Source organism: Vulpes vulpes, chromosome 1 (genome assembly GCF_048418805.1).
Source record: "Vulpes vulpes isolate BD-2025 chromosome 1, VulVul3, whole genome shotgun sequence".
Lineage (NCBI taxonomy): Eukaryota > Metazoa > Chordata > Mammalia > Carnivora > Canidae > Vulpes > Vulpes vulpes.
This window is the reverse complement of record NC_132780.1, coordinates 133,675,694-134,215,037: the sequence shown is the minus strand read 5'-3', so window position 1 is coordinate 134,215,037 and position 539,344 is coordinate 133,675,694. Positions and strand designations below refer to the sequence as shown.

The 539,344-nt window shown below is 42.4% G+C and overlaps 9 protein-coding genes, 1 long non-coding RNA gene and 3 pseudogenes across 17 annotated transcripts; 5 read left to right on the top strand and 8 right to left on the bottom strand.

Moving 5' to 3' along the window:
- Window positions 1-27,525: 27,525 nt before the first annotated feature.
- BRPF3 (bromodomain and PHD finger containing 3) lies at window positions 27,526-62,141 on the bottom strand. 3 transcript variants are annotated; one of them, XM_072730946.1, is made up of 13 exons: window positions 61,961-62,141; window positions 56,966-58,442; window positions 54,021-54,177; window positions 51,319-51,450; window positions 49,235-49,363; window positions 48,636-48,948; window positions 47,663-47,968; window positions 45,585-46,091; window positions 42,670-42,763; window positions 38,981-39,078; window positions 35,401-35,498; window positions 31,212-31,366; window positions 27,526-29,912 (listed from the first exon to the last, which is right to left on the bottom strand). In XM_072730946.1, exons 2-13 carry the CDS (start codon window positions 58,414-58,416, stop codon window positions 29,729-29,731), a joined length of 3,624 nt encoding a protein of 1,207 aa, XP_072587047.1. In that variant the 5' UTR covers window positions 58,417-58,442; window positions 61,961-62,141; the 3' UTR covers window positions 27,526-29,728. The 3 variants fall into 3 exon arrangements, with proteins under 3 accessions (XP_072587047.1, XP_072587045.1, XP_072587049.1); XM_072730944.1 differs by having other exon boundaries at window positions 56,966-58,421; window positions 61,961-62,132; XM_072730948.1 differs by lacking the exon at window positions 35,401-35,498 and having other exon boundaries at window positions 56,966-58,421; window positions 61,961-62,132.
- A 63,108-nt stretch (window positions 62,142-125,249) lies between these two features.
- MAPK13 (mitogen-activated protein kinase 13) lies at window positions 125,250-133,838 on the bottom strand. 2 transcript variants are annotated; one of them, XM_025990813.2, is made up of 12 exons: window positions 133,529-133,838; window positions 132,680-132,809; window positions 131,420-131,478; window positions 128,320-128,428; window positions 128,109-128,138; window positions 127,679-127,726; window positions 127,449-127,563; window positions 127,246-127,317; window positions 126,432-126,511; window positions 126,088-126,166; window positions 125,799-125,994; window positions 125,250-125,587 (listed from the first exon to the last, which is right to left on the bottom strand). In XM_025990813.2, the coding sequence occupies exons 1-12, from the start codon at window positions 133,645-133,647 to the stop codon at window positions 125,293-125,295; spliced, it is 1,332 nt and encodes a 443-aa protein (XP_025846598.2). In that variant the 5' UTR covers window positions 133,648-133,838; the 3' UTR covers window positions 125,250-125,292. The 2 variants fall into 2 exon arrangements, with proteins under 2 accessions (XP_025846598.2, XP_025846599.1); XM_025990814.2 differs by having other exon boundaries at window positions 125,818-125,994; window positions 133,529-133,720.
- Window positions 133,839-151,599: 17,761 nt separating this feature from the next.
- On the bottom strand, window positions 151,600-227,476 carry MAPK14 (mitogen-activated protein kinase 14). Of its 2 annotated transcripts, none has more exons than XM_025990811.2 (12): window positions 226,934-227,476; window positions 201,930-202,059; window positions 194,672-194,730; window positions 180,465-180,576; window positions 179,729-179,758; window positions 179,344-179,391; window positions 178,113-178,227; window positions 177,476-177,547; window positions 165,329-165,408; window positions 158,746-158,824; window positions 155,446-155,619; window positions 151,600-154,429 (listed from the first exon to the last, which is right to left on the bottom strand). In XM_025990811.2, exons 1-12 carry the CDS (start codon window positions 227,047-227,049, stop codon window positions 154,362-154,364), a joined length of 1,083 nt encoding a protein of 360 aa, XP_025846596.1. In that variant the 5' UTR covers window positions 227,050-227,476; the 3' UTR covers window positions 151,600-154,361. The 2 variants fall into 2 exon arrangements, with proteins under 2 accessions (XP_025846596.1, XP_025846595.1); XM_025990810.2 differs by lacking the exon at window positions 165,329-165,408 and adding an exon at window positions 161,188-161,267 and having other exon boundaries at window positions 226,934-227,420.
- A 9,755-nt stretch (window positions 227,477-237,231) lies between these two features.
- SLC26A8 (solute carrier family 26 member 8) lies at window positions 237,232-313,932 on the top strand. The gene is made up of 18 exons (XM_072730918.1): window positions 237,232-237,416; window positions 243,386-243,525; window positions 257,505-257,686; window positions 265,253-265,417; window positions 266,294-266,443; window positions 272,512-272,594; window positions 288,781-288,928; window positions 290,553-290,666; window positions 296,067-296,144; window positions 298,831-298,926; window positions 300,060-300,166; window positions 300,248-300,317; window positions 300,735-300,827; window positions 300,978-301,109; window positions 303,877-304,248; window positions 307,150-307,204; window positions 307,298-307,482; window positions 312,471-313,932. The coding sequence occupies exons 1-18, from the start codon at window positions 237,232-237,234 to the stop codon at window positions 312,897-312,899; spliced, it is 2,784 nt and encodes a 927-aa protein (XP_072587019.1). The 3' UTR covers window positions 312,900-313,932.
- Window positions 279,639-285,907, top strand: LOC112914121 (large ribosomal subunit protein eL18-like; annotated as a pseudogene).
- Window positions 313,933-331,059: 17,127 nt separating the features above from the next.
- Window positions 331,060-331,908, bottom strand: LOC112914204 (peptidyl-prolyl cis-trans isomerase A pseudogene; annotated as a pseudogene).
- A 537-nt stretch (window positions 331,909-332,445) lies between these two features.
- On the bottom strand, window positions 332,446-343,824 carry LOC140597872 (suppressor of cytokine signaling 5-like; annotated as a pseudogene).
- Window positions 343,715-433,847, top strand: SRPK1 (SRSF protein kinase 1). Its single transcript, XM_072730891.1, is given in 16 exon segments — window positions 343,715-343,898; window positions 343,901-344,420; window positions 393,824-393,942; window positions 396,181-396,289; window positions 397,721-397,808; window positions 399,277-399,364; window positions 407,439-407,545; window positions 408,391-408,556; window positions 410,735-410,760; window positions 411,185-411,398; window positions 411,773-412,192; window positions 412,576-412,676; window positions 421,481-421,588; window positions 426,116-426,185; window positions 429,788-429,880; window positions 431,341-433,847. Coding segments are annotated over 16 exon segments (2,490 nt in total). The 5' UTR covers window positions 343,715-343,822; the 3' UTR covers window positions 431,526-433,847.
- Window positions 433,848-436,035: 2,188 nt separating this feature from the next.
- LHFPL5 (LHFPL tetraspan subfamily member 5) lies at window positions 436,036-455,893 on the bottom strand. 3 transcript variants are annotated; one of them, XM_072730911.1, is made up of 5 exons: window positions 455,750-455,893; window positions 454,856-455,398; window positions 448,252-448,488; window positions 442,396-442,422; window positions 436,036-438,889 (listed from the first exon to the last, which is right to left on the bottom strand). In XM_072730911.1, exons 2-4 carry the CDS (start codon window positions 455,265-455,267, stop codon window positions 442,412-442,414), a joined length of 660 nt encoding a protein of 219 aa, XP_072587012.1. In that variant the 5' UTR covers window positions 455,268-455,398; window positions 455,750-455,893; the 3' UTR covers window positions 436,036-438,889; window positions 442,396-442,411. The 3 variants fall into 3 exon arrangements, with proteins under 3 accessions (XP_072587012.1, XP_025846590.1, XP_072586999.1); XM_025990805.2 differs by lacking the exons at window positions 436,036-438,889; window positions 442,396-442,422; window positions 455,750-455,893 and adding an exon at window positions 446,811-446,941 and having other exon boundaries at window positions 454,856-455,415; XM_072730898.1 differs by lacking the exons at window positions 436,036-438,889; window positions 442,396-442,422; window positions 455,750-455,893 and adding an exon at window positions 448,003-448,151 and having other exon boundaries at window positions 454,856-455,550.
- A 6,107-nt stretch (window positions 455,894-462,000) lies between these two features.
- On the top strand, window positions 462,001-463,869 carry CLPS (colipase). Its single transcript, XM_072745704.1, has 3 exons — window positions 462,001-462,130; window positions 463,076-463,198; window positions 463,624-463,869. The coding sequence occupies exons 1-3, from the start codon at window positions 462,047-462,049 to the stop codon at window positions 463,753-463,755; spliced, it is 339 nt and encodes a 112-aa protein (XP_072601805.1). The 5' UTR covers window positions 462,001-462,046; the 3' UTR covers window positions 463,756-463,869.
- Window positions 463,870-475,623: 11,754 nt separating this feature from the next.
- CLPSL2 (colipase like 2) lies at window positions 475,624-477,945 on the bottom strand. Its single transcript, XM_025991154.1, has 3 exons — window positions 477,868-477,945; window positions 477,148-477,348; window positions 475,624-475,719 (listed from the first exon to the last, which is right to left on the bottom strand). Exons 1-3 carry the CDS (start codon window positions 477,943-477,945, stop codon window positions 475,624-475,626), a joined length of 375 nt encoding a protein of 124 aa, XP_025846939.1.
- An 18,160-nt stretch (window positions 477,946-496,105) lies between these two features.
- On the bottom strand, window positions 496,106-509,966 carry ARMC12 (armadillo repeat containing 12). Of its 2 annotated transcripts, XM_025990804.2 has the most exons (6): window positions 505,831-509,384; window positions 505,066-505,211; window positions 504,704-504,838; window positions 498,271-498,444; window positions 498,051-498,122; window positions 496,106-496,474 (listed from the first exon to the last, which is right to left on the bottom strand). In XM_025990804.2, exons 1-6 carry the CDS (start codon window positions 506,072-506,074, stop codon window positions 496,142-496,144), a joined length of 1,104 nt encoding a protein of 367 aa, XP_025846589.1. In that variant the 5' UTR covers window positions 506,075-509,384; the 3' UTR covers window positions 496,106-496,141. The 2 variants fall into 2 exon arrangements, with proteins under 2 accessions (XP_025846589.1, XP_072586967.1); XM_072730866.1 differs by lacking the exons at window positions 505,066-505,211; window positions 505,831-509,384 and adding an exon at window positions 509,598-509,966.
- A 2,542-nt stretch (window positions 509,967-512,508) lies between these two features.
- Window positions 512,509-520,954, top strand: LOC140594759 (uncharacterized). The gene is made up of 2 exons (XR_011995999.1): window positions 512,509-512,689; window positions 514,659-520,954. It is a non-coding gene; the product is annotated as an uncharacterized lncRNA (long non-coding RNA).
- Window positions 520,955-539,344: the final 18,390 nt, after the last annotated feature.

Below are 539,344 nucleotides of genomic sequence, written 5' to 3'. Positions count from 1 at the left end.
TAGGCTGCAGTCTCTCTTGAGGGCACGTATCCCACTGGGACGGTGCAGGCCCCAGCAGGTGCAGGACAGCCCGGCTGCCATCAAGCAAACCAGAATCTCACAGTAGCACATGAGAAGGCCCCAGAGGAGCCGCCAACCTTGGTGTTCACCAAGCGCTGACCCTGGCAAAGTGCTGTGCATCTGATGAGGGCAAGTGGGCCGCAGGCCTCGCTGGTCCAGGGCCCCGGAGTTGAACAATGGAGAAGATTCATCTCATTGTCCCACGTTCCTGATGTTACACTGAAAGCCCTGAGAACCTCAAATGGATGACATCAAGAAAGGATCATGTTCCAGTATTTCTGCGTTTGATTTTTAAAGTCAGCTCATAACCCTGTTAGGGGTTTTGAACTAAGGTAGCACTGCCCATGTGACTCATCAGCCCCCCCCCCCCCCCCCCACACACACAAAGGCAGTCACTGGCAGGAAAATGAGACTCCTCACCACCCATGATCACAACGAGACAACCAAAAATGAATTTACAGGAGAACCTGGAGTTCCCATAAGTATAAAATATGTGAAGCTACCCAGGACAAGTCTCAGGGAGAAAGACACCATCTAGATTCTGGGTTAGCACTTCACTGATGGTGCGCCATCCTCTGCTTAAATGTTGTGAAATGTTTATTTGGTGAAGAAACTGGTAATTTCTTGGGGTGAGCGAGTATGAAGGTCACAGCATTGCCCATGAATAATCTTGCCAATAATGTTTAACCTGAATCTAATTAAGACTTACTTTCCAGTTCACAGTGAATACAGAGTATGAAGGAAAAACTTAAGAGTGCCAGACAGAAATAACCTGACAAACTGAACTTGTGGGAAGGGCAGGTAGTTACTGGCATTGCTGTCATGGCACCCATTCCCTATCCACTTGTTCTTTGCCCACATCTCTATAAAGCAGCTGAAAAACCTGATACTTGATTTCCCAGCCACACCCTCCACCCCTAACCCCTTGCATCTAGAAGCAATCAGAAATCCAGTTGTGGTCAATGAGAAGCAAAGCGAAATCCACTGGCGGCCTCTAAGGAAGACTTTCCTCCTTGATGAAAAGAGAAAGGTACAAGGGGAGAGCCCCATTTTTTCCATCCCCTATTCTTCCTGCCTGAGATGCTGCCTTGTGAGAATGTGGTGTTTGGAGCTATGGCAGTCATCTTACACCTAATGAGGGAAACATGGCGGGCCCAGGGAGTGTATTGGTTATCTATTGCTGTGTCACAGACTACCTCACAACTTAATAGCTTAAAATAACATTTATGGGGATGCTTGAGTGGCTCAGTTGGTTAAGCATCTGGCTCAGGTTGTGGTCCTGGGGTCGTGGGATTGAGCCCCACGTCCATCCAACCCCGATGCCCTTTCCCCTCATTCATGCATTTCACTCTCTAAATAAATAAATAAAATCTTAAAAATATATATTTATGATCTCATACAGTTTCTGAGCATTAGAAAGCCAGAAATGGCTTATCTGAGTGGCTCAACACTCTCATGGTTGTTGGTGGGCATCAGTTCTTAGCTGGCTATTAATAGAAAGCTCTGATGCCTCATCACATGGACCTCTCCAAGGGGTGGCTCCCAGGATGACAGTTTGCTTTCCCCAGAGTGAGAGATGCCAGAAAGTGAGAGAGCAGAAGAGAGATAAAGAGAGAGAGAGAAAAATAAAACCAGAAATACTGTGAACCCAAGATGGAAATTGTAACCGTTTTATAACCTCATCCCGAAAGCGATACCATCCCCTCTGCCATATTCTATTAGCCACACAGGCTAGCCCTGGTAAAATGTAGGAAGGGTGTGAATATCAAAAGGTAGAAATTGTTAAGGGCTGATTTGGCGGCCAGCCTCCACACTGAATGAGCAAAAGAATACTCCATCGACTATAGGTATATTCTCTGTGTGGTGCAAGTGTTTACACCTTTTCTAAAAAAGTCAGCAATTTTTTAAAATAAGGCTTAGGGAGAGAGGAGAAAATGTGACACAACAGAGGTGGCAACAGAGTTTGCTGGCATCCTGTCGTGTTGTCCTTTATATGACCTTGAGATAACTAATGCAACCTAAATCATATCTTCTCATGAAGTAGCTCCCACATACAGTAAAGTACCAAAAATAGAACAGCAAACAGCAAACATCCAAGTACCTACCAGACAGATTCAACAACCTTAACATTTCACCACATCTTGGTCAAATATTTGTTTGGCTTTAAAGAAGCGAAACACCACGGATGGAGATGAGACTTCCCTGGAACCCTTTTCTAGTCTTACCCCCCACTCTCCTTCCCACAGGAAACCAGGTCCCAGATTGGATAAAATCTGTCTCTTTCATGTTTTTACACTTATATTACATGAATATGATTTATACGCAATGTATAGTATTGTTTTATACATATTTCTAAATTTCACATAAGGGCACACATTGATTTATTATGCAATTTGCATTTTCATTCAATGTTGTGATATACACGGCTCTCGTCTTTCTCTGCTCCATTTCTCTGCTTTCGGGTAACCCGTTACGGGACCATGGGACAACATATTTATCATTCTCCTACTGACAGACATTCTGGTTGTTTCCACCATTTCACTACAACCAATAATGCTGCAGTGAGCAACCCTGATTTACATCTCCCTTTGCAGGGTATGGGGCTTTTCAGGTCACGATATGGGTATTATCAACTGCACCCACAAAATCTGAATATATGGAAGGGAACTGAGTGATGATGGGAGAGGCTAATACCATTGAAAGAAGATTTCTGTTACAGTGGTCCCCCCATCTCCTGAAAAGGACTCTAGGACTCCCAGTGGATCCCCAAAAACATGGATAGTACTGAGCCCTATTTATACTCTGTTTTTTCCTATACATACATACCTATAATAAAGTCTAATTTATAAATTCGGTACAGTACGTACGTAAGAGGTTAACAACAATAATGAATAACAACACAATTATAACAAAATTCTGTAATAAAAATTGTGTGAATGTGGTTTCTCTCTCTCTCTCTCCAGCTCTCTCTCTCTCTCAAAATATCTTACTGTACTATGTTCACCCTCCTTCTTGTGCCGATGCAAGATGAGAAGATGCCCATGTGACGAGATGACACGAAGTGAATGATGCAGGCGTGGGACACAGAATCGGCTACCACTGACTTTCTGGCACTACGTCCGAAGGAGGATCGTCTGCATCAGAACCATGGTTGACTACTGGTAGCTGAAACCACGGAAAGTGAACCACTGGTTAAGGGGGGGACTACCACACTTAACATTTCCAGTGACCAGGGGGCATGCCGGCCAGGGCTGTGAACTAGAGGGGTGGTCTCTAGCTATCTAGTACCGGATCCTGGGTGATTTAGGGCAGGGAATAGGCCTCCTGGGGTGTAGGAGCCCAATTAGGGGAGGTAGTTCAGAGTCTGGTAGTTCAGCTCAGATTGCGTGTTTGCATAAGAAAGGTGTGCTCCCAACCCTTTGCACTTTCTCAGAATTGGCCAGCCCTAGGGTGAAGGGTGAGATGGGAGGGCAGTCTCTTCCCAGTCAGGGAAGCCACACAGGCCAGAGCATCAATATACAAAATAAGGGGGCTCGCTGGTTGAGCTTCTGCCTTTGACTCAGGTCATGATCCCAGGGTCCTGGGATTGAGCATCACATTGGGCTCCCTGCTTGGTGGTAACCTGTTTCTCCCTCTACATGCTTATTCTCTCTCTCTCTCTTTCTCCCTCTCTGTGTCAAATAAATAAATAAAATCTTTTTTAAAAAGAATATACAAAATAAGAAAATGTAGTTAATGCAGAGGTCACTTCTTCAATTTGACTGTTGCTGTCAACAGTGGTCAGTGGCAAGTGGTCATGCCATTGACAGTGGTCATGCCAAGTTATGATCCACTGAGCATTTATAAGAAATCTAATTACTTTGCTTCTCTTGGTATTGTCAGAATAAAAATTGTTGCCAATCTGAGTGATGTAAAAGGCTATCTCATTGTTCAATTGATATTTTTCTGGTTATTTGTGAGGCTGTGCATCATTTCATCCATTCGTCGGCCAATCCAGTTTCCTCTTCTCTGAAATCCTTGTTCTTAGCCTCTTCCCTTTGGGGTGGGGGCAGTGTTTGTCTTTTGTCGAGAACATGTACATATTGGTAGTAACACGAGCTAGTGTTAAATGCGTTGCAAATATCACTTCCCTATTTGTGGCTTGTCTTTTACGTTTTTAATGATGTCTCTATGGTATAGAAGTTTAAAATGTGTCGTACTTTTTCCTTTACAATTTGCGCTTTTGTGGCTTGAAGTCATAAAAAAAAAGCTCTCCCATGTAAAATAGAGTCTTGATTACTTTAAATGATTTAACCATCAAGCCTAAGCTATTGGTTCTGTCTCCATTGAAAAACTAGAGTCTGGGGGGCAGTTTGGTACCATCCATTTTAAAATAAAATGTGTGTAGAAATTTATCCTACAGACGTACTCACAGGAGTCCCCAGAGATATATGTATGGGGTTGTTCATACAAGCAACAATTGTAATAGCAAAAATCTAGAAGCGACCTAAATATCTATCAGTGGAAAACTCATTAAATGAATTATGGCATGGTCATATAACGTAATTCTCCTCAGCTATAGCAAAGAATAAGGGAGATCCGGATGTGCTCATAGGGAAAGTTCTCCAAGATATATTGGTAAAGGGACGCCTGGGTGGCTCAGTGGTTGACAACCACCTTCGGCTCAGGACCTGGGATTAAGTCCCACAGCAGGCTCCATGCAGGGAGCCTGCTTCTCTCTCTGCCTGTGTCTCTGCCTCTCTCTGTGTGTCTCTCATGAATAAATAAATGAAATGTATTTTTCTAAGATATATTGATAAGTAGGAAAAATGAAAATTAAAAAAACCCCAAGATCCAAACAATATGCTCTCATTTATGTTGAAAAGGAGGAGGAGGAGAAAAAAAAAAGATCCTCTATGTGTGTGCTTATAAAACTCCAGAAATAAAACTATTGAGGGTGGTAACTTGTAAGGACAGGACCAGGTTTTGAGGGTAGGAAGGAAACCCCATGTTCACTGCCCATCTTTTGTGCTGTTTTCCCTTTTATTTCCATGACTGTAAACAAAGAATAATGGCTGTGGATGGTCCCATTTTTGCTATAAGTTGCTATTTGTTTTGGCATTTGAAATATTTCAAGGTGAAGAAGGCCTTCGTTCCAATAGCTGAGAAGCAATTGAATTATTAGAAGTGGGACAGGAGACTGGGCGTCAGCGGGACAGTTTCATTACATATGTTCCGGAGCTGGGTCAGAAGGGCAACGCTCCCAGCAGCTCCAGCCGGGTGATGAGATTCCCATTGTCCAGGGGACAGGGTGGGGGGTGGGGGGCGGAGGGGGTTCTGCAGAACAAGGGAGAGGGGAACTGAGAGAAGTGGGGGATGGGAACCTGCCTGTGGAATGGGAGTGTGTGTGTGGGGGAAGCGGGCAGAGGAAAGACAGCTGAAGGTGGGGGCAGGTCTGAGCCGAGTGGACCTGCCAGGGTCCCTATGGTACCAAGGCCAGCTGTCTGAGTCCCCTGGTCTGGGTCCCCACCTCCCGCCCAGGCTCTGAGTCTCCTTGTGCTGTCTGGCTGCAGGGTAAGAAAAGGCTCTGCATCCTCTTCCCCAGTGGGGGAGGAGAGCCCCCATCTCAAGGCTTCTGGGAGGAAAGGAAAAGCCAGGCTCCCAGGAGGGAAACACTCATCCTATAAGTGAGAATTAAAGGCACTTGAGTTCACCCGTGTTGAGATTTCAGAAGGGAAGGAATTGGGTCAGTGGTTACAGAACCAAGACCCCAAGTGCTGCCAGGGTTAAACCCGGCAGGTGCTCTCAGGACAGTATCGTGGCAGCTGGCCGGGCCGGGCAGCGGGGACTGAAATCACAGCCACGTTCATTTGCGCCACTGGCAAGTTACTTAACACCTTGGTGACTTAGTTTTCTTATCTATAAAATGGGAACATAATATTTACCCCACCGGGGGTTCACCTGGCAAATGGTAAATGCATAGGAAGTGCTTACATGGTTAATATGGTCTTTATTTACCTCCTTTGTAAATCCCACCGCAGCCCAGGCCCTGGGAGGCGAGATCCGTGTCTGCCCTGCGTGCACAGTAACCCACTCTCAAGCCTGCAGAATAAGCTGCCACCCAGCTTGTACCTTTACACAGGCCAGCACAGTGGGTGAGTCCCTCATCGCCCTTCCTTCCACTACCCATGTGGGAGCCCTGACTGTACTCAGAGGCTCCTTGGAAGAGTGCAAACACTTCTATGCTTATTTCCCTGGCGGCTCCAGAGGCTTGCCTGTCAGCCCCTTAGGGGAAAACACTTTGGTACAGAGGAGGAGCTCAATTTATGGTTGTCAAATAAATACTTGTTGAATGAGTAAATGGTCATAGCATGCTCCTGTCAGAGCAACACTGGAAATTATATAAATGCTCAACAACGGGGAGTTGTTATTAAGTGGGGTCCAGTCACCCCACAAAACCAGTCATCGAAAAGGATAATTATGGCAATTATATAAAAAGACAGAGATAAGCTTGTGACACAGTCTTAGAAAAACAAAAGAAATCAATATGGTCTGGACATGATGTTGATCAAGCTCAATGATATTTTAAGTGAAAAAGCAATGTTCAGAAAAGGGGAGTCTAATAACCTACCATCTATGTTAAAAGGGAGCAGGGAATATAAGGTTTCACTCGCAGCAGCTATAAGCATAGAATACCTCTGAATGACACACAAGAGACTGAAATCACTGGGGGCCTGTAGGAAGGAGACAGAGAGGTGAGCAGTGGTGGATAGGTCACTGACAGTTCTTTTGTACCTTCTGAATGTTGCACCATGTGAGAATGTTTCCAATTCAAAACTCAAATAATTTAAAACACTTGCTATGAAAAGAAAAAGAAAAAGTTTAGGGGGTGCTTGGCTGGCTCATTAGCAGAGCATGTGACTCTTGATCTCGGGGTCATGAGTTCAAGCCCCACTTTGGGCATAGAGATTATTTCCCCCCGCCCCAAAAAAAAGAGAAAGAGAGAAAAGTAAAATAAAACACTTGCTGCTACATAGCAAAGTAAAATAGATCAATGGTTTGGGTTTTTTTCCTACTCTTTTCCTCAATTCTGAGGCATGGGTTTTTCCCCTACATTTTAAAGTTTCTGGTATCAGAATGTATCTTACAATCAATGGGCATTCTTAATAGGTTCTTGTGGCAGTTTCTTCTTCTCCCTAAAAAGCTTTTAATAAATTGATGCTGAGTCTTAAAATTGATGGTTTTAGAATCAAGGAAAAACAGTACACAAAAATTTGGCACATGGAAAGGGATTGTAACAATGAAAACCATTGTGTGGTGGGATTGTGGGGATTTTTTTTTAAGATTTTATTTACTTATTCATGAGAGACACACAGAGAGAGAGAGAGGCAGTGACACAGGCAGAGGGAGAAGCAGGCTCCATGCAGGGAGCCCAATGTGGGACTCGATCCCGGGTCTCCAGGATCACACCCTGGGCTGATGGCAGGGCTAAACCGCTGAGCCACCCAGGCTGCCCTATGGGGATCTTTCTACTTTAAAATGGTCCTTACTAGTATTTTTACATCACCTTTTCAATAGTTTTTTAAAAACATATTTTAAACTGTTTTTAGGATAATTGGTGCTTTTAGAGGGAGGCATTCCCCAGCACCAGGATCTAGCTAACCTACCTGCAAAGCAGAAAATCCAGGGAAGTCACCACTTCCTCAACTTAGTTTAAATAATTATCAGAGCAAAGCCCTGAGCCCTCTATTTAGGTACAGTTATAAGGAAAGATTAATTTTCCTTGGATTTTTCTTGAGATACCCACCTTCCAGGAACAGTTCATCAAAAATTGAGACAACACTTTCTTGTTTATTTCAGCAATTGCTTCAGATCTCAAGTTTTGGTCCAAGCCACTGCATAGTTCACCAACAATTGTTGAGTGGAAAACACTGATGAAACCCAGTGCCTGGGGGCACCAGGGTGGCTCAGTTGCTTAAATGTCTGACTCTTGGTTTGGGTTATGATCTCAGGGTCATGAGATTGAGCCCCAGGTCAGGCTCCACACTCAGCTGGGAGATTCTCAGCTTCTTCCTGGCTAATCAAACCCTAATTCTATTTACCCTCTTCAGGGCAACCATGTCCCTTCAGGGCAAGCAAATCCAAGAACTGCTGAGGAATTCTGAGAAAGCTCTCTTCATTTTTTAAAGAGAGACTAAAAAATTCTGCATAGAGGATGACACAATATTATAATAGAAGATCCTAAGGGGTGCCTGGCTGGCTTAGTTGGTAGAGCATGAAACTCTTGATCTCAGGATTGTGAGTTCAAGCCCATGCTAGATGTAGAGATTACTTAAAAATAAAATCTTAAAATAAGAAGAAGATAGGGTGCCTGAGTGGCTCAACTGGTTAAGCGTCTGCCTTTGGCTCAGGTCCTAATTCCAGCGTTCTGGAATTGAACGCCGGGTCAAACTCTGCTCAGCTGGGAGTCCGCTTTTTCCTCTGCCCCTCCCCGTGCTTGTGCTCTCTCTCTCTCTCAAATAAGTAAATAAAATCTTAAAAAAAAAAAAAAGAAAGAAAAGAAAAAGAAACACCAGAGGACAGAGTTCTGGTAAACACATGGCTGGAAAGTGAGGAGCAAAATCCTGGAAAGGGGAAGGAGCCACAAAATAATCACCCCGAGCTCTGTGTGTAGACTGCATGCATCTCTGAAGACCACTTATGTAGGACAGATAAGGCTGCTTGCATCCACCAGTGAGGAGACAGTGTCTGCAGTTTGGGGGTTCAGCCAAGCCAACTGCCTGCTGAAACAAACACAGAAAGCAACACTCTTGAGAAGAACAACAGAAATCCAGAGTCTCTACAGCATATGGCTTGCAATGTTCAGGATACTCAACATTTAGAATAACAGGAAAATGTGGCCCAGCTGACAAAGGATGCTCAATCAGTGGAGACCAAACTCAAGGTGACCAAGATGGAAGAATTAGCAGACACAGATTTTAAAGGAGCCATTATAACTACATTCAAGAACATAAAGGAAAATATGGAAAAGAAAAGGAATGAAAACATAGGGAATCTCAGAAAAGAATCAGAAACTACAGAAAGACCATAGTGGAAATCCTAGAACTGAAAAATACTCAGAAGAAAAAGACGAAAAGAAGAAATAGCCTCCCCCCCTTTTTTTAACCTTTGGTCAGCATCAAGATGTAATGCTTCTTTGGCCTCCACCATCTTCTGGTCATGAGGATAGCCCATGGGCACCCAAGGATGGGGCCCATGCACCATACACGGCAGAGCAAGAAGATAGACAGGACCTGGGTCCTTAATGATATCAGCCAGCTACCGGATTAGCCAGCCTAGAAACTTCCCTGCGGCCAGTCTTCTAGTATTGGAAGAAAAATAGAAAGTCCTTACTTAAGCAATTTCTATTTGGGTTTTATGTTACTCACTTGAGAAAGAAGGCATCATAAGTTACAACACTACAATAAAAAACTTGGCTTCATTTCATTTGACCCAAGGTTTACCCAATGTATGTGACCACATCTTTTTTTTTTTTTTTTTTTTTTTTTATTTACGATAGTCACAGAGAGATAGAGAGAGAGGCAGAGACACAGGCAGAGGGAGAAGCAGGCTCCATGCACCGGGAGCCCGACGTGGGATTCGATCCCGGGTCTCCAGGATCGCGCCCTGGGCCAAAGGCAGGCGCCAAACCGCTGCGCCACCCAGGGATCCCTACATCTTTTTTTTTAACTAGTATCTAAGGAAATGTCAAGCACACTTAGGAAAGTCCTGTGTAGACTCTAGTTTCTACCTTCGAAAGCTGTGCCATTCAATTATTTCACCTGTAGGATATTAAAGGCCACAGACTGTTTTGATCATATGACAACATGGAATGCATAACGACTGTCCACACTGATAATTTTGAAGTCTGCCTGGAATCTACTATTAGAAAATGTCATGCTTGCAAATTGCTGTACATCCTTGTTACTCAAAGTGTGTGCATGAACCAGAAGCAGTGTCTTATACCCTGGACCCACTGAATCTAAATATGCATTTAATCAAGACTCCCAGATGATTCATACACACATTGGAGTCTAAGAAGAACTACTATACTGTATGCTGCAGTAGAGATGTTAGCTGTATTATTAATGAAAACAAAGCATAAAAATTAATTTCTTTTTTAAAAAGATTTATTTATTTATTTGAGACAGAGAGCATGCAAAGCAGAGGAGGAGCAGAGGGAGAGGGAGCAGACTCCCAGCTGAGCACGGAGCCCATTTTGGGGCCTGATCCCAACCCTGAGATCATGACCTGAAGTGAAATCAAGACTCAGACCCTTAACCGACTGAGCCACCTGGTGCCCCTTAGTTAATTTCTTAATCTGTTTTCAGAGACCTTCAGATAATCATCTCATTTGGCTTTCACAGCAATACTGAGTTAGAGGTTTTATTAACCCCGTTTGCAGAAAAGAAATTGAGGTTCAGAGTAATAAAGTGACATTTATTATATTAAGTTTCTCTAGTCCTATAGTAGGTTAAAAGGTGGCCAATTCATTGTTCAGATGCTATCATGGTCTTTGATGATGCAGACATTTGATGTCTAACCAAACTGGGAAGTCAGTCCCTGACACCCCTTTGAACATCCTCTCTAGTCTCTGCTGGGACTGTGCTCCTCTCTCAATGCCCAGGGCTGTCCTGTCCCTCAGGAGGAAAATACGACAATCCAGTTCACACAGCTAGCCCCTCCTGTCTGCTTAGTCAGGGCTCAGAGAGGTCTCAAGCCCCTGAGGGGTTCTGAGCCCAAGGATGAATAGTCAGTTTAACAGATTCCAAGTCTAGAAAGCCAGACGGGTCCTTACGCCAGCCTAACAAGGACTTTTAAGCTCCACTCCAGTTGGAGTGGTCCATTCTAATCAATCAGAGGATCAAGGTGAGGTTAATATTTGGCTGTGATTGAAAATAATTCAGGATTAGTAAGAAGAGAACATTACATTTCTTTCTAAAGAAACCTTATTATTTAAACCTAAGAGATTTAAAAAAAAACAATTCATGATGTTGGATTATTTACTTGGCTGTTAAATGGTTACTCTGTTTAGCTGTTTGATAAAGGGTTGCAATTTTCTTTTTTTTTTTTTATAAGATTTTATTTATTTATTTGAAAGAGAGAGAAAGAGAGAGCATGAGCTGGGGGAGTGGCAGAGGGAGAGGGAGAAGCAGGCTCCCTGCTCACAAGGGGCTCAGTCCCAGAACCTGGGTCATGACCTGAGTCAAAGGCAGATGCTTAACCAAGCATCCATGAGCCACCAAGGCACCCCATGATTTTGTATTTTAGAGGAAATATTTTGCCTTCTAGCTCACTTAATATCTACAGTTTAAGCCCCGTATTCAGGCCATATGTGCTCAGAACCAGAACAGCATAACCTGACTATGAGGAACTTACGATGAAAAAACAGTCCTGAGAGTTCAGCTTCCATGGTGAGAATAGCCACAGCCCATACTAAGTTCTTTCTGTGTCAGGCGATCCAGTCTTGTATGTATGATGTTAAACAAAATTCTCTGGTGCAATGACAGAACCATTTTGGTTCTACCAGTCTGCAAAAGCAAGTTGGCTATTTATAAAAAATTATAGGGGTGCTTGGCTGGCTCTGTCAGTGCAGCATGTGACTATCTCTGGGTTGTGGGTTAGAGTCCCACATTGGGTGTAGAGATTATTTTAAAATATAATATTTTTTAAAAGAAATCATAGCATTTGTGGGCATCTGGGTGGCTCAGTGGTTGAGCATCTGCCTTTGGCTCAAGTCGTGATCCCAGGTTCCCGGGATCAAGTCCCACATCGGGCTCCCCGCTGGGAGCCTGCTTCTCCGTCTGCCTATGTCTCTGCCTCTCTCTGTATCTCTCATGAATAAATAAAATCTTTAAAAAAAAATAATAGCAGTGTGTCTTGGGTGAGGTTCATTGCTTCCAATATTGCTTTGAATGAGTTATTCCATTTCTGGAAACTTATCCTAATAATCTAAGTCATAGGAAAACCTCTGGCCAGAAGAGCTTACCACAGCACTATTTTAAATGTTCAAGCATAGGTTAAATGACCTACTGTTTATCACCCTAATGGCATGTCAAGTAGCCCTATTTTAAATAATGCTTACATTTAAAGCATATTCATCATTAAATTGGATTGTCCCACTATTGCCTTTCCATTCAACAGGTCAAAATGATTGAAGCAAAATGAAAATTGTGTAAGTTGTAAGGCAAAGATTATTTGTAAGGTTGTAGCTATAAAATTTGGTATAAAATATATTAGGAAGACCCTTCCCAGATTACTATCACTGGCTCTCTCCATTGCAACCAAAGGCCAGCCATCCTGACTGCTTAGTCCTCCCAGCTCCTCATAACCCCCTCAGGACACACTGCGTATCTCTTCCACTGGGATCCTTAATATTTGAGACCAGGTTTTCAGACTCCTTTTATTTTGCACAGCCCACAGCTCAACCACTGCACTCAGTCACCAAGTCCTATTGATTCTACTTCTTAGCTTCCCTCAGCTCTGTGCCTTTCTCTCAAGTCCTTCATCTAAGGCTTGCATTGAGGGCCTCCTTATCTCTCCCATGGACTCATATATTAGTTAGCTTGCTCTTGGCTGCAAGAAACAGAAAACTCAATAAGTTTATTTAAGCAGAGCGGCTTCAATAATGAGGAAAGTCTATTCTTTAACTTGGCGGGGGGGGGGGGGGGAACCATGTCCAGAAATCCATCCAGAAGACTCTCCCTCAGGGTCCACTGGCCAGCACTCGCTCACACACCCATGCCTTTGCTGCAGGGGAGGCTGAGAAGGCCACTATTTGGCATTTTCAATCTCCATAGTGGGATGCAGGCTCTGTCAGAGGGAAGGAGGGAAGGCCAAAGGGGCTGTTTCTACCTTCAACATAGAGTAGGGATACAGTAGTGTCCACGTCCAAGTCCCTGTCTGGTCTTCCCACCCCTCTAATCCATTTCCAACACTGCCATTATTCATTCATTCATTCATTCATTCAGTGATTCATCCATTGATGAATCAGGTTAATTTTCAATGGCCATGGCAGCAGTAGGGAGATAAAGAATAGAGAGATCCATACCAGCTTTCATCTGCTTCCGCCTACTACAAACATATTATCAATTCCGTTCATATTTTATTGGCTAAAGCAAGTCACACAGCCACACCTAACTTTAAAAGGGCATAAAAGTGAGATCATCCCTTGTACAGGGTAAGCTGCACTCACAGTTACCACATTCAACAAATACTTATTGAGCATTGACTAAATACTAGGCAAGGAGCTGGAGGTGTATTGGTAAGAAAAACAAAGTATCTGTTCTGATAGCATTTACAGTCTAGAAAGGAAGAAAGTCCTTCCTTTATGCCCTCATGCTAACATCAACTGTACCACCTCTTACATTTTCATTGTATTAAAAGCAAACAAAAAGTTGGTTAAGCAACCAACTCTTGGTTTCAGCTCAAGTCCTGGAATCGAGCCCTGCCTCGGGCTCCATGCTTAGTGAGGAGTCTGGTTGTCTCCCTCTTTTTCTGCTCCTTCTCTGCTCATACTCTCTCTCTCTGGAATAAACAAACAAAATCTTTCAAAAAAAAAAAACTCTGCTTGAATAGGCTGTAAAACTTTAAAGATATCTTCTCTATCCCTGTAAACCTAATACCTAGAATGGGGCCTAGCACTAGTAGAAATTTAACAAATGTTTGTTGAATGATATATGAGATAGGATGGCCTCAGCTATAAGGAACAGGAAGTCCAGCTGACAGCTGCCTAAACAAACAGGGCTTGTATTGTCACCCCGTGACGAGTCTAACAACCAGCAGATGCTGTGGTTGGTCTCTCTGGACCCAAGTTCTTTCCAGCCTTACACTATGATATGCTTGGTTTATTGGCCTTTTCTCCTTATAGTTGTGCTTCATGGTCACAAGACTACTGCCATTGCTCCACATAATGTATTCATATTTACAGTGAGCAAAAATCAAAAGGACAGTGGCAGGGGGATCTCCTCTGGTGGCTGTCCTTTATCACAGGGAACAAAACCTTTCCTAGAAGCCACCAGTAGCTTATGTCTCACATGGATCATGTGGCCACCCCAAGCTGCAAGGGAGGCTGAGAAAGAGAGTATCTGCATTTCCGGTCTCTTTGGTTGGACATGGCAAACATGGGATTGGGAATGGTTTGGGTGGGGCCAACCAAAAGTGTTCTCCACAAATGCTAGTATGTGCTAAATAAATATTATTGGTGGAGTTCAGATTTTTATGATCTGGTTCTTTATAGATTTCCAATAACATAGAAAGAAACTTCCTCTTCACTGTGCCAAGCCAACTTGAGCGCATCTTCTGTTCATGCTGGCTCCCTATGCCAAGTAAGTTATATGAATCTTCTAATTCAGGCTTTGCCACCTTATGACAAAATTACTCTCAATCTCTGTTTTACATGTGAAGAAATTGAATCCCACAGTAGTTAAGCAACCTGTCCAACCTGCTCACTTACCAGCTAATAAATGATGAAACAGGGCTTGAACTCAGGTGTCTGAGTCAGAGCCCATATTCTGATCCTAGAACTTTAGGTCTAGAGGGGAATGGAGAGCTGACTAGAACCAAGCCCTTTATTTTCATGATGCAAAGGCCCAGAGATGGGCCATAACCTGCTCAAGGTCACACAGCAAGCCCAAGTCCTGACTCCCAGGCTATTTCTATCCCACTGGGCTGCCTCTAGTTAGGAATCTCACAGATCTGGGGTGCCTGGGTGGCTCAGTCAGTTAAGCAGCCGACTCTTAATTTTGGTTCAGGTCATGAACTCAGGGTCATGAAACTGAGCTCCATGTAGGGCTCTGTGTTCAGTGCGGTGTCTGCTTAAGATTCCCTCTCTCCCTCTGCCCCTTCCCACCACTTGTGCTCTCTCTCTCTCTCAAATAAGTAAATCTTTTTAAAAAAGGAATCTCACAGATTCACTGACCTTTAAAAAGACAAAATGCCAAACTTGAGATCCCATAGAAGGTTCAATTTTCAAAACAAAGTTGACTTAAGGTTTGGCAAATCAGAACAAACGGTTTCTTTTTTCGAGTCCAAACTTGGTGATGAGTCAGTTCATGCTCCTTTACCGATCTCTGGGGAAACTCCAGTCTGTACAATATTTTCCGGTTCTCAAGTGGTAAGAGAAAGGAGAGAATGAATGGTCAGAACTTCAGCTGGGGCTCACTGAGATCACTTCAGACTCTAAGCTCATGGCCCAGAAATGCCTTACTTGCAGTGTTTAGGTCCCATATAACACAGCCTTGGGAACCCTCTTGATGGAATAGAATGTGCCTGGTTTGAATCCCAACCACCAACTAGCTGTGGGAATGCATCGTGAGAATCTAGCGGGGCTGATGTGCAGAAAGCCTCTGGCACAAAATGGCATGCGATAGGGGTCAATCCCCTCTCCCAGGTCCCCTGCTATTTCCCCTTTGGACCGAGGGTCAGCAGGCAGCTGACCTAACAAGCAGGGCCCGCCTTGCCCATACCACACCATTTCAGGAGAGTCTTGGAAGCCTTAAATAACAAAGACTGGCAGGAATCTACAGTTTAGTAAAGGTTCAGAATCCTGTAATTTGGGTTTGAGATTGAAAAACTTTCGAGATCTACCACTAGACCAAGAAGTGCCAGTTAGGAACGAGGAAGAACAGCCTCCTCCTTGGGCAAACTTGGGCTTGTCCTCCTCATTCTGGCCTCCCACCCTCCTCTAGCCTCCCTTGGACACAATGTGACTTCTGTCCTTGACCTTTTTTCTCTAGATACTACTGTAACAAGCTCTCAGATCCTTCACACTCTGAAAGAAATTCCTTCAACAAATGTGCACATTCACCCAATGGGTACCCACTGGGCACAGGGGGGCACTATGCTTGGGAGGTGGATAGGGCAGCCAGATGACACAGCCCCTGCCTGTGGGACTGACATTCTAGCAGGACAGCCAGGAGCAAGCAACATAAACAAATAGGAGCCATAGTAGAGCATGTGGAGAGTTGGCTTTAACTGGGCCAGGGTTTTGCAGAGTGATGAGGATCTAACAAGCTTGAGGTGCAAGAAGTGTAGACAAGAAAGGAGTTCTAATAACTAACTGTGGAGTTGAGGCCGGGAAAGGAGAGGAGGCGGGCCTTGAAGGGGACCATGAAAAGGTGAGGAGGTCAGTGACCATGGAGCCCACGGGGCCTGTGGGGCTGAAGGCTTGAAGGAATGAGCTAGGAAGACATTTGAACGTGGGGTCTTTAGAGGGTCCAGGGCTTGAACTTGGGACTGAGTAGCTGAGCCACTGCGGGAGAGGAGATCAGGGAATGGGGAGATCAGGACTTCAGTGGATGGCGAAAGCAGCAAGTGTCCTGGCAGGATGAGTGTAGAGAGGGCTGTGAAGCGGGAGCTCAGATCTTCAGGGGTGTGCAAAACTGACAGTGGTGAGTGGAAGAGCTTGTAAAGACTTTTTTTTTTTTTTTAAGATTTTATTTATTTATTCATGAGAGACACAGAGAGAGAGAGGCAGAGGCAGAGGGAGAAGCAGGCTCCCCACAGGGAGGACTTGATCCCAGGACCCCGGGATCACACCCTGGGCCTAAGGCAGACGCTCAACCACTGAGCCACCCAGGCCCCTGTAAAGACATATTTAACAGTAAAATTTAATGTCACATTTGGGGCAGTCTTCTCTTGTTTTTACAAGAACTGCAGAAAGGGAGAGAGCTGTTTCTGTCATGAAAGGCAGGCCGGAGCATTAAAGGGTAGGGAGGTGCCCAAGAGAATCTCATTTCATCAAGGATCCAAACTGTCAGCCTAAGAGACACAGCTCTATGTGTACAGTCAAAAGCAGCCCTAAGCTGGTGGGAAGGTATTTCATTTTTGATGGGTGAAGGGTCTTCTCGCTTTCCCTGAAATACCAAGGGGCACCTGGGTAGCTCAGCCGGTTTAAGCATCTGACTTGGTTTCGGCTCAGGTCATGAGATTGAGCCCCAGGTGGGGTTCCATGCTCAGCAGGGAGTCTGTTTGGGATTCTCTTTCTCCCTCTCCCTCTGCTCCACCCCCACTCGCATGTGCTTTCTTAATAATAATAATAATAATAATAATAATAATAATAATACAATAACAAAATACCAAGGAGATAGCCACCATTTATTTCTACAGAAGCTTGATATAATATAATAAAGATAATTTGTGTGTCATCTATTGAAAGCCATTGTTTTCGAGGCCTTGGTGTAGAGGAGTTAAGAATATGGGCTCTGCCTGGGTTTAAGCCTCAGCTCTACTCCTTACTACTCCTCATGTCACCTCATCTGGACAACAGGGCTGTAATAACAGCACCTATCCCTTCCACCTCTGAGCATACATGCAGAGGGACTAGCCTGGAGTGTGGGAGGACTAAAAAAACGTGGGCTAGATATTCTGATCTTTCTCATCTCCACTGGCAAATAAACAAGCAAATGAAAACAGACTTGGAGGGGCACCTGGGTGGCTCAACGGTTGAACGTTTGCCTTCAGCTCAGGGCATCCCCACAGGGAGCCTGCTTCTCCCTCTGCCTCTCTCTCTGTGTCTCTCATGAATGAATGAATGAATGAATGAATGAATGAATGAATAAAATCTTTAAAAGACAAAAACAGACTTGGAAGGCCCATGCCATTCCTCTTGCTCTGTGTGGAAAACCAACAGAGCAAAGCTGAGATGTTGGTCTGTCCTCCGCTAATTGCAGTTCCCAAGCTGCTGGGAGGCAGTGTGGTCTGGGGGCCCTGAGTCCACTGGGAGTCAGGAGCCCTGGGTTTTAAGTTTCGTTCCTTCTTAGCCTCAAGGCCCAAGCCCAGTGCATGGGCAAGGTGCCTCTGAGGCTCACCCTGCCCACCTGCAAAGCGGGGGGGAGGCGATCGTCCCACTGGCCCACAAAAGGCTGCTTTGACCAAATGAGGACTCGCTGGAAGAGGGTATGTGGCTCACTGGATTGAGTGCCCGCCTCCTGTGTCCTGGGCTCCGAGGTCCAGAATCCAGACTGTGGAATTGGGAATATTCAAAAGGCAGGATGTGGACCCTGATCCTGATGGCCATAGTCTACGGGAGCAAGTTCGAGGTGGATTAGGGTTCCAGGAGGAAGAAGTGTTTTCATTGTTGAGTCGATGAGCAGATTTGGGGAGAGTATCGTGACGGTGCTGAGTGGGGCCCGTAGTTCTCCTTCCAGAGTGTTGTCCAACAGATGTGTCTGCTCTTGGAAAATGACCCGAGCTCAAGATGGTCTGCTGCAGAATGATTTATAGCAGCCTCCATTCTGAATCCCCCCGAACATCGACCGAAATGAAACAGGGTGAATACATGGGCTGTAAAATACGGTAAGGAGAAGCTCTTTGTAAACCGACACGGAAAGACAGCTGAGAAATACTAAGTAAAGAAAAAAAAAAAAAACTAGGTGCAAAACAGTATGTAGGATGCTGTCATTTCTTATCCAAAAATGCAGGGGAGAGTCTCTATGGAATATATGTATTTATTCAGGCACAGAAGGTACTAAAACTGGGTATAAGAAACTCTTCCCATTAGTTGTCTCTAGGAAGGGGGGAAGAGGAAGTTCACCGTATATCCGTTTGAATGTGTTGATTTTGAGGCTGTGTAAATGCAGTATCTTGGGGGGGCCGGTGGGAGGAGGGGTGAGGGGGAAAGGAGCACTGCGTGGGCTCTCGAACCAGGTAGCCAGCAGGTAGCCAGCACGAGCCCCAGCGCTGCCACTTTCCAGCTGTGCGACCTTGCACAAGTCACTTGATCTCTCTGAGGCTTTCTGCACAAAAGGAGCATGATCATACAGTAACGGCTCCTGGTAAAGCTCGCCTGGACTCTTGGGAGACTGAGGCTGAGTTCAAAAGCACTCAGGTGGGAAATGGTTGCTGTGGCTGATTAAGCAGCCCAGGCTTCCCACTCTGTAGCTCAGCTTCCAAAGTTCCTGGAGGGGACATGCAGTTCTTTCCCGGTCCCATGCAATGCCCCAGGCACTCAGCCCAAGGGAGTCCCTGTGCCTCCAGGGTACCAGGTCACAGGGTAGTTGTGAGGTGGGCACAGGGAGCTGAAGGAATGTCCTGAGTTCAATACAATACAGTTCTTCCTCCCCGAGGAAAACCCTGCAGACTGGCTACTCGGCCCTCTGGTAACCCGGTTCAGCCCTACTGAGCCCCACATCCCTTCATGCTGGGCTGTAGGCCCTTACTGTTGAAAACAGCAATTTGTGAACACGAGCTTGCACCTGGATAGCTGGTGCACGCCAGATTCCTGAGCTCCCTTAGGACCTCGCCCACTGAGGCCTCCAAGACGGAGCTCCAGCCACATCTCTGGCACTCAGTCCCACACCCTTTATACTCCACATCTCTCCCCAAATCACTCAGCCGACCTCAAGCACATTTAAACCTTTCCTTCACCCTCCATGTTTCTGATTTCGAGGCTCCCTTCCTTCCTCAAGAGAGATTTCCCCACTTGCCTTGATGGATGCCGTATAAATATCTCCTCCTACAGGAAGGCCCTCTGATTTGGGTTTCCTTGCCCTTCCTCCAGGCATTCTCAGACTCAGAATTTGCGTCTATAGTAATACCACCAAGGGTATCCTTGAACTGGAAGTGTCCTCAATAATGAGGAAAGCTACAACTTGGAAGTGCATGAGTGTGGGGTGCTCTGGGTGCTTGACCCCACACTGTCCCCAGCCCCAGAGATATATTAGCATCCCCATTTATAAAGAAGTGAGAAGGGCAGCCAGGGTGGCTCAGCAGTTTAGCGCCACCTTCAGCCCAGGGCGTGATCCTGGAGACCTGGGATCGAGTCCTGTGTTGGTTGGGCTCCCTGCATGGAGCCTGCTTCTCCCTCTGCCTGTCTCTCTGTCTCTCTCTCAATCTCTCTCTGTCTTTCATGAATAAATAAATAAAATCTAAAAAAAAAATAAGTGAGGTTCAAGGACATGAGTGTCACAGTTGATTGGTGCTGGGCTGCGATCCATCCTAGCCTTTCTGGTTGTTTCTATGTATGTACTGCCCCACCCCCTTGGAGACTCTAAGGGTGGTCGGCAGTTTTTTTCCTTTCCATCAGGACCAGGCAAAGTCCGGTTCTTCAGGGAATACTAATTCTGAGATGGGGATGGTCATAAGAAGGAGATGCTGGGGGCAGGGATCATCCCTAAGGAATCTGTGTGGAGGTGGGGGTGGTAATGTAGAGACCAACAGCATGGTTCTGGGTTGGGGCGGAGGGAGAAGGGAGGTGATGAACCTCATCCTCCGAGGGAAAAGACAGTGTGATGACACAAGATAGGGCAGATGTGGTTCCTACCTCGGGGAACTCAGGGAGTTAAGGGAATTTGCTGGAAATAGCTAGGCACAGTCCCAGAGGGGAGCAAAATGGTCTTCTATTTCCATCTCAACAGTTTAGGAGGTTCCTATGTAAGAAAGCTGCACATAGGCTCCTCCACATACAGATGCACTTTGCCACCGATGCACAAAGCTATTCATTGAAGAATTGTCTGGGGAACACTGGGGCCAACTCGATGTCTAGCAATAAGCAATTGGTGCGATCGATCAGATTTTCATATGATAAAACACTCTTCAGCCCAAGAAAGGGGGAGGAAGTCCTCATTGCTCTGATATGCAACAGTCACCAAAATATATTTTAAGTAAATGCAATGTGCATAAACAGGGATATAAAATTTTAAAGCATGATGAGTTGTGATTTCACACATATCAGTCTGGAAATTTTTAAAAAACTGTTAATTCCAAGTATTGGCAAGGAAGTGGGGCAAAGGGAACACTCAAGCACACTGGCAAATGTGTGAATTGACACAAGCACTCTGGAAAACCGTTTGGCCTTAGCTACTGGAGTTGACGATGTGTATTCCCTGAGACCCTGCAAACACCCGAAGGAGATCTGATCCAAGTCCCCACCAACGCACCCAAGACATCCATACCAGGAAAGAAACGATTAAGAACATTCACAGCAGTACTGTTCCTAGAAGCCAAATATTGGAAGCAACCCAAAATGTCCTTAAATAGTACAATGAAAAATTAATGGTGTTATCTTAATACAATGGAATTCCATACAGAGTGAAAATGAACCAAGCACAGCCACACATCTCAGCATAACTGAATCTTGGGACTGTAATCATGAGTGGGATAAAAGCAAGTTGTGTAAGACTGCGTGGATACACTTCCATCTCTTCAAAATCCAAAAAGATGAGACACCACACATTTATTGTGTGCTGGGATTTAAACATATGGCAGGACTATATTAAAAAAAAGGGCATGATAAGTATAACATTCGGGATAGTATTTGGGGAAAGAGGTGGGGGTGGCAAGGGAGGGCCACACAGATTTTAAAAGCTCTGCTTCGTTGCCTGGGACAGGTAGCAGAGACCAGATGGCTTATTGTATTGTGGTGTTTTTGTTTTAAATTTATATGTTATTGTAAAACTGCTATTTTTGTATCTGCTCAATATTTAATAAAAACAATTTTTAAAATAAGGCCTAGACCAGTGTGAACAGTATGCTACCATTTGTATAAAAAAGGGACATGCACAAGCACATGCACACATGCTGGTATTCATGTTATCTCTGGAAGGTTACATGTGTGACTGGCCAAACTGGCTGCCTCTGGTAGGGGAACTGGGAGACTGGGGACAAGGAGGGAAATCTCCCTGAATTTTTAAAATTTTGAGTCACATAAACCAACTTAAAAATAATAACATTTGAAGACAGAGAAACAGGGGTGGGCAGGGGAGGAAGGAAAGGGGGGTGTAAGGAAGGAGGAGGAGGGGTGGGGTGGGAGGAGGAGGACTGGCCAGACTTCAGGTGCCTAAACCTTCTGGGTGTGCCCAGGGTCACTCAGGGAGCCAGAAACCCCGCTGGACAGCCCAGGAAAGCCTGTGGGGTCATCCCACAGCTCAGGCCTAGACCAGATCACTGCCTTGCCCCTAAGGACAGGGCCGGCTTCAAACAATTGGGCACATCAATTCTGGCCTTGCAATCTTCCATTTCCAATCAAAGCTTCCTTTGGGTCTCTTTCCCCGACCCTGCCTTCTTATCTCAGGCCTTCACTCCACGAGTGATTGGAGCAATTCCTTTGAAGTCGCTTCAGGGACTTCTGTGCCTTCATCCTGTGCTTCCGTGTCACCAAGGGCAGCCAACAGCAAACAGGCTCTCTCCATCCCTTTTCTAATCCTCCCCTCAAGGGCCTCATGGAAACCTGCTTTGCACATCCTTAATTTACACTAGGATACCAATAACTTGAAGGAAATCAGGGTCACGGACATGTCCCCAATGACCACAGCCTGAGAGGTAAAGGCACAAAACAATGGCATCAGCCAGCAGGCAAGGAAGGATTTGGACACAGTGTTCAGGAGATGGCTTCTGCCCTCCTTGAGGACTGGTGTGCTGGCAGCTTGGGTCTGAAGCTTGAGCCCTGAAGCCGGGCTCAGCGCTCCCCACCCCTAGTCCAACAGCCAGGGATAAGGAGAGTTGTGTTACTCTGAACTAAGAGGTAGCTTATTTCACAAAGAGCCAGTACAGGCATCTGGGTGGCACCGAGAAATGGGTTCCCCAACGGAAAAGCACCTTGACCGGGTAGTGTTGCATGGAAGAGGAGAAACCTTGCTGTATACAGAGCTTAATGGAAGCCGGTCAACAAGCCTGCCTGGAGCAAAGCTATGGGCTGACAGTGCTAAGTGTTGGCAAGGACGCTGAGCACCTGGACACCCATATAACGCTGTGGGAGGGCAAACCATATAACCAACAGAAAACTGGTAGAGACTCCTAAAGCTAAACACATAAGCTTTATGCTAAAACTAAATGCTTAAAGCCAAACCCCGTGACCTAACACTCCTGGGGATATTCTGAAGAGAAATGGGTGCTGTGTTGACAAAATGGCACATACAAGAATGTTCACAGCAGTGTTACCCATGCATGAGGGCCCCAAACCGGAAACAACCCAACAACCAGCAGCAAGAGAACGGACAAACACGCTGCAGTGTATTTGCACAATAGAATACTATTCAAGCAAACTGTGGCCACATGCAAAACAGGGATGGAGTTCAGAGACATAACGCTGAATGAAAGAAGCCAGACTCAAAAGAGCCCATATTCTATGAGTCCATGATATGACGTGCAAGAATAGGCAACACTAATCTATGGCCATAGAAGCCTTGACAATAGTTACCCTTAGAGAAGGGGGATATTGCCTGGGAAGGAGTATGAGGAACTTTCTGGGGCACTGGAAATGTTCTGGACTTTAATGTGGGTGGTGGTTTCATGGGTGGATACACATGTAAAAATTATACATTAAACCTAAGGTGTGTACCTTAATTACTATATGTAAAGTTGTATGTAAAACAACAGTAAAGGGACGCCTGGGTGGCTCAGTCAGTTAAGTGACCGACTCTTGGTTTCCATTCAGGTTGTGATCTCAGGGTAGTGAGATCGAGCCCTGCATCAGGCTCTGCACTCCACAGAGAGCCTGCTTCACATTCTCCCTCTTCCTCTGCTCCTCCTCCCATTCCCACATGTTCTCTCTCACAAATAAATCAATCTTTTAAAACAACAACGACAATAATAGAATTCAAGTTCTAAAGCTCCACTGCTTCTGCAGCCTAGCCTGACTACCTGGCTGTTGGCTTTGCCCTCAGAACAGAGTTGTGTGTAGCTTGGAGTGACCTTCCCTGCCAGGTGCTGGTGGCAGAACCTGAGGGCAGAGTGGGAACTTCTCAAGCTAGAGAAGAAATGACATGGCCCTTGGGGGTGTCCTTATTCACGGATATTTGAACACAGGGCGGAATTTGGTCTAGGATTTATTTCCATGGAGCACACAGAGTAGCAAAAGCACACCAAGTAGCAAATTTCCTGGGATAGAGATACATAACTCCCACTTCATTTCCACTGCTGGAGACCATGAATATGTTAGCAAAACAAAGGGGAAAAAAAAACAAAAACAGGCAACAGTTGGCTTGGGCCAGTTTATGACACACAGCAAGGCCAAAGTTAGGCAGGAGAGTGGTTGGGCCTCATGTTCCAGTCATGCCAAGAACTCCTGCACTGATGTCAGAACACACAGCCTCTCGGGACAGCCGATTACCCAGCTGCCCAGTACAAGAAACTGGAAGTACATGCTCTATCTGGCAAAAAACAAGAGACTAAAGGGAATTACATGAAAATGGTAGAAATGGTTATTTCTGGGTAGTACAAGTCATCGTATTTTCTCCTTTTAAAACCAACGTTCTGAATGAGCTAGCGAACAGCAAATTTTATAACCTTCCATCACTAGCTCAGATAAAATCCCTTGGGTGCCCTCCTGGACCGTGTAGCTAGGGGAGATGGGGCTGACTCCGGGGTACCCGTGCCTCTAGCACCCTTGCCCATCAGGAGCCGTCAGTGCTGAATTGCCAATGCTGCCTCTATGTCTCTCAAGCCGCTACAAGGCTGAGAGGAAGAAGGAGGAGGAACTCACACTGCTTAGGAGCAAGGGCGATTAGAGTGAAACCAGCTATTTCCAATCCACTTCCCAAGTGCCAAGCAAAGGATACAGTATACTTTGACCTAACAATGCAACAACCCTTCTGAAATTTGGGGACATAGCCTGAGTCCTGGCCCTCTCAGTATTTACCTTGTGGTGGCTCAGTCGGTAAGCATCTGCCTTTGGTTCGGGTTATGATCTCAGGGCCCTGGGATCGAGCCCCACGTCCGGCTCCCTGCTCAGCTGGGTGTCTGCTTCTCCTTCTCCCTCTACCTCTCCCCCTGCTTGTGCTCTGTCAAATAAATAAATAATCTTTTTAAAAAAGGATATTAACCTTGTAGAAAATACATGTATATCCATTTTTTCTTTCCATCCCTAGCGCCGTCTGCTGCCCTTGGAAGGGAAAGGGCAAGCAGAAGGGCACCCCCAAGTGCCAAGGTTGAGTCAGAGACCCTTCTAACTCCGGCCTAGCAGACACACACCTCTGGCCCCACTTCCCCCCACACAGTGAGGCAGAAACCTCTGCCCCACCTTTTTGAGGAACCATATCTCCCCTGCAACGTCGTCCTCCTTCCCTCACTGGCAGGGTCAGATAAAATGTTCGCACTCGTCGTCGTGCAGATGCCGCAGGAGGGCTTGCAGACCCAGGGGCAGCCCACCCTCTGTCTCCCCTCGGCACTCCTCCCAGGGCCTGGGAGTCTCACCACTCATCCCTCTTCTCTCAGAGCCAAAGCTCACAGCCTTGCCTGGTCAGGGAGTCCATCTGGAAGGCAAATTCACACTCAAGTGTTAATGACAATTAATACATTAACAGAAGAGGCCACGTTGACAGGGTTTGGCAAATGGCTTTAGTTATATTTTAAAACTTATTAGGAAAATGATATTTTGTATTTCTAGTCAGTACCTACCCTCGCATGCTCCAGTATCATAGTATTTTAGACACCGGTCCATGAATTTCGATCACAGTGTTGACAGAATTCATTAAGGATACTTCTCACCTGGAGAGCTCTGAATACAGGGGTCCATGGAGAGTGGCAAGTGCTGGGTTCTAGGTTCTCTCTGGTTCAGCACTACCCTTTCCTGCTCCGTGATGCTGAGCACATGTGACCTGCCTCTTTCTGTGAAATGACCCTTAGGTGACCCTTAGGACTGGACTTCCTCCTCATGAGGCCCTCTTTCCCAGCCGGCCACTGTCCTAACTGCCTGGGTGGGCTCCAGTGCCCCCACATTTGTTTCATGTGATCCTACCTTCCTCTTGAACTCCAGGCCCAGTCCAATCTGCTTACTGAGGGTGTTTCTTAGATGTCCCGTGGGCAATGCAAACTCCTCAGAACTAGGTTCTCCTCCCCCCCGCCCCTTCAAACCCACTATTGATACCTCCAGCCATGTAGCAGCCCTGTCTCCGAACTTCCTGCTTTTTGACTCGGACAGCTAATCAGTTGCCACGTTCCAGTCCTGTCCCTTCCCTTGTTCTAATCCTCCAATGCTGCACTAATGCCTTGCCCTGGCTTCAGGGTCTTCTCTTACTTAAGTCAGCCTCACAGAGGCTCAGAGAAGTCGAGTACCACACTTGAAGTCACGCAGTCAGTGAGTGACAGGGCTCTGAACCCCAACACACCCTCTTGCCATCTTCAGTGGCCACCAGGCAGATGGGGCGGCAGTTAGTTACTGGAGTGGAGCAAAACCTCCCTGAACCCTCTCTTTACCACATCTTTTCTTCTCATCCTCACCTGCTAATAATACCCCACCCCTCTGATCATTTTTCCTTTAGGTACAAAATGGTTTTATAGGGTCATGTCTCATTTTGCTCTAAATACTGGCCTTGTAATTCAAAATATACATGCATCAACAGGGATCTTTAAGCCCTTTTCAGGCTTGAATTAATTTCTTCATTCTTCTGAAAGCTTTTGCTATCCAAACGTGATCTCTGCCAAACTCCTCCCCACCGTGGGAGCCTCACGCAGCCTCACGTGGAGCTGTCTGCGACATGTCTCGTGAACCTGGTGGTAAGCAGCTTGTGCACCTGCATCCTGTGGACCAGGGGCGTGTATCTCTGTGTTCCCAATGCATAATTCCAGAATGATCAGTGCCTCAGAGGTACTGTGTCAATGTTCTATCAAATTAAGCACTTTTACACTCTAGTGACTTCACTAAGAATTTCGAGGGCCCCGTGGAGGTGGTGATCAGGAGTCCCTGGTCCCCTAGTCACACTGCTGTGACACATAACTCCCAGCTAAGTACAGGAGCCAAGCGGGAGCACAAAGAGAACAGGGGAGGCGATGGGGAAAAAGCTGTCCCCAGCCCAGCAACAGGGCACTTAGTCCCTGGGAATGCTCACTCTGCTCTTGAAAATGTTCCTTTCCAGAAAGGCTGGAGCCACAGGCAATGGGAGAGGGGGGCTGGTATAGAAAAGGCCAGTATGACCTTGAGATGTTGTGGAGCCCACTAGGAAACGCTTGGCCAGATCTCTCTCCCAGGATTCTGCTGTCATTACTTGGCTGGCTGTCTTTGGACAAGTCTTTTAATCTTGCTGTTTTGTCATCTGTAAAATGAAGACCAGGTAGGCGCTAGGATCCCTTCCAGCTCTGAAAGGAGAGAGGCCCATGTTATGCCTATGTGTCCCAGCTATCTATCTATAGAATGGGGACGGCAACAATGACAGAGGAGACATGAGCATTCTTGAATAAACAGGTGCCAGAGACATAGGGCTACTTCTCCCACCCCATGAGGAACAGATGCTCCCAAAGGGACAGGGCCACCAGAAAGCTGAGGCATGGGAAGGCGGGTTGGACCTTCTACAGAACTGAGAGGGCAGTGCTGTTTGGGAGGGAAACAATGCCAGAGCCCATCTTCACACACCTCCTGGGGATTCCAAGAGACAGAGCCCTTTCGGGCTGGGAGCCTGCAACAGCTAGACAACCCCATTCTTAATGGCTCCTGCCTTCTGGGGAGGGGGTGGGCTACGGGGATTAGGAAGAGAGGGGCAAGCCCCCACTGAGGACACCAACACAGCACGGCAATTGCTGCCCATTAGAACATTTATTTCTCAGAGAGAAAATAAGTTTCAGACAGTCATATTATAGTAGGTAAAATTAACTTTTGTATTCTTTACAAGCATAGATTTTTCTCTGTTTATTACCTCTCTTATACCATCTGTTATAAACAATTCTAGAAAGCAAATAAAGTCACTTTCTACAATAAATAGAGCATCGTGTGCTTCACAGCAGACGCGACCGAGACACATAGGCCCCATGCCACAGCAGGATCTGAGCCGCTTCCCGTTCTAAAAGAGCAGTTTTAAAAAATGAGACTCAGAGAGAGACTTTAAGAGTCAAGGAGATTGGAAAAAAAAAAAAAAGAAGAGACTAAGAAAGAGAAAGTGTTGGGCGGGGAGAGACACAGAGAGAGAGAGAGGGAGAGAGAGAGAGAGAGAGAGAGAGAAAGCCCCGAGATCTTACAACACAGGTTGAGACAAAGGTCACAGAGTCCACAGCTGACCGACTACCTGGGGAGAAGGGGGGACACATTGACTCCTTTAAATAAACCACACTGTGTGCATTTAAAATACTCAGCCACACAATGGAGGACTCCAGGAATGGAAACTATAGGCCTGAATAATTTAGAACAGTATTTTACAATTATATATACACCATGTCCTTCCCTAGCCATATGCTGTATTGTATTTTTATTATTGTACAAAATCCAAAACCCCATCCTTTAGGTAACAGAGAGTTTTGTTGGTTCCCTTTTAAACTCTGGCTCATGTCCCAAACATATAAGAAGTTGTGGTGGTTGGTTGGTTGGTTGTATTTTTAAAAAGTCGAGTGTGTAAAAATGGCAGTGATCTCCCCAGTGACTTTGTTTTGTCCAAAACTCCCCTATGAAAAATTTAAAACAATTAAAAAGAACATCAGGTTAAAAATCAACATGGCGATCAGTGGCCTGCGACCTGGCCCTGCGACTTTGGTGCTTAAGAGGTGAGAAGAATCATCCAGAGAACAGACACTGAAGCCTCTGAAAGTTGTGTTTGTCAGTCAGCATTCCCCGTTTCACAGTTTGGTTTTTTTTTCCCTTCCGTTTTTGAGAAGGTGAAGGTGAGGAGGGAGGTTGAAAGGAGGAGAGGGAATGGGAGAGAGGGTGTGAAATAAAAGCGTGGTGTCCCCTGGAGTTCGGGAGTGGGAGAAGCAGAGGCTGGGCAGGGCAGAGCACAGGCAGGGAGATGCTGGGCTGTGGGCACCACCATCCGTGGTGGCGGAGAGTGAAGCCCCCAGAGACAGGACAGGAGGGCAAGGATCAGACCCGCTGAAGAGCACAGCTGCACCCCACAGCCCTCCGCACCCAAGTGGACAGATGAAAGCTCACCCAACCAGCCTGGTCTGACAGGAGCCTGCTAAGCCTCAGCCCGTCTCTCGGCACACAGGGAGAGGACAAAAGGGGCCTGCCTCAATTCAAGGGGGCAAGCTTCCACAGCCTGGCCTTAGCTGTGTGTCTGCAGCAAATGGGGGGAGGGCATGCTGGTGGAGGGGTCACCCAAGTGGTAGGCTGTCCTCTGTCCTGGGCCCTGAGGAGCCAGGCAGAGGTACCCACCTAGCATAGCAGCTGGCTTCAAAGGGAATGAGACATAAAAAGAAAAAAGACCAGTTTGGTGACAGTTTCTGTCCATTTGGCACAAAAGAAAGGAAAGGAACAGGGAGAAAAAGAGACGGCACTGGTGCAAAGATGGGATGGGGAAGAGGTATGAAAATGGGTGATGGAGGGGAGAGAGGGTGAGCTCTGTGAGCTTCCCCGCGGGACCCTCGTGTATCCACAGCACCTCTGGGGTCAATTTCAGAGTGTCACTTGCCCTGAGGTGTAGTTAGCCGGAGTGGGGAGGAGGGGGCCAGGCACACCTTTGAGAAAGAGCCTAGGACTTCTTGCCTTCTGGGTTCAGGTGCATCTCCTTGGCCAGGCCTAAGCCTCACAGCTATTTCTACTTCTAACTGATTCTTTAGTGGACTAGCCCCCGAGCAAGCTCAGGTGGGAGTTTTTGGCACACAGCAGGCCCACCAGGGGAACCACACAGTTGTTCAAAACTGGGGCCTTGCCCTTGAGGAGGACATAGCCCAGTCCCTGGCCTGCTGTGGAAAGGGGAAACTGCCGGCCATAAGACTGGCTGGGGCAGGAAGAGGCCTCTGTGCCTCAGGGGACAGAGGCAGGGCAGGCAGACACAGGCAGGCCCTGCCCTTACAGGTAGCTGGAGGTGACAAAGGAGTGGGGCCCCCGGACCCGGCTCAAGTGGATCATTGCACGGTCATAAGCCACCTGCACCGACTTTCGGATGCTGGTCTTGCGGCCTTCCAGCATCTTGAGCTTGTCCACGGTGTCTTCCACACCCAGGGGCAGCACTTTATCCCTTGGAAGCCACTGCCTAAAATACAAGCACAGTGAGAGGCCTGGGCTGCAGTGGGTCACACAAGGGGGCTCCTCTGGGCCCATATGCCCAAGACTAGCAAAGCCAGTGGAGGGGATAGAGCAGAAGGAGATGGACTGGGCCAACCCAGGCAGGAGGCCACCAAAAGACCTGTTTGCAGCCAGGCCCTTCCCTGAACCCATGGCACTCAACTCTGAGGGCTGTCATGACCCAGAAGCCGAGAGGTCCATGTTACAGTTAGCTCCACCTCACCTTGGGGCATCAGGGAGCTCTGGCTAGGAACTGGGGCCAATACCAGGAATCAATGATTCCTTGGTGGTGTCCACACCTCATTTTTTTTTTTTAAAGATCCCCAGGTAAGTCTAACATCTGGCTAAAAGCCAGCCTTCGGAGCCAGATCTTGGTTCATATCCCAGTTCTGGCAATGGGGTCTTGGCTTTCCAAACCTCAGCTTTCTCATCTGAAAAATGGATTGAGAGGGGACTGGTGAAGATTTAAGGATTAAATGAGATTATGTATGTAAATAAATTTGCACAGGGGCATGGAGTGAACAATAAATGGTAGCTACTGTTATCTGGGTTAGCTAGTCCTACATTTTCTCATTCTATAGAAGCAGAGGTGAAAGAAGTCTCCTGGTGCCAAGAGAAACCTTGAAGGGCAAGCAAGCCCTTTGCCATGGAGCCCACACTGCCCAGAACCAACCCACTCAATATCCGCCCACTCCAGGACTAAGACACACATGCCCACGGCCACGGGGAGCTCTCAGCCGGCTCTCTTCCTCTCCAGGAATCACCCTCCAACAAGGGAGCTACATGACCCAAGGTGACCTCCATCTCCAGGGGCAGCCAGCATTCAATGATTAGTTGACACGAAGGTACAAAGGTGCAGGCCCAATTCCTGGTATCATTAACAAAACCCCAGCTCCAGGGCTCCCCTGAGGATCAGTGGAGGCCTTCATAGCAAGCGTGCCACAGTTCAACATGTTCCCCTGTCTAGCACTGCAGCCCTCATCCCCACAGGTCTCCCCTGTAAGTCTCATTATAGAAATTTCCATCTCACGGTGTTTCTCAGGGAATCTGATCTGAGACTCTCCTCAGTTACTATTAACCTGTCAGGAGCAGGCCAACTGCTGGTAATGGTAGTTACCCTGCCTCCACTCACCTTACCTGAGTGGAGGCAGGGTAACGGAGTCTACAGCCCCTCTGTGGACTTCCCCAGCATGGCAGTATTTGCACAGCCTCCCAGTTGGGCCCCTCAGTCCACACCCTGGTGCAACCTCCTGAAAGTAGCACTCACCAGGTGCGCTTGTTGTCAAAGAAGAGGACAAGGAAGAGCTTCTCTCCAGCCTCGGCCTGTTTCTGCTCTCCCAGCTTCAGCACATCCAGCGGGGGGACAGGGATGGGGACACCATTGTGCAGGAGGCCCTCCCGGGGCATCTTGGGATCGATGATCTGGAGACAGGAAAGGAGAAGGTACTCAGCTGCGGGTGGATGGGGTGAGCAGAGCACGCTGCGCCAGGACCCCCTGCTGAACCACCCCTTACCAAGCTATGCAGGGCCTTGGTCAGGCCCACAGCCAGGTGATAAAGGGAGCTAACCTCCTCTGTGAGTGCCAGGACCCCCAAATGCAAGTCCTGACTCTTTCCCAGTTCATTTGCCTAATCCTCCAGCCCTGCCCAACCAGTTCTGATGAGGGAGCTTACTCCATGAACCCTTGGGGGCCCAGAGCTGAAACAGAAGCAATGTGAATCCAGTATGGGAGTGTCAGAATTGAGGGGGTATCTGTGATGTCCAGGCCAGACTGGCAAATTCCTTCTTCCCAACATCCTTTAGGGGGAGTGGAAGCCATTTTTTCCCTTATCAATTGCCATTTAAAATCGCTATAATTCACTTCAAAAACTCTGGTGCCTCCCTGGACACCATGGCCATGAAGGAGGTTCTGGATCAGCAGAAGAACCCATCCCTTTGGTTCTACCTAACAGAGCCCTGAGTACCTGCTACCTTCCTATCTGACTATAACTGTCCTCCTGTGTGCATGAGATACCTTTCTGTCACTTCCATGTAAGATCAGAATGAAGCGGTAAGACTGAACTTGAGGGGTTGCTGGAGAAGGGAGAATGATGTGGCCAGAAAGAAGGGTCACTGGAAGAATTTGTGCTCGAGGCGGCAAGCTCCACAGAACAGGAGCTCAGCAAAACACCCAGTGGCATTGACACAACAGTTATCTCTAGCTCTATGAAACACTGACAAAGTGACCAAAGCCCCTAGTTATTCACATATCATCATTTTATTTCATCTTTTTTTTTAATTTTTAATTTTTTAAATTTCATCTTCTTGCTGATGCCGAGAAGTCTGCTGATAGCTACCTGCGGAGGGAGGAAAGCACCAAGCCCAGAGGAGGACAGAGTGGGCTGTGGCCATGGTGGCCTGAGCCTCTGCTGCCTGCTGCCCTGCACAGCCCCTGTTTCAAAGCAGTAAATACTCTCTGTGTGCTGAGGCTGGAGAGGCCTGGAAACTTACTGAGGAAGTGGCTTTCTCCAGAGATGCAACAATCTTAATTTCTATACCCGGTCCCAGGGGGCCTGTTCTCATAATAAACTGCCCTAGCTATTTACCTTTGGGTGTCTGCCAGCTTCCCTACTTCCCTCGCAAGATAAGCAGCTGAAAGCAGGTGTTCTGGTTAAGAGTTTACTCTAAGGAAGAACCATGCCAACCCAGCCCCCAGCTGTGTAATTTGGTCAAAACTCTATCTCCCAGCCTGTCTGTACCCACCAGGATTAAAGCTAACTAAAATTCCTAACGAGAACCACCACACAAGCCCTCCTGAACTTCCTCAACGGAACGAGACAGTGGGCCTCTCTGGTATGTTTCCTCTTGACTAAGCCATGCTGGCTCCCGCCTTGGAACAAGGGGGTAGATGGTGAAATATGTCCTCCCAAGGCAGGAGCAAAGTGGGCAAACTGCCCCTTAAGGAGAGTTTGCCTCTCCTTTTAAAGAAGATACAGGCAAATATGTCCCAAAATAATAAACAATGGACCATTCACTCAAATGTTATTCAGATGTAAAACAGCATGGCTTATGATACACTTTAACGCATTATGTGATAAATGTGTGTATACACAATTATTATGGCTGCACTACATAAACAAATACAAGTGACGCAAAATGCTCACAGCCGACATGCTAGAATGGTAGGGTCCCTGCTGCTTTTCTCTATTTTTCCAAAATTTTGATAATATAGATACATTATTTTAGAGGAAAAAAAAACAAAAACCCTTTTTTTAAAAATGAGAGTCAAAAAAAAATTTAAACTGTATATTCATTATGGATACAAGTACATATTTAAGTATGCACAGGAGAACAATTGGGAGAGTGTAAACCAAAATGAAAACACAGGTTATGTTCAGGCAGTGGGTTTTCTCAGGTGGTGGCTGAATTTATTTAATCATGAAAGAAAATGTATGATTAAAAAGATAATTAAAATGAAAAAAAAAAAGCTGGTTTTAGATCAGTTTTGTTTTGCACTGTGAGACTTAAAAAAACAGTACCAAACCTGTACAGCTTTAAACACTTCCTTGACAACTACTGGCTGTCTCACTGACAAAAGGGCACAGAGCCTTGTGAAGGCAGGCCCCAGGCCCAACCTCCTCAGCGGTTGGATCACAGCGTGGACTCCCCCACATGCCACTGCTAAAGGGGGAGTGAGGTAGGTGACATGGCTTCCAGTATGGCCCCAGCAAGCTGTATGACCTCTTAGAGCTGTACCTTCCTCACTAATCCCAAAGCGTCAGAGTTCCTGCCCTCTTGACCTTAAGAGGCTGTTATTAGAACTGAAAAAGCCGGGCAGCCCTGGTGGCTCAGTGGTTTAGTGCCGCCTTTGGCCCAGGGTGTGATCCTGGAGACTCAGGATCAAGTCCTGCGTCGGGGCTCCCTGCATGGAGCCTGCTTCTCCCTCTGCCTGTCTGTGCCTCTCTCTCTCTGTGTCTCTCATGAATGAATAAATAAATAAACTCTTAAAAAAAAAAAAAAAAGAGTTGAGAGAAGCCCAGAATGTTGTATGCATGCAAGTGGTTGGCAGGACAGTGGACAACCCTGGCTATAGATCTGGAAAGCTTTAAAAAATATATTCTTATTTTTTAGGGGTGGCTCAATAAGCATCCAACTCTTGATTTCAGTTCAGGTCATGATCTCGGGGTGATGGGACTGAGCCCTGTGTCAGGCTCTTGTGCTGAGTGTGAAGCATGTCTAAGATTCTCTATCTCCTTTTCCTTCTGCCCCTTCCCCTCTTGAGCTCTCGTGCACACACATGCTCTCACACAAAAAAATTAAATTAAAATTCATAGCTCAGTCTGGCCTTAGTCTAACTGGGTTGTTCTGAGATAGGACCTCAGTATCTGTATTGTTTAAAAAATTCCCCCAAGATTCTGGCATGCCCAAAGGTTTAGAATCACTATCTTCTAGTGCCCAGTGGACATTACCTCCCCGATGCAGACAGAGTTCTAAGAAATAGCGATCAAGGTGGTAAAAATGGAATTTTCAGCTACTGCTACATTGGAAAAAATAGAAATTTTAGCTCCTACTGGTGGGAGTAGGAACTGGAAGTAACTTTCTAAAAGGGTAGCTTGGCAATTTGTATCAGAATTTTGCAGACACCTTGTCCCAAGAAGGCACCCTAAGAATTCACTGTACAGAAATAATCATGATGTGCACAGAGTAAAACTACAGTGATGTTTATTGCCAGCTATTTATCATAGTGAAAAATTCAAAACAATCTAAATGACCCAACTAAGGAATAGTTAAAAAAGACACATGCATACAACTGAGGATAATGCAGTCGTTAAAGTGATGTTGATAAAGAATGTTTAATGACACAAGACATGCGTGTTCATGGAACGCTGTTATATGAAAGGGAGGTTAGAGTATGGTCTCATATTTACTCACTGAAAAAAAAAAAAGTTAAACAGATATATACCAAGAGGTAATCTCCGAATAGACGAGACTATGGGTGATTTTGAACTTAGTGGCTCAGAACACAGGCTTTGAAAATCACATTTTGATTCTTGGGCTCAAATTCCAACCCTGCCATTTAATAGCTAGATGACCACATGCAACAGATAGCTCCTCAATTTTCTTCCCCACAAAATGAGAAAAACCATATCTCAGTATTTCAAGAATTTAGCATGACAAATGTTTAAATAAATTCTTTACAATGAACATGTAGTACTTTTATGCACAAACAAATGCTATTAAATTCCTACGAGCCCTAGTCTCTATCTTCATACTTTTACCCTATTTTGAGTGCTCCAAGCTGGGGACCTTGATGGTTTGACCCACCCAGGCTGGGGCAAAACCTCCCTCTCTTCTGCAGCTAAAGGCACTCTCCCACCACACTCTGCTGGCTTGATCCAATCAGATAAGCCCCCAAGGCAAGACGGGGTGAGAACAGCCCAGAGAAGGAAGGGGGGTGGTGTCTGGGGCAGACTCACCAAGGCAGGGTAGGAGGGATAGCCTCGGCACTTGGCCCACACCAGCTCCAGGGGCTCCAGGTCTCCGCGGTCTTCAAAGGGCATCAGGAGGCTTCTGCCTGGGGGTCAGGAGGGGAGGAGACAGCACCCAAAGGGGACTTGGAATGGTGCCCAGGAGGCCTGCCTGTGGCCTCCATTTGACTGGAGCAACCCAGGAAATAAGTCAGCAACATCCCCTCCGCCCTTGCTCTTCCCTGCCCTTTCCTTAGTTCTTAGACTAGATCAGGGGTCAGCAAACTTGTTCTGTAAAGGGCCAAACGGTAAGCATTTTAGGTTTTACAGTCCACATGGTCTCTGTTGCAAACTACTCAACTCTATTGTTGTAGCATGAAAACAGCCACAGATATTCTGCAAAGGAATGAGTATGGCTAGCTATGTCCCCATAAAATTTTATTTTTAGACACTGAAATTTGAATTTCATGTAATTTTCATGTGTCACAAAATATCTTTGTTCTTTTGGTTTTTTTCAATCATTTGAAAATGTAAAAACCATTCTTAGTCTGTAGGCCCTACAAAAACGGGCAATATGTGTTTGCTGACCTCTGGACTAGAACCCTAAGATGGTACTCCTTGGAAAAATGTGACTGCTCCATCACCAGGACCCTAGGAAGAAAAATAACCACCCAGCTTGGCAAAGCCATAAACTGCTCTCTGGGGCTCCCTAAATGATAGGCCTCATGATAGAGGCTTCACAGAAAAAGATCCCTGCAACAGACATTCCAGTAAAACCACTTGCTAAATGAGTTCTTTTCTGACAGGGCCACGCCTGGCCATCCAGGTCACCTGGATACACAGCACTCAGCAGAGCCAAGCAGGTCTGCAGGTCCTTCATGTGCATGCTTTTCTCAGAACCTTACACTGGGTGTCCCACCTGGAGCAGCACCACATCTCTCCAGCTTACTCCTTTCTGCACCTGAGGCACTAGCACACATGGATGGACACACTTCACAAATGCTCCTGAACAGAAAGAGGAACCTCCTCTCTTCCCCTCCCCACATCTATAAACTGGGAACTCAAGGGGACCACACTTGACCAAGGAAAAAGGCCCAAATCCCAAAGAGTGGAAATTATGTTCCCAAGGAAATACTACCACCCTCATGATTTCTTAAAAATATACTACTAATAATAAGGTATTTTTAAAAAAGATTTTATTTATTTATTAGAGAGAGAGCACACACGTGTGCACATGAGCAGGGGGGGAAGGGGCAGAGAGAGAGAGGGAGAAGCAGACTTCCCACTGAGCAGGGAGCCTGTTGCAGGGCTCCATACCAGGATCCCAGGATCATGATCTGGGCCTAAGAAGATGCTACATCTGAGCTGAAGGCTGATGCTAAACCAACTGAACCATTGTTTTTTTATGTGAGTCAATACCAATAACAACAAAAAGATAAAATCCAATACACAGGCTGTGGGGAAACTGGTGCAATCATATACTATTGAAGAAAGTGTAGACCAGTCTAATCCTTAAGAATGTAATTTGGCAGGGGTGTGTGGGTGGTTCAGTCAGTTAAGCACCTGACTCTTGATTTCTGCTCTGGTCATGATTTCAGGATCATGAGATTGAGCCCTGCATAGGCTCCATGTTGAGCGGGGAGTTCACTTGAGATGCTCTCTCTCCCTCTCCCCCTGCTTGCAGGCACTCACTTCCTCTCTTCCTCTCACTTTCTCTCAAAATAAACAAATAAATCTTAAAAATATATATAATTTGGTGGTATGTCTCAAGAACCATTAAAAAATATATGAATCATCTGCTTCAGTACATTCCTTCCATGGGAATTTATTCTAAGAAAAATAACTTTAAAAATGAATAAAAGGATTTTGAACCAAAATACACATTTACTACATTATGCATAGTGTGAAAAGTCAGAAATAACCAAATGTCTAACAACAAAAGGGTTAAGTAAATTATAATACACTAACTGAACAATAAATTGTTCCATAATATGAGATAAATAAAGATCATGTCAACATGAAAAAGTATGAGATAACACTGAAAAATGCATAAAATTAAATGTTCTGGATTAACATTTTGTTAAAAATGTGCCTGAAATAAACGGAAGGCCACACAGAGAAATGAAGACAACTGTGTTAATTAAGGTGATAATGGGAGAGTAGAGGGTCAAAATTTTTAAATTTCCTTTGGCATCATTTTACAAGAACGTGGTTTTAAAAATAAGGATAAAATGTCACTACCAGAATCACAATGTATGTGCCAATCCGCTGACAGTTTTGCACTGGATGCTGTTCCAATTTATCTAGATATGAGCCCTGCTTTCTGGGCACTGACAAACAACAGTGAAACACGCAGGCATGCATTCCTCAACACACATATGAGAAAGAAACTGATAAAGGAAAGTAAAGTGGTTGGGAAAAGGAAAGAAGCCCTGACACCTGTGTGTTAGATGGAAACTTCAAAGACAGGGCACCCAGAGCACACACCCTCCACAGGAGGACTGCACAGAGGTGCACTTGGAGAACAGCCTGCCTTGTACCCACTCCACCTGAGCACCAGCCAGCCCTCCCCCCTTTGGCGCTGCCTTGTCCTGTTCTTGAATCCCTCGTTCTTGGACCAGCTGGAGTAGAATGTCTCCTGAAGACAAGGCAGAAAGCAATGGATCACATGAAATCACAGGGCAATGTGTGATTCAGTGATCCAAGCTCTCGCTAACCACTCCAGTGAAGGCAGACTGGTAGTGTCTCTAGAAACTACAAAGACACACTTCTTTCAAGTACAGCAACTCTACTTCTCTATAGAAGTATATGCTTGGGCAGCCCGGGTGGCTCCGTGGTTTAGCGCTGCCTTCAGCCCAGGGCCTGGTCCTGGAGACCCAGGATCGAGTCCCACATCAGCCTCCCTGCGTGGAGCCTGCTTCTCCCTCTGCCTGTGTCTCTGCCTCTCTCTCTGTCTCTCATGAATAAATAAATATAATCTAAAAAAAAAAAAAAAAAAAAGAAGTGTATGCTCTCCAGAGATACAAAATGATCTATGTACAAGGTTGCTCACTGCAACACTGATTATAACTAATATGTGAAAACAGTCTAAATGTCTATCTGCAGAGGGCTGGCACTCCTAGATAATGGGATATCAGGCAGCCAAAAAAAAGCACAGACGATTTCCAAGACATATTAATTGAAAAAAGGCATGGTTTAGAGGAACACGTGTCTATTAGGCTTCTCTACCCACTCTCCTGAATATATGCACAAGTTTTGGCTTATATATGTATAAACTACATCTAGAGAGACACAAAAGAAACTGCTAACAGTGGTTGTTCTAAGGAGGAGAACCCTGGCTTTTCATTATGTACCTTTCTGTACCTTTTTGATTTTTGTTATCATGGACATATATTACTATTCAAATTTAAGATGAACCTAAAAAAAAAAAAAAAAAAAAGAAGCATATGAATGACCTGGGAGAGGGGGGTGCCATCTCTGTGCCCAATGCCCGAGAGCTTGGAGGAGCTACTGGGTCTGGCTGCAGCCCACAGAGCTGGTTCTTTGGAAGGCCTGGGCCCCCTAGATCCACCTGTATACCGCTCCTCACCTGAGCTGCTGTAGTCAGAATCTCCATTTACACCTTCCAGGAAGGGGACGCGAGATAGGGCTGGCTTCCCACGGCTGCGTTTGGGGGGCGTCAGACCACTGCATACAGAGCAAGAAGGCAGAGGGAGCGAAATGAGCAATTTCATTGACTAACGCACCCACTGCTATTCTATCTCTGAGAGAAGTGGAGGTGTAAAAACCCTTCAATGAAAATGGCTTCTCACCTTCCCCTAAACAACTCACACCAACCCATGTTATGCTTCTGACCATAAAAGTTCCATGAGGCTTTGAGGGACCATTTCATCCTTGTGGAAGTACTCTAGAAAGAGATGCCTGCTTCCCTGCCCAGGGACTTTGGACTTCACCCAGAGAAAGGTCACTCTAGGCACTTGTCAATCCTTCTGGAGTCTAAGCAGCCTAGTCAGGAGGAGGGCCAGTCTTACATTTGTCCAGAATTCTTTTACTCTGCAGTTCATATTCTTTCTTTAGAAACCAATTTATTTTTGAGGTAAAAAAAAAAAAAAAAAAAAAATAGCCTCTTTCCTAAATTTCCTATAAAGGACATATCTTACTTTTGTAATTAGAAAAGACATTTTTTAATTGAAAAAAAAAAATCCACTTCTTACTTACACTTTGTATGTGAAGTTTTTCTTAGACAGAGATGGATTTTTTTTAACAAGCAGACCAATTTTTTTCCATATGGTTACTGCAAAGAGGTATGTATGTATGTTTAATACATATATATTATACATGTTATATAATATATATATATTTTAGGTAGACTAGAAGGTATTAGAGCAAAAATGAGAATAGTAATACCAGAATAATGCCATAACTGGAACCCATCCAAGCATCTGCATTTTTAAATACCTCTCAATGGAATTCTAACATACATCCATAGTTGTGAGCCTCTGGGCAAGAATGATGTGGCTAGGGCTTTTTCCCATCCAAACTTTGAAAAGTATCACTGCTATCTAATTTTTTTCAACTAAAAAAAGTGCTTAAAAGATGGGGCAACAATCCACAGAAGAATAGAAACACTTGGGAAACCCCTGCTTGGGAAACCCCTGGTGGGATCAAAAAAGGCTGGTGAGGACTGCTTGGTGAGTAGCATACTCCTGTTCTACCAAATCATAGCTGACTTTATTATAGTCTTATTCAGAAAACCTTATACAACCATAACCCAATGAATCCTAATCCATCAGTAACTGGCAGGTTGGTAGCTTTTTTCCTGCTAGTCAAAATTAGGACCTGTTTGAGAAAAAAAAAAAAAAAAAAACTAACACCCAGTTTACATTTCAGATTCAGTTCCCACTCACCCTATAATAATCTGTCACTGGGTTTAGAGACTCAAAGGCCTCTCAAAGTTCCTATCTTGGATCTGGGGAGACATCTTCAAATACAATAAAAGGGGGCACAACAAAATGGTTAAGAGAGAAACTCTGGAGCCAGACTACATGGGTTCAGAACCTGCCTCTTCACTTCATGAGTTCTGCAACCTTGAGCAAGTGACCTACCCTCTTTGAGGCCAGTGTTCCCCATGTGCTGCTGTGAGGATTTAGTGGATTAATACACAGAAAGCACTCAGTACAGCATATACCCAGTACTCAATAAATGGCACATGGTAGTTATATAACAAATATTATATGAAGGGCAGTAAATTTTAATGTGTCACTTTAAATACCATAAACTACTAGTGTTGTACTATCAGATGATGAGCTCTGACAAGGATGAGCTCAATAAAATAAGACGTAACGCTTCAACTAGGTCCGTGTATTCCTGTTTCATGGAAAATCACAAGTGACTCAACATGACCTGCATTTCAGCCCTCTTTCTAAGTCATGCACACCTAAGCAGCCAATCCAATCTATAATTATTTTGTTTACTAGTTTAACATTCATCTCTTCCTTCTAGAAGACAAGCTCCATGAGAACACACACCTTATCAGTACTTAGAACAATGCCTGGCTTGAAATAGGTGCTCAATTATTAATAACTGAATAAGTGACCCATAAAAAGAGGGCACAGCCCCAGTCTGCTCAGAAAATCCTCAGGAAAGATAATGCCAGGACAGGGGAAGGGGATGGGCTTAGTGACCACAGGTTTTTTCAAGATTCTTTCTATCTCTGAAATTATATGATTCCAGTTTATTAAGTAAAATCTTTCTCTATATAGGCACTACCATAGTGTGCAGGGTCGGGGTGGGGGGGAGAAAAGAAAGAAAAAGAAAAATCCTCTAGTTGGAGTCCTGAACCTCTTGTTTTAAACCCTGAAATTCCATTGAGATCCACTGAGTTAAAGAGAAAATGCTTTCCAAGGGCATTGTTCCCACACTGAACAGGGCTCCACAGAAATTGGTGGAATTCTGCACGAATGCAAACACACGGCCTGACCAGCAGGCTAATCAGAAGCTGGTCTGGCTTCCTTCCTGTGACTTCATGGCTGCACAAGAGCTCTTCATGGAGCGAAGGGCCCAACATACCTTCCATCTTTAGTCAAGAGCTAGGAGGGGACAGTCTGATAATCCCACTCCTACTCCAACCCAATGAACTGCGTTTCCAGCCACCATTATATCTGAAGGGAGTTAGGAATTCCAGCCCAGGACCAGGGTGAAAGCATCTTGTAAGATTCTGAAAGCTCTGCCTCCTCTATGACTAATAACTGTTTCTTCCCCACCCACTGCCTCTATGTCTCTAGAGGCCATGGAGGAAGAAAGCTAGGGTGATCCTGAGGCTTGGTAGAGGAAAATCTCAAAGGAACTATATGCCACAGCAGGGGTCCTCCCACACTGCCCCCCCGACCTCCCGCCGCCTCCCCTGAGCCCAGTAGCCAGGGTAGAGTGAGTACCTAACAAAACACATGCTCAACCTGCCAACCTGCCAACCTGCCTTGGAAACACTTTAAACATAGTCTTTTGGTGCTGCCCTGGGACCTTTCCTCCTCTACTCTGAACCCAGGATTCATTATCATGTTGGGAATCATGAGTTAGCCTTCAGGACAACTTGTTTCTCCTCTGTGGCACTGAGGATCTCCCATCTCCAAGAGTCCCACACTTCCTGGTGTCTTGCAGAGCACTCATAACACAGAGTAGAGATTGCATAAACTCTTGGACTTGGAAGAAACTCTAATGTTCTGGTCTCAAAAATCCTCTCTTCCAATAAAAGAATGGGAAAAGAAAACTATCCTTTCCCAACTCAAGGAGGGTAAAAGAGTTAGGACCTTTGAATAACAGGCTACTCCAAACTTCCTATCTGTTCAATTCTTATTTGCACACCACACCTCTAAAGAAGGCTTGGTTATGATGCACCAAAAGGCAAAGTGCAAAACCATGTCTGTAACTGGGTTATCAGAGCAGCCCAGCGGGGTGGGTGGGGGATTGGCTCAAATGTTAACTTTGCTGGGCAATTGAAATTTGGCTGTCCCTGCTGTCTGGAACCAAATTCAGCTCTACAAACCCTGTAAAGCATCAGCGCCACTCCTCCCCTCCTAGTCAGATCAGGCTTGAGAGTCAAGGGTCACACCATTTCCTAGGAGCTACCAGAGTTACAGACCAGAGGTCTCAAGAAATAGCCAGGGAGGAGGGAAGAAAGAAACTTAGATAAGCAGGAGGAGGCTCCATCTGTAGCTGAATGGAGAATAAAGGGAGAGGTGGTGGAGCTGCCAACCAAGCTTTGAGAACAACTGTTCTTACCTGCAAGCTTCAAATGCCAGTCCACCACTGAGACCCAAACTACATTCTGAGTCAGACCCGCTTTCGGTGTGTTTTCCAAAGCCGTTGGTCACGCCTGCCAAGGACACACAGAGTAAGCCTCAGTGCAGAAACCTCCTTCCCCCTGACACACGCTATAGTGTGAGGCAGCTGCCTCAGGAGGGCTGAGTGAGGACTGGAAAGGGTGGCTGCTCCTTCTCATGTGGGAAATGGGTCTTGGGGGACGGAAAGAACCTGACAAAGATTTGGGGGAAATGTTGGCTAGGGCAATGAGTAGACACTGCATTTTCCTTCCCACCCCTCTGCTTTTCACTTTAAGGAAAGAAAACATAGCACACAGCTCACACCAGTCACTGTCATTTGGCTACAAAAGGAAATACCAAGACTTCCCCACTCCAGCTGGCTCCTAAGTCCCTGAGATCTGCTTCTAATTTCAAGCCTGAATTATCAGGGAGCCCCTGTCTCTTGGGGAGCCCACCCACCTTGCCTCTTCAGATAAACACTCACACACCCTATCCATCACACAGCTGGCAACAGCTAGCTTCATTCTTTTGGGATGGTGTCAAGGGAGGTTGGAGCAGGGTAACGCTGTGTCAGCCACACCCGGAGATATCTAGCAGAGCTAGGCAGAGCTGAGGATGGGAGGACTTCAATAGATCTAAAGCAGACCTGACCTTCCTGGATGGAGAATCAAAATTCCTGGGTTCTAGACTAGGCTCTGAAATATAGGTCCCTTTTCCTTTTTAACCTTTGCCTCTCCTTTTGTGAAGACAGTACCTTCTTACTTATAGAAGACAGTATTAATTATGAATCAGAGAAGGTCTGTTTATAGGATGGGCCCCTTTGGAGGCAAATGAAGGCTGTCTGGTCATCCCAGGGACATGATGCTCATTAGCTGCAGAGGCTTCAACTCCCTATTATCCGATTCTTAATCACAATCCAGCATCCCACAAGTCAGGCAGCTGAGCCAAGAGCTCAAGAGCTCTCAGTCACAGATAGCTTGGCCAGAACACTGTGAGGCAAGTTACACCTGTAAGAGCAGGTGCCTGAGCCAAGATATCTGGACTCCAGCCTGGCTCTGCTTCTAACATTATGGCTTCTGTTTAAATCACAAGCCAGCTGCGCCTCAGCTGCATGCCTGCCAAAGATCAACACCTGTTTTTGTAAGACTCCACTAAAGTCATACGGAAATAGTCCTCGATGCCAGGCCTCTGGGATAGTAGGAGATGAACAGATTCTAGCAGATTCCCCGAACAGTGGGCCCTCTCAGGTTGGATGAGCCTGACATCCAGACCTACTTCCCAATAGCAGGATTTTTCAATTTTAGTGCACAGCGCTCTCAGTGCTGTGTGGCTGCTCCTCACAGAGCGGACAGGACAACAGTAACTGCTACCATCAACTGCTGCGTACTAAGTGAGTCCCATAAGGGGTTATCACTAGCCCCCTACTGGAAATGAGAAACAAGCTTGAAAGGTTAATCTGTCCCAGCATACATAGCTGGTCAGAAGATGGGATGTAAACCCTGGTCTGCCTAACTCCAGGCCTCAGACTCTCGATTCTATATACTAATCTACTGCCTTAATACGGGGAGGCTTGGGCCAAATGGGAAGGGAAGGTATTGCTGGAAACAATGTGTTAAGCAGGAAGACAAAAAGGCAATGTGCTGGCCACACAACCCAAAGCTACCACATAAAAGGACAAGAGAGCAACACAAAAAACAAGAGCCAAGAGCAGGCCCCTCCCACCAAGTAAGCTGCCCTCCCTTATCCCACTAAGACTAAGCTATATGTCTGCACCTCCAGGCCCAGCTCACCTATCCAGCCTTGGTTCCTGATGCTCCAGGAAGCCCCCCTCCAAACTGTCCCTCGCAGGCACTCCGTCCTTGTTTCCATGCACCCAGGCATGAGCCCTTGGCTCCATCGACTCCTCGCTATTCTGCCCTCATCCCACAGAACCAGCTCAGGCACCGCCTCCTCGTGGCGCCTTCCCAACTCCTCCAGCTCCTAGTCTCTGAACGCCTCCAGCAGTGCTGTTACATAATCACGTGCGGCCTGGCACTCTAACATCGCTGCACCTTAGGACACCATGTGGTCTCCTGCCTGGGTTGTGAACTCTCTCAGAGCTGGGGCTCAATCTGACCTGCCATGACCAGCTTGCGCTGGACATGTAGTAAGTACTCTTTAGTGATGGAGCTCCCATTACCTGCCTCTGGAACCCCACTTCCAACCATACCCTGGCTAACTGTGCTGCAGCCACACTGGTTTCCTCACTGGTCCCCAGGCATGCAAGTGTGTTTCTACCTCCGTGGCCTGTGCACTTTCTAGCCTATCTTTTTGAAGTGTTCTTCCCCCAGATATCCTAATAGCTCACACCTTAACTCCTCAGATTTTTACTCAAATGTCTCCTCCTGTCCTGGCCACCATCTCTAATACCACCCCAGTATCCTCTATTCCCCTTCCCTGCTAGATCTTTCTGTATAGCTTCTAATACAAGATACAATCCACTCATTTGCTTCCAGTTTTTCTCCCCTACAAGGGAGATTTTTGCCTTTTGTTCATTGATTTCTCCCCCCCAAGTGCCTACAATAATGCCTGATAGAAGTATCTGATGAATGAATGAAGTGAAGGTCGGAATCACTTTATGGCACATAACTTTGCATTCCCCTCAGGGCCAAAGAGGGCCCCAGACAAAATCTGGTCCTTTGGAATTACTTTCTCAAAGCCTTTTCTTCCAGGCCAGTACCCATGTGCCAGGCCCAACTCTAAGCTACAGAGCCCCCAATGCTTCTATTGGTGTCCACAGGGACCATTAGGGAGGCAGCCAACTAGGGGAGGTGTTGGCTGGCAAGGCAAAGCAGGAAAGTAGATGAGAAATAGAGAAGTCACAGGTATGGTCACCTGTCTCCTCCTCCTGCCGGGGGGACCTCTCCCCTTCGCTCTCACTACAGCTCCTGCTTCTTGGCCGCTTCCGGGAGTGTTGCTCATCCTCGATGCTGGCCGGAGAGGCAGGAGAGCCCACTGCACCATGGTCCTCACCATTCTCTAGGGCCCTATCTGGGCTCCTCTGTAGCTTAACCCCATTCTTGGCCTTCTTGAAGAGGACTGACGTGCGGCGGCCCACGCCACTGAGTGGGGTACCAGCAGGGACATCAGGGGCCATGAGAGACACTCTGTTGATGCCATTGTCACTGAGCAGGCGTTGCAAGGGCTCACTCCCAATCTGCAGAGGTGATTTTTCCAAGAGCTCATCCTCTTCCACCTTTCTGGGCTTTAGGAATCGGCTTGGAGGTTTGCTATCATTAATGGGTTTCAGAGTAGGAGGGTCTGGAGGAGAGTCTTGCTCAGACAGGGAAGGTGCAGGCCCAGTGGGCTCCAGGGTTGGTGGGGGAGGCAGTTTGGAATCGTCTGTTAGAGAAAAAGAGAACCTGCTTGAACATTTTAGAAAAAGTCTGTCCCTACAAGCCAGATAATGACACTGATAACCACGAACCAAAGGCTTGGGGCTATTATAAATTTTGACACATATCCCAGGTCTCCTGTTTGAGACAAAGAGAATGTAAGATTAAGTCTTATCTACATTAGTTAACTATAAACTGTATGTATTAGAATCACCTAGGAAGTTTCTTAAAAATTCCAGTGTCAAGGTCCTATCCCAGACCAATTGAAACTAAATCTCTAATGATGGGGTATTTTTTTAAAAGGCTTTACCAGGTGAGTCTGATGAAACAGAGTCACAAATCATTGCACCACACCTAAGAAAAGCCACCTGACTTAATCAACTTGCCTGAACTCAGGCAAGTTCACATTTACAGATTAGAAATATACAACTCTCACTCGACTCAAGTGTTTTTCCTTCTATCAATAATATTTTGTTTATCACCCAGTAAAGCAAGCAAGCAGGACAAGCAAAAAAAATAAGTTTACAATTGGAAAGATGAGAGTTAAATCACTGGTTCCCAAACATGTCTGTTCACTTGCCAAGTGAAATGTTTAAAAATTAAAATTTCCAAGCCACAGCCCAGACTTACTTTATCTGAATCTTTGGGAGCTGGGGCCTGGGAATTTTGTTTTGAAACCCTATGGGAGAAGCTGTTGCAGCCAGTGGACAGGACTCTGCATCGCCACAGCCCAGGAGTGGGATACAAGTGACAAGCTGACTGCCACACAGGGAGTCAGAAAGAATGACTGCCAAATGGGACCTCCCAACCATATCCTTATTCTCAATGTAAAGTAAAATGGGCCATTTCTTGCAATTTGGCCCCTTACTCTCTGGAGGTAACTCTGAACCCTTTTAGGCTGTGTGGGGGGGCAGACCATCCATAAGCTATAGGCTCAGCTCCAAGGACCTGTATGAGTAATGCAGTTCTATCCCCAATGAAGGGGAAGGATGGAAAACAGCTCAGTTTTAAGGCTAGGTCTCTGAGAATCCTCTCTGGATGTCTTTTGCAATCTGGCCTTTCTGCTTGGGATGGGCCTGTAGACTGGGTCAGCTGGAGTCAAAGCCATGAGGTAGATCTTCCTTTTCTATCCTCCCACCCCACAACCTAATCTGCCCTAAGGGCCTACTTACGTGATGGTCTAAGGTGAGCTAATATTTAACTAGTGTGTGCAATACAACCATATCAGGTACAAAATACTGTGATGCTTCTTTATTGGTTAGTAAAGACCTGCTGGGCCCCAGGCTCTAAAATTCTCCAAACCTGTCCACAATTTAGCAACTAAGTATCCACAACAATGGTCCCCAGAAGCACACTCCAATACAACAGCCAATATCTACTCTGCTGAATTTTAGTTTCTTCTGATTGTATCTTGAATATCATCCCTGGATATATATGAAAATGTGACCCCTCCAGGGGTTTTCACTTACCCACAAAGGTTAGACCGAAACTCAGGGAAAGATGCTTCCACTATGAGATTTTGGCTTAACCTTTACTCCCCTACCTTGGCCTCTAACCCTGACTGCTCCTGTCTCTCACCTCTGTCCCCATCGTCTTCTGGCTCCTCCTGTGGGGCTTGCTCCAACACAGTCACATCCCCCTGGGCCTCGGCTGGCAGCTCCCCATTGGACACAGTCTTGTTCAGTGATGGTGGCTGTGGTGGTGGTGGTGGCTGTGCCAGCTTCTGCCGAAGGGCATTGATCTCTCTGCGCAGTAGGCGGACACGGCGGGTCCGGGCCCCACTGGACCGCATGGCACTCACCAGGTCCAATTTCTCCAGCAGCTCCTTCAGCTGCACCTCCGGGGACAAATGGGCCCGGTTCTCTGGGATGAGGATGTTGTCCACTGCCAGGGAGAAGGGAGGACAGAAGGGGCTGAAGGACCTGCCCAGCCCAGGGCAAGGGGAAGGGACTGAATCCTTCGGATGCAAAATATTCTCCTGGAACACCTGGGCCAGTGGCTTCCAGCAGCGTCACTATGGGGCCTTGGCCCTGGTGACACCACTGCTCAGAGGGCAGCCACAGGGACAAGGTCAGAATCTGGGAAACATCTGCAGGAAGCAGTTCACAGTCATAATTACAGGCTCTGTGGAGTAGGCACGAGGCAGCCAGAGTGTGAGACTCAGAGGCAATTCTGTTTTCCTGATCCTCTACTTACACTCTTCTGAAAGAGCCAGATATAGACTAGTATTGCACTCTCTCTGCCCCATGCTCCATGCCATACAGAGGGTATCCAGAAGAGGAAGACCCCTACTAAAGATTGAGCTTTTCAAATAGACAGCTAGTACCTAATTCTCTTTCCTACCATTCCAGAAACACTCAGCAAATTAAACTCTAACTCTTGGAACTAATGCAGCCACAAGCAGGTATATCCCAGTTTGTGCCTACCCTCAGCTCTCTTCCTTGTGTCTACCCTATGTAGCTCCAAGGCCCACCCCAGTCCCTGGCTCTCTGGGCTCCATCCCTGTGCCTCCTCCTAGTCCTTCTTCTCCCCACCCATCCAGGCTTCTCACCGTCTTCCCAGGAGAAGCGGTAAAAGTCCTCCAATTTGGGTGACTCAGGCAAGTGGGTGCCCCTCTCGGGGTCATAGCCGATGTTCTCTGCCTGCCGCCGGGCATGCCGCAAGATGGCCCCTCCCAGGTCCCGCAGACGGACAGCTGCTCGGTGGAAAATTGTGTCTTTAGCATTATACTTCATGCAGTTGGTAACTATAAGGTTAAAGTCCTCCTCAAACTCCTCCAAGGTGCGGTATAGGTGAGACTCCAGCTTCCGCCTCATAGTAGAAAAATCCATTGGCTTGGATATGAATTCCAAGTAATCTGGAACCTAAACATATAAAACCTGTACAATTACAACAACCATTTACTAGCCAAACAGGTGCACCCTTCACCAGCACTCTTGCCTCCCCGTTTTCTGGTTTGGCACGCTGGCTCAGTCAGAGCCCCAGGACCCTGCCCACCCCCTGGCCTGCTGATCCCTCACTATAGGCAAGTCTGTGCCAGAAACCCCCAGGTTTTGTCCACCCTGTGGCCCAACCCCCTTCCTGGCCTACTCAGACCCTGTTTCCAGTTCAAGAGGGGCTCACTGCTCAGGAAGTGGTGAGGGAACTTGCCTCACTCAGGTTGACAGGTTCAGCAAAGATGTGTGCCGGATCCTTCTCCTGCAGCAAGTCCAGTGTGGTCCTCAGCAGAACATTGAATGGCATCAGCTCCAGCTCCATGGCAGCCTGCTGGACCTTGACCTGTGCAAAAGGTGGAAAGAGATCAAGACGCCCCTGCAAAGAGGCACCAAACTTGTTCTTCATAACCTGACTTTCACCAATCACGTACCACAAATTTTCACAGGATATTAAGCTAACCAGTACATGAGGAGTGATCACCCAACCCTCAGCTAGAAATAATGACCAACAGCTACCACTCTTTGAATGTTTCCTATGTATCAAGCACCATACCAAAACTTAAAAAATAGTTAACACGTCCATAGTCCCTCCCAAATGCCAAGTAACACTCTAAACATTTTATTCAATGTAAGTTTATGAGGTGGGTACAGATGAGTTATTTTATAAAGAGGCAACCAAAGCACAGCGAGACTAAGTAATTGACTGACCCAAGGCCACACCGCCAATAATGGGCAGAGTAGGGACTCAATCCCAGATAGTCTGATTCCACAGTGTGTGCTCTTCACTACTAAGCCATACTGCCTTTTCTACTTGCATTACTCTGGTTAATCATCACAATAATCCTGAGGGACAAATGGCTACTATCCCCATTTTACAAATATGGAATCTGAGGTTTGGAGAGAGTATGAGGAAGTCACTAACCCAACAAGATAGGATTTGAACCCAGGACTGACTTAGTTCAAAGAGCACACTGATGATATAAAATGTGACCTGGGCCAGAATTCCCACTTAGTAAGCTAATATTGATCCCACTGGCCCTTGGGGCATCTGGGTTGGCCTGGGATAACTAGGGCCTCTAGGCTCACCTCCTCAGCCAACCCAAGTGTGATTTTCTATGTATGCCCTAATGTGAAAAGGCTATGAAATGTTCCTTCCTCTTGGTGACATTAAAACAGGCCCACCTGCTTCCTTTTCCTTTTAATTTATCTGAACCAGAGGGAAGAAGAAAAACTCAGCTGTCAGACCAGGCCTAGGATGGCGAACACAATTAAAATCCATGGAGAAGATCCTGAGATGCCCTCCATGCCACCCAGACATGCTAGGTATGGCAAGAGCTGCCTAGTCTCAGTGGTGGAAACTGAGGTTACAGGCTCGTGCTGGAGCTCAATGGTGAAGTAGGGTTTGGAGAAAGAGAAAAAGGAACATCTTTAATCCAGGTCTCTGAAGCATGCAAGTAATAGTTGTTATTCCTAGACTGGAGAGAACAGTTTTGGCTTGCCATTCATTCAATTAATAGTACTTACTCTCTGTGATGTGCAGACTGTGCCAGTGGACGCTTCAGGGAAGCAAAAACTATCAATAATGATCATGACAGCAGTTGACACTTCTATAGCCCCTACTACATGCCAGGCACGGCTCTAAGCCCTTTATATATACTAAGTCATCTCTTCTTCACAACCTTATGATGTAGGTTCTATTGTTACCCTCATTTTATAATCAAGGAAATAGGCATAAAGAGATTAAGCAACTTACCCAATATTACATGAGCACTAAATGACAGAACCAGTATTTAAACCCAGGTAATCCAGTGCCACAGCTCATATTCCTAACCCCTGCATTACACTACCTTCCTCAACATTCCTCAGACTTAGATGCTTAGACCCTCCTTGGCTAGAGCTTGGAAAATTTAAATGAGTTAGGACCGTAAGTATTTTAAGGGCCAAGTGAAAACCCTCTCAGAAGCTCCCAGCAGTGATGACCATCAGAATGGCCTGAGAAACTTTTCAAAATACTTAACACCAGATTCCCTCTGAGATTTTAAGTCAGAAATTCCAGGGATGGGGCCCAGGCAGATGATAATGAGCCTCCGCATGAGGCCACCAGAAGCTGAATCCACAGTTAGAAGCCATGTGCAGCACCATACCCAGTACAGACTGGCAGGTCTTGGAGCCCACACTGCTGAGCAGGAAGGGGAGGAAGCAGACACCAGGCAGATCTCCTGGCTTTCTCCATGCCACACTGACAGTAGGAGAAAAAGATCTTGAACAAAAGCCCTGAGGCTGGGGGCTCTTCCTCACCTGTTCCCTCTTGAGCTTCTCTCTTTTCCGAATCAGCTCAATCAGCAGCCGCGCCCGCTCCAAGTCGTGCCGGAGCTTCTGCCAGTATTTTAGCTCTTCCTTCACTGCACTTGTCTTCTCATCCTGCTCTCGCTGCAGGAAGGAAGGGAGAGGAAGGAGTTGCTGGAGGCCCGCTTCCTGTCCAGAGCCCTTTCCCTATTCTAGCCTCACAGGGCCTCGGCAGGTAAGGGCCCCACACCCTGGCTGACCCATGTTCCTGAGAGCCCTTCTGCCCTCTCTGCCCCATGCCTTTCTCCTGCACTCCCTTAGCCTTCCAGCAATGCTTCTTAACTGCCCCACAATAAGCACCACTGGAGTGAGAGCTGGGACGACTTCCCCTCCTCCTGAGGATACCAAGGGGGGGGGGGGGGGGAAGCTGTGCCCCTTAGGGCTGGAAAAGAATTTCAGAAGGAAACCAATACCTCGAGGTAGAAAGAATTTCATCCTAAAGCTGCCACTTGGCTAAAAAACAAAGTAAAATTCTTATTACCAGCTTGTACTAACTGGCTTGAACATACTTTAAAACACTACAAGTACTCTAAAAAGTGATTCCTGCCCTAGAAAGAGGTTACAGTAGAGTTGGGGGAAGGAAGAGGCCCAGGGTTGGACACACAAGGGCACAGTAGCATAAACATAATAAAAACCCAAAGGTAAACTGAATATAAAATGTTGAGAAGATAAATAAAGAGGATCTGAGTGGTTGGTTTTAGGTCAGGGAAGGCTTCCCACAGAAGCAATCTTACTAGGATTTCACATGTAGTGATGGACATAGGTGAACAAAGCAGTAAGAAAGGCCTCTGCTGGAACCAAAGGGACCACAGGGAATAAGTGTGAAGGCAGAAAAAAATGACTCTCTGCTTGGTAAAAAAAAAAAAAAAAAAAAAAAAAAAAGAAAGAAAGGCCCGGCCAGAGCAGAGAGGCTGGAGAACCACAGTAGCCAAGGAAGCTCCAGGATTTAGCTGGTAAGAAGCTTCAACTCCAGGCAAAGGAACCTGCATGTGGCCTGCCAGGAGAGGGGGACTATGTTCTGGAAAAGGAATATATTCTGGAAAATGGTGTGTAAGACAGTATAAGTTGAACAGCAAAGAAAGAATTAGAGGCAGGAGACTACCTAGAAAGCTATTGCTGAAATTATGGGAGCATGGGTGAGCGGGTAAGCTGTAGAATGGAGACAAAAAACCATATGCCCATAAACTGCCCCCAAATAGCATAAGGGATGATTAACTGTGCCTTGTTAAGGAGGAAAGAACCAAAAGTAACTCCAAGATGGGGAATGTCTGAGGTCAGGAGGCAGAAGGTTCCATGTCAATAATGGGCAGGGGTGCCTGGGTGGCCACCCAGGCAGTTAAGTGTCCAGCTCTTGATTTTGGCTCAGGCCATGGTCTCATGGGGTTGAGCTGCATGTCATGCTCTGTGCTCAGTGGGGAGTCTGCTTAAGGACTCTTCTCCCTCTGCCACTCCTCTGCTCTCGCTCTCTCAAATAAATAAATCTTAAAAAAATAATAATAATAATGGAGAAATAAGTTTACCAAGAGGAAGAAAGATAAAGAATTCAGTTTCCAGTATCTGAATTCTAGGAAACAACATCTACATAGACATCTGCAGTTCCTCTGCCCCAGAGGGACTACAGGCAGAGAAAAGGGATGAGGACAAGAAATCTGGAGCTATTGCCATGCTTATTCACAACTATGAGAGTGCATGAGCTCTCCCAGCAAACGGGCAGGCATCAGAGCCCTGGGAATGTTACTACTGAGGAGTAACAGGTCAAGTCAGCACAAGGTGCAGTCAGCCAGGTGGAGAAGGAGGGATATGGGGTCATGGAGAAGCTCTAAGAGTGATCCATGGTGTAAATGCAGCCCAACGGCCACTACGGTGAGAATGTGAGGTAAGGCTTGCTGGGCTGGGAGGAGGTGGTTGACGTTCCAAAGGAGGCTACAGGGGAGCAGGCAATCCTCCCCACCTCAAGGAGGGAGGAGACACAGACTTGCACTTCAGGACTTTAGTTACAAAAGGCAAAAGTGAAATCAGACAGAACTTAGAGGGCATCAGAGTCACGTAAATGATTGCTTCATCTTTGCGGTGATAGTGTGGAAATATTTAAAGGCAGAAGTAATGGAGCAAGTGAAGAGGGAGAAAAAACTAAAGAAGGTTAAAAAAAGGAAAAAAAAGTCTCTCAGGAGACCTCCAACCAAGGTTCCATGGCTAAAAGGTCACCACAACTGGCCAGGCTCTGTGCTACAACTTAGATGGCACATTTGTGTGTTTTCTACGAAACATTTTCTGGCAGATGTCAGTCAGTACAGTGTCTTAAGAAAAATGCTCCTTGTCCTAATTTATGCAACATGGCCACCTGGCCCTCATTAAACCCATTTTTTCCTTTCTGCCATGTCTACAAGGTTTTCCCCACATACTTGGAAGTTGGGCTTGCTCTCTACTCTCTTCTAGAATTTGCTCCAAAATCAACCCTCCCCCATCCAGGAGGAGCTGCTGTCTGGGACCAAGAGCTCTACAGTGCTGGAGGTCATTCCTGGGAGATGCCATCTGGAAGGGTGACTGCCTATTGACTCAAAGGCTCCATAGAGGGCTCAGGGAGTGGTGACCCAACCATCCCTCCTCCTCCTTCACTCTCCACCTCCTCCACCACCTTCAATCACTTCACCTACCTGCTCAGCGTTTCTTTGGGACTGCAGGTGGGAATGCAGGCGTCGGATGAGAGGGACGCCGTTCCGTGCCTGCCGCTTCAATAGCCAATAGTTGTGAAGCCGCTGTATGAACTGGTTTTTCCTCTGAAAGGAGAGACCACTACAGATCTTGTTCAACCTTGAGTAGAGGCACAGGGAAGTGAAAGACAAGGTCAGTGGGCAGCCCTGATCACAGCCTCCTCTTCAGACCCTAGCTCATTTCTGAACCTTACATATAAAAGAAGATGAAATCAAGTGGCCAATTGCCTCACCTCAGAGAAAGGCTTAAAAAAAAAGAAAGCAAAGTTAAGCAGCTCGGATTCAGCATGTGACAGATATATCACTTGATTTTCCACCCCCCTATCTTACAGTCCTGATTCTCCAGAAGAACTCTCTCCCAGGAACCCTGTTTCCTGTGGTCCTAGACTCCTGGGAAATAGGCCTGTGCCCTGAACTCTTGATAAAGGCAGGAAAAGAGAGCAGGAACTTGAGTAAGCTATGGGCAATGTGGTCACTACTTCCTGCGCCCTGTGGCTGAGGGTCCCCCCAGACCAGAGAATAGTCCACAAGCAAGCTGGAAGGAAAACTAGAAGTACACCAGGCTATGGCTCTCTGAGCTCAAATGCAACACTTCGGAGCCGTCTGACCTCTGGTTTTTCATTAACGATCTCAGCAGCCTAAAAGTGTCTAATTTTGAAACAAACGAGAAAAAAAAACAAAAACTGGATAAGAGGACGGAGAATCTGAAAACTTAGCTGGCTAAATTAACCCAATAGAGAAGTCTTAAGGTCAGGACTTAATAATATGTGGCAGGTGGGAGAGGTAGAGGCAAAAGGGGAGGGAATTAATAAGAGCCTATAATCTTTATCCTAATAGTCCTGTTGCAAGGTGGGTAACATCAGTCTTATGGTAACAAAAGATGGAAAGGCAGCTTAGGAACAGAGGCTGGATGAACTGTCAAAGTCGCTAATGTGGCCAGAAGGATGGTGGAGCTGAATGGGATCTGAATCAGTGATCTCTCTGCTACAGCACCCTGTGTCCCCAAATTGGTTAGTCACAGAGTAAGAGTAATAAGCAAGGCCTCAATACTCCTGTTGTGTGCCCCCCACTTTTTCTCTTCATCTCTATCCACTGAAAGGAAGTTAAGTGCCCTATGCATTTCCACAGACATTCTTGCCCCAAAGCCAAGCTTACAAAATCAAGATCTAAGCCTTTCCCCAAAGAAGAAATCCCCCACCAATGCCCATGCCAAGCATACCTGCCCAGATGCAGGCAGCCCCCTCCCTCTATAACCTCTTGGCCATGGAGTGTCCCCATAGCATTTGTGTAGGTAGAGAGAGGAAGAAGAAGAATAAAACAGCAGCAGCAGCCACCATTTATTGAGCGCTTACTATTTACCAGGCTCTGTACCAAGTGCTTTATTTACATCATCTCCTTTATTTCTCACAACAACCCTATGAGGTTCATTTATAAAAAAATAAGGCTCAAAGAAGTAACTTGCCAAAAGTCACACAGGTAGTTAGCAACAGGAGCAGGATTCAAAAGCAGGTTGGTCTGTTTTCTAAGCCAGCTTGCTATGCTGACCCCTGTAAGACACATCTATCAGAGCAGATGTGACAACCAAAGAGACTAGTCCCAGAGTACAGCCACCCTACAAATGTTTCTAAGCATGGACCAACTCAACATCAGAGAAGAGCCTACAACAGCTCTGTGACTACAAGTCATTTCCAGTTGACTGAATTCTAATTCCAGCCATAGCTCGCCATAGGAGCCTCTCCCTCCTGCTCTTCTCTGCTCTTTTTCTCCTTCCCAGACTGACAAGTCTGGTTGCCTGTTCCCCTTACAACTCATTCCCTGCTACCCTCCAGCACTCACTTCTCCCTTCTCAACAAGAGAAGGCAAACAGCAGGAACAGAGACTGATGGCATCATGAGCCCCAGCTTGTGGTCAGGTTCTATAGCTTCCCACCTGGTTCCAGCCCTTTGAACAGGACTTGGCATATAGTAAGTACTCAATAAACACCTCAGTGAATGAACAAAGGCATGAACAACTTTACCTCCTGTGGCTGCAGATTCTTCATCTGGGGGTGTGGGAGAAGGTGCAAGGACTACATTAGATGAATAATCTCCAATATTCCTTTCTGCTCCAACACTGTATACTTTCTAAAGAATATCACCCTTGAGATGAGCTTCTACTGGAAAATCTTTCCAGTCTCTTGCTTTTCTGCCCTCCAACAGCTACTTCTCTGATGGTTAAAAATAAGTACAATGGTCTCTATAAGACTCACTGGGGAAAAAAAAAAAAAAAGACTCACTGGGGACCAAGGTGGCTTAGCTATACAACAGAACCAAGTGATCCTTTCCCCTAAATCTAGAAGCTTCTCAAGAAGAGAAAGATGTCTTCCTCACACCACCACCCCCTCACACAAAGTCCCCATCATTCCCAGACAGAGCTTTCTGGACAGCAGTCGTGTGGTTCTCAGTTCTATCACCACAGGAGGTTTTGGTAACATATGTGGGGAGTGTTTGAGACTGTCACAAAGACCAAGCAATGAGGGAGGGGATGCAAACGGCACTAACAGACAAAGATCAGGGATGCTAAACTTTGAGGAATGTATGAGGCAGTCCTAATAGTGAAGAATTATCCTGTCTCAAATGTCACTTGTGCACCTGTTGAAAATATTGCCTTAGACACCCTTCACCTGGGTTTCTAAGCCACTTAACTGTTTGTCTCACCTTAAAGCACAGGAAATACATTGCTCTCAAGGCAAAATCAAAACCACAAACCAGATTGGGGCCCAAAGGAGATGGCACAGAAGAGAACAAACATTCACCAACCATGCTTGTGGAAAGAGGTCCTGGCTCAGGGCCAACACCAACCCAAGAAGAGACTATCAGTCCACGGGGAGCCCTCCTGGGCAGGCTTACCTATAAGAAGGTATCTGTGGGACAGTGACCATGGGGACAGTGGAGGGTGTATCTCGGCTCACTTCCTCTGGCTCCTTCTTGATCTTCTGCTTCAAAGCCATCTTGTTCTTCTTGGGCAGTCCCTTGAGGGGGCCACCTACCCCACCTTGGCCTTCATCTTCCTCTTCCTCTTCCACCTCTTCCTTATCTTCCTCCTCTCCACACCCCTCCTTTAGCCCTTCCTCATCCCCAGCCTCACTGAGGCTTCCAGGGGAGTCACCCTTCCTCCTAGTAGTGGCAGCACCTGGCGGTGAGTGGGCCTCACAGTAGGCAGTCTTGCGTACTGTGAAGATGGTGCCATTGAGGCTGGTCTCACGCATAGGCTCAATCTTCATGAAAAGCCCAGCTCGCTGTGCACATGTCACATGGAAGGCCGTGTAGCAGTTCACCTTATGGCACTGGATGGCTGCCCCCAATCCCTTCTGCTTGCAGATATAGCAGGTTAGTTTCCAGCGGGCAGGTGGGATGTTGTCGATGCCCTCAATGGGCTCCAGGAACACGGTGTTAGCAAAGCAGACTTCAGGGATCCAGATGGCACACACCACGTGCGCCCAGTGCCCATCGCTGGTCTGTTTGAAGGCGCCACCCTTATTGGGGCATAGGACGCAATCCACAGGCCGGGAGGGAGATTGTAGGCAGCAGCGACATAGCCACTGGCCCTCAGGGATATAGGGGACACCATAGCACTCCTGGTGTACAGCAAGGTTGCAGATGTCACAGAAGAGAATGACATTGCTATTGTGGCATTCGTCATCCAGGCACACACAGCAAAAGGCGTCTTCATCAATAAGTGACTGCTGGGCCCCACTGCTGCGACTCTCCAAGTAGGACTCCTTCTCAAGCCGGTCTACCAGCAGCTCAAAGGTGTCTGCTGACACCACACTATGCCCATCTACACGTCGCTTCTCATTCACCATGTCCAGCCAGGCAAGATCCTCCTCATCCATGTCATACTCTACTTCGGCATCCAGGTCTTCAGGTGGCTTCTCGATGTAGCGATAGTAGGCAGCAGGCAGTGGGGGTGCTTCTGGCTGGCTGCCTGAGTCCACCATGCGAAAGCTGGGTTGCGGGAGGTGGAAGGAAGTGCCGGATGCATGTTTGGAACAGGACTCCTTCTTCTTGCCCTTGGAGGAGGGTTTTTTGGACTTACCAGGGAACTGAGGCTGCTCACTGTTTTCCTTGTTACTATTGCATTCGGTAATATCCTGGGCGGTCAGCTCATCCTCTGTAATGATTTTGAGTGGGTCATAGATGCTGATTCGATGCAGGCGTCCATCAATGTCCACCTCAACGATCCGCTGGGCCTGGGCATATGTTAAGGTCTCCCGAGTAGGTGAGCACTTCAGACTGTAGGGGGATGGGGAACGCCGGCCCTCGGCATTCTGCCGCGACTTCCGGCGCGGCTTCCTCATGGCACCTAGGAACCAAGGGGACAGGCCTATGGAGAGACCAGGAGGCAGAGCTGAAGGTTCAGGCATGCACTCATTCACCCTTCCATCTGATCGAGAGGCCACCAAGAAGACTGTTTCCTCTGTCTGAACATCCTGCCCCTCTGACATCCACACAACTTGCTCCTGCAAGTTTTTTCACAAACACTGCTTCTCAATGAGAGCCTCTCTGACCACTCTTATCTAATACTGCCAATCTCTTTCCCCTACCAGCAATCTCTCATTCTGTTTTATTTTTCACTGTAACACAACACCATTTTTTATTATCCTATGTAATTTACCTACTTATCATGAATGTTTGCTTCCTTCCACAGAAATGTAAGCTCCGTGAGGGGAAATAATTTTGTCTATCTTGTTCACTGTTGTATTCCCAGCACCTGGATGGTGCTGGCTCCTAAGTTAGCACTCAGTAAGTATCAGATGAATGAAAGGCAAAATCCAACATGCATGATCCCTGCCATCTAGGTGCTCCATCTAATTGAAGGGACAGAAAATAAACAGATCATTACAACATGGGAGACACCTAGAGTTCTAATGATGCATGTAGGCTGTGTAACAGCTAACTACGGAAAAGGAGGGGGAGGTCAAGGGTTCAGAAAAAAAGGAAACAAAAATAGCATCCATTTTCAAGCCCTGTTTATGACCAGTGGCCCCATCAGAAGATCAAAAACTTACAGGTTGGGATGCCTGGGTGGCTCAGTGGTTGAGCCACCCAGGCAGGTCATGATCCCAGGGTCCTGGGATTAAGTTCCATATTGGACTCTCTGTGGGAGCCTATTTCTCCCTCTTCCTATGTCTCCACCTCTCTCTGTGTCTTTCATGAATAAAATCTTAAAAACAAAACAACAACAACAAAACACCTCACAGGTCTAAAGCCCTCTCCCAATCCATATTACAATGATCAGAAACCCTATCCCCTGCACCCAGGAATGAAGAGGTGAAGGCACCTGAAATGTCTACTATGTGCAGGCTAAAGATTTCAAACTATCCTATGCAGGTTGTCTCTGGAAAAGCCGGCATTCAGGATGCACTGACTAGTATATCTAAGCAGAAACACTAGAAGCTCTGGGAGTGGCCCCAAGTGGCACTGAAGTTTTAAGTGGCCTATCTGGGACCCTCATTGGACCTACAGCTAAGGTGATTAGGGCAATATCTGAGATAAACTCTTAATGCATTCTGGTACCTCAAATGTCCCTCTCCCCGAAAATACTTATACCTACCCTACCCTTATGCAACAAGGAGAAATGATGTGGGAAACTTTAGGAGAAAGCCCTAAAGTTTCCCACATCATTCTATGGGTAAAAGGAACTATGACAAGCTCATAAGAAGCTGTGGTAGCAATTACTTGAGGCCATCACTACCAGGAAAGACATTAGAGGTATGGTACCCCAGGGTGCAGGCAGAGACTTGGAAAAGTACAACAGTGAGAGGATTTAAAAGAGAAAAGGAGTTTGTCACCTTGGTTGCAGGATCTACCATCTTTATCTATAAAGCAGAGATGATGATAATTTAGCACACTTTTGCAGACTACAAATCCCTTTTACTTTTTTAAGATTTAAAACATTTTTATAAATTAATCTCTACCCCCAACATGGGGCTCGAACTCCTGACTCTTGAGATAAAGAGTTGCACACTCCACCAACTGAGCCAGCCAGGTGCGCCAATCCCTTTCACTTTTTAACATTTCTCTCAACTAGTTTGGAAGGTAGAATAGATATCATCTTCATCTTACAGATGAAGAAACAAGCTCAGAAAGGTGCCACTCAACCCGAAGCTACAATTCAAACCCGGATCTCCTGATGTGTTTGTTGAACTCATCTCAGTGGGAAGAAGGACCACCACAGAGATGCCACGGTCTGGTGGTCTGGTACAAAAGGAGGCTCTGGGGCTATCTAGGTTCTAATCTTGGCCCTGTGTGACCTGGAGAAAGTCACTTCATCTCTCTGGGCCTCCACACTCCACCAGTAAAATGAAAATGAAATCTATCCCTTAAGGTTGTTCTATGTGAATAAGGTATTAACATCTTCATTTAAAAGTGTGACTGAGGGGCAGCCCGGGGGCTCAGCAGTTTAGGGCCGCCTGCAGCCCAGGGTGTGATCCTGGAGACCTGGAATCGAGTCCCACGTGGGACTCCCTGCATGGAGCCTTCTTCTCCCTCTGCCTGTGTCTCTGCCTCTCTCTCTCTACCCCCCCCCCCCCCGTGTCTCTCATGAATAAATAAAATCTTAAAAAAAAAAAAAAAAAAAGCGTGACACAAACAAACAAAAAACAACTTGGCTGAGGAACAGTGCCAGGCAGGCACACACCCCATTTGGAACAAAAGGCAACAGAATCATCACAGCAATTCTGTCCAGGTTCCAGAGGCCCTTGGCCACTACATGCCCGACAAATGCCAACTGGGGGGGTGGGGGGGGGGTAGCCCAGGCTAACAGTCCTGCTTCATGGCCCCCAAGCCCTCATGGGCAGGGAGACCCTCGCACAGGCCTGAAAATCTGCCTCAACGCTGACCTGAAAGTTTTAGACAGAGGTTGTGGACCCTCCTTTGTTATTCTTCTCCCTCCCTGCCTGCCACCCCCTTAGCAGCCTGGGTCAGCCGTCACCCCAGCAGCGAGCATCTGCGGAAAACCTCCTGGGTCCTGCCCAGCCTCTGGGCACTGGGAGGCCAACTCTGGAGAGGCAAGGGCCGCTGCTGAGGAAACGAGTTTCGCCCACAAGGAGCTTACAGTCCAGTTTTCTTGGCGGGAGTTTCTCAACCCACACAGCCCTTGCCACAAACACGCCTCCTGATACCCCCAACACCCCCAGAGGTCCCCTCAGCACCCCTAAGCCCCCAGTCGCCCACCCCACCCAGGTCTCCGAAGGCGAGGAGTTTCTGCAATTAGCCTGTATCCCCCGTAGCCCACCAGAGACTCAGGAGACAGGGGAGCGCCCCTGCCAAGGCCCCTGCCCCTTTAAAGGGGCACCTCTTCCAGAAGAATCTTGACCCTTCCGAGGAGAAAGGAGGGAAATAACATCGCCTCCCCTGAAGGGAGGGGGCGAGCGCACCAGAGACCGACTGACGCGGAGTCCGACCCTCACACAGAGAAAGCTAGCGCCAGCGAACCAGCGGGGCAGAGAGGCGAGCGCCCATTGGTCGCCTCGCCTGCCCGTCAGGAGAAACCGGGGGCCAAGGGACGCTCAGGGGGCGGAACCCTCCTCTGGTCTGACCAATTGGAGAACATGGCGGGGGCGGGACTCGGCGGCTCGCCAGGCAGGGCCGGGGGGGGGGAGGGAAACAAGATGGCGGCTGCGGGAGGGGGTCCTCGCTTTTCAGCTCCCCCCTCACCCGCCTTCTCCTTCCCCGCCGCCGCCCTCGCTCCGGGAGAGCGCTTCCGCGCCGTCCCCGCCTGGCCCGGGAAGCCCCCCGCTTCCCTCTCCCCGCCCCCCCCGCGCGGTCCCTCGTCCTCCTAGGCCCCGCCGCCCCCGCCCCCGCCCCCGCTCCGTCCGGCCCCGCTGCCACCCCCATTACCTCAGCCGCCGGCCCGGCCCCACCGTTCGGGGCCCCTGGGCGCGGGCGGGCCGGCCGTCGAGCAGGTCGGCGCGGCCCGGGGCGCGGAGCGCGGCCTCCTCCCGCGCCGGCCTCCGCGGCCACCGCCGTGCCCCCTCCCGGCCCGCGCTGGGGCCCCGGCCCGGCCGCCGCCGCCGCTCCCGGGGGAGGAGGGGGAATGAAGCCGCCGCCGCCGCCGCTGCCGCCACGGAGCCCGGCCGAGGGGAGGGAGGGATCAGCCCCCAGGCAGGATCCGCCCCTCCGGCCTCCCCCCCGCCACCTCCACCCCTTCCCTCGCTCCCTCCCTGGCTCCGCGGGCTCTCCCGCTGAACAGGAGCGAGAGCGCGAAAGAGGGGGGAACGGGAGGAAAATCCCCCCGCCCGTGCCCGGCGCGGCGGCGGCGGCGGCGGCGGCGGCCGGGGCGGCGCGGCGAGGAGCGCGGAGCCGCCGCCGCCGCCGCCACGGGGCACCGTCCCCGGCTCGGCCTCACGGTGGCGGTGCGGACGCGGCGGGGGCGCCGAGCGGACACCGGGTCTGCGCCCGCCGCGGCCGAGGCTCAGCCCGGCCCAGCCCGCGCGGGGCGAGCCCCACGAGGGAGCGGGGGCCGTTCCCGTGGTTGGGAAAGACGGGGATCCCTAACTCTTTAGAGCGGTCACTCGTGCCCTCCCCGTGCCCCTGCGGGACAGGTGGCCGCGGACCCCCTCCCCGAGCTGGAGGCCCCCCCCCCCCCCCCGAGCTTCCGCCGGGCGGTCCTGGGAGCCCAGACGGGTCTGCAGTTCCCTAAGGTGCAGGTGCCCGCGCTGCTCCCCGAAAGTCCCCCTCCCTGCCCGGCCGCGCTCGGGTCCCGAGGACAAAGGTCTAGCGATGTCCTTGCCCTCCGCCAGGGAGGGCGGGCGGGGAAAGACCCTCTGCGGTGCACAGGTGAGCGTCTGTTCCCCAGAGGACACGCTTCTGGAGAAACAGACCTGACTTCTCGCAGGTGCTATTCTCTCCCTTCTGTGTTTAAAAAGAGTAAACATAGAAGTTTGACAGTCTACTTAAGGACGTCTGGCAACTCGTTTGTCACTGGAGACAGGAGCAGCACTCTCTCCTTAAACCTGATTTGGCTAGGAATCGGTTAATTTAATGCAATAAGCGGCTTTCTAAAAAAACTCTTGACAAATGGCAACTTCAGACTTTCAGATGTAATCAGACTGGCTTTTGTTTCGATAAGTAAATTTAAGGAGAGGAACAACTCCTTCGGCACCCCCCCCCCCCCCGCCACTTCGCCTATAAATTGGAAAACGTACCTCATATGACTGAAGTCTTAAGTACCAATATTTAATGATGTGTATAAGACATGTATGGATAGACTGCCTTTAAAATGTGAAGATGAATGACATATTTTGAAAGCGTTTCCTCTGCCCGCGCTGGTGGTGTAGCCTGGTGAGACTTTTTCACAATTTCTTGCTTGGTTCTGATGATCAAGGACACGGATTCTAGAGTCAGAGGATGAAAGATAGTCTCAGGATCCAAGTCTTCCAGATGTTTAAACGGAGCATATCACCACTTTTGAAGTATAGATGTTCATTATCGCAAGGAATTTAAATATATTGTGTTTTGAATTTGAAGATTCGATGAAAGTAAGGAAAGCTAATTTGTACTACAAAGATGTTTTTCTGATTTCATGGTAGCACCTTGTCAAAGTGATAGCAGAGTGATAGCAAAAATTCTTCTGTTAAACCAATTTTCTGAAAGAAAAGGGAGTGTCTCGTGGAGCTAAGCAAGGGCAGGGCAATGTTTTGAAAACTGATGCTGACGGAGTATGAATTAATGTCAAGTGTTCTAAGGCTAGGGGGAATAATCATTTGGAGGGAAGGTGTAGATAAGAAATGATTAATTGTGGAAGGGAAAGCCCCAGAGGCAAAAGAATATTACAATTACTTTTAGTTAAGGGGGGGGGACCCTGAGGACTAAAAGAAACAAAAATACTGAACTTCAGTTCTTTGAAAATATGAACTATGTCCATTTATACATATGACTAGTAACTTCTATTTCTTTCTCTCTTTTTTTGTAACTTCTATTTCTTGATAAATGTTCACAAAATTTATTTAGCACAGTTCCCATTTATGTGATTGGGAACTATCTTTTTCCACTAAAGTTAATGAATAGATGCCTTGGGAAAATGCATTCGTTTCTACTTGCAACATTAAGTGTAAAATAATGATTTAAAGGCTCTTGAAAAAGCATAGAGTTAATACATTTGATTTCCAGATCTTTCTATTAAAAGTTTTCATAGTAAGACCTTGTTCAATGGAGTGTTTCTCTTCTGTTTTCAGCTTCCACTTTCTTAATGGCAACATTATGGTTGTCCTCAACTCTAATTTTTTGACATTTATTTTTGACATTTATTTATTTGTTTTTGACATTTCGGATTGGTTTCTGTTAGTGTTAACTGCATATATAACCAGTTCACAATGATGTAATCTTAAATGTAACATGGGACAATTATGTCATTAAAAACAAATTTGGAACATGTATCAAAAATCCCAGAGGCACTAAATTAACTTTAATCTTTAGCTATTTTAAAGAGTCTAAATTCACTAGCCCTCAGCTCTTCCATTAACGGTACAGCAATTAAGTTCAACAAACATGGGCACAAACCTTTGTTTCCAAATAGCAGTTTTTCAAAACTATGCATTTTTGAGTATAAACTAACTTATTTGGTGGTGTAGGAGAATGTTTTACCATTTAGAAAAGGAAATATGAATACAAAAATTTCTCCCCCTCATTTTTTTTTCCCAGCATCTCAGGATATTTTTGTCAATGCTTTATTATTATCATTAGTTTACCAGAGCAAGAAACCTCTGAAGGGTCAGATGCAATGCCACTGGATTAATATGTATGATGAGAGAAAATAGGCTTTGATTGATTCTTAAATTATTTTTAATAGAATATTCCTTCCTTAAACGTTGGCCAAAAGTATGAAACCATAAATGGGAAAAATGTTTGAGGTTGTAACCATTGTGATATTTTTTTTGCCATAATGAAAATGGTTTAAGAATATAATGTTTGCTTAGAAAAAGGAAAAAGTTGGGTTAACAATAGGTTTTAAGTTGAATATCACACCTTCTAAATTTAATTCCATCCATTTATTCCTATAGCAGACACTTATTTAACGCCTATTATGTGTCCCATTCTGTACAAAATATTTGGAAAATAATGACAAAATCTCAACCTGAAAAGGGCCCAATGATCTTATTTTAATTTGCCTTGAGTAACATACAATCAAGAAGCAAGCTGGAAATAAGTAGAAAACACATGCAGGAGAAATTAGATAAGGCAGTGAACAGTGTGAAGCCACCATTATTCAAAAGGAAAATGGGAGGCTCTTTTTTAGCCAGGTCCTAAATAATGATGGATGTGAATTGCTGAAAAGAGTGTAGAATAACGTTATTAGGTTGGTGACAGGGCAGCCCAGGCAAGGGAACAATATGCAGGGAATAATAAGGAAATTATTCTAGCTGGTCTATATGGGCAGATGTTAAGAAAAGGTTGAATTGGATATGGTGTATGGCAAGGGTATAAAGATAATAAGAATAATACCTAACACTTATGTACAAGGTAGTATGCTTTGTGCTTTACGTACTGTAATATCAAAAATCTTTCTCGCACTTAGAAAACAAATTCAGATTAGTTTGGTAAAGAAAATCTATTGACTCACATAATCAGAAAGTCCAGGAGTACATCTGGCTTTAGGCAAAGCCAAGAGCCTCAAATTATCTCATCAGGATACTGTCTCTAGCTGTCTCTCAGCCAACCTGAACTGATAGCTGTGACCAGAAAGACATGATATACTCTGATGAAGTCTGGCCATTGTCTACTGCTAGGACCAGAGGACACGGGCAGGAGGTGAATCTCCAAAGGTACAGTGGGCACATATACAAAATAGGCCCAGTATACATGCCATTTCTCATTTATCAACCTATTAACTCTATTATTATTATGGTCCATTGTGTACAGGATAAAGCAGAGCTGGAACAGTATTAGGTAAATCAGGAAGAATTTAAGTAATCAGGAATTATGACAATAAAAGGGCATTATCCAGAGTGATCAAAAGGATGGTAGAGGAGAAGGGAAAGGAAGATTCAAATCAGAAATCAGAAGATAGATCAATAATTTGATGGCTGATTGAACATAGGAACAATGGAGAAGATCATCTAGGTTCAGACTTAGGAGGTATTAACAGTGTTGCTACAATTATTGAAAATTAAGAGGTGGCAGAGGATTGCATAGGAGCCCCTGTTGGGTATGTGGGCCCAAGGACTGAGGAAATAGTTAGCTCAAGTTCTCTGAAGTCTCTTTTGATCATGCTAAAATACATAATCATTCAATTATTGTGAGCTGCAGGTGAGTTTCTATTTTATGCTTATGAAGACCACAGAGGTGAAAAGGCCATGCTTTTAGGCCTGAGTCACTTCCAAGTCTATCACAGGAATAAGGCAAGTATGTTAATAAACATACATACAGCATATAAGCCACTCAGAGAGATACAAGCAAAATAGCATGAGAGTTTAGAGAAGAGAGAAAAGAGGGAAGGTCCTGTGAAGAAGGTGCCATTTGAGCTCCACCTTAAAATTTAGACTGAGTGTCAACTGGGAGGACGGTATAATACAGAGTATGGACCAGCCTGAGCACCAGCATTAGCAAAGAAAGGTGAAAGGAACACTATAAGATTGATTCAGGAAACAGTGCATTACCCCATTTAACCCAAAATTGGGAGATGTGAGAGAGAAGGCTAGAAAAGTAAAAATAAAGTCAAAGTGTGGGGACTGTTAGGGAACTGGTTGTGAAGGGGCAGTAGTCCCTGATGAGTTTTGGAACAGGTAAATGACTTGAATAGTTCTACACTCGAAGATCTAGTCGGGTGAGAAGAGTATGGTATAATATGGCTTAAATTCTCCATCTACTATGGCTTGCATTATTCGCTGTGGACTTGAATTCTAGCTAGAATACTTTATCATACACTCAGTAGAATGCTCAATGACAGGCCTGAAAGTAAATATTTTGTGGCAAGTGTCAGTTGTTCAAACTGGTTTAATGTCTTCTCATTTCAGCCTTTAGCATTCCCATTAAATCCTAAATTCTTTTTCTTTTTAAATCCTAATTAATCAGAGTAAAGTCAGGATACCATAAAATATGTTATTTCTGTATTTTAGCAGGACCAGCCCAGCAGTTGCCATCTATCTGGTATAATTTTAAAGAGGGAAAATACACAAAAACAATGATACCTACTAAGCCAGAACCTGCGTATTACAAGATCCTCCCCTAGGAGGGGAGGATCCTCCCCTACATATATGTAATGGTTAATTTTATGTGTCAGCTTGACTGGGCCAAGGGATGCCCAGAGAGCTAGGTATGTCTGTGAGGGCATTTCCAGAAGAGATTAGCATTTGAATCAATGTGGATGGGCATCATCCAATCTGTTGACTTGAACAGGATAAAAAGGTAGAGGAAAATAAAATTTGCTGTCTGCTTGAGCTAGAACATGATCTTCTGTCCTTGGACATTGGGGCTCTTGGTTACTGGGCCTTTGGACTTAGATTGAATTATACCAGTAGACATCCCTGCTTTTCCAGTTTGCAGATGACAGATTATGGGATTTCTTGGCTTCCATAAACACTTGAACCAATTCCTGTAATATCCCTATCTCTATATACATATACACACATATTTGCATGTATGTATATGCAAATATACATGTATTTTTATATGTGTGTGTATATGTATACACATACCTATATACACACATACCATTTCTGTGGATAACCCTGACTAACACAATATGTAAATCAGTTAGGAAGCAGTGGACTACAGCATATTAGAGGATTCCAGGATTAAAGTGTTTTAAAGTCCTTGAATTGTCTGGGAAAAGGGAAAAGTTCAAAGATTAATATTAGCCTTTGATTAGTCAAGAACACCTACTGTAATGTAAAGTATAATTCCATGTATATGAAATTCCTGAAAATGCAAAATCTATAGTGACAGAAAGATTGGTAGCTGCCCACGGGTGGAAGAAAGTACTAATTAGAAGGGGGCATGAGGGAACTTTTGGAAGTGATGGAAACAATCTGTAAGTTGATTATGGTGATGGAGAAACGTTTATCAAAAGTCTTCACACTACTGAATAGCTGTAGTTTATTTTATGTAAATTGTACCACAATTGAGTTGATAAAGAATACCTGTTTTAATTTTTAGACTAACCATTAAGAGAATAAAAATAAAGGATATAACTCACAAGCTAATAAAGAGAGAAAAGGGAATCATAAAATAACCACAAAGAGAACAAGGAAAAGGAACATAGTAAAGGTGGAACAAATAAGCAATGAAATGAAGGCACATTTAAACTCAATCTAACTTCTACACTGTAGTACTCTATCATGAGAGGGAGACATTTCCAGGGAAGTTTAATGATGGATGGTTAAAATGTGTGGATTAAGCACATGCCTTTATCCCCAAAACTTCACTGATATGTTAGTAAATGGTAAAAGAAAAAAAACAAAAAAACAATAATGTCTGCAAGAACAAAGAATGAGGGAATAGCAGATGAGAATTATCAATAAAATTTTGAAGAATGGAAGTAGGTGGTGAACAAATCAGGAAAAGCTAAAACAAGTCTGCAAAAAGAGCCAGGAAAAACCTGATTCATGGGGCACCTCAGTGGCTCAGTCGGTTAAGCGTCTGCCTTCCGCTCGGTTGTGATCCTGGGGTCCTGGGATGGAGCCCCATGTCAAGCTCCCTGCTTATTGAAGAGTCTGCTTTTCCCTCTCCCTCTGCTGCTTTCCCTGCTTGTGCTCTCTCTCTTTTTCTTTCTCTCTCAGATAAATATGTAAATAAAAATATTTTTTTAAAAAACCTGATTTACATTAGACCACTAGAAAGACTTAGAAGTTAGAGACTACAGATAACTTCTGAAGAAGTGGTGGATGGGTCTGGTAATTGGGAGAATAGACCTGAAGTTAGAATTGGCTGAAAAATCTGTTAAAGGGGGAGTTAGATGCCAAATTTCCCCTCTACTCTTTGGACATTTACCATCTCAAGAAATTAAACTAAAGGCATCTGGACTTGGAGACACAGTTTTTAACAGTTACCAAAGATGGCAGGAATGAAATGCCATTTTGAAAATGGGAGTTGAAATGAAGCTCTATGTAATGAATGGTGAGACAACCCTTTCTCCACCCCATTTCCCTTCTCAGAGCTGATAAAGAGGAAGGGAGAGGCTAATACAAATTGCTGGCACTTGTGGTCCAGAAGGGGGAGGAGAAAAATATCCGATGAGAGCATTTTGAGCCAGTCCATTTTTTTTCAGGGGTAATTGAAAGAAGTATTTTCATGACATCAAAATCGTCAGTGACCATGCCCTTTCCATCCCCTCATATTTGAGAATACTGGAAGCCAAGTTTATATGAGAGCCATGCTACTCAAATTGTTATCCAAGAACCAGTAGTATTGGCATCCCCTAGGAGATGGTTAGAAATGCAGAGTCTCAGGCCCCACTCCAGACCTAACAAACTAAAACCTGCATTTTAGTGGGACTCCCCCAGGTGATTCATATGCATATTAAAGTTTAAAAGCTATAGATTAGAAGATATTAAGGAATTCCAGGATTCGTCTCTGAAAGTAAAGACCATTTATGAATAGTGATGGAGGAACATATCTAATAATAAAAAAGAAATCCAACTTGCCATTTTTGCCTTATACCGAAACCCACCAGATGTCAAGCACTGCCTCACCCTACCCGAATACACACAATTTTAAATAGTCTTTTTAATTTAAACCTCTTAAAAGTCGAGAACTTACAGATAGATGAGAATAATCTCTTGAAAGAGTCTAAAACAAAGGAAAAGAAGGAAAACAGTCAATGCAGAGAACCAAGAAATCTTGACAAATGAATATCTTAGCCTCAAAGAGTAACATCCATGAAATCAGAACATGATATTACTAGGGAGAGAGAGACCAAAAAAGGGGGGGGTCTTGAAATTAAAAATATGAAAGATTTTTATTATTTAAAAAACATTTTTAAAAGATTTTTATTTATTCATAAAAGACAGAGAGAGAGAGAGAGGCAGAGACACAGGCAGAAGGAGAAGCAGGCTCCATGCCAGGAGCCCGATGTGGGACTCTATCCCAGGACTCCAGGATCACACCCTGGGCTGAAGGCAGGTGCTAAACTGCTGCGCCACCCAGGGATCTCCCAAAAAATATGAAAGATTTTTGAAGATACAAGGGGACATTTGGAAGGTGAAGTTGAGGAAGCCTCCCAGAGAGGACAAAGAAATAGAACAGTAAACGGAAAAGAGAATTTGAGGATGAATTCAGGGAGCCCAACATCTCCTTAATAGTAATTCTAAAAAGAGAAATGAGAAATTTTCCCAGAAAGGAAGGTAGTGAGTTTACAGAATGAAGGCTCCCCCAGTGATCTGGTACATTGAATGCAAAAAGACCCAAAACAAGAACACCAGCACTAGAAAAAGGGAGGATCCTAGAATTTTCTGGAGAGAAAAGGCAGATCTCATAGAAAGGACTAGGAGTCAGAATGACATCAAGCTAGAAGCCAATAGAATAACCCTTTCAGATGCTGAGAGAATATTGTTTTTGATATAAAAGTCTGTGCCTCGCCAAAATATCAACTGAGTGTGGAAATAATATAAAGACATCTTCAGATATGCAAGTTCTCACTTATCTAGTCTTTCTCAGGAAGCAACTGAAAGATACCACAAAAAATGATGTGGAGAAAATAAGAAAAGTAAAAGTCACAGGATCTATAAAATGAGATCTAATATGAAAGAGAAATAAAAAGCAAGGAAACCCCAGGATTATGGTGAAAGGGAATACCAGGGAAGAATTGTGTATCACCCCTAGAGCGCAACCACTGGAGTTAGAGGAAGCAGAGAGGACCTTGGAAACAATTGGAATGGATAGATTACCGGAAGCATTTGACCATATGACAGGAAGTTTTTCAGCACTGATGGAGAGTTTGCAGATGAATTTAATAATATGAACATACAAAATGAAAATTTTAGAACAAGCACTTACTAAATCTAGGAAAGACAACTCTCATGAAAAATGTAATTTCAGTTGAGCCAATGTGGCTCATTTGCAAACATTTATATAATTATAATAATAAAAAACAGAATAGGGAGTTAGCTAAAAATTATGATAAAACAATTTTGGGACTATGAAGTAAGATATCTAAGAGGGTTAAATCCTCATCGTCCATAGTTGAAGGATGATGTATAAAATCGGAAGTCAAGATCCAAGAGTAAATGCATACTATTTAGAAATGAAAGATAAATACTGGCAAAAACTGCTGAAGTTTGTAATAGCTGCTTTTGAATTGTGAGAGCAGGAGTTGGAGTAAAGCAGGGATCTCTGGTTTTATTTTTAAGCCTCATAGTATTATTTGACTTTCTAAAACTGTGTAATCTCATAAAAGTTAATGTGAAACATATTTAAAGATAAATGATATTATTCCATAATGAAGTAAATGGATTGACAAGTGGCTATAATATATTAGCTTTTCAATTCAATATGTCAAGTAGATGCCCATCATGCAGAAAAGAGCTAGCATAGCAGACCTGAAAGCTATCCTTTGAAAGGCCTGCTTACAAGATTGGTCCATGGCTGGCATCTGGGAACTTGGATTTTGTGAAGGTTTTTACCACCCTTACTGATAACAGTGACTCGTTGTGTCCAAACTATTTGTACAAACAATATAGTTTATGCAAAACACCTGCTTTCCTTCTGAAAGTCTGAGATTTGAGTGCCTTCCAGAAGGCAGAAGGTGCCTATGTAACCCGCCCCTGGTAAAAACCCTGGACAGTTTTAATGAGCTTTGCTGGTAAACAACACTTGCTTGACGTGTTGTTACAATCAGCACCTGAGGAAAATAGGGTGTCCTCTGTTACTCCACTGAGAGAGGCCTCACGAAAGCTTGGGCCTGGTTTCCTCCAGGCTAAACCCCATGTGCCTTTTCTCTTTGTTGATTTTGTTCCATATCCTTTCTCTGTAATAAATCATAGCCATAAGTACAGCTGCATGCTGAGTCCTAGCCAATCCTTGAATTTGGGGCTGGTCTTGACAAAACTTGAAACAGATTTTATTCCAAAAATCAATTAACGTAATAGCATAAGTGCAGGATATGTGTTTGCAAGCAACAAAACTCCAAATCTAACAGTTTTCAGGCAAAAAGAATTTACTGGAAGGGTTTCAGGAGAGCTCACAATTGACGGGAGACTGGAGAACAAACTAGAAATCAGATATGGTCTAGCCAGGTCATTGCCACCACTGCCTATATTGTAAATAGTATCTTTTTTATTTAAGATTTTATTTATCTATTCATGAAAGACACACAGAGAGAGGCAGAGACACAGGCAGAGGGAGAAGCAGGCTCCATGCAGGGAGCCTGATGTGGGACTCGATCCCAGGACCCAGGATCATGCCCTGAGCCAAAGGCAGAAGCTCAACCGCTGAGCCACTCAGGTGCTCCGTAAATAGTATCTTAAATATTTCTCTGTTAGTGTATGTTCTCATTCATTTGGGGAATATAAATAATAGTGAAAGGGAATATAAGGGAAGGGAGAAGAAATGTGTGGGAAATATCAGGAAGGGAGACAGAACATAAAGACTCCTAACTCTGGGAAACGAACTAGGGGTGGTGGAAGGGGAGGAGGGCAGAGGGTGGGGGGGAATGGGTGACGGGCACTGAGGGGGACACTTGACGGGATGAGCACTGGGTGTTTTTCTGTATGTTGGTAAATTGAACACCAATAAAAATTAATTTATTTAAAAAAAATATTTCTCTGTTAGCTGCTAGTTTGGGGAATGCATTATTGCATATTCATCTTGTATTTAGCGACCTTGCTAAACTTATTATTTCTAGTAATTTGGTATGCTCTTAAGGGTTTTCTCTTTTAGATAATTATATTATTGGTGAATAATAGTTTTGATCTTCCCTTTTCAAATACTAGGTTCTTTCTTTTGTTCTTTCGTTCTTTCTGTCTGTCTTACTGACCTTCAGCCCAATGTAGGATAGAAGCAGTGATCATAGAATCCTTATCTTGTTACTTAGTTTAAAGGGAATGCCCTTGGGACACCTGGGTGGCTCAGTGGTTGAGCACCTGCCTTCAGGCCAGGGCATGATCCTAGAGTCCTGGGATCGAGTCTCACATCGGGCTCCCTGCATGGAGCCTGCCTCTCTCTCCGCCTGTCTCTGCCTCTCTCTGTCTCTCTCTGTCTCTCATGAATAAATAAATAAAATCTTTTAAAAATGAGGAGGGGGATGCCCTTTACCATTAAGAATTATGTTTATCTTAGATGTATGTTAAATACACTTTAACAGATTAAGAAAGATCATTTCTATTCTTATTTTAGTAAATGTTGTTATATCATGATGACTGTTGAATTTTATCAAATGTTTTTTCTGCATCCATTAAGATGATAATTGGTTTTCTCCTTTACTGTTAATGGGAAGAATTAGTTCTCTAATAATAAAACCATTCTTATATCCTTGGAAGTAGCCTGACTTTGTCACGATTTATTACCTCTTTTATACATCGCTGATTTGATTTGCTAATACTTTAATATATTTGCATCTAGGTTCACTAGTGAGATGGGCTGTAATGTGATTACTTTGGGAATTAAGCTTTATTAATCTCATACAATGAATTGGGACTATTTCCTCTTTTTCTGTTTTCTGGAAGAGTTTATATAAGATTGAAATGAAAAAAAAAAGATTGAAATGAACAGCTTCTTGAAAAGTTGATAGAATTCATCTAATTATTTAATCCTGATGATTTCTTTGTAAGAAATTTTAACTAGTTTCAGTTTCTTTTGTAGGCCTAGAATTATTTGAGATTTGTATTTCTCGAGTTATATTACTCTAGATTCTCTTCATCTAAATTTCGCAAAATATTATCTTTAATTCTCTCCTGCATCCATAATTATGTCCCCCTTTGCATTACTAATATTTTTTCTTTTCTCTCCCCTTCTTGTAAATTTTATTAGTCCCCCCGCCCCCAAATAACCAGTTTTTGGCTTTGTTGATTCTCTTTATTCTATTTTCTTGATGCTCTAATCATTTTTATTTCCTTCTTTCTACTGGAGTTTGTTCTGTTATTTTTCTAATTAAGTTGGGTGTCTAATTCTTTAATTTTCAGACTTTCTTAATTTTCAATATAGACATCAAGGCTATAAGTTTACTCAAATTATCACTACTATTTGTTTCTTAAGCCTTGATATATCATATTTTTATTATTGCTCAGTTCTAAATATTTTTTACATTTCTACTATGATTTCATCCTAGACTCAAGAGCTGTTTTCCAAGTGTGTGTGTGTGTGTAATTAAAGTTTTTATTTTGAAATAATTGTAGATTCACATGCAACTATAAAAAATAATACAAAGAGATTCCATGTACACTTTATCCAGTTTCCTCCAATCATAACATCTTGCAAAACTGTATAAAATATCACAACTAGGATATTGACATTTGATGAGAATTCAGCTATTAATCTTACTAAGACTTCCTTATATGTGATGAATCACTTCTTTCTTGCTACTTGCAAAGTCTCTCTGTCCTTGGTTTTCAATAGTATGTTGATGTGTCTAAGTATGGATCTCTTTGAATTTATCTTAGAGTATATTGAGCTCCTTGGATGTGTGGATTGATGGTTTTTACCCAGTCTGGGAAGTTTTTGGCCATGGCTTCTTCAAATATTTCTTTCTCTCTCTCCTCTCCTTCTGGGGCCTCTGTTACATTATCTATTGGTACACTTCATGGTATTTCATAGACCTCTGACATTCGTTCCTTTTCTTTATTCTTTATAATCTTCAGACTGGAAAACCTCAACTGACCTGTCTTCAAGTTTGCTGATCCCTCTTTCTTTCAGCTTGAATCTATAGTTGTGCCCCTTTAGCAAATTTTTTTTTACCAGTTATTGTACTTTCCAATTCCAGAATTTCTATTTGGTTCTCTTTTATACTGTCTCTTTACTGATGTTCTCTATTTGATGAAACATTCTCATATATTTCTTTAGTTCTTTAGGCATGGTTTCCTTTAGTTTTTTTAACATCTTTATATATAATTTTTTATTATTATTGTCATTTTTTTTTAAGAGTGAGAGATGGAGAGGGAAGGGGCAGAAGGAGAGAGAGGATCTTAAGTAGACTCCACTCCTCAATAAAGTTGACTATTTCATTTTTAATTTTTTAATTTTTAAAAAAGTTTTATTTATTTACTTTAAAGAGAGAGAGAGAGAACAAGAGGAGGGACAGAGGGAGAGAGAGGGAGAGAACCTCAAGCAGACACCCCCTCAAGCACAGAGTCCTACACAGGGCTCAATATCACAACCCGAGATCTGACCTGAGCTGAAATCAAGAGTCAGATGCTTAACCAGTTGAGGCACCCAGGTACCCCACTTTGAACATATTTGTAATAGCTGATGTAAAATCTTTGTCTAATAAAGTCTATCCACCTGGGCTTCCTGAGAAACAATTTCTATTAACAGCTTCCTCTCAGGACGCCTGGGTGGCTCAGTGATTGAGCGTCTGCCTCGGCTCAGGACATGATCCTGGAGTTCCAGGATCGAGTCCTGCATGGGGCTCCCTGCATGGGTGCATGGGGTCTGTTTCTCCCTCTGCCTGTGTCTCTGTCTGTCTGTCTCTCTCTGTGTATCTCTCATGAATAAACAAAATCTTAAAAAAAAAACTGCTTCCTCTCCTCCCTTCATATCATCATATTTTCCTGCTTCTTGACATGTCTCATAATTTTTTGTTGAAAACTAGACACTTTAAATAATATAATGTGGCAACTGTCAAAATCAGAATCCCTTCACTTCCCAGCACGTGTTGGTGTTACTACTGCTGCTGCTGTCTTTTAGTGACTTTCCTGAACTAATTCTGTGAAGTCTATTCTTTGTCATAATGTAGCTGCTATAATCTCATCTCGGTTAGCTTAGTGATCAGGGAATAAATGGTCAGACACTTCTGTACATGCCATTCATTAATAAGTCTTTCAGCCTTTGCAAAATGTGTGTGCGTGCGTGTGTGTGTGTGTGTGTGTGTGTGTGCATATCTTCAAGACTCCAGCACACTGTGGACAACTCTGCTTGCATCTTTACTTCCTGCTTCAAGATCTGCCAGTAGTGAGAGAATTTAGAGACTTCTCAGTCAGGCCTTTCCTAGGCATGCACACAGTCCTGCATGTGGTCTTCTAGATTTCCACGATTATGTTATTATCTTTTTCAAAGATACCCATAGATATCTTATTCTGAAGTTTTTCCTTATAAGTTTTTGTCTACTTCTTTGCCCCACCCAACTGTTATCACCTGAAACACCAGGGATGTTAAACAATTGCCACTGATTGTTTTCCATAAATGTTCCAGGGAAAAGGGTATTCACACTGAAGGAGTTCTCAGTCCGTTCAAATAATGCAAGCCCTAAGAGTGGTGCTTTACCTGGAACTTCCAGACAGGTCAAATGATTTATATTCTTTGAGGATGGACCTTTGAGAAGCTCCAAAACCCGTTTTGTCCTGTATATTGATTACCAGGCTCCTGGTTTTCATGGATACAGTGATTGCAGGGCTGTTAGGTTCCAACGCCGCTGTGAAACTAAGGAGAGCGGGATGGGAATAGAGCAAGTTAAAATGCCACAAAGCTCTCTTGTTTATTGAGATTCAGCCATTTTTCGAGAAAAAATACTCAGGTTGTTCAGTCTTTGGTTAATTTCCAGAGTCCTGAAAATGTTGATTTTGATAATTTTTGCCATTGTTCTCATAGCTTTTATCAAGAAGCAAATTTTTGATAGTCCTTTCTCCACCATTTTGAAAGTGGCTTCTATCATATTGAAATCAATACAATTGGGCAGCCCCAGTGGTGCAACGTTTTGGCGCCGCCTGCAGCCTGGGGTGTGATCCTGGGGTCCCAGGATCGAGTCCCACATCAGGCTCCCTGCATGGAGCCTGCTTCTCCCTCTACCTGTGTCTCTGTCTCTTTCTCTCTATGTCTATGAATAAATAAATAAAATATTTTTTAAAAAATGAAATCAATACAATCAAGCTAAAGAACTATTTCATCACCACAAGGATCCCTTATGTTGTCCTTTTATAGACACGCCTTTCTATTCCTTCCTAAATTCTGGCAAGGAATAATCAGTCCTTCATTTCTGTAATTTTGTTATCTCTAGAATGTTTTGTAAGTGGAATCATGCAGTATATAACCTTTTGGGTTTGGCTTTTTTTTCACTAAGCATAATTCTCTGGAGATTCATCCAAATTGTTGCCTTTATCAATAATTTGTTCCTTATTATTGCTAATCCATGCTATGGATATACCACACTTTGTTTTACCATTCATCCATGGAAGGACATTTGAATTGTTTCCAGTTTGGAGCCTTTACAGATTAAGTGCTATGAGCATTTGTGTAAGTTATTATGTGAATATGTCTTTATTTTTCTGGGATAGATGTCTAAGAGTGCAATTGCTGAATCATGTGGTAATTGCATGTTTAGTGTGTTTAATAAACTGCCAACCCAGAAGACATAAAAAAATAGAAAGATATTCCATGCTCATGAATTAAAACACTTAATGTTGTTAAAATGTCCATACTACCCTAAGCAATCTACAGGGTCAATGTAATCATTATCAAAATTCCAATGACATTTTTTTTCACAGAAAATACAATCCTAAAATGTGTAAAAAACCACAAAAGAGGGGATCCCTGGGTGGCTCAGTGGTTTGGCACCTGCCTTCGGCCCAGGGCATGATCCTGGAGTCCTGGAATCGAGTCCCACATTGGGCTACCTGCATGGAGCCTGCTTCTCCCTCTGTCTGTGTCTCTGCCTCTCTCCTCTCTCTCTCTCTCTGTCTCTCATGAATAAATAAATAAAATCTTTAAAAAAACCACATACACAAAAGACCCAAATAACCAAGGCAATCTTTAGAAAGAACAAATCTGGAGGCATCACACTTTTTTATTTCAAACCATATTACAGACTAATCAAAACAGCACCTAGGTGGCTCAGCTGGTTAAGCACCCAACTTTTGCTTTTAGCTCAGTCATGATCTCAGGGTTGTGAGATTGAGCCCTGCGCTGGGCTCTACACTCAGCGGAGAGTCTGCTTTTCCCTCTCCCTGCCCCCACTTGCTCTCTCTCTCTCTCTCAAATAAATAAATAAAATATTTGGGAAAAAAAACCCTAAAGTATGGAATTGGCATAAAACAGACACATAGGTCATGGAACAAAAGAGAGCCCAGAATAAATGCACACATCTATTGGCAGGTAATTTATGACACATGAGCCAAGAATATACAATGGAGAAAGGACAGTCTCTTCAATAAATGGTGCTGGGAAAATTGGACACCCACATGCAAAAGAATGAAACTGGACCACTATCTTATACTATACACAGAACTTACCTCAAAATAGATTAAAGACTTGAACATAAGACCCTGAAACCATAAAACTTCTAGAAGAGAGCATAGGTAGTAAAATCCTTGACATTGGTCTTGGCAATAAGTTTTTGGATCTGACTCCAAAACCAAAACTAAGTAAGTGAGACTATATCAAACTATAAAGCTTTAGCACAGCAAAGGAAACCATCAATAAAATGAAAAGACAGGGATCCTGGGTGGTTCAGTCAATTAAGTGTCTGCTTTCTGCACAGGTCATGATCTCAGGGTCCTGGGATCAAACTCTACTTCTCACTCTTCTCCCCCCCACCCCCACCCCATACTCTCTCTTGCCTTTTTCCCTCTCTCAAATAAATTAATAAAATATTTTTTTAAAAAATTAAAAGACAATCTGCCAAATGGGAGAAAATATTTGTGAATCATGTATCTGATAAGGGGCTAATATCCAAAATATATAAAGAACTCCTACAACTCATTAATAAAAACCCCAATAATCCAATTTTTAAAATGGGCAGAGACTCTGAATAGACATTTTCCCAAAGAAGACACATAGATGGCCAAAAGGAACATGAAAACGTGCTCAACATCACTAATTATCGGGGAAATGCAAATCAAAACCATAAAGAGATATCACTTCACTCACACTTGTTAGAATGGCTATTATCAAAAAGATAAGAAATAACAAGAGTTGGCAAGGATGTGGAGAAAAGAGAATCTTTATGCCCTGTTGGTGGGAATGTAAATAGGTGTAACAACTATGGAAACAATATGGAGGTTCCTCAAAAAATAAAAAGTAGAACTACCATGTGATCTGTTTCTGGATATGTATTCAAAGGAAATGAAACCAATAGATTAAGATATCTGCATCCCCATATTCTTTGCAGCATTATTTACAATAGTCAAGACGTGGGGGTGCCTGGGTAGCTCAGTTGGTTAAGCATCCGACTTTTGATTTCAGCGCAGGTCATAATTTCAGGGTCGTGAGATCGAGCCCCATGTTTGGACTCTGATCTGAGCATGGAACCTGCATAAGATTCTCTCTTCCTCTCCCTCTGCCTCTCCCCCAACTCAAAAAAAAGAAAAGAAAAGAAAAGTCAGGACATGAAAACAACCTAAGTGTCCATTGGTGAATGAATGGATAAAGAAAATGTGGTGTATATACACAATGGAATATTATTCAGCAATAAAAAAGAATGAGATACTGCAATTTGCAACAACATGGATGGAAGATGGGGGCATTATGCTAAGTGAAATAAGACAAATATTGTATAATATCATTTATATGTGAAATCTACCAAGTCATAGATACAGAGAATAGATGGATGGCTGCCAGAGGTGGAGATAGGGGTGGGGGACATGGGTAAAGGTGGCCAAAATGTACAAACTTCCAGATATAAAATAAATAAGTCCTGGGGATATAATATACAGCATGGTGACATGGTGACTAGTAATACTGTGTTTTATATTTGAAAGTTAAGATTAATTAAGAAAATGAACAGATGAGCCACACTGAAAGAATATTTACAAATCGTGTATTCAAGAAAAGACTTGTGTCTTTGCAACTCAGAAACACCCAATTAAATAGTGACCAAAAAATTTGAATGGACACTTCACCATAGAAGATATATGGATGTAAAATAAGCACCTGAAATATGTTAATATCATCAGGCATTAGGGAAATGCAAATTAAAACCGTGCGAGATACCACTTCACACTCACTAGAGTGGCTATAGTTAAAAAGACAGACAATAAAAAATATTGAGAAAGAGATGGAGAAAGTCCCATATACTGCCAATAGGAATGTAAAATGGCTCAATTACTTGGAAAACAGTTTCAGTCTTACAAGGGGTTTGTTTACTTGTTTTAATTTCTTTGGATATTGAAACACCATTTTTGTGGTCTATTTCACATGCTGTTTCTTTCGATGTAAAAAATTTTCTTACATAGAAATTATTTTAAATCCTTTAAAAAGTGAAATAGACCTAGATCTTGTTGTTGTTGTTGTGCAACAACTAAAAGAAACTGCCAATCTGTTTTCTAGAATGACTGTATTATTTTACATTCCCACCAGCAATGTATAAATGATCCAATTTGTCTGGATCCTTGTCAACATTTGATATTGTCAACATTTTTAATTATAGCCATTCAGATAGGTACATGTTGAATGTTTTAGTGTAGTTTCAATTTGCATCCCTGTGGTTAATAATACTAAATATCTTTCAATGCACTTATTTGCTGTCTGTATATCCTCTTCAGCAAATAACTATTTTCTAATTGGATTGTTTGGTTCTTGACTGACGAATTTTGTGAGTTCTTCAAATATTCCAGATAGGAGTCCTTTTGATATGTGGTTTGCAAATATTTTCTCCCAGTTTGTAGCCTTTCTTTTCATCTTCTTATCAGGGTCTTTTGCAGATCAGAAGATTTTAATTTTGGTAGAATTAAATTTATTTTTTAAATTATTTATTTATTTATTTATAGATATGAACACGAGTGGGGAGAGGGGCAGAGGGAGAGAGAGATTCTCAAGCAGACTCTGTGCTGAGGGCAGAGCCCCATGCAGGGCTTAATCTCACCACTCTGAATCATGACCCGAGCCAAAACCAAGAGTCAGACGCCCAACTGACTAAGCCACCCAGGCACCCAGGTAGAGTTCGATTTATTAATTTTTACTTTTATGGACTATGTTTTTGGTGCAAAGTCTTAGAAAGAAAACTTTGTCTAGATCTAGCTCTTGAATATTTTCTCCCTTTTCCCTAAAACTTTTGTAGTTTTATGCTTTGTATTTAAGTCTGTGATATATTTTGAGTTAATTTTTGTATAAAATATGAAACTTTTATCAAGATTCATGTGGGTTTTTGTGCAGAGACATCAATTATTTGCACCATGTGTTCGACAGGCAGTCTTTCCTCCCTTGAATTGCTATTGCGACTTTGTCCCAAATCAGTTGGGCATTTTTTATAGGTCTATTTCAGGGTTTTCTATTCTGTTCCATTGGTCTACGGTGTCTATCCCTCTGTCAATACTACATAGTCTTGATTAGTGTAGCTCTATAAAAAGCCTTAAAATTGGGTAAAATGATCCTCCTGCTTTATTCTCTTTCAAAATTGTTTTAGCCCTTATAGTTCCTTGGTCTCTTCATACAAATTTTAGAATAATGTCTATTCCACATAACATCTTGATAGGATTTTAATAGGAATTGCATTAAACCTATATGTCAATTTGGAGAGAATTGACATCTTTAGAAATGTGTTTTTAAATTTCTGAATACATGAAGGGTTTTTTAAAATCTTTTTGTTATTAACATCTAATTTAATTCCAGTACAATCACAAAATGTAATCAATATAGCAGTTCTTTGAAATTTGTTGAGACTTGTTTTATGGACTAGTATTTAAGTTTTATAAATGTTCCACATATGCTTGAGAAAAATGAATGCTGTCTAAGTTTTAGGCTCTATTGTGTATTCAATTAACTGTATTCTTCAAATCTTTTTTTTTTTAAAAGATTTTATTTATTTATTTGAGAGACCGCGAGCACATGCATGAGAGAGCATGGGGCGTGGGTGGCAGAGGGAGAGGGAGAAGCAAACTCCCTGAAGAGCAGGGAGCCTGATTCCAGGCTCAATCCCAGGACCATGGGATCATGACCTAAGCCTAAAGCAGATGCTTAACCAACTGAGCCACCCAGGTACTCCGTCTGAATTGTATTCTTCAGATCTTCCATATTTTTACCAATTTTATGTAACTCCCTTGTGTACTTTTAAATGATATAATGAATTTCTTCCTTCCTGATAATGTTTTTGTCTTACAGTCCACTTTTTATGATACTAATATAACCACCTTGGCTTTCTTTTGTCAGTATTTGTCCAAGTCAGCCTTTTCTATCCTTTTACTTTGAGCCTCTCTTTGGTCTTAAGTTTTGTATGAGCCTGTTGCAAACAATATACTCCTAGCTTTTGTTTTCCATTTTAAATCCAATTGAGGTATCTCTGTCCTAAATGGCTCCTTAGTTTTATTGTAATTATTGATATATTTGGCCTTCTTTTTATCATCTTGCTTTGTGCTTGCTTTCCTCTTTGTTCACTTTTCCCTGTATTTGCCCCCACTGCCCTAACACACACACACTTCTCTCATTTTGGATTTTTTCCAAATGATTGGGATTTTTTCCCCCATGAATCTCCTCTTTACTTGTTTAGGTGTTATACGTTCTAACTTTACTCTTTTCTGGTTACTGCTGAAATTTTTACCGTGCATGTTTAACAAAGTCAAACTAATCAATACCCTAAGTCTTCCTGAATAATACAAGGAACTTAGAACTCTTCCAACTACCGGCCTTCTGATTACACCACTATGATTTTTTAGTATTTTCGACCTGTCCTTTTAAATTTAATTTTTGAGACTAGATAATAAATTCATATGGTTCAAAAAGGCAGAAAAAATAAAATGGTATATAGCAAAAAAGTCTCCATCCCATGTTTACCCCCATCTGCTCAGTTCTCTCTCATAGGAGACCACTGTTTTAAGTTTATGTATCCTTCCAGAATTTTATTATGCACAAGTAAATAGTGACATAGATTCCACTTCTCCTTTTTAATAAAAAAAGGTAGTATGCTGAGCAGGATCTTACTTTTTTTTCACTTAGTATGTCTTGGGGACACCTGGTTGGCTCAGTGGTTGAGCTTCTGCCTTCAGCTCAGGTTGTGATCCACAGGTCCAGGGGCTGAGTCCTGCATCAGGCTCCCCATAGGGAGCCTGCTTCTACCTCTGCCTATGTCCCTGCCTCTCTGTCTATATCTCTCATGAATAGATGGGTGAAATCTTAAAAAAAACTTAGTATGTCTTGAAGATCTTTCCATATCACTGCACAGATATCTAAACAGTACATACAGGGGTGTTTTTATTGGGGGGGGGTGTTGTTTTTTGTGGTTTTTGTTTTTGTTTTTCCAAATAGCTATCTGTGGGGCATCTGGCTGGCTTAGTAGGCAGAGCATGTAACTCTTGATCTCAGGGTCATGAGTTCAAGCCCCATCTTGGGTGTAGAGCTTACTTTAAAAAAAAACTATCTATATTTCATCATATGGATTACTATAATTTAGTTACCTGTACAATACTGAAATTTCAGTTGTCTTGGGCCCTGTTACTGCAAGCAATGCTGTAAAGAATAAACTTATACATTTATCACTTCATACATGTGAAAGTGTATCTGTGGGATAAATCGCCCAAAGTGGAATTCCTAAGTCAAAGGCTATATGCATTTGGAAATGTAACAGCTCTCCAGAAGGACTGTGCCAATTTCCACTCATACAAGCCATGTATGAATGTGTTTTCTCACACCTTCATCAATAGAACGTGTTAGCAAATTTTTGGAATTTCACCAATCTAACAGGTTAAAAAATATTTTGGTGTAATTTTATTTTGAATTTCAATTACTATGAAAGAGTCTGAGCACCTTTTCATATGTTTAAAGCCATTTTTATTGCCTTTTCCCTGGGAATTGACAAGGGTGTGTATATATCAGTGAGTGTATACATTTGTCAAAACTGGTGGAACTGTGCAGTTAAAATCTGTGCATATCACTGTATGTAAGTTATGCTTCTAGTATCATTCCTCTTTTTTTTTTAAGATTTTATTTATTTATTCATGAGAGACACAGAGAGAGACACACATACCCACAATACAGGCAGAGGGAGAAGCAGGCTCCATGCAGGGAGGCCGATGGGAGGCTCCATCCCAGGACTCCTGGATCATGACCTGAGCCAAAGGCAGACGCTCAACCACCGAGGCACCCAGGTGCCCCACTTTTTAAACTACTTTTAAACCAAGAATGTTTGTTGAACTTTATCAAAGTCTTCTTAGTATTTGTGCAAATGATATTCTTACCCTGAGCTATCTTTTTATATTTCTGAAATAATCAACATCATAATGTGTCTCTCATATTTTTGTTTAATGTTTCCTGGGTTTTGTTTGCTCTATTTTAATTAGTGTAGTAGGCAACATTCTACACCCTCATATAATCCTCTTCCCTTGAGAGTGGACAGGTTCTATGAAAACTCCCATGATTGTGCTACGTTACATGGCAAGGGGGAAGAGATTTTTGCCAATGTAATCAAGGTGTCTAATCTGTTGACTCTGAGTTAATGAAAGGGAGATTACCTTGCATAAGCCTGCCCTGATCAGGTAAGCCCTTACAAAGAGGGTTTAGGACCCGCCCTGAACTCAGAGAAGCTTTCCTGCTGGTTTTGAAGATACCAGCTGCCCTGAGTTTTACAGCTGCAAAGAAACATATTTGTGCCAACCACCATGGGAGCTTGAAGAAGACGTGCGCCTTACACGAGACTATAGCTTGGCTGACCTAAGACTCTGAGAAGACCCAGCTAAGCCATGCCCAGACTTTGGGTCCATGGAAACTGTAAGGTAGTAAGTGCATGTTGTTTTAAGCCACTGTATTTGTGGTCATTTGTCACACAGCAATAGACAACGAATAGTCTTTTTGCATCAATATTCAGAAATGAGACTGGTCTGTCATTTCCTTCCTTCCTTTCTTCCATTGTCAGATTTGGGTATTAATGTAATACTTGCTTTATAGAAATAATTTGGAAGTTTTCTTCTTTTTTGTTGCCTTGAAATAGTTTAGAAAGAATTTGGGAAAGAAGCATTGGACAGCTGTTTGTTTCTTTAAGGCTTGGTGGAATTTTTTTTCTGAAACCTGCAACTGAATTTTTTGGGAAAGGTATTCTTTAAAAACTGTCATGTTTTGATTTTTTTATTTGGGAGCTTAGTTTGATAAATTATGTTTTCCTCAGAAGTAACATATTTCATGTAGGTTTTGAGAATTGCTTGCATAGAGTTACAGTAATTTAAAAATGATTCTTTAGACTTTATTTTTGTTTCTATCGTAATTTCTTATTTTGTGTATTTGTGCTTTCTTTTATCTTTGTTTCATTAGGTTAGGATTGATTTATTTTTTTCCCCATACCTTTTCCATTTATTTATGGTTACGTTTGCTTTTGTTTTCTCACTTATTAATTTCTGCCTTTACTCTTATTTTTCTTATCTTTTATTCCTTGACTTATTCCTTTGTTATTTTTCTAACTCTTTGAGTAGGATGCATTTCTTATTTTCATTCTCTTTCACTGACAGAAATATTTGAGGCTGTGAATTTTCCTTTCAGCTTTAGCTATATCCCTCAGGTTCTAATATATAGTTTTATATTATTGTTTTCTAGAAATTCTGTAATATCAGTTTTGAGTTTCTCTTTGAGTGAAAGGTTGCCTAAGAGAGTGTTTTTAAGTTGCCAGTAAGAAGCTTTTGTTTTCTGATTTTTTTTTTAAGATTTTATTTGTTTATTCATGAGAGACACACAGAGAGAGGCAGAGACATAGGCAGGAGAAGCAGGCTCCCTGTGGGGAGCCTGATGTGGGACTCAATCCCAGGACCCCAGGATCAGGACCTGAGCCAAAGGCAGATACTCAACCACTGAGCCACCCAAGGGTCCCATTGTTTTCTGATTTTATTGTTAATTTCCACATTAGAATTCAGAGAATGCAGTTTGTGTTATCTTTACTTTTGAGAGTTCAGTGAGGTTTCTCAAGTATGTTTTGATAAGTATCCATGGTCTCTTGAAAAGTAAGTATATGAGATGCCTGGTTGGCTCAGCAGTTAAGCATCTGCCTTTGGCCCAGGGTGTGATCCTGGGGTCCCGGGATCGAGTCCCACATTGGGCTCCCTGCCTGGAGCCTGCTTCTCCCTCTGCTTGTGTCTCTGCCTCTGTGTGTGTGTGTGTGTGTGTGTGTGTGTGTCATGAATAAATAAATAAAGTCTTTGAAAAAAAAAAGTAAGTATATTCTCAATATCAGAGTATAAAATTATGTGTGTGCACACTGTAGGTGTGAGTGTATCTGTATGTGTGTATGTTAGTCTTGTTTTTATCCGTGGGGATCTTATAAATACCGAAAAAAATGAATTAAAGTTTTATCTTGTATATTTCTTCCTGTCTCTGTCTTATTAATTTGACTACCATATTATTTGTTACATAAATACTAACTGTACCTTTACTGTGAATTGTGCCTTTTAGAATTATGGAGTAATCTTTTTTTTCGCCTCATTTAATTCTTTTAGTGCCTGAATTCTACCTTCTGGCAATATGAGCAAGACCTCACTTTTCTTTTTTTTTAATAAGATTTTATTTTATTATTTATTCATGAGAGACACAGAGAGAGAGAGACAGAGACAGAGACACAGGCAAAGGGAGAAGCAGGCTCCATGCAGGGAGCCCGACTGGGACTCCAGGATCCATGCAGGGATCCCAGGTCTCCAGGATCAGGCCCTGGGCTGAAGGCGGCGCTAAACTGCTGAGCCACCCGGGCTGCCCAAGACCTCACTTTTCAAGTTTTATACCTATTGTATTTTTAAAATGTACTTTTTGTATATTCCTTTATATTTTACCTTTCTGAATTATTGTTGGGGTAAATAATTTTCTTTTCATGGATGATTTAAGCTCATTTATATTTGTTGAGATGACCAGTACGTTTGTTTTGAGTTGTCACGTATTTTATATTTTTCTGTTTAAGTCTTTTAGTATGTTCACTATATTTTGCTTTTTGTTGTATTGCTCTTCGGATTTAGAGGGGTTTTCATTTTTGTTCTAGTGTTACTTTTTATGATTATAATTTTATATAATATCCTTAATTCTCTATTTCTTTAGATAGTATGAATTTCCTTCTGTGACTAATGTTAAAATCAATGTGTTTTGTCTTCTTTCCCATTGCCCTCCTTTTCTTCTACGGTCCAATGTTAGTTATAAAAAAAATACCTTTCTCTGTGTTTACCTTTGAAAAGTTAAATATGATTCTGCTTCTGTTACTTCATTTGTCAACTCTGAATGATATTATTTGATCCTCAGCTGTTACAGATGAGGCAGTTCTCCAATTTAATATATTTGCCATCTTTTTCCCTTCCCCTCCCATTTTTATGTGTATCATCAGACCATATTTCATTTAAATACTTACTGGCCATCCCGATCTCCACATTTACCTTAATCTTATTCCAATTGTTATATATTAGGTTAAATGTCCATCACCATACTATAGTCATAGTCTTTGCAATCCATCTTTCAGTTGGCTAAAGTTTATCCTTTAGATGTTTTCTTGAGGAGAGCTCATGGGAACAATATCCACCTGAGTTTTTGTGTCTGTAATCTTCATACTTGAAAGACACCCTGACTGGAGAGTAAATCCCTGGCTCACACTTTCTTTTGAGTATTTTTCAAGTATTGCCCCACATTCTGCTAGCAGTATTGCTGTAAAGAAATCTGAAGGCAGTCTGAATTTTTTTCTTCTATAAGTGACTTCCTTTGGAGGGAGGAGAAGATACCTGGCTGCCCAAACATTTCTTTTTCCATTCTAATAATTTTATTATTAGTTTATTAGTTTTTCCATTCTAATAATTTTATTAAGATATATTTGAATCCATTTTCCCTGGCACATGGTATATATTTTCATTTGAAAAGAAGATCCAAATCTTCTTTTATTTCAGGAAAGAACTTCAAATTTGTATCTTGAAATAGATCTTGAACTGTATCATAAATACTTAAATCTCCGTTGGTTTGGTTTTCTTCTTCAGAGATTCCAGTTACATGTGCAGGCTGTCTCCTTTGCCTATCTTCTTTTTAAAAATTTATTTTATTTTATTTATTTGACAGAGATAGAGACAGAGAGAGCAAGCACAGGCAGGGGAAGAGGGAGAGGGAGAAGTAGACTCCCCGCTGAGCAGGGAGCCCGATGCAGGGCTCCATCCCAGGACCTGGGATCATAACCTGAGCTGAAGGCAGATGCTTAATGGACTGAGCCACCCAGGTGCCCTTCCTTTGCCATCTTCTATACCTATCATTTTCTCTCTCATCCTACACAGCCCAATATGGTAGCCACTAGCCACGTATGACTATTTAACTAATTAAAATTAAATCAAGTTAAGAATTAAGTTCTGTGATCTCACCGCTCACATTTCACATGCCCCATAGCCACAATTGGCTAGAGGCTACTACATGGAACAGCACATATGTAGCTCATTTCCATCATCACAGAAAATTTTAGTAGACAGGGACACTCATTTGAGCTTTATTTCCATTTCGTTTACTTTTGTCACTTTTGTCCTCGATGTCCCTTTACTGAGTTTTGCATTGTGTCTGTTCTCCCTTGGGCCCTTTCTAACTAGATCCTGAATTCAGAGATGGTTTATTTTTATTCTTCTACTTCTTTCTTAAGGTTGGCCAATTCATATTTCATCTCCTGTTTTCTTGCCATTTCTTCCTTGATTTCTTGCATTTCTGCTATGAAGCCTTTCTCCATTTAAGCAGTTACTTATTTTGCTTTGTTTATAGTTAACATTTTTTAATTATTTATTTTATTGGGGGGAGGGGCAAAGGGAGAGAATCTTTGAGTAGATGCTCAGCTGAGCACAGAGCCTGAGGCAAGGCAAGCCCTGGGATCACAACCTGAGCCAAAATCAAGAGTCAGACGCTTAACCAACTGAGGGCACCCCTGTAGTTAACTTTTGATCAGAATTTTAATATGTTCCTTGTCTGTTTTTTTTTTATCTCTTAACTTTTGCTATCCCCTCCCACCTTTTTTCTTACAGTATTTTTTTTGTCATATTGATGTGCCAGTTCCCTTTTTATGATGCTTTATGCAATGACAAGAGGTTCCTTCGGTGGGTGTATTAAGTGGGCATTTTCTGAGATCTGTCACCTCTGGGCACTTCTCTGTTCTCACCTCATCTTTATTGTATATCCACCACGCAGCTTCTGACCAGTTGCTTCCTGCCTAGTGGTTTCCAGCTCTCTCAGCTCTTGCAGTGTGTAAAGGATGCAGGTTCTCACTTCAAGGTGAGCGTTCTTTACCCACAGGAAGTATAGTTTTACTAATATGTTGTGAGATCAGTCACCTCTGGCCTCTTTCTGTTCACTTGATCTGCTGTCGTATCTATTGATCCCTGTGTAGCTGCTGTAAAGCTTTTTTTTTTTTTTAAGATTTATTTATTTGAGAGAGAGAGCATGAGTGTGCAGGGCAGAGGGAGAGAATCTCCAGCAGTCTCTGTGCTGACCTCAGAGCCCTGCATGGGGTTTGATCTCATGACCCTGTGATAGTGACCTGAGCCAAAACCAAGAGTTGGATGCTCAACCAACTGCCCCCCCACCTCAGGCACCTTCTGTGATGCTTTTGGCAGCACTTACACCTTTTTGAGTGCACAGATGCTATCTGCCACTCAGTCTTACTGAAGTTTACTGGTTTTTAATCCCCCATAGATCTTGAAGTGTATGCAAGACATCTTTAAGAAGAGAAATTGCTTTCACCAACCCCTTTTTACCACATCTTCACCTTTTATTAACCCTATGGATTAGACCTTTTCATTATTATCATTTTACAAAATGCTCGTTCAGATTTGCTCACATGTTCACAATGTGTTTTTAGCCATCACTTACCCTTGCATCTCAGAAGTTCTTACTGGGATTATATTCCCTTTTCCTGAATTATACCCTATATAAATTCCTTCAGAGAGGCTAGTTAGTCTTGTTTATCTAAAAATACCTTGAGTTCAGAACTTTTCTTGAAAGAGAATTTTCTAATGTATAATTTTAGATTGATGGCTATTCTCTCTCAGGATTTGGAGCACTATTCCAATATCTTAGAATTTGCTGTTGCTATTGAGAAGTCCACTCTTAGTTCTACTTTGTAGGTGATCTGCCTTTTCTCTTTAGCTGCTTTTAAGCCTTCTCTTGTCTTTCATGTTCTGAGTTTTACATTACTGTGTTTAGATGTCCTTTTTTTAAAAGAAAAAAACACTATCATGCATGGTATTCTGGTCCTAGATCTAAGGATTCTTGTCTTTTCATCTGGTCTGGAAAATTCTGTGATTCTTTTTCCAAACATTGCCTCTCTCTAGTCCCTTTATTCTCTTCCATGGCTTAATAGATCATATAGACCTTCTCATTCTATCTCCCATATCCCTTAAACTCTCACTCAGAGTTTTTCAACTTCTTAGCTTTCTGTGCTTCATTTTCGGTCTCTTGTTGTTCACTCATAGTGTGATTGCATTTCCTTATTTAAGCATTTCATACACTTAAAAATATTCTATGCCAAGTGAAAGATGCTAGACACAAAGAGGAACATCATGCACAAGTCCATATATATGACATTCTGTAACAGCAAAAGTTTTGGTTCAAAATTCAGGTCAGTTGGGATGCCTGGGTGGCTCAGCGGTTTAGCGCCTGCCTTCGGCCTATGGCATGATCCTGAGGTCCCGGGATCGAGTCCCACATCGGGCTCTCTGCATGGAGCCTGCTTCTCCCTCTGCCTGTGTCTCTGTCTCTCTCTCTGCCTCTGTCTCTCTCATGAATGAATAAAGAAAATCTTAAAAAAAAAATAAGGTCAGTTGTTGCCAAGAGCTGGGTGTTGTAAGAAAAAAACTGACTTCAAAGAGCATGAGGGAATTTTGGAGGTAAAGGAAATATTTGATTTCTTGATTGTGGTAGTGGTTATATGACTGTACACTTGTCAAAATTCATTGAGCTATATACATAAAAATGTTGAAATTTACTGTACTAAATTAGACCTCAATAAACCTGATATTTAAATAGTGTATAGTTAACCACTACTTACATGCCAAATATAAACAGTGAAAGTGGGGAAGAGGAAGGCAAAAATGTATTAAGATATATAAACATTTATACAACAAGGAAGGAAATACGTGTAAAGGTGACAGTCTTTATTCTGTAATGACTTATGAGGATGTAGTTGGTATGTATGACTTTTCCTGTCTATAATTTGTGCCATGTTCCCTTTGCTTTCACACAGGCACTCAGGGAGTTGGGGTTTCTTACCAGGCTTCACAAGGGGTCTGAGCCCTTGATAATTCTGTCCTTATGGGGTAGGGTAATCTTCCATTAATTTTTTCCATTGGAACGATGCCTAGGTGGAGAAGTTGGTTAAGTCAAACTCTTATATCAGGTTAGGTTGTGGTCTGAGGGTCGTGAGATCGAGCCCTGTAACAGGCTCCATACTCATCAGGGAGTCTGCTTGAGATTCTCTCTCCCTCTCCTTCTACCCCTCCCTCACTGTTTTCTCTCTCTCTCTAAAATAAATAAATTTTTTTAAAGATTTTATTTATTCATTCATAGAGGCACAGAGAGAGGCAGAGACACAGGCAGAGGGAGAAGCAGGCTCCAAGCAGGGAGCCCGATGTGGGACTCGATCCTTGGTCTCCAGGATCATGCCCTGGGTTGCAGGCGGCCCTAAACTGCTGCGCCACCAGAGCAGCCCCTAAAATAAATAAATATTTTAAAAAATAATTTTTTTTCCATTGGATGTGGTAGTATAAGACCTACTCCAGAACAACATATCTGAGTTCTGTTAAGATTTTTCCATGCCCAGGACGCCTGAGTGGCTCAGTGGCTGGGCACCTACCTTCGGCTCAGGTCATAATCCCGGGATCCAGGGTCGAGTTCTGCATTGGGCTCCCTGCGAGGAGTCTGCTTCTCCTCCTGCCTATATCTCTGCTTCTCTCTGTCAGTCTGTCTCTCTTGTGAATAAATAAATAAATCTTGAAAATAAATTTTTTTCCATGCCCACTTTGAAGCTGCAGTATTTTTCAACCTTGATAGTCAAGATTATTCAAGATCAGTCATCCCAGTTAACACTATGACCCCTTTTTTTGCCTACTCATTTGTGGTAGAAAAGCCCAAAGTGACTAATAGTGGAAAAATTGTTTTTTCCCTTAAAGAAGCAGTAATTGTGTATGCCCAAAGCCTAAGTCAGCAGATCCCCAAGTCACGGAGAGAGAAGCAATTACTTGTTGTCATTGGCTTAATCATGAAAGGCACTGTCCCATTTTCACTTCATAGTTTCCACACTTGTATATTCTAATTATAGGAGAAGCAGTGCTACAGATATATTGGTTCATGATTCTGAACATATAATACATCCTGCAGGTCAGCATCCCAACCTCATGAGGTGTTGTCTCATTTGGAAGCTTCACTGGATCTTCAATAAGCTACTTGGCTGTTCTGTAAGGCAAGTTTCTGGTCTAGGCAGGGGAGAGAGTATGAGTAACACACTCATGCAACTTACTCTGTCTTCAGAAATAGCTGGGGCCTGATCCTGTATATTATACCTCTTCTAGCTAATGATAAAGTGTTGCTTAAAATGCCCAATTTTGTGACTCAGTAGCTTAGATATCTCATAGTGGGCAGCTTTAGTCTGTACACCAACATTTGAGCTCCCCAAGTTTCCTGGAGCACAGCTACAACAGTTTCTCAAAATGAAAATAACTACTTGCCTGATAGCTCATAGTTTTGCTCCATAACTCTAGGGGCTTCTGCTCAGATTCCTATTGAGGCTTGCCGTAGACATCACATGGCATTCTCATCTGCCACCCATTCATGGAACACCAGTGGATCCATTGGGTCATAAAGTCTAAATGAAGTAATTCTCTACTTCTTCAGTAGAGTTTTTCAGTATATACATCAAGTAGGACTTGAGTATATTGCCCAACTTCTTCTGTCTCAGGGACTAATGAGGGAATACTTTTGACTATAAGAAAAACTCTAATTCAAACTGTCTTAAATGATTTGAAATGCTATGATCTTACATAAAGTAAAATTCTAGAGGTAGGGTAAGTTGTGACACATTATGGGGTGTGATTCAGTGGGGTTCATTATGACCAGCACTCAGTACTGTCATCACAAAGGTTCTTCCAGTTGCTCTACTTTCCATCCCTTTATGTGATGTTCTTTCTCAAGCTGGCTTCTTTCAAATTCACAAAATGGCTATGATAATTTGTGTGTCATTTCCAGAAATAAATTCCAAGGGAAGAAGATAGGTTCCCTCCTTTCCTGTGTTTGGGGTAGGTATCTTATTTTAGGACTGAGGACGTATTTTCCAAAAGCCTCCAGGAGAATTCCTTTCATATCTCCTTGTCCAGAATAGAAGACATGTCTAGTCTTAGACCAATCACTAGCAAAGGGAATAAGAGTACCATAATTGACTTACGGACTAATCATTTGGGGGTAGAATGGATGTTGGAAAATCAAATGCCATGACAAATATAGACTCAAACTAAACACCTCTAAGCTCATTACTGCCTATTTGGGTAACAATACCCACTTTGCCTCTGATGGTTAAATGCCACTGTATGACATCTGCCACCCTGAAAACTCCCAAACCCCTTAAAATTAGATATTCCATCTCATTTCCATGTTCCAACAACATCAGTGGCTTCCAAAGGAGAGGCATTAAAGTACTTTTGGAAAATAGTGGCACTCCTTCACCAATGTCTTAAGCCTTTGATGAAGAGAATATCTTCTGAATTCTCTGAGAACCCACAATTATATGTTCGTGGTGGTGGTGGTGGTGGTGGTGATGGTGGTTTTTACATAAGATAAATTGTTCCAATCTTTCTCTCCTCCTAAGTCTTGAGTTTCTTTTAATGCATTATTTCAAAAAACTTCTGGCCCCTCATTTTGGTGTGGCCCATTGTTAAGTGGAGGCCAGGGTGAAACCAGGGTTTTGGTTAACCAGTTGAGCAAATTGTTAGAACTATCTTCAGCTGCTATCACAATGAATATAAAATCTTGAGTACGACACTCACATAAATAAATTCAGTCCCAATCTAAAATTACATTCCTCCTAACTTGATTGACAGACACAGAATCCAGTCATACTATAAATCAGCAAAATCCCTAAAATTATTTTTTGTGTGTAAGCCTCTTCTCCAGGATTTGGCTTGAATTTTTCTCTCCCAGAGCATGCCCAGATCTGACTCTAGCTATAAAAGATTGTTCTTCTCTTGCAAAAGAAGGGAATAGATGTATTTTCAAGCAATGGAGAGACAGCTTCATCAAATAAGGAATGAGAGATTGTTTTAATGGGTATAAAAGCAGAAGCGAATAATGCAGCTAAACACAGGAAAGTAATTGACGGTCCCTTTCCCCTAAGTCCTAGCACGAAGAAGACAGAATAATTATCTAAAAATAACAACATAAAGTCAAGAGGGACCTAGGGCAGCTAGTGTGATTTTGGCACCCAAAGTAAAGCCCTCCTTATTTTGAAATTTGAGGACTTCATTCAAAACAAAATGCCAGGGATCCCTGGGTGGCGCAGCGGTTTGGCGCCTGCCTTTGGCCCAGGGCGCGATCCTGGAGACCCGGGATCGAATCCCACGTCAGGCTCCCGGTGCATGGAGCCTGCTTCTCCCTCTGCCTGTGTCTCTGCCTCTCTCTCTCTCTGTGACTATCATAAATAAATAAAAATAAAAAAAAAATCCCAATAATTTACTCAAAAGAATGCAGTCCTCCATGTACATGTCCCTCATTGAAATGTTCTCCTTTGTATTTTTACAATATGAACAGAAAACCAAAGGTCACCCAACACTGAGAAAGGCCTATAGCATGAAAGTGGAAAACCAAGTTTAAAAAATGGAAAAAAACCCTGAAAACAGAGACAATTCAAGAAATAGTATAGAAACAGTAATAGCTACAGAAGATGATTAAGAGTCCCAAAGATACAACTTTTTAACAAAAACAAGTCATAATACTATGAAAAAAGGAACAAACAACAGTAAAGAATTTTGAAAATTAAGAATATGATTGCTGAATTTAGGACTATGATGATGGCATCATAGTATTTTTTAAAAAAATTAAAGCCTTATTATGGTGTAATTGATATAAGCTGTAAATGTGTAAAGTATAAATTTCTAACTTTTGACTTGTGTATATACTCATGAAACCATGACCACAATCAAGATAATGAATATATCCATCACCTCCAAAAGTTAGTTCTGGTCATTTTGTATTTCCTTTCTCTTATTCTCATCTGCCCTCCCAGGAAACCTATGGTATATAAAGGAAATGATACAGTATGTACTCCTTCATGTGGGGTCCCTTTCATTTAGCATAATTATTTTAAGATTTATCTATCTTGTGCCATGTATCAGTAGTTCATTTCTTTTGATTACTGAGTAGTGTACCATTGTGGGTATACCATAGTTTGTTTGCCATTCACTTGTAGATGGACATTGGATTATTTTAATTTTTTAAACATTACAAATTAAGCTGCTATAACACTTGAGAACAAGTTGTTTTGTGTGTGTGTGTGTGTGTGTGTGTGTGTTTTAGAAAAGAGAGAGGGAGAGTGAGGTAGTGGGGGTGGGGGTAGGGGCAGAAGAAGAGGGCGAGAGAGAATTCCAATCAGGCTCATGCCCAGCACAGAGCACCATGTGAGGCTTGGTCTCATGATCGTGAGATTATGACCTGAACTTAAATCAAGAGTTGGACACTAGCCTACTGAGTCACCCAGGTTCCCTGACAACAAGTTTTTATGGGCATATATTTCCTTTCTCTCGGGTAAATTCCTAACACTGGGATAGCTGGAACCACATAGCCAATTTATGTTTAACTTTTTAAGAAGTTGTCAAGTAGTTTTCAAAAGTGGTTTCTACATTCCCATGAGCAGTGTATTAGAGTTCCACTGATTCTACATCGTCACCAATTCTTGGTATAGCAAGTCTTTTTAAAGCAGCTTTATTGAGGGTGTCTGCATGGCTCAGTTGGTTAAGCAGCTGCCTTCGGCTCAGGCTATGATCCCAGGACCCTAGGATCAAGTTCCACATCAGGCTCCCTGCTCAGAAGGGAGCCTGCTTCTCCCTCTCCCCACTGCTCATGCTCTCTCTCACTCTCTCAAATAATCTTTAAAAAAAGGAAAAAAAAAGAAAAAATCTTTAAAAAAAAGATTTTATTTATTTATTAATGAGAAACAGAGAGAGAGAGAGAGAGAGAGAGAGGCAGAGACACAGGCAGAGGGAGAAGCAGGCTCCATGCAGGGAGCCGGACGTGGGACTCGATCCTGGGTCTCCAGGATCATGCCCTGGGCTGAAGACGGCACTAAACCGCTGAGCCACCCAGGCTGTCCAAATAAAATCTTTTAAAAAGTAATAAAGCAACTTTATTGAGATATAACTTACATATCATAAATTTCACCCATTTAAATTATACAATTCATGGATTTTTATAATATTCACAGAATAGTGAAACTGTCACCACTATCTAAATTTTTAGAATATTTTCATCACCCTCCAAAAGGGCTCATATACATCAGCAGTCACTCCCTACTCTCCATACACACACACACCCATTTCAGCAGCTACCAATCTACTTTCTGTCTCCTAAGTCTGTCTATTCTGGAACATTTCATGTGAGTTGAATCATATAATATGTGGTGTTTTGTGACTGGCTTCTTTTACTTAGCATAATGTTTTCGAGTTTTAACCACATGTAACATGTATCAATACTTCATTCCTCTTTTTAAAAATTTTAAACCCTGAAATGATTATAGATTCACAGGAATTTGCAGAGATGGTACAGAGAGATAAGTCTCTTGTGTTCTTCACCCAGTTACTCCCAATGGTTACATCTTACCTAATTATAGTACAATATCAAAACCAGGAATTTGTCATTGGTACACAGTGTATACATTATCTTATTATATGTGTAGATTCATATAATTACCAATACATTCAAGATACAGAACTATTTCATCACCACAAAGATCTTCCTTATCCCTCCTCCTATCATCCCTAACCAGTGGCAACCACTAATCCATTTTCCATCTCTTTAATTTTGTCATTTCAAGGATGTTATGTAAATGGAGTTATACAATATGTGACCTCTTAAGATTATCGTAATGAGTTTCCCCCAATGTTAAAAAAAGAGGTATAACTAGATAGTGAAGCCAAAATCTTATGTGGAATACCTATTACAAAATTCAATGACAAACCCCAAAACAACAGGGATTGGGCCCAGAACAATAGCACCAAACCCGCACAGTAGCAGCATATGTGTGAGAGGAAGCAGATGGATTAATGGTGTGTCTGGAGGACCTTAGAAAAACAGAACCCCAAAATAGTCCAAGGAAGCATTACTGGAAAGTGAAATGGAGATCCTGAGAACAGCAGCAGAAATCAGGAAGGGTTTTACTTACTCCAGTATCTTGTCAGTGCAAGGCCATCTCCAGGCAGGTCTGAGGGGGCTGGAGAATTCTAGCACTATACATACCTGACATTGACCACTCAGGACTGCCAAACTGAGGAGAAACTGGAGAAGAGATTCAGGAGAATGGGGACAATATGAGTAGCAAAGAAAACATGAAGGCAAAATAAAATTCGGTGAGGGAAGGAAGGGGAGATAGAGCCAGGAAATCCCAGAAAGTAAGCTGTCATTTATTTGAACACTCCACAAAAAAACAAAAAAGAGAACTCTGTAAATTTAGAAAAGCTCTTCAGCTACACGTCCTTTTAAAAGTTCAGGGAAACTAGTTTCACATAAAAATGAGCAACAGAAGGAACAAGGCAAGGATGCTTGTTTTCGATACTTCTTTTTTTTAAAGATTTTATTTATTTATTCATGACAGACACACACACACACACACACACACACAGAGGCAGAGACAGAGGCAGAGGAAGAAGCAGGCTCCATGCAGGGAGCCTGATGTGGGACTTGATCCTGGGTCTCCAGGATCACACTGGAGCTGAAGCCAGCGCTAAACCACTGAGCCACCTGGGCTGCCCTGTTCTCAATACTTCTATTCAACATAGTGTTAGCCAGAAAAATTGGGTAAGAAAGAGAACTAAAGGCATCCAAATTGGAGAAGTAAAATTATTTCTGTTTACAGATGATTGATCTTAGATGTAGAAAACCCTAAAGATTCCACACACATGCACACACACACACTGTTGGAACTAATAAATTCAGCAAAGTAACAGCTATAAAGTCAACACACAAAAATCAGTTGTATCCCAAAATCATTGGGATACAGCAAAAGCAGTCTTGAGAGGGAAATACATCGCAATATGAGCATCCTTCAAACACTGGAAAAAACTCAAATACACAAGCTAACATCACACCTAAAGGAACTGGATAAAGAACAGCAAATAAAACCTATCAGAAGAGAGTTAATAAAGATTCAAGCAGAACTCAATGAAATAGAGACCAGAAGAACTGTGGAACAGACCAACAAAACCAGTTGGTTCTTTGAAAGAATTAATAAGATAGATAAACCATTAGCCAGCCTTATTAAAAACAAAATAGAAAAGACTCAAATTAATAAAATCATGAATGAAAAAGGAGAGATCACCACCAATACCAAGGAAATACAAACGATTTTAAAAACATATTATGAGCAGCTATACGCCAATAAATTAGGCAATCTAGAAGAAATGGATGCATTTCTGGAAAAACACAAACTACCAAAACTGGAACAGGAAGAAATAGAAAACCTGAACAGGCCAATAACCAGGGAGGAAATTGAAGCAGTCATCAAAAACCTCCCAAGACACAAAAGTCCAGGGCCAGATGGCTTCCCAGGGGAATTCTATCAAACGTTTAAAGAAGAAACAATACCTACTCTACTAAAGCTGTTCCGAAAGATAGAAAGAGATGGAATACTACCAAATTTGTTCTATGAGGCCAACATCACCTTAATTCCAAAACCAGACAAAGGCCCCACCAAAAAGGAGAATTATAGGCCAATATCCCTGATGAACACAGATGCAAAATTCTCCACAAGATACTAGCCAATAGGATCCAACACTACATTCAGACGATTATTCACCATGACCAAGTTGGATTTATCCCCAGGATGCAAGGCTGGTTCAACACTCGTAAAGCAATCAGTGTGATAGATCACATCAACAAGAGAAAAAACAAGAACCATATGATCCCCTCAATAGATGCAGAGAAAGCATTCGACAAAATACAGCATCCATTCCTGATCAACACTCTTCAGAGTGTAGGGATAGAGGGAAGATTCCTCAGCATCTTAAAAGCCATCTACGAAAAGCCCACAGCAAATATCATTCTCAATGGGGAAACACTGGGAGCCTTTCCCCTAAGATCTGGAACAAGACAGGGATGTCCACTCTCACCCCTGCTATTCAACATAGTACTAGAAATCCTAGTCTCAGTAGTCAGGCAACAAAAAGAAATATAAGGCATTCAAATTGGCAAAGAAGAAGTCAAACTCTCCCTCTTCGCAGATGACATGATACTGTACATAGAAAACCCAAAAGACTCCATCCCAAGATTGCTAGAACTCATACAGCAATTCGGCAATGTGGCAGGATATAAAATCAATGCCCAGAAATCAGTGGCATTTCTATACACTAACAATGAGACTGAAGAAAGAGAAATTAAGGAGTCAATCCCATTTACAATTTCGCCCCAAAACATAAGATATTTAGGGATAAACCTAACAAAAGAGGTAAAGGATCTATACCCTAAAAACTACAGAACACTTCTGAAAAAAATTGAGGAGGACACAAAGAGATGGAAAAATATTCCATGCTCATGGGTCGGAAGAATTAATATTGTGAAAATGTCCATGCTACCCAGGGCAATTTATACATTTAATGCAATCCCTATTAAAATACCATGGACTTTCTTCATAGAGTTGGAATAAATCATCTTAAGATTTGTGTGGAATCAGAAAAGACCCCGAATAGCCAAGGGAATATTAAAAAAGAAAACCAGAGCTGGGAGCATCACAATGCCAGATTTCAGGTTGTACTACAAAGCTGTGATCATCAAGACAGTGTGGTACTGGCCCAAAAACAGACACATAGGTCAATGGAACAGAATAGAGAATCCAGAAATGGGCCCTCAACTCTATGGTCAACTAATATTCAACAAAGCAGGAAAGACTATCCACTGGAAAAAAAGACAGTCTCTTCAATAAATGGTGCTGGGAAAATTGGACAGCCTCATGCAGAAGAATGAAACTAGACCATTCTCTTACACCATACACAAAGATAAACTCAAAATGGATGAAAGATCTAAATGTGAGACAAGAATCCATCAAAATCCTAGAGAAGAACACAGGCAACACCCTTTTTGAACTTGGCCACAGCAACTTCTTGCAAGATACATCTATGAAGGCAAGGGAAACAATAGCAAGAATGAATTATTGGGACTTCATCAAGATAAGAAGCTTCTGCACAGCAAAAGAAACAGTCAACAAAACTAAAAGACAACCTACAGAATGGGAGAAGATATTTGCAAAAGACCTATCAGATAAAGGGCTAGTATCCAAGATCTATAAAGAACTTATTAAACTCAACAGTAAAGAAACAAACAATCCAATAATGAAATGGGCAAAAGACATAAACAGAAATTTCATACAGGAAAACATAGACATGGCCAACAAGCACATGAGAAAATGTTCCGCATCACCGGCCATCAGGGAAATACAAATCAAAACCACAATGAGATAACCACCTCACACCAGTGAGAATAGTGAAAATTAACAAGATGGGAAACAACAAATATTGGAGAGGATGTGGAGAAATGGGAACCCTCTTGCACTGTTGGTGGGAATGTGAACTGGTACCGCCACTCCGCTGTGTGGAGGTTCCTCAAAGAGTTAAAAATAGAACTGCCCTATAACCCAACAATTGCACTGCTAGGGATTTACCCCAAAGATACAGATGCAGTGAAACACCAGAACACCTGCACCCCAATGTTTATAGCAGCAATGTCCACAATAGCCAAACCGTGGAGGGAGCCTCGGTGTCCATCGAAAGACGAATGGGTAAAGAGGATGTGGTCTATGTATACAATGGAATATTACTCAGCCATTAGAAAGGACAAATACCCACCATTTGCTTCAAAGTGAATGGAACTGGAGGGTATTATGTTGAGTGAAATAAGTCAGTCGCAGGACAAACATATGGTCTCACTCATTTGGGGAATATAAAAAAATATGGAAAGGGAATAAAGGGGGAAGGAGAGAAAATGAGTGGGAAATATCAGAGAGGGTGACAGAACATGAAAGAGTCCTAACTCTGGGAAACGAACAAGGGGTGGTGGAAAGGGAGGTGGGCGGGAGGATTAGGTGACTGGGGGACGGGCACTGAGGGGGGCACTTGACGGGATGAGCACTCGGTGATATGCTATATGTTGGCAAATTGAACTCCAATAAAAAAATAATAATTAAAAAAAAGAAAACTCATCTTAAAATTCATACGGAATCTCAAGGGACCCAATTAGCCAAAACAATCTTGAAAAAATGAATAAATAAAATGAGAAGACTCATCTTTCTTCATTTTAAAACTTACTACCAAGCTACAGTAATCAAACAGTATGGTATAAGGCATAAAGGCAGATATATAGACCAATTGAATAAGAATGGAGAGTCCAGAAATAAACCTTCACATGTATGGCCAAATGATTTTTGACAAAGATGCATTCAATGAGGGATAGGACAGTCTTTTCAACAAATAGGGCTGGGACAATTGGATATCTACATGCAAAAGAGTGAAATTAGACACTTACCATTTACAAAAATTACCTTTATATGGTTCAAACACCTAAATGTAAGACCTAAAACAAGAAAACTCTTAGAAGATAATATGGCACAAAAACTTCACAACATGGGATTTGGCAATGGCCTAAGGTAGGACACCAAAGGCATAGGTAACAAAAAATAGGCATATTGGACTTAAAATTTAAGAACTTTTGTACATCAAAAGACACTAAATAGAATAAAGAGGTAGTCCACATAATGGGAGAAAGTATTTGCAAATTATATATCTGATAAGAGATTAATATCCAAAATATATAGAAAGCTCCTAAAACTCAACAACAACAAAAACATCCCAGTTCAAAAATGGCAAAGGACTTAAGTAGACATTTCTCCAAAGAAAATCTATAAATGGCCAATATGCACATGAAAAGATGCTCACCTTCATTAACCATTAGGAAAATTCAAATCAAAACAATAATGAGATATCACTTCATACCCATTACGATAGCTACTATCAAAAACCAGAAAGCAACAAGTGTTGGTGAGGATGTGGAGAAACTAAAAACCTTGTGCACCATTTGTGGGAATGTAATGGTACAGCTGCTGTGAAAAATAGTGTGGCAGTTCCTCAAATGATCAAAAATTGAATTACCATATGATGCAGCAATTCCACTTCTGATATACCCAAAATAATTCAAAGCATGGTCTCAAAGAGATATTTGTGCATTCACATTCAAAGCAGCATTATTCACAATAGCTAAAATGTGGAAGCAACCCACGTGTCCCTCAACGGATGGATGGATAAGCAAAGTATGGTATATACCTTTTATTTAGCCTTAAAAAGGAAGGGAATTCTATCACATGCTACCACATAGATAAACTTTGAGGACATAACGCTCAATGAAACAAGCCACTCACAAAAAGACAAATACAGTATGGTTTCACTTATATGAAGTATTTAGAGCAGTCAAAATCACAGCAACAGAAAGTTGCCAGGGAGATGGGGAGTTATTATTTAATGATTGCAGTTTTACCAGATGAGAAGAGCTAGGGAGTTAGATGGCAGTAACAGTTGCCCAATATTATATATGTGTTTAATACCAGTGAACTCTTCATCCAGAAATGATTAAGATGGTAAACTTTATGTCACATGTATCTTACTATAATTTTTAAAAACTGGAAAAATGAGCAACAAAAAATATCGAGACTAATCTCATATAAAATTATTATAATAAAAAAGAGAATAATATGGAGAATAACATTCCTATAGCTAATGAACACATGCCAGGACAGGCCGAATAGTAGATCAAAGCTGTAACATTATTTTAAAAGAAGATAAAATATGGGGATCCCTGGGTGGCTCAGAGGTTTAGCACCTGCCTTCAGCTCAGGGCATGATCCTGGAGTCCCGGGATCGAGTCCCACTTTGGGCTCTTGGCATGGAGCCTGCTTCTCCCTCTGCCTGTGTCTCTTCCTCTTTCTCTCTCTCTCTCTCTCTCTCTGTCTTTCATGAATAAATAAAATCTTTTAAAAATAATAAAAGAAGATAAAAGACACTAAAATAAAATAAAATATGCCATTAAAAAACCCTAAATCAGAATTACAAAAACTCAGAATAAAGTGACAGAGTTCAAGAAGTAATTAAAAATAATTAAGATGTAATTAAAAGAAACACCAGAGCATAAAAACACAACAAATGAAGCTTTAATAGTGATAAAAGGTGAAATGAGACAAAATTTTAGTATTGAAGTAAATGAAAAAAAGTTTAAAAATATTTAAGAGAAAATAGCAAATATTGAGGATAGGCAAAGAAGAACCAACATATGTGTAATAGGGTTCAGGAATTTTTTTTTTATTAGAGAATAAAGCAAATACTAAAACTATAATTCAACAAAATATCTTTGATATTATTTTTTAAAGTTTAAAACTATATATTGAAAAAGCCAACTTCTCCACATCATCTTGTACCTCTTCCAACCTTATGTTCTACATTGCAGCTTACCATGTTTTTGGAAATTCCTGAGGCATGCTTTATTCTCAGGCCTCTGCCATTTCTTGGACCAGTCCTATGCCTAAGATGTCTTTCCCTATTTTTTCACCTGACACACTCCAATGTGTCCTTTAAGACTCAATTCTAAAATCCCTGTCTCCATAATGTACTACCTGAATCCCCTTTTCCTACCCCATCTCCAGTTCTCAGTTATAACAACCTGTAGATATGTTTTCAGGTCTGTGTCCACCATATTTTAACCCACACAAAAAAACTGTAATCGTGTCTGCATTGACTGTGTCCATTCCCTGTCCTCTGACTGTAAGTATTCCAGGGCACAAACATGTCATTTTTAAAAAAGATTTTATGTATTTATTTGACAGAGAGAGAGACAGCACAAGCAGGGGGAGCAGGCAGAGGGAGAGGGAGAAGCAGGATTCCTGCTGAGCAGAGTCCAATGTCCAGCTCAGTCCCAGGATGCTGGGATTATGATCTGAGCTGAAGGTGGATGCTTAACCAACTGAGCCACCCAGGCGCCTCACCAACATGTCATTTTTGTCTTTAGATCCTCTTTATCTGGCACAGTATAAGACAGTCTTTCATATACATACAAAATTCAAGGATGAATTTTATATAAGTTACTATTAGAGAGAAGAAATAGCTTAACTACACCTTTCATTAATTTAAAGAGGTATGAGAGAAGAAAGCATCAGCCTATTATATTTTCAAGGCCACTATCATTATACTAGGAATATTTTTTTGCTCTAATTTAGCAAGTAGTAATGCCATGATAGCATCTTATCAGAAAAAAAAGCCTTAAGTAAAAAGACAAACTTATGATTATAAATATGAAATTTCAAACAATAGTGAAGTAAGAAGTATGCATAAACCAAAAGAATGGATATTTCATTTTAAAAAGTATTTTATTTATTTATTCATGAGCGACACAGAGAGAGAGGCAGGGACATGGGCAGAGGGAGGAGCAGGCTCCCTGTGGGGAGCCTGATGTGGAACTCAATCCCAGGACCCTGGGATCACACCCTGAACTGAAGGCAGACGCTCAACCATTGAGCCACCCAGGCATCCCAAGAATGGATATTTTAAAAAAATATTTGGCATTGATGTTTTATCAAAGGTCTCTACTCTCTGTGTTGGAAGTGTGAGAGAAGAAGAAAGCATCAGCCTCTGACTGACTCTATCCTGTGACACTTGAAAAGGAGCTGATCAGGTGAGCCACAGGCAACATGGATAACTCTCTTCCAGTTAGTCAGTTATAGTTCATCTCAAAAATGGCAGAAAGACTCTCATGTCCCATGTCTTTGTATTGTGAGTGACCTTGTCAAATGCCTCTTAACAAAGAAGGAGCTAGATGTTGATGTTTGTAGTCATTTAGGTACAGACCAAGTCATGAAGCAGACAGATCTATTGTCTGTGTTTGTTTGTTTCTATAAGTGTCACCTGGGGTATACACAAGAGTCTGGGGAAGCTGGAAACCCTTATTTGTAATCCATACTAATGTACTTACATTTTTTCATCAAGAATTTGTGTTTGTGGCTGCTGGGAAAAAAATGACTGGTGCTCAGCAAGGTTGAAATCAGTAAAAAGATTAAAATAAAGTTATATATCTTTGTACACCTGAGTCATGACTATAATTTTCTCTTTTTTAAAAGACTTATTTATTTATTCATGAGAGACACACAGAGAGAGGCAGAGACACAGGCAGAGGGAGAAGCAGACTCCTTGCAGAGAGCCCGATGTGGGACTCAATCCCAGGATCCCGGGATCACGCCCTGAGCCGAAGGCAGATGCTCAACCACTGAGCCACCCAGGCATCCCCATGACTATAAGTTTCAAACATGGTACAGTAGGACAATGTTTTCTTTTGTCCAGGATTCTTCTTGGTCATTCACAATAATGCATATCTCACTAAAGTGATTTCTTTTTTTTTTTTAAGATTTTATTTATTTATTCATGAGAGAAACAGAGAGAGAGGCAGAGACATAGGCAGAGGGAGAAGCAGGCTCCCCACGGGGAGTCTGGTGCTGGACTCAATCCCAGGACCCCAGGATCACAACCTGAGCCAAAGGCAGATGCTCAAACACTAAGCCACTCAGGTGCCCCACTAAAATGATTTCTTAATAAAATAATCAGTTATGACTGCAAGCTGTTTTCTCATCATTAGTAGTAGCTTGGGATCATAATTCTCACACTTCATTGATACTATTTCCCTCACTTTGTATTTGCTCATTTTATAGTTCATTTACTAACATTCTGGCCAATTATACAGCTTCATGACACTTTCCTATAGTCTGTCCCCTCTTGCTTGACACATGATTTAATGTTATCTCTAAACTCACTTAACTTTTCACTCTTTCCCCAAGATTTATGAAAAATAATATGATTATATCTGCATTAATTCCTAGGAAACAACACTGAAACGTCTCCATTCACTCCTGCCTACTCTCTCCTCTCCTGTACTCTACACTGGCTCTCCCATAATTTGAGTCAAAGTGCCTTTACATTTTAACTCTTACAGCTTGGCATTTCCTCATAAAGTTAAACATAGAACTACCATATGATCCAGAATTCTACCCCTAGTTATATACCCCAATGAATTGAAAGCAGATACTCAAAACAAATCTTTGTATGCCAATGTTCATAGCAGCACTATTCACAACAATTGAAAAGTAGAAATAACTCAGATGTCCATCAATTGATAAATGGATAAACAAATTGTAGTATATCCATATGATGGAATATTGTTCAGTCATAAACAAAGAAATGAAGTATTGACACATGCTACAATATAGATGAATCTTAAAAGCATTATGCTAAGTAAATGAAGCCAGACACAAAAGGTCACATATTGTAAGATTTTATTTATCTGAAATATTTAGAATAGAAAGCTTGGGTTTGCCAGGGGCTAGAGTTAAGAAAGAATGAGGAGTGATTGCTCAGTGGGCATGAGGTTTATTTTGGGGTGGTGATTTTGGACCTTGATAGAAGTAGTGGTAGCACAGCACTGAGTATGCTAAATGTCACTGAATTATTTACTTTAAAATGGTTAATTTTATGTTATGTGAATTTTATCTAAAAAAGAACCCTTCTTTGCATAGCTTACCTCTATCTCAAAGATGTTCTCTAAAATTTCAACAAAGAATATTCTTTTTCTTTTCTTTTTTTTTTTTAAGATTTTATTCATTTATTCGTGAGAGACACAGAGAGAGAGACAGAGACATAGGCAGACGGAGAAGCAAGCTCCCTACAGGGTCCCAGGTGTGGGACTCAATCCCAGGACCCTAGGATCACGACCTGAGCCAAAGGCAGACGCTCAACCACTGAACCACCCAGGTGCCCCAAGAATATGCTTTTTCAAGGTAATCATGAGGGAAGGTCCAAAATGGAAAGTATACAAAATATTTTGCTGAGTAATAAACAAGACCTTCATGAGAACATGGATTCCATTTCTGAGTAATTCTGCTGTATCCATTAAACAACAATAAGAGAGAAAACTAAGGAGTATAAATCCTGGGAAAGAAGGAAACTTTATCATTATTCATAAATGGTATAATTACTCAACTGGAAAGCTTAAGAATAACAATTTAAAACTACTCTCAATAATAAGAGACTCTAGACAGGTGACTAGATACAAAATTAATATTCAGGAATCAGTAGGTTAATGGAAGAAGAGTTTTATTTACAACTGTAACCAAAAAGATAAAAATTTCAGGAGTAAGTTTAACAAGAAATGGGCAACTTAGTGAGCAACAGAAAATACTTGAACAAATGAAAAGTCATGCCTATCACATCATTTGGATTTGATTTATTCAAAAATAAAAATACACAATATTTTGGTGAGGATTTAAAGTTCAAGGCACTTGGCAAAGCATACCGAGGTGTGATATGATATATACTTTCCTATGTTTGGATTAGCAGTATGAGTCAGTGGATGAACTAAACATTTTGTGTAACAAAGGGGAGAGTAAGCATTGGGGAGGATTGCATTGGGAAACAGGAAATCTTCACAATAAAATGATAGGTAAGGAATGGATGAAAAAAAATCTCTACTAGAGCTGATAAGTAAATTTGAAAAATCTGTCAATTCAAGAGATGATATTTTATTGATATTGTAGTTGCTTAATAGCATTTGACATTTAAAACCACACTCACTGTAATCCCCAACCCTGTAAGAGTTGAGACACCACAAGACCAGAGGGTTTCGGCCTCAGCTTGTCGATCACACTCAGAAGTCACAATATGCTCATGCAGGCTGAAGGTGATTAGCTTTAGGACAAGATACAGAGCAAAGAAGGCAGCACTATGCACACCATGCCTTCACAGACACTGGTGACACCAGAGGGGGATCCTAATGGCTCCGGTTGCTGCACGGCATGTGTCGTAGTCATAAGGAATGACAAGAAAAAAAAAAAAAAAGAATGACAAGAGCTATATGCATATGGGTCACAGTTGATCAGGGAAGCCATGGTTCTATAGTCCCTGAGCATATAGAGCCTTCTGGTCACCTAGCACCTGGAAGGAGTGTATGCAGTTCCCATTCCTTAGTGCACTGCAGCTGCTGTCTTCAATTAACAGTGTGATATGAACTAACAACCAAAGACTGTGTGTCACTGGGGTGTCCTTGGATTAGCAGTCTGTACATAGCAACTCCAGCTAAACTATTGTTTTCTCTTTCCTGGGTAATCATTTTGCTTGCAAATGTAAGAAGTTCCTCTCGAGGTCAATCAAATTCATCCCTCAGCTAGAGGAAAAGATTCGTAGTCTGGCTCACCCTTTCCCTCCAGATAATTCTCAACAGACTCTGAATTCTTTCTCCCTTGGTCTACCAGGTATTTTGAGTGACATGATAACACAACCAATGCTATTTGAGACTTGAGCCTATGGTTGAGGGAAATGCCAATCTACAACAGAGATGAGAAATGTCTACCAGACTCTTGAGCAATCCAGCATGAAGCAAACCAAAAACAAGGAAAAAATGAAACAAAAATTAAAGTATGGTGGTTATGTTGCCTTTTATAACTTGGTCAGTGGCCAGTTTTGAGACCTAGTCTCTTGTGTCCTACTCATGTTGAGGTGTGATTGGTTTGGATTTAGCTTTTACTGCCTTACTCCCTCTATTTTCCTTGTTATTCTTTTCAGGACTGAAGTCAAACATATTTAGATCCTGTTTCTCTTAGGAGGTTTAGAATAGACATCTTTTCCTGGAGTAGCCCTTCTTCTAAACTGTAACCACACCCCTACCTACCCATTGTTCTCCTGAGGCAGGTTTTTGTCTTGTGTGTTCTTTCTCTTCAGGGTATCTTCTCCGAAATTGATGTTTATAGCCTAGGCCTACAGCATGAACTCTGGTGTGGATTAAATTGTGTTCTTCAGAATGATATGTTGGCATCTAACCCCTGATACCCGTAACTGTGGCTTTATGTGGGAAAGGTTATTTGCAGATGTAATTAGTAAGATGAGGTTATGTTGGAATAGGGTAGGCCCTAAATCTGATGACTGGTATCCTCACAAGGAGGATTTGGGGAGACACACAGGGGGAAGATGGTCATGTGAGGATGGAGGCAGAAGCCAAAGTGATGTGCCTGTAAGCCAAGGAGTGATATGGATTCCCAGCAACCCCTAGAAGCTAGGAAGAGGCCAGGAAGGATTCTTCTTCCCCCAGAGTCTTCAGAGGGAGGATGACCCTGCTAACATCTTGATTTCAGACTTCTGGTCTCCAGAAGTGTGAGAAAACAAATTTTGATTGTTTAAACTCACTCGGTTTGTGGAAACTTGAAGCCCTTGAAAACTAACACAAACTCTTTGTCTCAGTTTGGTTAAATTAAACATGTAAGACAGGCATCCTGGGAATGGTTTCGTGGGTTAACTATATAAGAAGCATGCCTAATCAGAACGGGCAGTCATTTATAAAATCACTTACCTAACAAGTCCCTCGAACACATTTCTTCTTACTGTTTCTGAATAAAATAAAGGTATGATCGTTAGAACCTTTAGGAACTTAGGTTATTCAATCATGAAAGAAAAAGGCAAGTAAGAAACGAGCTAGTTTTTCCTTTCTGATATAAGAGATATTATCAGTGTAAATTCTGTCACTGAAACCTTTTCTTCTAGGAGTTTTCTTGCTAAAGCTGTAAGGAAAATCAATAAAGAAGGCTGTTAATTAACAAGTGAGCACTGCATATAAATTTAGATCAAACAGGCTGGAATTACAAAGTTTGGGAAGTGTTTTCTTTTTTATCTCCTGAGGCTGGTTCTGGAAAGGAGTAAATGCTACTACCTCTTTATCATTTGCTTCCCCCTCCTCCCCCTTTTTTTTGACCTTGGTGGCAATGTTTTGAGGATTAAAGAGTGGAGTGATCACTCTCCAGAAGTGAAAGAACACAGCTTTGTGACCAGAGACACTGGAAAACTGAAAAAATAGTGAACCTTTATTGACCCAGGGAAGAAAACTGGTCTCTGAGAAATGAGGGATTCAGCAACGGGATTGCTAAAATAGAAACAGCTAGAATGAAGGGTTCAGAGACTTCTGAATCAAACGCAAAAGAGAATTATACCATGAAGAAGAATGAAAAGCCAAACATTTCAGATCAGACAAGCATAAAACATAGGAGAAAATCTAGGTGGCCTTGGGTTTGGCAATGAAGTTTTGGTGTTTGTTTGTTTGTTTTTTAACATTTTATTTATTTATTTATTTATTTGAGAGAGAGAAAGAAAGCAGGAGGGAGAGGGAGAGAGTCTCCAAACTGAGCACAGAGCCCAATGTCAGGTTCCATCTCACAACCACAGGATCATGACCTGAGCCAAAACCAAGAGTCAGGTGTTCAACTAATTGAAACACCCTAGTGCCCTGGCAATGAATTTTTAATACAGCAAAACAACACCCAAAGCATAATCCACGAAAGAAAGAACTAGTCAGTTGGGCTTCATTAAAATTAAAAACGTGCTCTGCAAGAGATACTATTAGGGGGATGCCTGGGTGGCTCAGCAGTTAAAGTGCTTGCCTTCGGCCCAGGGTGTGATCCTGGAGTCCAGGGATCGAGTCCCATATCAGGCTCCCTGCATGGAGCCTGCTTCTCCCTCTGCCTGTGTCTCTGCCTCTCTCTCTCTCTCTCTGTGTCTCTCATGAATAAAGAAATAAAATCTCTAAAAAAAAAAAGAGAGAGAGATACTATTAGGAGAATGAAAGGGAAGTCACAGAAGAGGAGAAAATATTTGCAAAACACATATCTGACAAAAGACACACATCTATAATATACAAAGAGCTCTTAAAACTCATAGAATAATAAAACAAACAGCCCAGTTGTGTGTGTGTGTGTGTGTGTGTGCGTGTGTGTGTGTGTGTTTTAGGATTTTATTTATTTATTCATGAGAGACACAAAGAGAGAGGCAGAGACACAGGCAGAGGGAGAAGCAAGCTCCCTTCAGAGAGCCTGATACAGGACCTGATCCCCAGACCCTAGGATCATGCCCTGAGCTGAAGGCAGATGCCCAACTGCTGAGCCACCCAGGTGTCCTGCAACCCAGTTTTTTAAATGGACAAAAATCTGAACAGACATCTCACCAAAAAAGATACCTCGTGGAAAATAAGCATATGAAAAGATGATCAACATAATGAGTCATTAGGTAATTACAAATGAAAACAACAAGATATCATTACACAACTATTGGATTGGCTAACATCCAAAATACAAACAACACCAAATGCTGGTGAGGATGTGGAGCAACAAGAACTCTCATTTATTGCTGGTAGGAACGCAAAATGATGCAGCCACTTTGGAGAACAGTTTGGTAATTTCTTTTGAGGTTAAATAGAGGCTTACCCTACAATCCAGCAATCGTGCTTCTGAATATTTAAAGATCTGAGTTAAAAACTCATGCTCATACAAAAGCTCAGATGGATTTATAGCAGATTGATTCATAATTGCCCCAAGCAGGAAGTAAGAAGATGTCCTTCAGTAGGTAAACAGATAAACACACTGGTGCATCCAGACAATGGAATATTATTCAGTGCCCAAAAGAATGACCTATCGAGCCACAAAAAGACATGGAAGAACTTTAAATGCATATTGCTACATGAAAAAACTAGTGTGAAAAGGCGACCAACTGTATGACTCCAACTCTACCACATTCTGGAAAGGGCAAGACTACAGAAGCAGTAAAAAGATCAGTGATTACCAGAGGTGCAGCAGGAGGGTAAGAGGAATGAATAGATGGAGCACAGAGGGCAGTGCAACTCTTCTGTATAATCCTGTAATGGGGGATTATATATGGCATTAGGCATTTATCAAAATACACAGAACTGAACAGCATGAACAACGAACCCTACTGTAAACTATGTACTTTAGTTAATAAGAGAATATCAATATTGGCTCATTGAATGTAACAAATGTGCTACAAGATGTTAATAATAATATAGAAGGGCACCTGGGTGGCTCCATCAGTTGAGCAAGGGACTCTTGATTTCCGCACCAGTTGTGATCTCAGTGTCATGAGATGGAGCCTCACGTTGGGCTCCGTGCTCAGCAGAGATTCTGCTGGAGATTCTCTGTCTCCTTCTCCCTACGCCCCTCCCCTGACTCACACACTCTAAATAAATGAAATCTTTAAAAAATATCAATAGGGGAAACTGTTGAGAGGGAGAGAGCAAGTGTATGGAAGTCTCTGTACTTGAGGCTCAACTACACTATAACCCAAAACTCTCTAAAATGTAGACTCTATTTTAAGGAATCATTAGCACCCATATCATGTTCTCTCACATAATGCAATTGAGTTAGAAATGCATAACAAAAAGATACTTTTTAAATCTCAGAGGTTGGGGATGTAAAAACTTATTATAAATAACTTACTGACCCAAGAAGAAATCATAATGAAGATTTGAAAAAAATGTTTAAAACTAAATAGTAATTAAGTTAAGATAATTAACATGTCGAATCTTATGGGAGGCAGCTGAGAAGTAAATTATGGCCTTAAATGTATGTATTAGAAAAGGAGAAAAATTGAAAATTAATGAGCTGAGCATCCAACTTAACAAGTTAGAAAAAAGAACAGTAAGATAAACCTAAAAGAAGAATGAAAGCCGAGAGCAGAAATGAATTTGTTTAAAAGAAAATACAAAATAAATATATAAATATATCAACGAAACCAAAAGTTTCAAAAAACTAATAAAGTAAAAAAGCTCTGGCAAAACTGAGAGACAGAGAATGCCAAGTGCAATATTAAGAAAGAAAAGAGAGACATAACACAAATCTGAAAATCCTTCGAGAATACTATGACAATCTTTGTACTGATATATTAAAATCTTAGATGGTATATATAACTTCTTATGAAATACATAGTATAATTTCCTACAAAATTGTACTTTACCAAAACGAATTGACAAACACTATCCTTTGTTCCCTCTTCAACAACCATGTTTACAGATACAGACATGCACGTGCATATGCGTGCGCACAGAACTCCAATTTAATTAAATAGCAGGTAAAAAATCTTTGATCTCAGAAAGGATCAGTCCCAACTCGGACTGCTGTCCCAAATGAAAAGCCAAAGTTTCCCAGCTTGTCCCTGTTTGGATCCACATGGTGCCCAGAGATGCTGTAGCCAACTGGAGAACATGAAGTGATAAGCTAGCAGCTGAAGATAAGGGAGTGAGGACATTGAAGGAGCCTGTGTCCTTGAATATGTTCTCCAGCCTTGGAACACCTCCTCTTCTCTCTGGTTGTGTGAAAGAGGAGGATGAGAGGACTTGTTACTTAGGCCACTGTTACATTTTTGGTCACTTTCTGCCAAAAGTACCCTAATGCTTTGACACAATGTGAAACAGAAAATTTGAAGAATGGGACACCTGGGTGGCTCAGTGGTTGAGCATCTGCCTTTGGCTCAGGTCATGATCCCGGGGTGCTGGGATTGAGTCCTGCATGGACTCAATAAAATCTTTAAAAAAAATTTTTTTTTAATAGACCTACAACCAATAAAATCAAATCAGTTATTAAATACCTATACACACACAACCAGTAGGCACAAAGGGTTTAAATGTTTCGAACATTTAAATATCGTTTCATTCTAATACAAATATAGAAACTCTTCTAGGGAAGAAGAGAGAGAGAGAATTCCCAAAGTCATTTCATAGATTAAAATAAACTTATCATTAATCAAAGGAAACTAGTGGGAGAGAGAAAAATTGCACACCAACCTCACTGATAAACATAGCACCTGTGTGTGTGTATGTGTTACGACCAAGAAGGATCTACCGTGGGACTCTAAAGATAGTTTAACCTTGGAAAACCTGCTAATATATACAGCATATTAACAAATTTAAAGAGGAAAAAAATATATATATATATATATTTTTTAATTTTATTTATTTACTCATGAGAGACACAGAGAAAGGCAGAGACATAGAGGGAGAAGCAGGCTCCCCTCCAGCGGGGATCCCAGGGTCCTGGCATCCAGCCCTGCTAGGGCTCCCTGCTCATGAAGAGTCGGCTTCTCCCTCTCCCTCTGCCTGCCACTCCCGTGGCTTGTGCTCTCTGTCAAATAAATAAAACCCGAGGGCAGCCCGGGGGGCTAGCGGTTTAGCGCTGCCTTCAGCCCAGGGTGTGATCCTGGAGTCCCGGAATCGAGTCCCACATCAGGCTCCCTGCATGGAGCCTGCTTCTCTCTCTGCCTGTGTCTCTGCCTCTCTCGCTCTCTGTGCCTCTCATGAATAAATAAATAAAAGTCTTTTAAAAATTTTTTTAAAAATCCTTAAAAATAAATAAATAAATAAATAAATAAATAAATAAATAAATAATAGCAAGCCTCTTTGAATCCTTCCTTTCTTGGATTTCTCTTCCTTCCCATTCTCTAACTTGTCAAACCAGTAAGACTAGTAGATTTACACTTGAATTATGGCCATCACATGCTACATATTCTACATAATGCCTTCAGGCAAAATTTTTATAATCACAAATTTTACGCACTGCACTGCCCTTCTACCAATGATTGACTGCCCTCCACTTTCTGCCTGCTTTTCTCTCTAGTCTCTTTAAATTATGTGTATGTGTGTGTATGTGTTTAAAGATTTTATTTATTCATCTGAGAGACAGAAGGAAAGCACAAGCAAGGGGAGAGTCAGCAGGAGAGGGAGAAGCAGACTCCCCACTGACCCAGGAGCCTAATGTGGGATCATAACCTGAGTCAGAGGCAGATGCTTAACCAACTGAGACACCCAGGTGCCCAAAATTGTGTGTTTTTAAAATTTTTGTCCAGAGTCCAACCACTACTGAAAAGAAAAAAAAAAAAAACCTCCCATTTTTGTTTTAAGACACATAAGTGAAGATGTTGCCTTGTCTGAAATTCTCAGGGAAGATCAAAGATCACAGGGAAGGGGATCCCTGGGTGGCTCAGCGGTTTAGCGCCTGCCTTTGGCCCAGGGCGCGGTCCTGGGGTCCAGGAATCGTCCCGCGTCAGGCTCCCGGCATGGAGCCTGCTTCTCCCTCCTCCTGTGTCTCTGCCTCCCTCTCTCTCTCTCTTTTCTCTCTGTGTCTATCATAGATAAATAAATAAATCTTTAAAAAGAAAAGATCACAGGGAAGATCATAGCAATATGCATGTGGTATTCATTGTTGTCTTGGTGATAGTTAAAGCCATGAGAAGAGATGAGACCACTAACAGATGAAGATAAACAGAAGAGGACCCAAGAACAGAAAGAGAGAGGTTTTTTTTTATTAAGTTAACATAATCCTGTTGAAATTAACAGTAATTACAGATGCCACTTATTGAACCTGGTTCCATGGATCTCCCTGAATTCATCCAACAGGATCACAAGAAAACTGAGGCCCAGAGCAAGTGGTTTGCTCATGGTCACAGGGAAGTGAATGAAGAGAGGAACTTTAGGAAGAGATGGGAAGAGGTGAATGCTCAGGGTGGTTGAGATGAGAGAAACTAGTGAAGGAAACTACTGAAAAGGAGCACGGTTTGCACGTAGAGGAAAACCTTGAGGAGACTTTTTTCAATTCTCACTCAGTTTCCACATCTGTAAGATAGGAATAATAATTGCTTTATCATTAGTGTGAAGATTAGAGATAATGTATTTATAGTACCCAAAATAGTGCACCTAGAAAACTAGCAATCGAAGGAAAGCTATAATGCCTGTGAATGTTATTTATTGTACTTAGTCCTCTTCTCTCTCTCTCTCTCTCTTTTTTGAACATTTTATTTATTTATTTATTCATGAGAGACACAGAGAGAGAGGTAGAGACACAGACAGAGGGAGAAGCAGGCTCCCTGTGGGGACCCCAGGATCATGACCTGAGCTGAAGGCAGATGCTCAACCACTGAGCCACCTAGGCCCCCCAGAATTTAGCCCTATTTTGTCATGCAAATAAAATGAAAGTCCCCTCCCTCCTCCAAATCCTTACTAGGCATAGGTGGACAGAGGGATGGAAAAGATTAGGAGGAGCAATGAGAGTGAAGATGTATAAGAGAGGAAGTGCCTGCAGGATGTCCGCCATCCAAGGTGAACTTTATGGGTGACCAGTGAAAGGAAGAAGCGAAAAATGTTTTCCATGATCCCTAGGACCTCACATGTTTGCACGCTTGTTGAGTGGGCTCTCCTCCTGGCTGCAAGCAGTATCTCCAGATCCTTTTAAGGATATGGGCTCAATCCCCATGGAAGGAAGAAAACCCATAATGAAGTCAAAAGTAAAGCTTTTGTTATCTATTCTTAATTATTTTTATTTTATTATTATGTGAAGTATAAAAATATAGCAACGAGTCCACGCTGATGTAAATAAATGGAACACATCTCTCATACAGAAGAACTCCAGATCATTTTTTTAGGTATTCTCTCGTCAAGGAAGTGAAGCATAACTGCCCCTCCTTAAGTGTGGGGTATTCTTAGTGATTTGCTGCCAAAAGGAATATGAAAAGGGGGTAAATGTAGTTTTACAGTGGAGAAATCTGGCAAACACAACTTCAGCTAGGCTCTCAAGGTTGACATCGACAGAGAGAAATCATGTTGATAGTATGTATGTTGATACAACACAATAAGAACGGCATTTTGCCCCTGTGGCCTTCATCCCCCAAACACATGATCCCATTACAAGAACAGCAGACAAATCCCAACCAACAGACATTTTGCAAACCACCAGCATTCTTCCCAACTGCTCAAGTCACTGGAAACAAGAAAAATTTGAGAAATTGTCACAGCCAAGAGGAGCCTCAGAAGACACGTGGACATCCCAAATGGGATCCTGGGACAGCAAAGAGCATTAGGTAAAAACGAAGGAAACCAGTATGAAGTATAGACTTTAGTTAAGAATAATATATCGATATTAGGGGTGCCTGGCTGGCTCAGTTAGAAGAGCATGTGACTGTCGATCTCGGGGTTGTAAGTTTGAGCCCCATGTTGAGTGTAGAGGTTACTTAAAACATAAAAATCTTTCACAAAACAAAACAAAACAAGAACAATATATCGATATTGGTTGATGAGTTTTAACAAATGCACCATACTCATGTAGGATAATAATAGGAAAACTGGATTCCAGGTATATGGGAGTTCTCTGTATTCTCTCTGCAGCTTTTTTCTGTAAATCTGAAACTATTCTGTAAGTAAAAGTTTATTTTATAATTATGTGTATACATATTTTTACAGGTAAAATACATGTATAGAGAGACAAAGCACACACACACACACACACATATGTATGGATGTATATATGTATATATCCCCCCGCCCAGCTACAGCTTGATACTGGACATAGAGAATGTTTTTATTCCTGAATCTGAGGGAGGTGGCTGAAGTCATGTTTTCACTGTAAAAGAGCGAAGGAAACAGTGGAGGACCGGCATGGACAAAGGCATGCGGTTCCTGGACAAGCAGAGGAGGGTGCCAGTTAGTGGGAACAAGGGAGAGGTGTCAGAGAGAGGCAGAGAGACCCATGTCTCATCTCACCTACTTTTAAAAACTCATGCCTAGCCTGAACATACTAGAAGTAGTGCAACAGTGGGCAGCACTAGCTTAAAAAATGAAGGAAGGGAGGGAGAGAGGGGGAGAACAATCGAGAAAAAGGAGAGAGGGAGAGAGAGAGAGAGACAGAAAGAATTTCCTTTTTAAAAATAACTCTCACTTAAGACAACTTTCTGGAATGTTAGCAGTATTTCACAATGCAGACATCTCAGTTGGCAGCTTGATTGATTTCCTGATTTCCAGGAAAACTGAGCTGTCATCTGGTTCCGACTAGGCTATGTAGCCTCATGAATATGCAGTTCTTACGAAATGTGAGCTGGTTGCTGAAGAAAAGAAATTGAATGCTTCTTGACGTATTGCTTCAAGCCCTCCACGGTCTCAAAGATGAAGAAAACTGGTGGGAAAACTTTCCTCCTTTCCACATAAACAAGAGAGCAAAGAAGTCCTGAAGATCCATTTCTGGGGGAGTTTTCACATCACAGAAGGTTCTGGACCCGCCTGCTGGGTGAGGAGTCAGATGGGCACAGCGCACCTCCGTGGTTTTGTATGATACCTACGCAACCTACCTACCAATATACCTACTGCGGCTTGTAGTTCCTGGGGTCCCCAAGAGTATTGCCATCATCAGCATGCGTTTTTGAGCCCAGGTCAAATAGTGAAGAAGACTAACAGTTACTGTGCACCCTGTGAGCACTTAGCCCTCACCGGTCCTACACGTTAGGCTCACTCTCTTATTTTTTTAAAGATTTTTTAAAAGCTTATTTATTCATGAGAGACACAGAGAGAGAAAGGCAGAGACATAGGCAGAGGGAAAGCAGGCTCCCTGTGGGGAGCCTGATGTGGGACTCGATCCCAGGACCCCAGGATCATGACCTGAGCCAAAGGCAGATGCTCAACCACTGAGCCACCCAGGCGTCCCTAGGCTCTTCTCTCATTCCACTTTAGACAAAGGAAAATGAGGCTCGGAGAAGTAAAATACCCTGCCCCCGACACCCTGTATGATGGCTAATTTTGTCTTTCAACTTGACCAACGTATATGCTCAGTTGTTTGGTTAAATACTAGTCTAGATGATGCTCTGAAGAATTTGTAATTTTTTAAATTACATTTTCGCTTATTTACTTATTAGTTTTCTAAGTAGCCTTTACACCCGATGTGGGACTCGAACTCATGACCCCAAGATCAAGTCTCATGCTCTCCGACTGAGCCAGCCGGGTGGCTTTGCCCCTGCTTAGAGGACTTTTTAGATGTGGTTAACATTTATTATCAGTTGGCTTGAAGTAAAGCAGATTTCCCTCTGTAATGTAGGTGGGCCTCATCCAATCAGTTGAAGGTCTTCAGAGCCAAAATGAGTTTTTTTATTCCAGACTTGCCTACACTACTCCCTCCCCATCAAGTGAACCAATCCCAGAAATGCTCCTTTCTCTTAACCCCAGGGTTTTTTGTGTGCAAAGCCCCTGTTCTCACTTCCACACTCTGTGCCTTCCAGACCCCAGAGTCATATTAAAGCCAGGTGTCACTGGGGCCTGGTCTCTTGAGGACCTACTGAGGGACGATCTGATGTGGGGGAGACCAGGTGAGCCAAGAAAAGTGCTGTTGAGGAGGAAGGGAAGATGTCAGGAAGATGGAGTCAGCAAGGAAGAAGGAAGACGTGGTAGGAAAATATACTAAAAATAATGCTTAATGCTCCACGAGTGCCTCCTATGTGTCAGGCACTGTTCTGAGTGCTTTACTTATATTAACCTCATTTCACAGGGGAGGAAACTGAGGCCCAAGGTCACCTGGCTGGTTCGTGGCAGAGCAGCAGGCAGTGTTGCCTCCAGCGCCCAGTGCTTAGCTCCTGTTGGGCACAGGGAAAGGACAGCGTTCGAAAGAGGTGCTGCTCCTCTGATGGAGGATAAGAAGGAGGGGCTGGATGGAGCTGGGGCTTCTAGAGCCAAGGCCCTAAACCTACCGGGCTGGAGGAAATCCAACTGTAGTCTTTATTGGGCTCCTCCTTAGAATTACACAGTAGTTCTAGGATCTTATGGATCCCAAGACACAAGGAAAACACCTCTGCTCATCAGTCCATGCTGAAAACCACTGAGATGTTGCATTAGGTAAAAATGTGCAGCCTATACATAGGAGAGTGTCTGAGTGATAGTGCCCTGGGCTATTTCATGTTTCATGTGAGAAGAAGCCTGGAGGTGGGCAGTCCCTGGAGTGGTTTCACAGCCTCCTGATGTCTCCAAGAAATCTGGATCTTGTTATTCTTATATTTTATCATCCCCAGTGTGTGGACTTTTTACCCTTAAGCTTGTTTCCTCATAGTCACAGAATGGCTGCCAGAGCTCACAAAACCATCTTCAGGGCAGAGTAGGTACAGGCCACCTGGATCTCCTTCCCAGACCTCCCCTAGGTCCTCTTGGTCGGAACTGAGTCCTAAACCAGTAAGTAGCAAAGAGAACATCAGCTCACTTGGTGCAGAACAATCATGGGTCACCCCCGGGGCTGGAGAAGAGGACCACTTTCTGGGGCAAGTTGCAGTCTGAATAAAATATGGGTTCTTCAAGGAAGAAGTAGGAAACCAACTGTGTCTGTAACAGAAGAACTCTGTCCCAGTTCGCTGGGCTCTTTCGGGTCCATGATTCTGATGTCACAGGACACACTCGGGACACAGCCAAGATGAGGAGCCCTGTGTCTAGGGTCCAGGCACCCTGAGCACACTCAGCAGCCTCCTCCTGAGCTTAACAGGGTGTTGATAGGGAGCTGGTCATAGTCTCCAAAGAATATGGGGACTAACAGGCCTCTACCTCTTTCTGTTCAGGAGAAGCCACACCACTTCGCAGGTATACTTCCCTCCCAACATTTTCTCTTCCCAGAATCCTAGCAAACTGTTCTCAAAGATGAGTCCTTTGGGGGAAAAAAGAGAAAAACAAACATTTTTCCGGTAGCTTCTTCTCTTGACCAATGAACACAAACCTGCCTCTAGCCCAAGCTGTCTTTATGCCTGTGGTGGCTGGGTGGACAGGGATGGTTAATGCAGACGTCAGCAAATCATCATGCCTCTTTCGCAGTGGTGGGTAGGAGGCCTGGGCCCCGATCTCTTCTCTGGGCCCCAATGTCTTCATCAGTAAAATGGTTTAGAGCAAATGCTGTGGAGCGAGGTTGTGTAAATTCCATGCAGTCCGAGAGGTATATAGCGAGGCCTCTGCAAATCCCCTAGCAGAATGCCCCGGGGAGACCCATTCCTACCCGGACGCTGCGGTTGGGAGACACAGGGAAATGGGGCGGGGGATATGTATTGTAGGCTATCAGGTGAGGATGTGGGTGTTTTAGACCTGGCTCTGTGACTATGCAAGAGGGAGGATGGGGTGCCGGGGAGCGGGCAGGGGAGGGCTGGGGGTTGGTTAAGGGATAACAGAAGGCACCCAAAGTCACATTTTCATATTGAGAACAAGGGTTCTTCCCTGGGGTGCACCCACCACAGACTGTGCACGGTCATTCAAAGCCCAAGAAGTTGGGCTGAAAAAATATTACCACTTTCCTTCCAGTTGCGGCCTCCCCGGTTCTGAGCCAAGGCTGCAGACAATGGCTGTAGCAGCAGCGCCAACAGGGAGCACGGAGCTTTTCCACTTCCCTTTACGGTCCCTGTAGTTATCTTGAAACATCGTTTTTGCTCATTTCTACTTCAGATCTGTAGTTTCTCAGGCTCTGAGCCTGACCCTGGTATTTAACGCGTTCATGCAGAACCCCGTGAATCGCAACATCACACACTTCAGTGTTTTCACAACGGTATTTCAACATCACTAGCTTCCTTTGTAATCCTGTGCGTTTCATTATATGCCCAGGAAAATATTGTTCTGAGACATGATCCGAGGCACAGAAAATGGTGAGGAGCCGCCTGCCCAGAGGGTCCTCGTTGACACTGGCCCAGAGCAAGAGCAGACAGTCAGCTCCTGCAGGAGGGAGCAGATGAGAATCCCACCAGGCACTGCCCCTGCTCCGAGAAAGCTCACGAGGACCTCTCACTGAGATCTTCAATTTGATTGAAAGGTGTTGGGCCTCTGCTGCCCAGAGTGGAAAAGGAGGAAGTCCTTTGCTTCTTTCCTTAAATCACAGGAGGATTTGGGAGGACGAGGACAGAGCCCCAAGCTCACTGTGGCATGAAGGGAGGGGGAGCATCCCAGCCTTGGTTCTTAGGGAGTCTTTTCAACTGGATTTAAGGACACAAAAGCCAAGAGTGGGAAGAAGAGGCAGGAAGAGAATCCTCCCTCCTCCGTAGCCGGTTTTCCCACACCCTGGTGGAGAACAAGTGGTAGGTCACTGTGCCAGGCAAAAGTTGAGCCATTCCCCCTTTCAAAGAAGCCTCCAGGCTCGCAGGCAGTGGGGCAACTGTGCCCACCAGACTCTTCCTTGCAAGGACAGTTCCTCTGTCTCTGCTTCCCATGAGCTGTCACCCCTAAGGCACCAGGCAAGCCCCGCTCAGGTGACATGGGTGGCCAGGCCCCAGTGTAGACCCCAGTGGTCTTGGGAGAAGAGCTACACCATTGTACAAGGACATCGTTTATTTCACAAAGGAGGAAATCCAGGACACAGATGCTGTTACTCAACTGTCCCCAGGCCCAGTTTAGCTTCCTCGTCTCTGTGAAGACCTTCCGAGCTTCCTCACCTGTCGCAGGACCAATCCCACCCTTGTTCACCAACGGGAAGGTGGGACACAGGACTCACTTGTTAGAGGTCCCCCAGGCCGACTCTGAGAGTAGCCGAGCCCAGATCCCCCAGGCAGCCTATAATTGGACTCAGTTCCTGTCACTCTGGACGTGTGCCCATCGGGTGAGGCCAGAATGCACAGACTCCCTCCCACTGCTTGGCAGCTTCACCTCCCTATGCAGAAACTTCCCGGGCTTGAGAGAATTATAGGGAAAGGGCTGTAATGACACATAGAAGTTTAATTCTGGGATGGGAGATGGGCTAGAGGACACTGAGGGGTGTTGGGGGAAAGGCCTGGGAGTCTGAAACCCTAGACATTTTCATGGGAGCCACTCAAAGATACAGGCCCGGGCCACCTGCCTTCTGCTTCCTGCTGGGTTCCCCCCTGCCCTCAATACCATGCAGTCTGGTCAGGGCGGAGACATGATCACCAGGACCCCAGGACATCATCCATTCATGCACTCATTCTTCCATTCACAGAGATTTCTTCCAAGCAGGGGCTCACAGCGTGCAGTGGGGGAGGGGAGCAGAACCACACACCCTGTAAATGCTGTCCACAGGGGCCTTGGGGCAGAGGGAGGGAAATACCCATTCTCAGGAGGAGGATTGTGGAGAACTGCTTCCTCCATGGAGGCCTGAGGCAAAGTCTTGAGGGATGAGGAGGCTTTTCCTATGTGAGGAGGGGGATGAAGGGCCTCCTTAGACCTGGAGGGCTCTGAAAAGAAGCTCCAGGCAAACCTGGAGAGTCCTGGGACTTGTGCCCTGGGCTGCACTGGGCAAAGAGAGCTCTGTGTGTGATGGCTCTCAGGAGGAAATGGGGTCCCGTGGTTAGGTACACTTGGGAAGTTCTGCATTAAACAATGTCGAACAGACCTCTTTATGGCAGGACTTGTCAGAATCTTTAACTTATTCATGTGCAGAGTAAGCCTTGTGGTGTATCCCAGGACCAGCATTCTGGTAGACCATGCTGGGATCAGGAACATGGGAGGTAGTGGGGGTGTATGACGTTAGATCAGAGGCAAGGGGCTTTGAGTGCCAGGCCAGCGAGACTGGACTTTTTTCTTGGAACCAGTGAGTAATCTCAGAAGGCTGAAGGATTTCACTGAGGGATTTGGACTCGGCTTGGGCAAATTGGTAACCAGCAAGGATAGGGCTATGGTAGGACATGGCCGGCCCCTCCCTCCTTGACAACAGGGTCACTTGGTGGGAGAGGAAGCAGGATCCATGGACATAGGCAGCAAAGGAGCTCAGTGAGGCAGGATAGAAGGCACAGAAGGCGGGGCCACTGCTGAATCCAAGTTGGTCAAGGCTGCTAGGTTCAAATCTGGCTTCCACCACTTCCTAACTGTGGGTATCTGACCCCATCTTCCTGGGGCCTCCTTAAGCTTTTCTAAAAAATAGACATTCTTTTTTAGAGCAATTTCAGGTTTGTGCCAAAGGACAGAAGGTTCCATATGCTCCCTCCCCAACACAGCTCCCACCCCCAGACTCATAGTTCCCCCATTGACATGTTACAAGTGCTGAACCGATACTGATACATTATTATTAACTAAAGCCCGTGGTTAACTAGCGCCTAATGTCATGTAGTCACCATTAAGGTGTCATACAGCAGAGTTTCACTGCCCTCAGAGTGCCCATGTGAGCCTCAGTTCTAACATCTGTAAAACGTGTGAAGCCCATGTGGGCCCCCCAGACTTCCGTCGTCAGCTGCTGATTTTGGCCTCTTGGCAAATAGGACTGACATCAGCCGAATGTTTTTCTAAATATGGTCCGAAATCCATCAGAGTCCCTGGGCTTGGGTGAGCGGGTTTTCATTCAAATGTTCTCAGGCCTCGCCCCCGTACCCTGCTAAATCAGAATCTCTGGGGTAGTGCCCAGGAACCTGCATTTTTGAGCCAGGCCCCCGGTGCCCAGGGCTGGAACAATGGCAGGGGGAGAGCCGGGGGCAGGTTCCTGGCTCCTTCCCTGTACCTGGGAATTGGTGCTACTGAAGCTTTTTGAATGCAAACAGAAAAATCCTAGCCCTTGTCAGGTTAAAGCCCAGGAGAGACATGCCATTCCTGAGAGGAGGGAGGAGTAGAGCCATTTTTCCATAAAGCCTGGAAAAAGCCCATTTCTGCCTTCCGCAGCTCCCAGCCCACAAGCCTGCTATTGTTTCGTATCCTGATTGCTTATCACTCACCCAAAATACCCTGCGTGTAACGTCTCACCAGCTGCAGCTCTCTCTGCAATTCCCTTAATTTAGCAGCCAAACACGTTTGGTTCTGCAGCAGAGCCCAGGGCCCCGGAAGGGGCCCCTCCCTCGTGGCCATCTGTAGGGGGTTAAATGGTGTCCTCCCCAAATTTGTGTCTGCCCAGAACCTCAGAATGTGACCTCATTTGAAAATAGGGTCTTTGCGGATGTAATGAGTAAGGACTGAGATGAGGTCATACAGGATGCGACGAGCCCTAAATTCAATCTCTGGTGTTCCTATAAGGACAGGCGAGGACGGACAGAGCTGCACGGAGGCCAGAGGGCCATGGGGAGCCAGCGACCGGCCTGGGCACACCAAAGGGGCCAGGGGCCACCAGAAGCTACACAGAAGCCAGGAAGGATTCTGCTCTAGAACCTTCAGAGGGAACATGGATGGCCCCGCCGACGCCTTGATTTCGGACATCTGAATTTCGGGACTGTGAGAGAACACAGTTCTGTTGTTTCAAGTCATCTGGTTTGTGGTGATTTGCCGCAGCAGCCTTAACAAACCAATCTGCCATCAGTGCACAGACCCCTGGCCCGGCTCGGCCCACCCCTCAGCCCCGCTGTGGCCCCAAAGGAAGGACCCCACACGTGGGCAAGCCTCCAGATGTTTTAATGTGGCTCGTTCGTTGCTATCAGTTACTTTGTCCCACCAACATCTCTGAATTCTGCAGCTACGAGGCCTGTTTCCTGCCCCAGGACAAAGCCCCTCTTCTCCTCCGCCTGAAAGGCTAAAATCCCAGAAGGACTGGGCCTGTCGTGACAAGCAGATCTCATCCTGGGGGCAGTGTATCTGGCAGGGGGTGCCTCGAGGGGGTCCCTGGGCTCAGCCAGGGGTCTGGCTAGATAGATCACTGCAGCTTCATGCCGCTCCGGCGCCGTGAGTCCTTCCGGGCAATGGGGCTGAAGTTCACGATCTCCTTGTAGATGTGCTCTGCAAAACACAGGCTGGCTCGGGGCGGGTAGGGGCTGTGGAGCGCGGAAGACGGCCTCCCTCCCCCGAAGGAAAGCGGAGCAGGAGTGGGCGCAGGGAGAGAGAAATGCACGCAGGAGACCGTGTCTGCTCCAAGAGGAGCTCCGGGAGGGCAGCGGGCAGGCTGAGGGCGGGCACAGAAGCAGGGGGAGCAAAGGAGGGAGGCCCGTACCCAGGCCTCCAGCTCTTACGCTTCCATTCATCCACCGTGAGTTTCTCATGTTCTAAGGAATCATTAAAGGGCTGCGAGGCCTCTGTCTCCTCCTCAGGGTCTCGGAAGGGTTCAAAGAAAGGGTGGGCGAGGGCCTGCGAGGCCGTCAGGCGCTTGTCCACGTCCAGCTCCAGCATCTTCTCCAGCAGGTCTGTAGCTGCAGCGACAGAGAGCACCTCACATCCCAGGCCTGGGAGAGCCGCCCGCGGGGACGAGGGCGGGTGCCCGGAGGGGCAGCCCCAGGACTCACCCTGGGGGCTGGCGCGCGGGAAGAGCTGAGAAAAGTCCTTCTTGGGGCTCTGTGGCAGGGCCTGGATGTAGGATTTGGCCTGGAAGACAGAAGAGTTGTGAGTGATCCCCAACTGTCACCCCCTCAGGCCTCAGGCCTCAGGGTATAGGGCAGGGACTCCAGAAAAGCCCCAGAGCTGGGCTGATGGCTCAGGTCAAAGTCCAAAATGGGATGAAGGCCAGAGCACCTGCCAGGGCAAAAAGGAAAGGATGGGTAAACCCTCCCTCCCAAAGGCCCAGAGCCTGCGTGACCCCTGGTTAGCCAAGTGCACAGCCGAGGCTGGTCTAGACCCATCTGCCACTCACTGCTTTGTCGTTCAACTTCTGCACAAATTCTGCACCCGGGACCCCGGTCACTTTGAGGATCTGGGACAGCTGGTCTAGGTCTTGGCAGCAGGTTAAGGCTCGGCCTCATTCTCTGCTGGTGGATCGGGGCTGCCCTTCCTGGCGCCCTTCCATCACTCCCACCCAGGCACTGGGGCAACCATCCAGGCACCAGACATGCTCCCAGGAGGGGGTGCAGGTCTCTGGGAGGCTTCCCACCTGCCAGGCTGGGTTAGTGTCCTTCCCCACAGATGCTCCCGGATAGGCCGCCTTCCCAGCTCCCATCCCAGCTGGCCTCCATCTCTTTGTCACCTTCCCCCACCCTCAGGCCAAGGTGGGCAGCGCAGATCCCACATATGCCCCTCAACGCCCACACAGCACACGCGGCCGCTCAATTAGTACGTGTGGTGCCAAAATGTGAAGTATTTTCTACATGGTGGTAGAATGGCAGGTGACTGCTTTCCAGCAATTCCCTTATCTGCATTTTAAAATTGTTCTACAGTGAGGGGCGCCTGGGCGGCTCAGTCATTTGACTGTCTGACTCTTGGTCTCAGCTCAGGTCTCATCCCGGGGTCGTAAGTTCAAGCCTCACATTGGGCTCCATGCTGGGCGTGGAGCCTACTTAAAAAAAAAAAAGAAAAGTAATCAAATCATATAAATAAATAAAATTGTTCTACAGCGAGCGTGTATCACTTTCCCATTAACAAAGAAAACGAAAGAAAGAGTGAGATTTAATAAGGTGTCTGTTGAAGGAGTGAATCCCCAGATAGAGTCTGGCTTTTCCAGCAAAGGATACAATCTTTCCCCTTGAACAGAGTTTTTCCTGTCAGCATCTCTGCCATGATGCAGCCCACAGACCAGATGTCCACTGCAGAGGGAGGGGGGAAGCATCACCTGGACCAGCTGACCTCGCAGGCAGTCAGCCCAGAGGAACCACAATGGCCTTTGAGGGGCTGTCAGGGAAGGCCTCTGGCCCTCCCTGGGTGGCTGGCCACTGACCAGTCTGGTTGTAGTGCATCCAGCTGAGGATCACCTCAGGGGCCCGGTACCAGCGGGTCACCACATAGCCGGTCATTTCAGCATCCGCATGCCGGGCCAGCCCAAAATCCAAGATCTGTGACTCAGGGGACACAGGGAGAGAGTTGCTGCGGACAGAAGCAGCTTCTGGGGGCTTCCAGGGGACGGGGGCCCACCCTGTGCCCAGGCTGACCCTGCCCGCGCCCACTCACCTTCAGCTCGCAGTCCTCGTTCACGGCCAGGTTGCCCGGCTTCAGGTCCTAGATGAGGGAGAGAGTGAGCACTGGGCTGAGAGGCTGAGATGGGAGCTTGTCCCCCTCCTCTTTCTGGGTGTCAGTCTCCTCGTGTGTAAAATGAGGGCTGGACCGGGTGTCCTGTTGGGCCTGTCCAGCTCTAAAATATCCTTGATTCTTGGAGCTGAAACACCTAGCTCAAGGCTCGCTTTGTTTGTAGCATCCAGAAAGTTCCCCAGAACACAGCATTCTTCTGAGCAGGGCCTTTCTGGGCCAAGGCTGGGTCTGAAAAATCCATATTCCAGGCTCCAGAGGATTTTCGCCTCCCACTCCTTTCCTCCTTCCTGACTGTGGAGAATCCCTTCAGGGTGGAGGAGCCTCGGAGGACCATAGAAGACAAAGCACTCACCCTGTGGACGACCCCAGCTGAGTGGATGTACTGAGAGAGAGAGAGAGAGAGAGAGAGAGATGAGTCCAGCGGCCAGCTTTGATCCCGAGTGCTTCAGGCTGGCTCCAGACTCCTCCACCCTGTCCCACTGTGCTCTCCCAGCCCCCATGGCCTCAGTTCTCCACACCAAGGCACCACCCACCCCCCAGCCACCTTCCCAGCCCCCATGCACCTTGAGACCCTTGAGCATCTGATACACCAGGTACTGGATCTTGTCTTCACTGAACTCCATCCCCATGATCTTCTGCAGGTCTGTCTGCATGAAGGGCATCACCAGGTAGCTGCAAAGCACAGGAGCTTCGTGACAGTCCCCAGGCCCACCCAGCCCCGGTCTGAGCTCGGAGGAGGCACAGGGGCTGGGGCAGAACAGACAGGCCTCAGGGGCAGCCTCTGCCTGCAGTCACCAGCCCCTCCAGGGCCACGGCCAGCCAGACCCCCACACGGGCCCCCTGGCTTCTGGCTTCCAGCCTGGCTACGCTGGCTGCCCCATTGGCAGCACTCTGGGCAAGCATTTCAGCTGGAGCGTGCCCAGGAAAACCAAATGGAGCTGTGCTCCCTCTCTTCAAAGGTGCCCTCTCCTCGCCCTCCTCCGCGCCCCACAGAAAGCTGGAGCTGTGACTTAGAAACACCTGCCAGCATTTCCTTCTGCTTCCGTCCAAACGTTTTCTCCCCCAGAGGGTCATGCCCAGGCTGGGAGAGCTCCACAAACAGCGAAGAACGTCTGCCCTTCCGAGAAGGCGGTAATCAAACAACTTCCAGGAGGACAGGAGGAAGGAGTAGCTGAGCCACTGCGCTCTCCGAAGGGATTGCAAAACAGGTCAAGGTCAGCAAAATATAGCTGTTCCCGAAAGTAGTAATAGCAAAGTCCAGAACAAAAGACGATAGACTTAGAAAGGACTATTTACCAAAAAAGAAAAAAGAAAGGATATGGTGGAGGCCGTCTATATGAGGCTGTGATTTCCTTTTTTTTTTTTTTTTTTAAGATTTTATTTATTTACTTGAGAGAGAGAGAGAGAGAGAGAACACTCTGGAGAGAGAGCACTAGGGAGAGGGAAAAGCAGCCTCCCCGCTGAGCAGAGAGCAAGACTGACGTTGTAGTGACTCAACCCCAGGACCAGGGATCATGACCTGAGCGAAGGCAGACGCTTAACCCACTGAGCCACCTGGGTGCCCCACACCTGTGATTTTCTGAAGCTTTCTTCTCTCTGATCATCCCATCTCCCCCACGGGGACCCTGCTCCATGCACAGCCCTCCCCAGTGTCGTCCTTCACCTCCACATGGACCCTGGTTCCTTCTTCTCTGCTGACAAATTTGCTGAAGTCTTGCTGTGCTTGAACCGCCTTGCCTTGACTTGTTTGTTTGAATAACCACCCCTTTTACCTCTTTCCCTCCCCAACCGAACTTCTAGAGAGAGTAGTCCATACCTCCCAACGCACTGCCTTAACTTCCAATCCCCTGACAACCTGATGCCTGCTCCCACCCCTTCAAACTGCTCGAATCAAGGTCACTGAGGGCTGCCCAATATACACACCCGTGCCTCCCTTGCTTCCTATGGGACCTCTAGCAAAATCGGACACTCCCTCAAGATTCTCTGTTGACCTCTTAGCAGCAGCACATCATGTTCCACCCAAGCTCAGATCCCCCGGAGCTCCACATTTATTTGCAACTGCTGATTAAACACCTCAACACTGATAAGCTCCTCAAAAGTCGTGTCCCAAATGGAATTTGTTATGTGTCTCCCAAGATCTGTTCTTCTTCTACCTTGTATTCCAGGCCCGAGCCTGGCTTCCTGACCTACGCCCCCCTCCTGGCCACTGCATCTCCCAACAGATATGACCTTTAGATTTAGATGGTCCTATCTCCTGATGGGCCTCAAGTCTGCTCTCGGCCTCCCATCACCCCTGCCTTAGTTAGCTCAAGGTCTGGGTCTGGGACACCACTCACCAGGCTTTCTCTGCTCCTGGAGCTGCTCCCTGCTTTTTCCCTCCTGCCAAAGTATAACCCCAAATCTGATCTGTCCACATCACCCCAATGTTCGAAACCACCATGGACTCAAGGCTGCCTATGGATTAAGTCTGAACTCTTCCAATGACCAAACCAGCCGCTGGTCTTCACTAGCCACATTGAACCCACCAATATTCCCCTAACAGTCCCGGCTCATGCACTGTGGCCTTTCCTTTGTCCACACAGTTCCTTCCACCTGAGATGCTTCCCGCACCTTTACCTCCAGCAAACCCCTCCTCATCTTTTGGGGGCTGAGCCCCCCGAGGCAGCAGGCAGTCCCCAGCACCAACCACACTACTGTGACTATGCATTTAGAAGCTGTACTCCCACCCTGTCTGGGGCCGGGGGGAGGGGGAGGGCTGGTCCACTTTAAATTCCCAATGCTGGGGCTCCCTGGGTGGCTGAGCGGTTTAGCACCTCCCTTCCACCCAGGGAGTGGGTGATCCTGGAGTCCTGGGATCAAGTCCCACGTTGGGCTCCCTGCATGGAGCCTGCTTCTCCCTCTGCCTGTGTCTCTGCCTCTCACCCTCTCTGTGTCTCTCATGAACAAATAAATAAAATCTTTAAAAAAAAAAATTAATTAATTCCCAATGCTAAGCCCCATAGCTGGCTTTAGAGGAAAAAAAACAAAACAAAACAAAACCTTCCTTCAAAATCACCCCATTAAATTTAAAACAAAAGCATCCTAAGCAGGGACCTTCGGCTGCATCTGAAATAAGGATGGGGGAACAAAAGGAAAACGAATCCACCTTCCCAAAGGTTTCCTACGTTTTAAGACCAGGCACTTGGGGAGCAAAGCCATGCATTTAACAACTATAATCAACTACTGATTTCTGGTTCTGTGTGACTCTGTCAAATACCCCACCAGCCAGAGGTGGCCGGGACTTCCTGATCCTTGCTTCCTGCCAGGAAGAGCCCCAAGGTCCAGACCCACACCGAGGACCCTGCAGAGTTACGAGGTAAGTTGGTACAGATGCTGTGAGGACTGCCAGTGAGGTCCTGGCTGGGATGACAGAGGGCAGTTAAGTGCAGCAGCTGAACAGACAGTTCTGGTCAGGCAAGCACCCCACAAAGCCCCCCTGCCTGCCTGCCTTTCTCTCCATCCCCAGCTGAAAGAATCTCCAGAGAGCATCACACATGGGAGGCGGGTACAGCCGGAACAGGAGGCCCTGCCCAGAGAGAGAGTCTGGGCTCGCCCCGCTGGCTCCCAAGCAGAGCAGCGAGTGAGGCCTGTGAACGCCCCGGAACGCAGTGCAGCCCGACTCACAAGTCATGGAAGTTGCGCAGGGAGGAGGCTGGGGTGAAGACATCCAGGAGCCCGATGACCTGGGAAAGAAGGTTGCCAGTGAGGCTGGGCAGCACCACAGCCCTCTCCCCCTGTCCCTTGCAGCCCCAGCTGCACCCACCACCACCCACACTCTCTGAATAACCATCCCGGCAGGAGGTAGGTTCCCAGCCTTCTGGGGAGCAGAGAAAAGGGCAGAGGCAGAAGAGGAATCCCCTTAACTGGGAGGGAGCTTGCAGGGCACAGTGATGGAATGTCAGGCTGGGGAGAAGGGGAGGGGCCATCCCTGTGTCTACCACCCCCAAGTCTGGGGTTCAAGGTAGGCCTGCAAATTCACCCTCCACTCAAGCAGGGAACCACAAGTGGTGAAGGGAATCAAGGAGGGAACAAGGCCTGGTTCGGAGCCAGGGGCAATGTCACCCTGGTGGGGGGTGGGGGCTATGGGGAGGGGTTTGCTGAAGAGGGACAGGGCTTCCTACTTGCCTACCATATTTTGGAATCATTATTTTACCAATCTACGTATCCTGGAGCAAAGCCCAGTTGTTAGGCCCAGCCCTGGGGCCCTAGTCTTCCCAGGGGTTTCTAACAGACAGGATCTCCAGTGGTTATGCACTAAGGCCTGGTGCCAGGCTGCCTAGGTTCACATCTCAGCTCTGCCACTGACTAACCATATAACCCATTAGTCTTTCTGTGCCTCAGTTTCCCCTCCTGTACATGGAAGTAATAGTACTCCACTCCCGTGATATTGTGAGGATTCACAAGTTAGTTTACGCAAAGCTCCGAGGACAGCACTTGGCACATAGAGGGCTCAAGGAACCCTGGTTGTCGTTAGCAGAGCCATGTGTGGAAGCCACAGTAACCAGGATGCTGGGCACCCTAGCTCTGAGAGCTAGAACGAACTACGAGGTTCCTCCGTGTGCATTTCCTTGTAATGTGAAACAGTAAGTTTGCACCTCACAAAGTTCATTTTGCTCCACTGCCAAAAACACATTTTGCACCCTTCCTGGAAGTAGGCAGGGCAGGTCCTGGCACCTCATTTTAATGAAGTGAGGAACAGGGGTGGGAGGGGCAGGGAGGAGATTCCCCTTCCCCTGTTCCCCTCCTGAGCCATCTGTACTCTCACGGCCTTCTTGCCATCTCCCCTACACTCAAAAGTGGGGGAGGAAGGGTGCACCTAGTCAGGACGCTTGGGGGCCCCGCCCCCGCCCGCTCCCACCCGCCGGTCCCCCAGGCCCAGCCTACGTTTTCATGCTGCATGTGCTTCAGCAGCTGCAGCTCTCGGTAGGCACGTTTGGCAAAGATCTCAGACTGGAAGGGCCGGCTCAGCTTCTTGATGGCCACCTTCTCCCCGGACCGCTTGTCGATGGCACAGCTGCAGGGCACGGGCAGAGGTCCCGGGGGCTGTGGCTTTCGTTCCACGCCAGCAGCCCCCACACCACATCCTGGATGGCATCTCCCAGGCCACTGCGGGGAGCCCAGGCCATCCTCACCAAAATCCCTCCTGGCCAGCAGGCTGGGCTGCGCCCACGAGCTGGAGCTGCGAGGTGAGGGGGCAGCCCCCAGTGCCCTCGGGGGCCGCAGTGACTGAGAGGGGTGCACTGCGCCGGGGCAGACCCAAGTTCATGAACCGGATCCAGAGCCCGGAGGGAAGCTCACTCTTTGCACCTTGGCAAGTCGCGCTTCTCCCTCTTTGGGTCTCGGTGTGCCCACTTGTAACCCGGATGAACTCTGGGGTCCCTTGTGGGATTCAAGCGCTGGGGACCCAGACCCCCAGTCCTAATTGAGCCCCGGAGACCCCACAAAGCCGGTGAGAACAGTGAGGTGGCGCCTGGAGTGGCCGAGGCCAGCTCCTGCCCCAGCCTGAGGCCCGTGGCCTCCTCCCGTCCCGGCTCCAAGCGCCGCAGGCACAGCCCCAGGACCCTGGGCCTGCCCCCCCCCCCAGGTGCGCGCGCGGCCCCGAGCGCCCAGCAGGGGCGGGGGCGCCCCGAGGCGGTCCGGGAGGGGGGGGCGCGGGCCCGGCTCGTCGGGAGACTCCACCCGCCCCCGCGCCCGCCCCCGCCCCCGCCCCCGCCCCCGCGCCCGGGGTCTCACCACACGGCGCCATAGGCCCCGCTGCCTACGTGCGTGGGCGACACGTAGGTCTTGGGCAGCTCCCAGGCGGTCCCGTGCACGTCCTGCCTGTAGAAGCCCTTTTTCCGGGTGAAGCTCATCCCGGGCGCCCGACGTCGGCGGCCCCAGCGCGGCGCCTGCGATCGCCGCCCGCCGGCTCCCTGCCCGGTGCCGCCCGCCGCCCGCCGCCCGCGCCTCCCCCGCGCGAGGGCGGGGCCCGGGCCCGCGGCGCGTCCCACCTGCCGGCTCGCCCAGGTGCGCGGGGCGCGGCCACGCCGGACCTGCCCACACGCGGGGGCCCGGCCGGCAGGTGAGCAGCGCGGCGGGAGCGGGTGCTGGGGAGGCCCGGGGGGCTCCGGCCGGGGGCGGAGGCGGGGAGACAGGGCTCCGGGGCCGCGGCCCGAGACGGGGGGCGGGGGGGGCTTGCGCGGGGTTGGTGCTGGAGCTGGTGGACACGATCTTGGAGAAACAAAACCCACAACTTTTGATTATGGCAAGTTGCGAAAAGGTACGAAAGTAGACAGACGAGACCGGTGATTCCCACGTTTGAACGTGCCCTGAATCCCCTGGGACTTGTGTTTGCTTAGAAAGACCGGGGGGGGGTCCCGGGGGGATCCCGGGGCGGGTCCCGGGGCGGGTCCCGGGGCGGGTCCCGGGGCGGGTCCCGGGGCGGGTCCCGGGGCGGCTCAGCGGTTTAGCGCCGCCTTCGGCCCAGGGCGGATCCAGTCCCGCGTCGGGCTCCCTGCGTGGAGCCTGCTTCTCCCTCTGCCTGTGTCTGTGCCTCTCTTTGTGTCTCTCTTGAATAAATAAATAAAATCTTAAAAACAAAAACAAAAAAAAAGAATGCAGACTCTGGCCCAGTTGATCTGGGGCGGAGCCAAGATTGTGCATTTCGAACCCGCTCCGGGTCAGAGACTCTCGGGACCTCACTTTCTGGCGATCGTGACCCCAGCCCCGCAGCTTCAACAGTTTTATCAACCCTTAGCTGATTTTTTTTTAAATTTCTTTCTTTCTTCATGAGAGAGACACAGAGAGAGAGGCAGAGACACAGGCAGAGCGAGAAGCAGGCTCCATGCGGGGCGCAGACGCGGGACTCCACCTCGGACCTCGGACCTCGGACCTCGGACCTCGGACCTCGGACCTCGGACCTCGGGATCCCATCCCAAGCCTAAGGCAGACGCTCACGCGCTGAGCCACCCAGGCGTCCCTACTCTCAGCCAGTTTTGTTTCCATCATTTTGAAGCAACACCAGGCATCACATAATTTCATCCATAAATATTTTTTGTGTCTCTAAAAGCTAAGGACTGCTTTTAAGACATAACCACAATGTCATTTTTACATCAAAATTACCAACAGTGATTCTATAGCACCAACTTTCCAGTCCAGGCCCAGATTTCCAATTTTGAACGTTTTTTTGCTGGCATCCTAATGCCCCATGAGGGCAATGACGGGCCAGGGCCTTCTGCCACCTGTGTCTGGTGGCTGATTCTGTGCTCATATTAAATCACGGAGGCCTCCCAGAAAGGGGAGTGGGGTGGGACAGAGAATGGCCACAAGAGGTCCTCATGCCTGGCCTGCCCTATCTGACCCTTCACTGGCCCAGGGAAGGGGTCGTGGAAGGGGTGGGGACCACTCACTTCACTTAGTCAAAGGGAGAGAAGAGATCTTGAAGAAGGCAAGGAACTTGCTTGTGGCCCAAGCCCTGGGGCCTGTGGCCCAAGTGTTGTTCAGCATCAGGCACAGTCTGGAGACCACTGCAGGACGGGGGCGGTGCGGGGATCCCACAGAAATGCCCAGCAGGCATCACATTCCGGGACCCTGCCTTATTCATATCTGGCACACAGTAGGATGTCAAAAACTGTATTAAGAATGAATGGAGGAGTCGGCCCATCCAAAGTGGCAAACTATTTACTGAACACTTGTGTTTGCCATGTGCCAGTCATTATTCCAAGTGTTTTACATATACAACTCCCTTACTCCTGGTGAGAGATCTATGAGTCAGTACTATTATTATCCTCATTTTAGAAATGAGGAACCTGGGGTAGGGAGAGGTTAAGTAATGCTGCAAGTTGCATGGCTGCTAAAGGGCAGAGCTGGGTTAAAGATGGGAGCATAGCCTGGCTCTAGAGGCTGTGTTCTCAGCTGCAAGCCTATGCGATGTCTCTGGATTGAAAGGCCTTAATTCTTAAAGGAAATGGTCTGTATTTCAAACCAGCCCCCTTCCTCACATCATGAGGACATGTCTACTGATCAAATCGTGTCTCCCTCTGCACATCCTACACTAGGGCATCTGGCATCTTCCCTGCCCCATCCTCTACTCCGATCCTAGGACCCTGTGGGAGGAAAAGTGAAGGGGCTATGTGCCTGCAAGGGCTGCAGGAGATTTGGACCTTTGGGGTTGGTGTTGCCAGGGGAAGGCATCCTGATTCTGAAGCTGGGGTGAGGTCCTGGGAGCCGGAGTTCAGGACCAGGTGCAAGGCAAGATAGAATGGTCCAGAGACCTCGGGTTGAATATCCAGTTCCCCAAGGCAGGGACAGGGCTTCTGCATCTTTGTCGTATGTCTCAATAACCTGAGCATGGGCAGAGGTGAGCCCAGAAAGCTGAGGAATACCAGGGAAGTGCACCTGCCCGAGTCCTGTGAGGGCATGAGCTGGCCACTCAGGCTGTGGCGCTGGATGCCTCTTAAGCAATGGTCAGGAAGTGACTCAGGCCTCAGTCCGATGACACTGACCCCGCCTTCTCGGGCCTCAGCTGGTCCTGTGTTTACTCAGAAGCCACACATCCTCAGAGAAGAATCCCTTGGAGGATCCAGTCGGGGAAGTCACGGTTGGGAGAGGAAGCATAGGAAAGCATAGGGGGTCCCTGAGGACGTCCTGGGTGTGCCCCTTCTGTAGCCCGAGGCTTCTCTTTCAGCTCCAAGACCCTCTGCTCTTCTCCCAGATGCTGGCCCAATGTTGTCATGTTGGCTTCTGCCCTGGAGGCAAGGTGGAGGCAAGAGGGTTAGGAAACCAACTTTGGAAGGGGGCCGAGTTGCCACCCTGACTCTGCACCACTCGCTGTGTGGCCCTGAACAAAGCTACTGCCCTTCTCTGCAGAAGTCTCAGTGACACCTTTGTAAAGTGGAAGTGATAGGAAAGCAGGGCAGATGTAACTAAAGAGTCCTGGGAATGTGTCATCCCTAGGGTAGTACAGCAACAACCCCACGAGGTAGGGCCTGTCAGTGCCTCCAGCCAAAGGTAATGTGAAGCACACCTGTGAGTGAACAAGAAGGGTTCATTGTTCCTTGCAGCCAGGAATGTGCATGAGGGGGATCCACAGGCGTCTTGGTAACAGGGTGCTAGAAAGGACTTGCTCTAATGTCTGCATTTGTGTTAGGTGATCGACGAAGGGTTTAAGGAAGCAAGATTTTGATCTGGATTAGATGCTGTCAGGAAGTAGAGGCGAGGCCGGGCTGGGTATCTTAACTCTTACCTAGAAGGAGGGCCAGCGGGAGAAAGGAGAAGCCGTAATTGGTAGAGAAGCAGCCTTTACTCAGATTAGCTCTGCAGGGGATGATTGGTCATTTTTGTGGTCTGGACAAGATTCATGTTTTGTCTGTTTTCAGACGTGATTATGGAATGGTCTTGTTTTTATCTTGATCTATCACGGTCACAGATGGCCTTATCTGTGTGCAACAGGAGCACACCAAGGGGGAGCTGTGCCAGGCCAGCTCTGAGCAACACCAAGGCCTGGCTGAGAGGGCCAGGCAGCTCCGGGATGTCAGAGCTGCTTTGTTTTGTACAGAGGCTATTGTTCCCCTAGGACAGATGGAGAGACCATAGCCCAGAGGTGTTAGGTGATTTGCCCAAAGTCACACGAGACCAAGAAGTTGGTGGATGTGACTTTCCAGCCTGTTGTCCTGCTCCAGAATCTGCACTTTTAACCAAGTAGGCAGCCCAGCACCCAGCAACCTCTGGGAGGTGACTATTGTCGTGTTGTCTTGCTAGTGATATCAGAGGGCAAGGGCATGGGTTTTGAGGGTACTGATGACTGGTTTCTTAGGACAGAGACAAAAGCCTCACAAAACAACGAGGCTGGCTGCCCATGCCCTCCACCCTGGCCACCCAGACTCCAACTTGCCTCAGGAATCTGACCACTTTTCAAACACTACAGCTCTCCCTGTCCCAAGCACAGGGCCAGCCACTCACATCCTCACCACAATTGGCCAGGAGGCCGCTACAAAGGCAGAAAGCATGATGTGCCTGGGGTCTCGTCAGGACAAAATGGAAAGAGAGCTCTGGTTCCAGCTCTGAGAGACTCCCCTGCTCCTTAAGGGCTTTCAAAACTCCACAAAACAGTCAAAATTGAGAGGAGGTAGGGAAGTGCAGAGGGAAGACCGCGCCACGTGTGGTGGCTGCCCTGTGCCTTGTTAACTAGCGGGGGAGACCACACTCCCTGCAAGGAGCTTGATGCAGGACCCTGGGATCATGACCTGAGCCGAAGGCAGATGCTCCATCACTGAGCCACCCAGGTGCCGCGCTCTTAAAACATTTTTTAAGTTTTCATTTAAATTCCTGTTAGTTAACATAGAGTGCAGTATTAGTTGCAGGTGTACGATAGAGTGATTCATCACTTCCACACATCACCTGGTGCTCATCACGGCCAGTGCCCTCCTTAATCCCCATCGCCTGTTTCCCCCATCCCCCCACCCCCCCTCCGGTCACCATCAGTGTGTTCTCTGGAGTTAAGAGTCTGTTTCTTAGTTTCCACCCCGCCACCCCCAACCTTTAACCCAGCATTGCGCCCATCCACTCACTGTTTATTGAGGGTCTACTGCACGCCAGGGACTGGGCCAAGGTGCTGGGGATGTAACTGAAATGTGGCAGATAAAGACCCCACCCACCCACCCCCATCCCTTCATGGAGCTGACCTTCCTGCTGCGGAGGCAGCTGGAGAACCACTGAACAAATCGGTGGCGTTAGGTTGAGCCACATGAAATTGCTGATTTCAGATGATTCAAGCAAATGTCAGTCAGGCAGGGTTAAGCACTGTGAAGAAAATACTGCCAGGTAAGGCGACGAAGGACGAGGAGTGCTCCTTCAGACAGCCAGGGCAGGTCTGTGCGTGGAGACAGATCTGTGAGCAGCACCTCACTGCACAGGGGTGGGAGCCGCGCAGGTGTGCCCGGGGCGGGGGTGGGGGGAGCAGTGTCTGCCTTCCCAACTTTTCCACTGGGTTCCCCCATCTGGGCCTACCCCTCCCCCCCCACCCCACCCCCACCTCATTCTTCACTCCAGCCAGCTCTGCTCAGCCCCACAGAAGAGCAGCTCACCGGCCTCTGGGTACTGGGCCCTGTTCCCCAGCACCTCTTCCCCTTCTAGGGAAGCTGGGGCCAGTCAACAGACTCGGTCTGAGCAGAACATCCATCCCAAGAACAGAATATCGGGCTCCCCCTTCTCACAGGTGCCCCTCAACTGCATGAGCTTTCTCTCTCCTTTCCTCCTTCTGCCCAGGTCCTCTCCCTGCCCTCAGCTGGGGCACCCTCTGGTGGAGGACGGGGTTGGGGACAGCTCTGCCGGAGTGGTCGCTCCCAGCTGGCTTTCGGGGACCCAGAGGTAAACTTCCCCTCCTCACACCATATAAGTTCTATTCCTTGCTCTGCCCTCCATCCACCCCAACACCCACCTGTCTTTGCCGGGCCTGCAGAGACGGGCCCCTTGGCCCAGTCCTGTGAAAATGTGGCCTGAGGTGAGTCTGGTGAGCTACTCCAGGGATGGCGCGGACGCTGCTCCATTTGATCTGCTTTGTCCTCTGTGGCATTTCCTCAGAATCATAATTAATCTGCACTGTCCTCCATGAAATGTCTGCCTCCACCACTGGACAAATGACTCAGTGATCCTTGGTCACTGCTGAGGCCCCCCACCCCGCCGCCTCCCCCATCCCCCGCCCCTGGCACTGTGCGTGGCCCACAGTAAGTGCTCAACAAATACTTAGTGAATGAATGAACCAAAGATTTTTGTCTGTTGTTGGTTCAAGAGGCAATGAGAGGTATGGGATTTGAAGAGCCAAATGGTTGAGCTGAGGAAGCAGGGTGGGGGGTGGGGGGCACGTGTGGTCTCTGGTTGGACACAGTCTATCCTGGAGGCTGTTTAGTCTTGTACTGTTCCATTGCTCTCTGAGGCAGGGCCTATGGGCGTCATGCTCCTCTGTGTGATGGTAAAAGGCTTTTGATTAAGAACCGGGCACGCGACCTGAATTTGAGGACCTCTTCTCTCACTGAGAATTTGCACTGAACTTCCATCGTAAAGCGGGTGCCTCCCTGCCTACGCCTTCACTGTTCCCACTGACCCTGTGGATGAGCCAGACCCTCCAGCTTTAGAATTGCCCTTCCTTCCGGATCTTGAAAATTCAGCTCTTAACCCAGCTCTTCAAGGAGGTGTTCCAGAGTGAACTTCAGACCTGCTCACCTCAGTCGCCCAGGATATACCCTCCCAGCCCCGTGACCCTGGCTGCCCCCACCCAACACACACACCCAGGCTTTGTGATGACCCCAGTGTCCTTGGGCTACTCTGGGGAGTAACAAGGACTGGGAGGCAGAGCTGGGTTTGAATCTTGTGCCAACACTTATGGGCCGTGTGACCTCGAGCAGGTGAATGCATGCCTCTGAGCTTCCTCATCAGTAGATGAGGGAGCAGGAGGGTTTCATGAAACTATGGACGCATGGTTGCTCACTCACATCCTTCAGGACTGCTCATATATCACCTCCTCTGAGTGTCCTTCCTGACCCCATCGCCAGCCATGCCCCACCTGCTTCTCCTGGCCCCCTCTTCCTTTAAGACCCTCAGTTTACTTGTTTGTCATCTGTCTCTCCTGGAACATCGGGTCTACAGGAATAGGGGCTTTGACTACTTTGTTCATTGCTGAATTTCAAGTGCCTAGAACAGTGCCTGCGTGTGGTGACTGACCGAGCTCTCAACAAAAGCATCTCTGTCTTCTTTGTTTGCAACTCATAGGTTGGCCAACTCCCTTCAGGCCCGGGGCCATCCCAGCTCAATGACCTGCCAAAGTGCAGTAATAGGTCAGTGTCCTGCCTGGGATCCTGGGTGCCCCAGTCCAGGCCGAGGAGGCTGTGCACCCCAGAGGGCATCTCAACAACCTGCCCTTCCAGGGCAGAGGCCACTGCCTGTTCCACCCTTTCTATGTAAACATCCAACACCAGGACACATGAATCATCATCCCCAGGAGCCCCACAATCTTTATGCGGGCCAAAGAAAGCCAGGTAAGACTAGTAGGACCATCCGCCATGGCAGACGTTTGGGCTCTGATGCCAGCTCTGCTGCTCATTTTCTGTGTGACCTTAGGTAAGTCACACTGCCTCTCTGTGTACTTCTGTTTTCTCTTTTGTGTATTTCACAAATATTGGTAAAGCACTGATTTCTTGCCAAAAATTGTTCTAAGAGCTTTATGTCCATCTAAGTCATTTCATCCTCTTAAGGACCCTATGAGATGCGTTAATAATACACTCCATTTTTCATATGACAAACATGAGGCACAGAGAGGCAAAGTGACTTGCCCAAGGTCACACAGCTAGTGCGGAGCAGAGCCAGGATTCAAGCCCGTGCAGTCTCAGGTGCACTCAGTGCTGGCGACCACTACGCTCAGCTGCATGGACCGCGCCCCTGGAGGCCCAGCCTTTGCCTTCCAGGAATCAGAGTTCACTTCTCCGGATGGTGCCTCCATTATTTGGCCACATACTTATCTTCCTAAAGTTTCCATCTGGCTTCCCTAAACAAGAATCTCCCTTCCCATCTTTCCCCAAATCTAACTGCAGAATCCATTTCTAGAAGGAAATAGCCATTGGTGCGTTGGAAAACTGGCGCCGGGGGACAGAGAGTCCCCATGTGTAGTGCATAGCGATTTCCATGGTGCAAATACTTCCACCGGGGCCAAGTTCAAGCTTCCAGCTTGTTATCACTGAACATGCAGTTGAGGAGAGAGGCACAAAGTCAGCTGTCAAGAGTCACCGCGAGTGGGCTCCGGCGCTGTCAGCCCACGCCTGGATGTGGCAACAGGGATCAGCAGGTTACTTGGTGCAGGTGCCAGCGGGTCCTCTGGGCCCCGGGGACTGTGCCTCTCCCCGCCTCACAGGCCCCCCTGGCTCTCCTCTCCTGTCCCTCCCGGGGGGCCACCCTTCCTCACCCAGGGCTGGATCTAGCTTTGGGTGCCTGCAGAGGGGGGCCCGGCGGGGCGGCTGGCCAGCGAGCACAGTGCAGGTGCACCTGCCCGGCGGCCCAGCTGTGACAGATCTGCCCGGTTAGAGCGGCCTTTCTTCCTCTACCTCCCCATCCCTGTTAGCTCCCTTGTGCCTCCAGGAAAAAGCTCAAACTTCTTAGCCTGTTGGATAAGGCTTGCCCCCGACCAGGCACCACCTTCCGTGCTAATCAGATCCTCCTCAGGCGTCTGTGTACCAATGACCTCCGTCCTGTCTCACAAACATGACTTACTCATCCCTGGCACCACCCCTTTGCTTGAGCTGTTGCCCTTCTGGAATGCCATTCCTCTGCTTTTCCAAGGATGGGGAGGCCCCTTGTGCCTCAAGACCTGGCTCAGTAGCACTTCCTAGACCACTCCTACCCCTGTGGCCTCTCTCTTCTCTGATGCCCGTAGGACACAGCAGACCCTCACACTGGAATTGTCGGTTGACACACAAACGAAACTACTCTGGGAGTTTCTTGAGGATATGAGTGACAATCTGTCCTCTGAACCGATTTCACAATGTAAACCAAAGCCTTAGTCCTTTTGACCAGATTGTAGGTTGAAGCACCAATCAAGACATGGAAGACACACAGACCAGGGTCGCCAGCCCTGTCCTCGAGAGGCTCATACCCGAGTGAAGGAGGCAGAGCAAAAAAGGAAATGACAACTGTCACCTGCAGGTGGGAATGGAAATTGGCACAAGCTTTTAGGAGAACCGTTTTAACAATATGTTATCACAACGGTGAAAACGCGCACCTCGTTTATCCTGAGAATTGCATAGCTATCAATTTAGTCGACATAAAACAGACAAGGGGGCACACACCTGTCACTACTGTTTATCCTCTATGTCAGTAAAGAGACCTTTCCGGCATCATGAGAAAAAAATAAAAGAAAAAAAAACAGGTCTGGATGGATCGTTCCAGATTTGCAGAGTGGGTGTGCATTATTCCCATATGTGATTTTTACTTGTGCTATATATGTATCTGTAAAAATATCAAACTGGATCATTCTGCAACTTCCTTTTTTCACTCAAGATTGCTGGTGGGATCTGCCCCTGTCAATTCAGGCTCACTCGAGATTTCTCAACCTCAGCACCGAGACACTCAGGGCCTGATAATTCTTGGGGTTGGGAGGCTGTCCTGTGTATCATAGCAGCAGCCCTGGCCTCTACCCACCAGATGCCACACCTCAGTCCTCACCCTCCGAGTTGTGACAATGAAAAATGCCTCTAGACATCGCTCCTTGTCTCTGGGACACAGACTGAACCTGGAGGGGAGGTGAGTCCTTCCAGATCGTGTGTCCTCACTGCTGTGTCGGATTTTGTAGTCGCAATGCACTACAGCTATCTTCCTATCCTCCTATTGATGGACTTGGAGGTGTGCCTCAGTTTTTCTTCTCTTTTAAAATTTTTTTATTTTTAAGTGACCTCTCTCCCCAGCGTGGGGCTCGAACTCAGAACCTGAGATCAAGGGTTTGATAGACACTTTACCAATGGAGCCAGCCGGGTGCCCCTCAGGTTTTTTCTGCTCTTACAAGTAATGCTGAGTGAAAAGTCCCCGGCATTTATTCCCTTGAGCCCAGTGGGAAAGTTTCTGGAGAATATGGAGTCGTGAGGTGCATGCAGCTTCCCCCCTCGCTAAATCCTGCCAAACTGCTTCTAATGTACATGTTCTCTATGTAGTCCAATTAATTAGCCTTTTCCTTTATGGTTTCTGGATTTTGTGACATACTTCGGAAGCCCTTCTCCTTTTAAATCTTTGCTTTATCTGGAAATGATTGTGCCTAAGGAGGAAAGTAACTGTCCAGCTGTTTCAGTGCCATTTATTGACACAGACGGCAGGTTAATGCACATTCGTTTCAATGGAAGTTAACATATTTTTGCAGATTTCGAAAATCTAGGGGTTGAGCCACCCTGTCAACAGCTATTATTTCTAGGGAGTGGGTTAATGGATGTTACCTTGCTACACCGAAATTTTTTTCAACAATAAACATGTTTTGTGCTGTGGAGGAGTAATAGTAGTTAGAAAAAGCAACCCGGTCGGTGCTTTGATGCTGGAAAGCCTGGTGCAAGTTACAGAAACACCTGCAGTGGGGGCCACCTGGGTGGCTCAGTCGGTTAAGCACCTGCCTTTGGCTCGGGTCATGATCTTGAGATCCCGGGATCGAGCCCCACATCAGGCTCCCTGCTCAGTGGGGGGCTCTGCTTCTCCCTCTCCTTCTGCTTCCCCTGCTCCTGCTCTCTCTCAAATAAAATCATAAAAACAAAACACACACCTGCAGCAGGCAGGTGAAAACTGGGAGAAGCTCGGTGCGGTGGCTGTGGTGTTTCCTAGCTGGGGAGCGGGTGGGGTTTGTTAGTGGCAGGACAGCCTCCAGATGGGGACACTCCCCACCACAAGCATTTGTCAGCACCCATCATCAGATAGTCACTGCCTCTTCACTGGACGGAGCCATGGGTGTGAGGTTTTGCTACAGGGCCTCGACCATCAGCTGTGTCATACCTGAGCAATGGCCCAGGGGAAATGGATCTTTGTGTAATGGCAGCAGGTGACGACTTTACACCTCAGAACCAGAAACAGGTGACTACATTGGCAGCCCTGCAAGTGGAGCCAGCTGATCAGGTCAAGGACACAAGGGCCTAGGACTCCAATGACAAAATCCCAGTCTGGCAGCTGAGTGCCAGGGAGGTGTATCCAAGGTACCCTTGGCCCTGAAATGGCCCCCAACAATGAGCACTCAGAGCTTCTGTTATAGGAGTGCCAGGGAAATGGTACAGTCATTGTTTGCTACTATCTTCCCCATTAAGAATGTTAACTCGGAGAGGGCAGAAATCTTCTTTTCCCTCCATGTTCCCAGTGCCTGACACAGAAGTTACCCAACAGGTGTTTGTGCAATGGTTGAATGAGGGAGCAAAAATATCATAATGACTTCCAGTTTCCCCTTCTTTTTCCCTGGGATTTTCATGTTCAAGTGGCAGATGGATGGGGAAACAGTAGGCATTACCTGGATCGTGGCCATCAGCCACCTTCAATAATCTTTTGATTAGAGACTTGTTCCAAGTCATTAAATTGCTGTGCATCCAACTCAAATTACACAGCAAGATGTAGCCAAGAGAATCAGAATCCAATTGTCCTAACGCTTGTCTCAAACTGGCGACTTCTGCACAGCACCAATTCTTTGGGCAGATAATCTGTACATATTTGGTTTCTTTCTTTAGAGGGCCTTTGCTTTTAAAGATCGTTGATTATAAAAACAGGAAGCAGAGGACAAGATGGTCTGCAAGTGATTAAAAGATGATAGTCATTCACTGACTCAGTCAACAAAGGTTGGCTGCCTACTGTGTGCCAGGTCCCATGCTGGGTGTTGGGACACAGTCGTGAATAAGACAGTCTGTGCCCTCAAGGACGTACAGCCCTGAACTGACATTTATTGAGTATTTAATGTATGCCACTGGCTTTACCTGCCTTGACGCATATAATCCCTGCAACAACCCTATGAGGTAGATTCAGAAAGATGAAGTAATTTGCTCAGGATTGTACCACTTGGAGCTAGAGGGGTTAAGACTTGGACCCAGGCACACTGTTTCCGGGGCCTGCATCCTTAACCTTTGTATGTTTTTCTCTTGAGCAGGTGATAAATACCAGGCAATGACAAAATAGTAATGACAAAGTGCTGAGAGCGTCACCACCGATGGATGCAGACAAGTACAAGAGGTACACAGAAGGGACCCTGAATCCCAGCTTGGGGATGGCCAGGGAAGGTTTACAGAGGGGGAACAGAGCTGGTTAGCCTTGAGGAGTGAGGAAGAAGGCAGGGGCTTCTGCACAGAGGGAATGCCCCGCACAAAGACCAGAAGAGAGAAGGCTAAAACACATGGTGGCATTCTGCACGTAGAGCCTGCCAGAGGGTGCGAGCTGTGAAGAGAAGCATTGGAGGAGGACATGGGTAGCTGCTTCTCTCCTGAGGACTGGGGGTGCATCTCCATCCCTGGTGAGCAAGGAGGCAAGAGAGAGGGGCTGGGACCTGGGTGTGGCCCTGCACCTAGTTAGGGCTAGAAACAGCCGGCAAGGCCTTAGGGAAACTATGCAGAATAAATACATTTTTCTTGATTTTCTTTCAAAAACCAAGAAAGGCATGTCTAACATCAATGCGGTAACATGGAACTAGAAGTCCTTCAGTGTCGATTCCAGGATGGTCTGTCGATTCCAGTCTTGGTTATGTGACTCTGGACGAGAACTTGAGCCATGACTTGTAGAGCATACGTAGGGGTTCAATAAAATAACTACTTTTTGGTAGGGAAGGAGGGAAAAGGAGGAAGGGGTGGGGGAAGAGGAAATCAGATCTGTCCTTCAGTTTGGAGGCTTCAGTCCACAGCCCCCGGGCCATTTCTGTCTACGTCAGCAGTTCTCCAAGGGTGAACTTGGGAAGTCATGGGGTCATTTATGGTTGTCCCCATGACCAGGGTTTTCTGATATTTTGCATGCAAGGGGCATCGTGCAGAGTGAGATTCTCAACAAGAATTGCTTCATTTAACAAAATAGGTCCTGCTGGACATACACGTAGGTGGAAAAACCTATTTATCGTTATCCGAGCCTAGACTATAACTTGATTTTATGTATAAAACACAGGTTGGTATTTTTGTTGTTGTGTATATACTTAAAATTTCCAGGATCACAACTGAGTAAATTAAAAAAAGATGATACTGTTTCATTTGAAATTTATTGTGCTATCTGAGCTGCCAAGACAACATGATGCCGTGGTCACATTCAAGACAATTCTGTTTAGGTGCAAGCATCTAACTCCTTCATTATGTCTTTTGTGTATTTATGCTTGAGCATTTACATATTGAAATGTATCTTTTTTCTTTATCCATCATTTATATTAGATCATTTATCTCCTTTGGAATCCTGTGAGTCCATGTATGCTATCTATGAATTTCACTTCAGGATCCTAAAGTGGATGTTTTGAAATATTAGTTATACAAAAGCATGTTGGATCTGATACATTTGAGAACTCTATCAGAGTTCTCTGTCAAGGGGATAGGCTACATTTTTTTTTTTTTTTTTTTTGTCCTCCTTCTCCAAAGGTCGTGGTATATATAGATTTTCTTCATTCCAAAACTGGATTTAAGGTTACTTCCTCACTTGACTTCTTAGTGACTTCTAGATAAAGTACATTCTCTAAACTGAATGAATCAAGCTTTGCAGTAAGGGCGCCTGGGTGGCTCAGTCTGTTAAGCATCTGCCTTTAGCTCAGATCATCTCAGGGTCCTGGGATCAAGCCCCACATTGAGCCCCACATCGGGCTTCCTGTTCAGCTTCTTTCTCTCTACCCTTCCCCCTGCTTGTGCTCTCTTTCTCAAGTAAATAAAATCTTTAAAAAGTCCCTCTGGCTGTGCATACTCAGACCACAGACTCTGGCCTTGATAATGGAAGTTGTCCAGAAACTGCACTGGAGCTCGGTCCTGGACTATCTTGTCCTGGGAGCTCTCCTTCCACATGGTTTTAGAGGCTCACACTGGAGGGAGGACACTCCACACTCACCCTGATAGCAAAGCCTCAATGCCCAGGGTCAGCCCCAGTGAGATACAAACTAACCAGTGCCTCGGGTACCCACAACACACAGAGGTTTATTTCATTTAATCTTTATAATCACTTGGAAACCAATAAACTATCCCAGTGTCACATGCCTGACAAAGCTTGAGTCAGGATTTGAACCCGGGATTTATTATGACTTCAAAACCCAGTATTCTTTCCACAGTTACCCATCACCTGCCTAAGAAAATCTTGCAGTCATACCCCGGCTTAATTACTAAATGTTCTGGCTGTGGCAATGGCCCATACGCTTCTGAACAAAGAATAATTTTATTCATTTGACACCCACTTCCTTTTTCTTTTTTTGAGAAATGGAATAGCCTCAATCCAGTATCAAGCATACTTTCTTCTGAACTAACATCTTTTCTCCAAAGAAGATATAGTCCCACCTTTAAAAAGGCCTTTCCTATTTCTTTAAGTGAGAACAGGTTAGTAGGTGTTAGTCTTCAATTATTTCTTCAATTCTTTGCTATTCTTCAAGACTACAAGTGTCTCCACTTTATTATTTAAAAAAAAAAAAAGAAAACAAAACTTCTTTAAAAAGCAGTTCTATGCCCAACGTGGGGCTTGAATTCATGACTCCAAGATCAAAGAGTCACACGTTCTACTGTTGGAGCCAGTAGGGCCCCCTGAGGGGTCTCAGCTTTAGACCAGTGATTCTCACTCAACTAGGGACAGTTTTGCAGCAGGGCACATTTGGCAATGTCTGGAGACATTTTTGGCAACCAGAACTGGGAGAAGGGAGTATGTATGCCACTGTCATCTTGTTAGTAGAAGTCGGGGTGCTGCGTAACAACCCCATGCAGGTCAGCCTCCACATGTGACCCCCCAGCCCAAGATGTCAAGAGTGCCAAAAGTTGAAAAATCCAGCTTCAGATCCCTCAAATACACTCTTCTGGGGAAGAAACTACCAAGCCCTCCCAGCTGCGGGGAGAATCCTGCTACAAAGGAGTGATGGTGTTCTGCTTTTCAGAGGCCCAATAGCTAGGTGCAACAACCCCTTTCCAGCATGTGTTCTCCCGTCTTGGAAAGTTGCACTCTAACACTAGCAAAACTGAAATTGGGGAATGGTTCCCCCAACTTCATCTGGACAAAATAATCTTACTAAAATTTTTTAAAGCTTTCAGATTACAAAAGAAATTATTCAGTGTTTTTTGTTGTTGTTTTACAAAACACAACAAATCACACAAATTAGAGCCTTCTATAATTCTACCTCTCAGATACAGTTGCTGAGTTTGGTGTGGGTTCTTCTAGGGTCTTCCTGGCCATATCTTTCTATCAGTAAAAAGGGAGAACGGCATATGATACTTTGCCACTCACTTTCTCTCCCTCCTATCTTGCACATGTATCCATGCCTAGATATATGGTAGTCCACTGTAACATGACCATGGTATTTAATCAAGTTCTCATTGACAGATATGTGGGTTACTTCCAATATTTTGCTATTATAAAGAACAAGACCTTGGGGTACCTGGGTGGCTCAGATAGTTAAGTGACCGACTCTTGATTTCAGCTCAGGTCATGATCTCAGGGTTTTGAGATCACCCCATCAGGCTCTGTGTTCAGCCAGGAATCCGCTGGAGATTCTCTCTCCCTCTGCCCCTCCCCTTACCCACACTCATGCATGCTCTCTCAAAAAACAAATTAAAAACAAAATAATAAAAAGGGGCGTCTGCATGGCTCAGTCAGTTAAGTGTCTGACTCTTGATTTTGGCTCAGATAATGATCTCAGGGTGGTGGGACTGAGCCCCACGTTAGGCTCTGCACTCAGCACAGAGTCTGCTTGTCCCTCTCCCTGTTCATGCTTGTTCTGTCTCTCCCAAAAACAAATAAAATCTTAAAGAACAAGACCCTGAATAACCCTTTTACTTTTCCATTCATGTATTTGGGAGGTCTCTAAGTCCTGAAAAATGTAAATGCTAAGTTCAAAGTATATGTGTATTAAAACATATCTGTATTGGGATGCCTGCGTGACTCAGCGGTTGAGCATCTGCCTTTGGGTCAGGGTATGATCCCAGGTCTGGGGCTTGAGTCCCGCAGGAAGCCTGCTTCTCCCTCTGCCTGTGTCTCTGCCTCTCTCTCTGTGTGTGTCTCTCATGAATAAATAATATCTTAAAAAAGAAAAATCTGTACTATAAATTAAAAAGGTCTTCATTTGCATATTTGTTGGCCAAGTCCTCGTAGCTATTAGATCGTGCAGAAAAGTGAAAGTTGTCACACAAAAACATTCACTAATGAATGGACATTAGTCCCTCCTAGCTTCATTAGTATCTGAACCCAGAGCATCTATTCTATACATTCTAGTCCTCTGTTGGTCTCTGTATTATAGGCATAGGACCAATGACACAAATATAGTGCAGATTAACTGCAATAATCGCAAATCTTGCAAAAGATGGTCAGTTTGATGAACTTGATAAATAATGCTAGAAAACTGCTTAGCTCTCAAAAATGTGGATCTGGCAGGCTCAGACCAGATACCAAAAGGGAAAGGTTGATAAAGTGATCACCAAGATAACTTGTAAAAAAGAGCAATGGAATTATCAAAAGATTGAGGCCCTTAGGAAAACGCAGGAAGACCTCAAATATTTTTGCAAAGATTTCCTCTATGATGATGCTACAAAAATCAAAACGGGAAGGATATTGCAGCCTATGAGACATGGTGTCACTTGAGAAACACAGCATTTGCTCTTTCTTCATTACAAAAGTGGATCTGAAATTATGAATATGCTTTTATCATTTTTTTCAGTTTTTACAGTAGTCCCAGTCAGACTTCCTCTAACCTCCAACCCCCAAAACATACTATTCAATTCTGGTCCCCATTTTTTAGTGGATTCACTTAAGGTGAGCTTTTTTCTGGTGTCAATTCTCCTTGAGCTAGTAAACAGGGCCTCCACTCAGAAGCCCGGAAGGTTGTGTCACAGCACTCATGCCTGGTATGTGAAGGCAAAATATTTCCTACAACTCTCTGATCCTTACAGGGGCTGATAGATCATGTGTGACAACTGGGTCCCTTTTCTTTTACTCTCTGAAGATAATGAGGACAGGATGAAGAAAAGAGTCTGTGCTTAGTTTGCCTTCTGCCATTATTCCCAGCTGCCAGCCTGGGACCAGACACCACAGGACAAAACACCCAGCTGCACACTCTCCGTATCCTCACAGGCTGGGCCTCACAATCCACCTGGGACACCTGTTAGCATTCTGAGGCCACTGAGAAAGGAAGCACACCAACATAGGCCCTGAAAACAGCCATGAGACCTTGTGGCCCTTTAATCCTGTGGTGTAATTCAGTAGTTTTGAAGAATATTGTTGGGCAGCCCTAGTGGCCTAGTGGTTTAGTGCCGCCTTCCGCCCAGGGTGTGATCCTGGAGACCCGGGATCAGGTCCCACGTCGGGCTCCCTGCGTGGAGCCTGCTTCTCCCTCTGCCTGTGTCTCTGCCTCTCTCTCTGTGTGTCTCTCATGAATAAATAAATAAAATATTTAAAAAAAAAAGAATATTGTCAAGGGCGGTAAGATAAAAGAGTAATGAAACACATTTGCTTAAAGGTCTACAAACAATGTACATATGTATGCATACAACCTTCTCTCTGGCAATTTTCAAATAAAAATATACTTTCTACAGATAGCTTAAGATGTCAAAGCTGAAAAGAATCCAAACAACTATTTAAACAAACTTTATCTTAGGGGTGCCTGTGTGGCTCGGTCGGATAAGTGTCTACCTTTGGCTCAGGTCATGATCTCAGGGTCCTGGGATCAAGCCCTGTGTTGGGTTCCCTACTCGGTAGGGAGTCTGCTTCTCCCTCTCCCTCTGTAGCTCCCCACCGTTCATGGTCTCTGTCAAATACATAAAATTTTTAGGGATGCCTGGGTGGCTCAGTGGTTGAGCCTTTGGCTCAGGGTGTGATCCCAGAGTCTAGGGATTGAGTCCCACATTGGGTTCCCCAAAGGGAGCCTGCTTCTCCCTCTGTCTGTGTCTCTGCCCCTCTCTTTGTGTCTCTCATAAACAAATAAAATCTTTAAAATAAATAAATAAAATCTTAAAAAATAAAACTTCATTTTACAAAAGGAAACTGAAGTCCCGGGCCAGGAGTCGGCAAACTTTTCCTGTAAAAAGCCAGAGAGTGCAATAGATTAGATTTTGTAAGCCACATGGTCTCTGCTGCAACTATTTAACTTTGTTACTAGCACAAAAGCAGCCATAGACAATACATAAACAAACGTGTGGTTGTGTTCCCATAAAACTTTATTTATAGACATTGAAATCTGAATTTTACATTATTTTTCACATGCTACAAAAATACTGTTCTTTTGATTTCAACCATTTAAAAATGTAAAAACCATTTTTAGCAGGCTATACAAAAACAGATGGTAGACGGGATCTGGCTCATGGGCCATAGTTTGCTGACCCCTGCCCCAGGCCACTCTGACATCCAAGTGTCGTGATACTTTGCAAGCTATGTTTATGCCTTACTTGCTATTTACTCTACCCATCTACATCAAAGACTCAGATCTGCTTCACCATAAAGTGTACAATTAAAGAGCTCTGTTAAAAGTGTTTTCTAAATTTTAGGAGCAACATTAAGGTCTACCAGAAAACATATGCCAGGCCACAATTGAAAAAATGCCATATTGTGCACTAAGTAAAAAACAACCAACATAAAAATATAATAAATTTGAGAAACTCACTAAATTTGAAAAATAGGCTTTATTTTAACCAGTGGTATTGTATGACATCCTATATGGCATAACTGATTACAGCCAAGTTCATGAATACAAATAAAATAGCAATTTCCCTCATTCTCTCTTTTGCTAGTTCTGTTCAGAGAAATCAGGAGATGGGAGCACAATGCTCAGAAACCAAGGAGCTCTTACATGGGCTCCAGCTGAGTCCAGGCTCCAAGAGCATTCAGCCTCCTAACGCATATACAATCACATGTGCAAAGACCTTTATGAAAAAATATTCAGAGCAGTATTTCTGTAGGAAATCATACTAGCATTTACAACCAAACGGCTGATGAAATTCATCTTGCTGTGGATGGTGAGGATTTGAACTGCATATAAAGGAGATGAAGCTTTTGCGTTCATTTTCCTTTAAAGAGGGGTAGGATCCCGGGTGAGGTGCAATCACCATCAGCCTGCCTCCTCCCTTCTTGCTCCAGCTGGCTCAGGGGTCCCACCCTGTCCCTCCAGAATTCAGGTACCACTGCGCTGTGATAGAGAAATGGATACGCCTTGTCCCAAATACAAGATTCTATCACACAGCCAATAGTAGAAGCGGCTTCACACTTGCTTATTTCACAGGGGGTTCAAACACATGGGCCCTTTTGTAGCACAAGACACCTGAAATTCAGAAAATTATGAAAACAATTCTTCTCCACCCCTGAGGATATTTCATCTTTATAAAGTTGAGAATACAAAATATCAGAATAATTTGCCCTTTCTCCCCATCAAAAGGAATCACATTCTCAAAGGACTCCTGCAATATACAAAATTCTGAAACAAAATTTATTTCTCCCTGAACCAAGACCAAGAAGTCAATGTTAAGCTGCCAAGAAGACCCTCTTCCAAAGAAGAGTGGAAAAGACACCTCATTACTTTTTTTAATAACCATGTTTAGACAAAGATAGCAAAAGGAGTTTCTGGCCTCATGAGCAATTTTTATTGTTCTTAGCATTTGATTTTAAGCATTTCTTAGCATTAGCTACTGGGAGTGAAGAGAACAATTGTTTTCCAAAGTCTGAGATATTCCCGAGAAAAGCCCTGATCTTTCCCATGATGGCTCCCCAAAAATAGTTTGTCGAAAACCAGATGGCAAGAATGAAAATGCTATACACTCATCTGTTCCATTTCTTCATAGTTTTCACATCAAAGCACCTAGAGTATCAATTGTGTTCAACACAAAATAGCACTGGGGCTGGAGAGAGGATGAGGTCACCTTCCCGTGGCATCAGCCGAGGTGACATGGGCTCTGAACTACCCAAGAAGTCTTCACTGGCAAACCTGCCTGGCACCAGGGCCTCCCAAAGAGAACAGACAAGCAGCTGTGCATGCTCAAATAGCAAGACATGCAAAACACATCGTCACTCTGCTGGGAATAAAGAGCACACAGAAAGTACAATGACAGCAAGAACCGGCTTCTGCCTGCTGGGGCTAATACACAAGAAACCTCTGCACTGTAGGTGGGGGGCGAGCAGAGAAATAGCAACCCCTGGGGTGTGGGGGGTGTGAAGAGAAGCACACATATGCATGCGCACACATGCACACACAATGCCTCCAGGGCTCCCTGGTTACTTCAGGTTCATGAGCAGCCTTCCAACAACCTGACTACTTGCCTGGCTCGGCACTTGGTCTGCTGTGCTATCTCACCTATCTACGCTTTCTTCTCTCCTCTTAAGGCACAAGCATATTTACAGTTTCGGACACACCTGCAGAGTTCTGAGAATCGTACTAAACAAGTCAGTCACAGACTAGTGCACAGAAGCCAGTTGGTCCTTCTTGGCTGCGAGCGATGCTGAGGGACAGCTTCTGAAACAGCCAGAAAGTGTGAGCCATCTCTGTGCTGCTACAGGATGTAGGAGACTCTCCCCCCTCCCACCCCAAGCCAGGGCCATGGGAGAGGCCAAAAGGGCAAAAGCATGACTGGGACCTGGGCCGTTTAATATTTTTTACTTTGCATTTAACAAACCCTAACAAGATGGCAGCTCTTGCCTGCCTGAGCTGACTCTCACAAAGAGCAAACAGAGGCTGCCACAGGGCTTCTGTAATTCCACGTAAAGTCACTGTGATCAGAGTTTGCTCATATTCTCTTACCCTCCCACACAGACAGACACATGCACAGGAGCACACACATACACACACACACACAAACCCCTTCCACCATGGAGGAAATCTTTGCAACAAGAGGCACTTGAATGATATTTGGAGAGTTCCCATGAAAAGGCCTTCCCCTCACAGTGAAGTGGGATCAACAAAACAGAAACCAGGTGCTCAGGACTCCATCTCTTCTTGGTCAAGGGGTGGCGGCACAAAGCTGACGACTTCATCATAGGTCAGGCCTAAAAATCAGAAGAGAGAAAAGTCGGATGTGAGAGTTGAGACTATTCTTGTAGGTGGACATTCTTAACTTCGAAGCTCAAGATCCTTCCCTCCTGTCCAGGCCAGTGATTGGACGACTTCAAATAACCACTCCATTGCTTACATGTTATAACCCAAAGGAACATGTGATTACACAGAAGTTCAAGGATACACAAAAAGAACTATTTTTACTTATTTGTTTCATTCCACCGTGCCTCCTCTTTTAAGCTCTCCGGAGAAGATGCTCGAGAATAGCAGAGCACTTCTACGAGCTATGGAACAGATCATTTTGCCTTTGGGGATCTACCTGAAGTTCAGAATGTGTTTTTATGGAAATAATTTGAAGTTGGGATATAGAGGAGACCTAGGTTTCATTTCTGGCTGTGTCCCTAAGTAGGTCCAAGGTAACAGACAAGATACAGACTATCGATTATAAAACTATAGGGGCACCTAGACGGCTCAGTGGTTGAGCGTCTGCCTTTGGCTCACGTTGTGATCCCGGGGTCCTGGGATCGAGTTCCACCTTGGGCTCCCTGCAGGGAGCCTGCTTCTCCCTCTGCCTTTGTCTCTGCCTCTCTGTGTCTCTCATGAATAAATAAATAAAATCTTCCTAAAAATTATAAAACTATAATTCTAGAGTTTTATCAATCGTAAAACTACAAAAATACCTTATTCCCTACTTCTCTCAGACAGACGTTGTAAAGGCAGATTCTGAGAACCTTGAAGCTCTATACAGATGTAAGGGGGGGGGGGTGTTGCACAAAATCAGACCAGACACAAGCACCTCAAAGGTCCAGAGAGTGTCATCATCTACAACAGACAGTTTCCATCAGAAGAACATATCCATCCTGCATCAGACACACTAGTTACAAGTTTTAACAAATTGATTATAACCAGAAATTTTATTTTCCCACAGCTTTTGGTTAGTGGCTCACCTAAGAAACATTTTAAAATCTAAGTTCCCACACTAGATGTTAATCCTGCTCTTATGACTTACTTTTCCATTCATCTATAAGGAGGTCCCTGCTTTCAAAGGACTGATCGTAAGGATCAGCCACTGGTTCATCATCTGGATCATGGTACTGAGCAAAGTAGGCATGTGCGAGGGCTTGGGCTGCTGTAATTCTCTTGTCTGAGTCCAATACAAGCATCTTCTCCAGCAAGTCGACAGCTATCAGCCCCACAGATTGGAAGGAAAAAAAAAAGTTTTTAACATGTCACCAAAAAAATCAGGCCCTATTAAGCAAATACACAGTATTGAGTCTTCATATGGAACAAAGAATTCTCCCCCCATGTGTCTGCTCTAAGGAACATGATCTCTTTTCTTCTTTATGTGTAGGTATGTCTAGGGATGTTTTGTATTAAGAATACATTACTAAAGAACAAGTTTTAAAAATAACCGAGACTCTGTATGAACAAACTTTTGTAGAATGTCAGTGTCAAACAGCTACGACTGTACTCAAACTGTGTCAAAAGGAAAACTTATAACCAAACTAATCTAGGAAAGGTAAGCAGGGATTTTTTGATTTTTCACTTTTTTGTCTCCCTGTGCTGTTTATTTACTAACATAAGGCAATGAATATTCATCAAACGGATCTTCCAACAATGAACAAACTGAGGGTTTTACATGGGTGTGTGGGTGAGACATGGTATTTGGATAAAAGAAATATAAAATTTTCACTATGACAAATTTCAATATACAAAACAATAGTATACTGATTACTCATATGCCTACCACCCATATCCAACAATTAACATTATTTCTTTTTTTTACCTATCTATTTGGATCTTTTGCTGGACCATGTTAAAATAAAATGATAGACATGACACTTTACCTCTAAATATTTCAGCATAAATACATCTTTCTATATAATCACAAAACCATTATATATGACAAATAATTCTCAAATATCATCTAAAAATCCAGTTTATGTTAAAACTTCTCCAATTATCCCAAAGTTGTCTTTTACACCTGGTTTGTTCAAACCGGGATCCAATTAAGAACCACACATTACATCTGACTGAGGTTCGTAGGGTGAAAAGAACCATGTCCTGATAACCAATACCTTGATGAGGAATAAGGTCAGGGGTAAGGAAAAGGTTCCTCTAAGATCTTGACAGATACAAACACACACTATATCAAAGGTCAATTCAACTTTTAATTCGTGTTTTGAGAATAATAGTCGAACATGAAGTCAGTGACTGACAAAATACAGCTGTCATTATTTACATCATCGGTGTGTTCCTGCTCAGTTAATATGCTGGGCACAAGTTCGTGGTCAGTAACACCATGTTCTGTCTGCAAGAAGAGACTCTTTGTATGACGTCACTATTTGGCAATGAGCTATCAGGCATGTTTAGATTCTGAGAACTGCCGTGCTGAGCACCAGATGGCCCAAAGCCTCCATTCAACTCATTGGCAGTCTGTATTGCTAAGTGGTATCCAGTTCTTTTGAATGTTTAAATGTCATGATTCCAGAGAAGGATGGATGTGACCTAAATAAGCTGTGGGGACACACACATACTCCCCGCCCCCTTCTCTCCCTTCTCTAGAAAAATGAGTTAACAAATCCCTTGGAGTTGGCTAATAGGAAGTCAAACAGTGAGCACTGCCAGGTCTGAAACATGAACTGATAGGATGAAAATACATTCAAAACAGAATGACAGACAAGAAAGCTACCAGCATCCAGCATAATTTCCCAACATCCTGGAGTCTTTATTACTTGAATAGAGCTTCTCATAGATCCTTGAACTTGATAATATAACTCAAATAAATCCTACAGAGCCAAGGGGAGCAGATCGGGGCAGATGCAAACCTGAACCAATGGCATAGAATTCTGTATATAGCCCTGACGAGTTTGTGGGCTCATTTTTGGATGGGAGAGTAGCCCCGCTGAGATCTCACATACTTACAATCTCCAAGGTTGACACAGACTCACCCAGAACTGCCCAACATTTCGAAGAATGTAAGCATCTCTGCTATTGTAAAAATTATCACAGGAACACTGAAATCACTCTCAACGAGCACTGTGGACAAAGTACTTAAAAAGGGGAAACCACTTAGCCTTCACGACAACTTCTGAAGAGGGTGTCATGACTATCAGCTCTCAAAGGGCAAAACAACCTGAAGTACAGCTGCTGGGACCAAGCAGAGGGATGACCCACTGAGAGATTTTTTTTAACATGCCAACATAACACAATCTTCAGGAAAGTGAGAAGGTCGCTTATACTATTATCATGGCATGGCTCCCTTCCCTGTCACAGGAAGGCCTGGTCTGATTTTTCCCTGTCTCCTGTTAAATGGCACTGTCCACTGCACAATCCTTGATTCAGGGAGGTAGGGTCTCAGGCAATGCCACTTTTAGGAGCCAACCAAAGCACATAATAACGCCAACTTCAAGGAAGAAATCAACTTTCATTTTAGCCAAGGCAGTACATATCCTGCAGCTACCACTGTTACTTCCCTCTGCAAAGGATCCTGGAAGTGATAGTGGCAGGAAGGAATGTGGAGCCATTCCTTAAAGTCTGAGGTGGCAAATTATCTCCACAAAGAAGACAGAATGGGGGGGGGGGGGGCAGGGAGGGGCATATAGAAGAAGAGAAGAAAGGAAAAGTGCACAAGGATAGCAGGACCTGTAGCACTGGGAAGCTACAGGCAGTGCAGGGCAGTCTGCAGGGAGCTCCTGGGGCTCCTCTAAACACCTATCTGTGCTTCAGCTGTTTTCACCCTTGGTTTGGGACACCACACAATGGCAGCAGTTGCGAAGTCATAGGCTTTCCTCTGTACCTCCTTCTTCCTGCACCTCTCATCTCTCCTCTCAACATCCCCACTATTTGCTCTCCTGTCTTCACCGTACAAGCCCATTCCTCCTACCACATTCTAGGATCCTATAAACATATAAGCATATCATGTGATTAAAAAACCTAACAACACGAACATAGATAACAAATGGCCTGGATGCCTGGGTGGCTTAGTTTGTTAGGTGTCTGGTCTTCGGCTCAGGTCATGATCCTGGGATCCTGGGATTGAGCCCTGCATCAGGGCTCCCTCCTCAGTGAGGAGCCTGCTTCTCTCTCTGCCCCTCCCCCCGCTTGTGTTTTCTCTCTCTCTCTCTCTCTCTCTCTGTAAAATAAATAAAATTCCCTCCCCAAAAAACCCAAACAGCATTACTTACCACCTTCCAGGATTTAATTAATGGTACCCTGTTTAATCAAAAGGGGAAAAACTCTCCTTTAAATCCTTAATTTATGTCATTAACAATTCAATATTCATGAGGTAAGGATATGATCAACTTACCCAAGGGATTGGCACCAATAAATACATTTGCAAAGTTCATTTTCGGCATCTGGGTCAAAGACTGAATGTAGTTTCTTGCCTGTAAAAATAAGAGGTTTTCAAAATGGCTTTGTTCAGTAATGTTACTGCTCCCAGAGAGTCTCGATCCTGCCAAAGAACAAGTGTTAACTGACAAAGTGTGCTAGCTTCAATGTTTACGACTGTCTTTGATAGTCAGTTAAAGATTTCTCTTACTGCCATCCTAACGCCCTTATATGTGATCAGCACCTTTGTTTATTCCAGTTATCTCTCACAGTTCCATTTCCAGTGAAGGAGAATGCTAAGCAACTAAGTCCCCTTTTATTAGCTTTCTAATCAAAGGATCACAAGTAAAATAAAAAAGGAGGCCAAGATATCTAAGAAGCTCTCCTTTCTGAGATAGCCTTTCTAGAAACCTATAATTAGCACAGGGATATGTACTCCTAAAGTTGAGGACCAGCAATCCTCTGATGGTGCTGATCTCAGTACGTACTCCTAGTTCATAAAAAGGGCATCAGTGTTAAACCTTGCTAACAAAGTAATGTTGGTAATAAGGAAGTAAACATAAGCTTACTGTATTATTCTAAAAGTCCTGAACACATTTTAGAAATACTAAAGCAACTTAGAGAAATGAAGAAGAGTGGATTATAAGTTACATGGCCTACACAGAAATCTTTCCCCTACCACTTAGATGCTACATCTTCTTTCATAAGTCTCAACTGACATATCGGTGACCTCTTCTGCAAAATATTAGTATTAGATATTAGTATTTGGCTTGCCTTTATCATACAGTTATTGTGATATTCAAATTAGATAAAACTCATGAAAGAGCTTTAAACTAAAATTCTGACACAAACAACATTTATATTACCAATATAGTTTTAGAAGTTTGGTCCCTATGGTGGAACGGGCTTGAATCTTGACTTTATCACTTTGGGCAAGTTACTTATTCTCTTTAAGGCTTGAGTTCCTTTTCTATAAAAAGAGATTAACAATGTCTACCACACAAGGCTGCAGTGAGGATTGGAGATAACAAACCAGTACTTCCTTAGCACAGTACTTGGTGCAGAGTGAGAGCTCAACAAACATTAGCTGTTCTCCCTGTTGCCTTTAGAAAGTTTGCTCTCATTCTCTAAGGGTGTTTCAACTTCACAATTTCCAAACTCCACTGGAAGGAACTTTCGGTGCCGGATACTTTTAAGGACTGATAGCTCTATGAAGGCAAACCAAAAACTGGTCTTGAGATTAATCATGTAAATATAAATGTAACTCATAAATGTGTGCTTTAGATATTAGGTATTAAGCTGTGTCTGTGACCTTCCCAGTTTCAAAAAAATAAATCCCACTCTCAGTCCATCTGAAAAGATGAGATAAAACTTCTTTGAATCTAAACCACTTCCTTAAAATTGCTATTTTAATACAGCTCAACAGTAAAGGGGTGTGTGTGTGCGTGTGTGTGTGTGTGTGTGTCTGTGTATTTCCACACACAAGCTTAGAAAAAGTTCTGGTTACTAGGGCAACTTCACCTTCTTAGTCATTGTACGTGGACCAAGTAGAAGAGGTCCACTTTGCAAAGCTGTTGGGAATCTTTCCAATTTGAAAAGAGAGTTCCAGGAATTGAATATCCATATGTCTGTAATCCCTTCCTACTTGAGGATGAAGGGAAGACAGAGGTAAGAGAGACCTGTCTTAAGCAGAGAACAGTCATCCCTCTAATAAGATACATAAAGGTAAATTTAAAAACTACCTGCATATAACTGAAATAGAAACACTGCTGCTGCAAAGGGCCTCTGTGATGCCAACCTGGCTCCCAAAAACATTAAAGACATCTTAGAAAGAAGTGCCTCAACCATCTCTGATAATAAAACTAGCATTAAAGATTAAGTAGTAAGAATGGTAAAGAAGACACCTAACCCTATAGAAGTGTTCATATTTATCCCATGTTATTTGTATATTTCCTTTTAAATATAGTACTTATCAGTGTTGGATATTTTATAGATTTGGTTTTTAACTTAAGGGAAGAATCTTCTTTTGGTCATTATAAAAAACTGATGAATAGGAAAGCATCCTAATGGCCCTCAGTTAAATACACTTCCAGGCTACAGTCATCAGATGCTAACGTACCCTAACTAGGAAAACATAATGGCTTCTCGAGCACTAAATTTATAAAACCCAAATATAAAAGTAACATCATTTTCTATTTACAAGCCTATAAATTATATTCTCAACCCATAGGATTGGATGACATTTTATCCCAAATGTCAGCATCCTGCCATAGCACATACACACTCATCACCTTAGTAGCCCCTCAAGGCACATGCAAGCACTCAGTGATATTAAAAACTGTGTTGGTTATACAGTGGCAATAAAATGAGAATGTGGCCTTCTGAATTGGCTATTCCTATACAGTCTGTTTGTTCTCACCTCATGGCTTGGCATCCTGTTAATGAGATAAGCAGGGGGGGTCCCCGTCAGACGCATAATCTGCTGAAGCTGGTTAATATCTTAGATGCCTAGTCAAGGGCATTGTTAAACATACAGTGCAAAAAAATAACTTTCAACTCAAGTTCTCAAGAAGGCCAAAAAAGCCACCCCAAATGAACAAAAAATCAATTTCCCACCCATCCCATCCATCCCAGGCCAGAGCCCAAGGCTGCATGTGAACGCACGCTTCTATGGAATGGCATGAGAATTATTAGGCATGCAGCCAGGAACTGGCCATGCAGATAAGAAAAATTACTTCTCTTTTATTTTAGCATCATCTTTAACATGAAATATTTTAGGCTCCCTGGAAAGGGACTGCCCCTTGATCCAGGATGCCAGCCGGAGAATGGTTTTCAAATATTGATGGCCAAAACCTGTTTGCTTGGGGGGGGGGGGGGGTAAATGGAGATGATTCAGAAAATTTTGATTCAGCTTTTGACAAAACAAAATTTTCAATATATCCATTCAAGGAAGTGGTTAAATTTTCGTGGCACAGGTTCTGGTAACTCTCCAAGGCACCACCCCTCCAAATGTAAGACATTGGTGGTGTGCGAGCTGATAAGCAATGCCAAGTTTCAAAGACATTAGTAGTGGTACATTTATAAAACATGCCAAACACACAATGGTGATGAAGAAAGAGGACATACAGGGCAAAGTTAGAAGCTAATGGCAAAGACAAAATAGAAGTCACAGGCTGCTGATGGTATTATAGCATGCCACAGTGATTTCCTCCACAAGTTTCTAACAGGTGAATAGGCTGACTTCACTTGGTAAACAGCTGGGAAGAAGTCTGCAAAATGCTCTGCAATGATCTGACAAGGACGAAACTAGTAGGTCTTCCATATGCACAAGCACACATGGAAGTGGCATGTCAAACTTCGCTTTTCTTGCTGCCCCATCAACTTTAACACAAGTCCCCCTCCTCCAAAATGTTACATGAACTGTTAGTTTATCACATGTTCCTATTAAAGGAGTAGTGATGGGATTTTTATTTTTTTATTTTTTTTATTTTTTTTTTTTATTTTTATTTTTTTTAGTGATGGGATTTTTAAAAATCAACTGCAATTCAATAAAAATCTTTGTCTATTCTTTCTTTGTAAACTATTAATTCCCCCATCCCCACCCCTGGTTATAGCAGCATCTTCAATAAGCACTCTGGTCAGGCAATTACACTTCTTTGTGGCTTCCTTCACTAATTTTTCACATTACCTCATCCTCAGAACTCAAATTCCCTAGTGGTCAAGGGACTGCAAATATATGATAAGGAGAGAGCTGGGTGGGACATGTGCTGCATCCTGCCTTTCATACTCCTTATACCCAAGGACAGAGGCCAGCAAATTTAAAAGGTGGCATGAAGCCCTTTTAACATTCTCTCAACAAAGTTTAGATTTGCCTTTAAACAAATGACATACTAACAGTACTTTGCATGTGAAGAAATACAATAAAAATGGCTCATTAAGTAAACCAGGAATAGTAGAATACCAATTGGGTTTTAAAATCTTTGAATCTTGCCACCTCTCTCTTCTTTCTTAGGAACAATACTTGGCCTGTGCAATTTCTATTTTTGTCTCCTTTAGTCAAATGCATTATTATATCCCCTTCCTGTCAGGAGGTTAGCAAGAATATATTTCTAGGGAAAAATGGGAGTCAGTGAAAGGGCTTTGGTTTCTTTATATGACTTTTTGTTCTTTCACTGATTACTATAGGTACTGGGTCACTAAGCAAAACACTCCTCTCTCCTTAGCTGCCATGACCCATTTATCCCCTTTCTTACAGCACATCCCAACTTGTTCTCAATCAGCCCATCCATTATTGCATTATCTTACAATGTCCTAATATCCGTTGATTGGATTTCTACATAAATGATGGTATCTGTATGTTAACTAACTAATTTAAATAAAGACTTGAAAAGAAAAAAATATGGCATCACCACCTTACTACTTTGCAGGAGTAACGAAAATAGCTATTGGCTTTCTTTTATTACATGCCTTCACTAATGAACTTTTCCTTCAATTTTTAAAATTCTTAAAACAATTTTACTCACCTGGCTTTGTTATTTACACACCATGCGTCTCACACACATCATGTGCTTTTAAGATAAACTGGTACTTGGGGCATTATTACTAACGTCAAATTAATCTTGTCTACCCTTTTGAATGTTTAAACCCTTTTTATCCATTCATCATAACCAAGTGGGGGGGGAAAAAAGCCTCTCTTATTCCCATACTCAACACACTATTATTGGAGTACGTTCTGCATTCTGGTAGATAATTTTATTATGTCCAACTCTAGAGCTGTTTAACTGTATGATGTGCCCTATTTCACATAAGATAAAGACATCTCATTATTAGGTTGAGCACTTGATTTTGTTTCTTTCTTAACAATAAATGATGGATTAATAATAGGTAAATATGATATTACCCATGCTTTTTCTTTTAAAAATCTTGTGACTAGCTACACATATCTATAGGGCAGATTAGGGACTGAGAAAGAGCTGCTAGTGACCATTCCCAGACAGAGAATGAATTTACTATCTTAGTCTCATTAGTACTATTGGTAAATAAACTGAACTTTCTCCCACCCCCACTCCCTTGCCCCCATGTCTTCTCTATTACCAGTCTTTCTAAGTACATGCATTTAAAACAAGAAAGCACCATTTCTTATCTTCTTTGATTCACTCTATCCAGCTTCCCCTCTCCTTTGGGTTGACACAGTGGTCAGTCACTTTGACAAATGACTTTCAAAATAGTGTGCAATTGCATGAGATTAAAGTTTAAAGATGAGGTTATCAAAAAATAAAAAATAAAAAAATAAAGATGATGTTATCAGAACATCTGAGATCTATGCTCAGCTCTGCCAAGTGACTCAGTGCATGACTCAGGCAAGTCACAGCTTTTCTGTGCTTTTCCTTCTTCATCTTAAATAAATAAATGAAACAAAATAATAGAGCCAGCACAGTATCTTACATCTCTCAGAGTGGAAATTCATAAATACACTGGACTTTGTGGTCTGTTAGTAGAATGTACCAGAAACATACCAGATGACAATATTCTTTATTTTGTAAGAGAGATGATGCACCATTCAAACTCACCTGCTCAAGCCTGCCTCAAGCCACCCAGCATTCCTTCCAGTTGGGCAAAGGGACCCCTTTAGTCAGAATGCTGGGAGGAGAATTCAGGAAGGCACAATTGGAGCTTGGCTCCACAGTTCTTTTTCCCTTTTAGTCAACTGCCTGGCAGCAGACAGAGGAGAAAAGGGAGAAAGGCTGAGCTTTCATGATTTCTCTCTTGCCTCTGGCCCCAGAAAATGACCAACAGCAGGAAATTGAAGCCAAAGTAAGCCAGAGTCACATTCCCATGGCTTCTCTCTAAATCCCTGCTTAGAGGCAGGAAAGCATTAGCGCCAAAGCTTTTTCTCAGGTTATTGACTTGTAATTACAAAGGGAGGCTGTGGGAGGAAGGATTTACAAGTCTACTCCAGAGGATGTGAGTTACCAGGACTGGTCTGGAAACAGGGTGGAGAGGTGCCCTTGTTGGGAACAGACAACTTATACAAGATATGTGAGTTGTCTATTCTAAAGCAGTAAAAGGCAGTAACTTCTGGAAAAGGGCAGTAGTGTGAACACAATGCACACTTCATTCTTGTAGTGAAGCTACACTAATATGTGGTAAAGCTCATGCTCTGAGAACAAACACTAACCAAAACATAAAAAGAGCTTAAGTGCATGTAAACTTCTGAGAAAGATGATGTCAGGGCTTGATAATGGAGACAAATTTTCTTTAATTTCATGGAATGAGTTACAATCTCAAATCATGGAAACTACTGCCCAATACAAGCTCTCATGATCTAAGTACATACTCCAACAGAGAATAAAACACACTCATGCATGGGGGCAGATGAGTGCATGTACACACAGACAGACACACACACACACACACACACACACACACCTCATCCTGAAAGTCAGCACAAAAGGGCACACATGCTTACAAACATATTCAGGGCAAAGTACAGACTGATGGAAGGCAAGTGGCAGAGGCTCCCAAAAGGGCAGATAATTACAATCAAAGCATCAACTCACAGACTCTGAGGAGATTTTCTTCAAAAGATCAGCCCCTGGGGTTCCAACGAGTCTTAAAATGAGCTTCAACTGATCAATATCTAATGGTGGACTATAAAGGAAAATGTTGGGACAAAATAAAAATAAAAAACAAACAACAACAAACAAAACAAAACAAACAAAATACCCCAATAACAAAAATTAAAAACCCCAAACCAAGCCAGAATGGTGAATTCATCTGGATCAAGGCTTCTGCACGATGGTCACTTCAAGTAGAACATGCTCCTCCTGTACAAAGACTCAGAACGCTGCCACACACATCACCAATTTATATTCATTTTGTGTATCTGTCAACGTCACTTATCAGTAAAGCAAAGTGACATTAGCTGGGTACTTAGCTGCTAAAGACAGCCCATGAAAACACAAAAGCTTCACTCTGTCCACACCCACCTCTTCACCTTCTACCAAAGCATGAGTAGCCAGTTAAACGAAGAGCACTGGTAAGCAGAGTGCTACAGATACAAAAAAAGCAGCAGAGCATAGGAGCTAGAGCTAGCTGTGGCCACCTGTGAATATTCCCCCGAAGGCTTATCCCAAGGGGCTTGTAATAGGACAGGGGCCTTCAAGCCTCTGCCTGGACGCAGGCTATGGCAGGCGGACAAGAGTGGTGAGTGACAGTCGACCAGCAGAGGGCCCCACTCCCTCACCGCATCCACATGTTCTTCAGGAGCGCCATAGTGTAGCAGAACGCCAGAGGTTACCACCTCACAAAAGCAGTGACAAACCTCACACACCCCAGAGGCTCTGAACAATAGGCTACAATGTCCAAATCTTAATTCTGGTAGCCAACTCTTCCATGCACACTCAGAATGTATGCGCATGTGTTAACCAGAAGACAAAAACTTTTCAGTTGTTCTTATTGCCTCTAGCCTTGCCTTAAAAAGGGAAGTTAAAAGGGGAGAGGAAAAAAAAATAATATAAAATAGCTTTTAATATTCTCTACGAAAGTGTGAATAGAAAAAAAAAAGAAAGTGTGAATAGTTTATCTGTGTCTACACTGACATTGGGGGGATAAAGGAGGGGAGGATGACCATCTTCTGATGCTAATACATGAAAAACCTGACAAATCCCGTCAGGTTTTTCACATATTAGGTCCTTCTCAACTTCAGGTCTCAGCTTAAACTCACTTCCTCAGAGAGGCCGTCCCCAACATAAAGAAGCCCCCTCTTCCCTGTATTCTCTACCTCAGCACAATGCTTGCAAACATTAAAGTGCTTATCACAATCTAGAATTATTTTGTTTGCTTCCCGTCTGTCACCTCTGCTGACCTGTGGCTCTATGAGAGCAGGAGCCACCCTGACTGTGCCACCTATTCCCAGCACCTAGCCTGCCATCTGCTCCATGGTGGGCTCTCAGAATATTTGAGGGGTAGGGAGAGCAGGATGGAAAGGAGGACAGAAGAAAATATTTCTGCCTATGATTACACATATGAAGGTAATATGGTGTAACTTAAAAATAATGGCCTCTGCAAACCATAGTTGCCCAAGTTACAGGAATTACTTATGCAATAACACTGGCATCTTGCCCTGTTCTTTTTTTTTTTTTTTCTCCTCCAGATATGAAATTGGCTTAAATGAAGAAAATTCTAGATAGGAGTCAGCAAAGACCAGCCTGCTGCCTGTTTTGAAAATAAAGTTTTGTTGGAACACAGCCATGCCTGTTCGTTTATGTACAGCTTTCACCCTATACAGCAGAACTGAGTGAGTACTTACTACAGAAACCATACGATCCCCAAACCCTAGAATATTTATTATCTGGCTCTTTAAGTAAAGGTTTGCTGAACCCTATTCCAGACCTAAACAACTTGTGTTCCATAGAAAACAAGGATAAATTAGAAACAAGTCCACTCACACAAATTACTTCTAAATTAAGAATTAGTAGAAAATTTTGTCATCTGCAAATGGCAAAAATCAATGTATTCTGGAAATTAAAATTTCAATACTGATTCTCAGTTCAAAATGCCAACAAGAAAAAAATCTAAAGTATGCATTAATGGGGACAGAGTGGGGAGGGCGGATGATTACTGTCTTGCTCTAAAATAATCAAATTAACTATACAACAGTAGAATTTGTAGAGCATCCCCCTTTGCTCATGTAAAATGATTCAGTTTACAAGTGTTACTTCCCCTCACACTCTTCTGGAACAAATTCAAGTGGGTAGCTACCCCACCTCACAAAGCATATCATGTATGGAAACCAACTAAACTACTTCAACTCTCAAGCAGGTAGTTTTACAATATATGTATCAAAACTACTCTCTAGAAATAAAGCTGTTGAGATTGGTACTGTCCTTTAAGAGACTTCTGACTACTAAAAGGAGTAAAGTTGTATAGTCTCTCCAGGGACGGCAGCAGACTCTGGGCTGAGCTGCTTAACTGCCCTAACTTCACTTTAACATACCTGAAGACTGTGCCACCCCCACTGGCCACGGTGGCTCACTACAGCCATGAGTGGGGGATCCCATGTGCCTCTCTCCTGCTTTTGCAGGTACGAATCAATCACAGGCCTGATGTATAAAGCCCCAAGTCCTCAGCCCCTCATGGCCCTCCCTGGTTTGGCATCAAGCTTCTTTCCTGACTCTGCCTCAAACTATTACTCCTTAATGTACTCAATGCTTCAATGCATGCCAAATCTTTTAGGCACTGTAAAGCTTCTAGCTTTTCATTTATCCAAGTCAAACAGAAATACCCTCTACTCTCCCCTCCTACCAAGCTTGTTCTTATTTTTTTTTCCAGAGTCCTACTCAAACCATGAATCTTAGGCTCAAATTAATCTCTACTTCTTCTCAATAACTTAGTTATACCTCTGTTATAGCATTATTATCACTGTCTTATTTTATAATCAGAGAGTAGACATTTGTTCCAGTAACTCCTGTAACTTACTTTCCACTGATTATGATCATTCTGTTTTTGGCGATAGCTGCTCCTATCTCTAGCACCTTCCACGGAGTAGTCTGATAAATGTTGGTTGGCTTAAAAAGACTTGCTGTAATATGCTTTTAAACTCAGCTCTATCCCCTCCGCCTTGCTCTCAAAACCTATAATGACCATACTCTATGGGAAGTCTCAATACAAAAAAGTTAAGAAAACGTCGTTTCATTTAATATCAGGCCTAACAAAGTTCTCAAACACTCCATCTGAAGCATTTACACCATAGAGAGTATACAAATATAGTGCCAAGAGTGTGTAAGGGCCATGGACAAAGAGAGTTGGTACAGCACAGTAGCCAATACTTAGGAGATTAGTAAACACACAATGCAAAATAAAAACCTACTTAGTAGCTAAAAGCACTTGCATGAAAGAAGTCAAAGCATGCAGACCTCAGAAGAAATCACCATAGGTTCTCCAACAACTGGCAAATCCATAGAAATACAGGTCAGTCTTCCAATAGTACCAGCTACTAGAATTTGTCCAGGCAGTTAAGGCCAGAGGGCGCTTCAAGTAGCTACATAAGCAGAGCAAAGCAAAATTTACCACATTATGACAATTAGTTATTTCCACAACAAGCCATCCTTCATAACTGGTTTAACCCCTTTTTCCCCCTAGATAGAAGAAATTTTTACTATTAGGTAAAAACATATTTTAACTGTCCTGATCAAATCGTCAAAATTTATTTTTTTTTAATTTTTTATTTATTTATGATAGTCACACAGAGAGAGAGAGAGAGGCAGAGACATAGGCAGAGGGAGAAGCAGGCTCCATACACAGGGAGCCCGACGTGGGATTCGATCCCGGGTCTCCAGGATCGCACCCTGGGCCAAAGGCAGGCGCTAAACTGCTGCACCACCCAGGGATCCCCAAATCGTCAAAATTTAAATCATAGATCTCCTGGTTCTTTCTAAAACAACCACTGAGGGCTAAGATTATTCTTTAGGTTCTAGGTAGAATGAACAGATAAGGAAATCAATCTAAGGATACTGGATCATAGGGAAATGAAGAGAGGAATATTCTATTCATTTCTAAGTGTTTAGGCAACTCCTAGAAGGTGTCCACAGGCCAGAGAATTGAAGATGAGGAAGGGAACAGGTGCAGGATATCCCTGCAACTAACTGCTGCATGTGACCCACAGTTTTCAATGAAACAAAATCCAGAATATTAATGTTTGGAGGGTAGGAAATCCTCCTGGTGACAGTATTGACAGTATTGGCTATGAGAAGACCTACCCTACTTTCTTCTCTTTTTGGTTGTCAGAACAGTCATTTTCACTGTCACACACACACAAATTCTTAAGGTATTCTAGGTTTGTGGATACAGATGAAAATTCCAATCTTTTCTGGGAGAAAAAGAAATCTGTATTTTCAAGTTGGAGAAGAAAAGGCAAATAGTCTAGTGAAATATTCTTCTTCTTCAACATTTATTAGGAAAACTGCTTTTTTTAAAAAATAAGAGAGAACAGGGGTACCTGGGTGGCTCAGTTGGTTGAGTGCCCAACTCTTGGTTTTGGCTCAGGTCATGATCTCAGGTCATGATCTCAGGGTTGTGAGATTGAGCCCCGCATCAGGCTCTGTGCTCGGCAGGGAGTCTACTTGAGATTCTCCCTCCTAAGCAAATAAATAAATTCTAAAATGAGAGAGAACAAGGGTGCCTGGCTTGCTCAGCTGGTAGAGCATGCAACTCTCGGTCTCAGGGTTGTGAGTTTGAGCCCCCTGCTGGGAGTAGAGCTTACTTTTAAAAAAATTTTTAAATTCAGGACAGCCCGGGTGGCTCAACAGTTTAGCACCACCTTCAGCCCAGGGCCTGATCCTAGGGTCCTGGGATAGAGTCCCACGTCAGGCTCCCTACATGGAGCCTGCTTCTCCCTCTGCCTGTGTCTCTGCCTCTCTCTCTCTCTGTCTCTCATGAATAAATAAATAAAATCTAAAAATATTTTTTTTAATTCAAAAAAATAGAATAAGAGAATATTTGAAACTAGTGACTACAAGTGAGGGGTAAATGTGACAGGAAGGGGTACACCAAAAATTTTTAGCTCTATTGTCATGTTTTATCTCATAACCTGAGAGCTATAAACATAACCTGAGAGCATATAAACATAGAGCTATAAACAATGTAATGTATAAACATTACATTATTCTTTGCCTTTTTGTAGTATTTCATAAAATGTTTGAAAAAAAGAAAAAAAATGAATAAAGAAGAATTAAGGAACAAATTTAATATACTAAGGAAATTCATACAGAGTAAGGCAGCAGCTAATGGCAAGTGGGTTATAACTCAACAGCTCCATTATCCTCTAGTTAATATCTTAAGAGTACCACTTCTATTAAAATAAAAGAAGGGGGATCCCTGGGTGGCGCGGCGGTTTGGCGCCTGCCTTTGGCCCAGGGCGCGATCCTGGAGACCCGGGATCGAATCCCGCGTCGGGCTCCCGGTGCATGGAGCCTGCTTCTCCCTCTGCCTGTGTCTCTGCCTCTCTCTCTCTCTCTCTGTGTGTGACTATTATAAAAATAAATAAATAGGATTTAAAAAAAAAATAATAATAATAATAAAAATAAAATAAAAGAAGGAAAAAAAGTTTTACACATTTAGGAAATTCATTTGATTACTTAGGAAAAGAAAACCACAGCAAGCAAATGCTGTGACCTCTGGAAGAGAACACAGTATTTGGCGTGTACAGGGCTGGGAAACTTACCTTCTCTCTTCCTTAGGCTACCGACTAGTAAGTGTTAATAAAACCATTTTCTAACTGGTCACTCTTCTCAAAACGATTGGCATTTGAAATAAGTTAGCACTAGACCTAAAGAGACATTCTATATCCTCACTCTCTCCTAAATATGAAGTTCCACCAGCCATGTCCACTTGATATACCTAGTCAACTGGACTTGGAAGGCAGTGCTTCATTCCTTAAAAAAATAATACTGCTTTTGATCTACCTGGAAGAGGGGTTCTACATAGTCATAAATGAAAATGAAAAGCTAATAATGTATAATTACCTTTAAGAAAAATTAGTATTTCTTACACCTTTAGGGAAACTCCAAGGATTATTAACAACCAGTACTAAAAGAATCTTTCAAGGAGACTGACAAAAAAAAAAAAAAAGAAAAGAAAAGAGAGAAAAAAGCAGAATAGGAACAAGAATTGTAGAGATCTAAAACTTCCCAATGCAATACTGGTAATCACATGTGATTAATTAAATTTATATGTAATCTATATAAAATCTAATACATTTTAAAATTCAAATTAAAAACACTCATAAAACTATGAAGACAGAGGAATTTTTTTTTTTAAGACAGACGAATTTTTGACATGATGTTTCATTGACATGATAAAGAGCATTTATGAAAAACACAAAGCTAAAATCATAGTCAATGAAGACTGAAAACTTTCCCTCTGATAACGAAACAAGGATGCCCACTTCACCACTGTCATTCATCACTGTACTGGAAGTTCTAGCCAGAACAACTGGAAAGAGAGAAGTAAAACCATCTCTATTTGCAGATGACATGATCCTATGTATAGAAAATACCAAAGAACTTACAAGAAATCTACCAGCGCTAATAAACAAATTGAGTAAAGATGCACGGTACAAAATCAACAAAAATCAGTTGTGTTTCCACACACCAATAATAAACAACCTGAAAAGGAAATTAAGAAAGCAATTCCATTTACAATAGCATCTAAAAGAATAAAATGCCTAGGAATATATTTAAGCATGAAGGTGAAAGTTTTGTCCAATGAAAATTATAAAACATTGTTCAAAGAAATTAAGAAGTAAAAAATGGAAAGACATCTTGTGCTCATAGATAGAAGACTCCACACTGTTAAGATGTCACTATTACCCAAAGTGAACTAAAACTTCAACACAATCTCTACCAAAATTCCAATAGCCTTTTTGGCAGAAATGTAAAAGTCCATCCTCAAATCTATATGGGATTACAAAAGACCTTGAAAAGAAAAGAAAAAATACTCCTAAAAAAACAAACAAACAAAAAAACAAAACAAAAAACACTTGATAATGAGAACAAAGTTGAAGGACTCACACTTCCTGAATTCAAAAACTTAGAGGAATCAAAGTTGCCCGAATCAAAACAGTGTGGGACTGCTATAAGGATAGATATGCAGACCAATGGAATAGAATTACCTTTGCCAGAAGTGCCAGCCCCATTCAGTGGGGAAAGGACAGTCTCTCCAACAATTGGTGCTGAGACAACTAGATTTCCACATACAAAAGAATAAAGTTGGACTACTAATCTGACATCATATACAAAAATTAACTCAAAATGGATCAAAGATCTAAGAGATAAACCCTTACAATTCTTAGTAGAAAACACAGTAAATCTTCATGACCGCAAATTTGATAATATATTCTTAGATATGACAAGAGCAACAAAAGAAAAAAACCAATACATTGGAACTTCATTAAATTCAAAACCTTTTCAAAGGACATTATCAAGAAAGTGAACAGCCCACAGAATGGGAGATAATATTTGCAAATCATGTATCTAATGAAGGTTTAATATCCATAATATATAAAGAACTAAAAACTCAACAACAAAAAGACAATCTAATTAAAAAGATGGATAATCAACTTGAACAGATATTCCTCCACTGAAGATATACAAATAGCCAATAAACACAGGAAAAGATGCTTAACATTATTGGTCATTAGAGAAATACAAATTAAAACTACAAAGAGATACCACTTCATACTCACGAGGATGAATTAAACAAACAAAAAAAAGAAGATAATTTAAAGAAAAGAAAAAATCAGAACAAGTGTTGGTGAAGATGTGGAAAAATTACGCATACATCATTGGTGGGCAAAAACGGTGTAACTGCTGTGGAAAATAGTTTGGTGGCTCCTCAGAAAGCTAAACAAAGAATTACCACATGACTCAACAATTCCACTCCTAGACATACACCACAAAGAACTGAAAGCAGAGACTCAAACAAATAGCTGTACGCCAATATTCATTGTAGCACTAATCACAATTGCCAAAGGTGAAAATAACCCAAATGTCAATGAACAGATGAGTGCATAAACAAAATGTGGCATACACATGCAATGGAATAGTATTCAGCCATAAAAAAGGAATGAAGTTCTGGAAACAAGGATGAACTTGGATGAACCTTGAAAACATTATGGTTAAGGAAAATAATCAAGAAACAAAAGAACAAATATTATGGGATTCTACTTACAAGAAATTTCTAGAATAAGCAAATTCAGAAAGTAGAAGAAAGGAAATCAGAGGCTATAGGAAAGAAGAATGGAGAGGTACTGTTCGATGGGCACAGAGTTTTGGTTTGGGGTGATAAAAATGTTTTGGAAATACAATAGTGGTGATGGCTGCACAATTTTGTTAATGTAATTAGTGCCCATGAACTGTATATTTTAAAAAGGTTAAAATGGGAAGTTCTGTTAGGCATATTTTACCACAATAAGAAAAAGTTAAAATGGCAAATTTTATGTTAATACATTTCACCACAGACATATTTTTAATCAGCTCCCAAGTTTCACTAGCCATATTTTAAGTGCTCAGTAGCCACATGTGGCTGTGGCTACCAACCACCACAGTGCATAGCACAAATAGAGAACATTTGCAACACCACAGAAAATTCTATTAGATAGCACTTATCTAGAAGCTAAAACCACAAGTATCTCTAAATACAAGATAGTTAATAAATGAGAAAAATAGGGAGAAAAAGGCACTCAAATAAAGAGCATGCTCTAGAGGTTGCCGCAGCATTCAGTTGCATTTAAAAATCACAAATAAGCAGTAGCTGCATGCTTTTCTGGGCAAAGAAAGACTGTGCGGCGACGGAGGAGGAGGAGGAGGAGGAGGAGGAGGAGGAGGAGGAGGAGTTGTTCTAGAAATAAGAGGAATAGGCAACAAATAAAATAATGCTAAGAAACTGTGACCTGAGTCATAAATAACAGTTCTGGATCTATCGTCTCTGGGTCTTGGTTTCCTCTCATCTATAAAAAACAGGGAGTTCAATTAGAGGTTTTCTAATATCCTTCTCGACCTCTTAGGTAAATAAGTCTCAATTCTAAACTTTCTGATCTCCTTGGCATGGAAAGGAAAGAGAAGAAAGATAAGAAAGATGAAAAGAAAGAAAGAAAGAAAGAAAAGAAAGAAAGAAAGAAAGAAAGAAAGAAAGAAAGAAAGAAAGAAAGAAAGAAGAAAGAAAGATTGCCTAATTAAATGTTTTTTTAGGATCAGCCTAAAAAGTTAAAAGTAAGACTCAACTGAGTTAAACTCTAGTTGTGCTTAACAACTATTATACACTAGAATCAACTGGGTACTTAAAAAATATGCCAAAGCCTGTGCTTTCACCCCACATAAAGTGTGGGGTTGAGTCTCTGGGGTGGTGTCCCAGAGTATTTTGCTCCCCTAAGTATTTTGATGAAAAATGAGAGTTAAGAACCACTATGGTAGACTATAAGCAATTGCACACTTCAGGCAAGAAAAAAATAATAGACAACACTTTCCTCTTTCCTTGTCAGGCCACCAAAGCTACATCTACACAGATGGCAACTGACAAGATGGGGGTTATGTATATTAAAAATACAAATCTTCTGAATTTGATTTTTATGATCCAGGAGAATATCTGTCTCAAAAAAGAGCCAAGTAGAAAAGAAATGGTGCTTTACTAAAATAAGAATTTTGTGGGTTTTTTTTTTAATAAAGATTTTATTTATTCACGAGAGACACAGAGAAAGAGGCAGAGAGAGGCAGAGACATAGGCAGAGGGAGAAGTAGGCTCCAGGCAGGGAGCCTGATGTGGGACCCAATCCCAGGACTCCAGGATCACGACCTGAGCCAAAGGAAGATGCTCAACCTCTGAGCCACCCAGATGCCCCTAAAATAAGAATTTTGAAATGAATTTTCATGTATTAAAAAAAAGCCCATTGTAAAAAGTCTAAATGCTAGGTTTTCTACCTAAAGTTCACAAAAGGAAAAAAAGGAAGACTTCTTACAGGTTTAAAGTTAGCTTTATTTTATTTTATTTTATTTTATTTATTTCTCAAGAGAGAGTATGTGCATGTGCAAGAGTAAGGGAGGGCAGAGGGAGAGGAAGAAGGAGAGGGGGGAGAGAGGGAGAGGAAAAGAGAAAGGGAGGAAGGGAGGGAGGGAGAGGGAGAGAGAGAAGGGGAAGGAGAGGGAGAAGGGGAGGGAGAGGGAAAGGGAGAGAGAGAAAGAAAGAGAATCTTAAGCAGGTTCCATGCCCAGCAGAGAGCCCAATGTAGGGCTCAATATCACAACCCTGAGATCATGACCTGAGCCGAAATCAAGACTCAGATGCTTCACCAACTAAGCCACCCAGGTGCTCCTGAAAGTTAGCATTCTAAAAGAGTCAAGCCATCAGGGAGTAGACAGCCATCTGTGAGATAAAACCATAATGATTCATAGGTAGACAAAAGAGTGGGAAGGTAAAGGGAATAACTGTTTCCCAAAAGTCACTAATGAAGATGATGTCTAACATTTCCTGGCAGGCTCTAAGTACTTTCCAGATACTATCTCACTGAATTCTCACAGTCACTTTGTGAGGTATTTACCATTAGCATTTTATGTTTAAGGAAACCAGGAGATAGAAGTTAGAAAACGTACTCAAAGTCACACAGCTGGGAGTAAAAGAGGTAGGACCTATAAACCCAAGTAGTCTGATTCCAGAGTATTTGCTCTCCACGAGTATACCCTGCTGTCTGTCTGTCTCTCTCTCCACCACTCTGGTTATCTCTGTAGGCATGAGTGTCTGCTGCTGACCGAAGACAGATAAAGATAGAGAAGAGACGAAAGGAAGAGGGGAATAGAGAAATGCATCACAGTAGTGTGCTTGGGAAGACAGGCTAGAGGATGAGACTCTGAGACATGTAACTGAGGAAAATGGGAAATAACACATTTTCCCTCATTTTCTTAGCCTCAACTGTAATGTATATACCACATTTCTAAGACGCAGACATAAGGTGAATGAAACAAAGGACAAAGGAAAAACACTAGTTTTTTAAGAATCTGGGAATGAAGAGCAGTAAATATAGGGAGACAGAACTCTGTACCAACGCAGAAATATTCAGAGGGAAAGAAACAGCTTTGCCTCAGGGGCAGAAGTTTTTCAGTTCAGTAGGAAAGTACTTTTTCTCTAGCAGAAGATAGTTCGAACATGTGGATAGACAACATGAACATCACAGTCACCATGGAAGTATACCCCAAACTGTTAGCAGTAAACTAATTATAAACTCAATGAGAGTTTGCCTAGGTGAAGGGCTGAAACAGCTTTTAGGTCTCTAAGCATGATAGAACACATTCACAGCATAACTGCAGCATCTCTAAAGCTCAACCAAACCCACTATAGGCTAGTCAGATGAATTTTACAAAAATCTTCAAACCTAATACTAGACACGTAAGTCAACATTCTTTCCCACCTGAATGTTTTCCCCAAGTGCAAGTAATGGGACTTCCAACAAAAACCACATTTGCTGATATTATTTCTAAACCATGAAATGGGCATGCAGCGGATAGGAAAGGACCTAAAATAAAAGGGCTGTGATAAGCCGTAAACTAGATAACAAATCTGGAAGTAAATTAAGGTTTGGCTACATTCTAGGATAAAAACAAAATTGTGCTGGAAAAAAAAAAAGGCACACATCAGGATGACCTTATCACTTCTTGTTTTTATTACTTGTTAAACAACAAATATAAAGACAGTCAGCAGGTACATCATTATAGGGACCAAATATAATCTTTTAAACATCCAAACCAAACATGTAAGCTAAAGATACCCCTGGTTTATAAATGGGTACCTTGTGCTCATTAAGCGTTGTACAAGCAGACTAAACCAGTCATTGAGATCTGGAACTTCTCGGGAATATGCTCAGGTTGCAGAATTGCTGTGGGAAGATTAATATAATAAGGGACTCAGTGCAAAAGGATGACATGTGAAAGATGTAAAGAGTTCTCTAGCTTATGAAGAATTTTTCTAATTCCCACAAGGAAATTGAAGCCTCTCTCTTGACAAGGCAAGGTACTCAGCCAGAGGGTAGATCTCGTAACACATATCTGAACCATATAAGCAAGTAACTGAGAGCCTTTCCTAGAGACAGATAAAAGTAATATACTTCCATGGACACTGGAATACAGATAAGAAACAAGAATCCAAAATTTTTTAAAGGATACGGTCTGTACCAGGAAACAACGTTCTTCCAGTCAACAGTTCGGCCATTATGCATCCCACTGACCAAATATCAACTGGTAAAATTAAACAGAAAAGGCATACAATGTCACTACTAACATACTTGACCTGAAAGAAGCTATAACTAGAGGTGAAAAATTATAATATATAATATATTTGAGGTGCAACAATTATACTCTTCTTTATAGAAGTAAGCTTATTAAGACCTGTACCCCACTAAAGGGCTCCATAGGTGGGATGTCAAAACATAGCTAAGGCAAGAGAAACAAGCTGTCTATAAAGGGGCAGAGATCCTTATTGGTAGAAATGGTAGATTCTCCCAAGTATTGTTGAGAGGTTGAAATTATGAACCCATTGTCTTCAGATAGAAGTACTCACAGAATATGTTGGAAATCTAAATAAATCAGAACCCAACTACTAAATCACAAAGTTTGAAAGCTGGGTATAAAAACACTACTTTCTCTATCTGAGCAAGTGAAATATTTCCTGTCAATTTTAAAAGGATCACTGAGGGGGGAAAAAAGATGTTTCCTCCCATTCCCACCATCTCCACTCCTAAGAATCCCAAATACACCCAACATGGTGACTAATAAGGTGCTCAAAAACCAATAAAAGCAATACCTGTCTGGTTGTAATGCATCCAGTTCAGCATGATCTCAGGAGCCCTGTACCACCTGGTGGCCACATAGCCTGTCATTTCATCATCTGTATGTCGGGCCAGTCCAAAGTCCAAGATCTAAGGAGAGAAGAAAAATCAGGCACTGGAATAGTCAAGCTCCTAAGACTTATAAAGCAGGAGGGGAAAAAACTCAGTGCCTTAGAAAAAGGCAAAGCAATATAGCACTTTCATAAACATACTTTCTAGTCCATGCTAAGAACACACGATAAACACAGCAGGAACTTTAAGAGTGAAATTACAAAAAGCACAACAAAAAATGCTATTCCTAGGCATTTACCCAAGAGCAATGGAAACATACATCCACACCAAGGCTTGCATGTGAATATTCATAACAACTATACATAGCCCCAAACCAGAATGGAAGCAAATGTCTATCAACATGTAGATGGATAAACAAATTGTGGCATATTCGTAAAATGAATACTACTCAGCAATAAAAAGAAATGAACTACTGATATGGCACAGAGCTTAAAATATTATATTAAGCATAAGTTAGACACACACATACAGAAATACTGTATGATTCCATTAATACAAAATTCCAGAAAAAATAAATCTATTCTATAGAGTCAGTAAGCAGATCAGTGATTGTCTGAAGCCAGGATTAGGGGTAGAGGGGTGGGGACTGGCTAGGAAGGACCACAAGCCAACTTTCTGAAGTGATAAAGTGTTCTTTATTTTTACTGTGTTTGTGCTTAAATGGATATAAAAATTTTGTCAAGAGTACACTTGAAATGAAACATTTTACTGTATTTAAGTTTAAAAGACAGTAAAAATGAGAAAAAGAATACTAGAGCTGCTTACTCTCTATAAACTACTTATCTCCTATTTGAATTATTTTCTCTAAGGAAACTAATTTAGTAATTATCTCTTCAGGATTGCTTATTTGATATTCAGACTAGAATTTTCCTTTATTATAACTAATAAATTAAATATCTATTTTAACTTTATTTAAAAATGCAAACAAGACACCTGATGCCACCTTCAATATCCTTTAAACTAAAACTTACATAAGTCTGTGGTTCAAGTTTCAAAATCTGATATTCCTAAGAAAATGAATTTTCAGATAAAAAGTTATGGTTTTACAAATCCATCTGTTCATTAGTCTGCCTGGTTAGTCAAACGTATAATTACACATTGAAACAAACAATTACCAGTGTCTCTTCATCTCACCTTCAGCTCACAGTCTTCATTCACAGCTAGATTGCTAGGTTTTAGGTCCTAGGAAGTAAGTACAGAGGGGACATGATCAATTTCATGATGCATGGTATGTTGTCTCCCCACAGGTAATGATGAAGATCCAAATATAAAGGTAAGATTTTATCCAGTTATCAGTGATCTCCATCTATAGTCACTATCTATCCTAATTAGCTTTAAATAACTAAAAACTATGTATCTTCTTTCTTTAATCAGTTTAAACTTAGAGCAAAATTACAATCAATCAATAGTTCAACAGCTAAAGTAAGTGTAGATTAGGATCTTGGCTGAATTCCAGTCCTCTCCACTTTAGTATCCCTCCTCCTCCCCAAATAATTAAATCAAAATCACAATACATTACCCTGTGAATTATGTCAGCTGAATGTATATACTGTGAAAGAGAAAAAAGTCAATTAAATGAAAAAGTCATCTCCAACCTCTATGATCATATGACATAGTTGAAGTATATTTTTATGAACCAGTAAGAACTGTTAGTATTATATAGTGGGATTAAGAGTGAGAACAAGTAATTAACAGTAATCTGTACATTTATCATAACTATGATTTCTATACCATCAACTCTACTCATAGAGTTGAGCTATGAGTTAAACAGAGCTTTCAACTTGTTTTCTGATTGGTTTTGAGGAGTTCAATAAGGACTCAAAGCTGCTAAATGTCAAAGGTGTTTTAATTTTAAAACATTACTTATCTGCCCCTCCCACAAATAAATTAGGCTCCTTGAGGAGGTTTTTAAAATTTCAACATGACACTAACCAGATATTAGATTATATCAAGAAATTATTACTACTCTTCAGATGTAAGAATGAAGAATCTTGAGCTCTTAGAAATACATACTGAAATATCTATGAGTGGAACAACATTACATCTAGACTTGCTTTAAAATAATCCAGGGCTTGGGGAATACAAAGGAAAGATTGGTCCTATGTTGGAAATTGTGGTCACTGTGTAAACGTAGGGGTTCATTACACTATGATTGTATTTGTGATTCTGTGAGTGTTCGAAATTTTCCATAAGAAAGGTTTTTTTCTTTTTTTTCCTCTTCCTTTTCTTAAGCTTTGGAAAGAGGAAGAATATACCTTGAGACCTCGGAGAATTTGGTAGATAAGGAACTGAACATGGTCATCCGTAAGCTTCTGACATTTCACAATGTTGTTCAGATCTGCTCCCATAAGATGGGTCACCAGATACCTAGAAATTAATGGGAGAGTTACACGATAATCCAGGGTCCCTATGAAAGCTCTTATTTTCATAAGGCTTCTAAAAGTTGTTTTTTTTTTTTTTTAAGATTTTATTTATTTACTCATGTGAGACAGAACGAGAGAGAAATGCAGACACAGGCAGAGGGAGAAGCAGACTCCATGCAGGGAGCCCGATGTGGGACTCGATCCCGGGTCTCCAGGATCACGCCCTGGGCTGAAGGCAGGCACTAAACCGCTGAGCCACCCAGGCTACCCTAAAAGATTTAAGAAAAGGCCATCCCTAAAAGGCAACCTACTAAATAGAAGATATTTGCAAACAACATATCTGATAAAGAGTTAGTATCCAAAATATATAAAGAACTGATACAACTCAATACCCAAAAAAACAAATAATCCAATTAAGAAATGGGCAGAAGAGGGGATCCCTGGATAGCTCAGCAGTTAAGTGCCTGCCTTCAGCCCAGGGCATGGTCCTGGAGTCCCGGGATCAAGTCCCACATCAGGCTCCCTGCATGGAGCCTGCTTCTTCCTCTACCTGTGTCTCTATCTTTCTCTGTGTGTGTCTCTCTCTCATGAATAAATAAATAAAATCTTAAAAAAAAAAAAAGAAATGGGCAGAAGAGATAAACACACATTTCTCCAAAGAAGACACACAGATGGCCAACAGACACATGAAAAGATGCTTAATATCACTCATCATTAGGGAAATGCAAATCAAAACTACAATGAGGTATCACCTCACACCAGTCAGAATGGCTACAATGAAAACAACCAGTGTCGGTGAGGATGTGGAGAAAAACAAACCCTCTTGCACTAATGGTGGGAATGCAAAATGGTGCAGCCACTGTGGAAAATGGTATGGAGGTTCCTCAAAAAATTGAAAATAGAACTACTCTACAACCCAGTAATCACACTGTTGGGTATTTACCCCAAAATAAAAAAAACACTAATTCAAAGGGATACATGTAGTACCCCTATGTTTTTTGTAGCCCTAGTTACAATAGCCAAACTGTGGAAGCAGCCTAAGTGTCCATTGATAAATGAATGGATGAAGATAAAGTATATATGTATATACAATGATATATTACTCAGCCATAAAAAGAACGCAATCTTGCCATTTGCAACAGCATGGATGAAGCTAGAGAGTATAATGCTAAGTGACATAAAGGCAAATATCATATGATCGCACTCATACGTACAACTTAAAAAAGAAAAAATTGAACAAAGGGGGAAAAAAACAGAAAGAGAGAGACAAACCAAGAAACAGATTCTTAACTATGGAGAACAAGCCAAACTATACAAACCAGGTAGGAGGTCGGTGGAGTGATGGGTGAAATAGGTGATGGGGATTAAAGAGTACAGTTATCATGATACACAAAAGAAAAAAAGAAAAGGCCACCCAGTAAGTACCACAGTGATAACTAAACACCTAATAACTACACATGGGAGGCTCATTTGCAACATCCCTATTGTAATTTTACCACCTCCCATCTATTTTTCGAAAAATTTCTATACTCGTTCCTACTTGATGTATCTTTTCCTAAATTTTCTAAAGAAAAAAAAGTAAAGATGAAGATTAGAATGATGTATGTGTTCATATCAGTTCTTTAAAAAAATTCTGTTGCATGAGAAATACACAGTGCAACTAAGTGCACTGCCAAAATAAAGTATCTTGGATTTTCCAATCTATTATTATATTTTCACCTTATTATAAACCAAGTTGTAGAATCTAAAATAGGATTGTCTTTAAATTTTCAAATTATAATCTCCTTTGTCAGGTTTCACTGGTAAAAGGATATTGTTCACTGACAATATTCCTGCATTTAGTATAAAGGAAGGAGGAACATAAGTAAGTAAGATGGGGCATTCCAGAACCTCTCCTCACAGGTGTGGTGAGATTAGGAATGATTACATTCAAGTCCAACAGGTTCACCATAGATATTCTAGATGCAATGCCTTACCCATTCATTACTGTGTTACACACAGTTATGGGAACATAAAAACCAGATCAGTACTAAAAAGGCTGAATTTAAAAAAGCAGGTTAGGTTTTATCTATTGTAAAAGAATCACTATTCATTCCTGATGCTGAATAATAATGTATACCAGTTGAGCTATAAAGAATGCTGATTTTATTTCATTTCTATTTTTATTTTTTATAAATTTGGAGGGAAAGAAACCAGGCCAGTAAATTTAAATCTACTATTAATGTATTGTATAAATAAATATGTGTATGACCTCTCTTCACACACTCTTACACACATACACACACACTATTATTACTTTCTTTCCTTAAGGAGGAATTGAATTTTTTTTCTGTTTCATAATTTCCCTGTTGGGATGATATCATCAATTCCCAATTTCACAAAGATCAACAGAACTTGGCCTACATGTAAAATTAAGATTTTTAGCATTTCATGTTTTTAAAAGCTTGCACAATTATACTGCCTTAAAGAAAGGACAGACTCTAACCTAACTTAAAGAATAAATTGGATTTTTTGAAATGTTTCATAAAGATAATTCTCTTTTAAGAGATGTTCCAAGCTCAATATAACATAACCAAATGCAGTCAGTGCTTATTTTGTGCCAAGCACTCTTTGTTATGCCTGTGTCTCATGTACTCTTCCTGACAATTCTGTAACGTAAGTCCCATTAGTTTTCCCATTTCATTGATGAGGAAACAGAGGCAGAACAAGGATATGTAACCTGCTCAAGGTTAAAGGAGTGGTAAAGTCAGGGGTTGAATCAGAAAACTGCTCTCAGGACCATGCATGATCTTAATCACGGCACACATTGCCTCCAATTCTTCTAGTTGACTTCAAATTTAAGTCAAGAGAATGATCTTTTTAAAAAAGTTTCATAAGCGTCACAATAACCAGGGAAGCAGCATCTCCAGATAATTTCCATAATAATTCTCAATACTTACTATCAAAGTTAATCTTTAATGAAAGAAGAAAGCTGGCAAAAGCCTAACAATATTCCATCTTAATCACAGTCACTGAATTTTTTAATACCAACTGACACATATTCTAACAAATATGAGAATGTTGTCAATATTTTGAAATCAGGATTTCTCCCAGAAGATTTAGTGTAATGGTTGCTATATCCATAATATCAATTATGACAAATTGCAAGGCTCAGGTTGAGGAAGAGAGAATCCAATTTCTATTTTGTCAGTTTGTTTTGCAAATAATTACATTTTATGACTTTAAAAAATAATTTTAAAGAGAAAAAGAGAAAAAATTTTAAAGAGAAAAATCATTTTAAAGAGAAAATTTCTCTTTTAAATTTAAAAGAGAAAGAAAACATTATTCTAGATGATTCCACATAGAATCTATCTTAATTTGTCATGAAATAAAACCAAAAAATCAAAACTAATATGTCTGTGCTAGTTCACAAAGATGTTAAGCGGTATTACCAATGCAACCATAGTAATTTCCAGTATAGCTATTGTGTTTAAATGGTTACCAGTGACTTAAGAAATCCTACACAAACAGAAGGCCACTGACTGCCCAATCTGAGAGAGAAAGAGCTTATGCTTTGAATTAGGATATTCCACTACTGTCCTCATCAGAGACCACATCCATTTTATCACTAAAATTTCCAGACAGAAGGTGAAACTCAAAACATTATGTAAATATATAAGATTAATTAGTCTAAGTAGTAATAACTAACAAGCATTGATGCCAGGCTACAATTAGGTAAACTGAAAAGCATTATTTGTGGCAGAAGTGTCTTGCAGAAACTAACCTCATCACTGTGTATTGTTTCCATGAACCTCAAAGACCAATCTACAACAACCAATTGTCAAATTCCAATTCATGGTATAAAGGAAGGTTTCCAAAAATAAGTCTTCCAACAGTGGACAAAAGCAAGCATCATGCAAAGTTACTGAATGTTTATGGAAATGGTATAAACTTTTAAATAAACAAGAGAGTGAAAGGAAAATGTAGATGAGCACATTTTAAATAAGTCAATTCCAAAAGGAGCATTCATGGATAACTACATAATTTCTACAGCATTTGTCCTTGCACATTTAATTACATTTTAGTAAAGATACAACTACTATTGTCAGTGTTCCTAACACCTCAAATAAATTAATGGAGGTTTGGCTTGGGAACAGCTGGAATGCTATCTAGTTCCCCAATCTTTTTTTTCCTCCTTGTTTATTTTTAAGCTAGAAAGAAAAATCAAATGTTGAACAATTATGATGGACTTTTTGAATACCACAGATTTGGGACCCAAGCCTAGTCATGATTCTAAAATATCTAGTTTCTTCAACTCTAGTTGGACAAAGAAATATATTGAAAGTTTTCTTCCAGAAAAGGAACATTTGATAATATTAAAAAAAAAACATTTATTGGGGGGTAAGAGAGAGGTTTTTCTCAAATAACAAGATGAGTTATAGCTACCCTATTTCAATAATTTATAATTTAGCCAGTCACAAAGAATGAGGACTATAATAACCATTTCTCTAAGTGAGAAGCTGGGACACAAGTGGTATGGAGTAGAAAAAATATGATAAATCTTAAAAATTCAAATGATGAGTTCCTTTTGGCTAGAGAGTGAGAAAAGAGATACTACACAAACTCCAATTGTGCAGTCTGTAAAGACAGTGATAAAGTGACTACTTCACAAAAAAAAAAAAAAAAAAAAGTGACTACTTCACAGATGAAGATAGACAACGTGCTCTTGGACCAATACAAGGGAACCTCCTGCATGTAAGAGGGAAAGGAAAGAACATATTTTTAGCATAATATGTAGTTGCATTTACACCTAAAGAAAGGCTCTCAAAATGAATATTTGAGCAGTTCACCATGGTAACTTTAACGAGTCTACATTTCAGCTTTGTGTCCTCAACACCCTCTATCTACAGCTAGCATGCACACAGCGTTGCCAGCCATGTCCACAAATTCCTGATGTCCCAGCTGAGTGCAAAACACCCCCAGCTTGACAGTGATTAACCATATCCAGAAGCCTCTGGATGAGGTCTGAAAGGCAACAGGACTGATGCTGCTGATAAGAGGCCTCTTGTTGGACTGGAGACCAGGAGCCCAAATAATGTCCAGAAGAAAAAATCCACTGGTGTGTCAGCCAAGCAGGATGCTTGGCCATTCAGCTTCATCCTTCCTCCCCGCTGAATTGTTCTGAGGGCTTCCCACCACAGCTGCAGGCCACTAGACCAGAGAGATGATGTAGGACAGAATGACCAGGCTAATGATGGCAAAAATATCAGAATGAAAATATCCAGCATAATGGGGTCCTTAGCTGAGGAGGTCTCTGGATTCTGGGCAAATGTGAGCTGTGAACACAGAGGCTGCAGCCAATGGAAACAAATGACTCCCTCTTTTCCCTGCCCTAGTTCTCTTATCTTTAAAAATATATTAAGTAGGGGCCCCTGAGTGGCACAGTCGGTTAAGTGTTGGACTCTTGGTTTCAGCTCAGGTCTTGATCTCAGAATCCTGAGGTGGAGCCCCATGTCAGGCTCTGCACTCATGAGAAAAGAAAAACTGCTTTAGAAAAAAAAAAAAAAAGAAAAAAAAGAAAAACTGCTTTAGATATTCTCTGCCCTTCTCCTTTCGCCCTCCATCTCAATTAATTAATTAATTAATTAAAAATAAATTAAGTATGTAGGACTTTATTAGTCTAAAACTGAAAAGACAATTACATGGCCTAATACAAATCTCGCTTTTCACTTTTCTTGTGAAGACAGTCTCCTTTAAATTTAATCAAATGTAAGGAGCATAAATCATTTCTCAAAGTGATTCATAAGTAAAATCTACTGTACAAGCAAAAAAGGCACAATTCTACAATAAATGGTTTCAGTACTCTAGACAGCACTCCATCCTAGAGCTTCATTTATTAAGCACTTCTTGGACAACACCCAATTGTCAAGATTCTTTCCCTACCACCTTTCTTTTTAAAGCATTATAAAAAAAAAACCAATGTAGGAAAAAAAGTCTCTTCTATGTCTATAGATTGACATGTTTACTACTGTCACCTCTATTTGATCAAGCAATGATCAAAAGACAAAAACATTTCCATATTTAAACAAAGTATTTAAAATAATCACAGAGATTAACAGTTTGTAACCACAAGCCTCTGAAATGCATCCAATGATCCTTGGGACTTTGCTACAGTCTATTTGCAACACAGCAGCAGAGTAATTCTTTAAAAATAAATAAAATTCTTTAAAGAAAATCAGATCGTGTCACTTCTCTCCTCAAAAAACTTCCCTTTTCATTTAGAATAAAGATAAAAATCCCTTCAATGGCCAATAAAGCCTTATTACATAATCCAGTACCCTGTCCCCAGTTATCTCTCTGATATCATCATCCACTTCTCTCCCCGCTCCGTTCTCATTTAGCTCCATACTGGCCTCCATGTTCCAGGCACACAGACCCCTGCTGCAATTCCAATTCAGCAGTCTTCCACCTCAGGACTTTTGCATTCCTCGTTTCTTCTGCTTGGAATGCACTTCTGCCTAGAATGCTCTTCCCCCCAGATATCTGTGGGTCTAATTCTTCTATTCCTTCAAATGTCTACTCCAAAATTCACCTTCTCAATGAGGCCAATCCTTGGCCACCCATTTAAAACTGCATCTCACCCCCTGCTCTCACACTTCTAATTCCCCTTCCTTACTTTACCTTTTCTTTTTTCATCCATAGCATTATTGCCTGCTAATATACTATCTAACTTTTTAAATGCTCAATGCTTATTGTTATCTATCTGTACAATGCTCAAGGGGACAAAATTCTTTGTCCTTTAAAGGAACTAGAATGGTGTCTGGTAGATAGTAACCACTCAATTACTACTGAATATAATCGAATGACCCAGGACAATTCAAATAGAATTACTAGTAAGACCGAGCAAGAGAATTTTATTGAAATATACCAACGAGAGATCCCTGGGTGGCTCAGCAGTTTGGTGCCTGCGTTTGGTCCAGGGCGTGATGCTGGAGACCCGGGATCAAGTCCCACATCAGGCTCCTGCATGGGGCCTGCTTCTCCCTCTGCCTGTGTCTCTGCCTCTCTCTCTCACTGTGTCTCTGCCTCTCTCTCTTGCTGTGTCTGTCATGATAAATAAATAAAATCTTAAAAAAAAAAAAAAAAGAAATATACCAACGATCTCATCTGGTCAGCAGACCAGAGAGTTCTAATGTAAGAAGTAAAGGCACCATTTAGCACCCAGGTAGACATATTATTTCACAACAAACTATTCTCATTTGAAACAAAGATTACTGAGAGGTGGTGCCCTCTAAATTACCTGCATTAACCAAACTAGACTCAATCTTCTACCATATGGTCTACATTACAGGATAAAAACAAAAAAGCTAGTTGAAAGAGAATGCACTGAGTGTACTACAGAAAAATTAGGTCATCAACCAGTTATAAACAAGACAGCACAAGGTCATTTCTTCAATCACTCCACCAACAAATATTACCTGTTGAGCACTGGGGATGCCATGACGAAAAAGATGAAAGGAAGGCATATACAAATAGAAAATCATAATAGAGCATGATTAGAACTATTAAAGGGAACATCAAGGTGCTAGAGAACATAGAGGAGAGGGCCCCAACCCAGACTTAGGAAGGAGTTAATGAGGGAAAGATGGCTTGAAATCACCTCATCTGACAAAAAAAGAGGCATCTTACTGACATGTCAGACAAAAACTCAATGGTATTTTCTTAAAGGATTTGTAATTTATTCAGTTTTCAAGTGTAAGCCAGGGAAGGCATCTACAAGGAGCCTCACCTCCTTCATCTTTCTCCTAGACTACTTCTCTTCTATTACCTATCTTGGGCACTCAGCCTATTTTCAAAGAATGAAAGTATTTCTATAAGCCCAAACAACAAGACTGGGTATTTCTTTCACAGCTATGGAAGAAAGCATTATTTCCAAGTAGATAATGCTTATTTGCTAATTTAGTACACACTTTTTATCCAAATATAAAAGAAAAATCAATGATTATCTACTCCTTTAATATTCTCCATTCAATACTAATCTCTTTTTCTGTACACTTTACACATTTCCTTCATTTCTTTGGGATAAATTTCAACTATGCCCCATCCATAGTTATCTGTTTCTTCAAATATAGTTATTACCTTCTACAGAGGCTTTCCTCCACTAAGTTTCCTTCGTATTCTGATATCACTGAATACCCTATGTGTTGCCTCAACATTACAAATTTGACTTGATCGTTAGTTGTTTTAGGCAAACAATTATGCTTTCTCTCATGAAAAACAGGTACCACATTGCAACTGGAATGCCTTTCGTTTTGACAGCTTACATAGAATCGATCACAGTATTTACTCAATAAGAAGTGTTAGCAGACTTTCAAATAATAATCGTAGCCCTGGATCAAGGAAAACGTGATCAGAAATAGATTTAGCCAAAGACACAGTAACAAACATAGGATGTTAAAATCTGCTAAGAACAGAGGGGAGTGAGGAGCAGACACTGACAGTGGAGGCAGATTGCAGCTATGGTGGTGAGGGGGAAAGAGCTTGTGGTAAAGAGACCTTTGAGGAGAGTCCTGAAAGAAATGGAGGAGCCAGTCAAATGGATATGGCAGGGAGTGTTCAGGCCCATGTTTGAAACCGGGGCAAAGGTCCTACTGAAAATGTAGATGTCTGTACTCAAGGAAGAACAAAGCGGCCAGAGTGGCTAGAATGTAGAGAACGAGTGGAAAGAACATAGATGAGATCAGAGAGTGCACAGGAACAAATCATGTAGGATCTTCCAGAACTGACCACCCCGTCTTTTGTTTGGTTATTTAAAATATTCTTTTCTCTCATTAGGAGTCTCACCCTATTAGTCTCATCCCTATTATTAGGGATCATGTTTACATCCCCCAGAGACTAGTCCTATGCCCAGTATAGGATGAGTATTCAAATATTGAATGAAGTCAGGTTAAATGCAAATCCAGAAACTCCCTTTACCTATTCGGTATGCTTAGCAACTTTTATACTGACAAAAAAAGGCTGCTTATTGGTTAGACGATCATTTTTATCAATTGTAACCCTAAACTAGGTGATAATCTGCCCACTGGTTTCCACTAAAACAATGGCTGCTGACCAACCATATTGTAAGGTCTTCTGCTAGATCATAGAAGAATCTAAAACCACATTTTCGTTTCCTTCTTCAAGAACTAAGGAGAGATAAGCAACTCAGGTATGAGAAACCTGCAATATGAAATTGTTAAAAAAAAAAAAAAAAAAAGGAAAAAGGGGTAAATAGGGACTGCTTTCCGCTTACCATGACAATTCAGCTTTCCTGAAATTTGAGGAAATAGCTCCAAGCCCAAAAACTCTTCACTACCTAAGCTTGATCAGAGAACCACTATAACTAAGAAAAGGCAATACTGTTCCACAAAGGTGCAGCTTACAATAGGGGTTAGGTTCTAATACTGGCCATTTAAAATTTTTGGACTTCTATTGGTAACTAAATATTTACAGCATGAGTGTGCATATGTATATGCCACTTCCTGTCAATAGCATCAAGAAACCAATAGGAATGTCCAAATGATTTCCAATCATTTAAAAGGTCTAGATATATCTCTATAAAATTTTGCCATCTGTGCAACCACATCATATGGCAGTCAAGAACAACTTGATATACTCATCTTTTAATTCCACATTTTCCAAAGAATATCTCTGTTAGAGTCAGTAACTGCACATTGTTCCTAATGACCAAAACTCACTATCATTCTTCTCTCAAAAGTAAGAGTCTTACAAATGAAGTATGCACAATGCTTATTAACCAAGAGGTTAAAAATTCAGTAAAAATTTTAATTGTATGATAAAAGTGCTAACTGAAACCTAAAGGCACAAATACACATAACACATGATTAAAAGCTGACTGTTAATATGAAAAGTAACTAGAGATTTTATTAATTAGCACGAAAAATTCATGTTCAAAATTATAGCCGGCTCTAGACCTGCTAACCTGTAGAACCACTCTAGCCTTCAGCGTGTTGGATTTGGCCAGAATACTGGGGTTTTTGTTTGGTTGGTTGTTTTGTTTTAATGTGAATTTGATTGCTTTAAGGAAGTACGAGTATTCTGTTTTACCACATATCCTACCACTCCCAGTTGTAGAATACTGAGCCTCATTTATGTTATTTATCTGGCCCAAAAGTTATTTAAATTAGCAAACCTTGCAATTGTAAGTGAAGATGTCTGGTCTCTTATGCAAAGTCTGAAATGACTTTGGAAAACACTGAAATAACCACAGTCCTGGACAAGTACTATTTTTTTTTCAGTAATACAAACATCATAGAAAAAACAAACAATGAAACATTTTCCAAAGGCAAACTTAGGTTCATCATTCTATCTTCAGAGGTTCTTCAGTATTAAAATCACTTCAGAAATCTACCACCCCAATTTTCATCATTTGCCTATGAGGCTTGATTAGAGAACCACTGGAGTCCAGAGAGGCAAAGTGGCTTGTCCAAGGTCTTACACCCAATTGGTAACTCGGTTACAAAAGCGTTTTGAATTTACTTCCTTCCCCAGTAAGATTTTGATTTCATTAAGGCGAAAGAGTGGTGTTTCCCATTATCTGGAGGCTTTTTCTAACACTTTGTTTAGCAAACATTCAACAAGTGATACTGAGATTTGCTCCCAAGAGATGAACTCAGTTCTTGTTTTGTAAATAATCAGAACCCAACTTACACAATGTTCTATGTAACTATATCAATAAAGTTGGAAATAGGGATCCCTGGGTGGCGCAGTGGTTTGGCGCCTGCCTTTGGCCCAGGGTCAGATCCTGGAGACCCAGGATCGAATCCCACGTCGGGCTCCCAGTGCATAGAGCCTGCTTCTCCCTCTGCCTATGTCTCTGCCTCTCTCTCTCTCTCTGTGTGACTATCATAAATAAAATAAAATTTAAAAAAATAAATAAATAAAATAAAGTTGGAAATAAATAAACAAATGGCCAAAACCCAGGTACAGTTAAGTAGAAAGAACAGATTCCTACTCCGCAGCGACAATACCTGCTGAGTGGATGAAGAAATAAATGCGACTTTAGTTCAGTGAGTATGCTTGTAGTCAATGGGCCTTCAAATGGATAAAGGACCCAAAGGCACAACAATGAATAAAACTTCACCTTTCAAATAGACACTAGCCTTAAATAAGATCTTTTCACATGGAAAAAAAAACACAGGTTCATAATCCAGTTCCAGAATGCCTGATTAAACTAAAATACAGCATTTTCCCAGGTTGGCAATTCACCAACTCCTTTGTTAAATAAATCCATCCTCATGAGACCCAAAATTTTAGAGTATAGCTCAGACTTGATTTAAATGTTTTCCAGAGGTATTCACGAATACATTACTTCAGCTTCAGCTTTTCTTCCACATCTAGGGAAAATACCAGAACCCATCATTCTTAGGGCACTGAAAATACACTGTACAATATTAAATGTTAACATGTCATTACATGTTTGTCCAAATCCATAGAATTACAGCACTAAGGTGAGCCACATGACATATCACGAAAGAAAGAAAGAAAGAAAGAAAGAAAGAAAGAAAGAAAGAAAGAAAGAAAAGAAAGAAAGAAAGAAAGGAGAAAAGAAAAGAAAGGAGAAAAGAAAGAAAAGAAAAGAAAAGAAAAGAAAAGAAAAAAAAGAAAGAGAAAGAAAGAAAAGAAAAGGAAAGAAAGAAAAGAAAAGAAAAGAAAAGAAAAGAAAAGAAAAGAAAAGAAAAGAAAGAACAAACGAACCATTCTGAGGAGTGATGTTGACAAGGGGGGAGTCTATGCATGTGGGGGGCAGGGGCGTATACAGGAAATCTGCATTCCCTCTAAATTCTGTTGTAAAGCTAAAGATGCTCTAAAAAAATAATTTTCTTTTTTTTAAAGATTTTATTTATTCATGAGAGACACAGAATGAGAGGGAGAGGCAGACACGTTCATGAGAGAGAGAGGCAGAGACACAGGCAGAGAGAGTAGCAGGGTCCATGCAGGGAGCCCGATGAGGGACTCAATCCTGAGACTCCAGGATCATGCCCTGAGCCAAAGGCAGATGCTCAACCCAGGGAGGCTGCTTCTCCCTCTGCCTGTGTCTCTGCCTCTCTCTCTGTGTCTCTCATGAATAAATAAATAAAATCTTAAAAAGAAGGAAAAGAAAGAAAAGAAAAGAAAAGAAAAGAAAAGAAAAGAAAAGAAAACAGTCATGATCTGCAATTCTGTTTTGTTTTTCACAACAGTAACCCTTTCCAGGTAGGAATTCCAAAATATCAACCCAGGCGTCCCTAAAAAATAATTTTAAAGGAAAAAAAAACCATTATTCTGCAATATTCTTTTCCAAATATAGCCTGCAGCAGGGCTCAACAATCTGCAACCATGTGCCCTGGCTGGGTAGCATCTGATAATCTTTGGAAGCCTCTATATTCCAGGGCCAAGCAGAGCTCTATGTTCTTGGTTATTACCTATTTTTCCCTTTTAAACTTCATTAGCAGGATCAAGGTTAATGTGGATAGAAATTCTCATACTTGGGCTAGATTCTGCACTTTCATCTTCTACTCTCAGCCATATTATCTTCCAACTAAGTTCACAAGACGGGGAAAAATTTTTGCTACCTTTCCTGCTTCTTTTTACATTTCACATTCTACATTTCTTTTCATCTTTTTTCTTTCACCTTTTCATTAGACAAAACACACAAGCTCAAACATATCCTGCTTGTTCTCTGTGAAAAGAGCAAATGATGCTTGCACTCAGCCTGGGACAAATAAAGGTAGGAGAACTGGACACAGGATAAGGGTAGGGAGAAGCCAGTTAAGTTCAGGACTGGAGACAACAGTGGGGCGGGGGTAGAGGTTAAGAAAGAAGCAGCTATGGGACGCCTGGGTCAGTGGTTGAGCATCTGCCTTTAGCTCAGGGTGTGATTCTGGAATCCCAGGATTAAGTCCCACAACCGGTCCCCGAAGGGAGGCTGCTTCTCCCTCTGCCTGTGTCTCTGCCTCTCTCTCTGTGTCTCTCATGAATAAATAAATAAAATCTTAAAAAAATAAAAGAAAAAGAAAGAAAGAAGCAGTCATGATCTGCAATTCTGTTTTGGTTTTCACAACAGTAACCCTTTCCAGGTAGGAATTCCAAAATGTCAATGTACAACTCTGAATTTAAGCTATTCCTTCTCTGTTATGGTAGAGTATATCTGATGGGAGGGAGGCCTGCTAATTCAGATACTGGGAAAGCTACAGTGATGGCTCCTACATGCATGAGAGCATCTGCTGGAATCTATCTTGTACTCACACATCTCACACATGTGCAACCTGGGCATGAGATGGCATTAATGCCTGCTGGAGCAAACCCTTGCCAGTGGGGTCAGGGTCAAGGGATAAATACTCCCTATCTGAGGTGCATTCACACTGTGTCCTACAAGATCCTGGTAGTTTTCAGCACAGTCACCCACAATGGTTACCTACTAAATAAATATCCTCATAGCTGCTTTCTCTCCTGTTTCATTTTCCCAAACCTCCACTACTGGTTCCTAAGACTCTCAGGTTAGCACTGGGAGAACTAGCACTATGTAAGTAGCTTTCTTAATACATGAGACCTGCCCTTTGTCTCAAAACAGAAATCTATTACTTCAAGGAAGAGCATGCAGGTCTAGTACCATTTCCACACATAACTAGGACAAAAGAGAGAGATGAATTTATATGGAACCAGGGCGTGGCTATATTTCTTGATGTGAATATAATGATGTGAAGTGTGAAGGTGTCTCTTTAAAAATGGGGACAGGCAACTTGAGGACAAAAATCATAATCAACACTCCCTACGCTCCTTTCCACGGAACCCCTGCAAGGACTCACCACTGAATCTTCACAATGTGCCTGAAATGATGAAAATACTAATACATAGTTGAGCCTTGAACAATGCAGGGGTTTGGGCGGCCACCCCTCCCATGTGGATTTACACCACACATAATATAGATCTCTGTATCCATCCCCATTCCCTAGGAGAGTTGGATGGTAGGAATAACGAATTTTTTCAAGTCTGTATACTGCAAAATAGTGCAGGAATAAAAGTGGGCTGCTAATCTTCATTATCCAGCTGAGGAAGGCAAATACAAAAGATTCACTCACACATCATTGAATTCCTCCAGAGACCTTGCAGGTGTAAAAACATCCAAGAGACCAATCACCTGTGAGAAAATAGAAAAACAGTAAATAAATACAGAACTGTAGTACCCATCAGGTCTTAGCCGTTTTAATAGGAAATAATTTCAAATTCTACAATCTCAGTTCAATGACATCATAGCATCATACACTTAACTATAACTTATTCTTTTATCTAAATTATGCTTTTGACTTTTACTTGTTAACATCAATTCCCATAATAACATATTTTACTTTTAAAGACATCATCTCTTTAGAATTTGCTCACATATAGCCATTTATCAGGAAGCAGGAAGATTTAGGGCTCTTGACTTACATAATGTACCAACAGTCTAATGATTAACAAGCAGGAAAAAGTCACACTTCTACAGCTACTACTATATTATCATTTTTCTTTCTTAAGTAATATTATTATTCCATGAAAATTTTTCCATATGTAGTCTTCAAGATTGATATTTTTTTGGTCCCAAAACGTTCTCTTAGTTTATTCTTGGTGTTATTCTTATAATATTCTTTCTTTTTAAAGATTTTACTTATTTATTCATAAGAGTCACAGAAAGAGAGGCAGAGACATAGGCTGTGGGAGAAGCAAGCTCCTTGTGAGGAGCCTGATGTGGAACTCGATCCCAGGACCCTGGGATCATGACCTGAGCCAAAGGCAGATGCTCAACCACTGAACCACAAGGCATCCCTTCATGTAACATTCTTAATATTCACTTTTCTTAATCATTATCAGGTATTTAGATCAGACTATTTAAAAATGAAAAGATAAAGGCTATGCTTATACAAGGAGAAAGCAAAAACTATTTAATACTCAGTTATCCATGATATTTGAGCAGTTTTTCTGATCATGGATAAATACTGGATAATCCATATATACACTACCATTCCTCAACCACTGCCAGTAACTCCTAAAACCAGACTTAAAATATCTGGAAATGATGGGGTGCCTGGTGGCTCTGGATTTCAGCTCAGCTCATGATCTCGAGGTGGTGGGATCAAGCCCCACATCTGGCTCTGTGCTCAGCATGGAGTCAGCTTCAGATTCACTCTCCCTCTCATTCACTTTCTCTCCCTCTCTTTTTCAAATAAATAAATAAAATCTTAAAAAAAAAAAAAAAAAGAATATCTAGAAATGAAACCAAAGCTAAATGGCCTTCATGAACACCAATCCATGACTGGGCCTCATCAGCATGCTGCTCTAACCTAGCAAGTTAAACAAACCACCTGAAAGTAAAATATACCACTGCTCAAAACATTATCATGAAAAAGAACACTCTTAGTTAGAATGTTACTCCATTTATCTATCAGACTTTTATTTATTTTTTAATAAAGATTTTATTTGTCCATTCACGAGAGACACAGAGAGAGAGAGAGAGAGAGAGGCAGAGACGGAGGCAGAGGGAGAAGCAGACTCCATGCAGAAAGCCTGATGCGTAACTCGACCCCAGGACTCCAGGATCATGCCCTAGGCTGCAGGCAGGCACTAAACCGCTGAGCCACTCAGGGATCCCCTATCAGACTTTTAAAAGCAATTTCAATTATACAGCCTGAACCCAAAAGGCAAACAAGACCCAAAAAAGGCCTTGGAAGTCAAAGAGAATAGCTTTTCAAGACTTTGCATCTTATTCCAAAAGAAAAATACAGTTACCCATAAGATTATTACCCAGACAACTGTATACAAGAAAATCAAAATTACTTATAATTGCACTAACCTATTATAACTATTAACATTTTGAGATATTTCCTTTGATTTTTCTGATGTACATAAGTTAAAGTTGGGGTTATTCTCTGCACACAGTTTTGTATCCTGCCTTGTCACTTACTATAGAATGACTATATCTTCAAATATTTTTCATGCTCTACCACTTATATATACCCTAATTTAACCAATTTCCTATCTTTGGACATTTAAGGAACACTGCAAGTGTGTATGCATACAAGTGTGCATATGTGTATATATGTATATGTAATACATATTTTGCACATCTTGTATTTCCTTTCAGAAAATAAATTTGAAGAAATAGAACTACAGGGCACCTGGGTGGCTCAGTTGGTTAAGCATCTGCCTTTGGCTCAGGTCATGACCCCAGGATCCTGAGATCAAGTTCTGCTGGCATCAGGCTCCCTGCTGCTTCCTCTCCCTCTGCCTTCCTCTCTCCTTGCTTGTGCCCTCTCTGTCAAATAAATAAATAAAATCTTAAAAAAAAAAAAAAAGAATTATAGCATCAAAAGACACCAATATATTTAAGGATCTTAATATTGTCAAATTGTTCTACATAAAGGTGAGGTCAACTTACATTCCTACCAACAGTGTATCCCTGACTTTAGAACAGGTCTGTATAGTGCTTTAAACTTAAGTCAAATCATTTTCTTTTACCTTCCCCATCTAAACCATAATTATTTTCACTGAGTTTGATATAATTCTGGCTTAAGGCCTCTGTTCTTTTTATTACTATCCCCATCCCCACTTGTACTTTAGGTAACTGAGATCCAGAAACCAATTTTTTTCTACTGTTCCAATATTTTCTAACCATTGGTTCTTATTATGTGCGATGCTGCAACTCCCCAAATACAATAGGAGTTTAAAGCAATATACATTGTTTTATGTTATTTCCATTGTGCTGTGAAAATTCTCAGATAAAAGTAAGAGTAAATCACTAGAGATCAATTTACACAGGATTCTTCATGTAAGAGTTACCTTGAAGACAAAATAAAGTAAAACAAAGTAAGTCCAGAACATCTTCAAATAACAGCTCCAACTTCAATGTGAAAACATAAGCATTTTGGAATCAAACAGCTTTAAGTCTGGACTCTACAGTCAGTTTGTGATTTCCTGGACCCATGAACTTACATTCCAATAATCCAGCACTTGGAATATGCCTGGCATACAGTACCTCAATTATTAAGTAAATGAAAGAAACACATCTTCTTTGAGCCTCACGTCCTTATATGAAATAAAGGAAGATGCTTATTTTTATCGCATTGTGGGGAATACTGAGTAGACAATATAACTGAAGGTGCCCAGTCCAAAGGACTGACCCTCTGTTGATGACCAAAATAAGTGGTGATCACAATCCTTAGAGTTTTATAAAGAATTACAGAATACAAATCACAGAAACAAACTCTCTGAAGCAGCTACCTCCAGTAACAAAATTTGAGATACAAAGCTAAGCTAAATTATTAAGATGATTAAAAAGCATGACTGCAAGCAGCACAATAAACTAATTTGGAAAATAATAATAGAACCAGCACGTTAGTAAATAGCCTATCAAATTTTAATTTCCTAAAAAAGGACACATTGTATGAGATTAAAACTACCCATGTTACATCAAGCATCTTTAATTTTTTGTGGCCTTTTACAAATATCCCTTCTCCATCAATTGTATTTATAGAGTATTCATCAAAAGGAAAATACTGTAAAAATAAAAGTTTCCCACCATTAAAATAGGTCTGGGAACTTTTAGGAATATTCCGTAATCTACTCATTTCTCATTTCTTAAATGGAATTTTCCTTCTAATTCAAGTTATGTGCTAACCTATTTCTTTATTTCTTTTGCTTCCATTATATGCTTTTAGACACCCCAAAGTAACCCAGGAGTCAGTTATTTAGATAAGACATTTAGATGTCTCTGATGACTATCCTATAATGGTCCAAAAACCGACAGACATAAAAGTCATATGATTTTACTAATTTGGCACTTATTCAAGAAAAAAACCCACTTTAGCTCAGTCACCAAAGACAAGTGCACCAAAACACTGACTTAGTTTGGTTAGTACAGATCTCCAGGCCCTTAACTCTGGGCAATTTTTGCAGTACCTACCGAAAAAACAAAAGGATGTAGCTGGCAAGATGCTTCCCTTTCATCTTTCCTTAGAGCAGGTGTTAATAAGATCAAGGTCACAAATCCAATCAAGAATGCACTAGCTAACTCTGTTCAGAGAATAACTCTTACAGCCACAGAGGGACATACCTTAGTTCCTATTACTCATCTGGTAAATGTGTGTCTGTCATTCATTATCACTAATGAAATAATTTAAGATGAGCCATTGATTCTGAGTCAGGCATTTTTGTGTAAAACATGACATGTGCATTTGGCACCCAGAAATCATATTTGTTTCCAGTACTTAATATTGTCAAGAGTTTTAGGCTGCTATTTTTGGAGGCCTCATGGCTAGTTAAAAATTGTACAGTGGCCCAAAAGAGTCACTCATTCATTCATTCGTTTTAAAGATTTTATTTTTAAGTAATCTCTACACCCAACATGGGGCTCAAACTCACAACCCTGAGATCAAGAGTCATATACTCTACTGACTGGGCCAGCCAGGCGCCCCCCCCCCCCCGCCCAACAGAGTCATTTTAAAAAAAGAGGAAGAGAAAAGGGAAAATGAAGGAGAGGAATTCCTCTTAAAATCCTCAATTAAATTTGTTTGGAAGTCTTGGATCTTCCCTAGGTAAAACTACCTTGACATGGAGAGCTCCTAAAAAATGTTTGTGGAATATGCTGACATTCAGGAATTTTCCTATATTGAGTCAAAGCCTGTTAGCCCCTAACAGAACAGAGAACTATAAAACATTCAGCCATATGCCTTCTTTTGTTCAAAACCAAATCACCAATATTTAAGTACAGATGACCCTCTACACTGATACTGCTAAAATCTAACCTTTTCATGTTAACATGAAAAGACCAACTGCTATTAATATTAAGCAAGCTGCTTATGAAACAACTTATGTAAGTTAAAATCCTGTTTTCCTAATACTATCAGCCCTCTTTAAAAAAAAAAAAAAAATGACTTAACCATTCATTTGAGTGAGAGAGACAGAGAGAGAACAAGCGCGATGGGATGGGGCAGGAGGAGAGGGAGAGACAGTTCCAAGCAGACTCCACTAAGCACAGAGCTCAATCCCATGACCCCAAGATCATGACCTGAACCAAAACCAAGAGTCAGACACTCTACTGACTGTGCCACCCAGGCACCCCATCAGCCTGCCTTTTTTTTTTTTTAAGATTACTGTATGGGACACCTGGGTGGCTCGGTGGTTGAACATCTCCCTTCAGCCCAGGTCACGATCCCAGAGTCCCTGGATGGAGTCCCACATCGGGATCCCTGCATGGAGCCTGCTTCTCCCTCTGCCTGTGTCTCTGCCTCTCTCTCTCTCTCTGTGTGTGTCTCTCATGTATAAATAAATCTTTAAAAAATAAAGATTCTTGTAGCCCTTCCTAAATTAGAACAATTGTATCCCATCAGTGTGGCATCTTCATTTCTACAAATAGAGAGTGACCCACACGTAACCAACCTAATACCACAGAAGGCACATTTTGAAGTTATCTCATTACAGAAAATTAGAGCATAATAAACTAAATAAGGTTGTTTCTTATGATCACTAGAAAAGCCAAGGCATGGATTCAGATAACCCAAAATAATCTTTGCCCTAAACATTGGCTTAAATGGTCTATGAAGAAAAGCAGAACAATAAAGTATAGTGCTGGTAATCTAAACCAGATGTTTGTAAATGAGCACTGGCAACATCAGTGGGAACCCAGGGCCTCCTGAAAGTGCTTTGGGGTTCCATAAATGTTTCGCTTGCATTCCATTTTCAAAGTTTTCTGTATTTAAAAAGCTATGATAATGTCTTTGTCACATTTATTAATGTGTAATGAAAAACAGCATACACACTCAACTGTGTTAAAAACCAAATGTAAACACATCAGTTAAGCTACCAGGCCACCTTGATTGTATGCAGACCTTGGAATAAAGCTTCTCCTGCTAGCTTTTTCCATATATCTCAACTTCTTGTAAACATGTCACTGATTAGGAAGGCTGCAGCTCTACTGAACTTTTTAAAAACTCAGCTTTGCACATGAATGCACATAAAAATTATACCTAGGTATAAAGGTTACCTGTGAAAAACAGAATTTGCTCAATAGTATGCAACTAAAATAAACCATGAAAATAAATAAGCTACTCCTGTGATTACAACACCATTTCTGTAATCCAATTCTAAATTCAAGTCTCAAGGGGCAGCCCGGATTGCTCAGCAGTCTGGCACCGCCTTCAGCCCAGAGCCTGATCCTGTAGAGCCAGGATCAAGTCCCACTTTGGGCTTCCTGCATGGAGCCTGCTTCTCCCTCTGCCTATGTCTCTGCCTCTGTGTGTGTGTGTGTCTTTCATGAATAAATAAAATCTTTAAAAATAATAAATAAATAAATAAATAAACAAATAAATAAATAAATTCAAGTCTCAATGCTCCCAATTTAGAAAAAAATTTGTACCTTGTGAAACAACTGTATATTAATAAAGTATCACTTATCTATAATTTAAAGATATTCTTAAAAGTTTAATTATTAAAACAGAAAAGATCTGAATAGCCAAGTAATAAATTTACACATTTTGAATATTTTTTCTATACAGTAACAATCAATAGGGTCAAATGACTCTAAAATCTCTATGGTCATTGTTTCTACAATGCTACAAATTTTACAGTTTCTTTCATACAGCAATCAAATAAATTCTTTTTAACTTGATTTTGAAATTTAGGAAAGTAAGTATCCTTTGTCAACTGTCTTTTCACTTTCAGCTATTATTCCAATTGCATCCCTTTATATATTGTATTAGGGTTTTTTTGCAGGATGGCATTGCTCTCAAATTTTCAAATTGACAGAAAAGAAAAGGTTATATTTAACTTAAACAATGTCTTTGTCACAGTTATTAAAATACCTGACTCTGGAAAAGCTATACTGCAAAAGATTAAAAAGGAAAATTATATCAAATCATCCATAAATTAATAGTCACCTTTGATAGGGCATTCAGTGGGCCTAAGGCAAGTTGTCTCAAACTTCTCTACTGAAATAACCCATTAAAACACAAAACAACCTTAGACTTCCATATTTGGACACTACAACATTAAGTAAATCTGGTAAAGAATGCAAAATTATTTTTGTAATATTTTCTCTTAAAAATGCTTTTATTTTAAAAAGTTGGCTAATGCTTTCCCTCTAAAACTGTCTTAGTAAAACTCAAACTCCAGGAAGATGTACCCATGAACTCCCAAGGCTTTGGATGGCTACCTGGCATAACACAGTGGCCACAAACACCCTGGTACCAGAAGAATGGTCCAAAGTTCGATGCATTCTCATGTATTCTCATTTGCAGTAATCAGAACACATTTTTCCCCCAGTCTATTCAAGAGCAGCATTTATTCTTCCTTGTATGAATAACTTACATTTTCATGTTTCATATGTTTCAGTAACCGCAGTTCTCTGTAGGTCCTTTTGGCATGAATAATGGACTGAAATGGTCTGGAGAGCTTCTTCACTGCCACACGTAACCCAGTTTTTGTGTCAAAAGCAGCACTATGGAAAAAAAAGCACATATAAAGAATTCATCAAGGAATGTGCTCTAAATACCTCAAAATTAGTATTTATAAGGAAGGCTATTTTGTTTCCAAGTGAAATGGGTATACAATAAAATACAAAGTATAAAGATTAAAAACTAAAATGACCTATAATCCTGCTATCCAAAGTAACCATCTGTTGTTTTTGGTGTTTCCTTCTCATTTTCTTTTCTAGGTGCCTAAATCAGGGGTCAGAAAATTTTTTCCACAAAGGGCCAGAGAGTAAAATATTTCAAACTTTGTGAGGCATAGGGTCTTCAGCACAACCACTCAACTCTGTGGTTATAGCCAGAAAGCAGCCAGACAATAAATTTTAAAAATGGATGTAGCTGTGTCCCAGCAAACACAAAAACATGCGGCCACTTGATTTACAGGAGCCAACAGACCAATATACAAAGACCTGGATTCTGTCTGCCTCAGGCCTATCACCTTGCCACCAAATGTTGATCAGAATGGAGGGCTTGGAATGGTTTCAGGACAATGAGGTGGCACAAAAACTTCTTGAGCGCCTACAAAGTATCTGCCACTCTTCAGAAGCTAAAAATCTAATAAGGAACAAGTCAACAAATCCCTCAGGGGATGGGGGAGAGGGAATGAGCTGAATAATACAATAATTTCAAATAGTGATGAACACTATGATGAAATAAAACAGAATAATGGGACAAATGAGAGAAAGCCAATGGGGTTTTGCTACTTTAGCTAGGATGTCTGAGCAAATAGGTTCAAGCTGACAACTGAATGATGAGAACGTAGCAACCATGTAGAGGTATAGGGAAAAAGAGCTTCAAACAGAAGAAAAAAATTGTATTAACATTTATTGAGTCTTTATTGCATACCAGAAGCTGTTCCAGGCCCTAACTGTTAATTTTTTTAATTAAAATAAATTTTAATCCCCAACACCCCTATGAAGTAAATGCTATCATTCCCCCACTCAGAAATGAGGAAACCAAAGCACAGACAAGTTAAATAACTTGCCCACAATCACAAGACTTGAAAGTGTCAGGAGGAGGGAATCTGGATCCACAGCTCATGCTATTAACCATTTTGCCATGCCACCTCTCAGAAGAGCAAGTACAAACAAAGGAAAGAAGAAACAGGTAGAGAAAAAATATGGCATGCTGGGGGGTGTAAAGATGGCCTGTGTAGGTGGAACACTGGGAGCACAGGGAGAGTAGAAAAGAATGAGGTCAGAGGGGATCCCTGGGTGGCGCAGCGGTTTGGCGCCTGCCTTTGGCCCAGGGCGCGATCCTGGAGACCCGGGATCGAATCCCACGTCAGGCTCCCGGTGCATGGAGCCTGCTTCTCCCTCTGCCTGTATCTCTGCCTCTCTCTCTCTCTCTCTCTGTGACTATCATAAATAAATAAAAAATTAAAAAAAAAAAAAAAAAAGAATGAGGTCAGAGGTATGGGCAGAGGCTAGATCCTGTAGGACAACTGCAGCAAGAAACTTGATGTGTATTTTAATTATTTTTAGAGACTGGGCTAATCTGATCATGCCTCATCCTCCTGTTTATCTCAGTCTCGAATGGGCATCCAAGACTTCTGGATCATCTATCATGACCAAACTCTTTTCCCATGTGACTCTGTACTTCCAGAAGTTCCCCTCCTTTCCTCCCAAATCCTTAGACTAAGTCCTTGCTCTTCAACTTCCAATTTGTTACAAATTCCTATAAATCTCCAACCCCCTTTCTGAGCCTCACCTCCACCTCTTTAATTGAAACTAGGCTCTACCCTGAAGACACTACTCTTACAGCCCTGCCCTTAGAGGGGATTCTCTCTATTCTAGGTACCTCGTGGCTAGCAGGTGGGGCAAATGTCCTCCTCGCCAACCATTCCTACTTCCAGACTATAATTCTTCATTTGTTTTACAAAAGCCCCTGCTCACAGCTATCACTACCTCTCTGCTGCTGTAACCCACTGACCTGGAATTTTCCATTATTCACTGAAAAGTTAGTTCCTATCTCAAAGTCTCTCTCCACTCCCAATTTCTGTCATCATTCTTGGCAAGTTCAACACCCAGGTGGAGGACACATCCAACATCCTGGCCTCTCAATTTCCTGACCTCTCCAGGAAACTCCACCTTACCCAGCCACCTCCATGGTCACACCCTGGACCTCTATCACCATCAAAAGCTGCCCCACCTACACAGTTTTGAATGCCAGCACCCATTTTCCATCACAAACCTGTGCCTTTTAGTTTACTTCTAGTTTACTTCCAAGTATGTATGACTACAACGATTTGTGGACCTCATCATCATTGGCTAATCCTATCCATCCTTCATGCCCTCTCCCATCTTCATTTATTTCCCTTCTTGCCTGGCTCAGATTATATGCTCCCTTGCGTCTCTGTCTTTGCCTCTGCCTCCTACACCCACCTAATAAAGTCTAACTTTGGGTGATCTCAACTATTTAATTCTCCTTGTCTGAATCCAAAAACTAATTCAGGTTGAAGAAAAACTAATGTGCAACCATACAGACTGGTTTCACTCTTAATTCCTGACCTTAACCTCAAATACAGCTCTTAAAACTACCGCTTTTTTCTAGGAAGCTCATTTTCTTACTCAAAATCATCATTTGACATGGTCTTTCTCCTCAAACCTCCAATTCACCCTCTTCTTTCCAAAGCTGCCCTTGCCTTCATTGAGAAAATAGAAACCAGCAAAAGGAAGCTCCATTTATCTACCAGTAAATGTACAAACCCGTCCACACTTGATTCTATCTTTTCTGCTTCCTCCCTCGCTATAACTAAGGACACATGCCCTTTCTTACAAAAATCAAGACCTTGGGCAGCCCGGGTGGCTCAGCGGTTTAGCGCCGCCTTCAGCAGGGTGTGATCCTGGAGTCCTGGGATTGAGTCCCGCATCAGGCTCCCTGCATGGAACCTGCTTTTGCCTCTGCCTGTGGCTCTGCATATCTCTCTCTCTCTCTCTCTCTCTCTCTCTTTCTGTCTCTCATGAATAAATGAATAAAATCTTTAAAAAAAAAATCAAGACCTCAATACATGTTCTGGAGCCACCTCCCTCATCCTCTCAAGGACTTCTCTCCTTCATTCTCTTTCTCTCTCTACCTTCTGAGTTTCTCCATATCTTCTGGATCGATCATTCTCATCAACATAAATAAGCTAGAGTTAGTTATTTCCCAACCTCAACAAACAAACAAATCTCCCCTGAAAGCTCCCCACTACAGTTAAAATTCTCCAATGGTCCTCAAAGTATGGTTCCTAGACCAGCAGCATTGGTGTTACCTGGGAACTTGTAAGAAATGCAAATTCTCAGGTGCCACCCCAGACCTACTGAATTGAAAACTGAAGTGCGTCCAGTAATCTGTATTTTATCAAGCCTGCCACATAATTCTAACACATGGTGAAGTCTAAAAACCTCTCTTCTACCTGTTACTCCATGGACCAGCAGCACTGGCATTATCAGAAGCTCCTGAGAAATGCAGAATCTCAGGCCTTAAAGTAGAACCTATATTTTGACCAGACCTCCAGGTAATTCATATGTATCTTAAGGTGTGACTCATTTCCTCAGCTCCAATTCGTTCCTCAATCCATTATACTGAAACTGCTCTTCTCAGGTCATTAATGACCTGTTACTAAATCCAGTGGCCACTTTTCTGAATTACCAACTGACATGGTTAACATTTCCCCTTTCTCTAAACACTCTCCATTCTGGAGTCCATATCACACATTCTACTGCTTTTCTGTGACCTCTAGGGAAGCTCCCTCTCTGACCCCACTGTATGTGGTTCCTCTGCTGGAACAGTTCCTCAGGGCATGACACTGGGTGGACCCTCTTCTCTCCCACATTTTCCAGATCATCTCATCTATAACCAAGACTTTAAATTAAATGCCATCTTATATGGAAAACTTGTAAATATGTATCTCTCACTGAAATCTCTTCTCTGAGCCTGACTGCCCACCCAACAATCTCCATGTAAAAACCACATAAGCACCTTAAAACTTAGCAAGTTCAAAACACCTAGAACTATTCCTCTCCCTGTCTCTTGTATCTCAGGAGACGGACTTTCCATCCGATTGCTCAAGCCAGGCATTTGGGTATCATCCTTGATTTTTCCCTTTCCTCCAGCCTCCTGGCCCCCATCCAAATCTATCAGCAAGTCTATAATTTCCATCTCCAAAATACATCTCTAATTCAACTTCTCTTCATTTCACTACTACCATACTAGTCCAAACCATCCTCATCATCAGCCTGCCTTCTTAGACTGGTCTCCCTGCCTCTTGTTTTGTTCCCTTCTCATATACTCTCCACAAGCATCCCATTCAATCTTTTAAAAATATGTTAGGGGCAGCCTGGGCGGCTCAGCGGTTTAATGCCGCTTTCGGCCCAGGGCGTGATCTTGGAGACCCGGGATCGAGTCCCGCTTCGGGCTCCCTGCATGGAGCCTGCTTCTCCCTCTGCCTGTGTCTCTGCCTCTCTCTCTTTCTCTCTCTCTCTCTCTTTCTCTGTGTCTCTCATGAATAAACAAAATCTTTAAAAATAATAATAAATAAATAATAAAAAATGTTAGATGACAAAACCCACTGCCTCAAATCCTTCAAGGAAATTTCCATACCATATAAAATAAGATGCAAATTTCCTATCACAGTCTACAAGGCTCAGGTGATCTGATCACCAATGACCGCTCACCCTGCTCTCGTGTCCTTCCTTCCTTTCCTGCAGCCACTACGTTTTGAACATGCTGGCTCCTTTTAGCTCTTCAGCAGGCTGTTTCTGATTCCTCAGCTGCTCTTCTTTTTCATCTCCACTCCATGCCAAGCTGAATCCTCATCCTTCAAGCACTGGCTTAAATAACCATCCCTCTCAGAGATTATCAGCAAGTCTCAGTAGTTGTCACAACATCCTTGTTTCCTTCCTTATCCTACATAAAGGGAGGAGGAGGTGTTCTCTTCTCTCCCACTGCTGTTCCCACAAACCCATAAAATAATAACCTCTTCCCTCTTGGAAGTACCCAGTAAATGTATATTATTCTCTAAACCCATCAATGGCTCTAGTGAGACAGAAAATGGCCATTGCCCTGTGACCCATCCTCCTCAACTCTCCACTTCAGTTTGCTCTGCCCACCTGCATGCAGGCCAAGCATGTTCTCCTTTCCTCCACCAGTAAGCCCTTTGCGATCTCCTGGAGCAAGGAATGCCATCAGGTTTCTAGCTGACCTGCCCGTGACTGAATGTGCAAGTTCATTTCAGTGGGGAAGAAATAAGAAGTCCGCTTGAGATGCCTGTCCACGCCATTCTCCATGCCAGCTTTGCAGTAATAAAGTAGATATTTTTATCTCTGACTCCTATTAGCAAAAGGTAGGCTAGGATTAATCAGTACCCTACCTCAATAATCACAATTTATTACCCTGTTTATTTACCACCCAGCAAAGTGGTTAAATGAAGGCTGGGGCTTTGGTATTAGTCTATCTGGATTTTAATTTCAGTTCTGCCACTTAGTAGCTGTATAATCTTAAGAAAGTTAATTAAATTCTCTCAGCCTTATATATAAAATGAGGATAAAGTATGTATCTAATAAGGGGAAAGTTAGAAATAAATGTGATAACTTTTGTGGGTAGTTTTAGCAAAAGGGCTCAGCCCATAGTAAAGCTTAATTATTAGACATTAATAATGTCTGTCTTTCCCACTCATCATAAGCACCTTGAGGACAGTTAGTGTTTTCTGTTTTATTCACTACTATATTCCACAGGACTTAGCATAATGCCTGGCACATGCACATTCTCAAAAAATGGTTAACGAGTATTTTGTGATGTGGTTATCTGAAACATGAAAGAAAAAACAATTTTATTATTTGGCTCTCAATTCTTATAAATTCAAGGGCATGCAGGGGTGCCCAGCTGGTCAGTGGAGCATCCAGCTCCTGATCCTGGGGTTGTAAGTTGAAGCCTCATATTGGGTATAGATGTTATTTAAAAATAAAATATTTTAGGGATGCCTGGGTGGCTTAGCGGTTGAGCACCTGCCTTCAGCTCAGGGCGTGATCCTGGAGTCCAGGGATCGAGTCCCACATCGGGCTCCCTGCATGGAGCCTGCTTCTCCCTCTGCCTATGTCTCTGCCTCTCTGTGTCTCTCATAAATAAATAAAAATCTAAAAAATAAATAAATAAATAAAAATAAAAAATAAAATATTTTAGGAAGACTTGGGTGGCTCAGCAATTGAGTGTCTGCCTTTGGCTCAGGGCCTGATCCCAGATTCCCGGGATCAAATCCTGCATCAGGCTCCTTGCAGGGAGCCTGCTTCTCCTCCCTCTGCCTGTGTCTTTGCCTCTCTTTGTGTCTGTTATGAATAAATAAAATCTTAAAAAAATAAAATAAAAAAATAAAAATAAAAATAAAAATAAAAAATAAAATCTTTTTAAAAATAAATTCAACAGCATCCAAGAAGAAACTAACATTAATGTTAAAAACTATAATAATTGAGTGCTTACTATTATAAGGCACTGTTTTTTAGATCTTTTCATGAATGAGCATCTTTATCACAACTTTATAAAAAGACATGATTTCCATTTTACAGATGAGAAAACTGAGGCACAAAGAAGTAATGTGCCCATGATATAGAAAGAAAATCACAAAACGGAGAGTCAGATTCAACTGGTGTGTTTTCAAGCATTAACTCTTAATGGATGCCATTAAATGTATCCTCAATAGACCTCTAAATAGAACTCTTAATGGATAATCAAGTCTAACTTTACAAAAAGTTCTGCCCATTTTAAATATATTCTAACTGTATGAACTCTGGTTTTCTAAAAGGCTTCTCACTATAATTAATTGCATTTCATATGGGAAAAGTTTTTCTTGTAATTTTATATTGAACTCAGGATTGTATTAATGAAAAGTATTTCATAAGAAATAACTTTCACTCTATATGCATTACTTTATTTAGGGGAAGTTTTTCTTTTCTTTTTTTTTTAAGATTTTATTTATTCATTCACAAGAGAGACAGAGAGAGAGAGGGAGAGACATGGGCAGAGGGAGAAGCAGGCTCCCTGTGGGGCCTGATGCGGGACTCGATCCCAGGATCCCGGCGTCCCCGGCCTGAGCCGAAAGCAGATGCTCAACTACTGAGCTACTCAGGTGCCCCAAGGGGAAGTTTTTCAATCCCTAAAGTTCTACTACTCTCTGTGAATCTAGAACACTGGAGGAGGCAATGATGTGATGACCTTACAAAGACCAAAATACCATTTCTGAGTATTTACTGAAATAATATCCTTTATAAGATCCTTTGTGAATATAAAAGAAACATTAAACATCGCACCTGATGTCCTAGAACCTACCATCTAACTGATATGATGAAAATACACATGAAAGCAAAGAATGCCTAATAATATAGTGCAACTATATACAATTGACTACTTTTTAAAAAGCTAAGTTCAAAAATATGTAAATTGTGTTTAAAAATTTACATATAAAATATGTAACTTGGGTTCAAATATATATCTACATATATATATATATCTACATATATATATATATATATGTTTATTGCAGTCTGTTCATAAGAACAAAATCAGAAATGACCTTAATGTCCAAGGGGAAAATTTAGATTATGGTACATTCCCCCATATATATTGAAGCCATTAACAAGAACCTCCATATAGTACTAATATGAGAACAAGTTTCAGAAATAATGATCCTATCTGTGTGGAAAAATGTATATTCATACATGTATATATAAACATACACAGAAAATACTTAATATATTAAGAATTCTAACATTTTTATTTTATATTTTTCTATCCTGATTTTTCAAAAAATGAGCTTGTATCTTTTAATAAGGTTATTAGTAAAATAGAAGCATAAGTCATCTATATTGTTACGTTTAAACAAAAAATAGGTACTAACTTTAATAAAACAATTAACATATTTTCTTCAAATAATACTTACATAGCTATACTCATAGTACATAAATTTGTATCCTCTATCCTTAAGCCATAAGCATTTTCCATTTTATTAAGCATTTACAGTAATTTCATTAAATATCTGCATCAATCTACTCAACTACTCTCTTTATTGATGGACATTATAGCCATTCCATTTATTCATATATACAAATACAATAAATACTAATACAACGGACATCTTAATTCATACTGCTTCTCCAATAATTGCACAACTTCTTGAGAACAAATAATCTTTACTTCAAAGGATATGCACTTTCACTTTTTAAAACATATTTTGGGGGCACCTGGGTGGCTCAGTTGGTTAAGCATCTACCTTTCGCTCAGCTCATGATCCCAGGGATGGAGTCCTGCATGGGACTCCCTGCTCAGCGGGGAGCCTGCTTCTCCCTCTTCCTTTGCCACTCTCCCTGCTTGTGCTCTCTCATTGTCTGTCAAATAAAATCTTTTTTAAAAACAACAACATATTTTGCTTACAAAAGGGAGCTAGCAGGAATTGTTCAGAGAAACTGTTTTCTGCTTATCAGTTAATGATCCCTCTAGCAAAGCTGCTGAAGCAAGGAATATAGGATCCATCCCCAACACTACGTTTTTAAGCATTTAACTGCTCTGACCTGGCCTCCTGTTACTATCATTAATCAAAGCAGTTTTTGGAGAGAGGAGAAACTATGCATTTCATCCTAAATTGGACATTGTGATTACCAAAAGCAGAAGTTAATAATAATTTTTAAAATCACCTGATAAAACCAAATATTCAGAGGAGAAGAAATTCAAATTTACTGAATACTTGATAATGCCACATATCATTTGGGAAATGTTTAATGTAATCTTTAAAATAACTTTTTGAGATAGTTATATTGACTTTCCAAGATAAGAAACAAATGGTCAGAAACATTAACAACTCATTCAAGGTCATATAACTCCTATTCAGTGGGATTCAAAAACACAAATTGGTCTAATTTCAATGTTCACTCTTTTTCCAGAATGCCAAACTGCCCAGGATAAGGGCAACACTAGGAGCAGCTATTGACTTTGCCTTTATTATAATGATTCACTTACTAGTATTACCAGTTGGGCTTCTTAATCACATTTTTAAAATTATAGCTACAAATAAAACCTTGTTTTCATGAACAGCATCATAAAATGGAATTATCTCTACAATGATTAAGTTCTCCAAACTGAAATTCAGGATACATTAATAAGGTTTTCTTCCAATTGTAAACTCACATGAAGTTTCCCAAAGTTATAAAATTAACTCACATTTTATAAAATCACTGATATGGTAAAGAAAAAAATTAAAGGAAAAATATAAAATTCATTAAAAGTAGTGATTATAATATAGGATGTTGCAGTCACTCATCTACTGCTATGAATCCAGTGCGTAGGAGACAAGAGTCGCTAAATAAAACTGAATGTTTTGTTACACATTCAAACTTGCCCCTTCTTTCCCTCCAAAAAATTGGCTTATTAGATTCTTAATATATCCTAATATAATTCTGCTTAACTTCTAAAATTTATCCCACTTTATTCCATAATAGATTTAAAGCAGTCTGGAACTATATATAACTTGAAGTAACAGTGATTATGGGAAAATAAGAAATTCCATATGGGTGAGGTTAATGTACAAAGGATTATGATGAGGTCCTTCTAAATACCCATTAGAGGTGGGCCTCAAATTTGGCTCTGAGCACTAAAGCCATCACGTGACAGGAGAACACAACCAGTTAAGACATAAGTCACAAGAACCATATAATAAAAACAAACTAGGCACTCAGGAGAACTGAAGAGAGGCATAATTATTACTGTAATAAAACAAGAGAAGAGTTCCTCCTGTGTACGTTTATGAAGGAGACACTGTATAACATGGTAAAAATGTCCTAATCAACATTCTTACACAAACATAATTGTGGGTTTCAGTTGATTCTTTTCTTCAGAGTATCCATCAGCGGAGACTGTTTCATAAAACTAAAATACAGATCGTTATTAGCAAAGGTCAGGAGGAGAGTACATAATAGCATAGCATGCTGCTGCTCTCTGACAATCTAAGAGGAAATCTTAAGTGTGTTGAGAAAAAAAGATAAGCTCCATGTTCCTCACATTATCCTCCAAAGACAGATTTCTATCAACTGAGCTTTTGATAAGTATCAGGACACAGAGGCTTTGTATTTCTGCTCCATGGCTGGCACCTGGCTTGCAGATTTTCTGTGCAGCAAGATAGAGACAGATCGATACGCTGTAACAGTCAGGTGAGTTGCCAGGTAGAGGAAAAGAGACAACCTTTTAAGAAAGGTGAGGTGCTGCCTACCCAGGACAAGTGCTCACAACCACAGAGCATGGGAGGACAAATGATTGCACCAGGTTTTTCCTCAAAAAAGAATTTGGGTTTTCCCCAACAGAATGAAGAATGACCAATCACCTGACAAGTCTCTGAGTAATTTGTGGGGATCAGAGACAGTCTTACAATTTCTTTCAATAGTCACAGATGACTTCTCTAATCCCTGAATGATGTTAATGAGAAAAAAAGTGAACCCTCAATAATGGTTAAAACAATAATTTATTTTGGAAATTAATGGAAAATTTTAACTATATTAAAATTTGTAGTTACACTGAATTAACAAATTCTCATTAATACATCAAATTAATTAAAATATCTAAGGCGAAGAAAAAATTTGCAAAAACAGGACATCTCTTCTCCAGATCATACAATTTGAGGCTTTTTTCCAACTGAGTTCAGGTTAACTGATAAGAGCCTTTAAAATGTACCTTCTAAATAAGTAATTTATACTACTAACTTGGAACTTTCTCTTTACCTATAACACCTGATACAAATTTCAATAAAGATCATACTAAAAACATTTTTCAGCACATATCTCTCTCTACTACAGAAACCTACTTTTTCTTCCTTCTAAATCCAGACAAATGTGTAACCATAACTGTAGTTTTAAAATTTATTTTTATGGTCTACCCCTCCATTTTGGAAATAATGTCATGAAAATAAGGCAAACTTATGCAAAAACTAGAACTCGAGTTTTGATTTTAGAAACCTCAAAAAATAGTCTTCAGAGCAGTAAGGGACTTAAAACTGACTTTAAAAACTCATCATGGGCAGCCCGGGTGGCTCAGCGGTTTAGCACCGCCTTCAGCCTAGGGTGTGATCCTGGAGTTCCAGGATCGGGTCCACGTCGGGCTCCCTGCATGGAGGCTGCTTCTCCCTCTGCCTGTGTCTCTGCCTCTCTCTCTCTTTCTCTCTGTCTCGAATGAATGAATGAATGAATGAATGAATGAATGAATGAATAAATAAATAAATAAATAAAACTCATTTGAAACATTGTTAGCTTTCTTTTAATATCTTCACTAACTCTCAAATACTTTGTTTCAATGTTTACATAACACTTTTAAAGAATCACAAAATGATTTGACTACTGCAATTATATATAGTATTTTTTAAATATTTATTTATTTATGAGAGTGAGTGGGAACATGAGTGGGGGGTGGGGAGAGGAAAAAGCTGGCTCCTCCTGAGCAGGGAGCCAGTCAGGAGGCTTGATCTCAAAAAAAAAAAAAAAAAAAAAAAGACTTGATCTCAGGGCTCTGAGACCACCACCCGAGTCTAAGGCAGATGCCCAACCAACTGAGCCACCCAGGCGCCCCTGTATAGTATTTTTATGTGGACTTTCATTTCATACTTATGGGAAGAACATCAGATGTCATTAACATAACTGTTACAAGTGTGTACAATACAACAGATCCTCAACTTTTCAGTTTTTAAATATTCCTTTCAAAGAGGCTCAAAACACAAATGCATATAAAAAGCTCTAACAGTAGATTAGAATGGAAAAGAGAGTCATTTAATTGACTGCATATTGTCTTAACACAACTTAATAGTTCAATAACTTTTATGTAAATTGAATATTTTCAAGAAAATCTCAGATAGGAAAATGTATTTGTGACAGGATTAATTAGGGACTCTAGCTATATGGCTGGAATTCAAGGCACACCAACACATATGCTAGATATTTGCCATTCTGATTGATCCAATTCCTGCTGCAAAACGTCTAAGCTACTGGAGAAAAATGTGTTTCACAATTGCTTTAATTTTTATTAGCCTGATGAAAACTAAAATTCACACAATGTAGAAATTCATTTAGACATGCAATCTAAAAATCTAAACTAATTCACAATTAAAATGTGAAATGCAATTAATCTTCAATTGCTGTAAGCTCTATTTGAAAATAGAATGATTTTATATTTCTTCACTGAAGCTTTAAAAGCCAGTGGTGTCAGTTAACATATTTCTTTGATTGCAAATGCAGTTGATACATCTGTGTCAAGAGCAATAGTTATCTCCTATTGATTACAAAAACATTACATGTGGGTTATTTTACTACATGGAATTATTTTCCCAATCTTCATTAGAATGTTGTCACCATGGGTTTATCCTCTCTACTTTTGTGTTTGAAAATTTCAATAACAAATGTTTTTGAAGTTACCATTTACTAATTTTTAACTCTTTTCAAGCAAATATGAAATAAACTAATCTTATATTCTATTGTAACTATTTATTATTACCATCAATCAACTTTGCCTTGCTGCTACAATTAAAAGGCTTATACAGTAACAGTGTTTATAGGCTTCATATCCAGAAAAACACCCTACAAATATATGCTATGAATATGATGATAGATGCATATAACAGGCATGAGTGTGTCTTCACAGTTTTTGGTTTGCTCAATCTGTGACTCCATCTTATATGACATACACATATATCTTACAGTAACATTTAGTGTATTATATATAATAAATTACCTCCAAGTTTGGTGGCTTAAACAAGGTTTATCATCTCACAGTTTTTGTGAGTCAGGAATTGGGGGATAGTTGAGTTGTCTGGCTTACAGGATCTCATGAGGGTGCAGTCCAGATATTGGCCTTCTCCTACAGTCACCTGAAGGCTTGAGTGAGGCTGGAAGACCCACTTCTAGGGTGGCTGCCTCACATGGCTTTGGCAGGCCTCAATTCTTCGTAATGTGGGCTTCTCTGTAAGGCTGCTTTGGAATCTTCTCAACGTAGCTATTGGCTGTCCCTAAAGCAGTGGTTCTCAACAGAGGGCAGTTTTCCACCCAGTGGGTATCTGACAATGTCTGAGTCATTTTTGGCTGTTACACCCGGGGTGTGTGTTGGGAGTGGTGGCAGTAGGGGCATCTAGTGGGTAGTGGGCCAGGGTTACTGCTACACATCCTTCACAACAAAGAATTATCTGGCCCAAAATGTCAATGGTGCTGAGGTTAAAAAACTTGCTCTAGAGCAAGTGATTTCAGAGAAACATTCAGAGAAAGAACAAGACAGGAGCCACATATCTTTTATGACCTATCCTCAGAAATCACACTCCATCATTACTACCAGATTCCGTATGTTAGAGAAGTGAGTCATTAGGTACAGCCTTTACTGAAGGTGAGGAATATTAGCTACACCTCTTTAAAGGAAAAGTATCAAAAAAACTTACGGCCATATTTTTAAATCGTTACACTTAGCAATGGTTTTTTCTTAACAAAATGCTAGAATTTTCAGGATATCTCACATTTGGGAGTACTATTTAAGAATCCTTTTACTGCTCTAGAAAAATCACTGGAATTCCATTTAACAAAACTACTTTTGCTTCCCAGTGAATGGTCTCTGCAGTATTTTGATGACTTAATCTCAAAAAATTCCACTAAGCATAAACATATGCAGACTGATACAGAGAAAAATAAACTAGTAGTCAAAAGATTTGAGTTCTAGTTTTGGTTCTGGCACTTCCCTGTAGGTGATCTGGGGCAAAGCTTCTATAAGCCTGTTTCCAAATAAATACAATGAGGATGTCACCAGCTCTGCTTATCTCAATAATGCTGTTTTGAATCTCAAATAAGATAATAATGTGATAGCACTTTAAGAACTATAAAAGGCAGGTTGTTTTAAATGTTCTAAGTTGAAATAACATGCTATTATAAAATAGTTTCAAGATCAGCTTCTAGCATGGGGTTTATCACATAGGAGATTCTCACTACATATTTTTAGATCTCTTATTCTCAAATTGGAGGTTGAGTAAACCTCTAAAATAACAGTAAAATAGAGAAATTAAAATATAAATGAAGGACAAAATCCTTCATCATTTGTTATCATGCTATGGATAACTAAAATATAATTTCCAAAAGTTAAAATGTACATTATTCAGCAATTATTAGATAGGATCTAAGACTACAATCAGCAACATAATGTAACCAAGACTTCAGATATTGAACTAGAAAAAGAAAATCCCTTATTATTTGTTTCCAAATTCAAACTTTGAGGGAGAGTAGAAGCTCTAAGTGATCTGCGTATCATCAGAATCTAGCCCAGTGTTTGGAATATAACACAAGATTAATTAATACATACCAAAACAGACAGTTCTTAACCTCAAGGAGTGGAGAAATCTAGTTGGAGAGTCAGAATAAACAGACAGTCACATAAACAAATCACTAAAGACTTTTAAAAGCAACACATTTGTTTCCTCTAATCCATTCTATACGCTCCGGTCAGATCAGTTTTAAAATACTTTTCCGGGGGATCCCTGGGTGGCGCAGTGGTTTAGCGCCTGCCTTTGGCCCAGGGCGCAATCCTGGATCAAGTCCCACGTCGGGCTCTCTGTATGATGCCTGCTTCTCCCTCTGTCTCTCTCTCTCTCTCTCTCTGTCTCTATGAATAAATAAATAAAATCTTTAAAAAAAATAATAAATAAAATAAAATACTTTTCCTCAATACTTTACAACCTCAAGAAACAGCTTTCCATGGCCAAGAAAAATGCAATGCCTTAGCTCTACTCCAGACCTAGTCCTTCATTTCTGGGTGTATTTAAAAACACCACAACTGATTCTGAAGCACAACCAGAATGAGAACCACAACGGGGTTCATGCTACCTGAGATATTCTTGCTGTCAGGCCAATCCACCTCACAACTAATTCTCTTGGTTGTGTTTTCTCCTGTTACCTAAAAATGTTTCCTTTCCTTCTCTCCAATTATTCTTTCAAAATAAACTTCTAATCCTTTTTCTTCCATGATACCATTTTAACTACTAAAGCCCACAATGCCCCCACATGTCTATACACATCAATACCTTTTTATATAAACAATTCACTTATTTTTTTTTCTTTTTCTCTCTTTCTCTCTTTCTTTCTTTCTTTCATTAGTAGGCTCCATGGAGCCCAATGTAGGGCTTGAACTCATGACCCTGAGATTAAGACCTGAGCTGAAAAAAAAAAAAAAAAGAAAGAAAAAGAGACCTGAGCTGAAATCAAAAGCTGGATGCTTAACCAAATGGGCCACCCAAGTGCCCCTTATGTCTATTTCTTTTAATACTGATGGCATTTAACAATGACAGATAACCAACAGATTTTCTTCACTACAGTATATTTCAAACATAAGCAAATAGATATACACATGCATTTCAAACTTCAAAATCACGTTGCCTTAATACCTAAAGAAATCTTCAGGTAATTCACTCATCCCCTCATTGTAATTTTCATGACCACTGTCATTCATCAGTGCTAATGAAAGCTTTCTTCAAATATCACACCACTACATCTTTAAGGCTGAATCATACAAGTTTATAAGATCAATCTATTTCTAGAGTAGTTAGTGCTACATCTGAGATCATCCTCAAACAATTGAGGAAAAGTATGAAATGTTACATTTCAATAGACTTGAAATCCAAAGGGCTAGATATTCTTGAGATAAGGTTTGGAAGTACAAATTTGGACACACAATGTATGAATGAAGCCACTGTTAAGACTGTATCATATGATGAACTGAAAAAGAATATGCACACAGATAAGGCACATGGGTGGCACGGTTGGCTAAGTGTCTAACTCATGGTTTCAGCTCAGGTAATGATCTCAGGGTCCTGGGATCGAGCCCTGCATCAGGCGCTGTACTCAGCATGGAGTCTGCCTGAGATTCTCTCTCTCCCTCTGCCCCTGCTGTCTCTCTTTCTCGAAAATAAATAAAATCAAGAAAGAAGAAGAAGAACAACAACAACAACAACAACCACCACAGAAAGTATAGATTTTCTATCTTTTTGGCGGTGGAAGGTTCAAGTTATCCTATCTAGTTTTTCCTCAGGGCCAATCAACCCAAATATATATAAGACTATATAAGTAGTTCTCAACAAGGGTGATTTTGTCCCTAGGGGCATATGGCAATGTCTAGAAACATTTTTGGTTGTCACAAATTGTCATTTTTGGTTGGTTTCTACTGGCATCTTGCAAGTAGGGTACAGGATACTGCTAAATATCCTACAATGCACAAGACAGCAAGCTCCCCACAACAACAACAACAAAAAAATCATCCGACCCAAAATGTCAATAGGTTGAGTAACCCTAGGTTATATTTGAAAATGTAAACACAGCTTGATAGATATTCATAATACGGTTTTCTTAATTTGCTGTTTTCCCTTTTTGCCCCCTTTAGCATTTACAGCATTTAACTTACTCAGATTGCTAATTTCAAAGCAGATCATTCAAAGCATAGGGCACTTAGCACACTAAACTAGGAACAGAAAACGAAGGAAGACAAACATAATATCCAAATGAGAAAATTATCAGAAATTTATCAATATAAGATGTTAACATCAATACTTCAATTTAATATGAAAATCATTACGGAGCTGAGTTTTATTATACCAAATGAGGAAGATAACTAAGATTTTCCCAGCATTTGGTAGCCTGGAGAAGAAAATGTAAATAGAAACTTATTATGCAAAAGTCTAAATTCAAGAAAGCACAAGCTACCTAAAGCCCTAGGTGGATTTGACAGAAGAGGGGGGAAAAAAGAAATATCTCTTGGGGATATTGAGAATAAAGCAATTATTTCTGGGAATAAAGTTATATCTACTACAAGGATGAGGAAATAACAAGAATTCAGTAACACTTGCATAAACCAGACACTTCAAGCTAAGTGTCACAGGACACACATGATTAAGGGCACTTAATGTGTAGGTGAAGACTATCACTGCAGAGACACCACCCCACGTGGAAGACAGGGCTGGATTAGGGACCCTTGCCCTCACAGCTCCCTGCTTCCCCTAACACACCAGCCTCCCTGAGCCCTGGGCAGATCAAAAGAAGAAGTTCTGACCTGTTGTGGGCACATGGTAATGTCATCACTTTCTAGATCTGAATCATCAGATGGAAAGGTTTCTCTGACACAGATTTCCAACACATATCCTTGCATAAAGTTGCCCTAGATATAAAAAGTGACCAGTATGTTGACAGAGTCAAAGGAGACAAAAAAATCTAAAAGAAAATTTCAAAGGAAGCATTAGAAACATAAAGGTAGAACTAAAATGGCAAGTTAAGTGAAAGAAGGCAGAAAAGAAAAGCTATAGAGGACCTCCCTCCAAAGCGATCTCTGAGGAAACAAAGTAACATGTCCCTTCTAGACTGGTATTTTTCAAAAGCAGTCTGCTTTTTTTGTTTTTTGTTTTTTTATTTTTATAAACATAACATCTAGTACAGTGCTTAATATGGCAATACTGAATTAATGAATATAAGAAAACAAAAGGGATAACTGATATGTTTTTTGCTTTTTTTGGGGGGGGGGCATGGTTGTGTTGCGTGATGCCCCCACTCTGGAGCATAAGCTTGGAAAAGTAATGAATGCATACTTGTGGGTAGACTGACAGTAAGATACACATATTCACATACCTTCCTTCATGTCACAGGCACAGTGACAATACCACCAAGGCCTAGAGGTTTTGAGGAAAACAAGGAAAGCTGTAACAACATCATTCAAAGTAACAGGAGCCAATGTGTTCAGGGTCTGAAGTTACTCAGACAGCAGCTAGACAAAATAAACATTTGTTCTATTACCTTTTTGTTATGTTGCCATGGGAATCTGTGTTTAGGAACACTTATTTTCCCCAACTAGATGATAGAGCAGTAAAAGGGGGGAGAGCTTCCATGGAAGAGGAGAGAAGCCTGTATCTATAAAGGCAGGGAGGACAATAAACCCTATGGGTATTTATAGGGTCACATATGTGTATAATCGTTCAATCTGTAAGACTTATTCAAGTTAACAGAGAAGTCTCTGAGGCTTCACAGCCAAAACATTAGTAACAGGTAACAATAATCAGACCTCTACTAAAATTATTATAAGGGGGGTAAGGTAAAGGAATGTAAAGCAGATACACGGCCAAATAAAACAGAAAATAAATGAGATCTTAAATGTTGAAGGAAGGTAAAAATGTCTTTTAAAATATGATCCAATCATTAGAAAAAAACCTAGAAGCCCAAAAAAGTTAGAAAACATTCAACCTGTCAGCAGGCTAATCTTTTGTCAGCAGAAGTCTAGAGCTAATCTCTTTGCTCCCTTCCTTTTGGCAACAGAAACCTGAAAAACTAAAGTAAGCCCATGTTATTTAAAGAGCTAGACTGGAATACCCTGATTTCTAGGGCCCTACAAAAGTACCAGCTCTGGTACTTTGAGTCTTCTGGAAGGAGAATTGTGTGCATGGGTTTGGGGCTGTGCACCAATTCATGGGACTCTCCCATTCTACCCTAAACTACAATTAGCACCTCTAATGGGTAGGGAATAGAATGAAAAAATAGAGACCCCAGAGCAGAGTGATCTGTTAAAACATAAATTAGATCATGTTTCTCCTCTGGTCAGAACCCTCCGTGGCTTCCCCTCTCATGCAGAGTAAAAGGCACAGTTCTTATAAAGGCAAGTAAGACCCTTCATTGACCTCTGCACATCTGCAGCCCCTCCACCCTCTTCTACTACTACTTGGCCCCTGGATCACTCAGTGCTAGCCAGACTGGTCTCCTAGCTATTCCAGCGAAAGAGGCCTTTGCCTCAGGGCCTTTGTACTTCCTGATCCCTCAGCCTGGAATGTTCGTACCTCCCCACCCAGGGCCAATCAGTGTTCTACATCACCTCCTGCTGGTCTTTGCTCAGCTGTCACTTCATCATTGAGGTGAAGTGACTACCCTACTTAAAAGTGCAACACAGCCATCCCAGGATTCCCTCTCCTTTTCTTGCTTCATTTCCCCATAGCACCAATCATCTGACATACTATAAATTTTTATTTGTTATCTATTTCTACTTTTATCCCCCTTAGAATATAGTTTCTTATGGGCAGAAACTTTTGTCTGTTTGTTCATACACCATCTCCAACACCTGAAGAATGACTCATACATAGTAGGTCCTCAAAGTATCAGTATAATACACAGTCCTGTCCTCAAAGACAATAGCATGAGCCTAACTTTCTCTCCCTTTGCTTCCACATTATTTACAATACTTTATTTTTTTTTAAAGATTTTATTTATTTATTCATGAGAGACAGAGAGAGAAAGAGGCAGAGACACAGGCAGAGGGAGAAACAGGCTCCATGCAGGGAGCCCGACGTGGGATTCGATCCCAGGACTCCAGGATCATGCCCTGGGCCCAAGGCAGGCGCCAAACCGCTGAGCCACCCAGGGATCCCTACTTACAATACTTTAAAGTTCAGATAATGGTGTTACAATCTACTAGCCATTTGTCCCAAACCAAAACTTAGGGGTCATCCTAGATTCCTCTCTTTTGTGTACTTTCTCCCCTGACCTTCAGTCTAGGAGCCAAGATGTCAGAATATGGGACCTATTTATCAAAAGTGCAGAATTTATAGACCATGATTTTCCTCTTTCCTGGAATAAACTCTTAACAGGCTGAAATGCTGGAAAAGTGGTTCATTTTATAAATCTTTAACACACATGCACTTAATTTATGCACACCCTGTGCAAAGACAAACTTCTAAATACTGACAGCTTTATTTACATAAACATTTCAAGTTTAAAGAGTTCTTTTTTTTTTTTCTTCTGTGCATTGACTTCCAAGTACATAGCGACCATGAGACAAAATCCCTAGGTTCTGAAGTCAGGGAAACCCACTTTACAATGAAGTTTTCATTAAACATTACAGTACTGATACCTCCTGGATAGGAACAAATCAATATCGAATTTCACAGTAAAGAGCAAAAAATCTAATGTATTTTTCAAAGGCCTGGAGAGGCAGTTATTTTCATTAATATCCTATACTTACATAATACAAACATGTATAGATAGTCCCAACTCTACTAAATGCAGATTAAAGAATTTCAAACCACCAGGATTCACAAATTCAGGAATTAAGTATTTGTACTTCCTAATAATTACTTGGGAAAAGAATCTGATCTGCGCAATGAGTTCATTTTTTGGTCTATCAATTCTGAGGAAGAGGTGTGACTTTAATAAGTTACGTCATTACCCCACAGATAAGCTAGGCAATGACACTAGTGGGATTGGTTCTGTACAGTCACAGCTCTATTGCAAGTGACCCAGCAACCTCTTTCTTCACAAAAAGTGGGAGAAGGAACAAACAGTACAAAAGAAGGCACTATCACACAAACTCAGCAGCCTATAGGTAGAGAAAAGATGACTTGTAAAGTGTTGAAAACCTAAAACCAAATCCAGAGTACCACTGACGAATAAGCCATTCTTTCAATGAATGAGTCCAGTTCTTCACCTACATAACTGGGTTAATAAGAGAGTCAGTGAATTAAAAAAAAAAAAAAAAGAGTGAAGACTGAATGATAATGCTTTCAATGAAAATATTTTATAGTATAAAATCCCATAAAAATGCCAATTTATACTAAACTGAGAGTGATCTAGCCCAGTGAATTCCTCTACCTTTGAATTCAAAGCCTCAAGGGCTCAGCGCCATCTGCACCATTGCCCATGAAAGGCAAAGTCAACATACACATCATCTCTGAGGCTGAGTTAGAGAGAAATCAAAAACAGAGTACTCTTCAATATCAAGAAATTAAGCTGGCAGAACTGAAAAGCCAGAGGTTCAGGATACCCTCATTTTAAAATGGGAGCCAGAAGAAAAGCATCAGAATCCATCAAAATGGGATTCAATTAGAAAAATTACTTTATAACAAATTTGACTGAATTATTTTTTTTAATTCTTTATGTTTATATATCAATAACATAAATACTTGCTACTATCTTTAAATATCTATTTGTTGTTGGTACTGGCAACATGCAGTGAACCATCTTGCTTTCGATTACAAAGAAAAGCAAATGGGAAGAAAGTTCAGTAAGGGCCTACTATCGTCACCAGAAAAGTAAAGGGCAGAATATTAGATATTCTAATATCTAAATTATTTGAATTCAGCTTGATTTTCTTATTCCCTAAAATCAAATCTGTTCTTAAAGGATGATGGCAGTGAAAAATAACACAGGCTCCAGAATGCTCCTCTTACTGATTAGAAGTCAAGAAAGTCATCTTTGCATAGTCAATAATGATGTATTTTCATTTATCTGTGCCCTGGCTCATCCTAAAAGAAAAAAATAAAAGATTTAAAACAGTGAATGGCTATTAACACTAAAACTTAGCTTTGTTTATTATATTCATGTATATACAGTCTTATTCCACAGAGCATTTAGGAAGCTGGATTTGATTTCTTAGTAAGTTTTGCCATCCTCTCACTAAAAAAATCTTGCATAGGCTAAATACACTCGTGATAAATATAAACTACACAGCAAAATGCCTAGAACAGTAAGCAATCCATAAAATGTAGTTTTTTATTCACATTAGACTTAGCTTGACGAGGGAATGGATTATCTCACTGTCTTGCTCAGCACTCTATCTCATGAAACCTAGCCCATTATCTAGTCCATAGCTGGTATTCAGTGTTGTTGAATCAACAAAGGACTATGACTTAAGAGTATTTTTTATTTTATGGCTACCTATTTTATGGCTACCAGGGCCCCACCTCCCCTAATCAACAGAAAGGGTCTGGAAAAACCATACCCAGAGGAAAGGCATTTAAGTTCCTGTTTATATTTCCTTAAACTCACCGCAAAGAGTCCCTCCTTCTGTCCCCAAACCAGAAAATCAATGCTTTGCAACAAAGTATTCTTAAACAATTTTGCTTCATTTCCCCTCACAGACAATGCAACAAAGTTCCTTAAAACTGCAAGACTTATTTAGTTCCCTTTACCTTTTAAAAAGGAAAGGTATATTATAAAACCTTATCAATTTTTAAAAAATTGAAAAATTAAAAAAATAAAATAAAACCTTATCAATTTTCAATTTCTAGTCTGATTCCTTGATCTTGGATTCATAGCATACAGGCTGCTGCTTGCCTTTTTACTGGAGACTTAGTGAAAATTAAAATGAGAAAATAGGCTTAACATAAGAAACTTTTAATATACATCAAAGTATATCACACTTAGGAGCAATCAAATTAGGAAACTGACACATATTTGCGTGAGATTGCATTCCTTAAAATGCTTTCAGAGATTCTTTTTCGGAACAGACTTCAGATCCAGTTCTACAAGTCACACAAGAAATTCTGTCATTACTTTATAGTTATAACTCCTATTTGACCTAAAACAAGACCAACCTGAATGCCTAATCTTTCTCGCCAGACTTGAGTACAAATTCTCTAAATTATTTGAATTCAGCTTGATTTTCTTATTCCCTAAAATCAAATCTGTTCTTAAAGGATGATGGCAGTGAAAAATAACACAGGCTCCAGAATGCTGTAAGAGAAATAAAAAAAAAAAAAAAAAGTTTGCTGCAACACCCAAAACACTGCTAAGAATCTGAAAGAACTGAAAGAATAACTTCAAATAATTCTGAATGAGATGCCACTTACTTATGTATATCTAAATTCTGATATTTTCAATCCAAAATCAATTACATTTGCCATAGTCAACTGACACACATAAGATACATTTTCTTCCACCAATATACCATATGTCACACTTTAAATCCCTCAGCAGAAATACTACTAAAAACAAGTGAATGGGCTCTGCCTCCTTGTAAAGACACATAAGAAACTTAACAGGGGCTGTCTCAGAGGAAAGGAATAGCACAGTTGGAGAACAAGAAGGGAAAGGATACCTTTCGTTAAATATCCTTTTACGCCTTTTGAATTTTATACAATGTGTATATAACTTTATACATATTTTTAAAAATATGTTTAACAAAATTACTTCCAAGTGTCAGATATTTCTGGCTTCTGTAAGCCAAAAAAGTATAGTACTAAGGAAATGTAAAGGTCATTTTAATGATACTTCACTCTAAATCTGCAGTTCCAGGACAGAGCTATTCATACCAACAGTAGGAAGACCTTGCAAGCAGTTGTTTTCAGGTTCACTAAACTCCCCATAGTTGAGCTATTCTGCTGTATCATTTCATTAAAGTTTAAACATCACTGGAAACAGAAACTTGGTACTACAAAAATTAATGTCAATTATGACATAACAGAATGAAAAAGAGTGGTAAAATAATAAGCTATTAAAGGAGCCATGATCCAAATATATCTCTGAAAACGTGCAAATCAATCACACATATAGATGGATACAGTAAAATGTTGCAAATTCCCTTAAAACGTAAACTGCCGTGTTATAAGAATGAGGAAAAGATGTCAAGCACGGGACCATCAGCAATATGAACTCACGCAGCTTGAACTAGAAAATGCAATATGATCTGTTGCTTGACACAATTGCACAATCTCAATTACCCAGAAGATTCTAGCAAACAGGAAATTCATGATGTGACTTTAAGAAACACAGGAATTATAAAGATTAACACATCCAAAAGTCTGGAATTCGTTTCCCCCACCCCCACCTCCACCCCCCAAAAATCTTACGGAGCCCTTTTCAAATGATTCCCATGAATACAGGAATTAGTTTCAGATCAGCAGCTCTCAAGTTACAGTAACTCTAAAATATGGTGTGTAATAACCTAAACTAGTGAAATATTTTAGATCCAAGAATTTTATTGGATCGATTTAATTTAAAACACGGTGTGAATTAAAGCTGAGAAGTGTCTCTCCCTTCCTTTGCTATATATTCCCTATCCTTAGGAAAACCAGCGTGTACCTCAGGCTACAAATGTAGATCAGTTCCCTGCGAACTCTCTAAAGAACTTTAAAAACACAATATTCACAAGACGTACTGCAATTAAGAAATACTTACAATACCTCCCCAGACTGCTCATGATTTTTTGATCCTGAGCGCGTCCAACGGATCTGAATCTCACTTGCTCCAAGTGAAAAAACTGTTTTTGCCAAACAATACTTAAATGAGCAGTGGTATGTGACTAATCAGTGAAGCCGCCAGTTTCTCAAGCTGCAGTGTTCTTGCAGGCACTACCACCCGCCCCCACTCAGCGAAAAGGAAATACGCTTTCAACAGAATCGGAAACACACAACTCAAGCTGGCACTAGGCTGGCCGAGATAAAGTCGGTATTTTCGGTTCTTTGGGTCGCTGCTAATGCAAGTGCGAATTCGAAAAGAATGCCTCTCGAAATGAGATTTCCAAAGAGGTCTGCAAAAAAAAAAAAAAAAAAAAAAAAAAAGGCCAGGGCTGAAAGCCCTTGGTCGTCAGTTTTGTTCCGACGCTCGCAGTCTCCGTAGAGCTTCGCCCTTCTGCTTCTCCCTGCAGCCCCCCCCCGCCCCCCCGGCTTGTCTGCTCGGAGGGCAGGCTCCCGCGCGCCCAGAGTGGCTGCACCTCCGGAGAGGCTCCTTCGGCTCGAGGCTGGCAGGGAGACACCCCGGCCTCTGTGCCACCCCCCCCCCCGAGCAGCGACCCCCCCAAGAAGGGCTTGCGCAGGGTGCGAGGCAGGGCCGAGCTCCAGCACCACCGCCCACCGTGGACCTGCATCCTGCACGCAGCCGACCACCTCCCTAGGGGTGCGGAGTGCGGGGTGCAGAGGGGTCCCGGGCGTGCAGCACAGGGGTCGAATGGCAACGATGCCCTCCCCCAAAGAAAATTCCTACCGCTTGGTGCATCGCTGAGCGGTGTGGGCAGGCCTGGCTCTGGGGTACTGAGGGCCACCAAGCCCACCGCAGACCCAAGCCCGGTGACACTCACCACACGGAGCCATAGGCACCGGAGCCCACCGGGGACAGGTTCTGGTAACGCTCGGGCACCTCCCAGATTGTCTTATTCAGCTCCTGCCGGTAGAACGTGGGCCTCTCCTGAGACATCTTCCAGCGGCGGCCGCGGGGCTAGGAGGTGGCCCTGAGGGGCCCCGCCTGCGCCCGCACCCGCACCCGCACCCGCACCCGCTCCCGGGCCCTCGCTGCCCGCCCGGCCGGGCGGGGACCCGGAGCTGGCAGTCGGCGCAGGTGCGGCAGACGCGACCCCGCCGACTCCCGCGCGCGCGGCCCCTGTCAGCCGCAGCTGCCGGACGCGCCTCAGCGACGCGGGCGGGCCCGGTGAAGGGCAAGGGCAGGCTGCGGGGCTCAGGGCTGCGCCCACCACGCTCTCCCTGCACCCTCTCCCCGACCAGGCCGACTCCGGGCTGCGCCGCGGAACCGCGGCTCCAGCTGCAGCGCCCGCTCAAGTTCCAGTGATCGCCGTTCCAGAGCCAGCGAACAGGAGTCTCTTGCCGTACTCTCGCGAGACCAGCTCCCGGGACTCTCCGCGAGCCGAGATTTTACCCAATATGGAACCTGCCCACGGGAGGGGGTGGACTACCGGAGAGGATGGGAGGAGCACTTCTCGCGAGAAAAGAGCAACAGCTGGAGACCAGAGGCAGGAACTCTCGGGGACTGTTCTTAAGGGCGCGAAGGCGGACCCGGGAAGGGAGGGACGGGCAGGCAACGTATGCCGCGTGCGCCCCACCGTGGTCGGCGGGGCAAACGCCCGGCTCCGTGGCGGGAGGCGACAGCGACTAACAGGGTGTCGGGAGAAGAGCCAAAAGATCTTTGAACTGCCGGTAGTCACCAGCAGCCGAGCATCTGCTCAGCAGAACCTCCAACTTCCAAGAAATACTTACATTTGGAAAAGGAAGGTTCCAGCCAGAAAGCCGTTGTATTCCATCTGTTCGGGGACATATGGCTTAATCTTCGGAGCTGTGACGAACCCTATCCCGAAAGCAAATATTAGCTCTACGTTAAATCTGAGGTTTTCCACCCAAACTCTCCTGACGGTCTTTAAACGTTTATGTGCAGAAGAATCACTTGGAGTGTTAAAAAAAAAAAAAAAAAGCCAAGTCCCAGGACCCACAGGGAGTCTAAGTGGATAGGTCGGTGATAGGCGCCAAGGACGCGCATTTTTATAATATGCTCCAGGCAGTTCTGATTCAGGAAAGTCTCCCGCATCCCCCTTGGAGAAGGATTTTTGAAAAGAGTACTTCTGAGGGTTTCACACTGAATCCTGCTCTGAAGCTTCCGGTGAAGATTTTAAGCATTTGATTCTTGCCTCGGGTTAAGGAGAGCAAGGCAGAGGGTGTCCTCTTAGGCAAGTCAATTGACCTCTCTTAGACTCTAGTTCCAGCTTCTGCAAAAGTAACTCCTGCCTTACATCCGCGCCTAATAGGGTTACTTGTAAAGCTGAACAAGATAGTAAGTGTGAGTGAGCAAGATACTATATAACCATACCTACAGCCACTGTAACCAACTTATCCCTTTGTTAAAGTTTGTTACAATGTCTCTTAGAAGTAACTGGGTCCAAGCCAAGACACTTCTCAACCCTTCCCATGATTATTCTCTTTCGTGTCGTGCATCCTTTAGAATGCTCGGATTTTGCATATCGTGTCCCAGCACCTAGCACAGTGCCTAGAGTATAATAGGTACCCCATAAATATTTATTGAACAAATTATGAATAATGACCATGATCTCAACTTAGGAGGTAGTGCAGGATCCTCAGTTCTCCTCAAGGAAAAACAAAAATAAAAACCAGAGTCATGGGTCATTCCTGGAAAGCTTTTCTTGGAGGATCCGATGTGGCTTAGTCTGGATTCTCTCGCCTATGAAGACATGCTGCTTGAAAATGTTCCAAGGCTACCTGCAGGTTAGGGAGCCCTCCAAGAAGTAATGAAGGTTGAAGGAAGAGGCGAGAAGCAAAAATGTGATTGGAAAGAAATGGCGGGTGGGAGTGGGGAATCAAGGTGATGAGTGGATGGATACAAGGGAGGAAACTCGGAAGTAGGAATGATCCTAAGGAATTCATGATTATCCACCAAATTGGGATAGTGAAGTGGGAGTGACTGAAAGGGTAAAAATTAACTAAACAGTACATTCAGTCACTCTTTCAACAAACATGTACCGAATGCCTACTCTGTGCCAGGCACTTCTGATTGATAAAAGGTAATTTAAAAATAGACACAGTTGGGCAACCTGGGTGGCTCAGCGGTTTAGCGCCGCCGTCAGCCCAGGGCGTGGTCCTGGAGACCCGGGATCGAGTCCCGCGTCGGGCTCCCTGCATGGAGCCTGCTTCTCCCTCTGCCTGTGTCTCTGTCTCTCTCTCTGTCTCTCATGAATAAATAAAACCTTTAAAAAAATAGACACAGTTGCTGCCTACATGGAATTTACACCTGACCGAGCGCTTACTATATCTACCACATTGTTTAGGCACTGATAATACAGCCATTAGAAAAATCCCTGCCAATAAATAAATAAATAAATAAATAAATAAAAATTTAAAAAAGAAAAAAAATCCCTGCCTTATGGGGGGCGGGGTGGGGCGATGGGTGACAATCTACAAAAAAGGAACGAATAGGTAAAGTGAATGTGTTAGATTTTAACACAGTAATCGAGCAAGTGTAAAACTGCAGCTGGGCCAAGCAGGAATCCAGGGCGTAGTCACATAGTGACAGGGACTGAGTAAACTTCCAAAGGTTAAAGGGCGGGGCGCTGGGGGAGCCCAGCGAGAGACCGGGCAGAAGACTGTCCTTCGGTGGGAGGAGCCGGGCTTGGGGGGCAGAGAGCTGGGGTTGCAGACTTGAGTGACCTTCCAGCCTCCAGGTGCTCCTGCGTCTTCCGACCTGACAAAGCCGTAGGGTGCTTTCGGTGAATTGCTGAGCGTGAAGTGCAGGGCGGAGGCCTGGCATTAAGAAGGCCCCCCGGTCAGGAGTGGAGCAAACCCCAAAGCAAGTGGAGGCCTGGGTGGCACAGGTTAAGGGGCCTCCCCACCCCCAGCCCGGGCCCCACCGCAGGTGCGGGTGCTCGCGTCCCCCGCCCGCCGGAACGCCCGCGGGTTCGGGCGCAACGGCTCGGGAACCGCCGGCGGCCGCGTCCACAGCGCCGCCAGCCCGGCCGGAGCAGCGTGGGACCCCGGCGCTGGCACTCGCGCCCCCGCCGGGCCCCGGGTGGAGCCGCGGCCGCAGGTTAGAGCGGGGCGTCCGTCGCCCGCCAGCCCAGGCGCTTCGAGAGCGCTCGAAGTGTGTGAAATGAATGAATGACCCTAGTCCGGGGAAAGCCCAATTCTCGGGGGCATCGTCTCTACTAGTCAAAGGACTAGAGACAATGCTTGCGATTTGCAACCGAATCCTTTCAGACGCATTGGTCTGCATTGTACTGGGGCTGCAGCCCGAGCCTCTCCTTACCACCCGCCGTCTCCTCCTGAAGCCCGACTGCCCAGGCCCGCCTTCTACTTCCAGACCTCACTGCTCTGTTCATTTTCTTCCTTCGGATTGAGCCTCCCACTCCCACCTGCCTCGGCTCCTATCTCTTCCTCTTGACTCCTATCAATGTATCAGTGGCCCCCTTGGAAGCCTTTCCAACATCCCTACCCCAGAAATGAGTTTATCTCCAACACACCCCACTGATAATAGTCTCACCAAGTCGCATTAAAAGTAGTTGTTTATGTGTCTGATGGTCAGCTCCTTGGGGGCTGTCAACTTATTATTCATCCTCAGCCACCAGATAGAGAGACTGAAGGATATTTGAAAGCAATGCACCTCGCTTGTGCCTTTGCTGTATTCCAAATACATTCCCTATAAGAACATGAGGTGGTAACAGGTAAATGGCTGTTGTTTCTGATGGAATTACAAATGCTTATTTGAAATTTTGGAAGCGAATTTTACCTTACCATGATTGTAGAGGATAGAGGAAAGATGATGATATGAGGGAAAAGATGTTATTGCAACTAAACTGAGGTTCAGGATTTCATATCTATCAGGTCAATAATCAGAAAATTGGGTTCTGCTTAAGTGTTTTATTCTTGGCTTTTTAAGATACTTTTAACACATTATGTAAATGAATAGAGGGATGGCTAGATAAGCATGGGTAGTGTGGGGGACATAGGGGATAGGTCAAAAGTGCCTGTTTTAAACAATGCCACCAAATTTAGCACAGAAAGACTGACCAAGTAAAGATAATTGGCTACATTTAGAGTGGTCCTCATATTTTACTGCCAGAATCACCAGGAGGACTTTTTAAACCAACTGCTGGCCCATCCTCAGAGTCTCTGACAAATTAGGTCTTGCTAGGTGGGGCTTGAGAATCTGAATTTCTAACATGTTCCCAGATGATGCTGATGCTATTTGCATGGGCACCAAGTGTGGACTACAAAGATTAAAATAATTTGTTAGTAGTGAAGCCTGATGCCCAAAATCACATTTGTAGAATATGAAAATGAAATCTTAAAAACTTCAGACCCACCGAAATATTTTGTAATGTCAGGAAGCATCAGAGAATTGTTTTATTTTATGTTATGTTGTTTTATTGTAAGAGATAGAGAGTACACTCACACCGGACAGATAGGGTCAGAGAAGGAATCTCAAGCAGGCTTCATGCCCAGCAGGAGCCCAACAGGTGGAGCTGAAATCAAGAGTCAGAGTCTTAACCAACTGAGCTACCCAGGGGCCCCCAGGGAATTGTTTTCTAAGTGGACACTTACCTTCAAGATTTTAGGTAGAGCTTAGCATGTTGTTGATCATGCTATATACAGAGGCCCATCACACTGATACCTTCAGGAGTCAGTAACAGACACCCCCTCGAATTGTGTCTCAGCCAAAAGGTCATTATCCCGTCAGTGTAGTTTGATAACTTTTTCTAAAATGCACTGCCTTCTCCACACCAAACTGCATCTGCCTCCTGTAAATAGGAGTTTCCTATCATACTTTGTCACAAGTGCCCTGCTAGTAAATGAAAATGAAGCACTAGGGATTCTAGGAAATCCACAAAGACATAATAGAACTGGACAAACTCCAGAAATGACATACTCCAGACAATAACCACCACCACCACCACAACAAAAAAAAAAACAACCCATAAGGAAATCATGTGTTTTACCTCGCTGCCTTTAGCCAGTCATGTGATGAACCCTGTAAGACAGCTTTCCTGCTGCCCCAGCTCTGCTAACCATCTTCACTGAGGTTCCTCCTACGAGTTATGACTTGATTAGTTTTGCCCTAAACTATAGTAATAGTAGTGGTCTCCAATTAGACTTTTTGCTTCTGTCTCTCCTGTCCAATAGAACTTTTCTGTGATAGTGGAAATGATTTATACCTACACTGTTCAGCATGGTAGCCTCTGCCACATGTGGCTGGTGAGCACTTGATATGTAACTAGCTCAACTGAAGAATTTTTTATTTTATTTTAATGAAATTAAATTTAAATAGCCACAGGTAGCCAGTGGCTACCATACTGGACAGTATACCTTTAGAGCATACCACTGACACAATTCATTTCCCAAAGCACTTCCCTGTGCATATTACTAGTCCTGCTCAAGCACTTTATTTTTTTTTCATCATGAGAAGTGTACTCTTTAATCCCCACCCCCTATTTCACCTATCTCCCTACTTCCCCCCCCCCCCAGTAGCCCTCTCCCCCAAGCAGAGGGAGAAGCAGGTTCCCTGCGGGGAACCTGATGTGGGACCTGATTCCAAGACCCCGAGATCCTGAGCCAAAGGCAGATGCTCAACCAATGAGCCACCCAGGCGTCCCTGCTCGTATATTTTCTTTCTTAAATTCCACGTATGAGGGCAGCCTGGGTGGCTCAGCAGTTTAGCACTGCCTTCAGCCCAGGGCATGGTCCTGGGGACCCGGGATCAAGTCCCACGTCGGGCTCCCTGCATGGAGCCTGCTTCTCCCTCTGCCTGTGTCTCTGCCTCTCTATATCTGTTTCTCGAATAAATAAATAATATCTTTAAAAAAATTCCACGTATGAGTGAGATATATCATCTTTCTCTAACTTCTTTCACTTAGCATGATACTCTCTAGCTCCATCCATGTTGTTGCAAATGGTAAGATTCCATTCTTTTTTATGGCTGAGTTATATTCCATTATATATATATACCACATCTTTACCCATTCATCTATTGATGGACAATTGGGCTGCTTCCATAGTTTGGCTATTGTAAATAGTGCTGCAGTAAACATAGGGGTGCATGTATCCCTTTGAATTCTCCCTCTGCCTATGTCTCTGCCTCTCTATGTCTCTCATGAGTAAATAAATAAAACCCTTAAAAAATTAAAAAAACAAACAAAGGAAAAAAGAGAGAGACAACCCAGAAAAAGACTCTTTAACTATAGAGAACAAACGAATGACTACTGGAGGAGGTAGGGAGATAGGTGAAGTAGGGGATAGGGATTAAAGGGGTGCATGTTATTCTGGCAGTAAGTACCCAATAGCACAATTACTGGATTGTAGCATAGTTTTATTTTTAATTTTCTGAGGAATCTCCATACTGTTTTTCACAGCAGCTGTACCAGTTTGCATTTCTATCAATAGTGCAAGAAGGCTCCTTTTTCTCCACATCCTTACCAACACTTGTTTCTTGTGTTTGTAATTGTAGCCATTCTGACAGGTGTGAGTTGATAACTCATTGTGGTTTGGGTTTGCATTTCTCTGATGATGAGTAATGTGGCCAATGTCTGTTGGCCAACTGAATGTTTTCTTTGGAGAAATATCCATGTCTTCTCATTTTTTAATGATTTATCTTTGGGGTATTGAGTTGTATCTGTTCTTCATATATTTTGGATACTAACCTTTTATTAGATATGTTATTTGCAAATATCTTCTTCCATTCTGTAGGTTGCCTTTTAATTTTGTTGATTGTTTCGCTCACTGTCCAGAAATTTTTTATTTTGATGCAGTCCCAATAATTTACTTTTGCTTTTATTTCCCTTGCCTCAGGAGACATATCCAGAAAAAAATATAAATAATGTAGATTGAAGGTAATAAAATGAAATCTTACTTCCTGTAAGTGAAATAGTGGGATATAATGCCTCCAAAGGTCATGACACCAGAAAATATAAATACCTTAGCCTGGAAAGAAAATTAGAGAAAGTCTCGGGGGATAAACTATAATTTGTGATGGGAGAAGATGGGGGTATTTTGTGTCTTTGACAGCAAGGCTCTTGGTACAGAGATCACACACTGATGGTCCACGGGCTGAATTGGCCTGCAGAGGGGTTTTGTTAGATATGATCTGTGTTAAAAAAAAAAAAAATGGGTAAAGTAATTGGCAACATTTCAAAGTGAGAGGACTTCAGATAAAAATCTGCAATTGGGGATCCCTGGGTGGCGCAGCGGTTTGGCGCCTGCCTTTGGCCCAGGGCGCGATCCTGGAGACCCGGGATGGAATCCCACGTCGGGCTCCCGGTGCATGGAGCCTGCTTCTCCCTCTGCCTGTGTCTCTGCCTCTCTTTCTCTCTGTGTGTGACTATCATAAATAAATAAAAATTAAAAAAAAAAATCTGCAATTGTTGCTCACCTTGAAAATGATCAGACCTGGCCAGGCTGAGCCCCACATGACCCATGCCAGCCATTGCTGGAGCCTAGGAACTATCCACACTGCTCCCTCTGTGCCCCGAGGTATATATGCTGCCTGCTTCGTGCCAACCCTGCCTTGGTGCCACTTTCAGAAACAAAATGCTGAATTCCAAACCCTGGATCCAACCCAGGAGGGCTGGGGTTTTTTTGTTTTTGTTTTTCTTAATAATCTCAGTATAATTGGCAGGTTGATTAGGCTCTCTCAGTTGCCAGGGAAAGATATATTCTTGGGACACCTGTGTGGCTCAGCAGTAGAGTATCTGCCTTTTGCTCAGGGCATGATCCAGGAGTTCTGGGATCAAGTCCCACATTGGGCTTCCTGCATGAAACCTACTTCTCCTTCTGCCTCTCTCTGTGTCTTTCATGAACAAATAAATAAAATATTTTTTTTTAAAAAAGATATATTCTAGCAAAGGAAGCTTATTGTAGGATTACATGGGGAAAGTAAGGAAGACTGGATGAATATTCCTGTGGGTGGGAGAAGAAAAGGAAAAATATTACTTGTTTTAATGTACAGTTCTGTTTTTCTGAGAAACACAGAAATTACTAATTCTCCTAAGTGATACATTGTAAAATACCTCTTTCATCCTCTTCTACATCCCCCAATCACATTCTCGCTTTATTGAATTTGTGATCTTCAGTTCATAGGTACTATACAACACACGACTACTACTCAGTGCTTTGAGGGTAAAAATACAACCTATGACTATGGCCCAGTTAACTTTTCAAAAACCTTGGTTTTATCACCTATAAAATGGGGGTAATAGCAGCACTAGGATTGTCCTGGAAATTATATGAAATAACTCATGAAAAAAATCAAGTGCAATGTTTGGTATATAGCAAGTGCTCTATAATTATTGGTGATGATGATGATGACGATAATGATGATACATGATCATTCTGAAGGAAAACAGAGTTGCTGATACATTAAACTTGTTTTCAGCCTCACCTATAAAAGAACTACTTGGGTAATCTACAAATTTTGAGTGTTTACCTAGGTATCTTATAGCTATATAATATATAGATATACTTTTCTGCATTTACGTGGGAGCAGTTTAGAGCTTATGCTTCTTTTATTGTTCAGAAATATAGATGAGGGGCACCTGGATGGCTCCATCAGTTAAGGGTCTGATTCTTGATTTTGGCTCAGGTCATGACCTCAGGGTCATGGGATCAAGCGCTGAACCAGGCTCACACTCAGCAAGTAGTATGCTTGGGAGTCCTTCTCCCTGTTCCCCCTCTCTCTCTTTCTCTCTCTCTCTCTCTCTCTCTCTCTCTCAAATAAATAAATATATAAAGAAATAAAATATTTAAAAAAATACCCATAGGTGATCAAGAATGGTTATACTGGAACACCTGGGTGGCTCAGTGGTTTAGCACCTGCCTTCGGCCCAAGGCGAGATCCTGGAGTCCCGGGATCAAGTCCCATATGGGGCTCCCTGCATGGAGCCTGCTTCCTCTGCCTGTGTCTCTGCCTCTCTCTTTCTGTGACTCTCATGAATAAATAAATAACATCTTTAAAAACATGATTATACTTTCTCCCAGAAATGGATCTATAGCCATCTTCAGTAACTCCTCATTTTCTTAAAAGAGCAGGACAATATAGACTTTTAAAACTTAATGTGAAAAAAAAAAAAACTTAATGTGACCCTTAGAGGCCATGAGTTCATTCATGTTATTTTATGCATGAAACTGAAGGAAACTGAAACCCAGTTTCTGAGACACTTGCCTCTAATCATATAAACTAGTTAGAAAAACAGCCAGGGCTGGAACTCCAGGCTCCTGATAGCCTGTGCAAAGTTTTCTCTGCTGTGCCCTGGTGCCACTAGCTGGGTACTTGACAATCATTCAAGAAATATTCATTGAGGGCTTGCTATGTGTCAGACAGTATTCTGGCACCTGGGGATACAGCCACGAACAAAGTCCTGCCTCTTGGGAAACAGACAACAGACAGACAAATATTGAATCAGGTCCTGACAGGTGCTATGAAGAAAAGGAAGGGATAAAAGGAAGAAGATACGATATTAACCACTTAATCTTTACTGTTTTCAGTGAAAATTGAAGGTTATACTGACTTTTACCTCTTAAATCATTTCCCCTACAACATAGCAACATAACTGAATATAAAGAAAACTAGATTTCCTAGCAAGACACTTGGGTTCTAGTCCCAACCCTAATTATTAAACAGCCAAGGAAGGCTATTTAAACTTTTGGGTTTCTCCATTTGGAAAACAAGAATAATACACACTTTGCATTTTTTATACAATGGTTTTGAGTATAAAATTGTACAAGAGGAAGTTTTTTAAAACAGTAATGTGTTGAGATGCCTGGATGGCTCAGCGGTTTAGCACCTGCCTTCAGCCCAGGGCATGATCCTGGAGACCCAGGATCGAGTCCCACATCGGGCTCCCTGTGTGGAGCCTGCTTCTCCCTCTGCCTGTATCTCTGCCTCTCTCTCTCTTTTTGTGTCTCTGATGAATAAATAAATAAAATCTTATTTTTAAAAAAGTAATGTGTCATGTAAATGTAAGATATCATTATATATGTAAATTTAATTTCCATAAAAATGTACCAAGAATCTAGATTTTTTAAATTTGTTTTTTGTTTAAAAAATACATAAAATAAATTGTTTTTTGTTTGATCTCTTCCCACTCAACCAGGAATGATGCAACCAGAGAGGAGTGCCCAGAGTTTTGGCTATAAATATAGGCAAAATTCTTTCACATATGATGTCAAGCGAGATGTGTACAATGAGGAGACCTTTCAACAGGAACACAGAAGGAAGAGTATTTCCTCTGGGAACTTGGACATCGACATTACCACCTTCAGACATCATGTCCAGTGCCGGTGGGTGTGTGGGGGTCATTCAGCTACTTTCATGCTGGCAGCAGCAAAACCCTGCTTTACTCCTTCAGTACCTACTTCTGTCTTCCTCTTTTGAATTCCTGTCATCAGGACCCTTAGTTTCCTGTATAATTTTTTTTTCAGTTGTTTGTTTGTTTATAGTTTGTCCTGTAGTATCCTGTTGATTATAAATTTCTTGGGCATAAAGACCTCAGATGTCCCCAACAGCATCTGGGAATAACAATGAATAATACAAATGATAAACTATTGTTGCCAGTCTTCCAACAGCCACAGCCTGTGACAGCCACAGTGACTGGGTAGGTCCCACAGTTCAGGGGCTCTTCACCTGTTTTTGTGCTATGAACCTTTGAGCAGTCTGATAAAGCTTATGAACATCTTTTCAGAAATTCTTTTTTTACTTAAAAAATTGTGGTAAAATAGATATAACCGAAGATTGGCCATTTTAACCGTTTGAAATGTACAAATCTACAGCATTCAGAACATTTCATGATGTTGTGCAACCATCACCACTGCTTTCAAAACTTTTTTCATCACCTCAAACAGAAACTTTGTACCCATTAAGCAATAATTCCTTATTTTCCCCCACCCCTAGCCCCTGGTAACCTCTCCTCTAGGTTCTGTCTCTATGCCTATTGTAGATATTTGTAGATATATCAGGATCACGACCTGAGCAGAAGGCAGACATTCAACCACTGAGCCACCCAGGCATCCCTTGTCTTTCATATCTGGTTTGTTTTTCACTTAGCATAATGTTTTCAAAGTTCATCTATGCTGTAGCATGGATCAGCTCCTCATTTCATCTTATGGCTGTGATACCCCATTGTATGTATATATCATATTTTGTTTATCCATCTGTTGATTCATCCATGGGTTGTTTCCACTTTTTGGCTATTATGAATAATGCTGCTATTAATACTGGCAAAGAGGAGGGATCCCTGGGTGGCTCAGCGGTTTGGCACCTGCCTTTAGCCCAGGGTGTGATCCTGGAGTCCCGGGATTGAGTCCCACATTGGGCTCCCTGCATGAAGCCTGCTTCTCACTCTGCCTGGGTCTCTGCCTCTCTCTCTCTCTCTCTCTCTCTCTCTCTGTGTGTGTGTGTGTGTGTGTGTGTGTGTCATGAATAAATAAATAAAATCTTTTTAAAAATTCTGGAAAAAGAGTATCTAAGAACTTGTTTTCAACACCTTTGGGTTATATACCTGGAAGTGGAATTGTTGGATCATATGGTGATTCTATGTTTAAACTTTTTTAAGATTTTATTTATTTATTTATTCATAAGAGACAGAGACACAGGCAGAGGGAGAAGCAGGATCCTCATAGGGAGCCCAATGTGGGACTCAATCACCAGACCTGGGATCACAACCTGACACTAAAGCAGATGCTCAACTGCTCAGCCACCCAGGCGTCACTTTAATTTTCTGAGGAACTAGCAAACTTTTTCATACAAGCTACAGCATTGTACATTCATACTAGCAATGTACAAGTGTTTTTGCTCCATATCGTCTTCAACTTGTGTTATTTTCCATTTTTTTTTAATTATAGCCATCCTATTAGGCCTGAGGTGGTTATCTCATTGTGGGGTTTGGTTTGTTTGTTTGTTTGTTTTGTTTTGTTTTTGCATTTCCCTAATAACTAAATACGTTGAGCATCTCTTCATGTGCTTTGGTCAGTTTTATGCCTTCTTGGAGGAAATGTCTATTTACTTCCTTTGCCTCTTTTAAAATTAGGTTGTTTTTTTATTGTGGAGTTGTAGTAGTTCTCCATATATCCTGGATATTAAACCTTTATCCAATATATAATTTGCAAATATTTTCTCCACTTCTGTGGACCATCTTTTCTGTGTGCTGATAGTGTCATTTGGTACACAAAAGCTTTTAATTTTCATGAGATCTGATTTATCCATTATTTTGTTTTGTTGCCTGTGGTTTTGATGTCATCTTTAAGAAACTATCATGAAGGGCAGCCCAGGTGGCTCAGCAGTTTAGCACCGCCTTCAGCCCAGGGTGTGATCCTGGAGACCTGGGATCAAGTCCCATGTCAGGCTCCGACATGGAGCCTGCTTCTCCCACTGCCTGTGTTTCTGCCTCTCTCTCTCGCTGCGTGTCTCTCATGAATAAATAAATAAAATCTTTTAAAAAAAAGAAAAAGAAACTATTATGAAATCTAAGATTATGAAGATTTTCCTCTGTTTTCTTTTAAGAGTTTTCTAGATTTAGCTCTTAAATTTAGATTCTTGATTGATTTTGAGTTGATTTTCTATATGGTATAAAGTAAGGGTCTGACTTGATTTTTTCCATATGGAGATCCCATTTTCCCAGCACAATTTGTTGAAGAGACAGTTCTTTCCTCATTAAGTGGTCTTGGCCAGAATATTTTTTAATGCCTAAAATACATAGGATTATAAAGGAAACCAGTTAGTTTGAAATATAGTTCTCAAAATATTTTTTAAATATTACAATTATGTTATTTAATAATGTGAATCTAGTAGCTACCATAATTTCAAGGTAATTGAATATAAATGTTATCTTAAGATCTCTGCAACAATCTTTTTTTTTTTTAAACATTTTTTTTTAATCTTTATTTATTTATGATAGTCACAGAGAGAGAGAGAGAGAGGCAGAGACACAGGCAGAGGGAGAAGCAGGCTCCATGCACCGGGAGCCCGATGTGGGATTCGATCCCGGGTCTCCAGGATCGCACCCTGGGCCAAAGGCAGGCGCCAAACCGCTGCGCCACCCAGGGATCCCCAACAATCTTAATATAAGATGAACATATTGTGATTTCTATTGGTGACAAAGTCAGGTTCTGCTGATACTTTCAGTGGTTTGTTGTAATATTCATCACTAGTGGAAATGCTAAATTTCACTTAGGGGTAGTGAAAATAAAGATATAATTTTTCCTAAGTTCACATACCTACAAATTCTATTTACAGACCCCATCAGTATCACTAGGGGTCCATAGACCTCATTAAGGACCCTTTGACCTACCTCATTATACAAACCCCTAATTATTCAAGTTGTCCTCACTCACACTTGAGATTAATCAATCTCTCTCATCCCTTAATTTATCACTGTGGTTGGCATGTTTTGGATGACAAGACAAGAAGGCCTCCATACCACCCTATTGTAGACCTTCTGACACGTTCTCCTTTGTCCATATCCTGCCTTTTGTCTTGGAGACCCTCCCCAGTCCTACATCACTACTCTCATTTTCTCTACTCCAGATGGCTCAGAAGTCATATGTCAAAGAGGGGATTTGGGGGCACATTGGCTTTGTCTCTACACAAGAAGAGTCTTTTCCTGACTTTTAATTCATCATAAAAAGGTACTACCAAAGAAATTTTAGTCTAACTCCCCTCCACCTGCCCTATGCTTGGACACTTAAATCTGATCAATTCTGCCTCCTAATGGGCTTTTCTAGCAGTTCTTTTTTTTTTTTTTTTTTTTTAAGATTTTATTTATTCATTCATGAGACACACAGAGAGGCAGAGACCCAGGCAGAGGGAGAAGCAGGCTCCATGCAGGGAGCCCAATGTGGGACTCCATCCTAGAACTCCGGGATCACACCCTGAGCTGAAGGCAGACACTCTACAGCTGAGCCACTCAGGCATCCCTTATTCCTTATTTGTAAAACATACAGTTTTATCCACTTCTGGATTTTTAACATGAAAGGTAGCACAACTCTGTGGCTAAGAACAAGACTCAGAAGCCAGATTACTTGGTCTTGAATCCCAGTTCTGCTGCTTCCCAACTGCGTGACTTGAAGTAAGCTATCCAACCCTACCTTGACTCAGTTTCCTCATCTGTAAAAATGTGGATGATACTAGTATCTACTTGATTGTGAGGATTTAAGCAGTATTTGTAAGGCACCTAGCAAATAAAAAACACTATATACATGAGTGTTTTAGTTAAAAAATCTTTGAACTCCATCTCTTCTTTTTTTTTTTTAGATTTATTTATTTATTTGAGAGAAAGAGAGCAAGTTGGGGGGAGTGGCCGAGGGAGAGAATCTTCAGGTAGACTCTGCTCTGAGCCTGACAGAGGGCTCCATCTCATGACCCATGGATCATGACCTGAGCTGAAACCAAGAGTCAGACACTCAACTGACTGAGCCACCCAGGTGCCCCCACCACCTCTTCTTTGACAGAAAATCTCATCTCTTTCCTCATTTTCTTCCTTTTCATTAGCAACTACAAATACTCCCTTTCTTATCAGAATGCCTCCTGTATTTCCACATAGACTCTTAGATTCCTTGCTGTTATGATGCTTTGAATAAAATCCAGATTCATGTCAAAATGCTTATACCGTTCCCCCACTGGATTCAATTCCTATTCCGCTAGTTCTTGCCTTAATATTCTTTTACTTCTAGGGCCTCATCATTCCATGTCCACTGTATTTTTTCCATGCTCAAGATCTTTGATGACTCTGCCTAGGGTGACTTCTGCCCAGTGGCACATGGAGAGAAAGAGAGACTGACCAGATGAAAAACCAAATTGTCCCAGTGACTTGCTCTACTCTCTCCTTTGAGGGTCATAATTGGAGAGACTGTGTACTCACACTGTGTACACCTGCCTAACATTCAGGGACTCTCATAAAATAGCAATGGTCTTTTTCCTGGCTCCCAAACAGAATTTAATAGCTGTCAATATGAACTATGGTGGTAATAGAGTAAATAGAACACTGAAGTAGGCATCAGAAGACCTGGTTTGAAGCCCCAGCTCTGTCAACACTATTATGACCTTGGAAAAATGACATGCTTATTTGGCCTTAATTACCTTAGGGATCATAGTGCTCATAGTTGTGAGAGTCAAACATACGTGAAATTCTTTATGAGCACACTTTTTAGCTTTGGATACACTAAAGTTCTATTTGTTGCTATAGTCAAATCCCAGTTATTCAATTACAGCTCATAGATGAAAAGCCTTCATATTTTTTGCTTTCAGCCCATACTAAATGTAAATAGCAAAAAGCAACTTAAAACCAAATTAGTTTTACTAGTTGATTGATTAACCAGTTGACTGATTGATTAACAATGATTCTGCTGTTTTAGATGATTTGAAGGTTAATGTAGGTTTTCTCAATCTCAGCATCATTAACATTTTGGACTAGAAAATTGTTTCTTGTGGGGGCTGGCCTATGTACTATAGAATGTATAGCAACATCCCTGGCCTCCACCCACTAGATACCAGTAGCACCCTCTCCCTCAATTGTGACACCCAAAAATGTCTCCAGACATTGCCAAATGTCCCCCAGATAACAAAAATGATTCTGATTGATGTTCACTGGGTTAAAAAATAATAAAGCTTTATTTTGTTGCTTTTTCTTTATATGGCTAACTCCTAAAGCATAGGATTCCAATATCTACATTTTCTATAAATTTCCACATACTACAGATCAAAGCCACATAAAGTTAATGTTCAGTAAAAAAAAAAAAACAAAATAGTATATGGGAATAATGTGGATGTGTTAATTGGCCCTGTCTCCCAACAATGTCACATCTCAAAACACTGTCCTTCTCAAGAGAAAGCAGTAACAGTCCATTTTTCTACTGGAAAATTGGTAGGTTTAATTCTTTCCAAACATCCTATTTTGTATGCTAGACGATAAGGCTTAGTTCTTGTCATATATACATGAGATTTGGTTCTCAGCCAGAGGTGACTTTGTCCCCCACAGAATATTTGACAATGTTTGGAGACATTTTTGGGTTGTCACAACTAGGGGAGGGAGTGCTATTGACATCTGGTGGGTGAAGGCCAGGGATGCTGCTAAACATCCCACAATGCATAGGACAGCCCCACAACAAAGAATTATCTCATCCACTATGTCAAAATATCAATAGTGCTAACAAGAAACTCTGTTGTATGGGAAGAATTATGCACCGTGCCTTTTCTTGGTATGTGGGGTTTTTTTCTTTAGAAAATCTAATCAAATCTCTGTTCTTCTTTCTCACAGCTGCTCATGGCACAAATTCCTGAGATGCATACTAACGATCTTTCCTTTCCTGGAGTGGGTGTGTTTGTATCGGTTCAAGGATTGGCTTATTGGAGACTTACTTGCTGGTATAAGTGTTGGCTGTGTGCAAGTTCCCCAAGGTAAGGAAGCCTTTTCACCCACAATCTATCAGACATTGTCTATTTATCCAGAGTAAACAATTACCTGTGTTAGAGGAATAGAAAAAATAGGTGTATTCCAATCACATTACTACCATTTATTCCCTTATCTGCCATATTACTAACTCTTCCAGGGTGGTTCCAAAAGATTCAGTTAGCTTCGGAGCACCCTGATGGCTCAGTTGGTTAAGCATCCAATTCTAGGTTTCAGCTCAGGTCATGATCTCAGGGTCCTGGGATCAATCCCATGTTGGGGCTTTGCTCTCAGTGGAGAGTCTGCTTGAGATTCTCTCTCTCTTTCTCTCCCTCTGCCCCTCCCCTGCTCTCTCTCTCTCTCTCCCTCTCAAATAAATAAAGTAAATCTTTAAAAAAAGACTCAGTTAGTTTACATAGAATACTTTTAAGATACTTGGATTGCCCATTCAAGCATTGGTCTTTTTTTGCTTAATTAGTCATTTAATATTCACACAACTACAATAGTCCTCACTTGGCATTGGTTATACTTAGGTAAAGAATAGGAAACACAGCATGCTAACATCTCTTCAGTAAGTTACACACACAGCAGTCCAGGGGCCACTCTTTGGTCTTCCAAGTGGCAGTTCAGATAGAAGACAACAAAATCAAACAGACAGAGGTACAGGAGCTAATTGGGCTTTAGAAGCCTCATTTCCTGAATAGGAACCAACATCTCTTGTAATTCTCATAACTGTTGTTTTCAGAGTCCCACAAATGGCATGCCCAATTACAAGAGTTATCGTGCTCAGAAAAGCTCAAAGCCAATGATTCCCACTGGATATTTAGCCTTCATTCACAATCTTCTTGGTCCACGTACAGAATAATCAGGCATTTTTACCATAACCAATGTTGGCTGGTAACACAGCTGACATTTCACCGTTACCAGATTCCCAAAGGAAGAGCTAGAAAGTTAATCCAACACCAAATTTATCCACAGAGAAGGAGAAAAGATTTTATTAATCCTTTACTTAGTAGTTCACAATTCCCTACTAGTATTTAAGCACTGTTTCTCTATCCTTCTGGGGCCAGTCAGGCAGGTATGAAACCTGTGATCATATAGGTTGTATAAAGTACAAAAGAGGCCAAAAAAGGGTCAAGTGGTAGCTAACATCCAACTCTGGCACAAGGCTGTTAGTTGGAGAAAAGGGATCTCTTTTTAAGAGCTCAGTTGTCCTACAGTAAAAATTGACTTTTTTTTCTTTTGGCATTCAATTCTACAAATTTGTACACATGTATGGATTTATGTTACCACCACAAAATGAAGAAACAGAACAGTTCTGTCAGCCCCAAAACACTCTTGTGCCATTCCTTTTAGTCCCATCCTCCCCTGGCAACCACTGATCTGTTCTCTATTACCACAGTTCTGCCTTTTTGAGACTATCATCTGAATGGACTCATATAATATGTAACTGCCAAAGGCTGGCTTCCTCAATTCAGCATGATGTCTTTGAAATTAGTGGGAATTGTAATATGCATCAATAGCTTTATTGCTGAATAGATTGTCCATTGCATGGCTGTGGATGAGAAACCAGAGTTTCTCATTCACATGTTGGTAGACATTTCATGTCTAGTTTTTGTCCCAAATAAAGTTTCTATGAACATTCCAGTACAGGTTTTTATGAAAACATAGTTTTCATTTCTCTAAGGTAAATACCCAGGAGTGGTATTGCTGGTCATACGGTAGGTATGTGTTTAACTTTATAAGAAACTACCAAACTGTTTTCCAGAGTGGCTGTACCTACCATTGTTCATTCCTACCAACAATGTATGAGGATTTTAGTTCCTCCACACCCTTCGCTTGATGTTGCCTGTATTTTTAAACTAAACTTCCTATTTTGAAATAATTATAGATTCAGAAGAGGTGCCGGGTGGCACTGTCAGTTAAGTGTCTGGCTCTTATTTTCAGTGCAGGGCATGATCTCAAGGTCATGAGATAGAGCCTGCATCGGGCTCCAAGCTCAGCAAGGAGTCTGCTTGAGATTACCTCTCTCCCTCTCCTTCTGCCTCCTCTTCTCCCCACTTGTACTCTCTTTCTCTTGCTCACTCTCACTCTCTCTATAAAACAAATCTCTAAACAATATATAGATTCACATGCATTTGAAAGAAACTGCAGAGAGATTCCTTGTATCCTTTCTCCACTTTCCCAAATGGCAACATCTTACAAGACTACAGTTCAATCCCACAACCAGGGTATTAACATTGATATAGTCAAGATATAGAACATTTCCACCACTACAAGGGATCCCTCATGTCGCCTTTTTATATTACCCCCACTTGCCTCTTGCTCTCATTTCCTCCTTAACCCTGGCAACCACTCACCTGTTCTTCATGTCTAGAATGTTGTCATTTCAAGAAAGTTATATAAAATACAGTCATATAGTTTGGAACTCTTTGAGATTGCCTTTTTTTTTTTTCCACTCATCTTAATTCTCTGAAGATTCATCTAGGTTTTTGTCTGTATCAATAGTTTTTCCTTTTTATTGCTGAGTGGTATTCCATGCTATGGATACACCATAGTTTATTTAAACATAAACACCCTTAAAGTATGTCTGGATTATTTTCAGGCTTTGGCTATTACAAATATAGCTGCTGGGATCCCTGGGTGGCTCAGCAGTTTAGTGCCTGCCTTCGGCCTAGGGCATGATCCTGGAGTCCCAGGATCGAGTCCCATATCGGGCTCCCTGCATGGAGCCTGCTTCTCCCTCTGTCTGTGTCTCTGCCTCTGTGTGTGTGTGTGTGTGTGTGTGTGTGTGTGTGTGCCATGAAAAAATAAATAAAATCTTAAAACAAAAAAAAAACAAATATAGCTGCTATGAACATTTGTGTGTAGGTTAACGAACATAGTATTCATTTCTCTGGGATAAATGTCCAGGAGCACAAGATTATAGAATATAGAATATATTATAGAATAGTTATATCTTTAGATTTTTAAGAAACTGCCAACCTGTGTTCTAGAATGGTTGTATCATTTTATATTCCCACCAGCAATCTATGAGTGATCCAATTGCTCTGCATCCTCACTAACACTTGATAACACTACTGTTTTTTTCCTTTTTAGCCATTTTAATAAGGATGTCTGAGATCTCATTGTAGTTTCAGTTTGCATTTTCCTAATGCCTAATGATGTTTAAGATCTCCTATGCCATTTCCCCACTTGAATATTTTAATGAAATAGTTCTTCTTGTCTTTTGTTCATGTTCTAATTGGATTATTTACATTTTCACTGTTGAGTTTCAAGAGTTATTCATGTATTCTAGATATTGGTCCTTTATCTTTTGTGTTTTATAAATATTTTCTCCCAATCTGTAGCCTGTCTTTTCATCCTTTTAACAGAGTATATACAGAGCAAAAGTCTTCATTTTGATGAAGGCTAGATTTTATTATCTTTTGTAGCCATTCTAAGAGTTATGTAGTGATGTCTCATTGTGGCTTTAATTTGTATTTCCCTAATGGCTAATGAGATTGAACATCTTTTCATGTTCATATTTGCTATCCTCATAACCTCTTTTTTTTTAAGATATTTACTTATTTGTTACTTGAGAGAGAGAGAGAAAGAGCATGAGCTCTTAGTCATGAGCTGGAGAGGGAGAGGACAGACAGGCAGAGAGAATCTCAAGCAGACTCCACACTGAGCATGGAGCCCCACATGGGGCTCAGTCTTGCTATGCTGAGATCATAACCTGAGCCAAAACCGAGAGTCAACCACTCAACTGACTATGCCACCCACGCACCCCTATACTCATCTCACATCCTTTTTAGTGAGATGATTGTTCAACAACTTTGACCAATTTTTTAATTGGAAAAAAATTTTTGTTTTCTACTGTTAATTTTTGAGACTTCTTGATATATTCTGGATACAAGTCCTTTGTCAGATAGGTGGTTTGCAAATATTTTCTCTGAGTCTATAGCTTATCTTTTCACTCTCTTAATAGTGTATTTGACAGAACAAACAGTTTTAATTTTGATGAAGTCCAATTTATCCTTTTTTTCTTTTATGAATTGTGCTTTTCCTATTGTATATAAGAACCTTTCTAATCCCATGTCACAAAGATTTTCTTTTATGTTTTCTCCTAAAAGTCCTATAGTTTTATGTTTTACATGTAGATCTATGATCTATTTTGAGTTAATCCTTACATACAGTATGAAGTTTAGGTCAAAGTTTATTTTTTGTTACATATTTAACATCATTTTTAAAGAAGGCTATCACTCACTGAATGTTTTTACGCTTTTCTCAAAGATAAAATAGCCATATTTTTGTGGGTCCATTTCTGGACTCTATTCTGTTCCATTGATCTAGTTGTCTATCTCTTTACAAATATCAATGTCTTGATTATTGTATTTTTATAGTGAGTCTTAAAATTGGGTAGTGTGATCCCTCCAATTTTGTTCTTTTTCAAAATTGTTTTAGCTATTTTTCTATATAAATTTTATCATCAGCTTGTTTATGCCAAAAAAAAAATCCTACTGAGATATGGATAGCTGTTACATTAACTCCATAGAGCACTTTGGGGATAATTGATATCTTTATGTTGAGTTTCCAACCCATGATCATGGTATATATCTTCATTTACTTTGGCCTTCTTTGATTTCCTTCATTAGCATTTGTATTTCCTTCATTAGCATACAGATCCTGCAAATGTTTTGTTAGAATTCTATCTAAGCATTTCATTTTGGAGGAGATACTGATTGTGGTAATTAAAAACAGTTTGGGTTTCCAATTATTCATTGTTTACATATAGAAATACAATTGATCTGTGTGTTCACTTTGCATCCTGCAACTCATTTATTAGTTCTAAGAATCTTCTGTAGATTCCTTGGTATTTACTCCATTGATAATCATGTCACCTGCTAATAGGGACAGTTGTGCTTCTTTCTAATCTGAATGACTTTTATGACTTTATCTTGCTTATTGTGTTGGCTAAGACTTCCATTACTATGCTGAATAAGAGTGGTGAGAATAGACATTTTTACCTTGTTCCTGATCTTAGGAGGGAAAGGATTCAATTTTTCACAGTTAAGTATGATGTTAGCTGTAGGATTTTTGTAGATGCTCTTTATTAGGTGGAGGAACTTTCCATCTATTCTAGCTTGCTGAGAATTTTTATCATGAATGGATATTGTATTTTGTCCAATGATTTTTCTATAATATTGACGTGACCATGTATTTTTCTATTTAGATTGTTAATATGGTAGATTACATTAATTAATTTTTAAATATTGAGCCAGCTTTGCATTCCCAAAATAAAGGAGTACCTTTTAAAATTTCTATATGGTAGCTATAAATCAAAATGTTCCGTTTGTATGAGTACATTTACTTCCAGAAAAGTATCAGAAAGTCTCTAGAGGGCTACAATGAGGGACCTGAACTCTTGGTACTGATGCTTTAACTGTGAGTCCTCTACTGACTCCCACTTATCAAAGGTCCTTCATTTATGGTCAAAATTGAGGACATCTCATTACTAAATTATCAAATCATCAGTATAATTTCACACCAAAAGAAGAATGGCATTAGGGTGTAAAGGTTTACCCAGCATCCAGCATACTATCTAGCACATAGTGGGTAGTTAAGTTCTTTGGTGAATAATAATGATCACATAACTACATGAATGAATGAATCTGAGCAACACTTGCTAACTGACTAAGGGATTCTATATTATTTTAAGTAGTGTGAATAATGAAATAATTTGTAATATAAATAATTCAAAAGTTTTATTTGTATTTGAATAGGTAGTACCCAACAACTTAATACTATCCTTCAAATGAAACAAAAATACTACAGGTGAAGAACTTATTTAAAAAGTGCTAGATCTTCCTGACAGTAGAATTTCAATTTATAAACATAAAAGAAAATAGAAAATCACCATTAGGGAAACACCAGAGTAATAATTGCCATAGATAAAATCCACTAACAGATGTTAAAATTAGTGGGTGGAAGTTTGCAAACTATTTAAGGAGATTTTCATAGTTTCAGAGTTTCTTCCTCAAAATATTTGCTACCTACTTCACTACTCTAGAGTAGAGAACTTGGGAAAAACAGCCTGAACCAAGTGATCAATGCTATGTCATTACCAGCAGTAAGATATACAGAGACTTCTGAATCCTGTGATATGAAGGACACAACATCATATCTGTAGCATTCTCGCCAAAGACATTTAACTTTAGTATAATTGTGCAGACACCTAAGACTAACCCCAAAATGAGGGGCATTTGACAAAATAACTGATCTGTTAATACTCCTTCAAAGTGTCAAAGTCAAGAAAAACAAGTATTCTAAAACAAAAAAAAAGAAAAGAAAAAAGAAAAAAACAAGTAAAGGCTGAGGAACTATTATAGTTTGCAGGGTTCAGGAGAAATAACTAAATGGAATGTGGAATTCTGGATAGAGTCCAGGTACAGAAAAAGAAAATTAATGGGAAAACTAATGAGATTCAAATAAAGTCTTTAGTTATTTTATAAGGTTAATTTTCTGATTCTGATCATTATACTCTATGTGAAATGTTAACATTAGGAGAAGCTAAGTAAAGGATATACAAGAAGCTATTATTTTTGTAACTTTTCTATAGATCTAAAATTAGTTCAAATTAAAATTTTTTTTAAGTAGTGGAAAGTTTGGAAATTAGTTTTCCCTTTATTTTTCCAAAGCCTAATCTTAACTGAGATTAGACCACTTAGTTCTCAGGCTCTCTTACCAAGTAATTCTCTTACTTTTCTGTATGGGGAAGTTATTTGAAACCCTACATTTCAGAGCACTTGGGTGGCTCAATCATTTGGGCAGCCAGCTCTTGATTTCAAATCAGGTCATGGTCTCGGGGTCCTGAGATAGAGCCCTGCATCAGGATCTGTACTCAGCAGGGAGTCTGCTTGAAGATACTCTCTCCCTCTCCTTCGGCCCCTCCCCCTGCTTACTGTCTCTCAAAAATAAACAAATAAATCTTTTAAAAAAAGAAACCTTACATTTCAAAATGTATGTTGCATATCACAGGTAAATAAGGGTTGGGGCACCTGACTGGCTCAGTTGGTGGAACATGAAACCTGATCTCAGGGTCATGAGTTCAACCCCATGTTGAGTGTAGAGCTTACTTAAAAAATAAATAAACAAAATATATTTTTAAAAAAGAGTAAATTGGGGCTATTTAACATTATACTGGAATTCATAAGCAGTATAACAAGGTGAGAAAAAGAAATATAAGGTATAAGAATTATAAAGGAAGAAAAAAATTTCATTATTTATAGGTGATTTTTTAATGAAGAAAATAATCTACCAATAAATTAATAAAATTAATACGATTTTATCAAGTTTGCTGGATACAAGATCAATATATAAAAATCAAGTATATTCTTATGTACCTGCAGGAAACAGAAAGTGAAATTTTTTAAAAGATACCATTTACCAAAGCATAATAAATATGAAATAAGTTGTAATGAAACTAAGAAAAAGTAGGTAAGGTTTCTTTAGAAAAATTATACAACTTTACTGAGTACTATTAATTAAATTAATTGAAAACTAGCACGTTCATGAGTTAGAAGACTCAATATTTAAAGATCTCAGTCTCTCAAAATAAACTTTATAGATTCATTATAATTTTAATGTAAATCTCAACAGGATTTTTTTTCAACAGGATTTTTTAATGGAACATTATAAACAGATTCTAAAATGTATGTGTAAATGCAAAAAGCCAAGAATGCCATATTCTTTTGAAGCACAGCACAAGAAGGCTTACTTCTCCAATTATCAAAATTTAATATAAAGTTGTAATATTTAAGATACAGGCCAACAAAAGTAAACAGAATAAGTAAACATTCATATATGCATATATTGGAATACATGGAAGGAACATGAGCAATCTCAAGCAACTTACCACCACATGGAGGACTGTTATATACATGATATTGAACAAAAGAAGCAGAAATAAAATTTTCATACAGTGTAACTCCATCAATATAAAATCCAAACTGAAAATTCAAATTGAACTAAACTGTATTGTTTAGAAATATGTACATTACTGGTAAAACTATAAAGCAAAGCAAAGAAATTATTATCATAAAAAGTCAAAATAATGAATACCTTTGTGGAAATAGGTGGAATTATAATCAAAGACCTGGATGGTGGTAACAAAGATGTTTGTTTTATAAGTATTTATTCAGCTCAGCATCTATTTTTTTTAAGATTTTATTTGTTATTTGACAGAGAGAGAGTACACAAGCATGGGGAGAAGCAGAGGGAGAGGGAGAAGCAGACTCCCTGCTGAGCAGAGAGCTCAACGTGGGCTCAGTCCCAAGACCCCAAGAATCATGACCTGAGCTGAAGGCAGACGCTTAACCAACTGAGCCACCCAGACCTCCAACATCTAGTTTTTTAAGATTTATCTATTTATTTATTTGAGAGAGAGTGTGTGTGCATGAGAGAGGGCATAAGTTGAGAGAGGGGCAGAAGGGGAGAATCCCAAGCAGACTCCTTATTGAGCACAAAGCCCAATCCAGGGCTTAATCCCACATCCTGAAATCATGACCTGAGCCAAAACCAAGAGTCAGTCAGTCAACCAACTGAGCCAGCTAGGCACCCCATCAAGATCTATTTTAATGCACTTTCTATATGTATGTTATATTTCACAATAAAAATGGGCATTTTTTGACTAACATCAAAACTGTTACTAAACTAATTACTACAAAATAGCAAGACAGTATGGTATTACAGAGATATACAATTAGACCAATGAAACAGAAAAGAGATACACAGATATATGTTGCACAGTTTATATCAGATGTGTCACTATAGAAACAAACTTCTTAATGAATGATATGAAACATCTGGATACTTACTTAAAAAATTTTTAGGGGCACCTGGGTGGCTCTTGATCTCAGCTCAGATCTTGATCTCAGGGCTCCATGCTGGGTGTAGAACTTATTAAAAACAATAACAACAAGAAAAAACAATTTTTAGACCTCTACCTAATGCCATACACAAAAATCTATTCCTGGTAGATTAAAGACCTAAATGTGAAAGGTAAAACCATAAAATTTTTTAAGAATTATGTAGGGCAATATTTTCATGATCTTGAGGTAAAAAAATGATTTCTCAAGACATAAGAAGTACTAGCCTGCCTAAGAGGAAAAGACTAATAAATTAATAAAGTAAAAGTCTTGTTCATTCAAAGACACACAAAGATTGAAAAGCAAACCACAGAAAGGGAGAGATATTTGTAATACACACACTCAGCAAAAGACTTAAATCTGCAATATATATACTCCTACAAATCCATAAGGAAACAACTCAATGAGATTGATCAAGATTATTGAAGTGAAAAGTGAAATTTGAGTTACATGCTAACTCACACACACTAAAATGGAACTTGTACAATGATGCACCAAGAGGCATGTACAAAAATATTCCTGGCAATGTTGTTCCCAGTAGCCCCGAACTGGAAACAAAAACAGGAGCCTGTGCAAGCCTAGAGACCAAGAAAATAGGGAGATTGCTGCCTTGGATCCTGATGGTTTTTTAGTTACTGTTCCAGTCTCTGCTGAGGCCTAACTGCCTTTTATACTCTTTTAGTAAATTTCCTGTTTTGCTTAAGCTAATTTAAACAATTTCTCTGTGTGTGTGTTTTCTTGGTTTTTTGCTTTTGCAATCATTAGAGGTTTGCTTTGAAAAGAAATGCAGAAGGAGAAACTATAAATTATAAAGATTTAAGAGACCCATCAACTGATATGAAAGCTTCATTTAGGTCCTGATATGAACACAAAGATTGTAAAAAATAGTACAACATATAATAGCAAATAATATTTTTTAAAGATCACTCCAAAACCCACCATATCTTTGGCTGAAGGTTTCTCATGTGGTTGTAGTCAAGCTGTCAGTCATCTCAAGGCTTCAGTAGAAGCTGGAGATCAGCCTTTAGGCTCACTCATGCATTTGCTGCCAGGCCTGGGTTTCTCACCTTGTGGGCCTCTCCAACAGTGCTTGAGTATCCTCCTAATATGGTAGCTGGGACCAGCTGCATGCAGAATTCCTACTTTAAAAACTATTCAGATGGAGACCCAGGATCGAATCCCACATCGGGCTCCTGGTGCATGGAGCCTGCTTCTCCCTCTGCCTGTGTCTCTGCCTCTCTCTTGCTCTCTGTGTGACTATCATAAATAAATAAAAATTAAAAAAAAAAAAAAGGGATCCCTGGGTGGCGCAGCGGTTTGGCGCCTGCCTTTGGCCCAGGGCGCGATCCTGGAGACCCAGGATCGAATCCCACATCGGGCTCCCAGTGCATGGAGCCTGTTTCTCCCTCTGCCTGTGTCTCTGCCTCTCTCTTGCTCTCTGTGTGACTATCATAAATAAATAAAAATTAAAAAAAAACTATTCAGAATTTCAAGATGGTCAGAGTAGAGCATTAAGGCAAGTGTGGAACCTTCTAAGCCCTGTTTAATTGCATAGGTCACACACTCTTGAAGCCAAGTCTTGCAGCTGGTGAGAGATAGTCAGAGAGCAACCAGGACAGAAGCATCGTACAACCTACTCTCAAAAGTGACATCCTATCATTTTTGTTGTACTCTCACTTATTAGATATGAGTTACTAGGTCCATCCCCCACTAAAGGGGTAGGGATCACACAGAGGCATGAATACCAATCAGCCATTGCAGATCATCTTAGAGGCCCTCTAAGGCCACAACAACCATCTATGAGATAAGCAGGGAAATTTGAGCATTGACTGAATATTTGATAAAGAACCATTATTAATTTCTTAAATATAATGATGGTATTGTAGTTAAATTAAAAAGAGGGTCTCCTTCTGGGGCACCTGTTTGGCTTAGTCAATAGAGCATGAGACTTTGATCTCAGGGTTGTGAGTTTGAGCCCCACATTGGGCACACAGATTACTTAAAAAAAAAGAGGGTCTTCTTTTAAATATCTACAGATGAAATAATTTCATTTTTTTGAATTTGCTTAAAAATAATATGAATTGGGAGAGGAGTGAGCATTGAATAGATGAGATAAGATTGGCCATGAGTTGACTACTGTTAAAGCAGGTTATAAATACATGGGAGGTCATTATACTCTAGTTTTGTATGTGTTTGAACCTCAAACACACACACACACACACACACACACACACACAAAGCCTTGCTTATCTAAGACACTAACTTGACTCACTGAACTTATAACTGAATTCAGATGAGCACACGTTATGATGTAAGTTGAAGATAGGTCCTCAGGAGTGCCTGGGTGGCTCAGTCAGTGGATCATTGGGCTCTTGATTTTGGCTCAGGTCATGACCTCAGGATCATGAGATTGAGCCATTTATAGGGCTCCATGCTGGATGTAGAGCCTGCTCAAGATTCTCTCTTTCCTCTCCTTCTCCCATCCCCCCATCACCCCTGTGCATGTGCACGCATGCCCTCTCTCTTTCTCTCAAAAAAAAAAAAAAAAAAAAAGGATAGGCTGTCAGGGCAGGAGCTGCAGGCTTGAGACATCAAAGGATGACACCATGCATGTTAATCTATTTGCTTCAAAATTTACAAATTCTCATGGTATTCTTGGAAAAGAAAGTAAGTATTGAAGGAGTTGTTGAAGAAAGAGACTGAAATGATTGGTATATGGAAGAGAGACAACACATACCAATGTGGAAATCAAGCCAGCTAAGTACGGTTCTTGCCTTGTTCTCCAGCTTTATTTCCAGTACTGGAGGATTCCCAGGGCCTTCTGCTACTAGACTAGGGGTGAAATGGGACTACCTCTGGGCTGTTGGAATCAGAAGTTTTATTGTGACGTCTGTTTTCCATGATTAGCAGGAAGACCTTGAAGTGAAAGGTGTTTAAGCCTGTGATTTATAACTGAGGTGTAAAAGCATGTGGTAAAGTAGGAGAAGCTACATACTAAAGGAGGTAATAAAAGGGACTAATGGAGGGCTATGTGTCAAGAGCTGCTATTACCATGCTCAGTCAGTTACACACAGGGATCATTATTTTAAATATTCTTTACAGTATTTTTGAAAGTGACGTTTAAAAGTTAGCCTACTGGGGGGTGGGGGATGGGGTAACTGGGTGATGGGCACTAAGGAGGGCATGTGATGTAATGAGCGCTGGGTGTTATAAGACTGATGAGGGCAGCTCCGGTGGCTCAGAGGTTTAGTGCTGCCTTCAGCCCAGTGTGTGATCCTGGAGACCTGGGATTGAGTCCCATGTCAGGCTCCCTGCATGGAGCCTGCTTCTCCCTCTGCCTGTGTCTCTGCCTCTCTCTCTCTGTGTCTCTCATGAATAAATAAATAAAAATCTTTAAAAAAAAAAAAAAAAAGACTGATGAATCACTGAGCTCTACCTCTGAAACTAATAATATATTAATTAATTGAATTTAAATTTTTTAAAAAGCCAGCCTACCTCTTCTTACTTAAATTATCTTGTTTTTCAGTCCTGACATTTAGTTTGCTGACCAGGCAACTGATTCCTCCTCTCAATGTCTGTTATGCAGCTTTCTGTTCTTCATTAATTTATGTCATTTTTGGATCATGTCATCAAATGTCCATTGGTGAGTCCAGCACTGGAACCCCAGGAGGTGGATGGAGTCTCTGCCTCAATCATTTCCTTATTGCTAAGAACCCAAACTGAAGCTATACTTAAGGTAGAAAAAAAGGAGGCAGAAAATGGACATTCCATCCATAGGGTGAGGGTTCAGATTTGAGAGACTGTGCCATTATTAAGGTCACTGCCAGACAACTCGGCCAGCCACCTGGTTTCCAAAAGAATTAAACAGCATTGGTACTTTTCTTGGTGAAATTACCACTGGTTGAAATCTGCCCTCAATCCAGAAGATCCAGAGGCAATTTTGCCAATATTCCTAGAGTGGGTCCATCTTTCAGCTAGACCTGCAGTAACCCAAGACCATGGGCCTACTTTATAATCATCATGCCAGCTTATTAATCTACAATGAGAAAATGCTGTCATGGTAACAAAGCACTCAAATCCATAGGATAAGCACTTTCCTTACCTGAGTCAAAAGTCCACCTACTAATTTATAGTCAGAAATAACTGTTACAGGGATCAAACTAGTTGAAGGTCATATAAGCAGCACATTTTCTTCACATAGGTAAACTGGCATAGAAATCAAACCACAAAAATACTCAGTAATCTTGGCATTGCCAACATCTACTTAGTAAAATACCTTTTTCTGGGCTTCCCTACTGAACAACTGACCACCCAAACAACACTGATCATTTTGACTGACACATGCTTTCTCCAGATATGTTTGTGCATTCAATCTGGTTACCCCCTCATTATTCTAGAGGCAGCGTGATATCCTGCCTTTTTTAAGGACAATATCACATGTCTCCACTAAAACCCATTATATGTTGATATTACATTCAGACACTGAGAGAACAATTATATTCGCATATTTCCAAGTTCCTGGGGCACATCATAATCATTTCCAAATACTGATAATAAGGTTACTAGAGTTTTGTTTCTGTTAGGTAATTTAAAAGTAGGGTTTGCCTTTGCTCCCATATGTGACTATGTGGATAGGAGGACTGAATGAAATCATGTTTGAAACAGGTTTAGCTCAGTGTCATTTTGCACCTAGTTAATCCTTCATAAATGATAAGTGTTGTCTTATTATTATTATTGATTAGCTTTGTTTTCTTATCCCCTCCCCCATCATCTCATTCACCATCTCTAAGAGCAGGTAAGTGGCTGAGCCTGATATGCACTTCCAGCCAATTTCTCTTTGAGTCCCACTCCATACACCCATACCTGGACCACAAAGATCTAAATTCTGGGAATTGGTGATGGCATGTGGAACCAGAGTTCTTTTCTTCACTCACAACTTCTCCAAGGGCCACTTTCAAAAAAGAAAAGTTATTCAGATCAAAGACAAAACAACATCAGACCATGCCTTGCTTTTGTCAAATATGTCAGGTTCCCTGGTTTTAAAACCTCACTTTCCGCCTCAACATCTTTCATAGGTTCCTTCTTCCTTGTGAGTGCTCTGATGATCAATGTCCTGAGATTGTACCCATTCAACAGTGGCCACCTGGTTCTGGGAACTTTCATCAAGGAAGACTTTTCTGCACCCTCCTTCCTTGTGGATTATAACAGATCCTTGAGTGTGGTGGCATCCACAACTTTTCTGACTGGGATTATTCAGGTAGGATCTGAGTCTCTGAACCCCTGAAGAAGAAATAAATAAATAAAGGAGCTACAAAGGGACCCTTTCCTTTTGTTACTCCTGTTACCCATGGTAATATATCTAAAACTTCAATGATTTATTTTTTGGAAAACTTACAGGATGTGTGGATAGGCTCTCCTCAGTGATAAAACTTTTTCCTCCTCAGAAATCATTCACCATTGATTAGGATGAGATATGGAACATTTTCATCAGTCTCTTCTCTAAAACTAAAGAAGGGCCCTAGGGACTATGGTCTAGAGTTCTTTTTTTTTTAATTTTTTTATTTTTTATTTTTATTTATTTATGATAGTCACACACAGAGAGAGAGAGAGGCAGAGCACAGGCAGAGGGAGAAGCAGGCTCCATGCACTGGGAGCCCAACGTGGGATTCAATTCTGGGTCTCCAGGATCGCGCCCTGGGCCAAAGGCAGACACTAAACTGCTGCGCCACCCAGGGATCCCTGATCTAGAGTTCTATTCATGATTTCACGTGTTGTTTTTTTAAAACTCTTTATATTCTTTCAACAAGAATAGCACTCATAGGTTCACATACTATATTTTGAGTTAAGTAAGCATAATAGTCAGACCTGGAACCCTTTTCCTAGAATTTCAGGAGCATAGCTAAAGGACAATAATATCAATGACTTGTTAAAATATCAAAACTTATTTTTGGTGTGTCTTTGATTTTCTCTGAGAGTCTACCATCTGAAGCTTCATTGTTGAACTAAAGTCACATATGCTAGCTTTCTCTTTTTCCACAATTAATCTACTCTTTAGCTAATTTTTGCTGATCTCTCCTGGGACCATCTTTTATTAGGTATAGATTTATTGGAAGCCTGCAAAGTCAGGTTATCCTAGTGAGCAGGCTCCAGCCCTGATACCAGCTATATGACCTACTTAAATCACTTTACCTTTATGGCCTCAGTTTCCTTGTATGTAAAATGGGAATAATAATGTTTGTTTTGCAGGGTTCTCATGATTAAGTGAGAAAATACATGTAAAGCGCTCAACCCAGAGTCTGTCACATAGTAAGCATCAATATGTTATAATTATGGTACAGAAAATATGAATTTGGTACTTTGATAGAGACCAAAAATTAAAAAAAGAAGATGTAATTCCTGTGGTTAAAAAATCCAGTCTTTTAGAAAAAGACAAAATAACAGGCAATGTAAGTTAGCAACCTATGAATTATCTACAAGGTCCTGGGCATGTTCTCTTGCCTCCTTTGAGCCTCGGGGTTTTGATTGTTTGTTTGTCTAATAAAGGAGGAGACATTCCATTTCCAGGAAGATAAAATAGATGCTTTTCCCTGTTCCTCCTGTTAAATACAATTAAAAACCTTAGAATGTTATTTACAAAACAAACATAAGAAAATGCTGAAAAGTGGAGAGAAGAAAGCAAACTAGCTCAGAATCTCAGGCCCCAAGGAACAACACAGTGGTGAGTTTCCAGGGTTTTCTTTTTGCCTCTTCTATTTCAAACTTGATGCTGAAGAAGCCAGAAACCCACAACTCTAATGCCTGTGCACATGTACACACACATGTACAACCCTAACAGAAGTCCGTTCTTTATAGCCACAGCACCAAAAAAGGCTAGTGAGGCTGAAAACTTTTACATAATAACTACTATGCTCCAGACAAACATCAAGGGAAAACAAAACAAAACTGTGATATCAAACCCCCTCATGCCAACCAAGGCCAATCAAGGAGCCAGACTTTCACCCTTACCCACCTGTAATGAGATGCCCACCCACCCCAAAACTGGAATGTTGTCAGAGAAGGCCAAACAGGGAGTCAAGACTTTCATTTCTACTGTGCAGTAATGAGATCCCCCTTCCTACTCCTCAATTGGGTGATGTCAGACATGGTCTAGTGAAGAGGACAGCCCCCTCTGTTGGGTCAATGGAGGCCAAAAGGGAAGAAGTAAGTTAATAGCAGCAGAGGACTACTGGGGAGCCAGAACTCCTACCCCTGCTCAGCAATAATGAAGAATCCTTACTGCCTCAGCTGTTGGTGGAAGCTTAGGGAAGAACTGGGCTTCTACAACTATAGGTAACAATGAGGTGGCACCTGGCCCCTCTCCTGCCATCACTTTGTCAAAATAAGCTAGGTAAAACAGAAGGGTTAAATAAGATCCAATGTCTCATAGCATAGTGCCCAAAATGTTTGTAATTGAACTGAAAATTACTTGTCATAGTAAGAGCCAGAAAAATCTCAACTTGAATGAGAAAAGACAATAAAAAGATGACAACATTGAGATGACAGAGATGTTAGGATTATCTGGCAAAGATTTTAAAGCAGCCATCCTAAACATACTTCAGCAAGCAATAATGAACATGTTTGAAACAAGTGAGAAAATAGAAAGTCTCAGCAAGTAAACAGAAAATATGAAGAAGCAAATGGAAATTTTAGAACCAAAAAGTACAATAAAATTAAAATTAAATTAAAAATTCAAAGGATGAGCTCAGTAGCAGAATAGAGGAGACAGGGAAGAATGAATGAACTCAAAGAACAATAGAAATTGCTTAATCTGAACAACAGAGAGGAAACAGACTGGAAAAAAATAAAGCCCCAGGGACAAGTAGGGTAATAACAAAATATCTAATATTTGTATCATAAGAGTCCCAGAAAGAGAGGAGAAAAAAGATGGGGCTGAATTACTTGAAGAAGTAATAGCTGAAAACTCCCCAAATTTGGCAAAAGATATAATCCTATGGATTCAAGAAGCTGAGAAAATTTCAAACAAGATAAATCCATAGAAATCCACCCTAAGGGGATCCCTGGGTGGCGCAGCGGTTTGGCGCCTGCCTTTGGCCCAGGGCGCGATCCTGGAGACCCGGGATCTAATCCCACATCAGGCTCCCGGTGCATGGAGCCTGCTTCTCCCTCCGCCTGTGTCTCTGCCTCTCTCTCTCTCTCTCTGTGACTATCATAAATAAATAAAAATTAAAAAAAAATCCACCCTAAGACAAATTATAGCCAATCATCTGAAAACTAAAGACAAAAAGATCTTGAAAACAGTGAGAGAAACACTTTTTCTATGGCGTGAGAGGGGTGAGCAACTCAAATGACAGCAGATTTCTTATCAGAAATTATAGAGTCCAGCATAAGTTGCACAATATTTTGTTTGCTAACAGCAAAGAACTGTCAATCCAAAATCATATACCCAGTGAAAATATCCTTCAAGAATAAAAGGAAAATCAAGACCTTCTGAGATGAGGGAAAACTAAAAGAATTCGCTACCAGCAGACCTTACCCTAATAGAATGGTGAATGGAAGTTCTCTAAACAGAAAGGAAGTAATAAAAGAAAGAATCTTGGAACATCTCTAAGAAAGAACAATGGAAAGAGTAAAAATATGGATAAATATGATAGATTTTCCTTGTCTTCTTGTGCCTTCTAAATTATGTTTGATGGTTGAAATGAAATGATAACATTGTGATGTGGTTCAAAATGTATGTAGAAGAAATATTTAAAACAATTATTATGGGCCCCTGAACAACCCCCTTAAAAATCTGAACATTTATATGCAGATTTTTAAAAATACAATTCAGTATTGTAAATGTATTTTCTCTTCCTTACGATTGTCTTGATAACATTTTCCTTTCTCTATCCTACTTCATTATAATAACATAGTATGTAATACATATACCAAATATATTTCAATCATCTGGTTTGTATTGGTAAGGCTTCCAGTCAACATTAGGCTAATAGGAATTAAGTTTTTGAGGAATCAGAAGTTATATATGGGGGGTGCCTGGGTGGCTCAAGTAAGTTAAGCATCTGCCTTCAGCTCAGGGTCATAATCTCACAGTCCTGGGATCAAGCCCAGCATTGGACTTCCTGCTCAGGAGGGAGCCTGCTTCTCCCTCTCCCTTTGCCCCTCCCCCTGCTCATACTTTCCCTCTCTCAAATAAATAAATAATACCTTTTAAAAAAGTTATACATGGATTTTCAACTGTTGGGGGGTGCCCCTAACCCCTATGGTATTCAAGGGTCAACTATAGTTTTGCAAGATGTTACCATTGGGGGAAACAGTAAAGAGGATACTAGATCTCTCTGTATTGTTTCTTACAACAGCATATCAATTTACAGTTATCAAAAATAAAAAGGTTAAAGTTAAAAAGAAGTCTGTACTAGATAATAATGTCTAACATTTATTGCTATATGTTAGTCACTGTTAAAAAACACTTTACCTGTATCCAACTCATTTGATCCTTACAACCTATGAGGATAGGTGTTACTATGAGCCTTATTTTAAGGAAAAAAATGTTACAGAGAAGTTAAATGAATTGCCCAAGGTCACACAGCCAGTAAGATCTCAAACTGGGAATTAGGCTCAGAGTTGTCTACCTCTAGAATCTGCACTTTAGATAATTTTAAAGTGCAAACTAATATTAATAAAGTGAAATGTTCAGTGTCAGAAGAATGTAAAGCATAGGAATGATCTTTAGTTGGTTGGAGTTGTCTGTAAAGGAAACAACCATGTATTGAGACTTTTCTTCATTCACTGAATATTGCGTACTGGCTTTCTCTAAGAATGGCAGGTAGGTTTCATGACATAGGCCAAGTCTGACTGATTGACATTGGCTGCCTAGAAAATTAGGTTAACACAGATACTGATGCCACATCACAGCTGAACAAGAAAGAGTTTTATGGCTATAGATATTTGCCATTTACAAGGTGGAAGGAAAAGATGAAGAATGAGTGATAATGTGTTTGCATCTGTCACTATTCTCAGATTTGAGCTTAGTGTTTTACATGTATTATACAATGTAATCCATACAAAACACTGTGTTGAGTATTATCCACTTTTCATAGATGAGGAAACACGTTCATCGAGTTTAGTTAACTGGTCCAAGTTCACACAGCCAGTGAGTGGCAGAGCCAGGATTGAAGAGAAGTTCTTCATCCCTAGGAATCATGCTCTTTTCACCACATCTGCTGAAGAAGAAGAATTTTATTGAGTTCTTGAAAGAAATTATGGACATGGATTGGCAGAAATGGCAGCATATATATATATATATATATATATATATATACATATATATATATATTTCTGCATAAATACAGAAATAGAAATCAACCAATCCCTCAAAAGACAGGAAGCTGACTGGCCCAATTAGAGTCCTAGAGTATATTGGAGAGTAATGACTAGAGATTATAGGGACCCAGTGCCCAACTGACTGAAAGCTTGGAAACAAGCTTTTAAACCCCAAAGATTTACTCTCCCAAGTTTATTTTCTGCGGGCTTCTAGTGCAGTGGAATATGAAGGGCTAACAATAATAGTAGGCTTCAAGACTTGTCTATTTTTCCCCATCTTCTTTATTAGGCTGTGCAAGTATTCTTAACCTACTTTCTTAAGGGGAATAGGACTCACCCTGTATCCATTAATTTTCTTATTGTTTTTTAATTATAAAAGATGGCTGGCTCAGTCAGTAGAGCAGGCAACTCTTGACTTCAGCGTTACGAGTTCAATCCCCATGGTGGGCATGGAGCCTACTTGAAAAAAGAAAGATGGACATGTATATATATTGCAAGAGTCTCAAATAACAAAATTAAATAAATAAATTTTAAAGTATTGCCCCAACCTTTAATCCCATTCCTCAAAAGTAACTTCTGTTAATAGTTTGGGGTCTACACTTTTAGATCCTTTGTATATTTAAAAAATATATATATATATATATATATAGGGAAGCCCGGGTGGCTCGCCGTTTAGTGGCACCTTCAGCCCAGGGTGTGATCCTGGAGACCTGGGATCGAGTCCCACATAGGGCCCCCTGCATGGAGCCTGTTTCTCCCTCTGCCCGTGTCTCTGCCTCTCTCTCTCTGTGAGAGAGAATAAATAAATAAAATATTTTCAAAAATAAAAAAATATATATAATATATGTCTATAATTTTTATATTATATATGCATGTGTACATACAAAATACTATTTTGGGGATCCCTGGGTGGCGCAGCAGTTTAGCGCCTGCCTTTGGCCCAGGGCGCGATCCTGGAGACCCGGGATCGAATCCCACGTTGGGCTCCCGGTGCATGGAGCCTGTGTCTGTCTCTCTCTCTCTCTCTCTCTCTCACTGTGTGCCTATCATAAATAAATAAAATTTAAAAAAAAATACTATTTTGTACCATTATATTTAATGTATAATTTATAATATATGTAATTATATATAAATATAGAATTGTTCTATGTAATTATATATAAATATATAATTGGAAAAATTATATCAAGTACACAAATAAGTAATTATATATATTCATGAATTTATACATTTATGTAACATATAAATATATGTAAACAACTATATATTTATATAAATATATAATTATATATTTATTGTAATATAGTATTTTATGTGTAATTATGTGTACATTTATAGTATTTTACATGCACATATGTATATATAATATACAAATTATATTTATTATATATACTGAATATATGGAAACAGAATTTATGTCTTATATGTTATATAATATATACATATTATAATATATAACCCTGAAGACATAAATTTAGGTTAATCATTCTTAGTAAAGATATAAGTCAAAGGCTGAGAAGTTTGAGCTGGAATCCGGGTTTTTAACTTTCCTTTTTTTTAAGATTTTATTTATTCATGAGTGACATAGAGAGGCAGAGAGAGTGGCAGGGAGAAGCAGGCTCCATGCCAAGCGCCTGGCGGGACTCAATCCCAGGACTGCAGGACTGCACCCTGGACCAAAGGCAGGTGCCAAACCGCTGAGCCACCCAGGGATCCCTCCTCCGGGCTTTTTTTAATTTATCTTTTCCTTTGTGAACTTCTCGTTCCTCACGGGGATATTAACATCTGAAAAGGGTTGTCAAAGCTTCTAACAAAAGGGCCCTCAGAAAGGCAAAAGTTTGTCCTGATTACACTGGGTCACTGTTAACCTCACATTAATAAGGTCAGTAGAGAGGGACGCCTGGGTGGCTCAGTGGTTGAGCGTCTGCCTTCGGCTCAGATGGTAATTCCAGGCTGGGATCCATCCAGTCCCACATGGGGCTCCCCGTGGGGAGCCTGTTTTTCCCTCTGCCTATGTTTCTGTGTCTCTCATAAATAAAAAGATCTTTAAAAAGGAATAATACCATCAGTAGATCCTAGAGCAAGAATTTACGCTTAAGTGCTCCTGAAGCGAGAAGCGTGGTCTAGTGCCTATCGGGAGCTTCTGAATCAACACCAAGGATTTAGATCGTCAATTTCAGCTGCTGAGAAAAAGAAGAGTTATCAAAGGGTCTAACAACTTTCTGCTGGATAGCGCCTAGTCGACGCCTCTGCGGATTTGATGACATTCTTTTTTTTTTTTTTTTTAAGATTTTATTTATTCATGAGAGACAGAAAGAGGCAGAGACACAGGCAGAGGGAGTAGCAGGTTCCGTGCAGGGAGCCCGACGTGGGACTCGGTCCCAGGACTCCGGGGTCACGCCCTGGGCTGCAGGCGGCGCTAAACCGCTGAGCCGCCCATGCGTCCCGGGTTTGACGACGTTCTGTTTCACTCTGATTTTCTTTATGCCTGAACCTCCTGCAGCTATCGATGGGCTTGTTGGGTTTTGGCTTCCTTGCTACGTACCTTCCGGAGGCTGCAATCAGCGCTTACCTGGCTGCCGTGGCGCTACACGTTATTCTGTCCCAGCTGACTTGCATCTTTGGCATTATGATCGGTTTCCACTCTGGTCCCATCTCCTTCTTCTATGTAAGTAATTTCTACCCTCACCCAGAGATACAAGTGCCCCTCCCCTCACCTCCAAAAGGAAGTGGACCCTCCTGGAGAGACTGCTGCCTAGGCGGCTGGGTCAACAGAGTCTTAGAAATAATTGCATCTGTTCTAGATTTACGATCTTAATTGCAGATGCCAGTAGGATCATGTCCTCAGTTGCATTAACTATTTGGCCCACGCTTTTTAAACAAACATTAAATTTAGGCTTTTAAAATACAGGAATCTATCATAATTCTTCCCATTACATGCCTCATAGCAGACTTGTATCCTAAAACATTAAAGAATATAAAATGCCACATAGTCCCTTAATGCAAGAATGGCATAGAAGCCATGCTAAAGAACATCAATGGTTTAAAAAAATTCGTAAAGGAGCAGGCTGGTAAACAGAACTCCTGGGTTCTTTTTTTTTTTATATTCTATTTATTCATGAGAGATACAGAGAGAGGGAGAGGCAGAGACACAGGCAGAGGGAGAAGCAGGCTCTATGCAGGGAGCCCAATATGGGACTCAGTCCCAGGTCTCCAGGATCACACCTCAGGCTGCAGGCGGAGCTAAGCCGCTGCGCCACCGGGGCCGCCCAGAACTCCTAGGTTCTTTCCATTGCACTGAAACATGTGTATTCTCTCCTATTGGGCATTATTATCTTTTGATATCTCTTTATCAACTTAGATATATATGGATATATATCCTCCCCTTTGCCTTCACTGTGCTAGTAATGCTCATAAAGACATTTGTGCCCAGAGACACTGCTTAGGGATTTCTTTTTGAACTAATGTAGAGAGAGTGTCATTTTCTAGCCATAGGCGATTATCAAACCCCTTTCTAAGCCTCTGTAATTTTGTTTTCTTTCAGAACATAGTTAACTACTGTGCAACTCTCCCAAAAGCTAATTCTACCAGCATCCTGCTATTTCTAACTGCTGTTGTTGCGCTGAGAATCAACAAATGTATCAGAATTTCTTTCAATCGGTACCCAATTGAGTTTCCCATGGAAGTTTTACTGGTAGGTGTTATAATGCCCCAAATTCATGCTTTAGATCATTTAAAATGCCTACTTTTTAAAAATAAAAATAAAAACAAGAAAGCAAGCAAACTAGGAAGGAAAAGGATTAGAGGAGACTATAAAAATAATAATTTTTAAATGTATGTTAAATTGTGACAAAGTGGAATACATTTAATTTTTTTTTGGAATACATTTAATTTTTAAATAATAGCTTATGTTTGTAAAACATGCTTTTTTTTATTAAATTTTTTTATGATAGTCACACACACACACAGAGAGAGAGAGGCAGAGACACAGGCAGAGGGAGAAGCAGGCCCCATGCACCGGGAGCCCGATGTGGGATTCGATCCCGGGTCTCCAGGATCGCGCCCTGGGCCAAAGGCAGGCGCCAAACCGCTGTGCTACCCACGGATCCCCAAAACATGCTTATTTTTAAAGTATTTTCTCTATTTCCTCTTTCATACTATTTCAGAAATAAGTCCCACTCCCCCTTATGAAAGTAATCCAGGCTCATTCTAGCAATTTATTTTTTTCTTTTTTTTTGAGAGAGAGAGAGAGAGAGAGAATGGGCAGGCGCAGAGGAAGAGGGAGAAGCAAACTCCCCAGTGAGCAGGGAGCCTGCTGTGGGGCTTGATCCCAGGACTCTGGGATCATGACCTGAGCTAAAGGCATATGCTTAACCAGCTGAGCCACCCAGGTGCCCCTCATTCTAACAACTTTGAAAAACATAAGGAAAAAATGGAAGAAAAGAAATTTCTGCACCTGTAATGTCAATTACAATTGATAATTTTGGATTTTCAGCTATTACTGTTTTCTTCCTTCAAATATATTTGACAGGGATCCCTGGGTGGCGCAGCGGTTTGGCGCCTGCCTTTGGCCCAGGGCGCGATCCTGGAGACCCGGGATCGAATCCCACATCGGGCTCCCGGTGCTTGGAGCCTGCTTCTCCCTCTGCCTGTGTCTCTGCCTCTCTCTCTCTCTCTGTGACTATCATAAATAAAAAAAAAAATTAAAAAAAAACAAACAAACAAACAAAAAAAAAACAAATATATTTGACAGGCCTATGCTCAGTGTTGGTGAATTTCCATCTTCTTCTGTATAGAACTTTGATCCTACCTTTTTTTTTTTTTTAAGATTTTATTTTTAAGTAATCTCTACCCCTAACGTGGAGCTTGAACTCACAAGATTGAGTCGCATGCTCTACCAGCCAAGCCAGTCTGGTGTCCCCAAGCCAGTCTGGTGTCCCTGTTTCTATTTTAATAGTGTTGTAATCATACTGTTATTCAGCCTCCTTTCATTCTCACTATGCTGCAGTAGAGAAATTGAAGGAGATGAGATGTTAAATGGATTGCCTAATCTATGTCATTTGTAAGTGGCAGAGCTGGGGCTCACCACTAACAATAACATTTCTTCTTTCTTTAAAAAAAAAAATCTACCGATAAAACTTATCTTTTGGAGTTAAAATTAACATTTTTACAGTGACAAAGACATTCTCATAAATAAAGCTCAGGTTTTTATTTTTATTTTTTTAAAAAGATTTTATTTACTTATTCATGAGAGACACAGAAAGAGAGCGAGAGAGGCAGAGACACAGGCAGAGGGAGAAGCAGGCTCCATGCAGGGAGCCCAATGCAGGGACCCTGATCACACCCCGGGCCGAAGGCAGGTGCTAAACCGCTGAGCCACCCAGGTTGTCCTAAAGTCAGCATTTTTTATATAGGATCACTGAATGCTTGGATGTCCATGAGAATTAATTTCCCCTTAAGAAGTGTTCTGTTTGGGATCCCTGGGTGGTGCAGCGGTTTGGCGCCTGCCTTTGGCCCAGGGCGCGATCCTGGAGACCCGGGATCGAATCCCACATCGGGCTCCCGGTGCATGGAGCCTGCTTCTCCCTCTGCCTGTGTCTCTGCCTCTCTCTCTCTCTCTCTCTCTCTCTCTGTGACTATCATAAATAAATAAAAAATTAAAAAAAAAAAGAAGTGTTCTGTTAGGGTTGGAGGCAAAAAAAAAAAAAAGTGTTCTGTTGTTGCAGAGATGCTTCAACTTCACCAAATGTCCATGTGTTGCCCTGTATTTTCCAGCTTCCCTGTAGTTAGGCAGAACCATGTGACTTTGGGGCCAAAGCATAGGAGAAAGCATGTGAGTCTCCATGTTCTTTCCCTCCCTGCTGTGGTAATCATAGGGCTGTATGGTGAAATAACTGGGTCCCCACGTGGAATTAGCCTGGATCCCTGAGGCACTATTTGCAAAGAAGTTGCCTCAAAGAGACACTGACCCACGATAGACTCTGTGTGGGCAAAAAAAAATAACACTAAGGTCTCATTATTTGTATGTTGCCACAGTATAACCTATACTAAATAATATAGGTCTATACTTTGCACGATTAAAAGAGTATACGAATTGCTTTGGAAGTTGAGACCAAGCTCTGTCTTATAACTGTTGTCTACTTCCTATGGAGATGGATATTCTTTTTTCCTTGGAGTAGTTGAAAAGCTATTAATTCATAAAGGGCAGAAACTGAAAGACTAATTTTATCAAAGACTTCCCAAATCACTGTACATACGTAATGGTGCCCTAGAACCCAGGGGACCAGGTACAGATGGAGTTTGGGGAGTGGAGTCAGGGCTAACCTCTCCTTTTCATGGAACCCAGCTCAGCTCTGACATCTTGGGAAGCTGAAGCTTTGGAGTCACCAGCAGATGGCATCGGTGACACAGATATTCGTTCTCTCTCTCTCTAATTTCAGCCTTATTGAGGTGTAATTGACATAAAAGGTATACATCATGATGATTTCATATGCAAATACATCGAAAAAGAATTCACCCATCGAGGTAATTAACACTTCCATCACCTCACATATTTATCTTTTGTGTATGTACGAGTATGAGAGAACATTTAAGTTTTACTCTTCGCAAATTTCAATTATACAATGCAATGGTATCAGCTATAGTCACCATGAGTAGCATTAGATCCTCAGAACTTATTCATCTTAAATGTGAATGTTTGTACATTTTGATCAAACTTTCCCTGTTTCCTCCAACTTCCGGCTCCTGGCAACCACTTTTCTACTCTCTGTTGCCATAAGTTTGACTGTTTTGTATTTGTTTTTGCTTTTAGATTCCACATGCCAGTAATACCATACAGTATTTGTCTTTCTCTGGCTTTTTTCACTTAGCATATTGCCCTCAAAATCCAGCCACGTTGTGGCAAATCAGCCCTCTCTTAAGAGACAGCAGCAGGAATCATAGGGATATTCCTTTAAGCAACCTCAAAGGCAATGAACATTAACCAGGGTTATTAGGAAAGGTGAGAAGTAAAAGTATAGAGGATGCTGTGGTTGACAGATTGGTTTGTGAGCTACAGTTAAGACATTCCTTTGGGGAGCAGCCCTGGTGGCTCAGCGGTTAAGCGCCCCCTTCAGCCCAGGGCCTGATTCTGGAGACCCAGGATCAAGTCCCATGTCAGGATCCCTGCATGGAGCCTGCTTCTCCCTCTGCCTGTATCTCTCTGTCTCTCTGTCTCTCTCTCTGCCTCTCATGAGTAAATAAATAAAATCTTTAAAAAAAAAAAAAAGACATTCCTTTGGGGAGTGCTATAAACAGGGTGTACCGTGGAGCAAAGCGGGGGAGGAAACCCAGATCCAGCAACAAAAGTCAGTGGAGACTTTGAATTATTGCAGTTTAGGAATTAAACATTTTTGTGCCCTAATTTATACTCAAAGGCTATCAAAGCCTGCAATACATTACTTAAATACATGTCAAGTCAAAAAAAATAAATAAATAAAAAATAAAAAAATAAAAAAAAAAATACATGTCAAGTCAAGTGATTCGGATCACTGTCCACCAAGTAACAAGGATTAGAGATGTTTAGAACTGGGAAAAGACTTGCATGTTTCCCCTGGCAGTGAGGGAAATGGGAGAGGGAGGATGAGAGCTGCTATGCCCTAGGGTGTAAAAAGCTTCTCACAGCACTCACCAAGACAGTACCGTGTACACATGCTGCAGGAAACTACACACACCCACCAATCTGTCCTTAACACTCTAGTGTCAAATAGTAAGGGGAAGTTTCAAGGCAATATCTGGGATCCAGATAGACTATACAGGCAAATAATTCAAGAATCCTATAGCTCTGGGGCACCTGGGTGGCTCAGTGGTTGAGCATCTATCTGCTGTTGGCACAGGTCCTGATCCCAGGGTCCTGGGATCGAGTCCTACATTGGACTCCCCGTGGGGAACCTGCTTCTCCCTCTGCCTATGCTGCCTTTCTCTCTGTGTCTCTCATGAATAAATAAATTAAATATTTTTATTTTTATTTTTTTAAGATTTACTTATTTATTTATTCATGAGAGACAGAGAGAGAAAGAGAGAGGCAGAAGGAGAAGCAGGCTCCATGCAGGGAGCCCGACGCGGGACTCGATCCTGGGACCCCAGGATCACACCCCGGGCCGAAGGCAGGGGCTAAACCACTGAGCCACCCAGGGATACCCTAAATATTTTTAAAAACAAAAAAGAATCCTATAGCTCTAAGAAATTATACATATTATATGTTCATAATTTATATATATATGTATATGAGTGTGTATTTGTGTATGTGTTTATTTAAGTTGTATATCAAACACCAAACAAGCATCAAAATAATTGTCTTTCGGTGATTTCCTTCTGCTTTTTAATTTTTCATATTTTCACTATGTTCCTTTGTGAGCAAGCATTACCTTCACATTGGAAATAAAAAGGGTTCCTTGGCTAGTTTCCATACTTCTTGTCCTTTAACTATAAAAAGAACCAAACTTTTCTCTGACTCAAGCTATGATCCAGATTTTTCTTTCCCTTCTGACCTGTAAGGTTCCCAGCTGTCTTCATCAGATCACAGCATCCCAGGTAAACCAATTGCTATCCTGCTCAGTATCTGAACTCTCAGCGGAGACTGGGAAAAGATTTATATGTTAGTAGGGAGAATGGGGTAAAGCAGCTACATAATAATTATTTTTTTAATTTTTTTAATTTATTTATGATAGTCACAGAGAGAGAGAGAAAGAGACATAGGCAGAGGGAGAAGCAGGCTCCATGCGCCGGGAGCCTGATGTGGGATTCGATCCCGGGTCTCCCGGATCATGCCCTGGGCCAAAGGCAGGCGCTAAACCGCTGCGCCACCCAGGGATCCCAATAATTATTTTAATACCTGGGCATCCAGTTATTTTGTCTCTAGCTTAATTTGCTTGGTGTCAGGTCTCTATAAGGTGTAACAATTGGCTAGGTTGTCTATTTTCCCACAAGTTGAAATGGAAAGGAGACTTGTTATTTTAGGAGTAAATAAAAGGTAGATAAAAAAGCAAGTCATTGCTTTGCTGAGGACTTTTTCTTTGTGCTATCGAATGCTGCTCCGTATTTACTATTGAGGGTTAGTCAGTAATAGGATTCTCAGTATATCTCAACAATCCCCAAGGGTTTATTTATATTAGTACAGTATACCTAGATCTAAAAACTTTTACAACTGAGGCTTTTATGTAGCCATAACCTGAAAACATCTTTATATTTGGTCCAGATGTTTCAAGTTGGGGAGGATATCCATTTGTTCCCATTGTTATGTCAGAGGCTAAGAATGAAGTTGCTTTTCATTCTGGCTACAATGCTAAAAAGAACTCAGTGGGGGCACCTGGGTGGCTCAGTCCATCAAGCTTCCAACTTTTGGTTTTACTCAGGTAAAAGTCTCCCTGAAATTGAGTCCTCAGCTGGGCTCTGCACTTGGGGCGGGGGCTGGGGGAGGAGTCTGCTTGAGATGCTCTCTCTCCCTCTCCCTCTGTCCCTCCCCATCATGTTCCCTCTCTCTCTCTCAAACTAAATCTTAAAAAAACATTAAACAAATAAAAAGAGCTTAGGGAATCAAGAGTCAGAGGGGATTTCTGCTTTCTTGCTCCACTGAATAGGCCCTGCCTCTCTCTCCAACTTTCCTGCATAGGGACTGCCACATATTTCAATCCCTGTCTTGCTAAGGCTATAAGCGCCTCTGCTCCTGGAAGCAATCTATAATTTTTAGATGATCATATGCCTTTTTTTTTTTAACCCCTACAGATTCTTGGCTTTGCTGCTTTTGCAAACAAGATAACCATGGCAACAGAAACCAGCAAGATGCTCATTGATATGATTCCTTATAGGTCAGTAACCACTTTTCAGGATTACTCTTCCCATTCTGTTACCCTCACTTAGCCTCTGACCACATAGCCTGACTGCTATTCTGTACCAGCAGTCTGGCCACAGACAAATTTGGGAAGTGGGCTTAAATTCATTTTAGAATATAGAGGTTCCCAAAAGAAGAGAGGCTAGGATAACCCTTTGTTTCTTCATTGGTCAGCCTCTTAATCTCTTCCCATAGTTGAGTCAGTCCTCTCACACAAATAAACTGGGTACCAGAGAGATTCACACAGTTTTTTCATGGTACATCATGGGTCTTCTCAACCTCCATACCTATCTGACTAACTCCCAAGGGTGGAACAAGAGATGCCTCTGTTTTCCTGGCCTCTCTCCTGGAGCTCAGTGCTCAGGAGATGAGTGTTCCTCTGTCTTCACCCAGTTAGACTGAATCAGTGTCCTCAAGAAACATTATTTCATCACTCTGAGTAGAAAGCTATCTTCAAACAGTCTGGCATGTGGAGCTCTTAAGTTCTATCAATTAATTTACAATTTACATTATAATTCCTAACCAGTGACTTTGGGTCACTCTTGCTTCTGTTAGGAAATTTGAGTTCCTATAATCTTGATCAGATGAATCACTTTAGATAAGAAAGGCAATATATTGCAGTTTCTTGACTCACAGGCAGGCTTTTGAAGAGCATCATTCATTTCCTTATGCTGTTCATACTGCAGAGTCAGTGATACTGGCCACCTCCCAAATAATACAACATAGGCTACTTTGATGACAGCAGATCAGATTAGTCTCATGTCCTACAAGTTTTCCATGAAATCTAATGATGACTAAATCGTTTAAAATTCTGTTCAATTAAAAAAAATGTAAGCAGACCACCTAGGAACCAGAGAATGCAGTGGTAAATAAGACTGACTCATTGCTCTCAGGAAAAAATAACAACAATGAGATCGGTGATAATTATTTTATTTCATTTGAACCTCACTCCTTCTTAAGGCTGAAGAAACTGAGGTTTACCAAATTTAAATTACTTGCCCATGATCACACAGTTGGTTAGGGGCAGAGCTCCTTTTGAACCTATTTCTATTTAATTCCAAAATCTATAATTATAATCACTATATTATATTTACTCAATATGATTCTGTTATTGATGAATGAAAAACCATACAGTCAACTTTTGCTTATGTTTTATCATAAGATTCAGGGTTTAGATAGGTAAACATTTCAAAAATCTAATTTTAGGTATTCGTTTGAACTACCTGTTTTGTTATGTGTTTATTCAAGGTTGCTAAAGATTAAAAAATAGAACAATTTAAGTTAGTTCTTTCTGTATCCATGTCTCCTTGTAACCAAAACTGCTAACAAAGAATTAAATGTTAAAGAACAGCAGAAAGGAAAAACAGTGGTTTATGTTACCATATTAAATACTTAAGGTTTACTAATGTAGATTTGGGCAGTAAATTCCATTGATTGTAACCTCTTTGGGATAGCCACATTCTTCTCTAACTTCTTGAAAGTACATAAAAGGGAAATTTAACAAAAGGCTTAATATCTGCCTTTAAGTATTCAGTTATATTTCTATGCAGCTCACTACCTGGAAAACACAAAGATTGCTTGTAAGTTTAAGTATACTATAAATAGAGAACTAAAACAGACATAGTTAGATGGTGAAAGAAAAGATATTCAAAAATAGGAATTTAGATTTCTGCATAATAATGATGAGAAATAGGAAGACAAGAGGAGATAGTACTTTGTGGTGCTAAAAGGGATAGTTCCTATTCTAAAGAAAATAAAATTGAAAATGCATAAACTAATAACATTTAATTAGATAAGGGATCAAAAATAAACACATCACAACATTTATTTTTTAAAAATTCTTCCAGGGCGCCTGGGTGGCTCGGCGGTTTAGCGCCGCCTTCAGCACAGGGTTTTCCCGGGTCTCCAGGAATCCAGTACCACATCGGGCTCCCTGCATGGAGCCTGCTTCTCCCTCTGCCTGTGTCTCTGCCTCTCTTTCTGTGTGTGTGTGTGTGTGTGTGTGTGTGTGTGTGTCTCTCATGAATAAATAAATAAAATCTTAAAAATAAATAAATAAATAAATCCTTCCAAGTGATATTTAATACATTGTTCATTTTACTGAATTTGGATTTTACACAAAATTTTGGAAGTTAGTTATTGAGTCCTATATGTGGGTCTTGATGATATGATAAAAATAATCAGAAGAATAAACATTTCAAATAGCAAACTTCATCTAAAACATTTTGAAGATTTTTTTTTTCTTACTTAGAAAAGAAACCTAGAGATACAGAAACCAAAGCACATTTGTGCTTCCAAATTCAGTTTGAGGATATTCTATGGATCTGTGGGGAAACAACACTGCCCCCCAAATCATGAAGATTTCTTTTCCTTTTTTAGTATGTTTATATCATGATTGATTTTTGAATTTTAACCAACATTGCATCCTCTGATAAACCTCACTTAGTAATAATGTATTATTATCATTTTATATATTGATTTGTTAAAATGATGTTAAGAATTTTTATATTTATGTATATGAAGGATAATGGCCTGAGAGTTTCTTTTCTTGTAATATCTGTGTCTGGCTTTAGTTTCAGAGTATTGTAGACATTGTAAAAGGATTTGGGATGTATTCTCTTGTCTTTAATTTCTGGAAGAGTTTCTACAGAAGTGGCTTTCTTTCTTTCTTGGAAGATTTTATTTATTTATTCGTGAAAGACACACACACAGAGGCAGAGACACAGGCAGAGGGACAGGTAGGCTCCCCTCAAGGAGCCTGATGTGGAACTAACTCCATCCTGGCCCCTGGGATCATGCCCTGAGCCAAAGGCAGACACTCAACCGCTGAGCCCCGCAGGTGTCCTGGCATTTATTTCTTAATGGTAGAATTCATCAGTGAATGAATGATATTTAGGCCTGAAGTTTTCATTGTGGGAAGGTTCTTTTTTTTTTTTTTTTTTTAAGATTTTATTTATTTATTCACAAGAGACACAGAGAGAGAGGCAGAGACACAGGCAGAGGGAGAAGCAGGCTCCATGCAGGGAGCCCATGTGGGACATGATCTGGAGACTCGAAGATCATGCCCTGAGCCAAAGGCAGATGCTTAACCACTGAGCCACCCAGGGGTCCCATTGGGGGAAGGTTCTTAACTAAAAATTCAATTTTTAATAGCCCTCACTCTATAAACACTCTCTATAAGTCACGTTATCTATCTTCTTGAGAGTACTCTGTTAGTTTGGTGATTCAAAGAATTTTCCCATTTAATCTAAGTTGTCAAGTATATTGGCAAAATGTTATTTATAATATTCTCTTACTATCTTGTTTTACTAACAGCTTTATTAATATATACTTCCTATACCATAAAATTCACCATTTTAAAGTGTACACTTCAGGGATGCCTGGGTAGCTTAGCAGTTAAGCTCCTGCCTTCGGCCCAGTGCATGATCCTGAAGTCCCGAGATCGAGTCCTAGGATGGAGTCCCACATTGGGCTCCCTGCATGGAGCCTGCTTCTCTCTCTGCCTGTGTCTCTGCCTCTGTCTCTGTGTCTCTCATGAATAAATAAATAAAAACTTTTTTTTAAGTGTACATTTCACTCACTTTTAGTATATTCTCAAAGTTGTACAGCCATCATTGCTATCTAATTTTAAAATATTTTATCACCCTCAAAAAAGAAGCCTTATCCCATTTGTCCCCTTCCACAGCCCTTGGCTACCACCTAACGTACTTTTTTTTTTTAAGATTTTATTTATTTTTTTGACAGACACAAAATAAGAGAGCACAAGCAGAAGGAATAGCAGGCAGAGAGAGAGGGAGAAGCAGGCTCCCCACAGAGCAGGGACCCTAATGCAGGACTCGATCCCAGGACCCTGGGATCATGACCCAAGATGAAAGCAGATGTTTGACTAACTGAGCCACCCAGGCACCCTAATGTTTTAGTTTAAGTAAACTTTACACCACACATGGGACTTGAACTCATAGCCCCAAGATCAGGAGTCACACATTCTACTTTCTAACTCTAGAGATGTGCATATTCTGCAATAGAATCATAAAATGTGTGGTCTTTTGACTCCAGTTTCTTTCACTTAGCATAATGTTTTCAAGATTCATCCATATTATACCATGGATCATTCCTGTTTATGGCTGAATAATATTCCATTATATGGATATACCACCTTTTGTTAATCCATTCATCAGTTGAAAGACATTTCAGTTATTTCCAACTTTTGGTCATAGTGCTACTATGAACATTCATGTGCAAGGTTTTCTTTTGAGTACCTGTTATCATTCCTTTGGTGTTTATACTTAGGAGTAGATTTGCTGAGTCATATGGTAATTCTATGTTGAACTTATTAAGGAGCTGCCAGAAATTTTCTACAGCAGCTGCACCATTTTGCATTCCCACCAGTAACACACAAAGTTCCAACTTCTTCATACACTCACCAACATTTGTTATTTTTTGTTATTATTGTTGTTATTACCCTCTTAGTGAGTATGAAGTGATATATCACTCTGGCTTTGATTTGCATTTGAGGGCGAATGATGTTGAGCATCTTGACCCAGGAACTCTCTAAAATGAGAGTGGTTCCTGGTCATTTGTATATCTTTTTAGAGAAATAAATATTTAACTCCTAAGACTACTTTTAGTTGGGTTATTTATCCTTTTGTTGTTGAGTTGTAGGAATTCTGGATACTAGACCTTCTCAGATATACAATTTGCAAGTATTTTCTCCTATGCTATCAGTTATCTTTTTTTTATTTTTATTTATTTATGATAGTCATACAGGGAGAGAGAGAGAGAGGCAGAGACACAGGCAGAGGGAGAAGCAGGCTCCATGCAGGGAGCCCGTCGCGGGACTCGATCCCGGGTCTTCAGGATCAGGCCCTGGGCCGAAGGCAGCGCTAAACCGCCAAGCCACCCGGGCTGCCCTGTATACCAGTCTTAATTACTATAGCTTTGTGCTAAGTTTTGAAATGGAGAACCCTGTGCCCTCCAACTTTATTCATCTTTTTCAGGATCGGTTTTGGCTATTAGGGGTCCTTTGCAATTCCATTTAAATTTTAGGATCAGCTTTTCAATTTCTGCAAAAAGGGTCGTTTATATTTTGATAGGGATTTCATTGAATCTATATATCACTTTGAGACTTTTTTTGGCCAAACACATAAAATATGGTTAAATCTGTGAATGTAAACCTTCTAAAAGAGCAAATTCATTTTTTCACCCCTCTAAGATGCTATAGAACCAACGTGTTATTTTGAAAATTGTTAAATAAAAAGAACAAATTAAGTATTTATCATGCCTTTCCTATAAAAACTGCTCTTTAGGGTATCCAAATCGTTGATAACAAGACATTTCACTTTATAAAAGTATTATAGCTGTTTAAGGGAGAAGGAATTCTAGAATTAAGACATCACCATTAAGGGATATTAGTGTATCATCTGTTAACATCACAAAAAGACATAATAACAAACTATTAGAAAGAGAAATTAAGAAAACAATCCCATTTACAATTGCATGAAAAAAAATTGCATAAATTTAACCAAGGAGGTGAAAGATATGTACCCTGAAAACTATAAGACATTGATGAAAAATTTAAAAAGACACAAATGGAAAAATATTCCATTCTCATGGATTGAAAGAATTAATATTGTTAAAGTGTTCATACTACTCAGAGCAATCTACAGATTCAATGCAATTCTATCAAAATCCCAATAGTATTTTTCACAGAAATAGAAAAATCTTTTATTTTAGATTTGTTTATTTATTCTAGAGAGAGAGCACAAGCACAAGTAGGGGTAGAGACAGAGGGAAAGAACCCTAAGTAGACTCCCCACAAAGTGCAGAACCCAACATAGGGCTCAATCCCAACCCTGAGATCATGACCTGAGCAGAAGGCAGATGCTTAACCAACTGAGCCACCCAGGCACTCTCTAAAATGAGAGTCATTATAGTTTTTTAAAAAGACAATTAGACATTGTGTGCCTCCTGACAAAAGTATACACCACCACCTGTGAACTATTTTTGCCCAAAAAAACCTATCCTGGGCAGCCCGGGTGGCTCAGTGGTTTAGTGCTGACTTCCGCCCAGGGCGATCCTGGAGACCCCGGATCAAGTGCGGGGTGGGGCTCCCTGCATGGAGCCTGTTTCTCCCTCTGCCTGTGTCTCTGCCTCTCTCTCTCTGTTTCTCATGAATAAATAAATACAATCTTTAAAAACATTAGCAACAGCTTTTGTTGCAGGGTAGAAAAATAAGAATATGGAACAAGAACCTACAACTTGAAAGAGATTTAAAAGACCTTAGCAACCAACTGTAACATATAGGCCTTATTTGGATTCTAATTTGAACAAACTGTAAAACATATGTTTATGAGACATTTGGGAAATTTTGAACATTAATTGTATATTTGATAATATTGATAAACTGGTAATAATCTTTTGGTGTATATCTTTTGGATGGGTACACTAAATGTTTACAATTAAAAATACATAATGCCTTGTATTCACTTCAAAATAATCTTGAAATAGACAGTGGGTAGGAGTACAAATGAAATAAGATTGATTATAAATTAAGTGTTGAAAGTGAATGATGGGTACCTAAGAACTCTATACCATCCTTTCTTCTTTTGTAAGTATTTGGAAATTTCCCATTTTAAAAATAAATTACCAAATATTTGTGAGTGGTATTCAATGATGTGTCCATATGAAGGGAACCAAAAACGGTCTCTGACTCCTAAGAAGTCAGCCTAAAACTGACCATACAAGAAGCTGACTTCTATACTCTGGACAACAGAGTGAAATTCCTAAACCCATACACAAACAAACATCCATTCCTACAAGATAATGTTTAATTCTCCGAGCAGCAATCTGATAGTAATACTGACAAAAAAAAAAAAATATATTGTCTTAACGAGAGTTTCTTAGTTAACAATATGGTGGGAGATATACCTGGGAAGAAGTTCTAGTCATGGTTATGAGATTGGCAGTGTTTTACATGGTGTGATCTTAGTAGAAATTGTATGTATTGACTTAATAGAATTAGATGGCCACGACTACGAGAAATATGGACAAGTCTCAACATTCTGATGACCTCATAACAACGGGAGGTTAGAGAGGAGTTGAGGAGATGGTGGAATAGGAAGCATGAGGAATCTCTCTCCCTACCTAGACAAAAATTGTACCTGCAGAATGTGTCTGATATAACTATTTTGTAACTCTGTAGCCTATTGAATCAGGCCTGTAACTTCCAGGGGAAGGCATAGATGATAATTGTAATTAATTTCAGTAAATTTCAGCATGTAGCACAATGCAGCTACCATCCCCAAACCCAGCTTTATGGCAGGCAACTGTGCAGATGTTTCCTGGAGCAACTTGTACACTGCTCGCGGGAGCAAACATGGGCAAAGAAGACCCTGTCCTCCAAATTTTGGGGATCTTTGCTCTCATTGCTGATTGCTGCTTCTGATCACAGGGATGCAGACAAAAAAGCAAACAGCCATTGTCGTTGCACCTCACTCCCATTGTTGCAAGTCCCTCCCCCTCTGGCAAAAGTGAATTCCAAGGGTTTTTAAGGTCTAGCACCTCTTTTTTTTCTTCTTTGTATCTCTCTCCCCCCCCCCACCCCTTTGGAAGTCATACACTAAAGATCAGGACATTAAAAAATAATTGCATATATAGGAAAATTAGAAAGTAACCACACATGCAGAGAAAAGCATAGAAAAGCCCTGAGAAAAACTTAAGTTTATACATCAGGCTTATCCTTGGCACAAAAACAACCTACAATAACAACAACGATAGGGCAGCCCTGGTGGCACAGCAGTTTGGCGGCGCCTGCAGCCTGGGGTATGATCCTGGAGATCCGAGATCGAGTCCCACATCGGGCTCCCTGCATGGAGCCTGCTTCTCCCTCTGCCTGTGTCTCTGCCTCTGTGTGTGTGTGTGTGTGTGTGTGTGTGTGTGTGTGTCTATGAATAAATAAATAAAATCTTAAAAAAAATAAAATAAACCTTAAAAAAAACAACAACAATAAAACAATTACCAAAAAAAAGCAAACCCTGGGAATGAGAAGAATCTGATTTCCAGAGTTACCACATTATTAGATTCAAATATACAACGTTCAACAAAAATCTGAAGGTATATAAAGGAACAGGAAGTATGGCTCACTCAAAAGAAAAAAGAAACAGCAGCAGCAACAATTGCCCTGAAAAAAGACCTGATGGCCAACCTACTAGACCAAGACCACTTGTATTTAAAATACTTAAAGACCTAAAGGAAAATGTGGAAAAAAATCAAGAAAACAATGTATGACCAAAATGGAAATACTGATATAGAGATAGAAAACTGAAAAAGAAACTAAAAAGAAGTTATGGAGCTAAGAAGTACAATAACTGAAAGGAAAATTTACTAGAGGAATTCAAAACCAGATTTGAGCACTCAGAAGAAAGAAACAGTGAACTTGAAGATAAGATAATGGAAATTACTGAGTCTGAGGAACGGGAGGAAAAAAGATTAGAGAAACGTGAACAGAGTCTTAAGGACCTATGGGATGCCATCAAACAGAGCAACATAAATTTTATGTGAGTCTCAGAAGAAGAGAAAAAGAAAGGGATGGGAACAAATGTGAGAAAAAATGGCTGAAAAGTTCCCAAATTTGATGAAAGACATGTATGTAAACGTCTAAGTCCAACAAATTCCTTGTAAGAGAAACTCAAAGAGACCCATACCTAGATACATAACCAAACTTCAAAAAGAAAGAGAATCTTGAAAGCCAAAACAGAGGTGACTCATCATACACAAGGGCTTATCGATAAAGTAACAGATTTCTCATCAGAAACTTTGAGGCCAGAATTCAATAGACCAACATATTCAAAGTGCAAGAGGGGCTCCTGGGTGACTCAGCAGTTGAGCATCTTCCTCCAGCTCAGAGCATGATCCTGGGGTCCCAGTATCAAGCCCCATATCAGGCTCCTCCTGGGGAGCCTGCTTCTCCCTCTGCCTATGTCTCTGCCTCTGTTTCTGTTTCTCATGAATAAATAAATAAAATCTTAAAAACAGGGCAGTCCAGGTGGCTCAGCGGTTTAGCGCCGCCTTTAGCCCAGGGCCTGATCCTGGAGACCGGGGATCGAGTCCCATGTTGGGCTCCCTGTATGGAGCCTGCTTCTCATTCTGCCTGTGTCTCTGCCTCTCTTTCTCTCTGTGTCTCTCATGAATAAATAAATAAATAAAACAAAATCTTTAAAAAAACAAAAAAACAAAGTGCTAAAAGAAAAACACTGTCAACCAAGCATCCTATATCCAGCAAAATTTTCCTTCAAAAGTGAAGGAGAAATTAAAGCATTCCCAGATAAACAAAAGCTGAGGGAGCTTATTACCACTGGATATGCCCTGCAAGACATGCTCAAGGGAGTTTTGCAGCATGAAATAAAAGGACATGAGAGAGTAGCTTAAAGCTGTATGAAGAAATAAATACCTCAATAAAGGTAAATACTGGTAAATTTATTTATTCTTTTTAAGGATTTTTATTTATTTATTCATGAGACACACACACACACACACACACACACACAGAGAGAGGCAGAAACACAGGCAGAGGGAGAAGCAGGATCCGTGCAGGGAGCATGACATGGGACTCAGTCCTGAGTCTCCAGGATCATGGCCTGGGCTGAAGGCAGTGCTAAACCGCTGAGCCATCCGGGCTGCCCAATACTGGTAAGTTTAAAAAGCTAGTATTGTTAACAATGGTTTTTAATTCCATATTTTATTTTTTACGTAATTTAAGAGACCAATGCATTTTTTTAAATTACTAGTTTGGGGGCACCTGAGTGCTTCAGTTGATTAAGTGTCTGCCTTCAGCTCAGGTCATGATCCTAGGGTCCTAGGATTGAGCTCTCTGTTTGGTGGGGAGTATGTCTTTCCCTCTCCCTCTTCTCCTCTTGCTTTTAGTCTCTCTCTTGCTCTCTCTCTCTCTCTCTCTCAAATAAATAAATAAAATCTTTTTTTAAAAAAAAATTACTAGATTTTGTTTTGAGGCACACAGTGTATTAAGGATATAATTTTGTGATATCAACAACCAAAAGGAGTGGGGATAGAGCCGTAACTAACCCCAGAGCAGAGATTTTGTACCTTATTGAAGTTAAGCTAGTATAAATTCAAACTAGTGTTATAACTCTAGGATGTTAAATGCAATACCCATGGTAACCACAAAGAAAATAACTATAGAATATACACAAAAGGAAATTAGAAAAGAATTTAAACATTTCACTATTAAAAAAATCAACTAAACACAAAAGAAGATTGTAATGGGAAATGAAGGTAATATAAAACTATAAGGCTTATAGAACACAAAGAGCAAAATAATAAGAGTAAGTTCCTCTGATTGGTAATTACGTTAGATGTAAATAGATTAAGCTATCCAACCAAAAGACAGAGATTGGCAAATTGGATAAAACACATGATCCAACTATATGCTGTCTGTAAGAGACACACTTTAGATCCAAAGACACAAGTAGGTTAAAAGTGAAAGAATGGGAAAAGATATTCCAAAAAAAAAGGGGGGGGGGAGATATTTCATGCAAATAGTAACCAAAAGAAAGCAGGACTGCTTATTCCAATATACCAATATTAGACAAAATCAATTTTAAATTTAAAAAGTTTACAAGAGACAAAGAAGGACATTGTATGTTATAAAAGGTCCAATACACCAAGAAATTAAAACAATTATGAGCATTTACACACCTAATGACAAACCATAAAAATACATGAAGCAAAAAAGGACAGAATCAAAGAAAGAAATAGAAAGTTCTACCAGAACGGTTGATGACTTTAATAACACACTTTTGTAATGGATAGAACAACGAGGCAGAAGATAAGAAAGGAGACAGAGGACTTAACCATTATGATAAGACCAACTAGATCTAACACACATATACAGAACACTCTACTCAACAACAATAACATACACATTCTTCTCAAGGGCACACAGGACATTTTCCAGGATAGACCACATGTTAGGTGACTAATTAAGTCTCAAAAGATTATAAAAGATAGATATCATGCAAAGTATCTTCTCTCACAACAATGAGATGAAGTCAGATCAATAATAAAAGTAAAATAAAAATTCACAAGTTTCTGGAAATTAACACACTCTTAAACAACAAATGGATCAAAGAAGTTACAGGAAAAATTAGAATGAAACAAACACACAATATACCACAATATATGGTACACAGAAAAAGCAGTGCTAAAGGGTAAATTTAAGCCAAAAACACTTATATTAAAAAAAAAAACAACAACAACGGGCAGCCCAAGTGGCTCAGCAGTTTAGCGCCGCCTTCAGCCCAGGGCCTGATCCTGAAGACCCGGGATCGAGTCCCACATTGGGCTACCTGCATGGAGCCTGCTTCTCCCTCTGCTTGTGTCTCTGCCTCTGTGTGTGTGTGTGTGTCTCTCATGAATAAATAAAATCCTTTTTTAAAAAATTAAAAATTAACAACAAGGAAGACCTCAAATCTACAACCTAACTTTACAACTTAAGGAAGTAGAAAACAGGAGAACAAACTAAACCCAAAGCTAGCAGAGGGAGGAAATAAAGATTAGAGCAAAGATATATGAAATAGAGAATAGAAAAACAATAGAGGAAATCAGTGAAACCAAAAGTTGGTTCATTAAAAAGATCAACAAAACTGACAAATATTTAGCTAGATGTACTAAGACAAAAAGGGAGACATATTAGAAATTAAAATGAGGATATCACTACCAATCCTACAGAAATAAAGAGTATTATAACAGAGTACTATGAACAACTATGGGCCAACAAATTTGATAACATAGATGAAATGGAAAATTTCTAGAAATACAAAGTCTACCAAGACAAAATCATGAAGAAACAAAATCCAAATAGACCTATAACTAGTAAGGAGATTGAATCAGTAATCAAAAATATCAGGTGCCTTCGTGGCTTAATTGGTTAAGTGTCTGCCTTTGGCTCAGGTCATGGTCCTGGGGTCCTGGGATAGAGTCCCACATTTGGGCTCCCTGCTCATCAGGGAGTCTGCTTCTCTCTCTCTGCCCTTCCCCCTGCTTGTTCTCTCTCTCTGTCTCTCTCTCTCTCTCTCTCTCTCTCTCTCTCCCCTCTCATTTTCTCTCAAATAAATCTTTCTTAAATAGTAATCAAAAATATCCTCACAAAGAAAAGCCTTAAACATGATGGCTTCATAGGTGAATTCTACAGGCATCTAAAGAACTAATACTCCTTTTCAAAATTTTCCAAAATATTGAAGAGTAGGAAACGCCTCCCAACTTATTCTATAAGGCCAGCATTACCCAGATACCAAAGCCAGACAAAGACACTACAAGAAAAGAAAACTTATGAACATTGATTAACAGTGATTACTAAAATCCTCAAAAAATAGCTAGCAAACCAAACTTAGCAGCATATTAAAAGGATTATACACCATGAACAAGTGAAATTTATTTCTAGAATGCAAGATGGTTCAACACACAAAACTAGATCAATATAATACACAACATTAACAGAAATGAAAGAATTAAAAGACTTAATTATGTCCCTTTGGCAAAATTCCAACACTCTTTCAAAATAAAAGCATGCAACAAACTAGGAATAGAAGGAAACTGATACAACATAACAAAAGCCATATGAAAAATCCACAGCATCTCTCTTTCCAGACCTGGCTGAGCAGGAGGCGCCATCCTGGGAATCGACATCCGCCACAACAGGACCGAAAGGTTGGGCGCAAGGAGCCCAAGAGCCAGGACATCTACCTGAGACTGTTGGTCAGGCTGTACAGGTTTCTGGCCAGATGAACCAACTCTACCTTTAACCAGGTTGTGTTGAAGAGGTTGTTCATGAGTCGCACCAACCAGCCACCTCTGTCCCTTTCCCGGATGATCCGGAAGATGAAACTGCCTGGCCAGGAAAACAAAACAGCTGTGGTTGTAGGAACCATAACGGATGATGTGCGTGTCCAGGAGGTGCCCAAGCTGAAGGTGTGTGCACTGCACGTGAGTAACCGTGCCCGGAGCCGCATCCTCAAAGCTGGAGGCAAGATCATCACCTTCGATCAGTTGGCCCTGGGCTCCCCTAAGGGTTGTGGCACCGTCTTACTCTCTGGTCCACGCAAGGGCCGAGAGGTGTACAGACACTTTGGCAAGGCCCCAGGAACCCCACACAGCCACACCAAACCCTACGTGAGATCCAAGGGCCGGAAGTTCGAGCGTGCCAGAGGCCGCAGGGCCAGCCGAGGCTACAAAAACTAACCCCAGATCCTGCCTTGTTATTAAAAAGATTTTGAATGCTAAAAAAAAAGAAAAGAAAAAAAAAAGAAAAAAGAAAAATCCACAGCAAACATCATATTCAATGGTAAAAGACTGAAAGCTTTTCCTCCAAGATCAGGACTAAGGCAAGGATGCCCATTATTACCACAACAATTCAATATAGGAGCAGCAATTCTAGCCAGAGCAATTAATCATGAAAAAGAAATAAGACATCCAAAATAGAAAGGAGGAAGTAAAATTATCTGTTTGCAGACAATATGATTTTATATGTAGAAACTCCTAAGATTCCCCACAAAAAAAATATTAGAACTATAATTAGAATTACAAATTTCACAAAGTAGGAGGATACAAAGTCAAAACACTAAAGTCAGTAGCTATTCCATACACAGATAGTGAACAATCTGAGAAAAAAATATGAAAACAGTTCCATTTACAATAGCATCAAATAATGAAAATACTTAGGAATTAACCAAGTAGATAAAAATTTTCTACAATGACAACTACAAAACACTGATGAAAGGAATTAAAGAGGACATAAATAAATGGAAATATACCCCATGTTCACAAATTGGAAGACTTAATATTGTTAAGGTATCAATAATACCAAAAGCAGAATACTGACTCAATTCAATCCTTATCAGAATCCCAGTGATGTTCTTCACAGAAATAAATTAAGCCCATCCTAAAATTCACATAGACTTTCAAGGAACCTTGAATAGCCAACGAAATCCTGAAAAAGAAGAACAAGCTGGAGGATGCACATTTCCTAATTTCAAAACTTACTACAAAACGATGGTGATCAAAACAGTGTGGTACCAACATAAAGACAGACATAGATCAATGGAATGGAATGGAGAGCCCAGAAATGAACCCTTGTATGTATACTCAAATGGCAAGCCTGCCAGGACCATTCAATGGGGAAATGACAATCTTTCAAATGATGCTGGGAAAACTGGATATCCACACACAAAAAAATTAAGTGGGATTCCTACCTGATCCTGTATGCAAAAATCAATTCAAAATATATCAAAGACCAGGCAGCCCGGGTGGCTCAGCAGTTTAGCGCCACCTTCAGCCAAGGGTGTGTGACCCTGTCCCATGTCGGGCTCCCTGTATGGAGCCTGCTTCTCCCTCTGCCTGTGTCTCTGCCTCTCTCTCTCTCTGTCTCTCATGAATAAATAAATAAAATCTTTAAAAATATATATTTATCAAAAACCTAAATGTAAAACCTAAAACTATAAAACTTTTAGAAGAAAACATAGAGCAAAAGCTTCATAACATTGGATTTGGCAATGATTAGATATGACATCAAAAGCACAGGAAATAAAAGAAAAAATAGACAAAAGAAAAACAGACAAAAATTCAAAATATGAATTGGATTTCATAAAAATTAAAAACTTGTATGCATCAAAGACACTACTGATAGAGTAAAAACACAAGCCACAGAATACGAGAAAATACTTGTAAATCATATGTCTGATAACAGATTAATATCCAAAGTATATAGAGAACTTCTAAAATCCAACAACAATGTGCTTGCTTCGGCAGCACATATACTAAAATCCAACAACAAAAAAGCAAACAACCTGTCTCAAAACATGGGGATAGGACTTGAATAGACATTTTCCCAAAGATATACAAATGGCCTATAAGCACATGATAAGATGTTCAATATCACGAATCATATGAGAATTGCAAATCAAAACTATAATGAGATACCACCTCATACCCATTTTGATGGCTACATATGCATATATACATATACATATATATGTGTATATATATATATACATATTTACAAAAGACAGAAAATAATCAGTGTTGATGAGGCAATAGATTTCTTTGTACGCTATTAGTATAAATGTGAAATGGTACAGCCACTATGGAAAGCAGCATGGCTTTTCCTCAAAAAATTAAAAATAGAATTACAATTCTATTTCTGGATATATACCCTCCTAATTTGAAAGCAGGGTCTTGAGTAGATATTTATGCACCCATGCTCATAATGCTCATAGCAGCATCATTCACAATAGCTAAAATGTGGAAGAAACCATAAGTGTCCATGAATGGATGTCCTCAAGGACATTATGCTAAGTGGACTAAGACAGTCACAAAAAACAGTGTATGATTCCACTTATATGCCTAGAGTACCAAATCATGGAGACAGGAAGGAGAATGGCTGTTGCCAAGGTCAGGGAAAGTGGAGACAGAGAGTTATTGGTTAATTGGATTAATAGAGTTTCAGTTTTAAAGAGTGAAAGACTGATGGGCGTGGATGATAGAGATGGTTGCACATTTATGAATGTACTTACCATCACTGAATGGCACACTTAAAAATAATTAAGATGATAGATTCCATGTTACGCATATTTACCACAGTACAAAGAAGTTGGGGGAACTTCTGTACAAAGAAGTACAAAGCTACAGGAGGGAAGGTATGGGTAGAATTGGAAGTAATTTGTACAAAGGAAAGCGACTAAAATTATACCCTGAAGGATTTGAGTGTGACAAGAATGGAGTCCATTGAGCTTTTTAGCTCTAAAGCATCTCAGACATGCTATTTGCCCATTGTTTATCCACTGGTACAGTCTCTGACAGCGTAAATGAGCCATTTTCTATCAATCTCTATGGCTTGCCTGTCCTGTTTGTTGCTATTGCTACATGGCAAAAATTGACCTGGAAAATAGCAGAGATATTCTCACGATAGCTTTTGTAACCTGGTTGGGTTTGCTTGCAGTTTCCGCAGGCTGCTGCCTCAGTTGCCTTTCTTATCTCTTATTGTTATTTTTGAAAAAGGATAGGGCCGCCCACCCCACATGATAAGGCTGGAGTGGGGGAGGGGCCAACCAGCTGTTCTGCTATCTAGGAATGATTCCATCATTTTATTCCAGCTTCCTGTTTCCTGTGACGCCAGATTTGAACATTCTTCATGAACTTATTTTAGAAGCTTTCTCCTTAGCTCTAGTGAGCTCCTCTCTGCTCATATTTTTGGGCAAGAAGATTGCCAGTTACCATAACTACCATGTGAATTCCAACCAGGTGAGATGACAGGCCTTCCTATTATTTCCTCTGACCCTTAAGGGTTTGTTCCCTGATCTGAGCCTCCTAACACGAAGACTGCATTCTTTGTAATCAGAGAGTCAGTGGGACCATAATCTGAATTATAATTACCAAAGGATTTTTGAGGAGTGTGGCATGCTTAACTTTGAAGTCACTTAAATTAACATGAGTGTTATTCCCCCAAAACAGCTATGATGTAGGGAGGCAAGACGATAACATATGGTATCGTGTCGTTAAGCTAGCAGAACTCTTCTCCTCTTAATTTTATCTTTCTTTCCAAGTCCTCAGGAGTCAACCACATACTGAGGCGCAATAAGAAATGTTAGGGAAAGTAAAAAACAGGCTACTAACATAATTACATTGCTCTCCCAGAAACAGTCCTACTTTGTTTGTTTAATCTCCCCACTATTCTAAGTAAGGCCCTTTTCCTAGTACTCCAAAGAGAGTACGGAAGCCAGAGGTGTCCCACTTTGATTTTGAGATAGTATAGAAGGGAGAGCGAAAAAATAGTACTGTTTCCCTCTGCTGTTCTAAGTTCCGTAATCATGTGAAAGGGAATAATACGACAAAAAGTGATGAAGTTTTGGAATACAGGTGAGGTCCGGAGCCGACGACCAAGAAAGAATTGTTGAGAGATCTTTGGTGCAAAATGATGGTTTTATTAAAGCAGGGAGACAGGGGGCATCCCGGGTGGCTCAGTAGTTTAGCGCCACCTTCAGCCCAGAGTGTGATCCTGGAGACCTGGGATAGAGTCCCAGGTCGGACTCCCTGCATGGAGTCTGCTTCTCTGTCTGCCTGGGTCTCTCTCTCTCTCTCTCTCTCTCTCTCTCTGTGTCTCTCATGAATAAATAAATAAAATCTTTAAAATATATATTAAAAAGCAGGGGAAAGGACTGGTGGGCAGGAAGAGAGCTGCTGCCCCAGGCCTGTGAGGAGTGGCTAATTATATACGTGGGAGTTGGGAGGTGGTTAGGGATAGGGTAAGTGTCTAAGGGATTTTGGAAGCAAGGTTTCCAGGACCTTGAGGGGGCCAGCTGTTGTTGAGAAAAGGTCACTTATTACTGTCTAATAAATCCTGAGTCATGAGACCCTTCAGATGTGTATGAGTGGGCCATGTGCTTGAGGGGTGGTTGCCAACATGTATCCTGGGGGTTTAGAGATAAAGGAAATTTTTAAAGGAATTTTTATATGTTAAAGTAGGCTTACAGGATCCTGGGGGTCAGGCTAAGGTTGCCTTATGCCCTTAGCAAAGTACAAACATTGAGGCTGTTGGGTCCATAGAGGAATGTCCCTTTCCCTGTTTCAGGGACTTGTCAATGTGCTTTGTCCTCAGCTAATCCTCTGTTGCCTCATCAAAAAGTTCATTCCTTACTTTGAAAAAGTACTTTTCTTATGATGGCTAGCTAAAATGAAGATTCAAGTTAATCGAGGAATCAGATTCACTCTCCTTTTGTTCTTTCTAAGAATATTTCAGTGTGGTCTGAAGTGATGGAAACAATTTTATCATCATACATAAAGAAATAGACAGTATACCTTGAGTTCCAACTCAAACCTGCACTCTTGAACAACCAGTGTGCCAAATGTGTTCACCATTTCTTTACAGGATTTAATAGCCATCGGCCTTTGCAATGTCGTCAGCTCATTTTTCAGATCTTGTGTGTTTACTGGTGCTATTGTCAGGACTATTATCCAAGATAAGTCTGGAGGAAGACAACAGGTATGTTAGAATAGAATTTTCTCTCTAATATAAAAACGTATCTATTCATAACCTTCTATCTATAATACCCTTCACAAGGGCAGCCCAGGTGGCTCAGCAGTTTAGCGTCACCTTCAGTCCAGGGCGTGATCCCGGAGATTCGGGATCGAGTCCTGTGTTGGGCTCCCTGCATGGAGCCTGTTTCTCCCTCTGCCTGTGTCTCTGCCTCTCTCGCTCTCTCTGTCTCTATGAATAAATATATAATAGCCTTCACATAAGAGTATTTTATTAATTTGATCCAGTTGCTGCTTTATTTTTTTTTTTAAGATTTATTTATTTGAGAGAGAGAACGAGAGAGAGCATGAGCAGAGGGGAGGGGCAAAGGGAGAGGGAGAAGTCAATTCCCTGCTGAGCAAGGAGCCCAACCAGGGGTGGGGGTGGAGGCAAGGGCTCAATTCCAGGATCCTGAGATCATGACCTGAGCCAAAGGCAGACACTTAACTGACTGAGCCACCCAGGCGCCCCATGTTGCTGCTTTAATGTTATGTTTGTTAGGGAAGATCTCTTGGAAGAACTTGGATTTCACGCTTGCCTAAATTTTTGCTTAGACTTTTGTCTTAAAAGCCATTTGTCAACGTAGGACTTGAAAGTCATTTTCTATAGAAATATTATTCTACATGAAAAGTGTCTATGTATTAGCCTGTAAAAAAACATTTCCGTGTAACATCCTGCAAATAATAATATTCAGGTAAACTAACCATCACCTCTTAACATTGTTTTCTGTGGAAGGATATATAGCCAGTTCTTGTCTGGGAAAGCCATAATACAACTGTCTCCATCCTTGCTGCAGAACTAGGAAATTTCCTAGCTTCCTTAAGGGGCATGGTAAGAGGCTTTCATGATGGAGAGTAAGTCCTTTGTCTAGATGAGCCTCGGGAATTTATGACCATTCTTCCTGTGAATGTAAGCAAATTATCTAGGTCAGATTCTCTTCAGGTATGCTGAATTAATAAACTAAATGTGTGGGTCAGAGGGGAGAGAGAATTGGAGGATGATGACAGAGAAGGCTCTGAAGGCCAACTGTCTGTCTAATTGCAAGCATGAGATTTTTCTAAGTCCAGTGTCCACAGGTTCTGAACTGACTGGATACAAATTCCAGCTCTACCACATGGGAGGTGCCCCTGCTCAGCTACGCAGCATGATGAAATGTCAGAGATCTGTCAGAATCAAAACTGGAGTGAGCCCAGAGGATGGGTCAGGATTCAGAGGGCAAAGAAACATTGATGGAAGTCAACAACGAGCCTAGGCCACAGATACGTGGTAGAAATTGAAGTGTCAGACGAATAGTCACTACACTTTAATGGCAGAAGAGAAATTGTCTCCGTCTTTGGGTAAATGGAGGTAAAATGTAAGGTGAAAGCCAATAAAAGTCAGAAGGGATAAAAGCTTGGGTCTAGAGTAAGACCCTGTCATGTCACTTCACGTGGACCATTTTGTCATAGAGCTTCAGCCAGACATGCTGGCCTGTAAGGTGTAGTAGTCCTTTTCCACCACCATTTGACAGAAAGAAAGAAGATGGGCTATGTTAAAAAGAAGGATGTTCTCTGTACGTGTACACAAATGTTGAAGTCAAAACAAGAGGATTTCATGATAAGAAGTAGAAATGGACAGGGCACCTGGGTGGCTCAGTTGGTTAGGCATGTGCTTTTGGGTCAGTCATGATCTCAGGGTCCTAGGATGGAGCCCTCCATCAGGGTCCCTGCTCAGCAAGGAGCCTGCTTCTCCTTCTCCTTCTACCCCTCCCCCCTGCTCTCTCAAATAAAATAATTAAATCTTTTTTCAAAACTTTATTTATTTATTTTTAAAGATTTTATTTTTTTGTTTAAGATTTTATTTATTCATTAGAGACAGACAGAGAGAGAGAGAGAGAGAGGCAGAGACACAGGCAGAGGGAGAAGCAGGCTCCACACAGGGAGCCCGATGTGGGACTCAATCCCAGGACTGCAGGATCACGCCCTGGGCTGAAGGCAGGCACTAAACTGCTGAGCCACCCAGGGATCCCCCTGTTTTCAAAAATTTAAAAAAAGAAGGGGAAATGGCCATCCCAGACACTAGTCCCCACTAACTTTTAACAACATGCTTTGTTTATTCAGTAGGTAAGTGTAACATAAATTTAGGAAGAAATGGTGCACACAGTTGGAAAAAAACTAAATCACAGGGCAAGTAACATTAAGTGCAGAATAAGTCTTATAATTTCAAGTGCCATAAATACTACAAAAAGGAGAAGGATGGAGGAAGTGGACTTCTGTGGATCATTGAAAGAAGGTTAGGATATGTATAGATGGCAGGAAGGAAGAAGCCTGAGTTGTGTTTAGCCTGTCAGACAAAGTGCCCGCTTCAAAGACAGCCTGTGGCTCTCATTCTATTTTCTGCTCCTACATTGTTCTCCTGGGGTAGCACATTCCCCTAATCAATGACTCTCCCTGGGGGGCCACGACACTTCACGGAGGGGCCCGGTGTTCTCCTAGGAATGCTGGTCAACCCTTCCCTGAAACCCTGATTTGCCTGATAAATCACTGATTGGAGCAGAGAATGCTGCTGGCCCCTGGCCCTGGAGGCAGGCACTGGAGCTCACCAGCCTCCACTCAGAGTTTCTGATCTGGACAACTAAAGGCCTCTGAGACTCACTTGGCCTTCTTCATCCCACAGCAGTGGGGTACTCTCTCTATCCCTTCTCTTTGGGGACTTTTGAATCACTTTGCCTGAGAACACTCTCAGTTCTCTGAAGTTCCTCAGGACTATAGGAAAGAGAAGCTAGGAGCTGGCTCTGTACCTCTCAGACCTGACTTGCCACCAAAGACTCCTTTACTTTTTTAATCTGGCGTTAATACAAACTGTGTATATGTATCTGTTTGCTTGTCTAGAACCCTTTGTCTTCACTGGTTGCAGCAAAACCTACTGGCTTCTTCCAGCCATGGTCTGGGCCTATAGTGTTGGTAGGCCATGGCAGAGGGGATATGAAGAGCCCTAGACCTGTGGCCAGGTCTGTCCCCCACTCCGTCTTCCAGCTCATCTCGTTCTGACCACTGGGTTTCCCTGTTCTGCATGATTCTGTTCCTTTTGTTCCCTGCTTTCCGAGGACTGGCCTTCTTGCCATGTCCCCAGGTTCTCAAAACTGCTTTAAAGATTATTATAAAAGAAAGAGATTATAAAAGAAAGAAGTGTGCCTATCTTTTTAGAGGAAGCAAATGGGCCAGTTGGAGAAAGCCTAGATCTTGGAACCAGCCAGTCAGTCAGGTAGATTGAAACCTGACTCAGTGGTTCCTAGATGTGTGGCCTTGGGCAAGTTACCTTGGTTTTTGAGGCTCTAGTCCTCATCTATACAATGGGGATAAAGATATCTTTTCAGTTATGAGAATTAAATTAGGTGATAATAATGCCTATTGCAGTGCCTGTCACTTAAGAGGTTCAAAAATCATAGCTTCTACCCCCAGGTCTCTAGGGTCCTGGCCAGTGCTTGGCAATCTACTTTTTGACTTCATAGAACCTACTCTGTATGGAGTAATTGGTGTCTGAGGGTCTGCGTGTCAATCGTGGCTGTGGCTTGTGGGAATTCACAGTACCTTGAATTCCCAAGGAGAAGGCAGGGTCAGTTTTGGTCAAGAAAACCTGGGAAAATGATGGAAAATGAGAGCAGAATAGCAAAATATACATGAGATGTAAAGTTCTACATGCTTGCTGTCTTTAGATCTTGTTCAGACACTGAGTATGAGATTCTGAGAGCCATCAAGCATCCTCCTAAAGGCCCAATGCCACCAGGATGGCCCTCTGATCCCAAAGCCCACTCCTTTGCCTGCACAGCCAAGGAAGACATAGTTAATTGGCAGGCCTCCCAACCCTCTCTCGGGAGCAAATTTTATGGGATTCAGTGTCTGATTTGTATTCATTTAAATCTAGGTTTTATGCAGCTTTTTTTTTTTTTAGCATTTGCATATCTTTGTTTCCTTCAATCAGAAGAACTTGGAGAAAAGAGGTGTTAGGTAGGTCAAGCCTAGCGAGGGACACCAAAAAAAAAAAAAAAAAAAAAAACTAAACCAGACAAAAACAAAACAAATAACAACAAAAAAGAAGTGGTAGAAGGGAAAAGTCCTGATATATTTTCCTATGCTAATTAAAGTAGTTTTTCTATAGTGCCAACAAAGACCATCCAAAGGGAGACACTTACACTAGATCCAGCCACAGGCTGATGTGTACATTGGCTGGAGGAGCTTATGGTCTCAATTACCTGTTTCAGTTCTACAGGGTATAAAATGTTTGTCCTTAGAACTTCCTGAGTTTCCATTGTAGTGGTCCATTTTCCCAAATCCTTTCAACACTACCATCACACGGTGTCATTTACAAAGCAGCTAGGATGAGAAGGAAGGAAGTAGGAAATTGCTTTCCTTGCTATCACTCTCAGTGATTCATTTGTATGCAGACAGCAGTGAGCTGCAAGAGGGAATGGTTTAGTTTGAGGGACTCCCATAGTTCTTGCTTATATATGCCATCGTTCCAATATGTGGTTTGTTTTATTCTCCCCCACATTCATCCCTCAACGCAATGGGACATTATACTGTGTTGTATCAGTATATGTTCTAAGGGGCTTAAATGATGGAAATTTATCCATAGAGGACATAGTAAATTCAAGACTATATCCAGAGAGCCTTGAGACTTTACAGGGAACTATGTCACCCAGCTTGCCATCTGTAGTTGCCAATCAGAACCACTCTTTACCAAGCACCCCTGAGCCCAGTCATCCACCCAGCTAGAATAGGACCCAGAATTGCATTCTGCAGCTCCAACTCACATTCGTAAATTTTTTTTTATGGCAATGAAGCAGAGAAAAACTGAAGTAGGAACATCAGAAATGATTATCATTGCATTTTTAAGGTGAAACGCTACTGACGCTTTAAGGAAGCTATCCAAGCTCCAACAAGGAAGTGAGGGGTGAGGTATTTACTGATAGGGGAAGTGGGACAGTTTGGATTTGGAGGCTGACAGTGTTGAGTCTACTGAGGTTTTTCTAGAGTGTTCCAGGAGGAGTTAAAAGTTGGGAAGAAATGCAAGCCTGACCTTAGGAGACTCCAGATTCACAGCGCAAAGCGAGGGCAATAAAGATTCAAATACCCAAGAAAATTTTGCACTTTTCGGAAAACCTTCATGCATTCATTCAACCAGCATTTCTTGAGTACCTAGTGTATGTTTAGCACTTTGACAATACCTGAAAATGTCAGTTCAACAAAAATGCACTTATGCTGGATGGTTACATGCAACTCCTTTTAAGACAAAAATAACATGCTTCTCACCAAGCAGAGGCCTCAGTTGCAGACAGGGACCAATACGTTCCTGATGGTCTCTCTCCAACTGGCTCTGTCTCCTCAGTTTGCATCTCTGGTAGGCGCAGGTGTGATGCTGCTCCTCATGGTGAAGGTGGGACGTTTTTTCAACGAACTGCCAAATGTAAGTAGAATTAATAAATAACTGAGTGAAGAAACATCCGATCTCCAGATTGCATCCTGGTGGGGCATTCACCTTGTCCCCAGTGGTCACCCTGTCCTCCCATTCCTTTCCTTTAAAATAATAGCATCTACTTCACAGGATTGGGAGTTAAATAAGGTAACGTTTATAATATAGAGAGAACAGTGTTGTACTAATCATCAGTGCTCAAAAAATATTAGGTATTATAGTTACTATTCTCATTCTCATTAATCTTCTTTTTATTGCATAAGCTATAAAGTAAGTTTTATAAGTAGGGATTCAGTTAAAGATGACCAAAATAGACTTCAGATGCCAGAACGCCCCTCACCGACTCAGGCTTGGAAACTCATTCTGTATTCATGCCATCTGTTTTCCTAAGATGTTTCCAGAAGGCCTTGTTCTGCATTCATATGAACTCAATCCCCTATTACTGCCTCTCTGCCTTGTGATCAGTTTACATTAGAAAGCAGGCTCTCAAAGTTGAGTTTTAACTCTGTTCAGCTGAGACACCTCTATAGACTTATGTGCCATTCCTTCCCTTTGTGAGAGACTGATCACCTTGCATTTAGAGATGCCAGGTATGTTGATTATCGGCTGTAATCAATTTGTTCTTTGTTACAATACAGATCAAAGCTCAGTGGGTATAATTTCCTTTTAAATTTCTTTAATGTTCCTGTTAGCCACTTTTAGATAGTACGAAGGGAGGTGGGAGGAGGTTTCATGACTGGTGGAACAGCTTGGTTACACACTGAGGTGGCAATCCCTGAAGCCGGAGTGTTTGCCAATGTTATCCCCATCCTTTTGAACACCTCTCCCACCTGGTGAATATCAGGTTTCAGAAGAGCAGGACCACCTCAAGGCTCCTGCTGCCTTCAGCTCTTGTGATTCAGAGCTCTTGGAACTCTGCCCCAGAATCTATGCATAGAAGGTGGGATTAAGCTTGTATGTATCACACAAGCTGTCCTCTGATTCCCAGCAGAAGTCATCTCCAGAATTTAGCTTATTTAGCACCTTTGGTGCTATAATTCTTAGTGTCTATTTTAGGAGGGCCACTCACTAGTTTACTTTGAACAGTGATATTTTTTCTTTAGAAGAATCAGAATTTTTTAAAATTGCAAACAAAAATCTGTCAGAATTCACTAAGGGCACTCCTTTATTTTATATATATATATATATATTTTTTTTTTTACACTCCTTTATTATAAATATGTTGGGGACAGAACAACGCTTGCTTTTGGCTCACCATGTTATGTCACATTATTTTTATAGCATCTAGTTAGGATGTTTCTGGGTGAGAAGATGTGAACACCATCTGATCAGTGGAATATCTGAATTGCTATAATAATGGGACTCTATGAATATTAAACTATGAATGATCCTTTCCTTCCTTGAGAGATTATGGATAGCTTGTGATAAAATTCTTATTGGAGAAATCAGTGGAGCATCCTGGCTAGGATCTCAACTGGTTAGAAAGGGTACCAACACATTTAAAAACAAAACAAGGGATCCCTGGGTGGCGCAGCGGTTTGGCGCCTGCATTTGGCCCAGGGCGTGATCCTGGAGTCCCGGGATCGAATCCCACGTCGGGCTCCCGGTGCTTGGAGTCTGCTTCTCCCTCCGCCTGGGTCTCTGCCTCTCTCTCTCCTTCTCTGTATGTGATTATAGTAAATAAATAAATTTTAAAAAATTAAAAAAAAAATAAAAACAAAACAAAACGAAACATGATACACAATAGTACCTTCACTATTGTTTCAATTTTGTGTGAAAAAATATATAGCAGGAACCCAAATGTTAACAATAGTTATCTCTTGGATGATAGAAATGATATATAAGTGAAAAAAATTTTTTTAAAGATTTATTTATGATAGACATAGAGAGAAAGAGAGAGAGGCAGAGACACAGGAGGAGGGAGAAGCAGGCTCCATGCTGGGAGCCCGAAGTGGGACTCGATCCTGGAGTCCCGGGATGGCGCCCTGGGCCAAAGGCAGGTGCTAAACCACTGAGCCACCCAGGGATACCCCTATATATAAGTTTACTTCTTTCTTTATACATGGGCATATTTTACCTTAATGTTCAGAAAGGTAAAATTTTTATTACATATTGTTTTATGAAAAGATTTGTTTCCTCTTCATATTCCCTGTTCAAGCCAAAGATCTTGCAAAATCTCTATGAGATTGCGTTTTTTTTCCTTCCCACCACATCTCCCTGCAAATTGCAGAACACTTAGAGATTCTTGACTGAGAAGAAGATGAAGATGGGAAAGAAGTGATTTCTGCTGACTTCATCTTTGCCCTTCCCTCCTCTGCTGACCTACTGAGTCCACTGGTCACTGAGTAACCTCAGAAAACCAGAGTAAGCTTGGACCCAACCATCCCTGGTAATAGGATCAGTTCTAATTCCCAGTCAGAGCATACAGTAGAGAGATGGCTAGGAAAAGGCTAAGAAATGTTAAGCTAGTGCAGGGACTTCATGAAAACAAGAAAGTGTTTCTTCAAGTAGGTTAGATTTTGCTTTGAGGTCCTGATGATTTTTACATTTCTGAGTGGCATGGCTGACTTGTGTGTGTGTGTGTGTGTGTGTGTGTGTGTGTGTGTGTGATTCCTTTGTGAAGATTTGGGAGTTTTATCCCTGAAGGGAAAATGAAGTAGGGTTTACCTTTATCCCATAGGCTGTGCTGGCTGGTATTATTCTGAGCAACATCCTACCATACCTTGAAATCATTTACAACCTACCCAGTCTGTGGAGGCAGAACCAATATGATTGTGTAAGTATAGATGCCCTTGCTGAGATAGGGGAAGACAGAAAGGAAGATTGGAAAGAGGGGATGAGAACAAACAAAAGAGATCAGGGTAAAGATCACTAGAAATTCTTTGATAACTAGTACTCTTTAAAAAAAAAAAAAAGGTAGTCAAGGTTGTTGGTACATGGAGATACTGAGACCTCATCCCAGAGGAATGAAAAAATTAAATAAAAAGGAGTTAGTGGCTAGAGTTAGATGCAAATCTACTAAAAAGGGTTTGTCATACATGACATAGTTGAATGACTTTTATTCCAGTTAGTGTGAACATATTCCAGGATAGGAGGCACAAATCATACCAAAAGAAGGCAGTATCTTGCCAGGCAGAATAACCCGTGGAGCACCCTTTCCGTCCAGAGTATATAACTGGGGACATAGAGGGGAAAGAGCAAAAAGATGAGGAACATAATATAATGAGAGGAGATGGACCCAGTAGAGGCAAAGAGACATGAAAGGGGATAGTTTTTGGATCCAGGTCCCTAAGGAGCTAAGAGAAGATGTGGTACAGTACACCAGTGCCACTTCTAGTCTCAGTAGGAGGGGTAGCATTTCCAACAGGATCAGATTGAAGGGGGGAAAGTTAATGTGGATACTAACAAGTAGCAGGTGAAGGGGTAAGTGAATATATAAGTGAGTTTCAGCCTATCTGCTCTGTGAAGATGAGTCAGGTCACCTGCTGAGACTGATGGAGAAGGTAGTGGGGTAAGGGCCTGGAAAGGTTGCTAAAGGTTCACCATAACCAAGCTAGGCCTCAAAATAGCAACTACCGTTCATTGGGTGAGTGTTCTGGGTTGCTTTAGGATGAGTATTTTTAATCTTAACAGAGCCTATAAAGTAGATATTGTCATCCTTATTTTGCACCTGAGGTTTCAAGAGAGAATTGAAGAGAGAAATGACCAAGGATGCCTACAAGAATTGCTAGACAGACTTGGAGCCCAATTATTTGTGATGGTGTCAGTCCATATGGCCATAGAATTTGTAAATTCTAGGCATTGGGAGGGAGGGGGAGGGGGAAGGTGAGCTGAGAGATAGAACTGGTGATTTTCTCAATTCTGCTGTTGTCATGGTCTTCCCCTGCCTTTCTTCCTCTTTTCCATAAGATCATTTGGTTGGTGACATTCACATCTGCCATCTTCCTGGGACTGGATGTTGGACTACTTGTTTCAATAGCTTTTGCCTTCTTCATCATCACTGTTCGGTCACACAGGTACTTTGTCTCAGGTAATAGGAGGTTGGCCACGGTGAGATAAGGCAACTATGACCTAAAAGCAAATACCTTTCCTTTCAGAACTAAGATTCTCCTCCTGGGTCAGATCCCTAACACTAACATTTATAGAAGCTTCAATGACTATCGGGAGGTAAGATTCCAAATAAGTCCATTCCTTTGCTGAGAGGATGAGCAGGCCCAGGCTCGATGCTTAGTTTTTCTATAAAATCCCTTTGCTGTTGTTGGCTGCACTACAGATACACATCTGCAAAAGCAGGGAAAGTGAGGCAGGAAGGCAGAGGTGGGTGACTTAAGTAGGTTGACCCGTAGAGTACAGTAGCCAGTTAAGGATCATATTAGGGGGAGGGAGGCTAAGAAAAAGAAAGAACAAATAGAGGGGGAAGAAGAAAGCAGGAAAAGCAGGGGGTGAAAATGAGAGCAAAGAACTTGCTAATTCTGGCCTCTTATAAGAAGGAATACAGATTCTCCTGGGATTCTAGAGATTTTTTTTTTCTCACTCCATAAAAGAGCTGAGAAATTGCCCTTCCCTTTACATTTTGTCTTGCAGGTTACAAACCTTCCTGGTCTGAAAATCTTCCAGTGCTGCAACTCCATCACATTTGTCAATGTTGATCACCTAAAGCACAAGCTGTTGAAAGAGGTAATGGCTTCCTTCCCTGCCTTTCTCCACCTGCTCCCCTCCCTGCTGCCCTGCCCCCCGCTCCCTCCCTACCCCCCCATCCCCCCCCCCCCAGGTGCCCCTCTCTCTCCCCACTCACCATCTGTGTGAGACCTCTCTTATATTTCTCAGGTCGAAATGGTAAGGGTGCCTCTTAAAGAAGAAGAAATGTTCCGCCTATTTAATCAAAGTGAAGAAGGCTCACAGGAAGAAAGGATTTGTCAGTGTTTCTGCAACTGTGACGAGCTAGAGCCACCACCCAGGGTTAGAGATGTCTTTTTCATTCTGCGTAACTTTCTCCACATTTTATAAGGAAGTACACTAGTCATTTAAAAAGAAGAAGTGAAGAAAGAAAATCAAAACTCCCTTAGGGACTTTGACTCTTTAAGTGGGCTCTGAGTAATTGAAAGTCAAAGATTTCTACCCGAGATTTAGATCTTGACCCCCTTCTAAGTAGGTAGGAGGAGATGTTTGAGTCCCTACTCCATGGCCAGTGACTCATCCGAGCACAAAAAGTACACTTTCCCTATTGAGATCGACAGTAATAGCCTAGTTATGCCTATTTCCCTGACTTTTACATGCCTGGCTTTAGATTTCTGAAAATAAGTGACTTAAAGATTATTTTCTAGGAGCACTTGGTTGGTTCAGTTACTTAAGCATCCCACTCTTGATTCCAGCTCAGGTCATGATCTCAGCATTGTGGGATCGAGCCCTGTGTCAAGCTCTAAGCTGGGTGTGGAGCCTGCTTGGGATTCTCTCCCTCTCTCTCTGCTCTTCACACCACCCCCCACCACCACCACCCCCTGCCAAAAAAAGATTACTTCTAATTCCAACCAGGACAGCAGAGTCAAGGTGGCTGGGGTTCTTAAGGATGTGCCAGGGTCTCCTGATGTCTGCCTGTGACCAAAGAAATGATGATGGGAGTGGAGGGTAGATAAGCACAGATGTAAATTTTATACCATTTGAAGGGTATTTTAGGATGAATTACAAAGTGTTCATTATTTTCTAATTGGATTTGATCTAAATTAATTCCCTTCATCTAATAGTTATTTCTTTTCCACACAGCTCATTTCTAGCATTGGAGACTTTCACTCAGTCTATACCTATACCCTGGAGGAGCACTTCTATTTACACACACACACACACACACACACACACACACACACACACTCTCTTATTCCCCCAACACAAAATCCTCCTGTCCCCCTACTCATGCAGGCACTTGCAAACACCAGGCACCCACTCTCACTCTCATATATCCTAATGGAGCATAAATTCTACTGAACTCCCTAAGAACACCAACTTCCCTTCACAGTTGCAGAAACACTGAACAGAATTAACACTCTAACTTTTGTTTTGTATCCACACTGCACTGAGCATCATAGAGGGTGTTTACAGGACATCAGCAAAAACACTTTAGAGTAGAATAGGATCACCTAGTATTTTTTTTAAAGATTTTATTTATTTATTCATGAGAGACAGAGAGAGAGACAGAGAGAGAGAGAGAGAGAGAGAGAGAGAGAGGCAGAGGGAGAAGCAGACTCCATGCAGGGACCCTGACATGGGACTTGATCCCGGGCCTCCAGCATCAGGCCCTGGGCTGAAGGTGGCACTAAACCACTGAGCCACCCGGGCTGCCCCACTGAGCTTCTACTCTGAACCCAGAACTGAGAAAGGAAAATGAATTTTAATGATCTCTGTCCTCAGGTAGTTCTTTTTCCTTTTCTTGTTTTCTTTCTTTTTTATTGTGGTAAAAAACATATAACATAAAATTTAACATCTCAACCGTTTTTAAGTGTACAGTTCAATAGTTAAATATATTCACATTTTTGTGCAACCATTACTCTACAGATTTTCTTCATCTTGCAAAACTGGAGCTCTGTCCCCACTAAACAACAGCTCCCCATTTCCTTTTCATCCCAGACCCTGGCTACCACCATTCTCCCTTCTGTCTCTATGAATTTGCCTATTCCAGATCCCTCATTAACTAGAATCCTATACTATTTATCTTTTTTAACTGGCTTACTTCGCTTAGCATAATGTCCTCAAGGTTCTTCCAGGTTGTTCTTTTTTAAAAATGTTTTTTTTCGTGGAAATTTTGAAGATAAGCAAAAGTAGAGACAAGTATATTAAGTCTCTATATACCCACCATCTACTTCAAGATTTATCAACTCGTGGTCAACTTGTTTTTTTTTATAACTCATGGTCAATTTTGTTTCATCTCTATGCCTACCCATGTATAGCCCCTCAAAATCACAGAATTATTTTGAATCAATTCATAGAAATTTATTTTATTTTAAAGATTTTATTTTTAAGTTATCTCTACACCCAACATGGGGCTTGAACTCATAACCCTGAGATCAAGAGTCACATGCTCCATCAACTGAGCCAGTCAGGGGCACCAATTCATGGAATTTTAAATCAAACTAGGGAGATTCTGGGACTCCAGGATCATGCCCTGAGCCAAAGCAGATGCGCTTAACTGCTGAGCCACCCAGGCATCCCTGAGCATTCACATCTTGCACGCCATTGTATTCCTGGCACTGGGTGCTGTCCTTATGCTATGGCAGGCACCCTAGGTCTATTAGGATGAAAGAAGCAAAAGGTAAAAAACTGCCTTGCTCCAGTAATTTCTGTCTTCTTAAAGAAGGCTGATGAAGGATGGAGGGGTTGAGAAAGGGACCAGTGGAAGAAACACTTCAAACACCATATTAGGAGGCGCTGGAGACAAATTAGAACCCAGGGGTGAGGGGAAAGAATAAGTCAAAGGTGATTTTAAGTCTGGCTCACAGGACAATGGAAACATCACTGGTACATAGAGGGAAGTTGGAATGAAGATGCTAGTGAATGTGGCTTCAGTCATGACCTCAAAGGGACAGTGAGTTATCCAAGCAACATCCAAGCACTAGTCCACGGGAGCTTTCCTGCAAGGGAGGGAGATGAATCCGTAGACAGAAATGGCATAGTTGCAAGTACCTGTAGCCCTCCTCTGAGCCTCCTCATGGTCCTCCCCTTACTTTTTTTGTCCCAGATTGTCTACACGGACAGATTTGAAAGTAGACGGGACCATGACTCTTCCTCCATTAACCTGATCCGCTGCTCACGTTTTGAGAGCATGAACATGAGCCAGTCCATTTCCGATGACCAAGGACCATACACCCTATCTTCAATGCCTCACAGAAATCACGGTCAAAACTACGAGGACATGGACAAAGCTTGGCTTTCTAATAACCCCTCTAGAAACAACTCGATGCCACTGCCTGGCACTGCTGAAAACCAGGAGAGGAGGAGATCATTCCTTCCCCACTCAGATAGCTCTCTTCTACCCAGCATCCACACCATTATCCTGGATTTCTCCATGGTACATTTTGTGGATTCACGGGCTTCGGTGTCGTTAAGACAAGTAAGTACCGAAGAGGCTTTCACAAGGGCTCTGATGCCCTCCTACCTGTGCCCCCGCCTGCCCCGATCCTGATTGAGTCCTGTCAGCCACTAATCAGCTGCTGTGTGACTCCGGGGCCACCAGAAATCTGGCCACTAAAGTCAGTTTAAGGTCAACCAGAGTGAAAAGGAAACAAACCACCCTGATTTATTGAACTGGGGTTAGTTCTCTAAGCATGGCAGATTATTTCTCAGAAACTCAAAAGCAGGACATTTTAATACCATGGAGGCAGCAATCTGTGCCACACACCCAGCAACTCCCAGTATATCCTAGGAGTTCACTGCAGATCTTTTCAAGGAACAGGTCTGAATACTACAGAAAAAAACATGCCAAGAAACCTCCACTATGCAGCTGCTCTGAGGTAGACATTGCAAAATGCACTGAGAGGTGAGGACATGTGGTAAGATGACACTGCAAGCCTGGGGCTTCCTAGTCCAGGCCCAGATCTCTCCTCACTGCCTGCATCTTTGGATAAAAAGGGCAGGGACAACTGTTCCTTTCACAGCTGTGTCCCTGAGTCCTGGCTTCTCTCCAACTCTCTGGTTTCTCAGTTTTAATTCCTCTCATTCTTACACAGTGTGGACAGACAGTTTAGATGCACAACTAACCATATTGGCTTTATTGTTAATGCCTTGTAACTACAATATCCACTTTTCAGCCAGCTTATCTCCCTTTACAGCTCTCTGTCTCACTCTTGTTCCTGTTGATGATGGCTCAGGTTTAAATAACCTGAACACTCACTCCCCAGATCTGGATGCATCCACCTTTTTTTTTTTTTTTTTTTTGAGATCTACTTTTTGCTTGATTTTCCCTCTTTCATCCTCTGATCCTATCTTATCAAACGTTCTTACTCCTAAAGAAATATGATTCTCTTTTAAGTGAGTCCAGCTCCTGTTTGGTCTTAGGCAACAGGAAACTTCTCATAGCAGAAAGAACTCTGCTTGGCAGTCTGTGGATGTGTGCACTGTCCTGGCTTCGCTACTGTTGGCCATCCATCTGACCCAAGATGGTTTTGTAAATTTTACTGGGTCTTCATTTCCTCATCTAAAAATTAAGAGGCTTGAAAAAGGTTAATGTTAAAGGCTCTTCAATCTACAACATCTTTTTTCTCTATCCCATTTTGAGATTCCACTATACTTGATTATGTCTTAACTTTGGGGCTTTTCCATCAGTTTTCACTGCTGGGCTGTGTTCTCTTCTCCCACTCTTGTACACTAGTTACCACTTCAGATTTCATTAAACTTACATTATCAAATGCCTACTACATGCCAGACCGTGTTGGACACATTCATATACACTCTCTCATTTAATTCTCCCAATATCCTGAGAGGTAAGCCATATTTCATCTGAAGAGTTCTAGGCTCACAGCTAATAAGTGGCCTGTCCAGCATGGGAACTCAAAGCATTCAGCTTTATACCACTCTTCTCTCTGCTCTGAAGTACACTTGTGCCGTCCTGTCCTCTCCTTTCTCTTTCCTCTTCCCTGCCTTTTTTGCGGAGGCACCATATGTTCTAGTCCTTGACATAACCTATCCACACCTGGCCTACATTGATGACTTTCAGCTCCAGCCCCAACATGAAGGCAATGTAGACACTTTACTTGACAGCCTTTGGAAATTCATGGTACACTTTCTCACCTTAAAGATACAGGTTTCTTCATTCCTTCTATAATCATTCTTTACGCCTTATAGGAGGAAATCATTATTTTTTGTTTACTTCATCATTGAAAATTTAAATTTGCCAAGAAAAATCCCAAAAGTCATTCTTTAAAAAAAAAAAAAAAAAAGAGGGAGAAGGAGAGACAGAGGGAGAGAAAGAATCTCAAGCAGACTCCCTGCTGAGCTTGGAGCCCAATGCAGGGCACAAGATCGAACCTGAGATCATGACCTGAGCTGAAATCAAGAGTCGGATACTTAACTGACTGAGCCCCCCAGATGCCCACCAGCAGTCATTCTTATTAGAGACAATCACTCAATTTAAGCTTCTCCCTAATTCATAGAATGTCACTCATGTTGTTTGTCATTTAGAGTATGTCCACAGTGTCTCTTTATGAAATGACTTTATGATTTACTGTATGATCAAGAATGGTTTTCTTGTTTCTTCTTGGTAGTGAAAGAAGTAGAGTCTGTTTTTTTGTGTCTTTTGATATTTTAACAGTGCTCAGGGTTGGAGTCCAATCAATCCAAGAGTATTAAGGTTAATACGAACTTTAAGAGTTACTGCTCTAGAGCACATATATTGGCTGAAGTAAACTTGAAATCAGTATCTGATATTTAGTAACCTGATACTAATAAATACCTGATGTTTCACTAAAGTCAAATGCAATTTTGCAGAGCAGTTCTGAATATGAGTCTCAGGATTCCTGAATTCCATCCTCTACTATGTCATTTGACCATCTCTGGGCCATACTTTGTTTGTTTTGTTTTTCCTCCTCTGCTCAGTGAACTCCAGAGAGAAGGAGGTCATACGCATACACTAAGCAATAATACCATGATGTGGCTGTTCTTGAGGGCTATCCAGTGTGTTCCCATCACATCTGTACCTGTCTCTCTCTGAGTGCTATCTTCAGGAGCATTATCTCTTTACATGAACTGTTTCCCACCTGAGACCATGGGCAACACTCCATCTCACTCCCCACCCTCCATGAGAACATCTGATTCTTTTTCGTATTCCCAGCACTTTAGATATTTCCTGGCATATGGAAATCCACTCATCAAAAGTTTATAGAGCTAAATTGGAATGCAGAGGTACATATACTCCAGACAAGTGAATGACCAAAGGGGTATTAAAACTTAGATAATTAGAAGGATCTTTCCTAGTGAGTGTGAAGATCACTAATGCTGGTTTACTCTCTCCTCACAGATGTGCAATGCTTTCAAAAATGCCAACATTTTGGTACTCATTTCAGGGTGTCATTGTGAGTATCCTTTACCCTATGAGAGTGCTGTTTGCACCCTGTGTGCTCTCCCCAGGTGTCTGACCCTGTGTATGTTCTGGGTTTGGTTTGTAGCTTCTGTGGTCAGGGCATTTGAGAGGAATGATTTCTTTGACGCTGGCATCACCAAGGCCCAGCTGTTCCTCACCCTCCATGACGCTGTGCTGTTTGCCTTGTCAAGGAAGTTTCCAGAGTCATCCGAGTTAAGCATGGACGAATCTGAGACAGTGATACAGGAAACCTTCTCAGAAACAGACAAGGTTGGATGATGTGAAGCATCATGGCGGGGGGGGGGGGGAGCAGGGGGAGATATCTGGTTAACTAGAGATGAGAATGTCCAGAAAAGGTTTTTGAGTATGGCTGTGCCAGACTTTGGGATGTTGGAGTGCTCCCTTAGCAGAGGGTAAATAGCAGTAGAACTGAGTCCCATGTTCCCCATACTGTCATGGTATCTGGAACCCATTCAGGACCCTTTCCCAACTGAAGAGAGTGTTACCCAACCCAGCAGAGGTCTCAAGGATCCTTTTACAGCAAGCTTGGTTAGTGCCAGTGCCATCCCAATTACTGAATATTTTAAATATCTCCCCTAGCTATACCTTTAGAATCCATCCCTACACCACCCTTGGCATGAATAATAGAACTGATGAACTAGCAGAGGTAAAGACTTGCCAATCTAACACTCTATCTCTTATCTCCATCGGGAATAATATAAGATTTACTCAACCTGACCAAAGCCAGAACTTTTAACCATTTATTAACACTAAATAAAGACTTTGGGCCTACTTCAGTGTTTTTTTTTTTTAAGATTTTATTTATTTATTCATGAGAGACACAGAGACAGAGAGAGAGGCAGAGACACAGGCAGACGGAGAAGCAGGCTCCATCCGTGCAGGGAGCCTGAGTGGGACTTGATTCTGGGTCTCCAGGATCACACCCTGGGCTGAAGCTGGCACCAAACCACTGAGCCACCTGGGCTGCCCTATTTCAATGTTTTTAAATCAGTGTCTAGGGGATCCCTGGGTGGCTCAGTGGTTTAGCGCCTGCCTTTAGTCCAGGGCACAATCCTGGAGTCCCGGGATTGAGTCCTGCGTTGGGTTCCCAGCATAGCATGGAACCTGCTTCTCTCTCTCTCTATCATGAATAAATAAAATCTTTAAAAAAAAAATCAGTGTCTATAAAGGTTAAAGATATCTCCTTGTCTTTTCACAAAGCAAAGGAAATTAAAATACAGATGGACACCAAATATTATCTAATGACTAGAAAATGTTTTTTATTAAACCCCTGACTCTTTGACTTAATTCATTTTAATAATGTTTGAATTTTCTATGAGAAGAGAAGTATTACCAGAGTAATAAGTCTTTTTGAACACTTTAAAAAGTAAAAGCTATCCAAGCTTGTAAAACATGGCCTTTTTCTTTCTTGTTCTTTTAAGTAAACTCTATGCCAATGTGGGATTTAAACTCACAACCTCAATATCAAGAGTCACATCCTCCACAGAGTGTGTCAGCCAGGCACCCCACTTTCTTTTTCTTTTTAAAGTAATGGATTTCCCTGGCTTACTGAGAATTCTCACAGGTTATGTGCCTCTTTTTATCCAGAACTTTTTCCTGAATGGACATATTCTTTCTATTTTGCTCTATACTCCACTCCCATCTGTAAGATCATAGAAACACAAAATCTTTCAGTTGGATGAAACCTTGGTTTCTCAGGTTCACCCTTACCTAGAGCAATAATTCTCTTAACAACATTTCTGACCAGAGGTCCTCCTGCTTATGCTTGGTGATTTCCTGTTGTTCTCAAACTTTAGTATGCATCAGAATCACCAAAATATGCTTTTAAAACAGACTACTCGGCCCCTCTGTGCCCCATATCTCCTGAATTTCTGATTCAATAGGGTTGGTGTAGGGCCTGAGAATTTGCATTGCTAGCAAGTACTGAGTAATGCTGATACTACTGCTGTAGAACCCACACTTTGAGAACTACTATCTTAGAGATTCAATGTCCATCTTTCTTTTTTTTTTTAATTTTTATTTATTTATGATAGTCACACACAGAGAGAGAGAGAGAGGCAGAGACACAGGCAGAGGGAGAAGCAGGCTCCATGTACTGGGAGCCCGACGTGGGATTCGATCCCGGGTCTCCAGGATCGCGCCCTGGGCCAAAGGCAGGCGCCAAACCACTGCGCCACCCAGGGATCCCTTTTTTTTTTTAATTTTTATTTATTTATGATAGTCACACAGAGAGAGAGAGAGAGAGAGGCAGAGACACAGGCAGAAATGTCCATCTTTCACTATCAAAGTCTAACATACCTGGTAATTTTTGGGTGTGTGCCAGACATTGTATTTAGAAAATGTTTATAAAAATAATTTGAGGCCCAAGATGATATTTTTCTTCTGGAAAAAAATTTATTGTTTTGTCAAGTACCTAGAGGCACTAGGAATCCAAAAATAACTGACCTGATTTTATGACTTGAGGTGTTCTAGGCCATCCAGATGACCCACAGTCCAGCCACAGTCTGTGGGAAGGCATGCCACAGGCTCCCCCTTGGCAGGCCCTGGAATGCAATTTTGGCAACCCTTAAGGTCTAAAAGGTGTCAAAAGCACTGTTCTGCATATATGTGTCACTTCAAGATCATCAAATACCTTCACAAAAGTGGTCCCAAATGCCAGACTCACCTCTATAGATTTTTCACCTTTTCCAAATCTTGGCCTGGTAGATCTTCAGGATCTTGTTAGCTTTATAGTGTGTTCAAGCAGAAGTCTTAAAATATTTTACCCAGCTCTTGTGGCTGTCCTCAGTAGGAGGTCTGAATTATGTAGTCTGCCTTTACTATAAGTGGAATTTTCTCTATTTTATTTATAATGATGATATACTTGGCAGATTTGCTTTACATATTACATTGTCTTTCCTATATTAGCCTTTTCTTATTTTCCATTTGCCTTTTGTTTAGAATGTCATTCTCAGGAAGTAAATTAATCATTTATATTTTCTTCTAGATTTTTATGTTTAAGTGTTTATATATTATACTCTTTAATCTAGTTAGAATGTATTTCAGTATATGGTGTTAAAGAGTAATCTTTATTTTTTATCTGTACAGCTAACCATTCTGAGCTAACTCATTTATTTTTTTTTAAGATTTTATTTATTTATTCATGAGAGACAGAGAGAGAGAGGCAGAGACACAGGCAGAGGGAGAAGGAGGTTCCATGCAGGGAGCCCGATATGGGACTCAATCCTGGGACTCCAGGATCACGCCTTGGGCTGAAGGCAGGCACTAAACTGCTGAGCCACCCAGGGATCATCCTCTTCCAAACTTTTAAATCTTTTGTCAGGACCCTACCTCCCCCAAAAAAGAATCCCATTGGAATTCTCATTAGAACTGCATTAAAAATATAAAATAATTTGACAATCGATATCCTTACAATATTTGTTCTTCCTATATGGGAACATGGGCTGTCTTTACATTTATTTAGTCTGTTTAAATGTTGCATTCATAGTAAGGTTTTGTGGTTTTATTTATATAGACAAATCCTAAATACTTCATACTTTGTTTTATACTTTTATTGCTTTTTAAGATGAACATTCTTTTTCATTATATTTTCTACCTGGCAATTGCTAGCCCATAGGAAACCTATTGATGTGTATTATTTAGCCAACTTTGTGGTCCTTTTATTAGATCTAAGAGGTTTCATTGTTAATTCTCTTGTGTATTCTAGCTAGAAAACTATTTTCTAGAAATAATATAAGTACCTTATTTTCCAGTTGTCAAAATTCTTATTTCAGTGTCATATATTATGGCATTAGCTAGATCTCCCAGAACAATTTCAGTTATAGTACGCTGTCTTGTCTTACTCCCGAATTTTATGAGAAAAACTTCTTGTGTATCTCTATTAAGGAAAATGGTTAACAGTTGGGTAAAGATAGACATTATATTTACTCTGTTTTTAAAAAGTACTTTTCTGGTTTACTAACATTCTTATTAGGATTTATATTAAGACTGGATATTGAATATGTCAAAAAACTTTTCTGGCATTTAAGCTAGGGGACTGAAGAGAGGAAAAAGTTCTACTTTGGATGTATTAAACTCAAGATGCCTGTTAAACATCCAAGTGGAGATGTCAGAATGAAAATGGGTATATGAGCGAGCAGATAAGGGGAAAGATTATAGCCAAAAAAATCACTGGCACATAGATGATGATGAAAATTATGAGACTAAATAAAATTGCCTATGGAAGGAGTATAGGTGCAGAAGAGAAGTTCCCAGAATTGAGGCCTGGGTCTTGCCAACATTTAGAAGTCCAAAAGAAGTAGAGGAGACAACAAATAGACCAGAAAGGAGCAACCAGAAAGGAAAGAGGGAAAGCAAAAGAATGTCGTGTGGTGGAAGAGAAAAACTTGTTTCAGGAGAGGTGAAAGTTGTGAATTCTGTGGAATGCTGCTGTAAAGCTGATTCACCAAGCTTTACTGTGGGGCTTGCTCTGGGGGGCATCTGCTATGTGGTGCATCTGCTATGTGACATACTCAATGTCTGGTACTGGGGATATCTAAAGGCAGGCACTACCTCAAGGAGCTTAAGACTAATAGGGGAAATAAGTGTGTAAATAAATGAGGTAATACATTGTTGGCGCTATGATAGAGGTGTGAGTGAGGTATAGTTGAAACACAAAGGAAGCTATGATCCTGGTTGGTCATCTTTGATCTGAATTTGGAATATGAATAAGTGTATATGGACAAGATGGAGAAGGACAAGCCAGGGACAGGGAGCAGCATGAGCAAAAGTAAGCAAAGTCTGACATCTTTGGTTAGCTTTAAGGCTGGAGCAAAGGGTGGGGACTACAGATGTGGATAAAGCTAAAGAAGATGGCAACAGGCTAGGTCACAAAGGGCTTTCTGTGTCCTACCAAAATTACACTGGGGGTTGGGAAGACAAGTAAGATCAAGAAGACAGGTTGTTTCAGGATGCTGCCAAGACCACTGCAGTTTTAATGGTTGACCATAAAATCCAGGCTAGCTAGAAAAGCCAAAGAAATCACAAGTTATGGATTGATAGAGCCTGAAGAATAGTGAGTAAACAAGGAACAGGAGGGTACAAAGATGAAAAGCAGATATAAGCCAGAAATAGTTTCAACTTTACCAGGAACATATGATTTCTTATATCTTAAGTCCTATTGTATTCTGAGAGTCCTTGACTGTTCAAAAGTTAAATTTAATTGGAAATTTTAACCCATCTAATTGTGTGTATTTTAGAATGAAGAGTCAGAACATAAAATGAGCAGCGGTCTTCTAGAAGTCTCCAAAAACATAAATCCAGATTACACCATGATGCAGAGACCAATAACAGAGGAGGACTTGGAGCTAGACCTGGAGCTGGAGCCCACACTGGAGTCAGAACAAGAAACTGGGCTAGATCTAGATCTAGACCTGGATCATGAGATGGAGCCTGAGTCAGAGCTAGAGCTAGAGCCTGAACCAGAGCTAGAGCCTAGATTGGAGATGGAGCCTGAGTCTGAGTCCATGCCCAGACCAAGGGCTCAGACTTTTCCTCGGCAGCAGTACTGGCCTCTGTATCAGTCTATGCCTCCTGGCTCCCCAAGTCAGGCTCGGCCTAGGACACAGTCATTGGAGAGGAGGCATCAGGGTCTGAATTCATATTCACCCAAGGGCAATAACACTTAGGAAATGAACTGGGAATAAGGAGTAAGATTCCCTTGGCAAATCCTCCTTCCCTTCCCAATGGCTTCACTTGGTCAGAAGACCTAGACGAATTACAAACTAGCAATCCTTGTTTTGGGACTCCTTTACCTGCTGGGTTCAGCACTGGGATCTTACTCCCAGATCACAATGCTAAATACCAAGAATTATCTCTGAATTCCCTACCTAGGCTTACCTTATTTCACCTTCAGCAGATATTCTAGTGAAAGATTTTCTTCTTTGCACTCCGCATACTTCTGAGGATATTGTCCAACCATCTCTAACTTACTCCTCTCATCTCTGTTTCCCTTTCTCCAAAGAGATGAGGTTCAAATAAAATATATAACTCTTGTTATATTTGGACCCCTCCTGCATCTTTTCCCTTCTCTGTATTCTGTATTCCTAAGGAAATGTTGGGTGGGAGAAATTCCAGAAGTGGGTGGACATGGTGAAGAAGAGATGAGCAAGAAAAGGAAAACCCAGATAGCATTTGTATTTTATATGCAAGGTATCTTCACTGTGCTGATGGTAGAAATACGGGGAAAAAAAGTAGGTAGCTAGACCAGCCTTTGAGGCTTGTAGTACAAGGAATTGTTAGGCTGAAAACACTTTTGCCATCACTCCAAGGTCAGGATCTTACCCTACCACTGTTTCAGAAGACCAGTCAGCTATACCAATTGATGAGAATGTTAGCTCTATAGAGCTCTCTTTGGTATTCATATTCACATTCACCACTGCTGCTTTCTTACAAGTTTTTAACATACAAGCAGTCTAGAATCTTTATTCTTAGTGGACCAAACTTAATGTCTGTGACAGACATAACCTCTTAGAAACTGAAAAAGTCCATCATTACTAGTTTGGTCCAAATCCATAGAAAAAAAATCCCACTTTCCTATTTAAAAATTCTAGTATTAAGCTGTAAGCAAAAGAGAAATATGGGCCCCTGGGCAAAGATACATGTAATCCTGAATTTTATTTTCCACTCAATAAACAAGATTCCTAAAAATAAATAAATAAACACGATTCCTCTTGTTTGGGTACTAAATTTCTCTCATATGTTGGTGAAATTCTTGTTAAAATATAGGTGTCTCCTATCACAGAGATGACATGTGCAATCACTCATTCTACATACATCTACTAAGCATCTGCTCCATGTACACCTCAAACTGGGGGGTAGATAGAACAATATTAGCCCTACTTTAAATGCATACACTGCAATTCAGATAAGTTTTGTAATTAGCTCAAGGTCATAAACAACTGTACCCTAGGGACACCTGGGTGGCACAGGTTGTGATACTGGGATCCAGGATTGAGTCCTTCATTAGGCCCCTTCAGGGAGCCTGCTTCTCCCTCTGCCTATGTCTCTGCCTGTCTCTCTCTGTGTCTCTCATGAATGAATAAATACAATCTTTAAAAAAAAACCCACAACTGTAACCTAAAAGAGGTGGGAACACACATCACAAGCTTCATCTGTTCATGTTTGCTCAATACATTATTGAACTACTACCATATGCCAGGTACTGTCCCAGGTGCTGAAGATACAAAATGAACAGAATAGATGACAAAATTATAAATTGTGATAAGTACCTTGAAGGTAAAATACAGGAAAATCTGAGGGCATACATCAGGAAGGTCTGAACTTATCTTGGGTGTCAAGGAAGTCCTCCTTATGGCAATGACCTATGACCTGGCACCTGAAGAATGAGTAGGAGTTAAACTAAACCAAGCTCCAATGACTACTAGGAGGGCAGAGCCAAATGGGGGACCAAGGGTGGTGACCATGGGTAAATACAAAAGCTAGGCACCCAGGAACACAGCCTGATGAAGCCTAATGGTAATTGCTATGGCACCAAGGACTTAACCAGAAACTGGGTCAAACTCTGAATTGTCAAGGCAGTGACAGGCCAGAAATTTGTCAAGACCAAGAAAATATTTCACACAAAACAGGAGACTAGAAAATACATGGAGAGCCTAGTTTCTGTGGGCTGCTGAACTCTCACACCAGCTGCCTTGTATTGCCACATTTCCATCAGAGGAAGGTCTTTAAACATGAAATCAACAGCTTCTGGCACTTGGGCAGCAAGTGGTAGTGTTTAGACTCTCTTTCTGCTGCAACTTCAACATAGCCAAATCTTGGCTTTGGTGCATGACCTCAGAAAGACCTAACTAGGTGCTTGGATTACCATCTATCTTTAACATCCAGCCTTTCCCAAAGTAGTAAGATAAAAATGGTTAATTGATTATAAAAAGTACAGCATTAAAAGAAAATGTAAACTCAACAATTCAAAGGTTGAGTCTTTTTCCAAAATGCAAATCACCTGAAATTCTAAGACATTTCAAACCTTATAAATTACTATGGTTTGTTTTCTTAGTTTGCTTTTCCTAGCCTGGTCATCATTGCAGCTTTTATCTTCAGTGAGAGACTAGAGAAAAATGCTAAAGACTGAAAAGCTAGTACAGACTGGATCTGAAAGTGTGCCTTAGCACAAATTTTTCTCTGTTACTGAAAAAAAAATACCTCAAAACAGTTACATTAAATATGGAGTGGGGTATGATTTTTATTTTTTTAAACAGACTACCTATTGAGGAGGGAGCCTGACATGGAGCTCAATCCCAGGAACCCAAGATCATGACCTGAACTGAAGGTTGACACTAACTGGGCCACTCAGGTGCGCCCTCACCCTTTTTTTAAGCAGACTGCCTGCTGAGCAGGGAGCCCCGACACAAATGGGATTCAATTTTTTTTAAGCATGAGGTGTGATTTCTAAATGTGAAAAACTAAGTGGAATCACTAGACCTACAGAAAGGTAAGTCTGGGGTAGCCCGGGTGGCTCAACAGTTTAGTGCCACCTTCAGCCCAGGGCGTGATCCCAGAGAGCCAGGATGGAGTCCCACATCAGGCTCCCTGCATGGAGCCTGCTTCTCCCTCTGCCTGTGTCTCTGCCTCTCTCTGTGTGTCTCTCATGAATAAATAAATAAAACCTTGGGGATCCCTGGGTGGCTCAGTGGTTTAGCGCCTGTCTTTGGCCCAAGGCGTGATCCTAGAGTCCCGGGACCGAATCCCGTGTTGGGCTCCCGGTATGGAGCCTGCTTCTCCCTCTGTCTGTGTCTCTGCCTCTCTCTCTCTCTCTCTCTCTCTCTATCGTGAATAAATAAATAAAATCTAAAAAAAAAAAATAAAAAAATAAAAAATAAAACCTTAAAAAAAAGAAAGAAAGAAAGAAAGAAGAAAAAAAAAAGAAAGAAAGAAGAAAGGTAAATCTGGAAAAGAAACCGGTCAAAAGAAACTAGATAGCTGTGTCTAAATATGTTAAATATCACAAAGCCTAGTGAATTGTACAGGAAGTCTCACCCATATCTGACTTAGATGATATTTAGATGAGACTTTGGACTTAGACCTTAGAGTTGATGACATGAGAAGGACATGAATTTTGGGGGCGGAAGCAGAATGTTATGGTCTGAATGTATCCTCTCAAAATCATGTGTTTAAATCTTTTTTTTTTTTTTTTTTTAAGATTTCATCTATGTATTCATGAGAGACAGGCAGAGACATAAGCAGAGGGAGAACCAGGTTCCCCTCCAGGAGCCCAGTGGGGGACTTGATCCCAGGACCACGCCCCGAGCAGAAGGCAGACGCCCAACCACTGAGCCACCCAGGCATTCCCATACGTTTAAATCTTAACCCCCAAGGTGGTGGTTGTAGAGGGTGGGGCCATTGGGAGGTGATTAGATCACCCTAATAATTGTTAATAGGATTAGTGTCCTTATAAAAAGAGGCCTCAGGGGATCCCTGGGTGGCTCAGCGGTTTAGCGCCTGCCTTTGGCCCAGGGCGCGATCCTGGAGTCCCGGAATCGAGTCCCGCGTCGAGCTCCGGAGCCTGCTTCTCCTTCCTCCTGTGTCTCTGCCTCTCTCTCTCTCTCTCTCTCTATCATAAATAAATAAATAATTCTTTAAATAAAAATCATAAATAAATAAATAAATAAATAAATAAATAAATAAATAAATAAAAAGAGGCCTCAGAGAGATTCCCTCCTACTTTCCACCATCATCTCCCTTCCACAACGAGAAGAGGGCCATCTATGAATCAGGAAGTGGGTTCTCACCAGACATCAAATCTGCCAGCACTCTGGTCTTGGACCTCCCAGCCTCCAGAACTAGAAGAAAAATTTCTGTTGTTTATAAGCTGGCAGTTTGTGGTACTTTGTTATAACTACCCAAATAGATGAAACACCATGGCATGAGGATAAAAGAATGAATAAAGTATGATTTCTGCCTCAAGGAGCTCCCAAACTACAAACAGTCATTGTGGGAGGGAGTGTCATGAACTCCTAAATGAAAAGATGATGATGAGAGGTAAAGTAGTATGGAAATAGAGATGACAGGAGGGGTTAGAAAGAATACAGATCAAATAAAACTATTGAGAAGAGATGACATTTGAGCTGGGCATTAAGAATATGTAGGAACTGGCAACTATACTTCAATTAAAATTTTTCTTTGAGGGCCACCTGGGTGGCTCAGTCAGCTAGGCCTCTCAATCTTGGTTTTGGCTCAGGTCATAATCTCATGGGTCGTGGGATTGAGCCCCAAGATGGGCTCAATACACAGCACGGAGTCTGCTTGTCCCCCCTCTTTCTGCCCCTTCCCCTTCATAAATAAATATATATATTTTTAAATAAGGGGTTTTTTTGAAAAAAGAATATATAAGAACTATGTGATAAAAGAAGTACACAGTATAACCTATGAAATAATCTTGCCAAAAATATTAAACCTGAATCTTATCAATACTGCAGATCTAACTACCAGATTATAGGAAATACAGGGGGCAGAGGAATATGTTAAATGATACAAAGTAGAGTCAATCAGTGGAATCCAAAAAACTCAACAGGGCAATTGAGCCAGTTTTTTCAACAAATAAATTGAAAAACAAAAAGAAGAATGGAAAATATATAATTTCAGAGTCTTAAGGATGGAATATGTGGACCTTGTTCAAACCTCAATTTGAACTAATTGGAAAAGAACATGAGACAAAGTCCACTAAAGGAAGGCGACTTTAATAAGCATACAAAAGATCTTGCCCTTGAGACATTTGAAGTCAGAGGTGGGCTGAGTCTAAGTAAATCCACAACACAACTCAGTTTCTGATACAATTAGGATGATCAGTCCCTCACTTTTTTTGCCTAATAAGTATGTATCATATGTGGGAAGAAATAACATTGACTTCAGTCTCTTTTTTACACAACTTCCAACATATAGTTTTTAAAAACCACAAGGAAGGGATCCCTGGGTGGCGCAGTGGTTTGGCGCTTGCCTTTGGCCCAGGGTGCAATCCTGGAGACCCGGGATCGAATCCCACATCAGGCTCCCGGTGCATGGAGCCTGCTTCTCCCTCTGCCTATGTCTCTGCCTCTCTCTCTCTCTCTCTCTCTCTGTGACTATCATAAATAAATAAAAATTAAAAAAAAATAAAAAAAGAAAAAGAAAAGATTAAAAAAAAAAAACCACAAGGAATTTGAAGAAGTAGGGAAAATGTCTGACAATTAAGGGAAAAAAGGTATAGAGATGCCTAAGTAACTCAGTCAGTTAAGTATCTGACTATTGATCTCAGCTCAGGTCTTGATCTCAGGGTTGTAAGTTCAAGCCCTGCATTAGACTTTATGCTGGGCATAGAACATACAAGAAAGAGAGAAAGAAAGAAAGAAAGAAAGAAAGAAAGAAAGAAAGAAAGAAAGAAAGAAAGAAAGAAGAAAGAAAGAAAGAAAGAAAGAAAGAAAGAAAGAGAGAGAGAGAGAGAAAGAAAGAAAGAAAGAAAGAAAGAAAGAAAGAAAGAAAGAAAGAAAGAAAAAAGAAAGAAGAAAGTGTATACAATAGAAGCAATCCCACAGATGACCCAGGTGTCATAGTTAGCAGTAAAAGACTTCAAAATAACTATTATATTTAAGAAAGTGGTGTAAAATATGGACAAAATTAATGAAAAAATGAGTAATTTCAAAAGAGAATTATAATTGACAGAAAAAGAATCAAATGGACATTCTAAGACTGGAAAATGAACATTCATTGGACATGCTTAACAACAGACTGGACACAGCACAAGATAGGACTATATAACTCAAAGACAATGAACATAAGATATTCAGGATGAAGTACATAAAGAAAAACAAGGTAAAAACAAGAGAGAGCATTCAAGACATGTAACACATAATCAAATGACCTAATGTATGTGTTTTTGGAGTCCAAGAAAGAGAGAAGAGAATGGGGGAAATAATATTTGAAGATATAATGACTGAGAATTTGCCAAAACATGAAAGATAGCAAACTCAAAGATTCAAGAAGTTTAGCAAACCCTAAGCAAAATAAAAAGAAAACCAAGCACAGGTATATCATAGTCAAATTGCTGAAAACCAAAGATAAAGTCTTAAAAGCAGTTAGAAAAAAAGGCACGTATTTGCAGAAGAACAATAACAATACTTACTGATGACTTTATTTTTTTAAATATTTTAATTATTTACTCATGAGAAACAGAGAGAGAGGCAGAGACACAGGCAGAGGGAGAAGCAGGCTCCATGCAGGGAGCCCGACGCGATCCCTGATGCCAGACTGGATCCCAGGAATCCAGGATCACACCCTGGGCTGAAGGCGGCGCTAAACAGCTGAGCCACCCAGGGATCCCCTACTGCTGACTTTTTAACAAAACCTATGGGGAGCCAGAAGACTAAAGAGTAACATCTTTTAAGTTCTGAAAGAAATGAAAAATCTGCAGACCTAAAATTCTGTACCCAGTGAAAATATCCTCTGAAAATGAAGATGAAATAAAGATTTTATTAGACAAAGAAATTGACAGAGTTCATTACCTACAGGTTCACTCTACAAGAAGTCTTAGAGAAAGTTCTTCAGGCTGGGGCACCTGACTGGCTCAGTTGGTAGAGCTTGCAACTCTTGATCTCAGGGTCACGAGTTCCAAAGCCACTGCTGCGTGTAAAGATTACTTAAAAATAAGATCTTAAAAGAGAGAGAGAATGTGCTTTAGGATGAATGAAAATTACTGCAGGGGGAAGCTCAGAACTATGAAAAAGGAATGAAGAGCATTGGAAGAGCTAAATATATGGATACGTATAAAAGAATATAGCTTGTAATTGTTTAAAGCAATAATAATAACTATCATGTGCAGTTTATGATGCATAAAAGTATGTTATATGACTACAAAAATACAAAAGACAAGATAGTAAATGGAGGTAAACTATTCACAAAGTAGCAAAGAACTAATTTAAGGTAGATTATAATAAGTTAAAGATGCATATTATAAAAAAAAAAAGATGCATATTATTATGTCCAGGGAAACTATTAAAATAATAGTGCAAAAAAGGTATAATTAAAAATTAATAGAGAAGGGATGCCTGGCTGGCTCAGTGGTTGAGCGTCTGCCTTTGGCTCAGGGCGTGATCCTGGAGTTCTGGGATCGAGTCCTACATCGGGCTCCCTGCGTGGAGCCTGCTTCTCCCTCTGCCTGTGTCTCTGCCTCTCTCTCTCTGTGTCTCTATAAATAAATAAGTAAAATCTTTAAAAAAAAATTAATAGGGATCCCTGAATGGCTCAGCGGTTTACCGCCTGCCTTCCGCCCAGGGTGTGCTCCTGGAGTCCTGGGATGGAGTCCCACATCAGGCTCCACGCATGAAGCCTGCTTCTCCCTCTGCCTCTCTCTCTCTCTCTCTCTCTTTCTCTCTCTCTCTCTCCCTTATGAATAAATAAATAAAATCTTTAAAAAAATTAATAGAGAAAAGGGGTATCTGGATGGTTCAGTCAATTGGGCAGCCAGCTGTAGATTTTGGCTCAGGTCATGATCTCAGGGTCCTGGGATCCAGCCCCCTGTCAGGCTGCATGCTCAGCAGGGAGCCTGCTTGAGGATTCTTTCTGTCCCTCTCCCTTTGCCCCTCCTCCCTCTCACATTCTCTCTCATTCTCTGTAAAATAGAATAAGTAAATCTTTTTTTTTTTTTTTTTTTTTTTTAAGATTTTATTTGTAGGGACGCCTGGGTGGCTCAGTGATTTAGCGCCTGCCTTCGGCCCAAGGCGTGATCCTGGAGTCCCGGGATCGAGTCCCACATCGGACTTCCTGCATGGAGCCTGCTCCTCCCTCTGCCTGTGTCTCTGCCATTCTCTCTCTCTCTCTGTGTCTCTCAAGAATAAGTAAGTAAGTAAATAAATAAATAAATAAATAATCTTTTTAAAAATTTTTATTTGTATCTTGGAGATTCTTAATATCAATACTGATCCAAATGAGGGTTTTTGAATTTGTTTGATTGATCAATTGATTTTTTTTGTTCCAGATTTCAGGTTAGTTTTTATTTTAAACAGCTTTATTGAATCATAACTGACATACAATAAATGACACATATTTTAAGTGCCCAATTTGATATTTTGACCTATGTATACACTCATGAAACCATCACCACAATCAAGATGAGCATATCAGTCACCCCCAAAAGTTTCCTCGTACCCATTGATAAGTCCATGCTCCTGGCCCTACCCAACTAAGTTCCCACTCCCAGACAACCACTGATCTGCTTGCTATTACTATACATTGGTTATTTTCTGGACTTTTACATAAATGGAATGATACAGTATGTGCTGTCTCTGGCAAGGCGGGGGAGCTGGCTTCTTTCAGCATAATTACTTTAAGATTCATGCATGCTGCTTCATGTACCAAGAATTCATTCCTTTTTTTTTTAATTCATTCCTTTTTATTCCTAATTTTCCATCGTATAACTATCTCACGATCTGTTTATCCATTCATCTGCTTATGGACATGAGTTGTTTCCAGTTGGGGGCTATTATAAATAAAGTTGCTATAAGCAATAATGCAAAAGTCTTTGGATGAACATATTTCATTTCCCTTAGGAATAGAATGGCTGAGTGTGTGATCAACATTTTAAGAATTTTCTGAAATGTTTGAACTATTTCATTTTTTTAAAGATTTATTTATGGGCAGCCCGGGTGGCTCAGCGATTTAGCGCCGCCTTCAGTCCAGGGCCTGATCCTGGAGACCCGGGATCGAGTCCCACATCCGGCTCCCTGCATGGAGCTTGCTTCTCCCTCTCCTGGGTCTCTGCCTCTCTCTCTCTCTCTCTCTCATGAGTAAATAAATAAAATCTTTTAAAAATGTTTTTTAAAAAAATAATAAATAAAGATTGATTGATTCATGAGAGAGAGAAAGAGAGAAAGGCAGAGACACAGGCAGAGGAAGAAGCAGGCTCCATGCAGGGAGCCCAATGTGGGACTCGAACCTGAGATTCTGGGATCATGCCCTTAGCCAAAAGCAGACACCCAACTGCTGAGCCACCTAGGTGTCCCATGTTCAGTTTTTTTAATTTAATACTTTCTAATAGCTAGTATTTCTCACTGTGTATGTTTTTAATTTGCCTTTCTCTAATGACCAATAATGTTGAAAATTCTTTCATATGCTTATTTTATATTCATGTATCTTTTAGTTTTATTGATTTGCTCTATGGTTTTTCTGTTTTTTATTTCATTGATTTCTACTCCGATTTTTTTTTTTTTTTTTTTTTGCTTTGCTTATTGTGGGTTTCATTTGCCCTTTTTTTTTTTTTTTAAGATTTTATTTATTTGTTCATGAGAAACACACAGAGAGAGAGAGAGAGAGAGAGAGGCAGGCAGAGACACAGGCAGAGGGAGAAGCAGGTTCCCTGCAGGGATCCTGACGTGGGACTTGATCCAGGGTCTCCAGGATCACACCCTGGGCTGAAGGTGTCGCTAAACCGCTGAGCCATCCGGGCTGCCCTCATTTGCCCGTTTTTATTAGATTCTTAGTGTGAAAGCTGAGGTTATTGACCTGAGACTTTTCTTCTCTTTAATACTGGTGTTATAATGCTATAAATTTTTATCTACTGCTTTAGCAACATTCCACAAATTTTAATATGTTGTTTTTTTATTCAATTCAAAATACTTTATGATTTCACTCTTGATTTCTCCTTTGATCCCCGGATTATTTAGAAGTGTGTTAGTTTCCAGATATCTTAACCTTTGTTATGTGTTCTTGATGAATGGACCCATTCATTCCTTATTCAACATCACTCTTTGTGCCTGGTGATATTTTTGCTCTGAGTTTTACTTTGTCTAATATTATTATTGCCATTATAGCTTTCTTTTTTTTTTAATTTTTTTTTAATTTTTATTTATTTATGATAGTCACAGAGAGAGAGAGAGAGAGGCAGAGACACAGGCGGAGGAAGAAGCAGGCTCCATGCACCGGGAGCCCGATGTGGGATTCGATCCTGGGTCTCCAGGATCGCGCCCTGGGCCAAAAGCAGGCGCCAAACCGCTGCGCCACCCAGGGATCCCGCCATTATAGCTTTCTTTAGAATAGTGTTACCATGGTAAATCTTTTCTCTTTGCTTTCATTTTTAACATACTTGTATCTTTAAATTTAAAGTGGGTTTCTTGTAGGTGGTATGTAATTTGGTCTTTTTTTTTTTTCTCTGAAAATCTCATCTTTATTTGGGATATTTAGACTATTTGCATTTTTTTTAGATTATTTATTTATTTATTTATTTATTTATTCATGAGAAACACAGAAAGAGAGAGGCAGAGACACAGGCAGAGGGAGAAGCAGGCTCCATGCCCGACATGGACTCGATCCCTAGTCTCCAGGATCAGGCCCTGGGCTGAAGGCGGCACTAAACCGCTGAGCCACCGGGGCTGCCTCACTATTTGCATTTAATGTGATTATTGATATAATTAGGTTTGAGCCTACCATCATGCTATTTGTTTTTATTTGTATAATTTGTTCTTTGTTCCACTTTTCCCTTTTTCTGCTTTCTTCTGGATTAGGTGAATATTTTCAGTGATTCACTTTTATCCTTTTTGTTGGGTTGTTAGCTACAACTCTTTGTTGGGTTGATTTAGGAGTTGCTGTAGGGTTTATAGTATACATATTTAACTTATCATAGTCTACCTTCAAGTAATATTGTGTGACTTCATCCATAAGAACCTTACAGCCGTATACTTCCACGTCTTCCCTTCCAGCCTTCGTACTATTGTTGTCATACATTTTACTTCCATGTATGTTAGAAGCCCCCAAACATATTGCTATTATTTTTACTTTAAATAATCACTTATCTTTAAGAAGATTTAAATAAGAAGAAAAAATTTTTGCTATTTACCCATGTTACATTTCTATTGCTTTTCTTTCTTTTTTTTTTTTTTTTCTATTGCTTTTCATTCCTAGGTGTAGATTCATATTTCCACCTGGAATTGTTCTCCTTTTGCCTGAAGGATTTCCTTGAACATTTCTTGAGGTGTCGGTCTTTCAGGTTTTTTTTTTTTTTTTTCAGATTTTTTTTATATCTGAAAAAGTCTATATTTCTTTCATCTTTGTTTTTCAAGGTTTTTATAAGATTTTATTTATTTGAGAAAGAGAGAGAATGAGCAAGAGACAGAGAGGGAGCAAGGGGAGGGACAGAGAGAGAGGGAGAAGCAGACTCTCCACTAAGCAAGGAGCCTGACTTGGGGCTCCATCCCAGGACCCCAGCATCATGACCTGAGCTGAAGGCAGACGCTTAACTGACTGAGCACCCTCATCTTTGTTTTTTGTTTTGCTTTTTAAATATTTTATTTATTCATGAGAGACACAGAGAGAGAGGCAGAGACATAGGCAGAGAGAGAAGCAGGCTTCCACCAGGGAGCCCAATACAGGACTCAGTCCTGGGACTCTGGGATGACGCCCCTAGCTGAAGCCAGATGCTTAACCACTGAGCCACCCAGGTGTCCCCTCATCTTTGTTTTTGAAAGATATTTTCACTAAGTAGAATCTAGGCTTAACAGTTTAAGTATTCTAATTTTTTTTAAATTTTATGATAGTCACAGAGAAAGAGAGAGAGAGAGAGAGAGAGAGAGAGGCAGAGACACAGGCAGAGGGAGAAGCAGGCTCCATGCACCGGGAACCCAATGTGGGATTCGCCGCGCCACCCAGGGATCCCCAGTTTTAGTATTCTAAAGAGTCTATTCCACTCTCTTCTGGCTTGCATCGTTTTTCTAAAGAGAAATCCTCTATCATCTTTTTCCTGTTCCCCTATATGTAATGTGTCTTTTATCTCCCATTGCTTTTAATATTTGTTCGTTCATTTGTTTGTTTTTAAGAAGTACCAGAACTGGGCAGCCCGGGTGGCTCCACGGTTTAGCGCCGCCTTCAGCCCAGGGCCTGATCCTAGAGACCCGGAATCGAGTCCCATGTCAGGCTCCCTACATGGAGCCTGCTTATGTCTCTGCCTCTCTTTCTGTATGTGTCTCTCATGAATAAATAAATAAATAAAATCTTTTTTTTTTTTAAAGGAGAAATACCAGAACTTTTATTTTTGCTTAGTTTTATTAAGAATTTGTTCCTTAGGGCAGCCCCGGTGGCGCAGCGGTTTAGCGCCGCCTGAACCCCGGGGTGTGATCCTGGAGATGGGGGATCGAGCCCGCGTCGGGCTTCCTGCATGGAGCCTGGTTCTGCCTCTGTGTCTCTGCCTCTCTCTCGCTCTCTCTGAATAAATAAATAAATAAATAAATAAATAAATAAATCTTTAAAGAAAAAAAAAAAGAATTTGTTCCTTATTGCTGGTTTTAAGCAATTTGTTATAATGTGCTTTGGAATAGTTCTCTTTTTCTAAGATTTTATTTTTAAGTAAGTCTTCATGTCTCTTCTGCTTGCGGTTCATTGAGCTTCAGGAATCTTTTGGGTTCTAGTTTTCATCAAATTTATAAAAATTTTGGCCATTCTTCTTCAAATAGTAAACTATCTCTCTACCTTCCTCTTCAGGAACTCCTCTAACGTATGTTATTAGTCCACTTGAAGTCATCCTGTAGCAAACTGATACACTGGGGTTTTGGTTTTCCCCTTTTCTATTTATTTTCTTTTAAAGATTCTATTTGAGACGCCCTGGTGGCCCAGCGGTTTAGCACCGCCTTCAACCCAGAGCATGATCCTGGAGACCTGAGATCGAGTCCCACATCGGGCTCCCTACATGGAGCCTGCTTCTCCCTCTGCCCGTGCCCCTGCCTGGCTGCCCTCTATTTATTTTCTTTATTCTTTCCCTCTGTGTTTCATTTTTTTTCCTGTGTTTCATTTTGAATGGCTTCTGTAGTTATATCTTCAGATTCATAGATTTTTTTTTCTTCTGTAACGTCTACTCAGCTGGTAATCCCATACAGTAGATTTTTCCATCTCAGACATTGTTGTTTTCATTTCTAGAAGTTCAGTGTTGGTCTTTTTTTATCTTCTACATCTCTACTTAACATATTATTATTTCTTCTAGTGTCTTAAACATACGGAATATTAAAAAAACATACAGAATATAGTAATAGTTTTTGTGTTCTTTCCTATTTTTGTGTGTGTGTGTGTGTGTGTTCTTTTCTATTGATTCTATCAAGGTACTTTTTAGGTTAGTTTCAATTGGCTGATTTTCCTTCTCATTAAGGGTCATATTTTTCTGACTCTTTGTATATACATTAAATTTTATTAGATAGTAGACCAATTATGTTAGATATTGTAAATTATATCTTTTGGGGCCTGAAATATAATTATATTCTTATAAATATTCTTGACCTTTGTTCTAGGATGTGGCTAAATGACTTGGAAACATTTTGATCACTTTAAGTATGACTTATTTATGCTTTGTTAGGTGAGACCAGAGCAGCATTTAGTCTAGTGTTAATTTTCCCCCAAACGGAGACAAAGTCTTTCTAAATATACTCAATGCTCTGAATATTAGATTTAACATAGTCAAAGGAGCCTTATGCTTTAATTTGTGTTATTTTATAAATTTGCAGATGGAGACTTTTTTGAGCTCATGATACAGATTTGTTAGTAAAGTTTTTCATTATAAGAATAATACTTGGGGATCCCTGGGTGGTGCAGCGGTTTAGCGCCTGCCTTTGGCCCAGGGCGCGATCCTGGAGACCCGGGATCGAATCCCACATCAGGCTCCTGGTGCATGGAGCCTGCTTCTCCCTCTGCCTGTGTCTCTGCCTCTCTCTCTCTCTCTCACTGTGTGCCTATCATAAATAAATAAATAAAAAAATTAAAAAAAAAAAAAAAAAGAATAATACTTGCTGGGGATCCCTGAATGGCTCAGCAGTTTAGCACCTGCCTTCGGCCCAGGGTGTGATCCTGGAGTCCTGGGATCGAGTCCCACATCCGGCTTCCTGCATGGGGCCTGCTTCTCCCTCTGCCTGTGTCTCTGCCTCTCTCTCTGTGTCTCTCATGAATAAAAAAAAAAAGAAGAAGAAGAAGAAGAATACTTGCTTTTATTTTATTTTAATTATCTGAATTTTTTTTTAATTTTTTATGATAGTCACCCAGAGAGAGAGAGAGAGAGAGAGAGAGAGGCAGAGATGTAGGCAGAGACGTAGGCAGAGGGAGAAGCATACTCCATGCACCGGGAGCCTGACGTGGGATTCAATCCTGGGTCTCCAGGGTCGCGCCCTGGGCCAAAGGCAGGTGCTAAACCAATGCACCACCCAGGGATCCCTAATACTTGCTTTTAAATGAAGATTGAGGGGCAGCCCCGGTGGCTCAGCGGTTTAACGCAGCCTTCAGTCCAGGGCGGGATCCTGGAGACCTGGGATGGAATCCCACCTCAGGCTCCCTGCATGGAGCCTGCTTCCCTCTGCCTGTGTCTCTGCCTCTCTCTCTCTCTCTCTGTCTCTTATGAATAAAAAAATAAAATAAAGTAAAAAGATTTAAAAATAATAATAAAAATAAATAAATCTTAAAAAAAAAGAAGATTGACAGGGCCCCTGGGTGCCTCAGAGGTTGAGCCTCTGCCTTTGGCTCAGGTCATGATCCTGAAGTCCTGGGAACAAGTCCTACATCAGACTCCCCATGTGAGCCTGCCTCTCCCTCTGCCTGTGTCTCTGCCTCTCTCTGTGTTTCTCATGAATAAATAAACAAAATCTTTAAAAAATAATAAATAAATGAAGATTGACCAAATAGGGGTACTTGGTTGACTCAGTCTGCCTTCAGCTCAGGTCATAAGTCCAGAGTCCTGGAATCAAGGCCTGCATCAAGCTTGCTGCTCAGTGGGGAGTCTGCTTCTCCCTCTCTTTTTACCCCTCCAAGCAGCTTGTGAGCACTTTTTCTCAAATAAATAAATAAAATCTTTTTTTAAAAAAAGAAAGAAAACCGGGATCCCTGGGTGGCGCAGCGGTTTGGCGCCTGCCTTTGGCCCAGGGCGTGATCCTGGGGACCCGGGATTGAATCCCACGTCGGGCTCCCGGTGCATGGAGCCTGCTTCTCCCTCTGCCTGTGTCTCTGACTCTCTCTCTCTGTGTGTGTGACTATCATAAATAAAAAATTTTAAAAAAAATAAATTTAAAAAAAAGGAAAGAAAACCTTTATTTATTTATTTTTAGAAAAAAGATTTTATTTATATATTCATGAGAGACACAGAGAGAGAAAGACACAGACAGAAACAGAGGGAGAAGCAGGCTCCATGCAGGGAGCCTGACATAGGACTCCATCCTGGGTCTCCAGGATCAGGCCCTGGGCTGAAGGTGGCGCTAAACCGCTGAGCCACCCAGGCTGCCCTAGAAAACCTTCTTTTAAAAAAAAAAAATCTACAGGGGATCCCTTGGTGGCTCAGCAATTGAGCATCTGTCTTGGGCTCAGGGCAAGATCCTGGAGTCCGGGCATCAAGTCCTACATCAGACTCCCCATGTGAGCCTGCTTCTCCCTCTGCCTGTGTCTCTGCCTCTGTGTGTGTCTCTCTCAAGAATAAATAAATAAATAAAATCTTTAAAAATTAAATTAGATTTTTAAAAATCTACAAAATGTAGAAACACAGGAAAAAAAATCCCTTGTACTTCCACTCTGCTAACATTCCAAGAGGCTTCCTTTGCTTTACTAGAAAGCATGGGCTTTCCCCTAGTAATGCAAGGATTCTCCCCTCCATAGTTACAGAACTTTCTAAAACTTCAACAAATTAGGGAGAGTATTTCGATTAAATCTAGAAGAAAATAACCCATGCTAATATGCATTTCTTGACCTCAGGTTGATTGATAAACAACCTGGGAAGTACTGCTGGCTGCCCACATCTGGCCCCAGACCTCCAGGGACCTCCCAGGCCTACAAGTTTGTTTCTAGAGTTCTTTCTTCAGATTTAATAAACTCAAGGAACTACCAGGCAGTAGACAGAAGCTGTGACCATTCTCTGACACTCTTTTTTAGGAAGCCTTGGGTCATGGCTGCTCCTCCAGGTTCAGGGCAAGTTGTCCTGGGCCAACCTGTGATGTTAGCAATTTGTCTCCAGATTTTTTTCACTTAGGGAACATTTGTGTGCTTTCCAATTGCTGAGCCTTATGCTTGTCTGGGCTTTTAAAAAATGACTCTCTGCTCTGGAGGAAATTATAGGCGGGAGGAGGAGACAGCATATAACCCAAAGACTGTAATGCTAAATACACCAAACCCCTGTTGGAAAATGCTGCAGGGCTTTGAGGGCAAAGCATGAGGCAGGATTCTGCATTGCCCTCTGCTGGGAGCAACAGGAAAGAATTTTAGTTTTGGTTGGTTGGATGGTTTCTGTTTTTTACAAGAAGAACACCAAACATACTTTATTAGCAAAAAAAAAAAAAAAAAAAAAAAAAAAAAAAAATCCAGCTGTTACGAGTCCCATTAAGTAGGAACATACATTAGCAATCAAAGGGTTAGTGTTATATATGTACAAATATATATTTTCTCTTTCGTAGCTTTGGCACTAGCCATAGGGATATAAAAGAACATTTTGTAGCAGCAGGTTAGGAAACTGAGGGGCACTCACCAGTAGTTTTGAGCACATTAACAAAAACACACAAGAATGGATTTGACCACTTTAGTGAAAAATGTCTAGCACAGAACTGTAAATTCAGCTTAATACGAAAGAGCAAATACTAGAATTTGATATTTCTTCCAAAATAGCTCACTCAAGAAGTATTACACACTATTCTAAGTGACAAAAGGGTGCTACGTAAACTCATTTACACAGACAATGGCTGTACAGTACCTTTTTAAAAAGATTTTATTTATTTATACATGAGAGACAGAGAGAGAGAGGCAGAGACACAGGCAGAGGGAGAAACAGGCTCCCCATGGGGAGCCCGATGTGGGACTCAATCCCAGGATCATGACTTGAGCCAAAGGCAGACGCTCAACCAATGAGCCACCCAGGCATCCCCATACAGTACCTTTTAAATCTGTAATTTAGGTTCCAGATTTTCTATTAAAAATTAACTGCACTGAAATATTATAAATTGTACTTAAGTAACTGGGCTATGAGAGTTTTTTTATTTTTATTTATGATAGTCACAGAGAGAGAGAGAGAGAGAGAGGCAGAGACACAGGCAGAGGGAGAAGCAGGCTCCATGCACCGGGAGTCCGACGTGGGATTCGATCCCGGGTCTCCAGGATCGCGCCCTGGGCCAAAGGCAGGCGCCAAACCGCTGCGCCACCCAGGGATCCCTATGAGAGTTTATAGCAAAGAGAAATACTGCTATCCAAACTATTAATTATAGTTTAACAATAAACTCAACATCAGCAGCCACTGCACTTATTATTATTATTATTATTTTTTTTGCACTTATTATTATCTGACTTGTTCAGGCATCCTCTAGTCTCACTTCTTTCATGGTCCACAAATTCATCATAGGAATAGGAGCTCAGTATGGGAATCAATGATTAGACTACATTTGTCAACTTATAAGTCATGTACGGGGGTGCCTGGGTGGTGCAGTCAGTTGAATGTCTTACTCTTGATTTATGGCTCAGGTCATGATCTCAAAGTCCTGAGACGGAGCCCTGAGGAGGGCTCCATGCTCAATGCAGCGTCTGCTTGTCCCTTTCCCTCTGCCCCCTGCCGCCCTGCTCCTTTGTCTCTCTCTCTCTCTCTCATAAATAAATAAAATCTTAAAATCAAAAGTCACAAAAAAAAAACAAAAAAAAAACAAAAAAAAGTCACACACAGGATTACATTGCAGTAGCTATCCCAAATATCTGGGATTTTTGTGTGTTTTGTGATTGTTGTTTATTTTATTTATTTATTTATTTATTTATTTATTTATTTATTTTGTCATTTAGTTTTTATTTCACAATCATAAACTTAACTCTGCAATCCAGCTAGACTTGGAGGGGAGTAAGGAAAATATGGAATCCATAAAACTGCATTGAAAGCACAAAGATTATAGGATATTTCAAGTAGATGGGAGTGAAAGGGTGCTCTCTTAAGCCACAGAAGGAATGGTCTGGCAGCTTAGATAAAGCACAAGTCAAATTTATTAGATTTGTCCACAGTCAGCAATGGTGATCTTCTTGCTGGTCTTGCCATTCCTGGACCCAAAGTGCTCCATGACTTCGATGATATTCCTGCCCTCTTTTGTCTTGCCAAAGATCACATGCTAGCCATCCAACCCAGTTGGTATTGGTAGTGCAGATGAAAAACTGGAAAGCCTTTGTGCTGGGTCCAGCATTTGGCATGGACAAGATGCCAGGACCTATGTGCTTCAGGATGAAATTCTCATCATCAAATTTCTCCCTATAGATGGACTTGCTGCCAGTGCCATTATGGTGTGTGAAATCACCACCCTGGCATAGAAATCCTAGAATAATCCTGTGAAAGCAGGAAACTTAATGAAACTCTTTCTCCCCAGTGCTCAGGGCATGAAAGTTCTCTGCTGTTTTTGGAACTTTGTCTGCAAACAGCTCAAAGGAGACAGGACCCAAGGGCTCACCCTCACCAGCAATGTCAAAGAACACCATGGATTCTTGGGGTTGATCAAGGTTGGTTGGTGTGGATGGCTCCAAGGCAGCAGTGTCTACAAGGCTCCAAATGTCTGTTTTAAATTAAAGCACCCATTAAACTATTAATACTTAACCTATAAATACAATTTTATTACCAACTTTATAAATCTGAAATTTTAGAACTATTATTTTTAAGACCTGGCTTATAAACAGTATCTTTTGCAGAAGAGACAAAGAAACTGAATATAAACTATATCAACATGTAAGTGAATTCTACTATGCCCTTGTGGCCAGAAAATTGCATTTTTTTTCTAAAAGGAAGATAGTTATTATTTTTTGGACTTCCTAAGTTTAATTTACAGAACTACAAGCATTTCTGCTTTGAGAAATTTATAGAAAAAATCTTTTAAAAAAAAACCCCTAAACATTAGGCATACTGGTGAAATACTCATCTAATATTAATAATTCACTCTTCAGTAAGAAGTAGAATTCCTCATAGCAAATGTCCCAGAGTTGCCTCACTCAATTACCACAGACATTAAAAACCAAACTGTTAGCTAAATCAGCAAAATATTTTTGTAACCTTACTGACCACCTGTACCTGTAGCTTTATCCTCTGCTGTCTCAATAGGCACCACATTTATCTAAGTAACAACGGATCACATCTGACAGATACTAACACTAAGCTTGTATACTGTCCTGAAAAAGCCTAAAGGTGACATGTGTGCTTGCTGTAGGTATACTGTCCGATGCACATAAAAGCAGATCTAGTTAATGCCCTTTGAGAGCAGGAGAGTTCTCTCTTAACTCTTTGTTAAGTGGCACACTCTTAACTTTTTGTTTATAATGATATTTAAACAGAAAAAAGATTTATTTATTTATTTGAGAGACAGTATAAGCAGGGGTGGGGCCAAGGGAGAGGGAGAGAGACTCCTCAGCAGACTCTGTGCTCAGTGCAGAGCCTGATACAGGGTTCAATCCCAGGGCCCTGACTGAGATCAGGATGTGAGCTGAAACCAAGAGTCTGACACCCGGCCGACTGGGTACCCTAGGTACCCTTATAATTACCCTTTTTTTTTTTTAAGATTTTTAATTTATTTATTCATAGAGACACACAGAGAGAGAGAGAAAGGCAGAGACACAGGCAGAGGGAGAAGCAGGCTCCATGCAGGGAGCCTGATGTGGGACTCGATCCTGAGTCTCCAGGATCACACCCCCGGCTGCGGGCGGCGCTAAACCTCTGTGCCACCGGGGCTGCCCTAATTACACTCTTTTTAAAAATTCTGCACCATTGATGGTAAAGGAAGCCCATCAATTCCATTATATGCAGTGCATCTGTAGATTATTGAATGGCGGATATATTGCAGACTAAAAGGGAAAGTCATCCAGTGATATAGTAAGCAATGGTTCAAAATATATGCAAGAACTGGGATCTTTTTAATGTTCCAAAAGCCCTGTTACAGCAGAGGAGTGAAATACACACAGGTCATGGACATCAAAACTAAAGTTTGTGGTTCTACTGTTCAATTTGGGCACGAAGGGATCTGCAGTGGCAAAGGAAGCTCACAGAGAAGAGATAGTCCTCTTGGGCAGAGTCCCTGAGCAAAAATGTGCCTGCAGCTCTCCCTTCAAGAAAGGCTTCTGTTTTCTTGATTACCTGGAATCAGAAGCAAATCAGACATGAGGCAGTGTATGTAATCAATCTGTGGATAGACTTCCCAAGCTCCCAGTCCGCTACCGTGGGCATAGTTGTCTCCAGATACCTGATGTTGCTTCTGCCTACGTGACTGCAAACACAGGGTGGTTGTGTCCTCTTCTGAGTCACAATTAGTTTATGAAATGGCAAAATTATCCCTGCTTATTTCAGGCAATCCATGAGCTAACTTTGGTCCTAGTTAATACAAGTTAACCTGTGCAGTGGCTTCAATGTATGTACATTGCAATGTATGTGCAATGGGAGGGGTGTCAACTCCATCTGCAATACTAGGTCATCTTCTCCCTCTAAGCTTATCTTCTTTATCTTTTGTAGAAGCCAAATATGGATCAAGTGTATCAAAAAATGTTGAATGTGGTTTCGCAGGGCCTCTATACTATGTAATCAAATGCCATTTTGGAACTAAATCTGAGCCAGCAGGAAAAGGGCGTTTTGCAAGGATTAATTCAGACAGGTGTATTTTTCTTTCATTAAAAAAAAGGAGGGGGGGGGGTAGAAAAGGGCTTGAACTGCTTGTAAATTCTCATGGAAAAACACAAGCTCACAGTATCCTGCAACCTTTGTCCCAGAGACTGACTTCCCTTCAGGGGTTCAAACAAAGGGACATAATGAAATACTGATGTCTGAATTAGAAAGTAAATAACTTTAATGACCAGGTAACACATCTTTTTGCAATTCAGATGGTTTCCCATTATTTGATTTTGACAAAATTGAATAAACACCTCCAGGAATTGTCAGGTGATGAGTGATTAAAACAAGCTTTGGTGATGATTACTGCAGGGTTTTGGTAAATTATTTGGAAGGAGTTCCAAAAGAACACCAAGAACTATATTACTGTAGCAAAACCCTTTTGGTTCCCATCCACTTGTTTTATATGGGCCAGTTTTCTTGGCCACTACTAAAAAGAAAGAAAGAAAGAAAGAGAGAGAGAGAGAGAGAGAGAGAGAAAGAAGGAAAGAAAAGAAAGAAAGAAAGAAAGAAAGAAAGAAAGAAAGAAAGAAAGAAAGAAAGAAAGAAAGAAATGGAATGATGCAGGACTCTTCAAGAAAAATCACCTACCATTCTAATGAGATGCATTTGCAATAAAATTCCATGTATCAAAAAATGATGCTATACATTATTTTGATTAATCCTGCAATAAGAATACTTGTAACAATAGGTAAGAAAGTGTTTTTTGTTTGTTTGTTTGTTTGTTTGTTTTTGGTAAGAAAGTTTTTAAAAGATTTTAAAAGATTATTTATTTATTTTTAAAGATTTTATTTATTTATTCATGAGAGACACAGAGAGAGAGGCAGGCAGAGTCATAGGCAGAGGGAGAAGCAGGCTCCATGCAAGGAGCCCATTGTGGGACTCGATCCAGGGACTCCAGGATCACGCCCCAGGCCAAAGGCAGATACTAAACCTCTGAGCCACCTAGGGATCCCAAAAATTAAATTTCAATGTAAATGGACATATATGTGGTAGAGAAGTATGACAGGATGATCAATAAAGACTTTTTTTTTTCATCATAAGTCAACTGGACTTTATTTCCAACTCCAATATTTTGCAGTTATTTTCTTGCCCAGGTGAGATTTTATTCCTGTCTCATACCTTCTTTTTTAATTTAAATTCATTTCATTAACATATAATGTATTATTGGTTTAAGAAGGTCAGTGATTCATTAGTTGCATACAATACCCATTGCTCATTACATCACAGGCCCTCCTTAAAGCCTGTCACCCAGTTACCCCATCTCCCCACCCCTTTCCCCTCCAGCAAGCCTCAATTTGTTTCCTAGAGTTAAGAGTCTCCTATAGGGGGGCGCCTAGGTGACTCAGTGGCTGAGCACCTACCTTCAGCTCCGGTGGTGATCCTGGGGTCAGGTGATTGAGTCCCACATTGGACTCCCGCAGGGAGCCTGCTTCTCCCTGTGTCTAGGTCTCTGCCTCTCTCTCTCTCTCTCTCTCTCATGAATAAATAAAATCTTTAAAAAAAAAAAAGTGTCTTGGGATCCCTGGGTGGCGCAGCGGTTTGGCGCCTGCCTTTGGCCCAGGGCGCGATCCTGGAGACCCGGATCGAATCCCACGTCAGGCTCCCAGTGCATGGAGCCTGCTTCTCCCTCTGCCTGTCTCTGCCTCTCTCTCTCTCTCTCTGTATGACTATCATAAATAAATAATAAAATAAAAAAAAATTAAAAAAAAAAAAGTGTCTTATGGTTTGTCTCCCTCTCTCATTTGCTCTGGTTTTATTTTTCCCTCCCTTCTCCCATGATCCTCTGTTTTGTTTCTTAAATTCTACATGAGTGAGATCTTATAATAGTTGTCTTTTTCTCATTGATTTATTTCACTTAGCATAATATCCTCTAATTCCATCCAAGTCATTGCAAATGGCAAGATCTCCTTCTTTCTGATGGCTGAGTAGTATTCCAGTGTGTGTGCGTGGGTCTATGTATGTTTGTGTGTGTGTAGTCATATATATCTTTATCTATTGATCTGTTGATGGTCATCTGGGGTCTCCATATAGCTATTGTGGACATTACTGCTATAAACATTGGGGTGCAGGTACCCCTTTGGATCACTACATTTGTATCTTTGGGGTAAATACCTAGTAGTGGAATTGCTGTATCGTAGGGGAGCTCTATTCTCAACTTTCAGTAAAGACTTTAAAGTATAAAATTATATGACTTTAGGATAAGCTTCTGTGACAGTAAAATGGAATAGAATTACAAGTTCAAGGAGAAAAAAAGTAATGTAAAATTTCTTGTAGTTAAAGTAATTTTACTTTTTTTGCTTATATTAATGGATAGATGCAGGTATCAAATTGGCATTCAAAGCTGATGTAACACTTGTATTTCAAAGTGTCAACTTCCTTTCCAATTTGTATGCTTTTATTTAATTTTCTTGCCTAGTGATCCTGGCTGGAACCTCCAGTACAACACTGAATAGAAGTGGTATGAGTGGACATCCTTGTCTTATACCTGATCTTAGGGTGAAGACATTTAATCTCTTACCGTTAGATATGATGTTAGCTGTGGGGTTTTCACAGATGCTCTTTATCAGATTGAGGAGGCACCCTTCTGTTTCTAGTTTGTTGAATGTTTTGCGTGGTGGTAGTTTAAAAGTTATTTCAGGGGATCCCTGGGTGGCGCAGCGGTTTGGTGCCTGCCTTTGGCCCAGGGCGCGATCCTGGAGACCTGGGATCGAGTCCCATGTCGGGATCCCGGTGCATGGAGTCCTGCTTCTCCCTCTGCCTATGTCTCTGCCTCTCTCTCTCTCTCTGTGACTATCATAAATAAATAAAAATATTTTAAAAAAATAATAAAAGTTATTTCAGTGAGTAAGGGTGCAAAATGTTTGGAAGTTAAAGTTGAAGCTCCTTTGATGCTCTAGCCCTGCTATATCCACAGCAACAAGAATAGTCCTGTGCATAGAAGAGGCCCAGCAAACAATTGAGGAGCAAACTTCCCTATCGCTCCCCTGGCATTCTATTCTCCAGTGATTCTATGGTGTCTCTGCTCCCCCTCGCCCCACCCTCCAATACCATGCTGTCTTATCTGGCTGGAGTTTTCTTTCTCCTCTTTCTATTCTCAGCTGGCATCTATTCATGCTCTCCACCGCCGTCCAGGTGTCATCTCATTCAAGAGATGCCTCACTCCTCATCCTTCCTAGGACCCTGAGCTGAGTGGGCCTCTTTTTTGTGCTCCCATGGTACATTAAGCACTGTGTGAATTATTTATTTATATGTCCATCCCCCACTAAACTAGGTGATATGGTGTGTAGCCAAGAGTGTGGATTCCAGAACCCAACGGCCTATATTCAAAACCCTGCCTCTTCCTTGCTTGCGTGAACTTGGTTGTGCCTCAGCCTCCTCATCTGCCAGAGAGGATGATAATAACACCTATTTTGGGTAGAGTTGTTTTGACAGCTGAGGGACAAATAGTAATTATATGAGTTAGCTATTAAGTCCTAGAGGGCAAGGTGTTGGCTTTTTTCCTTCTCTGCTTCTCACGGCCCTGGCCTGCAGTGGATGCTCAATGAATGTTCATCACGAGGGTGATGTGGTGAGAAGTATCTGAAAGAAAGAAAAGCAAAATGGATTCAACATTGCATCGCAGGTAGAAATCAGAATTCAAGTGCATAAGTCATATTTCTATGTTTTTCCTATACTGCCTTTGCTCTGAACCTGAGATTGCCAAGCTGGAGAAATTAAATCGCTCTCATTACATACTTCCTCTCCCTGGGGTCCCCTTAGAGAGTCTGGGAGGTTTATGCCTTGCACAGAAAATAGGGAAAATACTTTCGATCTTCAGTCCGTTGTTTTTATTGTCCAAGGCTGCATGGCTCCATGAACATATTTAGTATAGTGGAGCATCTTTGCCTGGCCTGGCAGCCTCAGAGGGGCACTCTACCTCATGTTGTTTACAATCTTCCTTAAAATATTTGGACATTCACCATTGGAATCAAGGAAAGAGAAGCATAGTCTAGGTGAGGATGTTTTTCCGGTACTTACAGAAACTTAGAAAGAATTCAATGTATCCCTGTTTTGGCAACTCACCTAGAGGGGATGTGTTGTAAAACTTTTTTAATCCATTTCCCTAGGGATGGACTCTTTCTTTTTTTTTTTTAATTGGCATTTTTAAAGAAATGAATCCACCTTTTCAAAATAAAATACTTGGGCGTATGAAAACTTTTGACAAAGACCGGATAACATTTGTAGATGCTAGTTACTTATAGTTACACCCAGGTGCGGCTTATATTCTAATCTGCAATTCCCAGGCCAGGAATAGTTTGCGAACATTCTAATCAGAAGGTGGCTTCAACAAAGGGGTTCAGAGTCATCGATTACATAAATTCTGCCAACAGCAGCTTTAAAAAAAAATAGCATCCATTACACAAATTAATAGGCAACTCATCTCACAAGTGGAAACCTGCTTCTAAAAAAAATAAAAAGAGAAACCTGCTTCTGCTGACACCTCTGGTGTTGATCAGGATTGGAATAGCATAATGAATTATACAAAAGACCCTCTCTCTGGTTCCCTGATGCCTACTCTGCGGGTGACAGAGTCCTGCCTCTGTGATAGTTACCCCATGGGGAGTGGGGGGAGCAGTAAAGCTTTCACACAGTGGCCAGAGCATCCAAAAGGACAGAGACCTCAAAGAATGTACATAGTCACAGGAGCTGCTTTTGTGCCTGCTTGCAAACAAATGTTTGACAAATGTGGGGGGGGGGCAGATTTTAGTCTGCAGCTTTTCATATGCGGGAGTGAGGATGTGAGGCAGACAATTCCTCATCCCTTCAAACTTCGCTGGAAGGTATTGTTAGCAACAAAAAAGAATGCAGAGTTGGATGTGATCAGCTCAGGCCAGCTTGCAACACCTGGCTCTCTCCCCAGAGCACCTCCAGGAAGCAGAGCAAGGGCTCTACCTGCCTCTGGAACCACCGATCTCTGTAACCTCCTCATTGCTGGAGCATCTCCTCTCTCCTCCAACTTTGCTGCTGTGGACAGAGCATCCAAGAGGACAGAGCACTGAGACTGCAAAGAACTCATTTAGTTCCCCACTCCACCAAATCAAAGTTTTTATTCTTTTATCTCTCCTACCTCCTCTCCCCGACCCTTTGCTCCAGCACAGTTTCCTTGTGAAGCTTAAGCTTTTATGGGAAAAAAAAAAAAAAAAAAGCCAGAAAGGGGATTATCTCCAAGCAGCTTTGGTTCTCAAGCCTTTTCAGGGACCAGGGAGCCCAAAAGGCTGGCTTACTTTGCTTGGAAAGTGCTAGCCACTTTGGGTGTATCATGTAGACTGCCCAGACAGGCTGTGCTGGATATTCTCTGTTTGCCCCTCCAGATGAACCCTCCACCCTTCTCCACCCTCCCTGTGCCCTGGGAGGCTGGCTTGCCCGGACTGCATCACCCAGGCACCCTTGCCTTCTAACTTCTAGGTGGGTTTAGTCAATGGGAGGCACTAGTCTGAGAGGATAAGAGGAGAAAGAAATTGGGCATTTCATTTCCTGCTAGGCAGTGGTTATGTCCTTTTATCTTTTATTTATTCATGAGAGACACAGAGAGAGAGAGAAGCAGAGACATAGGCAGAGGGAGAAGCAGTTTCCCCACAGGGAGCCTGATGTGGGACTCGATCCCAGGTCCCCAGGATCAGGCCCTGGGTTGAAGGCGGCGCTAAACCGCTGAACCACCGGGGCTGCCTCGCCTCACTACAATTCTGATATGAGTTGAATTGTGTCCCCTCCCCAACAACAACAGAAAAGATATGTTGGAGTCTTAACCCCTCCCCTCAGTACCTCAGAAATTAACCTTATTCTGAGATAGGGCCTTTACAGAAGTAACCAAGTTAAAGGAGATCCTTAGAATGAGTCCTAATCCAGTATGACCGATGATCTTATGAAAGGAGAAATTTGGACACAGTTTGAGACATACATCAAAGAAACTAGAAAGAGATACAGAGTCCTCCAGAAGCCAAGGAAAGAGGACAGATCCGTCCCTCGTGGTCCCCAGAAGGACCCAGTCCTATTGACACCTGGATTTCTAGCCTCCAGACCTGTGAGACTATAAATTTTTGTTGTTTAAGCCACTTAATTTGTGGTACTTTGTTTTGGCAACCCTAAGTTGACCAACATAGGTATTATTGGGTTCTGGTTAACACCTACCTCCACCCCTTGTCCCTTCAAGCCTAGGAATGTCAGTCCCTGGATGCCTCACCATCCCTTCTTCATTTCTCTTAACCTTACCCACATCTCAATCCTTTTTTTTTTTTTTTCACATTTCAATCTTTTAATTCAATTCTCTTCGTTTGTTGAACATGCCATGTGTTTCCTGAAACTCAAGCCTAGAATATAATTGTTTTCCCAATATAGTTCACAAAACTATGTAAGATTCTGTTGGGGTTCTCCAATTATGCAGACATCTACTAGGAATCTGCAAAATAAAGCATCTGATACAGTTCCACTTTCTTCTGTTGTCTGTTTCATCTCACAAATACTTTGGTTTTAATTCAGATCAAAACTTTGGACAAAGAATACAAATTTGTGGTAACCAAAGCAGGGAATGTTGGGTTTAATGAAATATATGTCCTAAACCTTAGGTGATCACATTTCAAAAACTTCAAAGACGCATTAGGGAAGATCCAAGGGAGTCTTCATAAATAAGCTCGTGGGGAATGGGATCTTTTCAGAAATTCAATTCTGGCACTGCTTCATTCTCCAAATAACTCTACTTTTGAAAGAACTTGAGCAGGGGCGCCTGGGTGGCTCAGTCAGTTAAATGTCTGCCTTCGGCTCAGGTCATGATCTCAGGGTCCTGGGATCTAGCCCTGCATCAGGGTCCAGGCTCAGTGGGGAGAGTGGGGAGCCTATTTCTCCCCCTGCTGCTTATGCATTCTTTCTCTCTGCCAAATAAATAAATAGAATCTTTAAAAATAAATAAATAAATAAATGAACTTGAGAAAAACAGTTGTGCAAGAGGGATATGCATGTAAGAATGGCCACCACTTGAGGAGGAAGGGTGAAGTCCAGAGTGGCACAAGCCCAGTGAAACTGGGGATGAGAGGGTGGGGAGTGATTTTTAAAGTTACATTTAAAGCAAGAAGCACAAAAAAGGCACAGGCTTTTTTTTTTTTTTTTCAAGTTTCTATTTAAATTCCAGTTAATTAACATACAGTGTAACATCAGTTTCCTGCGGAGAATTCAGTGATCCATCACTTGCATGCAACACCCAGTGCTGGGTGCAACATCATCACAAATGCCCTCCTTTTTAAAAATTTTTTTATTTTTATTTTTTATTTTTATTTTTTTACAAATGCCCTCCTTAATACCCATTTCCCATTAACCGCCCCCCCCCCCCCCCCCTTCAGTGACCTTGTTTGTTCTCTATAGTTAAGAGTCTGTTTCCGGGTTTGCCTCCCCCCCACCCCATGGTCATCTCTTTTGTTTCTTAAAGGCATAGGCTTTAGAAAGGGGGGGTACAAACTAGCTCACGTGAACAATTACACAGAGTTTAGAAAAAGTGTGGAGAATGAAGTAGGCTGAAAGAATGGGGAAAAAAAACAAATGAAAAAAGGGCAAAATGGTCAATTCAGGGAACTTAATCCAGTGAACGTGACACCGACTTTGGAAAAATTCTCAAATGGGTTGTTAAATAGTAAGCTCTTAGAGAAAGAAGCAAGGATTACTCCGAGCCAGAATAGGTATGATGAATTCATGCCAAGTTAAACGAATTTCCCTTCCGATGAATCTGCAGTAACCTACTTGGGTACTAGCACAGCTTCACGTTGTCCCTCTCACTGTTTTCTGTCTCTCGTCCAGAACTTTCTCATAAACTGCACATCACTTATTCTTTGATTAGACAGATATTTAAGCCCCTTAAGTGCTGGATACTATGCGAGGCACTGAGGATCAAGGAAAATCCAGGAAAGGAATCAAGGAAAATTCAAAACAGTGTCCCTACCCTCATAGAGTTTACTTTCTGGTGGAGAGTACTTTGCCAATCTGGGACTTTTTCTCAGCCACCGCAGCTTTCCTGTCTTTTCTAAATCACACGAGGTTTTCCCAAGCTAGTGGAATCCTCAGGTTCCAGGGGTTCACTGTCTGCCCCAGCTCCCCTTTTGTTCTCAAGTAGAGTGGAGAGGAAACTGGGATGCAGTTTTCCTTGGCCAACAGGTGCTGTCCTCTTTGGCAATATGTCCAGAAATGTTATCATTCAGGTTCCATGCAACAGATATTAATTATCTAAATTTTGAATTTGGCAAACCTGCATTTCTGGCCTCACATGCCACTTGATCCACTTCAGTCATTACCAGCCCCCGCCCCCGCCCCCGCCTTAGGTTTCTAAACCTGTGCCTTTTTGCTCAATTGATTTTCTCATTCAGAAATGCCTAACATCTCCTTCTCCATCTATGGAAACCCTTACACATTTCCCAAGACCCACTTCAAAAGCTGCCTCCTCCCTGGCTGGATTTAATTATTTACTTTGCTCAATAAAATCCCGCCCAAGTCCCCATGCTTCACTTGCGCAGTACTATTATACTTTCATCTTCCCTTCTTAGTCAATTAATTACTTGTCCGTCTTCCCCATAGAGTCTAACTTCTTTCAGGGCAAAGGTCTTCAGAGCTGCCACCCTGTCCAGCTTTAGTGCTTTACAACAGGGGTTGGCCTAAGCCAAGAGGGATTGAAATAGTTGAAAAGGATCAACAGAAGAATAGTATTTCATGACACGTGAAAATTACACGAAATGCAAATGTCAGGGACCATAAATAAAGCTTTATTGGAACACAGCCCCTATTTTCTATTTTCCTTTTGAGCTCCAGGGGCAGAACTGAGTAGCTGAGAAAGAGATCCTATGGCCCACAAGCCATAATGTACTATATGGCCCTTTACAGAAAAACTTGGCTAACCTTGTTTTATGATACGGGTTTGATGATTGAATCTTTGCATCGGGACATCAAGATTGAGTACACATCCCCTTCAATTTTTAGTTTCTTTGTATGGTGGAGGTAATATTTTGCTTTTAGGTTGTCATAAATATCAAATGAGGTAATTCGCTTACAAAAGTATAAAGACATCCTAGGAGATAACTGTATTTCTCATGTACTGAAAAGATGAAGTGTTAAAATGAGAAAACGCTGTTTTTATTCTCCCCCTTCCTTCCCTTACAGCCTTCGTATAAACTCGAAATTTCAAAAGAAAAACACACTTTTAAAGTTTTCACTTTTAGAGTGAGGAGGGAGGGTCACAGGCTCCCTCTTTCCAGTCTTCTGCGTCGCTCCAACTTTTCCTTCTTCCTCATTTACAATCCCCCACCTTCCTTCTTTTCTTTCTCTTTTCTTTCTCTTCTTTCTTTTTCCTTCCTTCCTTCCTTCCTTCCTCTCTTCTTTCTTTCTTTCTTTCTTTCTTTCTTTCTTTCTTCTTTTTTTCTTTCTTTCTTTCTTTCTCTTTCTTTCTCTCTCTCTCTCTTTCTTTCTTCTTTCCTCTCTTTCCCTCTAGTATCTCAACAGACCCTCGCGAGAGCTCAGCGAAGAAACTGGGGCAGGCCTGACCAAATCCATTTTACAGACCAGGAAACTGAGGCGGACTCCGGGTGGCTGCGGAGCACTGACTCAGCACACAGGGAACCCTCAAAGCCACGCGGTCCTTCTCTCCTCAGCCGCAGCCGCCCCGCCGGCGGAACGAACCCGACCCCGCCAGGCTTCCAAGCCGGTTCTCCGCACCTGTGCGGCATTCACAGCGGCGTTCTTCCCTCCTCCCCGCCCCCGGTCCCTTACAGCCCCCCCTCTCCTGGCGAGCAGGTGGTAGGCTCCGCGCTCACCGCGCAGGCGCGCGCCGTCGTGGGGCCGGGGCGGGGCGGGGCCTGGAGGGCGGGGTGTGCGCCGGCTGGGTTTTGGGCCGCGGCGGGAGCGGGAGTCACCGCCACTCGAGTGCGCAGGCGCCTGGCGGTTACCGGTCTCGCCATGGAGCGGAAAGGTGAGCGGTGGAGCGGCCTCTGCCACGAGGGGCAACGGCCGGCGGGGCGAGGTCCGGGTCGGCGCTGGAGCCCCTCCTAACCGCCGCGGTCCAGTCCCCGGGCGTGCGGCGCCCCGCCGCTGAGGTGGCGCCGCCCCTCACCCCCCGCCTCTGGGCGGCCGGTCCGCGCCCCTCAGCCCCGGCGTCCTTCCGCGCCGGCAGCCCTCGCCCCTTGTTCCCCGCCAGGCCGGCCTGCGTCCTGGGGCCGCTGCAGGGCCCGACGCCCGGCGACCCGGGCAGACCCTGGCCCGCCGGCCCCCTGACCCGGCCCGGGCCCCCGCCGGCGCCCCCAGCCTGGGCGCTGCTGTGCACCCGGGGGGCCGCCCGCCGCCGCGGCCGCCCGGCCGAAGCCGCGGCGCTCGCCCCGGAGCCGCCCTTCAGGCAGGCCCCGCACCCGGGCCTCGCGCCCCTGCTGGGTCTCCGCCCTCACCTTGGTCGCCTCCTTTCCTCCACGGTCGCCCTTCATCCATCCCTCTCTCCTGCAGTGCTTGCGCTCCAGGCCCGAAAGAAAAGGACCAAGGCCAAGAAGGACAAAGCCCAAAGGAAGTGAGTCTCGTACCTTCTTTGGATTTCCTCCCGCACCTCCTGCCCTCTGGTTTCACCTCTTGAACGTGCGCCGGGTTGGGGCGCCCCGCGGCCGCATGGCCTCGGAGTGGCCCCGGAGGGTCGCGCCTCCTGAACCGTGTGGAACGGAGCTGGTGTTGCTGAGGGCCGGGCCTGGGTCTCAGCGGCGCCGGGCCTGCTGGACAGGGCTGTCGGAGGAGGACCGGAGTCCGTCCGGTGCCTTAGCTCCCCAGCTCCCCCCGAGTTTGGGCCTCCCGGCGGGGCTGGTTGATCCTGATCAGTTTGTGGACTGTGGTCTCTTCCCTACCTGCTTCCCGGTGTCCTAACTGGACCCCTAAGTCAGCACGGTAGGCCGTTGGGAAGTTCTTAAGTGAATTTTCCGCATTGGGGTCTGCCCGCCGCACGCCGTCTTTTGTAGACGAGGGCATGGCGCTTTCCCCTGGGTTAGTGGACTTCCTGAGCCTGCCCGGCGCATCGCCTCCCTGCGGCGTGCGGGCGGACCACCGAGTACACAGCCGGCGTCTGGTGCTGCTGCTCTTCTCTCCAAACCCTAAGTCCTCGCGCTCGGTGCGGATCCCTGCTGGAGTGGGCCTCACAGTAGTGACGGGAGAGTCCTTTAGCCACACCGCTGGTGAATCTGGTTTGGGGTGTTAAGTGCCTCGAGTCCGGTTTTATCAGCAGGATGCGTAACCGTGGTTTAGCGCTACTGTGGGAAACAACAAAAGTTGGTCACATCTGAGAAACGCCCGGTAGAGGGCTCCTGCCAGCGAGGCTTAGTCTAAAGAACTTTAGCTCAAACCAGCGTTTACTTGCCGGGTGTCCTGAAAGTTGTCTTTTAGACAATTTGGATTGAAGGGGGGAAATGCATTATTTTCTTGACCCTTTTCCATTTACTTGTTGAATACAACTTCATTCTTGAGCTGGTAAAAGGAGCAGTTGCTGAGGTTTTCCTAGGTTACCTTTCTGAATATTACCACATGCGGGGTGTGTGTGTAAGTGTGGGTCTTGGTGGCTACCTAATGTTTGAGATGAGCACGTAATGACTTTTATCAATGTAGCTAATGTGGTAGGTGACCTCACCGCTTGCTCCATTTCTGTCAACTGTCTTACGAAATTTTTTATTTTGTAAGGTGCTTGGTAGGTAACCTGTGCATTTAAGTGTGAGTTTATCTACATGTGTTTGTGTGGGTTTGCCTCTTGATTATATACATATGGATTATTCCAAAACTAGTTTTTTATTTTATTTTATTTATTTATGATAGTCATCACAGAGAGAGAGAGAGAGAGAGAGAGAGAGAGAGAGGCAGAGACATAGGCAGAAGGAGAAGCAGGCTCAATGCCCCGGGAGCCCGATGTGGGATTCGATCCTGGGTCTAAGGCAGGCGCTAAACCGCTGCGCCACCCAGGGATCCCCCAAAACTAGTTTTTAATCCCAGATTGGTTTAATGGAAATAGCTGAGGAGCTAACCTGGTTCTTGTCTCCAGTGGGAATGTAAATGTTACATTTTTTTTGTATGTGCCTTAGTTTTGTTATTCCCTCTGGAGCTGATATGAATGTAATAAAACGTTTTATTTTCTGAGGTAGGGAGATGGTAATTTTATTATTTTCTGTATTGTTTAGGAATGATGTGTCCTGGTCTCTCCACATGGAAATTAATTTTGTATTAACCTGAATAACCTGTCATTTGGGAGGAAAATATACCTAGGTGATATTCATTCATTCATTCAACGTGGGGCTTGAACTTACCACCCTGAGATCAAGAGTCGCATGCTTTACCAACTGAGCCAGCCAAGCACCCTGATAATATATTTTTAGCACCAGATATTCATTACTTTTGGATTATCTATTTAGACATATGCTTTATTTCTAAAGCCAAATATATGTGTTTTGGATTATCTGTTACTCCTTCCTTCACTGCTGGATAATTTGTGTTCATTATTTACATTCACAAAAGCAAGTGAATAGCACAGATAATTTAGCAGTTGTTTTACTGTATATTTCATCTTGTACAGGTTCTATGTATATGAAACTTTATGTAAATGAATCACCCTTGTTTACTTGTAGTTTCAGAGGTGCTTTATTTTTGTCTTCAGTTAATAGTTTTTCTTGACAATTTTACCTTTTTTATTTTTTAAGTAGCTGAAATGTCTAATTAACTTGGTTAGAATACTGTGTCAGAAGTTCAAGCCCCCACCTAACTCAAGTAACTTGACTTTGCTCCCTGACTTCTGACTGCATTCCGGATTTCCAGTCATTTTGCAAAGGCAAGCTAAGATTAGTATCTAATCTAGTTGGTTACTACATTAGTCAGGGAGAAGGTCTGAGAAAGAAGTATGCCATAAATTTGGTCTTCATAGTGAGTCAGATGTGGTTTGAATTATGATTTTGCCACTTTTAGCAATCTGACCTTGGAAAATTTAGTTAAGGAAATGGTCTTCTATGTTGTTATGACTGGTAGTTTAATCATGGCAAAAACTGATTAAAAAGTTACAGAAGTTAAGCGTTTATTTATTTTTTATTTTTTTAAGATTTTATTTATTTATTCATGAGAGATACAGAGAGAGGGAGAGGCAGAGACACACAGGCAGAGGGAGAAGCAGGCTCCCTGGAGGGAGCCCGACTTGGGACTCCATCCCGCGTCTCCAGGATCCCGCCCCGGGCTGAAGGTGGCGCTAAACCGCTGAGCCACCCTGGCTGCCCAAGTTAAGCATTTAAATGAAGAATTTTAGAAAACAGGAGTACAACTGTAACCACATCTTAGTAATTTAGTCAGTCATGGTGTGGTACCAGTGGAAAGGATTTCAGTATACTAATTTTGTAGATCTTAAAACTAGAACCTACATACATGAAATAATATGTCCATGGAGCTGGAGCTGTTTGTAGTCGGATCAGAACTGGGATCCAGGGCTCCTACCTTCCAGGTCAGTGCTCTCTAGTATTTATTTCCTTTGGGTTCTTTCACTGTGCTGAAAGATTGGACTTTGGGGATTTCTAGTCTTATTTTGAAGAATTTTGTCTCCATTTCACTTTTTCAGACACTGTACTCTTCTTTACCAACATATATCTGGGTCTGATATATCTATCCTAAAGGCTTCCAAGTGACATTGCTGTCTCCAAGTGACAGTTCCTTTTGATACGTCTGGGAGGACAAACAAGGTAGAAACTGAGCAAACTGGGTCTTCTTAATAAAGTACCTCAGGATGCCTGGGGTAAAGTTTTAAGTACCCTTTCATGGCCTACTGGCTAAAAGGGCACAATTCTCTGTTGTCTTTTGGTCATTTGGTTTTCAGTATATATACACTAATAGGTGTGTGCTTTTATCTGCCATAAGCTTTTATAATTTAACACATTTTCTGTTTGCTTTTGGCATTATTTTTATGGAACATAATTCCAGAATGGATTTCTTATCTAATAATTGTATTACTTAGCTTAGGATGTTTGGACAGTAATTTTTAATTTCTTTGCAGTTAAAGAACTTCATGGGTTTAGTATAAATTTTGTAGTAAAATTATTTGACCTGGAGAAGTGATTTTGCTTATATTTGATCTATGGAGTCAAAGGAGAGATGGCTTTATTTCCTAATTTTCCAAAAAAATGAAAACAATTTTTTAAACTAATTGTTACATTGAAAATTAAGAAGAAAAGATGGGGACACCTGGGTGGCTCAAGTGGTTGGGAGTCCTCTGCCTTCGGCTCTGGGCGTGATCCTGGGGCTCCCTGCAGGGAGTCTGCTTCTCTCTCTGCCTATATCTCTGCCTTTCTCTCTGTCTCTCATGAATAAATAAATCTTAAAAAAAAAAAGAAAAGAAAAGAAAAGATGGTTGAAAATGTCTAACATTTTTATCCAGTTAGTAGAGTACATAAACTTGAAACATTTTTTTTTTAAATTAAATTGTTTTGGATGCTTTTTACTCTTAACAATGTACCTTGGATCAGTTCTTTATAGTATAGCCTTACTATTTTTTTTAAAGTCTGCCTCTTTCATGAGGCTTAGAAATGATTGTGTGTGGGGCACCTGGGTGGCTCAGCTGGTTAAGCAAGCCTCCGATTCTTGATCTCAGCTCAGGGCTTACAGGTCTTGATTCCTTTTATTTTTTTAAGATTTTATTTATTTATTCATGAGAGACACAGAGAAGCAGAGACACAGGCAGAGAGAGAAGCAGGCTCCATGTAGGGAGCCTGATGTACGACTCAACCCTGGGATTCCAGGATCACGCCCTGAGCCTAAGGCAGGCGCTAAACTGCTGACCTAGCTACTCAGGGATCCCCACAGGTCTTGATTTCAAAGTCGTGAGTTCAAGCCCTGCGTTGGGTTCCAGGCTGGGCATGGAGCCTGCTTAAAAAAATTTTAAAAAGAAGAATAAATGATTCTGTATCATGACACAGTGAGTAGCTTCATCTAGGATTTCATCATTCTGTTAATTGGATATATCATTATTTATATTAGTGCCTATTAATAAACATTATATTTTTAAAGATTTGTTATTTATTCATGAGAGACACAGAGAGAGAGGGAGAGGCAGTGTCAGTGACACAGTGCCTGTGTCAGGGAGAAGCAGGCTCCACGTAGGAACCCCGATGTGGGACTCGATCCCAGGACTCCAGGATCATGCCCTGGGCTGAAGGCAGGCACTAAACGGCTGAGCCACCCACGGATCCCAAACATATATTATTCATATACTCAAGACAAAAATGGAATCATTGGGTATACTTTTTTCCCCAGCTACCATAGCATTAAATATTCCACATCCTTTTCAGTGTTCTAGTATACGTTGTTTCTAGTTCTTCACAATTCACAGTGAAGATGAATAAGCTTTTGGATAGCCATTGCTCATGTCAGTGATTATTTACTTAGGATAAATTTTTAGAAATGGTATTACTGGTATGTACATTTTAAAGGTTTTTAAATTTGGGGCGCCTGGGTGGCTTAGTTAAGCATCAGCTTAACTAAGCCTCGGCTCAGGACCAAACCCCGAGTCGGGCTCTCTGCTCATCGAGGTGTCTGTTTCTTTCTCTCTCTCTAACTCTCCCTATTTCTCGTGCTCTTTCTCACAAATGAATAAATAATAAAGGTTTTTAAATTTATGTCATCAACATAAATTTATAAATAAATTTTCTCCAGAGACATTAACTAGTTTAATTAGGAATTAACTAGCTGAATTTTCCTAGTCATTAAACAAATAATTTTTGAACATCTCCCATATCCCAAGCAGTTTTCCATCCCTGTAATATGTCAGTGAAGGAAGAGCATCTTTGTCCTTGGAAACTTTATTTTCATGGAGGTGGGGGCAGAGAATAAACAATGTACATAATAAGTAAATTACGTGGCATGTAAGGCAATAAGTTGGAAAAATAGAGGAAGATAAGGCAAGTTGAGAAGTGGAGAGGAGGGTGCAGTTTAAAATAGGGTAATTGAAGCCATACTGAGAAGATAACACCACGTAGGGAATGAAGGAAGACTGTCCCAAGCAAAGGGTTGGAAGTGGGAATACTCTTGCACATCCTGCTTGGCCAGTAGAACTGGGCAGTGTTACTTAAAAAGTTTCCCAGATTTGGGGATCCCTGGGTGGCGCAGCGGTTTGGCGCCGGCCTTTGGTCCAGGGCGCGATCCTGGAGACCCGGGATCGAATCCCACATCGGGTTCCCGGTGCATGGAGCCTGCCTTCTCCCTCTGCCTGTGTCTCTGCCTCTCTCTCTCTCTTTCTCTCTCTATCATAAAAAAAAAAAAGTTTCCCAGATTTGGTAATTGATAAGGTATCTTGTTATAATTTCTGTTACAATAAGGTGGGCCATTTCTGAGATGTATTTATTGGCCTGCTCCTATCTTTTACCCATTTTTATATATTTTTATATTGGATTGTTGATCATTTTCTTGATCTTAAGAGCTGTTTGTTAAGAATATACCTTTTGTCATGTGGCAGATTTATATTTCTCAGAATGTTGATAGCCTTTCTGATTTCATTTATAGTGTGTTTTTTACATACATTGATTTTTTTTTTTTAATGTGGCAAATCTGTCTTTTTTTTTTTTTTTAAATTTTGTGTATTTATTCATTCATGAGAGACACACAGAGAGGCAGAGACATGGGCAGAGGGAGAAGCAGGCTGCATGCAGGGAGCCCGACTTGAGACTCTATCCCAGGCCGCCAGGATCCCACCCTGGGCTGAAGGCGGTGCCAAACCTCTGAGCCACCTGGGTTGCCCCAAATCTGTTTTTTCCTTTGCTTTTCATCTGAAATTTTCAGTATCAGTTATCATTAAATAAAGTTTTATATTTGTGATTCCATTGAAACATGTGGTTGCAAAATTGGATTTCTAGAATTGCAGTTGTCAGAAATCATTTCTTGTCCTCTTTTCTTCCTTGGTAAGTTTATATAATGTTGGTAAATTTTGTTTACATTAGTCTTTCTGGTATAATGAAGAGTCCATTAATAGCAGAGGCTTGCCAAAATACTATGTTCCTTTAGAATATTTGAAACTGGCAATTTATGGAAGTGTCGAAGTGGTGGGTACTTAGAAACTCCTTTATTAAAAATGAAGAAAAGACAGGCTAGTCAACTGGACTCCGTTTTTACTATCTTTTTTTTGACATGGTGAGATTAACTGTGGCAATGTTTTTTTCTCCTCCAACTTAGGGGGACTTCTTGCTCCGTGTTCATCTGATCTTCTCTATCACTAATGGGAGATTAAGGACTCCTGTATTGGCTAAAGTACTATTTTAATGCTTCTCTGACTGTAACTGAATTAATTCCAAACAAGTAAAAAAATTCGGATAGCCAAGAGGTTATTTTTGAACTCTTCATTTCCAATACAATGCAAATAATGATTTAGCTAAGGTGAGAAGATAACTAGATGTATTTGTAATCTTGGAGGGCTTCTTTTTCCCCGTTGAATTTGAGATGCAGTTTTTTATTTATTTACTTATTTTTATTTTTATTTTTATTTTTTAAGATTTTATTTATTTATTCATGAGAGACACAGAGAGAGAGGCAGAGACACAGGCAGAGGGAGAAGCAGGCTTCATGCAGGGAGCCTGATGTGGGATTCGATCCCGGATCTCCAGGATCACACCCCAGGTTGAAGATGGCGCTGAACCGCTCGCTGAGCCACCTGGGCTGCCCAGTCAGTTTTAAATTACACCATTTTATGTACCACGTAGGAAAAATACTACCACTTAAACTGATCATTCACTGTAAGATGCATCTTGATTTCAGACATATGGGTATGGTTGGGAGACCTATTTGTGTTTGAATTTGTGAAATGCAATACTTCCAATGAAGGGCTTGGCAGCATTTTGTCTTTTTAAAAGCTTTATGGGGATCCCTGGGTGGCGCAGCGGTTTGGCACCTGCCTTTGGCCCAGGGCGCGATCCTGGAGACCCGGGATCGAATCCCACATCAGGCTCCCGGTGCATGGAGCCTGCTTCTCCCTCCGCCTGTGTCTCTGCCTCTCTCTCTCTCTGTGTGACTATCATAAATAAAATAAAAAATTAAAAAAAAAAATTTAAAAGCTTTATGGGGATCCCTGGGTGGCGCAGCGGTTTGGCGTCTGCCTTTGGCCCAGGGCGTGATCCTGGAGACCCGGGATCGAATCCCACGTCGGGCTCCCGGTGCATGGAGCCTGCTTCTCCCTCTGCCTATGTCTCTGCCTCTCTCTCTCTCTCCCTCTCTCTCTCTCTCTGTGTGACTATCATATATAAAAAAATAAAAAAATAAAAAAAAAATAAAAGCTTTATGGTGGAAATTTTCAAATGTATACAAACAAGAAAATGGCAAAAAAAACCCTTGTGTAACCATCTCAACTTTAACAGTTACCAACTATGGCTACTGTTTGATCCTTATTCCCTTCTACTCCCCCTCTTTATTTTATTTTATTTATTTATTTATTTTTTTTTTTAAAATTTTTTATTTATTTATGATAGTCACAGAGAGAGAGAGAGAGGCAGAGACACAGGCGGAGGGAGAAGCAGGCTCCATGCACCGGGAGCCTGATGTGGGATTCGATCCCGGGTCTCCAGGATCGCGCCCTGGGCCAAAGGCAGGCGCCAAACCGCTGCGCCACCCAGGGATCCCTTTATTTTATTTTTTAATTAATTAATTAATGATTATTTATTTATTCATGAGAGACACACAGAGAGAGGCACAGACACAGGCAGAGGGAGAAGCAGGCTCCATGCAGGGAGCCCGACATGGGACTTGATCCCAGGTCTCCAGGATCAGGCCTTGGGCTGAAGGCAGCGCTAAACCGCTGAGCCACCCAGGCTGCCCCCCTATTTTATTTTATTTTATTTTATTTTATTTTATTTTATTTTATTTATTATTTCATTTTATTTTTTATTTTATTTTTTATTATTGTATTTTATTTATTTTTTTCCTCTATTTTAAAGCAAACCCCAGACATCATATCATTATGTAAGATATAGACTCTTAATTTTATTCTTCTTTTTTTTTTTATTTGACAGAGCACAAACAAGAGGAGTGGCAGGGAGAGGGAGAAGCAGGCTCTCAGCTGAGCAGAGAGCCTGATGGGGGCTCAATCTCAGGACCCTGGGATCATGACCTGAGCCCACGGCAGTTGCTTTACTAACTGAGGCACCTAGGCACCCCAACTCTTTAATTTTCTAAACATAGCTACAGTATTATTTTCACACTTAAAAATTTTGAACCATGGTCTTTTTTTTTTTCCCCCAAAGATTTTATTTATTTATTCATGAGAGAAGGCAGAGACATAGGCAGAGGGAGAAGCAGGCTCCCTGTAGGGAGCCTGTTGTGGGACTTGATCCCAGAACTCCGGGATCATGCCCTGAGTCGAAGGCAGATACTCAACCGCTGAGCCACCAAAGTATTAATATCAAATATCCAGTCAGGGTTCAAATTTTAATTTTGTTTGAATCAGGATTCATAAGGTCATTCATTATATTGCTATTTGAAAAGTCTCGGTCTTTTTTTTTGTTTGTTTTTTTAAGATTTTATTCATTTATTCATGAGAGAGAGAGAGAGAGGCAGAGACACAGGCAGAGGGAGAAGCAGGCTCCTTTCAGGGAGCCTGACATGGGACTCGATCCTGGCTCTCCAGGATCATGCCCTGGGCAGAAGGTGGCACTAAACCGCTGAGCCACCTGGGCTGCCCTCTCTTGGTCTTTTATCTATAGGTTCTTCATGGTTTTTTTTTTTCCCCCTGCCATCTTGTTTTTGCTAGACTGCTTCATAGATGATGATGTATATACTCCTACTAGGAAACACCTGCTGTCTGGTTAACTTTTTGTGATGTTAGTGACCACTGGTTATTGCCTAGATCCGTTTTATTTAGGGTTGCAAAGTGTTAATATTCTGTTCTTAGTTTATTAATTGTATTGTTCTGTAAAGAGAAACTTTATCTCCTCTCTTTGGTTACCCAGAGAGACACTTCATATATGTAAGACGCAGGGTATATATTTGATAATTTCTGGTTTTCATATAATTAGAGTCCTAGCATCCTCCATAGTGATCAATAAAGATTTATTTATTTTTTTTAATATTTTATTTATTTATTCATAAGGGGAGGGGCAGGCCCCATGCAGGGAGCCCAATGTGGGATTCGATCCTGGGTCTCCAAGATCACGCCCTGGGCTGAAGGCGGCTCCAAACCACTGAGCCACCGGGGCTGCCCTATTTTTTTTTTTTTTTTAAGATTGTATTTATTCATGAGAGGCACAGAGAAAGAGAGAGAGGCAGAGACACAGGCAGAGGGAGAAGCAGGCTTTATGCAGGGAGCTGGACCTGGAACTCCATCCAGGTCTCCAGGATCACACCCTGGGCTGAAGGGGGCGCTAAACCGCTGAGCCACCGGGGCTGCCCTAAAGATTTATTTTAATATAAACTCAACAAATTTAAACATTTGTATTTCCGATCCTGGAGACCCAGGATCGAATCCCACGTCGGGCTCCCGGTGCATGGAGCCTGCTTCTCCCTCTGCCTGTGTCTCTGCCTCTCTCTCTATCTCTCTGTGACTATCATAAATAAATAAAAATTAAAAAAAAAAAATTAAAAAAAAAAAAAAAAAAGGGATCCCTGTGTGGCGCAGCGGTTTGGCGCCTGCCTTTGGCCCGGGGCGCGATCCTGGAGACCCAGGATCGAATCCCACGTCGGGCTCCCGGTGCATGGAGCCTGCTTCTCCCTCTGCCTGTGTCTCTGCCTCTCTCTCTATCTCTCTGTGACTATCATAAATAAATAAAAATTAAAAAAAAAATTTAAAAAAAAATAAACATTTGTATTTCAATCCATTGTAGTTGGTTTTTTTTTTTTCCTGGTACAACTTTATGGAGGTACAATTTACATACCATGAAATTCACCTGTTTTACATGTATAATTTAGTGGTTTTTAGTTTGGTTAGAGTTGTGTAACTATCACCATGATCTAATAAATTTGAAACATTTAAATCACCCCATAAAGAAACCTGTACCCATTAGCAGTCACTCCTCATTACCCCGTAACAGTATTCTACCTCCAACCCTAGGCACTGACTAATCCACTTTGTGTCCCTAAATTTGCTAGTCTGGACAGTTCATATAAATGGAATCATACTAGTAAGTGGTCTTTTATTTATTCATGACAGAGAGAGAGAGAGAGGCAGAGACACAGGCAGAGGGAGAAGCAGGCCCCATGCAGAGAGCTTGATCTGGGACTGGATCCTGGGTCCCCAGGATCACACCTTGGGCTGAAGGCGATGCTAAACCTCTGAGTCACCCAGGTTGCCCAGTATTAATGTATTTTGTAGCATGTATAGTTATTTTTAGTGATTGTCCCTTCTTTGGCCAGTTGGAGTCCCTTTGCAATGGCCTAGCCCCAAAGTCCATTTGACTCAGTCAAAGGCATCTTTGATAACTTTTTTGCTATCTGGTATGACAATTTGTTCATATTTACCTTGTGGTACATTTTCTGCCTAGACCAGGAAATAGCCCTTTCTCTGAGAAGCTTTTTAGTGGGAAATGGCTTTTCAATACCACAATCTCGGCACTTCATGACTAACTCAGTAGGAAGAAGCACTTTGTTTCTAAGCCTTATTTGTGATTGGAGCTAGAAAATAAGTTGTGTTTTTTTCTTTTTTTAAAAAATCATGAGTTCATGTTATACTTAAAAATCAAAATAAATGACCCAGGGACTTTTTCCTTAATCTTCTTTGATTTTACATCTCCAGTCTCTAACAATGAAAACCCCTGGTTTTCAACAGTATCAACATGATTAACTTGTTTTCCTTTTCCCATAGTATAAATACAAAATAGTCTCAGAATGACAATGCCAAATCTACCACCAGCAATATGATTATTGAGGAAAGCTAATGGTTTGTTGTTGTTTTATTGTTTTAAACCTTAGGGTATATTTGCCTAAGGGTATAGTCAAATGGCTGAGTTTTTTTTTTTTTTTTTAAGATTTTATTTATTTATTAATGAGAGACAGAGAGAGAGAGAGAGGCAGAGACGGAGGCAAAGAGAAGCAGGCTCCTTGCAGGGAGACCTCGATCCCGGGTCTCCAGGATCGTGCCCTGGGCCGAAGTCAGGCACCAAAACCGCTGAACCACCCAGGCGTCCCAAATTAACTGAGTTTTAAAGTTACTTGGGCCAGTTCCTTCCTGTGTAATTATGTTAACACAGATTTGTCATTTTACATCATCTTCGGCATTTTTTTTTTTTTTAAAGATTCCAAGTCTTACAGAATTTGGGTCACCTGTGTTCTTAATTTAAAATGAATATTGTGGGCAGCCCGGGTGGCCAAGCGGTTTAGCGCCGCCTTCAGCCCAGGGACTGATTCTGGAGACTCAGGATCGAGTCCCACTTTGGGCTACCTGCATGGAACCTGCTTCTCCCTCTGCCTGTGTCTCTGCCTTTCTCTCGGTGTCTCTCATGAATAAATAAAATCTTTAAAAAATAATGATAAAAACAAAATTAATATTGTATGTAATTTGTAATTGTGTTGATTTATTTTTAAAATGTGGCTTAGAAGCATACTCTGAGTAAGCCAAAAGAGGATAGTGATTATTAGAATGTGTGGAGTAGGCCTCCTCCTTTATATCTGAAGAAGAAAAGACTTTTTAGCACTCACTTGTCCTGTGAGATGAGCCCAGTGTAACCAGATCTTCAGATTTTGTTTTTTCTTTTTTAAATATTTTATTTATTTATGAGAGACACAGAGAGGCAGAGACATAGGCAGAGGGAGAAGCAGGCTCCCTGTGGGCAGCCCAATGTGGGACTCAATCCTGGGACTCCTGGATCAATGTGGGACTCAGGATACCCTCAGCCGAAGGCAGAAGCTCAACCACTAAGCCACCCAGATGTCCCATCTTCAGATTTTTCAAGAGACTCTGGAAATCTTTGTTTTTGTGTGATTCTCCAGGTTATTTGTTTATAGCTATTTTGATTATTTTTTTCTTTTTCAATCATTGTAAACAAAAGTTCAGGGGCAGAATTTGGCTTCTAGTTTGGAGTTTGTAATCTCTGCCGTAGATTCTGAACAGGATGAGGGTTAGGCCTTAATAGGCCTAATTAATAGGCTTAATGCTATCTCAAGTACCCTTTCCTAAAGTTAGAGTAGGCACAATTGTGGAGGAGCCCTGTGGTTCTGTGTACTCTTGCTGGAGAATTAACTTTGGGAACTTGAAAGAACCCCATGATACCAGCTGTATAGACTGGAGTATATATATAGTTTTTCAACTCCTTTGACAAAATGATTTCAGAAAGTTATCAGAAGCCACAAAGTAAGTTAAATATACTTTGTTCCTTTTCAGAGAAAATTCGTAGCACTGGACACAAAAGTCAGTTGGCAGGAGCTAGCTAAATAAAAATCATGTTCGGGGGATCCCTGGGTGGCTCAGTGGTTTGGCGCCTGCCTTTGGCCCAGGGCGAGATTCTGGTGCCCCGGGATCAAGAACCCGCATCGGGTTCCCTGCATGGAGCCTGCTCCCTCTGCCTGTGTCTCTGTCTCTGTCTCTCTCTCTCTCTCTCTCTCTCTCTCTCACAAATAAATAAATCTTTAAAAGAAAGAAAAGAAAAAAATAAAAATCATGTTCATTTGTCATGATGTGCTTTCAGTTGTATAGATGAAGATTAAAGTCAGGTGTAATGTGTTGCTCTTGGATAATATGTTTATTGGTGGCTTAACTACTTTGGACAATATGGATGGGTATTTTAGGATAGCTTGTAAAGAAGTTTGAGAACGTTTAATACATAGGTTTTTTAAAGATTTTTTTTTTTTGAATAAAGATTTTTTTAATTTAAGTAATCTCTATGCCCAATGTGGGGCTTGAATTTAGAACCCCGAGATCAGTAGTTGCATGCCCCACCAACTGAGCCAGCCAGATACTCCTTACTACATATTTTTACTACTATATATAGAAATTGTAACCAGTAGTGATGTACAAACATCAATGCCATTAAGTTTGGTGTTGGTAGGTACCATGAGCCACGTTGATGATCTTTGTGTATTTAATTTACTCAAATTCTAAAGTTTTTGTTCTGAGTGGCTAGACATTTTTTGAAAGGCTGCCAGAACTTTGGAGGTGATTTTGTGAACTTTTGTTTCCTGAAATACCAAGATAGTCTTATTTTGTAACTGATTATAAATGTAATTTATGGCAACTGTATCTTCTCATTCACTTTGCCTTTAATTGTGGTGCTGTTCCAGTTTGTGAATGTTCTTGAAAGTCTTTTTAACCAAGGAGTTTGATCAAAGATGTCAGGTTCTTTTTACAATGTGAGCTTGATGGCGAGGTCCCTTGATACTCCTTTTCCCTTCGACACCTACCTGTGCCTTTGAGAATAGGATTAACAGAAGTTGTATTTTGCATTTTTTCTTTGCTAATATTATTAATAATACAATGTGATTAAATTAGGTGACTGGTGCTCATGTTTCTAAGTGGAAGGTTAGTATAGGTACACGTTCTCTTTACCAAAAAGAGCTTGTCCATTTAAATCACACAGTCCTAGGTTCCAGCTTTCCTTCTACGCCATTGCTGGGTGAACTTGGACAATGTCATTTGACTTCCCCTGAATCTGACTTGGCTTATCTGTAAATGCTGAGATTCTGAGGGTGAAGTTGTATATGAGTGCCTAGCCTAGCACTAACTAAAGTGTTCTGGTGGTTACTCCCTTCCCTCCTCATGTTTTCTTCCTGACCTTAGGTGATTTTACCTTTTGACTTTTATGTGACATTTCTTACTATTATTCGTTATCAAACAAATGGTTTTAACTTCTCTGTTGGTGTTTCCTCTATATGAATCTCTAAATATAAAGTTTAATTTGGGGTATAATTGCCTAAAGATTAGGGTTCATTTATATTTAATTAATACTTGATAAACTTAGGCACTCAAACTTTTATTTTGATGGTGCCAAACCCTAGCTCCAGTTTCGGATTCCTGAGTTGAGATTACTGCTTGAATATGTCTCAGAAGTTAAGTTCAGCTTGTCAGTTTGCAAAAGAAAGAAATAGCTGTCAGGAAAAATATGTATGGAAAATTAATGGGAGAATTTGAGTTCTTATTGAGCTCTACTGTGTTTAGGTGCTGTAACTTAAAATAGTATCTTATTAAATTTTTGCATCAGATCAGGTACTTCAGAAGAGATACAAAGATGATTTCAAGTAGGGTCAGCTCTTCTCCTCAAGGGGAGATGAGCATACAGACAGGATTTTCTCTTTGTTTTAGTTTCCTAGAGTTACTGTAACAATGTACCACAAACTGGGTGTCTTAACCCAAAGAAATTTATTGTCTCACAGTTCTGGGGGCTACAAGTCAGAAATTGAGGAATCAGCAAGGTTGATTCCTTCTGAGGGCTGAGAGGGAAGGATCTGTTTTAGGCTTCTGTCCTTGTCTTGAAGATGGCCATCTTCTCCCTCTGTATCATCTTCCCTCTGTGTGTGTCTTGATTTGTATCCAAATTTTCCCTTCTTAATAAAGACATTGGTTGTATTGGATTAGGGTTCATCCCGAGGACTTCATTTTAACTTGTTCACCTCTATAAAGATACTATCTCCAAATAAAGTCACATTCTGAGATACTGGAGGCTAGGACTCGGCGGGGGAGATACAATGCAACCCGTAACACAGTCCCTAGAAGACAGTTTTCTATATAAGATGATCCTACAGTTCTTCATTCCCCACAAGTCAAAAGAAATGAAGACTAAAGTTTACAAGTAAGTAAACTAGAGTTGCTAGGGTGCTTTCTCTAGTCAGCTTTTTAGTTTGTCTTTTGAAGCCAGAACTAAATCATTTCTAAGACCGAAAACCCAGTATCTTCAAATCAGTTCTTCCTCCTGGATTTCAGTTTTATTTTGATCAATTCCAGATTAAACTCCAGCATCTCTCAACTCTTCACTCAAATGTCACAATCCAATTTGAAATAATGACAATCTACTCTGTCCCCTTGCCTTAATTTTTCTTCATAGCCCTTGTTATAGTCTGGCATTATAGAACATGTATCTCCTTGAGATACATTGAGATAGGACATTGATGGGACTTTGCTGACCCAACTTTAGCTATTCATGGCAGAAACTCAAGAACCAGATAGATTCAGATATTGAAGGCTATTTTTTGTTACCCCATGCTCAAATGTAAACATGATGGAGACCGTGGATTACTACTTCTTTTTTTTTGCTCATGGCTGCATTTCCAGTGCCTAGAAAAGTGCCTGACACAAATACTTAGTAAAAATTAGTTGGCTAACGAACAGATGATTATTTGTTTTCCTTTATTCCTACACGCAATGCTAAAATTTATGTATCAGTCCCCTGTACTAGCATAGGATAAGCATAAAGTCTATGTTCTCTATAACGTAGATTTTTTTTCCCTGTCCTCTCTTTATCCACTGGGCTGAAGAACAAAGCTTCCTGAATTTGCAGTTTATCCAAAGTCCTGGAGCTCTGGTAATAAACTAAAGAGCCAGGATCAAACCTAAGTCTCCTGGCGTCAGAGGCCTTGCTTATAACAACTACCTTTCCAGTGTCTCCTGTATCTTTGGTTTCTACTTCTGTTACCTTTTACCAACTTCTTGACAAAAGAATTTTTCTAAAGCGCTGTTTTTATAAGGTCCCTTTTGCTGCTTACCTGTTTTGACTTCCACATAAAATAAGTCAGTGCTGGGACATTTAAGGCTCTTTGCAGTCTCCTTCCATTAAGGGATTGGTTTGGGGTGTAATGGACAAACGAAGGGTGGTAATACCTAGGGATGAAAGAGAAGATAGATACATGCCTTATGTGTATCCCTTTTCTAGGCATTTGGGATGCAGACATTGAGCAAAATAAAGTCTGTCCTCATGAGACTTATATTCTGGGATCGTGGGAAGGAAGACAAGAAAATGTCAAGTGCTGAAGAAAAATAGAGCAGGGTAAGTGGGTGGAGGGGAGAGCATGCAGCCACCTGCTATTTTAAATAGGAGTGTTGAGAAAGTTCTCTGAAAAGGCAACTAAAGGGATATGGTCAGAGATGGGTTTGGGGGCAATGAAAAATTGGATCATGAAAGGCTATGTAAGGCCGTTGTGAAAGCATCTGTTTTGAATGTAGTAGTTGCCTGGTATTGGTGCTTTTTTACAGATCAGTTGTGTTTTTGTTTTCTAAATATAATGAAGTCTAAAATGCTGTCTACGGAAAACCAGGCTGCTGGGATTGGGAGATCACTGAGTGCCATCTAGTGGCTGTTTATCATAGACGTGGGTGAGCCATCCAGACAACAAGGCTCTACAGTAGTTTTGCTAGCTCAGTCATGTAAATGGAAAATGTGCATGCCTGAAGAAAACTTTTGTTTTTGAACTATTTAAGAGTGAGTTACAGACATTGACCCCCATACCCCTAAATACTTCATGTTTTGCCTTAGAACAAGAATGTTCCCTTATATAACCAGAATAAGAAATAAAACATTGATACAGTATTATTACTTAATTTGGATCTTTTTCAAATTTTGCCAACTGTCCCAATGTCTTTATAGAAATAAAGTTTTTTTTTCTTCTGGCCTAGTATCTAACCCAGGAACATGCATTGCATTTTGTTTTTAAGTCTCTTAAAACTAGAATAGTTCCAAAGCCTGCCTTTGTCTTTCCTAACATTGATATTTTTAAAGAATATAGGGTATTTTCTAGAACGTCCTTCAGTTTGGGTTTGTCTGTTTCTTCATGATTCAGGTTATGCATGTTGGTACCACCTAAGTAAATTGTATCTTCCTTGTTGCATCACATCAACAGACACATTATATCTGTCCTAGTATGGGTAGTGTTACCTTTGATTGCTTGGTTAAGGTAGTGACTACCAAGTTTCTTCAGCATAATGTTTTTCTCCTTTGCAAATCATAAATTCTTTGTGGAGAGATACTTTGCCCTGTGTAAATAACTTTTTCCTCATTGAAAATTCACTGTTTTAGTATCCTTGTTGATTCTTGCCTAAATCAGTTATTATGACAGTTGTAAATGGTGATTACCAAATGATTCTCCCATTTCCTTCTATAGTTACTGGTCAGCATTCTGTTACTACAAAAAACTTTCCCCCTTCCTTATTCAACATTGGTATGATCTTAGGGAGTCTGTTTTATTCAGTCAATTTTAATCCAGTACCATCATTATTTGATGCTCATACTCTTTCATATTTGGTCAGTGGGAGCCTCTTCAAGCTGGCACCTTGTCTTTCAACAAGTCTCCTGCATTCTTTGAGCACTTACATACTCTAGCACAAAGTGTTCCAAGTTCATCTTGTGCTTTGTGTATTGCAACCCTGGGATTAGTCCTTTCTCTAAGGAGCCCTGGTTCCTTTTAGTAAAGATTGGTATTTAGAAACCAATATTAGGGTATGATTTTAAGGTCCTCAAAATTTTATGTTGGACAGTATGTTGGCATACTAGTAGGTTTCTGTGACATCACAGTCAGTCCTTTATTTCCAATGAAAATCTCAGGTGGCAGAACCTGTGATGATCTCACACCTTTGGCATTACTCTACATTGAGTAGGCTACTGAAGCGATGGTAATTAATGTCGTAGTGAAGCTCCATATTTCTATTCTTGAAATAGTACATCGTAGAATTTGTTATTAATAAGTCCTCTAAAATATTGAATACATGAAAATTCATTTAAATAATAATTAGTTCTCCCTAAATTAATACATAAATGTCCTATCTAGTAACAATATTCTGTGAAGAACTAAAGCGGATCTTAAACTTCATGGAAAAATACGAATGTAAGAATAATAAAAATTGTGAAAAGTGTAATAGTAAGAGGTGCCTGGGTGGCTAAGTCAGTTAAGAGTCTGCCTTAGGCTCAGGTCATGATCCCAGCCCCACATCTGGTTCCCTGCTCATCAGGGAGCCTGCTTCTCCCTCTGCTCTTCCCTCTGTGCTCTCTTTCTGTTTCAAGTAGATAAAACTTGAAAAAGTGTAATAATAAGAATGTGGTGGGAACTGCCCAGGTATTTTAAATGCTATGAAGTTGGGATCCCTGGGTGGCGCAGCGGTTTGGCGCCTGCCTTTGGCCCAGGGCGCGATCCTGGAGACCCGGGATAGAATCCCACATCGGGCTCCCGGTGGATGGAGCCTGCTTCTCCCTCTGCCTATGTCTCTGCCTCTCTCTCTCTCTCTCTCTCTCTCTCTCTCTCTCTCTGTGACTATCATAAATAAATAAAAAATACCTTTAAAAAATAAAAAAATAAAATAAATTAAATGCTATGAAGTTATAATAATTAAAATTGCTTGATACTTATCCTTGAATAAACAAGATGGTGGAACAGAACAGAGAATCCTAAAAGGCAGTAAATGCATGGGAATTTAACACCATAAAAGTTGTATTTCAAATGAATTCAGAAAAAAATGGATTCCAACTGCTATTGGAATAACTAGGGTTAAAAAAATTATTCTTGCCCTATTAACACAATTAGTTAGAGGTGGGGACACCTGGGTGGTGCCCAGAGCTTGAGCGTCTGCCTTCGACTCAGGGCGTGATCCTGGAGTCCCAGGATCAAGTCCCACATCGGGCTCCCTGCATGGAGGCTGCTTCTCCCTCTGCCTGTGTCTCTGCATCTCTCTCTCTCTCTCTCTCTCTCTCTCTCTGTCTTTCATGAGTAAATAAATAAAACCTTTTTAAAAAAGAATTACTTAGAGGTGGATCAAAGATTTAAACATTAGAAAAGAAACCATGAACACATAAGAAAAAATGTGAAAGTTAAAAGCGAAATCATCTTAGAAGCTGGCAGGCCCCCTACGCATGACCAAAAGCTGTATATATAAAGATTGAAATATTTTATCTCATAAGAATAAAAAGTGTATGCATGACAAAAAGAAAAAAGTCAGGAGAATCAAAACCAAAAAATACCAGGGGAAAAATACTTTTCAACCTGTGCTCAAAGTGCGATGTTCATTTGACATGCAGCAAGGTTCATTTGTTAGTGTTTGTGTTTCATTTTGGGTTCTCTTTGCATTCTGGTTGGTTTTATTTTTTTATTTTGGGAGCCAGACAACACACTACGTGTGGTTCTGAAGATCCAGAGCTATACAAAGAGTTCTACTCAGAAGTGCACTTCCTTCCCATCCCAGATACCCCAGATCCCTCTTTTTCCACCTCTTTCCATTGCCCATTGTTGTTTTAGTTCTCTGTTATTCCTCTGCTTTATTTTGCACAGGTGAGGAGGTATGTGTATTTGTTTTAATACCCTTTTCTTTCTTCCCTGGAGGGTAGTGTACTATAGATACTCCTTTGCACTCTCCTTTTTTCACTTGGCTGTATGTCTTGGTTATCTATAACCTTATATCAGTATATAAAGAACGTCATCTTTTTTTTTTTCTTTTGCAGCTGCATAGTGCAGAGTCCCACATTGGCCTCCCTGTACAATGTTCCTCAATTGTGTGCATATAACGCACTGTATTCAGCCACTCCCATGTATGGGCATTTAGGATGTTTTCAATATTTTGTGATTACAAACAAGACTGCAGTGAATAGCCTTTTGTAAACGTATTTCCAATTTGTTGAAGGTGTATATTTTAGGACAGATTCCTAGAATTGGATTGCTGGGTTGGAACCCAAGTAGATTTATCATTTAAGTATTACCAGATTTCCTTTCAGCAAGATTGTACTATGCACATTCTCACCAGTATGAGTGTATAAGAGTGCTCATTTTCCAACTGCTTCACCAACCGAATGTGTTGTAATTTTTTGGCAGTCTGATAGATGAGAAATGATACCACAGTAATGAATTTACATTTCTCTTTCAGGGTGTTTGACCTTTTTAAAAAATATGTGTGGAGTGTCATTTTTATCTTTTTGTGAGTTGTTCTCCATTCAACTTTTTTTTAAAAAAAATTTTAGACCTGTAGTAAAGTTGAAAAAAAAAGGTATGATAACCTATAATTCTTCTCCTGTTACTGTTACTTACTGCTGACATTTTGCCATGTTTTCTTCCATCTTTCTATAACAAAGTACACAATTTGATGATTTGGCAGCTAGGTGTATGCATCCATGAAACCACCACCAAAGTACACAAAATTTCATTGTGTCCAGAAGTTTCCTCATGCTCCCATCCCTTCCTATACTGTTGCCCCCAGGCAATGACTGCTCTGTTCTCTGACATTATACATCAGTTTACCTTTTCTAGAGTTTTATATAAATGTAAATACACAGCATGTATTTTTTAAAATATTATTTATTTATTTATTTATTCATAGAGACAGAGAGAGAGAGAGAGAGAGAGAGAGAGAGAGGTAGAGACCCAGAGACCCAGGCAGTGGGAGAAGCAGGCACCATGGAGAGAGAGCCTGACATGGGACTCGATCCAGGGTCTCCAGGATCACACCCTGGGCTGCAGGCGGCGCTAAACCGCTGTGCCACTGGGGCTGCTCAGCATGCATTCTTTTGTATTTGGCGTCTTTTATTCACCATAATGATTTTGAGATGCATCCATGCTTTATGTGTATCGGTAGTTTATTTCTTTTTACTACTGCACAGTATTCCAGTTTATGGATATACCACAGTTTGTTTATCCATTCACGTTTTTGATAATCATCTAGGTTGTTTCCCGTTTTTGGCCTTTATGAAATAAAGCTGTCGACATGGTAAATTTGATGCTGAAACATTTGGAAGTTGCAGATCTCATGACACATCATCTGTATATACTTCAAGATACTCTCCTAAGAATCACATTTTCCTTTAATAAAAGCAATAATCTTATTATTCTGTAATGATCACACTTAAGAAAGTGAATTTTAATTCAATATCGTCTAACACTCTGACCATATTTTGATTTTCCTATTATCTCAAATATGTCTTTTTTTAAAAAATATTTATTTATTTACTTATGATTGAGAGAGAGAGAGAGAGAGAGAGAGAGGCAGGCAGAGACACAGGAGGAGGGAGAAGCAGGCTCCATGCCGGGAGCCCGACATGGGACTCGATCCCGGGACTCCAGGATCGCCCCCTGGGCCAAAGGCAGGCGCTAAACCGCTGAGCCACCCAGGGATCCCCTCAAATATGTCTTTTACACCTTTTTTTTTGGATCTAGGATTTAGTCAAGAGTTTAAGCATTACATTTGGTTACGTCTCTTCAACTTTAGTTATGTCTTATTCTGCATAAGGAGATATTCCAGATTCTTTATGCTTTCTCTGCCCAAGACTGGAATCACCTATTGCTCCAAAGAACCGCTTTGTGCTTTTTAGTGAGGAATTATATATGGAAATGAGGGTCTAGGTGCTGGTCCTGCTCATTGCTATTAGGATTCTGTTGTTTCTAGGCTTTTTCAGCAGGCATAGAGGGTAAAGGTAGGAAATATATTTATATATATATATATATATATATATATATATATATATATATATACACATATATATATAAAAGATTTTATTCATTTATTCATGAGAGACACAGAGAGAGAGGGGGGGGGCAGAGAGAGAAGCAGGCTCTCTGCAGGGAGCCTGACATGGGACTCAATCCTGGGTCTCCAGGATCAGGCCCTGGGCTCAAGACGGCGCCAAACTGCTAAGCCACCCGAGCTGCCCAAGAATAAAGTTTCTATGAATTTGTGTATAAATCTTTGAACATACCTTTTCATTTCACTAGGATTGGACCTGGGAGAAACCTCAAAATGTTTTCTTAACAAGAAAGCATTCGTTTTCATGGAAATTGGTACATAATATAAAAACTTCTGTAAAATTGAAAGATGATTATGATTTATTAATTGGTGTCAAAGAAATAAGTCTTTTCAATTCAGTAAACTTTTGAATGCCTATGAAATTAGGGCATATGCAAAACAAGAATGGATAAGACACAGTCCCTGTCCTTGTTAAAATTACAGCTTAGTTTCAGATTGGTGAGGACAAAGAAAAATTAATATTATTACACAGATATTCTAACTGCTGACTAACCCTGGTTTGCCAGGTGTCAGAAAGACACTTTTTATTGGGGTGCCTAGATGGCTCAGTCATTTAAGTGTCGGACTCTTGATTTCGGCTCAGGTCATGAGATCAAGCGCCCTGAATTGGACTCACACTGAATGTAGAGCCTGCTTGAGATTCTCCTGCCCACCCAACCACCCTGCCCACTCTAGCACATGTGCGCGCACACACATGCGTGCATTCTCTGTCTCTAAAGAAAACACACAAAACACACTTTTCATTATTGAATATACCTATACTAGGTTTCTATAAGCCACAAGAAAATCATTTATTAGTTTATAGTTACACCATGTCAAGAAAGTGCTCATTTAATGCTTTCCTGTGTATCCCACTTTTTTATGTTTGAGGTTGTTAATCACAGAAACCTAAATTTTCAGAAAATTAGAAATAACAATGCATCTGTGTGGAATATTAATGTTTTTAAGTGTAATAATGGCTATAAAATGTTTAATAAAATATATATAAAACATAAGACAGTTTGATTCTATCCTAATCCTTTATCTCAGTGATGAGAAATTTCAAAAATCTAGAAAAGTTGAAAGATAGCATAATAAATACTTTGTATGTTTGGCTATTTAGGTATATTACTTAGGTATATATGTATCTATTATATTGATATGTATATGTAGACATATACGTATAAATTATTTTTGGCTGAATTATTTGAAAGTAAGCTGCAGAAACCATAATACCATATCCCTAAATACTTCAGCTTGCTTCTCAGAAGAATAAGGATGTTCTTTTACATATTTTTGTCAGCTGCAGTAATGGTATTATGGTTAGCAGTAATTCCTCAGTATCATCTTACAGCCAGTTAATAGTCATATTTCCCCAGTTGCCTAATAAATGTCTGTTGTTTAAATCTTGATTAAAACAAGGTTCTCCTATTTTAGAGGTGTATGTTTATTTCTTCATCTAAAACCATCTCCCTCCCCTCCACTACCCCAATAACTGAATTTCTTTTTTTTTCATATTTTCTTGGAAAATATCCCACATTCTGGATTTAACTTGTTCTCTCTCCATTGTATTTTCTTAAAACTGGAAGTCAGACTAAAAGATTGATTAGGTTTTAGTTAAATATTTTGTTGAGAGTAATCAAGATGCTGTATACTGCATCTTATTATTGTATCATTATTTGTAATGGGAAGTTTGAACCTTTCCAATGGTTATTGGAATCTAGTTTTTAAATAATTTTTAAGGTAAAACCGTGTTACAATGTACATCCCCTTTGATTACACTAGAAAACATTAATATTTGTGAATGTATTGAACCTGATGGCTTTCTCTGTCCCTCAAACAGGAGAGTGAGTTTTTATTTTCTCGCATACTTTCTCCTGGACTGCTATTTTCAGTAGTGCTTAAAGAACTAGACAGGAAGTATAATGGCTTTATTTCTGGATCAGCAATGCAATTTTGTTTTTTGGGTGTTTTTGCAATTTTGTTCTATATTCACATGTACTTTGGTAAAATATTCAAAATAACTTTTCTTCCATTATGTACATACCCATTATGTAAAGTAATGGTAGAGTTTGTTTGTTTATTTATTTAATGGTAGAGTTTAATATCCTTGTGTTTTGGATTAGACTGAAACAAGGAAGCTTGGTCTTTTTTTTTTTTTTTTTAATTTTATTTACTTATTCATGAGAAGCAGAGACACAGGCAGAGGGAGAAGCAGGCTCCATGCAGGGAGCCTGATGTGGGACTCGAACCCGGGTCTCCAGGATCATGCCCTGGACCAAAGGCAGGCGCTAAACCCCTGAGCCACCCAGGGATCCCATCTTTTTGGTATTACTAATTTGAAAAGTAGGGGTGTATGAACTTTTTTAAGGTTGATATTTTTGTTGTTTAAAACCTATTGCTTTGGGAGTCCTGGGTAGCTCATGGTAGAGCGTCTGCCTTTGGCTCAGGGCGTGATTCTGGAATCCCAGGATTGAGTCCCACAGCCGGCTTCCTGAATGGAGCCTGCTTCTCCCTCTACCTGTGTCTCTGCCTCCTGCTTTTCTCTCTGCCTGTGTCTCTGCCTCTCTCTCTCTGTGTATGAGAGACATACTCATGAATACTCTCTCTCTCTCGTGAATAAATAAAATCTTTTTTTTTTTTAAATAAAATCTTTAAAAAAAAAAAACTATTGCTTCTTTTAAATCTGATCCCTCTTTGGAGAGGGAAGATTGTAACATGGCTTATGGGTCGAAACTTCTAAACTATATTCTTTTGGAGTGCAGAAACTGTCTTAGATTGAAGCTGTCACTTGCCTTTTCTAGGTAACATATAATAATTTGAAGTCAAGAGATATTTTAAGGTTATTGTTACCAGCAAATTATTGCATAGTCATGAATGAGTTGACTATCTCCCAATAGAATAAAGAGGAGGAAAATCACATAGTAAGACTTTTTTTTCTTCCTGTCCTTTTTCTACTTTTGATGAGCAATTACCCTCCCTTGAGAGAAGCAACAAAATTGTTTGCTGGCATGTCAGTGTTTGATAAGCATTAAGCACAAATAGATGAGCACAGCTAAGCAACTTCATAATTACAAGAAAAACCCCCCATTTCTCTTTCTGTATCACAGTGCTTTTCGTGTACATGATCACACAAGAAGCTTTACTGAACTATTTTAAATATAAATATATATTTTTAAGTGTCAAGCAACAAAAGAAGATCCCTTATTTATTGACAGGGATAGCATATAGAAACCGTGCATCCATGGCTTTAAGTATCCTAGTAAGTGATGATTCAGTGCCAAGGCCCATCACTTTGGCACTCTAAAAAGAAAAGAAGAAAAAATTTTTTTTAAGTCCAGAGAGTTTTTTTTTTTTTTTTTTAAGATTTTATTTATTCATGAGAGATACACAGAGGCAGAGACATAGGCAGAGGGAGACGCAGGCTCTCCATGCTGGGAGCCCGATATGGGACTTGATCCTGGGACCGGGACCACGGGATCACTCTTAGAGCCAAAGGCAGACGCTCAACCACTTAGCTACCCAGGCATCCCTCCAGAGAGTATTTTTCTCTCAAATAGTATCCTGTCTTAAAATTAATTTTATTTGGGTTATATGCATGAACCTTTCTCCCAGAACTTTAAAGTTGCATCCCTCAGATTCACTGCCAATATTTGTTAATATCAAACTGTCACAGAGAGGAGCTCCAGCCAAAGAGACTATCCAAATTTCTCTATTTGAAATAATAGTATCTGTTGCCAGACAACTATCCTAAGCCTTTTATAAGTACTGCTAACTCATTTCATGCTCATAGCAACCTCATAAACTTAGTGCTTTTATTTTTATGACTTTATAGGTAAGGAAACAGGTAAAATTACTTGCCTAAGATCACACGGAATAAAAGCAAAGCCAAGATTTGACTACAAACATGTTATGCTGCAGTCCATGCTTTTACACTCTGTATTATAATGTCTCGTAAGATGTGATAGTTGGCATTGAGGTTCTGGAAGAGTGGAGACAACAGGGCACATATGTGTCTATAGAATCAAAGGTCTTACGGTCAATTCATATAGAGGAGAATCTTTTTTCTTTTTCTTTTTTTTTTCTTTTTCTTTTTAAAAAATATTTTATTTATTTGAGACAAAGCACAGGCAGGCAGAGGGAGAGGGAGAAACAGACTCCCCAGTGAGCAGGGAGGGCAATGTGGGGCTTGATCCCAGGACTCTGGGATCCTGACCAGAGCCAAAGGCAGGTGCTTAACCGACTGAGCCACCCAAGTGCTCCTGTTTTATTTTTCTACATAATCTGAATTGCCATGAATTCCCTTATATTGTCCTTTAGTCTTATTGGGACTATGAAGATGCAGAAATAATGCTAATAACTCCTTTTTCTTTTCCTGCATGTGTTAATATACAATGTTTTTGTTGTCATTTTTTTTTGTTTGTTTGTTTGTTTTGGAAAATCTGAACTGGAGCCAGAAGTCAAAAGGTGCTAAGAGGGAGGTCTTAGGGAAAACACGTAGACAAGAAGGTAGGTATGGGACACTGGAAAAATGTGATAGTATGATAAACTGGCTATTTAAAAAAAGATAGTAATATATACTTTAGAGGTTCATTGCACAGAAACATTTTAAGGAATAGTAAACATTTAAAATGGAAGGTATTGGGACACCTGGGTGGTTCAGTGGTTTAGCACCTGCCTTTGGCCTGGGGCATGATCCTGGAGTCCCGGGATCGAGTCCCATGCCAGGCTCCTTGCATGGAGCCTGCTTCTTCCTCTGCTTGTGTCTCTGCCTCCCCCCCCCGCCGCCCCATCTCTCATGAATAAATAAAATATTTTAAAAAATAAAATAAAATGGAAGGTATTGATTAAAGGGTACAAATAGATAATCCTTTCAGAAATTACAATCTTTACATTAAAAGAACAAATTAGCAATCAAAGTTTACATAAATGGTGATTTAAAACAGTCAGTAAATTTACTTAGCCCTTTCTTGCTGGGTGTTTAGGCTTTTTGTTTGTTCCATAAGGAATTGTCTCTTGGTATTAAAAAGATGGAATGGAAACTTTTTTTTTTTTAATTTTTTTTTTTTTATTATTTATGATAGTCATACAGAGAGAGAGAGAGAGGCAGAGACACAGGCAGAGGGAGAAGCAGGCTCCATGCACCGGGAGCCTGACGTGGGATTCGATCCCCAGTCTCCAGGATCGCACCCTGGGCCAAAGGCAGGCGCCAAACCGCTGCGCCACCCAGGGATCCCGAAACTTTTTTTTTTCTTAATATTTATTTGAGATAGTAAGAGCATGAGCAGCGGGGAGAGGGAGAAGCAGGCTCCCCCCTGAGCAGGGAACCTATGTGAGGCCCAATCCTGGACCCTGAGATCATGACCTGGGCCGAAGGCAGACACTCAACTAACTGAGCCACCGAGGCACCCCAGAATGGAAACCTTTTAGTAAAAGGTATATATATATATAGTTTTCTGTCCTACCCTTTCCTGAGTCCTGAGCCTACTTTCTTAAAGCAACTATTTTTGACCTGTGTCTGTGTAGTTGATGGTTTAGTTTTATTGAGATATAATTTATTATGTTCATTTCATGTTTTAAAAAATATTTTATTTATTATTTTTTAAAGATTTATTTATTTATTTATGAGAGAGAGAGAGAGGCAGAGGCAGAGACACAGGAGGAGGGAGAAGCAGGATCCATGCAGGAGCCTGATGTGGGACTGGATCCCAGGTCCCCAGGATCACACCCTGGGCTGCAGGCGGCGCTAAACCGCTGCACCACCGGGGCTGCCCCAGATTTTATTTATTTATTCATGAAAGACAGAAAGATACAGATAGGCAGAGGGAGAAGCAGGCTTCATGCAGGAAGCCCAGTGTGGGACTCGATCCTGGGACTCCTGGGATCACATCCTGAGCCAAAGTCACGCTCAACTGCTGAGCCACCCAGGCGTCCTTCATTTCATATTCTTTTGTTTAATGTATAGCTCCATCATGCTTATTGCTGTTTCTTGATTGATCGGCTTTAGCTATTACCATCAACTTGTGCTATGATTAAAGAAGATTTAATTCATTTATCCTACTTCCACTCTCCTTTCTGACATCAGAGTTGTACAGTCTTTTTTTTTTTTTTTTTTTTTTTTTTTTTTTTTTTTAATTTACGAGAGTCACAGAGAGAGAGAGAGAGAGAGAGGCAGAGACACAGGCAGAGGGAGAAGCAGGCTCCATGCACCGGGAGCCCGATGTGGGATTCGATCCCGGGTCTCCAGGATCGTGCCCTGGGCCAAAGGCAGGCGCCAAACCGCTGCGCCACCCAGGGATCCCAGAGTTGTACAGTCTTAACCACAGTCTAAATTTAGAACATTTTCATTGCCCCTGCACCCTCCTCCCACCAAAAATAAAACAAACTCACTGCAGTCACTCACCATTATACCCTTTTCTCAGATTCTGGCAACTAATCTACTTTCTGTCCCTGGGAATTTGCCTATTTTGGACATTTCATATAAGGGGAATAATATAATATGTGGTCTTTTGTGGCTGACTTCTTCCACTTAGTATAATGTTTTTAAGGTTCATTCATGTTGCAGGATATGTCAGTACTTCATTTCTTTTTATGGCTGAATAATATTTTGTCACGTGGATATACTACCTTTTATATATCCACTCATCAGTTGATGGACATTTGAGTTGTTCCACTTTTGGACTATTATAGTTAATGCTGTTGTGAACAGTTGTAGTTTTTTTTGTGTGGGTATATTTTCATTTCTCTTGGATATATACCTAGAAGTAGAATTATTGGGTCAAATGGTAATGCTCATATATAACATTTTGAGAAACTGACAAACTGTTTTCCCAAGTATTTGCATTATTTCACATTTCCACCAGCAGTCTGTGAGTGTTCCAGCTTCCCCCCATGCTCACCAACACTTGTTATTTTTTGTCTGATAATAGCCTTTCAAACAGGTGTGAGGTGCTATCTCATTACGGTTTTGATTTCCATTTCCCTGATGTTGAGAAGTACCTTTTTTGGCCATCTGTATGTCTTCTTTGGGAAAATGTCTCTTCAGATCTTCTGCCCATTTTTTTCCTCTTTTTTTTTCTGCCCATTTTTTTTTAAATTTTTATTTATTTATGATAGTCACAGAGAGAGAGAGAGAGAGAGAGAGGCAGAGACACAGGCAGAGGGAGAAGCAGGCTCCATGCACCGGGAGCCCGATGTGGGATTCGATCCCGGGTCTCCAGGATCGCGCCCTGGGCCAAAGGCAGGCGCCAAACCGCTGCGCCACCCAGGGATCCCCTTTTTCTGCCCATTTTTTAATTGAAGTTTGTTTTTCCCCTGTTGAGTTGTATGAATTCTTCAATATTTTGGATATTAGTCCCTTATCAGATACATGATTTCAAATGTTTTCTCCCATTCAGTAGCTTACCTTTGATTTTTATTGATGGTTTCCTTTACTCTGCAGAAGCTTTTTTTTAGTATGATGTCACACTTATTTTTAAAAACTTTTCTTGTATTTGCTTTTGGTGTCAAATTCGGAAAATCAAGACTTTTGTCAACAAGTTAACAACCTATGTTTTCTTTTAGGAGTTTCATTGTTTCCGGACTTATGTTTAAGTGTTTAATCTATTTGTGTATGATGTAAGACAGTGGTCCAGTTTCATTCTTAATGCCTATGGCTGTCCAGTTTTCCCAGCACCATTTATTGAAGAGACTATCCTTTCGCCATTGCATATTTATAGCTCCTTTGTCATAAGCTAATTGACTATATATGAGTGGATTTATTTCTTTTTTTAAGATTTTATTTACTTATTCATTAGAGACACAGAGAGGGAGAGAGAGGCAGAGGCCATAGGCAGAGGGAAAAGCAGGCTCTGTTCAGGGAGCCTGATGTGGCACTTGATCCTGAGACTCCAGGATCATGCCCTGAGCCAAAGGCAGACACACTCAACCCCTGAGCCACCCAAGCATCCCAGTGTGGATTTGTTTCTAAGTTCTCTATTCTGTTCCACTGATCTATATGTCTATTTTTATGCTAGTACCATACTGGTTTTTTGTTTGTTTTTGTTTTTAAGATTTTATTTATTTATTCATGAGAGACAGAGAGAGAGAGAGAGAGGCAGAGACACAGGCAGAGGGAGAAGCACGCTCCATGCAGGGAGCCCGACATGGGACTTGATCCCGGCAGGTCTCCAGGATCACACCCTGGGCTGAAGGCAGGTGCTAAACCGCTGAGCCCCCCGGGCTGCCCTGTTTGTTTTTGTTTTGAGAGAGACAGCACATGCAAGGGCTGAGGGAGGAGAGGAAGAAGGAGAAAGAATCTTAAGCAGGCTCCACACTCAGCGTGGAGCCCAAGTCAGGCCTCAGTTTCACAACCTTGATATCAGTACCTGAGCCGAAATCAAGAGTTAGACTCTAAACCACTGAATCACCCAGGCATCCCTAGTACTATTACTGTTTGATTACCATTGTTTTGTAATATAATTTGAAATCAGAGACCATGATACTTCCAGCTTTGTACATTTTTCTCAAGATTGTTTGGTTGTTGAGGTTTTCTTATGGCTCTATACAAATTGTAAGATTATTATTTTTTTTTAATTTTTATTTATTTATGATAGTCACAGAGAGAGAGAGAGAGGCGCAGAGACACAGGCAGAGGGAGAAGCAGGCTCCATGCACTGGGAGCCTGATGTGGGATTCGATCCCGGGTCTCCAGGATCGCGCCCTGGGCCAAAGGCAGGCGCCAAACCGCTGCGCCACCCAGGGATCCCCAAATTGTAAGATTAAAAAAATTGTAATATTATTCCATTTTTTTGAAAAAATGCTATTTGAATTTTCATGGTAATTAAATTGTGCAGATTGCGGCAGGTAGTATGGATATTTTAAGAGCACTGATTCTTTCAACCCAAGAGCTTGGACTGTCCATTTATTTGTATCTTTTTAATTTTCTTTCATTAAGTTTTTATAGTTTTCAATATACAGGTGTTTCCCCTCGTTTTATTCCTAGGTATTTTGTTATTTTTGATACAATTGTAAATGACATTATTTTCTTAATTTTCTGATAGTTCATTATGAGTATATAGAAACACAACCAATTTTTGTGTATTGATTTTGTATTCCATAACTCAACTGAATTTATTACTTCTAACAGTTTTTTGGTGGAGTCTTTAGATTTTTCTGTATATAATATCATGTCTGCAAATAGTGACAGTTTTATTTATTCCTTTCCAGTTTGGGTGCCTTTTATTTCTTTTTCTTGCCTAATTGCTCTGGTTAGGACTTTAGTACTCTGTTGACTGGAAGCAGTGAGATGAGCATCCTTGTCTTATTCCTGATCTTAGAAAAGGCTTTCTCATTGTTGAATACACTATCAGCTGTGGGCTGTATTTATATAAGGCCTTTATTGTGTTAAGGTTTGTTCTCTTTATACCTACTTTGTTGAGAGCATAATGAATGGGTGTTGAATTTTGTTAAATCTTTCTCTTTATCAAGATGATCATATTTTATTTATTTATTTATTTATTTATTTATTTATTTATTTATTTTTTAAGATTTTATTTATTTATTCTTGAGAAACACAGAGAGAGGGAGGCAGAGACACAGGCAGAGGGAGAAGCAGGCTCCATTCATGGAGCCTGACGTGGGAGTCAGTCCTGGGTCTCCAGGATCATACCCCGGGCTGAAGGCGGCACTAAACCAGCTGGGCCACCAGGGCTGCCCTATCATATTCCTTTAATCCTTCATTTTGATAATGTGTCCATGTTGACTGATTCGTGAAGGTTGAACCATCCTTGCATCCCTGGAATAAGTCCCACTTGATTGTAGAGATGATCCTTTAATCTGTTGAATTTGATTTGCTAATGTCTTGTTGAAGATTTTTTGCATCTATGTTTATTGAGGATATTAACCTGTAATTTTTATCAGGGTAAGTCTGGCCTCATAAAATGAATTCAGAAGAGTTCCCTCCTTTTCTTTTTCTTTTTTTTCTTTTTTTTTTTTTTTTTTTTTTTGGAAGAGTTTGAGAAGAATTGGCATTGTTCTTTGACTTTTTGGTAGAATTTACCAGTGAACCCATTTGGTTTTTGCTTGTTGGGTTAATGCAGTCTCCTTACTAGTTGATGGTCTTTTCAGACTTTCTGTTTCTTCCTGATTCATTATTGGTATAGGTTGTACGTTTCTAGCAGTTTATCAGTTTCTTCTGGGCTGTCCAGTTTATTAGCACATGATTGTTCATAGTGGTCTCTTAGGATCTTATGTATATTTGTAGCACAGTTATAACGTCTCTTTCATTTCTGATTTTGAGTTATCTTTTCTTAGTATAGTTAAAGGCTTGTCGGTTTTGTTTCTTTTCAAAAAATCGACCCTTAGTTTCGTTGATCTTCTCTATTGTCTTTTTAGTCTCTGTTTTATATATTTCAGCTCTAGTTTTTGTTATTTCCTTCCTTGTACTAACTTTGGGCTTTGTTTTTCTTTTTCTAGTTCCTTGAAGTGTAAAGTTACGTTGTTTGAGACTTTTCTTGTTTCTTAAGGTAGGCATTTATCACTATGACTTTCCCTTTTAGAAGTACTTTTGTTGCATCCCATAAATTTTGGTACATTTCAATTTTCATTTGTCTCCAGGTATTTTTTATTTTCCTTTGATTTCTTTAATTCGTTGGTTGTACAGTAGCATGTTACTTAATCTCTATTTTCTAGTTTTCTTGTAGTTTATTTCTAGTTTCATACCATTGTGCTCAGAAAATATATGCTTGATATATTTCAGTCTTTTTAAATTTATTACTTGTTTTGTGAGTATGTGGTCTATCTTGGAGAATGTTGCATGTATTTGAGAAGAATGTGTATTTTGCTTTTGGGTGGGATATTCTGTATGTATCTGTTAAGTCCATTTGGTCTAATGAGTCATTTAAGGCCATAGTTATCTTACTAATTTTCTGTCTGGATGATATATTGCTGTAAGTAGGGCATTAAGATTTTTATTATTATTGCCTTGTATCATTTTCTCCCTTGAGGTCTGTTAATATATTTAGGTACTCCTATGTTAGGTACAATAATATTTACAAATGTTAAGTCATCTTGTTGGATTGATCCCTTTATCATTTTGTAATGCCATCTTTGTCTCTTATTACAGTCTTTGTTTTATTTATTTTTATTTTTTATTTATTTATTTTTAAAATTTTTATTTATCTACGATAGTCACACAGAGAGAGGCAGAGACACAGGCAGAGGGAGAAGCAGGCTCCATGCACTGGGAGCCCAACATGGGATTCAATCCTGGGTCTCCAGGATCGCACCCTGGGCCAAAGGCAGGCGCCAAACTGCTGTGCCACCTAGGGACCCCACAGTCTTTGTTTTAAAATCTATTTTTTTCTGATAAAAGTATAGCTATTTCAGCTTTCTTTTGTTTCCATTTGCATAGAATACTTTTCCATACTTTTACTTCAGTCTGTGTGTGCCTTTACCTCAGAAGTGAGTCTCTTCTAGGCCACATATATATGAGTCTTGTCTTTTTTATCCTTTCAGCCATTCTGTGTCTTTTAATTGGAGCATTTACTCCATTTACATTTTTAAGTAATTATTGACAGGTATATACTTATTGTTAATTGATTACTGTCTGTTTTTGTAGTCCCTTTCTGTTTCTTCTTTTCTTGCTTTCTTTGATTTGATGACTTTCTTTAGTGGTATAATTATATATTCCCTTCTTTTTACCTTTTGTGTATAGATTTTTGCTTTGTGGTTACCATGAGGCTTATATATAACATCTTATATCTAATAATCTATTTTATAAAGTTACTGACAGCTTACATTTGAGGCCATTCTAAAGCTTAACATTTTTATTCTCCCAGCCTTGTGGTTTATGTTTTTTATGTCACATTTTATTGTGTATCCTTAACTAATTATTGTAATCATAATTATTTTTATTGCTTTTATCTTTTAACTTCCATCTAGCTTTATAAATGATGAATCTGTTTTCTTTACATTTACTTTTCCAGTGAGATTTCTTTCATATGTTTTCTTGTTGCCAATTAGTGCCTTTTCAGCTTAAGAAGTTCCTTTTGGGGATCCCTGGGTGGCCCAGCAGTTTGGCGCCTGCCTTTGCCCCAGGGGGTGATCCTGGAGACCCGGGATCGAATCCCATGTCGGGCTCCCGGTGCATGGAGCCTGCTTCTCCCTCTGCCTGTGTCTCTGCCCCTCTCTCTCTCTCTGTGTGTGACTATCATAAAAAAAAAAAAAAAAAAGAAAAAAAAAGAAGTTCCTTTTGCTTTTGTTTGCAAAACTCTCATCTCTTCCTCAACACTGAATAATAACTGCTGGATAGGGTACTCATAGCTGGAACTTTTTTTTTTTTTTTTTTTTTTAAGTACTCTGAGTGTATTGTGTTACTCCTTTATGGCTTGCAGTTTCTACTCAACAGTCTGCTTATATTTTCATGAGGGTTCCTTGCACATAATGAGTTATTTTTCTCCTGCTGTTTTAAATTTTCTGCTTGCCTTTAACTTTTGAGATTTTTTTTAAAAGATTTTTTTCTAGTTTTTTTTTTTTTTTTTTTTAAGATTTTATTTGAGAGAGAACAAGAAAGCACAAGAGTGGGGTGAAGGGCAGAGGGAGAAGCAGACTCCACTGAACAGGGAGCCTGATGCAGGGCTCGATCCTAGGACCCTGGGATCATGACCTGAGCCAAAGAAAGATGCTTAACTGACTGAGCCACCCAGGCTCCCTAATTTTTGAGATTTTAGTTATGTGTGTCTTGTGGTAGCTGTCCTTGGATTCATCTTATTTGGAACTCTGTTGCCTTCCTAGATCTTTTCCCAAGTTAGGGAAGTTTTCATCCATTATTTTTTCAAAAGAGATTTCTGCGTCTTTCTTCACCTTCTGGGACCCCTGTAATGCAAATAAATGTTAGTCCATTTGATCTTGTCCCATAAGCCCCTTAGGCTATATCCATGCTTTTTTTTTCTTGCTTTGATTGAGTTTCACTGTCTTGTCTTTGAGTTGACTGATCCTTTCTTCTACTTCATCTAGTTTGCTCTTGTCTCTAAGTGTATTTTTCAGTTCAGTTATTGTATTCAGCTATGTATGTGACTTCTATTTGGTACTTTCTAGTATTTACTACTTCTCTCTTGAAGTTCTCACTGTGTCCATCCCTTCTTCTCCCAAGATTGGTGAGTGTATTTATGGCCATTGATTCAAATTTATCTCTGTTTCATTAAGGTTTATTTTTTGAGTTTTTATTTTGTTCATTCATTTGGAACATATTCCTCTGTTTCATCATTTTGCTTGACTGTTGATTTATTGGAAACAACCACCTGTCAGCATCTTGAAAGAGTAGCCTTATGTAGACGAACTTTTTTTTTTTTTTTAAGATTTATTTATTTATTCATTCAGAGAGAGCGAAGAGAGAGGCAGAGACACAGGCAGAGGGAGAAGCAGGCTCCATGCAGGAAGCCCGATGTGGGACTCGATCCTGGATCTCCAGAATCACACCCCAGGCTGCAGGCAGCGCTAAACCGCTGCGCCACCGGGGCTGCCCCGAATCTTGTTGTTTAACTCTGCCCTAACTCTCTTGTCTTTCAAACCTTTGTGGTTTTCCAAGCAGCCTGTTATATTTTTAATAGATTCCCAGTAGTTGAGGATATGCCAAACGTTTTTTAATAGCTCCTAGTAGTTCAGGATGACCCTAAGGGGAGGATTTAAGCACCTAGAATCAGGTTCTTTGGAAGCCAGACCCTCAGGTAACAGTTTTTAAATGTGTGCAGATATATACATTCCTGTGGGACCAGAAGCATAAGCCTCTCTGGCCATGCAATCTGGCAGTGTCCCCTGGGGAGCAGTTGCAAAAATCAGGCCTCCAGATGAGTGTATAATTTCTTTCTGGGAGATACTGGCGAGCTGGAGTATGATAGAGCAAGAGTGCCAAGAGGTGTCCACAGCCATGTATCTTGACAGCAGTTCCCTAGTCTACTAGATGTGTGCCACAGATCTCAAGTATACTTGAGACATTAGAGATACATGATAAAAGCTCCAGGACAAGCCAGGAGGCCTTCACAGAAAGACCGGGGGTTGTGCCTTGACATGCAGTCTGTACAGTACTCTGGAGGTAGCTTCCTGGCTGGGAACTATCTCCTTGATTGCCAGAGACCCATGGTACCCAGGAATGCAAGCCCTACCAGGCACCAGAACCAGGTGATGATGGGGCATCCTCTTAGTGGCAGCTGCAAAATACCAGGGCATAGAACATAAAAACCAGAGCACCAACTATATGTAAAATTCCCCTCCAGGAGTCAATGGTGCTCCAGAGCATGACAGGAGAGTGCAGAGATAGTGCCTACCCTCTGAAGTCTCTGGAAACGACTACAGTCAGCCCTTAGATGCATGTTTAATTATATTGATTTTCAAAGTAGAAATTCAGTAATCTATCAATCATTAATGTTACTTTAACTATTATGCCTGTAATTATATATCCTTTTTCATTTGGCTTTTGGTTGTTTTCTGGAATTTTTCTTATTTTTCCCTTGTGTCATCTCCTTTTATCATGTATCTCCAATGTCTCAAGTATACTTTTCTTGTCTGTGTGTTTTCCCTGAGACCTCCCTCTTAGAGCCCTCCAGTCTCTGACTGTAGATTAATCTTAGATTAAATGCATTTCAGGATTTGTTTTAATTCCAGTATAGTTTTTTTTTCCAGTATAGTTAACATACACAGTGTCATATTAGTTTCAGGTGTACAGTATCATGATTCAGCAATTCCATACATGACCCATTGTCCATCACAAGTGTACCCCTTAGTCCTCATAGATTTTCTTTACAATTATTCTCTTGGAACTTTTTTTTTTTTTTCTGTCATCTGTTTGGATTCACTGTTTACCTGGATCTCATGTCTTCTATTTATAATCTTTTGTTTGCTGTCCTCAAGTGACTTCTTCAGAAAAGGTGAATGATAGATAACTTCTTTTTTTTTAAACAAGATTTATTTATTTATTTACTCATTTATGATAGAGAGAGAGAGAGAGGCAGAGATACAGGAGGAGGGAGAAGCAGGCTCCATGCCGGGAGCCTAATGTGGGACTCGATCCTGGGACTCCAAGATCATGCCCTGGGCCAAAGGCAGGCACTAAACCGCTGAGCCACCCAGGGATCCCCTAATGATAGATAATTTCTATATCCCTCTATATTTAAAAGACTGCCCTCAAATGCTATTCAGAGTTAGATTGGGTAAAAGAAATTATTTTTCTCAGAAATTAGAGGAGTCATTGCCTCATGGTCTTTCTTTATATTGGTTTTCTTTTCTTTTTTTTCTCTTTTCTTTTCTCTTTTTTCTTTTCTTTTCTTTCTTTTCTCTTCTTTTCTTTTCTTTTCTGTTTTCTTAAGATTTTAATTCATTTATTTCATGAGAGACAGAGAGAGAGAGGCAGAGACACAGGCAGAGGGAAAAGCAGACTCCATGCAGAGAGCCCAATGTGGGACCCGGTCTCCAGGATCAGGCCCTGGGCTGAAGGTGGCGCCAAACTACTGAGCAACCCCCCCCCCCCCTTGGGTTTCTAATGAGACATTTGGTACCAGCGTGATTATTATTGCCCTTATAAACCTTTTTTTGCCCCTAAAAGTCATTAGGATCTTAATACTGGATTCTGGATTCTGAAATTTCCCTAGTCATCTATCTATATATAGATGAAAGTAATCCTATTTTAGAATCAGGAGGGCTGTTTTAAATGGAGATTCCATTTAATCTCCAGACAGTTCTTGTACTCCTTTAATCATATCCCCCCCCCCCCCCCCCGCAAATGTAAGTTTCTTTTTCTGCAACTCCCATGCAGATGATGGACGTTCTAAATGGATTGTCTTTGTCTCTTACCTCTTTTGGTGCGTTTATCATTTTCATAGGTGATCCCCCCCACACACACATTTAGAAGACTGTGTATATTAACAAAGCTTCTTTCTTTCTTTTTAAATTTATTTATTTATGATCGTCACAGAGAGAGAGAGAGAGAGGCAGAGACACAGGCAGAGGGAGAAGCAGGCTCCATGCACCAGGAGCCCGATGTGGGGGGAGCCCGACGTGGGGGTGGGGGGGACGGACGTAGGACTCGATCCCGGGTCTCCAGGGTCTCCAGGATCGCGCCCTGGGCCAAAGGCAGGCACCAAACCACTGTGCCACCTAGGGATCCCCAACAAAGCTTCTTTTTCACGTTAATTACTTCTCTTTTAGAGTACCTCTTTCCATTTGGAAGTCAATATCATTTAAGATCTCTTCATTCACATAAATTATAGTTGACCCTGGAACAACAAAGGGGGTGGGATGCCAAACTCCCAACACGGTAAAAAATCCACATATGTTTTGAATTCCCCAAAACTCAACTTCCAAAAGCTTACTGAAGCCTCGCCTTGCCAATAACATAGTTGATTAACAGGTATTTTGTATGTTGTATGTATTATATACCATAATCTTTCAATAAAGTAAGCTAGAGAGAGGAAAACGTTACTACGAAAATCTTAAGGAAGAGAAAATACATTTTATAGGACTCTACTGTATTTATAATCAAGAAAAATTTGCATATAAGTAATACTGTGTAGTTCAAACCTATGTTGTTCAGGGGTCAACTGTAGTTTTAAAAATTGTGTTCTTCATGAGGCACCTGGGTGGCTCATTCACTTGGGTATCTGACACTTGGTTTCAGTTCAGGTTATGATCTCAGGGTCCTGAGATATCAAACTCCATGACTCTCCGTTCACTAAAGTCTACTTCCTGTCTCTCTCCTTCTGTGTTTCCCATGCCCCACTCACTTATTCTTGCTTCCTCTCTCTCAAAATGAATGAATGAAAATCTTTTATTTTAAATGTGTAAAAGAAAAATAATCTTTTTTAAAAAATGCATTTCTCTTAGATCCGTTTTCCAGTTATTTATCTTATACTCTTATCTTTGGGGATTCCTCAAATGTTTACTAATACTAGGTCACCTTTTTGTATTTATGAAATGAGCCATTAGAGAACTGATTGAAAACTTTGTGTTCCTAGCAAGGTTTTTGCTTTAAGTGAATAAGGAGAGAGTTGTCCATGATCCAGGGCACCAGAATCTGGAGAACTTACTCTGGAGTACCAGCATCCAATCCACACTGATAGCCTTTGTTATTCCATTTCTGTTGATTTTCTTTAAACAATAGCCCTACAGGGATAAATGCTAGGCTGTCTACTGTGTTGTGTTAGGGTGTCAATAGTATTTTACTAACTTCCAGTTGATCTCTTTCTTTATCCCTTATTTCATACCTGCATTCCAACATACCCATGTATCCATAGTTTACTCAGGTATCACAGGTTGGTGGTCTCCCTCCACCACTGTATGTAGTTCACCCTACCTTTGTTTTTCTCGGTTGCCAGGGCATTGCTCTTTTTGCCTCCACATTGTTTTAGATTTATAACCTTATTCCTTTATTTTACTTTTGTTGGCTTTGAGCAGGAAGATGATATAAATATAGTTGTACAATCCATTATCTTAATGTTTTTGTTTCTAGTTTTTTGTTATAATAAGTGCTGTGACAACCATCATTATTATGATGCCCAAATCTTTGTACATATTTTAATTTTTCCACAAATTTTTAAAGCTTTTTAAATTTTAACAATAATTGCTGATTTACAGGAAGTTGCAAAAATAGTATAGGGAGTTTCCAGTTTCCCCCAGTAGTTACTGCTTATGTAACTATATCAAAACTAGGAATTTAACATTGATATAAAGTGTATGTTTATATGTATATTTATCTTATTATAGAATACATATTTAGAAGTGAAATAATTTTAAATTGTTTTTTAATTTAAAAACATTTAATTTAAAAACAAAATTTTATTGCCTAATTATGTTTATGTGTGTCTTATTTAGAATGCTTCTTGTTAGAAGTACTCAAATTGAAACTCATAGCCTATATCCAGAGAGACTAAGAGGTAGGGAGCTGTCTATGAATCCTGGAGGTACATTCAGTGCCAATTTTCCTCCACCCCTAGTCAGTAAATGACTTAGTTTTCTTTCTTTTGGCTTCATTCGCAGGCATTCTGTCCCTCCTTGGCAGCAGTAATCGTATAGGACAACTCCTTGGTCATTATTGCTTAAGATTTCAGAAATAGAGTTCCCAGCATCCATCATTTCTGCCTCAAAAGGATTCTAGATCTTGCTGGATCATGTGTCCACCCCCGTAGGGACATAGGATGGTTAGGGCCATGTGATTGGCAGCCTTGGCAAGTTGTAGAGGGTCATTTCCTGAAAGGAAATAATGCTGGTCAGAAGATGAATCAGAGTATGAAAGTAGCAGTCCTGTCCATATACTCTTACCAACCTAACACTGAATTGCATCTTTTTAAATTTTATCTATTTTTTAAGTGATGTGAATATTTCATGAGTAACAGCTTTTGTTTTATAATTGGTATATTCATGGTTACAAATGTTTCTCAAGTGAAACTCATATATTTTATTTTTATTTTTTAAAAATATTTTATTTATTCATAGAGATGCAGAGAGAGAGAGGCAGAGACGCAGGCAGAGGGAGAAGCAGGCTCCATGCAGAGAGCTTGACATGGGACTCGATCCAGGGTCTCCAGGATCACGCCCTGGGCTGCAGGCAGCGCTAAACTGCTGTGCCACCAGGGCTGCCCAACTCATAGATTTTATTTTATTTATTTATTTATTTATTTATTTATTTTTTAATTTTTATTTATTTATGATAGTCACAGAGAGAGAGAGAGAGAGAGAGAGAGAGAGAGAGAGAGGCAGAGACATAGGCAGAGGGAGAAGCAGGCTCCATGCACCGGGAACCCGACGTGGGATTTGATCCCGGGTCTCCAGGATCGCGCCCTGGGCCAAAGGCAGGCGCCAAACCGCTGCGCTACCCAGGGATCCCCCAACTCATAGATTTTAATATGTAATGTACTCTTTCTTAAATACATTGAATTTTTTTTTTAAGATTTTATTTATTTATTTGTGAGAGACACAGAGAGAGGCAGAGACACAGGCCAGAGACACAGGCAGAGGGAGAAGCAGGCTCCATTCAGGGAGCCTGACGTGGAATTCGGTCCCGTGTCTCCAGGCTTAGGCCCTGGGCTGAAGGCAGCACTAAACTGCTGAGCCACCTGGGCTACCCACATTGAAATTTTAAATTTCATTCTCTTTAAATCGGCATCTAAGATATTTTTATTGTATTTTATATATGCCTGATTGGGATCTTTTTTTGGATGTGTTTGGGAAAACTAGATATAAAGTATACATACAAGTATCGACTTATATTATTAAGTTATCATATAGTTGATGCCCATGTGTACTCCTCCTTGAAATATCCCTATATTGTAGGTCCACTATAGAATTTATAGTTACTCTGAATTTGTTGTGTATTTTCTCTTTTGTTATTTAAAATTTTTTTAAATTTCAATTCACTTAATGTATATTATTAGTTTCAGAAGTAGAGGTCAGTGATTCATCATTCTTAAAATACCCCATGCTCAGTACATCATATGCTCTCCTTAATGTCCATCACCCAGTTATACCATCTCCCCACCTCCCTTCCAGCCAGCAACCCTCCGTTTGTTTCCTCTAGTTGAGTCTCTTGTGGTTTGTCTCTCTCTCTCTCTCAGATTTCGTCTTTATTTTTTCCTCTGTTCCTCTGTGATCCTGTTTTGTTTCTTAAATTCCACATATGAGGGTGATCATATGATAATTGTCTTTCTATGACTTATTTTGATTAGCATAATACCCTCTCGTTCTATCCATATCATTGCAAATGGCAAGATTTTTCTTTTCTTTTTCTTTGGTGCCTGGGTAGTCTATATATTTGTGTGTGCGTGTGTGTATATATATGTGTATACATATATACATACACACACCACGTCTTTATCGATTCATCTATCAATGGACATCTGGGTTTTTCCCAAACTGGTTATTGTGGACATTGCTGCTATAAACAGTGGGGTGCAGGTGCCCCTTCAGAGCACTACCATTATATCTTTGGGGTAAACCCCTAGTAGTGTAATTGCTGGGTGGTAGGGTAGCTTTATTCTCAATTTTTTGAGGAACTTCCATACTGTCTTCCAGAGTGGCTGCACAAGCTTGCATTCCCACCAGCAGTGTATGAGGATTCCCCTTGCTCTGCATCCTTGCCAACATCTGTCTTTTCCTGACTTGTTAATTTTAGCCATTCTGCCTGGTATGAGGTGGTATCTCATTGTGGTCTTGATTTGTATTTCCTCAGTGCTGAGTGATGTTGAGCATTTTTTCCCCTGATACCGAGAGATTTTGAGCATTTTTTCCGTGTGACTCTTGGCCATTTATATGTCTTCTGCCAATGTTTTGATTGAATTATTTGTTCTTTAGATACTAGTTTGATAAGTTGTTTATAGATTTTGGATACTAGCCCTTTATCTGATAAGGCATTTGCAAATACCCTCTCATTCTGTCAGTTGTCTTTTGGATTTGTCAACTGTTTCCTTTGCTGTGCAAAAAGCTTTTTATCTTGATGAAGTCCCAGTAGTTCATTTTTGCCTTTGCTTCCCTTGCCTTTGGAGCAAGAAGTTCCTGCGGCTGAAGTCATAGAAGTTACTGCCTGGGTTCTCCTCTAGGATTTTGATGGATTCCTGTCTCACGTCTAAGTCTTCCATCCATTTTGGGTCTGTTTTTGTGTTTGGTGTAAGAGAATGGTCCAGTTTCATTCTTCTGCATGTGGCTGTTCAATTTTTCTAACACCATTTGTTTTCCACTGGATATTCTTTCCTGCTTTGTCAAAGATTGGTTGACCATAGAGTTGATGGTCCATTTCTGGGTTCTCAATTCTGTTGCATTGATCTATGTGTCTTTTTGTGCCAGTACCATACTGTCTTGATGATTACAGCTTTGTAATAGAGCTTGAAGTCTGGGATTGTGGTGCCACCAGTTTTGGGTTTTTTCAACATTCTTTTGGCTATTTGGGGCCTTTTCTGGTTCCATAGAAATTTTAGGATTATTTGTTTGAATTTTGTGAAATAAGTTGATGGTATTTTGATAGGGATTTCATTGAATATATAGATTGCCCTAGTTGGGATAAACATTTTAACAATATTTGTTTTTCCAGTCCATGAGCATAGAACATTTTTCCATTTCTTTGTGTCTTCCTCAGTTTCTTTCATGGGTGTTCTTTGGTTTTCTAGTACAGATCCTTTGCCTCTTCGGTTAGGTTTATTCCTAGGTATCTAACGGTTTGGGGCACAATGCAATTATAAATGGGATTGATTCCTTAATTTCTCCTTTTTTTTCAAGATTTTATTTATTTATTCATGAGAGACACAGAGAGAGAGAGAGGCAGAGACGTAGGCAGAGAGAGGAGCAGGCTCCACGCCAGGAGCCTGATGTGGGACTTGATCCTGGGAACCCAGGATCATGCCCTGGGCCAAAGGTGGGCACTAAACCACTGAGCCACCCAGGCGTCCCTGTCTCACTGTTAATGTATAGAAATGCACCTGATTTTGCTGAATTCCTGTGTGAGTTCTAGCAATCTTGGGTGGAATCTTTTGTGTTTTTCCACCCAGAGTATTAGGTCATCTGTGAAGAGTGAGTGATATTTGTTGTGGGCTTTTCATATATGGCTTTTATGATAATGAAGAATGTTTCCTCTATCATAATGAAGAATGTTTCCTCTATCCCTACACTGTGAAGAGTTTTAACCAAAAAAAGAATGTTATAGTTTGTCATGTGCTTTTTCTGCATCTATTGAGAGGATCATGATTCTTGTCCCTTTCTTTACTAATATAGTTTATCACATTGATTTGTGGATATTGAACCACCCTTGCAGACCAGATATAAATCACACTTGGTCGTGGTGAATAATCCTTTTAATGTATTCTTGTACTGCTATATACTTCCCTCTTAGGATTGTCTTTGCTGCATCCCAAAGGTTTTGAACTGTTGTGTTTTCATTTTCATTTGTTTCCATGAGTTTTTAAATTTTTTCTTTAGTTTCCTGGTTCACTCATTCATTCTTTAGTAGGATGCTCTTTAGCTTCCATATATTTGAGTTCTTTCCAAATTTTCTCTTGTGAATTCCATCCTGGAACTCAAGGATCATGCCCTGAGCAGACGCTCAATGCTGAGCCACCCAGGCGTCCCTAAAGGATTCCTTTTAATATTTCTTGCAGGGCTGGTTTAGTGATCACAAATTCTTTCATTTTCTCAGTTTCTTTATTCTCCATCATTTTGTCTTCACTTTTTTTTTTAACATTTATTTATTCATGAGAGACAGAGAGGAAGAGAGAGAGAGAGAGAGAGAGAGAGAGGCAGAGACACAGGCAGAGGGAGAAGCAGGCTCCACGCAGCGAGCCTTACGTGGGGCTCGATTCCGGGACTTCAGGTTCAGACCCTGGGCTGAAGGCAGCGCTAAACCACTGAGCTACCCGGGCTGCCCTATCTTCTTTTTTTTTTTTTTTTTTTTTTTTTTTTTTTTTGCTGCCCTATCTTCTTAAATTACTTTTTTCTTCAGCTTTATTTGAGATATAATTGACATATATATTGAATAAGTGGGTTCTTTAAAGATTTTATGTATGTGTATTCATGAGAGACACAAAGAGGCAGAGGGAGAAGCAGGCTCTGTGCAGGGAGCCTGATGCAGGACTAGATCCCAGGACCCCAGAATCATGACCTGGGTTAGTAATAGATGTTTTAAAGGGGTGGGGGGAGGTGTCAGAGTGGGGAGCTCATGTAGCTAATGTTAATATATAAATTCATGAAATGTGTACGTGAAAACTCATAAGTATCCTATTCTTTATGGCAGTTAGGAATATATAGTTTTTGTTGTTTTTTTTTTTTGGAATATATAGTATTTGCTCACAAAAGACAGTAAGCTTTTTTTTAGTCAAGTTTTTTTTTAAATTTTTTTATTTATTTATGATAGTCACAGAGAGAGAGAGAGAGAGAGAGAGAGGCAGAGACACAGGCAGAGGGAGAAGCAGGCTCCATGCACCGGGAGCCTGATGTGGGACTCGATCCCGGGTCTCCAGTATCGCGCCCTGGGCCAAAGGCAAGCGCCGAACCACTGCGCCACCCAGGGATCCCCAAGACAGGAAGCTTTTGTTTGGCACTTTGGTTTTACTATTTATTTGGGTGATGAGAGATTGGAGTGAAGGATGGTTAGGAATGAGGATTTTTTTTTTTAATTGATTTTTATTTATTTATGATAGAGAGAGAGAGAGGCACAGGCACAGGCAGAGGGAGAAGCAGGCTCCATGCTGGGAGCCCGACGCGGGACTCCATCCCAGGACTCCAGGATCGCGCCCTGGGCCAAAGGCAGGCGTGAATCCGCTGAGCCACCCAGGGGTCCCCCACCCCCCTTTTAAATTTATTTTTATTTATTAGAGAGAGAGAGAGGCAGAGACACAGGCAGAGGGAGAAGCAAGGAATGAGGATTATATCACAAATGGAATCTGAATTGAAAGGATCCTTAGAGGGATAGCCTGGGTGGCTCAGCTCAGTGGTTTAGCACCGCCTTCACCCTAGGGCGTGATCTTGGAGACCTGGGATTGAGTCCTACTTCAGGCTCCGTGAATGGAGTCTGCTTCTCCATCTACCTGTGTTGTGTCTCTGCCTCTCTCTCTCTCTCTCTGTGTGTGTCTCTCACGAATAAATGGATAAAATCTTTTAAAAGGGGGGGGGGATCCTTAGAAATAAGGGGGAACACACCTTGACTAATTTGACTTTTATCATCTGTTGTTTTTTGTTTTTTTTTTTTTTAAATCCTTCTCTGTCAAGACTAGCTTGGAAATAAAGGAGCAAAACTGTCAAACTTTCCCACTGCTTCTGCCTTCCTCACAGATTTTTGCCTTGGCCTCATTCTGTACGCTAGACAAGTATATTACTATTTCTAACAGTACTGCTGTTTTGATCAGGGTATCTCTTTTGAAATAATACTACTCCTAAAATTTGATCCTTTGTCCATTTCAATTTGCATGAAATTTTATAGATGTTAATGGTTTAAATTTTACATGCTTTGAGACTTTTATTTTTTTATTTTTATTTTTTAAAGATTTTATTTATTTATTTATTTATTTATTTATTTATTTATTTATTTATTCATTCATTCATTCATGAGAGAGAGAGAGAGAGAGAGAGAGAGAGAGAGAGAGACACAGGCAGAGGGAGAAGCAGGCTCCATGCAGGGAGCCCAGTGTGGGACTCGATCCCGGGACTTCAGGATCAAGCCCTGGGCCAAAGGCAAGAGCTAAGCCACTGAGCCACCCAGGGATCCCCCGCTTTGAGATCTTTAAAGTGCTGACATATTTTTTTTTTCTTCAGAACATAAATAGCAAAATTTGAGGCTTGAGGTGTAGGTATGAAAAGTTCAAAAGCACAGACTGAAACTATTTTAGAACCCTCTTTTTCTAGGAAGAATGGGTTTTAGCTCCTAATATTAAGTTGAAATTTTTTTCTGTAGCATTTCTTTCCGTTTTTTTATTCTTAAAACTCCTCATCAGTGAATGTTAACACTAATTCTGAATTCTTTAATCCTGTCACCATATTATCTTCATTATCTAATAGTAACTGTCTCCTCAAAATTTATTTTTGTTTTTATTTTTTTATGACAGACTTTTTCAGTTGCCTGATATTCCTTGAGGGACATTGTTTATAAAAGCATGGCATTAGTTAAACATGGGAAGTTTGAGGAAACCAGGATGATAGACAGGATCAGAAGGAAATTTAAAGCCATAACTAGTATCCTTAAGGTTAAAGAAGGCAGTGCATCGAGATCCGTGGGTGGCTTAGAGATCCATGGGTGGCTTAGCGTTCTAGCGCCTGCCTTCTGCTCAGGGCATGATGCTGGAGTCCCGGGATCAAGTTCCACATCAGACTCCCTGCATGGAGCCTGCTTCTCCCTCTGCCTGTGTCTCTGCCTCTTCCCACCCCCCGTGTCTATAATGAATGAATAAATAAAATCTTTAAGAAAGAAAAAAAAAGAAGGCAGTGCATCATTAAACTCCTCTGCAGGAGTCTGTAAAAAAAGAGCAAAAATGGAGTGTGTGGGGGGAAGTGGGGGGAATGGAGTGCAGCCCAGTCAGAAGAGCATACAAGTCTTGATCTCAGGGTTGTGAGTTCAAGCCCTGCATTGGGCATAGAGTTTAGGTAAACTAGGTAGGAAATTTAAAATATGGTAGAAGTGTAACAGCACAAGTTAGGAAAATAAATCTAGAAAGTAGAAGAACAATAAAATCTAAGGAGATAGAAAATATAAGAAAACTAATTTAGTGAGTCAGAGTCCAGTGTCTGAAAAAAAACATGTTCCAGAGAGAATAGACATAATGAAAAGGATTAAATTTACATTGAAATACAGGAAATTGGGACACCTAGGTGGCTCAGCAGTTGAGCATCTGAGGGCCTGATCCCCGGGTCCAGGATGGAATCCCACATTGGGCTCCCTGCATGGAGCCTGCTTCTCCCTCTGCCTGTGTCTCTGCGCCTCTCTCTCTCTCTCTCTCTCTCTCAAATCAATCAATCAATCAATCTTTAAAATTCAAACAGGGATTTAAAAAAAAAGAATGTCCAGATCTTTAAAAAAATAATTTTTTAATCTTACGAATCCCATGGTATTTGTAGAATTCTAATATTTTGGCATTTTAAAAAGATTGTATTTATTTATTCATGAGACACAGAGAGAGAGAGGCAGAGACATAAGTAGAGGAAAAAGCAGGCTCCCAGCTTATTGTGCTTAAAGCTTTATAAACCAGGGAGCTAATAGGTGTTAACCTGAATGCAAACCCAAGTCTTTTTGCTTTTGAATGTCTGAGTGTACAAAATATGTTACAATTAATTGATGGCATGTTGAGAAAGGAATTACTAAAATTAACTCATTATAAAATGAGAAACCATTTTTACCTATGAAGTAAGCTAAATTTTCCAAACCTGTTAATATTCCAGTACCAGAAGCCCAGATATGGCAGGAGATATAACTCAGTTACAACTCCTTTTGAAAAGTCATACTTATATAATAACCCTAAAAGCCATTCATGGCCACAGGCTGGAAAGAAATAGTTTAAAATATTAATTTTTTCAGAGGAGAAGTGTCTTAAAATATTTTCTAAATTTTCTATATATACCATGTTATCTTTATAAATAGGGAGAATGTTTCTGTCTTTTTTGTTTTTAAGATTCCATCCATTTATTCATGAGGGACACAGAGAGAGGCAGAGACATAGGCAGAGGGAGAAGCAGGCTCCCTGTGGGGAGCCCGATGCAGGACTTGATCTCAGGACCTGAGATCACAACCCATACCAAAGGCAAACACTCAACCACTGAGCCACCCAGGTGCCCCAAATGTTTCTATCTTTACCTGATACCAATATCCAACTGAGCAGTATGTGCCAAAGTGAGTGGTGATATGTGTAGGGGAAATATGTGAGATTTAAGAGATTGCATAGGAATGGGAGAAAACTTAAAACAGGAAAAGCAGGATACAAATTTGTTTGTGTAGTTTGTGATTTATATTTTCATAAAAGTATAGGAAAATACTGAAAAAATAGCTTTATCAGCAATTTTGTCTGGATATTTGTTTGTTTGTTATTTATTTATTTATTTATAGTCTCTCTCTCTCTCTCACACACACACACACACACACACACACACACACACACACACACACAGATAGGCAGAGGGAGAAGCAGGCTCCATGCGCCGGGAGCCCGACGTGGGATTCGATCCCGGGTCTCCAGGATCACGCCCTGGGCCAAAGGCAGGCGCTAAACCACTGCGCCACCCAGGGATCCCTGGATATTTTTTTTTCAGTAATTTTTCCCCTTTTGTACTTCTATGTGTTTCCCAGAATTTTATTTAATCATGTATTAAATAAATAATTTTTTTTGACACTTTAAGAATAGTTTAACTTTTGCCGTATTCTTAAAGAGTTCCTTCGATGGGAACCAAGAAAGAATTTTATATCAGAAGGAAAGAAAAACACTCAAGAACACGTTTAATGCCTCCTCAACCTGAAAAGCAGGAAAGGATAATAAATAGCAAAAGTCAGATAAAAATGTTTCTATTATAATAGACACCATATTACAAGTGCATTTCAAATTAGCAAAGCATAACATTTATTTCCTTGACGTTTGTCTTCCAAAGAGTTCACAGTGTTTCCGTGTCAGTTGAAACAGGGGAAGAATCTCACGGAGGAATCCTTCACATATTAATAGGACCACTGGTCCTTTTTTTAAAGTATTGCTTTCCTGGGGCATCTGGGTGGCAAGTCAGTTAAGTGTCCCAACTCTTGGTTTCAGCTTAGGTTGTGATCTTAGGGTCAGGAGATTAAGTTCCATGTTGGGCTCAGCACAAGTCCGCTTGAGATTCTCTCTCCCTACCCCTCAGCCCTTCCCACTCATGCACACTCACTCTCTCCCTCTCTCTCAAATCCTTTTTTCCCCCTTTATTATTTTCCTAACAAGATAAAGTGGTAGCTGTAGGTAATACTTTCTTAGGATGCCACTAGATAATATTCTGTTTATATTCTCTGTTGAGTGGGGAGACATTTTGATAATGACGTTTTCTTAATGTCCCATTTTATTCTGTCCTTATGGAATGAACATGTTTGTATTATTTCTTAGATCTGAAACTCAGCACCGAGGCTCTGCTCCCCACTCTGAAAGTGATCTACCAGAGCAGGAAGAGGAGATTCTCGGATCTGATGATGATGAGCAGGAAGATCCCAATGACTATTGTAAAGGTAAGCCTTTTGATGAGGAGATACCAAGTAAGACCTGATTCATGTAATGCCCTATCTCACTTGACTGTTTGGTCTATAAACATAAGCTGTTTTGATGTTTTCTGCTTCTTGCATCCTTTTCTTGAAGTATAAAAAATAGTATTTCCTATCAGTTCAATTTAGTTTATTAAAGCTTGGTTTTATATTAAATCTGTTTTTACCTTTTTTTCTCCTTAAAAATGCTAGTGCACTTTCTCCTTAGAAAATTTCAGAATATATTAAAAAATAGAAGTCCTCTGTAATATGTATCACCCAGAAATAACCACAGATGAGATTTGGTATATAGACTTTTCAAAAAACCATTTCATTACTTTTTTTTCATAGTGTTGATTGCTAAGCTAAGTTAAACTGAAATTAGAAATACTTCGACTGTTTAAGTTACCTGGGATCTTTTTTGTTTCTTTGTGAGAATTTCTAGGATTCTGGGTAGCAAGTCATGACAGAACGTATTTTACCATCTAGGAGAACCTGGTTTGTGTTATTCTGAGCAAGCAGAGACAGATGTAAAAATATCTTGATTCCTGCCACTGTTGGCAGCCTTTTTAGGCCTTCCTGTGTTGTGTTGCATTGTGTTGTATTTTATGGAAAGAATCTCTATCTCTGTCTCTGTTTCTCTCTCTTTTTTAAAGATTTTATTTATTTATTCATGAGTGGGGGGGGGGGGGCAAAGACACAGGCAGAGGGAGAAGCAGGCTCCATGCAGGAAGAAACCCAATGTGGGAGTCGATCCTGGGACCTCGGGACCACCCCGGGCGCTAAACTGCTGAGCCACTCAGGCACCCCGCCCCCCCACTCTCTCTTTTTAGTTAAATGGAATTAATTAATCTCATAAAAATACATCCTAAGACTACAAGTATAAATAGATTTTATTTATAAACATGTATATTTAGATAAGTAATCGATTATTAAGGGGTGAGAATATTGTCTTACATAGCCTTTTTTTTTTTTCAAGATTTTATTTATTCATAGAGATACACACAGAGAGAGAGATAGAGACAGGCAGAGGGAGAAACAGGCCCAATGCAGGGAGCCTGACGTGGGACTCGATCCCAGGTCCCCGGGATCACGCCCTGGACTGAAGGTGGCGTTAAACCGCTGAGCCACCTGGGCTGCCCCATAGCCTTTTTTATGTTTGAGAATGATGTTTTTTTTTAATAAAGGTTTTATTTATTTATTCATGAGAGAGACGGAGAGAGAGGTAGAGACACAGGCAGAGGGAGAAGCAGGCTCCACGCAGGGAGCCCGATGTAGGACTCGATCCCAGGACCCTGGGATCATGCCCTGAGCCAAAGGCAGACGCTCAACCACTGAGCCACTCAGGCATCCTGAGAATGACTTATTTTTTTTTAAGTAACTTGGTTGTTCAACAAAAGATTATCTTCTTACTCTAAATCATTAATCTTGGGCAGCCTCCGTGGCTCAGCAGCTTAGTGCCACCTTCAGCCCAGGGCCTGATCCTGGAGACCGGGGATTGAGTCCCATGTCAGGCTCCCTGCATGGAGCCTGCTTCTCCCTCTGCCTGTGTCTCTGCATCTCTCTCTCTCTCTCTCTCTCTGTCTCTCATGAATGAATAAATAAAATCTTTAAAAATAATAAATAAATCATTAATCTTACTCTCTAAGGCTTCTTTTTAAAGATTTATTTATTTATTAAAGTTTTTTTTTTTTAATTGTTTATTCCTGAGAGACACAGAGGGGGTGGGGCAAGACACACGCAGAGAGAGAAGCAGTCTCCATGCAGGGAACCCAATGTGAGACTGGATCATGGGACTCCAGGATCACGCCTTGGCCCAAAGGCAGATACCCAACCACTGAGCCACCCAGGCGTCCCTAAGATTTATTGATTTATCTAGAGAGCACATCAGAGAGGGGGCAGGGGTATAGAGAGAGAGAATCTCTAGCAGACTCCCTCTTGAGCATAGATCTCAGTGCAGGACTCTATCTCACGACCCTCGAGAATCATGACTAAGTTGAAATCAAGAGTTGGATGCTTAACCACCTGAGCTACCCAGACATCCCTAAGATTTTTTTTATGAGTTCAGTAATACTGTGTAGCTGACTTAAATTTTTGTCTATTCAACTGATTATATAGAAGAAGCCACTTTTACTTGATAAATGGTGTATAGATGTTAAAAAATGAAATGAGAGGTATTTTTTCTTACTACTCAAGTGATTGTTTCCTTCCTCTTGTTTTTTCCAGGAGGTTATCATCTTGTGAAAATTGGAGATTTATTCAATGGGAGATATCACGTGATCCGCAAGTTGGGCTGGGGACACTTTTCAACAGTGTGGTTATCATGGGATATTCAGTAAGTTGTAGTGGTCCTGCAAAAGAATTAGTTAGGTAATGCCTTAGTTTTTTCATATGATTTCCCAGAGATAATCCTGCCTTCACTCTAGCTCTAGACTGATTTCTTGATCAGAATTTTGTTGTTGATAATCTTTATGTTCTTTTTTTTTTTTTTAATAAGGATGGAGGTGGAGGTTATACCACACACAACCTTCCTTTTTTTATTTTTAAGATTTTATTTATTCACGAGAGACACAGAGAGAGAGAGAGGCAGAGAGGGAGAAGCATGCTCCATGCAGGGAGTCCTATGTGGGACTCGATCCCGGGTCTCCAGGATCACACCCTGGGCTGCAGGCGGCACTAAACCGCTGCCCCACCGGGGTCGCCCGATAATCTTTATGTTCTTGAGCAAATTTGTCTTTCCTCTGGGGAAAGAGGCACCTTAACACAAAAGATTGTTTTAAATTAGTATTCATAAGGCACTTGGAACTCAGAAATTAAAAGCATTACAAACATTCAATGAAAGTGTGGTATGTAAATTCATAGAGTGTTTTTGTCTGTTTTGTTTTGTTTTGTTTTAATTGGGAGTAGTTATATTTTTAGATGATATCCTGTATCAGCCTATGTGAAATTATTCTGTTGTATTTTCCTTTGGTAAGAGATTTGCTCACCCCCCCCCCCTTTTTAAAAATATTTTATTTATTTATTCATGATAGACACACAGAGAGAGGCAGAGACACAGGCAGAGGGAGAACCAGGCTCCACGCAGGGAGCCTGATGTGGGACTCAATCCCAGGTCTCTAGGATCTCGCCCTGTGCCAAAGGTGCTAAACTGCTGGACCACCGGGGCTGCCCCAGATTTGCTCAACCTCTAAAATTTTTCCTACTTAAAAGTATAGGTAATTAACATTGGATGTTTACCTACAAATATAGATATCTTTGATGAGACAGTAATTGAGATCTAAACACTTTGTTTTTTATCAGTTTGATTTCACCCCAAGTATTTCTTCTGGCTTCTTATAGGAAAGGGTTATAGGTGGGGTTTTTTGGTTTTGTTTTGTTTTTTTGTTTGTTTGTTTGTTTTGGTTATAGTTTTTAAGCTTTTAGCTTTCAACATGTAGATAGATATACAGGATACTTCTGGTCTAATGTGGTTTTCCCCCTTGCTTACTCCCATTTTGTGGTTTTACTTGGATTCAAAGAAACATTCAGAAGATAGACTTTAACTTGGCTGACATTAGCTGAGAACAGGTTTTCTTCCTCCTATAAACGAAATCTGGTCAGTTAGTCCCATTAACACACGTGATTGCATAGAAATAACCTATGTTTAAAGTACAAGGAAACATGGATCATTATTTGTACTTTGTCACTGCCTCCCAATTATGGCTAAATCTTACCTTCCTAAAGTAAGGATAGAGCATTAGTCTAAACTGCTTGTGTTTGTTCTCAGGGGGAAGAAGTTTGTGGCAATGAAAGTAGTTAAAAGTGCTGAACATTATACTGAAACAGCACTAGATGAAATCCGGTTGCTGAAATCAGTGAGTATTAGATCATATGTGTGAAAAAGCATCGTAAGCAAAATTTTACTGAATTAAGATATACCAAATGTAGACTTTTTAGCATGACTAATTTTTATTGTAAAGTTCCAGTATCTTTTAAAGATGTAGAGGCAGATAACAATATTTATACATTCTGTGCATGTGATGGGGGAAGTGGTGGATTTCCATCATAAACACTGAAAAAAACTTTCAAATAAACGGAAATGTTTATTGAGCGTGTTTTATATACCAGATAGCACAAAATATGTTTTACTTTCCTACTGTGGTTAAAAGTAAAGTGTGAGAATAACTAAAATAAGAGCCCAGATGTCCATCACAGATGGATAAAGAAGATGTGTGTGTATATACAATGGAATATTACTTAGCCATCAAAAAAATGAATCCTTGCCATTTGTTATGTTGTGGATGGAATGAGAGGGTATTATGCTAAGTGAAATAAGTCAGAGAAAAACAAGTATGTTCTCAGTGATGTGGAATTTTTTTTTTATATGTGGAATTTAAGAAACAAAATAGATGAACATAGAGGAAGGAAAAGTAAAATAAGGCAAAATTAGAGGGAGACAAACCTTAGGAGACGTCTAACTATAGGAAACAAATAGGGTTGCTAAAGGGGAGGTTGGGGGAATGAGGTAACTGGGTGATGGGCATTAAGGAGGACATGGGATGTAATGAACACTTGGTGTCATATACAATAGCTGAATCACTAAACCATACCTCTGAAATTAGTTTTAAAAAAAGTAAAGTGTGAATAAGTATATCACTTCTATTTTATGCTGTAAAGTATTACAAAAATCTATAAAACAAACACTGCTTATTCCTTTTATATCTGAAAACTTGGCAAATTTTATAAAAACTTAGTTTTATTATAAATTAGGAAGCTATGGTAGAAGGAGCTTAAATTCAGAGTTATAAAACCTGGGCTTTAAGACCAGCCCTAGTCCAGTATTCTCCAGCTCATCACTACATTTCTTCTGAGCCTTAGAGTTTTCATTTGTAAAGTGAGGATGTTAGACCAGGAGAGCTCTAAAAGTAATTTTCAGAGTGCCAGTCTGACAAGCCTGTGTCCGAAAATCAGTACTGCTTGCTCTCTTCATTGAGAAGGTTTTCCTATGCGGGGGAAAGGTCAGCTTGAGTAAACAGTGTGATGAATGTTGGTTCAATGGTTGGTTTGTATCCTGTAAAACTCCTTAATTCCTTATTGCTTGGTAACCAGCAGTGAATTTGGGAGTCACACTTTTAGTAGAAAAATGGTTGAATTAGAGCAATAGTCTTTGTCAGTTGTATTTCCTTTTGTGCACCATTTATTTATTTGCATATTTGAGTTACTAAAATTTTAATGTTTTTGTCATTAATCTTTTGTTATATATGTTGCAGGTGTTCCCTCCCCACCATTTGGCTTATTTCAGTGATTTCCTTTACACTAAATACTGTCTCTTTCCCACCGTAGGTTCGTAATTCAGATCCTAATGATCCAAATAGAGAAATGGTTGTTCAACTACTAGATGACTTTAAAATATCAGGAGTTAATGGAACACGTATCCTTTTAAGAACCTGTTTGAAAATAAATCACGAAATAACCTTATCTCCAAGAAAGGAACCAGATTTATAGCATTCATCCCTTTTCTCAAGGCAAAGTATAATCAAACTACTTTGTGTTATTGTAAACTTCTGAACACAGATGTAAATCATGTTTATCTTTATATGTTGTAACTTACAGTGTTGTAAAGCAATGTCAAGGTATTGCTTTACATTTTTTTCCCCTTCCCTAGCAAATCAAAGCAAGTCAAAAGAAAAACGTAAAGAAAAAAAAATAGTAGTAGTATAGGTTCTGAGATTTTTATCAATTAGTACAGAAACTTTAATGGAAGTAATTTTTCATGAGAAACACTGGGCGAAGAAAAATGTAACACATTTTATTATCTTCCAGCCTTCAGCATTGAGGAGACTGTGCATATAGGTTATGCTTAGAATTTAAACAGGTATGATTGCATTTTAGCATAATGAAAAACTGACTTGTTTTATGTTTTTATTTGCATTTTTAGAATTTCTAGTGTTGGAAGGAACCTTACCTGACTGATATTTTTTGTAAGTTACTATCAAAGTGACAAGTAGTGAACTGATTGATTGTTGTGGACAGCCATGCTTATGAAGGCCTGTCAGAAAAGATGAAGTAGAATCTCACTTGAATTGGAGAGTCTAAAATTGCCTGTTCATAAACTACTGAAAAATGTAAAAGGAAAGACATTTCATTTCTCATTCTACTATTCTTACATATTTAGCTTCTTAAGAGAAGCTAAATTAACACATACCGTTAATTGCCAATTAGGATCTTTTTTTAAGGAGATGGGCTTCATCTGGTTCTGGCATCATGTGGACTATGGTCTATGGTAAGAGATTTGAATGGAAAAATGAGAGAAAACAGGTGATAATGTGTATTATACCTGCCATTCTGAATTTAGTTGTGAGTTACTTCCTTGGAAAAGTACAAATCACAGGGATGCCTGGGTGGCTCTGTGGTTAAGATTCTGCCTTTGGCTTGGGGCCTGATCCTGGGGTCCTGGGATCGAGGCCCACATCCGGCTCCCTGCATGGAGCCTGCTTCTCCCTCTGCCTCTTCTCTATCTCTCTCGAATAAATGAATAAAAAAATCTTTAAATAAATAAAATAGAATCTTGTGACTATTGTGGTCACTTTGTAGATGGCTTACTTTGTGTGCATATAATAAGGCTACTAACCAAGATCTAAAATTATACATTAGGATGTCGTGATGGCCATTAGGTTCTGTTTCCCTATTATTTGATCTTTTAATGTCATGCCAACTCTCTCTGCTCATTTGGGAAAGTTACAAGTAAAATTAGAAATATTCTAAATAGTCTCCTCAGTAATGCTGAGTACCTTTGGAGTCTAATGAAGAAAGGTTTTGTTTTTGATTTTGATTTTAACTATTGAAATCTTAGTGGATTTGAATTTAAAGTTCCAAGGGATTAACAGGTGGTTTCTCTGTAGTTTTATCCACTGAGTCCTTTGTCCTGAGCCCGCTTCTCTTTGCCCTTCCTTCTGCTTGTCTCCCAACTATCTTCGCTACTGCATTTTTTGCTGCTATTAGAGATTGAAAAGGATAAAACTCAGAGCACTGAGTTAAGGGTTAATGGATTATGCTATTCTCTTCTCACAACATAAGCATGTCTGCATGGAGGTATATATCTGTATTTCTCTTTGCATCTGAGCATTTCCAGAGCACTGTCCTTTCCCATACTGAAATATAAGGGGCCTTGAACTAGAAAGTCAGTTATGTAGACTTCAGTATACATCGTTCATTCTACTTCCGTAGGTGGTAAGGGGCAAGAAGTGATGAAAGAGGGACAACTGTTCTATATATACTATTGACATTAAGTGGTGAGTGTCCTTTTTTGGCCCTCTGTATGACCTACTATGTCTTTGGGAGACTTCTTTTTTTAAATATGTATTTTGCCTCTTCCTAGCTCCTCTTACTCATAATGTGCTCTAAATGTGACTCATCAGTGTTTAGTACTTTGTAAGTTTTTTCTTTACACCACCTCCCCAAGAAAAAATTTTCATGTATCCTTCTATCTAGTTCTTTCTGTTTCTTAAGCTACTAAATGTTTGTTCATTTTTATATCACTGCTTACAAATTAAAATACCATTGTCAAATTGTAAGCTTCTCTCAACAAATTAAATATTGAAACTAGGAATATAAGAGAATAATTGAAATTTTTTTTGTTTTTTGAGGGGGGTGTTTTTTTGAAGGAACCTGCATTTTCAAAAAATCCTGTTTTGGTATTTTTCATGTGTACAAAAGTAGAATAGTTTAATGAATCCCCACAAGACCCATTACCCATTTTAGATCTTGTGTAATCTTGTTTTGTCTCTATCTCCTGCTTATTTTGTGGCCAACCTTAGATATATTATTTCACTCACAGTTATCTTAGAATGTATCTCCAGGGACGCCTGGGTGGCTCAGCAATTGGGCATCTGCCTTTGACTCAGGGCATGATCCTGAGGTCCTGGGATCAAGTTCCACACCGGGCTTCCTGCATGGAGCCTGCTTCTCCCTCTCCCTCTGCCTGTGTCTCTGCCTCTCTCTCTCTCTCTCTCTCTCTCTCTCTCTCTCTGTCTCTCATGAATAAAATCTTTTTTTTTTTCAGAAATGAATAAAATTTAAAAAAGAATGTATCTCCAAGAGACAAAGATGTTAAAATATAACCTCAATACAATTATTATACCTAAAAAAAAAATTAGGACCAGTTGTTTTGTTATTCAGTGTCTAATCTAGTCAGTGTTTCAGTCTCTAAATGTCTCATATATTTTTTGTTCTTTCAGTTTTTAATTCTTATTTAGGTCAGGGCACACATAAGTCTTTGGCAATTTCTTTATTCTTTGCCACATCGAGATATTCCAGGCTCTTCTTGTACATTTCCTGTCCTGAACCTGGAATTGGCCATTACTTCTTAAGCCTTAATTCCTTTTGGTAGGAAATGGCAAGCATAATCTAAGCATTAGAAGTACACATTGTCATGGAGTTGTTAACTGCCATTACTTTTATGATTTGTTGATCTGTTGGCAAAGAGCAGATATCTTCGTTCTCTTTTTCTTTCTTTCTTTCTTTTATTTATTTATTTATTTATTTATTTATTTATTTACTTACTTACTTACTTACTTACTTACTTACTTACTTACTGTTTATACATTGCATGAAGTTGTCCCCCACAGCTTATTCTTGTGGGTGGGTAAGCTGGTTGGTTGGTTTCGATATTTTTTTCTCCATGTATTTATCATTTTGCATGGTTTCTGTTGCTGTGCCATTCATGTTCACTAATCTTTTCATTCTGCAATGCCTAATCTGCCATTTATCCAATACAGTATGTTTTTCATCTCTTACACTGTACTTTTCATCTCAGAAGTTCAGTTTAGGTTTATATATATATATAGTACTATGTCTCTACTTTTTAACATACAGACTATAGCTATAACTGCTTAATTTCCTTGTCTGCTAATTCTGGCGCCTATGTCAGTTCTGGTTCGTTTTGAATGATTGATTATTGGAGTTTTCAGGTTTGTTTTCCTGCATCTTTGCTGCCTAGTAATCGTGTGATCTTTTTTGCATTTGGCTGCTGGATATTTTCCATTCCCATAAATCTTCTTGAGCTTTGTTCTGGGGTGCAGTTATATCACTTGGAAACAGTTTGATCCTTTTCAGATTTTACATTTATGATTTGTTAGATAGATCCAGGGTAGTGTTCGGTCTAGGACTAATTATTAATTCCCTGTAGTGAGGCAACACCTCCCTGAATAATCTACCCATGCACACCCCATTACTATGAATTTTTCTAGCCTTTATGTTTTTTTAATTGAGATAAAATTCACGTAGAACATAGAAAATTCACATGTGAGATTACATTAATTTTGAATGTACACAAATGAATGATTTATACACACAGTAAGATAAAACATATCTTACCACAGTAAGATAACATCCATTACCATTCATAGTTACTCACCTGTAACAGTGAGTTAACACTGTTTTCCTGTTGCAGGTGAGTAACTCTGAGTAACAAGTAAATCTTTCCTTGTGATGAGAACTTTTAAGATCTACTTTCTGAGCAACTATCAAATATACAATATAGCATTGTTAACTCTAGTCACCATTCTGTACATTATATCCCTGAGACTTATTCATTTTATAACTGGAAGTTTGGGGCAGCCTGGGTGGCTCAGCGGTTTAGCACCGCCTTCAGCCCAGAGCATGATCCTGGAGTCCCAGGATTGAGTCCCACGTCAGGCTCCCTGCATGGAGCCTGCTTCTCTCTCCGCCTGTGTCTCTGCCTCTCTCCTCTCTGTGTATTCTTATGAATAAAAATAAATAAAATCTTAAAAAAAATAACTGGAAGTTTGTATACACATACCACATCTTTTTCCATTCTTCCATCAGTGGACTGTGTCTTGGCTACTGTAGGTAATGCTGTAATGAGCATGGGGATGTAGGTAACTAAATATGAGATAACAGTTTCATTTCTTTCAGATAAATACTCAGAAGTAGAATTGCTGGGTATATTTTTAATCTCTTGAGGAACCACTGACCCTATTTTCTGTAGTTTTTTGCACCAATTTATGTTTCCACCAACAGCACACAAGGGTTCCCTTTTCTCCACATCCTCACCAACACTTGTCATCTCTCTCTTTTTGATAATAGTCATTCTGACAGTTGTGAGGTACTATTTTGTTGTGGTTTTGATTTGCATTTCTGTGATGATTTAGTGATGTTGAGCACCTTTTCATTTACCTGTTGGCCATCTTAATGTCTTTTTGGAAAAGTGTATAGTTATATCCTCTGCTCATTTTTAAAAAAATATTTATTTGACAGAGAGCAGAAGCAGAGAAAGGGTGGAGGGAGAGGGATAAGCAGTCTCCCGATTGAGCAGGGAACCCAACTCAGGACTCAATTGCAGGACTCTGAGATCATGACTTGAGCCAAAGACAGATGCTTAATGGATTGAGCCAACCAGGCACACCTCATTTTTTATTTTATTTTATTTTTTTTTAAGATTTTATTTATTTATTCATGATAGACATAGAGAGAGAGAGAGGCAGAGACATAGGCAGAGGGAGAAGCAGGCTCCATGCAGGGAGCCTGACGTGGGACTCGACCCCGGGTCTCCAGCATCACGCCCTAGGGCCAAAGGCAGGCCCTAAACCACTGAGCCACTCAAGGATCCCCACACCTCATTTTTTAATAAGATTTTTTTCAATTGAGTTGTGCAAGTTCCTTATATATTAACCCCTTATCAGATACATAGTTTGCAGATATTTTTAACAGACACAGAGAAAGAGAAGCAGAGGGAGAAGCAGGCTCCATGCAGGGAGGCTGATGTGGGACTGGATCCTGGTTCTCCAGGATCAGGCCCTGGGCTGAAGGTGATGCTAAACCATTGAGCCACTCAGGCTGCCCAGAGTTTTAGCTTGATTTAGTCCTCTGTTCATTTCTACTTTTGTCGCCTTTGCTTTCTTTTGGTGTCAGATCCAACAAAATAATCGCCAAGACCAGTGTCAAGGAGCTTACCTCCTATGTTTTTGTCTAGGAGTTTTATAGTTTCAGGTCTTAATGTTCAGGTCTCTATTTTGAGTTAATTTTTTGTATGTAGTGTAAGATAGTGTTCAAGTTGCTTTATTTTGCATGTTGCTAATTTTCCCAACACCATTTATTGAAGAGACTTGTTCTTTCCCCAGTGTATATTTACAACTCCTTGTCATAAATGAATTGACTATATATATGGGTTTATTTCTGGCCCATGACTATGACCATGAATTTGTCTAGCCTTTTTGATGAGAACAGACATTGTTGGAATCCTCTGGAAACACTGGCCACTGTTCCCTCTTATCCCTTCAGATACTTTCCCCCTGCCTCCAGTAGTTTCCTTGTATACCTCTGCTGATTAGTCTATGCTAAATACTTGAGGACATCCCTCTGCAGATCTCCAGGATTCTCTTTCTGCAGCTGTCTCCCTCTGGTACTTTGTTCTATGACCTGTAGCTGCCTTGGTCTCCCAAGACTCTTAGCTCCATCTCTTAAACTCAAGGGATCTGGAAAGGCTCAAGGCAGTAAGATGGGGCAATCCTAGGATTCACCTCATTTGTTTTTCCTTTCTCAAGGATCACTGCCTTTGTTGCCTAATGTCAGGGTCAATAAATCTGTTTATGTGTTCTGTCTGCTTTTGTTGTTGTCATTTTAAGCAGGAAGGTGAGTCCAGTCCCTGCTAACTCCATTTTGACTGAAGCAGAAGTTTCTAGGTAAATGTTTAGCTCTTAAGCAATTGCCAACCAGTTTTCCAAAGTGGTTATACAATTTTACACTTCCGTTAGCAAATATGAGAGTTCTGATTGTTCCACATCCTTCCCTACATTTGGTCATGGTACCTTTTTTCCTTTTATAATTAATAAGCAATCTGGGATGATACTGTGACATTGTGACTTCATTCCCAACAGTCTTTCACTAGTTTTAGTGTTCATTGATTCATACTTGAATCAATTATCACTATAGGAATTGTAAAAGGGTTATTTTCTATTTCTGTCTCTTTGTATACTTATTTAGTTGACTTTTTTTTTTTAAGATTTTATTATTTATTTATGAGAGACACACAGAGGGAGAGAGAGGCAGAGACACAGGCAGAGGGAGAAGGAGGCTCTATGCAGGGAGCCTGATGTGGGACTCGATCCCGGCTCTCCAGGAACACACCCTGGGCTGCAGGTGGCGCTAAACTGCTGCACCACCGGGGCTGCCCGTCGTTAACTTTTTCTATAAAGAAATATTTACAGGAGCATCAGACTGGCTTAGTCTTGCAGTCCTGATTCCAAGCCTCAAGTTGGCTATAGAGATAACTTAAAATCTTTACAAAGTTAATAATAATAAAAATTTAAAACTAAAAAAGATAATTCCTTATTCACAACACATACCTTTTTTTTAGTATCTGTTTGGACTCATTCAATTTTTACTTTTGAGTTAAGTCATAACTTCATTATTTAAAATGTTTTCAACTTGGCTGGTATCCTCTCCAAGCTGGTTCCTGTTCCTGTTAGATATGTTCCATTACTGTTCACACAGCAAGGTTTCCAGGTTCGCCTGGGATTTAGCCATTTCTTAAGGAACCTAGGTTTTCCTTTAGTGGAGAATCTTATTTAATGGAAAAATGTGGGTACTAGGTCATTATTACATATGTATATCTTGACTTTGCCATTTCTGGAGGTACAAGGTAGCAACATACTACTGAAATCCCAGCAGTGCCCTGCACGCTAGTAGGTTTCTAGAGTTATTCCTGCTTATGTTGATTGGGATGTTCATACATAAAGAGAACACACGGTGGCAGTAGAATCAAGATTAGTTTTGTAAACTACAGAGCATAACGCAAGTCAGTTTCCTATTTTTAGAAAATGTTGGCCTTCACGGTTTTTTTTAGGTTAAGTTTTGGTACATTATCTCCTGTAGTTAAAACAGAAGTTATTTTTTCCTGCTTTGAGACTGTGAGAGTAGGAATTGTTACTCTGAACATTAATTTTGCATCAGGGAAAAGTAACAACTGAAACCTAGTGCTTCCACTAATTGAATGTGGTTTCCCTGTTCTTTTACTACTGAGTATTTTAATTTAATTTTTTTTCAAGATTTTATTTATTTATTTGAGAGACACACACACAGAGAGGCAGAGACCCAGGCAGAGGGAGAAGCAGGCTCTATGCAGGGGAGCCCGACGCGGGACTCGATCCTGGGTCTCCAGGATCACGCCCTGGGCTGAAGGTGGCGCTAAACTGCTGAGCCACCCAGGCTGCCCACTACTGAGTATTTTAATGTGCACAGTTTTATTGATAAACCAGTCCCATCCCACCCCCTGAAATTTTCTATTTCTTGGCTGTTTTCAGTTACTAAAGCATTCATGAATCTTTGGAATTCAGAATATTAACAGGCAGATATCTTTTTAGTCATACTCTAACTTTGTATACTGAAGGAATAAAACAGTAATAATTTCATTGGGGTGGAACGCATTTTATTTTGCCTCTTTTCTTCTCTTGTGCCTTCCTCTTCCTTCCTTAACAAACTCCTAGATATCTGCATGGTGTTTGAAGTCTTGGGGCATCATCTGCTCAAGTGGATCATCAAGTCTAATTATCAGGGGCTTCCACTGCCTTGTGTTAAAAAAATTATCCAGCAAGTATGTATCTTAGTATTTTCTATGTGCTGATTGTTTTAGATTCTTAAAGTTGGCAAGCGTTTCCTATATCCAATAGAATTTTTATTTTAAAAACTAGAGAATTTTTTTATTTGCTAAAATTAAGTCGTTTAGCCCCTAGTGTTTATTCTGTCATTAAGTGTCTTAGCAATAACCATTTTTCCAGATTCATCTCCTGTAATAATCATTAGAGGGGAAGGTGTGTTCAGTGACTGATGTTGGAAATTTGGAGCCCGTATCCAGGAGTTCTGTTGCAAATATTGATTATATGGTAATAGAGAATTACTATGTCAAATTATTAATATCTCATTATAGAATATTATTAAAGGGCATTTTCTAATATTCTAAATAGCTTTCAATATACAGTAAAGAAGTTTACTCTCAGGAAAATATTAGTATTTGAAAGGGCAAATAATTTGTTTGGGTAATGTGTTTTGGTGGAAAGAGCTCCAAACTAGGAATCAAGAGATCTCAGTTCTATATCAGCAAGGAAATTTGAATTAAGGACATAATCCAAATCTCTTTCATCACATATATGTCAACATTTAAAGAGCATAATGACCTTTTTTCTGAGTCTTTGTGTACTTCACTAAATATCTCCAAATACAATTAGCTTTTTAAAACTTTATTATAAACTCTTACCTTTGCTCATAGTTATCTTTCTGGGGAAGTTTCTTTCTGCCTTATTAAAAATGCTTTATTCTCTGTTGAAAACTACCATATTGTTTTTATATTTTTAATTTTTTAAATGTTGTGTTGTGATTTCTTTCTTCTCCAGAAAGACTTGTATTCTGTGTCTGCAAGTCTATTCCTCTATTCCCATCCAGGTGTTACAGGGTCTTGATTATTTACACACCAAGTGCCGTATCATTCACACTGACATTAAACCAGAAAACATCTTGTTGTCAGTGAATGAGCAGTACATCCGAAGACTGGCTGCAGAAGCAACAGAGTGGCAGCGATCTGGAGCTCCTCCACCTTCTGGATCTGCGGGTATGTTTTCTTTGAGGACTTTGGTCTCATTAGAAGTTAAGAGAAATTCTGGGGCACCTGGGTGGGTTAGTTGGTTAAATATCCAACTCTTGATTTCAGCGCAGGTCATGATTTCAGGGTCCTTGGATCAAGCCCCACGTCAGGCTCCCCACTGAGCAGGGAGTCTGCTTGCTCCCTTCTCCTTCTACCCTACCTCCTGCTCACCCACTCTGTCTCTGTCTCTTTCAAATATGTAAATAAATCTATAAAAAAAAAAGTTACAAGAAGTTCTTATTTTAATTCTGTTACCAGGCAGTTAAGTAAAGTATCACTCATTCATTTGTATGCTATAAAAGCTGATTCATGTTCTTGTTTGTTTGTTTGTTTTTTAAAGGTTTTATTTATTCATGAGAGACACACAGGGAGAGCGAGAAAATCAGAGACACAGGCAGAGGGAGAAGCTGGTTCCATGCATGGAGCCGGACGTGGGAGTCGATCCTGGGTCTCCAGGATCAGGCACTAGGCTGAAGGCAGGCACTAAACTGCCGAGCCACCCGGGCTGCCCTCGTGTTCTTGTTTTAAAATATTTTCTCTTGTGATTCAGTGGCCATTTTTGGTGTGTTTACCTCTTACCATGAGCATAACATGTATGCTTGCTTATAGATCAGTGTGATCTGTGCGGGAGCAAAATAACTTTGCTATTAAGAACTTGAATTTAAGCACCGGAGTGGACAGACCTGGTTTGAATCCTGGCTTCATCACTGGCTGGGTGTTCTTGAGCAAGTTCTTGACTTGCTTTGACTTCCTTTTCTTTCATGCAGGAGTTCTTGAGATTTAGTTCCATGTTAAAGCAGTTAATAGGTTGCCACACAGTGTTGTGGTAAATAAATGATGGCTGATTATGATGGTTTTTTGCCATTTGGAATATATATTTTTTAATTTTAATAGTTTTATTATATTTGAGGGGTTTTTTGAGGAACTTTCTTGATCCTCAAGGCAAAATGAAGCCTAGGGATGTCTAGGTGGCTCAGCGGTTGAGCGTCTGCCTTTGGCTCGGAGTGGGATCAAGTCCCACATCGGGCTCCTGCCTCTGCCTATGTCTCTGCCTCTGTCTCCCATGAATAAATAAATAAAATCTTTAAAAATAATAATAATGAAGCCTAAAGAAGGGGAAATGAGAAGGTGTTTGATAGTCATAGAGTTTGATTTTTTCCAAAATGAAAACATTCTAGAAATATTACACAAAAGTGTGAGTATAATTAGCACTATTGAACTGTATGCTTAAGAATGGTTTAGAGGGAAATTTTACTTAGTGTGGATTTTCCTACAAATTTTTTTTTAATCTTTATTTATTTATGATAGTCACACAGAGAGAGAGAGAGAGGCAGAGATACAGGCAGAGGGAGAAGCAGGCTCCATGCACCGGGAGCCCAACGTGGGATTTTATCCTGGGTCTCCAGGATCGCACCCTGGGCCAAACGCAGGCGCCAAACCACTGCGCCACCCAAGGATCCCGATTTTCCTACAATTTAAAAAAATTTTCTTGCGGAAGATTCTACCTCCTGCCTAAGCTAAACTAACATCTATAACATGATGTGTAATAAATTACTATATAGTTCTTGATGCCATGCTCCATTTAAAACTGACCACTGTCACGGGGAAGAAGTAAGAGACGGGGTTCTGGGTGGGAATGATGGGGTTATTGCCTATCATTTTCTATTTTAAGCATATATAGGAGTGAGATTTTTGCAGCATTTTTTTTTTTTTTTTTTTAAATTTTTATTTATTTATGATAGGCACATAGTGAGAGAGAGAGAGAGAGGCAGAGACACAGGCAGAGGGAGAAGCAGGCTCCATGCACCGGGAGCCCGATGTGGGACTCGATCCCGGGTCTCCAGGATCGCGCCCTGGGCCAAAGGCAGGCGCCAAACCACTGCGCCACCCAGGGATCCCGTGATTTTTGCAGCATTAATAGTGGAAACAAAATATGGGGACTTGGCTCTTTGCAATTACAGGTTTTATCTGGGAAAGAATTTATTTAAACTTAATTAATTTTGCCAAGTTGTATATGCATTATTCTTTTTTTTTTTAAATGGTACTTCTATCTAAGTTGCTTAAAAACAATAGTTTTCTCTGTAACATAAACCTGCATTGCTTGCTGAATGCCAGGATTCTTACTTGGTTTTCTTTTCTTTTCAGTCAGTACTGCACCCCAGCCTAAACCAGTAAGTATAAGGTGTTTCTATATTTAATTCTGATCTCTGGGCAGTGGGCAGGGATTCTTGTTTTAGGGATCACTGTATAGAGTATGAAAACCAAAGAAAAAAATATTCCTGCGCTTCTATATTTTCTCCAATAAATTCTCATGCATTTTTAACAAGTTTGTACTGGTGAGGCTTCTGTAAACTTGAGTGTATCTGAGAGTACACCAGCCCCACACACAGCTCAGAGGACCAAAATTTATTGTTAAGTTTGTTTTTATTTGGTTTCATAAGGGTATCCACATTGTTTAAGTTAATGAGAAACTTCAGTGCTATGTTAGGGAAAGATTGAAATGTAATTAGGAAATATTAAAGTTAACAGTTATCTCCAACTGGGGGTAATGGATTAGCCACCTGAAGGCTTTATCTGTTTGTAATCTCCGCCCAGGCTGACAAAATGTCAAAGAATAAGAAGAAGAAATTGAAGAAGAAGCAGAAGCGCCAGGCAGAATTACTAGAGAAGCGAATGCAGGAAATTGAGGAAATGGAGAAAGAGTCGGGCCCTGGGCAAAAAAGACCAAACAAGCAAGAAGAATCAGAGAGTCCTGTTGAAAGACCCTTGAAAGAGAACCCACCTAATAAAATGACCCAAGAAAAACTTGGTATAAATAGAGCATACACAAAAATTTACTTTAACATTAATTTATCATTGTTCTGTAATATACTGGTTTCATGCATACAGCACATCTCTGGGGGTGTCCTTATACAGTAATAGTACAGAACCTTCATAAATGTCAGGCAGGTAATAATCAAATGTAATTTCTGAATTTTCTATGGAAATGCAACATAGACTTCATTTTGCAATTGAATAAGGATTAGATCTTTGTCCTTCCATAAATAGGTCGTAGATGTTCAGTCATGTTTTTATGTCACCCTGTATAAGTTCTAGAAAACGTTTTAATCTTGTGGAGAAAATTTTTTTGTTCTTTCACTCATACACATAACACATACATCCTTTTTGTCTGTTTGTTCTTAGAAGAGTCAAGTACCATTGACCAGGATCAAACACTTATGGAACGTGGTGTAGAGGGTGGTGCACCAGAAATTAATTGCAATGGAGTAACTGAAATCATTAATTATACTGAAAACAGTAATAAAGAAACATTGAGGCTTAAGGAGGATCTACATAATGCTAATGACTGTGATGTCCAAAATTTGAAGCAGGAACCTAGTTTCCTAGGCTCCCAAAATGGAGACAGCAGCACATCTCAAGAAACAGACTCTTGTACACCTATAACCTCTGAGGTATCAGATACCATGATGTGCCAGGCTTCACCAAATGTAGAGCAGTCATTCAATGAACAGGACATCAGCCAACTTCAGGAAAGCATCCGGGCAGAGATACCCTGTGAAGATGAGCAAGAGCAAGAACAAAATGGACCATTGGACAACAAAGGTACCTAGATAGACATACTGCCCCAATACTCCTTCCCTGAATAGTATATTCATGAATTTCTAGACTGAAGCCACCATTCATTGTTTTTATAAATAAAGCTCTACAGCAAGTACCCAAGTTACCTTCCACTGTGTACATTTCTTGCTAATTTTGAGTTGTATGAGTCATGTAGTATGCGCACAGCATTTCACTTTTTTGCTCCAAAGGCAGAGTTAGGTTTTTATTTTGTAAACTGAAGGTGTCGCTATACTCTTTTTATCTTACAAAAATTAGTAAATTTTGCCAGTCAAGGGCCTAGGTATATTGCTTCAGAGAGTTTTATTAATTTGGGGGTATTTGTGTGTTCACTAAACAGTCTTACTAATGGTATTCTTTGTCTATAGGAAAATCCACTGCTGGAAATTTTCTTGTTAATCCCCTTGAGCCAAAAAATGCAGAAAAGCTCCAAGTGAAGATTGCTGATCTTGGAAATGCCTGTTGGGTGGTAAGTTAAACTTATTTTATCTTAGTGCTGTGTTTTGAAGTGAGTAGGAATAAATGAGAACTTGAACTTTAATTGTGCTAAGGAAGAAAAAACATCTGCAGATCTATATCCAAGTTGCCAGTTAACATTTTAGCACTGTTTTCTTATTAGCCTTCTGTTATTGGAAAGTTCAAATATATTTCCAGAAGTAGAGAGAGTGATATAATAAAATAGCCCTCACTCCCACTCCAGGTACCTATCACCCAGATGCAGTAATGTTAACTCCTGGCCAGTCTTGTTTTATCTGTATCCTCATTCACTTTCATATGCACAGTGCTTATATTTGTATTTCCCTTTTTCAAAATTGGCATCTAACTTAACTCATTGTAACCTTTTAAGTCCCTTAACATATTTTGGACACCTTTCTTTGTCACTCAGAAATTTACATCAAATTATGTTTATTATGTAATATTCCCTAAGGTATTGTACGTTTTATACATTTTTGATAGCTCATTGTGATGAGTATCTTTGCTCATGATCCTTGTGTGGTTGTCCTTAGGACATACCCTAGACATAGAATTCCAAAGTCAAAAGTTGGGTGCTTTTTTAAAAAGGGGTTTTTTATGTATAGTGTCATATTAATACTGTTGTTTACCTAGTTAAGAATTAGTTAAGAATTAAAGGGCGACACATTATTTTTGATGAACATCTCAAAAATCTACAGTAGAATGATTTGCACATAAATGACAATACTTGGAATCATATACTTTCTAACAGGAATGTTGAAGATTGCTGAAGCAAAAGCTATGCATTGTTGAAAATCCACTTTAATAGCTTTCACACTTATTTTATACTTCAAATTTTTTATTCCATGTGACATTCTGTACCTCACTTCTAGGATATTGTGATAACTTTTTAGAAAAAAAAATGAAGTCAGAGCTTAGCACTGAGTGGTAGGAATGGGGAAAAACTCTTCAAGTAATTAGAATTGCTCCACCATTAATTTATCATAAATCAAATTACCGTAAGTTATGATAAGTTATTAAAATTATTATGATAAATCACTCTGGTCTAGGCCAGCCAGGGTTCACCTGGATTACTGCAGTAGCCTACTCACTCTCTCCCTTCAGCTGCCTGTGCCCCCTACGGAGTTGACAACACAGCTATCAGTGATCCTTTTAAATGTGAGTTGCAGTGACTTCCCTCAAGATGAATGCCACAGTCTTTACCATGTCCCACACACCACCAAGCAAATGATGTCTTCCTTCTGCCTGGAATTCTCTTCCCAAGATAATGTATACAACTCACTCATTTTCTTCAAGTTCCTATTCAGCTGTCGTCTTACCAGGGAGCTCCTTCCCTGAACACCTAACATATTTAGCAAAGCGCTACTCTCCAAACCTGTACACCTATATTATATTCATTCATGTATTTTCTCTTTCTTCCTCTCTCTCCTCAATTTTTTTTCCCCATAGCACTTATCACACACAGTCTGATACTATATAATTGTCTGCTTACCATCCCTCTCCCTAAATGTACATCCCATCATGACAGATTTTTTTTTTGTTCACAGCTATATAATACTTATAACAGAACCTGGTACCTAAGAGGTTCTCAATAAATATGCAAGTAGGGCAGCCCCAGTGGCACAGCGGTTTGGCACAGCCTGCAGCCTGGGGTGTGATCCTGGAGACCCCGGATCAAGCCTCACGACAGGCTCCCTGCATGGAGCCTGCTTTTCCCTCTGCCTGAGTCTCTGCCTTTCTCTCTGTGTCTATGAATAAATAAATAAAATCTTTAAAAAAAAACATAAATAAATACGCAAGTAAATGAATTGTAAGAAACACATTGGCTCTGTCCCAGACACCACGTTGTACAAGTATCAGATGCTTCAAGCTTCTGTGCCTTTGTGTATAGGACACCTTCCTCCATTATTGTTTTAATTTTTTTTCCATTATTGTTTTAAATATTTTATTTATTTATTCATGAGAGACACACGGAGAGGCAGAGACCTAGGTAGAGACCTAGGCAGAGAGAGAAGCAGACTGCAGGGAGCCCTGCAAGGAGCCGGATGCGGGACTCGATCCCAGATCCCGGGATCAGGACCTGAGCCAAAGGCAGACACTCTACTACTGAGCCATCCAGGCATCCTTCCTCCATTATTTTCTAACACTTTTTACACACCTTTATTCTGCTACAATTTTTCCTGTCACTTTTACAGTTACTCTTTTTTAATCTGCATGTCTCTTCTCTTTTTAAATGTGTCTCTGTGCTATAAAAGACTTTGCCTTCTTTTCATTAATTCACTCCTTCAGCAAACATTGGCACATGCTCTGACCTGCTAGTAGGACACAGTGTGAACTAGACAACGGTATCTTATCCTGCTGGATCCTGGTCAAATCTCACATCTTACTAATCTCTGCAGCAGAGCAGCATCTAGCATTCCGTTATGGGATTGTATATGATATTCAAATTGCTAGATTTTTAAAAAATATTATATTCTTACTAGTTTTGCATGTATATAGTTTGGATGTTGTTTCAAAAATCTGCCCCTTGGGCAGCCCCGGTGGCACAGCGGTTTATCACCACCTGTAGTCCAGGGCATGATCCTGGAGATCCAGGATCAAGCCCCACATCAGGCTCGCTGCATGGTGCTTGTGTCTCTGCCCCTCTCTCTCCTCTTCTCTCTCTCTCTCTCTCTCTCTCTCTCTCTCTCTGAATAAATAAAATCTTAAAAAAAAAAATCTGCCCTTTCCCTTTGCCAATTTGTTACTCCCCACACGACAGTATTTACCTTCATATCACTAATAAATATCTAAACTATACTGCTCCCAGTTTTTTTTCTTTCAATATTAAGCATTATTTCTTCCTGGAAAACAGGATTTACATTCTATCACTAAACCCACCCCCCATGTTCCCAATTTAATATATGATTTTGGCTGGTAATTTATTCCATGTTTGCATTATTGGGACCCAGTGCTGTTTTGAGCATAAATTGTACTGATTCCTTTTCCTTTTCTGCCTAACACTGTGTTTCATTTGCTTAGTTGTCTTTGTACTATTTATTACTTTAATTCAACCCCGTGCTTTCACCAAGTGGTATAAATACATATACTCTAATGCATACAGATACCTTGGGTACTCTTTCAACCTCTTCCTGAAGAGCTCTGTGTGGAACCCTGAGTCTTCTACCCTGAGTTCACTGTTGATTGCCTCATACGCCTATGGCATTACTGCCATTCAGATTTCCTTTCCCCATCATTCCTGGAGATTATATTTACTCTATCTTTATATCCTCTACTTTCTGTCCCTCTTATTTTCTTTTTTTTTAAAGATTTTATTTATTTATTCATGAGAAACAAGAGAGAGAGAGAGAGGCAGAGACACGGGCAGAGGGAGAAGCTGGCTCCATGCAGGGAGCCTGACGTGGGACTCAATCCTGGAACCCCAAGTCACGCCCTGGGCTGATGGCAGCACTAAACCACTGAACCACCCGGGCTGCCCTCTGATTTTCTTTCTTGGTTTTCTCCATCATTTTTGTTTGTTTGTTCTTTGTTTGTGGTTTTGTTTTGTTTTGTTTTTTGGAGTATGTATAACTTGTCGTAGCTTCCTAAGAAAATATGTGAGACTGGGAGGGGCATCTTGCATGTCTGCTAATGTCCTACTTTCACACTCAGTTGGCTGCAATGCAGTTTTCGGTTGAAAATTATTTTCTCGGGCAGCCTGGGTGGCTCAGTGGTTTAGCGTCACCTTCAGCCCAGGGCATGATCCTGGAGACCCAGGGTGGAGTCCTGTGTTGGGCTCCTTGCACGGAGCATGCTTCTCCCTCTGCCTGTGTCTCTGCCTCTCTCCCTCTGTCTCTGTCTCTCATGGATGGATGGATGGATGGGTGGATGGATGGATGGATAGATAGATAGATAGATAGATAGATAGATAGATAGATAGATATAATTTTCTCTCAGAATGTTTGTCATTGCTCCATTATCTTCTAATTCCCTGACTTGTTGCTGCTAAAGACCAATGCTATTCTGATTCTTGATCCAAAACCTTTTCCCCTGTGAAAGTCTTATAAGATCGTTATTTCATGGTGCTATGCCTCACTTGGGTCTGTTTTTATCCGTTATACTATGCACGTGATGTGCACTTACTTTTTTTAAGTTTATTTAAGCAGTTTGTACACCCAGTGTAGGGCTTAAAGATCAAGAGTCACATGCTCTTCCAGCTGAGCCAGCCAGGCACCCCTGGTGTGTGTACACTTAATATTGAAATTCTAGTTCTTTGGTTTTGACTTTGTCCGTTTGGTTTTTTGTTTTCTTTCTTTTCTTTCCTTGGTCTCTATTCTCTAGCTCTGAAATATTATCCAAATGTTAGATCTTTTATGCAGATCTTATCTTACCTTTCTCTCCTATTTTCTGTCATTTTCTTTTTGCTTTATTTTCTGGGAGATTTCTCAACTAGCTTTATTTTTTCTCATTTCTCCTATTGCATTTTACTTTTCAAGAGTTCTTTGGTTTTCTTTCTTTTTGGGGGGGCGGGGGGGTTTACTTATTCGTTTATTTCCTCCAAGTTCTTTGGTTTTCTAATTACCTCTCAGAGATACTCTCCCCTCAATTGTCTGGAGCATCCTTCAGAGATCCTATTTTACCCACTTGGGAGAAAACCTCCAAATGATCTGTCTGGCCAAGAAAGGGGCTGTTAGAGTGCATGATGCCCTCTGTTCTGGAGCCCTGTTTCTTTAAAAGATGTTTTTGTTGTTGTTACTTTATTTTTATGTATTTAAAGAGTGAGAGGTGTGGGCTAGAGGGGAGGAGCAAAGGGAGTGGGACAAGCGGACTCCCTGCTGAGCATGGAGCCCAACACAGGGCTTGATGTCATGACCCTGAGATCATGATCTAAGCTGAAACCAAGAGTTAGATACCTAACTGACTAAGCCACTCAGGTGCCCCATCTTTAAAAGATGTTTTTATAAAGCAACATTTCTGATTAAATCCCACCCTCAGCCCTATTTTCTTGTGATACCTGATACTGCCAAACCCTGAGCCTTGAGGCAAGGGGTACTGTGGTATACATCACAGTGCTTCTCAGCTTTCACCAGTGGTTTATTCAGTTTTCTTGGATCCATTAAGATATTTACCAGTGATCTGTTTTTCATCTTGTAAATTTTATTACTCTAACTTCTTTGCCATTGTCTTTGTTAGTTTATCCTGTAAAAATTAACACTGTGGGGCAGCCCTGGTGGCTCAGTGGTTTAGTGCTGCCTTCAGCCCAGGGGCTTATCCTAGAGACCCTGGATTGAGTCCCATGTCAGGCTCCCTGCATGGGGCCTGCTTCTCCCTCTGCCTGTGTCTCTGCCCCTCTCTCTCTGTGTCTCTCGTAAATAAATAAATAAAACCTTTTAAAAAAAATAAATAAATAAAAATTAACACTGAATTCTTACTAAGGTAGCGTTTTAGGAGTGAGTAAATGTGTGTATGTGATCCACCTTCTTTACTTTTGCTGATTCTGGACCTTATTTATCATTACAGCGTCTTTGAAAAAAAAAAAGATTCCATTTATCTATTCATGAGAGACACAGAAAAAGAGAGGCAGAGGGAGAAGCAGGCTCCATGCAGCGAGCCTGATGTGGGACTTGATCCCCGGATTGTTGGATCACAACCTCATCCGAAGGCAGATGCTCAGAGCCACCTAGGCATCTCTACAGCATCTTTTTAAAGGCAGTAGTGAGACAGAAGGAGTAAAGATAACTCCCTTGAACAGCGTGTCCATTTTTCTAAGTATATCACTGAAAAGGATGCCTGGACCCAATGCTAAAGTGTATGTGTATGTGAAGGCTCTCTCACACCAAGCAATTCTTGGGCACTAGTCTGAGAATTCAGTTCAATTCTGACATTATCTACCTGGAGATAATGAGATTCCACAGGTTAAGGGGTCAGTCCCACAAGACCTCCCTCCACTTTAGATGCCAGTGGCAAGCCCACGTTACCTTTGCTTCTGACCAACTGGCTATAAATGGGAGTCTCCAACAACCCCCTCCAACTCAAGATACCAATCACAGGTCCAGGTTGTTCCCTGTACTTCTGACTCAACTGGCTGTAAAGCAGAGATTCCCACAGCCCTTTCCTTGGGCTTGATTGATTTGCTAGAATGGCTAACAAAGCCCAGAAAAATCCCTTTACTCACTACATTACTGATTTATTGCAAAGGATGTTATCAATAGCCAGAGGAAGGGATATATAGGGTGAGGTCTCAAAGGCACTTCTGTCCTTACGGAGCTGGGGGCCTGCCCCAGTGCCATGTGCTGGAAGCATTTTGGTTCCCCCATGTGGAAGCTTCCCAGACCCCCTCCTTTTGTGTTTTTATGGAGGCTTTATTACATAGGCATGATTGATTAACTCACCATCAGTGACTATTCAGTCCCTTACCCCTCTCCCCACACCCAGAAATCAGAGATATGTCCTGAAAATTCCCCCCTCTAGTCATAGTTAGTTCCTCTAGCAACGAGTCCCCATCCTTAGGTGGGTTCCAAAAGTTGGTTCATGAACATAGATTCAGTTGTGGTAGAAAAGGGCTTCTTAGAATAATAAGACACCGATTTTATCTTTACAGTTCTGGAGTGTTTTCAGGAACTGAGGACAGGAGACAATTTGTATCAAATATGTTCCCATTACTCTTAGTGCTCCAGAAATTCCAGGGATTTAGGGAGTTGTGAGCCAAGAACAGTGGATAATGACCAAATATATATGAGAAATACATTTTGAATGATGCATACATATGAATGATCTCACACACACACACAATCACCTGCAGTACATTTCCACTTAAACTCAATATCTGAACCCATTGTTTTCCTGTAAAACCACTTCCCTAAGTCTCTTCTGGTTTTTCAACAGACGGCTAATCCGTTAGGCCTCTGCCACTGAGTTCTTTTTGGCTCTTCCTCCTTACCTCCCACATAGAGCCATCAAATTTTTAAATTCTGCTTATTCTTTCTTTGACTGTCCTTATGTTTAGTCCTCCCTCTCCTATCTCCACAACCAGTGTTCAGATTTTCATTATTAAACCTAAATCTGGCCACCAACCAGAAAATCACTGGAATGATGTCCTCAGATGTCTTGTCAGTCTTCTTGTAGCACTCTGTCCTGTGCATTAACATGCAGTGATGCCAGATGAAATCAAAACTGTTTAACCTAGCGGTTAACTGTATTTGGCTTTAACAGATGTCTTTCTGTGCCTTAATTGGTGATGTTGTCTCTACCAGAAGTACAAAAGTTGCTCTTTTTGGTCAGTCTTTGTCCCTTAGGAGCTCTGGTCAATACTGGTTTTCTCCCTGAAGCTTTCTCTTCCTAATAATCTCCTTTTCACAAATGTTCTTTCTTGGAGTTTCTGGCTAGCTCAGTCAGAGGAGCATGCAACTCTTGATCTTAGGGTTGTGAGTTCAAGCCCTACGTTGAGTATAAAGATTACTGTAAATAAATAAAACTTAAATGAATGAATGTGGCAAGAAAGCAATTGATCTTGTTTATGAGTTCCAGGAAAATTAAAGAATCGTCTTCTACATATTCTTGTTAAGTGTTTTTTAATATTATCTGTATTGTGTTCTGTATGTATGACTCATTCTAAACTTTTTTCTGCAATTATTTTTTATTATGGCCAACTTCAAGCCTGTACTAAAATAAAGAGAATAGAACAGTGATGAAGGGATCCCTGGGTGACGCAGTGGTTTAGCGCCTGCCTTTGGCCCAGGGTGCGATCCTGGAGACCCGGGATCGAATCCCACGTCGGGCTCCCGGTGCATGGAGCCTGCTTCTCCCTCTGCCTGTGTCTCTGCCTCTCTCTGTGTGTGTGTGTGTGACTATCATAAATTTAAAAAAAACAAAAAAAGAACAGTGATGAAATCCTGTGCCATTAAACTAGTGTCACCCAGCAATTATCAACTGATTGCCAGTTTGTTTGCATCTGTTTCCCCAGTCTGCCACCCATTCCAAATTATTTTGAACTTATCCCAAGTATCTTCTTTTCATTCCTAAATATGGCTTTCTAAAAGACGATTCTTGCAGGTAACCATGACACAGTTGTTACCTAAAAAGTTGGCAATTCACCAATAACAAGTATTCAATCAGTTTTTACTTTGTAAACATTCTTTCAATTTTGTTTATTTGAAATGGGATCCAAATAAAATCTATAAATACAAAAGTAGGTACTATGTCTCTTGCATTGCTTTTACTATAGTTTTTTCCCTTTTCTTCCCATACAGTTTATGTGTTAAAGAAATTCCAGTTGTTTTGCTGATTGCATTCCCATGGTACTTAACATGGTCTCTGTTTCCCCCAGAATCATGTTTGAATTTTTTGGAGTGAAGGGGATGGAGGAGAATGAGGCCAAGAGTTCTTTATAGGTGGTTACAAGATTCTTGAAACTTGAAACCAAATATTTTATTTCTTCATAATGAGCACATAAGAAGGAAAGTTTCATTTGAATCTAAATTGGTGTCATACATTTGTTGAAGTGCTTATTAACTGTAGACAAATGACCAACTTAATTTTGTTTGGGGTAATAAGTTTTCCATTTCTTAAAAAGCAGTTTTTAAGAATGTATATCTATATTAAGGTTAGACACATGTGTTTATAAAAATAATTTGGAGTAGAAAGTGTGTTAAAGTACTCTTTGAAGCTATAGTATCAAAATGATACTTAAACTAAATGAAAACTGGTTTGAGGAAAACTAAGTAAGAGAATTATTTTAATCTCCATTTTTCTTCATGATTTGTTACTTTTTAGAATAAATAAATTTTAATTAAAATACTGTTTCCTTCTCTATTTACTCAGCACAAACATTTCACTGAAGATATTCAAACAAGGCAATATCGTTCCTTGGAAGTTCTGATAGGATCTGGCTATAATACCCCTGCTGACATTTGGAGCACAGCATGCATGGTAATGTTTTTTTCCCTTCACCTTCACTTGTTATGTGGTATTTCTACACCTTGCCCTGTTTTGTAATTTTAGTAGACCTGCAAATTTACAAACCGGAAAATTTTTTTTGATGTACTTCATGTGATGCACTTTAAATCTTAGTCTAGAGAGGTGGGAATTCAAAAGCCAGTTAAAAACATCTGGCATTCCATGGCACCTGAGTGGCTTAAGTGGTTAGCAGTTAGTCGGTTAAGCGTCCAGCTCTCGATTTCAGCTCAGGTCATGATCTCAGGGTCATGAGATTGGGCTCTATTCTGGGTGTGGAGCCTGCTTGAGATTGTCTCTCTGCCTCTCCCCCTAACCCCAAGCCCCCCAACCCCATCCGTGCACATGTGCGTGCTCACTCTTACCCTCTCTGTCAAAAAAATCCAGCATTCTGTTTTCTTCTGCCAAATTGCTGTTGGTTGAAAGCATCAGACTTTCTTATTGTGGGCCTCGGCAAAGGGGATTAAAAACAACTGCTCTAAAGTGGTAAACCACTTTTGATTAGGAGGTTATCAGTACCTTTTTTTTTTTTCTTTCTTTCTAATTTATCAGAGAGAGAGCAAGAGCACAAACAAGGAGAATGGCAGAGAGAGGGAGAAGCAGGCTCCCTGTGGAGCAGGGAACCCAGTGCAGAACTCTCCCAGGACCCTGGAATCACAACCCAAGCCAAAGACAGAAGCTTAACTGACTGAGCTCCCCAGGACCCTGGTCCTTTCAGCTCTGATCTGTTCTCAGATTAGGGAAACCCTTGGAAACTACTTCATTCTGTATAGTTTGACAGTTCCTCAAACATCTTTGCACCTCAAAAGATGTGAAAGCCCAGTCATCCTAAATTTCTTAAACTGCTGCTTTGTCCCTGCCAAACAAGTACTCAAGTACTCAAGTACTTGATATTGAATGGTTTCCCACAAATAGCCTTATGTTGGAATGTGTTCCATGGAGTGCACTCTTCAGTTTGTAATTGTGTGTTTCTTTTACTAGGTTTAAGTGTCATGCTGACAGGAACCATGTCTGTTATATATAGCTTAGTGTCTGGTTCAGGGCCTGGCACGTTTCCAGTAGGTGCTAATAGTGCAATTCTGGTGCTAACTACCCAGAGTTATGTCAGACTTCACGGGTTAAGGGCATAATTTCCTACAAGCCCCCTCCCTTCAGACACTGCCTGCAAGCTCTGGAGTCCACAGGCCACCTGCATTTCTGACCACTGGCTACAGGTTGGGAGGATCCATTATCCTTTCAGATTCAGTATCTTATTGGAATGACTCACAGAACTTGGGAAAGTGTTCAACTGCTATTACAGTTTTGTCATAAAGGCTACAAATTAGAACCAGTCAAATGAAAACACACATAGAGTGAGGCCTAAGAGAGTAGCAAAGGTGAAGCTTCTTAAAAACTTCCTTCGGAGCCCACCTTGAGTCACCGTGAGTCACCTCGAATAATGATTAGGGGGTAGAAGGGGTACCATGAATGACAAAGGGCACTCATCACATGGAAATACCAAGCTTTTAGAGGCTTCCTTTTAGGAAACAGGAACAAAGACCAAACAAATTATCTATTATATAATAGTACTTAATGAATGTTGATCGACCATCTAATGAGTAAACTAAACCAGAAACCTATTAAACTGTCATTTCAATTAACATTATTCAAAGTCAGCTTTGGGGGAAAACTTGAGAAGCTACAGACTAGAGGCCCCAACCTATTTTAGGTCATAGATTTCTTGATATCCACATTCTTAAAAAACTTTGTCTTCCAAAGGTAATAGAATTAAAACCGTATTGTTCATATGGCATGACCTTGTAAATGTTTGTGTTATGGCACACCAGTAGTCTGTTCAGATGGTAGACTGTGAAATTCAAGTTTATTCTGTGTGCACAAGATCAAAGAATATTAAAAGAAAATCTAGCTTCTTTCTTGCCATACTTTAAAGCTTTGTATTTTGAGGAATTTGATTTGTGAGACAAAATAAGTGATAGAGATGCCACTAAGTACAAAACAGTTTATAGATCACATCTGATTTATTATGATGTGGTTCTTAGTCATGGTTTGTTTGGGGACAGTAAGTCCTGCTTACTATTTAGTATATTAATACTAAGGCAATAAGACAAAAAGGCAATTAACCTTGCCCCCTGTTTGGAGCAGCTCATATGCAGGAATTTCTTGACCAAGGGAGGGAAAGCACTTACCTGACATGAGACCCTGTCATGGAAACTTGAGCCCCTTTATTCCCGAAGTTTCTCTCCTTTTGCTAACAGACATAGGAATGTTGCTTTCCATTTAGCCATAAGCAGGAAGTAAAGATAAATCCCAGAATATCTGAAATGCCTGGAAAGGTAGGTCATCCTGCATCCAGGGTAATTAAATGGAAAGATAGGAGTCTTTGTTGAGAGATAAAAGAAATTGCCAGCCACCGCAGTGATTGAGACTACCCAGTGAGAGGGCAGTTATAACAAGGGAGTGTTCTGTGAAGGCCATTTTAGAGTTGACAAAGAATAGATGTTTTTAAATCCTTCATTCTATAGATTTTGACAAATGTATGATGACCTGTATCTACCACTATAGTATCATACAGAGTAGTTTAACTGCCCTAAAATTCCTCCGTGCTCTGCCTGTTTATCCCTGCTCCATCTCCTCCATTGATCTGACCACCACTGATTTTTTTTTTTTTTTTAAGATTTTTTATTTATTCATGAGAGAGAAAGAGAGGCAGCGACACAGGCACAGGGAGAAGCAGATTCCATGCAGGGAGCCCAACGTGGGACTCGTGGGACTCGATCCCAAGTCTCGAGGATCACGCCCTGGCTGAAGGCGGCGCTAAACCGCTGAGCCACGCTGGCTGCCCCACCACTGATCTTTTTATTGTCTTCACAGTTTTGCCTTTTTCAAAATGTCATGTAGTTGGAATCATAAAGTATGTTGATGTTTCAGATTGGCTTCTTTCACTTCGTGATACTCATTTAAGGTTCTTCTATGTTTTTTCATATCTCGATAGCTTTTTCTTTTTTTGCACTAAATAATACTGCATTGTCTAGATACACCAGCACACTGGATTTCATAACTGATGTTGCCTCTGTTTGTCAGCATGACTGTCATTGAATAGGCTCTTTGGTTAGTGTGAGACAAGCACAGAAGTGGGAATCAGGAAACCTGGATTCTAGGCTGGGCTTTTTTGCCTTTCAGTTATAGCCAGTTTTCTCATCTATAAAGGGAGGGGACTAAAGTGTTTTGTAACCTAGAGCTTCTGGTAGTTTCAGTTCTGACATTGTAATTATTTGGTTAGTTGTGCATTTTCTTTATTACTTTGAATTTTAATTACAGTATTTTTACTGAAGTCACACTACAAGGCTTTGAAAAAATATTAGTTTCTGAAGAGATTAACAAATTTTGATAAATTAGAATCACAGTTCGTTTCCGTTCTGCTTTGGGACTCTAAGCCTCAGGACAGTTAGAGGGGAGGGTAGAGCCAGTATCACCTTCAGTATAAAACCAGCTATACCTCGGCAGTAGTACAGTTCAGGTAATAATAGTTTTTGAGAAAAGCTGTTCTCTCATGAAACTGCAGAAGCTGACTCTGGCAAGCCACTGAGACCTAAAACCTAGGACCAAATTAGAGAATGTACTCCGGAATCCACCCCACAGTTCCTGAAATTGTCCAGACCGTTGACTTAATCAAAATTGACCTGCAACTGGCACTTAAACTATACTTTTATACCAGTATAGTCCTTTTAATCAATGAAAGATTAATATAGCTCTATCAGGTGCTGTTTTTTCATACTGCTCGTCACGTATTCTAAAGGAAATCACTTTTTCCTAGTTCTTGAACACTGTTTACAAAAGGTTTTCATGTATAGAAGACACGTACCTATCTCTTCCTGGTGGGTGAGTGCCAGACCTGCTAGTCACATAAAACATGAATGACTCTTCACTGCATTTACATGTAATATTTTTCTGACTTTTCTGTAAATTTGGGAATTGGGGCTTCTGCTTAACAGTTTAGGGAGTGCTTCCTAAAGGAAAACTTAAAAATGTACTTTTATAATTAAGAGTCATAAGAAGAGAGATGTCTGAGTTTTTTGGTTTTGATTTTGTGTACAGAATCTTAATTTCTTGCCATGTGAAATTATAACATAAGAAAACAAGACCTGCTCTTCTCACGAATAATTTAATTAACTTAGAATCACCTTAATGTCCACATATGGCCCTCTCTGGGCAAAAAGAGAAATTGAAGAGAGCTGAATTACTGATACGGGGGTGTTATCAACATCCATATGTTGATGTTAACAGTTTTTGCTCTTTTCCTGCTGTATTTTACTAAAATACAGGTGTGGAAGGAAAGCTCTTTAGAAATAATATCAGACTTCTTTTTCAATGATCATTGCAGCTTTTTCAAAGAAGAAAATGTTACCTCCTATTGAGCTAAATAGCAAGCAATAAGCTTCCCAGAGGCTGCCTCTTTGTTTTGTTTTGTTTTAATGCTTTCATATGCTGTCCTCTTTTTCTTAGGCCTTTGAACTGGCCACAGGCGACTATTTGTTTGAACCTCATTCCGGGGAAGAGTACACTCGAGATGAAGGTAAGTCTCCTTAACTGAGGATGTCTATGCATGGCAGTTACACTTCTCACATGTGGCTAACATGGTTTGTTAGTACTGAAGCACTTGGTCTTTTTAGTGTGCCAAGGATATATAAATTCCAGAAAAGATAGAAATATATAGAATTTATGTATATTAAGTATTAGGTAACTAGATATTTTATAATGGCTATTAAAGAACTCTTGAGGATGAGAGGAAAGGCCACAATTCATTACACTACAACTTGTGTTTGCCAGATGATTCTTCTAAAACATCTAGTTATTTTTCTTTATATATAAATCAGTGATTCATTCTTTACCCACTTTGAATTGCATGCTCATCAACTTATTGCTGAGTTATGCCTGTAACTTTATTTGGAAGTCAGTCATTTTATATACAGACACACTACTTAAGTGGTATTTGTGAATGCAAAGACTATATTCTGTTGGTCTATATAAATTCTCTAAAATTTAGCAATCTTTTTACCCTTTGTAAAAATTAAAATTAAAGCCATACTTTTTTTGTGTGTGTAAATGATACTAACATTTAGAATTCTATTTTAAAACAGTGTTATTAGGGTACCTGAGTGGCTCAGTCAGTTAAGCAGCTGACTGTTGGTTTTGGCTTAGGTCATGATCCCTGGGTCCTGGTTTCAAGTCCCTCTGCAGGGAATCTGCATCTTCCTCTCCCTTTGTCCCTCCCCATGCTTGTGTGTGTGCTCTCTTGCTTTCTCTCTCAAATAAGTAAAAAATCTTTAATAAAATAAAAGTGTTACTGATTTAACATTTTGTGATAGCTGATGGGAAAGGCCCAAGCTGTCAGTTGCTCCATCTGATGGGTTGTAAAAAGCACACAACTGAGTATGTGATTTTTTTTTTTTTTTAAATCATGGTGGTGTCCAAATAACTTAGATAATAACGTGAGTCAAAGAACTATTAGAGAAATGTTTTGCCTTCTTTATTATACAGTTTCAGCAGATTTTATTTTTCGGATTAATGAGAATTAACTTTGAGAGAACACTAGCAATGTACCCTCCCTCCCAGTGTGGAAAACACGTCCTTTATTTTCTGCACTTTCCTCAGTTCTTAGAAAAATCAGGTTTTGTTCTCTGAAACCAAGAATGCTCTCCATTTCTTAAACCATGGTCCCTTGGGATATTAATACACAATGTTAGTAAGGCTTGCTGATACTCTTAACACATGTTGTTTGGGAAAAGTTACACTAATTTCGTTAACCAAATACTTCTTTTAGTGGGTACAGTGTTTTCTATATAGGAGTCCTTGTAAGAATATACTGTAATTACTATCTATGTACACAATTTTCCCTAATCTCTGCATCTTTTTTTTTTTTTTTTTGCCAGTTTTAAGTTTGGGGCTATAAACTTTTAGAAATGCCCTACTTTATCTGTTTAAGCGAGTAATTGAGGTTTTTTTTCTCATTAGTTTCCTAGACTCCCTGTAAATAGTATGTGTTACAGAATACACAGATAGCAGCTGGAATTATATTCTGTAGGATCTTAAACTACCAAACCTGAAAATTGAAATGTATATAAAAAGTCCAAAGTAAGCAGCAAGGGAGAACCATCTATTCTAGGTATTTAGAGCCAAAGTTATTTCCTCACCCCTCCCCCCCCAAAAAAAAATTATTTCCTCCCATACCAGTCAGTACTAATAGTCCTTCGATGAAACTTCAGACTATTTGCAATTTGGCACAGAAGAGCAGAAACAAAGAAAACTCTTAACCCCTAGCTAGTGTATGCATAGTTTATTACAAATCAGGATAGGACTGGGGCCTACCTAGGAAGCATATTTTCTGATGTCTTGGTGTTCTAAGCCCTGACTCTTGGAATAATACTTGACAATTTTGCCTATCAGGTATATCAGCCCTATGATTAACTGATATGCCAGAGATAGACTGCTGGAATTAAAGGTAAAATAACACATTCAAGGGAAAAATAATTCCTTGGTCTAGGAAAAATATTAAAAGAACCAGTACTTCACTTGGAAGTTTACAGTAATATAAAGTGTAGTCTCACTTATAATTAGTTATACAAAGACCTTTATTTGCAAGTTTTGCCTAAAATAGGCAGAAATTCTTGGCAGCCAATGTTCTTGGCAGCAAACTAAGTTCAGTCAAAACTGACAAAAGGTTGTAGTGAATTGATGAATGTAAAGCCCTTTTAAAATGACAGCACTGAGTCCTTTACATGAGAAATAAATAGGACCTGAAACTTTTACAAATTCTCAGATAGATTAATGTCTCTGGCATATTATTATTTCCCTGTAAGATAATATTAGTGGAAGTTTTATACTCATTCCTTTTGACCTTAAGGAATCTATAACTACAGGATTAAAGTCATTTACAAAAATGACTAACACCCATCACTTTTTAAAATTTCTTCATATTCTCAGTTGCTTTCATCTGCAGAGTAAAAAAGTAGTAGAGTTACATGTACATGTGGATGCCGCCTGGTCCCAGGCTCACTGCCTGGTGACATGCACACTCCCTAGCATGCTCACAGTCCATATTCATGCTGTGACACAACAAGGCACTATTATGATATGGACACCTTTTAGTGTCCTACAGAAGTCAAGTAGATGTTTGTGCTAATTTCTACTTTAAAATGTGATTTATTTTAAAACCAACACGCAGCTCCGAACTAAACATGATAAGATGTGAGTTCATTTTGAGTTCTAGTTCCTGTTAGCCCTGTACCTTCAAGTAGGCCATTTATTCTGAGGTTCTCTTTTCTCATCATTAAAATGGGGGTATTTATTAATTTTGACCTGTTTTACAGAGTGATTATAAAAATTGAGATAAACATGTGAGTGCTTTGTCACGTACTTCATTAAATAAGGTGATATTATTACTACTTGAAATCTCGAGCAGTGTCATAAATAAGGGTTCTAGAATGTCTAAAGCATATTGGCAGTTTTTTACTTTAACCCACTTAAATGTAGATGTGTAGACAAAATAGAAATAAAGATGTAAATAAACCTTCAGACTCTATAGAGTGGGACTTGCCAGCTGCTATCAGGTGATTAACCACCTGAAATAATTCTTGACCTTCCCAGTCTGCCCTGGAGTATCCTTGGTTATATTTGTAGTTACTTTTAAACAGTCCTGAGAAATCTATTCAGTTTTTTAAAAAACTCTTTTACAGCTTGTCCTTGATCCTGTTCTTCTTACCCTTCTATTTTAGACCACATTGTGCACATTATAGAGCTGATAGGCAGAATTCCAAGACGCTTTGCCCTCAGTGGGAAATATTCACAGGACTTCTTCAATCGCAGAGGTAGTATTATTAACATGAGTTTTCATCTAGGCCCCAGGGATACAACTTCAGGAAGCAGAGCATTCACACCAAGATTGTTTTTAGTTACCACTCAAGTCCCACTGGAGTGGACACCTGATTTTTTACGGTTTTCTGGATTCTCCATTAGATGGATAGAGTCCTCTTCCTATTTAGGACAGAAAGCAAGGCTGAAATGCTTTACAAAGAGGTGTGCATGCTACTCTTTCTGCCATTGTCTAGAACTGCATTTGTTACCCCTGTTATGTATGTGTTTTTTTTCCCCCTCTCCTGAAACGTTTGAAACATACAGATCACATTGCATTGATCATAGAACTTCTGGGGAAGGTGCCTCGCAAGCTCATTGTGGCAGGAAAATATTCCAAGGAATTTTTCACCAAAAAAGGTAAATGTGTTTGTTCCAGAGATTAAGGGGGCAAAGTGTTTAAAAATGGAAAGGTAAGTATAGCTGGGTACCTGTTCCCAGCACCTACAGAAGAATGATCCTGCTTTGAATGATGGGCTGTAACAGCAGAAAGGTGAATTAGTGTGGTCAAGAGCAGAAACGAGCCGCACTATCTGGGTTCATATTCCAGCTGCTTGTACACAACGTTGGTCTGCTGATTTCTAAATGGGGATTTTAAGTGTTTACTTCAAACTAAGTTACTGTGTGTGTAGTACCTGGCACACAATTGGTTGATTACTCCTACTACACTACTTCTGAAAAATGGGCAGATTTTTGGTAGCATTTGATCTAAGAACTGCCTCTTCTCAAAGGGCAAGTAGTTTAGTTTAAGCTTTGGGCAGAACTACATCTCACTCATCTTAAAGTCCAATGATACCTAACACAGTCACTGAAGCACATTAGTCCCACAAATTAACTTTACCCTCCAGTTTTATAAGTTGTTATCACCGATTAGTGGAGGAAAACAAAGATAATACTCTCACCTCAAAGTTTTGACTTGATAATATATCTTGGCATAGTTATGTATTTCTTATGCATCCAAATAAAATTTAAAAGCTCATATTTGAAAATGTGACTTAGAAAGGACTAGAAAACTGGCCTTCTTTCCCGTTTGCTGTGGTTCCCTTTTTCCTCACAACCTCTATACACTTGACAGCAAGTATCCTCAGAAACATTTCTTAATGTTTCTTTTTTGGCAGGGAAATTGTGAAGTGCTTCATAAGAGTTCCTCCTTGTGCAAAGACCAATTAACGGCATGTGTGTGCCTAGTGGGTGATTAATTAGACAGTTGCTGCTAACAGAAAAGGCTTCAATTAAGTGTTGTATAAGTAAAGATGGTCAATGTCAAGCAAGAATTAGAATGACATTTCAGAATTGTACAAAGTGTTGATGTAGCTATATCTGAAAGCTGTATGGGGTTTGTTCTTTTAGTCTTGTTGCTTTTTTACAGGTCTGACATGGTGTTGGCTTTTTAGTTTTAAATTACTGCCTTATTTGGAAGCAACATTTACTAGACTATTAAGCCAAAAAAAACAAATTGTTCTTGTTATGTGATGATAAAGTGTCTTTGAACACCATATGAGACCATGTTGCACATATAAGCATTTAATACTTAGTTTAATGAATGCCTAGTTCCTGCTAGGCCTATCCAATTTGACCAGGACAAAATATCCTAAAATGGTAGAGCAAACAAATTATTCTTAAGTTTTTAGACCCTCACTGAAAATGGAGACAGTTCCAAGGAATGTGATAAGGAAGAGCTTTGTGAATCGAAAAGGATTAGATTCTAGTGGCAAAATTCAGCTTTTTATAGAGTACCTGGATTAGTTCCTGGATTTCCATGAAAGGATCTTTTCACTTGTCCATGTCAGTCATTTTCTTTTGTATTGTCTTTACTGTAGGTGACCTGAAACACATCACGAAACTGAAACCCTGGGGCCTTTTTGAGGTTCTAGTGGAGAAGTATGAGTGGTCTCAGGAAGAGGCAGCTGGCTTCACGGATTTCTTACTGCCCATGCTGGAGCTGATACCCGAGAAGAGAGCCACTGCCGCCGATTGTCTCCGGCACCCTTGGCTCAACTCCTAAGCCCCAGCGCAGCACCGCAGCAGAGATCACATGCTGACCCTCGCCCCTCCCTGCCAGGCATTTCCCTCCTTCCCCTTTTAGGGTGAAGCTCTTCCTTCAAGGGTTTCCTGGGTTTTTTGGGTTTTGTTTTTTTTTTAATCAACATGTTCATTTGGGTTTGCTTACTTGACCCTGTGGAGACCCCACACACCACCCCCCACAGCAATTGGGCATCCTAAGTGAATTTGGCCTTGATTGGGCTCTGCCAAAGACTAAAATGTGAAACAGCCTCTTACCCTGTACCCTTATCTTTCCATTAGAACACCCTTTAAATTATAAGCATCCTTTTTAAAAAGAGCTATGAAGATGATGAGCTCATCCTTTTATTCACTGACTCTAAGAGTCAAATTTTCTAGTGCATCTCCTATTGCCATCATAAGGATGAGAAGGGGAAAGGGTGTTACTTCTGTGTACAGCAGAGACATTAAACTTGCTGTATCCAGGCTGCATCATCATCCTGGATTGTTTCTGTTGTTCTCATGTTCACATTTTGTCCTGCGACTTTGAAGCTACTATCTTTTTTTTTAAGTGAGCTATATAAACACCAAATTTGGGTACCATTTTATCACTGTTCAAAGCACTATGAAATTCCTTTCATCCTCCCGTGACTCTGAGATTCTTGAATCTTTGGTCTGATTTTTGGTGGACACAGATAGAACCATTGACATTTCTTCAGAACCACAGATGTTCTACGAAAAGTCCTTTTCTGTGTGTCTTCTGTCACCCTAACTGCGGAGTTACTTTGATTGGTTGTTTTGGTTTTTGTTTTAATATCTGGCTGGCACTTTACTCATTGCACTTGAGTTTACTGCCCCATAACTAAAGAATTCAGGATGACTTTAGAAAGGAGATCTGGGTTTGAGATTTCCCATCTAAGAAGAAAATGTCCTAGAATTCCTGGTTCTTTTCCAGTCAGTCCCCTACTTCTATTTACAGCATTTTCTTTACTTTGTCCAAAATTTAACCATGAAGCAGTTTTCCTCTGTGGCTTTGCCATTCTCATTTTCTCAGAGGCTTCAGGTCTTGAATGAAATCCCAACATAAAAGAACCAAGGCCAAGTAGGAAGGGGGGGGGGGGGGGGATGGCACTTTTTGGGGCTTGGGGGTTGGGTTTTTTTGTTTATTGGGGTTTTTGTTTGTTTTTTGGTTTAAGATTAGCCACTCTGCTGCTATTTCTTTGTATAATGTAAGTTTTTAACTGCAATTTTGAGATAATTAAGATGTACTTGAGGCTTTTTTTTTTTTTTTTTTTTTTTAACGAGAAAAGGCTTTGCGAATCTTTTTTTAGGATGGGCCTCTTCTAGACTTGCCCTAGACATTACCTATTCCTCGGATCATATTGAAAAGCAAGAGAAGGGCAGGTTTGGGGTCCCAGCCACTTGTTCAGCACGGACCAGGGGTCCTTGGGGATTGCAGCATTCTGCGGAGGCGGCTCCAGGACTGATTTACCGAAAGCCAAGGAGGTGCAAGTTGAGGCTCTACTAGCAGAGCTGCCTTTGAGACTTTCAGGTAGCTGACTCTCTACATGGGAGATTGGAGGCCAGATTCTGCCATTTTCCCCACCAACAGCAGCAAAGGAAAAAGTGGTGCAATTATGCAATCCATTTAACTCATAAACATAGAACCCTAAGTAACTATGGCCAGCCATTCATCGGATCCTTGATTGGGTAGTCCTGAAATCAGACATGTTCCTGTAGAAAGAATTTTAAGTGAGGCTGTCTATGCACCTATCAAGAATAAAGAAAAACGATTGTATCCAACAACGGCAGGGAAAATCCTTCGGCAATTCTAATCCACTTTGGCTTTTCAGCGATATATACATCTAAAGCAATAGCAGACTAGAACTGAATTCTTGTCTATACTGTAAAATAACAATTGTGCAATTACAGGAATTCTGGTGATGATATTAAAAGTGAAATAACCAAAACACACATACAGAAGGCCCCGTTTTATCAACTGGTGTGAGAAGAAATTTTAATAAGAGAGAACCTATAACTTCTTTCTGGAAATGTTTTCCCACCAAATAAGGGCTTTCCCCCTATTATTTAAGGAGCCAGATGAATTAGAAGCCGTAGAAAGAGGCAGCTATAGAATTTGATCTTCCAAGTACCCCATTTACCTTTATTGAACTTAATCATAATACTGTCAAATTGCCATGATCTCACTAAAGGATTTCTATTGCTGTCAGTTAACAACCCCAAATGCATTTTTATTCTTTCTACTGGGTGCATTGTCTGTTTTCTTTATAAATGCAGTAAAATAAACAAATTATTTAATAACCTACATGTTTCCAGAGCATTTCTGTTCCTTTGTTGCCTAAATTGGTCTCATCCATGCTTCAAAATGCAGGAAAGGATTGGTTGAGTATGCTTTTTGAACTTAAATATGCAGTGAAACTGTACAGCTGGAACATACTCATTTTATGATGTTAGCTTTCCTTTTTAAATATTTAAGAGAGAAAGCATGAGCAGAGAGACTCCCTGTTGGGCAGGGAGCCCAATATGGGTGATCCCAGGCCCTGAGATCATGACCTGAGCCAGACAGCTGAGCCACCAAGGTGCACTTTGTTCTATCTTGAAATTGGGGGGTAGGTGACATTAACAGAGTACGTCTTGGGAAATCTTAGGACAGTTGTTATTCCCTATATCCAATGGTACTTTCCCAGAATATTTGTAGTGTGTCCTTACCACTCCACCCTCAGATTACAGTCACAGTATATGCAAATGCCAAAGGTTTATGAACTCAGCCTAAGGACTGGCATGACAAACCCTATTGTACACAGGCTTTCGTACCCTTCTCTAATTCATTCCTTAGGATAAATTCTTAAAAATGGGATGGCTGGGCTAGAGAATAAGCACATTTTTATGGTTTGTAATGTCCCCTAACTTACGTGAAGAACAGTGAAGACTTGTGCTATGAACAGCAGTATGTGAATGGGCCTGTTAGGATCACACTCGTTTTATTCCCGATAGCCAGTTTGATTGCCAAAAAAACCAGAGAATCTTGTTTTAAATTGCATAGTGGATGACTAGTGAAGTCAAACTTTTTGATGGGTTTTATTGGCCATTTGTATTTTTGGGTTATGTGCTACATTGCCCAGCTTTTTTCTTTGGTGTGCTTCTATATTTGATAAAGATTTATTCTGTATTAAAGATCATGCATTTTAGTCATTTTTCCATCACCTACTTCTCCAGTTTTTAACTTGCCTTTCATTTTTATTTGTGGTGTTTTTTAAGTGTTGTTCATAGAAAGTTCTTCCCCAGCCCTGAGCTATATAAAATCTTTTAGTTAATTGCATCATACTTAAGACATACATAGTGTGTTCATATTGTAGTTGACCAGAAGAGAATGTAACATTTAAAAAGCAACCTAAACAATTAAACTAGAATTTATCAAGCCAGTGTGCTTCCCCAGACTGACCAATGTAGGCAGTCTCTCTAAGCCTTGTGTTAAATGTAATGCCTGGAACTCCAAGGGTTTGGGGAAACAACTGCTATCCTAGGAGAGCTTGTAGGTATCTCAGAAGAACCAGCAAACCAGGGTTCAGGTGTCCACAGGGGAACCATTTAGCTGCTCCAGAGCCAGCCCAGGTTGCAAGTGAACTTTATTACTGCCCATTCTTCTATTTTTGAAGCCTGTAGAGTCTTCCTTTTTGTCCCTACGAGGGAAAGGATTTGCTGTTAAATTACTGTATACTGGTGAGTTATTGATAATAAAATTAGAGATTTGTTCGAAAAATAAGGCCTGATGACACCAGAGAAACTTGAATAGTCCTTTGTGTTTTGCCCACCAATTTGGTCCCTTTGGAGTTAGCAGGGCATTGGTAACTAAGATGTCTTGCACAGTCTGCAGTATATGAAGATTAAATATGTAAACATACATATAATCTATGAACCTTGACACTTCCTGAGAAGGAAGTTTGTTTTTATGTCTCTAGTCTTGTTTTTAAAAGTTGGAATTTAAAAATTACATGTCCGATACGCATTTGTCTTTGCACTTTAAGTCTTTGCACAAATATTCATACCAACTCCTTGTGATATCCTATAACCCAGTTAAAAAGCCAGAAAATTTGAGATCATAATGTTTAGAAGTTCTTTAAAATCAAGCAAATTTACATTAGGTATGTAGTGTTGCTGGCTGTACCATTTCTTATAAGCGAGGAGACTTTATCATCATAATCTTTGTCCTTAATTCAGATCTACTTTTTGCCCATTTTAGTGACAAGCCTTGCCCTCCCATTTGCCAAAACTGGACTTTGTCTACAATTTGAACTATATTCCTAGAAGTTGTGCCCTTAGGACAATGCATTTGTTGCTCTGGATTTCATAAGTAAATAAGGTACTATTGGTGTTGGAAATTAGTGAACCCTACCATCAGTCTTCTTGAGATAACAAAAGGGGTGAGTTTTGAGGGTTTGAGCCCTCATTTGATCTTCAGTGTAATTTATTACAAAACACACATGTAGCCATCAGCAAGTAAGATTACTATAATCTAACCTTCATTTCAATAAAAGCATTCTGGTAAGTGCCCATTTCGGCAGAAAATCATGAATAACTTGAAAAACAACTTTTTGACCCCAGTGATTCCCACCTGATACTAATGCACTTGTATAATCCCCTCACCTTGACTTCAGGCCAACTTTGTGACTGTTGTAACAGATTAAGGCGAACATGACAGGTGTTATTACTGAGATTGGGTTACAAAGGGCTGTGGCTGCTGTTCTTTGTGCCTCTCCCTTGCTCTGTCCTGTAATTCTGGGGAAGCAAGCTGCCATGTGAGAACCTTCTGGGGAGGCCCTCAGTCCAGCTGCTTGTGAAAAACTGCCTCCCGTAGACAACCACTGAGTTCAGAATGATTAGACAACTTGCAGCCTTGTGAGAAACCTTGGGATAGGGACACCTAACTAACTCTTGCCAGATCCCTAACCCACAAAAATTAAAACGTTTCAAGTCACTGAGTTCCGTGGTAACAGGTATACAGCAACACATAACTAATACAAGGATGTAAGACAAAGCATTTGCAGTATCCTTCCAGTTCACATCTCCGATACAAATGACTAATCCTCTCGACCACATCTACTTAGGCCTAGTCACTGTTGGTAACACTTGGGCCTCACAACCATCCCAACAGCCCAGCCCAACAGAGGCAAGCCTGAAGTGAGGAATACTTGGTTAGAGGAGTGCTGACTTTACTGATTCTCTAATGCTTTCAGAGATGAGATTCCTGCCTTTTAAGAATTTAAAAGGAGGGGGCCCGGGTGGCTCAGTGGTTTAGCGCCGCTGTCAGCCCAGGACGTGATCCTGGAGACCTGGGATTGAGTCCCAGGTCGGGCTCCCTGCATGGAGCCAGGTTCTCCCTCTGCCTGTGTCTTTGCCTCTGTGTGTGTGTGTGTGTGTGTGTCATGAATAAAATAAAATCTTAAAAAAGAATTTAAAAGGAAAGCCACTTGAGCTGATAAACAGTTACTTAGATATCAACCAAAATCAATACTGTGATTTGAGAGGTTGAATTCTGAGTTTTTTTGAACATAAAGCAAAAGGTCATCTGGGTCATCTGACTTAAATCTGCAGATCCTTCCCAGCACTGGTTATTGGTAAACTGACTCTTGAGTGCTTTGGTGAAACGTGCTGTTCCTGCCAAGAGCAAGGTGCAGGCTGTTGGCAAGCGCACCCTAAGTGCTCCAGAAGCTTCTGTGGACCACCACAGTTACTATTTTAGCAAGAGATTTTTAGAAGGTAAACTTTTAGAAAAGTTATATAAAACGTAAAATTATGAGAAGTAAACAAATATAACTCGAAAAGGCACTAAGCTATGGAATTTGTTGGAGTCTGTCATTCATGAGGTCTGCATAAAATGCCTGACAATTTTATCAACACACGAAAATATAAACGTCATCACCCTTGAGTCCCATTCTACTAGTTCCCATTACCAACAACAGGACAGTGTTGGGGTACTCATTCCTTTTTTTTTTTTTTTTTTTATGATAGTCATACAGAGAGAGAGAGGGGCAGAGACACAGGCAGAGGGAGAAGCAGGCTCCATGCACCGGGAGCCTGACGTGGGATTCGATCCCGGGTCTCCAGGATCGCGCCCTGGGCCAAAGGCAGGCGCCAAACCGCTGCACCACCCAGGGATCCCATGGGGTACTCATTCCTAATCCATCTGAACTGTACAAGAAACCACACTGAACGGGTGGGTTGTTGGTGCATTGGTTAAAAAGCGTGCCCTATGGGGCACCTGGCTGGCTCTTTCAGTAGAACATGGGACCCTCGCCTAGGTTATAAGTTGGGGGTAGCGTTTAAGGAAAAAAAAAACATGCCTTGCAGCCCAGGAATGAGAAACCTATGGTTTACTGTGTTAGTGACAGCTCTGTGGTCAAGTAACAAGATCCATTACAGTTCATCATTTACCTCCTCTCCTCTCCACCAGCACCCACATCTTAGTGAATGCACACGACCAGGAAAAAAAACACCTGTTCCTCAGGTTTATCCACTGTGAATGATCAACAAAATCTGATTCTAGGTACCATCCCCTAGGCAGGGAGTAAAGTCCTAAGTTTTTAGATTTTGTGTTCACCCAGTCTTAATAGGACTTCCTGATGGATTCAGGTTCAGAGGCCCCTCCATTCCTTACCCACCCCTGATCATCAATAAGAAAACAAAATGTGGGCAGCCTAGGTGGCTCAGCAGTTTAGCACCGCCTTAGGCTCAGGTCGTGATCCTGGGGTCCCAGGATCGAGTCCCATGTTGGGCTCCCTGCATGGAGCCTGCTTCTCCCTCTGCCTGTGTCTCTGCCTCTGTCTCTCATGAATAAATAAAGAACATCTTTAAAAAAAATATGAGAAGAAGCAAAGGACCCCCAATACCTCAACCTGAAATGGTCTAGCAGGCTTACAATCACCTCTTTCTCAGCTGCCCTTTTAGAGCTGAGTGGCAGTTTCCAATGTGCGTTCAATGCAGTCTGTCGGAGAATCTGACCTGGGAGGCCCCGATACATGGATTCATTTAGCCCTCTCATTTTACAGAGAAGCTTCTAGAGGGTAAAGTGATCGCTGGTGTAAAGGGGATAAGAAGAGAGCTGGGGCTTGGGGAGAGTACCACCCATTGTCTCTCTGAATATCTTTGATGCGGGTCACTGTAGTTCTGCTTCACTTGTAAGTTTTCTGTCTTGTCTCAGGAGAATGTCAGGTTCTAATCCTATCATGAAAGGCTTCAGAACAAGAACATCAGGCCTATAGTAGCCAAGGACAGGGAAGCATGGAAGGAAAGTTCTTATCTCTGAAGAATTTGATTCCTTAATTTTCCATTGCCAGGGAAATAGATGACCTGTGGTATTAAAAAAAAAAAAAGGCAAGAGTATAAAATTTGACATTTTTTAAAAAGCAAATCAAAACAAAAAAAACTTCCCCATGTATGTTCACATTTTGATTTAGTTCTACCCAGACATGCACATTTCCTTAATGTATAAGAGAGTATTCAATGTGCCTCAGGTAATAACTTATGTCTCATAAAATGTAAATAAAATGTTGTGAAAAAGAAAAGCCAAAGCAATCTGGGAAGGAACAAAGCTAGAGGCATCACATCATGGCTCCCTGATTTCAAACTATATAACAAAGCTTAAAAGAGTATTGAATTGGCATAAAAACAGACACATCAATCAGTGGAAGAGAGTAGAAAGCCCAGAAATAAACCCCTGCATATCTGGTCAATTTATGACAAAGGAGCCATGAATATACAATGAGGAAAGGACAGTCTCTTCAATAAATGGTGCTGGGGAAACTGGACAACCCCATGCTAAAGAATGAAACTGGACCACTATCCTAAACTATACACAAAAGTTAACTCAAATTGGACTAAAGACTTAAATATAAGACCTGAAACCATAAAACTCCTAGAAGAAAACATAGGCAGTTAGCTCCTTGATGTAGGTCTTGGCAGTGCTTTTTGAATCGGACACCAAAAAAAAAAAAAAAAAAAAGAATCTGACACCAAAAGCGGAAAAACCATGCAGGACTACACAAAAAGCTCTGCACAGTGAAGGAAACCACCAACAAAATGAAAAGGCAACTTACTGAATAGAAGACATTAGCAAGTCATATATCTGATAAGGGGTTAATATCCAAAATATATAAAGAGCTCATTTAAGTTAGTAGCAAGAAAACAATCTAATTTAAAAATGGGCAAAGGAGGGCAGCCCCAGTGACACAGCGGTTTAGCGCCACCTGCAGCCCAGGGCGTGATCCTGGAGACCCTGGATCAAGTCCCATGTCAGGCTTTTTGCATGGTGCCTGCTTCTCTCTGCCTGAGTCTCTGCCTCTCTCTCTCTCTCTCTCTGAATAAATAAATAAAGTCTTTAAAAAAATAAACCTATGATCCATTAGAAAACAATGGGCAAAGGATATGAATAAACATTTTCCCAAAGAAGACATATATCTTCTTCATGGCCAACAGGCACATGAAAAGATGTTCAACTATTAGGGAAATGTAAATCAAAACCACAGTGAGAGGGGACCTCACACATGTTAAAATGGCTGTTATCAGACAAGAAATAAGTGTTGGTGAGGTTGTGGAGAAAAGAGAACCTTTGTGCAGTGTTAGTGGGAATATAAATTGGTGCAGCCACCATGAAAAATAATATGGAGGTTCCTCAACAGATTAAAAATAGAGCTACCATATTGTCCAGCAATTCCACTTTAGGGTATCTATCCAAAGAAAACAAAAACAGTAACTCAAAAAGATACACACACTTCCATGTTCATCACAGCATTATTTATAACCTAAGTGTCAACAGATGAATAGATTTAAAAATTGTGCTATATATACACAATAGAATATTACTCAGCCAAAGACAAATACTACATATACTCTCATATGTGGAATCCTGAAAGGTACACACACACACAACAACAATAACAAACATATGGACAGTGGGGTGTGAGAAATGGGTGAACTGTTTTTTTAAAATACATTGTTCAGGGGCACCTGGATGGCTCAGTCGGTTAAGCGTTCACCTTCAGCTCAGGTCCCGGGATCGAGCCTCTCATTGGGCTCCCTGCTCAGGGGGGCCTCTGCTTCTCCCTCTACCTCTCTCTCTACTCCTCCCCCTGCTCATACTCACTCTCTCTCTCTCTCCTCTTTCTCAAATAAAATCTTTAAATACATTGTTCAGATTTTTTTTCTAAAGATTGTATTTATTTATCCATGAGAGACACGGAGAGAGAGAGAGCCAGAGACACAGGCTGAGGGAGAAACAGGCTCCCTGCAGGGAGCCCAATGCGGGGACTCAATCGCAATCGCCAACTGAGGATCACGACCTGAGCCGAAGGCAGATGCTCAATCTGCCTTCTGAACCATCCAGGGGTCCCCATTATTCAGATTTTTTGAAAGAGTGCAAAAAGAAAAAAGTGTGGTTACCTTTGATTCAGTCATTTCAATCCAAGATTTATCAGCAGAAGCAAAAAGTTATTATCTGTGAGAAAAATCCTAAATGGGTAATAACCAAGGTCTAGTTTAGCAATTAAATGGTGTACCAGTGCTGTGGAGTTGGTGGCTTTTAAAAACTTTAATAACGGGGGTACCTGGCTGGCTCTGTTGATTGAGCATGCAACTCTTTATTTTGGGGTTGTGAGCTCAAGCCCCACATTGGGCACAGAAATTACTTAAAAATAAAATCTTTGGGTCGCCTGGGTGGCTCAGTGGTTGAGATTCTGCCATCAGCTCAGGTCGTGATCCAGGATCCTGGGATCAAGTCCCGCATTAGGCTCCCCACAGGGAGCCTGCTTCTCCCTCTGACTGTGTCTCTGCCTCTGTTTATGTGTCTCTCAAGAATAAATAATATCTTTAAGTAAATAAAATCTTAAAAAAATACTTAGTAATGAACATTGATAAGAGATGTGAAAATGTTCATGCTCTAATAGTCTAATAGTTTGCTACTCAAACTATAACCATTATGAGAAGCAGGTTAGAAACACAGTGTCTGTGGCCCCACTTCAACTGAATCAGAAGCTGCATTTTAACAAGACCCCTGGTGGCTTGTATGCATATTAGAGTTTAAGAATCATCTAATAAATATGCAGGAGGAGAGCAATACTAATTTACATTTATTCAGAAAAGTATATGTGGTCAAGGATTGGAAGGTACTTTGCAAAAATTAAAATAGCTGAAATGCAGATAATCCCTCCTCCCCAAAGTGCCTGGCCTGCTGGAGGTCCTCATTAAGTGGCAGCATCTGGAAGGTGATACTATGATGAGTTTTTTTTAAATGTGTTCCTTAATATTCCATATTTTGGAAACTTAAAAGACAATAAGGAAATTGATATGTTGTGCTTTCCTTTTCAACCAGACATTAAAACTGGTTACATCATATTTTTCTTTTTGCCTCAGCTATCAAGAAGCATAAAGCTAAATTTAATACTCAACACAGTATTTCTATTAGCCTAGCTTTCGGGAATATTTGTTTTTCTCTGTGACTTTTATTTTTTATTTTACTAAGTTTTCTATTATGTTTCTTACAAACCACTGAAAATCTTCCTGAAAATAAAGGCCCAAATTAGAATAATGACTTCTAAACAGTCTGTTCTTTTTTGCCAGGCTCCAGAGAAAGATGAGTTTATGAAACTACCTGCCTGTTTTAAATTATTTCTTCCTGTTCTTTTTCCCCTTCTGGAGACAGAAGTAGAACAAGAGGGTCTCAGATGCCAGTGAGCCCCTGCCAGAGTCCTTGTTCCTCTCCCCAGCCCCACCAGCCATCCAGCCCGATGAGTCAGTAAGCAAACAGGGAGGCCACAGCCCTTGCAAAAGCACGAAGACCACCCAACAATGGAATTACTCACCAACCCTTCAGCTGCTTCAGACTTCCTCTGCAAGGAAAAAGAGAACATCATTTGTTTACAACCAAGCCTTGTTTTCAGGATAACTCCCTCTCCCTCTCCAAACTAGATCAGATTTCTTTCATTCACTCTCAAAAAGCCTTGCGGGGTTTTTTTCTTCATAATGTTCATCAGCTTGTGATTGCCTGTGGTGTCCCTTATCAGATGGGAAGGTCCAATTAGACTTCTTCCCTCAATCCTGTACCCCCAGTGCCTGAACCTGTCAGTGGTGGTGGGCACATGGAGTGCAGGGGCTGTTACTGGGTGGGCAGATGGATGGTGTGAAAAGTTGGAGATGCTGGAAGGACAGGAAGGGGAGAGAACTAATATTTATGAATCACCTGTATAGCATGCAGGCACTGTTAGTACTTTATACACACTATCTAATCCCTCACACTGTCTTTTTTTTTTTATTGAGGTATAACTTACTAACTATAAAATTTACTAACTATAAAATTTACTCATTTAAAGTGTACAGCTTGGTGGGTTGTCAGTATAATCACCGAGTTGTGCAACCACCACTGCTATCCAATTCTAGAACATTTCCATCGCCCCAAAGAGAAACCTATTATCAATCACTCCCTGTTTCCCCCTCTTTACAGCTCTGGACAACTACTGCAATCTACATTCTTTCTTTACGGATCTGCCTATTCTGAACACTTTATATAAATGGGACCATACAACATATGGTCTTTTGTGTATGGCTCCTCTCACAATGTCTTCAAGGTTCATCCATATGGTAGCACTTAGGAGCACTTCATTCCTTTTTATTTATTTATTATTATTATTTTTTAAAGATTTTATTTATTCATGAGAGACACAGAGAGAGAGAGAGAGAGAGAGGCAGAGGGAGAAGCAGGCTCCATACAGGGAGCCTGACATGGAACTCGATCCTGGCTCTCCAGGATCATGCCCTGGGCAGAAGGCGGCGCTAAACCGCTGAGCCACCTGGGCTGCCCCTCTTCTTTCCTTTTTAAAGCTAAATAATATTCCACTGGGCGGATATACACATATCGTCTACCCAAGTCATCAGTTGATGCATATTTGGGTTGTTTCCACTTTTTGGCTATTAGGCTGCTATGACCATTTGTATACAAGTTGTAGTACAAACATATTTTCAATTTTCTTGCATATACATTTAGGAGTAAATTATATCTACATATCTAGTCACATGGTAACTCTATGTTTAACCATTTGAGGAACTGCCCTTCTGTTTTCCACAGCAACTGCATGATTTTGCATTTTCACTAGCAGCATATGAGAGTTCCAATTTCCCCACATGCCCACCAATACCTGTTATTGTTCATCTTTTTTATTGACTATCCTGTGAAATAGCTCACTGGGGTTTTGATTTGCATTCTCCTGATGACTAGTGACGAAGACTGTCTTTTCATATGCTTATTTGGATGCCTTCCTTGGAGAAATGTCTGTTCAAATCGTTTGCCCACTTTAAAAATTGGGTTATTTATATTTTTTACTTCTTAAGTTGTAGGAGTTCTTAATATATTCTGGATACTAGAATCATGATTTGCAAGTATTTTCTCCCAATCTTTGGATTGTCTTTTCACTTTCTGGTTGGTAATCTTTAAAGTTTTTGTTTTTCAGGCAGCCCTAGTGGCGCGGCGGTTTAGCACTGCCTGCAGCCTGGGGTGTGATCCTGGAGACCTGGGATTGAGTCCTGCATTGGGCTCCCTGCATGGAGCCTGCTTCTCCCTCTGCCTGTGTCTCTGCCTCTCTCTGTGTGTCTCTGTGAATAAATAAATAAGATCTTTAAAAAAAAAAGGATTTAAAAAAATAAAGTTTTTGTTTTTCATGAAATCCAATTTATTTATATTTTTCGTTTAGTTGTTTGTGTATTAGGTATCACTTCTAAGAAACCTCTGCCTAATCTAGGATCACAAAGATTTATACCTTTGCTTTCTTCTAAGATTTTTATAATTTTACATCTTACATTTAGGTCTTTGATCCATTCTGAGTTTTTATATACATTGTGAGGTGGCTATGTAGTCCAACTTCATTCTTTTGCATGTGGTTGTTCCAGCACCATTTATTGAAAACAGTATTCTTTTCCTTCACTGAGTGGTCTTGGCATCTTTGTTGAAAATCAATTTGCCCTGGGGCATCTGGGTGGCTCAGTGGTTGAGGGTCTGCCTTTGCCTCCAGGTATGATCCCCCAGGTCCTGGGATCGAGTTCTACATCAAGCTCCCCACAGGGAGCCTGCTTCTCCCTCTGCCTATGTCTGCCTCTCTCTGTGTGTGTGTCTCTTATGAATAAATAAAATAAGAAAAGAAGAAAAGAAAAGGAAGGAAGGAAAGAAAGAGAAAAAGAAAGAAAGAAAGAAAGAAAGAAAGAAAGAAAGAAAGAAAGAAAGAAAGAAAGAAGAAAAAAGAAAGAAAGAAAAAAAGAAAGAAAGAGAAAGAAAGAAAGAAAGAAAGAAAGAAAGAAAGAAAGAAAGAAAGAAGAAAGAAAGAAAGAAAAAAAGAAAATTTATCATAGATGTTTGGCTTTATTTCTGGAATCTCCATTTTATTCCATTGATCTGTATGTCTGTCCTCATACCAGTACCACACCATCTTGATTACTGTAGCTTTGTAGTAAGTTTCAAAATCAGGACATGAGTGTCCTCCAATCTCTTTCTTCTTTGTGATTGTTTTGGCTATTCTGGGTCCCTTGCATTTCCATTTTAGGATCAGCTTATCAATTTCTGCAAAAAACCAACTGAGATTTTGATAAGGATTGCCTTGAATCTGTAGATCAGTTTGGGGAGCACTGCCATCTTGATATATTAAGTTTTCTGATCAATAAACATGGATGTTTCCATCTATTTAGGCCTTTAATAACTTCCAACAATGTTTTTTAATTTTCATGTATAAATCTTACATTTCTTTTGTTAAATTTATTTATACATATTTTATTCTTTTTTATGCTATTATAAATGAAATTGTTTTAATGTCATGTTCAGATTGTTCATTGCTAGTGTATACACATGCAATAGATTCTTGTATATTGCTTATATCTTGCAACTTTGCTGATGTTATATATTAGCTTTAATAGATTTTTAGTGGATTATTTAGGATTTCCATGTGCAAAATCATGTCATCTGCTAATAGAGATAGTTATACTTCTTCCTCTCCAAACTGGATTTCTTTTCTTTCTTTTTCTTGCCTAATTGCCCTGGCTATAACCTCCAGTACAGTCTTCAACAGCAGTGACAAGAGCAGATATCCTTATCTTGTTGCTGAGCCTTATCTTGTTCATGATTTTTTGAAGTAGGTATTTTTTACAAATGAGGAGAAACCTGCCACCTATCTCTTTCCATAAAAATGAGGCTCAGATGAGGAAGCTGAGACTCAGAGAAGTTCATTAATCTCTGCAAAGTCACAGTTAGATAACAGTGGAGCCCAAATTTTAAATCCAGGTCTGACTCCAAAGCCCACACTCATTCTCCTCTGCCTCCTTAACTCTTAAAGAGTGGATCAGCAACTCTGTACTTGTGCAAGGCTTCATTCCTGCTTTCATTGTTTCGCTCATGCCACACACTAATGGAGGTAACAGAGCAGGAGTTGGTGTCGCCCTTTTTACCTTGAAGAAAGTGACTTGGAAGAACTGGGATTCAAACTCTGCTTTCCTGATTCAATTCTGTGCTTTGACAGAGGCAATAACTACTTCACTGAATAGTTAGATATATTCAGAAAGGTTATGTGGGTATTTTCTAACATATAATAAACAAAAAGGATGAATTAAATCCTGCATGATAGTGAAGAAACTAAAATATGGAGAGAAAAAAATCCGAAAAGATTGAAAACAGGTCGAGGGGATATGAAAGGAGAAAGGGAAGGAGAGGAGAGCTAACTGACATGATTTGTAAAGAAAAGTGTCAAATGGACAAAACCATCTCTTCATAAGAAAGCACTTTAAAGAGGCGGGGGGGGGGGGCGACACCTGGATGGCTCAGTTGGTTGAGCATCTGCCTTTGGATCAGGTCATGATCCCAGGGTCCTAAGATGGAGCCTCACATCGGGCTCCCTGATGAGCAGGGAACTTATCCCTCTCCCTCTGCTGCTCCCCCTCCTTGGGCTTTCTCTCTGTCACATAAATAAAATCTTTTCAAAAATAAAATAAGATTTTAAAAGAAAGCACTTTATTTTTTTAAAGATTTTTTATTTATCTATTCATGAGAGACACACACAGAGAGAGGCAGAGGCACAGGCAGAGGGAGAAGCAGGCTCCACGCAGGGAGCCCGATGCGGGACTTGATACTGGGTCTCCAGGACCACACCCTGGGCCCAAGGCGGCGCTAAACCGCTGAGCCACCTGGGCTGCCCAAAGAAAGGACTTTAAAGGGAGTTATGTGGGGATGCCTGGGTGGCTCAGTCAGTTAAGTAGCTCTCTCCTCTGTAGACCCTGACTCTTGATCTCAGTTGAGGTCTTGATCTCAGGGTTGTGAGCGAAACAGGTGAATGAATGGATAATGTCAATGAAATTTCTTTCCAGCTGAAAGAATCCCCTCTGAAAAGGAAAGAATGCAAATGAGCTACATAAAGGTGTTCTCTGCTGGGTCCAGACAGATTTAAGGCTGGCCCTGCCTTGAGGATGAGAGCTAAATAAAATGCCTCCAGCAGCTCCTGCTGAAGCCTTTCTGGAAAACCCTCCATCACTGGAGAAAGTGCTGGTTGTGCAGCTTGCTGCTGGACTCACCACCTCCAACCTGTCCTCACAGGATTGCTATGCAGCTTAAATAAAAATGTTTCCTATGAACAAACCTTACATCATTCCTGCACATGGAAAAGGCTTGGTAAATACTAGTTCCATTTCCCTTCCCTTTATGGGGTTTTCAAGGGACCCAGGCTTTGAGTATCCCCAGAACCTAGAAGCTATAGGCACCTCCTACAATGGAAAGATACTTCTCTTTTCTCTCCTCCTTGGCCCAGCTCATTCTAATAATTTGCTTTTCATCTTTAACCACTTAGCTTAGGTGTGGGAGTCACTCTTCTATTTACAAAGAAGGGTGAGATGTTTGATTACTTCCTTATGGAGAAGTGGGCCCTGGGCTGAGCCAGAGAAGCCCAGAGTTCCGGGCTCTTTGCACCACCTTTCTGTGTACTTCTGGGTGGGTCTCCCTTCCGGGCTTTAAGTTCCTCATCTGGGAAGGGTCCTTGGTCATGGGGTCGAGGGGGCAAGGGAGTTGGCCTCTTTCTTCTAGTTCAGGTCAATGGGGTGAAGACAACTATGGGGAAAGGAGACTGGAGAGGTCTCTGCATGGAGCCTGCTTTTCTCTATGCCTGTGTCTCTACCTCTTTCTCTCCGTGTGTCTCTCATGAATAAAAAAATAAAGTCTTTTAAAAATTAAAAAAAAAATGAAACAGAGAACCCCAAAGCTACTTTAACTCAAGGGAGCACCCACCATCTGCACTCCACAAGCTGTCACATCTGCCCCCAACCTGCCTTTCTCCTCTAGCCCCCACAACTCAGCCCTCTGCTAACCTGTTGTTCCTCTCTCTGCACTGAGCAAACTCCCAGTGAACTTTAAGACCCAGTCAGTGCTGCCTTCTTTAGGAGGCCATACCTACCTCCCCAGGCTGGACCAGGGTTCTCTCCTCTGTAGACCCTGACAGGAGTGAGGGCATGAAGGAGACAGAAAGACACTCTTCTATCACAGACAGCTGCTGTCATCACCTCATCACCTGCTGGCTTGCAAACCCCCACTGGCCGTTGGCCTCTGGAATAAGGGCATGTCTGATTGGTCTTGGTGTCCCCAACCCTTGGCCAAGGACCAATGGCTGAAAGGAAGCCCCACCTCCTTGGGGGATGAGAGTTACCTTTTCCATCTGCCTTGTAGTCATCCGGGAGGAGCTTGTCCTGCCGGTAGCCCAGCACAAAGGCCAGGAAGGAGAGGATGAGGGCATCTCCGATGCTGAGGATGGCCAGCATGAAGGCCCAGCGGATGGTGCACTGGCCCAGTGTATACTTGCCCGTCTGCTCCCCACACATGCGCCGCACCTCACTTGAGTCCCAACCATCTGGGTAGACCAGGCAGCCAATCATCAGGCCTGTGGCTGAGAGGGCAGCAGGGGGTGCAGATGCTGTCAGACTGGGTATGCTCTGCCTGCTACCTCCCACCCTGCACTGCTGACATCTTGTCACCTCCCTTCTCCTGGTGTTAACAGCCTGTGACATATGGGGCCGCTCCTACCATCACTCTTGTAGAACACATGGTAGAAAATTGAAGATCCAAGAACTAAAGTCAATTGCCCTTGGTCATGGGTAGAGGCACAAAACAGAGCTCCTCAGTAGAGCCTGCCATGGCACCAAGTGGTCCTACTAGGCCCTCAGCCACGCCCCACACTGTGGACTTGATGAGGCATCGGCTACCCTGGCTTCAAACCCTGCCAAAATCTGGTCCCAGCCCAGAGAACTCATCACTCCTAGATGAATATTTCTTCATACTCCAATAGCTCTGAAATAAGTATAATAAGAAAGTTTCAGGCCATCATTTGATTAGAAGTATTTTTCCTGGGCATCTGGGTGGTTCAGTTGGTGAAGCATCTGACTCTTGATATCAGCTCAGGTCTTAATCTCAGGGTTGCAAGTTCAAGTCCCACATTCTGCTATTTAAGAAAAAAAAAAGTATTTTTCCGCCTTACAGCACATACAATAATGGCATGTTCTACAACTTGGGAATCTTAGATTTAATGAATACACAAAACTTTCCAGCCCATCTCTGGCTTCTTCCTTCATGAACTTTTCATTCAAGCAAATAGGCCTCTTCAAGCCTTACTTAGTAGAGTTCAGTGCAGTTGCTAACCCTTCCCTGAATTTAAGAATCTCTAATATTTATTTAAAATGCTGATTTCCAGGGAAGCCCAGGTGGCTCAGTGGTTTAGCGCCACCTTCAGCCCAGGGTGTGATCCTGGAGACCCGGGATCAGCTCCCTGCATGGAGCCTGCTTCTCCCTCTGCCTGTGTCTTTGCCTCTCTCTCTCTCTCTCTCTTTCTCTGTGTCTCTCATGAATAAATAAATAAAATATTTAAAAATAAAATAAAATAAAATAAAATAAAATAAAATAAAATAAAATACTGATTTCCAGAGCTCAAGAATCCCTGTTTTTAAAACATTCTTTCAGGGGAGCCCGGGTGGCTCAGCAGTTTAGTGCCGCCTTCAGCCCAGGGCCTGATCCTGGAGACCCAGGATCGAGTCCCACGTCAGGCTCCCTGCGTGGAGCCTGCTTCTCTCTCTGCCTGTGTCTCTGCCTCTCTCTCTCTCTGTGTGTGTGTCTCTCATAAATAAATAAATAAAATCTAAAAAAAAAAAAGAAAATAAAAATAAAACATTCTTTCAGGTAATTCTCTCAATAGGAAAAGCGGGGAAACACTAGCAAAGTCAGCCTGGATTCCAACTCCAGCTCTTTGCTAACTAACTGCGTGGGTCAGAGCAAGCCACTTGAGATTTTTGGGCCTCAGTTTCCTCATCTATAAATTAGGAATATGAATAGTCCCTACTCATTTGGATTGTAGTAAGGTTCAAATGGGTTAATAATGGAAAAGTGCTTGGCACATACTTAGGACGTCATGAGTGTTAGCTACGATTATCTCATCCTGTGTGTTCATTGACTTAGTATTTACAGCCAAAAATGTAATTTTCCCTACCTTCTCTTCACTTCTCCCATGCCCTCCCACCAATGACCATCCCACCTCAGCTGCACAGGTAGGTGACATAATCGTGGAATGTGACCAAGGCAACCCAAGGACCACCACCATGTAGGCAAGGGGTGCCTTCCATGATCTGTGCTACTTTCCCATCCTGATCCTCCTTCCACAGGCCTGAGGCTCTCTAGTTCCAAGGTTGTACCCTACCCAGGAGCACCTAAGAAGAACCTCACAAGTTCTTCTTTGTTACCTACCTTGAGCTCAGCTTCTGCTTGCAAGGAAGGTTGGCAGATCAAATGAATGTACAGTAAAATATAAAGATCAGGATCCCACCTCCTCACCTAAAGGTATATCAACTCTCCTTTGATTTTATACAGGACAAGCTTACTTATATAGTTCTCTTATAGGTCACAAAATACTTCCCATACCATTTCTCTCTTGATTCTGACAACAGCTATGTGAAGTAGGCCATGTATTAATATCCCATTTTACAGATTAGAAAACTGAAGTCTCAGAGAAACCAAGTGAGTTGCCCAGTCATCCAGCTAGAGCAGAGCCAACACCTGAACTCATGGATCCTGACTTTTTTGACCCCAAAATTAATTCCCTCAACTCCCAGACACACTTCTCCAAAGAGCTGAATGTATTTAGTGCTGACATTTCATACCTAGTGACAAAATGAGAAGTGTTTCAGGTATATACCTAGGGAAGGAGAGCAGGAACCCTCCCAGAGCTCTTTGGTAAAACCTATGTCCTTCCCCAGTTAGTGTAAGACCTGTGCTTTGGTGACTAGCATGGCCCCTACCTTTTTTTTTTTAAATTAATTTTTATTGGTGTTCAATTTACCAACATACAGAAAAACACCCAGTGCTCATCCTGTCAAGTGTCCACCTCAGTGCCCGTCACCCATTCCCCTCCAACACCCGCCCTCCTCCCCTTCCACCACCCCTAGTTCGTTTCCCCGAGTTAGGAGTCTTTATGTTCTGTCTCCCTTCCTGATATTTCCCAACATTTCTTTTCCCTTCTTTTATATTCCCTTTCACTATTTTTTATATTCCCCAAATGAGTGAGAACATACACTGTCCTTCTCCGATTGACTTACTTCACTCAGCATAATACCCTCCAGTTCCATCCACGTTGAAGCAAATGGTGGGTATTTGTCATTTCTAATTGCTGAGTAATATTCCATTGTATACATATACCACAGCTTCTTTATCCATTCATCTTTCGATGGACACCGAGGCTCCTTCCACAGTTTGGCTATTGTGCATGGCCCCTACCTTAACCGTGGTGGGAGAGGGAACAGGTCAATGTGGAAAGAAGTCTCCCTTATGGACTTTCCATTCTCCCCATCTCCTCCCCTTGGCCCCATTCTCCTTCCATAGCATCTCTGGAAAATATCCCAGGGCCTCTAACCTGGAAGCAACCCTCTAGGGAAGCACCTGACCCAGGCACCTGGACACACGGTAGGGGTCAACCCTATTTATAGTGTCTCAGGGCTCTAAGGGGAGGCCAGCATGCTATTCTCGTGCAAGTTTTCCTACCCTTTCTGATTTCCAGTCTCTCATCTGTAAAATAATGAGATAATAATGCCTGACTCATAACAGAATTATGAGGATTAAGTGTGGTCATATAGAGAAAATGCTCAGTGCAGCATCTGATTCATAGCGAGCAGCCAGTTACTGCCATTTGTTGCTATTATTATTGGCACTAAAGTCAAATGGAAGCAGCTTCAGTGGATGTGCATGGCATTAGAAATATTTGTTCACAAATATTTCAGGTACATAGTAGGATTATACTTCCTTGGTCTCCTCTTTTCAAGTTAGGCAAGGCCATAAGACTTCCCTTAGACAACAAAATATGAGCAGAAATGTAGAGTGTTTAACTGCTGGGGAGAGACCTTCCAGAGCTCCCTTTCACTCTGCAATGATGAAAGCTGGTTGACACCTGATATTATATCAGCCAGGGTTCCAGGAGAGAACTGTGAGAGCACTGATCCTCAGTGAGTATGTACCACAAGCAAAAAATAAACTTTTGTTTTAAGACACTTAGATTTAGGAGTTGTTACCTCACCTATCCTAACTGATAAAGTTGCTTTTGAGTTTTTCACAGCTACTGAGCACCTACTATGTGACAAGCACTGTAGAAGGTGTTTTATATGCCTTATATATCCCATCCTCACAGAACCTTGTGATAGGAGGTACGTTGCTACATTCTTACAGAGGAGGTTACCAAGACTCAGAAAGACATGCAACTTGCCCTACCTATGTTTCTAGGAGCTAGAACCACACACAGTTTACAACTGGCATCCAGAAGCTAAATTAACATTGTTAAACTATAGCCTCACACTGCCCCAGTTTTCTATCCTCTTTCCTTTCTCCTGTCCCTTTCCCTGATCTCAGGTTTCTTGATTAAACTAACTGGTTGAGACATCTTCAAATGGATGCATGTCCCAGTTGCTGTCTGCAGAGCACATGCACTCTTCATCCCTCCCTTTGGCTCATCTTCCATTCCCCTACACCAAAGAATGGAACATGACACCACCTTCGCTCTCCCCTGACATAAATGTTTCATAGGATGGCATCTGGCCACTTCTGCTATCAGTGTCTCCAGCTCCATGACATAGAGTCTAATTCAAATGGCCTGATGATGCCTCCCCCACCCAAACTCTCCCAGGCACTGCCTGTTCAGCAAATAGCACCTGTTGCAGGAGGTTGTGGGAGGGGGCAGTGTGGAGAATGAAAGGAATGGTTGTGGTTCCAGCATTCCATAGTTCTGATATGGAGGGCCAGCTGGTAAGCATGCCAGTTTGTCACAAAACTGCTAAATCTTCATTCCCCTTCCTTCTCCCCACTGCCCACCAAGATTAACCTCAGCCCTGCCCCAGCCCCTCCCTCATCATATAGAGACCAGAGGAGAGGGAGATGGTGGACAGATTGGGGAGGCAGCTCTGGAGCCAAGTCAGTAGCCTGAGTACAAGATTCGGAATCAAAGGTCCTGTCCAGGGATCCCTGGGTGGCGCAGCGGTTTGGCGCCTGCCTTTGGCCCAGGGCGCGATCCTGGAGACCCGGGATTGAATCCCACATCGGGCTCCCGGTGCGTGGAGCCTGCTTCTCCCTCTGCCTGTGTCTCTGACTCTCTCTCTCTGTGACTATCATAAATAAAAAAAAATTAAAAAAAACAAAAACAAAGGTCCTGTCCATTTGCTAAAAGACAAGTTACCCACGAAGAGCCTTATCTATAAAATAAGAGGATATATATAAATATAAAATAAAATAAATCCCTCCCTAGGTAGGGATGGGGCTCTTCTAGATGAGATATATGAAAGTGCTTTGTAAGTCATTATGCTTACATAAATATGTGGCTTCCATAAAAATATCTTTGGAACACATCTAGTTTCCTGGAACCCACTGCTTTAGTTCCCCTTGGTCCTTAGTTGCCAGTTGCTCTGCTATAGTCTTGGTCAAGTCTTTTCCTCTTTCTTAGCCCCAGATTCCTCATCTGTAGCGGGGGGGGGGGGGGGGGATACCCACAGCTCTCTGGGGTCCCCTCCAACTCTGACAGAGTATTGAGTCTATGTGTTTGGTTGTCTGGGATTCTGATCCTGGCATGATTCCCCCTATTGTGGATAATGCTGCTTCTCATTCTAACCAACGATGTCAAGATGGTTTCTTTGGAGTCTGCAGTCTCACCACTGCTCCTGGACATCTCCCTAGCATGGGCAGTCTGTGCATGACCTTGGAGTAGAAAGGGACCAAGGGCTACAGGGCAAGGCCTTGGGCCATCTCTTTCTGGGCTTTACAGGAGAACAGAACCAGCTGACCCAAAGACTGAGAGGGCTGCCTGGGCCAGGAACAAGAAAAAGGGGCAGGGAAGGCCTTGCCTCTGGGCACCATAAGTAGCTACCAATCCCACATAGTTTTAAAAAACTCTAGCCACCACCCAACTGCCCCATCACAAAATATCACTGTCATTTATTGCCTCAAGTATGGCAACTGATAACTAGGGAATAAAGCTTTTCACTCCACCGAGAAAGAAGGAACTTAATGCAAATTTCTATGGGAAAGGTCACAGCATAACACTCCAAATCAATGACTGACTTTAGAATCTCCCTGAGAACAACTGGGGTGGGAGGGAAGGATTGAAGGCAGGGATCTGGGGATACTTAAAGAAGAAAGAACAAATGCCCAGAAGTGGAAGATAGAGCTGTCTAGGATGTACTTTACTTATTTTGCCCTGGGTTGGATACTATTCCCACAGGGCCAACAATGGAGGCTTCCTTCTTTTTCCTTCCCAGAGCAACAACAACCTCTGATGTGGTGGCCTGGGAGTCAGGACACCTTCTATCAACTATCTGTGTGTTCTTGGGCTAGTCACTTTCTCTCTCTGGACCTCAGTTCTCATCTGCAAGATGAGAGGGTTGAACAATTTGACCTCAACCATCCTTTTGGTCTTAGCCATTCTAAAATTTTCTACTCCTCAGAAGCTTCGGCAGAGCATAGAGTAGAACTGGGTTAAAGAAGAATAGCTAAAGGGTACCTGGCTAGCTCAGTCAGTGAAGCCAGTGACTCTCGATCTTGGGGTTGCAGGTTTGAGCCCCATGTCGGGTATAGAGAGTACTAAAAAAAAATAAATAAATCTTTGAAAAAAAAATAGAATTAAACTAAATGAGAACGACTGGGTAAGAGACCCAGAGGCTTCACAGAGGATGGAATGGTGCAGCTTACCCTATAGCCTGAAGTGGGCCCCTGCTTGCCCTCCCATTAATCCTGCTCACCTGCAGCCAGCTGCATCCATGCGCAGATCTTGTAGACAGTGGCTGTGTTGCAGACGAAAAAGAGGCTAAAGCAGATGATGGAGCCAATGATGAGGAACATGGCCAAGGCCACAAAAAACATGGCAGTCTTGAAGGCTCTAGAGGGAATGGAGGAGAAGTCCAGTGGGCCACCCTTGCAGATGAGTTCAGAGGACAGCACGTTGCCCACACAGTAGGAGAAGAGTCCAAAATAGCCTGCCTGAGGTGTGTTAACACTGTCACCGATCCAGTAGGGCTGGATGAAGAGGGCCATGACCAGTACGGAGAAGCAGATGGTGAGTGTGCCCCACATCACACCCACAGCCCTCGAGTTGCGCACATAGTTGGTATGGTAGATCTTGGCCGCCTCCTGGGCAGGCAGCAACTTCACCATGGTGAGGCTGTAGGCCCTGGGCTGGAATCCTGGGGGCTGTAAGCCAGTGGCTTTGCAGATGGAGGCCTAGAAGTGGGTCACTCCTAAGCCGAGTTTGGGGAGGAGGCTGGGGGGGTGCAAGGTGGGGGTCCCTGCAAGGTAGAAGAAAGAGAATTAGGAAATAAGACAAGGAAGACAACCTTGGTTTCTTTGGAGGAAGCTTGTCCAGATGCCTTTGTCCGCTCCAGCCGGGCTGTCTCCGTGTCCTGCCTCCTCTCCTGCCCGCCAGGGTCTCAGGCCTACTGGCGCCGCCCTGCCCCCCGCCCCCCTTTCCAGCTCCGAGCTCCAGAGAGCTCCGCCCCTCCGCCGCCGCGCGGCCCCTCCTTGCTCCCTCCTGCAAGAGCGCGGCTTCAGCACCGCGGCCAGCGCTCGGGACTCGGGCCGGGGGAGGGAGTGGAAACCCAGGACCCGGCCTGGGGAGGCGCCGCCCGCCCACCACGCACTCCCGCCACGGGGAACGGAGACTCCTCTTCACCCGCCCGAGCCGGGGGTGGGGGATGGAGGGGGGGGACACACAAAAATTGGGAGGGGAGGGTTGCGACTGTCACATTCCTCCCGTTCAATTCCTGCCTTCTTGCCGCAAAACCAAAACCTCTTCCTGAGCACTGTCCGTACCCCCCACCCCCACGTGGTCCCATTAAACTCCTCCCTGGCTCCCTAGTCGCCCTCTCTGCACAACCAACCCTGTGGAGTCCAGCAAAACCTTTTCTGATTGTGTCTTCCGGTCACTGGTTTCTCATCTCTGTGGTTTCTCCTCCATCAACAATTACCAAGTGCGTACCATGTCCTGAAGCCCTATGCTGGAGGATATCTTCCCTAAGCAAAACTACAGAGATAAAAATGACAGGGCCCCTGCCCTCAAAGACAGTGAGACGCTTACATATATGTATATGCGTCTGTATATTCGCAATGCACACTGATAGTGTGATAAGAGAGAACTACAAAGTGCAGCAAAGGAAGCATCCCAGACCTTAACATGTTTCTGTTCAATACAATATCTTTCTCCTATTTATGTTTTTGTTGCATATTCCTCTTTTACCTCTCTTCTTCAAAATGTGTATTTCTCCTGACTGCATAGGTAAATACATGTTTGGTGTAGAGAGATAGGAAAATCCAGGAAAGATTACATAGAAGAATATAAATCACTCATAACCCCAACGCTGGGAGCAAAGGAGAGCCAAGATCATCTTAAAAACAGACTTTGGCTTTAGACATATCTGGATTGAGTTAATTGCTTACTAATCTATGTGACCATCCATGGATTTAATTTTCCCAAACCTCAGTTTCTTCATCTATAAAATGGAGAAGATAATAGTGTCTCTCACAGGGACACCTGGGTGGCTCACTCCTTTGAGCATCTGACTCTTGGTTTCAGCTCAGGTCAAGATCTCAGCATCCTGAGATCAAGCCTCACGGGGCTTGATGAGATCTGCTCATCGGGGAGTCTGCTTGTCCCCCGGCTCTCCCTCTGTTCCTCCCCCTCCTTCAAACAAATAAACAGAATATTTTTACAAAAATAGTATCGGGGAGCCTGGGTGGCTCAGTCAGTTAAGCATCTGCCTTCGGCTCAAGTCATGATCCCAAGGTCCTGGGATCAAGCCCCACATTGCATCAGGCTCCCTGCTCAGTGAGGAGTGTGTTTCTCCCTCTCCCACTCCCATTCCTGCTCCCCCTGCTTGTGTGTGCTCTGTGTGTCAAGTAAATAAATAAATAAAATCTTTAAAAAAAATACTATCTATCACATAAGAGTTAGGTAAAATTACAAAACTGGCTCAAGGCCTCACATATAAAAGTACTCAAAATGTTTATCATTATTACTACCACTATTAACATTTTGGTGTTTATCCCTCTTTCTTCTTTGACGGTCACTAACTTTGCAATTTAGCCTCTAAGTTTCAAAATATTGAGATATGATCATGACCAAACTGAAAGAGAGGCAACATCACACAGACATCCTGAATTTAGCACGGGGGCAGTAACTTGTGAGACATTGGGCCATCTCCCTAGCATTTTGATCTGACACAGGATAGTTGCAACATTTGAAGGGAGCACTGGCAAGGAGTTGGGATTATAAATATGGGGGTGGGAGGTGGGAAGGAGTTCACTTGGTTGTTGACCAGACAAAAGGAGGAACTGTACTAAGAGCCCAGATTACCGGACGCCTGGGTGGCTCAGCAGTTGGGTGTCTGCCTTCGGCTCAGGGTGTGATCCCAGGATTTGGGATTGGGTCCGCATCGGGCTCCCTGCGGGGAGCCTGCTTCTCCCTCTGCCTGTGTCTTTGCCTCTCTCTGTGTCTCTCATGAATAAATAAATAAATATTTAAAAAAAATAAAAAAATAAGAGCCCAGATTACAAATACAGGACACCTGGGTGGCTCAGCAGTTGCACATCTGCCTTTGGCTCAGGGCGTGATACTGGGGTCCCCGATGGAGTCCCATATCGGGATCCCTGCATGGAGCCTGCTTAGTACTCCCTCTGCCTGTTTCTCTCTCTCTCATGAATAAATACATAAAATCTTTTAAAAAAAATACAGGACCAGAAGGATGAGATGGGACCAGAGACATCCTTACAGCAGCCACTGAGGGCTCAGATCATAGAGACCCCTGCCCCTGCTTCCTTGAAGCCACCTAAGCTTCCCTCCATGTTCCATTCTACCTTGGTCAGGAGAGAGGGGTGGTGAAAGGAACACTTGAGGCTGAGTTTTTTTTTTTTTTTTTTTTGAGGCTGAGTATTGAATTAAAAAGAGACTGTCAAAAATAAAAAAAATAAATAAAATAAAATAAAATAAAATAAAATAAAAAGAGACTGTCAAACTGAAAGTCACTGCATGCCTCGCTTCCTACCCTCACCTAAACAAGTTGGAGATTGGATAGTCAGAGAAAATTTGGAAGTCACAATTATCACACACCTTGGTTGTAATTTGAGTCTACTTCTAGGGATAGTCTGTGGACTTGGCAGCCACCGATGGAATGGAAGGGGTACCTATTATTCTGGTTTGCCCAGAATCATTCCCCTTTCTTTGGTAACAAAAATCCACTATTTGGGGATCCCTGGGTGGCGCAGCGGTTTGGCGCCTGCCTTTGGCCCAGGGCGCGATCCTGGAGACCCGGGATCGAATCCCACGTCGGGCTCTCGGTGCATGGAGCCTGCTTCTCTCTCTGCCTGTGTCTCTGCCTCTCTCTCTCTCTCTCTCTCTGTGTGTGACTATCATAAATAAATAAAAATTAAAAAAAAAATCCACTATTTGGAGAATGTCCCTCCCCATTTCATGAGGCCCAGGTGGGCTGTCCGCCTCAGGGCTCTCTCCAGTGCAGCTCATGCATACAGGATTGGAGGACACAAGCAAGTCTCCCAATGGGGAATTTGAATCTTGAGTGTATTCCATGTCTGCTTCCTGCTCTGACTCCCAGGGTTGCTATACATCTAACTTTGATCCACAGCTCTAAGCCCCTTCCCAGAAGTGAGTTGTCTGTGTTTGTGGCTTAAGCAAAGGGGATGTACTATAGGAACACAAGGGAGCTTCAGGCCCCACAGGGGCAGGGATGCAGCCAGCCATGGAAATCCATCAGAAGTCAGGGTATGGCTGCCACTGCTTCTTCTTGAATGGCTGATCCGCTCTTCCTCCCTTCGGCAGACCAGCTTTCTCCATCTCTTCGTCAGCACATCAGAGATCTGCCTTCCTGGGCTTTGCTAGTTTCATGTTTCAGATCAGCTTGAAGGCAAGCTATTGGATGCAAGTCTACATCCCAGGAAAAGAGAGGCTTGGGTCAGGTGTCCGTCTCTTGTCCAGTCCATAGTGGTGGAGAGCAAGATGGGCTCATTTATTAACATGGCTGCTGCTGGAGGCCCACCCTTGTGTGTCCTGGGAGATCTTGGAGAATATAGAGCAGGTGACACCCACAAGAGGTTGGCCACATTTCTAGGTCTACAGCCACTGTGCCCCAACCCCACTCACCAAAAGACATCATACCACCTCAACCCTCGCCATCCATGTGGTATGACTTGACCAGAGAGGCATCTCCTCCTTTTTGAATAACATTGAGGTGCAGTATCTACATTACACACAGTAAAATACTCAAATATTTTAAAAATATATATATATATATTTTTTAATTTATTCAGAGAGAGAGAGAGAGGCAGAGACACAGGCAGAGGGAGAAGCAGGCTCCATGCAGGGAGCCCGACAGGGGACTTGATCCCGGGTCTTCAGGATCACGCCCTGGGCTGAAGGCCGTGCTAAACCTCTGAGCCACCAGGGCTGCCCAAAATACTGAAATCTTAAGCAGATCACTAGATGGATTTTTACATGTGTGTTACCAACACCCCAAATCAAGATTTAGAACAGTTCTAACACTCTGGGAGGCTTTTTCCTGCCCCCCTCCCAGTCAACAGCCCTCCCAGGGGGACAGCTGCAGACTTTCATCAAAACTAAAAGGTTAGTTTTACCTTTTCTTGGGGGATCCCTGGGTGGCTCAGTGGTTTAGCCCCTGCCTTGGGCCCAGGGCATGATCCTGGTGTCCCGGGATGGAGTCCCACGTCAGGCTCCCTGCATGGAGCCTGCTTCTCCCTCTGCCTGTGTCTCTGCCTCTCTCTCTCTCTCTCTCTCTCTCTGTGTCTCTCATGAATGAATAAATAAAATCTTTTAAAAAAAATTTTACCTTTTCTTGAACTGCATGTCAATGTAATACACAGTCTGTTTTTGTCTATGGCTTTCCTCTCTCAGCATTATGCCTCAGGTTAATCCATGTGACTGCACGTGGGGTTCCTTCTTGAAGTGAACAAACCCAAAGCACAACACTCTTTAGATTGCGAATGGGGTGGTTAAGCCTTATGAGGTTTTGATACAAAAAACATTTAATCGGGCCACCTGGGTGACTTAGTCAATTAGGTGTCCGACTCTTGATCTCAGTTCAGGTCTCAGTCTCAGGTTTATGAGTTCGAGTCCTGTGTTGGGCTCCATGCTGGACATGGAAACTACTTAAAAAATCTAATTAATTTTTGTTTATGTTTTGGAAGCACAAACATTGGCCAAAGTTCTCTTTGCTATACTCTTCATTTATAAGGGGAAAATGCATTCTTTCTCCTCTGGGAAGCTGGCTGTGCCCAGCTGGAGATAGGACTGATGGATTTTTCACAGCTCCCTTTACAGGTGGAAATAGCTCCTCCAGTTCCTTCAGGGGCCTCCTGGCCTTGACTTGTGAGTGGGAAAGCGTCATTACCCTCCCTGTGGCTCAGCTCACAGATGTAATGAGGTGGAGAGGGCAGGGAGTGAAGGAAGGGCCAGAACGAGCTCATGGGGGAAAAGCAGTTTTAAAGACTGAGGCCTATAAAAATAAGAGAGAACAGTGGTTCTTTAATCAGTGGTATTTCTCTGTCTAGAATTGGTGGGTTTCTCCCATTTTGAGGGTCTCCTGGCTGGTTCCTCCAGGTGCTCCCCTATATTCCACCCTCTAGCGGTATAAGGGGGAAGAAAGGAGGGTGGTATTACATGGACAGAGCATCTACTACACGCCAGGCACTCTGACATACATTGTCTTGTTCAATCCCAACCTTACAAAGAAAGAGCCATCAACTTCCTTGTATAGATGAAGTAACCGAGGCTCAGATACTTGTCCAGGGTCACACAGCTAGTGAGTGCTGAGTTTGGAAGACAAGTCTGTCTGGATCAAAGCTTTGCTCTCAGCAGCCCAATCTGGGGCCTCCACAGTGGAGCAGTCTTCCACATCCTGGGATGGGGAAGGGGTCCTTGACTTCAATGACCAGTCCTCCAGGGAAAATCGCTCTGGTCCTACACCTGAGCACACTCTGGCAGCTGTGCCTCTTCCCAGCCTCCAGCCCTGGGGTCATCTGAAGCTCACAAGACTTCAGTCTCAGCCAGGACCAACTACTGTTCACGCTCACATGTGGCCTTGGGTGGGGGAGGAGGTGAGAGGAAGCCTTAACCACCGGGTGGGTCTTTAATTCCAGGATGCACCTAGGAAGGGAAATAGAAAGGAAACGGGAAAGACTCTTCAGAGAAGCAACGTCCCAAGGCCCCTAAAATCACTCATGGAGGGATCCCTGGTTGGCGCAGTGGTTTGGCGCCTGCCTTTGGCCCAGGGCGCGATCCTGGAGACCCGGGATCGAATCCCACGTCGGGCTCCCGGTGCATGGAGCCTGCTTCTCCCTCTGCCTGTGTCTCTGCCTCTCTCTCTCTCTCTCTGTGTGACTATCATAAATAAATAAAGAAAAAAATTTTAAAAATAAAATAAATCACTCATGGAGGCAGCCCCCTGGTTGAGGGCAGGCGGAAAGCACAGCCAGAGTGACATATATACCGTGTTAAGGTAGGTCTACCATTTTCATTTTCTCAGGCCTCCCAACTCTCGAAATGATCCCGTTGACAGATAAGGAGATTGAGACTCAGAACAGATAACTTGTCCAGCCTATACACGGTACCGGTAGGCTTGTTCCGAGTCCACACCCAACCATTAACGCAGTATCAGCACCCACACGGACACGGACACGTGCGTGCACGCCCGCACACCTGCCAAGGTGCCAGGGGCCGCCCAGGGCTTTATCAGGACACGCCCCCAGCAGATTGGCCACAGCTGGGCCTCGGGTTACGTCGAGCCCCGTGGGGTGGGGAAGGGGGGGTCACCTGTGGACAGGCCCCTTTTATAGCTCTACCACCCCACCTGGCTCTGTCTACTGCCACCTGACCTGCCAGCTGCTACCTATACCGGCTGTCCCCGTCCGTCATGGAAAAGATCCTCGTCCTTCTGCTCGTTGCCCTTGCGGTGGTCTACGCGGTTCCTGACCCTCGGGGGATCATTATCCACCTGGTAAGAGGGACTTCAGGGGAGGAGTCATCTGAACATCCAGGTGGGGACTTTTGAAGCTTAGATCTTTACCTCCCACGTCTCCACCTGGGGCTGCCCGGAGGCTGAGAGGTGAGGCACCTTCTGCTTCACTGTCCAGGCCCACCCTGCGCCTCCTACCGGGTTGGGGGGGGCCTCAGACCAGGCTGATGGGACGGAGCATGCGCAGAGCAGGGGTTTGACCTGGCTGAGGGACAGCCCCAGGCTCCTGCCCGGGAAGCCCGGGCTCAGAAGGTCCAGTAGTTTAGAAAGCTCCCGGTGATTCTGGCTTCGGACCTAGAGTGACCCACGGACACGGACCGTTCACTCATCTAGTCCCCATACTGCCCCCTGAGACCGGGACCGTTAGTATCAAGCCCGTTTTCAGATGGAAAGCGGTTCTAGGGAAAGGTGGAGCCACCTGCCTGAGGTCGCGCAGCTGGAAAGCTCCCAGCGGATCAGAAGCCGCAGGGCGGATGGTTCGGGACCGCCCCCCCCCCCCCCCCCCCGCCCCGCTGCGTCTCTACCCAAAGTTTCTGAACTCGCGGCCTTGCAGGGCTCAGAGGGGCCAGGATCCCCCTGAGGTCATATGTCTTCCTGGGGAGGGTCCTCAACTTTCACAGGCCTCTCAGTGGACTGCAGGACCCAGAGAAGTCCGGACACCCTGTTTTGGGTCACATGTGCAGATCCCAAGGGGACACTGAGGCACGGGGGGGGGGGGGGCAGTGTCTTGCCCGGATCACCCGAGTCGGTAGCGTGGCGGGGTCCTGTCTCGCAGCTTCTCGCGCGGGTGGGGCTGGGGGTGGGCAGACTGGCCGCCAGCCCGCGGGTTGGGTCCTTCACCCGCGCCCCCGCGGGGGACGCGCTGTGGGCGGTGGCGGTGGCGAAGGGACAAAGGGCGAGGGCCCTCGCTAACTGGCCGCCCGGCAGGAAGACGGCGAGCTCTGTCTGAACAGCGTCCAGTGCAAGAGCAAGTGCTGCCACCGGGACACCGGGCTGAGCCTGGCCCGCTGCGCACCCAAGGCCAGCGAGAACAGCGAGTGCTCTGCCAAGGTGGGTGCCGCGGGCCGTGCGGTGCTGGGGGACGAGGCACAGCGGGGGGCGGGTCAGGGAGCGGGTCAGCAGGCTCCAGGCACTGGCCCGTCCGCTCGGCGCTTTCGAACCTCACGACTGACCAGTGAGGTGGGTGGGGGCGGAGATTTGTTATTCCCATTTCACCGATGGGTAACTGGAGGCTCCCCAGGGAGATCTAGTTAGTAGCACGAAGGAAGCCGAGTGGGGAACCTGGGCCGGGCGTCTTCCAGGCCCACAGCGCCCCCTGGCGTGGCAGTCAGGAGGGGACAGTCTGAAAAGAGCCTGTCCCGGGGTTCTCTGGGTCAGGCGGGGAGCGGGGAGCGAGGGGCAGGCTATGCCCAAAGCAGCCCCCCCACCCCACCCCCGCGACAGCCTGTGATTCCACTGTTTCTGTGTCTTTGAAGACGCTCTATGGGGTTTACTACAAGTGTCCCTGTGAGCGGGGCCTGACCTGTGAGGGTGACAAGTCCATCGTGGGCTCCATCACCAATACCAACTTTGGTGTCTGCCACGATGCTGGGCGCTCCAAGAAGTAGAGCCACTGAAGGATGCTCCTCATCCACCACCTCTCCCTGGCTGGCCACCCCCTTAACCAGCACCTCCCTTTTCTGATTGGATTCTCAGCAATTAAAGCTCTTCCTGCAACCTTCCCCGGGCTCCAGAATGTTCTTGAGTCAGTGTCTTCCTTGATGTCCCGTCAAGCCTTCGCCTCGTCAAGGCAGGTGTCAAACAGGTCAGAGGAAGAACGGATGGGTCTGGGACCAGGCGGGATGAGGCTGGACAGACTGGAGACAAGGTTTTGAAGCAGCCATGCTGGGAACCTCTCCATTGGGGGACCAATCGCACCTCCCTGGGATGCCCCACTTGCCCCTCCAGTTCTCAGACGGGTGCACGTGTGTGCACACACACATGCGCACCCTTCTAGTGGGGAGTTAGAATGGCCCATATTCCTGCCCTGCATCAAGCCTACCAGTCCCTGGCCTGGGCTCATACCTTCTTTCTGGGCCCAACTCTCAGATGTGCCAGCTAGTTGACACGACCCATGTGTTAACAGGACAGACCACTAACAATTGCTGTGGGCTTACTCTGTGCTAGCAAATCCTCAGAGTGACCCAGGAGGGAGAATTTATTGTCTCTATAGATAAAAGAAACTAAAGTTCAGAGAGGTTCAGTAACTTGCTCAATGTCACATAAGTAGAAAAAGTTAACACTACACCCATCTAACTCCACCCCCTACCCTTTCTACAACTCTCGGTTCTTTCCCAATTAGTCATACTAAGACAAATAGGTGGAATTGTAGGGAATTTGGTTTTGGTTTAATATAATAATTTTATGGGCAACCCTGGTGGCCCAGCAGTTTAGTGCTGCCTTCAGCCCGGCGTGTGATCCTGGGGGCCTGGGATCGACTTCCACATCAGGTTCCCTGTGTGCAGCCTGCTTCTCCCTCTGCCTGTGTTTCTCTGTGTGTGTGTGTGTGTGTGTGTGTGTGTGTGTGTGAGATGAATAAATAAAATCTTTAAAAATTTTATATATATATATATATATATATATATATATATAAAATTTTATATCCCCTGGAGCCATCAAACCTGGATTGCCTTGGGCAGGACTGAAGTCCCCATCACTGAGATGAGCAGGTGGACGTCCACTGACCCTTAGTGGAGATGCAGGAGAGGAGATTCATGCAAAGAAGGAAGAGAGTGAATTAATTAAAATCGAGATGCTCTCCCAGCCCCAGGATTTTGTGGTTGGTGATCAATGCCTCCCTAGAGTAACCATTAGGTTTCTGACTTAGGACTGGATTTACTGAATGTAACAAAAAAAACCATGTAATGATGGCTTAAATAACTAGGGACACACATTTCTCACGAATCAAGAAGTCTGGAGATAGGAAGTGCTGGCATTTGTTTGGATGCTGGCAGACCTGCCGTTCTCGTGCCTCCTCTCAACTGGCAGCTGCCTTCCCAGCAGCTCCTGGTGTCATCTTGTCTCCCCGTATTCTAAGGTAGCTTAGGGCAGGCCATCTTATCTTGCCGGAAAGCCTCCGGGCTTTTTTTTTTTTTTTTTTTTTTTTTTTTTTTTTTTTTTTTAGTTTATTTATTCGTGAGAGACACACAGGCAGAGGGAGAAGCAGGCTCCACGCAGGGAGCCTGACGTGGGACTCCATCCCAGGTCTCCAGGATCAGGCCCTGGGCTGAAGGCGGCACTAAACCGCTGAGCCACCCGGGCTGCCCCTCCAGGCTGACTTCTTATCCCAATGGTTCCAACTGGGTCATATGACCACCTATGGCCACAGGGGGGCTGGGAAGTCAAGTGCTGGGCAAAGGGAATGGGACCGCCATGACCAGCTTGGACTAACGTGATCTTTCTCGGGCTGGACACAGTACTGTCCAAACAGTACTGGGGTTTGGTTAGCAAGGAAGGCGGGCAATGGCTGTTGGGGAGCTGGGCTCTGTGGAAGCAAGCAGCAAAGACCCCAACCCCCTGTCCCCTGTATTAAATCCTTTCTACTTGAACCCCCTGGAGTGGTTCTTGTTTTTCTGCACTGACACTAATACAAGACTGCCAGAAGGGGAGCATCTCTTGTTGTGTTGCTGTTGTTCAAAAGCACCTTCTCTCACTGTCTGTAGCCAAGACGGGTCATCATTTTCTTTCTTTTCCTTTTTAAGATTTTATTTATTTGAGAGAGAGAGAGAGAGCAAGAGAGAGCACGTGTGGGGGTTGGGGAGAGGGAGAAGCAGACTCCCCATTGAGCAGGGAGCCAGATGCCGGGGGCTCAGTCCCAGGACCCCGAGATCATGACCTGAGCTAAAGGCAGACACTTAACCAGCTGAGACACCCAAACGCCCCAGGAATCATCATTTTCTAATTCCCATAGATGTCCTCTGCAGGGAGCACCTGGGTGGCTGGGTTAAGTGTCCTATTTAATTTTAGCTCATGTCATGATCTCAAGGTTGTGAGACTGAGCCCCACGTCAGGCTCCACACTGGAGACTGCTTAAGGTTCTCTCTGTCCTCTCCCTCTGTCCCTCCCCACTCCCCACCCCATCCTCCACATGCACTTTTTCTCTATAAAAAAATGTCCTATAGGTTTTAGCTTTGCCAGTGACATTTGCCTCTTTAATATCCTAATCCCAGGGGCTCCCCAATTTCTGTGACTTTTTTTCTAGATCTGCTAGAAATAGAAGCAGGCAGGAGTATCTGCAGGCTTGAATCCATAAAAAATTCCTAATTCTGGACCTTGTAGACATATGCTGTCTAATATGGTATCAACTAGCCACATACTGAGCACTTGATGTGTGGCTGACTTGAATTGGGATAAGTGTAAAAATACAAATTGGGTTTGTAAAACCTATTACCGAAAAAAAGAATATGAAATATCTCAAGTATTTTCCATTTTGAAATAACTTTTTTTTTAAGATTTTATTTATTCAGGAGAGACACACAGAGAGTCAGGGACACAGGCAGAGGGAGAAGCAGGCTCCACTCAGGGAGCCCGATGTGGGACTCGATCCCAGGTTTCCAGGATCACATTCTGGGCCGAAGGCAGGCGCTAAACCACTGAGCCACCCAGGCATCCCGAAATAACATTTTTGATTGGGTTACAAATAAAATATATTATGCTATGACCTAGCAATTGCACTACTGGGTATTTATCCAAAGGATACAAACATAGGGATTTTTAAAAAAGATTTTATTTATTTATTCATGGAGAGAGAGAGAGAGAGAGGCAGAGACACAGGCAGAGAAAGAAGCAGGCCCCATGCAGGGAGCTTGATGTGGGACTCGTTTCCAGGACCCCGAGATCACGCCCCGGCCTGAAGGTGGTGCTAAACTGCTGAACCACCACCAGGGCTGCCCTGAAACATAGGGATTTGATGGGGCACCTGCACCCCCATGTTTATAGCAGCAATATCCACAATAGCCAAACTATGGAAAGAGTCCTGATGTCCACTGAAGACAAATGGATAAAGAAGATGTGGTGCACACAACACACACACACACACACACACACACACACACAATGGAATATTACTCAACCATCAAAAAGAACGAAATCTTGCCATTTGTGACATGGATGGAATGAGAGGGTATTAGACTAAGTGAAATAAGTCAGTCAGAGAAAGACAATATCACATGATTTCACTCGTGGAATTTTTAAAGTCTGATTTATTTATTTATTTATTTATTTATTTATTTATTTATGATAGACATAGAGAGGCAGAGACACAGGAGGAGGCAGAAGCAGGCTCCATGCCGGGAGCCCGTTGTAGGACTCGATCCTGGGACTTCAGGATCACGTCCTGGGCCAAAGGCAGGCGCTAAACTGCTGAGCCACCCAGGGATCCCCATCACTCGTGGAATTTAAGAAACAAAATAGATGAACACAGAGGAAAGGAAGGAAAAGTAAAATAAGATGAAAAGAGAGGAAGATAACCATAAAAGACTTAACTCTAGGAAACAACCTGAGGAAACCGGAAGGGAGGTGGGTGGGGGGATGGGATAACGGGGTGATGATCATTAAGGAGGGCACTTGATGGAATGAGCATTGGGTGCTACGTATAACTGATGAATCACTAAATTCGACCCCTGAAACTAATAATACAGTATATGTTAACTAAATTAAACTTAAAGAATTTTTAAAAATAAAATACATTATCAAATTTGAATTATGGCCATTAGAAAATTTAAAATTACTTATGTGTCTCATGTTTCACTTCCACTGAATAGTGCTGCTACTGTAAGCTGAAGGCATTTGAGAATTGGCTTTTTTCTAAAACTCCTTATCCACCTAAAAGCAGAGCCTCCCCAAAGAATTCAACCATCATAAATTCCCTCCTGGGGAGGTTTCTTGCAACCAGGAAAGATTGACTCTTCTCACTGGAGTCTTACCATTGGTGGATGTCAGCACTACATTGTCACAAAACTATCATCTACTCTCCTAAGGACCCATCTACTCTCCTAAGGTCCCATTTAGCTTTTTTTTTTTCCTACATGCCCCTTCTTCCCATCCCTCCCCCTATTAAGACCATTTTCCAAAGTGTCCTTCTCCCATTCCCCATCCCCAATTAAGGTGGTGTATATGCCCCAAATTCCAACTGCCTCATTGAGTCACCTTTTTCTGTGAATTCCCTCCACATATGTATGTGAATAAAAATCTGACTTGGGGCACCTGGGTGGTTCCGTTGCTTAAATGTCCAACTCTTGATTTTGGCTCAGGTCATAATCTCTGAATCCTAGGATATAGACCCACATCAGGTTTCCTGCTCAGTGGAGAGTCTGCTTGTCTCCCTCCCCCTCCCCCCCAAACAAGCAAATTAATAAAACAACTGTCTTTTCTCTTGCCAAGCTATCTTGTGTCCGTTTAATTTGCAGACCCCAAAAACTGAACCTAAGAGAGTAGAGGAAAAGTTTTCCTCCCATCACATGAAGCCAGTTTAATTGTATCAGCAACACATCTTCCCCTCCCCTTCTAAATTTGAAGGCATCGGGTATTTTTGGAGGCTGGGTTTCCAGCCTGCAATCTCTCCTTCCAAGGAGACTTTCTTTTTGTAGACTTTCTCCAAATAAGGGGAGCTCCTGTACCACTATGGACTGTAACCCTGTATCTTTCTGATGTGCATGTAACACCAAGTATCTGTCTGGCACATTTAGTACAGAAGCAATTTCTACCAAGACATGGGTTACAGTGTCATTAAGACTTACAGGGGGTGCTCTAAGTAAACCTCAGCTTCTATCTCAACTCCTGAGCTCTTGCACAATAAGCCGTCATCCTGGAGGGCACACTTGGATCAGGACTGAGGGCTCACTTAATCAGAAGTATAGCTGAGTATGGAACTTTGGGTCCAAAATCTGAATTATTTATCTCCAAAATGTAATCCGATTATAGCAGGGCTGCCTTGAATCCTGCTTCTGCTGAAAACTCACGACACACATAGCCAGTAAACTAGCATCTGGCTCTAAAAGCCTCCCAGCCTACGCACAACTTCCCAAAACTCCTCTTGATTCATGCTCTCCCCGGATTTCCCCCCAGCATAGGAGGTGCTCCAATCTTTCTTTCCCTCAAGCTCTTTCCTTCTGCCTCATACCTCCTTTCTCTTCTGGTCTCCCAGAAGAGCCCAATTCATCACTTTCAAGCTGTGTGACTAGGAGCAAATTGCTCAATCCATCTCAATTTTCCCTCCCTCAAATAGGGGTGATAATAGCTCTGACCCCTCATAAGGTTTTTTGTAGGATTAAGTGAGATCATTCGTGTAAAGCATCTAGTGCTGCCCCTGGCATATAGTAAATGCTCCATAAACACTCTATTTATTTAAAATAATCTCTGCATCTAATGTGGGGCTCATATTCATAACCTGGATGGAGCTCAAGCGTTGCACGCTCTACGGATTGAGACTGGCAATTGTTATACACATTTGTCTTCAACATTTAAAAAAAAATATTTTATTTATTCATGAGAGACACAGAGAGACAGAGGCAGAGACACAGGCAGAGGGAGAAGCAGGTTCCACACAGGGAGCCCGATGCGGGACTTGATGCGGGACTCGATGCGGGACTCGATCCCAGAACCCCGGGATCACGTCCAGGGCCGAAGGCAGGTGCCAAACCACTGAGCCACCCAGGTGTCCCTGTCTTGTACATTTTCTTTAACATTTCTGATATTTAAGGTCAGGGGAACCAAGAGTTCAGGTGCAAACTGAGCTTTTGGAGGGTGGATTATGGAATGGGCTGAAGCCCATCAGGGTGGGGAGGGGAGCACAAGTCTCTGGGGGACTTTCATTCATGCCCCAACAGGGGAAAGGCCCAAGCCTAAGCTTCCTGCCTCTCTGACCCTTCACACACACACACACACACACACACACACACACACACACATGCCCCAGCAACCTGTGCGCAGCCCATTTTAACCTGCATACCCAGTGGGAGTGGATGGAGGAGGGGGAGGCAACAAAGAAGAGAGAGCATTAGAAGAAAATGTACTTAGCTGACTACTTCTCCTCCCCCTCCTCCCCCTCCTCCTCCTCCCTCTCTCCTCCCCTCCCCCTCCTCCTGTTGTTTTCTTACAACAGCCGTAGATGATTTTAAATGATTTCTCATTCTTCAGAAATACCCAAGTCAGGTCCAGCAGGCAGGAACAACTCATTATCCAGGTGCAGGAATGTCTGGGAAAGACAGGACTTTGACCTTGCCCTTGGGGGTCGCTTTGCCCTCAGACCTTAAGGGGCAGCCCCCACTCCCAGCCCAGTCTAGCTCTGGGGCCCATCTGCCTGCACACAGCAGAGGAGCCTGAGCTGAAGGGACCCCCTCAGACACCGTTCAGTAGGTGCCTCTGGTTGCCTCCTCCAGGCTGCCCCCTAGGATTGTTGGTGCCCTCCTCCTAGTTTAATCTCTGGCATCACTTTTCATGTCCTGAACCCATGTGCCTATCCTGAGGGAATAAACACCCACTCCCAGGCGGCTTCCACCTTTTCTCCTTAAGTCCTTTAGCGGGCAAACCAGCTCCCGTCTCCTGCGCACCCCCTGACCTGGAGCCACAGCAGAAGCCCTGGGGCTGCTGAGAAGGGAGGGCCGGGAACCACGCTGGGAGCCGACCTTCTAGCTGTGCCCACTTACAAGGCAACTTTCGAAGTTTGCTGAGATGACCTCGAGAGCCAGAGCCGGAACCCACATTCCAAAGAAAAGCCCCGCCCCCCGCCCCCACCTGGGGTTCCCAGCCTTTGGGGCGGCGGGGGGCGGTCCCCACCTTGGGCCGGTCCTCGGGCTCCCCCAGGCGTCTGGGACGTGCAGTCGCAGCGCGCATTCCGGCTCCGGGGCTGGCCGCTCCCCTCCCCTCCCCCTGCTCCGTCGGGTTCCGGGTCCCCTCCCCGGGCTGTGACTCGTGCTGCCCTCGCGCGCCCGGCGGCAGCCCTCGCTCCTGCGCGGCTTGCGCTGGAGGCCGAGCTCCCGGGCGTCCTGCGGGGAGACGGCGCCCTGGTCGCGGCCTGCGGCTGCCCGCGCTCGCCGCGCTGCGCCCTCGCCCGGGCCGGGCGGTCGGGGGCTGGTGCCCGAGGGGACTAGAGGGATGTGGCAGGTTTGCCATTCGTGTCACCCAAACAGGTGACTTCTCTCGCACGCACCTGCCGAGCCAGGCCTTCCTGTCTTTGCCCGGCGGTTCCCTCCGCGGCCCGCCCTTCTCTCTGCAAACTCGTATTTACCCTTAAAGCGGAGCCTGCTTGTCGCCTCCGGGCACCCTCCTCCCCGACACTCACACACGTCCTGATCCCCAATGCTGCGTCTTAGGAGGTCACACGATCTGTCACTGCCGCCATCGTCTCTGTCAGACGAGCCCAGTAGTCAGCAAGTAGCACACCGAGCACCTACTGAGTCCAGGCAGCGTTCCGGGCCCCGGGAACACAGCTGGGAGCAAAAGGAACAGAAATGCCCAGAAATGCCTGCCCTGCGGGAGCTGACATTCCAGAACAGCTGTCCTACAGGACTTGCACCAATGCAAAAATGTGCTTTTTCTGCATGTTCCCATTTGATGATCACTAGCCACATATGGCAGCGGATCTCATTAGCTCTAGAATTCAAAGGTCTCCGAGTTCCAGGGATTTGAAAAGACTCTTTCGTGTAATTCGATTGTATGTTATTATTATTATTTTTAATAGAGCTCATTTTTTCCAAATATTTATTTATTTATTTATTTATTTATTTATTTATTTATTTATTCATTTGGGGGGGGGGAGAGAGAGAGAGAGAATGAGGGAGCACAAGCAGGGGCAGAGGGAGAGGGAGAAGCAGACTCCCCGCTGAGCAGGGAGCCCGATGCGATGCGGGGACTCCATCCCAGGACTCCAGGATCATGACCCCAGCTGAAGACTCATCCGACTGAGCCACCCAGGCTCCCCCTGATTGTATATTATGGTTAATAAACAGCATCATGAATATTTTCTCAGATGAGGTGACTGAGCCCCAGAGAAGTTGCCAAACTTCCTCAAAAGTCACAGAACTATCAAGTAACAATTAGGTTCTAGTTTTCGTCTTTCCACTCTCTTTCCCCAGAGATCTTCTATTAGAATTTTTTCTTTTTCTTTTTCTTTTTCTTTTGAGAAGGAGAGAGTGCATGCAGTGGGGGAGAGGGGTTAGGAGGATGTACAGAATCAGGACACTCTCTGGGGTAAACCGTCCTTCATGGGTGACTCTAGTGATCCAGGCACCACCCAGCCACCCACCCACCACCTCATCTGATGGCCTGGCTGTGGCAAGAGAGAACTGGGAACTCAAAGCTTTTGTGGGTGCTTCATGGAGGGGGAAATCAATTCTCATCCAAAATTGGTTTGGGGGATGCCAGGGTGGCTCAGTGGTTGAGCGTCTGCCTTCAACTCAGGACGTGATCCCGGGATCCTGGGATCGAGTCCCGCATCGGGTTCCCTTCAGGGTGCCTGCTTCTCCCCCTGCCTGTGTCTTTGCCTCTCTCTGTGTGTCTCTCATCAATCAATAAATAAAATCTTAACCAACGAACAAACCAACCAACCAACCAACCAACCAACCACCAAACAAAATTGGTTCAGATGTTGGGACTGATCATACACATAACAAGATGATATGAAAAGATTTATTAGTCGAACACAGGATCGTTCCCAGGACAGCAGGGCAGGTGTAAGGAGGTGTGAGTAGCAAGGATGAAGGGGAGTGTGGCTTTGGCTGTTTTTACTGTGGCTAAGCATTGGGGCCAGAGTGAGGGTTTCCCTGGGCAGGCTGGGGGCATGTGGTCTGCACAGCCCACCAGCACCAAGGAGAGCGTGTACCTTTATATGGGCTTGCCTAGATGTGGCGCAGAAGGGGAGTGAGGGCTTAAAAGCTGTCATTGCCCAGTCATCAAAAATGGAGACTTCCTTTCCAATGTGTCACACTTGGGCTTCTCTGCTTAGGCCTAGAAGTCACACCTGTCACTTTGCTGGCTAGAAATATTCACACAGCCCAAGCTACCTGTAGGAAGGCAGGCCTTCTGGTGCCAATGGTGAAGAAAATCTTTTTTTTTTTTATTTTTATTTATTTATGATAGGCACACAGTGAGAGAGAGAGAGAGGCAGAGACACAGGCAGAGGGAGAAGCAGGCTCCATGCACCGGGAGCCCGACGTGGGATTCGATCCCGGGTCTCCAGGATCGCACCCTGGGCCAAAGGCAGGCGCCAAACCGCTGCGCCACCCAGGGATCCCTGGTGAAGAAAATTAAATGGGACTTGAACTCATAGCATTGTCTGTTGCCTTGCATTGGAAAAAAAGGAGGAACCTATGGGGGTAGAGACCTCACCTTAGAAATAAGGCTTCTGAGAGATGAGAGCCGTGTCTGGGCAGAGAAAAGGCTGATCAGATGGGAAGAAAATGATTTGGTTAAATGAAGGTGACCTGGAGCTTTGGTCTTCTCAGCATTAGGATTATTCCTCTAAAACCTCCATCTGAGGAACATAGTAATATTTGAATGTCCAGATGCAGAAAAATAATGCCTCTGAATCTGCATATTAACTCCTATAATGCAACAAAGAAACAAATGAGGAAGGAGGGGAGGACAGAGGAGGAGGATGGAGAGGAGAGCAGCAGATGGCTGAGCAGGAAGCTAGAAGGTGGTGAGCACAAGGACAACCTCAACCAGCAGAGCCCTCGTCCTGCCTCTTCCACCAGCAGGTGCAGGAGAAGTCATCGACTTTGTTTGAGCTATCTTTACAGCAGGTTTTTGTGTCCTTAGCCAAGAACTTGTGTCTTGAATGGATGGTTTGGATTGGGAAATGTTCTTAATGGCTACCCATAGAGAAATGGTTGAGCAAGACATGGTCCACAATAAAATGAGGCAAAGACTTTGGGGACGCCTGGGGGGCTCAGCGGTTGAGCATCTGCCTTTGGCTCAGGTCGTGATCCTGGGGTCCTGGGATCGAGTCCCACATTGGGCCCTCTGCAGGGAGCCTGCTTCTCCCTCTGCCTGTGTCTCTGCCTCTCTCTCTGTGTGTCTCTCATAAGTAAATAAATAAAATCTTTAAAATAAATAATAAATAAATAAGATCCTGCCCTCTAGAACACGACAGCCTGCGTTCAGATAGCCCCAACCCTTATTCTGAAATCGTGAGAAGGGTACTCAATACCCTATTTGTAAAATAGGTTTATTTGCTTATTTTGTTTAGTGATCTTTACACCCAACATGGGGCTCGAACTCATGACCCTGATATGAAGGGTTGCATATTTTCCTGACTGAGACAGCCAGGTGCCCCCCATTTGTAAAATAGGGATAATTATAGTACCTACTCTATACTTGTTGTAACAATAACATGAATTAATATAGATAAGAAAGCATTTAGGGAATCTGTGGGTGGCTCAGCGGTTGAGCATCATGCCTAAGGCATGATGCTTGGGAGTCACGTAGCTCTCTGAGCCTCAGTTTCTTTCTTTTTTTTTTTTTTTTTTAAGATTTTTTACTTATTTATTCATGAGAGACACTCACACAGAGAGAGAGAGGCAGAGGCAGAGACACAGGCAGAGGGAGAAGCAGGCTCCATGCAGGGAGCCCGACGTGGGATTTGATCCCGGGTCTCCAGGATCAGGCCCTGGGCTGAAGGCGGCGCTAAACTGCTGAGCCACCCGGGCTGCCCGAGCCTCAGTTTCTTTACTCGTAAAATGGAACCGATAATATCTGAGAGAGTGGAGGGACATCTGGGTGGCTCAGTCAGTTAAGCGTCTACCTTTTAGCTCAGGTCATGATCTCAGGGTCCTGGGATCAAGCCCCACGTCAGGCTCCCTCCTCAGCGGGGAATCTGCTCTCCCTCTCCCTCTGTCCCTCCCCCTGCTCATGTTCTCTCTCTCTCTCTCTCTCAAATAAATAAAATCTTGAAAAAAAATCTGAGAGAGTGGAGACCCGAAAGCACCAGGTCTTTCCCACCACAGGCTTGAACATTTTTGCATTTATACTTTACACACTTTACACACCTTCTCATATCATTCTCTCAATGATCTCCACCCTCTGCTCCCCTTGGAAAGCATTTCAATATTCCCTTCCAGTCCTTCCTACCATATAACCCATCCATGGGCACCCCAACATACACCTTCCAGCCATAGTCCCCAACCCTGCCCTTCCCATACAGCCAGCCCTCCACACCTTCCCGGGACCCAGCCTCTTCGCTCACTACCCCTATCCCATCCCCTTCCTGCAGCTCCGCCCCAAGACCACGACGCCTCTAGATAGAGCCAAACTTTCCACCCCGGACTAGAATAATCCCTCCCAGGTTCCCTCTCCCAGAAAGTGCAAACAGAGGCCAGAGCCAGGAAGTGACTTTAATGTCTCAGGAGCTGGAATGTGAGCAAGACAGGGCTCTCCAGGCCCCTGGCCCCAAGGGACTGAGGGAGGGTGGGGTGGCAGCGACCAGCCTGGATCCTCCTCTAAATCAAATGGCAACGGCGGGAACAGATTGGGTCCTTGGATATGCAACTCAAGCCGCTTTGGCAGGGGCATATGACGTTGAGGGCTCCTTTGGTCTGTGGAAAATGTGAACGAGAGGTGGGAGTCACCAAGGTACAGGGAAGAAGGGGGTTTACACCTCTTGGGGAGCAGGAGCCTGGGGGCTGTCAGCTGTACAGTGGATAGCTCTATGACCTTAGGCAAGTTAGTGAGTTCTTGGTCTCAGTCTCCTCATCCGTCAAAAGGGGGTGGTAATAGTAACCTGCCTCATGGGGTGACCATGAGGACTGAATAAAATAGATCCAGGGCCCATCATGAAAAGACCCTCTGGCCACCCCAGCTGTACAGTCAGGCCATCGGCAGCTCCCCAGACAGGGAAGTGGTGGCCGAGCCCATTCTTCCTAGAAAGGTTTGGGCCCAGGGCCAGATAAGAAAGGACGAGGAGGAGTAACGACAGTACTATGCGTTTTGCATTTCTATCAGCTCAGAACCAAGCCCGGATGGGCACTGTCGTTGCCAGGACAATATTGGTGAGGTTGTCACTTTAGCACCATCTAACAGGTGAGGAAACTAAGGCTCAGAGAGCAGAAGTGACCTGGCTGAAGTCACAGAGACAGGGGATGGAAAATCCAGGATTTAAACTCAGGTCATTGGGAGGCCTGGGTGGCTCAGCGATTGGGCGTCTGCCTTCAGCTCTGGGCATGATCCTGTTTCAGGGATCGAGTCCCGCATCAGGCTCCCTGAGAGGAGCCTGCTTCTCCCTCTGCCTGTGTCTCTGCCTCTCTGTGTTGCTCATGAATAAATAAATAAATAAAACCTTTAGGGAAAAAAAAAAAAAAAAACACCTCAGGTCCTACTCCCAAGCTCTGGTCCCTGCTGCCGCAGTGCCAGGCTCTTCTCAAAAAATTGGAGAGGTGGGTCACCTGGGTGGCTCAGTGGTTGAGCGTCTGTCATTGGCTCAGGATGTGATCCCAGGGTCCTGGGATCAAGTCCCACATCGGGGTCCCCGAGGCGGCCTGCCTCTCCCTCTGTGTCTCTCATGAATAAATAAATAAAATCTTAAAAAAAAAAAGAGAGAGAGAGGGAGGTGGGGACTGGTAGGGAAAAAGTCTTTTCCCATCTCCTTTGCCTCAGTGACGTCAGGGTAGAGATATTCATTCAACAAACATTCAGTGATCACCTACTGTGTGCAGATACTACGTTGGAGGTAGGGGGTTCAAAGATGGCCATGCTGCAAGCCTGCCCTGGGCAAGCTCCAGCCAGCTCATGCTCTGGACGGCACCCAGGGAGGACTGGGGCAATCCAGGCTGTGCTGAGAGTGGGAGCTGCAGGCTTCCCAGAGGAGGCGACCAGAATTGTGCTGCAGGATGAGTAGGAGTAGCCGGGTGAGGAAGGGGTGAGGGCACTCCAAGCAGAGGGTGAGAAAGCAGGGGGCAGCCCCAGAGGCCTGTTTAGCCTCCCCCACCCTTCAGGCCAGAGCTGGCTGCCCCAGCCCAGAGCCTCACCTGGAACAGGCACAACATGGCTATTCTGGCCTTGGGGGCACAGAAGGCGCCTCCGTGGTCCAGGTTCATTAGGCAGCAGTCACTGACGCACTCAGAGTGGTGGGAGCACTCCACTCCGTTCACCTGTGGGGACAACTCTGGTGCCACCAGCTCTCTGGCTGCATGGGAAAGGGAGGGAGGACCTGGGACATTGCTAGGCCCCTGGGGTCCGGGAAGAGAGGCCATGAGATGGTGGCCACCAGGGGCCACCCCCTGCCCTGCACCTGCCCCAGGAGAGGAAGGGGGGGTCAGTACTTTGCCTGTGTCTCTCCTTTTCCTGGGCTCCCTCTATGCTCTATACCCCCAGCTCACACTTGGTAGGAGTGGTGGGAAGAAAGGGAGGGACAGAAAGATGGGGAAGGGAATGAAGAGTGATTGCTCAAGAGAGGGGGAAGAGAGATTAGGGCAGGTTGGTAAGGCCGGGCTGGGGGGCAGGTCTGAGACAGCCTGGGGTGGGCTCGGCTCAGGGGAGGGGGGGCTTGGTGCTGGTCATAAGGCCACTTTCTTTCACCTCCGGGGCCACCAGGCAGGTGAAGCAGCAGGGCTCTGAGGCCCTTTGGGGGACTCAGTAAGCTTCCAGCCCTGGGAGCAAGTCCCCACCCCCCTACTCAGCTCTCCAAACCCAACCAGTGCCTCCTGGCTGGTCGAAGGCAACTACAGTGGAAGGCTCTTTTGGCTCACCTTCATGAACCTCTTTTTAAAGGGCAGGAACTCGCCTGGGCAAGGGAGCAGAACCCCCACGAGGAGCACGAGGGCCATGGCCATGGGCCTGGGCACCGAGGATCCTGGCTCTGGTGGGGCCGGAGGGGCCCCAGGGACAAACCCCTTGCCTGGCACGTGACCCGGGGCCCCAGGGGCCCGCCCTGGGCCGGGGGTGGAGGGTGAAGAAGTTAATGGTCACAGGCTGCTCAGCAGCGGAGGCAGCAGACAGGACTCTCCCAGGCCCTGGAAGCAATGGCATAAGGAAGGCAGCTCCCGTGATACCCTGATTCAAGTCTTGGACAGGCTGGGTCACACATTTTAGGGGGCCCAGGGGGCCCCAAATGCATTACTTCCAAATTAGGGGGGAAAACCACTCGTGGAATAAAATTTTGTTTTGAAAAATTATGTGAAGTCGATATACTGAAATGAAAGTCAGCTTCCTCCTTAATAGTCTGATTCTCTCCTTCTGTCTCTCTGTCCCTGGTGTCCCAGACTGCCCCCTACGCCTTATCTTTTGGAGAAGCCAGCGCCGGCATCTGGTGCTTCTGAAGCCTTCTCCTTCTCCAGGTCCAGTCTTGTCATTGGGAAGAATCAGGAGGAGAGGGACCCTGGGTGGCTCAGTAGTTGAGCATCTGCCTTAGGTTCAGGGCATGATCCCCCGGTCCCAGAATCAAGTCCCGCATCGGGCTCCCTGTGGGGAGCCTGCTTCTCCCTCTGCCTGTGTCTCTGCCTCTCTCTCTGTGTATCCCATGAATAACTAAATAAAATCTTTAAAAAAAAAAAAAAAAAAAAGAATCAGGAGGTGAAACAAGATGGCCTTGAAGACCTAGGAATTGTCTAGTCTTGATGAGTCAATTAATTGTCTAAGGGTTTGTCTGTGAATCTTATGAAAGTCAGGATGTGCAGACAATGGAAGAGAGGAGAAAAGACTCAGAGGGAAACGGGGTTTAAGGGACTGCGTCATGAGGCAAACAGTGAAATGGTGGGGGAGGCAGCCTTCCTCAGGATGTCCCTCTCCATGAAAACTTCACCTCACCTCGCCCTTGCCTGCCTCTGCTTTTTACAAAAATTTGCTCTTGGGGGCTGCCGGGGTGGCAGAGCGGTTTAGCGCCGCCTTCAGCCCAGGGCGCGATCCTGGAGACCCTGGATCAAGTCCCACGTCAGGCTCCCTGCATGGAGCCTGCTTCTCCCCCTGCCTGTGTCTCTGCCTCTCTCTCTCCTCTCTGTGTTTCTCATGAATAAATAAATAAAATCTTAAAAAAAAAAATTGCTCCTGGGGCGCCTGGGTGGCTCCGTGGTTTAGGCGTCCCACTCTTGATTCTGGCTCAGGTCATGATCTCAGGGTGGTGAGATTGAGCCCTGCATGGGACTCCCTGCTCAGTGTGGGGTCCGTTTGAGATTCTCTCTCCCATCTCCCTCTGTCCCTCCCCCTTCTTGTTCTCTCTCCCTCTCTCTAAAATAAATACATCTTTTAAAAAATTTTGCTCTTGAGATGTGAGAAGCCCTGGGTTAAGGGGGTATTACAGACTTAATTGTACCCCCTACCAAATTCAAATGTTGAGGCCCTGCCCTGCAATGTGATGATACATATGGAGATGGGAACTTTGGGAAGTGATTAGGTTTAGATGAGGTCATGAGGGTTCCCTCCTAAGGGGTTTAGTGCCCTCATAGGAGGAGACACCAGAGGGACACCTGGCTGGCTCACTTGGTGGACCATGCTGCTCTTGATCTCAGGGTTGTGAGTTTGAGCCCCACCCTGGGTGTAGAAATTACTTAAAAGAGAGATAGAGAGACCAGAGAGCTTGCTGTCTCTTTCTCTCTGCCATATGAGGACAAAGCACAAAATGCAGCCGTCTACAAGCCAAGAAGAGGGCTCTCACCAGAACCCAATCATGCTGACACCCTGATTTGGGGGTTCCAGGTTTCAGAACTCTGAGAAATACATCTCTCTCATTTAAGCTACTCAATCCGTGATATGTTGTTATGCAGCCGGGCTGACTAATATAGGGGTCTTAAGTCTTTTCTCTGAGAATAACACCTCCACTGTACTCAGAGGGCTTGGGATCCATCATCTCAATCAGCTCTCTCTATATTAGGGTAATTAATACTAGCTGTCACAACAGAGAGCTCCTGGAATTTTGGCAGTTTGGCAAAATAAAATCTTATTTACTACTCATGTAAAATCTGATAGGAAACAGAAGACCTTTCTTCCATCTTGTAGTCACACCATCTGGAAGACTGGCCTCCAGGGTCATTCTGGAAGATGGAGGAGACAGATGGACGAAGTACACAGACACATTAATGCCTCAGCCAGGAGGCACACATGCCTCTTCCACTCACAGACCATTAGCCACAACTAGTCACATGACCCAACCTTCTGCGAGGGAGGCTGGAAAATTCAAGGGAGTCCCGGAACATTCAGTATGTTCTATCATTTTTGCTGCATGACATTTTTTTTAAGCTTTTATTTATTTATTTGAGAAAGAGAGAGCACACGAGAGAGAGCAGAAGCAGGTTGGGGAACAGAGGGAGAAGCAGACCCCCCCCCCCACCCTGAGCAGAGAGCCTGATGTGGGGCTCCATCCTGGGACTCCGGGATCATGACCCAAGCCAAAGGCAGACGGTTAACCAACTGAGCCACCCACGTGCCCCTCTGCTGCATAACCCTTATCCTCATTTTAACAGATGAGGACCCCCAAAACTCAAGGCACAGTAACCTGTCCAAGTAACACAATTAGGTCACAGAGCCACATATAAATGCAGGACATTCTAGCTATTGAGCCCAAGCTCTTACCACTGTCCCACACTGCTGTGGTGGCCAGGGGGCCTTGCTCTCAGGGAAGGACTCCTGTTATCACTGTGTCCTCTCCTTCCAGGAGTCATGGTCTACAGCTCTCTTCACATCGGTGGTCTGCTGCTCTGGGCAGCAACCCATCCACAAAGCTCACCGTCTCTCCCAGCTCCACCATGCACTAGAGGGGATGCCCAGGCACTAATAATTCTTCCTACAGAGTTCCCTCCTTCCCTGACGTATTTGCTTGGGCCCTTGTGGGTATTAGATGACTGGAAAATACTGTTAACTGCACAGGAAAGGGCAGATTTGGAGGCAAGAGGTCAGCAGCTGTGTGTCAAGACTGGCAAGCTGGGATACTTCATCTGGGGTCCAAGGGCCCCTGGGAAGTTCATGGAAGGCCCGGAGGGGAGGGTGGAGCCCCTGAAATTCAAGTCATAATGTGCATGACTTAAAAAGATTTTTTTAAAAGTCTTCCTCAGAAATGACTTAAGACTGGTTCAGAACCTTCATTTTAAGGTGAGGACACGGAGGCCCAGAAAAGGCAGACGTCCACAAGTGATGCAACAGAGCCAGGCCAAGACACCAGGCTCTTGACTCCAGGTCCCACACCGTTTCTCCTGTTCCAGGGGCTTGTCTCCCCAATCCAGCTGGTGCTGGTCACAGGCCTGCATCCAGGACACCTGTGCAGCATGAAGGGGGTGGGAGCCAGATCACCAGGGTGGCCAGGGCCAGGGCTGTGGGAGTGGTCACTGGGCACCCAACCAGTGAATGTGGCCACAGCCTTGCGTATTGGCCAGGGCCCAAACACAGCCGCCCCAGAGGAGAATAGGAGTCAGTTCAGGGCAGGGGAATACTTCGCTGGGGGACCTCTGTGATCTCCCCCCTGGCCCCTATTCCCTGCCCTCTCATCTTCCCTCCTCTGACATTCTCCAGTCTCTTCTGCACCATTCTGGTGGTTTCCATGACAATGTTCTCACTGGTCTATAGCAAAATGAAATTAAGGGTAATGTAGGGTTTTTTTAAAAGATAAATTTAAAGAATGATTCTTTGTTCTGAAATTATGCCCTTCCTACTTTTTTTGGTGTTCAAATATATTTTTATGAAACAATGGCAATAATACAATGGTAGTTTTGTTCAGTTTGCCCTGTTGTTACGTGGCTGTTATACATATGTTGTTAATATGTAAATGCTGTCAGTCCCCAAAGTTTTTTGGAAGCCTTTTTTCTTTTAAAGATTTTATTTATGGGCAGCCCTGGTGGCGCAGCGGTTTAGCACCACCTGCAGCCAAGGGTGTGATCCTGGAGACCCTGGATCTAGTCCCGCGTCAGGCTCTCTGCGTGGAGCCTGCTTCTCCCTCTGCCTGTGTCTCTGCCCCCCTCTCTCTCTCTGCACTCTATGAATAAATAAAAATAAAATCTTAAAAAAAAAGATTTTATTTATTTGAGAGAGACAGCTGGAGGGAGAGGGAGAGAAATATCTGAAGCAGACTCTGTGCTGAGCACAGAGCCTGGTGTGAGGCTTGATCTCATGACCACAAGATCATGACCTGAGCTGAAACCAAGAGTCAGAGGCTCAACTGACTGAACCACTGAGGTGCCCCAGAAGTTATATCAGTTTGTGAAAATACAAAATAAAGTTCTGGAGAAAACTCATGTGGTAGAAACTGTCTGTTACTCAATTCATTCCTGAAGGGATTCCTCTCAAAGTAATCTGGGGAGATTGATGACTAAGTAGGTGCCTGAAAGAGTTTGAGATGTGGAGACACCATAGCCAAAGCTTCCTAGAGAAGATGGGCAGCAGGAAATATTTGGAGGTGAAGGGGTGGAGACACCAAGGTCCTATGTAGAATGCCCAGGACAGCCCTGGATGCCAGCAGGAGGGGGCAGTGCTCTTTTTCAAAGTCTTGAAGAGAGACTAAGATTCAGGCAAGCTGAGAATAAAGGCCTTCCAAGTAAGAGTCCAGAGTGAGCAAAGATTTGGAGGTAACAATGAGCAGAGCACAATGAGGACAGGCTGTCTGCTTGTGGAAGGACATAGTGGAGTCAGAGCAGTCAATGCTATGGGAAACTTGCAGGGTCATGAGGGTAAGCCAGTTGAGGTGGCTCCTTAATGGACAGCTGGGCTGGTGCTGGCAGTGGGGAGATGGGGGATTGCTGGTTCCTGACAAATGAAGATGGATGTTGGTAGGCAGAAACACAGCTATCTAGAATATCCCAAGTTATGACACAGGATTGCTCTAGATCCAGGAAAGGCTCCCCTGGGGGCAGGAGTGAGTCATGGACATGTTTCTTTGGTCAGGGACAATGCCAAAGGAAGGGTGCTTAGAAACATGTGCTCACTGCCTCCCATCCTCTAAAAGCATTAAGCTACAACAGACTAAAGAATTTCACTTTTTTTAACTAAAAGAGATACATTTTTTAAAGATTTTATTTATTTATTCATGAGACACACACACACACAGACACACACACACAGAGGCAGAGACACAGGCAGAGGGAGAAGCAGGCTCCAGGCAGGGAGTCCGACACAGAACTTGATCCTGGGATTCCAGGATCAGGCCCTGGGCCGAAGGCAGGTGCTAAACCGCTGAGCCACCCAGGCTGCCCAGAGATACACTTTATATTGGTATTCAGACAACCAGTAGATATTGTTGGCATCCATTCCAATCAGTTGATGTCTTGTCATGCTGATGGTTGAATATTTGGATTATCACCACTGTGAATGTGTGTGTGTGTGTGTGTGTGTGCATGTACACATTTATAATGTGTGTGTGTGCAACTAAAGTTTCACAAAATAATACTTACATATACTACATGCAACCTGTTCTGAGATTATTTATTGTATTCCATCTTTTAAGAATGTTGGTTAGGGGCACCTGGGTGGCTCAGTCAGCTAAGCATTCTACTCTTGGTTTCAGCTCAAGGTTGTGAGATGGAGCCCCACATCAGGCTCCGTACTCAGTGTGGAGTCCGCTTGGGATTCTTTCTCTCTCCTGGTCCTTTATCCTCTGCCCCTTCCCCCACTCAGGTGCGCACTCTCTCTCTCTCAAATAAATAAAATAAATACAATCTATAAAAATGTTAGTTAGAATCCACCAAATTGCTTTCACCATTCTATTGAGTCACACTGAATTCTGTTGAGTCCCAAATCATTGCAGACCTGTCTCAGTCCCCATTTGCCCACTGATTCATTCATTCAACAAACATTTGCCCATTAATTCACTCTTAGTCTCCATTTGTCCATCAATGCATTTTCAGTCTTCATTTGCCCATTGATTCGTTCATTCAACAAACATTTTGTGACACTTGTTCTATGTATGTTAGGCAGTTTATCACCAGTTGCAGATAACAGACACCACTGTACTTATTTAAGCAGAAAGGAATGTAATACAGATAATTTGGGGCTTACGAAGTCACTGAAAGGACTGGAGGAGAGGAGTGAGATCCAGCCTGAACCTCCAGGAATGAAACCCTAAAAACGGGGATCCCTGGGTGGCTCAGCAGTTTAGTGCATGCCATTGGCTCAGGGCATGATGATCCTGGAGTCCCGGGATCAAGACCCACATCGGGCCCCCTGCATGAAGCCTGCTTCTCGCTCTGCCTGTCTCTCTCTCTCTCTCTCTTTCTCTCTCTCTCTCATGAATAAATAAAAAAATAAAATCTTTAAAAAAAAATAAAGAAACCCTAAAAACCCTGCAGAACTGAGCTGCCAGGGAAGCTACTGCCTCAGTCAGTATCCGGAAGGTAGGAGTCAGGAGGCCATCACTGCAACCTTTGGCACCAAGAACACACACTTTAGCTGTGATCTCAGGATCAGGGAGCTGCTATCAAAATTATTGTCTGTGTCTGCTATATCTTCTCTCTCTCTTTTTCTTTTTTTTTTGGTGCAGTAGGTTCTTTTTTTTAATAAATTAATTTTTTTGGTGTTCAATTTACCAACATACAGAATAACACCCAGTGCTCATCCCGTCAAGTGCCCACCTCAGTGCCCGTCACCCATTCACCCCCACCCCCCGCCCTCCTCCCCTTCCACCACCCCTAGTTCGTTTCCCAGAGTTAGGAGTCTTTATGTTCTGTCTCCCTTCCTGATATTTCCCACACATTTCTTCTCCCTTCCCTTATATTCCCTTTCACTGTTATTTATATTCCCCAAATGAATGAGAACATACACTGTTTGTCCTTCTCCGATTGACTTACTTCATTCAGCATAATACCCTCCAGTTCCATCTACGTCGAAGCAAATGGTGGGTATTTGTCATTTCTAATGGCTGAGTAATATTCCATTGTATACATAAACCACATCTTCTTTATCCATTCATCTTTCGATGGACACCGAGGCTCCTTCCACAGTTTGCCTATTGTGGCCATTGCTGATAGAAACATTGGGGTGCAGGTGTCCCGACATTTCATTGCATCTGAATCTTTGGGGTAAATCCCCAGCAGTGCAATTTCTGGGTCGTAGGGCAGGTCTATTTTTAACTCTTTGAGGAACCTCCACACAGTTTTCCAGAGTGACTGCACCAGTTCACATTCCCACCAACAGTGCAGGAGGGTTCCCTTTTCTCCGCATTCTCTCCAACATTTGTGGTTTCCAGCCTTGTTAATTTTCCCCATTCTCACTGGTGTGAGGTGGGATCTCATTGTGGTTTTGGTTTGTATTTCCCTGATGGCAAGTGATGCAGAGCATTTTCTCATGTGTATGTTGGCCATGTCCATGTCTTCCTCTGTGAGATTTCTCTTCATGTCTTTTGCCCATTTCATGATTGGATTGTTTGTTTCTTTGGTGTTGAGTTTAAGAAGTTCTTTATAGATCTTGGAAACTAGCCCTTTATCTGATATGTCATTTGCAAATATCTTTTCCCATTCTGTAGGTTGTCTTTTAGTTTTGTTGACTGTATCCTTTGCTGTGCAAAAGCTTTTTATCTTGATGAAGTCCCAATAGTTCATTTTTGCTTTTGTTTCTTTTGCCTTCGTGGATGTGTCTTGCAAGAAGTTACTGTGGCCAAGTTCAAAAAGCCTAAAAAAAGAATGCCTCTCACACAAATTCCTCTGCACCACTTAACTCCATTCACATCACTTCTTGGGCAGTGCATATGATCAGTGATACCTAAATCACATCTGGAGTCCTGAGTGTGACCATCTAACATTTCGTTTTCCAGCTCAGCTATACAGGAAGGCACATCAGAGGACAGCACAGAAGCTAAACAAGCCAATCGACAGCAAACCCCCTAACAGGGACAAAGTGTCTGAAAGTGGCACAGGTTACCTGGATGGTGTGAAGGTAGGTTTCTACTCCCTGTCTGAATGGAAAAAGTCTGAAAACTTTTCCATTTTTACAGCTGCACGTCACTTTGAATGCCAACATAATGCCTTTTATTTCTATACTTCTCTCTCATATATATTTAATATGTCAGGTTTTAAAAAATCACCAATTTGATGGTCAGGGTTTTTCCTCTCTGGCAATTTGGTGGGGAAGTTCCACGCCCCACAGCCTGCCCGTTTACCGACTGTGCTATTTTTATGCACCCATCCTGGTTCACTCTCAGAAAGGGCAGTGGAAGCTGCTTTGTCACTTTGTTCTAGCAACAATCAAAAGTGACAAAAAAAAAAAAAAGTGACTCCCTCTGCTCTGTGCCATTAACTGCCTTGCTCACTGTAACCTGAACTTGCTCATTGCCTGCAGACTTCCATGGTAATCATAGTTCCTCTCCCTAAAACCAGTTGCTTCACAGACAAAAGATGTTATCTGCCATTTGCGGAAACCAAGGCAAGAGATGGTCCTGGGAAAGACAGGCAGATAGATGAGCTCACCTCCCCTTTCTGTATTCCATGATGGACCAAACTCACTCTCTCCTCTGGTAGCTGGCTCTGTGCTCACGTGACACCTCTTATTTAAGAGGCTACAATAAGAACACTCAAAGTTCAATAACTGTCTATTTAATAAGTAAATTGTAAAACAAATCACTAATAGTGTAATCTCATTTAGCGGGACAGGGCTACAGGATATACAAATAGATATAGCCTATTTTTTAAAAAAGATTTTATTTATTTATTCATAAGAGGCACAGAGAGAGAGAGACAAAGACAGAGACACAGGCAGAGGGAGAAGCAGGCTCCATGCAGGGAGCCCGATGTGGGACTCGATCCCAGGTCTCCAGGATCAGGCCCTGGGCCGAAGGCGGCCCTAAACCGCTAAGCCACCCGGGCTACCCAAGGATACTGGTTCTTTATCAGGTATGTGTTCTGCAAAGCTTGTGCTTTGTCTTTTCATCTCTTAACAGTGTCTGTCACAGAGCACAAGTTTTTAATTTTCAGTTTTCCAATTTTTTCTTGTTCATCATGCTTTCGGCGTTCTATTTTTTTTTAAGATTCTATTTATTCATGAGAAACACAGAGAGGCAGAGACATAGGCAGAGGGAGAAGCAGGCAAGGAGCCTGATGTGGGACTCGATCCCGAGTCTCCAGGATCACACCCTGGGCTGAAGGCAGTGCTCAACCGCTGAGCCACCCAGGCTGCCCTGTATAGCCTATTTTTTTAAACTGCAAAATAAACGGCTTAATATAGGACAGAGGTTTATTTTTCTTTCATGTAACATTCCAAGCATACATAGTCCAGGGCTGAATAGGACAGCTCCAAGCCTCAGTGGCCCAGGCTGGTCTGGCATCTACAGGTATTGTTGTAACCAGCAAGGTCCCAGATTGCTTACCAAACTGTTCCTGTTTCAGGCAGCATAATGGAAGATGGGGGAAGAAAGGGTTTGAATTTTCCTTTAAGAACTCTTCCATTCCAGGCAGCTCGGGTGGTCAGCGGTTTAGTGCCGACTTCAGTCCAGGGCGTGATCCCGGAGACCCAGGATTGAGTCCCACGTCAGGCTCCCTGCATGGAGCCTGCTTCTCCCTCTGCCTGTGTCTTGGCCTCTCTCTCTCTCTCTCTCTCTCTCTCTCTGTCTCTATGAATAAGTGAATAAAATCTTAAAAAAAAAAAAGAACTCTTTCATTCCATTGGCCAGTCATAGTCACATGGCCAAGCCTAGCTGCAAGAGAAGCTGGGAAATATAGTGTCTATTCTAGGCAGCTATGTGACCCCCACACACACACACAAAAATGAGGCAGAGTGTGTTTGTCTAGGTGTATGCTTTCTAATTCCACAAGGTGCTTTCCCATTTGTGTCCAAGAGTCCTATCTGCAATCTCCTTAATCATGCAAACTCCATACCACACCCTCTCTGCCTCCTGGACTCACATTTGACTCCAGCATCTCCCAGAATACAAGTACCCAGGGTGATATGAGAATGGAGAGGCTCTACGGTGAGGATTCATTTACCTTTGCCATTCTTTGTCATCTCAGACTGACAGGGCTGGGCCAAACACACTGCCCACATTTACACACCTTGGAAACAATAAATATTTGCCAGCCTTGTGATCAGAAGATGTCACCAGAGCACTGCAGTTAGCCTGGGTGGTTTCCAGCCTTAGAAAACAAGATTCATTACATAGCACCTCTTTCCCACCTTCCAATAATGTGATCTGGGGTACCTACAGCCTCAGGGAATTTCTCCTGAGGTTCCATCCTGGGGTCAATTTTAGTATATGTGCTGCTGAAGCAAGCAGAATCCTGGGGTCAAATCTGAGGAATTTGTTCACTCCCTTGGAAGTAGCTGAGGTTCTCACACTTGCTCTGGCCACTTGGACCTTCTCATGCTCTCTATAGAACACCAGGAAATGGCAAAAGATGTAATCCAAGTTCATGAACTCTGCTCTCTTTCTCTGCCTTCCTTCCCTCTTCTCACTCTATTGTATGTATCTAGGTCACTGCTTCTCAGACAACAATACATAAACTATTTTAAGAAATCATATTTCTGCTTTTCTATTATTATTTGTTTGCTCTGTTCACATTCATTTTGAAATCTCTTACTCATCAGCAGATAAGCTGTAGCAAATGCCAAACACTTAGGAGAAAAATATCTATTCACTTAAGTTTTTCCTTTAAGGAAAGACATGCATCACGTAATTTTGGCTATGGGACTCCCTGGCCCAACTCAAGGAAAAGAGGTGTTTTAAGGTGGTAATGACTGAGAAGCCCTGAGGCAGAGGGTTGAGAGGAGAGGAAGATAGCAGAGAGTAAAGGGGACCTCCCAGGCTGGGGTGTTGATTTATCTTTTGACTTAGGAGGGTCAGGTGTCATGGCAGAGGAAAGCTCTCTCTCCACTCACTTCTTATTCCTCTCAAAGGAAACTGTATCATGTTCCAGGACATTCAAATGGCTATAGTTTCTTGTGGGCAGGGATCAGGGACATTAAGCTCCCACACTTGAGTGTAGTGTTGCGGATTTTTTGTTCTCATTCTCATTCTGAAAGAAGAGAACAGACCCAGTGACTGGACCATGCAACAGTCATTTGTTGTATCTGTTACTTACTGTTGCATAACGAAGTACCCCAAATCTTAGGGGCTTCACACATCATTTCTTATTTTACAGTCTCTGCATGTCAGGAATCCAGTCACATTGTAACTGGGTCCTCTGGCTCTGGGTTTCTCACAAGGCTGCAGTCAAGGTGTTAGCTTGGGCCTCAGTCATCTTCAAGCTTGACCAGGGTGGATCTGCTTCCAAGCTTCCTTAGGTGGTGGGTGGCAGGTTTTGGTTCTTTGAAGGCTGTTAGACTGATTATCTCAGTTCTTCACAGGCTTTGGCCTGAGTCTTGCCTGGGTTCCTTGCCACATAGATCTCTCCATAGGACAGCTTGTGGCATGGCAGCTGTCTCCGTGAGCACGAGCAAGTGAAAGGCAAGAGAAAATGGAAGCAAGATGGAAGTCATAGTTTTTTGTAATCTACCCTTAAAAGTAACAGTCTCAGGGCATCTGGGTGGCTCAGTTGGTTAAGCATCTGCCTTTGGCTAAGGTCATGATCCCAGGACCCTGGGATCAAGTCCTGCATCAGGCTCCCTGCTCAGCAAGGAATCTTCTTCTCCCTTTCCCTCTGCCCTTCCCTCTGTTAGTGCTTTCTCTCTCTCTCTTACTCTCAAATAAAATCTTTAAAAAAAATAAAAACAGGGGATCCCTGGGTGGCGCATTGGTTTGGCGCCTGCCTTTGGCCCAGGGCGCAATCCTAGAGACCCGGGATCAAATCCCACGTTGGGCTCGTGGTGCATGGAGCCTGCTTCTCCCTCTGCCTGTGTCTCTGCCTCTGTGTGTGTGTGTGTGTGTGACTATCATAAATTAAAAAAAAATTAATAAAAATAAATAAAAAACAATCTCTTCCTTTGCCATCTTCTATTGGTAGAAGCAAGTCCCTAGGTCCAGGTCACATTCAAGGGGGGGTGCAGGTTACACAAGGTATATTTAGGAAGTAGGAGTCATTGGGGTCATTTTAGAATGCTGTCTACCAGAGGCACCTTGGTTGCTCAGTGGTGAGCATCTGCCTTCAACTCAGGTTGTGATCCTACGGTCCTGGGATCGAGTCCCACAGCAGGCTCCCTGCATGGAGCCTGCTTCTCTCTCTGCCTGTGTCTCTGCCTCTCCCTCTGTGTTTCCCATGAATAGATACATAAAAATCTTTAAAAAAAAGAGAAGGTGGCTGTCTACCACACTTGCCATCTATTATTATTAGAGAGGTATAAAAGTCATATTTGCTGATGATAAGAGGATTCCCATTTCACAAAAGATAAATCGATCTCTCTCTTCTGTTTCTTCACTCATAACAGCAACTCTGAAGTTATTGCTTTGGGTTCAGGGAGCAGTTGGTGGTGAGTTGAGAGAGAAGGAAAGGCTCTGCTTTAAGTCTTAGGACAAATCCATGGCCTCCAGGCCCTTTTGCTCAGTTGAGAATACTGTGCTGGGATCCTGCTGGAAGTCATCTTGTGGGGACAGCTGAAGTTCTCATCTTGTAATTAGGGGTCTGGCTAAAGTCACCTACCAGCAAGCCAGCCTCTACCATAATCCCATCTGAGAGAAACTGATTGGTATCCCTTTTGGTTAAATTCTCTGCTTTCCTTCCCCCATCTTACTCTATTGTATGTATCTAGGCCACTGCCTCTCAAACAACAATACATAAACTATTTTAAGAAATCACATTTCTCTTTTTTTATTATTATTTGCTTCTTGCTCATTCATTTTGAAGTCTCTTACTCATCAGCAGAGAAGCTGTAGCAAGTGCCAAACGTTTCCCACCCTGGAGAGTTCCTCCCTCTCTTTCCTCTCCCCTCCTCTCCTCTTCAGAGATCCAATGAAGCCCCTCTCTACTAAGAAGACTTCTTGGAATCAACTGAAGAGATGGAAATTTCATTGGAAATGTAATTGCCTGAAGGCAAAAGAAGGAAACAAGCTATCTGAAAGAAGCCTGAGTGAAGACAGATGATGGCAACTATCAGTTATGAAATTTCTCTGCTCCCTGAAAGAGAACCTCTGTAGGGAGAGACAGATGCATCTAGCTGCTGAGCACACAGAAGGTGTTCCATTAGTCCTTGTTGACCGATGCCACCTGTGGAGGTTCCGAAATGTTCACAAATTCTTTGTCACTCTTCCTTCAAAGGGTAGAGCCTGGAGCACTTGGGTGGCTCAGTCAGTTAAGTGTCTGACTCTTTTTTTTTTATTTTAAAGATTTTATTTATTTATTCACAGAGACACAGAGAGAGAATGAGAGGCAGAGACACAGGCAGAGGGAGAAGCAGGCTTCATGAGACGTCTGGCTCTTGATCTCAGCTCATGTCTTTTTTTTTTTTTTAAGATTTTATTTATTTATTTATGAGAGACAGAGAGATGGGGGAAAGAGACACAGGCAGAGGGAGAAGCAGGTTCCATGCAGGGAGACTGACATGGGACTCGATTCCAGGTCTCCAGGATCACACCCTGGGCTGAAGGTGGAACTAAACTGCTGAGCCACCCAGGCTGCCCCTCAGCTCATGTCTTAAACTCAGGGTCGTGAGTTCAAGCCCCATATTGGGCTCACATTATCCATGGAGCCTACCTATAAAGAAAATAATATTTTAAAAATTGGGGGGGGGGTGCACCTGGATGGCTCAGTGGTTGAGCATCTGCCTTTGGCTCAAGTCGTGACCCTGGGGTCCTGGGATTGAGTCCTGCATCAGGCTCCTCACAGGGAGCCTGCTTCTCCCCCTGCCTGTGTCTCTGCCTCCCTCTGCGTGTCTCTCATTAATAAATAAATAAAATCTTTTTAAAAATTTTTAATGTAAAGAAAGGTGGAGCCTAATTCTTCCTTCCTTACATGTGGGCTGGATCAGTGAATCATTTCTAATGAATAGGATGTAGTGGACTGATAATGTTCAACTTCTGAAGTTAAATCAGAAGAATTATTGCAGCTTTTGCCTTGCTTTCTCTTGGATGACCCACTCTGGAAGAAGCCAGCTGCTATGTCATGAGGGCTCTCAAGCATCCCTGTGGAGATGCCCATACTAGAGAAACTGAGGCCTCTTGCCAACAGCCAGCATCAACTTGTCAGCCAAATAAAAGAGCCATCTTGAAAGTGGATCCTTCAGCCCCAGTCAGGCCTTTGGATAACTGCAGCCTTGGCCAAAAGTTTGACCACAACCATAGCTTGACCGAATCAGAACCCCCCAATTAATAGGCTTCCGAATTCCTGTGAGAGATAAATGCTTACTGGTGTTTTAAATTGTTAAGAGGGAGAGGGCTGGAGAAACACTGAAGGAGGGAAAGGTTTTGCTTCCTGGTTCTAGTATGTTCAGTTGGCAAGCTCCTGCAGTGCAAGCATCTTCCCCAGTGCCCAGTGCCTGGAATGACCAGCAGCACAAGCAGCTAGCAGCTTCTCCTGGCATTGCCCACCTTGGGCAGTAGTGTAAACAGAGTGCTTCCACCTCCTGCAGGTTTTGCAGCTTCTCTAGCACCCAGCACCTTGTGCACACTTGGCTTCTCCAGCATGAGGCTCCTGCAGCACTCACGAGTTCTCTAGCATCTAGCCTTCTCTAGCAGGCTTCTGCAGTACTTAGAGGCCAGGAGCACCCCGTGGGCAGTGGTTTCCCCTGTACCTGCTCAGGCAGTTTTCTAGCTTTTGGTTAGGCACCTCCATCTGAAGAACTTTCCCTGGCATACTAGAGAGCAGATTTCTGGCAAGTTCCACTCTCATGACATTACAATGACTTTTCTGCCATCTGGTGAGCCATAGGATGTGTTTTCAACAAGGTCTGGATTTCAGCTTTAGTGGGGGCTAGGGATGTCTCTTCCTCGGGTGTTCTATCTTAAGCCACAGCCCTAGAAGTAGGGGCTGCTCCTACATCTACTATTCATGTATTCTTTAGTCCTTACTAAAAGGTCCTTTTGTTACTTTAATCCCCTGTTGTAATAAGTTATGATATTAAAATTTCCCTGTTCAAATTACTGTACGATTTCTCTCTCTTGGTTGGACCCAGGCTGATACACTAAATTTGGTCATAGATTGTTACACAGCAACACGTAACCCATACAACACTCCCCATCTCATTGTCCGCTGCCAACTCCCCTTTCTTTACCATCAGCCAATTGTTATCTTGTGCCTATGCAGAGCAGGTTCTCCCTTCAAGGCTTTATAAGGAGTAAGGTATGACCTACTGCTAAAAGAACAAAGTTTATAAGATCAAAGATTTAATTTGCCAAATGCCAAATGAAAGGTTCAGATATGAAGTGCTATAGGAAGGAGCAAAGGCTGGTTGAAGAAATCTCTAGGCTGCAGTAGGACATAATTCAACTCTGATGACACTACAGGACACAGACCAGTAAAAACGAGAGAAGGGCATTATAGGCAGAGGGAACACTGTATCAAAAGCTTAGAGGCAAGACCACATGTGACAGGATTAGGTCAGGAGTAACTAGTATTCACTTTAGTTTGGCTGGAGAAGAGATCTGACCTGATAGGCTAGTGACAAGCAATATGATCTTGCTCCTGGCAAGACCACAAAGGGTCTTAAATATAAAGCTAATTCATTTGGTGCTATGATGTAAAAAAACAAAAAAAAAAAGGTGGTGGTGGGGGTTGAGTGACCATGACTTTGAGGATAAAACTCAACCTACTTTCGCTTTAAGTACAATTATACTTGTCAGATCATGAGACTTAGCTTTGGGGCTGAGAAAAAAGTTCACCATGACAGTAGGGAAACCCTGAATGTTCTCAAGGATGATCAACTCGTGGCTCTGAGATTAGCCTGGAGTGTGTAGGCCTAGAGAAAATGAAGACAGAAGTAGAAAGTGATACCCCAAAAGTCCTGAAGCAGGGAATAGGGTAGCGCAGTGGTAAGTGAAGAACTTGGGTAGATGTGGGATGTTTGGAATGGCTGGTTGGATGTAGTGGAGAGAAGTTGAAGGTGATGCCCAATACTTAGGTGGTGACATGGGAACTCGAGGAGCTGGTTGAGAAGTGGATAGGTGATGTTGGCTTTTGATAGATTCCACTGGAGTGACTGCAGTGTATCTAAGAAACAGGAAGGAACAGCCTCAGGCCTGAACTCAGGAGAGAGATAAGGGCTGATGATTCAGATCTGGTAGTGGTGTCCACTCAGAGGAGACAAGTCAAACTTTGGGAGATGGTGATGAGGATGGCTTTCTGATCAGCCCATCCTGATTAACAATCCTCCCCCCCCCCCACCTCACCTTTGACCCAAATGATGACGTCCTGAGTCAGGAATTCAGTGGGGACAAATTTCCTCAAGTACTTCAGGCCTAAAAGGACAGCCAGAGGTGCTGTCTCTCTCAACTGCCACGGATTCTGGCTTAGAATCCATGGTCAACCCCCGTGGGGTTCAGGCCAAAGACTATGAAAACAAAAAGCCCAAGACTAGGAGATTCTAACCCTATTTTGGCCCCAAACCAGCCTTGTAACCTTGAGCAAGTCACTTTCCCTCTTTGGGTTTGTTTTTTCCTTCAACAAAATGCCAGGGTTGGCCTTGGACTGGACTGTGGTTTTTAAATCCTGCCACTGAAGAACAGCGGGGTTCCATAGCTGGGCCAACATGTTCTTCCTCCTCAATCAGGTAGTAGCAGATGGAACAGCTCCAATTTTAGGGTTTTCTCCCGTAACATTTTCTTAAACCATTCGCAATCACTACTGCTTGTTTTCCAGCAAGGGCTCACAAATAACACAATGAATGAACAAGTGGGAAATGCAATGAATGGGGAAATCTGAAAATAGGTGACCATATTTGGTTTGACAGTCTCCTTGTTTCTGAGAATTCATGGTTATGTTTTGTATTACCCACACAATCTGGTTTCTAAAGCTAAGTTCCAGTGGCATTTCAGGGTGCTTCATAGAGGGTTCTGGGACTCCTCAGTGCCTGTAATCCAAAGAGACTAGATTCATTGCTCTCTAAGGACCTTTCCAGTGCTAAACTTTCACTCTTTCAGTCTTGATCTTTGTTCTGCATGCAGAACATTGTGCCTTATATTAATTTATATAATCCCCACATAATCTTCCCAACAGCCTTGTGAGATAAGTTACTATTATTATTTTCATTTTATAGGTGAGGGGAAGACTAAGGCTCAAATAGGGTAAATGGTTTGGCCAAGGTCACAGAGCTAGTAAGTGACAGAGCTGGGGTTTGAACCTGAGATTCTGATTCCAGAGGTCTCACTCTTCCAATATGCCTGCAGTCTCTGTCATTAATGCTGTCACCAAATATTTCCAGTTCTTCCTTACACATGGTAAGACTGATTTTCCATACCCCCTTTGGCTAACACAATGTGAACAGAAGTGGTGAGCATCATTTCTGGTGTGACTTTTAAGAACCAGTGATCAGGGACGCCTGGGTGGCTCAGCAGTTGAGCATCTGCCTTCGGCTCAGGGTATGATCCCAGATTTCCAGGATCGAGTCCTGCATTGGGCTCCCTGCGAGGATCCTGTTTCTCCCTCTGCCTATGTCTCTGCCTTCTCTCTGTGTCTCTCATGAATAAATAAATAAAATCTTAAAAAAAAAAAAAAAAGAGCCAGTGATCACTGTCACATTCCCCTTTCCTTTTCCAGGAGTTATAGATACACAGTAAGAGCCACTCTCAGCCTTGGTCACTGAGAGAAGATGATTTGGAAAAGACAGCTGCCCCTACACCACCACCACCCCCCCAGCTGACCTGCTAGGGGCATGTAGGATGACAAAGAAACAACCCTGTCATTTTTTTAAGCCACTAAGATTTGGAGGTTGTTTGTTACTGCAGCACAGCCTAGCCCACCCTAGGAATCCATGCAATACTATCTCCTGTTGATTACCTTTGGCCTCAGTCCCTAAACATGCCTTCTCTCTGAAACTCCCCTACAGCATTGGCTCCACACTCAAATTTGAAAAGCAGCAAGAGAAGAAGGGAATCTGTCCCCTAAACAGGGCAGTGGGGACGTGTTTCAGAGATGCACCAGTTCCCTCATACCCGGAGAAGGGATCGTGCCGGATAAAACCACACCCAGCCCCTGGACGGCCTCAGATAGAAAGTGCCCTTCAAGCTTTTCTCCCATAGTCATTTATTGGCTCTCCTTAACTTTATTCCCCGCTATTGAAGTAGGAATGACTGGGTCGGCAGGAGGAGGGCCGGACTCCCACATCCTGGGAGCACTGCAGGCTGACTATGACCTTGCAGGCCTGGATCTGAACCTCCTCCTCAGGGTGGATGACCAGGGCAAGCAGCCGGTCTGCCAGTCGTGACTCATCCCCAAAAAGAGCTTCATGCAGAGACTGTTCATTGTAATGCCACTTCACAGCACGGTAGTGGGGTGAATTCCGGCCCTCACTTAGCCGCTCAGCAAACACCAGTACCTCAAACAGCAGACTCCCTGGCTGTGTGGTCTGAAACAGGTTCAGGAAGTTGGAATGCACCTATAACGGGCGTAGAGAGACAATGGCAAAGAAATCCAAGACAAGTTCTGAAGTTCTTCAATTTTCCTCTTGCCTCAATTCTCCAGTATACCTAAGTTTCAGATTCAACTGTATAGGAATTTTTTAGTTTTCCTTTCATTATCACTAACATAATTGCACAATGGTCATAAAACATGAGAGATATGATCATAATATTGATTCTGAGAAATCTGTTGAGTCAAACTTTAAAGCTTTGCATGTGGCTAATTTTTATAAATATTGTGTGTGCTTGAGAGGAATATACACTTATTAATTGTAAAATGTTCTAGGTGTGTCTAATAGCTCAAGCTTATTTATGGTATTCACAGCAAATATACCCTTACTGGTTTTAGATTTTTATCTATTAATTGCTGAAAAAACAAACCTCCTAAATCTTCCATTGTGATGGTAGATGTGTCAATTTTTCCTTATTCAGCCATGAGAAAGAAGGAAATCCTGCTGCTTGTGACAACATGAATGAAGTTTGAGGACATTATGCTAAGTCAGATAAGTAGACAGAGAAAAACAAATACTGCATGGTATCACTTATTGGTGGAATTTAAAGAAAAAAAGTCATACTCAAAAACAGAGTAGAAAAGTGGTGGTTAGGAGCTAGTGGTGTAGAAGAAATAGGGAGACATTGGTACAAAGGTATATAAACTTTCAGCTATAAGATGAATAAGATCTGGGGGTACCTGGGTGGCTCAGTCAGTTGAGCATCTGACTCTTGATTTCAGCTCAGGTCATGATTTTAGGGTTGTGAGATTAAGCCCTGTGTTGGGCACCATGCTAGAGAGATTCTCTCTCTTTCTCCCTTTGCCCCTTCCCTTGCCATGTGTGTGTCCTCTATCTTAAAAAAAAAAAAAGCCTATAAATGTAATGTAAAACATGGTGATTATAGTTAATAACACTGTACTATATGACTGAAATTTGCTAAAAGAGTATAACTTAAATGTTTTCACACATACAAAAAGATAAATATGTTAAGTGGTGGATGTGTTAATCAACTAGATGGTGAGAATCCTTTCACAATGTATATGTATATATCAAATCATCACTATATACACTTTAAATATTTTACAATTTAGTCTATTATACCTCACTAAAACTGAAAAAAGAGAAAAAAATTTCCTTGTAATTCTATCAAGTTTTGCCATATAAATTTGAGGTTATGTTATTAGGTTCACGTAAGTTTAGAGTTCCTTTGGCCTCTGAACCACTATTATGTAGTGACCCTCTTTATTCCTAATAATGGTTTTTGTTATAAGTAATTTTTCTCTAATATGAAAATACCTATATTTCCTTTTGTTTTGTCACTGGATACCTGGCTCTCAATGTTCAGAAAGCCCCTTAAAGGAGAATCCCTCTCTCAATAAAACAAATTCTCATTCTATTCAGAGAATGGAAGAGGAGATAGTTTTTAATATACACAGTACAAAAGCCGGAAGAGAAATAAAATGATCTCGTTAAGGCTAAGTCTGCCTAGGGAAATCCATGATTCTTCCTTCCCCAATACCTGAGTTGGTATCTATTAACACTTCTTCAGTTCCTTTCTCACCTGGCAGTTGAGAATATCATAGAGAAGGTCGTTTTTCTGTGCCAAGTAGCTCAGCAATCGTATAGCTTGCACCTGAATAAAAGAAATAGTAAAGCATGAGAAGGCAGATGAATGTGGGCCTCAGCAGGGAAAGCACAAATCTCTCTCCCTCTCCCTCCCTCTAGGTGCTGTGCCAGGGCTGGTCAAGGAGGGCAGGGCATGGGCTATGGTCCTCAGGCACCTGTGCCAGGATATAGTCTGACTGCAGGATCTCCATCAAGGCAGGCATCACCCGTCGCAGCTGTGGATGTACATAGTCGGGCAGTGAGAGGCTGTTGAGAAGTCTGAGGCCTGCAATGTGCAGCTCCGAATCCCAGATGGTGGAGATCAGTTCCAGTACCTTGATGGAGTGTTCCTGGGGGTGGAGCAGATGAGGGGAAAAGGAACTGCTTTTATGTAGTGATTCCCCAACACTATGCCAGCCACTCTTCCCTGCTTGCGCCCAAGCCCTGTAGACAATTCCCTCTAACTTACACTCTCAATGTGACTTGACCTGGTTGGCCATGCCTATCCCCTTTCTGCCCTGGGCTTCTCCCCCACTGACTTCTTTCCTGGTTCTTCTGCCCAACCTTTTCTTCTCTATCTTGATCACTCCCTCAGTGATATCATCCAGACTCACAGTTTTAAAAATATTGTTGATGCTAATGCCTTTCAACTTCCCGACTCCAGCCCAGACCTCTCCCTGAACTCCAGATTCATATATTCAGGTGCCAATTCCACTCCTTCCCCAGAACGCTTTTTTTCCCCAAGATTTTATTTCTATATGATCTCTTCACCCAACGTGGGACTCAAACTCACAACTCCGAGATCAAGACTCACACACTCCACCGACTAAGCCAGCCAGGTGCCCCTTCTCAGAATGCTTAATAGACCTCTCAGAGTTAACACATACTCAGCACCCAAACTGGTTTTTTCCACCAATTTCTCTGTCTCTGCTTTGGGTTGCACCTCCCTTGCAGTTACTCAGGTCAAAAATCTGTGGTCCTCTTTAACTACTTTGTTTTTCCTCACATTGCTTTTTGAATCCTTCAGAAAATTGTTAGCTCTACCTTCAAAATCTATCAACAGTCAAGCTGCTTCTACCAACGTGTTCCATGCCACCATCATTTCTCACTTGGATTTCTGCAATAGCTTCCTGTCTCCCTGCTTCCATCCTCTCCCCCTAAATCTACTTTTAGGACAACAGACATATTAGACATGTCACTCTTCTGCTCAGGTCCCTAGTTCATTCAGCATAAGAGATAAAGCCCTTACAGTGGCTTACAAGGTCCAATATATTCTGCCTCGCTCCCTCCACAATTTCTTTGACCTCATCTCCTCTTCTCCTCTTTGCTCCCATGGTTGCCATAATGGACTCTTAGCCATTATGCCAAGTACACACTTACCTTGTTTTTGCGCAAGCTGTTTTCTCTACTTAGAATGCTCTCCCTCCAGATAGTCAAAGCTCACTCTCTTATACCTCCAAGACTTTTCTTTAATGTCACCTTCTCCGTGAGGCCTTCCCTAACCACTCACTTCTTTAAGACTGCAACCATTCCCACCCTAGCCTTCCTTACCCTCAATCTTTATTTCATTCTTCTCCACAGCACTGTCACATGCAACACTTTTTATTTTGTAACTTTTTATTTTTGGACATGATAACCCTCAGGAAGTTGCCAAAAGTAGCCCAGAGACATCCTGTGTGCTCTTCACCCAGTTGCCCTCAATGGTTACACCTTACGTAATTATAAACAATATCAAACCTAGGAAATCAGGATTGGTACAAATTCGAATTCCTCATTTTATTACATATGTAGTTTCATGTAACCACCACTGCTATTGACAGATTATTCCATCATAGTTTTCCCATCTCCCTTGTGGGACTCCATTATAGTCATATTTATAGTCATATTTACCCCTCCCCACCCAAACCAGCCCTAACCATCGATAACCATGCAACTGTTTTCCATCTCTATAATTTTGTCACTTTGAGAATGTTGCATACATTGAATCATACTTTGTGACCTTCTGAGATTGATTTTTCACTTAGTATAATGCCTTTGAGATTCAAGCTGTTGTATCAATAGATTACTCCCCTTTATTTCTGAGGAGTGTTCCATGGTACAGATTACCACAGTTTATAACCATTTACGGGTTGAGAGGCATTTGGGTTGTTTCCAGTTCTATGGCAAATGGGGTGCATACAAATAATTGTGTACAGGTTTTTGTGCAGATATTTTCATTTCTCTAGGATAAATGCATAGGAGTGCAACTACTGAGTAAATGTATCACTTATTTTTTGTTTGTTTTTCAGTAGTCTCTGTACCCAGCGTGGAGCGCAACGCAGGGCTTGAACTCATGACCTTGAGATCAAGGCCAGAGTTGAGATTAAGAGTTGGACTTTCAACCAACTGAGCCACCTAGGTGCCCTGATGGTTTGTTTTTTAAAGAAATTGCCAAACTATTTTCCAGAGTGGGTGCTGTACCATTGTATATTCCCACCAGCAACATATGAGAAAGCCCATTCCTCTCTATTTTCACCAGTATTTGGTGTTGTCACAGATTTTGAGTTTGGACTACCTAATAGGTGTATAGTGATATCTCATTGTGGTGTTAATTTGCATTTCCCTAGTGCCTACTGATGTTAAACATATTTTCATGGGCTTATTTGCAACTCCTAGATCTCCTTCAGTGCAATATCTCCAAGTCTTTTGCCCATTTTCTAATTGGAATTTTTAAAAGACTGAGTTTTGAGAAATCTATATGATCTACATAGGAGTCCTTAGTCAGCTATGTGCTTTGCAAGTATTTCCTTCCTGTCTGCAGCTTGTCTTTTCATCCTCGTAACAGAGTACCCCACAGGGCAAATGTTTTTAGTTTTGATGAAGTCCAATGTATCCATTTTTTCCTCTTATAGATCACACTTTCGGTGTTATTTCTAAGAACTGTTCATCAAGCTCTAAGTCCCGAAGACTTTCTTTGAAACTGTACCATCACCCCCTTACCAGCTTCTTTATCACCCTTCTTCTGCCGCACTTGTTACATGAAACATATTATATATTTCACTAATTTATATATTGCTTGCCTTGCCCTTCTAGAATATGTCTCATTGGGACGAGGATCTTTCCTGCTCTGCTCACTGCTGCATGTCCAACGCCTAAACACAAAGTTAGCGCTCAATATACATCTGTTGAATGAACAAAAGGATCTTGGCTTCTGAGATGCAAGATGCTTAGACTGAGAGATTTTTTTTAAGGTTTTATTTATTTATTTATGAGAGACACACAGAGAGGCACAGAGACACAGACGAAGAACCAGGCTCCTCACAGGGAGCCCGATGTAGGTCTCAATCCTGGGATCACACCCTGAGCCTAAGGCAGAGGCGCAATCCCTGAGCCATCCAGGCGTCCCTGGACTGAGAGATATTACCAAAGACAGATAACTCCACATGCTACACTTCCGTGAACCATGTAAGAGGAAGGCAAGAATCCTAGAATGAGGATCACAGCATTCCCATTAGTACCAGTTTCTCCCTGCCCCAACCCCTTGTTGTCCACTAAGACCTGAAGGACAGGTAAGAGTTACTCTGGGGTAGTGTTTAAGGCAGAAGGAACAGCAGGTGCAAGGGCCAGCAAGTAGGAGAGCATGAAACATACACTGTGAATGGCTAGGACTGGGGCAAGGAGGTGGAGGATCATGCTCTTCATGATGAGTCTTGAGGAATACCAAGCAGAGGGTTGATGGGATCAGATCCCTCTGGACAGAATGGTCTTACTTAGGGAATGAGGGCAAGGCCCATTTTGGACAGGCTGGGTTAGGGAGCCACTAGGATGTCTCAGTGGAGCAGCTGGCTGGGTCTAGGGGTTTGGGGGAGTTCCCAGGCTATGGACAGAGATGCAGGAAAGCACATCTAGATGAAAACTGAGGCTAGGGAGTGGCTGCTTTTACCCAGAGAGAAGAGGGATCAGGTCCCCACAATACCCCGGGCAAAGTGTTACCCAAGCCAGCTGCATCAGAATTTCCGGGGAGGCTTGTGAAAAACCAGCTCTGCAAGCAATTCTGATATGCTTGAGAATTACAGACTTAGGAAAACTCAGGGGGCCAAATAAAGGTGGCCAGCAAGTGAAGACCTAGAGACTTTTTTTTTTCCAAAAAAGAGGTGTTTTCTTTCTTTCTTTCTTTCTTTCTTTCTTTCTTTCTTTCTTTCTTTCTTTCTTTCAAGTAGGCTTCATGCTCAACATGGGGCTTGAACTCATGACTCTGAGATCAAGAGCACATGCTCTACTGACTGAGGCAGCCAGGTGCCCCTCTCCAAAAAAGTTTGATACAAAAAATTTAAATGAAAATACCAAGTTTTGGGGAGGAACTACAAAGCAATGGGAACACTCAAGGTAGAGGGTGTAAATTGATACAACCCTTTTTGAAAAGTTGGGCATACCTTTTCACCTAGTCATTCCACTCCTGTATATAGGTCCTAGAGAAAGCTTCCTATATTCTCAAGGGAGATTTATACAAAAACACTCATGGCACAACGTGGAAACCATTTTAATACATACCGATGGGCAAATGGATAAATAAAATTGCAGGATATTCATGAATGAGAGAACACTATACAGCAGTGGAAAACAAGGAAACCGAGCTATCCACACAAATAAAGGTGAATCTTTCGATGTTGGGGGGAAAGGCAAACCACAGCATACAAACTACATACTTCCAGATACATGAAGCTTAAAAACATCCCAAACTACATTTTGCCTATTCATTTATTATCTGCCTTGCCTTGCTAGAATTTGATACCTGCATATATAGCAAACCATACAAAAAAATCAAGGAATTGATGCACAAAATGCAGGAAATAATTGCATCTGTTTGGGGAAGAGATCAGATTGGGGAGGGGCATCTGGAGCATCTTACCTATTGGTCGTGTTCTATTTCTCAGCCGTGTGTTTTGCTTTATAGTTCTCTCTATTGCACACATATAAAATGTTTGTAAGTTTTCAATATTTTACTTATTTTTTGATTCAGAAGAAACCATTTGCTAGAGAGAAATTTGGAAGTCAAGGAAGAGGAGGTTTTTTTGTTTGTTTGTTTGTTTGTTTTTTTAAGATTGGAAGGATTACAGCATGTTGAATACTACTGGAAAGGAGTAGGGGAAGGCCATATGAGACGAAGAAACTAATTAAGGAGAGGCCATTACAGAAGGGAATGGGATCCAGGACTGAGACTGATGTTGACCATAGACAGGAAGAAAGCCATTTTTTTACAGCATCAGCCAGGAAAGATGGGTGTGGAAACAGATAAGCGGGGGAACAGTTTGTGGCTTATATTTTCTCTACATGGTAGTAGTGAAGGCATCAGGGGCCCAGCCACCAGCATCAGACCATCACAGCACGGGGGGGGGGGGGGGGGGGGGGGGGGGGGGAGGGGTATAATATATCTGATCTTTGTCCCCGGTTCTAGGCACAGAGCTCCTAAAATCTAAAATCTTTGCATTTGCTGGGCGCCTGGGTGGCAGTCAGTTGGGCATCTGACTCTTGGTTTCAGCTCTGGTCTCGAATGAGATTGAGTCCTGTGTTGTAGCCCTGTGTTGGGCTCCATGCTCAGCACAGAGCCTGCTTGAGATTCTTTGCCTCTTCTCCTTCTGAGGAAGGAGATGCTTGGAGCCCCAAACAGCAGAAAGCACTGAGATTCATGTGCACGCTCTAAAATAAATAAAATCTTTAAAAAAAAAAATCCTTGCAATTGCTGGATAGAAGGACCTTTTGTTATTGGTAACAAGCTCCTCTCAGCTATCCCAGAGCTTATGCTGATTAGGTGACTCAAGGTGGGTGGTAGACAGCTTCTGGATGAGGAGGGGAGCTAGTGGCCTGAAAGGCCAAGCTACAATTAGGAGGTTGGAGAAGGATGGGAGGGGTTAGATTGAGTTCACTCACCAATGACCAATGATCGATCAATCACTCCTACATAAAGAAACCTCCAGAAGTACCCCTAAAGAACAGGGCTCAGAGAACTTCCAAGGCTGGTGAACAGGTTAAGATGCTAACAAGGTGGCATGCCTAGAGAAGACACAGAAGCTCTGCACACTTCCCCCCCATACTTTGCCATATAGGTCTCTTCCATTTGACTTGCTCAATTGCATCTTTTATAATAAACTGGTAAATGTAAGTAAAGCGTTTTCCTGAGTTCTGTAAGTCATTCTAGTGAATTATGAAACCAGAGGAGGAAGTACTGGCATGTGAAATGTACTGGCTTGTGAAGTGGAGGGGGGGGGGCAATCTTGTGGGACTGAGCCCTTTACCTGTGGGGTCTGCACTAACCCCAGGTAGACAGCGTCAGAATTAAGTCGAACTGTAGCACACCCTATTGGTGTCATTGAATTAGCTGGTACCAGAAAGAATCTCAGTGCTTTCTGCTGTTTGGGGCTCCAAGCATCCCTGCTCAGTTTCAGCATGAGATTCAAAGATTTATGGCCCTTGAGGAGGGTCTTACTTAATTACAAGGAAAAGCATATTTCTGGATTACAAACTCAGACCCAAACAACTTCTGGAACATGACCAATTATCCAATGCTCATTAAAGAGCCCATGGACTACAGATATTCTGTGTTCTCCATCCCACCACTTGCCTCTGACTCACCTGGATTTTAAGCCTGAATTTTCTGATGCCAGAGAAAGCTTTAAGTGTGTTCAGAGCTTGGATTTTGACACTGTTGTCGTTGTCATCCAGCATGGAGCCCACCAACCTGATATCATCATTAGTACAAGCAGAGGCCTAGAGTGTGCCAGGAGAGACAGAAGAGGCGGGGAGAAGCAGGTGTCCTGGGCTCCCTGCCTGCCCCCCATGTCACCAAGGGCCCTCAGCAAACCCCTCCCGCCATCTACCAGAAAGACAGGTCCCAGGGCACAAGTCTGGCCAACCAAGGGGGATGGGGTGGGGATCAGCTGTAGCCCCCAGGGGCCAGGCTGGCTGGGAGGGACCTTCTGCTTTCTTTCCCTCACCTCAGCCTCCAGCAAGTACACACAGCGCGTGATACTGTGCAGGATCATGCTCTTGGCGTACTCATCCTGTTTGCACTCCAAAGAGTTGAGGAGCCTCCGGAGCTCACCTGAGTCCCGCCCGTGCCGCTCTCGTTCGACTGCCAGGCCTAGACAGCCACCCCAGCCCAGTTCAGGCTGTGGACTCAGATGTGATCAAAGAATGGGGTTGGGAAGAGGGGGAGAGGGACCTGGGGACAAGGTTGCCTTGCCTTTTCTGAAGAGGCCTTCTTGCTCTATGCAGGACCACCAGATACAGCTGAGCTGCGTGTACTGCACGAGGGTACTACATCTAATGATGTGTCATTCAGATCATACATGTCCTGGTTTTGTATATTTACTATAACAATGTTCTGGCCTACAGCAGTCCTATATGGCATCTTGTCATAATCGGTACATGGCAGGGATATCCCAACAGATGGCAATCAAGAGCCTTGCAGAAGGGTGCCTTTTTCTACTTTGCACAAAGTTGTCGTGTGGACTAGAGGAGGCTCTGTGCATCCAGGTAGCCCAATTTTCCCTTAGGTAGAATTGCTAACGCCAAGTTTCCAAGCAGTAGCATCCTGGCAGCTGGAGTGAAGGTAGAATTTGGAGACCCGCCAGATGAACCCTGAGGAGTCACTTGAGTTCCATCTACTACCTGGGGCCTCTGAGCTAGCATCTCGAGGATGGGTTTGAGGAAGATGGAGAAGAGGAAGGAAGGGGGAGAGAGGAACCTGGAGGAGTCACCTTTGGGCCCTCCCACACTGGAAGCCTCGAGAGCCGGTGCCTCCTGGGGCAGAGCCCTCTCCCCAGGGCCCGTACACTCACGGGCGATGCAGATGGGTGAGGCAGTGCAGAGCGGCGGCTGGCATTTTATACCCGCCCTGATGGCCTTGTAGAGCAGATAGACGAACCCAGCACCTGTGGCCAAGCCCACGACACCCTTGCGGATGTCCAGATGCCCCAGGCACCGGGGGATGCTCATGCCCATGTCTTCAGTGCTGCCTCGCACCCGGGTGGGAGCTAGGCCCAAGGCACCTGGTAAGGGCCTTCTGGAACTAGAACTCTGGCAGGGCCAGGAACCAGAGTGCCAGAATCAGAACCCTGGGCAACAAAGGAAACTGGGGAAACAGGACAGAGAGTGGGTATAGGAAAACGGGGCTGCCAGGAGTGCTTGGGAGGAGGGAGGGTTCAGCTTCAGAGGCTGTAGGAAATCAATCTCAAGACTGTAGGGGAGTAAAAAGTCTGAAGGCAGGAAGGTCCACCACATCCCCTCTTCTTTAGGGGATCAGGTTGGTGGGGCCCCAGCAGGCTGCTCCGGAGGCTGCTTTCCTCCATTAGAGGGCAGCAGAGGCCCAACTTCTGGGCTGGTTCCTTTGGAAGTTTCTGGGAGGGGCATTTGGGATGTGCCCATTAGGTACCAGCAAGGCTGGTCTCTCACTCTCTGGCCTCCTATCTTTTATTTCTTCACCATGGATTCACTGCGGGATCTCGAGATGTTTCTACAGGCAGGGCTCCCTTCCATCAAGGGGAGCACTTTATAAAGTGTTGCAGTCCTCAGGCAAACCCATCATCTTTCAGAAACTGTAGTTCCCCTGTAGTGGGTAGTATCTACTGGTCTGTCTAGAAACTCTTTTTTTTTTTTTTTTTTTAAACACTTAACTGGGACGTTCATTGGCACATTCCAGTTCTTTTTTTTTTTAATTTTTTTTATTTATTTATGATAGTCACAGAGAGATAGAGAGAGGCAGAGACACAGGCAGAGGGAGAAGCAGGCTCCACGCACTGGGAGCCCGACGTGGGATTCGATCCCGGGTCTCCAGGATCGCGCCCTGGGCCAAAGGCAGGTGCCAAACTGCTGCGCCACCCAGGGATCCCATGTCTAGAAACTCTTGAAGGCAGCTCTCTCTCCCTGCATCTCCAACACTTGGGAGAGTCCTGCACTTAGTAGGTGCCCAAATCATCACATCTGTCATTCTTTGAGGACTTGAGTGCACAACAGTGACAGAGGATCTGGTTACAGGGGCTCCAGGCCCATTTAAGCAGTGTGACACTGGAGAAGAAAGGGATGGACTGCCTTGGCCTAGGTCAGTCTGTGCACTTGCAATCTGAGGGGATCCAGAATTACCACTCTAGAACTCCAGGAATAAAACTGGGTAGGTTTGTACCTTTACATGATGGGGCCTATATCGGAGTAGCATGGTCCAGTGCCCAGCACCCTGCCCCACCCCATTCCTATAAGAGAAGATGAGGCTTGAGGCCTCCCGTGGAGACAGAAAATGCCACCATCCCAGAAACATGAGAGTCCAACTTTGGGGGATTTGATGTTCACCAATAAGATGGGGCAAGTGAGACCAGACCCTTCCCCACTTGTCCCCTTACCCTCTGGCCTCACCTCCTGGGACAGAAAAGGGAGGGGATAAGCTCCAAGACAGGCTCAGGCCCAGAGCCAGCACTGAGCATGTACTAGAATAGGGCTTTGAGCTCCCATTGGAAAGTTTTAGGTCCTGCTCTACACTTGGGCTTTCAGGAAACAGGGAGAGAAATAGCATTCCCAAGGCTGCTGCAGCCAGCCAGGCCTGTCTGCTCAGAGCCTGCACCCATCATACACCAGACTGTAGGCAACACTCCCAGGTGGCTGTTCTCTTCCCTTCCTGTTTTCTGTCCTCAGCCCTCCTCAAGGGTCATTCGTAGCACTTTACCAAGCTCCAAGGTGGGTGACTACATGGACTCTGCTGAGGGGTGACAGAGGCCCCTGGAGGCCTCCTTGCTGCCATGGAACCATCTGTCATGCCCCATGAACTTCAGGCAGGAAATGGCTGCCGGATGGGACTGCTTTAGTTTCCAAGGCTACCCTAGTGGATCTGAGGAGAGACCCTTCAGTACAAAGTTCTGGGGAGGACCCAGAGCTCCTGGCTTCTCCAGTCCATGGACTGGATTCTGCAACCCTCATTTCCTAAGCAAATGCAGTGCTCCCCTGTTCTTTAAGGACTTCCAAAGAAGAAAAGTTCCTTCTTGGCTTTAACCTGACTCCTTCCTACTACACCTAAAGCCCACTTTTGGTTCTGCTTTGAAATGAAGCAGAGGGATTAAGAGGCAGAGGCCATCCCCAGAGTGACAGTTTCACTAATCCACAGCACAATGAGAAACACACACACACACACACACACACACACACAGAGGAATGTCCATTTGTTGGTGTAAAGCCAATGACTATCCATTCTTGGGAATAGCTGATTTTGATTCAGATGAGGTCTTTCTTACTTTGAGAATTAAAATCCACTTGCCCTTATGAAATAATGGTGGTAACAGATGGTAGTTGTGTTCTGAATGTTCTTAGGGTACATGAATTAAAGCTGCAACTTTGTAAGGACTTGGATGTTGTTTTCTTGCTTTTTCTCTTCCGTCAAATCCAAAGATCTGGAACCACTGATGAGAGAGATCTGAGATTCCATGTACACACTGCCAGCCCCCAAGTTTCTTACCTGTCCTTACCAGGCCAAAAAGACGTGGGCTGCCCTAGCACACACCTCTCTGTCATCTGCACTGGCTTTCTACTTTCAAAGCCGATATTCCCATCATGGTAGGTGCAGTTTCGCTTAGTGAAGGAGTGTGGGCTCTGGCCAGACTGCCAGGGTTCGAAACTAGTTCAGTCACTGACTTAGCTTTGTGCTCTCTTTGTAGCTGACTTCCCTCCCTGTAAAATGGGAATAGTAATGTCTGCATGGGGTTGCTTGTGAAGATGAAGTACCCATCAAATGTCAACTGTAATCATTACTATTACAAGCAGGTTTCACCTGGACCAAAATGTTGGGTGTGGGAAGGCAGTGAGCACACAGATGGTGGGCCTGAATGACACCTCTAAGACACATTATTCATCCCCTCTACCCCTCTCACCCTGCTCTTCTTCGGGCTAATCAACCTCAACTCCCCTAACCCATTTAATTGCCTGGAACAACTCTGGAACACTCTTTGAAGCCATCCCCCCAAATACTTAAACCAGAAGTGCTATTCCCCCCAGCCCATTCCCCACCTATGAAACCCCAAACTACTGGGCTCTGGTGATGAGTGTTTCAGCCTAGTTAATTAGAAAAGGTCTTGGAGGGGCTACTGTGCAGGACACAGTGTTAGACCATTTCCGTGGGTGGCTCTGGAGAGGACCGGAGCTTGTATGGACAGGGGAAGCCAAGGCGAACCAGCCTACTCTATAATGAAAAGCTCACTGCAGACCCATGGGCTTGGGTTTGAGCAAACTCCATAACCCGGGCCTCAGTTTCCTCCTCCGGAATACGGGTCTACGGAAACTTACCTACTACCAGGAAGTGCTGCTGTCAGACTGAATGAGAGAACGTATGTTGTGACTCTCGGTGAACAGGGGGCAAAGCCCATGTGCGAGCTGCCCCCCACCCGCGTCAGGAAGCCAGAGATGGGGAGGCGAGACGCTGGGGGTGCCGCCCTGCCCCGCCGCGGACCCCACACTCGCCGGGACCGTCCCCGCCCCAGCTGGCGCTTACCCCGGCCCAGGCACCGGATCGGGGGCCTCGCGGCAGCTCGTTACTCCAGACAAAGCGCGGGCACCGCGAGAAACGCGGCGACAGCGCCGGGAGCGGCGCCCCCAGAGGAGGAGGGCCGGGGAGGGGGGCGGAGGCCGCGCCTTTCCCCGCCCCGGCCCCCCCGCAGCCCCCCTCCGGACTACCTCCTCCCCAGGCGCGCATCCGGCGGCGGGCACAGGATGTTCTTTCGCTCCCGTCCCCCCGCCCCCCCGCCCCCGCTCTCACTTTCCCTTCGCTCCCTTCCCCCACTCCCGCCGCGCCCGGCGCCGGCACCTAGTTTAACCCCTTCCCTCCCGCGCTCCGCGGCTCCGCGGCTCCGCGGCGCCCCCCGGGCTCCCACCCCTCCCGCCTGCCCCCCAGGCTGCCCGGCTAGGGCGGGATCCCTTGGCCCGTCGGCGGGGAAGGGATGGAGAGGGATCCCGGGGGCCGAGGCCGGCGTTCTCCGGACCCCGCTAGTTCACTGGCGCCGGGTGGGCTGGCGGTGGGCTGGCCGCCCCCGAGCGAACCACGGGCCCGCGGGGCTGGCCGGGCCGGAGTTGGGCGGTAGGGTCCAGGACCCCAGCCTCATCCGCTCCCCTGGTCGGGGAGGAAGGGGCCAGGGGCTCCCGGAGAGGATGGAGAGGCCACGCCCCCTCGCGCCTACGTCACTGTTTCCACGGCAACGAAGGGCGGGGAACCGGGCAGGAGGAGAGATCTTAGAGAAAGGAGGCTCCAGGCTCCGGGCTGCGGGCTCCGGGCGGGGGCGGGGTGGGGGTGGGGAGGCGGCGGGGGCGGGCTTTTCAATCTGCTGCTTCACTCGCTGCTGCTGCTGCTGCGAGAACTGAGGGAGGATTGGCTCAGTTCATTCAACAAACGTTCATTGAGCTTGAGCTCTGCTCGGCTCCCTGCTTAGGCGCGGGGTTCTGGTGGCTCGGGATCCGAACCCTGTCCTCACTCGTTATTGTGAGTTAGGGTAGCATGGCCTTGCGCCCCGGGCCACGTCTGTAGAACCGGTGTAATGATTAATAGTGTCCTTTTTCATGCTCAAGTGTTGGGGGGGGGCTAGTTAAGGAACTCTGTCCCCCAATGCAGGGAAGAATTCCAACCAAACCAAGGAAGAAGACGAGCCGTCGTCTGATCACTATGCAAAGGCACTTTCTTGGCCCTTTGTAGTCTCTCTGACCTTTGCCCCTCATTCTGCAAGTATCACCAGCAACTTCGACAGATGAACAAACAGGCTCAGAGAGGTTGAGAGACTTGCCCAAGGCCAAACAGCTAAGTATTGGAATCCAGATCCAGGTTTATACAGCCTCCAGAGTTGCAGTGTCCTATCCCACGCTTCCTTCTCAAAATAAGTAGATTCTATTAAATAAATAAATGAAAGATAACTATCCCTGACATAAAGGAGCTTATAATCTATGGAGCTGAAAAAATTATAGGACATAACTAAGCAATAAAATAGATTAGAGATTGAAGGGAGATCATAAGGCTCAGAGAGAAGCTGACCAAATGATCAAAGTTGGGTGGACATTATCAGAGCCTTCCTGCAGGAGGTATTTTGTTTGTTTGTTTTTTAATTTTTATTTATTTATGATAGTCACAGAGAGAGACAGAGAGGCAGAGACACAGGCAGAGGAAGAAGCAGGCTCCATGCACCGGGAGCCTGATGTGGGATTCGATCCCGGGTCTCCAGGATCGCGCCCTGGGCCAAAGGCAGGCGCCAAACCTCTGCGCCACCCAGGGATCCCCTGCAGGAGGTATTTTGAAGTGCTGAGGCCAAGATCACCAGGAGAGAGAGAGAGAGAGAGAGAGAGAGAGAGCGCGCGCGCGCGCGCGCGCGCGCGCGCTCAGGCGCGCGTGCGTGTGTGTGTGTGTGTGTGTGTGTGTGTGTGTATGAAATGCAGTGCCAAGAAAGAGAACAATCTAAGGACATCAGGGACCAGAGCTAGGCAAGCTGGAATCTCCCAATTGTGAAAAGATCCCTCTGTAAACCCACAGTCACCAGCTGTGCCCAACTCACCTTTTAGCCTTCCACCCTCCTCAGTGGTTTTATGTGTCTTAGGGAAGCAGAGATTCCCAACAGGCAGCTGCACTCATTCCACTCTGCACTCAAGGTCTCTGCAGTTGGCATTTGGCACAGATTCATTGATGTTAACTTGAGTATCAGCTTCTCCCTTCCCCACCCGACTCTGAAGATTTGGTAGATTAAAAAAGTCACTCTTCAAAACAAAAGGGCCTGAGCCCCGAGTACCAGGAACCAACAGGCTCTATGGGAATGGGGAGACTGAGTCGAGAGAGAAAAATGAGAAAACAGCACATCAAGTGGGTTGATCCCTTGACTAACATTTGCTGCCCTTCTGCTATGTACCAGGCCCAGGGCTAGGCTCTGTGATCTAGGCACACCACGAATGAGCCCAGGTCCCTTCATAGGGAACACACAGGTTAGAAGTCGGTATACCCAGTACACCTGGTTGAGGAGTCTGAAGCTTAAAGCATACACAATAAACAGCATCTGAGAAAAACTATCCAGGAAAAACCTATGTAGGAGAAAGGAAAAACATAGGTCAGAAAGGACAGTGTGGCAGAGGCTGTAGGAATTTGAGCCAAAGGTGGAACCTATGGGGATAGAGAGGAAGAGGTGAATGAGAAAAATAAAGAACAATACATCTTGTAATAAAAGCAACAAAGGGAGGAATTTGGTAGTCGGTCAGATACAGGATGGCGAAGGAGAGAAAATAGTTAAAAATTAACCCATCTTCCCGGTGAGTGTGGGGGATGGGAGAGTCACAGTGGGCAGTGGGGAAGAGCTGGTGTGATACAGGAGGACAAGTTCAGTCACTTCCAGGTCATGTGAGGGCAGATGTTCTGTAGGTGACTGGACTTGGAGACAGGGGAGTCCAGAAGGGCAGTGGGCTGCCTTGTCAGAGTGTCCCTGTCACAACAGATATGCAGACAGCTTCAGAACAATTACTGACCTGGGATACCACAGACAGATTTCATTCATCAGATAGAAGCTTGGAGTTGATGACAGTTAAGTTACCTTCTGGTTGGGACATTCGGTGAACACTGGCTGGGTGAGCACATTTGTGGGAAATAGGACTGTATGTGTGGGAAGGGGATCCATGGCCCAGGCCTGCATTGGCATCCATCTCCTCAGAGGGTGCCAAAGATGCCATCAGATGGCCCAGGGGCATGGGGCCCAGGTGAGGCACTTCAGCTGCCTGGGGTCCCTCCCCCAACCCCACCCTCCAAGGCCCTGGAGCTCAGACCTATGCTGGCTGCCAGGGCCTTTCCTGGAACTCAGCAGAGGACTGAGCCCCTCCCTGCCAGCCCTGGCACACTCCAGGCACAGCGTGTCCCCTGGGGCACCTTGCAGACACCCCAGGAGGCTAGGGTGTGGGACAGGTCTCCGCCTCCAGGAAAAGTCCTGTTCTGGGCTGCCATCTGAGCTCCCTGCCCTGGGCTGTCATCCTCATAGTGGCCCCACCAGGACAGCAGGCACAGAGGAGGAAGGAGCAGCTTTGTGGCTGGATGGCAGGATTCATGAGTCTTTGTTGTGGCTTTGGGTGGGAGGGTGGGTAAGGCAGAGAAGCAAGGTCTCAGGCTTCAAAGCACCTCCCCACCTGCTTCTCCCTCCTTCTGAGGAAATCTTCAGGGGCCTGGTGGTTTTGAGGGGAGGGGACAGGAAGAGCCTCTAAACTCTGGGTCAGCCGGGGACAGAGGTGGGGGAGATCTTCTTGCCCTATATCCCACTTCTCTCAGCATCCTTTTCCTGCAGCGCCTCACCACCCCAGAACAGATTTCTACCTCCATCTGCAGCGATGAGTTACATCCCACACACCAAGACCTCCGGAGGCCTCCCAGGATGGTGGGCTTTGGGGGAAACTGGGACTTGTACACAGAAGCTGCAGGCCGGGCCACACCTGGCGGGGGGCAGGCGGAGAGCGCCCCTCCCGGTGGGGATGGGGGGAGCGAGCCTGCTCCGCCGGGCTGGGGGCCGTGAGACACCGGAACGCAGGGCGAGAGGGCAGAGGGATGCGCAAACGCGCCACGTGGAGGTCCCGCGCGGCAGGCAGGGGCGGGAGCCCGGGGCCGGCCATGCGCCCGCCTCCCCCCACCCCCACCCCCCCGCTCGAGGGAGCCTCCGAGAGTCGGGTCGTCGCTGACCGCAGGCTGCAAGAGCGGTTGATCTGGTGAGCGAGCACACCCACTTACCCAGCTGCTGAGTCAGGCTGTTCTCGCTCCCCGCTCGCCCGCCCGCTCGGGACATTGTGTTCCAGCCCCGGCGCGCTGGCACCGGGCCCAGGCGCTCACACCAGCCTCCTCGCCCTGTTTGTGCTCGCGGCTTGCGCTCGGCGCGCAGCCTCCCCGCCGCCGCAGCCTGAGAGCGCGCGCTGGGGCCCGGCCAGGGGCGGCCGGGGCGGGGGCCGAGCCCCGGAGACGCGCGCCCGGCCGGGGGCCGGGGGTTCCTCGCCGCCTCTAGCCCGGGCTCCGGGCTCCCAGCACCCAGACGTCTCCATCCCCCACCCGAGCCCCGCAGTGGAATCCCGGGCGTGTGCGGGACCCGAGCACAGGTGGGAGGGGTGCAGGTGTTCGTAGCTCCTCGAGGGAGAAGCAGCCACCCCGGCCGCCACCCGAGCCCCAGAAGCGCACGGTCCGGGCTGGAGGAGGATCGCCGAGCGCGTCAGCCCCACACTTGGAAGACCCGGGATGCAGTCACGTGACAACGGAAGCCCGCTGGAGGGGGCCTATTCGAGCGACTCCCCCGGAGGAGCCTCCTCCTCGCGCCCCGGACCCCCTTCCCCAACGGCGCCTCGCACCATCCAGGAGGCTCCAGGGATTCCCAGGGGCTGGCCAACGGAGCCCAGCCCTCGGGGATAGCTTGGGAAACCCCTGGCCAGACGCCAGGAGTACGAAGGGCCGAGCAGTGGACTGCCGGGTGGAGAAGACGACCCCAAACTGGAGCCTGACCCCTCCCTTTGTTCCAGCCCCAAACCCGGATTTATTCAGAACCACGTTTTCTCTTTACCCATCCGTCTACAGAAAGACGTCACTGAGTGCAGTTCCTGAAGGTTCCACTGCTTCCAAACCAAGGAGGGGACAAAGAACTTATCTACTGAGCACCTACCACATGGAAGGCTCTGTTGGGTCCTGCTAAGGATGTCATTAGAAAGTTGAAGACACAATTGCTGAAGTCCTTTCATCTCCCACCTTGCAACCTCCACAGTGTGCTGTGCCATTTCTCCTGCCAGGGGTGCCCATCCTCCGCATACCCATCTCTTAAGCTCCAACTCATAAAAGCCTGCTTGAAACAGCGCCAGCCAAATCTGATTCCTCTCCCCTCTGAATGCCCAGCACATTCAGTCTGTACCTTTCTCGCAGCACAGCGTGTGGCCTGTCTCATATTCTAGTGATCTGTTTACTAATCCAGCTCTTCTAACCAGATTAAAAAGTCCTTGAGGCAGAAACAGTCTGCCTCTTTGAGGCCTCCCCCATCACTTGAGCTCATCCCCCACAGGCCCAGCTTGGCACTGGATTTGATGTTCAGTAAATGTTGGGTGTATTGAAATGATTTCCTGCCCTTGGGCAGTTTGCAGACCAGTTGAAGAGACAAACAGACAGCTCATGAGGTTAAATAATAACCCAAGCCAGCAGGTGGTGAGTACCAAACGTTGAGTTATAGGGACTCAGGAAGGAGGTGGTGATATGGGAGAAAGATCCCAGGAGGTTCTAGGCCTTGAGCTGTGTGTGTGGAGGAGGAGAGAGGAGGTGTGGTGACTCATTCTGGTTGACATCACCACCAAGCAGCCTCCATGCTAGCCTCTTTACATGCATTATCTCTAATATTTAGGTGGAGGAGGAGGGTAGGTTTGGAAGGAGTGGAGGGGATGGTGCCCAAGCCAGACCTGCCCAGAGCTAACCAGAGCGTAGAGGCAGCCTTGGATCTGGGCTCCCCACCCTCAGTTCCCGGGCACTGCCTGTTCCCTGGCCTGCCACGCCTGCACAGTACACCCAAGAGAGCTGCCCGGCACTGCCCAGCTCTGGATGCACTCTGGTCCCACCCTGGTGAACGACTGGCTGTGTGATCTTGGGCAAGGCACTTCCTTCCCTGCACCTCACTGCCATCTGTACCTCCCCTGCAAAGCTCTGTTAGTGCCCAAGCCATGCTTGCCATTTCCCTCATGGTACCTGGGCTGCTGTGGCTGCCTACACTGCCCTCCCCCCAACCCCCTCTCTCTCCCCCACTCACTGCTCCCTCCCAGTCTGGAGCTGCTGAGAGGAACACTGGGTACAGAGTGTGAGCAGGGATAGTAGGTTTCCTGTGGTTGCAAAAGGAACATCGGGACTTTCCCTGCGGTGCCCGAGCTGTGGGAGAAGTGGGGGAGGAGGAGGCAGGGCCAACCTCGAAGGAACCTCTGCTCTCTTCCCTCCCCTTCACAGTGCTCCCAACTCTCCAAAAGGCTGGTACAGTTTGTTACGCTGGGGCCGGAATGTACCGTGTGTTTCATATGGCCTCTGTCCAGTCCTACACTGGCCGCTGTATATTTATACTTCCTTCTTCAGCTGTGGCATCCTGCTGTCAGGCAATCACCCCTGCTCTCATCTGCCCACCTCCCACCTGGGCCCTGCACCACCCCCCAGTCAGTCCTTGGGTTCCAAACTCTTGTGGGAGTGTGGGGTGGGAGGAGAAAAGTTGGATTCCAAAAGATAAAAAACCCCAGTTCCCTTTCTCTCTCTCATCACCCAGCCCTGCAACAGCCTCCAAGGTCATGGACCCTCCAATTTGGGTCTGCTGGTTCTCTGGGCCCATGAGGTCCATCCTTGACACTCTTGTTTCCCCAAGTACTTTAGAAATATTCTTGAGCCTGGCTGGACAAGTGAGCTGAAGGCTCTATTTATGTTGCCTCCCCCAAAGCTTGGCAGACCTGTTAGTCCGTGATCCTCCCCCCATCAGTCCCAGAGAACATGGCAGACATGGGGCCATGTCTGGGGGGGGAAGAATCACACCCCCTTCCCCTCTAGGAATCACACAATCCTAATGGAAGCTGCAAGATGGAATTTGACACTTGGTGACTTAATGATTTTTCTGAGTCATGACCAGCTTAACCTCCTCAAAGCGGCTTCAGTGTTCAGAGGGTGATCTGGCCTTCCTCCCCCGGGAGCTTGTGACATTATTATTCACAATAATAGCTAATATCAATTGCTACCAGGGACCAAGTGTTGGGCTCAGGCCTTTGTACACACAAGCTCATTTATTATTCACGACTCTGGGAGGTGGATGCTGTTGTTAGCCTCCTTTGTCACTTAAGGAAACTGAGGCTCAGAGAAGTGACAGAGCTGGGATGCACATTAAACTCTACTATCAGTGCCAGCCTTTCTAAATAATCTGCCAGATTGCTCAGATCAGGTACTTAAATTGTAAGTCCTCCATTTCTCAGGCCTCAGGGTCTTCTTCCCTTCTTCCTCAAATGATTCCAGGAACGCTGCCTCCTTGGAGTGCATGCATGCCTCGAGGTATAATCTGATAGCCAGAAAACTGTCTTCAGCCCATTTGACAGGCTGAAACATAGAGGCCCCGGAGAACACTCAGTCAGTGGTGGAGCTCAATGGTCGGGCTTGCTGGCCAAGGCATCCTCAGTTGTCTCTCAGCCAGCTGGCATGCCTGCAGCCACTCACCCTCTCAGCGGGAATTAACTTTGCCTTGCTGTATTGATCCGGCATCAAATCAAAAAACCAGAGGCTGAGTCTCTGAACTTGGGTCTATCTGTGGTACTCAGTGACATGAAGGCACAGCCTCTCTTAGGACCTGGGCACAGCAGGACTTTGGGAGAAATCACTACCGTTAATGTCAGTCCCTGGCCTTTGTATCAGGCCATGTGCATTTCACTTACATGTCCTAACTCAGTATGACCCTAACGTTCCTCTCCAGGAGAACAGTACTCACTTTCCTGATGGGAAAACTGAGGCAAGAAACACTAAGTTGCTCACCCAAGGGCAAGAAGCTAGGTTTGTGGCTGTGATATCTTGGGTGCTGTGTTTCATAACACAGGGCCTCTTCTGAGCTAAGAGAGGAAGAGTTTCCTAAGATGTCCCAAAATCTCGTGACCTGTGGCCTTTCACCCAGCCCTCCCACCCTAGGAAGGGACCACAGCACCACACTGCCCACACCACCCTTATCTACCCCCGGAGGCTGAAGCAAGGGCACCAGACATCCTGTAGCGAGTCAGCCTGTTCCAGTCTCTGGCTTCCTGTCTTCTGCAGCTCTCATGGGCACATTCTGTCCCCTCTGAGTCCAGTTCTTCCTCTTTCATCCTTCTCTGTCTTTGCTCGCTGAGAGCCCTGTTTATATGCCTCCATCCATCCGTGTGTGTGTGTGTTTTTTTTCTGCTGTTTACATGTTCATTTTCCTGGGAAGTGTCCTGGGGCCCCCTCTGACACCGACTTGTTTCCAAGGATGCATCTTCCATTCCTACTCCCCACCTGCGTGCCTCACCGTGCCCCCAGCTTCTGCCAATGTCAGATTGCTGAGGTTCATGCATTCACTGGGTACTTAATGAGCACCTACTGTGTGCTCCAGGACTTCTGTTAATTCCTGGGGACCCAAAGTCTAAAAGCTGTGCTGGGGCATTTTTATTAATCACCTACTGTATGCACCAGACACCGTGCTTCATCCTGGGGGTGCCAAACCTGGTCACTGCCCTCAAGAAATCTCTAGGCTACTTGAGAGACTGTAAAACAACAACAACAAAAAATCATGACAGTGCCCTGGAAAGTTGGGGACTGGATGTGGCCAGAGGAGTCAGGGAGGGCTCCTTTGAGGAGGCTAATTTTCAAGTCTGAGAGGAGCTAGCCCGGCAGAGCCAGGGTGCAGAGTGTTACAGGTAGAAGGAGTAGTGTCTATAAAGGTACAGTGACATGAAGCAGCCTGTATTCTCCAGTAGGCACTTTGAGTTGTTTGGTCTGGCCTGGACATGGAGTACAGGTTGGAGAACCCAGGGAGATGAGGCCAGAGGCAGGCAGGCCCAGATGGTACAGAACCTCATGTTCCAGCAAAAGGGTTGACCTTTATCCTGGAGCAGCCGGAAGCCCAAGCATGGCTCCATGCAGCCTGGGAGCTTCAGGGCTGGGCATGGGCCAGGCCCAAAGCCCTCTCTCAAGCCCTCATTAACCCACATTTACTGCCTTTAGCTTAGTGAAGCCTGTGACAGAAAATAATAAACTAGAAAATAATGCGTTTTTAAAGCATGATCATGCACTCATTCATAAATATTTAGGAACCTCTGATTTGGCCAGGTGCTGCTTTGAGCATTGGGAATGGGTTCTTAAACCCTACAGAGATCCTAGTGCTCAAGAAACTTACATCCTGGGCAGTTGGAGAGGGAGGATAGGCCATAAACAAAACAAATAAATTAGCAAGGTAATTTCAGATCTTAAAAACAAGAACGATGCTGCTAAGGGTAATGGGTTAGTCAGGGAAGCCTGGTCTAAAGAAAGACCTGAGACCAAGATGACAAAAACAAACCAGTATGTGAACATCTGGGGCTGAGGGTTCCAGGCATAGGTTACAGCACATGCAAAGGCCCTGAGGCAGTAAGGAGCTTGGAGTTTTCCAAGTTTAGAAAAAATGCTGCATTTGAATTCATTACAGCAGTTCTATACAAGGATTATTGTACCTATTTTGTAGAGATGGAGACCAAGGCTCAGAATGGTCAAGTTTCTTGGCCAAAATCATAACTGGTAGTGAAAATTTTGACTCTAAAGCCACTGCTGGTTTGTTTTTGGTGTGTGTGTGTGTGTGTGTGTGTGTGTGTGTTTTCCTACCAAAGTATCAAGTATAGCAACCATGTATCCCTAAATTATCTGGGAAGGTCCAATTTCTAAAAATTTGTCTCATCGATTCTCTGGACATTCTCTGTCCCAAATCATAACTTTGAGCCCTGTCTCTGCCACGTACTACCAGTGGGATCCTAGGACAAGCACTTCATCATCATAAGTCTCAGTGTCATCATCTGTAAATAGGTAGAGTAATAATTCTGATAACACAGGCTCGCTGAGAGATTAAATAAGATAATCCATGTAAGACAGTGCAATGCCTGGAACATGACACACATTCATTTCATTCAATTCACGATAGTTTTATTGTTACCTTGGGAGAATTGAGGTCACCTGCAGGATGATTCTGTCACCATGTGAAGCCTCTGCTGCATGAGACAGCCAGGGGAGCTGTGGGGGGAGAGAGAGCAGGAGAGGGCGGCCAGGGGTGCCTCTTGCCTATGCTCAGCCACTTACTCCTCAAGCTGGGATCCCACACTGACACATCTTGAACTTCCCGTTTCCAGGGAAATTCCTCACCACTGGACCGCACCCGCCCTTGAGGACCTCCCTATGTCTTAGGGCAGAGCAAAAGCTAGACAGAGCTGGGGACTGTGAAGTGACAAACTTCAGCCCTGTGTGTGCCAGGAACTCCCAAGGGGCAGGCGCCACCCTGCAGGAGGACAGGGACCCCTGAGGGAGCTGGGTGTGGGGTGCTGGGTCAGAGCTCTTCTCAGAGGTGGTGGGGACCCCGCAGAGTACATGACTCTTGCCCTGCAGCCTACACAGTTTGGTTAGCAGGACAGAGACCCCTCCCCACCCATCTCCAACCTTCCCCAGCTTCCTGCTCTGCTGGAAGGCCCTGTCACCACATATACACATTCTCTCTCTCTCTCTCACCCCCCTCCCAGGCACCCCCTGAGAGGACCAGCTGCAGCTGGGAGGTGGGGGCTGGGAGAGCACTGCCAGGGTTCTCAGATCCCTAGCCTCTGTCTACCACCCCTCCCTCACCCCCAACTGCTGAGCTGCTTCTAGGTTTAAAGCAAAACATGATTCTGTCCTTCCTGCTGCTCAGTGGCAGCAGCACTGCCTGGGATTATTTTTAGCATGGATGCAGGGAAGGCACATTTCTCCTTGACTTTCACTGGGGACATCCCCCACCCCCCAGCCAAGACTTGGCCTGGGGAGGCCAGTACGGAAACCCCCCTCCCAAAAAGGGGAAATGGGTGTGTTTTTGTTCCTTCAGCTCACCAGAACAGGAGTTGTAGTCAAGCTTGGGGTTGGACTGATGGGAAATTCTAGGTTCCAAAGCCCATGGGTTCCACCCCATCTCTGTCTCTGTGTCCCCTTAAATCTGGGGAGCAGGAAGTGCATGGTGTTTGCAGCCAAGATGCCCAGTCTTTGATGTTGGGGTCCAAGGGGAGATTACAGCCAGCACTGTGGACTACAAGGGGCACCAGGCATTCTGGGTGGTGTTTACATGGGTGCTTGCTTTATAATTCATTAAACTGAGCATGACTGTTCTATATGTTTCTCTGTATGTGTGTCTTTTATTTGATTTCATTTTTTAAGATTTTACTTATTTATTTATTTGACAGAAAGAGAACACAAGCAGGGGAAGTGACAGACAGAGGCAGAGGGAGAAGGCCGCTCCCTACAGAGCAGGGAGCCCAATACAGGACTCTGTCCCAGGACCCTGGGATCAGGACCTGGGCCAAAGGCAGACGCTTCACCAACTGAGCTACCCAGACACCCTATATGTGTCTTTTAATTAAAAAAAAAAATTTAAAAGTAGGTTCCACGTCCACCGTGGAGCTTGAACTCACCACCCTGAGATCAAGAGTCCCATGAGCTACTAAGCCAGCCAGGCACCTCAACTACGTATGTCTTTTAGATGGTAGCATTACTGGGGATCCCTGGGTGGCGCAGCGGTTTAGTGCCCGCCTTTGGCCCAGGGCGCGATCCTGGAAACCCGGGATCGAATCCCACGTCGGGCTCCCGGTGCATGGAGCCTGCTTCTCCCTCTGCCCATGTCTCTGCCTCTCTCTCTCTCTCTCACTGTGTGCCTATCATAAATAAATAAAATAAATAAAAATTAAAAAAAATAGATGGTAGCATTACTTTATTGAGGTATAGTCTACACACAGCAATAGCACACATCTTAAGTTTACAGCTTGATGAATTTTGACAAGTGTATATATATCTGTGCAGCCATCATCTAGATCAAGATTTTGAACATTTTCTGCACCCCTATATTCCCTGGTACCCCCTCCTAGTCAGTCCCTATCCCTGGGGGCAACCTCAATCTGATTTCTACACCATAGGTTAGTTTTGTGTATGAGCACAGATTCATGCTTTACAAGGTTAAAAGAAATACAGCTGCTATCATAGAAAAGGGAAGTGGAAAATAAAATCTTTAACATGAAAAGGGGGCCTCAAAGGGTGCCTGGGTGGCTCAGTCAGATAAGTTGTCTGCCTTCAGCTCAGGTCATGATCTCAGGGTCCTGGGATTGAGTCCCTGCAAGGCACTGGGCTCCTTGCTCAGTGGGGAGTCCGCTTCTCCCTTTTCTTCTGTCCCCCCCTCCCCAGCTTGTGCTCAGGGGCTTGCTCTCTCTCAAATAATAAATATTTAAAACAAAAAGAAAAAAAAAAAAAGGAAAAAGGCCTCAAAATAGGAGCGTTATTTCAATTTGAAAAAAAAAAAAAACTAAGGAATCACTGGCATGGGAAATGGGAGATTCCAGGCCCAGCCCAGCCTCCCAGGATTGGAACAGGAGGTCTGGGGACGCTTCTAGGAGCAGAGAGGCAGTGAGTGGAGAGAGCAGGGGTGAGGAAGAGGCCTACCAGGGCTCCTCTTGGGTCCACCCACCCCCCTGTTCTGTGTGAGGTCCCTGCCCCTCTTCCAACCCCCTCACCACAGCAGTTTTCTGCAAGGCCAAGGCTGCTAGGAAGGGCGCTCTCAAGGGCATCCGCCCAGAGACAGGGAGAAGTCAAGGCTTCTGTACAGCTAGGTTATTTATCTCTCCTGCCCTCCCTTTCAAGGTCTTTTTGATTTGAGGCCTCCTTCACCCTATGCCCTGCCTGGGGAGAGGCTGAGGTTCTCAAGGTAGGGTGGTACCAGAGTCATGGAGCTCAACGTTCCTTCTTTAAAAAAAAAAAAAAAAAAAAAAAAAAGATTTTATTGATTTGAGAGAGAAAGAGCACAGAGGGAGAAGGAGAGGGACAAGGAGATTTCACTGAGCCCAGGACACTGAGATCATGACCTGAGCCAAGGGAGGATGCTTTACGGACTGAGCCACCCAGGTGCCCCATCATAGTTCCTTCTTTCCTTCATTTAAAAACACTGATTTGGGGTTCCTGGGTGGCTCAGTTGGTGAAGCATCTGCCTTTGGCTCAAGTCATGATCTGAGAGTCCCTGGATTGAGCCCTACATTGGGCTACCACCACCACCCCACCCCCCGCTCCCCGTTCATGCTCTCTCTCCCTCTCAAATAAATCTTCAGGGTGGCCCCGGTGGCTTAGCAGTTTAGCGCTGCTTTCAGCCCAGGGCGTGATCCTGGAGATCCAGGATCGAGTCCCAGAGTCCCATGTCAGGCTCTCTGCAGGGAGCCTGCTTCTCCCTCTGCCTGTGTCTCTGCCTCTCTCTCTCTGTGTGTGTCTCATGAATAAATAAAATCTTAAAAAAAAACTTTAATAAATAAAAATGAAAACACTTATTTGAGTGCCTCCATGACACTGTAGATTCTGCTTCCCACTAAAGAAAGAAGGATGACTAAGACAAACATTAGCTCACAGGGAGTGAAAGGTAGCATTCCCAGGTGATGCCAGGCCTTCCACTGCCTTCACGCTGGAAATGTGGGGCTCAGAGAGGCAAAATGACTTGTGCCAGGTAGTGAGCTAACAGAGGGAGGCAAAGAACAGGAACCCTTGACTCTGGCCTCCCTCCTGCGGGTGAGAAAGCTCAAGGAAGCAAAATCAACAGCCTGATTCCCTGGCTTTCTTCCCCGCAGGCTTTCTGGAGTAGCAGAAAGAGCACTGACCTGGAAGTCAGGAGACCTCATTTCTGCTTCTAGGTCTTAGAAGCACTTCCTTTCTCTAGGCCCGGGTTTTCTCCCATGGCCAGGAGGAAGGCAGCCTCCAGAGGAGCTTTAGGTTTCCTTCAGCTCCGCTTTCTCAAGTACACTTTGCATTTCCCCACCTCAGTGCCTTCCTTCGTTCCTCTGCCTCCTGCAATGCCCCCTTCCCTTCCCTTCTCTCCTCCCCACATTCTCCCAGGTATCTATGACCTAATTCACATGCTGCCCCCTGAGGCCCCCACAGCACTGGGGATCTACTGAGTGGTGTCCCCTTATGTCTCCACTGCCAGAACAGAGCCTCCCTCATTCTGCAGCCCTCCTGTCCTACGGCAGGGCCATCGAGGCCCTGCTGGGAAGGTAGCTGGGGGTGAGGGTGGGAGTGGGTATATGGGTGTGTGTGTGTGTGTGTGTGTGTATGTGTGTGAATTCTTGCTCCCCACTTCTGCGTGCCCCTTTCAACTTTCCAAGATTGAGCTCTTCCTGCTGGTAAGGCCAGCCCAACCCGGGGCATCAAAGTGGGGCATTTGGGACAAAGGTGACCCCGCTGGGAGGCGATCCCAGGAAGGATGAGGACAGCTAGGGCCTCTGCCCCACCTCAGCTGTCCCGTCCTCCTTCACAAACACCTGGGAAGAAATCCTCCCTCACAACAAACATGTGGCTCCTGTTCACACAACCACACCCAAACCCACTCCTACCTACCTGCCCACAGACAGACCAGCACCTCCGCGAAACACGTACCCTCCTGCTTCCTCCGCCCCCCCCGGCCCCTCCTCTGGCACCGGCGCATGCGCACAGTCACTGCACAGGCGCACACGGGTGCACATGGGCGCACACGGACACCTGGGTGGGTCCCTGGGCGTACACGTGGGTGCACACGTGGCATTAGGAGCGAACGCGGGCCGTGCGCCTCGGGCGCGCACACTCCCACGTGCATGCACGCGTGGGTGCCCATGTGCACACACGTACTCTCCGTGATGCGGGGCTCCGCTCCACCCTCAACTGGGGTGAGCCAGCTCATACTTGCCCGCTGAGCGTCCTCCAGGGGAACGTGGGGTGAGGACAGTGCTCCATTGTTGGCTCCTGGCTGCCTCTGGGTTTATATCAAACTATGCTTTTCTGTCTTAATTTTTCTTACTCATGAATGACCGTATGGGTAGCACGGAAAGCCCCAAGAGCTGTGGTGGGTTCCCTCTGGGCAGCACCTCGCTTGGCTGGCTGGCAGGAATGAGGGTGGGGGTGAGGGGCGGCGGTGAGGTTTCTATCACTCTGTGAACAGACGTCTCCAAGGAGCCACCGTTTTTGTGGGACCGGTAGACGTGAGGCTGATCCCATTCCATCCATTCTTCCCGTTGCTGCAGGGCCCTTAGGCTCCTATTCTCTTCCTGCAAAGAGGTAGAAAGGCTGTGAAGCGGGCCCAGTGGGAACTCTGTGGCTGACACAGGGTCCCAGGCAGGCTGACCCCCTCAAGTGGAAGGGGGGCTCCTCTTGGCCACCACCAGGGCAGCACAGCAGTCATGCAGAGAATGGTGAGGTGGAGGGGTTGTGTTTGACGCAATTATCCAATCAGGGGTTGGGCAGGGAGCAAACTTGGATTCCTTTAAACCCAATTCAGCTACAGTCACTGAGCCTGGCATGGTGCTGGGGTGTCTGGGGAGGGCAAGGGAGTGGATACATAAATGAGTAAGACACAGCAACTGTCTTCTAAGTGTGCATGTGTGCATGGGTCTCGTGGATATGGCGTAGTAACCCAGAGAGTGGAACGGGGGCACCATCCTAGATCTCTCCTCTCTTATCCCATCCAATCAGTACCTCTGTCCCCTGGGCAATTATTATTATTATTTTTTAAGGTTTTATTTACTTATGAGATAGAGAAAGAGGCAGAGACACAGGCAGAGGGAGAAGCAGGCTCCATGCAGGGAGCCCAACGTGGGACTCCATCCCGGGTCTCCAGGATCAGGCCCTGGGCTGAAGGCGGCGCTAAACCGCAGAGCCACGGGGCTGCCCGGCAGGCAATTCTTGTTCCATCCTTCTCCTGAGTTCTCTCTGTTCAGGTCTCACTGCCACAGCTTCAGCGTCTCTTACCTCCTCCTTCCTGGGGCTTCTAATTGGGCGTGTGTGTGTGTGTGGGGGGGGTGTCCCACCTCCAAGCTTATATCATCTCCCACTATGCTGCCAGAACCATTTGCCTCAAACACACAGCTGATCTGTAACTGAGATCCCTTCACTGGCTCACCATCACCATCGGAGTAGAGGTCTAAATGTCTGACATGGCACAGCCACCATTCGTGCACAGCATGCATGACCCCTGCATCGCTCAGCTTGCCCTCATCTGCACATTAGATCCCAGCCTCCTGATTCCCCTACTGGCCATGCTGGTGTACACATCTGAGCCTTCAGATGTGCTGTTCCTGTTGCCTGGAATGCCCATCCCCTCCTTGACCTAGCAAGGACCTTCTTATCTTTCTAGACTGAGGGAGTCTTTTTTTGTTTTCTATTAGAATAGATTTTAGGGGTGTCTGAGTGGCTCTGTTGGTTAAGTGTCCAACTCTTGATTTCTGCTCAAGGTCATGGCATTGAGCCCGACGTTGGGCTCTGCACTAGGCATAGAGCGTGTTTGAGATTCTCTATCTCCCTCTTCCTCTGCCCCTCATCTCCCCCCACGAAAAAAGAACACATTTTAACATAATGCTGACAATAATGATTTAAAAGCCAACATTTCTACATAGCAGGCACAATTCTGACTGCTTTATATATTACATATAAATAGATAATTATATTTATGAATATACATTAGTTCATTTAATCCTCACAACCCTGGTAGGTACTATAATTATCATTTCCGTTTGATAGGTGGGAAAACTGATACACAGAGAGTTTAAATGACTTATTAACCTAAAGTGGCATGCCTAATAAGTGGTAGAGTGGTATTTACACACAGCCAGTTCAGCCAAAGAGTCCATACAGTTCACCTCTGCACTACACTGCCTCCCTGTCTTAAATATTTGTCAACTTACATAGCTTTTGAGCAACCAGATTCAGTTGTTTAATAAATGAATGAATGAATGAACTCATTAACATTTAATGACATGAAGAAGTAGGGCTCATGTTCATTCATGTAAGATGTCTGCTATCCCAAAGCAATTTTATTTTACAGGACATAGAAAAAATTTTAAAACAGATTTTAGAGTAAAATCCCCTACATACTATTTTAATTTTATCTTCTTGCTTTTTACATGGAATTTGTATGGATCTTCAAGCCTAAGTTTTTTCAAGTCAGTGAAGAGAGGTCCTCAAGACCTTCTAATGACCTACTTACCATGACCTCCTACCCATGACACAGGCAGATGTCAGCTACATTCTGAGCAATCTCTGTGCTTATGCCACCAGGGAGACAGATCCACTGAGAAGTGACCTAATACAAAGTGAATTATGGCCGATGCTGAAAGAACATCCTATCTCAGCACATGGGCCAGGGACAGAGTTGTTCCAACCAGGCATGTCCGTGAGCACTTTCTGGAAGAGAAGAGATTTGGACTAAGTCTTGAAAGATTTTGATAATTGGAGAGAAGGGAGAAGGGCATGGAAGTCCAGAGAATGTTTGGATACCCAGATTTGGTGGTAGGAAGAGTCAGGCAGGAAAGTAGGAGGCAAGAGAGGATGTGGTGGGAGGTGAGACCACCAGGCAGGTAGGTAACCGCCACTTAGTGGGGTGGCAGAAGCTGAAATCGTCTTCATGTCCACCCTGGTTGATTGTACGTTTTTGGACTAGTAGTTGATTTTTAAATTTTTCATTTTCTGTCCTATATGTAAACTAAGCATATAAACCTGGGAAAAGCTCAAATGAGAATCCCCAGGGCAGGAGAATGTGCTGACTCTGCAATCTAGCATAGTAGCCTTACCACCTACCCAACCAACATCTTCAGTCTCCCTACGCTCACTTCTGAAAGGTGGCGGAGCTTAGAGCAAGAGCCACAACTGCCAGTTGCTGGCTTGGCAGATCATTTAACTTCTCCATGCTACAGTTTCCTTGGGTTGTTTTTGAAGATTAAATTAGTTAAGACAGAGACACCTGGGTGGCTCAGCAGTTGAGTGTCCACCTTTGGCTCAGGTTGTGATCCTGAGATCTGGGATCGAATCCTGTATTGGGTTCCCTTTATGGAGCCTGCTTCTCCCTCTGCCTGTGTCTCTGCCTCTCTCTCTCTGTCTCTCATGAATAAATAAATAAATCTTTAAAAAAGTTTAAAGTAGTTAAGACACTTAAAAGCATCTAGAACTTTAAGAATTTCAGCTTCCAATAAGTGCCTGGTAGACTTTAGCTAATATGAACATTAGTCAAGGGTCTTCATCATGATGCAAATTGCACTGGGTTATCCTTTTAGACCACAGGATTTGGCCTTCGATGTCACCTCTCCTAGTCCTAGATGTCTCCCCACAGGTGTGGTTCCTGTTGACCTAAGCAATACCCTCCTCATCCACCAAATGCCTGAATCAGTCACCCCCTCTTTTTGCCCCTGCCCACTTATGCCCACTATGTTGACCTATTGGCTTCTTGGGATATGATTAATTCTGATTTGCGCCCATTGGGCTTGGACAGGGAAGCCAAGCTGCAAAGAAACCTGAGTAAATGCTTTCTGGGAGCTCATAGGGCACACAGCCAATTTCAGTTTGAGGGTCAGCCAGGTTCCAGGCATCAGAGCTAAGTCCCCAAAGAGTAGGCATTGGTGCCTCTATGTCTCCTCTGGGGCAGCCAGCTCATGGCCCTGCATGTACCCAGGCTTGGGAAATACCTTTGGTTGTTTGCCCAACAGGGTCAGAGCAGCATCCAGCTATGCAGTGACAGCCCAAAGATCTCTGAGAACTCTGAGAATCCTATTCTTGAGATAGGATATAAATCTGGCTCTTCACAGCAAAGGGCCAGGTGGAGAGGGGATTAGCTTATAAACAGAGCTGGGGCCCTTTCCCAATGCCAGGCCCAACTGGTTGCAAATCGAGAGGGCCTTGACAGTTCTCTTTGAACTCTCAGGTTCACTTTTCCCCCTATCTTGCCCTTCTTGCTCACTTCTGGGACTTTCTCCCAACACCTTCCACCCTGTAAAAGCTTTCTCTTGAATCCTGGGAACCAGAGTTTCTATCACTGTGTTTTTGGGTTTTGTGTTTTTTAAACTAGTTGTTCTGTGGTGAGATTTCTTGCATGTTCATCCTGCTTGTGGTGCATTCATCAGATTTGAACAATTTCAGCCATGGCTCGTTCTACATGGTTTCAGTATTTCTTCTGTCCCAGACACCGTTTCTCGAAGATGGTCTGGGAGTTTGCTAACAATGCCCCACCCAAATAAGAATCTCCTGGGAACTCAAGAGTCTGTGTTTCCAACAAGTTCCAGGCCATCTTAGGTCCACTGTACTTGAGACCACTCAGCCAGGACTGTGAGTGCTTCAGTGGCAGGGCCTGGATGTCACTCACCTCTGTGTACCCAGACACTGTGGGGCCTGTTTGTTGAATGGAACATTCACTGGCCACTGAAGTCAGCAAAAGTGGGGCCACCTCCTGTCCTAGGCTCCTAAAGTCCTGATACCAAAAAGGGTACCATTCAGACCCATGCATTTCAGGCATCAGCGGAGAGAGGAAAGAAACTCTTTGGGGGCTTTAAGGGGCTCCCCCCAAATTCACCAAGGAGGCCTTCAGGGAAAGCACTCATGCTGACTTAACCACACTGGACCTCTGTTCTCTGTAAAATGCAGATGAACATTTCTGTGGTGAGGGTTGAGGTGATGAAGTCAGCCTCAAAAGTTAGAAGTTCTGGGTGTCAGGCTTACTTCTCTTTGGTGTTAGGGGTAGGGGAAAAAACAAGTGGGCAGGTAGCAGGTGAGAAATTATTACTTGCAAGCTACTTCCTTGAAAATACGGAGAGAAACAGACAGATAATATAGCGGGCTAAGAAATAAGAGATCAAGACCAGAGCTCGAGATCAAGAGTCGGCCACTTAACCGACTGAGCCACCCAGGTGTCCCGGTAAGAGTATGTTTAACTTCAAAAGAAGCTGCCAAACTGTGTTTCAAAGTGGAAGTATATGTTCCCACCAGCAGAGTGTGAGAATTCTCGTTGTTCTATGTCTTTGCCAGCTCTTGGTATTGTTTGGTCTTTTTTAATTTTAGCAATTCTGGTTAGGCGTGTAATGGTTTCTCACTGAGGTACACATACGCCCACCCCTCTAAAGTCTTCTGGAACCATTCCTCCTGCCTGCACACTTCTCTCCAGCTGCTCCAACCATTTCTCTGTTTCTCCCATGCTCTAGGCCTCCTTCCCAGGATTCTCATCCTGTTGAAATTTCCAAAACTGACCCCTTCTCATCATTCAATTTCAGCACAAATGTCACCTCCTCAAAGTCTTTCACCACCTTCTCTGATGGTATCCTCAACACTTTTTATCCCATTTACCCTGTTTCTTTTCTTTGTAGCAGTGAGCCCTACCTGAAAGAATCTTATTTGTCTGTCTACTTGTTGTCTGCCCCATGAAAACCTTAACTCCATGAACAAAGGAATCTTGACTGTTTTATTTACCTAGAACAGTGCCTGATAGATAGTAGATGTTCAACATATGTTGTTGAATGGATTTTCAGTCCAAAGTATGCATTCAGTATATTGGACTTTGAGGTCCTGGGAATTAAAGGGCATGCACATCAACAAATACAAATATTTAAAACATAAATTATTTGCATTGTCTGGGGCCATTCAATTATGCATGTAAATATGCTTAGAAATCTAAAAATGTAGAAAAATAGAAAAAAGAGGAAAACTGACCATAGTTTCACCAAATTACCATGATTTAAAAGTATAAAACATTATATATTATTAGCTAGTTTTAGATGTTTTTATTTTTATTTATTAATTTTTTAGACTTTTTTCAAGTTCGCTTTTGAATAAGTAATATTTACACATAGAAAAATTCAAATACCATATCCTTAAGGTTATTTTTATTTATTACAGCTTAAGGAAAAGGCTCCTCATATACAAACATAGGTACATCTATTTGCATTTTTCCCCCAATAGCACCATATTGAATACATTGCTCTGCACCTTGCTTTTCTCACTTGGCAATTTATCTTAGAAATCATTCCACATCAATAGGTGTATCATTTAAGATTATATTCAGCTGGGGATCCCTGGATGGCTCAGCGGTTTAGTGCCTGCCTTCGGCCCAGGGCGTGGTCCTGGAGTCCCAGGATTGAGTCCCACATCAGGCTCCCTACATGGAGCCTGCCTCTCTCTCTGCCTGTTTCTCTGCCTCTCTCTCTCTCTGTCTCTCATGAATAAATTAATAAAATCTTTAAAAAAAAGATTATATTCAGCTGTGAGTGACAATTCAAAATATCAGTGCCTTGTAAGATTAGACATTGATTTATCTCTCATTAATAAAGTCTAGAAGTAAGTAGCCAGGCAACACTAGGACTGCACAATTATCAGATACCTTCTGCCTTTTGCTATGCCATCCTCAGCACGGGGCTCTACTTCATGGCCCAAAATGGCTATCTGAGCTCCAGCCATTACATGTGCATCTAGCCAGCAGAAAGAGAGAAGGAAAGAGTGGGACATGCTTCCTTCCATTAAGGACACTTCCTATGATGTTTCTGCTCAACTCTCATTGGCTAGAACATAGGGACACAACCAGATGTAAGGGAGGCTGGGAAACATTTTTTTTTTCTCTTAAGGAGTCTCTGTGTCCAATGTGGGGCTCAAACTCATGACCCTGAGATCAAGACTCACATACTCTATCAACTGAACCAGTCAGGTACCCCTGGGCAACATTCTTTATTGCAGGTAGCCATGTATCTGCTAAAAATCAAAAGAGAATAAATATTTTAAAAACAGATTTATTTATTTATTTATTTATTTACTTACTTACTTACTTACTTATGAGAGTGAGAGAGTGCACAAGCTGGGAGGAGGGGCAGAGGGAGAGAGAGAGAGAGAGAGGTAGATTCCCTGCTGAGCAGGGAGCCTGAGGACTCAAGGACTCAGAGGCTCCATCGGAGGACCTGAGATCACAACTTGAGCCCAGGGCAGATGCTTAACCTACTGAGCCACCCAGGCACTCTGAGGAGAATAGATATTGGGGATGACTAATGGTCTCTGCTACAGCATACATAGATTTGCCTCATTTTTAAAAATTGAATTTTTTATAGCAAGCTACCCAACAAAAAGTGGGAGTCCTTCACCAAGCCTCATGTTCTGCACTTCCAAATTGAAGTCTTCCTTGGGTGTATGATTGGTAGAGTTAGGTCATATGTCCATGTTTTAGTTGCCAGGGAGGCTGGGAATTTGTGTTGACTTCCAGGTTGAGGACAAAACTCATAATAGGGGAATGCTCCCACATATAGAAAAGCCACTTAGAATATGGACCAATCCTCCTGTCAAAGACAACTAAATATGCTATATTTTAAAATAGTTTTTTTAAAGATTTTATTTATTTATTCATGAGAGAGAGAGAGAGAGAGAGAGAGAGAGGCAGAGACAGAGACAGAGGGAGAAGCAGGCTCCATGCAGGGAGCCCGACGTGGGACTCCATCCTGGGTCTCCAGGAATATGCTCTGGGCTGAAGGCAGCGCTAAACCGCTGAGCTACCCGGGCTGCCCTAAATATGCTATATGTTTAAATCTTAAAAAATCTAACAAGATAGTGAAGAATTACTGAACCAAGATACATTAAAACATAGGAATCCAGAGAGATCAGATTTTCCAGGTAAAATACAGGACTTCCAGTTGTATTTGAATTTCAGATAAGACATGTTTTTTTTTTTTTTTTTTTTTTTAGTGTATGCCCCAGCCAAATTTGAATTTTAGATAAACAAATTATTTTTTAGCATAAGTGTGCCCATGCTCACTTTGTGACATACTCATAGTAAAAAGTGATTGTTTATTTGAAATTCAAATTTAACTGGATGTCCTGTATTTTTATTTATTACAGCTGGCAACCCAACCAGAGAAGTGAGTCCAGCACTTGGGGCTGCTTTTGTCCATGGGCATCTGCCAATCTGAGTCATCAGAGAGGTTGAGCTGTGGTTTTCAAAGCTTATTAAGATTAGGGTACAAAATTGGAATGCAAGACTTATGAAGGTTAGAGACTCTGATAAATCACCCCTATGGTAAACTATAACTTTGATTCCCAGTGAACCACAACAGCTATGGGTATTCACGCTCTGGGCTAGCTCTGTGACCCAATAGAATGTGATGGAAGCAATGTTGTACCAGGTCTGGTACAGCTTCCGTATTTTGGCTCTGGGGTAAGCCAGTTGCCATGTAATAAGTAAAACTACCCCTAAGAAATGGGAGCTAACTAAGGAATTGGTGATGTGTACCCAGCTGGATTTCAGAATTGCTATGGATTTGTGACTGCTATGTGTCTGCGTTTTGTATTATTATTTATTTATGTGTCTCCTTTTTAATTTTTTTTTATTTTTATTTTTTCTCCTTTTTGAATAGGAATATAATTTGTGACTTTCCTTTCTCTGACTGTTTCCTGTGGGGAGCAGGTAACTTGTCTCTTTAGTTTAAAGGTTGTGATAACCAGAGGAGGATCACTTGAGAAATTTCATTCATATCTAAACTTGATTTAGGTGATGAGATTATGAACCTCAAATCCAATCCTGGTAGAGCAACAGGGTGAGATTTGGGGAGATCTTAGGGGGTAGTGAGTATATTTCGCATGGGGGAGGAAGTGAAACATTAAGGGACAGAGGGAATATTGATAGATTGTTATTTTGGTGGCCATGAGTAAACCATATATCTGTACTCACATCATTATTAGTTCCTTCCCCTTGAATCTGGACTGGCTTGTGACCTGCTTTCACCAACAGAACATGGTGGAAATAACATAGTTGGTTACAGATCTAAACCTTTAGAAAGCCCGGCAGCTTCCACATTTGCCTTGTAGAAGAAGCTAGTCATCATGTAAAAGTCCAGTTATTGGGACACCTGGGTGGCACAGCGGTTGAGCGTCTGCCTTCAGCTCAGGGTGTAATTCCAGAGTTCTGGAATCGAGTCCCACATCGGGCTCCCTGCATGGAGCCTGCTTCTCCCTCCGCCTATATCTCTGCCTCTCTGTGTGTGTGTGTCTGTCTTGAATAAATAAATAAAATCTTTAAAAAATTATTTTTTAAGTAAGTTCCACATTTGTGGGGTTGAACTCAAAATCCTAAGATAGAGGCAAATGCTCTACTGACTGAGCCAGCCAGGTGCCCCATTTTTCTTTTTAAATACTATTCTAGCTATTCTGGGTCTCTCGCAATTCCATATGAATTTTAGAATCAGCTTCTTTTTTTTTTTTTTTTTTTTTTTTTTTTTTAGCTTGTTGATTTCTATACAGAAGTCACCTGGGACTCTGGTGGGATTGTATTGAATTTGTAGATAATTTGGGGAGTAGCCATCTTAATGTTGTCTTCTGATGTATGAACATAGAATGTTTTTCTGATTATATAAATCTTCTATAATTTCTTTCAACAATGTCTTGTAGTCTTCAGACGGTAAGTTTGGCACTTCTTTTGTTAAATTTATTCCTACATACTTTTTAAAAGATTTTATTTATTTTAAGGATTAAAAAAATTGTCTATTTGAGAGAAAGAGAGAGAGAGAGAGAATAAGGGGAGGAGCAGATGAAAAGGGAGAAGCAGACTCCCTGCTGAGCAGGGATCCCAACTTGGGACTCAATCTCTGGACCCTGAGATCATGACCCGAGCCAAAGTCAAATAGATGCTCAACTTACTGAGCCACCAAGGCACATCAAGATTTTATTTTTGAGTAATCTCTATACCCAACACGGGGCTCAAACCCACAACCCCGAGGTCAAGAATCACATGCTGTACCAACTGAGTCAGCCAGGCACTCCTATTATTATTTTTAAAGTAAGCTCTACACCCAAGGTAGGGCTTGAACTAATGACCACAAGATCAAGAGAGTCACATGCTCTATTGACTGAGCCAGGTGCCCCAGTATTTTATGCTTTTTTATGCTATTATAAATGAAATTTTTTAAATTTCATTTTTGCATTGTTAACTGAAAGTGTATAGAAATATAATTGATTTTTATTATTGATCTTGTTTCCTACAAACTTGCTGAATTCACTTATTATGATATTATATATTTTTTAAGTAAGCTCTACACCTAGTGTGGGACTTGAACTCACAATCCTAAGATTAGGAGTCACATGTTCTACTGAATGAGTTAGCCAGGTGCCCTTGAATTTGCTTTTTAGTTCTAACAGTTTTAAGTAGATTCCTTAGTATTTTCTTTAAAAATTTTTTTTAAAAAGATTATTTACTTATTTAATTTAGAGAGAGAAAGAACAAGAGTAAGCCTGGGGAGGGGCAGAAGGAAAGGGAGAGAACCTCAAGCTGACTCCCCACACTCACAGACACAGAACTTGATCCCAGGACCCTGAGATCATGATCTGAGCCAAAATCAAGACTCAGGCACTCAACAGACTGAGCCACCCAGGTGCCCCTCCTAGTATTTTCTTTTTTCTTTTTAAAAATATTTTTATTTATTTATTCATGAGAGACATAGAGAGAGAGAGAGGCAGAGACACAGGCAGAGGGAGAAGCAGGCTCCATGTAGGGATCCCGACGTGGGACTCGATCCCCGGTCCCCAGGATCACACCCTGGGCTGAAGGTGGGGCTAAACCGCTGCGCCACGGGGGCTGCCCTGCCCTACTTTTTTTTTTTTTAAGAGATTTATTTGGGTGCCTGGGTGGCTCAATCGGTTAAGCGTCTACCTTCAGCTCAGGTCATGATCCCAGGATCCTGGGATCGAGCTCTATGTTGGGCTCCGTGCGCAGAGGGGAGTCTGCTTCTCCTTCTCCCTCTACCTGCCACTCCTCTTGCTTGTGGGCACTCTCTCTCTGTCAAGTAAATAAATAAAGTCTTAAAACAAAAAAAGATTTATTTGAGAGAGAGTATGCAAGAGAGTGAGTGGGGGGAGGGGGAGGGAGGGAGAGAGTGAGAAGCAGACTCTGCTGAGCACGGAGCCCAACACAGGGCTCTATCTCTGGATCCTGAGACCATGACCTGAGTTGAAACTGAGTTGGATGCTTAACTGAATGAACCACCCAGGCACCCCTCTTTTTTTTTTTTTATTTTTTATTTTTTATATATTTTTTTAATTTATGATAGTCACACAGAGAGAGAGAGAGGCAGAGACACAGGCAGAGGGAGAAGCAGGCTCCATGCACCGGGAGCCCGACGTGGGACTCGATCCCGGGTCTCCAGGATCGCGCCCTGGGCCAAAGGCAGGCGCCAAACCGCTGCGCCACCCAGGGATCCCTTTTTTTTTTTTTTTTTTTTTTTTTTTTGTTTTTTTTGGCACCCCTCTTTAGTATTTTATATACACAAAATTATGTCATCTGTGATTAGAGATAGTTTTATTTCTTCCTTTCCAATTTGGATGCCTTTTTTTTTTTATGCCTTTTAATTTTATTTCTTGCTTAATCATCTGGCTAAAACCTCCAGTACAATATTAAATAGAAGTGGCAAAAGTGGACATCCTTGTCTTGTTCCTTGTCTTTTTCTTGGAGAAGATATCTAGTCTCTTACCATTAAGTATGGTATTAGTTGTGGGTGTTTCATCGATGCTTTTTATCAGCTTGAAATGGCTACCTGGCTTTGTAAATAAAGTTTTTTTGGAACACAGCCATTCTATTCATTCATGTATTGCCTATAGCTGATTTGGACTACAATGACAGAGCTGAGTAGTAGTAACACGGACCATATGGCCTGCAAATCTAAAATATTTATCATCTGGCCCTTTAAGAAAAAGTACACTGACATCTATTTTGAACTGCTAAATTTTGGGATAGTTTGCTATGAAATAATATATAACTAAAACAACTCCAATCTTTGACTGGAACCTCAAAGAACTGCAACATTGGGTAAGGATGAACCATAAATAAACAAACCCTCCCACAGACTGTAGTCCAACTTCAAGTCATCTGGGAAGCTCAGAAAATCAGAAGCCCTGAAATTGAGTTAAGGTGATCGTAGCTTGCTAATGTCACTAAATGTCTGCAGAAATCAATGGAAATCCTTTTCGGAGGAAGATATTATTATTGTTGCTTCAAATGATTTTTCTTTTTTTTTTTAAGATTTTATTTATTCATTCATGAGAGAGACAGAGAGAGAGGCAGAGACATAGGCAGAGGCAGAAGTAGGCTCTCTACGGGGAGCCTGATGCTGGACTGGATCCTAGGATCCTGAGATCATGACCTGAGCCAAAGGCAGATGCTCAACCACTAAGCCACCCAGGTGCCCCATCTAATTGATGGGGCACTGATTTTTCAAATACAATGTCCAGAATATAACCAGGTACATGAAGAGATAAAACAGCATGAGGAAGAACCAGTAGTAAAAACTGACAAGAGAAACGGACACAAAGGGACTCTAGATTGAAATTAACAGACACAAACCATAAAACAACTACACTTTCTCTGTTTAAGGAGAAAAAAGCTGAGCCTGAAAATTATAGCAAGTCACAAAGAGATATAAGAAGTGACATAGCAGATCTGAAGAAGACCCCCCCCCCCAAAAAAAAAACCCAAAAAACAAATTAAGAGCTTGATGGGTGGGTTTAGAAGGAGATTTTTTTTTTTTAAAGTAGACTTCACGCCCGATGTGGGGCTTGAACTCATGACCCTGAGATCAGGAGTTGTATGTCAGGCACCCCAAGAGGAGAATTTTTTAAAGAGTTGAAGACAGAATTAGTGAACTGAAAAATAGTCACAAGAAACTTTTAGAACAAAACATTGAAGGACTAAAAATAAAAAACAGTAAAAGAAAGGGATGTAGTGAGAGGGTCTAATAGGTATTTCAACTGGCGGCTCAGAGAGAGGGACAGAAACAGTATTTGAACATACATTGGCTGAAATTTTTTCAGAATTAATGAAAACTTACTCAGATGGGATAAGCAGCCATGAAATGACATATATTCACTTCACCATATGTTCTGACTCTTAAAACAGTACATCTTTGGGGTGCCTGGCTGGTAGAGCATGCAAGTCTTGATCTCAGAGTTGTGAGTTCAAGCCCCATGGGTGTAGAGCTTACTTAAAAACAAAAACAAAAACACCCCAGTGCATCCTTCCTGTACAGATCTGCCTTTGAAAGGATTCTGAAACCAACATAAACGTATCTCCACAGCAGATGGAATAGGGCTTGTGTGGACTGAGTTCAAATACAAGCTTTGCGGGGATCCCTGGGTGGCGCAGTGGTTTGGCGCCTGCCTTTGGCCCAGGGTGCGATCCTGGAGACCCGGGATCAAGTCCCACGTGGGGCTCCTGGTGCATGGAGCCTGCTTCTCTCTCTGCCTGTGTCTCTGCCTCTCTCTTTCTCTCTCTCTGTGTGACTATTATAAATAAATAAAAATTAAAAAAAAAAAAAAACAAATACAAGCTTTGCCATTCCCTGCTGTGCTACCTGGAGAAGGTTGCCAAACTTCAGTTTTCTCAGCTGATAGATAGGACTAGTAATACAGGCATACCACACACTGCCATTGTGAGAATTAGGTGACACAGTGCATGTGAACAAACCTCATGAATGCCCAGTGCTTTAAAAATGAGAAATCGTTTGAGCAAGATCACAAACATTCCCAGGGGCACTAGCAGTGACAGGTAGGACTGGCTACATAACTTGCAGGTTCCAGCGCAAAATGAACATGCAATGTTGAAAATTTACTAAGAATTTCAAGACGGTGACAGCAGAGCATGAAACCAAGTGCAGGTCACACGCCCCTGAATCCTGCCTTGGTAACAGGCCCTGCAAAGAACCCTCTGCATCTGGGAAGGGCTGTCCGTCCCACACCCAGGTGTCTGCAGCCATAGCCCACGTTATCGTTGAGTTCTGAAGGGCAGCAGTGTTTGGGGAAATTGCAAGCACACGTGTTTCTAAATGCCAAGGAGGGCAAGTGCAGTGACCGGAGTGGTTTTCTGAGAGAGTGGGTGGGGCCAGCCAGGCTGCCATCAGAACTGTGGAACTGACTGTTCCCCATAGACTCTGGCCTAGAAAAAAAAGCCTGCAGCTGTATCTACAGGGCCTGTTGTTGTTTGCTGCGGTGTGTTACAACACAGCCTGGCAGCCTCTGGGGCCTTTCTGTCTTCCTCCTGGAAGAGCCTGGTCCCAGAGCATGTGACATGACCACACAGCCCTGCAGATTTGCCCATACTGCTCCTCGCTGTTCCCTCAATTACCAGGCTTTTCCAGGTCTGTATGTTCTTTGTTCATGCTATCTTCTGCAGTACAGGAATCCCTTTCCTTCCTCTTTCACATCCCTCCATCTGGCAAACACCATCTTTTAAGACTATTGTTTAGAAGTCAGCTCTGGTGTCCCATCTTCAATGAAGCCTTCCCTGCCTTTTCCAGGAAGATCTGAATGCTCCTTCCTTGGAGCTATCCACTGAAACATAAGCGGTACTGACATGCAATGAGGATGTTACCATCTCCTTGGCTAAAGACTTCAAGGGCTGGGACAATGTCTTCTCACCTATGTATACTCTGCACACGGCACTTGCTATTAGTAGATTTTTAAAAAAGATTTTATTTATTTATCCTTGAATGATACAGAGAGAGAGGCAGAGACACAGGCAGAGGGAGAAGCATGCTCCCCGCAGGGGGCCGGATGCAGGACTCCATCCCCAGACCCTGGGATCACAACCTGAGCCAAAGGCAGACGCTCAACCACTGAGCCACCCAGGTGTCACAAGATTCTTTTTTTTTTTTTTTTTTTAATGAATTTATTTTAGAGAGAGAGCCCGGCCGGCCGTGCACGCACGCAAGGAGGGGGAGGAGCAGAGGGAGAGTGAT

Coding starts and splice junctions, on each gene's coding strand:
- BRPF3 (XM_072730946.1), bottom strand. CDS start 58,416: ATGAGGAAGCCGCGCCGGAAGTCGCGGCAGAATGCCGAGGGCCGGCGT. Junction 48,949..49,234: donor AACCTGTCAACCTGAGTGAG/GCAAGTTCCCTC, acceptor TTATATGTTTAG/GTTCCAGATTACTTGGAATT. Junction 29,913..31,211: donor TTTGACAACAAGCGCACCTG/GTGAGTGCTACT, acceptor CTTGTATTTTAG/GCAGTGGCTTCCAAGGGATA.
- MAPK13 (XM_025990813.2), bottom strand. CDS start 133,647: ATGAGCTTCACCCGGAAAAAGGGCTTCTACAGGCAGGACGTGCACGGG. Junction 128,429..131,419: donor CTGCGCAACTTCCATGACTT/GTGAGTCGGGCT, acceptor TGTGCTTTGCAG/CTACCTGGTGATGCCCTTCA. Junction 125,588..125,798: donor CGTAAGAGCTGGAGGCCTGG/GTACGGGCCTCC, acceptor TGTGTTTTGCAG/AGCACATCTACAAGGAGATC.
- MAPK14 (XM_025990811.2), bottom strand. CDS start 227,049: ATGTCTCAGGAGAGGCCCACGTTCTACCGGCAGGAGCTGAATAAGACA. Junction 177,548..178,112: donor GATGCATTACAACCAGACAG/GTATTGCTTTTA, acceptor TAATTTTACCAG/TTGATATTTGGTCAGTGGGA. Junction 155,620..158,745: donor TATTGGTGCCAATCCCTTGG/GTAAGTTGATCA, acceptor TGGGGCTGATAG/CTGTCGACTTGCTGGAGAAG.
- SLC26A8 (XM_072730918.1), top strand. CDS start 237,232: ATGATGCAACCAGAGAGGAGTGCCCAGAGTTTTGGCTATAAATATAGG. Junction 300,167..300,247: donor ATCACTGTTCGGTCACACAG/GTACTTTGTCTC, acceptor CTTTCCTTTCAG/AACTAAGATTCTCCTCCTGG. Junction 307,483..312,470: donor CCTTCTCAGAAACAGACAAG/GTTGGATGATGT, acceptor TGTGTATTTTAG/AATGAAGAGTCAGAACATAA.
- LHFPL5 (XM_072730898.1), bottom strand. CDS start 455,267: ATGGTGAAGTTGCTGCCTGCCCAGGAGGCGGCCAAGATCTACCATACC. Junction 448,489..454,855: donor ATGGATGCAGCTGGCTGCAG/GTGAGCAGGATT, acceptor CTGCCCTCTCAG/CCACAGGCCTGATGATTGGC. Junction 448,152..448,251: donor CTACAAGGCAGATGGAAAAG/GTAACTCTCATC, acceptor CCCTTATTCCAG/AGGCCAACGGCCAGTGGGGG.
- CLPS (XM_072745704.1), top strand. CDS start 462,047: ATGGAAAAGATCCTCGTCCTTCTGCTCGTTGCCCTTGCGGTGGTCTAC. Junction 462,131..463,075: donor GGGGGATCATTATCCACCTG/GTAAGAGGGACT, acceptor GCCGCCCGGCAG/GAAGACGGCGAGCTCTGTCT. Junction 463,199..463,623: donor ACAGCGAGTGCTCTGCCAAG/GTGGGTGCCGCG, acceptor GTGTCTTTGAAG/ACGCTCTATGGGGTTTACTA.
- CLPSL2 (XM_025991154.1), bottom strand. CDS start 477,945: ATGGCCCTCGTGCTCCTCGTGGGGGTTCTGCTCCCTTGCCCAGGCGAG. Junction 477,349..477,867: donor TTAAAAAGAGGTTCATGAAG/GTGAGCCAAAAG, acceptor CCCGGACCCCAG/GGGCCTAGCAATGTCCCAGG. Junction 475,720..477,147: donor CCATGTTGTGCCTGTTCCAG/GTGAGGCTCTGG, acceptor CATTTTCCACAG/ACCAAAGGAGCCCTCAACGT.
- ARMC12 (XM_025990804.2), bottom strand. CDS start 506,074: ATGGGCATGAGCATCCCCCGGTGCCTGGGGCATCTGGACATCCGCAAG. Junction 498,123..498,270: donor CAGACTATATCCTGGCACAG/GTGCCTGAGGAC, acceptor TCTTTTATTCAG/GTGCAAGCTATACGATTGCT. Junction 496,475..498,050: donor ATGATATTCTCAACTGCCAG/GTGAGAAAGGAA, acceptor CGCCCGTTATAG/GTGCATTCCAACTTCCTGAA.